This window comes from Acinonyx jubatus, chromosome D3 (assembly GCF_027475565.1).
Source record: "Acinonyx jubatus isolate Ajub_Pintada_27869175 chromosome D3, VMU_Ajub_asm_v1.0, whole genome shotgun sequence".
NCBI classification, from domain to species: domain Eukaryota; kingdom Metazoa; phylum Chordata; class Mammalia; order Carnivora; family Felidae; genus Acinonyx; species Acinonyx jubatus.
Window position 1 is genome coordinate 74816368 of NC_069392.1, and position 574867 is coordinate 75391234.

General features: G+C 47.0%; 3 protein-coding genes, 5 long non-coding RNA genes, 1 other non-coding gene and 1 pseudogene across 40 annotated transcripts in view; 6 read left to right on the forward strand and 4 right to left on the reverse strand.

The window, feature by feature from the left end:
• Positions 1 to 5008: 5008 nt before the first annotated feature.
• NEDD4L (NEDD4 like E3 ubiquitin protein ligase) lies at positions 5009 to 340186 on the forward strand. 18 transcript variants are annotated; one of them, XM_053205754.1, is made up of 32 exons: positions 5009 to 5422; positions 111006 to 111079; positions 190123 to 190204; positions 192878 to 192916; positions 195612 to 195665; positions 260756 to 260806; positions 269331 to 269392; positions 269571 to 269673; positions 271365 to 271531; positions 279047 to 279179; positions 280560 to 280736; positions 283962 to 284036; positions 285667 to 285726; positions 290851 to 290982; positions 291486 to 291605; positions 292699 to 292896; positions 298238 to 298315; positions 299843 to 299897; positions 300007 to 300060; positions 304660 to 304718; positions 311986 to 312051; positions 313740 to 313969; positions 315494 to 315615; positions 317965 to 318035; positions 319978 to 320073; positions 327257 to 327330; positions 329706 to 329766; positions 330977 to 331036; positions 332475 to 332582; positions 333830 to 333926; positions 334756 to 334828; positions 339649 to 340186. In XM_053205754.1, exons 1-32 carry the CDS (start codon positions 5375 to 5377, stop codon positions 339749 to 339751), a joined length of 2982 nt encoding a protein of 993 aa, XP_053061729.1. In that variant the 5' UTR covers positions 5009 to 5374; the 3' UTR covers positions 339752 to 340186. The 18 variants fall into 18 exon arrangements, with proteins under 18 accessions (XP_053061729.1, XP_026924859.1, XP_026924861.1 ...); XM_053205758.1 differs by lacking the exon at positions 5009 to 5422 and adding an exon at positions 6363 to 6384; XM_027069058.2 differs by lacking the exon at positions 300007 to 300060 and having other exon boundaries at positions 5011 to 5422.
• Positions 202524 to 202642, reverse strand: LOC113602374 (uncharacterized; annotated as a pseudogene).
• Positions 340187 to 359709: 19523 nt separating the features above from the next.
• On the reverse strand, positions 359710 to 365252 carry LOC106978899 (uncharacterized). Its single transcript, XR_001430875.3, has 3 exons — positions 364952 to 365252; positions 360762 to 360872; positions 359710 to 360479 (listed from the first exon to the last, which is right to left on the reverse strand). It is a non-coding gene; the product is annotated as an uncharacterized LOC106978899 (long non-coding RNA).
• Positions 365253 to 375630: 10378 nt separating this feature from the next.
• On the forward strand, positions 375631 to 380185 carry LOC106978911 (uncharacterized). Its single transcript, XR_001430881.3, has 2 exons — positions 375631 to 376185; positions 379298 to 380185. It is a non-coding gene; the product is annotated as an uncharacterized LOC106978911 (long non-coding RNA).
• A 24636-nt stretch (positions 380186 to 404821) lies between these two features.
• Positions 404822 to 553164, reverse strand: ALPK2 (alpha kinase 2). Of its 14 annotated transcripts, none has more exons than XM_053205761.1 (15): positions 521569 to 521839; positions 509641 to 509721; positions 507813 to 507906; positions 506007 to 506134; positions 502224 to 502341; positions 478326 to 480060; positions 442274 to 445511; positions 438602 to 438749; positions 435985 to 436112; positions 435836 to 435871; positions 432509 to 432783; positions 430971 to 431059; positions 424532 to 424749; positions 419058 to 419106; positions 404822 to 406227 (listed from the first exon to the last, which is right to left on the reverse strand). In XM_053205761.1, exons 1-15 carry the CDS (start codon positions 521651 to 521653, stop codon positions 405999 to 406001), a joined length of 6651 nt encoding a protein of 2216 aa, XP_053061736.1. In that variant the 5' UTR covers positions 521654 to 521839; the 3' UTR covers positions 404822 to 405998. The 14 variants fall into 14 exon arrangements, with proteins under 14 accessions (XP_053061736.1, XP_026924864.2, XP_053061738.1 ...); XM_027069063.2 differs by lacking the exons at positions 507813 to 507906; positions 521569 to 521839 and adding exons at positions 519196 to 519355; positions 520586 to 521352; XM_053205763.1 differs by lacking the exon at positions 521569 to 521839 and adding an exon at positions 520586 to 520729.
• LOC106978904 (uncharacterized) lies at positions 473504 to 496240 on the forward strand. The gene is made up of 3 exons (XR_001430877.3): positions 473504 to 474973; positions 485942 to 486097; positions 496107 to 496240. It is a non-coding gene; the product is annotated as an uncharacterized LOC106978904 (long non-coding RNA).
• Positions 515792 to 517718, forward strand: LOC113602282 (uncharacterized). The gene is made up of 2 exons (XR_003423676.2): positions 515792 to 516311; positions 517139 to 517718. It is a non-coding gene; the product is annotated as an uncharacterized LOC113602282 (long non-coding RNA).
• LOC113602391 (U6 spliceosomal RNA) lies at positions 548864 to 548970 on the reverse strand. The gene has a single exon (XR_003423816.1). It is a non-coding gene; the product is annotated as a U6 spliceosomal RNA (small nuclear RNA).
• MALT1 (MALT1 paracaspase) overlaps positions 553160 to 574867 on the forward strand; it is a 62801-nt gene continuing 41093 nt past the window's right edge. For both annotated transcript variants that reach the window (XM_027069068.2, XM_027069069.2), the window contains exons 1-3: positions 553160 to 553431; positions 563165 to 563331; positions 574112 to 574233. In XM_027069068.2, the coding sequence (XP_026924869.1) occupies positions 553160 to 553431; positions 563165 to 563331; positions 574112 to 574233 (561 nt within the window). The remainder of the gene's footprint in view (positions 553432 to 563164; positions 563332 to 574111; positions 574234 to 574867) is intronic.
• On the forward strand, positions 566262 to 574102 carry LOC128312353 (uncharacterized). The gene is made up of 3 exons (XR_008291500.1): positions 566262 to 568870; positions 569117 to 571334; positions 571365 to 574102. It is a non-coding gene; the product is annotated as an uncharacterized LOC128312353 (long non-coding RNA).

A 574867-nucleotide genomic window follows, 5' to 3' on the forward strand; every position in this document is an offset into this window, starting at 1 on the left:
TGAACTTCAGACTTTAGAGTGGTGGGGTTGGGTAAGGTCAGTGAGAATAGTCACATTAAGAACATTCCACATTCCATAACCACGTTCAGTCTGCTTGTAATAGATAAGTTTTACCATCTTCTATGTATATAGACGTTTTCAGATAAACAGAAACTGAGAGTTTATCACCAATGGGCCTTTACTAAAAGAATTTAAAAGTATGTTCCTCAGGAAGAAGGAAAGTGATCTCAGAAGAATGTCTAAGAAGCAACAAGGAATCCTTAGAAGCGAAACCACAAAACACATTGCTAAAGCAAAATGAAAAAAAAGTAGAATATGAAAATATCTAATTTGGTGGTTTAAAAAAGTACAGAAAGAAACTGGATAGTAATACCACGAAAAGAGTTGATAATCATAAATGGTGTTTAAAGCTTCTTGAATTGTTCAGATGGGGGGGTTAAGATACTTTTTAAAAATGTTTATTAATTTATTTTTGAGAGAGAGACAGACTGTGAGAGAGCTTGAGAAGGTAAGGGGCAGAGAGAGAGGGAGAGAGAAACTTAAGCAGGCTCTGTGCTGTCAGCACAGAACCCACAAGGCGTGAGATCATGACCTGAGCCAAAACCAAGAGTCAGACGCTCAACCGACTGAACCACCCAGGCACCCCAAGATACCAACTTTTTATTTTTCAAGTTAGACGTGCATATAAAATGTTAAAAGTAAACAGTAAAATGGGGCACCTGGCTGACTCAGTTGAAAGAGCATGTGACTCTTGATCTCAGGGTCTTGAGTTTGACCCCATGTTGGGTGTAGAGATTACTTAACACCAAACGAACAAAAACTAAACCGTAAAAAAGTAGAGATGCAGTGATGAGCATCCCAATAAATATAATAATTAAAAAAAAAACAACATTAGCACAATTCAATGAAAAGACTCCTTTAAAAGTAAGGAAAAATACAGTAAAAATGTGGAAGCAAATTTAGATATCTTAGAAATATTGTTTTAAAAGGAAAATAGGTAACATAGCCAGTTAAGAGGCAAGTATTGAGTCAGACTGGGAAAAATTAGGAATCCGATATCTATGTCTCAGATATTTTTAGAGTGCACACAGGTGTTTTAGAACAGCACACAGGTGTTCAAGATGTGATTCTTAAGAAGCTTAGCTATTTTTGTACAAAAAGATTAACTATTTACAAGTCCCTCTTTGCTGCCCACCTCTATACTTGTCCAAAGTTTGAAAGATGGTTTATTTCCTTGTATAATCGGAAACACCTTAAATTTGTGAGTTTTCTCTGTGTCCATGAATGCTGCTAAGTTCCAAGATGACATCAGTTTTTTTTTTTTTTTTTTACAGGTACGTGGTCATTTTCAAAAGGCCTATTTCACATGCTTTCTTTTTAAAGAACCCAAGTCACCCAAAACTGAGTAGAAAAATGTTGTGCTATTTTTATGAAACTTATGCAAATATATGAGACTATGGATTATTCAGCTTTGGGTACCTCCTAGGCTTGATTAAGACATACATAGTTAGGGTCTCCTGGGTGGCTCAGTCGGTTAAGCATCCAACTTTGGCTCAGGTCATGATCTCACGATTCCTGAGTTCAAGCCCTGCGACAGACTCTGTGCCGACAGCTTGGAGCCTGGAGCCTGCTTTGGATTCTGTGTCTCCCTCTCTCTCTTACCCTCCCCCACTCACGTGTTTTTCTCTCCCTCTCTCTCTCTCTCAAAAAAAAAAAATTTTTTTTTTTAAATTTAAAAAAGGCACAGTAAGCTAAAATTTGTAAAGAGGTTTCACAGGAAAATGTTCCCTATCTGTGATCACCGTTGTACTTTAAAATTGTTCTTGCTAATTTTTCATTTCTGATGATCTGATGAAGAGCATTTACCAAACACCCACAGCATCAAATCTTCAATGTTTTAAAGGCAGCCTCCAAAGGGAACAAAATGGAACCAATTCTAGAGAACAACATAAAGTCAGGATCTATGTTGGGTAGATGGGAACCTGACCAGAGGATGCCAGAGTGATTTTGCTTTGGATGAGAATGCCAGAGAGTTTCTCTTAGGGGTTGTTCTCCCCACACTAGCCCTTTCCAAAACACTGGATTGCTATTCTGAGACCTCAGAGCCGTAGCAGGTAGGACTCATCAGCAATTCTAGTCACATTAAGTACATTCGTTTACATCCTACCTCATTCCACAGAGGATTTGAGTATGTGTATAATCTGCAATGGTCTCTACGTTAAAAAATCAAGATCATAGAAAATATGTGAAGAATAGGAATATTAGTCTGGGCCAGAGGTCCCCACATTTTGCTGTACTTGACAAACCCTGGGGGGAGCCTCTAAAACTCCTGATGCCCACGTGGCACCCCACACCAGTTAGATCAGTGGCTGGGAGAAGAAGGTAGAGAATAATAGTTTTAAATCTCCCCCGGTGTTCCTATCTGCAGTAAAGTTTGGGAACCACTGGCAGAGGCTATCATTCTCAACTCAACATGCACATTAGCCTCACCAGGGAAGCCGTTGTAACTACTGATGCCTGTGTGCCTACTCTGAACCAATGCAATCATGGTCTCCTATGTTAGCAACTGAGCCCTTGTTACTGGGCACTGGGTAATTTTAAACCTCCCCAGATGGTAACAATGTGCATCCAGCATACAGAACCATTGCACTGGGGGAAAGCTGGTACGTAATTACGAAGGGGACTGATTTCATTTTTTATGGGTTCTTTTATGGCCTAAGGCCAGAAGATTGGTTCTGTTTCCTGGTGGCCAGGGTAAATAGAAAAATAATCATCTGAAATAGTTCTTGTCATCCATACATAAAAGCTTCCCAGTCCCTTGGAAGAAAGAAAGCTTTTCTTTAAAAAAAAAAAATTTTTTTTTAATGTTTATTTTAGAGAGAGGGAAGGAGAGCACGCGTGCAAGTGAGCAGGTGCAGGCGGAGGAGGGGCAGAGAGAGAGGGAGACAGAATCTGAAGCAGGCTCCAGGCTCTGAGCTGTCAGCACAGATCCTGGTGCAGGGCTCAAACTCGTGAGCCTCGAACTCATAAGCTGTGAGAACATGACCTGAGCTGAAGTCGGACGCTTAACCAACTGAGCCACCCAGGTGTCCCAAGGAAACTTTTCTTCACAGATCTGAAATGTTACGAGTGTTCTTACAGGAGTCATCGAATGATGTTATGAATCACAGTTTTATAAACACCCTTACAATAAATGACGTATGGCAAGTTTCCTCTTGTAGTTTCTAATAGCCTTTCCTTAGGGAAAGCCAAGGACATGACCCAAGAGTGCCGGTGGGTGGGTGTAGGCTGTTAGGGTGGGGGTGTGGGAGCAGGAACGAGGGAGGAAGTATGACCCACCTCTACAGTTCCCATACATTATGGTCTCCCCCAGGGATAACGCTTGGAACTATGCACCTCCGGGATGTAGGAATATTGTTAGAAATTTCAATTCTCTATTAGAAAACTTGAAAATCGAGTACTTACCCCTTGCCCCCCATAAAGGTAACAAAGTTTGACAAAGGCCTGGCTAGTGAGGTAAAGAAGCAGTGAATCCTATAGGAGTCTCAGGCTCCGTGAAGAGCATGTTAGAATTGGGGCTGTGTACAAAGAATGAAGAGATCTGTCTTAAGTGCTCCTCGGTAAAGATGATTTTTCCCCCCTCAATTGGGTTTTTGTGGTATCTAAGTACTGTTGATTTAATGGCCCATGATTCCTGAACAAGAAGTCTTCTGAGAGGTATTAACTCCATGGGGCTAAGCCTTGAGACCCATTATACCTAGAGCACATTGTTTTAAGCCAGTGTAATGTCATTGGGAGGCAAAGAGTTTAAGTGAGGTTGGATATGTCCATTTTCTTCCTGCTAGATCGGAAAATGATCTAGCAGGGCATACGGCAGATATTTTAGTAAAGTAGCTGGGAACAGGCATAACGATTCTCTAGGATCACATGAGTTCCTTCTTGAAAAATTTTAAAAGCACCCAGTTAATACCCAAGTAGGCATTCCGAGGTTTCTTTTCAAAGGAAAATGGCCTGTTCTTTTTTTTTTTTTTTTTTTTTTTTAACTCCCAACTGCACTTAACATCTAAATTTAAGGAAAGGCTTCCTGGAAAAAAAGTCGAGTGATGAATTTCTTTCATTTATTTAAAGTAGTCTCTGGCGTTCTTGTAAATCTGAAGGATTAAAATGAACTGCTTGCTGTAGAAGAAACAGTAGCTTGGAAGTGAGGAAGAAATCTTACGGTGGCTAATAAGACATCTTAATAGTTTGCATATGCAGAGGATAACCTTAAACTTGAGTTTGATATTTCACGTTGCAGCTCACAAATGAGCTGCCTTTTATTCAAAGAACCAAGCTGTCTGTTTTCGAGTGGGTGGGTGTGTACCCAGAGTTGGCGCTGTGTTGGTTTTGTGCCCTGTAAGGTTGACACAGGCAGTGGCGACTCGCGGCCACACCGGGGCAGCCTCTCCCCTGCAGGCGGCCAGGCCCGGCGGATCGGCTCCAGGGAACTGACACCGTAGTCAAGTCCGGCTTGCTGGGGTGGCCAAGATTATTTAAAGGGGTCTAGAAACATCCATATTTCCTCCTTTAACATTTACTGCGAGCTCAGGGCTCTGGGTAAAAAGCCCGTGGGGAAGAAGAATGAACTGAGTGGAGTTCCCCCCCCCCCCCCCCCCGGGGAAAATGCCTTCAGCCTCCCCACCCACCCCCCCGCCGCCCCCCAAATGCCCAGGTCGCCCCTTCCCCAAAGCAGAGGGCAAGCGAGAGAGGAGGGTGGGTCAGCTCGGAAGGCCAAACCCACGCCCCAGGCTGACCCGCTCTGCGGCCGGGTGAGCCCGGGAGAGCCACGCTGGAGGCCTGGGGGGTGGGGTGGGCGTGGGGGCAGAGCCCCGCCACCCCGCAGCCCGCGGCCCGCCCCCAAGTCCGGCCTGTGATTGGCTTGGGGGGCGCGTGTGCCCGCCCCGGCGAGGCGGGGAGGGTCCCCTCTGGGCGCCGGGTGGGAGGAGGCGGAGGACTGGGCGGAGAGAGCGGGGGCCGCAGGGAGCGAGCGAGGGGGCGGGCGAGCCGGGTTCCGGAGATCCGAGAGCAGGCTCCGAGAGGGGCGGAGTGCTGCGGGAGGGCGAGCGGGGAGGGAAAGCCCGGCGGGCTCCGCGCCGCCGCCCGCTGCACGGCGCGCTCTCCGGACCGCCAACCCGTACGGCCCGCAGCCTTCCGGGAAGAAGCGGCGCAGGCGGCGGCCGCAGCGCGCGCTCCGGCTCCCTCACCTGCCGGCGTCCGGCGGCTCCCCCGGCGGGACGCGCGCAGGCCGGGCGCCGAGGAGGAGAGAAGACCGGCCGCCCGCGCCGCAGCCCAGCCGCCCGGGAGCGCCTCCGAGCCCTCGCGGGGCGCCGGCTCCATGGCGACCGGGCTCGGGGAGGAGATCTACGGACTTTCGGAAGATGAGGTGAGCGGTGTCCCTTCCCTCCTGGGACTCCCCGGGGAGTTCCTGTCCCGCGCCGGCAGGGGGTGGGGATCGGGCCGACCCCCGGGTGCGCGTCTCCAGCGCCTGCGGCGGAACCTCAAAGGCGGGTGTGCTCTGCGGTTGGGGCCCGGCTTGGGGGGGGGGGTGGTCTTCGGGCCCTTCCGCCCGGCGCTTGCGCCCCCAAACCCTAGCGGTGCGCATTGTTTGTAAATAAAGCGGCGCGACGCCCTTCGAGCCGGGGTTCGCCCCGCTGCTCCCTGCTTTGGGAGTGGGAGGAAGGCGCGTGCGCCTCTCTGGCCGCCTGTTCCCCCTCCTCTCCCAGCAGCGTCTCCCGGGCTGTTGGGCAACTTTCCGCCTCTCGCCCCTCCAGCCCGGGAGTCCATGATGTATGTCACGTCTGGGTCTCGGCTGGGGGCCCGCGCCGCGCGGGGGAGCCCGGGGCCGCGGAGGAGCCTGAATTGTCTCCCCTTTGGAACTTTCCAGCGATCGAGTCAGCAAGTGCTCTTGATGAATGTGTGCTTATCACGGTGGGAGTAGGCGACACGCTCGAGCTGGGTGTGTCTGTCCCTTCGGCTTGGAGAGTCGAAACCAGGAGAGTGGATCTCGGGGTCTTTTCGGTGGGGAAGGACGGCTGGTGTGGTGGCAGGTGCTACTGGGAACTTGGGGGAAGCTTGCAGCCCTGCCATTTTTTTTTTTTTTTTTTCCTTTTTCTTTCCTCCCAAGGATTTAAAGCCCGGCACCTCCGGGGTAGAGACAAAAGCTCAATTGAGCTCTTTTATTAATAAAGCAAATCAGATAAGCCACGCCTCCAAGGCTGCCGGTTCGACTGGAAAGAGCTTTGTTTTTACCCTCACTCCTCGCAGTTTCCCACTCCTCCTTTTCGAAGCGATCCTGGTAAATCGCTGCTGAGCCCTCTCTCGACCAGCCACGCTCGGCTCTTATTGGTGTGTTGCGCGGCCAAAAAGGGGGGGGGGGGGGTGGGAGGCCTGTCGCTGGCGCGGCGTGACCGGCAGGCTGGATGGAGCAGGTAGGAGGGGTTTGCCATCTGGCGGGGTGCGCGCTCAGGTCTGGCTCCCCTTTCGAGAGGTGAATTTACAACCCATGAAGCATTACTCAGCAGGGAGGTATTTCCTATCCTGGTTGTTCATTTCATGAAAAGTTGATGCCTGGAAGCCCGAGGATTTGTGGCGTTCCCTTTCTTCCTCTCCTTTCTTTTCTGAGGTCCTCTCTTTCTCCGGGGTTGGGGGTGGGGTTCACGGAAGGCTATTATCTAGACCTGCCCACGTTATGGCTTCTCTCTCACCAGCTTTCTGGTATGGGGTGTGTGTGTGCGCGCGCGCGTGCTTTGTAAGTGTGTAATAGAATAGTTATCTTGGGGTGGGGAGGGTGTTTGGGGGTATGGCTTTTTTTTTTTTTTTTTTTCCTTAACAGCGAGGTAAAGCTTGCTGTGATGTGTATTTTATCAGAGAATGATCGCAATGCAAATAATGTGTGATTTACGTTTTCGATTATTTTGCCATGCTGTGCTCGGGTAAAATAATTTCCTTTTTTGGAGCAGTCACCTGGGGATGGGTGAAAGGACCATTGTTTTCTTTTACCCAGGGGGTGCTGCTCTCCCCGGCAGGCTCCTCTGCCGGAGCTTCCCCTTTCACTCTCCACTTCTCCATTTAATGAGCAGCAGTAGATGGCAGGCAGCGAGCTTTTAGGAAGGTGCTGAGATACAGACATTCCTAAACAAAGGGCTTTTGAGGTATTGTGGGGGAAGACCGCTGCATTTCATCTTTGGTCTCTCTCTCTTTTTTACATGATTTTCAAAGCTCCCTGAAAAAAATATATTACTATTAAGAGTGTTTTGGGAAATTTAACGGGATCAAGGAATGCTATGTACATCCCTGTTTAATCTTTCTTTACATGTACATCCAGTGTCCCCTTCTACCTCGAGTGCACCTTGCCGCTTGAGTTAACACAGATCTTCTTAACTGGCGTCCAGTGTGAGAGTGAAGGATGAAATACAAACAGCATTGGGGTTTGTGTGTATATGTATGACTGGGTTCATTCCTGCATGTTGCTAGAGGGATGTTTGGGGCTGTATGGGGAGCAGCACGAGGTGACGAAGACATTTTATTGAGTGATGGCTGTGTCGCTAGAACTATTTAGATTCCACGCCCCCCACCCCCACCCCCTGCACGTTGTATTACAAAAGGCAACTCACATCTGTTGTGTTTTTTCAGCTTCCCCCGCCAGTGAGAAAATAAGGCAGGGCTGTTTTGATGACTTCCCATTTCTATGGTATTTGCTTTTTATGGGAGATTTTGCACTGTCAGGTTACCCTTTGGAAAATCAGGGAATGCCTTCGTAGAATATTAACAAATTGTGGAATTTGCACAGTTTGTTTGGTCTCTCTGAGTTAGCCTGTGTAAGGAAACAAATGACAGATCTTCACAGGCTCCGAAAGCAGACTGGCTGAGGCTGTTTTTTCCAGGCGTATTAAATATGGGTGTACCTCAGCTCGGGCACTCGATGTGCTGCAGGACATCACACAGGAGGAGGTTTTGATTGCCACACAGTTATCTTATGCACCTCTTAGCAAAATAGGTGTCCCTACCTGGCACATGTCTTAGAAGTAAGTTTGTTTTTTTCGTTGGAAGTTGATGGGAGAGCACTGTGTGTTTGGAGGGCACTCAGGTTTTGTATCCCCTCTCGGAAAGCTTCTTTAGCTGTAAGTGCTGCTGCTGAAGCAGTGGATGCCAAGACGGAGGACCTTGCTCCTAGGTCTCTCCAGCTTGTAGAATGGAAGGGATTAAATGTGGACTTTGCTTGTGTGAATGCACGTACTGTTTATTTTTTGTGTCTTTCCGGCTGAGGTTCCTCAGTGAGTTATTATTCCTATTTACTGGTGTAAATCGGGTCACCTTCAGGAAACCAAATTTGAAATTGCCGTCAGGTGAAGGACTTTGGGTGTTAGATGAGCAGATTGGCCAGATTTTGTGATTCCGGGCCCAGCATCAGATGGGGTTTGGAATCCGAATGGTTGGACCAGTTGCGTCTGGCACGCTTCCTTGGCAGTTTTTTGTTTTGCTTTGTGTATTTATTTATTTAATGGCAATCCCGTAGCACATTTTGGCAGTTTACTTGGGAGTGTTGCTGTTGATCTTCTGAAATCTTTTATTACAACATCCTTTCTAAGATTTTGGAAATCCTTTATGGAAGAGATTTTTGCTGGGCGAAATACTAAAGTCTCAATGACAGCTTTCTTATTAGATGTGGCATTTTTGGGGTGGTTACGGGGAGGTAAATGGCATAGAAATGAAGGCCAGGCTGACGTGGGATAGTCCTTTGACACCTTCCGTCTGTAATTTATGCAAACCAGCATAATTGGCGACGGTTTCATATGCTTTCTCTATACCTAGCACCATGTTAGGCCTTGATGTACTTGTCTCATTCAATCCTCATGAACCCACTGTGAGGCGTGCTAAGATTTACAGGTGAGGAATGGAAGCTCAGAGATGTTAAGTGACCTGTATAAGGCCACACAGCGAGGAAGTTATGGAATTGGGCCCTGAACCCCGTTCTGTTGATCACACAGCCCTAGCTTTGAACATGCTTCCTCCCTTCCAACTTATCTTGAAAGGTCTTTCATAGCTGGGTTATTGAGGTTAATTTGCAATGGCGATAAACATCAGGAGTTGTAAACTGAGTGACCTCTAGGTCTGCATTGACCGGGAGGCTTTCTTAGCATGGTCTCCATTGTGTTTTCAAACTTGGGAGTTTTTACAGAAAATGGTAAAAATCTGACCTTGCTGGGGCTCCATTCTCACCTGGCAACAATTAGTGGGTCCTAGGCGTCACCCTGGAGATGTCCCCTACACCCTATTCTAGGTTTCTCTTTATTCGCTTGCATGTAATTACCTCCTTCATAACAAGCACTGAAGGTTGGCGCAGGTCTGTTTTCTTTAAGAGGCTGCCAACTTGAAGATGCACCATTATTTTACGTACCACTAAGAAAGAATGAAAAAAAAATTGCTGTCACACCGTGTTATACCATTAATTTCATGAAGCATCCTTATTTCAGGGTGTTTTAGAATTCGTGACTCTGATTAGAAACCTGAGATAACCCTGGGCCGTCAGTTTCAAATAATACACCAGTCATTCAACACTTTCAAGTCAGTTGCTAGTCAGATTTTTGCCTTTCTGTTACTGCGAAAAGGGGTAGCACGCGGGAAATGGTCTTGACTGGACATTGGCAGAGAAGAAGCAGGGAGCCCACAAGAGAGGCCACCTGAATAGCCATCTGTAAGTAATTCAGAGGCGTCGTTAATTTTTTAAAAAGTGGTCTGTGTGTGTTTTTAAGAAATCACTTGGGAAACCCTGCATGCTGTCTCTGCGGCTGTGCAAAAGCGATCACAAGATTGCTTTTGGAAATTAGTTTAGATACTGTTTGGATCTAAGGGTGGATGCTGAAAAGCAGTTTTGTAGAGGGAGATAAGACTTGCCCATTTGTTCCAAGTCCAAATGCCTGAATCAGGCCTAGCAGTGCTGGCTGGTATGCTCTGTGCCCAGGACACGGGCTTACCCCGGTGACAGCCTGCATCATGATTGGTAACATTTAAGAAAAACTCTAAAAGGGCCTAGGTTTTATTGTGATATTTAAAAGCAGTTATTTTTCATTTATATATTTTTTTATGTTTGTTTATTTTTGAGGGAGAGAGAGTATGAGCAGGGGAGGGACAGAGAGAGAGAGGGAGACACAGAATCCCAAGCAGGCTCCAGGCTCCGAGCTGTCAGCACAGAGTCTGACGTGGGGCTCGAACTCACGAACTGTGAGATCATGACCTGAGCCAAAGTCTGATCGTAACCAGCTGAGCCACCCAGGCATTCCTAAAAGCAGTTTTATAAATGGGCGAATATAACACATTGTCTTAAATTCTACTCTCGTTAGATTTTTTATTTTTTTTCAGGAGTTCAATGGAATTTGTAGAAATCGATATTTTAATTTATATCCTCTTCAGTTTTATTTAGTCAGAATGTTCTGAATTCTCCTGTTACTGAAAAGCAGTTTCCTTAAGGAATAAAAATCATTTTGCCCAAAGGGGTAAGGACAGCATTAAAACAGGAATCGTCAGACAATCCTGGTTTCTTCACCATGGCAGAATTTGTTAAAAAAAAAAAAAAAATTTTTTTTTTAATGTTTATTTTTGAGACAGAGAGAGCATGAACGGGGGAGGGTCAGAGAGAGGGAGACATAGAATCTGAAGCAGGCTCTGGGCTCCGAGCTGTCAGCACAGAGCCTGACACGGTGCTTGAACTCACGGACTGTGAGATCATGACCTGAGCCGAAGTCGGATGCTTAACTGACTGAGCCACCCGGGTGCCCCTACCATGGCAGAATTTAAAGGGAAGAGGTTGAATGGTAGCCGGGCATCTTCTCAGTGTGGTGAGGACCCACATCACCAGGAAACTTCCTTGCAGGGTGGTTCTGTGATTTTGGGAGCATTAATATGCTTGACGTGTAGTCAGGAGGAATCTCCAGGGAGAAATCCCGGGCATTAGAGAATGATGTCACATGCCATTGAGGGGAGAAACCTTATGCTCACTGCCTGTTTAATAGCCTTCCCGCATGGTGCAGTTATTTTTTTTTTTAATTTTTTTTTAAACGTTTATTTATTTTTGAGACAGAGAGAGACAGAGCATGAACAGGGGAGGGGCAGAGAGAGAGGGAGACACAGAATCTGAAACAGGCTCCAGCCTCTGAGCTGTCAGCACAGAGCCCGTCGCGGGGCTCGAACTCAACGGCCCGTGAGATCATGACCTGAGCCGAAGTTGGACGCTTAACCGACCAAGCCACCCAGGCGCCCCCCGCATGGTGCAGTTCTTAAACAACATAGCAGCATGGTAGTAGAGAAACCAATCAGTTTCGAGAGATCGAGATCGTCTTTCAATTCTTATTTTGAGTTAGAAGATCTGTTTTAACAGACTTTATTGGTGCCTCTGAATTCGGGGTCCTGGATGAATAGGAGGGTTTTCAAGTGTTCTTGATGCGGTGGGTCTTTGATGTGTTTTTGCCTTAGTGATCTATTTAATCGATAATAAAGCCAACTACATGATCTTTTGACAATCCGTATTAAAGAGGATCAACATGATATATGCATACTGTAACGATGACAATAAGTATGCGGATGTTAGGCTTGGTGGAGGCTGGGAGAAGGGTGACCAAATGTTACTTTCTGTTTTTGTATTGTTTCTCTTCCAGGTCACCGTATAAACAAATAGATCTCACTTTCTGACTATAGGTGGCAATGTTTGTACTGTTTAATGATGTTACCCTTGGTTGGGAGTTGCTTGTTGGGGGAATGTAGAAACGGGAGCCGAATTTAGAGATGAAGATCACGTAGATTTAAGAAACCAGTATCTTCCTACAAACTGAAAAAAGAAAAAATTAGTTGGGTAACAATACCTAAAGTGATGTGTGTCAACGTGATCAGTTTCAAGCATCATCCTTTCTCTAAGGTTCGCCCTTCTCCAGAGCCTATTAAATTTAGAAGAGGGAAGGCACTTGGTTGTGCTGGTTGTTGGGGGGGGGGTACCCACAAACACACACGGAAATGGTCCTTCTGAGAAACACTGCCGAGTCCTTTCTTGGGTGCCTAGGGACTTCTAAATAATGCTGGTTCTATATGGACTGTTCCAGAATGGCCATCATGGGCTTTGGGAAGGAACTAATAATTCTCGCCACTCCTGGGTGCTTGATTGCTGGAGATCTTCTTGATTCCTGAGGTAAGACTGTAGCTCAGGTTCTAGCAGAGAGAAAATCGGTGGTATAAAGATCCGGGACACTTCTTTTATGAATGTATAGGACCTCGTTATAGCTGTAATGTTTTGTTCTGATCCTGAGTGGCCTGAATGCTGGCTGTTACTGTAATACCTTTAGGTGAGGAAAGCCACATTACATAAGTGTATCTGGGGTAACTAGCTTAGACGTGACACTCAGGTCGACTTTTTGTCCCTGACTCCAAGGTCCTGTATTGATTCAGAACTTGCCGAGTTTGATGGTGAGACTATCCGATTCCCTCGCTGTCACCACATTCAGGGTTGGGTGACTTCTTGGCAGTCACTGAGATCCACTGAGAGATCTTGTATTTTTATGCCGCCTCTTCAAGAAAAAGGGGCCATTGAAAAGTGACTTTGTTCTTAGTGTAAAATGCTGCGATGTGAAAGCCACCCTGTAAAAGAGGCACTTAGAGTGGCTTGTGGGGATAGTGGTCCATGACGGGGATGCACTGGCCATCACAGGTCAGGGTGGTGTCCCCATCACCTGTGATGTCAGCTGTGGCGGACCATGGCTTCCCAGGTGCACTGGAGTGACTCAGGTATGTGTCCACCCGGGGGAGGCTGTGTGCTTTTTCTGCCTCTGCGCGGGACTGGCTGCCTCCAGACTGAGGGGGGACCTTGTGGTGCAGTGACAAGGGCTCACTTGTGTTTGTGAGCCTCGGTCTTGGCCTTTGTTAGCACGATTTGCACATTTTACTTCCCAGTTTCAGCGGCATTCAAGGCCTGGCCTTCCCGGTCTCCTTGGATGAAGCTCTGGGTCCTGTTTTGTAGCGTGTCTTTGAGGGCACTTTGCGAAGCTGGCCTTGCGCTGCGGGTGAGGCGTTGAGGTGGCCTTCGTGGCTGGGAAGATGCACGTTCCTACCTGGTGGGCCTCCGTGGAACATCTGTTAGAAATTGACGTCTTAAAATGCAAACTTAGTTTTGTTCCATGGTCCGTAAGATTTCAAGTGTTAATGTACATTTTGGCACCTGTTGGAAGTCACCAGTGTGAGGGCTCTAGTGAAGACAGGCTTGGGTCAGAGGTGACGTAGACGGTGAAGATCTTCTCTATTAGTTTTTCCTGCTTAAATGAAGATGTTTTCTGAATGGGTTAGTTTTACTCAGCGTGCGTAAGTCTTGTTTTAAACGCTGGAAGTTATTTCGGTCTGGTGGTCCTCCCTCCACCCCTTCCAGAAAACAAAAGCAAGCCTAAGCTATTTAGAGAATTTGCTTAGTAAGCGCTCAGTGTGTACCTCGCGGAATTTGGAGAGCCACCTACTTAGTCTCCAATCTCCCGACTACCTTTAGAACCGGTGTATGTTGGCTTCCTTTTCTGAGGCTCCATTTTTCTCTCTCTCTCTCAATAAGTGATTCATCTCCAGGTGCCATCACTGCGCCAACTTGATCTTCGGCGGTTTGGGTTGGAAAGGGGAAGGAGTGTGAGGTTTCAAGAAAAAGCAAAACCGGGACTCCATTTGCTTCCTTTTATCATTCTCCAGTTCCTTTTGTGCTTCGTGAATTGTGTGTGATAATTGGATGCCAACACAACTACAGTCGGGTTGTTTTTACATGTCTGTACTTCCTCCCCATTTGTTAGTTACTCCAGAGGATAAACGGATGTGGCTCTTGAATGAGGCACTCTCTGAAGGGAGCTGAACCCTGGGTTGATTCTGTGTTGTAGAGTATGTTTATCCCCATAATCGAGAAATTGGTATGTGCCATGCTGTCTGCCTTTGGGAATGATGTCTTAATTCCGCCGACTGTTAATAGTGGAAGAGAACACTGAACTCAGAGTAAGAGCTTTTCCTTTCCTTTGAGAAGTGAGGTAGAGAAGAGCGTGCACCACCCATGGGGGTGGCTGGTGGGCTGGGGAGATATTGGAGAGGATTTAATAATGTGGAGATGTCACTCATATAGTTGGAAAAAGTGGGTTACAAAATGGGGGGTGCCATACAGTCCTATTGTGGTTAAGAGTATTTATGCATAGAGGGGCATCTGGTGGCTCAGCCAGTTAAGCATCTGACTCTGAATCTCAGCTCAGGTCTTGATCTCAGGGTTGTGGATCTAAGCCCCGTGTTGGGCTTTGTGTTGGATGTGAAGACTACTGTGAAAAAAACAAACTATATATATGTGTATATATACACGTATATATACTATGTATATATATATACACATGTGTATATATACATATATATGTATGTGTATATGTATATACACATGTATATATATATATGCACACACACACGTGCATGTGTGTATGTGTTTATGCATAGAAAAAATGTAACTGGGTACATATCAGGATAATAACAGTTATTTTTGAGTAAAGGGATTATGGGTAATTTTCATCATCTTTTTGATTTTACTTATATTTTTCTATATTTCTACGGTAAACTTTTTCTTAATATAAAAGCAAATTCAAGAGGCTTTGGGTAAAAAATGAGAGCACTTGTTCAGAACAGATACTGATAGGGTGACGAACATATGTTCGTCAAGGGCCCTGCTGTGTGCTTTGTATTTAAGGATATCAAGGTCGGTGCGTTGCCACTCTTGCCTTTTAGGAGCTCCCTACCAACGTGGGAAGTTGCGGGATAGGTGAAAACAGGAGTGGACTTTTTCCAAAACAAAGGCGTGGGGTGGGGAATGAGTAAATTAGACTTACTTTCACTTGCAGTACAGAGGTTTCATTTTGTTCGTCATGGACACTTAAAATTTGGATTTTCATCTTTCTGTGCATCACAGCTGCATAAAAGTAATTTAGATCATTAGTTGTGTTTTAAGTTCTCTGAAATTTTTGTGTGCACAATGAAATTGGGGCCTGTGTGTGTGCCATAAAAACCAAACTGAAATCTATTTCTCCTTTTGCGTCTTTGGGTTTTGACTCAGTCTTGTTGCAGTACTGAATAGTTTTAGATCTCGAAAAGGTACTTGGACGCGGCTGTGATCATCTGTGCGACTATCTAAGGATCTGGAAGCAGCTCTTTAGTTTGTCTTCGAGCTGACTTGTAATGTACATCCAGGATCGGTATGTCTGAGTACATTTCATGGTGGTCCCTTCCCGAACAAAAGGGTGCAGTTGACAAATACCATGTTATGTCTGATCTGACACTTGTCTTTGTGTGTCCCTCTCCCTGCTGCCGCTTTTAATATTTCTGACCTGAGGATGCATCTTGCAGTTGACGTGTGTGTATAATGTGGTGGTGGGTTCCCTGCACTCATACCACGCCCCCTCCTCCCCCCAAAGTTCTAGTTTGCGGGTATCTCAGAATTGTAGTGCTTGAGTTGGCCAATCTCAATTTGTGTATCGTGGTGGCCTGTGTGTTATGGTAGATTATTGATAGTTGTCATGGAGACCAGTGTTATCTTTCTTATTCAGTTATGCTGTGTCTGTTAAGCAGCCACCTGGACAGGAGGAGTGCCAGCTCGGTGACGTCATCAAGGAATCAGGTTCCATTCTTTACTCCATGGTCTAAGGCCTGACCCTTTTCAGAGACCTTCTTGGTCTGAGAGTGGCAACCAGAGCTGTGTTCTTTTTTCCTACTTGCAGAGCAAAGAGAATGGCTTCCTGGGTCTTTCTGTTAAGATGAAAGACATTTCATTCCCAGAAATACCTAGGCAATGTCTTGTGTCCCATTGGCCACGGGAGGCTTTGATCTGCTCATCTTTTAACCAGCTGCTGGCAAGGAAGGGATGGGATTACCTTTATTGCTCTAAGGGTCTACCCCTTGAGCTGAGGTGAAGCCCATGAAGGCCCCACAGTCCACCCACTGGATAATTCGTCCACCTTCAGATATATTCACCTTCAGAAATACCCATGGCTTCCTGAAATCACATGCTCCCTTTCCCTAGAGAGGCAACCCATATTTTCATCTGAGTATTGCAAGGATCTCTGGTGATACACTGTCCCTTCTCTTACCCCTGAAAGGAGTTGTTTTTAATGGTCCAGTGATGGTATGGCTGAATAGGTTGGGTCCCCCAAAACATCAGCCTGCAATGGTGAAGAAAGTAGGATGCTACCATAAACCTCCCATTTGGAGAGGGTGAAAATAAGAAAACTCCCAGTGTGCTGGTTGCTGGATCAGGAATAGCAAGGCATCCTTGGCTTGGTCCACTAGCCTGGCAGCTTATGGCTTTGCCCATTGTGGATTATGCCCATTGTGAGACTCTCCCAGGGTCCCTGTCCTCTACAGCTGCACCTGGATGCGGCCGGTCCTGGCAAACTGCCTCTTCTTGGGTCCTGCTTGGGTGTGAGTTTGGGGCTTCAGGGTTGGGTGTCTAGGGATCGAACAGCCCCAGGCTAGTGTTGGCTGATCTGGGTATTTGGCAATATTGCTCCTGTGAAAACTTGGTACTGAGTTTGTTTGCATCTGGTCAATACCTTGACCTGGTAACAACAGCCCGTGACCTTATCTAGATGAAGTCTCTGGTTCTGGGAGTTTCTGCGTCCTAGCGAATGGTCTCCGTGCCCTGTTCATCCCTTTCGCTTCTGCCTCAGAGCAGTTTGAAGTTAGCCTCACATGAAGAGGCACACCGTTTGGATCCAACGGATGGCTGGGCGCTTGAACCCACCCTGCCTTTGCTCTGCCTAGTCAGAATGCCCAACTTCCCGAGGCTGGGATGGTGGGGCTCACAGGACCCTCTGCCTGCCCCGACTCCACCATTTCAATCTTATTTATAGCACTTCTTTTTATACACAATCTGTTACGGTTAGGGCTCTTGATTGCAAGCAACAGTGACCGATTCTGATTAATTTAAGCAGAAAGGGATTTATTGAAGGCATTTTGGATGGCACAGGAGTACCTGTCAAGCTGGAGAGCCGGGCGTAGGCTGCGGCAGGGGCCAAGGGAGGCTGGGCACCCAAATCACAGTGAAGGACCCGGGGCCCCCCGACACTGAATGCCACCTCTGACACCGTTCCATACCCGTCTCTGGGTGCCGCGTGGGGGCATCCCCCTTGCCGTGGCTGCATCCCTCTCCTCTTGCTTACCTGTGTCGGGGGTCCTCACCACCACTCTCGGGCTCAGTGATTCCTTCACAGGGACCCAGAAATTGTCGTACTCACAGTTACGGTTTATTATAGTAAAAGGGCACAGAGCAAAGTCAAAAGGAAGAGATGTGTGGAGTGAGGTTTGGGGGAGACCAGGTCGCCGGCTTCCACGCGTCCTCTCCCAGTGGTGGCCCGCAGCGTGTGCAGAATTCCTCCAGCAGCAGCTGTGACAGCATGCGTCACAGCGTGTGTGGGACGTTGTCCACCAGGGACTCTCACGAGGGACTCTGAGCCCCGGGTTTTGTCGGGGGCTGGCCGTGGGATGCCCTCCGCCTAGCACGCGCACTTCCAGACTCCTGGAATTGGGCGTGAAGCACGTGGCCGGCACAGTCTGGGCACAGTGAGGCACACGTCTCGTTCGGGGACAGTTGCACCCTCTGCGGAAGGAACTGTTTACCGTTCAAGTTTCCAGACACCGGTGGGGGCCCAGCCTTGAAAGCGGGCCTTTCTAAGGAGACCGGTCTGGGCCTGCTGCACCAATTCCCACCTGCTTGCTTCCTCTTGGCATCCCCGACAGCCAGTCTCAGGCCCATGCCGGTGACCCTTGCTGCCGCGGGAGGGGGATGCAGGGTTTGTTCCTCCTTTTTTAAACTTTCGGTTTCTGTGGTGGGAGGTGGGCCTGGTCTCCCACCAGATCTCACACTGAGCGCCGCCCCCCCCCCCCCCCCCAACATGGGAATTGGTTTCTGATGCTGTCAGCTGGAGAGCCAGGCCTCGGCCTCGGCAGGGGCCAAGGGAGCATCAGCATCCCCCTCCCTAAAAGAAGACCCAGCTAAGCATGGATCAGGCCCGTTATAAATGTGGATTGAGTGGTTGCGATAGTGAGGCGAGGCAGTGTGTGTTTTGAGCATTTGCCATCCCTGCATCATGGAGAGGCCGTGACATATTTTTGCAAATTTTGTGTCCTTGTTGGGGGGGGGGGTGCTGAGTGTACCCCAGGTGCTGTAGGTTTACAGGTGCTCCCCAGGGACCTACGGTGTCCTAGGAGATATGGGAGAGGGATTCAGTTGAGATTGAGGTGCTGTCAGCTGCTTGAGGTTGGGGGACAGAACATTCCAGACGGGGGGGGGGGGGCGTAGCAAACGTGAAGGCCCCAAGATGAAAATGAGCTGGAGGAGCTGGGGGAATGGCAGAAAACCAGAGTGGCTGGAGCCTGGGGGGGACTGGCAGGCAGCAGGGTCAGAGAGGGGGGACGGGACAGATCAGGAGGGCCTGGACAGCCACTGTGGAGGGCTGGGCTTTCCTCGGCACAGTGGGAAGCCGTTGGAGCGTTTTTCGGGAGAGGAGTAGAGGGATCTGATTTGTGGCTTGAAGTAACTGGAGGAGAAAGGATTGTTGGAAGGACAGGAATGAATGAAGGCAGGGAGGCCAGTCGGGGAACTCCGGGACTGGTTGGGTAGGAGGTGTGGCAAGCCGGGATTCGAGCGGGGGCACAGCAGAGGGAGGCGGAATGGAGGGACCGGCCATAGGTTTTGGAGGAATTGGCTGGGACTGGACCGTTAGAGAGACGTGGGATGTTGCTGTAGCAGTAGGCGGGGAAATCGGGAGAGCAGAAAGGTCTGTGCTGATGAGGCTAAAAGTAACGTGTCCATTAAGAATCCGGGTGACGCCAGCAGGCAGGTGGATATGAGTATCTAGAACCCAGCCGTGCTGTCAGGGCGGGGATGGGCTAGTTGACACTTGAGGCCGGGAACTTGGGGAAGGTGAGGATTGGGGTGGAGGAGAGGCCAGGCCCTGGGCGAGGAGGGCGGCTGGCGCCCTGGGGGACAAGTGACGGGAGGATGAGGCGGATGCCTTGGTGGCCCTGGTAGGAGCTGTGTCAGGAGGAGTGGGAACGGAGGCCCTGGGGAGGCCACCCTTTGGAGGAATTTTGCTGTGAACGAGCGTGGAGGCCTGTGGCTGCCGCAGAGCGAGGGCTGGGTCCTGGAGGACGTTTTCTGAGGTTGGGAGACACCAGGGTGTATTTGTGTGCGGAGGGGGAGAGATTGATGCAGAAAGGGAGTCTGCCTTCGCAGTGGGTTTGGTGTGGTCACTGCTTTGGGGTTTCTGGGCCTGTTGGAAACCATCTTTGGTTGTGTTGGCATCGGTGACCCTTCGGCTGCCTCAGGCCGAGGAGGTGAGGTGGTAAGAGGCCAGTGGTTTCCTCCTCCTGCCCAGCGAAGCCAAACAATGGTGGACGTAGGGTGGGAGGGTGGGTAATTAGTGTACATTTCCCTACGGTTGAAAAGGCACAGGAATAATGAGTCAGCACCAAACATGGCGAGGCTAGTATAGCCGTCCTAGGGCCCAGGAGCCAGCCTCGTGGCAGCCAGCACCACAGGATGCAGACCTACTAAATGAAATCACAACCAAAAAATGTAAGTCAGCAGAGAGGCGGATTGAGAGAGGTTTTTCACCTTTTCAGTGGAATGCCGAGCTTCAGAAGTACTGTTCTAATTCGTGGTTGAGCCCCAGTTGACTTTCTGGTGTCCTCTGACCTTCTCTGTCCCATTTCCCTGATGCTTTGAAACACTTTTATTGTCTTAAATTGTGTATCTTCTTAAAAGCGACTTCAGTCTTGTTGGAATGAGGTTGGTGTCAATACACAAAAAGGTTCTTAATTGCAGGAAGGGACCAGAAGGCCCACTAATGGACAGTCGTAAGGATAAGACGAGGTGGTTTGGCCCATCCGAGTTCCATAACGGCCCTGTGGCTCCAGGAAGGAGCAGCTTCTCAGCTTACCGGGCTTATTATTGTGGCGATTTTAACTCCCGGGCCACAAAGACTGTGTGTGCCCTTCTTTGCCAGGTGCTTTGGATTGTGGCGTCTGCAACATGACGTTTCAGGCCGGTGCCCTGGTACGGACGAGGATAGTTTCTATGGTTTCTCTGCCCTTTTAAGAATCTGAGGAAAATAAAGCCCAGGGGTGTTGAAGGCTCAAAGGCGAGTCTGTGCCCTTCTGTTGAGTGTATTTGCCTCTTTGGGACTTGGAGAGGCAGGAGATCTTTTCACTTAGAGTTTCACTCTTCCCCATTTTCCCCAATTCTAAGTTAATCCTATGGACTAGAAAAAAGGGGTAATACCTCTGTGGCATGAACAAATTAGGGTTCAGAAAGATCTCAAAAATGATTTTTTTGGGGGGGGGCACCTGATCTGCTGAGATTGGCTGATCTGCAGGTGTCTTGGATGGAGGGCACACTCGTGGGGCCTGATGTTGTGCTGGGGATGGTGAGAGGCTCTGACCTATTTGAGACAGCCGCATAAACGACCATCACACGTGGTGGTCCATGAAGGAGCAGAAACAGCTCTCCAGGGCAGTGCTTTTGGGTCTGGGGCGTGAAGATAGGTGGAAAAGATGGGGTATCCAGCCTCGAACAGTGAGCTCTGAGCTGAGTTTTAGATGAAGATAAGCGAACAGCCAAAATTCAAGCACTTTCTACATGCTCGGTGCTGACAGAAAGGTCTTAACAAAAACGAACTCTCCTCATCTTCACCTCAGCAATTTGAGGTGGGTACGTCTTTCTCCATTTTATAGGGTCGGGAGAGAAACTGAGGCACAAATATGTTAATTGATTTGCCCAGAGGGTCACAGAGCTAGTAAGAGGCAGAGCCAGGACTTGAATCGAGGCAGTCTGGCTCCCAAGACCGTGGGTGGAACCAGCACCCGTGGTGTCTCAGGGCAGTTCTTCAGGGAGGAACATTGTCCAGGAACTGGGTCCCCCATCCTTGGAGGCGCTCTGGGAAACCTGTGTGATTTGTGCTTTTCTGTTGCTTGCTGTGCAGCAAGGGGAGAGTGGATTTGAGGTGAATAACCATAGGAGGTCCTGCGGCTGGCCGAGTAGAGATGGTGATAATGACAGTGGAAGCCAGCAAGGGGGATAAATGCAGGAGGCATTTTAGGGGGCAGGCCGCATTGGATTGGTTACTGGTTGATGAGGTGAGAAAAAGGAAGGAGTCTAGAATAGTCGCCCAGGTTTCTTGTTTCAGAGGGCTACATGGATGGGAGGAAGGGAGAAACCCACATTTAGTAAATACCTTGTATAAAGATTCTAAACTGGGGGGTATCCCCCCTCCAACATTTGGCTATGCCTGGTGATATTTTTGGTTGTCATAATGTGGGAGGTGCTCCCGGCATCCAGTGGGGAGAGGCCGGGGTCACTGTTAAATATCCTACAAGGCACACAGCGTCCCCCACAACGAAGAAATACCCGGCCCCCAAATGCTACTATTTCCAGGGTTGAGCAATCCCACTCCGAGGCCTACCAGTTGTACATAGAGCTATATAATTTAACCCATGGACCAGTCATGAGATGTTGTACATCCTATCTTTCACATTTTTCCAATGACAAAATGAAGGCTTAGAGGGGAACAGGACCCAAGCCATGGAGCTAGTAAGTTCCAGAGTCCGAATTTGAACCCCTGTCTTCTGGATGTAGGATTCAGACGTGGCTTCTCAGTTCTCCCCCTGCTGCTTTTATTCCGAACGGTGCTGCAAAGGAAGAGGCGCGTCGGGCTGGGGGGTTCTTTTTCTGTAGTGCTGGCTCCAGACTGGAGGAGGCAGGAAGGAAGGTGGTTATTTATACTCCGCTCCGCATAGGATCGAATAGCTCTGCGTTTTCCGATCCTGAAGGTCTTACAGTGAAGATTTCACAGAAATATGATCATTTAGATGTTGGCTTCCCCCTGCAGATCTAAATATGGGAACACGTACTATCCTCTCCTTTAAAAAAAAATACTGTTAATTTACGGTAAGATAAAATGCAAAAATTGTCATTCCAAGCCCTATTTATTCCCTGGGCATATGAACTATTGCTGGCTGTCTTTTACTAATTTAATTACTAAGTATCCCTGTGGGAAGGGATAAACACGAAGAGGGGGAATTTGGAGGATCATCTAGGACTGCTCTGGATTTAAAGACAAATGTAAAAAAAAATACATTGGTTTGCCAGAGGTAAGGAGCCCTTTAGAGAATCCGTTTGTTTCAGTGTGTGGTCTAGAATGACCAGACAGCTTTTGGTAGCTCAGGATACAGTTGCTAATTTTCTAATGGGGTTTCTAATTTTGTCAGCTGCTGCCCACTTTGGGTATTATCCAGCTCCCGGGCAGATTTTGGACGTATGTAGCAGCCTTCCTGGGTAGCTCAGGACGTTAGAGATTTGGGACAGAGGTCTCCTAGCTGAACTCTTCATAATATCGTACTATTGATATTTTCAAGGTTATGTATTTGAAGATACAGTCTTGGATGGTGATGTGAAAGGGGACTGCGTCACTGAAATTGGGATAGGAACTTTTATGGACATGATTTGTCTGTTTAAAACAGCTTTGTGCTGTGTCATCTTATTATTTTGAAGCCACACGGTGCCCTGGTGCTTGGGCTGTTGGGACCATTCGGTGAGCGCGAAGTTTGTCCTTCACCCATTGGATCTGTTGTCCTGAAACGGATGCGACTCTTGAGTCCAGCCAGTGCTCTGGGGGGTTGTCACCTTCGAATCTGTTGCCAGTCTTGCTAGAAACTAGGTGTTTAAGAGGGTCCTGAAGCGTGTTCCCATCACTGAGTTGGGTAAGCCAGTGGCAGAGTTGCAAGCTTTATGTTGGAGAGTTCATGTTTTCATTATGGTACAGATAGAAAATCAGAGGGCAAATGGGCACAGGAGGGCTTCATACTTGGTTGTTGGCCGCCATCTTGGTGCAAGCAGTTGCTAGCCTGGATTATACCACTTTCAACATTGAACTTGCTTGTATAGTTTCTGCCTTTCACATCCCTTGTTGAGGTTCACGTGCATAACTCAAAAGTAGTCCTAGGAAGTTTTGACAAATAAACCGAAGGCACAATCAGTGAAAGGAACCCTTCTAAATTTAGCTCAATATCGAGGCATAACTATCAAAATAACAAATGTCTGTTCATTCTGTTGTTAACATTAGTCAGTGCCTAACTGACTGGGCTTAGCTTTTTTTGGCCCAAGATGCCCCAGTGAGGAAGACCTTATTCTATATTGCTTGCCTTGGGAAGAACAATCAATTGTGTTTCCTTTTCTGGGATGGGAAGACCGCAGGCAACATGATCTAGTATTTTTAAAAAATTTTTTAATTTAAATTAAATGTTTATTTATTAAATTAAATAAACGTTTATTTATTTTTGAGAGAGAGACAGTGCGAGACAGGGAGGGGCAGAAAGAGAGAGAGAGGGAGACACAGAATCTGAAACAAGCTCCAGGCTCTGAGCTGTCAGCACAGAGCCCGACACAGGGCTCGAACTCACCATCTGTGAGATCATGACCTGAGCTGAAGTGGGACGCTCAACCGACTGAGCCCCCGACATGTCCCTGATCTAGTATTTTTTTAAAGCATTTGTGAAGTAGACTTCCTTTAGAGAGAAAACATTAGTGAGGGCTCCACGTGTTGGCTTAAATTATTTTTTATTATAACGTTTCTTAAAATGTGTCCAAACATAAAAAGGAATAAACACGTTTATAGTACGTGCATGACCATAGTGATCATGAGAACCAATATACAGATTCATTACAAATCTAATTCCCACCCTAATTCAGTTGAACTATGATTTTAATGTGATAGGTGATGCTGTTTGGCTAAAACCACAGCCATCCTCTGTGCTCAGGAAGTCTGGCTACTAAGACAAGTTTTTTTCCTGACCTGCCACAGGCAGTGGAGTTGGGGGCGGGGTCATCATTTATCCTGTTTTCCTTTACTTCCGTTATTCAGACTTTTATTGTACTTTGTGCTAGAGCACAAAGGCATCGTTGACTTAAAGTCGAGTTAGCTGGAGACACCATGGGAACTACTGTTGCCAACTAGACCACGCATACAAGTGCCGACGGAAGCTCCAGAAATCAGCGAGAGTACGCAGCTACTTGAAGTGGCCGTGTAGATGATCTAGAATGTGCTTGTATTAAGGTATGAAGGTCATCGTTGCTGGAGGCTTTCTGTGCAAGGTGTGGTCCTTGCTCTCAAGCTGGGAGGGAATTCCTGTGATGGGTGGGGGAGCCTCTTTGGAAAGCTGCCGTATTCTGTTGGCTCTGCTGTGACGTGTCAGAATGTGGGTGACTCTCACCTGGCTCCAGTCATGTGGCTGCATTGAGCTTGTCAATTACATCAGCCACATCCTAAGCATTTCTTGCTGTTTGATCTTGCACAGATCTTGTCTTTTAAAGATAGTTCGGTACTGAAAAATTCCCTGATAAGATAACACCATTCAGTCTCCTCTAGCCATTCCTTAGCAACTCTTTGTCCACTCTCACCATCAGATGACCTTGCTGATTTTCCAAGTAGTAAATGCTTTTGTTATATTTTTTCTTCTCTCTCTCTCTCTTTCTCTCTCTCTTTTATATTTTTTTCAAGGCAATCAGAAATCCATAACTGGTACCTCAGCTATACATGGAGTTGTACAAGTTTCCAGAATAGCTTTGGTATTCTTGAATGAAAATAATTCTTTTTTCCCTTTGCTTTTAACTGGAGATGACAATAAAATAAGGAACAATTTACTTTCTTAACAGAACGAGTATTGCCATTCAAGGTGGTTTCTTGAGAGGCCTTTGCCTTGACTCTTCACAGGGTAACTGTAGGTCAGTGAATTTTTTGGTAATCCTTACTCTGTCGACACTGCCTTCTCAGCCAGGTTACTGTCCACATCAGCCTCATTACCTTACAGTAACACCTCATCAAAATGGCCTTAACTGCATCCAACACTCCTCTTACTCACTGTGGTTGGCTTTGAGGCCGTTTCTAGAAATATAATTTATCCCCTGGGAAAGCATGCTTGCCCACCACTCAGGGTGTTGGGTGTAACGGGATATGGGCTCTCATGGCAACTCCTCCAGTAGAGAAGGTCTGAGAAGGTGTTGAATGATGACTTTCTGTTGAAGTAAGTGTTTAGAGTCCCAGGGTGGCTGGAATGACATGCCAAAAGTTCTTGGTGCTGTATTCGGAAAGAACCAGGCACATTCTCTAAGATGCAGATCTTGTAGAGTTAGTATCAGGAAAGAAACTTAGCATAAATCTTTAACAAAAGTGGAGGCAGAAATTACTGAATTTTTGTACGATAGAAATATATACAAAATCCCGCCCCCCCCGCCGCCCCACCTCGTTACTTCAGTTGTTTGTTTCCTGTTACATCTCATGATATTTTTGGAAGGCTTTTGTAAATCCCGTTTTTAAGCCTCCGTTTTCATAGAAGTTAGGTGGTTTGGGGTTTTTCTTGGGATGTTGATTTCTAGGCACTAAGAAATTCAGTAACTGGCTGAGAGAGCGTTTTTCTCATTGAATGCCGCAAGCTTGTTTGGGGATTGGGTTGATTTTTGTGAGGTTTCTAAACTTAGATCCCTCATCCACACCCACAGTGGATTCAGAATGTGCTGTCTTGAAATGATCCTTGATGTGCTCACCAGTGTAAGCATTTTAAGGCCCTTTCTTTTAAAGTGAACTTAAATGCATTTCAGTTTCTGCCAAGAGAGAACAACTGGTTGGATGAAAGTCCAAATTCACATATCACGCTTGCGCATGTTTAAGCCCAGTTTTGAGCACATATATGTGCATCTAATACCACAGAGATCTCAGGCCGTGAAGAGTGACAATAAAGGGAGATGATAGGGTATCATCCTAGTATCCCTGTTTGGATACCCGTTTGCTGTGCCTATTTGAGGGGGTATCGGGAAGTGATCTAAGTTGACATTTTCTGGTTAAAGCAATGGCTGGGGGTAAGGTGGGGTGAGTCACCGTGAGGACTGGTGAGGACACGCCTGGCTTTCCTGCTGCCCCTAGCTCACCGGGCGGGGGCTCTGGGGGCTGTTGGGGTACACCTGGACCTCCTGGTAAACTTACAGTTCCCAGGGAATAGGGTCTTTTAGCTAAGAAGTGAGTCTAAGCTAGGGAGTAAAGAGAGTAGCTCTGTGGGAATTCAGCACTTTCAGTGCTTTTGTGACTGCCCACATAGATTGTCCTTTCAGATATCTAATTCGTGTCCCAGCGGAGCTGTGGCCTAGTGGAAGCTGGAGGAAAAAAGGTCTTACGGTGTTTTGCAGATCGGAGGTGAACTGAGGGGACCGGGGAAGTCGGCACTTTGGAGCCAGTCTGGGAGTGCAGGGATGCTAGATGACAGCTGGGGGAGGCAGCAGGGAGCAGGGAGTGCAGGCGGTCCGTGTCCAGGTGGGGCGTTGGGCTGGGGGGGGGGGGTGAGTTTATTTATTTTGAGAGCAAGAGAGAGCAGGGGAGGGGCAGGGAGAGAGAGAATCCTATGCAGCCTCCGTGCTGCCAGCACGGAGCCCAACGTGGGGCTCGAACTCAGGAACCGTGAGATCATGACGTGAGCTTGAAACCAAGCATTGGATGCTTCACTGAGCCAGCCAGGGGCCCCTGATTACCGTCTTGCGTTAGGTGTGACGCATCGCCTTAGAATTCTACGACAGACTGAAAGGAAACCTACAAGGGAAAATGTCCGTTCCCAACTTCCTATTTCTTTTTTCTTTCTCTCTCTCTCTCTCTCTTTTTTTCCATTACTCATCAAGGAAAGGTAGACACTTAAGAGAGGTCAGTGAGGTGGATGGCCCTGAACCAGGTTTGGCGCTGAAGTGATGGTTATGTCCTAGTTGTAGGAGACAGTGGGGCGGGCCTCTGAGAGCACTGGATCTTTATTTCTCCTTTTGGAAAGGATGTGTTTCTCTGAAACTCCTTGTTACACACTCTTCTCTAGAATGGTTTATCAGGAATTGGGATGACCTCCCTCTGCCCTTCCTCAGCAAGTGTTAACAGCATATGGTGAGCACAACTGTTAAGGCTTTATTTCCACAACTTTCCAAGTCGCTGAGGACCGGCAGTGTCAGACTTGCACTCCGGACCACCACGCCCGGAACGGGCTCTCGGAAGCTGAAGTCCGTGTAAATCTAGCAGGGTGGGAAAATGATGATGGGGACTCCATCTTCTCATCATTTTTCTCTTTCCTAAGCTCAGTGTTGGGATGTGGTCGTAGGGATTCCCCTGGAAGAAAGTTTGACCAGATGACAAATTTTCCCCATCTTTCTTGTGCATTGTGTTCAAGAAGTAGCAAGATTGCTCAGAACACGAACAGGAAGTGTTAATGTTGTAATGCTGGGTCATGCGGTAATACTGAGTTTTAAATGATGGTGAACGTTCCACTAAGATTTCATGCACAAATAAAGAGAAGGGCCCTAGAATTCCAGAGTGAAAGAGTAAGGGCCTCTGAAAACTTTTGCCATAAATGCATTGAGAACAACGGCAAAAGCTATCAGTACCAACTTTTTCAGAACTTAAAGACTTGGCAACATTTGAGGAATACTTGTTCAAGAAAAACAACGTGCTCTCTCAGCAGGAAACAGTGAGCAGTGATGTTTTAATTTGTGCTAATCCCATCCCTCCCTTACCCCAACTGCATAGTGGCCTTGAAAGCTAGCGGCCTTATAAGTATGGTAGTTGTGAAAACCGTAGTCTAGCAGCCACTGGATGGGGCCGAACAGAACTTTGGAACTCCCTAAAAGGCCCACTCCCAAAGAAGTCACTGTTGGACTTGCCTGCAGCTTGCTTGAAAGCTTCATTCTTAGAGCCTGTCTTCACTTGACCTGACTCCGAGCTCACTTTGCGTAAGGCACTCTACTCACTGAGCGTTTGTTGGAAAGAATCAGATGCAATTGTTTAATCACAGCCCCCTGACATGATCTTGGTGGTCAGGGCCAACAAGTAACTGACCAAAATATACTAAAAAAAACCCTAGGAATGAAATGTCCATCAAGGACTTTGAAAAGCTCCAGCATATTTCTGGGTACTTACAAGGCTTTGCGTGTGCCCAGGAAAGACCCGAGAAGACCCTAACGTCTCACCTCTGGCTGACCTTGATGCTCTGTGCAAGCAGAAGTGAAGACTGAGAATTATAAACTGTCTGGCAGAGCATTGAGGGCACATCCCAGCACATACATAGAAGCTCTTGGTAAAGGCTGGAAGGTTATTTGTTCAGAGCAGTTAAGGAATCTCTGTCTAGTCATTAGCAAACCACTAAGTGAACTAAGCAGAGACTTCAGTGGCTGCGTGGGACAAAAATACAGACTTTACAGAATTAGTGCAGGAAAATCACTAAACAGTAACAACAACAAACTCTGGGATCCACAACAATTCTGGAATCTGACTTCCAGAATTAAAACATCATATTCTTTAAAATGTTCAGTTTTCAACTGAAAATTACAAGATATCTTGGAAGGTAAGGAAAATGTGGCCCATACAAACGGGAAAAAAATAGCAGTTAATGGAAACTGTCCTGGAGAAAGCCCGGATTTTGGATCAGCTATGATCAGATATGTTAGATATGTTTAAATCAGCTGTGATAGATATGTTTAAAGAATTAAAGGGAAAAAATGGAGTGATTTGTCACCAAATAGTGGATGTAAGTAAGGTAGGGATTATTAAAAATTTTGGAGTTGAAAAGTATAGTAACTGAAAAGAAAAATTCACTAGAGGGACTCAACAACAGATTTGAGCTGACCCAAGAATGAATCCGTGAATTTGAAGGCAGGTTCATTGCGATTTTCCAGTGTGAGGAAAAAAAAAGAATAGAAACACAGACAGAACCTTAGAGACGTGTGGAACATTGTCAAATTCATGGATTGGAAGACTTACATTGTTAACGTGGCGGTACTTCCCAAATGGATCTACGGATTCCGCAACATCCCTATAAAACCCCATTTGGCTTTTTTGTAGAAATTGACAAACTTGATCCTGAGATGCACATGGAAATGCAAGGGACTCAGAATAGCCAAAACAACCTCCGAAAAGAAGAACATAGTTGGAATCAGAACTCTCAATTTAAAAAACTTACTACAAAGCTACAGTGGTAAGCCACATTGATCAACAGAGTAATTGAAAGTCCAGAAGTAAGTCCTTACATTTATGATGTATTGTTTTTTCTTTTTTTTTTTTCAATATATGAAGTTTATTGTCAAATTGGTTTCCATACAACACCCAGTGCTCATCCCAAAAGGTGCCCTCCTCAGTACCCATCACCCACCCTCCCCACCCTCCCACCCCCCTTCAACCCTCAGTTTGTTCTCTATGGTCTCTTGTTTTCTAACAAACGGTGCTAGGATGTGAATGAATAAACAAAATGTGTTCTGTCTGTGCAGTGGAATATTATTCTGCCATTAAGGAATAGAGGTCAGATACATGGTACAACGTGGATGAACTCTGAAAACATTATAGTAGGTGAAAGAAACCAGGCACAGAAGGCCACACATTTACTGGAAGTGTTCAGAATAGTCAAATCCATAGAGACGGCAGGTAGCTTAGTGTTTGCGGGAGGCTGGTGGCAGGAGGGAGGGAATAGGGTGTAACTGTAAATTGTATAGAGTTTCTTTTGGCGTGGTGCCAATTGTTTGGATTCCCTAAAGGTGATAGATGCCTGGCTTTGTGACTCAGTTAAAAATCACTGAATTGCATATGCCAGTAGTAGTCATGTGAAGAAAAAGTTTTGAGTAGCACAATGAGGGGGAAGAAAGCTATAGAGATGTTCTTAGGTAATTTGAGGCTACCAAAAAACTTCTGTCTGATGGAGGCTGTGAGGACCCCAGCGGTGATTACAGAGTAATCAGGTGATTACAGAGTAAACAAGGATAATTTGTTTTAAAGACTAACACAAATTCTTGTCCTTTATGCTAGTTCTCTTCAGGGAGGAAATGGTGCTGGGTATTAAGACCAGGAGCCCAAGCCCTAATATTAGACAAGGACATAGAAGATACAAAGACATCCCAGCCAGTATTGGCTATAAACATTTCAGTATGTGACACATGGTTGGCTTAGAGTAAGAGGATGCTGGGAAATACGAAAGCAGGAGGGGCAGGAAAAGGGAGACTTCTCTATTGGCGACGAGTTGGATGGGCAGACAGTTGTTAGGACATAATGAATCTGCGTATCCTTCACATGCTTTCTTTGTGCGCTTGAGAAGGTATGCTTTTGCTTTGGATGGTGTGTTCAGTATGTCCATCTGGTCTAATAACGTCATTTAAAGCTGATGCTTCCTTAATGATTTTCTATCTGGGTGATCTATTTATAGATGTAAGTGGAGTATCCCAAGTCCCCCAGTATTACCGTATTGCTGTCCATTCCTCTCTTTTAGGTCTGTTAATATTTGACCTCTGTATTTAGATGCTTCTATGTTAGGTGCATAAATATTTACAAAATGTTATATCCTCTTGCTGGATTGACCTCTTCCTCGTTCGGTAATGATCTTCCTTGTTTCAAATGCTTTCTATTATGGACTCATCTTCCCCATCACTCTGTTGGGAGGGTGTATGTTTTGTACAGGTCCCATTTGTCAAACAGTCTCAGGACCACAGATCCTAGTAGCAGGGATTTCCTGTAGAAGAGAACAAAAGGGGATAAAAGGAATGAGGTTATTCTAAGGACTGTTTTCTCCAGTAGCCGATCATGTCTTTCATTACTGCTTTTCCTCTTGTCGAGCTGCACAAAGTAATCATTAGGTTGGCACAAAGTGCTGTGGAAAATAACCATTGCTGAGACCAAGAGAGATGATTATGCCATTTGATAAACACAGTGTGCGCTGAATTACTCAAGAGCGTTTCCCGTGATTGCTTGAATTGTGGTTCAGTGGAAATGTCACCTGTCCATTTTTTGTGGTCAGGATTTCTTGGTAAGCTGAGAAGCCCACAAATAATGTGAGCCGAGGATGGTGTATCTTGGGATGAAGCCAGACTGACACGGTCACGGTAATTTGAGTTGTATAAACTGCAGTGTAGGGAGGCAGAGTTAGTGGCTAGTGTCTTATGAAAAGCAAACCCTTTTATCCTTAATCTACAATAGGACATCCTCCTTTCTAAAACTGGGCACGGTGAAGGATTGAGAAACCAGTGAAGAGCTGTGCCTCCGGCTTGGGGCTGTTAACAAGAAAAACTCAACAAACTGGGCAAGATGGTAAATTTTGTTTTGCTTTGTATTCTCATGCTCCATGAAAATGTTTCAGGGCACAGAGAGAAAAGGGCCAGCAGACTTTTAAAAATTTTGTTTGAGGTTTGGGTCCATTTTTGTGAATTTCTTTAGGTACCTTGGCTTACTATGGAATGGGTAAAGTGAGCGGTTAGATCAGGCCTGTGTCTTTCAACCGAGAGAGAAGTTGGACTCCCTTTCTATCAGTGGGTTTTCAAATCCCGCTGATCCATCAGACGTGCTTTGGCCTACCCCCCAACATTATATTATGAAAACCTTTCAAGTCTACAGACAAGTGGGAAGAATGTACACCCATGTGCCCACTTTCTGGATTCTACAGTTAACATTTTACTCTACTGGCTCTGTTACCTATTTATGCCCTCTGTCCATTTCCTGTATGGATCGGTTTTAAAGTCCACGATCCACATCAGTACACTTTAGTCCTGTGTGTTGAATGCGCCTGTCGTTAAGTATGGTTCAGTATTTGCTTATGGCTCTCTTCCAGGAATTCTTTTCAAAATTAAAGTCCTAGGCACCATGAAAGCTGCTGAGTTAGAAGGGTGGGGACGGGCCCAGGCATCTGTACTTTGAAAAGCTCCCAGGTGCCTCTGACGGTGACCCAGGCTCGGAGTCTTCTCCAGGAAGCTCTTCCTGATCACTTTAACCTTCACCTAAAATGTGGTCCTGGATTGCTGCCTGTTTCCTCTCCATGGAGCTCCATTTTTGGCTTCCTGGGGATCTTTTGCTTGCAACCCTAGTTCTCAACTGGGGATGTTTTTGGTTGTCCTACCTGGGGAGGAGGGGCTGCTGGCATCTAGCGGGCAGAGGCCAGGGATGCTGCGAAATGCTTTACCACACATGGTGGCCCGCACAATGAGGACTTATCCGGACTGAAATGGTAGTATTGCTGAGACTGAGAAACTTTTTTTTTTTTTTCCTCCCTAAGAGAAAATTAAACCACAAGATGGATTGAAGCGTTGGATGGGACCATTAGAGGTAGTATTGTAGTCAGGATCTGCCTGTTCTCCACCAAATATAGATTTATGCTCCGGAAAGTTCCTGATTTAAAATCTGATTTCCAAAAGCTTGTTAAAAAGGTCAGTTATCTCAAACTTCGAATTGGCCTGAAAAAAGTAGTGTTTTTGGTGACCTTCAAGTTTCTTTTAATCTAAAAAATATAAGCAGGGGAAACAGTGTTTCGGGATTGCAGTAATTAGCATGAAACAGAACAGTCTCACGGGCACCTGTATTCTGGGGCCTGTCGTGGGGGTGGGCAGGCAACGGTGGTGGTGGATGAAGGAACACTGGGGGGGGTGTGTCTCAGTAGTTGTTCCAGGGCTTCAGAAGCCGGTGGGGCTGTTCTTCACAAAGTCTGATTTGACTTCACAATGTCTCTTGATAAAGAGGCATTTCTAGAATTGCTCTGCTTATCTTCTACCAGTCTTCAAACAAAATATAAAAATGAGGGCTTAACAAAGTGGGGGGGGGCGGAATCTCTTTTTGAGGTGAGAACGGTTCGTCCGGTGGGGGACAGGGCTGGCGCTGGCCCCGCGAAAGAGCAGGAGGATGAGCGTGAACGAGCAAGGTCGGGCCAGACATTCCTTCTTGCTCCGTTGGTTTTCGGGACCTGCGACAACACGGTGGGAATGAAAAGCTGGCTGGATTGGGGGAAGCTGGACTTCGTCTCTGGATGGGTCCGTTCATCTCACCGCTTCCCATCTACGTTGAGGAAAAAGAACGATGCCCTATGGCTGTGGCAAGGTTGAGCGAGCGACGATTGTGAGAGTGGGTGGAACGTACTGTGCACTTACCGCGGCTGGAAGGTGTTCTTGTGCCTGGTCTGGGGCTGCGAGTGGCAATGCACGAAGACGCCTGCACCTGCAAGGTGTGTGCAGGTTATACCTGGGTCACCGTGGACGAACGCTACCCTGCTGAGTGTGCCGGGGAGGGGGGGTGCCGATCAGTAATCTCCCTGCAAGTCTTGGCTCCCCTCCGGGGTTTAATTAGGATAGGTCCTTGGGCAAGCGACTTAGTGTCTCTTGCCTGGCTTCATTTCTTCATATCTGAAATGGAGGTGCTTGGATCATCTGAAAGATCATTCTGTCTTTAGGAGGCAGTGGTGTTGAGCTTTCTGGAAGAGAAGCTTCTGGGAATGGAAAGGGAGTAATGATCCGAGTGGTAGTAAATGGCCGTGTGCATACACGTTCTCATCTCCTTAACAGACACGTTGCTTACGGTGTTCCAGGCCCTCCGCTCAGGACTTTAAAAATAATCCTTTTTAACACCCTGTAATGTGGGTACTATTATGCCCATTATACAGAGTAGGAAGCCGAGGCCCAGAAACTTGTGACTTGCCCCTGGTCACAGCTAGGAAGGCGCGTAGTCTGCTTCTGGGATCTTACATACTTGGCCACCTCCAGTGCCTGAGGTCCCTGGGGAAGTCTGTGGAGTTGGGGGCCTGGTGAGGTTCAGGGATGAGGGTTGGGGTGTGTGTGTGTGTGTGTGTGTGTGTGTGTGTGTGTGTGTAGAATTTGAGAAGTCCTTTGGCTGTGGGTGGGGTTATAGAAGTTATGCTTGTTTTAAGCTAGTCGAGGTGAGAGTATCTAAATACTGAGAGATTGTGTCCGTGGAGAGGGGGATGGGAATAAGGCAGAGAGGTGGCCCCTGGGGAGGGAGAAGGCGTGGGGTCCCGTGCTCCCTTTAAATGGTGGAGGAGATCCACCTGGACACCTGGCTCCCGCACATTCTCAGTGGTTTCAGGTGAGCAGTGTTTCACTCAGGTTTCTTCTGAGTTCTGGTAAAAGCTTTAGGTTTGACCTATCGCCTTGGAGGGTTTTGATTCTTGCTGATGTTGGATAAACTGAAGCCTGTGGGTTTGACGTGGAGAAGAAAGTGGGATTCCTTCTGTGAGCTACCCCAGTTGCCCTACAGACACTTTTGGTCTAGAAAGGTGTGAGAAGCTATGTATTCGTTAGCATGAGCCACGTCATGGAGGGGTTGTGGGAGAAAAACGGTTGTGAGGGAGACTTGTGTCACTCCAGAGAGCAGAGCCCGGATGAGAGGGGCGCAGCAAGGGGTGCTTCATGCCTGTACCTGCTGCTTGTTTGGAGAGAGCCACCCATGTGATAGGAGGAGCCATGTCGAGCTGCTGTAAATAGGATTTTTTGGTTTGTTTTTAGCCCTCAAGTATAAGGAAGCAAGGAAGAAAAAGGGAAAAGAAAACAGTCCTTCAGTAAGTGATAGAGTGGGCATTGGAGCTTGGGGGGCTGTCCCGGCCAGCTGACTTGTGTGAGGTGTGATGGAAAGTTCTGGTGGCTGGCTCGCCCCGTTGGTGGCGACCAGAGGCAACTGTTTTTTTCCCCAGACTCCCCCCTCACAACCTGTTCCAGGAGGAGAGAGCAGTGATCCTACAGGGCAGTTTAAAACACAAAACTTGGCTGGAGGTGGGGAGAGTAGGTAGGGTTGGGGTGGGTGAGTGGGTGGGGGGGGAGCCCCTGTCTGAGACATGTGAGCAGGCCGACTCCTAAGCGTCACAACTCCGGGAATAACAGATCGTCTGGGCTTTTACAGCTGCTGTATGTATCAATTATTACCATAACATTGTTCTCTGCTGCTCTCAGAGACTTGAGAGCCGCTGGTATTTTCAGCTATGCTGTGAGTTGAAAAGGCAGGTGTGGACCAGCTCTGGCAACTCATTTGTGTTTGAGGAAATGGAGTTCAAGCTTCAGATAACTAAAAAGGGCTCACCAATGAAATTTTGGAACACACTGGGTGTTTTGAAGCAGGGGATTTATTGTTATTCGTACAGAGGGACTTTCGAACGCATGTGGAAAGCTGAATGCTGGAACGAACAGTCAAAACAAAATAAAACACAGACATAAAGCGTCGTGTCTTCCTCCGCCCTGATGTGAACTACAAGCTTTGTTTATTTTCATTTTCTCCACTCCTCCTCTGAACCTGCATGGTACACGTGAACCCTTGTACCTGTCTCTGAGTATTTACCTTAATTACTAGACGATTAAGAGTTGGCTGACTCTGCTTTACTTGCTGTTTTTTCCAGGCCGTTCTTCCTAGCAAATGTGTTAGGCATTGAATCCAGATTACCTATTTCCCCAGTGACACCTTACTTAGACTTGGTGGTTAACTACCTAATCTAATGATCTCCCCTTGTATTTGACAGGCTATTTATATTTTAAGAGTGAAAAAAATGCATCTCTTTCATTTTAATGTTTTTGTTTTATTTTTGAGAGAGCGCAAGCAGAGGAGAGGCAGAGAGAGAGGGGGACACAGAATCGGAAGCAGGCTCCAGGCCCTGAGCTGTCAGCACAGAGCCTGCTGTGGGGCTCGAACTCGTGAACTGCGAGATGATGACCTGAGCTGAAATCGGACACTCAGCCGACACAGCCACCCAGGCGCCCCTCTTTCATTTTAGAAAGGAATGGTACAGAAAATGATGGGAACCTAGGACTGGAAATGCAGTTCGAAATCTCAGCTCTTTGTTTATCTGGACTTTGAGAAGTGGTTTTAGCTTTAGCGTGGGGAAATGTATTCATAATTTATTGATTTCCTTCCTTAGCATTGTACATTCCATTCTTCGTTCTTGTTCCTATACATTCTGCTTTTCTTACATTTTGTCATATTGGCTGTGGTACTTGGTGACCTGTGATTTGGGAGACGGGACTTTTCCAGGAGTTGGTAGTGCAGATTGATCTCTGAATTACAGAGGTAAGAGGCACACTGTAAAAGCACCAGGTGGTGGTCTCGTGGGGGGGGGGGAGCTCATAACATGGAATTTTTTGCTCAAAACAAAACAAAACACAGCAGAAACAGCATGTGTCACAGGAGAGTAAGTGGGACAGTTTTTCCAGTGTCAGAATTGGTTGATAATGCATTTATTAAATGCATATAGTGTCTCTTAGGTGTAGAGTAATGGTAGGAATATGTGCAAAGGAGGTGGGAAACGTAATGACTTAAGTTGTGATGATTTCTGCCTTTAAGGAGCATACCTTAAACATCTTTGGACCTTTTTACTGTAAGATACAATACACGGAGAAGCGTGCAAAACAAAAATTCTCAGCCTAGATGTACCTCCAGGACCCCGTGTATTCTTCACCGCCCCATCCCCTTGACTCCTTCGCTCCAGAGCTTTCAGATTTAGATAGAAACTCCAGTTCCAAACAATCTGGTGTTTCTTTTTTAAAAAAAGTTTTTTACACTTATTTTTGCGAGACAGAGACCAGGTGCGAGTGGGGGAGGGGCAGAGAGCGAGGAGAGACAGAATCCGAAGCAGGCTCCAAGCTCTGAGCTGTCAGCAGAGCCCCACGCACCATGAGATCATGACCTGAGTCGAAGTCAGATGCTCAACCGCCTGAGCCACCCGGGCGCCTCTAAACAGCCTGATGTTTTTAAGAGAGACGTTCTCGTAGCTGGAGAAATGGGAGAGGAAAAAGAAGAAGAAAAAAAAAAATCAAACAACCAGAGCCGACGGATATTACAATTTTTTAATGCTTCTATTAGTTTTCTAATGAATATTTTACACATTGAAATGGTGCTGTGGATGCAGTTTTTACATTACCTTTTTATAAAATCAGCATTTCTTTTAAAAGAAGACTTTAGTAAACATCATAAATGATAAAATATTGGGGCGCCTGGCTGGCTCAGAAGAGCATGTGACTTGTGATCTCGGGGTTGTGAGTTTGAGCCCCATGTTGGGTGTAGAGATTACTTAAATGTCTAGAAAATGGTAACATATTGCATTATATGGATGTTCTTGTATTTATTTGTCTATTATGTATTTTTGGACTTGGGTCATTTCTGGTATTTCCCGTATTACAAAAGAGGCTGTGGGAAGCATTTTTATTCATCACGTTCTTTTCCTTTCAGATATCGTTTACTGTCAGTTTCTCTTGATGAGCCAAAGACTATATTCATTTTTAGGAGGAACTTAATTCTGAAGTAATTGACTCACTGACAGCCCCCCACCCCGCCCACTGAAGTTGAAAATCTCTGCAAAACTGCCCCCCGCCCCCCCCTCATGTAACTTGACTTCCCAAAAACTTAATCGACTTCTGGTCAGTAGTAGGCTATTAGTAGTTAACACATTTTTTTTGGATGTTACATGTATTATATACTGTATTCTTACAATAAAGTAAGCTAGAGAGAAGAAGTTACTAAGAAAATCATAAGGAAAATAAATTTACAGTACTGTGTTGAAAAACATCCTCATATAAGTGGACCCACGTAGTTCAAACCTGGGTCCAAGGGTCAACTATAGAAAGTAGCACACAATAGATTAAGATTTATAAGATTAGATAAGTCATCAGTTTTATTTGTTTTTTATCGTTTTATTAACTTTTTTAAATGTTTTATTTATTTTTTGAGAGAGAGAGTGTAAGCCGGGGAGGGGCAGAGTGAGAGGGGGACAGAGGATCCAAAGCGGGCTCTGTGCTGGCAGGCTGACAGCAGCGAGCCCCACGTGGGGCTCGAACTCACGGACCACGAGATCATGACCTGAGCTAAAGTCAGATGCTCAGCTGACTGAGCCACTGGGGTGCCCCAAGGCATCTGTTCTATTAACTGGACATGTACATGTAGGTGCCTTAATGTAGTAGGTGCTTAACAAATGTTTATTGACTGAACGAAGACAATTGAATGATTGTAGGTACAGGAAGTGCAGCAGTGGTTCATGATCGGATAATAGCTAATGCTTATTGTGTAACAGTGTGACACTGGATAGTGACCTAAGTGATTTATATGTTGTCTCCTGGGATTTTGCGAGTGAAGAGAGTCCGCTTGTAATGTTCACATGCTGGGAAGGAAGTAAGACTTAAAAATTAGTTGGGCTTCCATATTGGAGACTACCCAAAATGTCCGTCAACTGATGAATAGATGAACAGAATGCGGTATATCCATTCAATAAAGTATTATTTGGCAATGAAAGTACTGATACTTATTACAGCCTGGGTAGACCTTGCAACTATTGTGCTAAGGGAAAGGAGCCAGTCACCACAGGCCCAATATTGTATGCTTTTATCTATATGAAATGTCTGGAGTAGGTGAATCCATAGAGACAGAAAATAGATTCATGGTTGTTTAGGGGTAGTTGTAGAGGGAAATGGGTGTAGTTTTTATTTCAGGTGGCGAAATGGTCTGAAATTAGTTTTGATGTTTATATAACTCTGTAAATACACCAAAAACCATTGAATTGTACACGTTAAATGGGCGAATTGTATGGTACATGTGGTTTGCCATACGGTTGGTATACTTAAATTGTGGCATATTTTCAAATGAAGAAAAAAATCAGGTGAGGTTTATCATGATCTAGAAGGAGGGTATGAATGGTTGGCTAGATCGGCCATAACAAAACACCATGGACTGGTTGGCTTAAGTGACAGAAATTTATTGTCTCGCAGTTCTGTAGGCAAGGAGTCCAAGGTCAAGGGGCTGGCATGTTTGGTTTCTCCTGAAGCCTTCTTCCCCTTGGCTTGCAAATGGCCTCGTTTTTCCCTGTGTCCTCACATGGCCTTTCCTTTGTGTGTGTGCATCCCTAGCGTCTCATTGTGTGGCCAAAATTTTTTTCCCTTCCTTCCTTCCTTCCTTCCTCCTCCCTTCCTTCCTCTCCTTCCTTCCTTCCTTCCTTCCTTCCCTCCCTCCCTCCCTCCCTCCCTCACTCCCTCCTTCCTTCCTTCCTTCCTTCCTTCCTTCCTTCCTTCCTTCCTTCCAAGAATGCCAGTCAGATTGGATTGGGGCCACCCTAATGGCCTCATTTTAATTTAATCACCTCCTTAAAGGCTCCCTCTCCAAATACAGTCAAATTCTGAGGGTGCTGGGCATCAGAATTCCATCATATGAATTGGGGGGGGGGACAGTGGGGCACAGTTCAGCCCATTACAGTGGTTACCTGGTTGAGGTGAGGAAGCCCTGTGAGTGGAAGTGCAGGGGTAAGGGTGTATGGGCCAGTGACCCTGCAGATCTTTCTGGGGCCACAGGACTGACAGCAATGCCAATGGTGCTTGGATGTGTGAGGTTGGGCCAGTTTGTGGGGGGCTGGTGCCACTGTCAGCAGCGTGGACTTGGGTCTCCAGGCAGTAGGGGAGCCGCCGGGGGGATGGATGAACTGGGAGTGAGTGACCTGTGAAAGCAAACTATAGGAAAATTAATTTGCGCTGCTCAGCAGCAGAAGGAAGACGCTGGAAGGAGGGAGGTAAGTACAAGATGATGAGGCAAGCGTAGAAAGGCACGAGGATCGAAGGCCTTGCAGAGGCGGCAGGGTTCAGAGCCCGGGAGTCTGAATCGACTTCAGAGTTTGAAACCTGACTTTGGCAAACAGAGTAATGTGAAATAGGGAAATGTAGGCAAATGAAACTCTAGGTCCCATTGTTGAGAAGGCATGTAAAATGTTATTTACTCAGTCTCTTTGTTAAAGTAGAAATGTAATCGTGTACGTAGCTTTCTTCCGCTATGAATCTTTGCAACCACTTGTTTTTTTCCTCCATTAAAAAGAGAGGCTTTTATTTTACACTAACCAACCAGATTCCCTTAAGAGTTTTCGGGAACCTGACTGTAGGGGTCAGATGGAGACCAGCATATTTGTTAATCACTTGCATTGGTTAATACCATATAGTTTAGAAAACTTTCCAGCTGGTTCCTTAACAAGGGATGGTTGGGATTCCCACTAACCATTTTCGATTTTACCTTGTTTATAACCATCAGAGCACAGGGGTATACTCGTTGGTTTGGGTCGATTTTGCTTATATATATTGCAGTTTGAGCTGTTGGATTGCATAGGTCTGTCATTTTCACTTTGAAGTCCTTGAAAACAGTTGACTTGAAGCACATCCAGCGCTGTAGAAGAATCATCATCCAGATGCTTGTCAGAGTAGAGAGGCTTGAGTGAACAGCTCTCCAGCTAATCCGAAGCTCCCTAAAGATATACAACAGTACGGACCAGATCATGCTTGTGTCAGAAGGGAGAACAGATGAGATTTTCACATTTCTATGTGTAAAAAGAAACTTTGGAAGCATTCCCAAGAAACCCGGCAGTAGTGGTTTCCTGTGGGGTTTTGTGTGTGGGTGGGATGGGGGTGGGGGCTGGCAGGACGGAGGTCGGGGTGAGAGAGGGATGTTTTTGTGGCGTATCATCTTATGTATTTTTTTGAACTATATGGGTATGCTAACTTAAGAAAACAATTTCACTATTTAAAAATGTTTTCGCGTAACTCTTGAGTCGTTGGTTTTCAGTATTTTTGGGGGGATGGGGAGGGGGACCATATCACACAGGACAGAGGGTCACGTGCCTGTGATATTTTAAGTATAACCAGACTGTCTACAAATTCACTTACTTTACTCATTTCTAATCAAAAAGGCATTTTTTGAATCCAAGGAAATAGAGGAGTAACGGTTCATTCTGTGCTTTGGGGAAAAAGTATATTATTAACATACAGGGCTAAGCTTAAACCTCAAAATTTAGCATCTTAAAACAGTCGTGTCACACATTGTTCTTCCTTTTCTATAAAAGCCTCTGTTTCTAGCTCAGTAGATTTCTCAGCCAGCTGCTGGCTGAAGGAATTTTACTCTCTACTGTCTCTGTGCCTGTCAGTTCAAGCTGTTTCGGCTAGTATAATTCCTTTAAGAATGTTGTGGATGCCCTATGAATCTTACTGGGGGCTCACTTTATTAGACAAAAGCTACACCCACAGATCCGCGGGAGAGAACAGGTATTCTCTACACTGGGCTTCTGCTGAGTGCTGAGGACAGCAGCTTTACCTCTTAGAAGCCTTTTTGTTGGCCTGAGTGGATCTCCCAGGGCTTGTGTTCTGTTTTGTTTTGTTTGCGTAGTTAAAAGGCTTATGGATGGCCCACTTGAACACTCTGCGTGGATGTCTCCTTAGGTGGGTCCTGTTTCCTTACATACGTTTCTACCTTTCACATTACCATAGGCAACAGCATGGCTAAATTTTCCAAATTTTCTCTAAGTAACAAGGATTCCTTTTATTCCAGCCTCTGACCCTCCCCTCGCTTTACACCACCCCTCACAGCCTCCTGGAAGACCCCGGGGACCGTGCTCAGCTTTCTCAGGACGCTTCAGGCTTTGGCTAACACTCAAGTCCTTTCCAGCTTCCTTCCACTGCCAGCTTCCAAAGCCACTCACACGTGTCAGGTTTTTCTTAGAGCAGCACGTCAATTCCAGTTGCCAGAATCTGTATTATTCATTTATCGTGCAGAAGAAGTTAGTCCCAAACTCCACGGGTTAAAACAACGGTCATCGTTATTTCACAGTCTCCACAGGTCAGGGGATGCTGTCGCGCTCGGCTGGGTGATGACGGTTCAGGGTCTCTCCTGAGGTGGTGGTACCTTGACCACGGCTAGATTCCCCTGGAGGCTTGAATGGGGTAGAGTTCCTGCTTCCCAGGGTCTTCCTCCCAGGCTGCTCGTTGGCAGGAAGCCTCGGTTTCTTGCCACGTGGGCCTCTTTGTGGACTGCTTGAACGTGGACGTCGTGGCATGGCAGCTACCTTTCCCCGGAAGGTGAGCTCCAAGAGAGCCAGGTGAGGGCTGCCCTGTGACCTAATCACAGAAGTCACACTTGGTCATTCCCACGATACCCTGTTGAGTCTAGATCAGGACTGCTTATTGTGCAAGGTGACCGTGCGAGGGTGTGAATTCGCCTCCCCCTCAGGAGGCACCAAAACAATGCGGTCCATCGTGGAGGTGGAGGCTGGCTAACACCATTTCTGTGAGATTCAGGGATTTATGTCCACTGATTGTGAAAATGTCTTGCTTTGAAAACAGGCCATCGAGGTTCTCTAATATTACGTAGAAGCGCTCAGCTTTTCTTAACGGATGCCATGTGAAAGCATCCTATGACCTTCACGATTTTTTGATAAATGCAGATGGGCACATTGTTTATTATATTAGTTGGTGTCCATTGTATAATTCCTTAGAGGAATGATTTTTCTCCAGAAATCAGTGTAGGCAAAATCTTGGTGTCCATTGTTACCTTGGCTGGGAGGAAACTAAATGTGATATCTATTCGAATGTGGCCGTTAATCTTGATCCTACTAACTTGCGTATTTCTATTCTTATTACTTGATGTTTTGCTGTGAGATATTTCAATTGATTTGTGGGGATAGAAACCAGATGTTCTTTTTTTTTTTTTTTAATGTTTGTTCATTTTGAGAGAGAGAGAGAGAGAGAGAGAGAGAGAGAGAGAGAGAGTGAGCAGGGGAGGGGCAGAGAGAGAGGGAGACTGAGAATCCCACGCTGACAGTGTGGAGCCTGACACGGGGGCTCGAACTCATGAACCGTGAGATCGTGACCTGAGCTGAAACCAAGAGTTGGACACTTAACCGACCGAGCCACCCGGGCACCCCCAAAACCAGATACTCTTAAATTCAACAAATATTTCTTGAGCTCCACTCATTTGCTGGACTATGTTCCAGGGGCTGTAGATACGATGTGTGCAAGCAGTTGAGGCCCCACTGTCATCTACCTCACAGTGTAGTAAGAAAAAACACTCTCCTTTGCTCTATGAGGATTTGGCCTCAGAGAAAGCTTACTTCATATGTTGCTGTCTTACCCATTCAGGTTTTGTTTCATGATTCTATCAGTCATAGGGAAAAAAAAAAAATGGGAGAAAATGTAACCTATACGAGCTGCTGAGTCTGAAGAAGGCTTTTGGAAGTGGCTGTGGGTGCATCATAAAATAATGATGGTTAAAATAATGACATTGAATCTTTGGCGGTCCCAAGTTCTAATGGTTGGAAATGCATTTCAAGAAGGCGATAGGTAATGGGAGACACTATCCATTGCTAAGAGGTCCCAGTAGGAGTGACTAGCCTTTGGACTGTAAGACCTGTGGGTTTTTTGTGCTCTCCTTCTGGGCCATGACTCAGTTCCTGATTTTAGGACTACCTGTTATTCCTCTTCCTCCTTTGAGGTTGTGTTCCTCCTTGGTGGTCATCGACCACAGCTCTCAAGGCAGATTGGTCGAAACTGTATGTGAACAGTGGAGGGGCCCGGTAGAAGGTACTGCTTTAAGTAGCAGTTTCTAAGGGAGTGGGGAACATAGAAGTCCTTGTCACTGGGTCACGCATGTGTGGAGCCCAGCTGGTGCCACGTTTTCCTTTTCTCTGGGACATGACCTTCTGTGAACCTCGGTTGGTTCCTTCCGTTTTCTTGGGTGACTAAGCCTTTCCCATCATTGTGATATCATCCAGATAAGACCCATGATTCATTGCGTTTGTGATTTCCAACTTTGTCTCTTGTTCCTTCTGTAGGATGTTTTCCTACAGAGGTATGTCGTTTAAAAAACTACCACCTTGGGGCACCTGGGTGGCTCAGTCGGTTAAGCATCCCTTCGTTTCGGCTCAGGTCGTGATCTCACAACGTGCGAGTTCAAAACCCGCATCAGGCTCTTCACTGACAGCGCGGAGCCTGCTTGGGATTCTCTCCCCCCTTCTCTTTCTGCCCCTCCCCCACTCCCATGCATGTGCTCGCTCTCTCAAAATAAATAGATAATATCAGAAGCAAAGCAGAACAACCACCTAACGTACACTGATTCTATATACTCTCAAAGCTTAGGTCAGAGCCTAAAGATTTTGCAGCCTAACATCCAAGCAGGCGACCTCTCCCTGAAGGGATTATCTTGGCCATCTTGCCGATGGTTATCCTTGCTGACTGGGAACTTGCTACCTCCTGAAGCACGTTATTCTATCCTTGGAGGACAGTCATGGATGGAAAAAGGTCTTCCTTATTTTGGGGGTTGTTATGGGCTGAATTAGCTCCCCTCCCCCATTGAAGCCCTAATTTGGTGACTGTATTTGGAGAGAGGAGTGATTAAGTTCAAATGAGGCCATTAGGGTGGGTCTGAATCTAATCTGACTCCTGTCCTTAGAGGAGGAGACAGCTGGAAGGCTCACGGAAGAAAGGCCCCGTGAGGACACAGCAAGAAGGCGGCTGTCTGCAAACCCAAGAGCGCGGCCTCACAAGAAATCAAACCTGCCTGACACCTCTTGTACTTGTAGCTTCTAGAACAGTGAGAAAGAAATTCCTGTTGCTTAAGTCATTCAGTCTGTGGCATTTTGTTACGGTAGCCCTAGGAGACCAAAACAGGGGCAGATCCGTCCTCTTGGGAACTTCACACACTGAGCTTTAATCGTCCTGTTAGCCAAAAGAGAACCAGGCTGAGCCTTTCCAAGACCGTCCTGCTCCCCGGTATGATTCCCCCCGGAATTAGGGCCCTTTACTGTCCTCCCTGCTCTTCCCTGACTGGGTACCGGTTTGTCTGTATCTTTCTTCAAGTGTGGTGATCAGAACTTGGCACAGTGCAGGAAGGTTCCAGAGCCTGTCAGTGCAGCAGGGGAGGTGGAGCTCAGGCCTTGGAGTTTCTTTAGATTTTGAGGTCACTGGCACTTCTTTGCCCTTAGACACGTCATTGAACTTTCTTGGACCTCCGTTTCTTCCTTCATAAAATGAAGTGAGCTGAGAATGTGTGCCCGTTACCTGATGGGGACTGGGATGCACTTGGTGCCCAGTGTAGAATGACCAGCAGCTGACAGCCGTTCTGTTCACGGGCTGCCTCGCTCTGTACCAGGTACTGTTGCTGAGGGCTTGACGCAATTCACCCTTTCACCCTCACTCCAGAGGAAGGATAACTGTTAACCTTGTCCCCACTGGACACGTGAGGCATCTGTGTGCCGAAGAGATTATGTGACTTGCCCGTGCTTGTGTGGGGAGCCAGGTTTCTGTCTGACTGGAGGCCTCTCGGATCTGTTTCCTGAACTTGCAGGCTGTGTTTTACGAACACACCGTGGCCTGAGTCTTTGTCTTCGTGTAAGTAAGCACGTGATGTTGTTGTGAATGTTGCCTGAGAACATCAAAGGGCTCTTGGCGGCTACATACTACCGGGGGCTTGTTTTCACTCTTAGGAGTGAAACCCCTACCCCACTGGGTTTTGGCTCCAAGTATGGCTTGTCACGTTCATCAGTTAAATGTCATCTCTGGAACTTGAGATTCTGCATTAGGTGTTCTCTGTTGCTGTGTGTCTGCTCCATGTTGAAGATGTGGGTAAAAGCGGCCGGGGGGGGGGGGGGGAGGGGGGTGGTGGCGGTGGTGGTGGCCCAGGACAGGCATCCAGGCAGGGCACTGCGGCTTGCCACCTGTGTTCTCTTTTCAGACTGAGATCTTAATCTGGGGAGACTAGCCGGAGGGTGTTGGCAACATAGGAGATAAAGACACGGACCACACCACCAGAAGGGTTTGTAGGGGTGACAGATGACAGGACCACCGCTCACAGACGGGTCGGATCTCTGTGTGGGGAGTTGGCGGGCCGAGGGTGGGGGGGTTGTGTGTAGAACACAGCCAAGACTGCCGAGCATCTCAGATTTGGGGTTGGGAGGCAGAGCTGGGGCTGCTGGGTCTCCACAGGCGTAGGCCCCAGGCACCCCAGGGGCATAGCAGAAATCATGGTGCTGGACAAGACGTTGGGTCAAGACCAGTGGGAGGAGGACTGAGACTGACATGGGATAACGAGGTACAAGCATTATGGGAAGTGCTCCTGCCCTGTTTGGAAGGGTAGAGGGGATTCTACCAGCCACCTGGCCCAGCACTGCACCCACCAGATGTCTTGGTGGGGGGGAGGGGGGCAGCGACTAGAAGAGCTTGCAGTCAAAAAGCATAAACGCCATAGAACTTCAGATACATGCAGTACAAATTGCCAGAATTTCAGTTTATGTAGAATTTAAGAATTCAGGGGCGCCTGGGTGGCGCAGTCGGTTAAGCGGCCGACTTCGGCTCAGGTCATGATCTCGCGGTCCGTGAGTTCGAGCCCCGCTCTGTGCTGACAGCTCAGAGCCTGGAGCCTGTTTCCGATTCTGTGTCTCCCTCTCTCTGACCCTCCCCTGTTCATGCTCTGTCTCTCTCTGTCTCAAAAATAAATAAACGTTAAAAAAATAAATTTAAGAATTCAGATAAAAAAAAGTCCCCTCCCTGTTGGCAAAGGAAAAAGATCCGTATATTCCCTCTCTTGAATGGTGTTTCAGAAATACGTTCAGATTCAGTTTTAAGGTAAATGGGAGGGTTTATACTACAGCGTCACTTAGGCAAAAGGACATTTCTGTGCAACGGAGATGGGAGTAGTTTCCTCCATAGGTTGTGAGCCCTTGGGAACACGGATTTTGCTAAATACAGTGACTTATTTTTTTGATTTCATGATGTCTGGCACGGTGCTTTCACATAGGTGTTTTTCAACAAGTATTTATTTCATGGTGATCTTGAGAAATAGCAAGATGTTTGGTGAGAAACGTGTAAGATGTTCTTTCTGCTCTAGCATAGTCGGTTGGTAATAACATTTCATAATTGTCGTGGTCCCTTAGACAGACTGGTATTGTAGCTTAGCAAGTTTTTCTTGAAAAGCAGGAATAGCAAATAGTTATCTCCAGGCTGGGGGACAAAACCCCCGGCTACCCCACCCAAAGTGAAAGAGGATACGCTCGAGCCACTGTGGGTGTGTGTGTGGGTGTGTGTGTGTGTGTGGGGGGGTGTGTTTTCATTTTTCAGGGCCAGTAGTTCATGTGAAGAAACCTTGTCATCTCTAAAGAAATGTGTACGGGTGGTGGCCCTGCCCTCTTTGGAGGCGTGGTTTCATGTTGTCTGATGACACAATGCAGAGGTCAGCACTGTGTGAATCACGCCGCTGGGGAATTCTGTCCGCTCTCAAAACATAATAAACAGTTTGACCCACTGAAGGAAATTGAATTTTGTAGATGAGTGATCTATAAGACCTAAGCTGGGTTACATTTGGGGAACTCCTACCATCACCTTGGCTCCATAAATGGGAGCCATTCCTTAAAAATTGCCTTATGTCCCACGTGATGGCAGACAAGGACGCACAGCCCCGATCCAGGGCGCTCCCACAGCCATTGAGGCAGGACTGTGGTAAGGTTTCGGGAAGCCTGGCTCCCTTCTCTCATCCTTCCTCCGTGTTGCCACAGGTAGGAACACCTATGGCACAGATGTGGCCTGAGCCACATCTCTGCACTTTCTGTAGAATAAGGGCACCATTCCTGGTCCAGCTTCCGAGGCCCTTCCCACCTGCAGCCCCCTCTGAGTCCTGCACCCTTACCTCTGGCCGCCCTGGCCTCACTGGACCGCTACTCCCATATCACAAGGTACTCTTATGCACCTGACATGCTCTAGCCCCGTCCCCCGCCTGGTATGCCCCTATGCCTTCCTTGTGCGCCTGATGGACTCTACTCATCCTTGATTGCCCTCCGGGGCCCATCTTGCTATCTTCTTCTCCGCGAACCCCCCCCTCCGCAGAGTGGACTTTCTTCTTGGTGGGTGGAGTGCTGGGGATCTCATGGCGGGAGGCCACACTGGGGAGGGGAGGGTCTTGGAGGCTCTAGAAACCAGGCGGTCAGGGTGCGGCTTTGAAGGCAGACCTTTCGCCCGTGAAGATGTCTGAGTGTGTGGACGAGACGCATAGGGTTGTACGGCTTTATTGCTTCTCCCTCTTCTGTGAATATCTAGAAAGAACACCTACAAGAAAAACACAAAGACGGGATTTCCTTGTTTGTGGACTGAGTTTAAAAATGAGCGCTTGGCGGTGGTTTCTATGTAGGTGTCTTCTAGGGCTTTCCTGACCGCTGGGTTGACAGGTTAGAAGGGTCTACGCGTGTCATCGGGATGTCAGGTGCCCATGGATCGTGTGTTCACATAGATTCTGACATTTCCTAGATGTTCTAGAAATTAAGATGCCGTGAGGTGATCATTATTTTATTCCTCCTCTTCCTTCCTTCTCCCCGGCGCGATGCTGCTGATCTCAGCTCTCCGTTCCCGAGAGACTGGTTGTCTGCTGGTTTTTACTGTGCTTCGAGCCATGCTTGTCTGCTGGGTCACGGAGGTATTGGGGCAGAGGTGTTCAGCAGGTTCTTACTGAAGGCCTGGCTGCTCAGGGCTGGCTTCGCAGGGTCCGCAGGGCGTGAGTCAGGGGTGAGCCCCTACTGCTCACACCTGCTCACTGTCTCAGCCTCACACGTGGCTTCACTCACCTGGTCTTACACACCTGTGCTTTCACGGAGGCCAGGGCAGGCTGGGGCCCTGCTGCCTGGGCGGGAGGGAGGACCTGCCCCTGAAGGCAGGGCTGTGTCTGAGCCGACCTTGCGGGGCGGGTAGGAATTTGAAAGGTGAAAGGATGGGTTGTGGGTAGCTAAGTACAGGCACAGCTGCGAAGGCCCGAGAAGGGACGGGGTCCCTTCAGGGAATGGTGAAGGGGCAGTGGGGGTGAGAGCAGGCCTGGGCGGATGGGCGGGACTCGCTGGCCTGAAGGCAGAAGGAGAGGCCTCAGGAGAGCATCTGTGGTCTGAGGTCAGCCAGAATCACCTGGAATCCTCCTCTTCCCGGTCTTCGAGACTGCAGGGCTTGAAATCCCCAGTGAGGGTTTGACATCTCTACAAGTTCGCCATAACGGTTTCCATAGTTTCTTGTGTTTCTTCCGAGCATTTTCTCGTAATGGCACCTAAAACAAGATGTGCCTTACACTTTAAATTCTGCCGCAAAGCTCTTGACTTACATGGTCTAGAGTTCTAGGCTTTAGGTTTGGGGAATGCCGGCCCTTGGCGTTTACGGGGACGAGCTCGCCTCTTGCCAATGGGAACTCCTTGGTAGAATCTAACATCAGCGTATGACTCCACTTTTGATACTGTTTTCCTCTGCAAGAGTGCTGTATAGCCAACAGCTATGTCCTCGAAAACATGGCAGAATTATTTTGGAAGAGTGCATCAGGGTGGTTTAATGGTAGGTCATTCTGTGGTTGTCCTTATGGAAAACTCACCCCTGCTTTACCGTGAATCGTAGATTTCACATTGTGGTCTTTCTTTTGTCCGTTTAAAACGAGGACGCCAGTAAGTTCAGAAACCAGGTCCGTGCTTCCACTTGCTGCAATGGGTGTATCCTTTACAAGGGAAGAAGGCAGTCGATCTGTCCCGAAGGCCCATAAATCATGGAATGCAGTGTGTCGGGATGTGGATTCTTCTTAGCCTTGCAAAATCGTTATCAGTGTGGTAAATTGGCGTGTGGAAGAATATAGCAGGTGGCGATTAGAGATTTTTCTCCTCTATACATTTCACGGTAGCCGTTTAAGGCTCTCATCTCAGACCATTAAGGTCAGTGCTTTGTAAAATTTCAGATCAAACCATTGGCACCTCAAAAGGCAAACCATTTAGAATTCTTCCTTAAATTACCGAAAAAAAAAAAAGTGCATGATGACTGTTTTGTTTCTGAGACTTATGACAGGCTCTGTGGCTTTTATTCTGATGGGAAGGAAATGGAGCTATTGTAACTTGCCGTCAGGGATAATATTTTAGTGCCAGCTCTGTGCTGAGTGCTATTTAGAATGTTGGAGAAGCTGCTGAATCCTCCCGGGGCCAATTTGCAGTTGGCAGGCAGGGGCTTTATGCGGGGACCATTCCAAGCGGGAGAAGCGTTCCAGTCCCAAGATGGGTGAGCAGCGAACCTGACGCAAACGTGTGTTTAGTTAATACTGTACCCAGACCAAAGGATCAGCATCGAATCGGTGAAGGTCATCAGAGACAAAAGGTCAGAGCCTCAAGCTTTATCCTCAGCTGCTTCCAGCCCAGGAGTAGGAATTCTCAGTTCTGTATGTGGGCTGTGTGGCATGTTATCTGAAGTTTTCCTTGAGCCGGGGGGGACCTTAACTACAGAATGGATACACATTGAAGTGAGATGTGCAGGTGGGAAGCGTAAGAGATGAGCGGCAGATACTCACCTGGGGTAGCTGTGAGCTGGAGACGTACAGGAAACATTTAGAAGCATGAAACAATGGCCGTACCAGTGAGTGGCTTCCTCCCAGAGCCTTAGTTTGATCCGGAAAATAGTCCTAGAACAGTGGGGAGGAGTCTGGCAAAGGCAGGGTGCGGAGCCATGAGAAGGGAGGGGACTTGTCAGGTCATGGTCCAGAGGAGGACCGGGCTCGAAGTAAAAAGGGACATTCTCAGGGGCCTGGTGGTACATGGGGATCGCGAGGGGCCAGCGACATTTGTGGGGGTTAGTCAGTGTCCCTCTGTCCTGCTGGCGTGGGAAAGACGGACGCGATGGCCACAAACACGTTTCCAGGACACCAGATGTCACTCTGGTATCTCCCTTTAGGCCCCCTGTTGCCTAATGAGGCTCAGGCTCCTGGGCCTGTAAGAGCCTAGGAGACCCTTCTGGAGCCTTGCCCCCACTTCTGTCCCCTCTTCATGTTGTGTTTCCTTTGATTCCCAAATATGCTCCGCCCCTGGGCCTTTCACTATGGGGTGCCTTGAATACAAATGCAGACGCCTCCTCCCGACGACTGACTGGCCCGGAGCGATTCCCCAAGCCCGTAGTCTGGGTTCCAGCCCTGCCTCACCTCTTCCCAGCTGTGTGAACTCTGCCCTGTTTCCTCACTGTAAAATAGATCCTAACCGTACCTGTCCTTCAGGGACATACAGCTGTCAGCTGTCACCATCCTCATCCTCTGTCTTTTCACACAAACCCATACCCTTCCGTGAATCATTTCTGGAGCCCCACCAAAGGAAACGGATACCCTTTGTTCTAGATTTATTCTCCAGTCCGTCCGTTCGGGCTGCTATACCAAAAATACCACAGACTGGGTGGCTTATAAACCACCAAAGTGTGTTTCTTAACAGTTTGAGGCAGGGGAGCCCAAGGTCAAGGGGCTGGCAGATTCGGTGCTGGTGAGGACTCACCTTGTAAGTTGAAACCTTGTCAAGTTACTCTCCTTCCTGGGAGGGATGAGGATCCCCTGCTCATGTGACTGCCACCGCGGTTGTTAGCAAATGCCAAAGCACAGCGCAAGCCAGTGTCCTCGATGTCACTCTCATTAGATTATGTGTCCTGACTAATCTTCCTGTCCAGCTTGGGTTCTACTTGTGGCGATGACCTTCTTTTCGGCCCCCGAATTGGGACACGTAATATGATGGAGAGAGGTGAACTTATTTGCAGGTATTTGCCACTGGGGTTGCCTTTGAATATCTGGGATATAGTTTTGTCCACATTCCGGTTATTTGGACTTCATTCCACCCCAGTAGCTTGTAAGGAGGCTTCCTTAAGGCCTGCACCCGTGCTGTCTTACTCATTTTTATTTCCCTGGTAGCTCCTAGCACCGTGCCTTGCTCACAGTAGGCATTTGGCAAATGTTTTTTAAGTTTTTTTTTTTTTTTTTAAACATTTCTTCAGTTTTGAGAGTGAGAGAGACAGAGCATGAGCGGGGGAGGGGCAGAGAGAGAGGGAGACACAGAATCCGAAGCAGGCTCCAGGCTCTGAGCTGTCAGCACAGAGCCCCACGCGAGGCTCGAACTCACGGACCGCGAGATCATGACCTCAGCTGAAGTCGGACGCTTAACCCACTGAACCACCCAGACGCCCCAGGAAAATGTCTTTGAATGCACTTATTATTGTTCAGTAATAAGTGTTAAACTGTTTATGGAAAACTAAGCATGCTTGGGTTCTCACAGGCAAGTACTGAATGTCTGCTGTGGAAACAGCCAGCAGCTTGCTTCTTTTAGTGTTCTTCTCTGTGAGGACAGAATTGTAATATTCCAGGTCACCAAGCGACCATTCAGGACAGTCACATGTTTTTTCTTGTTTTGTTTCATTTTTGTTTTTTTTTTTTAAAGATTTTAAGTAATCTCTGCCCCCAGCATGGGATTCGAACTTACCACCCTGAGATCAAGAGTCACATGCTGTCCCTACCGAGCCAAGCCAGGTGCCTCAGGACAATCGCATGTTAAAGGGAATATTCACGTATGCATTAAACAAGGCCACCATATTGCACGGTGCCAGGGGGGGTGTTGTCCACATTGTAGTCAGGAAGCTGGCTTCGTCGGTTGGTTGGTACATTGAAAGAGTTGGAGAACCCAATCTGGGCATCAGAAGTAGACCCTAAGACATGGAAGGTGGCTCCTTTAGAGTTTTGCGACTTCGGGATGGTTTGAGTGGTTATGTTAGTACCCACACACGACAGAGAAAGATCTCTTGAAGGACAGCTGGCCTCAAGTAAGAGAGGTAAGATTCCATATCCGCTGCTCAGTATTTTACCTGTCATAGAAAATAATCTGAGACAGCTTATAATGAAAGCATAGGCCAAATAAAATGAGAATGATTGATGGAATGAGGAAGGAAGGGACATGTAAAATGGATTTGAGGTGACTAGGAGTCTCCTGGCCGCCAGGACAAAGAAAGTGGCATGCTGGGGTGATGCGTTCTCAGGCACGGAAGGGTCCGCGTCCTGTGGGCCGCTGCGGGTTCATGGGAATAGATGCTGGAGTCTTTCATCGTTGGGGGGGCTGGAGGTGGGGTACATCGTTGGGCCAGCAGAGTCACTAAGGCCCCTTAGCATCCTGGCTGATTCTGAAGTTCTTCTTGGAAGGAGGATAATAGTACGCTTGGATAATAGTGTTATAGACTGTAGCTTTCCAAAGCTAGTTTTCCTGCAGGCCAGAGTAATGAGTGAGTACAATGAAAATGATCTGGCACTTGCTTGTGAGAGCTGAGTGGTGGTCAAGGGACTTTGCCAAGGTGATACTGTTGAACAGCCGCCAAAGGATCTTTCCACGCCAGCCCATTATCTTAAACCCAGGTTTTATGGGTAGGACTTGGGAGCCCTTCCCACACAAAGAATGTTGCCTGGGGCTCTGGTCCTGAGTACCTCTCTGTCCTGGCCTATTGGAGGTTGGCCGAAATATTCCAAATCTCTCTTCTGGGGAAGAGATTTTGCCTCTCTGATGAACCAGACTCTCCCTGGGGATGGGAAAGGCCTAGAACAGAACCCTGTTTTTTGACTTGCATTCGAACCCCGGAGGGGGTACTTTCCTCCCGGCTTGCTGATGTGGGAGGTGATGGAAGTGAATGTTGGAGTAGGAAGCTCTGATCAGGGTGAAAAAAGGAAACCACTGACTTTAGACCTAGGGAAGTTCAGTTATAGCTTCAAAAAGTGCCAGCCGGGAATGCAACCTCATGCAAATCTCAGGAAATTTAGGTGAAATTTATATTTTCAGCAGGATAGAGCCAACCAAGACGAAGAAAATATTAAGGCGACTTGGATAAGTGGAATCAGACATTTCTGGCTGTAGAAGGAGCATGGCTTCTCGGTGTGTTCAGCGCGACCCAGCTGTGTTTCTCTCCCCGTGTTGTCCTCCTTAGGGTCTGTGAATGGCTGAACTTAGAACAAGGCTTTTGCAATCTGTGCTGTGTGAATACGGTTTTTGTTCTGTTGGTTTAATTTGCATTTGGTGTCTGGAGTGCCTGGTCATGGAAAGAGCCAGTGCTTTGTTTTGGGTAATGAGGGCTGAGGTTTCAAATCAGTGTTTCTCGGTTTACCCAGTGTCAAGTGTTATTTGAGTAACAGGCGGCTGTGTCGCTCATTGCTCTGAGGTCCTGCGAGTTTCCGTTTACAAATTAGCTTTTTGCATACTCTCAAATCGATAAATTACAGGATGATATCCTGAAAGAGGAAACTATATTCGCAAATGGGAATCGAGTCCCTATTACATGCATTTTCATTCTAGGGCAGATGTCGTCTGAAACCTCTTCAGATGCTCGTTTCTGCCCTTGTCAATTACTTCATCGCAAGGGTCAGTGATAAACCAAGAGAATGGGAGGAGCCAGTGTGGAAGACTTTCTTTCTGTTGAATGGGATCATGTTGGGTGCTTCTTGGAAAGTGGGTGAATTATTCATGATGAAATGAATGAGGGCATTATTTTAAATTGGTGTAGAAGCAAATGGTTAACCCATTTATTAAGCAGCTAGTGTTGATCTGTCTGCCAGGAGACTTTAGGGCCTACGCGATGTGCTCCTTGTTGGATGTGCTCCTTGTTGGTCGTGTTTTTTTGTTTGTTTTTGTTTTAATGTATCTACTTAAGTAACTCCAAGCCTACCTGATGTTATCCTTTTTCCTGTTTTTCTTTCAAGTTTCCAGTAATTCATTTTGAAATAGGATCATGTATATAGTTCCCTTCCCCCCTCTGCCTCTGCTTCCCCTCTCATTGCTGCTGCCATCCTAATGACATTCCTGTTGTGCGAGAGGCAGTCTTAACACCAAGGGGAGGTTGAGCTCTTGGAGAACTGTGGCCTGTCTATTTATAGAGGCATAGGTCCTAGGAAATCTGACTTAAAGGAAAAAATCCAACTGGCGTTAACAGCTCAGCTACCTGACGCTTATTTTGCAACCCGATCAGAACCAGAAAGTGAACAAAATTGGCCCCTGAAAATAGGACAAAATTCTGTACGCTGAACATCGTGCACTTTTCTTCCAGAGAAGTCTCTGGGCTCTCTCGTAGGACCAATTTTGACATCATTTTGTTTTCCTTCTTAGAAATGTGACATGTAAAATAAAATGTGTAAAATGTAACTAAGCCTTTGATCCTGTAGCGGTCGCTGTTTCTAAGCTGCTCAGCCCTTGTGTGCACGCTCATATCGAGCTCATGACTTGGTGTCTGAGATCACAGCGAATGAGAAGAGTTGCAGGGAGGGGCGGGGGGGGGAGGCTGTCCTGGCGTGTCACGTAGTAGGTGCTCAGTGACTGTGTACCCAGAACGAGGCGAATAGAATGGAAGGGAGGCCCTGCACCTTGCACGTTTCTTTCTCTGCGTAGCAACGGTGTCCCTGATCTATTGCAATGCTACTTCTCCTCAAGCTGTTTACTATAATTAGTAATATATGCGTTGTGCTTATATATGTGCACATATATGTTTGTATTACTACATATCCACATATACGGGCAGTCCTCGCTTTGCAAAGGGCTGATATTAGGAATTTCAGTTACCGTCCTTTTAAAAATACCAGTCCCCCAACAACACAGTTCAAATTTCAGTTACCCCCAGTGTGTTAACTGATCGCATAAAGTACACAAACTTTGCGGCTAGCGGGTCAGTCCACGAGTCGCTGCACGTATAACAGGTGCGCGTGGTGATCGGTAACCAGTGGCCCCCCTTCTTTCAAAGTCCGTCCGTGATTGGCCACTACACATGTCACTCTGTACACGCACAGGTGGCAAAGTCGTAGTTCGGTTGCCTTCTTGTCTTCCAGCAGCAAACCAATAGGACGTTTCGTGAAAATACCACAGATTGAGAGGGACGTGGCCACCAAAGGTGAACCCGCATCAAACAAGTTAAAGATGTTGAAAGTGACATTCGTAACCTACATGGAGTTGGAGAAGATTTAGCTTTCTCTTTCTTACTGAGAACGTTGCTCTTCCAGCCATAGTTGGAGAGACGAGGCGTGCAGCCTGGGCAAGGTGAGGGGGGTGAACTATCCACATAAACAAGGGAAGGGGTTGTGAAGAAGGGAATAAAGATACCCGAGAGGAAGTGAAGCTTCCAGACCAAAGCAAAGTTCACGTTAAAGGCACTCTCAGGTATTTTCCAACATGGAAAGTGCAAAAGATAAAGTAAGTACGGTGTTGGGAAGGACCATGGACTACAGTGCAGCAGTATTCGTGGTAACCAAAAGGTGGTGACAACCCAAGTGTCCGTCCATGGTAGGATAAACCAATCGTGATCTATAAATACAATCAGACTATTACTTGGTCATAAAAAGAATGAGCTACAGACACACGGTACAGCATTAGTGAACTTGGGAAACATGCTAAGTTAAAGAAGCCAGGTATAAAAAGATCATGTACTGTATGATTCCATTTATATGAACTGTCTGGAGGAGGTAAATCCATCGAGCTAGAATACAGATTGGTGGTTGTCATTGGTGGTTGTCATGGGAGGGGTAAGTGGTTAATGGGTTCAGGGTTTCCTTTTGGGGTGCCGAAAAGATTTCAGAACTAGACAGAGGTGGTGGTTACGCAACACTGGAATGTGCTTAAACGCCTCTGAATTCTTCAGAGTGTTTACTTTTACCTGAAACCGTAAAAACCATAGAAGACAGCATAGGCAGTAATTTCTCTGACATCGGCCATAGCACCATTTTTCTGAATATGTCTCCTGAGGCAAGGGAACTAAAAAATCGACTATTGGGACTATGCCAAAATAAAAAGCTTCTGCACAGCAAAGGAAGTACTGAACTAAAAGACAACCTACTGAATGGGAGGAGATCTTTGCAAATGATGTATCCAATAAAGGGTTAGTATCAAAAATATATAAAGAACTTCTACAACTCAACACCCCAAAAGCAAATAATCCAATTAAAAAAATGGGCCGAGGACATGAATAGACATTTCTCCAAAGAAGACTTACAGGTGGCCAACATCATTCATCATCAAGGAAATGCAAATCAACACCGCAATGAGGGTATCACCTCGCACCTGTCAGAACAGCTAAAGTCAAAAACACAAGACACGTGTTGGTGAGGATGTCCAGAAAGGGGAGCCCTCTTGTACTATTGGTGGGATTGCAAACTGGTGCAGCCACTATGGAAAATAATATGGAGGTTCCTCAGTTAAAAACGGAACTGACCTATAATCCAGCAATTGCACTACTGGGTATTTACCCAAGAAAATGCAAAAACACTGACTCAAAGGGATACATGCCCCACTGTGTATAGCAGCAAATTATGGAAACAGCCCAAGTGTGTCCGTCAACTGATGAATGGATTAAGAAGATGGGGTGTGTATTTATACAGCGGAATACTATTCGGCCATAAAAAACAACGAATTCTTGTCATTTGCAACAGCACGGATGGAGCTAGAGAGTATAATGCTAAGCGAAATAAGTCAGAGAAAGACAAATACTGTATAATTTCACTCATATGTGGAACTTAAGAAAAAAGAAACAAAAACTCAAATTTAGAGAACAAACAGATGGTCACCAGAGGGGAGGTTGGTGGGGGACATGGGTGAAAAAGTGATGGGGATGAAGGCGTGCACTTGCCGTGACGAACACCGGGTATCGTATGGAAGTGTTGAATCTTTATACTATACGCCGAAGCTAATATTATACTGTGTTAGCCAACTACAATTAAAAGTAAACATTTTGATTTGTTTATTGTTTGAATTTCACCTGCAAGAGTATGACAATTTGCGAAGGTAAAGATGCTTTCTTTGTATTATAAGTTATGCTTCAGGATGACAGCACTTTTCAACTATCAATATGTTTTTTTTTTTTTTTACAAAGAAATCAAACACTTTAATTTCTAATGTGCTAAATGACATTGTACTGAAAGATTAGCTTGATTATTTTTTTTCTTTTCCCTGTACATTTATAAGTGACAGTGAGTTATCAATGTTTTGACAAACGTTTAAGGGTCACGAGACGATGGCAACTTTTCCTGGTAATTACCAGGGTCACTTAGCGTGGTTTCATCTTCTATGGTCATGTTTTTAATTTTACATTTATTTATTTTTGAGGAACAGAGTGAGACAAAGCATGAGCGGGGGTGGGGGAGGGGCAGAGAGAGAAGGAGACACAGGATCCGAAGCGGGCTCCAGGCTCTGAGCTGTCAGCACAGAGCCTGACATGGGGCTCGAACCCACGAACTGTGAGATCATGACCTGAGCTGAAGTCAGACGCTCAACCGACTGAGCCACCCAGGCGCCCCGGTCATTTTTTTTTTTTTTTAAGTTTATTATTTTATTTATTTTGAGAGTGAGTGAGCAGGGGAGGGGCAGAGAGAGCAGGAGAGAGAGAATCCCAGGCAGACTCCATTGCTGTCAGTGCAGAGCCTGAGGCGGGGCTTGAACACACAAACTGAGAGACCGTGACCCGAGTCGAAACCAAGGATGCTTAACCGACTGAGCCACCCAGGCGCCGCTTGTGTGACCATTTGTATGGTCTCCTCCTACTGTGAAGTATTGAGGACTGCTTGCTCGCATATTTTACCATGTACACAGGTATATGTGATATTTGTACATCTTCGTTACAGCGTGTTGTTACAATATACACCATTCACTCTTCCAGCAAGAATCCTGACACGTGTCTTCTACAGTGTGCGTATTTTCACATGGTGCTTTTTGGAAGGAAAAAAATACGAAAGCCAGCCCACAAGAAATTACCTGGTGGGGGCCATAGTCTGTGATTCGGGTGCTCGTAAAGCACTCACTTCGCCTTTTCCGGGGCCAGCCTTCCAGAGCGTTGAGATTTCAGGAACTGTCTTGAAAAAGAAAACTCTAGAACACCCAGCAAGTAATGATTGCAGCAGCCAGCCGTGGAGCGAAGTCCGTTTTGCCGTGCAGAAGGAAAACCATTCCTAGGCTGGCTGTTGATGGGTGTCCAGCGAAAGAGGCCTGATCCCGGGTGTCAGGTGGCCCTCAGCTGGCCATACCCCCTGTGTGGGGGCATTCCTGCTGCAGAGATGGCCTGAGGCCCTCGGGACACTGTCCACATCAGCTCGCAGACTGGGAGCCTGTGTCCACAACGGCAGGTGGAATTTATCCTGTTGTTGGGGAAGTCCCTTTTTGTACCTGCTCTGCAGTCTTGCCTCCACCTCCCGTTGAGGTTTTTAAAATCCTACTAGAAGCCTAATGTGTCTGTAGGTATTGAGATAATTTTGAATCTATCACTGTGTGCAAAGGTAACAACAACGACAAAAATCCCTGAAGACTGCTGCTCTTGGGGAGGTTACGGTCCCCCTCTGTTCAGTCTCTCGAGCGCCAGGGATTTGTGGGTTCAAGGGAGCCCAAGACCCAGACCCTGCACTCAGGGGTGGCAGAGTCTGGGTCAGTGGTCACTGGCCAGAGGGCCTGTCCTCCTGCCTGTCAGGTGAGATGGGACTTTGGGCTAATGAAGGACCCTTCTTAACGGTGTTGTTTCAAGGATGAGCCAATGTAACGTATGTAAAGTGCTGAGAGCAGTGCCCCGCAGGTGGTAAGTGTTTAAACCAGATTCTTACCCTAGAACTAGAGGGTGTTAAAATTCCTGGTCACATTTAGCCCCCAACGATCTTGCAGAGGAGGTGGGGCCACAGCTGTTGTTCGTTGAGCGTCTTGGCCGGGTGGCAGAATCACACTGCGGGAAAGGGGCTGGGGCGGGGCCTGAACTTGGCCCCAAACCCTTCACTCTGGGCTTCCTGACTGCCCTGGCAGGAGAAGATCAGGAAATGTGTTGGCCCGCTCTGGCTGCCGTGGCAAAGGACCACGGCCTGGCCGCTGAAACAAGGTACCTTTATTTCGCACAGATCTGAGGCTGAAAGTCCAAGATGAAGGTGTCCACGGGGTTGGTGTCTTCTTAAGCTGTCTCCTTGGCTTGTGGACACCGTCTAATCCCTTTGCGCTCACGTGATCTTTTTCCTGTGGACCTGTGTCCAGATTCCCTCCTCTTTTTTCATTTTGAGAGAGAGAGAGAGAGAGAGACAGTGAGTGGAGGAGAGACAGAGAGGGAGACACAGAATCCAAAGCAGGCTCTAGGCTCTGAGCTGCCAGCACAGAGCCCAACGCGGGGCTCGAACCCACGAACCATGAGATCCTGACCTGAGCTGACGTCAGACGCTAAACTGACTGAGCCACCCAGGTGCCCCTGGGTTCCCTCCTCTTATAAGAACAACCAGTCATGTTGGATTAGGGCCACCCTGAAGGACTTCATTTTAACATAATCACCTCTTTAAAGAGCCTGTGTTCAAATACAGCCACGTTCTGAGGTGCAGGGGTTAGTTAGGACCTCAGAACGCGAATTTTCGGGAAACACAGCTCCGCTCCTAACAGGAGAGGAGGATTAGTAGCAAAATCAGAGGGATCGGATACCTGTATCAGGAACGGGAGTGAGGACAGAGCGGGCAGCATGGGAACTGATGGAGCAGGGGGCTGGTCTCCGTGGTTTTTGAGTTTTGATTTCAGGCACGGCTTTCAGAGGACAAAGAGGAGTGGACTTTGTGGTGAGAAGCGTGTCCCCAGAACTCAGCGACCTGGGGCGAGCTGAGCGGGGTCTGTAGGCACACGGGATTCGGTTGGAGCCGGGTGAACGGGAAGACGCACCGGGTAGCGGACGGCCTGGTCAGTGTGGGCCTGAGAAATCTGTATTTTGTTTTGATAGGCATTTGCATCCTTTATTGAGCACGTATTTACGGAGCACCTCACGTCTAGGGTCACAGTGCAGTTCTTGTCAGCGGGGAGACGGTTTGGGTCTCTGGGTAGATCCCTCAAGGTAGCTTCCGACAGCAGAATCGTTTCTGTGTGTGGTTGTAGAGAAACAGATTATGTAAATCTGAAATTACATTTCTTGAAGATGGCTTAATTCGATTAACAAATGTTACTTTAATCAGCAAATGGTGGAGTCGTACAGATTAAATTTGGAGCCGAGACTGACTGGGCTTACATCCTGGCTCTGTCCCTTATTAGCTTTGTCAGATTTATCCTATGACATAAATTGGCAGAGCTTCAGTTTTCTCAGCTGTGAGAAGTGGATAATTACACGTATCTCACTGGGCTGATGGAGAGTGTGCATTTGCAGTAGTGTATGGGAAGGTTCTAGCACTGTGTCTTTCGCATGGCGAGGCTCTTAACGATACCCGAAGGAAGGTAGCGCTGGGTGAGTTGGGGGTCTTTTAAAAAGATGTTTTAATAGAGGTAAATAAATAGCGATGAACTTTGGATTAATTCATTAACAATGGCGAAGAAGTGTGAGCACCAGCCAGTGGCTGAGTGCTAAGGGGTAGAAGAAGGCAAGGCCCCTGCCTTGAGATTTGATGTCTTTGGTAGTGGGTTACAACTGCTCACAATATCTGGACCTTTCTTTTTTAGGATAGGTGGTGGAATTATATCTCCCTGCCCCAGTGAGTTCAGATGTGGTCATGTGACCACCTGGAGATGAATTAGAAGGTGAACACGCGAGACTCCTGTTGATTTTGAGCCAAGACAACACTCAGCCGAGGGCTCTTGGCTACGTTCCGCAGGGCCTCTCGGCTGAGTGGTGGGCCTGGGTCCCCGAGTGAGGTCAGCACCTGCACGGACCGGACTCATGTAGATGCTGGATGGCCCTGCACTGAGGAAGAAACCTTTGCTATTGGCTTCTGAGATGCTGAGATGTCGTTGGTGGCTTTCTACCGTCACCTGGCCCCCTCCTGACTCATGTTGTGTTACAAGAGGCTCAACCTCGCCGATTGTCCTTTTCTGGACTATAAATCAGTCTTGAACGGACTTTTTGGCCAGTACGTGCCTGTACGTGTGCATGAACACGCACACGTATAGATAAATACAGCTGCAAACGAAAGCATTTCTTTGTCACTGTTATTACCTTCACCAGTATTTTTAAATGAATTAAATGTCAGAAACTCACATGTTCTTTTTAAAAAACAGCTCTACAGAGATAGAATTCGCCTGCCATGCAATCCACCCATTGAAAGTTTACAGTTCTGTGGCTTTAAGTAGATTCACAGAGAGGTGACTTCACATCACCACGGTTTCACGGCATTTCCGTTACCCCCAACATTACCCCACTCCCCCATCCTCCCACACACTCCCTCCCCAGCCACAGACCACCCTTAATCTGCTTTGTATAGATCCGTGTCTTCTGGACATTTCCTATACATGGCGTCTTGGAGCGGATGGTCCTCCGCGACTGGCATCTTCCACTTAGCATAATGTTTTCAAGGCTCATCCATGTCGCAGCCTGTATCACCGTTTTCTTGCTTTTGCTACCAAAACACATCCCATGGTGTGGAATATAGTGTATTGTAAAACCGCATGGTTCCTAAAGGTGGAAACAGGGCTGACCCCTCTAGGGTCGTGGGCATCCCCTCATCAGTTGACGGACATTTGGGTTGTTGCCACTTTCTGGCCGTCACGAATGGGGCCGCTGGGAACATCCGTATAGTCTTGTCCAAGTTATTCTGTGAACGTGTTTTCATTTCTCTTGGGTTTATACCTGTGAGTGGAATTGCTGGGTCTCATGCTGACTTGACATTTAACTGTTTAAAGAACTGCCAGGCTGGTTGCCTCAACTCACGTCCCTACCAGCAGCGGGTAAGGGTGCTGATTCTTCGTGTCCCCACCAACACTGCTTACTGTCTGTCTTTGTAGCCATCCTGGTGGGTGTCCCCTGTTTTACGTTGTTTAACATGAAACTTACATGCCACAGTTCCGCCTTCCTGTCTTCACAGGTCCTTTCTGAGGCAGCTCGTGCTTTTTTCACTTTGTGTTGAGTTATTAGCGTCGTCCATGTGTATGTTGCATAGGGACATGCTTACCTTCTACCGACAGACCTACGTTTTCACTTTAAAATGTGGTATTTGGGGGCCCTTGGGGGACTCAGTCGGTTAAGCGTCCGACTTCGGCTCAGGTCATGATCTCGCGGTCCGTGGGTTCGAGCCCCATGTCGGGCTCTGTGCTGACAGCTCAGAGCCTGGAGCCTGCTTCGGATTCTGTGTCTCCCTCTCTCTCTGCCCCTCCCCCACTCACGCTCTGCCTGTTTCTGTCTCTCAAAAATAAATAAACGTTTAAAAAAAAAATTTAAAATTGTGGTACTTTGTTCGGTGTCAGGTTCTCCTACTCAACCAGCTGGCAAGCCCACGCCGGCTTCTGGTTGAGGACCAGTCAAGCTTCAGCTGAAATGAGAGTTAGTCCTGTGTTAGTACAAAGATCACCTCCTGTCACTTAAGTGAGGAACTCTGGTGGTGGTTCCTGTTTGTCTTCACTCTTCAAGTCGACTTCAGTTTGTGGCAGTAAAGTCAGACATATATATTTGAATATTCATGTTGTAAAACCACATGGTTTCTAAAAATGGGCATGATTCTAAAAGTGGGAACTCCCTAGAGTTCATGTGCTAAGTTAACATGCCATTTAAAAAAAAAATTTCTTTTAACATTTATTTTTGAGAGACAGAGGGCATGAGGAGGGGAGGAGCAGAGAGAGAGGGAGACACAGAACCCGAAGCAGGCTCCAGGCTCTGAGCTGTCAGCATGAAGCCCGACGCGGGGCTCGAACCCATAAACCATGAGATCATGACCTGAGCCGAAGTCGGATGCTTAACCGACGGAGCCACCCAGGCGCCCCAACACGCCATTTTGAGCGATGAGTCTGCCATTGGGGTTGAGCAGGGTCCATGCCTTCGTGGAGGGTCAGGTCTGGCTGGGGACAGACCTTTCAGGAATAAAGGCGTTACAGATTGTAAAAGGGCTGTGAAAGCAAGTGGTCCTCCATAGGAGAATGATGTGGGGGGGTTCCCAAGTTGAGTTTTACTTATTTTGGTGGGGGGATGGGAAGGACCTTTGGGAAGGACCTCATGAGGAAGTGACACTTCATCCTAGATGCAGGGGAAGGGGAGGGGTGCGGTGACGGGGAGGCAGGGAAGCTCTGGCAGGTTAGAGGAAGTGTACTGAACTCTGTGTGGCTGGAGGGTGGGGGCTTGGAAGAGAGGAAGCTGTGAAGGGCCAGATTGGGCAGGGCTCTCGTGGACACGGCTGATCGCTTGGACAGTATTCAAAACGCAGTGAGAGATCACTGAGAGGTTTTAAGCAGGGGAATGGTATCATCCAATTAAAAAAAAGCCACTTTGGTTGTTGCGTGTCAACTGTATTGCCATTTGGGGGTGGGAGGGGTGGCAAGAGTGGGTGGAGGGAGCCAGAGGGTCAGGGATCCACCTGCCCGGGGACCCAGCTGGAGGCATCAGGGACCCAGTTGGAGGCATCGGGGCCGGGACTGCAGGTTGGGGCCCTGGCACCTTGCTCTGTTCTTCAGTCTCCGTGAGGACACACACACTCATGCTGGTGTCAGGTCCCATCTGCTTGCCTCTGTCACGGGGAGCCGTCTCCGCGACGGGTGTCATCAACGGTTGCCGACCTACTAGCGAGGACCAGGCAGAAGCTATTCTTGAACCTCCAGGGCCAAGCTTTCTCTAGAACAAATATTTGAGCGACCCTTCCGTAGTGAAAACTCCCCAACCAGATTAGCAAATGTGTTCTCGCAAGCTTCTAACACTCGGGAGCTGAAGTGTGGCTTCTAGTGACAGTTTTGCTGCTGGGCCAGTATTTGTAGGGTAAAGGTGCTTGTTTCTATCAGAATCGGTTGGAAGATTTTTTTAAAAAAAGTATTTATTTAATGTTTATTTTTGAGAGAGAGAAAGACACAGTGTGAGCGGGGGCTGGGGGTCAGAGAGAGAGGGAATCATCGAATTCAAAGCAGGCTCCAGGCTCTGAGCTGTCAGCACAGAGCTCGATGTGGGGGCTCGGACCCACAAACGATGAGCTCGAAGTTGGGTGCTTAACCGACTGAGCCACCCCAGGAATGACTTACACTTTCATTGTTCGGCTTCATCGCTCCTTAACTGGAAGGGAGTTGTGTCCTTAACGTGATGTCCAGCGATTTAGGTAGGACGGCGGGGACGCAAGCTGTGAACAGAGATAAGTGGGAGCACATCCATGAGTGGTATTCGTGCAAACTTGTGAGTTTTGACTTGACCTTTTGTGCGATCTTGACATCACAGATCTTGGAATAGGATTCTTTTTCCCCTGCTAAGAGGTTAGAAATATCAGTGCTGTGTGTGTGTATTTGGCAGGCCCCAGACGATGCTGCCTTTGTGAACGGCACCCTCGGGTTGGAGGTCCGGGGTTGTGGGAGGAGAAAGACGTTTAGACCCAATGATTTTTAGGTAAGTTGATCACACCCAGCACTGCCAAATTTTCCTGAGAACCGCTGTGCCTCCTCTCCGGGGTCTCTGTGCTCGAGTGAGGACTAGCCACCCTCCGCAGCCCGCCTCCTTGGGCTGCGGGTGACTCAGGCTGGCGTCTGAGCTGGTGACGAGCTGTCCTGTCCGGTTATTTGAACAAGCTCAGGCTTTCATTTCTCACCCGCCGTCTTCCCGTCCTGTGAGCATTTTCTGTGGGTCACCGAATTGACCGTAAGATCATTTCATTTTACAGAAATGGAAACTCAGATTTATTATTAACACATTGTGCTTTTAAGCTCGGAGGGGAAGAGCTGTGAACTTCCCCCAAGGATTTCTCCCGAGTGTGGTTTTGGTCTAGCTGTGGTTATCTGAGGTGCGGATGCCTGAGCCCTCCCGGGCCTGCTTCATCCCAGTCTTTGGGTCCAGGGCTCAGGAATTTGCATCTTAAAATAGTATCTCCAGGGGCACCTGGGTGACTCAGTCAGTTAAGCAAGAATTCTCCATTTTGGCTCAGGTCATGATCTTATGGTTCTGTTTGTGGGTTTGAGCCCCACGTCAGGTTCTGCACTGAGAGTGTGGAGCCTGCTTGGGATTCTCTCTTTACCTCTCTCCCCTCCCCTCCCCTCCCCTCCCCTCCCCTCCCCTCCCCTCCCCTCCCCTCCCCTCCCCTCCCCTCCCCTCCCCTCCTCTTCTCTTCTCTCTTCTCTCTCTCAAAATAAATAAATAAACTTAAAAAAAAATTCTCTCCGGATAGGTGTTTGCACTGAACATTGGGAGCCACCTCCTTCACCTCTGAACTCTGGCCTGCACATCAGCACAGTGCTAGTGTTCAAGAGCATCCGGCAGATACACCCCGTCAGAGAAATAGCAGAAGAATTTATAGTTCGTCTTTACTAGTGCTAAAGCTTGACACAGGAGAAGGGGGCTCACAGGGCCCGGCCAGTGGACTTGCTAATGCAGAATTGGGCAGACTTAACACGCCCTCGCCATGATGGTCAGCGCCATCATGGGCTTGGGTCTCCTCCCCCAGTCGAGGGAAGAGGGAAGGTCTCTATGTGGTGGGTCAGATGGAACCAGAGGAAGGGGTTCGGCCTGGCACCCTGGCTCCTTACCCACCCTCCAGGGGCATTTGTTGCCTGGCGGGGCGGGGAGCGCCAGCGAAGGGGAAGCAGCGGTCTGCTGTTGGGTGTCCCTCCCTGAGAAGGGGGTTCCAGGGCTGGGAAGGCGGTCTGGCCCAGCCTCCGTATCTGGGAGAAAACCAGTGCCGAGGAAATATTTGAGGAAGGAGCAAAGAATTAAGAAACTTAGATTTTTTTTCCAGTGCAAAGCATGTGTAGAACTACGGAAAAGCTTTGCTTTCTCTAGGTATAAGTAAGGTCATGGTTCCAGATGCTCAGTGAAATCAGCACATACGTGGTTGAGGATGTAGGAATTTATCTAGGCCCAGGTAGCCTCTGAGCAGGAGAAACAGCCTATCCTTACTACCAACCAGAATAATTTACGTTGAAGATAATATGTCATCAGTTGATTTTCTTTTTTTTTTTTTTTTTTTTTTTTAATCCTTCCCGAATTTGATTGAAGTACATTTTTGAGTTTGGATGTTTGCTCCTGTATGTCAATCTTTATTTACAGGGAAGCCATCAGGCATTTTTTGCTCTTTGTTGGGGAATCCTGTCGTCGTGAAAAGGATGAAATGATGTGCTCATGAGACGCGGTCTGGAAGTATGACAAATTACTGTCTTAGAGTTAGCTTTGCATGTTCCCCTCTGATTGTTTGGAAGGATGTGACTCTGGTTCTGGTCACCCCAACGTCCTTGCCTGTGGCACAGAAAGAATGCTCCTTTCTTCATTAATGCTGTCAGTAGAAGCCGTTTCTCTCTCAGCCTCTAGATAATAGCTGCCTCTCTTACATTCAAGTATTTTTATTTTCTTTCTTCTTTCCCTTCCCCTTCCTCTTCCCCTCCCCTTCTCCTTTCCCCTTACCCCCCTCCTCCCTTTCCCCTCCCCTCCCCTCCCCTATCCCCTCCCCTCCCCTCCCCTATCCCTTTCCTTCCCTTCCCAGCAGCTGCTCCAAACTTCCCATGAATGAGCCAAAGGAATACACCTGATGCTGGAGGCTGTGCCCCCCACAGCCCTTTGTGTCCTCTGATGTCCCTAACTAGCTCACTGCTTCTCATTCATGAAATGTTCCCTGAAGCACAACAAGAATTACAAGAAAGTTCCAAGAAACCTACAACTTGATATGCTTTATAAATTCACATCTGTTCTGTGAGCACACGGATGTGTTCGTGGAACGTGTCGTTACCAACCTGGACGCGCTCTTGGCTTCTGCCCGGCGCCCTTTCCATCACCCGCGTGTCCAGTGTTTTCCTCGCGCCCCCCCATGCGTGTAGGGTGAGGCTGGTGACTGAGCGTGTGCTGTCTGAAACACGTATGTACGGACACACGGAAGCTGAATTGGCGAAGCAAACTTGGCTTTTTATATTTTCTTTCCGTCTCATGTGCTGGTTTCACTGGCGGTTCTGCTTCATCAATGTGCTAAAACAACAGTTTGCATAGTCAGAACATGTTTTTCTTAGGACAGAGTAATTCCCTTTGGTGAAAAAAGAGTTCTCACAACTACTCTGTCCTTTTCTAGGCCTGTTCACCACTCTATGAACTTGTATTTCTTTTTAATTTCTTTGAGAGAGAGAGAGAGAGCGTGTGTGTGTGTGTGTGTGTGTGTGTGTGTGTGTGTGTGTGTGTATGAGCAGGGGAGGGGCAGAGAGAGGGAATCCCAAGCAGGCTCTGCACTGCCAGATCCTGACAACGGGGCTCGAACTCCCGAACCCTGAGATCATGACCTGAGCCGAGATCAAGAGTTGGGCGCTTAACCGACTGAGCCACCCAGGCACCCCTTGGTTTTGTTTTGTTTTGTTGTTGTTGGTTTAGGTCAAACAATCTCTTCACCACATCTTCCAGAATTTCCTGAAATACCTATGCAGCCATAGGCCACTAGGCCAGAAGGGAAGCTGATTTCCTAATTTTCCAGCCGAGGAAACTACTGCTCCTTCCGCCTAAAATAACTGTTAGGCAGGACGCTGCTCCTTCTCTCCCACGAAGGCTTCTCCTCCTGCTGACGTGTCTCCGTCTTCCAGTGCTGATTCCAGATCACCTTTGGCCCCCACTCTGGGCCAGGGCTTCTCTTGCAGATCCTGACTTCACCTCACTCCACTTGGTACACTCTCCTGGGGCCCCACCTCTGTATCCTTTCCTCAGTTTACACACTGCCTGGGCCCCTGCGTCCTCTTAAGGGCCTTTGAGATCCCTGTGGATGGGCTTTCTAAGCCACTGTTGCCTTTGCAGTCTTCCCTCTCTGGCCTGACCTCTGTGCTCCACCTTTCTCTTGTCCTACTCTCTCAGTGGTCTCCGTGGGACAGGGGTCTCAAACACCCGGGAGACCTTCCCAAATGCCAGGATAATGGGGGGGGTATAGAGGGCAGGTGTGACCCTCATCTGTTGAAAAGGTGTCTCGGCCATTCTGACTTCCCTGCCTGCTCCAGTCTGGACTCTCCCTGGATTCTGTTAGTTGTGTTGTGGCCTCACCTCCATGTTCAGGGCTTCCTTCATCAGCTGCTGCCACAGTGCCTTTGCACTCACTCCATACTCTTTAACTCCTGACCCCACTGATCTGCTGTCCTGGAGAACCTTGCCGTTTTCTTCTCCTAGCTGCAGAAAAATTCTGGTGAAGGTCACCAAGCTAAGTTGTGTGGCATTATAACAAGTGCATGCCGCTAACTTTGGGCTAGTTTTGAGACTTTGCAGGCCTGCCTGCCTGTCTTTTGTTACTGTCTGATTTCAGTCCTCTTAGCGGTTGGTCTGGCCCAGTGGTTCTAAATTCTAGCTGCACATTAGCGTCACCTGGGGGAGGTTTGCAACTTTATCGAAGACCTGGGGCTTGTGCCCAGAGGTCCCGATATCACTGGTCAGGGGCAGGCAGGACAGGCTTGGTGGGTGTGTTTAGAAGCTGCACAGGTGATTCTCTAAGAAGCCCGAGTTGAGAGACAAGGTCTATTCTTGTCTACTCTTACTTAGTCCTCCTTTAAGAGGATTGCTGATCTTTTAAGATCTCTGCTGAACCCTTGAGGAAGAAATCTTCTTGACCACGTCTGACCCTTGCCTGCCTCCAGATCCGTGCCCCCCCCCCCCCCCCCCGCCCCTCACCTGCTGTCTTCAGAATCTGGGCCCATGACCCCTTTTCTGCCCGCACTGATATCAGCCACATTGGAGAACCCAAGTAAAAATGTCAATCTTGTGAAAGCAAGGGCAGAGAGGGGCTGGGACGAAAGTGAGGTACATACCAGGGGAAGTAAAGAGGGTGTCTGTCCTCTGATCTACTTGCCAAGGGCTACCGCTAGAGAAGGGGAGATGGGGCAGACCTGGCTTTCAGTCCTGACTGCTCCTCATTGGCCAGCTGTGGCTTCCCTCCCTCTTTAAGGAAATTCATCATAGTAACTGCATCGGATTTTTGAGGATGGAGTAAGAGCTTAAAGTGCCCTTAGCACATGCCCAGCCCGGAGTGCTCAGCACGGTCCCCCCATTTTTTTCTTTTTAAGTTTGTTTATTTTGAGAGAGAGAATCCCAGGCAGGCTCTGCACTGACGACGGTGGGGCTTGGTCTGACGTGGGGCTCGATCTCAGGAACCACGAGATCATGACCTGAGCCGAAATCAAGAGTCAGATGCTTAACCATCTGAGCGCCAGGCACCCCTCAGCAGATGCTCCTTAAAACACGTCCTTTCCTACCTTCAAATTCAGGAAGATGTTCCCTTGGTGCAATAACATATAATATTTCACCCCCTGTTGAGTCCCTTTGTGCTTAAACATTCATTGCCATATTCTGCTCATGCTGTTTTAAGCTGCGTGGTAACTTGCAGGTAATTTGAAGGTAACTGCAGGTAACTTGAAGATGAGGACCAGGTAGGTTTTCAGTGTTTATGTACTCTAATCAAGTGATCGTGGTGTTTTCCACCAAGAGATGAAGAGATCAACCAGTATTTGTTAAAATTAAATTTAACCAAAGGAAGACTTACACTGTTTCGGGTACGCGATCTCTAAGTGTCGTCCCCCGCCCCTCCCACCAACCCCTGTTTTTGGAGGGGAAGAAAAGTGGTCGGAATGACTCAGAAGTACAGAGTTGGTGAATGAACACTAAACACTAACGTCTTTAACAGACGATGAAACAGGATTCCCACGTGTTAGGGTCCTAGGTGAGACTTGGATGTTACTTTAATTTTGCCTCTGTTATTTGGAGCAAATTACTTAATGCTTTAAAAAAAATTTTTTTTTCTTAAACATTTATTATTGAGAGACAGAGAAAGAGCATGGCCACGGGTGGGGCGGAGAGAGAGGGAGACCTAGAACCCGAAGGCGGCTCCAGGCTCAGCTGTCAGCACAGAGCCCGACGCGGGGCTCGAACTCACAAACCGCGGGATGGTGGCCTGAGCCGAAGTCGGCCGCTTAACCCGACTGAGCCACCCAGGCGCCGCCCCCGCTTTGGGCATTATTTTTCTCCCGGACAGAATAGAGAATGAGATGAGAGGGATTTTCGATCCTGTCTGAGTACTGCGGTTCCAAGCGTCTGTCTGTGGTGAATGGGGTCTTCTGTTGCTTTGTCTTTTCCTGAGGTTTGCTGTCTGTAATAGGTTTTCTGCCTGTAACTTCTGCCTTCTAATTTTGAATGTATTCTAAGTGGTACAGCATGTGAGTACGTTCTTGAAAAATACTCAACATCGCCTGTGGACGAGACGGTGAAAGTGAGCCCTTCCGCGCCGTCTCCCCCAAAGCCGCCTGTTCTTACTTTGGCCAGAGGTGAGCCAGTGTTCCCCAGTCTGGTGTAAAAGCCTTTGAGACCTTTTGCTGTACATATCCATGCACGTGGTCCTTTGTGTTTTTACAGTATTCCCTGCTCCGGTGACGTTTGAACTTGAGCTAAATTTCAACCAGAGTTGGCTCCTGCGTAGAGCGCTTTGTTTTCTTAAAATCCGTGCCTGGGAGTTGGTCAGGTCTTTGGGCTGTGTCGCCCTCTAGTGGTGGCTGACTTTGGTTTAAAGCGGCCATCCTGCTGTAGGCCTGGGGTGGTAAGGGTCAACGGGCTGGTGACAGGGTTGGCTGTTTTCAGTTGCTGCCGTCCTTTGGTGAGATCTGGAGTTACTGTCACCTTTCTCCTTGCAGCCTGCCTTTTGGGGGAGACTTCACATTGTAGGCAGCTGCTCAAGTGAGGCCTTGCTTGGGTACCTGGGATTAGGAGGCTCTACCTGACTGGTTTACTGCCCACCCCCAACCCAACTTACAGTGGCGCCATCGATTACATGTAAGTGACTGTTTGCACTGGCTTTACTCCTTCGCCCTGACGAAGACCAGACTGGCTGTCCCCGGAGGCCACCGCCTCCCTTCCAGTCTCCTCAAGGAGCAGTTTTTCCCTATCGCTGTTGCCCACCAAGCCATCTTCTTCCCTCTGTAAAACCTGAGCCCCGTTGGAACTTGCGTCACCAACTGGAGCACCCCTTCACCCGCCTGCTTCCGTCCTTGCTTCCTGGGCAGCGCCCCCTGTTCACGGATGACCTCTTTGCCGCCTCAACCCCCCCGCTCACGGTGCGTGGAAACCTCAGCCCACGCGTTGATGATCCCCCGACCCAGGAACTTGGCCTCGCAAGTTCTTGACCTCCTCGGCTCCAGTGACCTCGCCCCACCTCATCTTAACAACCCTGTTTAGATGCCGTCGTCCTGATCGGGATCAGAATCGTGATCTAAAGCATCCTACTCTACGGTTTCACATTCCCAGGCTTCTATAGAATCTGGCACTTCACGACTGAGAGTTCCGAAGACCTGTAACCAACCTGAGACCCTGACCAGCTCCACATAGAGTCTCCACCCTGGTTACTTGTGACGGCTCCCAGGGAGGTTCCCTGGGTGGGGGGACGCCAGGCCTCCGTGCCCACACACCGCTGTCCTGGGCAACCCTGCGAGGGACCCACCTCTGGTCAGACCCGTGTGTGCTCTGTTGTCAATCTGGGGATGTATTTGAGACATCGGTGCTCTCCTTCTGAGGCCCTTTCTTGCTCCCCGTGTCCCCCATTGGTCTGCATTTCTGCCGAATCACCCATCATTCCTTCGAAGTCACCATCTGGTTCGTCCTTGGCTTCTAGACCTCTGAACGTTTGCAGGCTCCAGCGGTCTGCCTGCACCCTCCTTTTCCTTCCGCGTTGCCTCATGATGTTCCACGTAGCCCCGAGCTTTAAGCGCTCCCCGGAAGCTGCTGAGTCTCGAATTTGTGTTGTCCGCATGGACTCCTTGCTTCTGAACGAGTAACGTGGAGAGCCAGCGAGCTCTGTGACCTTTCTGCTGGATGACCGGTGAGGTCTCAAAAGTCAGCACAGCCAAAGTAGAACTACTTCTGGTCCCTCCCACAGTGACTCCCTTCCCATCCCCCCGAGTCTTGCCCGTCCTCCTTGGACGGCGCCATCTCCTACCCAGTTTATCAGTTAAAGACCTACTTTCCCACCATCTCCCGTATTCCTTATTCAGTAGCCAGCACAAAACACTTGAGCATCTACTGTGCCAGGCACTATTCCAAGCATTTGAAAAAGAGTGTATTAACCTGTACGAGGAGAGCTGGTAATAACCTATTTTGCGGAGAAGAAAGCTCAGGCACAGAGAGGTTTAGTCGTTTTTCCATGGCCACAGATCTTCTGAGTGTTGGGTTCAGCTTTCTAGGTTTGGAGACCTGTATGGCCTGACAGTATTGGGTGTTACCACGATACAGTGCTGGGATTCCATGGATCAAAACCTCCCCTGGTCACTGTACTGTGGCTGAACAACACATTGAAATGCCTGAGCGTAAAAGGCAGTCTCTCCTGGATGTCGAGGGCAGCGATGCTTTTGTTTTTCCTGGTTGGTTGAGGCCTTTGGATCAGGGAGAACACTGTACTCCGTTAATGATTTCCTACCTACAGTAACCCGGTCTGCTGTGCATATCTAGCACCGTGCGGTTCGTTCCGAGCTATGAAGCTCCTGTCATGCATGGACAAGATTTCTCTTACCGGAAGGGGAGGTTTCTCGCAGGGGGTTAGATTTTTCTAGTACGCAGCTCAGATGACACCCGTGAGCGTTTAAGAAATCCGTGTGCTTGATCGTTTTATTGAACACGTATATGTGTTCTTGGCTCGGCCCAGATTGCTGATGGAGGAGGCCCTGTAAAAGTTGTCTGGCCAGTCGCTTGTGGCTCATTCCACAAAAGTCTAACCGAGGAGGCCACGCCTGCGGTAGCTCAGGCTTCTTAGGCCTTCAGTTCTCAGTTACCAACAGTAGGGAAACAAAACAGTTGATTCAGAACGAGTAACCGAGTCCTTAGCCTCTGGCTTCAGCGTGCGCTGCCCTGAAATTCAAGAGTAGCTGTGTGCATCATGTCCTGGGATCAGATAGAAGAAAGGAAACTCATAGTTCATCTGGCTTATCATTTTTCTTCGTCATCTTCTCCTCCCTTCTGGAAGCTTCTCCACTTGAGTCACGTGCCCCACTTAGTTTTGACTTTTCTCTCTGGCCCATTAGGTGTTACAGGTTTAAAGTGAGGATCCTAGTGGAAGAGAGGACCAACCAATGGGGACATTAAACTGTGTACGTGTGCGTTCTTAATGTAACTCTTGGAAAATTTGTCACAGGCAAGCCCCAACCCCCCAAATGGACCTTGTACCCCCAACAGGCCAGATTCATTCTGTGCACTTGTGGCTTCACTGTCATGTGCTTGCTTGAGTGTTGGCTGAACTGCTGACTGTAGAGCTTTTCCCCAAGCCGTGCTCTTGGAAGTTTTGTTTCGTGTTATTTTACGAACAGATGCTTCCTGGTCTCCCGTGTTGACTTGGAAACGTAGGATATGTTGGAATGTTGTGGGAAGACCAATGTATTTGAACGTGTGTCTTCACAAGTTTGATCATATCACTTGAGGCACGTTCTCATGTAAATATATTCTGAAAAGATGGGGGAAAACCTACACTTTCTGTTCTAAGACCAGCCCTCTTCCTTCTCTTTACCCGCAGAACCTTCCATTGGCCCTGCCTCCTTTTCCTCCCTGCTCTCTCTTCTCATTGCTGGAGCCGAGGGTTCAATGGAGACTAAGTAACTCTGAAAGCACCAGGTAAACGGAAGGAGCTGGAAATGAGATCTGTGGCTGGTTGGCCATGTCTCTAGGTTCACTTCTGCCTTACTGGAAGTTCTAAAAGCCTTTCAGCCTTATCCCCCCTTGTAGGCTGTTAACACTTAAAAGGGTTTTGATTCTCTGTTCTCCTTTGGTTTTTGCCCCCCACTGGAAAGGGAATGAGGAAAGAGACCTATGGGACTTCCGTAGGATGAATTAAATGTGGGGTGGCCACATAGGATGGATATAAGGGAGGTGGTATTTAAATGGTTATTTTGCAGATGTGAATTTCGTGTATATAGTACGATGATGGGGCGAATATTTTCCTTTTGGGTTGCAGCATAGCAAAAAGTACTTTAATAATTTAAGGTCATTCCTTTTGAATTTTTGTCAGGTAGGGCGTTGGTATGGTTACTCTGTTTGCGAGTGCTCTCAGTAATTTAGTAAATCTATCATAGTCTTCACTTTCCTCATCCGTCAGGTGGCATTATGATAGGATTTAACGTTACAAAATTTCTAAGAGTGAGTTAAGTACATGGTGCTCGGCAAATGGCAGGTGCCCAGGCTGACCCCAGGTGCCTTTCTGAGCGGTCAAGGACTTTGAGCAGTTGATACTATATTCTGGGTTTTTGGCTTTGTTTCGTTTGACTTGTTTCTTGAAGATGATGAGCCTATCTGTGATTTGGACTCATTATTGTGAAAAATGTCAAAGTTCAAAGGCAGTCTGTGAAAAGTGATTTTTAACAGACGTAGTAGCGAGAGGTTTATGAACCTTAATAGATTAAGAGATGAGACAAATCAGTGAGAAAGTCATTGAACTCTAATAGCAGTACGAGTTGAGTCACATTTAGGAGGTTTACCCTGGCTTTAGAAACCACGTGGTGCCTTCCAAAACCAGATGGAGGGCCTCTTTTCTCTGCGGATTTTGGCTATTCACGGTGTTACACGACTTCCCCCTCTTACATGTCTGATGTGTGGTGCTCCGTAAACATTTGTTGAGTGAACGGATGGAACGTGAGTAACCGCCGAGAGTTGGATGTCTTTCCTGATTTATTTGGGAGAATCCAGAGTTTTGACCGTGATGGAATTCTCATGGGTTTTTATGCTGAAGTGCTACTGTTTATTTAACACATTGAAGCTTTGAGGAGAGGGCTAATTAGGAGAATGAGCTCCTGAAGTTTCTGTGCCAGTTGTTCTCACTTCTCTAATGTTTGCCCAGACCCAGTGTTTACAAAGGGTTTTCTCTGGCCCCCCATTGAATCTTGCCCCTGGGAGGTGGATGTCCCTTCCCTTGTATAGATGAGGTTGGAGCTCAGAGGAACATAAAGAAGCTTGTTGACAACTGATGTGCCAGATGATGTGGCTGGGCCAGGACTTGAATTCAGATCTTTTTACTTTAGATCGTATGGTCTCAGCATTAACCAGCGTGTGTGTGTGGGGGTGTGTGTGTGTGTGTGTGTGTGTGTGGGTGTGTGCATACACATGGAAAAAAGTGCATATATTTACGTAGGGACTTAAACTAAACCGCAAGTCCTTAATATACTAATACTCATAGTGAAGCAAACGTTACCTTTTCCCTTTCATGCACATAGTCTACCTTATGTATGTTTCATGATGATTAAAATGCTAGCATCTTAAGCGCTCACTCTGCTATTCTGTGTTCTAAGTGCTTTACACGTAGAGTGCGAGTTCCTTTAACAAGTCTCATTAATTTTATCCTCTTTGGGGGGACAAGATTTTCAGGTATAGAGAATTGAACTTCGTATTCTTAATTTTGCTGTCCTGTGTCGCTCAGATAAAGCAAGTCCATTTCTCAAGTGAAGTTTCAAAATGTCCTTTTCTTCCCACTTGGAACTAGCGATGTCCTGAGGGGACTGTGCCCTTTGGGTCCTCAAATCAAGGGTGTCCCACTGCCTGCTTACGTGTTTCCAGCTCCTTGACATCAGTGACCCCTTTCTGTGATGCCTGTCTGGACTGAGACTCCAACAGTATGTGATCAATCTGTGCTGTGGGATGAATGAATAAACGAGAAGTGAATGTTGTTGAGCCTTTCCAGAGACGAGGAGGGAAGGACTGATGATGTGGTACATTTTCCCAGTGTCTTGAGTGCCTCGTGCTGTAGTCTAGTGACACTCTCTTACTCCGGGAATGTGCTTTTTAAACTGCAGTTTGCTGTAAACACGAGCGTTTATGCCTCTTCTGAGAGGCAGAACTGCGTTGTGTTTGTGGTGCCTTCTTTTTTCGTTTGTCCTTCTGATTATCAATTAACATTGAGGTGGAGGCCATCTGACCTTGAACTGGGAGATAAAAATCACTTTCTTTTCTTTTCTTTTTTTTTTCCAGAAGCTCTGTTAGTGCGGAGTGTGAAATTCCAAGTCTCGATCCGAGGCATTCTGCAAAAACTAACCTTTGGCATACTTGGCTGCAGCCAACCTCTTTCTAGTAAATTCCCCACTGGTTCTTGGCTTTTCTTCTGGAATTAACACATTTAGAAAGTTTTCTTCATTGGTATTCCTGGTGCATGGACTCGAATGTTTCTTCGCCCCTCGATTTGTAGAGTTGTTTTGTTCGTCTCTGGGTCACACAGCGAGAGTGAAGCCAGACCGAGTAGGGGAGTAACGGAAGCGGGTCCGCTGTAGGGACATCCCAGGTTATTCAGAGAGTCCTCGCCCGTTTCCTGAAGACGACACTGGATTTTCATTTGGCTCATTGGTATAAATGCCCCTCGTTTGGCCAGGAGCTAAGCGCTTGCCCTGCCCCCCACCCCCATGGCTAAACACTGGTAATTGTTGGACTGGGAAACCCAGTACTCCCTGCATCCACTAGGGACTCCAAGGGAGATTATAAATGTGTTTGAAGCTTTTTGCGTCTTAGAGGTAAAGCAAGTCAATAGTGAAGGGAACAGCTCACACGCGGAGGGGGTTTCGTGTGTTTTCATTGTGGATGCTAATACCAGTTTTGGCTCTCCGTGGGAAGCAGTTTCCTACATTTAATCACTTGGCAAAGAAAGGGGGGATTGTTCTACGTGAACAGGGAAAGTGGGCTTTCAAGGAAGAATTTTCCTCTGGGTCCTGCCCCTGAGCGGGGAGGACTCTTCCTGAGTAAGCTGCTGGCAAAGTGGTCCTAACGACCAACGGGCTGCGTGTTTGGGGACCGGCACAGACGCGTGTCGGTGCGCTCCTCAGGGCCCTCTCCCCCCAGAAGTCAAGCCGGGCGTGGGGTGAGGTTCTCGGTCCTGAAGTGATTGTTTGCTGGCAGGAAGCTGGAGGAGAATGGACGGCTGGGAGCCTGTGGTCACAGTGGACAGTCACAGAGGGAGACCTCAAGAGGGTCTGAAGTAGCAAAGGGAGGGCTTACGGAATGGGGATTTAAGGAAACTTTTTAGGTTAAAGCGAAGGAGCAAGGGCGTTCCGGGACCCGGACAAGCTGAGGAAATAAACCATGGAGATGTTGGGCGTGTGAGGAGACGTTGTTCCAGACCCAGCTTCTGTTCTACTAGTTTCCTTTGGGCACATTTTCTTCCATTGACTCCCTCCCTCCCTCCAGTGTCACAGGAGAGGGTCGCGGGGCATGTTGGTGGCCCGGGGCAGGATCCACATTCAGACTCGTAAGGAGGCTTTCTACTGTATGTTCTTTTTTTTTTTTTTTTTAATTTTTTTTTTAATGTTTATTTGTTTTTGAGACAGAGAGAGAGAGCGCGCGCGCGCGCAAGCGAGGGAGGGGCAGAGAGAGAGGGGGACACAGAATCCGAAGCGGGCTCCAGGCTCTGAGCTGTCAGCACAGAGTCTGACTCAGGGCTCGAACCCACAAACCGTGAGATCATGACCTGAGCTCAAGTCTGGCGCTTAACTGACTGAGCCACCCAGGCACCCCTCTACTGTATGTTCTAATGTGTATGGCTTTCTCTCCACCTAAAGTTGAAAAATCCTAAGTTGGACCGTTGTGAGAACCATTGTAACTGTAAGTTGGGGACTTTATGTTTACATTGAATTCAAGGGTAATAAGATGTCTGATTTGGCAAAAACAGTTACTTTCAGTAACGAGGCAATATTTGGTGGCTTTCAAAAAGCAAAGAGCACCTTGACTCTTAGGAGGGTTATACCTCAACGGGTGCAAGTTCCCCTCAAGGGATGCAGGCTGTGCCCCGGGGTTAGCCTGGTGAGACAACTGCACCCCGTGTGACTCATGGGCCACGTGACTCTTGTGGCTTCACTTGTCATTATAGGAAACTGGATAACCAAACTCCAGATCGTACCCTCAACCCATCTTCAAGACCAGAGAGATGAGTTGTTTGTCGTTAAAGCAGCGGGGGGGGGGGGGGGGGTTGGGGGGGCTCCCCTGTAACAACAGGAGGTTCCAGAGGGCAGGGCAGGGAGGGTGTGCTGGCCTAGGGCTCTGTGGAAGCCTGAGTGGAGGAGGGAGGAGAGGGTGGGCACCGGTGGGATGTGGTCCTTTCCCTGGGAAAGGCCTCGAAAGCTGGGAAGAGAGGCTTGCAGTGGACAGGGGTGAGGACCATGTGGAGGGAAAGGGCGAGAGCCTCGAGATGTGTGTCTGTTTCCCACTTGTCAGAGGCGACCACTTTGACCTCCTCTGACCGCTTCTCGGAGCTTGTGTGTTTCCACGTCTCCTCCACACGATCTGGTTGCTGCTACTTGACTTTTCCAACTGGATTCCTGTTCTGGAAGTTCGGGGCTTGCCCTCTCTCTCGCGCACACAGCCCTGGCCCTCCCTCATGCGGTAGGGTCCTGGTTCTGTGCCCTACCAGTCACGTGGGTTTTCCGTGTTTACCTTGCGGTGACTCTGTGCGGACTGTGACCCGAGGACTGTGCTGTGACGCCGTCCCAGCACGACTCTGCCTTCTCCTGTCTTGTGCTGTGTTTCGTTTGCTTCAGGGTCCCCAGCTTTTCCCTCAGCATCGCAGACCCGCCAGGCGCTCTGTGCTGGTGAAGTCTGGACAGAGCCCTGTGCTGACGTTGCCCTGAGAATCCCCTTGGCTTCCCTCTTACCTTGGGGCCCCTGGGGGATGGCTCCTTTCTCTTCCTTGGTTTCCGACGCTTTCTGGCTTAGTGCTGCTCATTTCCTCTGTTCTGTTGATTTCATTAAATAGGAGCCACTACACTGATTCCATAACCACGTGTTGTGGGCCATGTCGCTGAAAAACACCGAACTACACGACCGCTAACGGTGATGCTGTAACACTGCTGGGGTGAAACCCCCTCCCCCCCCCCCCCCCGTGCCTCCCCGTCTCCCCTTCCCTCCTCTCCACCCTCCTCTTTCCCCATTTCCCTTCCCTCCCTCCCTCCCCCCTCCCCTTCTTCCCAGCTCCTTCCCCTTTCTTTTCCCCTCTGGGCCCCCTCCCTCCCCTCCCTCCCCCTTTCTTCTCCCCTCCCTCCCCTTTTCCCAACCTCCCCCCATCTCCCTGAAGCTCTTCAGAACAAACTAGTGGCAGAGTTCAGAATCACAGAGGAAATAAATGATGGCGTCGCGGCCACCAGCTCTGCCATCATCGTGTTGACTGAGGGCGCAGGGTGCTAGGGTGCATGCAGGGGGTGGTGTGGAGAAAGATGCTCCAAGCGGAAGGGCGCAGCACGTGCACAGGTGCGCGTCTGAGGTTCTGATACTTACCTGGCCTGAGAAGTAAGTCCCTTTACTTTTTTTGATGAGTTACTACATGTGGGAAGTAAGTGTCTCCATTCCCTGCCTCCTTGCTCCTTGGCTAAGGGACAGGACCAGGTGCCATATGGCTGACACAGCACGACACCAGGATCTCACGAGACCTCACCGTCTGGTTTCACAGGAGCTGCACATCACCGGAGCCCGGTAGCTGCTCTCCTGTCCTCGGTCCTCTCCCTTCAGATCACCTGTGTAGCCCTTAAAAGCTGAGCTGCTCACACTCGCTGACTTTCGCTTCATACAGCGGTCACTTAACGGCAAATTAAACTCTGCGTTACTCTCTCTGATAAGGCAAGAGCTGCACATTTCCTAGGGGCGAGCTGGGAGGAGAGGATGATTTGGAGTAGATAATAGGATTCCTTCCTGTGTCTCCCCCCGACTGAACAGGGACTCTCAACTACCTTTGTCAGTACCCTCAGTCATTTATTTCAAGGGACATAATCCTTAATGGACCGAAACTCGGTTTTGATGACATGGAGAGGAGGGGACTGATAGAGGGTAATCCATTCATTTTGCCATCTTATAATAAATACATTCTACCATTTTATGATAAAAAGTATATTGAAAGTAATGCGTATTTGTTGTAAAAAAAAAAAAATCAAAGAAAAAAAAGAAGTGAAAACCCCCTAAATCCGGTGGTTGCTAGGGGCAGATGAAAGACATCTGTTGTCTGAGTTCCTCGATAGCAAAGTCACTCCACATTCTGGTAGAGCTGCGTCGGTCTGGCTGAGGAGAGGCAGCTGTGTTCACGCATCTGCTTCCTTGCTAGCTTCCAGAAGAGGGGGCGCTATGGCCAAAACACAGGCTTATGGGATGGAAGGGACAGAGCGAGGCTGGTGAGTTATACAGGTGAGGTTGGGGCTTTGAGGACCGTTAGGGCCCCTGGAGATGCAGTTCTGCGCAGGGTGTTGATTTCAGATTTATATTTCGGTTCCCCCGCCCGTCTTCCTCACACTGTCCCGTCTTCCTCACACCGAAGGAAGGCAAGAGCAGAGGCAGGGACACACGCTAGGAGCTGGGCACGTCATCCGGGTGAGGAACGGGTGGGAGCCTCCAGAAGGTGGACGCAGCTATAAGGTGACTGCACCTGCTGGCCCCAGAGGGCTTCCTGGCAAATGTGTAACAGGGAGATTCAGTTGCAGAGATCAAGGAACTGCTCAAGTTTCCACCAGTGGGGTTTTTTTTTTTTTTTTTAACTTGATTAAAGTCATAATTCCCAAGGCTCATAAAAAGCGTACCGTTGGCCCTGCAAAGGACTGCCAGCGTGAGGAAGTAGACGGTATGTTCCCTCGTCATATTACAGAAATGCAGGTTGGTGCTGCATGCTGTAAAAATTCCGATCAGATTGGTTCCTTTGTATAGTAATCAATGGATCCTTTTGTCCACTTCCGAGCAAAGGGTTGCTTTCCATTTTTAGTAGTGTATTTTCAGTGTTTGTCTCGGGGAGGAGTGCCTTCCTCGTGTAATCCATCCAGTCCCCGCTTTGTGGCAAAGTTCTGCTCTTGAAGGGATCCATTGTGCTGCTCTCCGCCACCCGCTTGTCGCTGCTGGAGATAAACCAGGTGGAATTGCCTTTGTTCTGAGTCACTGCTTATTTTTCTGAGATTATCGGAGGCCTTGGGGGAACCGTTGAGTACTTTGTCATGCTGCTGACGACTGTCACGTTGGTGGTAACTGATCCCGATGACCCAGCACCTTGGGGGAGGAATGTGGATTTTGTGCGCAGACAGACCTGGGTTCAAGGACCAGCTACCCTGCCGTGGTTCCTTAGGCTTGTCCTCTCCTCCGGGCCCCCTGCGTAGGAGGAGGACACTAACACTCTCCTGAAGGGCTGGTTGGGGAGATGGTCTTGGCATAGGTGACTGATGCCTTGATCAGTGCTCATCAGCAGATGGGCGTTTCCCTCCTTCCTGCTCGTGTTAGGCGCCTTCACCTTAGTGGGGATGTGGTGGTACATTTTATTTTTATTTATTTATTTTGAGAGAGCTTGAGCGAGTGCAAGTGGAAGAGGTACAGAGAGTGAGGGGAGAGAGAGAATTCCAAGCAAGCTCCACACTCAGCACGGGGCCGGACGTGGGGCTCAATCCCACAAACCGTGAGATCATGACCTGAGCCAAACTGAAGAGTCAGACACTTAGGGGCATCTGGGTGGCTCAGTCGGTTAAGGGTCTGACTTCGGCTCAGGTCATGATCCCCCGTTTCATGGGTTCGAGCCCCGCGTCTGGCTCCGTGCTGACAGCTCAAAGCCTGGAGCCTGCTTCCAATTCTGTGTCTCCCTGTCTCTCTGCCCCTTGTCTGCTAGTGCTCTCTCTCTCTCTCTCTCTTAGAAATAAATAAACATTAAAAAAAAAAAAAGTCAGATGCTTACCCGACTGAGCCACCCAGGTGCCCCATGGTGGTGTATTTTAAAAGCAGCTTTGACTGTTTCTCAACCGTGAGGCTATGGGAGAAAACACTATAAATTATTCAGATTAGAGAAAGTACGAGCTCAGGCACGGTATTATCACAGAAAGGCAAGTAGGGTCTGTTGGGCTGTGGCGAAATAAACAACCTTGAGTTATAGCATAAAATAAAATTCCTCTAATCCATCAGGGGTAGCGTGGAAATGAGGCAAAGCGCTAGATCACTTCACGTGGTGATGGTTTCCTCTGGTCTTGTCATTCCTGCTCTGAATGTGCAAGCACGTCCCCATTTCCCTGTACAAATAATTATGATTGATACGAAGTGGTGCTTTTCCCTCCAGGCTAGTGTGATGGGTGTATATATATGTGTGTGTTGTGACTAGTATTGTGAATGTGTGTGTGTTTGTGTATATATTTATCATTTAGATTGAATGTGCCTAATGGGGATATTTGAAAATTTCCCTGAATTTGAAATTAAAAATGAAATAATCCTGGAGCCTGCTCTTGTGGTTGGTCAACCTGGCTCGGTGCTCACATTCCAGGCTGCTTCACGGGGCATCGATCTGTGAAAGCAAGTGTGAGGTCACAGTCACGGCAGATTCCAGGGCAGTGCAATGCAGGCAGGCTCCGGGTTTGTCTTTCTTGCCCCCTACAAAATTTCTTTTCAAAAGTTGATTTATTTTGAGAGAGAGAACTGGCGGCGGGGGGATCCGAAGCAGGCTCTGCGCTAATCACAGCTGGCCCGCAGCGGGGCTCAAACCCACGAACCCTGAGATGGTGACCTGAGTGGAAGTTGGACACTCAACTGACTGAGCCACCCAGGTTACCCACCCCTCCTCCCCAATTTCTAATTGAATTTGAATCACCCACTTTTAAATTCTGATTCTGACTTGATGTCTGCAATTTTCAGTTTTCAGAAGGAAAATCCTGTGTCTTCCTACTGGGGTGTTTAGGAAATGATGTTTACAGATTCCTCTGACATGTTGTAGCCTGGCACATGGGCTCACACATGTTGTAAACCTCAGATGGTTTCTGAGTGGGAGAATTTTAAACTCAAGCTATATAAAAGGAGTTTTGGGAATTTTACCTTGAACTCTGTTTTGTAGAAACAACTGCATTTAATCTATTTCTCATTATTGGCTTAACCAAGTTTCTGTGTTCAGGAAAAGATCTTTCCACTTACCATTTTAATGCCAGTTATTTAAGGAATGTTGGGGCCCAGATAATGTAGTCTTGAAATGAGAATTTAATTTTATATCTTTTGTGCAACAACTGAAGTTGCTTGAAAATGATAGACTTCACCTTTCATTATTTTTTCTAACGGTTTTAGCTCTATTTAAGAGGAATCTTTATCTCAGGCGTTTGATTATCAAACCACCAATATTTGGATACAGGCAGAGTCTTCAGAAACGGAGATTGGGAGGGGCGCCTGGGTGGCTCAGTCATTTAAGCCTCCAACTTCGGCTCAGATCATGATCTCACAGTTCATGGGTTCGAGCCCCACGTCGGGCTTTGTGCTGACAGCTCAGATCCTGGAACCACTTCGGATTTTGTGTCTCCCTCTCTCTCTGCACCTCCCCTGCTCATGCTCTGTCTGTCTGTCTGTCTCTCTCAAAACAAACACTAAAAAGAATTTTTTTAAAATAGAAAATAAGTAAAAAAATAAAATAAAAAGACACGGAGATTGGCAGAGGGGAGACCAGACTACATGGTTAGATCAGAATTGAAAACCACCCTGTTGATGGAGAAGAGGCGGAATGTGCCTGTTCCTGGTTAGAGGTTCTGACTTGGAAATGACATGTACTGACACCCTCTCATGTGCCAACTGACTGGCCTGGCTTCTTTGTATAAGTGTCATCTCAACGCTTCCAGATAGAGGATCATATCCCTGTTTGCTGATAGGAAAACTGAGGCTTAGTAATGTGCCCAAGGTTACAGAGCTGAAAAATACCTCTCCATGGTTGACTTCACCTGCAACCCTTGACTTAACCTTGTTAGATAGACCAGCGCTGCCTAATCTCTCAAAAAGGGTTTGGGACACATCATCGATCTTATCTCCTGAACTGGACATTTCAGTAATTCTCAGAAGTATTCTCAAAAAGGCAGTTTTGCTACCTTCCGGACTTCCTCTTTAGCTGCAGTGATGACAGCAGGCTCTGGGAGACTTGAAAGATCTCTTTTCTCGCAGACCTGGTGCCGGTAATGATGCGGTGCTGTTCCGGGATCAGAATTAAGCCAACGCGAGAGAGTGCAGCAGGGTAGTTATGCTCCGGGACCTCCGGGAACTTCCCGGGTCTGTGTTCTGTGTCACGTCTGCGGGGAGGCTGTGGATGGTCTGGTGAATGAAGGCAGTGGGAACTAGCTGGTCCTTCCTGTGGGTGGTCCTTACGGAGCAGTCACAGCCGTGGGCTCTGGGACCGGTAAGCCACGGCTGTCCGGGGAAGGGAGAAGGGTGGGATCGAGGGCCAGCTTCCAGATTCTAGTACCATGAAGCTCTGTTGTGGCACGCCTAAGCAGGAAGAGAGTTGGTCGATCTAAAAAAGAGGACTTTCCTCTGTGGTGTGATGTCGAGTGTCTAAACTATTAACTTGCGGTGTTAAGTCCTAGCTTTCTGCTTAGAAGTAGCGGGGACTTCAGTGTGTATTTGTTACTGTTGTGATGGCATCTGGGATCTCTTTTGATTTTGTTCCCTCTGGCCAGAACAGAAAATATTCTGCCCCAGTTCACGACTGTGGTTCTATACGGAGAGCAGTGTCTCCTATTTTCCAGTCTAGCCTTAAGGTCGTCTCACTGATCTGGTTGAAACGTTAAACGGAGTTCGCAGAGGAAGGTAGTTTTTCTGCTTTCTTTTTAAATCATTTATCGATTGAGTTTCCTGATTATAAAGGTAAATTTAAAAAACCCCGGAAACCGTAGAAAAAGAAGAAATAAAAATGATCCACCTCCTCAGTAGACTGAAGCGTGAACAGTTCCTCGTAGCATCTGTGAACCCCATTCTCTGCAGGCAGGCAGACCTGCCTGTGAGACAGACACCCTGTCTTTCCAGGCCTGTGTCCCAGGGACCTGGGAAGAGCCCCTGGGGTGAGGTGGGAGCTGGGGAGTTGCCCCTATGGAGCACCTGGGCGCCAGTGGGTGCATTGGTCTCAGGCTCCAACCGCGGGGCCCTGACCTGGAGAACTCACACAGGTGTAGAGCCTGAAGGAAAAGGGGGTCCCCCCGAGATAACCCAGAGCGGGTATCTGTAGGAAAAAGGCACCACCCCGAGGGCCGCAGGAACCAGGGAAGATCCAGGGTGACCCAAGCACAAGGGCGTGAGGAGGCCTAGTGGGGACGGAGCCTCTGGGGCGGGGGGCTCAAGGACCGTGCTGGATGTCACTGCTGATGGCAGGCAACGCTGACCGCTGACCGCGGGAAGATGGGGACAGACAGGAGGACGCCCCCTCCTCTGGGTCCTCACAAGGGAACCAGCTAGAAAGGGAGTCGGGAAATGCAGTTTGGCGGGGGGGGGGCGGCTAGGCCAGGTGTCCCAGAGCAGCGAAGGGACGGGTGGCTTTGGAGTTGAGGAGGCAGGGAGTAGCCAGCACTGCGTGTTGTTTTAAAGAATTAAATCTGGCATCAACTTCTGCTCTGTTCTAACGTCGCTTCTATTTTTACTGTGAATAACACATCAAGGGCATTTTCCCGTATCGGCAGACACAACTCCACCTCACCTTCCTCTGTGGTGCAGATTCTGGAGTCTGATTCCAGCCGAAGTCCTCATTCGGGGCATGACTGACCAGTTTATGTTATGACACGGGCAACATTTCCCTTCTTTGTAAAACCCACCGAGTCGTGAGCATTAAATGCAGCTATGTTAAAGCGGGAGGGGACTACCCTGACCCGTGTGACGATGATAGTAATGGTAATGACAGTTCTGAGTCCAGTGGATTTACCCAGTCTCATTAGATGATGTCTAGTGAATTGGTCTTTCCCTGGGTGACTGTTCTTGGAGATCTATCTTCACCCACTCGTCTGGGTTGTTGTGTTCAACGGTGGGTTTTTAGAACTTTTGAGTTAACTTCAGCTCAATGTGGTTGGTCTGTTGACCCTCAGAAGAGGCATCTGGGAAGACCGGAAATTGGGGGAGGGGGACGCTGGGGTCAGGGTTGCAGAGGCAGAGCAGTTCTAGGGAGTTGGCTGTGGGTGGTTGAGGTGGAATGTGGGTGTAGACGCTTGGGGTTCAGAGGCCATGTAGGAACCGAGGGTGTCCCGTGGCCGTGGGCCTTGATGCCATTTGGGATAATGCAGGACTTGGGCCAGAGAGGAAGATGGCGACCCAGGTTCCAATGTCACCTTTGAAGAAGGGATAGGATACAAGGGTGTTGAGCCACGGGCTGGGTGGTCTGCAGCTAACGTGGCAAGAGGGAGCTATTACTGACGGCCGGAGGAGCACGGGTTTGGAGGCTGCCGCAGAGTTCTGGCGTAGCGGTCGGCCCTGGCCCTGGGAAGTGTGGGGGGAACCCCTGCTCTCCCCGGGCCCGTGTTCTGTGCAGAGCCAAGCTTCAGGTGTGGCACAGGTGTGGGAGCACTGTGGGGAAGGATGAAGGAGAAAGGGGGTGCCGGTGGTCTTGGTGAGGGGGGAGGAGTGGGCGGGTGTCGCTGCAGCCGCTTAGGGCGCCACACTTCTGTGTAGATGCCAGCAGGTACCCGTAGCACCTCCCCACGCTGTGACAATGAGAACGTCTCTGCGTGCTGCCCGGTTCCCCGTTTACAGCCGGGTTAGCCCCAGCTGAGAAGCACCGTTGTAGAAAGTCCAGAGAGTTCTACCTAGCCTCTTCCTCATAGAAAGTCCAGAGAGTTCTACCTAGCCTCTTCCTCGCATGCTGGCGATCTTGGGCCTGTTCTAGATCTCTCTCTCCCTGAACCCCAGTGCTCCTGTCTGCGAATTATCACGGTGGTTATTAACAGCACTGCTCTGAGTGCTCAGTGTTGCAGAAATAACATTGTTGAAATTATTTTTTCAAAAAAAATTTTTTTTAACGTTTTTTTATTTTTGAGAGACAGAGTGTGAATGGGGGAGGGGCAGAGAGAGAGAGAGAGAGAGAGAGAGAGAGAGAGAGACGCAGAATCCGAAGCAGGCTCCAGGCTCCGAGCTCTCAGCACAGAGCCTGACGCGGGGCTCAAACTCACGGACCGCAAGATCATGACCTGAGCCGACGTCGGAAGCTCAACTGACTGAGCCCCCCAGGCGCCCCCACGTTGTTGAAATGATTAATTTTGCCTAAATGAAGAGAGATTAAGTCATGTCTTAATTTGAATACAGGGATGAGGGAGATTGGCCAATGTTTCAAATGCGCCGCTGCCAATTATATATCGTGGGCTCGATTCCTCTTGCATATCGGCCAGATTTCTGTTGTTCTTTTCTCGGCCGGGGTTTTGAATGTCCTCTCTTCACGCATGGGGCCTCTCTTCGCTCCCCTCCGTCTTCTCTGCCAGCAGACCATCTCCACCCCTCAGGTGTCTTCTCCACCTCACCTGCAAGGTCTGCTCCTGGGCCTGGTGACGTCTGCTGTGCCCTGCGGACGGGGCCAGGTGGACCCTGTGGTTTGTCTGTCCGGGTGTGTGCCCCCGGGGAAGGAGTAAGCAGGAGACTAAGCAGTTCACCCCTTTCCCCCTAGAGTCACCCATCCATCTGAAGTCAGTTTTGACCGATACTTCTTCTCACGCTTGTTGTCTTGCTTGCCTAATGGGTCACTTAACTCCCGATTTCTCTTTCCAGTTCTGCTAGTCTGCTCAGGCTGCCAGAACAAAATATACCCCTGGCCGGGGGGAGCTGAAAGAGCAGAAATTTGTTTCTGGAAGTTCACGGTCAAGGTGCCAGCCGATGGTTTCTTCGGGGGCCTCTCTCCTTGGCCTGCGGAAAGACCCCATGTGGTCATTCCTCTGTGTGTGTGCCCTCTGGTGTCTCTGTGTGTCCACATTGCCTCTTACAAGGACACCAGTCAGGTCGGATTAGGGCCATACTAACCACCTCCTTTTAACTTAATCACGCCTTTAAGGGCCTATCCCCAAATCTAGTCACATTCTGATACAGCTAGTTGGGGCTTCAACGTGGATGTGGGGGAAGAGGTGGACCTTGCCATACAGTTCAGCCCATGACACTGACTGAGTTTTACGCTTTTTGTGAGACCGGTGTGCCGTGGATTATTGGATTTCTCCTAGAAGAAAGGTGAGTCCTTTTGGGCATTTTAAGACTTCGTTATTTGATGGCTTCTAAGAAGGCGGTTAAGCATGTACATGTCCCTTGACCATATGGTGCTTCCTTATGTACAAGCAACCTGATGTGTTTGCCTCGAGTGGGACAGTTTCTGGGAAACCTGCAGCCAGTGGTACGATTGCATCACCTGGAAGTGGCCGGAGGGGAAGACTTTGCCCAGGGAAGCGATGACCGTGGAAAGCATTACCGTAAGACAGGGTGTACCTCTAAACATTGACCGAAGGCGGAGGCGCACACACAGCCGAGGTTACCCCGCCAAGCGCTCTGGGTCGCAGCCCTAACGTTTCCTGAAGAGGCTGCTCTGCAGGGCTCGGAGAATCTGGCATCCAGGTGGCCGGGTTCCTGAGGCACCTGCCACAGGAGGTGAGATGGGACAAGCGCACGGGTTTCTGGAGAGGAGCAAACCTGAGGCAGTTTCCTGGGCGTCGAGTTCAAGGTGCTGTCCCTTCACCTTGCCACCTGGCCGTGGAAAGTCACCTCAGTGGCAGCCAAGGCTTCCGCACGCTGTTCAGGACTGCTGGTGCCTTGGGTTTTCCAGCTTTATCTCACCTGTAATGTGTAGCCTATTTGTAGGAGAGGTTTCGCATGTGAGGAATTAATGCCACTTGGTAAGACTTTGCTTGGTGGGGGAGGGGGCTTTGCTGGGGCTTTAAAACTGGTCATTCTTCCGCAGGGCAGTTGTACGTTACCTCGAGGTTCCTGAGCTGGTCATTCTTCTCTAACATACTTGGCCTAGTTTTCTTCTTTCTGGAAGGATTTTGTTCAGACCTCAGGGTCGGGAACTTTTTAAGGAACAAGTCTAAATGGGCCTGATTGTTTTTCTTAAATGCAGATGTTGCTTTGGGGGGCAGGGATTTAAGAAAATGAGTGGATTTAAAATGGATGAACGTTGGAGTGCCTGGGTGGCTCAGTTGGTTGAGCATCCGACTCTTGATTTCGGCTCAGGTCATGCTCCCAGGGTCATGGGATCGAGCCCCATGTCTGGCTCTGTGCTGAGTGTGGAGCCTGCTTGAGATTCTCTCTCCCTCCCTCCCTCCCTCCCTCTCTCCCTCCCTCCCTCCCTCTCCTTCCCTCCCTCCTCTCTCTCCTTCCCTCCCTCCTCTCTCTCCTTCCCTCCCTCCTCTCTCTCCTTCCCTCCCTCCTCTCTCTCCTTCCCTCCCTCCTCTCTCTCCTTCCCTCCCTCCTCTCTCTCCTTCCCTCCCTCCTCTCTCTCCTTCCCTCCCTCCTCTCTCTCCTTCCCTCCCTCCTCTCTCTCCCTCCCTCTCTCTCTCCTTCCCTCCCTCCCTCCCTCTCTCTCTCCTCCCTCTCTCTCTCCTTCCCTCCCTCCCTCCCTCCCTCTCTCTCTTCCTCCCTCTCTCTCTCCCCCTCTCCCTCCCTTTCTCTCTCCCTCCCTCTCTCTCCCTCTCTCCCTCTCCCTCCCTGTCCCTCCCTCTCCCTCCCTCTCCCTCCCTCTCCCTCCCTCTCCCTCCCTCTCCCTCCCTCTCCCTCCCTCTCCCTCCCTCTCCCTCCCTCTCCCTCCCTCTCCCTCCCTCTCCCTCCCTCTCCCTCCCTCTCCCTCTCCTCTCCCTCTCCCTCCCTCTCCCTCCCTCCCCCTCCCCTCCCTCCCTCTCCCTCCCTCCCTCTCCCTCCCTCTCCCTCTTCCCCTCCCTCTCCCTCCCTCTCCCTCCCTCTCCCTCTCCCTCTTCCCTCCCTCCCCCTCCCTCTCCCTCTCCCTCCCCCTCTCTCCCTCTCCCTCTCTCTCCCTCTGCCTCTCCCTCCCCCTCCCTCTCCCTCTGCCTCTCCCTCCCTCTCCCTCTTCCCTCCCTCTCCCTCCCTCTCCCTCCCTCTCTCACTCCCACCCCCTCCTTCCCTCTCCGTCCCTCTTCCTCCCTCTCCCTCCCTCCCTCCCTCTCTCTCCCTCCCTCTCCCTCCCTCTCTCACCCCACCCCCTCCTTCCCTCTCCCTCCCTCTTCCTCCCTCTCCCTCCCTCCCACCCTCTTCCTCCCTCTCTCTCCCTCTCTCTCCCTCCCTCTCCCTCCCTCCCTCTCTTTCCCTCTCTCTCCCTCCCTCTCCCTCCCTCTCCCTCCCTCTCTCTCTCCCCCTCTCTCACTCCCACCCCCTCCTCCCCCCCCTCCCTCCACCCCTCTCTGCTGCTTGCACAAGTTCTCATAGAATGTACGAACACTGTGAAAGTTGAGAATTTTTCTTGGAGGAAGAAATGTGCATCTGTGAGTGTTTCTCTTAAATTGTTTAGTGAGAAGTGAAGCTTTACTGGGGATGGTAATTTATTTCAGTGCATTTTGTCTGAGTGAGTCTCTTCCTAGTATTGAATATTGAATAGAATTATTAGATTACTTTATGGAAGAAAGGCAGATCTTTGTTTTAGGTTTTATAGGTTTCCTCATTTGCTAAAAGATTTTGATGAGGAATTACATGAAAATGGCTGAATCACACAGCATTCTGTGTGAAGGGGTTGGTGCATTTCCGTTCTGCAATCAACCTGTCCATTTACCTGCTGTGTGCCCTGCTGGCCTGGGCCATCGACTTTTGTGTTGATAAATTCTCACTACTGGTTCGAAGCCTTTGTTTCCAGTGCGTGAAGGGAGAAAATTAAAAGCACCAACCATGTGGCCTGACAAAAGCATTGTATATCTGAGAGAGCTGCTTTGCTTTGTTTCCTTAGGAGTAGGGGGGAACAGAGGACCCCTCTTTTCCTGAGGAGGGTACTGGTGTTCTTCCAGGTGACTGGCCCCTCCGTGAGCTGGCGGACCCCGCCTGCTGGCCGTTGTCCCGCTGTGCCCGGGGCTGGCAGGCAGCAAGGCCAGGGCACTGGTTTCCGCTCTGGGGGCCTCCGTTCATCAGGGGTGGTGGCTCAGAGTGATGCCCTGCCCACTGCCATCTCGCCTCACTTCCCTCCCCTGCCCTTGGTAAGCTGGCCCCAGTCCCAGGCTCCCCCAGCTGGGAGACGACGTTGAACTTTGACTCTTAGGGAATTCAGGCCACACCTCCGCCAGGCAGAGAGATTAGAATCTAAATCCACTTTTTAAAAACCCCTACAGGGGATTTCATAACTTTCTAGAGTGTCATTTTCTGCTGCCTAAACTTGACTCTTTGGAGGCCTTCCTTTGCCAAACGTGCATTCCTCACATGCTCGCCTAAACCGATTCTCAAACTGATGGGGCCTCTACACACAGAGCACTGGCACGGAGAGGGTGCCGTTGGCTGCTGGGGGTGGGGGACCCTTCCGTCCAGGTCCTTTACTCTTATTCCTTCTGTTCTGATGTCCCCTGTGTCATTGTTTTGCTTCAGGTCAGGGGTGAGTTGTAGTAACTTCGAATTTAAATTTCCGGTGCGTAGCAGGTTCGTAGTTACGGTTGCTAAATACGAAGGGCCAGAACCGGTGTGGAAATACGGAACTCACCGCGGCTTGGTTATTTAAGGGATGGTTGTGAGGGGTACAGCTGTAGACTGGGGTTGGCCTCTCCGGACTGTGTGTGTGTGTGTGCGCGCGTGCGCGCGCGTGTGCAAGCACACATACAGAGGGGCAGCCTGGACGAGGCTTACTGGTATTTTAAGTAGCCCTGGGCACATAGGGTGAGGTGTGAATAGTAATTTGCGTGGTATGAGAGAGCAAAGAGGAGGCCGCGTGAGCACGTGGAGGGCGGACCACGTGCAAGGGAGAGCCCTGGACCGCGGTCACCAGGGTGCCCGAGCGCTCCTGTCCGGACCCGGGAAGGGAATGAGGTCACTGCCATAGGCAGAGGGATGGTGTGAGGCATACTGTTCGCTCCTACTGGATGAAACCGAGGCTAGTCCGTGGGACAGAAGGATGGAATCAGCAAGATTCAGTACATATTGGGTGACACAAAAAGAATCTATTGAGGCATGAATAAAGTGGTTCTACTTCCTCACGAAAACAATTTATTTTGAAAGTGTAATAAATGCTCTTTGGGAGAATAAAGGGAAGTGAAACAACGCAGACATGATAGAAAATTATACCCAAAGTGGAAGCCTCGCCTGCTCTCGCCCCGCAGAGGAACCTTTGGTAATGTTTGGTGGGTGAGTTTTCCAGGAGGGATTCTTGCTGAGAGTTTAGTGGGGTCCTGCCAGGCCTTGGAGCAGAGGACTGAGGAACACGGGGTCTGTTCAGCTTTCCGTGTAGACCCCAGTCACTCCTGCCAGCGTTGCTTTCTCAGAGAGAGAGAGAGAGAGAGAGAGAGCGCGCGAGGGGGAAGGATGGAGGTTTAGGGCTGGGTTGCCGGAGGAAGGGGGTTGGGTTGGAGACGCAGATCTGGGAGTCCTCTGCTTTTAGAAGCCTTGTTGGCTGTCCGCACACATCCCCCTCTGAGTTTTCCCTGGAGGGAGGGCGCTGCCCTTGTCCCTGCGGATGAGTCCGAAGCAACCAGTTGCAAGGAAATCTTTAAAACCGGTGCAAATGGCTCGTTTTGCTCCATGGTGCTTCCTTATTCGTTTTCATATGACATTGTTCCTCTAAGTTTATCGTGCTTCAGAATCACCAGGGAGCTTGCGAACACAGATCGCCGGGCTTCAGCCCGGAGAGTCTGATTCTGGAGGTCAGGGTGGGGCCTGAGCATTTCTGCCAAGTTGCCAGCTGATGCTGGTGCTGGTCGTCAGGGGTCCACACTCTGAGAACCACGGTCCTCCCCATGGAGACTTCCAGAAAAATTGGTACTCCAAGAAGATGCTCCATGCCGGTCCCATGGCTTCTTAGTACATGATCCTGTGTAGAATCGTAGAATCTATGATCCTGCGTAGAATCGTGCAGGGAACTAGCACCTGTCCAGGGTGGGAGATGCACAGGTCGTGTGACTGGTGTTAGCGCTCTGTGACCGTGAGCAGCCCTTGGAGGGTGGCTCATGTTCTTCCTTTGTCCTCGGGGTTCTGGGGGAGAGGAGACGAAATGAGCCTGTCCAGGCCGCGGGAGGGGCCTGGGTCCACGCCCCGTAGGTTGGGATGGTTTACATCAGAAGCTTTATCATCCTCTGGATGAATTGGTATCTGTCTTCCTTACAGTCTCTCATTTGGTAATAATTTTAAAAAGTCACCCTCATAAATATAACCGGCTCTTTATAGCTGGGCCTAAAGAATAGCAGAGGCTTTGTAAAAGGTACAAAGTGTGTCCCAGGGCCTGTCGTTGAAGAGATTTAAATTACTAGTGGGGGAGAGGTTGACGTTTGTGTCTCCTAAGGCCCACGTTGGGAGATGTGAAGGAAAGGCAAGTCTGTAAACATCATCAAGCATCAAGAGTCGAAACCCAAGCACCAAGTGCTTGGCATTGAAATTCAACACTAATTTCAAATAACAGGGAAATACAGCATCCAGCAGAGGTCGATGGACAAAAGAATGGAATAAAAATTCGGTAGAAAATCCTTAAAAAAAAAAAACCCCACAACAAACATGAACGTGTGACGTGGGCCTTAAAAAGGGGCCATAAGTCCAAAGAAAGTTCCCTGAAGTGAAAACCTTACATCGTCGGTCCTTGCTTTGCACGATTCTGTGGTGAATGAACTTGGGTCGGTGCAGGGCTGGAGCAAGGCCACGTGGAACCCTCTGCCGTTCTCTCGAGTAGAACTCTCTTCCAGAGCGAGAGCCCCGCGGGGTGAGAAGGGAAACGCAGGGTGCGTGCGGTACCCACAAGGGGCGGAGCGATGTGACGATCACAGCTCCTTTTAATACCCGGTAAAGTCCCAGCCACCATCTGGAGCAGGGAAGCTGCTGCCAGGACAGGATGGGTTAAGTCCAAATACCGTTCGCGGTGTGCCGTGGGGCCTCCCGTGCGTCGGATGCGGTTCTGACCCGGGAGAAGTGTGTGTGTAGACGTGTGGGTAGAGGGGTACGAGCACTGTGGATGGAGCTGCCTCCTTTAGGAATTTCTCTCCTCCCAGGAGAAGTCCATATGATGACGACTCAAAAATAGTCAAACTTCATAAAATATTACGGTGAAGGGAATGTGTTTCAGGGGCGCCTGGGTGGGTGGCTCAGTTGGTTAAGCCTCCGACTCTTGATTTCGGCTCAGGTCTTGATCTTTCGGTTCCCGAGATCAAGCCCCACGGTGGGCTCTGTGCAGCCAGTGAGGAGCCTACTTGGGATACATATATTCTCTCGCTCTCTCTGCCCCTCCCCCACTCACATTGTCTCTCTCTCTCTCTCTCTCTCTCTCTCTCTCTCTCTCTCAGATAAATAAACTTAAAAAAACCTGTATTTCAGGGGCACCTGGGTGGCTCAGTCGGTTGAGCATCCGACTTCGGCTCAGGTCACGATCTTGAGGTCCGTGAGTTCGAGCCCCGCGTCGGGCTCTGGGCTGATGGCTCAGAGCCTGGAGCCTACTTCCGATTCTGTGTCTCCCTCTCTCTCTGCCCCTCCCCCGTTCATGCTCTGTCTCTCTCTGTCTCAAAAATAAATAAATGTTAAAAAAAAATTAAAAAAAAAAACAAACCTGTATTTCAGGTGATCTTTCAGAGAAGTAGCACACTGAGTCGATCTAGCACCCTGTTATTTAAAGGATACCTTATTCCTGTTTGGTTTTCTTTTTCCCCCTCCAAAAGGGGAAATAGCATTTGTAATATTCTGGTGTTATGTAGTTTGACATCTCTTTTGAAGCAGTGTAAACCCATAAAGTAATTGAGATTATTTTGTAGTTTGGAAGAAGGTTAGAAAGCTTGACTTTGATAGTTTTAAGTTTAAGAAGGGGGGAGGATGCCTGGATTGCTTAGTCAATTAAGCATCCCCGACTCGTGATTTTTGGCTCAGGTCACGATCCCGGGGTTATGGGGTTGAACCCCGCGTCGGGTTCCACGCTGAGTGTGGAGCCTGCTTGGGATTCTCTCTCTCTCTCTCTCTCTCTCTCTCTCTCTCTCTCTCTCTCTCTCTCCGCCTCCTCTGTGCTCGCTCGCTCGCTCACTCGCTGGCTCTCAGGAAAAAAAAAAATCAAAATCAAAGTTAATTCTTTAGTCTTAATTTTTTTTCTTTGAGGAAACCGAAAAATAGAACCTTTCTATTTTTAAAAGTATTATTTTTTTCAAAACACGAGCTAAAATTCCAGTAAGCCAGGAAATAGAATTTCTCAGTCACTATGTTAATGAGTTATTAATGTTGGGATTTGTAATAAAATGGCATTGCTGCATAATGAGGCTTGGCGGAAACGGTAAATCTGATAATGCACGTTTGCACGTTTGAAGGCCGTAAATTCTTCCTTATAACAAGCAGTGATTCTGCCCAGTGCAAAACGATAACCTAGCATGCTTGTCTCCTTTGATATGTGGAGCCAGTGACCGTGAAGATTTCGTCTTCGATATTACCGGTATGGAATGAATGTTACTCACGGTGTGTGGCTGGCTTTCAGCCACACAAGGTGACAGAAGGTGGAGTGAGGAATTAGGCCGGGTTCGAAGTAAGGGGCTGCCTAGGAAGGCCTCTGGCCATGAATGGTTGCCTTGTCACCCCAGCATCCGCCGTCCTGTGGTTGACACCTGCAGCTCTCTCCTAGGTGTGTGGCCCTGGGTGCTGTGGCTTCTGGAAGTTTCTAAGGGGATGGCTCAGTTCCGTTTGCAGCCTTTCTTTCCCTAGATGTCATCTCAACACTCTCTTGGAGCCGGTGGCTGATGCTTTTCTGTGTTGGTCCCACTTAGCTTTTTGTAGCGACCCGGCTGACTTCGGCCACTTCTCGTACCGGTGACCTCGTGCCCTTTTACATCGTGTTCTCTCTTGGAACACGTCTAGTGATGAGCCCATCCTAGAAGTTCTGCTATTCTTTTTTGTTTGTTTTTATTTTTATTTATTTTAAGTTTATTTATTTTGAGAGAGAGAGAGAGAGAGCAAGCAGGGGAGTGGCAGAGAGTGAGGGAGAGAGAGAATCTCATGCAGGCTCCACACCGCCAGCGCAGAGCCCGATGTGGGGCTTGAACATGAACTGCGAGATCATGACCTGAGCCGAAATCAAGAGTCAGATGCTTAACCGACTGAGCCGCCCAGGTGCCCCTTTGCTATTCTTTATAAAAGGAGTTTGAAACATCTGGTATAGAGCCAGCTAGCCATCATAAATCAATTTGGTCATCAGGTGTGGAGTAAGAACAACAAGCAGAACCAAAAGACAGATTCCACGTGCTCTCGTTTTTCTGTTGGGTTATTTCATTCATGATGTTTTGAACCTGGTGGCAAGGAAAGAGGCATTCTGACTTACGAGTAATCTTTTGTGTTTCACTGGGAGGGAGATGGGGATTGTAATTACTGTTATTTGTCTTGGAGAAGTTGCAGGTGTATAGAAAGTGTTGTGTGATCTTGCCTAAAGCCCCTTGGTCTGAGTTCTTGGTTCCTCTTGCACAGGTCGTCTAAACTCCCATCTCATAGCTGGGAAGGAACATCACAGATCGTCTGGTTCGTTCTTGCTACCTGACGATACTTCTGGCAAGTGGCAGGCTTTTGCTCTCACTCTGGTGCTAAGTGGCCCGCTCTGGGCGTCAGGGGGCCAGCTACTCTGCCCTTGACCGGGCTTAGCAACCAGAACTTCCTTCCCTCCAAAAGGCGCGAGTGCCTTCCTGCAGCCTTCACTCCTTGGTTTGAGGTTTGCCGTCTGCAGCCTCGTAAATGACTTGGCCTCTGCCACCCCACCCCCTTCCGACACAACGGAACGAATCTGGTCGTATTTTGTCGTTGTTAAACTAGGTTAAACATTCTTAAGTCATCATGTGACATTTGCTTGTTTATTAACTATCCTGGATTCTCAAAAACATTTTCTTGAGTTAATACGTTTAAAGAGTTTTAAATTAAAAGCAGCAAGAAGGCTGTGCCGTGAGACCTGTCCATGTGTCTGTCTGTCTCCCACCCCTCTGGCCCTAGGCAACTAGTTTCTGTCCTCAGAATCAGTCAATGGTTTCAGTTTCCTGTGTCTTTACAGAGTTTATTTACATGCAAACAAATATCTGTGTTGACATTTGGGCACATCTCCTTTCTCCTCACGTGGAGGGTGCTGCACCCCACGAGGTGCTCTCCACCTGGTCTTTGCACATGACACTACAGCTTGGGTTTGCAAAGCTGTATGTAGAGCGCATTCTCATTCCTACGGTTGTTTAGCGTTCTGTTGTGTAGATTTTGTCCCCAAACACAGCAAAACAACAGTCTTCCCCCTGAGTCATGCAGCTTGGAATTGAACATAATGCTGGCCCAGGGTACAGTATGACGGCATCCTCTGCTCTGGACTTTGAATAATACAAGTGGTTTACTGTCACAGCGTTGAGTCATATTGAGCTTGAGATAAAACCCCAAAGATTTTTTTTTTTTTAAATTTAAATTCAAGTTAGTTAACATACAGTGTAGTCTTGGCTTCAGGGGTAGAACCCAGTGGTTCATCTGGTGAATATGACACCCAGGGCTCATCGTGAAAAGTACCCTCTTTAATGCCCGTCACCCATTTTACCCATCCTCCCCACTCCCTCCCCTCCAGCAACCCTCAGTTTGTTGTCTGTTATTTAAGAGTCTCTAATGTTTTGCCTCCCTTGCTGTAACTATTTTTTTTTCCTTCCCTTCCCCCATGGTCTTCTGTTAAGTTTCTCAGATTCCACATGAGTGTAAACATAGGATATCTGTCTTGCTCTGATGGCAAGATTTCATTCTTTTTCATTGCCGAGTAGTATTCCATTATATATATATATATATATGTGTGTGTGTGTGTGTGTGTGTGTGTGTGTGTGTGTCCATTCATCAGTCGATGGACACTTGGGCTCTTTCCATAATCTGGCTATCATTGATAGCACTGCTATTAAACATTGGGGTGAACGTGCCCCTTCGAATCAGCATTTTTGTATCCACCCCAAAGATTTTTTTTTAAAAGTAAGCTCTGTGCCAAGCGTGGGGCTCAAACCCATGACCCTGAGACCCAGAGTCACGTGCTGCACCCCTTGAGCCAACCAGTCACCCCAAAACCCCAAAGATTCCCCCCCCACTTCTGATGCTCTTCCCTCCTGCCCTCTGCATTGGCTCCGGCAGCTGAGCACACGCACCACTGTAAAACTCCATCCTCAAGATTTGGCCCATCACCCATTCTGATGAAATATTTTTGGATTCTGATCTACTTTTCTGACATTTTATCCAATTGCATATCAGCCACAAATTGGATTTGTAGCTGCCATCAGAATCCTCATCCAAATTTTCCAGGCTCACCATGTTGCCCGGGACGGAGTTAATATTAGAACCCTGTGACATAACACGCCCCTTCGCCCCCACCTCCCTGGAGTTTTCTAATGGTTATGCTTTAGACAGGAGTTAACAACTGCGCACAACTAAGCCTCACCCAGCTTCAGTATCCGTTCACCCTCTTGTCGTCATCTTGTCTGGAACGATATGAGCGCGGTTTGGCCAGAGTCTCTCTCCACTAGGTATGCAGCATACCCTGGAGCAAAAAGGAAACAAGTTCTCGTGTCTTATTCTTGGCAAACCCTACCTGTAGGTTGTTTTCCTGTCCTAAATGCTCGCAAACTATTCAGTAATTCACTCTAGAACCTTGCTTTGGATTGATGTCATTTTTCCACCCGGTCATTTACTCCCCTTGGGACATGTGGGTGCCGAGCTCTTTTAGTAGTCTTGGACAGCCGTGCTAAGCAAGCCGAGGGATTGCCCTCTGGCTCTCTGGCTTTGACTGGCTGCACGTGGAGCATTATTCTTGCAGCCCCTGTGATCCGCTGTTCTAGCCCCTGCCTTCCGAGAGCGTCGTCTTTGGCATGACAGCTAATTTTAAAAGCAACGACGACAGAGGATGAGAGAAGAAATCCAGGGCACTGTGGGAACCTTTTGTGGGAGGACCTAACTAGTCTAGGAGCCCTGGAAAGACATTTTCAGAAAACGTGCTGTGTTAGCGGAGGGCTGAAGGACAAGTAGGAGATAGGAACCAAATAGCCACTTGGTGGCTCTGGCAGTGGGTAAAGGTGTCCCCAGCCCAAGCTGCATGATTCATAGTATGATCCATAGCTTCTTATCCCTCAGAGTTGGGACATTTGCCCAACCCTTGTGTCTGGTTCCTCTGGGATGTTGGCAGGTTCTCTTAGCCACTTTGGGAGGTGGCTCAGGACAAGCTGTAGAGCCAGGATGTCCCTGGCACCATTCTGGTTCTGCTGCTTCGAGGCCCTGGGTCTCCCAGGCTCCTTCCCGCTGGCCTCAAATGGAGTCAGAAGCATGAGGGCAGGAAGGCTTCAGAGCTGTAGCACAAGAGTGGATATTACGTCAGAAGATCTTCATCTCTGTCCGGGAGTCGGGGAGAGTAACCTCTTGAGGATGAAGCCAGGAGCAAATAAGGTATTTGTGGGAGCAAACCAAGAAATGGTCTGGAAGTATGTGGTTGGAGAGTTGAGGAACAGCCACGGCTCCAGTGGAGGCGACTTGGGTGCCATCTCCGGGAGGTGGCGTGGAATTTGGTTGCAGTCTGCGGAGGGGGAGCCTCGTCCTTTTGTGTTGCACGGTGGGAACAGAGCCTGGGAACGGGAGGGCCTGGGCGGGCTGGAGCTCGGGAGACGGAAAGCCTGGAGAGGTTTCCGTTGGGTGCTGCTGTTTGAAGGCCGGTCCGGAGCCCAGGAGCCTGAGCACTTGTGAGTGGCAGGGTCACCCTGTTGGGGAGGTGAGCTCAGCATGTGTTTGGATACTCAAACTAAGCCTTGTTCTCACCAGGCAGGCTTCTGAGTGATTATAATGTGCACTTGTTCGACTTGCCAGCAGAGTAAACATGCCAGTCCTGAGGCTTCAGATCCATGTAGTGGGCCATCTCCTCACTATAAAATCTAAAACTCAACACTAAAATGAGTTATCAGCCCTGTTCATATGTGTCCTCTCTGAGCTTCTGGGAGCCCTTGGTGTACAGATGGATACGAGTCACATCTATCTCTCTCTCCTCTCCTTCCTTCCTTCCTTCCTTCCTTCCTTCCTTCCTTCCTTCCTTCCTTCCTTTCTTTTGTTATTTATTTTTGAGAGTGAGAGAGGCAGAGCACAGCAGGGGAGGGGCAGAGAGAGAGAGGGAGACACAGAATTCGAAGCGGGCTCCGGGCTCCGAGCTGTCAGCACAGAGCCTGATGTGGGCTCCAACTCGTGAACCGCAAGATCATGACCGGAGCTGATGTCGGCCACTTAACCGACTGAGTCACCCAGGCACCCCCACAAGTCATGTTTCTGATCCTATGTGGGGAGAGTCTGATCTGGGAGCATGGAATTCACTCCGTGGATTGTGTTCTTGGGGGCCCTTTGTAGCCCCCACTGCCTGAAACCCAGAGTTTTTCCAGTGCCTTCTAGTCAGACTACACATTCCACCAAGAAACCCAGACTCTTCACTCCAGTGGGAGAGGTCACAGTTCTGAGCGCCATGGAAAATACAGAATTTTAGATTTTGAGCTATGATTTTTGGCTTTCAACAAAGTGCAGTTGTTTATTACGATCATTTTTAGAACTATAAACATAAGATAATTCTTGCATTAGTGATCTTGGGGGAATTTAAACATGTTTCCTGTCTTATGATTCGAGGTCTGGAACAAAAGAACCATTGATAAATGGATTCTTTGAAGACCTTTTACATGGAGCTTTACCAACTCTTCTGGTAAAAAGAGAATTTTTAATTAGTGGAAGAGAATGACTATGTCCTTTGAGCTGGAACTCTTGCCAGCTCATTCATTTCATGGACACTGTTCAGTGGCACCCTCCTTTCCTGTCTGCACAATCACTGAATTACTGGATTTTTGGCATCCAGGAATTGAGTGTTGCTCATGGAGAGCCTCTCTGAGAATCTGTCCATACCTGGAAGAATTTGCATTCTTGCTGTGGTGTACGTTTGAGTCCTGTTCGGTCTGAGGCCCATGGGAGTGGGAATGTCCCTTAGCATGTGACCGATTCCAGCCACTACCCGCCGTGAACACTTCAACCTACCGCCAGCCCCACCTTCTCCCCTTCTTTAGAGATTGATTTTCCAGGTGAAATGGTGCAGGTTAGCGCTATCCACACAGAATACCGCGGCCCTGCTCTACTCAGAAGTCGGAAACAAAGACATCTGTTGTCACTGAAAGAAAGAAATGCGAAGCTAGCACTTGGAAGGCACAGGTCAAAACTGCACGTAGCTGTAGGAGGAGTGGGGAGGGGACCGCACCTGCAGGAGTCAGCCTAAGCTGTGGCAAGACACCCGACAGAATCTGACAGGTGCTCCTCCAGCAACAGTCCTGTGTTTGTGGAGCAGTGGATGTGGCTTCCTCCCTCGTCCAGCCGTCTCCTCCCACTGCTCGCCTCCGCAGGCCTCCTTCTGGCTCCCTCCGTGGTTAGCTGTCAGCTCTTAGCCCTTATCTGAGTTTCCTACGTGCCCTTTCCCTCCAAGTATTATCCACATCGCCTTCTCTTAAAGCGACCAAGAACGCCTCTTGGGGGTTTACCTCTCTTCTCGCCCTCTGAATACGTTTCCCCATGAATACTGCACAAGGCTGAGCAACCTGGTTACGGTTCTGGCCTCATCATCCACACACTCTGGGGTCTTTTTCACACTCTCCCTTGCCCTCCCTCTCAAGGTGCCCTCATGTTTCTCCTTTGTCCGAAAGATACGTTCCTCCCTTTTGCTCAGTCTTCGGGGCCTGGCTCAAATGTCTGTTCATCTGAGGCTTGCCCCAGCTTTCTGGCCCATTTCCTTCTCCCCGCCTCTTACACGTGCATTAATTTCTCCCTCTGAATTCCTGCGGGTTAACATTCACTGCTGCTATTAAGTTGACCATGTCATCTTGTGATTGTGTGTGTGTGTGTGTGTGTGTGTGTGTGTGTGTGTGGTTCTCCCGGCACAAGAAGGGAAAGTCCTGTAGGCTTGAACTCTGTCTTACTGTTTCCATATTCCATGTACCATGCTCAGAGCGGGGTGAGCACTCGGGGCTCGCTGACTACACGGACGTGAGCGCACCGGAGGGGATGAATGGGTGCTGTGTGGGCAGGGGCAGTGAGGAAGGTGGGACTAATGAGGTGGCAGGTGAATTAGGACGGAGAGAAGCTGCCACACATCAACAGCAGCTACTCAGGATGGCGCATAACAGATGCCCAGTAGCTTGCGGAAAAAGGAGCAGTTGAGGTTCCGGTGGTGGGTGTTGAATCCTCCCACTATTGGTGATAAATTGAGGCTGTGGGATGAAGAAGGGGTGAATTGAGAGTTGTTTTAAAGGCGGACAGAAGTTTCACAGCTCCTCTCCAATGTTGTTATTCTTTCCAGAATTAAAAAAAAATTCAGGGGCGCCTGGGTGGCTCAGTCGGTTAAGTGTCTGACTCCTAATTTCGGCTCAGGTCATGATCTCATGGTTCACGAAGATCGAGCCCCACGTTGGGCTCTGTGCTGACAGCGTGGAGCCTGCTTGGGATCCTCTCTCTGCCCCTCCCCCATGCGTGTGTGCTTTACTCTCTTTCAAAATAACATTAAAAAAAATTCATACTGATGATCACGTATCCTGAATTTTCGGGAGTGGTGTCAGTTTGAAATATCGACTGTACTTATAGGGTGCTGGTTCTGTACTTAAAAAAAACAGTACAGCCACTGCACCTGTATTGAACACGTCACTAAGTTCTGTTAATTCTACCTTCTAGAGGCCACTGCTTTTTACACGATAGAAAACATAAGCAATAGTCTTTACTTTTTCACTGGTATCTTCCTCGTCTTGAACGTTGCCCCAGTACATAAGAAAACCTTGACTTAGCCGAGAGATAAATTAGACTGCAATTATTACATGGGATTCTCCACGTGCCTTGATTCTCCATTGCTGTGTTACAGATGCCCCCCAAATTTGTCAGTGTAAAACAACAAAAGCAGCTTATCTGGGTGGTTCTGACTCAGGGCCCAATCTCATGGACCGTGAGATCACGACCCGAGGCGAAATCACAGTTGGACACTTACCTGACCGAGCCAGGTACCCCATGCGGACGTACTTTAAAACCGCACAGTCTGATTTCTGAAAGTTTGTCACCTTGAGCATTAGAATTACAAGTCTGCTCCGTGAGGCCATCCTTTTCCTGGTCCCCATACGTGAACTTCTCTCAGTGGCATAATGACAGCCATAATCTGGCGGAGGTTGAGGAATTTAGGGTATGCACGGTCTGCAGCTTCTGCAGTTTTCTCAGGAGCCAATAGCCCTGGGACTTGCACTTGCTGAGGATGTTCTGTGTGGGGCTGACAGTGGCAGACAGATCCAGAGGATGGAACTGTGAGTTGGGGCTGTTTGCTGTCAACAGGATTATGTGAGCTTGAGGTGGACGTGCGGTCCAGTGTTGGGCTCCTTTCCTGTGACATCCTGTGTCTTTGTCCTCACCACACATATCTTCGGTTTCTGTCCCACCCCTGTGTTACAGGTGCATGATAGGTATGGGTATGTCCGACCTCCACAATTGACTGTGAGCCCCTCAAGGGCAGAGAGGAAGTTGTCTTGATGACTTTTGTGTTCTTCTTGTTTGCTAGCACAGTGCGTGAACATGATGTGCTCATCACATTTTCGTTGAATAAACAGAAGGTCGAAGTAGAGAACTGAGAGAGAGAGAGAGAGAGAGAGAACGTGCGCAAGAAACTAGGAGAGGTAGGGGTGCCTGGGTGGCTCAGTCGGTTAAGCATCCGATTCTTGATTTCGGCTCAGGTTATGATCTCACGGGTTTGTGGGATCGAGCCCCCTGTCAGGCTCTGTGCTGATGGTGTGGAATGTGCTTGGGATTCTTTCTCTTCCTCTCTCTCTCTCTCTCTCTCTCTCTCTCTGCCCCTCCCCTGCTCATGCATTCTCTGTCTCAAAAATAAACAAGTAAACATAAAAAAGTTAGGAGAGGGAGCAGCAGTGTGAGGCGGGGGACCCATCAAGGGAGTGAAGAGGGGAGCGAGTTTAGAGAGTAGGAATCAGGGTGGAAAAGGCAGAGCTGAAGAGGACAGGAATAAGGGATGAGGTCAGGGACGAGAGGGGATTTAAAACGAGGCATGAAATAGGATCTTGGCTCATAACCAAAGCAAGAGCAGGCAGGAGTGGGAAGATTAACGGTTATCTGCTGTGTAGTGGGCACAGCGGGGGCACTTTCTGTACGTTACCTTATTTAATTTCACTTCAAGTCGAAGTAAGCTCTATGCCCAACACAGGGCTGGAACCCATGACCCTGAGATCAAGAGTATCTCTCAATGGAGCCAGCCAGGCACTACAAGCGTATTTACTTTTTTAAAGCAACTGAAGTTAATTGACCTCTGTGAAACTTACATATTTCAGTGCATAAAGATACTGATCATCCCTTTACACCAGGGAGTGTTTACTGTGAGCCTGAAAAGTTTACGGGTAATAGTTTGAACTATAAATACACTGCAGAATATGGAAGGTAAACACATAAATTAATTTAGGGGCGAATGACGAAGATGTGCAAGTCCCTGACCTGGGTCTTATCCTTGTCCGCTTGAATGGCTGGTGTATGTGATACCTGGGCTCACTGGAGATGTGTGAGAAAGAATACTATTTCCTAACACAGCTGTCCCCTTTTGGGAGTGAGATCAGCCGCCATGGTGGAGATTAAGGGGCAAAATATACAAAGTTACCTTCTCCGAGCAGATTCACAGGAGAAAAGGTCAATTCTAGTAGCTTACTTTGAGTTGGGATTTGAGGTTTATTTTATCACAGGAGCAAATTTGACAGATTATATGGTATGGGTAGGCACAGAAATTTGGTAACCACTTATACACCGTTTATATGAGCAGGTGTCTGAGCTGGAAACCACACCATCTTAAGCATGAACCTTTGGAATACCACCTGTTCAGAAGCGGGGACTTTCGCTCTGCCACCCATCCGGGACTTGGGCTCCTTATCTTGTTTTAGGCCTTCAGGAAGAATTAGGCAACGAAGTGGAAAAGAAAAACACACGTCAAGGGCATAGGATCATCCCCGTTGGGCAATAACAACACAAAAGCAATAGATGAACATTCACAGGAAGAGACCCTGAGCGTCGTGAGGATACCTCGGGTTGTTTGGCCTCACCTCTTCTGTGCCTGTGCTTTCTCTGCATTGCACGGTCCAGCTCCACATAATACCTTCGTGGTCCTAAGCCGCCTTAGTTAAATATTTAATTCTACCAGAGTCATAACCAGGGACCGAAATGTCATGCGTAGGTTTTATGAAAGTCATAAAATGCTTCAGAAGGTCCCATTTGCTCGGCTTGGAACCCATTGCATCTGATAAATGAGTCACACACCTGATCATGTGTTTCCTTACAGAACTACGATGGCTGCTGATCGGTATGCACACTTATTATTTAGAGGAAACAGAGATAAGCAGTTTTTGCTGAAGATCTAAAACTCATGTGTAAAAACTATTTTTATAGAGTAGCATTCTCTTTCCTCCTCCCCTGCCCCATAGCCTCAGAGGGAGGTGAAATTTCCTTTGACAGCTGCTTGTAAATAGTAAGTGTTCAATAAAGGCCCTCTCTTCTTTTCATCTCCCAACTGTTGCCTGCATATTACGTAAGAGTGTCCTTTTCACATCTCCCAGCTCCCATATGTGCAGCTACATATGCCTTTGTGAGTTTGTGCAAATATAACTTGTAGGTTTTTATTACGACAAAAGAAGGCTTATTTATTTTAGAAATACAGAAACCTAGATTCCTAAGCCTGTGATTTTAAATTTTTCTTAGGGTTTTTTTTTTGGCATTTCTACAGAAATTTAATTTCCAGACAAAAATATTTAACGTTTCAAAAGGAAAAAATGTAGATAATCATAAAGTTATCCGGTATCCAGAGATAATCACTGCTAATGTCCTTTTGACGGCTTTCTCTGTGCATACATGCACAATAGGTATTTATTGAAAATTGATTGTATCGTATATGAGCAAAGCTAACTGCTAAAGCAACCTGCAGTTTTCAGTGGGAAGAAACAGTATGGGTCTGTTTCCAGCTCACTGTCCTGGCAAGGTCAGTAGGTGATGGTGAAGCGGGCAGGATGAGGTAGGGATGCTCCCTCCCTCTACATTCCTTTCACGGAGTTTTTCCCCTTCTTGCCTTCAGATTTTCTCCGTTGAGCCAGGGGAAGAGAATGGAGGGAGGGTGAATGGGAGGGTCTTATGGGCCAGGTCTGGAAAATGCACACATCATATCCGTGCACATTCCACTGGCCAGAACCTAGTCATGTGACCACCTAACTGCAAGGAATGCTGGGAAATGTAGTCTGAGTGGAAAAGGCAAACAGCTTGTTGACCACCTTGCTTATTTCTAACTCAGTTGTATAAGCCAGTTTTTTTTTTAAAAAAAGTTTAATTTTTAGAGAGAGAGGGCATGAGCAGGGGAGGCGGGAGAGAGAGAGAATCCCAAGCAGACAAGCACCGTCAGCACAGAGCCCGATTCAGGGCTCAAACCCATAAGCCATGAGATCATGATGTGAGCCGAAGTCAGACGTTTAGCCAACTGAGCCACCCAAGGTACTCCTTGTGTAACCCATTTTTGAAACTTTCTTTTATAAACCAAGTTGTTTATTTGCAACATGGGCACCTCTCCATCTCAGTCCTGTGGGAACCCCTCCCATCTCTTGCCAGATCTCTTCCTGATTGGTCTGTTTTTGTTCTTCTTCCCCTGTAGTCTGATCTTGCACAGCAAACCAAGGTGGTCTTTTAAAAATTCAAGTCAAAGGGCACCTGGGTGGCTTAGCCGGTTGAGCGTCTGGCTCTTGCCTTAGGTCATGATCTCATGATCCATGAGTTTGAGCCCCGTGTCAGGCTCTCTGCTGACCGTGCATAGCCTGCTTACAATTCCCCCCCCCCCCTCTCTGCCCTTCCTGCATGCTCTCTCTCTCCCCCCCAAAATAAAGAAATAAACTTAAAAAAAATCAGTTATTAAAAAGTCAACTGTTGTCACTCCCCTGCTTAAAACTTTCCAGAGATGATTGGAATAATGCTTTCTATGGAAGCTGACCTTTCAGGTTTCTGGCCCCTCTATACCACTCCCTGCACTCTTGCCTCTCCCTTCAATGCCAGACCTGCTCCCCAAGGCCTTGGGACTTGCTGTCACCTCTGCATGAAAATCCCCACCGCCTGCATCACCACCCTCTGTCTCCTTTGGGTTCAGCTCATGTGTCTGCTCTCCAGAGATGCCTTTCCCGACCAGCAGCCTTTAACCTCCTTCCCCTGTTCCTCTAAGTTACTTTTTATTTAGCTTCCATCGTGTGCCAAAGCACTTACCACCATCAGGAATTCTTGCTTGTTTGCGATATATATTTATATTCTGTCTGCCTTCTGGATTGTAGGTTCCTTGAGGCAGGAACTCTGTCTTGCTCCTGTCTATACCCACAGATAATATGTCTGGCACATAGTGGGTACTTAGTAAACATTCGTGGAATGAGTGAAGGTGGTGACAGAATCTTACGCATTAAAAAAAATTTTTTTTTAATGTTTTATTTTTGACACAGAGAGAGAGAGAGAGAGAGAGACAGAGCACAAGTGGGGGAGGGGCAGAGAGAGAGGGAGACACAAAATCCGAAGCAGGCTGCAGGCTCCGAGCTGTCAGCACAGAGCCCGACACGGGGCTCAAACTCATGGACCGCGAGATGATGACCTGAGCCGAAGCCAGACGCTCAACCGACTGAGCCACCTAGGCGCCCCATAATCTTACACATTTTTAATGACGGTATTGTAGCTCATTGCTTGGGATTGCCATGCACATCCCTGCTTTTGAGGGACTTCTGCATTTTTTTCCCTGATTAAAAGTGATCTTTCGGTGACTATTCTTTTAGTTCTTTTTTTGGTTCGTTTCGTGCACAGATCTGTGCTTATTTTCTTGGGATTGATTCCTAAATGAGCATTTGTTTACCGAAAAGGGTGTGTGTACAAAATTTATAAGTGTATGTTACGTATTACCCTTTGTCCTTCAGACCCCCAGTTTGTGTCTCCATGTAGTTGAGAGCCCTTGTGAACAGTGTACTTTCAAGAACACTAGAAAGATGGGTGGGACAGGGTGGGGGTAGGGCGGTTTGTCTGTATTGCTGTGTCCTTAGATCTCTGAACAGGCACTTGTGCTTAATGAATAAATCACTTTCCAGAAGAAAAAAATTCTAGTTATTCCTTTAGTGAAGTTTATTTTTATTCATTTATTCCTATAAATGTTCCCTAACTTTAAAGTGTATGCTTTTGGAAAGTAGGTCTGCCCAGTGTAAGAACATTCACCCAGTGTTGATATAAACCTAGGGGAACCGGGTGTAAGTTGGGCTTATATCTTAGTCCTTAGAATCCAGACAAGATGCAGTTTTGAGCCCCCTGTCAAGTCGGTGGAAAGTTCGGGACACTGCTCAGGATTTTTGAGAATCCCAGGGGCTGTGGGACAGAGACAGTTTCTCACCAGAATTCTTGTCTTTTGCTCTGTGACTGACTGAATGTTGGTTTCCATCCAAGACCCAGTTCCTGGTTTATCTTCCCCAGCTCAGACCAAGTGCAAGCCTACTGCTCTACCTGAGCTGGTGGTGGAGGTCGTCTCTGCCTCGGAGACCAGATGCACTGTCCCCTTCGGCCGACACCCAGCGCTGGCCCTGGAGACTTAGCACTTGGCCTTGACAGTGTCCGCCTTCCGTGGGTTCCAAACGAGGTCCGCTCTGTGCCCAGTGGTGTCGGAGGAGAATTGGCTGTTTGGAAGTCTTTGTCGGGGGGGGGTGGGGGGGGTGGGGGGGGGTGGGGAGGGCGGGGGGGGGGGAGGGCAGAGAACTGGGATTGGGGCGGGGAGGGGAGGCAGGGAGGCAGAAAAAGTGTTCTCCTCTCCAGCTGTTCCCCGTCCTTATTTCTTGTGAGTGGTTCCTCATTCCCTGGCAGGTAAAATCTCAACCCCTTAGCCAAGGATTTTCTTTTTACCCATGATTGTCAGTTGGTGTGCACTCGTGGGCCGTGAACTGTTCCCAGGTGTCCCGTGAACGCTACAGGGGTGATACTGAATTTTGATCCATGCGTGCAAAATGCTTCCGCTGTGGTATTCCTCGAGTCGAGCAGGGAGAGATGCCATTGGCATTGGGGGTGCCACATGCCCTGAGAAACCAGAGAGCCTCAGGCTAGATAACCCCTGTGCTGACAAAGAATCCTTGATGGCTGGTCTGTGATGTGAGCGTAAGAGAGGAGGGTCAGGGCAGTCAGTGCCTGCTTGGGGGAACCGAGGGAAGGACGGACACTTGACCCTTGAGGGGCACTTGACGGGGAGGCTTTGGTAAGCACTCGGAGACACTGCTGTGCTGTCGCAAGGTCCCTGGCTTGTCTCTGTCTTCTCGCGAAGCCTGCCAAGCACATGAAACCCAAACTTGAGTGCAGTTCTCATTTCAGAGAGGATCCTAAGTACACACACGTTGAGCAACCTTTTTTTTTTTTTTATAAACCCGATTGTATCTCTCTGCGGTGTATGTGTGTCTGGGGCAGCCTTGTGTCAGGAGTAGATGGTTGGAGGGATGGTCGGATGGATGGAGAATCCTGGTTCAAGCACGGTCCCCGTGGCACACACGCACGCCCAGTGTGCCGCTAATTGGCCAGGGCTCCTCGTCCTCCTCTCTCCGGCTTTTATTTTACCCTGCCTCCTTGGACGTCGTGTACGTAAGCTTTTGGATTTTCTTTCCTTCACCCAGGTCATGACTGAGCACACGGATAGATGACTTTCTCTGTTGCCCCTCGCTGCCCGTGTCCCCAGGGGCTCCAGCCCTGGCATTTCCCCTCCTCGCCTTTCCCGGGCATGTGCTTCTGCATCTCTAGCCGTAACCACCGACTGTGGCTCTACAACCACCAACTGCGATCGCTCCCCAGTCTGACCCCACCAGACGTCTCTCCCGTTTTCTTTGTTCTCCCCCCACCCGGTTGTTTCATAGACGCCTTGGATTCGACTTTTTCCTGCCTTTCAGTTCATGTTGACACTCAGTGACCCAAAGCCAAAACTTGGGAACAGTCCTCGACTTCTGCCTACCCTCCCCCTTTACCCCCCACAAGCCATCTCCTTTCGCCAGAGCGTCTTAGCCCCTAACTACTTCTCCAGCCTGTGCCTTTGGGCTTGGGGCCATCACAGGGCCCTGCACTGTTGGCCTGGCCGTCCCCCTTAGGAGACCCGGAGCATATTCGTGTCCATATTTCAAGACCTTGTTCAACGGCCAGTGCGACAGGAACTGCTTAGGACATGTTGGGATGAATGACTATGCCGGTGAAGGAATGAATGAGTGATTTCTGAGATGGGTTGAGTAGACTTCCATTTAGGGTGATGCTTTTGGGTTTTTTTTTGTTTTCGTTTTCGTTTTTTATTGGAGCCAGAGGATTATTTTCGCTTGTTCGTACCAACGTTGTGATCCTGTAATTTTGAGGAAATATTGTACAACATGAAATTTCTGTCTGTCTCAGGCCACGCACACAAATGTATAAACTTCCACGGAGGAATTATTTATTAAATTTACAGTACCCTAAAGCACCTGGGCATTTATCTAGGTGATTTCAAATGTGCGTTTATGTTCTTGGTACCACTGGGATATCTTTCACTGGCCCACATCTTTGAGCTGCATGACGTAGTTTGAATTAAACTTAGGCTTAATTAATCCAAATGCTCTAAATTTCTAGGGTCATAGGATTTTAAGTCTGGACTGTTACCTTTTGAACTTCAGCGTAAGGAGGAATCACCTGTGCTTGAGTCGATTGGTGCTGTGTCCCAGTACGGGTCTCAAGAGGAAATCATTACCTTTGGATATTGGGTGAGACAGTGACCCATTGAAGGTCCACTTCTTAAACTTTTTTAATTTTTTTTTCCCTCCAACAGGGCGAGTCACGTATTCTCAGAGTGAAGGTTGTTTCTGGAATTGATCTCGCCAAAAAGGACATCTTTGGGGCCAGGTATGTTTGCTTTGTGTTTGTTTGGTTTTTGGTGTTTTGGGTTTTTTTTGTTGTAGGCTTCTGACGAGTTCGGCAAGCACTTTCCAGACTCAGGCGTGCATCAGAGTTACCTGGAAGCCTTAAAAGAGCTGGGCCCCACCTCCCGAGTTTCTGATGGAGTAGGTGATGCTGACACAGCCAGTCCAGAGACTGTATTTTGTGCAGGTTCCTAGCCCTCCTTACGGATCGATTTCCTGGGGGAGCTGGATTCTGATATGTCTGTTTTTCTCAGTAGAAAAATAAAGCTTGGGAACATGTATTCATTGTAATACATTCCTCTAAAAAGAAATCCCAATGTATTCATATTAATACATTCCTTTAAAAACATCCCAAATTTAGGGAGACGTGAAGGTGTTGTTTTGTTCCTAGTACAACTGGGTATTCTTTGGCATGTTATAATCAGAATTGAGAGATTTGCTGATGGGGGTGAATTTGGTGATTTCTGTGCCTTTTCTGGAAGCACCAGCAGCCTGGTCTGTCTGGGTCTTTAGCTTCTTCATTTTGAGTATTGTGCCTGATGATCCTGAGTCTTGAAATCAGCTCTTTTGTTCCTTTGCTGTCTGTAGTGTGTTGGGTGGAGTTATTGGACTAATAGCAGAATGAGGTTAGAGCCATTTAGACCTGGGATTTGAACCAGATTTGGGGGAACAAAGACCTTTGGAACTTCAGACATAGAGGAGACACTAGAGACGTTCCAGTGCAACTTGTCTGTTCTGTGTTTGACATGACTTTATCCAGAAAGGTTACTGCTTGCCCAGGTCTCACGTGCCTGTAGTGCTGGAACAGGCCCCCTGCCCCCTGCTCTGTTCATGATGGGGACCCTGTGAGGTTGAGCCATGAGGGCTGTGGTGGCTTCTGGGGACAGTTAATTGTGGCCAGAGTCCTCGCGTTAGAACATTCATTTCAGGGGCACCTGGGTGGCTCAGTCGGTTAAGCGTCCGACTCTTGGTTTCGGCTCAGGTCATGATCTCATGGTTCGTGAGTTTGAGCCCTGCGTCAGGCGCTGCGCTGACAGTGTGGGGACTGCTTGGGATTCTCTCTGCCTCTCTGCCCCTCCCCGGTGTGCTCTCTTTCTCTCTCTCTCAAATAAACTTAAAAAGAAAAAAAAAGAAATTTATTAAAAAAAAAAATTTTCATTTCATCCTGTCAGCCCCCCTGCTTATTGCCCACAGTCACCTTCTGGCCTCAGGACCTCAGTGTGACACTGGCGACTCTTGTAATAAGGCCTCGTTCTGTCCAGCTCACCTCATCTTCCTGCTCACCCAGCACAAGCCCTTCCCTGCCATTGGTGGGCAAACCTCTTTATTTCCCGTCCTGTCTTCATGTCTGTTTTTAGTTTTTCCCATCCCGTGAAGTTAACTACAGTAGCAACTAGAGAAGTTGTTAAAAATACATAAAGTTGATGCAAGGATAATATCTGTGAAATCTTTAAAAAAAAATTATTTTAAGTGTTTATTTATTTTTGACAGAGAGAGAGAGAGAGACAGAGCATGAGCAGGGGAGGGGCAGACAGAGAGGGAGACACAGAAGTGGAAGCAGGCTCCAGGCTCCGAGCTGACAACACGGAGCCCGACGCGGGGCTCGAACTCACCGCAAGATCATCACCTGAGCCGAAGTCGGCACTCAACCGACTGAACCACCCAGGCGCCCCTCATGAAATCTTTTTCAAAACATCCCATGCTTCTGTGTGCCTCAGATGACTAATGGAGGGTTAGCTATCTGAGCCGTCACGCCAACCTCGCGCACACGCACTGACACCTGCCCCGTCGCTGGTGGTGTGGGAGGGAAGCACATCTCACCTGCGGGCCCCTTCTCACCTGACCATGGAGTCGCACCGAGTGGTTGCCCTTGTGCCTGTGTGAACGCTCTAATATTTGACTTGTCTGTGTCTTACTAGATTAGAAACTCGCAGGAGACTGAGACCTCTCCCTTTGATTGCTGACCCTCCAGAACCCCAAGAACAAGACTGGGCAAATTGCCTTTTAACTGAAAGACTTGCACGCTGACCAGTAAACTGCGCTCTTACGTCAACAATGTCTGCTGCTCTCACTCTTTCCCATGCATGTTATATAGTTTGGAAGGGGAAGAGGTTGGGTTTGGAAAATGTCAGCGACGTTCATTTTGATTGTTTTTGTTTTGTTTTTACCAAAGCCCTGCATAAAAAAAAAAAAAAAAAATGAAATGGATTCAGATTGCATTTCTCAGCCTGTTAAGAGGAGCTGAGGTTAAAAATTGGTAGTGCGATGAGGCTTCAAATCTTAGAAGAGCCAGACGCACCCGAGCCTTGAGTTTTTACCTTTTATATGAAAAGAGGCGTCATCGTTTCTTAGCATCGGGGTAAAAGGAATTACGGGGAATACCTCAAGATGTGCATTGGAAATCCAGTGCTGATAACTCCTTGCATGGTTTGATCTGCAGTTGCCTGTGGAATAAATTCCCAGGCTCCCGTTAAGGTGTAGGATTCAAGTCCTTTTGTGACGGCTCATGCCAACCTGTCTGGTCCGGTTTGTCCCTTACTTCGGCCCCACCCCTGTCTGTCCAGATGTATCAGATTTGACTGCTCTTTCTGATGGTAGGTTAATACTCTTCCTGACGAATGACAAAGGTTGAGCCACTGGATGAGCCATTGGACTAGATGACTGTTCCGGTCTCTCTAAAACCTGCAATCAATTGGCTGAATACTTCTTAAAAGCAGATTGCAAGAACTGCCCATTGTATCTGATAGCGGCTGACCAAGCTCTTAGAATTGTTAAGTGAATGCCGTAAGGTAATTTGATTTAGAAGAGATGCACTTAGCTAAGTAAGATCTTAAGGTTTTGTTGTTTTTTTTTTAAACTTAGAATATTTATAAGTTTCAAACTGTATTCTTCGGGTAAGCTTGTATCTCAGGATCTCTAACTTTTTGTCATAGGCTTAAGTAGTAACTGAATAGGGTCATTTTAATACAAGTTTTAGGTCCACCTTCCCCCTTTTCCTCCTTGATTGTGATCAGTCTTCGTTTGAGGTTACTTAGAATCATCTAAAACCGTAAAGTGGATCCTTAAAATTGAGCTATGCTGGCTAAGACAAACTCACTGTAGAATTTCCTACGGAAGATTTCAAGACTCTCGTTTCTGTATTTTGTGCATGGAACTCTTAGCGTCAAGTTCTACCTGTGGAGGTTGCGGTCATTTTTTTTTCTTTTCACTCAAAACGTAGAACACACACGAACCCAAGGGCATTGGAAAGATGCGGCAAAAAATCCTTGTCTGCTAGGGACCGAGGCTGATGGGGACTTACTGCCACGGTGTGATAGCTCTGTGACGCCACCTTGCCTCAGTTACCTATATTTAAGTTGTTAACATTTGGCTACATGGGCCCCATCAATTTGTTTTAATCGAAGCATTCAAAAGTGAATTCTAGACATCATTACATCCAGCTCCTAAATACATCAGCCTGCATCTCGAAGAAAGCAGCGTATTCCTTTATAGCCACACTGCAATTTTCACAAAATTACCAATAATTGCCTAAAGGACTCTTGTCACCTTTTCCATTCCCTGAATCCCCCCAGCTGTCCCTACAATGCCTTTTCCAACTGGGCTGTTTGAGAGCAGAATTCAACGGAGAACTGTGCGTTGCGTTCAGTTGTTAGGTCCCTTAAAATCCGGTTCCTATAGTATCCTTTTCCCCTTTTCCGTTTTTAAATGAACCTGAAATCGTCAGTCGGTTGTCTCATCACGTTTGATTGTTTCCTGTTGTAGCATTTAGTGTCCTTCCCCTGGGTTTCCTGTATAGGAGCAGTTGCATGGAAAGGCTTGATCAAATTCGATGTCCACACTGGGGACGGCAATGGGATGTTGTCTGCTGAGGAGGAACACAGCGTCTGGTTATCCTATAACCAGTGGTGCTGAAATAAAAAGGAACCTGGGTTTAATGTGGGGCCAGTCTGTTTCGTCCACCGTCACTACTTTTCCCCCCAGGTGACCGGCAAGAAATGGGTGAGCGATGTTTCGGCTTATACACTGTATACATGTAAATTTTAGCTATTAATTCACCTTCTCCAAATAATTAGGATTTTTTTTTGCCTTTTTTTTTTTTTTTTTTTTAAACCTTGTACAAAATAAGTTTCATTTTACTCAGTGGGGAGACCTTGAGGCTCCAGGTACCTTGAGAGCCCCCTCGATATACTGTAAGGACTTCTAGAACATCATTAGGCCAGAACTGGCCAACTGTTGGTCCCTGTGGACTAGACTGAACTCACACGTGCACTTACGAAGGGTCCAGGGAACACTAAAGGCAAGTAAAAATCCCGAGCCAGCATTTGGGAGATGTCGTATCAAAAATCCAAGATTCCCAAGGTTTCTGGAAAATCTTGGCAGTCTAGACAACACGAGGTGGCACAGCTGGAGCCATCTGCTGGATACACTCTTAAATGGGGCCGTGACCTTTTGGCCCCCCAAGGAGTCCACATCTGTCGTATTCTGTGCAGCTGGCCGCCTCCACTGGCATAGCGAGGCCCCTTGAGGGACGGGCCCGTGTTTGGTTTTGACCCCCGTGCTGCTGGTCTGGAGCACGTAAAGCTGGTTGTCCCCCCACCCTTCCCCCGTGGCACACGCACCTCCTTAGGTGGGTACAGGGCACCTGACGCTCTGTGGAGACCGCGTCTGTGATGCGCGGGTGCGGTGGAAATGCGCCTCGTCCCCGGGCCTGTTTGAGCAGCCTTAGCTCTCTGGGGCACCTCTGAGAATCACAGCGTCAACACTAACGGCCTCTGGGCCGAAGAGTATTTGCCTTAAAACCCCTGCACCTAAGAGCTCACACGGTTACTCTTGTGAGAGCCGCAGAGAATGTCCCGCCCGACCACCCCAGAACCCTGATGGGACTTGCCGGGATCTCCCCCTCCCCCTCCCCCACAAAAAACCTCCTCTTGCCCTGTGACAAGGACACAGCTCTTCGCGCGTCCGGGTTTACCTCCTGGTCTCCCGAGCGCACGGATATATGCGACGTCCCTATGAAGTATGTCAGGGGTGGCCCGCACGCCATTCGGGCCACGCGGTTCCCCAGAGGGAAACGTCAGAAGTGGCAAATGGGTCGGCGTGCAGGGCCGGCCTGTTTGTGTTCTGCGTTAGGCCCTAAGGCTTGCTCTGCTGCAGCCAGTGTCATAATATTATTTAGAATGATCTCGAATCACCGAAAAGGCCGTGCTGTGCAGGGAACGTCTTCGATAATTTAAAACAGTATCTGTATAAACTGGTCTTTGTGTCACCCAGTTCTGGTAAACGGAGGAGCGAACCCGTCGGGCCACACTGACGTACCATTCTCTGATGTGTTCGTGTGGATCTCTCATTCAGCATTTCCTGCTTTGCCTTCACTCTTTTTTTTTTTTTTTTTAATTTATTAATTTATTTCGAGAAAGAGCGTGAGCAGGGGAGGGGCAGAAAGAGAGAGAATCTCAAGCAGGCTCCTGGCTGTCAGTGCAGAGTTGGACGCCAGGCTCGAACTCACGAACTGCAAGATCATGACCTGAGTGGGAATTGAGTCAGATGCTTAACCAGCTGAGCCACCCAGACGGCCCTGCCTTCACTCCTGACACACGAATATGTTAGTCCTGTCAAAGGAGACTTTGCTCTGCCCAAAGGTCCGACAGAGTGCGAGGGAAAGTTGCAGGACACCTTGCCCTCATTGCTGTCGGAGTCCAGACTGATGCTGTCTGGTCACTGAGTCTGTATAAGGCAGAAAATTGGATGTGTTTCAGGAAGATGAGGGGCACGCAGCACAGAGTAGAGGCTTGATCAATTTTATTCATCTGATCAGAGTGGAGTCTGAGAAAACTGAATGATTAAAGCTGCTGAAGAGCCATGGGCAGTGTTTTAATCAACCGATGTAATCGCAGGGGGCGCCTCCAGGGATTGGTGAAGTGATGTCTGCGGATGTGGGTGTGTTGGGGGGGGGGGCTGCCCCTTCCTCGCTCCTCCTCCCAGCAGCCCACCCCTCCTTACTCCTTCCTCTTCGCATGCCTTCTGCCCTCACCCTGGTTCCTTCACCCTTGCTTTATCCCAAGGCATTCTAGATTTGCCTCACCGTTTTCCTTTTTGGGGGGAAGTAGGAGAAAGTGTGAGAAGCTAAAGTATAAGGAAGGCAATGTGCCAACGTGAGTCAGAAATGAAAGCAGTTCTGAATATGTAAAACAGTGACGAAAATCCGTATTTTTCAAAAGTTGAACTTAACAGCCAGGCCTTCAGAAAACAGAAGGTACCGTGTGAGGGGAGGTCCAGCGTTGGGATGGCCGAGGGTCTCCACTACCATTGCCTCACCAAACGAGTGGGAGAGGTTCCTCTGTCAGTCAGTGGTTCCCATGTTCTAGGCAGCGAAGGCGGCTGGCCAACCCATTCTCGGTGGCTGGGCCTCGGAGAGGCCTGAGAACAGTGGTCTCCAGGCCCGCTCTGCATCTTCGTTGACAAAAATGCTGTTACTGAAGGTGAAAATAGTCTGGTATAATACCTAAGAGTTATGCGTTAAATAATGGATACATCTCTCTGGAATCCCCAAGTGTTAGATTTCTCAGATCCAAATCTCCTGTGTTGTAATACTTCATCTTCTAAGAAACATTGTCTTAGATTTCATAAAATTATTTTTCCTTATTATAGAAACATTGGGGGGGGGGCGACCTGGAAGGTAAGATTTTTAAGATGGGGGACACATGTGAGCTGGCAGGTTCTTACATGGGAAGTAGAGCCTTCTCTAAGTACTGTAGGTGGTTATCTAAATTGGGGGCTGGCACCCTTTTTCTGCAAAGGGCCAGATAGAAAAGAGCTTAGGCTTAGTAGGACTTTCTGTCCCTGAGATAGCACAGAGTGTAGGATAGGCGTGGCTGTCTGCCAGTGACCCACAGGCCCCAGTTTGCCAACCCCTGAGAGCATAAGCTATTGATTCTCTACATTATATATATATTTAGAACTGGGAGTGCCAGTGTTATTTGGTCATGATTTTCAGATTAAACTGTTACATAGAGCTGCTGGTTAGTCAGTGACAGACAGGAATTGAGCCAGTATTGACTTCTTGGGCGTGGAGGAGTGGGGTTTCTAGATATAGCAGGAGTTTTTGTTTTTGTTTTTGTTTTTCTCCTCTCTTCAAGGGGAAGCATGCGTACAATATAGCTTATGGAACTTTTTAGAGAGACACTGTGGATTTTGAAATCTACAAGTGACTACAATTGTAAAAATGTTTTTTTTGTCCTAGAGAGAATGATTCTTACTGCTTTGTATATACATACGTGAATAATGAAGTTGAGTTTATATCAAGCAAATATGCAGTCACATAATTTCAATTAGCATATTGCAATAAAAATATTGCCTCTTCTTCCCCGGAATATTCTTTAGACTTAGGACCTTAGTGCAAGTAATGTTTAATAAGGAATCTGCAGTGCGTAACTCCTCAGTAAATTATTAAAAGAACTGGCATTTCTACTGTATATTATCAACACAAGTGATATAAACTATGCCTTGCCCCTTAGTGAGCGTGTCCCAGCATTCCTTCTGGCGTGCGGACAGGAACAGGTAGCGAATGTTTCAAGGGTGGTTTGCATTTCTTCCCTTCCTTGTTTGAAGTACACTGTTGTGCTTCCCTTTTGAAGGACTGATTATTGTTTCAAGCCTGTTATTTTTAGATGCTTGAAATTAAGCATTCATGGTCAGAAAATAGAGAAGCATTTGAAAGAAATGCTCCATTTCAAGTTTGGAGGCAACTGGTTGGGAAATTAAAATGGGGTGAATCTTAACACTTGATCACAGTTTCTTCTTTCTTTCTTCCTTTTTTTTTTTTTTTTTTTTTTGCTAGTGAGAAAATGGTAGTGTTGGGTGTGTATATTCTCCATCTCTGACTTGTGGACTCGTGGGAGTTCATTGTGAACAGCGGTTTCAATTTTGTTGAAGTGATTTTAAATTGTATCTAGACAGTCGAGACCGTAAAAAAGAGCAATTTACAAATTCCTTTCTTCCAGAATGGATTCCTGGCTCCTCGTAGCATGATTTTATTTGGTTATTTAGTAGAGTCAAACCATCTTGTCCTAGAAATCAGATTTGAGTGACTGGTGAGACCGTGTAAGTCAGGACCTTTTGTTTGCCCTGACGCTGCTTCTCGGCCTGGAATGTCAGAGTATTATATTTGAAATTGTTCTTTGTCTGGAATGATCTGTCTTAGCCGGTGGCTCCACCGATTCCCTAAGCATCGGAGCTAGGGAGCTGGGATGTGTCCCTGGTTCTCCTGCCTCCCCACAGTCCCCAGCCTGGTCTCAGTGGTTGGGTAGGGGACTTCCCCAGTGGTGTTCACATCTGCCCGCTTCCTCCCATCCCCCCTCCCGTACGCAGAATTCATTCTGCTCCTGGCAGAACCCTTCGGTGATCAGTCATTGCTGTGGATGAAGGTCCCAGCTGCTTAACCTTGACAGAAGCACTCTCTGTGTGCCTCTCCAGCGCGTCTCTTGGCCTTGACCTTCCCAAGCAGCCGTGCTGAGTCCTGTAGTTGCCCTCAGAGGCCACACTCCTCCTCCTCTGTGCCTTTGCTGGTGCCCAGAACGACCACCTTCTCCCTCTTTTGCACAGCTGACTTGTTCTTGTCCTTCACACCAGAAGCCCCCCCACCCCCACCCCCGACCCCGTGAGCTCACCCCCAGGCAGCTTTCCCTGCCTCTGCCCACTTGGGTCAGATCTGGTGGCTCTTGGCTTTGCTTACTCACCCTGTGCAGCTGCCCACGGGTGCACTGAGCATGTGGTGTTGGGACTTTCCTCTGGACCTTTACCTCTGTACCCTGCTGTGGTCCCACATTGGCCCAGGGCCGCCAAATCCATGACGGCCATTACCTCCTCTCCACATGCACTTGGCAAACTATTGCACATTGCTCTCAGCCCCTTGGCTCTTGGCACCCTCCCTGCCACTAGGCTGAGTTTATTTTTCCTGCTTGTGTATTCTCTGGGTGGTTTATACACACCCGTATTTCCCCTTCCCTCTCATTTCACCTCTTGTTTATCTTATTCTGTCTGTATTTTTAAGGTCCTCTTTCTTTACATTATGCAGATTTACAGTATGAAATTTTACGAATCTAAAAATTCTCAACTAGCACACATACGTTATATCCAGCTCCTTCTTACTTTAAAGTGGCTACAAATGCTTTAGACTTTAAGGAATTCCTCATCCTTAACTCCTCGGTCTACGTGAAGTTCACTGGAGGAGACGAACCGTGAGCATCCCTGACCGTGACAGGCTACATGGAGGGCTCTTCTGTGTCCACAGGGATGTATTGGGGAGTTAGAGCTCCCTCTGCTGGCCATATCTTCAGGTGCATTTTCATTCTGGACTGTAAAAATGGTATTCACATCTGATAATCCTTTGGAGTTCTTTTTCTTTAAAAATTTTTTAAACGTTTATTTATTTTTGAGAGAGGCAGAGCCAGCGCAGGGGAAGGACAGAGACAGAGGGAGACACAGAATCCAAAGCAGGCGGTAGGCTCCGATCTGTCGGCAGAGCCCGATGTGGGGCTCGAACCCACAAACTGTAAGATCATCATCTGAGCCTAAGTCGGACACTTAACCAGCTGAGCCACTCAGGCACCCCTTTGGCGTTCTTTTAAATTTTCTGATTTTTATTTATTTTATTTATTTAAACATTTTTATTTATTTTTGAGATAATTTTCTGATTTTTAAATCAGAATTGTCTGATTTTTGAAATTAACTCACATCTTTGCTTTAGCAGGTATTGAAGTCATTCTCAAATAGTGACACACAGGAAAGGATGATTTCACTTTAAGCAATTCCTACTTTTTACATAGTTTTAAAGTAGGCAATTGAGTAGCATTTCCCGCTTTAACTTTATATCCCCCTTTTCCCTTTCCTTGCCAAATAATTTCCTAAACTTGTAGCATCGTCAAAATAAAATGCTACAAATTGCAAAGGAATAAATAACTGATACTGGGAAGAAAGGAAACTCTTCCAGTGAGGGGTACTGTATTCCACTGTGGAATAGACAGCATTCATAGAGAAAATGAATTATAACGCATTTTTAGCTTCACACTTTGAAGGATCAGAACTTCAGCACTCTGTTTTCTTTAAGAAAGGAATTTGCAGGGGGGCGCCTGGGTGGTTCAGTAGGTTACGCGTCCGACTCTTGATTTCGGCTCAGGTCAAGATCTCACAGTTTCTGTGTTGGAACCCTGCACTGGGCTCTGTGCTGAAAGCGTGGAGCCTGCTTGGGATTCTCCCTTTCCCTCTCTCTCTGCCCCTCACCCCCATCCTTGGGCACACGTGTGTGCTTGCTCTCTGTCTTTCAAAAATAAATAAAATAAGAAAGGGATTTCCAGGCTGACATTGTTAATATAGAAAAATTATTTTATTAAAAAAATTTTTTTAATGTTCATTTATTTTTTGAGAGAGAGACAGAATGCGAGTGGGTTAGGGGCAGAGAGAGAGGGAGACAGAGAATCCAAAGCAGGCTCCAGGCTTCGAGCTGTCAGCACAGAGCCCGACGTGGGGCTCGAACTCACGAGCTGTGAGATCATGACCTGAGCTGAAGTCGGACGCTCAACCGACTGAGCCACCCAGACGCCCCTAGAAAAATTATTTTAAATGGTACCTATATCCATGTTAATAATGGGAAACAGGTATAGATCATCTCAAAAATATTTGTATTTGGCTTTGGAACTGAGAAAAACACACTTTGCAATATAATTTGGAGGTTGTTTAGAAGTTTTTAGCACTACAGAGAAGTTACTAGAGCAACTCATGACATGAAAAACACATTCAGAAAACATGAGAGAAGTTAAATTTTTTTTTCTTGTTCTGGAGCTAATTTCCTCTTTTCCTCTCTTCTGGAGCTAATTTTTTTAAGTTTATTTATTTTGAGAGAGAGTGAGTGAGCGAGCAGGGGAGGGGCAGAGAGAGCGAGGGAGCGAGAGAACCCCAAGCAGGCTCCACATTGTCACTGCAGAACCCAACATGGGGCTTGAACTCGGGAACCGTGAGATCACAACCTGAGCCAGGGTTGGACGCTCAACTGACTGAGCCACCCAGGTACCACCACCACCACCCCCCCGCCCAGGACTAAATTTGTAATGATGCACCCGTACAGCGTTAGTTTTCAGATTGGTAATAACCCTGAAAGAACAGGAACGGCACTTGAAAATATTTTTTTAAATGCAAAATTGACACATTTGCACTCAGGTATGCTTGGAGGTTTTTGTTTTTGTTTTGTGTTTGTGTGTGTGTGTTTATGTTTTGATAAGATTCTGTCAGCCACCTGGGTGGCTCAGTCGGTTAAGCGGCCGACTTCCGCTCAGGTCATGATCTCGCGGTTCATGAGTTCGAGCCCCGCGTCGGGCTCTGTGCCTACCGCCCAGAGCCTGGAGCCTGCTTCAGATTCTGTGTCTCCCTCTCTCTCTGCCCCTCCCCTGTTCACGCTTGTCTCTCTCTGTCTCAAAAATAAATAAATGTTAAAAAAAATTAAAAAAAAATTCTGTCAGGGGCAGGGGAAAGAGTCTAAAGTTGTCGTGGGCAGTCTGCCCACATTTCAGCAAAGGACTTACTTAAACAGAGTCAGGGGGGTTCAGACACCCACAGAGGAAAATGGCGTGCGTAGGTCATTTCTCTACTCATTTTGCAGTAACATTCTTCTCTCCCTTTGCCGTTTCTTAAGGTCTGCAGCTAACTGGCAGGAAACAAAAGCCAGAGGAAAGCTGTTGATGCTCTCAGTGGGACAGAAGAAATGGGAGCCACCAGGGAGAAAAGTTAGGGAGGAAAATGTCAGTTTGAGAGGATTTTAAAATTGTTTATTTTCTTTTCAGTTGAAGACCTTGAGTTTCATTCTCGGAGCTGTTAGGACTGTCCCTGTGAGATCATGTTTTCACGTGACGGTCCCTGATAATTCGTATTCTACAAATACAAGGCCCTGCTGTTTTTTCTGGGCACCTCCCCCTGAACAAAACCAGCCTCCGAAGCAGGCAGGTGAAGAAACCAGGAATCCAAAAACCCTCTCAGCTGAGAAGATGCTATTGAAATGGACTGGTACTTCCTCACCACCTTAGGGGTAGAAAGCCCGAGAAACATGATGGCAGCTCCCCAGGTTACAGAGAGAGAGAGAGATGGTCAGCAGACCTGATGACGTTGACCATGGTTATCACCAGGGACGCTTTCGTCCCCACGGTTCACGTCCTCGCCCAGCTTTCCCTCCGGCCTTTCTCTTGCTTCACTGTATCCTCTTGGGCATTTGTGGAGACTCTGAGGCTCGGATCTCAGAGTATACCAGACTGTCCCAAATAACAGGATGGCAAAGGAAGTGTGGCTGTGCCTCGAGGAGGTTGTACGTACCGTGAGGGCCTGAAATCGGGTGGAAATACTAAGAACGTCCGTATCGAAGAGAACAGCTTGAGAGTCCGTTGAAGAGATGGGCCTATTGTGTTCCCTCTGTACCCCCCAGAAAAGAAACCCAGCACTGCGCATGGGCAGCACATCAGTGGTCGTTTCCCAGTATAATAATGAGAAAGGCTGATGTGAGCGCTTTTGTTTACTTTTAAATTTGCATATTTAAGTGATCCGGAAAATGATGCATGTTTATTGTGGAAATCTCAGTAGAACTGCAAGAGGCAGGAAATAAAAGCCCTTTTTGTTGGGCCTCCCGAACCCCGCCCCCACGACGGACCAACCGTGGCAGTTTGAGCATAGCAACCGCCCCTCCTCCCACCCTCTGAAATTTTTTGTGCGTGTGTGTCACAGGGGGGCACAGATTCACACTGTGCGGTTTTATTAACCGTAAAGTCCACAGTGCACTGTGGAAAGGTTTCCAGCTCGTCCTGTGTATCTCTGTCGATCTTTTCTGTGGCCAGGTGGAGTTTGCGAATGCTGGAAAGATGATGCTGTGCTCAAGGGCAGATCGCCCCCTCCCCCCGCCCCACTCAGGCCCCAGTGCAGACAGGACTTGGCTTGAAACATGACCTCCTAGTTCCTTTGGGCCCAGGTGACTTCAGTGGCCTTGATTGCCGCAGGTGAACATGTGCAGCTCTGACCTTGAGTCTTTGGTTACTTTTTGAGCTCCTAAGTGTTCCACGCACTCAGGAGAAGAACTTAGTTAGGGTCCCTGCTTGCTCGAATTGCATGCCTTCCACCTGTTGAGTCTTGGGCCAGCTGCAGAGGAAGCCACTTTGAAGGATGTCCCCCTGTCCTTCGTGCCGGGACCTCCCCCGCCCCTGCCATGGGAGACCTGGCCGGAGGAAGCTTACTGCGTGACCATGCTCCTCGTTATAAATAACGCTCCAGATGGAGGTCGCCTGTACCGTGCCAGCCATCCTTGGTTCCAGCAGGTGCCCAGACAGGTGTGCTTATGTTGGGAGTGGGCCCGTATCGGCGGCAACGTCTTACAGCGCGCTGTAGGCTGGCGGGTGCCATCGCCTGTGCCCTGAGCCACGGCTCCTCGCCTGCAGGACGCCCCCTCGCTGGCAGCTCTTGCTCCAGCACCTTCTCCAGGTGACCGAGCGCTCGCGTGGAGTCTCTCTACTGTGCTCAGGGGCCTGTTACCCACAGCTGGCTGTTCCTGGTACCTGCGGGCATCCTTTAAGATCACTCCTTCAGTTTTGCTTAGGCTCACTGAGGCTCGCCAAAGCATCTTTTAACCTAAAAATTTGTGTTTTTTTTTTTTTTTTTTTGAAAAATATTTTACTTCCACCCTTAGCCCTTTTCACTCCTGTCAACTTCCGATGTCAAGAGAAATCCCAAGTTCATTTATAGAAGGACATTCGCTGTAAAAGCAGGAACAGCTGACTAAAGGAGGTAGGTCTGTGTGTCGCGGCCTCCAGGATCGCGTGTGTCAGGAGGAGGCGTGTCCCCGTTGTCTCAGGAGCTGCCATATTGTGGGGTAGCCTCCTGTGGGAAGGAGGGCCTGAGGTGTCCTAGCTGGCTCCCCTTCTCACAGGGCTTTCCTGCTCTTGGCTTCTCACTCGCAGCCTTCTAGGGGGGTTTTGAATATGGAGCTGAGGGCCTTGCTGGAGGTGTTGCCAGGATGATCTTGGGCCCATGGGGTGGTGGTTCAAGAAGTTTCCTAGAGGAGCTGGGTCAGTTTTTAAAGTGCCTCTGGAGGAGTGACATAGTGTATTCCAGAAACGTTTTTCATGGAGTCTTGTTTTTTTTTTTTTTTTTTTTTGAGTACAAGAAGGTGTTCTTTGGCCAAGTGCTGCTCACCCTTCTCCCGAAGGGCACCTTGCTGGAGAGACAGGGTTGGGTTCCATGTTTGCTTACGGTTTATTTAGTGCCGTTGGTGCCAATCACTGATTGCCCTTAGTGGTGGCCGTTGTTCTCAAGGCACTTGCATTAGAGGGCAGTGTGGGGGTTCAGCGAGGAGCACAGGTTCATGGGAGATGCCCCCGGAAAGGTTAGGGAGGCCTTGACTGTGATAGGACGCGGGGTGAGATCAGTCGCATCTGTGGCCCAGATGAGGCTCCCTTCCCTGTGAATTTCTGCTACTGAGCTCAGAGTGAGCAAGGGTCTCTGGAACCAGATTTCAAAAAGCGCCTAGTATCTTTCCTACAACAAACATATTAAAACTGACAATGTCCGGGGTACCTGGCTGGCTCGATCGGGGGGGCCATGCGTCTATTGACATCGGGGTTGTGAGTTCGAGCTCCACATTGGGTGCAGAGATTACTTAATAAAAATTAAAAAGGAATAGTGTCCACAAACCTCAAGAGTTTTTTTAAAAAGTTTACAGTCTCGTCTCGACAAAAAAATGAGCGAAGGTAGGAATAACCAGATTGATAAATTTGTCTCAAAAGATGTAGGCATGGCAGAAAACATGCCGTGAAGTTCAAAAGGGGGCATACTGGGGGAAATGCCAGTTTCTATCACAGAGAAAGAGCTAATTTCCTTAATGTGTAATGATCTCCTACAAATCAATAGAAAGACCAATAAGCTGATTGAAAAATGATCAGAGGGTACAGGTAGTTCAGGGAGAAGGGAATATCAGTGACGAAACGTGGCAACAGTTAACCTCACCGATAATAAAAGAAACAGCAAATTAGAAAATCCACTGAAATACCATTTTCAAAGATCGTGTTGCCAAAGATTAAATTTTTAACAGCACATGTAGTCAATAAATAATACCGTAATGACATATGTGGTGATGGATGGAAGTACACGGATGATGGTGAGCTCTGAGTACCGTATAAAGATGTTGGATCGCTGTGTTATCCACCTGAAACTAACCCAACACTGTGTGTCAACTTCAATTTGAAAAAATTTAATAGCGCGGTACGTGGACAGGGATGTGAGCAAATGGCTAGCTTTAAACCATTAGAGGACGTGTGGGTGGTCGAGCCTCTAGCAATTTAGGAAAATGTATCAACATGGCCGATGCCTGTCACCCAGAGACCAGCCTTCCCGATTCTGTCCATTTCTCCAACAGACACACATGCACCTGTGTGAAGTGAAAGGCATACAGAATAGGCGTTCCCCGCTGATGCAGTCAGAAAAGACGCGGAGTAACAGAAACGTTCCTGACACCACCTGAATCCTGGGCTGGGACAACAGCATTGATTCTGTTCCTCCCGCCTTCTCTCTCCCCTCTGCTGCTTGTTCTGCTGGTTCTATTCCCAGCCAGGTTTTCTGTTTGATGGCCGCCTTGAGTTTTCATTCTCAGCAGAGAGAGGACGACCCTGGGCAAAGTTTGGGGCTTGCCCTTTATTGGGTCACCCCTGACCTGTGGACAGGGGAATGTCCTCGATGTTGACCTGTACTGTAGCGGAGTGATTCTCTCATTTACATTAAAAGACAAGCTCCAGCTCTGTGACTCACCACCCCTCCCGCCTGCCTTTCCGCTTGAGGTTCCCCAGTAGAACTTTGTCCCGCGTTAACCACCATTTTCAAAGGAAGCAGCGGAGTTTGAGACCTACTGTGTTTTTGAGACGCTGCAATTTTGTATGTTAAGGTGAAATCATAATCACCACATCAGTCTCAGGAGGTGTTATCTGCCTCCCCCCCATGAGAAACACTGAGGATCAGAAGGGGTGAGGCCCCTTGCCTGAGGGCACAGCGGGTAAATGGCACAGCTGGGGCTGGACCAGAGTGTGCTGGTAGAGATTGCCTCCCTGCCTGGGAAGCATCTGGGGCGGGGGGGGGGGGGGGGGGGGGAGGGGGGGGAGGGGGGCAGTGTTTACAGCCCCCTGCCCCTGGTGACTGGAATGAGCAGCCAGAGCTGGGACCCATTGGTTCACACCGCCAGAAAATGATGACGTTGCACTAATGGTTTTCATGCAGTAAAAGGCTCCGATCCCTGGTGCTCTCCTTCCAGGCTGAGAATTCTCACTCACACTGCCAGGCTTGTCTTCACGCAAGAGCCCGATCTCTGAGATCAGCTTGGGAAGAATTTAAGCAGCAGACAGTGGCCAGGGTCCCACCCCCCACCCCCCGATGTAGGAAGGACGGGCAGAGCACCTGGTGCCTTCAGGGTTCTAGGAAGCACCCCATTCCCTGTCTCTGGCTGATGGGCCTTCATTGGTCAGCAGTAGTTGGTTTCCCATGAGGTGGCTCCAGAAGGACCTGAGAAACCAGGAGGAACTTTGGGGGACTGGTTTGTTTTCATCTTCTGCCCACCGGCCTTTTGCACTCATTCCTCAGAAAAGTTGCCCAACCAGATTGGGGAGCTGGGGGCAGTGGGGGCAGGAACGAAGAGCTGCACAAGTGGTAGGGGGCTTGTGAGAAGGAGGGTCAGGAAGGAAGAAACGTCCTCTCTTCAGGTTCTTGGAAATCAGAAAAGGAATAAATAAGAAATTCAACATTAAAAACCTGTGATTAGGATTTGGGTTCTGTCACTTCATTACAAATGAACATTGTACTAAGTATTTTTCGTAGCAGAGTAACGTACGGAAGGCGGGACCGCTTTTGTTTTCCTTCGTGTGTGCCATGAGATTTCTGTGTTCTCTTAAGTACCTTTTTTTTAAATTTTTTTTTAACGTTTATTTATTTTTGAGAGAGAGAGAGACAGAGCATGAACGGGGGAGGGGCAGAGAGAGAGAGGGAGACACAGAATCGGAAGCAAGGTTCCAGGCTCTGAGCCGTCAGCCCAGAGCCCGACGCGGGGCTCAAACTCACGGACCGTGAGATCGTGACCTGAGCTGAAGTCGGACCCTTAACCGACTGAGCCACCCAGGCGCCCCTCTTAAGTACATTTTAAGGTTAGTTATGAAAGTCACATCACCAGACACTTGAGCTAGAAATGTATGTTAGTGATATTCAGAGATGATGAAACGCTCTGTAAGCAGAATTCTGCTCGGAAGCAGAATTTCTGTTCTGGAAGCAGAGAGGGAAACCACATTAGCAAATCAGAAAACCCTCTCTCCCTGCACCCCAACGTGTGACTCATTGATCTTTGGTCTGAGTTCTGGCAGAGAGACTAGGAAGGGGATGTTTCAGGGCGGCCGCGTTGCTGCTTTCTAAAGAGTTGGATGTGTGTGTGAGGCCTGCTTGATTTCTTGGATGCATCTTTGCTACTCCTTTAATCCAGAGACAGCTGCATAGTAGGGGTTTTAAGATGTCTTCTGAGGGATAAAAGATGTGTCCTTGGCGATGAGCTAGTTCAAAATAAAAAGAGTGGGACAAAGAGCCATTGGGGGGGGGGGGGTGGGAGTGTGGGGTATGGTCCAGCCAGAGCCAGGACCTGCATCCAATGGGCAGGCCAACCCAGGGGGCGAATGGTATCTCCTCTCCGCATCAGTCTTCACTAACCTGATCCCATAGTCTTCTCTTGACCTTCCAAGCAATCACACTTCTGGACAGGGTGCTGGACAGGCTTACTGACCTCCTGCACTTTGTTGTGAATGTTGGAAGTTGGGTTAATGCACACTTAAGCCTGTACTGTGGATAGCAATCTGTATTTATTATTCCACAACTTATCTGTATTTATTTACCTCTATTTGTCGTTAGTGTTGCAAATAGGTTAATTCATTCATTGTCCTTCTAATGAAAACAGCGGCGTGGTCTAATAGTCTGCCTGCCGCTCTGTTGTGGCCAGATAGAAGCCGGGAGTTAAGTTATTTCTCCGCACTGCTCTCCTGCATCAGAAACCAAGCCCTGACCTTCTCTCCCAGGCCCCTTTGTTATACAGCAGGGATGGAAACAAAAGACTTTTCATGTCACCTGTCCAGGGCACCGGGGGAGGCGGGGGAGGCGAAGGAAGCCCTCGCCAGGCTTTGCAATTCCCCTACAGCTCAGCTCAGAAAGCCTTTATTCTCCTATGATATTTACTCAACACCTGACACCTCCTGGGAATCTTTAAAATTGTTCTCAGGAAAGAAACCATTCTGCTTGCAGGTGCCTATTTTTAGACTTTATAAAGCCTTTCTCTCTGCCTAGCCTGCTGTTTGAAAGGCATCAGGATCTTTTGTCTTGAAAAGTTCAGCACCCTCCAGCTAGTTCCCCACCCCAGCCGCAAACCCTGGAATGCTCTGGGATGTGTCTCTCCCTCCATTCTGACCAACACCAAAACCACAGGTTTGACCTTTACACCGGTGTCGTTGAAATTATACAACCAGGGGAAGAAAGCTACTTCTAAGCATTGAACCTCAGAGCAGACAATGAATCAGTATGTCTATCAGTATGCTAGGAACTGCCTATCAGCGCTGGACATATTGAACCTGTCAGCTGCACTGGTGTGAGTTTTGGGCCCTGCAGTTGGCTGGCCAAGTTCAGGACAGGTATACCTGAACCTGATGCTTACTTGCTTCAGGCAATAGGAGCTATCAAGCCCCAGCCAGGGTCTTGACACATTCTGGTCAGCCTGGGGTGATCTCTTTGGCCGGGGGTTTTGGCTTTTTTCTTTACATCAACCCCATAGGTCGTAACTAATGGTGACTGTGTGACTTTCAAGGCAGCGATAATTCAGCACGAAGCCCACAAAGCTGGCAACCCAGGGGAAGTGGGAGGGGCAGTTTTCCATCTTCTCTCTCCTTGGCCTTTTCCAGTTTCCTCACCTTTGTGCTGTCCTTGCTTTCTGCCTCCCTCTCTCTCCTTATGGGCCACGCAAGAGAACGGAACGATCTTGAATTTGATCGTGTGCATTAGAACTGCCGTAGGTGACTGTCAGCCTTCTGTGACCCTCTCAAGTGACCTCAAGGTGACACCAGAAACAAGAAGAGCCAGAAAACCAGTGAAGCAGAAACATGCAGGCAATACTTTTGAACAATCAGATAATGATAGAAAAGTATTAAGATCACCTAAGGGTCTTTCACATGCCTGTGTGGAAATCAGTAAACCTCAATATTTACAACCAAATTATACCTTGTGACATGCAAATATTTGGAGACCTGCTCACAAGCACGTATACCTGTTTCCGCCTTTTGCATGTGTAATCAGCCTTCAGAGCAGTTCTCAGGGCAATCTGAAATACTGTCTCCGGGGCCACGGTCCTCAGGAAGACCACGAATAAAGCATTTACTCACCTACTTTGAGGTTGGCTTTCTTTTGGTCGATAATAGGACTTATTGAAAGCTTGGATTCAAGCTATTAAATTGAAAGCAGATGCATGAATATTTATTTCATAGGGAATTCTCTAAAAACTGCAGTAAAACCAACTAAGTGTTCATTTAGGCAAAACTATTCTAAAATTGGGAAAAAGAAGAACGTATACACATAGGAAAGGTTGGTTGGAATGGGCTCACAACAAAATATTAACACCGTATCGGGGTGGTAGTGTTTTTTTTTTATGTTTTAATTTTATATTTTAATATCGGGGTAATTTTTTTATATTCTCTAAATTTTTCTGAGTAAGTGTATTATTGAATGTTATCAGCCATAGAGAAAAGTGTACATGCCTGATGATCTAGCTAACATACTTCATTAGGAACTCCTCCTAAGGAAATAGGAATGTATTATATTCTTAGATGTATATTCTAAGGATACATACGTATAATGCATGTGTTTTATAAAATATACTTTGTTACATATATATCCAAAGAATTGGCTATAAGGAAGATGTCAAGGAGCAAAAACGTCATGTCCCCTTCAAGGTCCTTGTGGGCAGATGAAGAATCAAGTTGACACGAGACCGGTTAATAGGAGAAAATCAAATTTAGTAGCATACTTACAGGGAGTTCACATGGACGTGGAAATTCCAAAGGCATTCAGGCTCAATGAGGTCTATGTGTCATTCTGAACTAAGGAGATAGGGGATAGGGGTCTGGGACTTCAAAGGGAAGGAACGCCAACGAGATGAAAAAAAGTAAATGTTTGGTAAACATGTTTGCTGGGCATCTTAGAAACAATGGGACGCAGAGATGCCTGGGTGGTTCAGTGGGTTAAGCCTCTGACTTCAGCTCAGGTCATGATCTCACGGTTTGTGAGTTCGAGCCCTGCATTGGGCTGTGTGCTGACAGCTCAGAGCCTGGAGCCTGCTTCAGATTGTCACCCCCTCTCTCTCTACTCCTCCCCCATTCACACTCTATCTCTCTCTCTCAAAAATAAATAAATATTAAAAAAAATTAAAAAAAAAAAACAACGGGACACAGGATTTGATCAAATAGGCCTTGCTCCCTGTCTACCAAACCTCGTTCACAGAATAATGTAGTTATCTATGGTGATAGCTCTGTTCCTGGAGCAGGTCTTTTGTCTAAATTCTTTTTAGACAGGTATGGGGGGAGGTAAAGAACTTTTCCTGAATCTGTTGGGTTTTGGTTGCTTTTTAACTCAAAATAATCTTCATGTTAAAGTGCCATATTTTGGGGCGGTCTGCCCTTGGCCCCTACAAAGCATTGTCTATCATAAAACAGCATTAAAACAATCTAAGATAGTTTATCTGTGGTAGGTCTCTAAAAAGGAATAGTAAGAAACCCTTAAAAATGATACAGATATGTGATGACAAGGAAGCATACCATTCAGTGAAAAAGTAAGTGACAGATTGATTTGTATAATTTGACCCCCCCCAGCACCCTTTTTTTTTTAAGAGAGCCTGTGTGTCAGCAGGGGGAGGGGCAGAGGAAGAGAGAATCCCAAGCAGGTTCCATGCCCAGCAGCATGGAGCCCAATGCCGGCCGATCCCACAACCCTGGGATCACAACCTGAGCTGAAATCAAGAGTCAGAGGCTCAACCCACTGAGTCACTCAGACGCCCTTGATCCCAACTTTTTTTTTTTTTTCAATATTTATTTATTTATGAGAGAGAGGGAGACCTAGTGTGAGTGGGGGAGGGGCAGAGAGACAGGGAGATTCAGAATCTGAAGCAGGTTCTAGGCTCTGAGCTGCCAGCACAGAGCCTGATGAGGGGCTCGAACTCATGAACCGTGAAATCATGACTTGAGCCAAAGTTAGGCGCTTAACTGACTGAGCCACGTAGGTGCCCCGATCCCATCTTTTTGTAAGAAACCTAAAAATAAACAGAAATATAGACAATCTGAAAGGGTGGTAACATGCTAATGTATATAGCATTAGAGAAAGGGATTCCTAGGTGTAGGTTTTCTTCCTTTGCCTGTGTTTGTATGTATAATTTTCCCGTAAAGAATCTACATTGCAGAGCACCTGTGTGGCTCAGTATGTTAAGCACCTGACTCCTGATTTCGGCTCAGGTCATGATCTCACAGTTCATGGGTTCGAGCCCCACATCGGGCTCTGCACAGACAGCATGGAGCTTGCTTGGGATTCTCTATCTCCCTCTTTCTCTGCCCTCTCCCGCATGCGCGCGCGCTCTCTCTCTCTCTCTCTCTCTCTCTCAAAATAAATGAACTAAAAAAAAAAATCTACATTGCTTTCATAAAAATTGGAAAAGTTTTAGTTTTAGAAAATAAAAATGCCTCTTATTGGGTGAGAACCTGTGATTTGAGCCTCAAAATAGACCTTTTTACCCCAATTGTTGAAGCCATCCTCTTGTACCTTCTAGAGAAGTAAAGCAATGTTAAAAAAGAGCTTTAAATGATGAACTGGTTGCTCACTGGGCTGATAATTATAATGGCTGAGATTTTTAATTGCTATTTGTATCAATGAATACTTTTTATTGGTGTGTTTAGATTTTTATAGTAGCACTGCTGTTTACTGCACTTTAATGAGATTAGAAACTTGATCTTTGTAATGGGAAGCAAAATAATGAAGCTTATTCAGAATGGTGTTGGAGTAAGTGAAGCTCTGAGCCCAAGAGCCCGGTGATGGTGCTGCTGTTTCAGAGATCAGAAGCTGTTTCTCGGTTTATTTGGGTTTTGCAGCTGAGTTCCCACGGCTGAGGCTGTCAGAAGACTGGCTCCAAGATAATTAGTAAATTACTAAGGAAGACACTGGCCTTCCTCTGTAGCAGCTTAGAGTTTTATTGGTGAGATGGGCTCATTAGAAAACAATTACATCAATCTAGAACTCCGTGTAAAAGCTAAGTAGTTAATCGTGTGCACAGATGACAGGTGTTGAAGGCTTCAGCAAAATAAGACCTGGACGGGCAGTAAGAGGCCAGCCCTTCCATCCCGGAAGCCCTCGTGTCCCCGTGGTACTTGTGCTACACGGCATGTGGTAGGAGCTTCCTAAATACTTGCTGAATGAGACAGCATCCGAGCTGGGCCTTCAAGCCTGGGTTCTTAACTACGGGAGGCTGGATCTAGAAACCGTAGAACAAGGACCTGCCTTACATAGCACCATTCTGAGATCAAGAGATTAAATTGGGGCTCAGGAGCACAAATGATTCCCAGTCCTCAGCACTACCGATTGGGTGTAAGGTACCCGTTGATTTAATAATGAGAGGAGATGGCGGGCAAGTTCCCCTACTCCTTTCCTGTGAGACATTTGATGATTTAAGAGAGGTTAATACGTGAAGTTGCCTCAAGTCCAGCAAAGAGGGTAGTTAATGGCACCATTAGGGTTGGTCTGCAGGTGTCCCGACTCCCGGCTTACCCAGTCTGGTGATTCATGTTAGCCCTTTGACAGTGTACCCCTCACTTTTAATGGTTTTTTACTAGGCTGCCTTGACGTGCTCCAGTTCATTTGTCTCCTGCCTAGCCGAACACCAGTGACTGCGCTTTTTGCGGGGTTAGTTTGCGGGGATACGACTCAGGGTGCTCGCATCTGTCTTTCAGCGGAATTTACTAACTGTCTATTCAGGTCCAAGGCGGTGTGCTGGGAGCCAGAGAGCAGAGTTTTGCGCCTCCGGGAGTTTGTCAAAAGCGGCTCATTTGAGCTCAGCATGGCCCTAGAACACGGGTCATTTACAAAGGAGGGGGGGCGGGATGCGTTAATGCATGGAATTGTCCTTCTGCTTGCTTGATTTCTGATTGTTTTAAAGATACTGTCGTGTTCCATCACAGCACGGCAGCTTGTGGGACCTCGGGGGTGTGCTTGTGACGGTTGCCGAGGTTTTTAAAGTAAAGTGGCCAAAAAGACAGCAAGGCCTGTGTCATGGGGAGGGGGGTGTTCTATGTGGACTGTGTTTCTTGATAAAGGGTATTTTATCTCATTTTATCTTTTTGCCAGTTGATATACATGGAGGCGTTTAGGAAAGAGCTAATAGTAATACTCATGAGCTATCTTACACGTGCGCTCTTTTATACGTGAGAGTGTACATTTGATTGGAAGATAATGTACTGAGACATACCTCTTGAATTAGTCTAGGACAGGCATAACTTGTTTTATTGTGCTCTGCTTTATAGATTTTTTTTTTTTAATACAAACTGAAGGCTCGTGGCAACCCTGCGTTGAGCAAGTCTACTGGTGCCATTTTTTCCGACAGTATTTGCACACTGTGCATCCGTGTGTCACATTTTGGTCATTCTCCCAATACTTCAAACTTCCTCATTATTACATTTGTTGTGATCTGTGATGTGCGGTTGTGACTCACTGAAAGCTCGGATGATGATTAGCACTTTTTAGCAATAAGGCAATTTTAAATTAAGGTGCGCACTTTTTTTTTTTTTTTTTTGACGGAATGCTATTGCACACGTAATAGACTCCCGTATCATATAAACATAACTTCTATACGTACTGGAAAGCCAGAAACTTCATTTGACTCCTTTATTTTGATGTTTGCTTATTGTGGCGTTCTGGAACTGTACCCGAAATGTCTCCAAGGTATGCCTAGAGAAAATTGAAGTGAATGTCAGTCGGGTCCTTAATTTTAGAATTGTTGCAAATAACCTACTGGGCTGATGTAGGAAAAAAAGGAAAAAAAAAAAAAAGGAAGGACATTTTACGTAGTAAATAAAGTCCTGAAAATTCCAGTCTTCGTTTGTAACTAAAGGAGACACTTTCTTCTATTCTGTTCCAAGCAGATGTTGCTACTATACGAAGAAAGATGTGCCAGCTGGTCCCCAGGCCTTTGTACAGCTGCGTGTAAAACCCATATGTGCGGTCTTCCCCTACTACTTGCTTAGAAATCCCTAGTATCATTTTATTTTATTTTTTTTTCAACGTTTATTTATTTTTGGGACAGAGAGAGACAGAGCATGAACGGGGGAGGGGCAGAGAGAGAGGGAGACACAGAATCGGAAGCAGGCTCCAGGCTCCGAGCCATCAGCCCAGAGCCTGACGCGGGGCTCGAACTCACGGACCGCGAGATCGTGACCTGAGCTGAAGTCGGACGCTTAACCGACTGCGCCCCCCAGGCGCCCCCATAGTATCATTTTAGAGCATATCCCAGTGATGCCACTTAAATATAAATTTCCAATTTCTATTCCGGGGCCCTCGCTTCCTCTGGCATATTTTTCCCTGAAGTTGTTACCTGCTTCTGAGAGCCTCCCAGACCTAAATCTATTCACCAGAGATTGATAAAGGCTTTGGAGGAGTGAAGTGGTTGGGAGCATTTTTTTTTTTTTTTCAAACGTTACCTGCTAGGCTGCTCTTTGTGAGCCAATTTCCAGCACGTTCTGTCCTCCAGCGGCACAGAACAACTTCCCCGAACCCACCCAAGGCTTGCTCGCTGGCCAGGGCCGTGCTGCCTCGTCTTTGTTACGTCCTGGGCCTGCAACTGGCCTCTTTACTTGGCAGAGATGCCTGCCTCGTATTTTCCAGTTGGTTCTTGGCTGTTACCTTCAGGGAACATACCGGCTCTTTGCTTCTCTTTTCTCAGTGTTTTCTCTTTGCTTCTCTTTCCTCTGGGAATTTCATTCTTTGTAACCAAATCACCAGGTGTCGAACTGGGGACAGGAGCCATAGGGAAGAACAGAACTTTGGTCCTCCCTCTTGTGTTTAGCGGCCTGATCAGAAGTCAGTGGAAAAGAACGAAGGCGGGGAAGAAGTTGTGGTGTGAAAGCGGGTGTGGTGTGAAAGCACGATTGTCAGTTGAGCAGCGAAACTCACTTTCAGAAAGTCAGTAAAGCAGAAATTCGGACACGCCGCTTCTTGAATGGGTTGAAGATGGTGCGGGGTTCATGACTGCAGTATTCAAGAGCCACCACCAGATGGTGATGGCGGCTTCTTGGCCCCAGTGGGCCTCTGGGACTCCCCCTCCCACTGAAGGTCTCTACTTGCCTTGAAGGGTTACTTGAGCTGTTGTCAAAGAGTAGAATAATAAGCAACTTGCGAATTCCATTTTAAGAAATCACTGCCTTTTCAAAGGAAGCATTAAGGAAAAAGACTTCTAGCTCAGTTAAGTGCCTGTTTTTCCCCCCTGCACATTCTTGACTCTTAGAAGTGAGCACGCCAAGTGTTCTTGGCTCTGCAGTGGGATGTTGCCAAGGAATTAGGGTCAGAGACCTCTTCTAACTTGGGCCGCAAGTTGGTTTACCTCTCAGGGTTTGGGCTGAGGGGGCCACATGATCTGGCTTTGACCTTTGAGTGCTAAAATGGTTTTTACATTGGTCTCCTAACTGTTGGAGACATTGGTTAAAAGAGAACAGGAGAAACATCTTTTGCTGTTGGGGTATGCATTGGATCGCTTTTTAAATGGAAGGTAGGTAAGAGGGGGTGGCTGTGGTTGACTCAGGGCCACAAGCTGTTAGAGGAGATGGGGATGTGATGGGGCACAGGCCCATTGACTATGGACTGTGGGTCCCCCCCCACCCCCAGGATCTCATTCCTCACAACAATCTGTGAAGGTGGTTTCAAGGCTCCTTTTTTTTTTTAAACAGATGAGGAAGCTAGAAGTGGGCAGGTCATACTTAACCCAGGGACCCCCTGCTGGTAAGGTGGTAGAGATGGAATCCAAAGCTAGAAAATACGTGCTCATTCCATCCAGAGGAGGGCAGTTGATCAATTTCTTAAACACTAGTACCCAGAAAGATTCCTTCATTTTCTTGAATGTCCTTTCAACATCGGCATGAACATTTAGGGGGGAAAACGCCATTAGTTTTCAAGAAGGGACACTGTGTGCCTTAGGGTTCCTCAGGTTGCAGGGTCACCTCAGCTAGGCTAGGTGTGCGCCCTTCTTCCTGGAAATCGGCTCTTCACTTTCCCGATGCGGTTCTGCTGCACGGGCAGCGTTGGGGGCTGTGTCCTGTGGTTGGTGTCTCTTGAATCCACAAAGTTCCTCCTATAGTCATTGGTTCTGCCGCCTCAGACGAGCAACTTCCTCTCTTCCCCACTTTGGAATTTGCTCCTGATTCAATCAAGGCGCAGGCAGCAGCAACAGTTTCCAGCCCAGACAGGCTTCAGCACGGCACCAGCCGGTACAGCTCGAGGGTGCCCCGGGTGGGTGGCTCTCAGCGGGGCCCTACCTGGGCGGTCGCTGCTTGCAGAACCCTCCCCTGGAAACCTCCCCGCCCCCCCCCCCCCCCCCCCAACCAAACACGGCACAGTGCCTCCAGCTCCGGGCTGCTGATCACCTGTCAACGGGGAACCGGCAGAGACCAGGATTCCTCCTCGCTGCTGCTGTTGTTAGGGGAAACAGACAACCATCTGCATCTAGACCAGCCTTTCTGTCTCTCTCCCCTTTTAAAGCGAGGTCTTCCTGCTCTGAATCTGGTAAGTGCCACAAAGGATTCCATTTTCCTTGGTTCACGTCGGGAGAACGTTCTCTCCTAATGGATTTGGTAGCTTTAATCTAAATCTGCCAGGATTGGGGGAATTATTTGGTTTCTTTTTTTCCTTTCGTGTCACTTAAATGTTTTTCGCCTGCTTCAAAAATCAAAGCACATCCAGTAAAAATTTGTAAGTATGTGTTTAACCTGTGTCATCTGGCGTGAGACCTACTTTTTTTTTTTTTTAGTGCTCTGAAAAACTATTCTAGAGATTGCTCTCCTGCACCCCCCTTTTATGAATAAATTAGTGCATTTGTCATCACTGTGTTCCTGAAATGTCAAAAATAGACCCAGCGAAGGGATCTGTCGTGCGGAGTTCGGGAATTTGGTACAGAACTCCAGGTGAAGTGAGGCTAGATTTTTTATTTTGAAATGTTTTTTGTTTTTAGAGTTCATTGTTCAGTTTAAACACCGTGAATGCAGTCAGCTAGGCCACGGTGGGACAGGTGTACCTGTTCGTTGTTTTAGGCTCATCTCCTGCTAAACGAACGCCTCCTTTGTTTTATAACCTTTATAGGAAATGCGGGAGGATGAGTCCCATGACTCCTAAGTTGAGTTTTCCCTCGTGTTCACACGGGTTAAATGATTTTGCTCTTCTGTGGATGGGCATTCAGTCTGGAACTTTTCAGAATTGTCAATCAAGTGTCTGATAATCTTTGCCCCCACATTTGCCAGCCTCCAGACGTATAAATGGGTATCCCCTTTAAGAGAAAATAAAACTGGCACTTCTGTTCTCTTGACCCTAAGTTAGAGTACTCAGGTTAAAGGTGATTAAAAACACATATAGAAATGAATCTCCGGGAATCTGTTGCGTGTCCATTTCAGGTTCATCTCGCTAGCAGGAATTAGTGTGGTTCTCCTTCTCTTTTCTTTATACTTCGGTCACAAATAATGCTTTGTGGCCAATAGATAATTGGAGGGAAACTGACTTACGTAATACTGGAATGGAAAGGCAGGGTAGTGCTTGCTCTTTTCGGGCGAGTCCAGAACAAGAGACTCTCAGGCTGCCTCAGACCAGGGCTGGCTGCGGAGCCCGTGCTGGGCTGAGCGGTGGAGGAGGGTGTATGTGGGGGTGGGGTGGGGGTGGGGGGGGGGCGGTAAGCCTGCCCCTGGGCAGCCGCTTGAAGCATGTCAGAAAGAACACTTGTCAGAAGCCTTCAAAACCGTGGCCGTTGGTAATGTGTGAAATTGAACTTGTGACCCTGTTTGCTTGATGGCGACTTCTTGTTTTGCTTGAGAATGGCGTGGCATTGGGTCCCTTGGATGTGGGAGGAAAGGCAGGGCAGCTTAATGAATGAGTAGGGAACGCCGTCCTCTTTCTGCGTGGCTCGGAATTGTAGAGTCTAAACCATCACCTTAAAAGGAGATGTTGCCCCCCTAGAAATGGACAGTTGGAGACACAGATTCTGCAGACCTGACCTGTTGAGAATTCCTCACCTGTAGACGCCCTTGCATGTGAGGTCACGGTTACACCTCGTAAGGGATGAGGAAGAACGGAAAATAAGCTGCAGCTATGGGTGGAGAACCACTCTGGAAGAAGAGGAAGAAGTGTGCCCCCCACCCTCGCCAAAGCCCCCCCCCCCCCCGTTTGTTTCTGTTCCTTCTGCGCCATTGAGGTGCCCTTCTCCTGAAATGACCTAAACACTGTGTTTGGCAACAAGAGGCTGCTACTTTCTCTAAATGCATTTTTTCAGCTTGTGAACCCTCATTCTTTGCCAAGAGGCCCGAGCGCCTGGTTAATGATCTTTAATGTAGACGATCCTATGCCGTGATTAACATTTAGCCTGGTTAGTACCCCGCGGGTTGAACTCCCTGGTCCTCCCCTGTGATTTTCTCTCTGCCAGCCATCTGCCCACCTGTAGAAACCGGGCACAACCAGTTCCCTATGGGTGCTCTTCCCCTCGGGGGTGGGGGAGTGAGTTGGGTGTGAGCCAGAGGAGGTGGAACCACAGTCATGGAACCACAGTCAGTGGAAGGGAGCGGCCGCCCAGGGCACCGCGTGGCGGACGGCTCCTGCAATCCAGAGACCCATCTGGTGGTGAGCCTTTGCGCTGAGCCGGCTTCAGGGAGGGCTGATCACACTTGTGTGCGGGTGGTGGGGGTGTTGGGTGATCGACATCTCCCAGCCCAGGTGCCGACTGCCTGGGTCTCTAAGCCACCTTGGCGGCCATCCGCTCCCTTCTTTCTGAGAGACTATCCATTGGCATCGCTTCTTGAAAGACAAAGGCATCGGGGTGGCCTTGCCCCTACAGGGTGGGTAGAGTTAGCCGTTTTCTTCTGACCTAAATCTGTTACGGTGGTGAGTTGACATACATGTTCACGCTGGCACCTAAAAGAGGAGAAGAAAGAGCTTCCGTAACCACAAAAATGAGGAATGTCTTTTTTTTTTTAATGATTTTTTAAGAAACAGCTTTTACAGCCAATTATTAAAAAAGCCAGTGGCACCGAACCTGCATTCTCTCGGGTTTCCCTTAAGAACTTACTTGTCCTGTTGTTTATAGAAGTATTCCTCTCCGCCCCCAAATGAAGCTGAGTGACACGTTGGAAACCTCCAGACATCAGCCTAAGGCGTTTATAAGGCACATACTTTCATGAGCTTTTTCCTCTTTCCTTGGCCTTAATCTTCTTGTGGGGAATGGGGTCTGTTTTCATCGCTGGTGGCAAACATGACTCTTGGGCGGTGCACCCGTGGTCCTCTGAGGTGGGAATGTGGTAGGTTGGGGCGGCACTCGGTGGTCACGAGGTGTCCCATTTTGGCGTCTTTCCCAGACCACCTTCTGCCTGTGCTCGGTCCGATTGGCTGCCGTGTGTAGAGTCTGGTGTTTCCTTTCGAATCCCAGAACGGAGAGGATTGAAGATGATTTCTAACCCAGATTCCTTGCTTCTGGGGAGTTAGCAAGTCTGTACGTTACATTTATTTATTGTTTTAAAAGTACTGATTTCCTGACAGCTGAGGGGAGGGGAACCCATACTTTTGCTTTTTGTGTGTGATTATGTTTTCTGATTGGTGATTTCTGGAAGGTTTCTTAAAATGTCACTTAATCCACATTGAAATCTTATGTTACTGTTGAAACCATGTTGCATTTATTTATACATGTCACGAATTACTTTAAGGCAGAGGTTCTCAACCAGAGACGAGTTCGCCAGCTGGGGACACTTGGCAATGTCTGGAGACCTTTTTGACTGTCCTTTCGTGGGGACAGGCCAGGGATACTGCTCAGCCTTTTGTAGTGTATCTATAGTGTATGGGACAGCCCTGCACCACAAAGACGTGTCCACGCAAAGCAGTGCCACGGTTGTTGAGAAACCTTGCTTTTAAAGGGATGTCCAAACTTTAAAATGCCACAGAAATGCTGAAATCTCTGTAGCCTCTCCGTTAAGGACTAAAAGCTTCTTGTTGGCTTGTTTTGCAGAAGGGCTCAATTGGGCCTGGTTGAATGAACAGATTAATGGAGCATGTGGTTTATGTAACATAGCTTCAAGATAGTAAAATGTCTCTCTTTTAAGTTCGAGTTAATTGGCAAAGTGTCTTATTTTAACATCTTTTTTTTTTTTTAAGTAGTTACTTAGTCGTTTGCTAATATCATCCACCTGAACGGAGGATTCCTGTTCATTGTCAGGCAGGAAAAAGCTCTCTGTCGGTGGCAGCTGGTGGGGAGACTTGCTTGTGGTCCTCTAAGGCCCTCTGTGGCTGGTGACAGGCCAGGGTGTCCTTGCTGCTAACCTCGCTGCGTTGTTGGAGACCGAAATGAAAAGGAATGGCGGAGTTAGAGACGCCGAAGGGGATTTCAAGAGTCAGTTTCGTCTAATACCTTCTCTCTTGAGATGAACTCTAGCCCAGAAAGGTTGGCTTTCCTTTTATAATCACTCTGACATGGTTTTCTCCCTTCCTGCTTCAGTTCTTACAGCAGTTTTTGCCTAAGCCCTTAGTGAGTTCACTTCCAGTGAATCACGTGCTCGTTTCCTCCACGTTGGCTGTCATCTTGCCTTGCTCTTTGAAATCTTTAAGATCATCTTTCTGTGCTTTCTACTTAACTCCTTCATTGGATCAAACGGACTGGAGACGGGCAACGGCTCACATACTTTGGGTCCCTGTAGTACCCACAGAAGTATTTTGTAGGTTTCTGACCCTAGCAAGCTATTTGGGGACCTGATTGAAATGACACGTAGGCTTATTAGCATGACTGACCCAGCCTTAGTATCGGAACCTGACTTTCAGATTGGTGTTCTCCATACCACAGCTCACTTTTCACACCTGGAAATTCACTCCCTACTTGGCAAGTTCTCTAAGACGGTGGTTACTGGGGTTATATATAGGTCAAGGTTGGTCTGTTGACGAGCCCATCTTGTTGGTGTTTCATCCAATATTTGAATTTTTCTTGCTTTGAGAAGCGTTGTTTTAGTCTTTTATGCTTGCATTTGTTATATTTGCTTAAATCGTCTTCCTATGGTGAATTTTAAATTGTAAGAAAAATCAAAATTGCATCCGGGAACAGGAAAAGGACATTAGGGAAAAACAGGAAATCTGAATAAAGCCTGGATTTCAGTTAATGTATCAACCTCTATTCATTAATTGAGCAAATGTATCATACTAATGTAAAATGTTAATAGTTGGGGAAACCAGATATGTGGTATATGGGATCTCTTTGTACTATCTTTAGAATAATGCTATAAGTCTAAACTGTTCTTAAAAAAAAAAAAAAAACCTTACCATTTCATAAATGTTACTGTCCTCTCACCTTCCCCCCCTTGAAATAGGCTGTTGTGAAGTTGAGTTCCTCGTTCATCTCGCAGTTTTCTGCTCAGGATAGCCATGAAGTGCCTCTTTCCAGAATGCGCCCGAGTCGGCTTGAGCAATTGCAAACCATGTTATGTGATTTTAATTGCCTGCCATTGCACTGACTCATTTCTAGGTGGTATATTTAAAAGACTAGACAGAATTTTCAGGTTAAAAAGTTACATCAACAGAAAGTGTATTTGTAGGTGCCGATTGAAATATTATCGGCTGGGAATGCTACCAGCAATGTGCTAGTTGGACAATGGGACGTGTCCCTTTTTGTTGCTGGGCCTCCAAAGGCATCCGGGTGACAGATGTCACTGTCCCAGTGCAGCCTGGTGTAATTGAATGCCTCTGAAGCTGGAAGAAGGAATTGTGCTTCCAGGGTTCATAAAGGTACAAAGTATACATGTGGGTCTGTTCCATTTGACAAATCACTAAAAGTGCTAAACCCATATGTATTTGGGAGGAAATGGAAATCAGCATGAATTTTTAAACTTGGACTTGAAATTGCTGGCAGTGCTGTTAGGCCATGGCCCTCACCCCACTCCTCTGTCGGTGCGGGTAGTGGGGAACAGCGTATGAAAGCACTGGACGTGGAGATAGGATAACATGGGTTTGAACCGGTTTGAGTCAATTACCTTAGTTCTAAATGTGCTAAATAGTCACGGGAAATTTTGTTGTGAACACAGAATGAGATCCTATAAAATGTATTTGAATACAGTAAAATCTTACAGATGTGGACTATGTTATGTTGTAGTAGGGGTCAGCCCCACCCCCCGCTTGCCTGCTTGTATGTACATTTTATATTAGGAACCTTGTCGTTCACCTTGGCCTAAAGTTGGCTTTGCTGCTCATCTGTGCTCTTTCTTACATTCTTACTTGGTGTGCATGTGTGTTAATATTAAAGGTTACCAGGAAAATTGATTTTTTTTTTTTTGTTTTTGAGGGAGAGTGTGAGCAGGGGGAGGGACAGAGGGAGAGGGAGAGAATCTTAAGCAGGCTCCAAGCCTAGTGAGGAGCCCGGTGTGGGGCTCGATCTCACAACCCATAAGATCATGACTTGAGCTGAAATCAAGAGTCAGATGCTCAACCGATTGAGCCACCTAGGCACTTCTGGAAAGTTGATTTTTAAAAAATTATTCAAATCTATACAAAAATAGAGAAAACTGCATGATGGCAAAGAGCATAATGAAATCCTATAACCCAACTTCAACGCTTCCTAAAATTTTGCCATTTAAAAAAAAATTTTTTTTTTAGTATCTGGTGTTTTTTTTGTTTTTTGTTTTTTGTTTTGTTTTTTTTTTTTTTTTTGAGAGAGAGAGCATGAGCAGGGAAGGGGCAGAGAGAGAGAGGGAGACACAGAATCCAGAGCAGGCTCCAGGTTCTGAGCTATCACACAGAGCCTGACCTAGGGCTCGAACTTAAACCGTGAGATCATGACCTGAACTGAAGTTTGGACACTTCAATGCTAACCTACCCAGGCACCCCTAAAATTTTGCTATCTTTATTACTATTGGATACAGTTTAATATTTCTTGACAATTCTTTTTTATCTTAGATCCCACCAGGGATGTACAATAAAAACACATTTTAAAGTCAAGTGAGACCATGTTTCTCTATGATTGCGATACCAACTTTATATGTTGTTAGAGTTGTTTTTGTTTTTGCAGTTTTCTTAGTATCAGCATATAGAGAACTTTGACCAGTCTATAGAGAAGTTCCTCGTGTATTTTTACATCTCTTACATCTCTTTAGATCTCTTTTACATCTCCTCGTGTATTAATACATTCACCCTGGTATGAATGTATTAGATTTATTCAGTCGATCCCCTACTGATGGACATTCGGGTTATTCCCAGACTTGTCCGTTGTTTTTCAGTAAATAGCCTTGTGCACACATCATTTTGTATTTCTGTCTGGGCATTCCACGAGGGATAAAGGGATAAGATGACAGCAGCATGTAAATTCTTCCAGTCTTGTTTGGGACAAGTGCAACTGCTGGGTAGCCTCCCGTTGCCTGAAGCTCTGCCCTCCTCTTCACTACCTGACCTAGGAGCTGTAAGCTCTTCAGGCTACAAGCCTCCATCCGTGCCCCAAATTTGTAAAGCTAGAAAGAGACCTTAGAGATGGACTCTTCCTCCTGGTGTTACAGGTGAAGGACTGGAGACCCAGGAAGTGAGGGGAGAGCAGGAGCCCAGCTGGCCTGTGCCCTGCCCAGCAGGTGATGGCCTTTCTGTTAAATTCTCTCTCTCTCTCTGCCCACCATCGGCTGAGCTGCCCTCCAGGGCAGCTGCTCCAGGTGTGGTCCACGGACCGGCAGCATCAGCTGGGAGCTTGTTAGATGAGCAGACTCTCTGACCCTGCCCGGGCATACGGAATCAGTCTGTTTTTCACTGGTTTTCCGGGTAACTCCCGCGTGCTCTGCTTTCGGAGGGCTGGTCTGACGGCCTCCTTCAGGAGCGGACGAAGCTGTGTTTTATCACCAGGGACAGCACAGGCTCCTTCCCAACAAACAGAGTCTACTCCCCGCTCCCGCTCCTGGTGCCCTTCTCCAGTCTGCTGGTCCCTGCCCCAGCTCGTCCTCTCTGTGCACAGGGTTGGGAATTGATCTCTTCAGGGGCAAAGTCGTTCCTGGCTGGTTCTGCCTTCCATTTCCCCTGTATACACAGCCTTCATCCTTCTGGATTTGTCTCCTGTCATGTGGCACATGTTGGGCAAGCACCTTTGCTTTTATTTCATGGCTCCGTTCCTGCTAATTTGGGTATTATTATTATTATTATTAGTTTTAGTTTTAGTTTATTATGCACTTGCTCACCAATGTTAAGGGGCTTAAAATGCTTGCTAGTAATATATAGCACCACATAAGACTTCCCTCATCATCATCATTGGTATTATTTCCATTATTATTAGCTTCTTTGCCGCTGCTGTGGTTGTGTGTGTGTGTAACTGATAATATTAGGCCTCCGTGCATACTTAAATAAAACCTTAATTGGAAATGACTCCTTAAATTATCCACAAACTAGGTTGGCAGTTAAAGTGACTACACTTTGGAAATCATTAGCATAAGAAAAAAAAATCCTTTACCGTTGGATTCAGTGTTTCCAGTCTCTCCTACATTTCAGTTTTGGAAGGTCAATTTTTGGAAAGTGGAAGTGATTATCTAGATTCAGTGCTGAGGTTTAGCACCCTGGAGGAAAGATTTCTGTATAATATGTGCTGTTGGTAAATGTACAAGGAAAAGTAGTTTTCTTTTAAAGGCAGCTTTTTATACTAAGCAGCAGATGATCTTTTTTTCTAAACTATGTTAGCTATACCCAAATTAGTATACGTTAAAATAACTATGACTGGTAAAAACATTTTTCAGATTCCTTTTACTTTTTATATAATTATATGAAATTCTCCATTTGGAGTTGATCTCTCAAATAAATTAAGTCTTGCCAGACTGTCTCAGAAGATACCTAGTGAATCAGACCCTAAAAACTTGTTGCATGTGAAAAATAACAACTATGCACGGCAATTTATAAGGGCAAAATTAATTAAAGAATTTTTTTTTTCAGTACTTTAAAATTTGCACTAGGAGAATCTTAGCCTGGCTTAAGGGAATGCAGTTCACATCAGCTGCTATGAAAAAGCCATTGTTTCTATTGTTTCCAGTTGTAGAAAACCGCCAGTTTCAAAGAAGGACTTTTAATAGAAATTCAGGCTCTTTTGAGTTTGAAGGCATCGTTGACTTTACTACCAGATTTATCATGGTATCCCCCCTGAACTTCACTTTTTATGTACTCAGACATTTTCAAAGTAGGTAAGGATGATTGATTTCTTTGCAGTAAGCATTTATTTTGCTGTTGGAGTATATATGGCAGGTGGTTATACGGAATACGAAGAGGCGTAAGTCCCTTGACTTCAAGATGCTTACAGTCTAATAGAAACCTTAACATTTCCTCTGGGCAGGGCTCCATGGGGTCATTACAGCCAAGGGAATGTGTAGGCATCTAGATAGATGAAAATTACTCAGAACTTTACAGATATTTGACATTTTGTTGACTGGTGACAGGTCATGATATATGGGTATTGCATAGGTGGTTGACTTTAAATAGTCTTTAAAATTGTTTTGTTTTTTTTTTTAGAATTTCCACAATGTTTGTAGTGTTAGACATTCATTACACAAAAGCCTTCATAAATTTTGTACATCTTTCTGAGAGCCACATGCAGAAGTGCAAGAGGAAGAAGGCGCTAGAACACTGGAAAAGGGATCACATGGTCTGTGAGGTGAAATGAAACTGGCCAACCCTGGAATCGGATAGAATGCAATGAAGAAAGAGAAGAAAATTTCTAAAAAAAAAAAGGGAAAGAGAGGAACTCAACATTGTATCAAGCAGAATGTGTATCCACTAGACTGTGAGCACCTCAACACAAGAGATTTGGGTTGAGAGTTAAACTAATTGACTAAATATCACTTGACGGATAATCACCAGATCTTCTAAGATGGTCTACCTGATAAGTGATATAGAGTCAATTTTAGGTATCCTCGTGTATTGTGCCCTATTTGCGTTACCTGATACTTTGTGTGGATCATTAGTTCTCTTCACGAACTGTTAGGGAACTAATGTGGTTTTATGGTCCGCTCCTTCCAGCTGGTACTTAAGCATCGTGGGTCAGTAGAAATGTGAACAGTAGAGCGCTGAGCCAATACTCCTTATAATCTGTTGTGTTCCCAAATGGCCAAAGGAATAACAGAGATTAAAGAGAGATAAATGTAGTCACCTGGCAAAAATATTTGGCCTTTTTCAAAATAATGGAAGTTATATTTAGGAGAAATGTTTTTGGTAAAAATATTTGAAAGTTTGTTTTATAATCATGAGTAGCTTGGCTTGTTTTGACTCGTGGGAAGGGGGAGGGAGAGGCAGCCAATAGGTAGGGCCTGTGGATTTGTCATTTGGGAGAGGGAAACACGATGAATAAGTTAATTGGTATAGAATAAGAATAGAAAACAAGTAGGAAGTAGAATCGTGAAATCTCAGGGCTTTTCATTAGTCATTAGTTGAAGACTCACAGAGAAATGGTGGAAATCACTAGCAATTAGGAAAGGAAAGGATAGTATTGTGGAAAAAACGGGCCCCATACCCCTTTCCTGGTATTCAGGTGGAGTGTAATTCTGGTTCAGCCCAGTTTCCCTTCACTTCCTTTCCACCTGTTTTGCTGCACCCAGGCTGAATTGCCCAAGTCGCCTATATGTTTGATTCCCCCCTCCCCTGCCATTCTTCACCCAGTGGGCTATGCGTGTGTGAGTGAAGGAGAGAGAGAGACAGAGAGCCCTGCTTACCTGGTGAGGCCCCACTCAGAGAGCAACCTCTCTACAAAGGCTTCCTTCATTCCTTGTAACTGCAATAAGGCGGTTCTCGGAAGAGTTGAAGTTGTTCCCTGTGCACAGAGTGCCGGATCCCCCAAAACTTCCAGCCTGAGTGCGCCATAGTTGAGCTTGGCCGAGTCGGTTTAACGATCACACAGGTTTTCCACTTGGACAACACCAGTCTCCTGTACTATGTTGGAGGAGCTATGCTGGCCGGGGGTAGAGGGGGAACGCCACCGACTGCCCTCAGCCCCTGGAGGACGCACACTGCCAGCGGAGTGATGAATCCATCTGTACCGACGCAGGAACCCCGGCATTGAGATCTGGCATCCTGGCTAAAATTTGCGGGAGAAACAGTACAAAGTAGAGAGAGAGCAGGTGGGAGGCAGGGGGACAGACTACACCACTAGGGCGACAGCGGAGTGGCTGGTGAAGCTGGGCGTTGAGGGATCATGCGGAGGTCAGATGGTCCATGTGACCTTGACCCCACAAGGCCTGGCAGCAGGAGCGCCTGCATTCCCCGCTCTCCACCTCCCCCCTCACCCCTCCCCTTCCTCCAGGCACCGTGTTGTGATGGGAATGGGGGGAGATGTGCACACAACAAGCCTCCCACCCCACCTTACACAAGCAGAAGCCTCTTCAACGGGCCTGCCCCCACCCCCTGGCCTTTGCACTGTGAAATACGCCTCCCTTCTCTTTGAGCCTTAGCATGTAGTTGTCTGCTAAGAATAAGAAGGGTTAGAAATATTTCCGCCAGAAAGTGAAGTTTAAGTATTTCAGATGATAATATGAGCATATCTGGCCCAACCAGATTATTTCTGAAGCACAACACGTAGCTGATTGCCATTGAACCTTGGAAAACAGATTATCTCACTTAATTTTGACAGATGAAAAGCGGTGTGCCATGCAGAAAGAACACAGCCGACCAAATACCCCTTGGTAAGGGTTTTTCTGGGGAATTGGAAACCATTTGTTTACAGCCAGTACTGGGCCTTGAATGTGAACTATGACTCCTAATTCTTGGCGTAGTAGCTCACCCCCTGCAGAATGGGGTAAAGGCAGTTAGGAGATGCTAGGTGTCGGGGGCACTGTCTCCAGGACTCAGATGACAGGAAGTAGGAACGTATGAAGGTTCGGGTTGCCCCTCTAGTGCACAACCAGCCAGTGGATTCCTAGAGACCCACCTCCCAATCATGTTCTCGGGGTGCAGTCATACACATGACCTTGCTTCTGCACCAACACACGTGCTAGTGTCTGACATCGGGTTGTCGATTAGGATGTGCAGGTTGCTTCAACTGGATGTTCACGTCAGGTGGAATCGTGGCCCTTGCTCGGAAGCAGTGCGGATCGCCTGAAGAGAAGGGATGCATTTCCTCACTGGTTGAAAGACCTTCGGGAACAATTCAGTGTTTCCTACCGCCAAACAGTTCCTGTTCTAATGGGGGTTTAATAATAACCTTTTATTTACTAGGATTCACTGGGGAAAACATTGAGGAACAAAGAGAAAATAATTAAATGCAGAGAATGTTAATTTCTTTTTGGTTTCAAAAAGGACTTCGGGTAGCAACCCAAATAGAAGTCTTTGCTTTAACCAACAGATAAATGATTAGCACATTGGTTGTTTACACATGAGTCAGAGCTTCTAAAATTTGTTCCCAGAAGTAGGTTGAGCCTCCTTCTCTGCCTGTTGTCATAGGGTCTAAAAATGGAAACCTGAGTCCAAACCTTTCCAGATCATAAAAATAATTCTGAATTAGTAGAGCATAAATGAATGTGATTTTATCTGAGTGTCCTTTTCAGTTTCCCCAGGCCAGATTGGGACCTTGTAAGCCTTCTAGAGTTCCCTGTAGTGGGGATTAAGGAAACAGGAGCAGTTTTGCTTCTGGCCTCAGACACTTTTCTAATTAGGTCAGAGCCACTCACACTGGGATACGCAGACCCTCTTTCTGTCCCTTTGGCATCGATTTTTAAGATTTGCTGTCTGAGACAATCACACAGACAAGGTTGCTGCTTACATGATACATTGCTGAACCTGGAAACGGCGTGGGTTCTGGATGATGAGTTCTTCTATTACCTGGGAAGGTTTACATCAGCCCGACCTAAAGATGCATCTCAAAGGCATCAGGCCACGTTCTTGGATTGGTAAGTTCACTGTTGTGACATAAGAGCCCATTTTTGTTGGTGCAGTATCTGTGGGGCTCTGGATTTGAAACACTGTTCTGATTACAGATAGAAATTTTAATATTAGGCTGAATGTACAGTGACTGCAGCATTTATTCTGGTGGAAATTTATTTTTAAGTTTGTTTATTTTGAGAGGGAGGGGGAGGGAGAGCATGAGCAAGGGAGGGGCAGAGAGAGAGGGAGAGAGAATCCCAAACAGGCTCCACACTGTCAACGCAGAGCCCCATGCGGGGCTTGATCCCATGAACTGTGCAATCATGACCTGAGCTGAGATCAAGAGTCGGATGCCTGGGGCGCCAGGGTGGCTCAGTCGGTTGGGTGTCCAACTTCGGCTCAGGTCATGATCTCACGACTCGTGGATTGGAGCCCTGTGTCAGGCTCTGTGCTAACAGCTCAGAGCCTGGAGCCTGCTTTGGATTTTGTCTCTGTCTCTCTCTCTGTCTCTGTCTCTCTCTCTCTCTGTGCACCTCTTCCACTCATGCTGTGTCTGTCTGTCTCTCCCCCAAAGAAATGAATAAACGTTAAAAAAAATTTTTTTAAGTCGATGCTTAACCAACTGAGCCACGCAGGTGCCCCTTTTCTGGTGGTAATTTTGTAACCTGTGTATGAATCCAGTCATTTTCCCAAAATGTGACATGCAGGGTGAAAACCTGACAACACAATAAGAGAATTTTGTTTAAACCGGGCCTGTACTAATGAAATAGGGACGACTTTTCCTCCTGTCCTGCTGGTTTACTAATCTCCTGCTCTTAGCATGCCCACTTAGTTCCATTGCTTACTTGCATCATGGCTCTTAAATTTTCGTTTCAGGTGTTTTTCTTTATTTTAAAAGAAAGTCGAAATAGTGTAGATCACCTAGAAAGGGAATATCCCCTAGAATGGGAAAGCTACCTTTATTATTAAAGCAGGTTAGGGGCGTCTGGGTGGCTCAGTGGGTTAAGCATCCGACTTCGGCTCAGGTCACGATCCCGCGGTCCGTGGGTTCGAGCCTTGCGTCGGGCTCTGGGCTGACAGCTCAGAGCCTGGAGCCTGCTTCGGATCCTGTGTCTCCTTCTCTCTCTCTGCCCCTCCCCCACTTGCACTCTGTCTCTCTCTCAAAAATAAACATTAAAAAAAAATTTTAAAGCAGATGAAAAATAGTGGGGTATGCATCATAAGAACTTAGAAAAAGAACAACTAAGCAAACAAAAAGCTGGGGAGGAGGAATGATGAAATAACAAAGGTAAAAGTTAAAATTAATAAAGCAGAAAACAAATGTTGAAGGGTAAATAAATCCCGTAGCTGGTTACGGGCCTCATTACCCCGAGAAAAAAGGGAGAGCAAACACAGGTGACGGGAATGAGGGATACGGAGGAAGGAACAGGCTCTAGGAAATGCTTACCTGTAGTCAGTCCTCTGGCAACACATTTGAAAAACACAGGGTTGATTTCTTAGTAAAATGCAAAGGACCAAAATTGATCCAAAAAGCATGGAAAACTTGACAAAGCCGATTAGTATAGGAGAGATTGTATATGTGATTGACAATTACGATTGGAAAAAGTCACCAGGGCGCCACGATTTGCCAGCTGAGTCTTATCTAACCTTTACAAAACAGAAAATGTGTTCTTTCTACTCTTAGGGGATGCAGCAAATATGAAAAGGTTTGTAGTTCATTTTAGAAAACCAGCATAATTTTAATACCTGACAAATTTTAAAGAAGAAAAGTATAGACCAATATTATTTATGAACGTAAATGCATGGGGCCCCTGGGTGGCTCAGTCTGTTAAGCTGATTTCAGCCCAGGTCGTGATCTTGCAGTTGTGGGATCGAACCCCAAATCAGGCTCTGCACTGAGTGTGGAATCTGCTTGGGATTCTGTCTCTCCCTCGCTCTCTCTGCCCCTCCCCTGCTTACACGCTCGCCCTCGCTCTCAAACGTTTTTTGAAAAAAGTAAATGCAAAAATTCAAAATAATTCATCAACAGACTTTTGAGTGCATCAAAAGGCTAACGCATTATGATCAGTAGTTTATTCCAGTGACACTAGGGTGATTATTAGGAACTTTGATCACCGTCATCCATTATTGTACCTCAACATAGTAAAGCAGAAAAGACCAGCTCAAGAGAGACTAAAAGCCGTATTGATCAAGTTAAGCAGCCATTTTTGATAGAACACAATTTAAAGAAACAAAATAGGAATAAAAACAAATTACTTAAACATAAAACGGCTATATATTACAATATTAACAAAAACACCTCAATAGTAAATGTTTTCCCGAAATGGCAAAACACTAAAACTATTTCAATTGTAATTAAGAATTTTAAAATGATGTCTGCCTTTATAATTATTTATCATTGTCGTAGAGGCTCTACTGAATGTAGTAAGACAGTGAAATGTTTGTATGTCTAGAAAATTTAGAAATCTCTAGGTTAAAGAAATGTATATGTATACACATAAAATCAATAGGAAAAATTGTCAAGGTAGCTGGATAAAAAAAAAAAATCTAGCAATGATCATTTCTGTTTTGAAAAGGAGCACCTAGAAATGGAAGTTTACATATTCCCTTTTTCAACAGCAGCAAATGACCTAGGAAAACACTGAACAAGCATGGGACTCGTATCCTTTTTAGTGAAGACTATGAAATAAAAATATGTAACATATATATACCTATTATTCCAAAATTAATACATTTATTGCAATTCCACTGAGAATTTCCAAAGCAGTGGGGTTTTTTTTTTTCCTTTTTCTTTTTGAACTGAATGAAATAATCTTGAAATTGATGTAGAAGAATAAATGCCTAAGACTTGAGAAGAGCTCAGACAGATGTAGCAAAGAAAACCAGTGAGGGTAAACTTGACTTAGAAGTGACCATGATGTACTGAGAAGGCCTTTTGACCAAATCAGTGTGGTATTGATAAAGAATTACGTAAATAGTTCAATGGAACAGATGGGAATCCAAGGCTATGTTCCATTAAGTAGGAGAACTTAATATGTAATAATGTTGAGAAAAGAATATATTATTTAGTGGGTAATATTAGTATACTGATGCACTCTTTAGGGTGGCAAGGTAGGTAGATCTCTATCTTAAATATAATCAGAAATACCAGAATCTTAAAAAATTTACAAGCAGTTCAAATTTAGAAGAAAATTTAAGAATCCACTTACATAGTCTTGGGGCGAGAGAGAACTTTTTAATAAGCACGATTTGATATTCTCAAGCCTGACACATGGGGGAGGGATATTTATCATATGTATGGCAAAAAAAGGGGTCACTGTCTATAATACCAGTAACTAACAAATTGGTAAGAAAAGCATAACTCAGGAAAAATGGACCAAGAACATGCAATTCACAGAAAGCAAACCTTTGAAAAATAACGCACATTTGCTAGGGAAGTGCAGATTAAAACAACAATGAGCCATTCCTTTAAACCCATGAGATGGGTAAAAATAGAGGAGACTAACACTTGTTGCTAGCAAGGAGATGTGAATTACCCTGCTTTATTTGGAAAGCAGACTGGCAATGCATATTAAGCTAACAATTAATATACCTTTCTAAGCCTCTTTCCCAGATGTCTGTCTCCTAGAAATAAAAGTGTACACAGAGTCGTAGGTATAAGGATGTTCATTGTACCATCGTAGCGGCAAAATACTGAAAATACAAATGTTCCTCACTTGAAAAGCGGCTGGCTTCTGGGACATTTGTACCCCATGGCTCAGTATGCAGCCACTAAGCAGAAAAGACTTGGAGCTCTATGACTGTTGGCTTTTGATGGGGGGAGGAGGCGTTCCTATGAGAAATTGGTGAAGAAGGTTCAGAAAGTATGTAATACCCAGTTGTGATGCGATGACCAGGTCTCTGTATGTTTGCCCCAATGTATGACTGGGGGAGCACAGAGAAGCAGGCGAAAACCCTGGTTGTCCGAGTTAAGAGAGGGGAGTGGAGGTTGATAAGGGTGGCGGGAGGGGTGGGGAGAGAAGGGATTTCCATGCCGGCTCACGTGTAAAAACCCGCCCTTGGTTAAGTGTCCACCACATTCCGTTTTGTTCCCCCGAGGGAGGAACCTGCATAGTGCTTTGCTTTAAGTTAAAAATCCCGGTTGCTTCTTTAGATCTTTTTCTTTCTCCTTACCCGTCTAGGGTGGTTTTGACACCGGATACGCTCTCGGATTTGATGAGAATATTACCTGCGCATATTTACAATTCTTCCACTTCCAGCACCGCCTGCTCCTTTTGCGTACGTGTGCCCTCTTTCACAGGGCAGGTTTTTTTCACCTTTGGGGGATTCTTTGTTGTCTGCCGGCCTTTGTCCTTGGGACTTCTGTTTGCTCCTTTCTCATCAGAGTGGCCTGTCACTACTGTTTGTCAGGTTGACTACTGTATGTTCGTCCTGGTCACCTTCTACTTGGATTTCTAGTCTCAGGAGTGCTGCTGCCTTTACCTGCAGGGGAAATGAGGCGTCCTGATTGGTCATCCCGATTGCTGCCCCCCCGGGTCTCTCCAGCCCCTTCCATCACTTGACTGGGGCCTTTCTGGCACCCGGAGAACACCTCCACCCATACATACAGTGATGGGCTCTGCCCATCCAACCCACCCCATTTCTGTTCAAGTGATGCATCTTTCCTACTCCCCTAGGACCCGTAAGGATGTGATATTTGGTCCGTATGGAAGAAGGATGGTGGAAATGTGCGCTCAGGGGGCATCTAAATATAAACTTCTGTTATCTCTCAGCCTTAGGTTTCTTACCTGCAGAGCAGGGATAATAAATCATAGTACCTGTCTCCAAGGGGCAGAGTGGGGAGCAAAGTAAGTGATGGTCTCCAGACTTTAGAACAGCGCCTGTCATATAGCAAGAGTTCCATGAAAGTCCGTTGCTGTTTTCAAAAATGGTTTTTGAACCAGATAAACCAGATTGCGACATGGTTTTTCTTCCCAGTTGTTAGGTCGGGATGTCTTCTGACACCATTTGGACACCGTGTTTTAAAAACTCTTCCGGTGTTTGTATCTATGTGTTGGTGTTTCTGTAGTTAAATTGCCACATTTGACTTCCTGGATGAAAGGACATCACTTTTTTTTTTTTTTTTAAATTTTTTTTTTTTAATGTTTATTTATTTTTGAGACAGAGAGACAGAGCATGAACGGGGGAGGGGCAGAGAGAGAGGGAGACACAGAATCGGAAGCAGGCTCCAGGCCCTGAGCCATCAGCCCAGAGCCTGACGCGGGGCTCGAACTCACGGACCATGAGATCGTGACCTGAGCTGAAGTCGGACACTTAACCGACTGAGCCACCCAGGTGCCCCGAAAGGACATCACTTAAATGATGTTCAGAGATACCAGGGAATTACCCTCCTAGATATTACGCTGGTTCCCACTGGCACCAATCATTGCCGCCCTCAGTAGTACTCTGTTTCATCCGTCCTTTAGTCTTGGCTCTTAGGAAGGCAAAAGTGTCTCATTTCACGTCTTCAATCCGTGAGGTTGAGTATCTCTTCATGTATTTGTTTTGCTTCTTTTACAAGTGCTAATGTGTATCCTTTGTCCATTTTCCTTTCGGTTGGTAATTTTTCACTGCTTTGTAAGAGTTCTTGGAAATAGGGTTTCTCTCATTTGATTTATTGTGTATTTTGTATAGAAGCTTTCAATTTTAACATTGTGTTTTTGAATATGTCTTTCCTGGGGTGTCTTAGAAAGCTAATAACTATGCATTGCATTATATCTTTATGTTAAAAATGAGATTTCCCCTCTACTTGTGAAAGCTTGTACATACACAGTTTTCTAAATCTGAAAAACAATTGTGAAAAATTAGAAGGCAAAAGCTACCAGCCAGAGAAAGAACATCATTCTTAATATTTTGGTGTTTTCCTTTTACTTGCCTTTAGTAGAGAATGTGTATTCATGGGCTGGATGTGTGAGGGATAAAGAGAAGAATTGCATTGAGGAAAATCATGGCTCGAACAGCCAGCTGGCTTGTGGCCACTGAGATGGGGAACAGGTGCAGAGGCAGACTCAGAAGCTGGAGTCAGCTCTTGTCAACCTTCAGGTGAAGACGTGAAGATGATGGCAAGTGAGAACTTGAGGGTCAAGTGCTGGCTGGGTAGGACTTCGGGTGGCCGTGGCATTTAGGTGCTCTCTGCAGCCAAAGGGACCGGACAGGATTGTGAAGGTTGAGGCATTTCTTCAATGTGAAAATGTTCAGGATCCTGAGTAACTGCTCTCAAATAATGAATGTTTGGAACCACAGCCATTTCATGAGTCAGGGAACTGTCTCTAAGCTGTCGGGTTATAAATGCTTGAGGATACCAATCAGTCGTTGGGTGTTGGCTAGTGCCTTGAGTGGAGTAGAGATTCACCGTATAATGTTTACTGACTGATAGTTATAACTAAGATTCAAGATACCTTTCCCCTTCTTAAGGAGATAATTTTCTTTTCAGATGTTGCGATAAAGTCACTAGTGACTCGGTTGTATTAACCCGTGAAATATGTAAATTATACATTGTCTCCTTTTGTAGCATTGGGAGAAAAAGCTAGTCCAAGTTAGGCGGATTTACGACCTTATGGGGAAATTCAAGACTGTGTCATAATCCCCAAACCTTGCCTGCATTATGTAAAGATTTTTTCCTGTGTCATCTCATCTTTGTTTCGTTCAATGTATTCCTCCCCCTCCAAGTGTCCCAGTTCCGCCCCCCCCCCCGTAGCTGATTTTGAACAAAACAGAAAAACTTGGGTTTTCTTCACCCCAGCATTTGTATTCTTCATTTGGTTACACATTGTTTTAAAATAAATGATAATACATTCTCAGCAATTAAAATTCTTTTTTCCTGGTTCTAAAAGAATTAGACATTGGGAAAGATAAACTATAAAACTGATCCACCTGTAAACAAACAAGCAGAGAGAGAGAGAGAATTAGTTGCCATTTTTTTTCTTCTAGTCCTTTGGCTTTATTTATATATGTACATGGACATTATTTATTTGGAATAGTGCTATAATATTGTTTGGAATGGTGCTTTTAAACCAGTATTTTAAGGTGAACATTTTATTGTAATACTGTTTTTAGAAAGATGACTTTTGAAGGCTGCAGAGCATGGGCAGATTCACAGTGGCTTTTAAGGGAAAAAAAAATCAAGATGATCTCAGTAAGTGGCAAGTCCTGCTAAGATTAAAACCAAAAACAAAAGCACTGAGAAGCCTTTGGAATCCTACTCTGAGGTTTAAATTTTGTGTTCATAATAAGATCTTGTTTTGAATGAAATCGGCCATCACACTTTTCTTATTCCCTTTGGTTACATTGATTTAAAATGTACCTTCTGTGTACTTCCTCTGCTTTCCATGGGAACATACTGATCCATTGTGACCCTTTATGGTGTTTCGTAAGATCCCGCCTTACAGATCATCCCAGTCTTCTAAGTGTAGTAAACCATACTGGACAACTTTTTTTGGTAATATGTCAGAATTGCTGGGAGCCATAAAAATGTACATTTAATCATAAGCAATGCAGAATAAAGAATTGCCATGAACTGTAAACATTATTTTCGAAATTTAAATTTGGAACAAAAGGTCCCCAAAGGATATGAGTGAGACTGGAAGCGGCGTTTCCTATTGACAGACTTCTGGTAGACCCGCCCCCCTGGTCATTCACAGGCTTCCCTCCCGTGGCCTTTCCTTGTCAGGAAGTACGTGGGGAAATACCAGGAAAGACTACTATCCCTTGCACTCCCTTTGCTAACTGCGTGTTGTCCACACTGTGGAACTGAATTATCTGTCTTAACACCAACAGCTTCCTGTTCACCAAATCCAGACACCTACGTTTGCTTAGCACCCTCTTCTTCAACCTTTATGTAGCCCTTGACCCTTAACTCTCTTGGCTCCTGGCTCTCCTTTCCTCTCTGACCACTCCTTTTGTTATGTCTTCTCCACGACTCTAATTATTGCCTTATGATTTACTTTTCCCTTGCAAGTCTCATAGTTGCCTTAATGGCAGTTGGTGCTGTTGCCTTAATGGAGATTAAAACTCACAAGCTATAAAAATGTATACATGTAAATATGTCAAACTAAAAAATCGGACTATGTTATACATAGCTTTACAGCTTCTGTTTCTTAAAATTAAATTTTGATTGTTTTCTCAGGTTGAAAAGTATTTTTTGAGGATGTGAACACACAGGTGTCTGTAATTTGTTTTCTCTACGGTTGGTCATTTAAGGTTGTAGTTTTTAGTTTAATGAAGGTACAGTATTGCTTCACTATATCCCTGATTATTTCCCTTGGAAAGATTCCTTGGATTGGGATTATTAAATCAAGGGGATGAGTGTATTTAGTCTTGTAGATTGTCTGTAGGATCTTGAACTCCTTCTCAGCGAGATCCTCTTCTGAGGCTTTCTTCATCTTTATTTATTCTGCAGCAGATTCCTTGTTTCTAGTTTCTGTTAACTCTAGGTTACTGTGTCCACTGCTAACCACAGTGGCCTGGGAAGCCACAGTCTATGCGTGTCCACCTCCCTTTAGGGATGCCCATTGCATTCATCCAGCCAGCCTTCATACCTTCCTCCTCGATCCTCGTGCATGGGGAGGGCGGTGGAACCTGCAGTGTCACCCCTTATGGGGCCACTCTGAGTTTATGGGACTGTCTTCCATCAGACTTTAGAGCTGCTCGATGTGCTCGACTCAGCCCTGCTCTGATCCCTTTTGCTCTCCAGTTGTTCCAGACTTTGAGTATTCTTGACTCTTGAATCTGTGATTCCCTCACTCTCAGCCCCATGACCTGGTCTTCTCCTTTGCGGGGGCCGGGGAGGGGGGTAGATACCGCAAAAAAGCAACCCTCAGAGGGAGAAATACAATAAACTGCTCTTTGCTGTTCCTCACCCCTGCCCTGTCTACAACAGCACTTGTCCTTTATTCTTCTGTGGCACCTCCTTTGCCTCCCAGGGGAAACTTAACAGTATCTGGAGATGTTTTGGGTTGTCACACCCAGGAAGAGCTCTGTCTCATGGATGGAGAGCACCAGGGATGCTGCTGAACATCCTACAGTGCACAGAACAGCCCCCACAAAGAAGAATTACCCAACCCCAAGTGTAGCCCAAGTTCAAAAAACCTGCCTTTTGACATACCCGCCGACCTTGGCCACACTCCATCAGTTAGCCAGTGTCTGCATCCTCGTCTCTCTGTGCTACAGCTGCTCTGTAGGGCAGTGGGTTTCCTTTTGGAGACAATAGAGAGATTTGATCATTTCAGGCTATCCTCGGTTAATAGTATAGTGAGAGCGGGGATAGGAACACTGGATTAGGACTGAATGTTTGGGTTGAATCTGTATTAGCATTTATTCCTAGATTGTGGTGCCTCTGTGGTCCCTCCTCTAAACAGAGGGACTTGAACTAAACCTTCCAGCATTTCCTCCGTTGTGAACAATTCTTAATTCAGTGCTAAGATGGTTGTCGGTAGATTTAATTGCATTTTAGTGGCGGTTGAGCAGAAGCTGATTTCTGTGGGTTTTGGGGAGAAAGATGTGCAGGTAGGTCCCTTGGTCAATTAGATTAACCATAAACGGAAGTGGCAAAATTGCAGTTGGAAAGGTCATTTTTTCCCCCCCTTCCGCCAGTATACGGTTTTCTGTGCATTATTCAAGGCAGAGCGTCAGTAGACCGGGAGGGCGTAAAAGTACTAAAATGAAGCGCTTGGCTGAGGGGGAATGGTTATTAATGAGAAATCTGAGATCTGTCTGCATTTTTTATATTAATAATTTGAATTACGTGATTCTTGAACTGGTGTATGAACTTGCTAAGGCTGCCATAACAAAGTACCACAACAGATGTATTTTCTCACAGTTCAGGGGCCTGAACTTGTGAGAGCAAAGGTGTCAGTGGGTTGGTTTCTCCGGAAGTCCCTCTCCTTGGCCTGCAGGTGGCCATCACTTCCCCGTCTCTTCACGTGGTCTTCCCATTATGCACCTATGTCCATAGTTTCTCTTGTAAGGACACAGGTCATACTGGACTAGAGGCCCACCCTGAAGATTTCATGGTAGCTCAGTTACTTCTTGGAAGACCCCGTCTCCAAACATAGTCACATGCTGAGGAAATAAGGGTTAGGACTTGAACATAAGAATGGGGGGTGGGGGCGGGGGGAGACACGATTCTCAACCCGTAACAGTTGGGTAACATTTGATGAGAAGTTTAGGTACCTTTTATATATGTATATATTTAAGTTTATTCATTTTGAGAGAGACAGTGGGTTGGGGAGGGGCAGAGGGGGGTTGGGGAGAGAGAGAGAGAGAGAGAGAGAGAGAGAGAGAGAGAGAGAGAGAGAGAGAGAATGAGAATCCCAAGCAGGCTCCACACTGTCCGCGCAGAGCCTGATGTGGAGCTCGAACTCATGAACGGTGAGATTATGACCCAAACCAAAACGAAGACTTTTGTATACTTAATTGACTGAGCCACCCAGGCCGCCCCTTCCCTTTTATCTTTTTTTTAAGTTTATTTTTAGTAATCTCTATGCTCAATGTGGGGCTGGGCCCCACGACTCTGAGATCAGGAGTTGCACATTCTTCTAGCTGAGCGAGCCAGGTGCCCCGGTGCCTTTTATCTTTAATGGAACAGGCAAACCGTTGAGTAACTTCTTCAGCTTGCTAAGGTGTATTTTCTTGTACTGTGGTTCTTAGGTTTTTAACCTTCCAGCCGGTGTATAAATGTGAGCCAGCTTATTAATTTTGTAATTTTAGATGTAGTCAGAGATGGAGTTGCTGCTCTTAAATGTGTTACTTGTGTGTCCTCACCTGTTGAATACTAAATGCTTAGGGTATTTCCCCTTGTCGTTTCGAGATTCCTACTAAAAATGGTTCGAACTGTCAGCCTGTGTGCGGAGAGTGTATTTGGGGATGGGGTTTCTGGCAGTAACCTGGTTCACAGGTTCCCCAGCAAGGCTTCGGTGATGCTCCTAACCACGAGAGGTCACCGGCTCCCCTGGTGACCTGTCTCGTCCCAGCACCTCCGGGAATCCCAGCCTTAGAGCACCTGTGGGAACCTGAAAGTCTAGTTTAGAGGTTCTTGGCTGACGTGCCAGGAACGCTTCATGAGTGAGCATGCCCCCAGATTGGAGTTAATGTAAAGTTAGCTTTTTGCTACAAGTGGGGATACTTCCTGTCTCAGCCACAACTGCTGGGCTTGTAGAGTGGGCTTCCACTTGGCTTTGGGCACGAGCAAAGAGGCGGAGCTTAGTGCCAGTCGCAAGCCAAAGAAAGAGCACACCTTTTACCTGGTCTCGGGGAGTCCGGTAAGGGCGGTAAACTGTACCCCTCCAGTGGGACCCAGTGCTGAAGAAGTGCCAAGGTGAGCCCCACGGACCCTCTCTGTGCTTTTGGTCTGTACCTCAAGGACACCCCCGCTGGTTAATCTGAAATTGGGTTTGCACACCAGACATGGTGGATTGGTTTATAGGGTGGTGCTGTCTGTCCTGTGACACCAGATCAACACCTCCTCTCCCCGAGCACCTCCCCCCCCCCGCCCCCCATCAGTTCTGTTTGGAGTTGTAGTTTGGCTCACAGTTACCTTTGCCCTGGCCTCTTGCCCCTTCAAGACTTTCAGCTTTTTGAGGGCCCAGGTGCTCTCTAGCCTGCCTGGTGTGGAGCCTCGCTCACAGGAACTGGAGAGAAGCCAAGTTTATTGTGCAGGTGAAGAGCAGACCCCTACGGCCGTCTTCCCCAGAAAACTGGGACGCAGCTTTAAAAGAAAAAAGAAAAACAACAGCCCAGCCCAAGTTACAGTGATTAACAGCACCCTGTGCTCTCCGGTTATTGCCTGTCCTGTTTGGTAAACCGTCAGCCCTTCGTTCCCCCTTTGACCGTTGCCGCTTGGAGATGCGGGGCTGCAGGTAAACTAACGTTACCCGCGCTCTGTGGCTGTTGAAACGAATTTACTGAGCTGGGTGGAGTTAGCTAATCCTTATGGTGGGGGTGGAGCTTGACTGCTTTTCCACCAACAAGCACTTCTTTCTAGCTGTCATCGAAGTGAATCATCAGTATAAGTAGCAAGCTCCCCGGATTCCTCCCCAGTTGTGTGAAAACTTCCTGGTGGTCCCCGAGTTCGGGCAGAGGTGTGTGTCGGCAGCTTTTCATCACGGGGAAGGAAGGAGAGGAGGCCAGGAGCCCAAGGGTCGTCGAGGTAGATTCCCGGCCGTGTGACCGCAAAGCTAGCCGAAGCAGACGCTTCCCGGCAGGACAGATGGCTTGTTTTTCATGAGCCTTGAGGACAATTATAGGTAAGAACAAAGACGCCACTGTATGTGTGTTATATGAATGTGTAACGTCTGTTGGCACGGAGTTTGATCTTCGTGTAGGGCCGTTTTTATACCAGTGGCATTACTCTAACACAGCCCAAGATCTTCCAGGATAAATGACTTGTTTTCGGTGTTCAGGGTTAGCTGTAGTTGATCAGTTTTACCCTTGATTTGTACGGATGGCATGGTGGGCAAAGAATGAAACTCGGGGAAAAGAATTAGGATGTCAGTTTTCCTTATTTTTAACCCTTTTGCTTTCTTATCTCTGCCTTGACTAGAAAAATGTACACTTTGTACTCTCAAAACGAATGCACGACGGATGCCTTTGTTTTCTTTTTGAAAAAATAATAGAAAATGTAGACCACTCAGGTTCTGTGAATGTTCTCTGGTTCGGAAGTCCATGTTTGAGGAAGAAACAGGTGTTCTTGTTCTGTTTTGGGTCTCTTTCTGACTTAGAAATCTCCCTGGAGAGGAAGGAGACCCCAGCTGTACTTGGCTTCAGATGAAATAACATCTTAGGTTGGAAACGGTTGGCTTGAGAATGATGGATGGTTTTATCTGCATTGTCGGTAGTGAGAGAAATCTTTCTCCCCCTTATTTTCAGCTTTCATAACTTATTCTGGATGCATCAATGATGATGATTATGACGATGGTTGGTTTGAGAACAAAAATTAAAGCCCATATTCAACTGCGTCCTTTAGGTTTTGCTGTCCTTTTCCCCACCCTTACTACTCATACATACGAATATACTTCATGATTAACACGTGATTTTTCTGTTTCTTTACTGTCTCATTTGATGGTGATTCATAAACTGTTAGCCAACTAGTTAGTGTGTATCAGTGTGCAGGCCACACCTTTCTATTAATGAGCCAGGGTACTTTCAAATAAACATTCCTCATGTTAAATGGTAAGATGGATGGAATTTTAAGACAATTCAGTAAAAATGGGTCAATGATGAGAACTGGCAAAGCCAACAGTCAAATCGGGAGTTACTCTTTAATAAAATATTTCATTTCACATCGAGAAGTCTGTGGTCCGCAGGTGTTTGAGTTAGATTTCCAATCAGACAAGTGAGAACAAGCAGCCAGACTCGAAAAGGGAAATTAAAGAAGCTGTGTGGTATTGTGCTCCCTCCTTTCAGTGATCTTGGGGAGGACAAGGTGAACTTTAATTCCCAAAGGAATGTGAGTAAGCTTGTCAAATCAGGAGGGGGGTGGGAAATGCTTTATTTAATTAGGAGAAAAGGGGAAGGATTTTCACAGATGTTACTTTTTTTTTTTTTTTTTTTTGGTCTTGCCACTGAATGTTGATTGAAGACAATATGTTTAGGACGCTGTTTTGTCAGTATGGAATATAAGAAGCAAAATGAAGGCAGGAATGGAATGATAGGAATTTGCTGCTGGAGGAGTATAAACATTTTATCGGGAAGTGGTTGGTATGGTGGGGAACCCTGTAGACTTCTTGACCACATCTTAGACATAGTTGATGAAACAGAGGCTCTTGTGGGGCATCTGGGTGACTCAGTCAGTTGAATGTCCGACTTCAGCTCAGGTCATGATCTCGCAGTTTGTAAGTTCAAGCCCCCAGGTCAGGCTCCCTGCTGTCAGCCTGTCAGCCCAGAGCTCACTTTGGATCCTCCGCACCCCCCTCACTCTGCCCCTCCCTCACTTGCGCTCTCCCCAAAATAAATAAATATTTAAAAAGACAAAAACCAGAGGCTTTTGTAATTATGGCAGTTGTGTTGGGATTGGGGGGAGGGGGGTGAGGTTGTTTCGACTGTGTCTGAACTTAATTCCGGGCAATCTCATCTGTGCTCTGTGGGGCTTGTCCAAATCAACTTTCAGGTCATTTACATGTAATTTCCTCCACCTTGGCCGAAATCTTTGCCTTCCTCGTGATTTCCCTCCTCGGGTGTTTTGGGTTAGCTAGCAATGATTTAATGTCCTAGCAATGTAGAGGATGCCCGATTCTGTATGTCAGCTCAGAGCTAGCCAGCTAATCTCACCCCTGGGATCCCAGAGACTTCTGAGGTCATTCACCTTTGGGGCGATGGCAGCAGCACACATTCTCAGGTGTTTCCAGAATATACCTTAACTATGTTCTCAGTGGCTCAGAATTCCAAAGAGAGTCACTTGGCACACCTTGACCTCCTGTAAATATTTGCGCTCCCTGTGTGCTTGGCCTGGTTTTCTCGAGAGCACAGGTGAACAGGGAGCACAGGTAGCTCCCTATGCGATCCTGCCCACCTGCCCACCAGGTCGGGCCTGGGGGAGACTGCCAGCTAGCTGCCCCCCTGAAGTCAAAGGGGGCTTTATTTCCGACTCCTGCAAAAGCCGGAGGTTCTGGATCTTTCAGAAAACTCGCCCTGCCCTGCTGTTGTTGCCAAAACTGGATCAGCCCAAATAATCGTAAGATCTTTTCAGGTAACCACGGGCTGTGTGCGCTCTCAGCTGGGACTTGTGCCTTGCTTATTCATCTCAGAGGTAGCTGCTGGGAGAAAAGTGCAAATTCCACCTCCTGAGAGGACACTTACTGTGATGAGCCCTGAGTAATGTATAGAATTGTTGAATCATTATGTCATACACCTGAAACTAACACAATGTGTGTTAATGGTACTTGACTTTAAAAAAGTAAAATAAAATAAAAACCAGCACCTGACGGGCATCATCCCCGAAAACAAAGGATTGATTTTCTTCTAGAGCACAGAGGCCTCCATGGACATTTTTGGAACGGCCCGTGAGACCTGTGACATACCATCACACCCCAGAGGCAGTTAACAGTGTCATTTCACACTAGGTGGAAACGCAGATGAGAGATCTGAGTTGGGTGGACGGAGCTTCCTAGGAGTACGTACAAAAGCGCCACTTGCAGTGACGTGGGCCGTCCTGCCCGTGTCACTGTTACTCACGGGGCCTGCTATAGGCAAGGGATCACAGGCAGGTAAACCACCTGTGACTCAGGCCAGTGCCTGGAAACCCCGTCACGTTATTGGGGCGTTTGGGCATAGATTCTGCAGCAGAGGCCATGTGGAGTCCCGGCGTTGTGATCTCCTGGCGCACGTGCCAGTGCGGGGGTTTGAACCCTCGGCTCCATTAACAAGGTCCAGGAGTTCATTCCGGCCAAGATCTGCCATGCTAAGCGACTCCGTGAGATTTCTAGCCTCATTAAAGGGAATGGGGTGGTGGCCTCAAGGTATTTTAATGTATTCTTCTCCCTTGTTGCCCTTTTATGTTGAGGTTTGTATCTGTGTTCATCGGCAAGCAGTGTATCTGAAAGAGGTGTGTTCTCTTTGGACACTGTCACGTCTGGTCTATTTGCGTGACTATTTGAACTCTTTGACATGGCCGTTTAGCACAGGTGTAACGTCTTGTTCGTTGGGTGGCGCAGTCGGTTAAGCGTCTGACTTCAGCCAGGTCACGATCTCGCGGTCCGTGAGTTCGAGCCCCGCGTCAGGCTCTGGGCTGATGGCTCGGAGCCTGGAGCCTGTTTCCGATTCTGTGTCTCCCTCTCTCTCTGCCCCTCCCGCCATTCATGCTCTGTCTCTCTCTGTCCCCAAAATAAATAAACGTTGAAAAAAAAAATTAAAAAAAAAAATAAAATGGTTCCTCGTATTCTTTCAGTCTGTCAGTTACCAAATACTTACTAAGTGTCTTTGTGCTACATGCTGAGAGGTACTTCTTTTTCCGCCCTACAGTTGGCAGTTTTTGCCGCGTTAACACTTTTTCAAGGTTCATTCCCACCCCCATTATTGTTTTCACTTGATGTATTTTATAAATAGACTTTAACAGCCGTTACGCCCTGGGCTGAGTGAAGATGGCAATCAAAGACGATTAAGACTTAATTGATCTGTAAGATTAATGAGACCAGGAAACACTGACGTCCCCTAATCATGTTAGCTGGTTTAAAAAAAAAAAAAATTTCTCTTCAATTCTTTGTTCACTGTTGGGAAGCCACGTACGAAAGGTAGAGGAGTTTTCATCGGCGTGTGCCAGTGGAACTCTGTTCCCGAAGAAAAAGAAGAGCTCAATGGCTAGAAGGGTTATGTAAAGCAGAGAGGTGTGCGTGTCAGAGAGAGGGAGAGGGAACATGATGAGGTGCGGAGGCCCTGTCACCTGCCAAGGAGCTGCAACTCCCAGATGACAGATCACTCCTTCTGCAGGGATACTGCTATTTAAATTTGATTCTTAGCATGACGTAGGATGGGGGAGTGTTGATGACAAAGCCAGCATCTCGCTTTGTCAATAACCTGTTGAAGAATGAGACCCACAGACTCAACAGTGAGATTCCGAGACTACAGCCCCCTCCCCTCCCTGGGCAGGAGCCTCCGGCCTCATCACCTGTCACCTGTCACCTGTCACCTGCCCCGAGCAGCAGGCCCTGGGCTAATCCTAGGTGCTACCTGCGTCATCATTGAATTGCCCTTTTGTTGTGCTTGGTCACATCTGTATTTGGCTCTGCTGCTTTTTTTCTAAGGGAGGGGAGATGTGTGGGCAGAGAACAAAATGAAATGTTCCCGAATTGAGCCTGCGCCAGTTAAAAGTCTGAATGGCCTCCCAGGGTTTAGGTGAAACTTATTTACTCGACAAATACGCCCTGAGCACCTGAGGGGATGCCCTGGTTTTGGTGCTGGGCAGGCTGCACAGCCCTATACGGTCACCTGGCCCTTCCACTCCCCTTGGAGACCTAACGCCTGGTGGGGGAGACCCACTGCCTGGTGGGGCAGACCCCAAACCAGGTGAACAGATCCTGTAATTGGAGGCAGTGTGAGTGTCTTTAAAGAAATGAAATCAGGAGGAGGGAGTGACCATTATACGGATGGGTGATCTGTTTTTCTTTTGCATGGGAGCTCCTGACGCTTTCCAGTAGGTCTGGTTTGGGTGAGTGTGGAAGCTGTGGCCAGCTCTAGGGTAGTGGCTCCTTTAAAAGTCCTTTAAGATGTCCTTTGCGTGGAAAAGTATACATTGTTGTGCCTAGAAGAGTAAGCAGTCATTCATCTTAGAGCAAAGTGAACAGATACTTCCTGGAAAAAGATTTCCACCCGTCAAACATATTTAAGTACCATCTGGTCTGATTGGAAATGAGGGATACCCACATCTGTGGAGTAGCCTTAAGAATGAATTATTCTCATAATAGGTGTGGCAGCCTAGGTTGCCTAGGTTGAACTCGTGGCTTGCTGTATCATTGACACGACACAGGTTTTGTCATTTGCCAAGTGGAGTTGTTAGGTGACCTCCAATAACTTTTTGTGTCGGGATTTATGATAGCAACTTAGGGAACCAAACCTTGTAAGCTGTCACCGTTTGCAAACTTGAGGCCAAATACTGAGAGGGAAGAGGAATGTGACCACGTGCAGAGCAGGGCACTTGCCAAGCGTGGTCCATACTTCCGAAGTTCATAAGCCAGCATCGTGGAGCATGAGGCAACACGTCCCGAGTTGCTCCGGTTTCCGGGCTGTGTGAGTTCCTGTGCTGTGCTTGGAGGGGAAGCCCTGGGGACCTCCTGCGGTCTGCACGCTGATGAGGACGACAGCAGCTGACCAAGAGCTAAGGGCAGGGGGTGTGGAAGCCTGGCCACTGACGGATGTTAGCTGCTAGAGACCGTGGCATCTAATGATTTCCAGTTGCAAGTGGCAGAACTGGAAGGCAGCCGGCTGTGCCCTCCTGCTGAGCTCACGCCCTTCATTGCGTTGCTGTGTTACCCTATCTTTGTCAAGTGCACAACTGTTCGATTTCTGTGAGGGTCTGCCCCGCCACCTCCAGTTAACGATTTGTCATTTCCTTCAAGTGGCCGTTCAGTCAAAATCACCTTTTCCGAAAGGCCCCAGCATCAGTCCTTTCTCTGAGGTGTGTTATCTTCTGCCACGTTCTTCTTTGCTATTATTTTATTTTATTTTATTTTATTTTATTTTATTTTATTTTATTTTATTTCATTTCATTTCATTTCATTTCACTTTACCTTATTTTATTTTATTTTTTAATTTACTTATTTTATTATTGTATTTTTTATTAAAAAATTTTTAATGTTTTTATTTATTTTTGAGATAGAGACCGAGCATGAGCAGGGGAGGGGCAGAGAGAGGGGGAGACACGGAATCCGAAGCAGGCTCCAGGCTCTGAGCTGTCAGCACAGAGCCCCACATGGGGCTCGAACTCACAGACCACGAGATCATGACCTGAGCCGAAGTCAGACGCTTAACCGACTGAGCCACCCAGGCGCCCCTATTATATTTTTTATTGTATTTACCAACTATCTCCACCTGCCTGAGTGTAAATTCCACAGAGGGAGGGAACTCTAAGTGTTTCTTCCCTGGGGTCTCTGAGGTGCCTAGACCAGTGCCAGAGATATGGTCGGTGTTCAGTGAAAATTGGTTGAATGAAGGAATGGGGAGGGTCTGTGAAAGGAGCCTCCCCTTGGGCTTTTCCCAGTCCTGACTTTGGTCTGTTAGAGGCTGTGGTTTCTTCTGAGCTGTTGATACTTTGAAGTGAGTTGTCTGTAGGTCACCTTGCCCCACCTTCCTGCATTAGCGTAACGGGGTTCGCTGGGTGGCTCTCATTCCTTCAAGAGGAGAGTCTAATGGGAGACTTTCTTACATGCTTTTTGCTAAGGGTCAGAGTTGAGCCTCCCAGCTTCTGTTGCACAGAGAGGTATATCCACAGAGAATAGCTCTGTGACGCTCCGCACAGCTCCTCACTGATGAAGCAAATGTTTTTACCCATTGAGGGTGTTTCCTATCTAATTGCCACTCTAGTTTTCATTGTTCAGCGTGCTGCAGTTACGTGTTCCTGTGTGGCTTTGCTTTGCCTTAATCCTTTATTAATTACCTCTTGTTCAAACTCCCTAAGAGCAGATTATCCTTCACTTTCGGCTTCTCCATTACCAGTGAATTTCTTTGTTTTCAGTCATGACTTAAGAAAAATAACCAAGGAATTGCAAATGAGGCTGTTTTGCCTCCATCCAGTTTATTCCTATTTTAGCAGTCTTTGACTTTAGAATGCTAGAGATAGCTGTTGCTCAGCCTGTGAGCTTTTCATGTTCCACGATATGGTCATGGATATCTTCCAGGATCTGCCTACCAGATAGCTTGAGATTTATCCTAAGTACCTCATATGCCTAACCTGCTCTTGGGCCATCATGATACCCTATGAAGCAATTACTTACTGCAGACCTATGTGTAACTGGAATGTTCTGTACACAAGTGACCAAGACGTGGATGGCTTGTTAGAAGGGATTTTCCAGACCAGTAGCAAAAACGGACATGTAAGTAAATGATTGCTATACTGATTGACTTCTCCTGACAGGAGTGGGGTTTGGGGTTAGGCAGTGTTCTCAGAGACAGTTGAGCTGACCTTTAAGGTTGAATAAGGGTCACGTGCAGGCAAGGTGGGCGCAGGGCATTTCTAGCAGAGGGGAAAACATGGTATGTTTGGAGAACTAAAAATCGTCCCCCTTCGCCAAGTGTGTAAGGCACATGGGTGATGGCATCGCACAGGCAGGCACCAGAGCCAGGCAGACCGTGCATTCTCCGGACTTCGCCTTGTAGGTTACCAAAGAACGGATTCAGGCTGGGTGATTGCTACGAGTTGGACTTGGGTGGTGGAGTTAATATTTGGCTGCATTAACAAGATGAGGAGAGGAGGTTGGGGCTTGCAGTGAATTTCATCCTGGAGGTGTTTTTAATCACTGAGCTTGGATGGCCAGAAGATTTCGTCATTTGTTTGCCTACTGCTCAAGCCTTAGGTCCTCAAAAATTATGGACTACAGAATACAGAGCATAAATCTAATTAGTGGCTAATAATTGGTATTTGGCTAGAATACATAGTTATCCCCACATAGTCTGTTTCTCAAATTTAGATTGCATGTGTCTGGCTAGGGTTTTGTGTTCACTTACACGGAGTCATGCTGTTATCTTTACGTTAATTGCCAAGGTTTCCAACTGCTTTTTTCAATATAGTTCCTGAATATTATTCCTGCAGAATGGGGAAGTCATATGTGTGTTCACCTTGCTAGGGGTAACCTCGCATACTTTGTCCCCTAGTGACTCAGTGAAGGGACAGATCGGGTCTTGTTTTGTGGCGGCACCTGCTACATCCACAAGTGGCATATACTGGATTTTATTTTCGTGTGATTGCTGTTTCGTGGTATCTCAGTCCACATCAGCTGCATAAAAATTTGAGGTTAATTGCAATGAATGTTTTCTCAACACGTGCCTTTTGTAAGGGCAGTGTGGTGTGTGAATATTCTCATCTATATGGAGTCTTACACATCTTCATTTCTTTTTTTATTTATTTATTTTTTTAATTAAATCTGTGCTGAGCTGTCAGCACAGAGCCTGATGCAGGGCTCGAACTCACGAACCATGTGATCATGACCTGAGCCAAAGTCGGAAACCCAACCGACCGAGCCACCCAGGCACCCCAGTACACATCTCTGTTTCAAAAAGCAAACCTTTTTAGGATTGGGTAAAAATCAGCGACACACTACAAAGGCGTGAAAAATGACACAGTTGGAATAAAAACTTATAATGGCATGTGGGGAACTAGTGACACATTTCTTAATACCTCCCTTTCCAGTTGATAAGTAATTGTCAGCAATCTAATCAAGGTTTCTGGAGTTAACTCTGTTTGTTGTTTCTCCCTAACTTAGTCCTCAAACATTGGTATTTCTGTGTCCTCTTAGCTTTCAATATTTAAGTTTTTCTTACAAGTGTGTGTTGATGCCATAAGTTAGTTGTTAAACGTTTTTATGTTTAGTTCATCAAAAGTCGCTCATGATGTTCGTGTTTGCTCTCGGTTAACACGATTGCTGAAATGAGGTTGACGGAAACTTTTTTCCCTCCATTTTGTTGTTTCTTTGAATGTGTTTGAGCCTCTAACTGAGGGCACTCTAGGGAATGACCTCGTGGCTCCCCACGTTGTGAAAAAGGGAAGAAAGTAAAGAAAAGGAGATTTACATGGAAACTACATTCTGTATGTAGTTGATCACTATCAAGTAGGAGACAAACTGAGAAATCTGTTTTGGCGACTCAGGCAAGACCGTGTTTGCAAATGTGTGACCCTGGGACGAAGTGAGCCTCTCAATAACGAGGGGGTAGGCAGTCAGGCAACCAAGAAATATTTACTGAGGGATTTGTTCTGTGGGATGTCAGGTGGAAAAGGCAGACAAGCCTAAAATGTAGGTAGTGGTCTTAAGCGAGAAGTGCAAATAGTATAAGAGAATTAAGGCACACTTGAGAAGGACAAACAATACAGGAAGGCCACGTATTTCAGTGGCGAAGGTCTAACCAGGCACGATTGCAGGAATGTAGAGCATGGAGAGGCTGGTTGGTCTAGGGTGGTTTGTTCTGGGAAGAGGAGGGAGAGGCAGTGCTGACTACCTGGGTTTCCCTTGGAGGGGAGTACGCATGGTCACCCATAAGTGAGCGTGCTCCAAGGGTAAGGGGGCTGAAAACTTTGAAGATAGTAGATCGGCCTGTTTAGGGAATCAAACAGGTATGGATGGTGGGGACAAGTGGTTTCATTAGATTCTGCACGTACACTGCCTGATAGAAATTCTTAGGCATAAGGTAAAACAAGGATCGCATGTCCTATCTGAGCGTAATAGAGGTCCGACTACTACAGTTCTCATGGGAGAGGTGTGCTTTGTTCCGTGTGCTCTCCCCCCCATGATTATTTAACCCTCCTTCAGGGTCTCAGGGACAAGGGGAAACATCTATATGACAAAGTCATCTAGTGGTACAAACCGTAACGCTCAAACACACACCTCTGTGACATATGGTGGTGTAGGTAGGACCAATACCTATTAACAGTTCTAGAACATAGCCTAGGCTCTCTTTAGAAGTCCTTCGATATCCAGTCGCCTCTGACACAGTGACTTAAGGGAGGATTTTAAGATGTCTGAACACTGGGAAGGCGTCGTTTCTTCTATAAACTCCCTTTCTTCTTGACAACACATGGGCCCAGGAGGTCCAAGTGTGAGTATCGGCTATATATTTATTGCATAACCGGGGGACTAAACCGTGTGCTTTGTGACACTCCTCTCTCTTGCTAGCATTGGGGGGCATGAGGCATTATCATCATCTGGCCCTCTTTCTATTGATACTTGTTTTTCTTCCTGTGATAATACCATGAAGCATCATTGTTTTGCCTCTCTTTTCAAACTCTTTGAAAGGCCATGTGGTGATACAGTGCAGAACTCAGCATAATGGACAGGCCAAATGTCTAGTGGTTTGTTTACATGCGTACTAGCCTTGGAGAGAAAACTTTTTAAAAATAACTTTGCAGATTATTATTATTTAAGAGTTGAGGGCACACTTTTGTTTCCTTGGATTGCAGGATTTCACAGGCAGCTGTGTTTTGGTGAGCAGTCTGAATGTGATTGGCAGGCTGGCATTAAAAGTCCACGTATTTTTGGGGCGCCTGGGTGGCTCAGTCAGTTGAGCGGCCGACTTCGGCTCAGGTCATGATCTCATGGTTCGTGAGTTCGAGCCCCGCGTCGGGCTCTGTGCTGACAGCTTGGAGCCTGGAGCTGCTTCGGATTCTGTGTCTCCCACTTTCTCTGCCCCTCCCCTGCTTGTACTCTGTCTCTTTCCCTCAAAAATAAATAAACCATTAAAAAAAATTTTTTTAAAGGGCATGTATTTTAAATGTTCTACAACTTGGTACAGGCCCGTAATCTTTTTTATTTTTAAAATTTTAAAAATTATTTTTGTGTGAGAGATTGAGAGAGCGCAAGTGGAGGAAGACAGAGAGAGAGGGAGACACTGAATCGGAAGCAGGCTTCAGGCTCTGAGCTGTCAGCACAGAGCCCGACCCAGGGCTCGAACTCAGAGCAGTGAGATCATGACCTGAGCCGAAGTCGGATGCTCAACTGACAGAGCTGCCCAGGCGCCCCAGGCCCGTAATCTCTTACCTGCAATTCCAAAATCCAAAAAGCCCTGGCAACTTGGAACATTTTTGTAAGTTTGTAGGAAACTCACTTGATGACAACACCGGACCTGAGCAGATTTGAGTGTTTCTGGTGTTTATGTAGAACACTCGATAGAACTATTCATACATACTGCACAGATCTAACATTTGATTGTGGGGCTTGCCCCAAGCCCCTCCTGGGAACGTTAGGTCAGAATTCAAATAGAGTCATCTTTCTAAAACGAGAAAGGAGTGAGCGTTCTAGAACACATTCGGCTCCAAGTGTTGTTGATAAAGACCGGTTTTAAGGGAGTGGTGACTTCCTAGGGCTGTAATAAAGAACCACAGACTGGGTGGTTTAAAACCTAGACATGCATTGTCTCACAGTCCTGGAGGCTGCAAGCCAGAAATCCGGGTGTCAGCAGAGCCGTGCTCCCTCTGGGGGCTCTGGGGGAACCTTCCGTGCCTCCGTTCTGTTCTGGAGTTGGCTGGTGATCTTCAGTATGTCTCAGCCTGTAGCTGCGTCCCTCTGTCCCTGTGTGTCTTCACATCGTCTTCCTACGTGCACATCTGTGCAAATTTTCTCTTAACTAGGACTCTATTCTGTTGGATTAGGATCCACCCTGATGACCTCATATTAACTGGATTACTTCTATAAAGGCCCTTTTTAATTTTTTCATTTTATTCCTTTTTTGAGAGAGACAGAGCACGAGCAGGGGAGGGGCAGAGAGGGAGGGAGACACAGAATCTGAAGCAGGCTCCAGGCTCTGAGCTGTCAGCACAGAGCCCGATGCAGGGCTCAAACTCACAAACTCACAAACCGCAAGATCATGACCTGAGTTGAAGTCGGACACTTACCCAATGGAGCCAGCCAGGTGCCCCAAGACCCTATTTCATAGTAAGGTCGCATTCTCAGATACTGGGATACTTCAACTTACCTGTCTTTTGTCGTGGGGGTGGTGGGGGGCACGATTTAGCCTATAACCCAGGGAATGGTTCAAGATGACCTACTCCCTTCTTTCTGTGTTCAGGTGTGTGCCAAGTTCAAGACCTCAGCCTCAGGGCTTTCCTGGTGCTCCCCATCCCTGGCAGCTATGTCACTGAAGGGGCACCACTCTTGGGGCTGCTTGTTGAGACTTCAGAAGCTGCCACGTCTCCTGCTAACCTCAAGCGAGGGAGGAACCCCTTTTCTCAGAGAGTCTTGCGTGCGAGAAGAAAGACAGATTCTTGTAGCGAGAGCTGCACTTAGGGTTAGCTCCTGAGGTACGACCGGGACTGCGGTCACTCCCACCCTGAGAAGTCTACACTCTTACTAAGCAGGTTAAAGGAAAGATCATGCAGAAAGTGCTGGGCACAGAGTAAATGTTCGGGGATAGAGAGGTTAGTGTTTCCGTGCCTAGGACCCATTGAGCAGAATACACAGCTGGCTTCAGGTCCCCCTTCTCCCCACACGCTTCCCTGTTTGCCCGAGGCTTGCTCTCAGCAGACCCGTGGTTTACCGGTCCACACGGCACCTCCCTCTGCCCGACCTTTGTTCCTGAGACCACGGTGGTCTCGGCCGTGACCATCTCTGTGGCGGCCAGAGGGGTGCTGAACACCTGTCTCCGTGTGTCCCCTTCAGTCCCAGTGTCCCGAAGCGTGCGGTGACCATGACAGCAGAGGCGTACCCCAGCTGTGCTGTGGGAGCCAACGCTCTTCCGAGTTCATTAAAAGTATCCTTTCCTCTGTTTAGTTAATAAAGGCCGAGCTCCCTGAGTAGTTCTCTACTTGAGAATTGGCTGTCTTTCCCAGATTGGCACGGCTCAGTGTTGATTCTGCTTTGGCTTTGAGTTCCAAGTTCCTCTGTTGGACCAGCGGTGTTCCTTCACGAGCACAAAGACACAGGTGGGATTAGCCAAGGAGTTGACCTCAATGTTCCTGAAGAGCGATGACTGCTCCTACACTGCTCCCACACTGGGTCTCCTCCCACACTGGCTGATTTCAGTGCCGTTCCGTGTCTGTGCACCTGTGTTTTAAGGCTACTAGATACATTTGGGGGTAAAGGGAACTAATGTATTAAAAAAAAGAGAATGTATCTTTAATCTTCATTTGAAGTTTGAGTTGGATTGATTTTTCTTTCGAACCATGAGAGAAGTAGATGAGCAGGTATCCGTCTCCTACCTGCCTCATGTAAGATCAGAGAGGCTGACCGAAGCATCACCTCTCAGATTCCCCTGCCTTATTTCCTTTAGAACAGAATGCCTGACAGGCTTGTGTTATTCCAGGGTACTTGTAACTGTTTTCTCATTAGACAATGGTGTGTTTTTAAACAGGCAAGAACCCACTCACCTTTGCTCTAAAATAAACAAAAAGCAGTTCTAGCTGGTTAATGAAAATGACAGGTAGGCCTTGTAGATTGCCCTTCCTACACCCCAGTAAACAAGGGCACGGTCGGGTGTCAAAGACCTTGGCATCCAGTAGAGGTGAGGCTGTACCGTCTTCCCACCCTCTAGGGGTGATTGGGTAGTGGGAAGGGAAAAACTGAGTTGAATGGACCCATTGTGCTGCTGGATCCTGGAGAAACAAAGAGGAAAAGTGGAGTCTCCGTGGTTCCCAAAGTGTGGTGCCCAGATGAGCAAATTGTTAGAGATGCAGAGTATCGTCCTGTTCTACCTTGGGTCAGAATTGGAAACTCAGGGACGGGGGCCCACCAGCCTGTGTTTTTGTCAGCCCTCCGGGTGATTCTGATGGCCGCCATGGCTTGAGAATCTCTGCTCTAGGAATTTCTAATCCCCAGGTCAGAGCCAGTGCGGTGATGCTGTGTGCTAGAGAACAGACCCATCTGCCTTTGAGGCTTCTTCATGGTGCACGTACGGCAGACAGGGCACGTGTATGTATTCTCAGTTGCTCTGGTTAATATTTACGGAGGGCAGACACCATCAGAGTATAGGGACTGCCAAGTGAGAGCAAGATCGAAGTAGGTACCTGGACAAAGGTGAAGTGTAGACGGGGGGGGGGGGGGGGGGTGTGTGGCAAGGGGGAGCCAACTTGTGACAGGATGGGCAGCACACGTGGGGAATGTCAGAAGGTTTCCTTGATAAATCTCCCCAACTTCCCAATTTTTTTGTCGGAGCGGTATCCTCTGTGCCACAAGGGTTCTTATGTGGTGACGTGGTGCCCCACATAGATTGCCTTCTCTGGCCTGAATGGTTGATAGATGGAGCGAATTTCTATTTCTACTAGACTATAAAAGGTGCTTAAATCCTAAGAGTCGGACTGTACGGTTTTCAAAGAACTTCTTTGGGGATGATTTAGCATTTAGGCCCACGATCACTGAGGATCCAAAGGACTTGTAAGATTGAAGCCTATTTTCAGCCAGCTCAGGATTCTGTCAGCGGGAGCCTGGAGGAAGGTACTGGGGAGAGGATATGGCTCTCCTCTCTGTTGCTACGTGGGAGAGCCTGGTGGATTGCACTCTTTCTTGATAGCCATTTATGCACCTGTTATTAACATGTTTGCCCCACCCAGAGAGTTTCTGCCTGAACTACTTGGAATTCCTATCTATTTTTCTTCCTTGGAGTTCTGGAAGCTCATTACCCTTGGTGCAAAACAAAGGTATATTTATTTACATAAACGTTTAGAGTTGATAACACTTTGGCAGGCAGGAATGAATTCTATGGAGCGTGTGGTCAGTGAATACACAAGCATGGTAGAGATAAATTGGTCTTTGAAAACGTATGGCTTTGGGGTTATGCTGATTACTCAGTTAAATACATAGAATAGCTACTTAAATCTTTAAGATCGGTGAAGACTGATAATGACAGAATTTAACTGGTAGATTTGAAAGTGTGTTTTTATAGCGAGGCTATACTATCACATGGGTTTATTACGCATGGACATTCTCCTGGGTTTTTTTAAATGAATTAAATGCCACAGATAATTTAATGATAAAGACCGTATACTCTCTTAAATAACAGTAGTAGGGCTTTTTGCGTGTGCGCATGCGTTTTTAAAAATGGGTGCTCAGGTAAAAAAAAGTGTTTTCCAGATAGAATTTTTGTTCATGGAACCATATCTGAGACGGTGGGCTGGGGGCAGGGGAGGGGAGGAATGGGGAGATGATTCATTACATAGTTTTGTATTCAGCCAGAGCATCTGAGGAGTATTTAAAGTTTATACAAAGTGAACCCGAGTTACGTATTTTTAGTGTGCGTACTCTATGGTTACAGTTACCCCGGATCCTCAAAATTAGGGCCCCTCTGTGTTTGGGTTATTGTCTACTGTTTTATGCTGGGCTAGTCCTGGAGAGGTTACAAACGTGACTAGTTATAAAGGTTGAAGACAATGATTAAAAATACCTCTGAACTGTCATGGCCACTTGAAGTTATGAAATTACGTAATTGTAATTATGTTTGATATAATGGTCTTGTTTGGCTGAAGATTTTCATAATGTCATTGCTTATCAAGAGACAACATCAGAGCGCCTGGGTGGCTCAGTTGGTTGAGCGTCTGACTCTTGATTTCGGCTCAGGTCATGATCTTGCGGTTCATGGAATTGAGCCACATGTCGGGCTCCATGCTGTCTGGGAGCCTGCTTGTGATTCTCTCCATCCCTCTCTGCCCCTCCCCTGCTCCCTGTCTCTCTCTCTCCCTCTCTCTCTCTCTCTCTCTCTCTCTCTCAAAATAAATAAACATAAAAGAAAAAAAGGAAGACAGACAATACTACTGTACTACTTGAGGACGGTCAGAGGAGTTTTCATTTTGTTGGTCCATTTCTAGTCTGAGAAGTGCAGATCTTTTGATCTCTAGATGGCTTATTGTGGGATATTCACTTACATTAGGCGGTAAGCCCCCTCAACTTTCCAAACACTCTTAGGTTGCGGAATGCTCCCTGCGTGTGAGTAGGTGCCTGTGCCCCACATTCCTGAATTACTTTTTCAGAGGTAGATTCTTGTGCGAAGTCTTATCTCATCAGTTGGGAAAATGGGTAATGTCTCTCAAAAGCACATTTGAATTGCTCCCTCCCTTAGATGTGCATGGGGGCTAACAGTTGAGGCCTTTGGCAGAGTGGATTTTAAGACTCTCCTAAAGAGATAATACAAAGGTGCTGTGACCTAGTCATTACACATTGCTTCACTGGCGTGGGCCCCACAGGAAGACGCGTGCTGGTACAATGACGATGAAGCAGACTTCGCCAACAGGACACTGAGCATAGGTACTATGGGAATTAAGATAGTCCCTTTTACTCCACTTACTGTGTTCCAGACCTTTCTTTCAAGGCCCTCTGAGACGTCTTTACTCTGTTGCTTGAAAAGGAAGGTGGCTGTTAAATCAGGGATTGAGGCGAAAGCTGCAAATGCCTCTATACCTACTTTATCGGCACACACATGATATTTTTAACTTGAATTTTCTAGTTGCTGCCATTTGGGACCATTTCTGGAGCGGGGGTGGGGGTGGTGGGATGGCGGTAGCCACTCTGGGACTGGCTGTGACCTCCAGTCTCGGCATCCCAACTGAACAGGAACATAGCTCTGCTATTTGGACTTTATGGAGAAATGAGAGGAAGGAAAAAAAATCCCTCATGGTCTCATGGTCTCCTTAATATAGTAATAAACACTATTTTATAGTTTGGTGTATTTATAATGCAGTAGTTATATTTGCGTTTATAGTTGTGATGATAAACAATTTTAACTTGATTTTTAGACAAAGCACAGGCAACTAAATCAAGTTCATTAATACCTACTTAATGGCTCCATAGCATTTCATATGTACATATATATATGTTAGGAGATCTTCTCCTCATTCATGAAATGGGGTCACTAACATCCTCCTTGCCAGGACTGTTTCAGGGATTAGAGATGGTGTATACATAAGACACAAAATACAATGCCATTCATCCAGGAAGTACTTGATAGATGATACTGGAAGTTATTACCTCTGTTCATAAGATATTCCCTGCATTTCTGACTGTCTTAGAATAATCATAAAAACTTACAGCTTCTTTGAGTTCTTTTTTTTTTTTAAATGTTTGTTTGTTTTTGAGAGAGAGACAGTGCGAGCCAGGGAGGGGCAGAGAGAGAGAGAGAGAGACAGACAGACAGACAGACAGACAGGCACAGAATCCGAAACAGACTCCAGGCTCTGAGCTGTCAGCACAGAGCCTGATGTGGGGCTCGAACCCACAAACCATGAGATCATGACCTGAGCTGAAGTCGGACACCCAACCAACTGAGCCACCCAGGCGCCCCACTTCTTTGAGTTCTTAATATGCACAGCCAACTTCATAAAGGCAGCATTTGCAGTATGTGCCTTCCTTCTTGTCTGACTTTGTTTTCTGTGGAGGGGAGGGGTAGACTACCTCTCAGAGGGCCCCATCTCCTCTGTGACTCTTTGTCTCTGTTCCCCTGCCCCCCATTCCTTTGACCTCCTCCATTGCATAGTCCTTTGCATATGGTGGACACTCAGTGACTATTTGAGGAATTAAATCATTTACTAGACAGGTTCTGAAAAGGGAGCTGTTTTTGTTGTCCCTCCTTTATGGCTTTGTGAGCTGCTCTCCACTCTGTTAAAGCTTTACTAGAAGGAAGTGTTTTCTTAACCTTTGATAGTTGCCTGTATGTGGGGAAAATACATAATAGAGTATGCTGGAGACAAAGGCTACTGTATGAAAATTTACAATTTATAGGTGAAACTTTTTTTCTGGTGACTATATGCAGTGAACAATAGTTATACTCTTAGAACGTAAGAAAACGTTGGTTTTAAATAGTTGGTTTTGTGTTTTTTTTTAAACAAACTCTTTTAAATGTTTTCAGGAGCTGTTCCATGTCTCCAGAGATGTCAACAAATTATGTATATATGTGTTAGAGGTAGACAGCTGGGCCTGCAGTTACACCCCCCGACCCTTCTAGGCTTCCAGGATTCTCGGGGACCCCAATCTGAGGACCGCCCCCCCCCCCCCCCCCCCCATGACTGGTTGTAGATGGCATGGGACCAAGAGTCAGTCCCGACTAGCAATTTCAAGGCTTAGGAGATGGGAAAGGTTGTAGGATAGGATGAAGTCCCTCATCGCTCCCAACCACAAAATCACAAAGCATTGAAAAGCGTATTCTTTTTCAGCAGTTTCACAGAATATGCCTAAGCTGTAAAATTGTAATGCCTCTCTTAACCTGCCTTGAGCCAACATAAGAATTCATTGGTCTCTAAACTGCCCCACTGCTGTCTTGTATTTGTTGAAAGAACGTACAGAGTAAGTCATTGCCATTATTGGTAACGAGTGATGTATTTCAAAGTACCTTTCATGCCTTTCATTAAGTCTCAAAGACTGGAACATATATGCGTATTCTTTCAAAAATCTTCAGTAGTCATCCATTTAAGGCAATTTTCTGGGTAGAAAAAAAATTTTTTTGAAGCCCTTTTGGGTTTTTACTGAAATGTAGACTAGCAATGAAATTACAGGTTTGACGGCCTCGTCAAAGAGTTTGTTATGGTTGAAGCATATGTGTAACTGTTATTGGTATTTTCATAACTTTTTTGCATTTATAAAAATAGTACTTGCTCACAGTGGAAAATTCAGAAAAAAAACTATGAAGAAGAAAATCAGCATAATTCATAAACTTATCTAGAGAGAACAGCTATTAACTTTAGCTATGGTTTTCTCCATTACTTTTTTTTTTTAACATTTATTTTTGAGAGACAGAGAGACCGAGCACAAGCAGGGAAGGGGCAGAGAGGGAGAGAGAGAGACACACACAGAATCTCAAGCAAGCTCCAGGCTCTGAGCTGTCAGCACAGAGCCCGACATGGGGTTGAACCCACAAACTGTGAGATTACGACCTGAGCCAAAGTCGGACGCTCAGCCGACTGAACCACCCAGGGACCCCTCCATTACTTTGTTTGTATGTGTATGTAGAATTAGCCACGTTTTTAGGTCCTGCTTATTCCTTAGTATTAGACTATGATTATTTTCTCCCATTTAAAAATATTTGAGGGGCGCCTGGGTGGCTTAGTCAGTTAAGCGTCTGACTTCCACTCAGGTCATGATCTCATGGTTCGTGAGTTCAAGCCCAGCATCAGGCTCTGTGCTGATAGCACAGATCAGCTTCAGATCCTCTGACTCCCTCTCGTTCTGCCCCCCCCCTCGTTCTCTCTTTCTGTCTTGCGTGCTCTCTCTCTCTCTCTCTCTCTCTCTCTCTCAAAATAAATAAACTTTAAAAACGTTATTTGAGACATGATTTTCGTGGTTTCATATGCTAGCACATGATTACACCAGAATTTATTGAATCACTTCCCTATTGGGCTGAAAGTTTGCTTCTAATTTCTTTTTATACATGATGCTGTAATGAGTATCTTTTGCACGTCAGTATTTGCTTGCATGTCTGGTTATTTCTTTGGGATTAATCCTTAGAGATAAGTTGAATCAAAGGCGTCAGCTCTTGGTGCTGGATACCTGCTGCCATGTTGCTTTCCAGAAACCTTGTAAGAATTTCTTTCCAGTAGTAGAACATTAAGATGTCTGCCTCTTCAGAAAGTGCTCTCAAGAATTTCTTTCCAGTAGTAGAACATTAAGATGTCTGCCTCTTCAGAAAGTGCTCCCTTTTTTACATCTTTGGCAATTTGTTAGAGTAAAATCTTCAGTTTCAATAATATTGCTAAATTCCTGTGTTCTACTCTCTCACACTTTCTAGGTAATATTTTTCCTTATTTTGTGCTGTTTCTTGATTGTAGATGTCAGTAATTTATGCAACACTGGCTGTAATAGTAGGAGGGGAAAAGAATGAGGAAAATCTTCAGCAAATAGGTTTTCCAATGAGACTTTCTCTGGGTCAGCCAAGTCTCTGTCAGGTGCCTCAGGTAGTCCAAACAAATATGGTGAATGGCACGATGTAATGTGCTACTCGAGACCTCTGTTCTCGGCTGTTAGGGAAAATAGACACAACCCTTGCACAGGCTGTCCCAGTCGCATATGTAGCATAACCTCAATGAACTTAACCTCTTTGTTACAGGACAGAATTCTTGCTTCCTTTAGGTTATAGTTCGGTGTTCTCCTAGGAGGGAAAAATGGTTGAAAAATGAAGACCTTTCTCATTACTCCTCTGATATCCAAGTATCTGAGAAGGACACTTTTATAGCTGGGGGAAGAGGCCATGCCATTCCAACCTGGCTGCAGCCCGAACGTAATCCATCTTGAATGTTCTGCCCAGTGGAGGCAACCCTGCCCTCCTGCCCCTTCTCCTCCTCACTGCCCTGCCTCCTCTAAAACGTATGGATCTCCACAAAGACTGTTTAGTCTGACAAAAATAAGTAAATAATCTGTGCGAAAGGATTAGCCTTTACACATTCTTGTTTGTTATGGAACATGTGAGTCTGCCAGATGGAGAGGGCCAAGCATCGCTCCATTAATGTCGCCTCAGACTAACTGTCCTCGCTCGTGGTCGCTCTAAAGGTTGAGCAGTAGGCAAACCCAGGTGGTCTTATTTTCATCTCTCCCTGAGAAACGGGCTTGTCCTCGCTAGGATAAGTGTTCTGTTTTGTTTTTGCCTAATGGTGACGAAGGTGGAATGAGACCCGTCTCTGAATTCCTGTCCCTTAAAGAATAGTGGAAGAGAGACCCAAGGAGAGGGGAAACAGAATTTTCAGCACTGGGCTCCATGCTGGGGGCGAATGGGACAACAATTTCAATGCTCTGTGCTCAGCAGTTTTGCAAGATCAGGATGGGCTTTTTCGACCAAGGTGTTTTAGTGACTTCTCGTGGGAGAGCAGGTGCTCGTGAATTTTTTGGTCGAGCACCTCGGCTTTTGTTAGACTCCTAAAGATTTCATTCCAGTTCACAGGATCTACCTTCTAGCCTTTGATTTCATGCAGTTTCTGGTATCTGATTCGTGCAAGACACAGTGATAACACCTTTCAGTTTTTTCCTTGAAAATCATCTGTGCACATGTGAGGGGTCTTATTGGTGAGTGAGCAGCCGGACTCTCCCGGCTCATTTTCTCTTCTGAAATTTACATACTGTGAAAAATACGGAAGAACCTGAGAGCCTTCAGATGCATTTTGTGGTTTGCCCAATTCAGACATGAACCTCGGGAGGCCATTTCTAACTTTCAGACTCCTCACGTAAATAACATTAAATCCTTAGGATTCTGAGGACAGACCCTAGTGTTTGATATGCCCTTGCAGACCTAAGTACAAATGCACCATCATGGGCAGGAAGCAAAAGATTCAGGGCCTCTTGTGTGATGGCCTAAAATTTCAAGAGCTGTGTAAAAGACCTTGGTTATAAAGCCAAGGTCATAGGTGGTGCCTTGGAATTCATGGGCTTCTCTCCAAAGGGTAGAGCTGCCTTGTCAGCGGGTGCATACCCCTCCTCGGTGGGTGATGTTGCTGGCCCAGTAAGGGATTAAAGCCCCAGTACTGGTCTGTAGCCTGAGACTACGCACGGTCACCCAGGCCCGTAAGTTAGAGGTTGGCAACCCTCCTCAACTGACCTCCTCACCGCTTTCAGTGACCATCCAGGCTTTTGGAGCACGCCTCCCGGCTGCTCCAAGTCCTTTGTTTTTGGTCCTTGCTGCTTGCTGTGTTTAGACCTTTGTCAGTCCTTGGTGCAGAAGCCTTCCAACTGGTGTGCCCGCTGCTGCTTTATCTCCTTGTCATGAGTCTGATCGAGAATCTTCCCTTTTAGCAACTCAGTGCTAATAGTGACGTCATGGCAGAGGCAGCTAACGTGTGTGGAGTGCTTCCTACATGGCAGGTGTTATTGCCGTTTTAATCTTACTGACAGCCTCCTTGTAATAAAAGCAAGTACTGCTATTATCCCCATTACGTAAATGGTGAAACTGAGGCACAAAGAGGCTATATAAGCTTTCAGCAGTCCTAGAGCTACAAGTAAGGGGAGCCAGGATTGACCCCTAGTGGCAGTGGACAGCTCTTTAGTTGCATACAAGGCTCCTGTGGTTTGAGCCAGGGCACACTCTCCAGCTGCCTTTTCTCTCCAAGCCCTGGAGGCTGCCGCTATGCCAGAGCCCCCCCCCCCCCCCCCCCCCCGCCGACTCCAGCCTGCCACTGGACCTTTGGTTATGCTCTTCCCCTTCTTGGCCTCAGATGCCCCTCTGGGAGGGGCGACAACATTGACCAATGCACGGAAATCATGCGGGACATCTGATAAATGCAGAATCCCTAGTCTCAACCCCAGAAATTCTGATCTGGGCGGCTTGGAGTGAGGACAGGCACCCGACGACAGGTAACCCTGGTGAGCACAAGGTCAGGAACCACTGCTGTGGAGTGTTGTATTCCTGGGTACCTGGCACACCCTGTCTGAGTCATTGCTTTACTTCTCTGTGTCCGGTTCAGATGGGGGCAGGGACAGTGTCTTTCATATTCATTGCTTGTCTCCTTGCCTGGGAATAGAGTAGTCACTCAGTAAAAGAGGATGTTTAAATCCTATCAGTTTGTCATCTCCTTTTAAAGGCTGAAAAGAAAGAATGTGGTGCCTAAACTACTTTACTGTGCAGAGAAGGCCAAAGGTTTGTGAAATAGAATGTCTCTCCTAGTCCACAAGGATTGAGCTTCTCAGAGAGTAATGTTCATGCTGGCCCTGAGTTGTCCTAAACATCAGCCACCAGGATAGTAACTAGTTGCCAGGAGTGACTTCTGAGCTTTGCCGTAACTGTAATGAGCAGTTTGATTGTCCCCACCCAGATGCCCGTGGGGCTACCCCGCAGTAGAATAATGAGGAGGCATGGAACCCGGTGTGCCCGGGTTGGCCAGCCCCCAGTTTGCACTAGGAGGTAGTCAGTGGCCCATCAAATCAGCAATCACAACAGAAGTGGGGGGTCAGAAGGAGCAACAGAGAACCTCAGAAGTCTCACAAGAGAGGAAAGCACGGATTCAGGATTAGAATGGCTGTCGTTGGTAAGGCACTTACACTGTGTGCCTGGTGCTGAGTGTGCTAATACTAATATAGCCCTCTGAACTGTTCCCATTTCATGCGTGAACAGTCTGAAGTTAAGAGTGGTCAAGTGACTGTCTGAAGGTCACTCAGTTGATGCAGCTGAGATTTGAGACTCCAGTGGAAATGGTCAAGGGCATCAGATGGAGAAGAAGCACCACCAGAGGAGGGAGGGATGGTCCTCCTTCCATGTCCTACCTATTCTGTCCTACGTGTGTGTGTGTGTGTGTGTGTGTGTGTGTGTGTGTTTTAAGTTTGTTTATTTTGAGAGAGCATCAGTAGGGCATGGGCAGAGGGGGAGAGAGAATCCCATGCAGGCTCTGTGCTGTCAGCACGGAGCCCTAACATGGGGCTCGAACTCACGAACCTCAAGATCATGACCTGACCTGAAATCAATAGTCAGATGGATGCTCAACCGACTGAACCACCCAGGCACCCCTGTTTTGTTCTTCTCAAAGTCCTATGTATTGATGGTTACCTCCAACAACAAAATCATCTACCAGCATATAAGTAGTCACATGAAAACAAGAACTCTCTACCCCTAAACCTATACCCCATATCTACGCCCCTTAATGGTAGCTTCTGATGAGCTGTTTGGGTGTCTTTCCTAAACGTCCTGATGGAGAAGTCAGTTTTAACTAAGCCTTGACCTCCAGACTCAATTAGCCTTTTGTCGCAAAGGTAGGGAATATATGGAGGTAGAACTTCAGAGGGCAGAGAGTCTTCCAGAACTGCTGTCCTTACTGGAGGGCTTATGTGGAGTCAGGTGTGAAAAAGACTCTGGAAATGGAATTCTTCCTGTCTCCACTCCTGCAGAACGTCACGTTCAGAAATGAAGGCCGTCCAGGGACAGCAGACGTCACCACCAGCTTCTTCTCAAACGCTCAGGTGTTGTTCTAACCCCGGATGGCCTTCATTCCCTTGCCCTGGACTCACATGCACAAACAGACACCTACACATGCCTCTTGTGTTGTGCTTGTTGCTTAGGTAATATGTTTTTGATACCCAGCAGGTAGATTGGCTAGAAGCTGGTAACATGTTCCGGAAGATTCAGCCCGGTGTTGATCGAGAGTGATTTCTTGAACTCAAAACTGTGGGCTTCACCCTTTATGCTCTGAGAAAACCTCTTAGTAGAGATTCAGGCTTTATTCCCTATTCCTCCTGTATCTAGCTGTGTTTACTTAGGATGGGATGGGTTGTAGTTATACCGAGTGACGAGAAGTGAGTTTGAATTGTTCTGAGATTCAGAATATTCTAACTAAAAGAGATCGTGCAGTCCAGTAGTTTAAAACTTTTTTTAAAAAATTACAGGACCCTGTCCAAAAAAATTCTAACTTGGAAGCCCAATAGAGAAAACAGATTACAGCAGAACTGGTAGCCTGTAGTTATCCTGAGAGGGTTATGCAAAAACTAAGGCTCTGTAGATAGAGTCTGCAGTTTGCAAACCCCTGATGGAGTCTAACCCCTTTATTTTGGAGGTAACGAAAACTGAGGCTCAGCGCATTAAAGTGACTTGTCTAAGGTACCCAGCTGGTTATTTGGGGGTGTTGAGAAGCAGATAAGATCTCCAGGTGTGGCCTTCCCCAAAGTAGACACTCGGGCCCGGGTGTCTTGATCTTCCACCAGGCACGACAACAGCAAAGATAAAAATTAGGTCGTCGTAGCAGTCACAGTACAAAATGTTTTCCAACTTGGCAGACTTTGGGGAACCCCTGCCCCTAGACGTGCCTCCTGGCCGGCTCTGTTGCTGGTCAGCAGCGGCGGATTGCCGCAGGGCTGCGTAGCATGCACCCGGAGAGGCGCATTCTGGAGCAGACGACTTGCCTCCCTTCCCACTCTCCCCTGCTTACTCTGTAACCTCGGGCAAGCTTGATTTCTCCGTCTCCTTTTCTTACCTGGAAAACGTGACAACGTAATAAGCTTGCACCGGGGATCCGATGAGATACCGCGCACGTCTCGCGTGCGACAGCACAGACGGGGTGCTTGATGGTGACGTGCTTGGCTTGTGGGACTGGCGGCTGTAATGGTGGCACTGGTGCCGTTCGTGCTCCCATTTGAGGTGGTATCGATTACTGTTCAGGCTGCTCTGGCGCGTCTTCCTGCTCATGTGCTGACGCTCGATGGCCCGTCCCATATCGCAGCTCTGTGCTCTGGTACCGTTCACCGTGCTGAAATGGGAAAGCGCCGTCGTCCTCACTCAGCTGAGGGCCACGCGTAAATGCCCGTTAATGACCTTCGTTGTTTTAATCATTTTTTGTTGTTCACTCCTGTCTGCTCCTAGCAGAGTCTTCGGAAGGTAGTTGGTGCTCATTAAATGTCTGTTGCTATGAAGGGTATGCTGTACCATCAGAAAGGGAGGAAGAACCTGGAGCCAGTGTGGGTGACTGTGCTTAGCCTTGAACTTGGCTCTTCCTGTGCCCTGTGCTCCCTCCCCTTAAACATCTCCTGTTACCAATTCCCACACTTGTGACTCTCTCTTCGTGCAGCACTCTCTTCCGGGGAGCTTCCTGGTTGCTCTTTCATCCCGACGCCCTAGTACCTACCTCAACCTGGATGAGCACTCGGGACATGGATAGACGGGTCTTCTTGTCACAGCTGGGAGACCTTGTCCCGCTCAGAGAACACACTCTCAATTCCCAACTGCGCCCGTCACTTACTGTGAACTATTTGGGGGGATTCAAACCAGAGCAGATAAATGATTAGTAGAAGAGTGTGCATGTCGTTCAAGTGAATGCTCAAGTCCTTATTGCAATTAGGTAACAGGCAGCAGTCGTGGTAGCCAAGGGCCATGAAAACAAGAGATGGGAGTCAGCAGTGTTGATGGTGTTCTCTATGGTCTGGGATTGTGTGTGTGCGTGTGCACACATTCATCTTCATGGCAGACTCAGAGCCTGTTTTTGAGATAACAGAGATATCAGACCTTGAGCTTTTTTTAGCAATAGCTTGGTGGCTGGAAATAGAAAATCAGCTTCTATAGCTAAAAAAATAGTCTTTTCTAATACTACCCGGAACAGCGGTTTTCAGCGTGTGGTTCCTAGATGAAGAGCATCAGCATCTCCTGGACTTTATTAGAAATAGAAATTCTAGGGTCCCACTTCAGACTAACCAGATCTTTGGAGGGGTCTTTGGAAGGGGGGCCCAGCGATCCATGTTTCTGCTACCCTCCCCTCCAGCAGTTCTGGTAAGCTAAGGCCTGAGAGCCTCGACCTTAGAAATTGCTTCCCGATTCATCACCAGACCACGGTCCTAATTAGGAAGGTGCTCTTGGGGAATTGAGGCCTAGATTGGGTTCTAGCTCTTGAGCCATCTTTATTCTGAGGCTGACGGTGCCCAGATAAGGAGAACTACGTACATTGGGTTTGATGTTCTTTAATCAAATAAATCTATAGTTGATGGATAAGAGGCAAAGGATGACTAATACCATCTTCTAAACTAGAATGTTAACAATACTTACTGATAACAATATAACCAAGCAGATTCTGTTGCTGGTTTTTTTGTTTTTGTTTTTGTTTTTTTGCAAGAGATTTGTTGTAGCTTCCATTAAGATGCGTTTTATGGGTAATAAATACTAGATCTACCAACAGTCACTGACTTTTGATTTCTGTTTTGGATATGGAGTCCTGTTATTACCAAACTTAATTATATGACACCTCTCTCTTTCTTTAAAGGATTTCATGGCATATTTATTGAGGTATTGAATAAAAAGCAATCTAAAGTATTTTATGATGCTCTAGGTAATCTTTGGAAAGATCCTAGAAGTTGCAAGGTAAGGGTTAATAGTCATGGCATAGCCACTAAAGGATTATTTTCAAATTGGATAGAAATCATGTTGCATGTCATTAGAAGCGTGGAAATTTGGGGGCTGAATGCATGAGAGCCATATCTATGATTTTCAAGACCTCCAGTGTGAAACAGAAGAACCTGGGTTTTGAACGCTTAAAGAGTGGTAGATAGCTTGACTAGATTTGAGCTATCCCAGTGTTAGTAAGACTTTCAGAACATGTGACTGGACTTAATTAGAGTCTTAGGAGAAAGTCTACCGTAAATAGTCCTTTTAATATACTTTTTGCTTAAAGTGTTCAGTTAATCTAGGCTTTACTGAAATCTCCAACATTGGGCAAATCTCTTTTGATTTCCTGGACTCTTCTTTCAGTTTTGAGTTTTTGTTTGAATCTGGAAAATGATAGGTGTTGGTTTAGATGATCAATGCCTGTTGTACCTTCATTAAAGGAACAATCATTTTTACCTATATAGTGGAAATCAGAATATAAACCAGATGCAAACTAACTTTTTTTGCTAGGTTTTGCTAGTCTGAGAAAATTTCATATGCCATTTTAATACTCTCTCTTGTAATCTTTTCAGAATCTGTTTAGGAAAAGAAATATGGCAGATTCGTTCTTTTGAATTAATGGGAAAGATCAAAAGTTAGTGTATGTTTCATGTGTTTTCGTGGTGATTTTGCTTTTAAATAAGCATCATTGACTCTTGTTAGTAGAAACTTTTCTTGTGTATTTCCTTAGTTGGCATGTTGAAAATGTGACTGTGTAATTTCCTTAGTGGGCATGTTAAAAATGTGACTGTCTAGATTGTACAATTTACATAAGCTGGGCCATTAACTGATATTTGCATTTTCATTTAGGTTTTGTCTACTTTCTTTTTGTACTTTTTTTTTAAATGAAAGGTATTATCCTCTAAATCCTGAAATATTTTCTTACAGTGATCCGTATGTGAAACTTTCATTGTACGTAGCGGATGAGAACAGAGAACTCGCTTTGGTACAGACAAAAACAATTAAAAAGGTAGGTGCCCATCCTTAATTAAATCTCATGTAAGTCATAATTTAATACAATTGCATTAAGTACTTTGGCTGTGTAGAAGTTGATATTTTAAGTTTGGCAATATTTTAATTTTAAGCATCTCCCAGTTATAATCTATAAATTTAACATCGACCACCAAGCTTTTCAGTATTATCTCAAGATATCCATTCTGGCTTTTAGTTAAATGACTTTAAAAACAATATTCTTAAAAATAAGTATTATTACAGGTAGCAATCTTTTCTCCTGCAAAGCATACAGCAAAGCAAAAGTTCGTTCTGGTTGGCTTGTTGTTTTTCATGAAGACATTTAAAGTAATTTAAAACACATTTAATGGAATGGAGTGGAGTGGCTTGTGAAATCGGTAGGCACAAAAGTAATCGTTTTACTTGAAACAAATATTACCGAAGGAAGTAAAATATTTGCTTAGTTCCATGAAACCATTAACAGACTATACATTTATGTGTATCTATTTTCTAAATCTTACACGGTTTCATTACAGATGTTTCCATAATTATATTTTAATTTATTTATACGTTTCCGTGTGTGCGTGTGTGTGTGCGTGCGCGTGCGTGTGTGTGTGTGTGTGTGTAAATATAAGCTTTTACTCCGTATTCGGGAGCATTTATTGAAAGTGTAGGTTTTTTTAAAAAATCAAAAGTACTGTTTTCATCTTCGCTTCAGTATTTATCCATTACTAGTATTTCCCCTATCACCTCTGTGGGGTGGATCGTCTGCTACTTTGGGTGACAAGCATTTCCTGGAGAACACGGTGGCTTTAACAAAACGCTAACTCTCCTGCTATTGTGCAGACACCGGAGCTCCTTGACGGGGTCCTTCTGTATGTAGAAGGCACCGCTTACCCTTGAGCGTTCTCCACCTGGCATTGTGACCGGCATTAAAAATCTGTTTTGCAAACAGGAGCCGGGGTTTCGCTTAGCCGGGAGGACCCCCGCGAAGCGCGGAGGCCATTGTTCCCCGGAGTTAGGCGCTGTCCCTGCGGCAGCCGGCAGCGCGGGGAGCCGGGGCGCCCGCCTGGCGGGGCCTCGCGGCGCGGGCCAGCGGCGCGGGCCAGCCGGGGAGCTGGGCGCCCGCACGCGGAGGGAGCGGGGAACCACGGCCCCCGAGCGAGCGGCGCCGCGCCCGGGGGTACCGAGATGGCTTTTCGTGCTCGGGGCGGGCCGCCGCCTCCCTCCTCGCCCCGGTAGCGGTAGCGGGTGGAGCGCCGCAGCCGGGGCCGCCGCGCCTCGCTCGCTCGCTCGCAGCCTCCGGGTTAGTATTTCTGTGCTGCGCGCGTTCGCTCGGTTTTCCGAACTGCCTCGTGGCCGGCCGCCTGGTCCTTCGTGCGCTCCTCCCTCACCTGTCTTTTTGCCTGTCGCTCCGTGCATTTGGGGGCCGCCGGGGTCGGGGACCGCAGCAGCCCTCGGCAGGCCCGGTCCTGCCCTGCCTCTGCCGCCGCCTGCCTGGCACCTCTCCCGGCTCCTCTGCTCTCTGCCACTCCTTACCATCCCCGGCTCCATTCATAGCGAAGAAGTACGAAGCCCCGTCGTTTCGGGTCCGGATCGGATTCCCTCCTGAGTTGTGGGTGGGCGAAGTGCTGAGTTTAAAAAAAAAAGAAAGAAAAAGAAAAAAAAGCCAGTTCGGTGTTGTGTGAATTCTGTGTTTGTTGTTTTTTATGGTGCGTTTCGTTTGTGTTCGGTCTCCGTTCCTTCGTGTACTAGTGCCTGAAAGGATATAGATGGATAAAGGCAAATCTCATTCAGACTAGAAACGCACGCAGCCTTCGGTGAGGTGGTGATTTTTCAGTCTCAGGTTTTAGATACGGTTTTTGAGAGATGTACTTAAGAGTGTTATGCGTGCCCAAATGCATGAACGTGATGTATGTATTCTTTCACAGTGTCTGTTTCATCGTCATTTCAAGGGATGCTTGCGGTCCCCGTTTTGTCCATACTGAGGACAAAAGTATCCTCTCCATGTCCTTGTGAGATAAATGTTTAGATAGATGGGTATGGAAATGGATAGATGGACAGACAGAGGAATGGGTACAGAAGGATTGAAGGATAGAGGGGTGAAGATTTTTTAAAAACTGGTTACTTGGGGGGGGGGGGGATGGGAAAATTCACTTTGGTTCCTAACTGGCGGGGTTTTTTCACGTACTGTAATCTGATCATCAGTACTGTTCTTTATGAGATATTCCTCAGATTTCAGTATTTACATAAATAGTGAATACTTTCACCTTCCTGCCACCTGCTCCCTTGCTCTCCAGAACAGATTTGTGGTAGGTTGAGGGAAGTGAACAAAGTTCATTAACTTCTTGATGAAACAATGATAGCAATGTGAATTTCTTGAAGGATATGTTTATGTTTTCATGATGATGGCTCTCTGTAGGCCCCTGACATTATTCTGATGCATAGCATGCAGTTTGTGGTTTATCTATGAATCATCTTTTGTATAAATACATCCCTTCCCATCTAGTTTGGTTTATAGGATAGTCTCAAGTAACTGACTGTTTCTTTTTATTGCCATTTTGAAGATCTCTTAGCTGTTATTTTTAATCACAAAAAAAATGTTCAAGCAAATTATAAGGACTGCCTTGTACTAATAACTGTTCATGTTTCAAAGACTGTAAAAGATATTACAAGATGATTTCTCTTCCAGACGCTGAACCCAAAGTGGAATGAAGAATTTTATTTTAGAGTAAGTTTTTCATTTTTCTTGTAATAATAACTGTTCCTGATAATTAGATTGATAGCTTATCACTACAGATTCAAATTGAGTGGAAGCTGGTAGATTTTTATGTGAAATTCTTTTCGAGACCCGCCTTGGTAGCCACCGCACGTGGCCTAATTTTCAAAGACTGACTTGGAGTAGCAAAATCTAGACTTGTTTCATTTGGAGATATTTTAGAGAAGTAAAAAGAAAGTTATTTAAGTACCATATTTTAGCTTTTCTACTCAAAGGTTTCTTTCACAATAAGGTAAAATATAATTAAAGCAATGGCTTATTTCTATGAGACATGGATTATGAGTGATTATTTTTTAAATTTTTTTTAACGTTTATTCATTTTTGAGAGATAGAGACAGGCAGAGCGTGAGTGGGGGAGGGGCAGAGAGAGAGCGAGACACAGAATCCGAAACAGGCTCCAGGCTCTGAGCTGTCAGCACAGGGCCTGATGCGGGGCTTGAACTCACAAACTGCGAGATCATGACCTGAGCCAAAGTCGGATGCTAACCAACTGAGCCACCCAGGCACCCCGGATTAGGAATGATTTTAGAAATAAAATAAAGCAATAGAGGCAACATGATTAAAAGGAATCCTAAACTTTACCAGTCCTGTCCCAGTTAGGAAGGGAGAGTTTTATAATTCAAATATGTGGTGTGCATGGATGAGTGTAGGATAAGACTGCTTTTGGACTTCTAAATATCAAAGTATTTGGTAAAATTTCCTCAACCTTGTGTATATAACACCTAGAAGAGTTATATGTAGAAGTAACTTAATTCTGTGAATGAACAGATTACTATTCAAGGAATTTTTGTGGTGGTTCCTATATTTTTTCTACTAAAAATTTTGGAAATACTAAACTGCTCAGCTATTGAAAGAAAGGTTGTTTTTTTTTTTTAATCTCTTCAAAATAAATATATTTTGTCTGTGTAGCTGTTATATTAAAAACTTATTTAACTCCAGAAATGCTCCAGATGAGATCTGCGGATTGGTGTAGATTCCCAAAGAACAATATTACCATTAGACCCATTACAATTGGTCCTGATTTTTTCCTTTCAATCACAATAGTATTTTATGTGCGCAAACTTAGGTCTCTGTATACGACATCTGTTTTCTATTATGTTCAGAGCTGAAATATGGCATCGATATTTTAATACTCGGTGGATCCTATGTGTAGCCTCTACCAGATGCTTTTTAAATTACTTCGTGAAGGACTGAAAAGCTAATGGGGCCAGATAGATGTTATTGGCCCTTAGTTAAGTCTCAGATACAGCTTTCCACTTGTAAAACTCCAAATTACTTAGACTCCTTTTAGTTTAACACCTGGGTCACATTTATGTAAATTTTAGTCCATCCAAGATTGTGTCAACTTATCTTGGCTATAGATGTTTGTAAATTCTATTTTTCTTGGCTTTATAAACAAGGAAGGAGGGCTTTGTTTTATTCAGTCCGCAGATCTCTGCCGAGCACCTACTGTGTGCCACTCCTGCAACAGCCTGTGGGCCTGTGGATGCATGACCTTCACAGAGCTTCTAGACAGATCCTAAACCCCCTATCCATCTGCTTGCCCCATCACTGAGCTGAGGCCAGGCCACGGGGCCAGAAGCCCGTAATGCAGTCCGTGCTGCGCTGTCCTCTCAAACTGTATTTCGTTCCACTTCCCACGTGAAGCAGCCCAGACTTCATCACAGTGGACCTGAATCCCACCTCTGGCTCTGCCACCCACAACTTTTGTGACCCTAGAACTCCACCTGAGGACGCATTCTCTGTGGGTTCCTTACCTCTCCCGTAGGAGAGAGAAGTCCTCACTTGATCGGGTAGTTTGCAGGATTTACGTGCGATCATGTAAATAAGCATGCTCACCGCCATGTCTCACATGGGATTGGTCGTTAATAAATGGCTATCGAGCCAGAATGATGATTCCTGCCATTTTGGTGAGGTTTTGGTAAAGAGAAGCAAAAACATACTGAAAGCCTAGGAGCTCAGACGTTGACCCCATGGTTGCTGGAAGTGAGGACGTCTTTTATTTCTGTGTTCTAATTTCAAAGCATGGGCTCTGGAGTCCAGCAGGTCGGACCTGGTTGGGGTCCTTAGTTGCTGTGCATACCAGCTCTGGGCTCTTGGGCAAGTTACTTTTGCTCCTTATTTGCAAAATTGGGGGAACAGCTCTCCATCATGGGTTGCTGTCAGGATTAAATGAGATCATGTGTTTTTAATATTTAATAAGCAGACAGTGCCTTACAAAATGAGCATGCGGTGGTAAATAGCTCGTTTTGCTATTTTCTTCATTTTTGTCGTGGCTATTATCGTTATCGTTATAGGCTTAAGAGATTTCCTCAGGCCTAGACCTTTGTGAAGATGTCACCTTGGTCTCCATGTCTTTGTAGAGGAGATTTAGAAGCTCCCTCAAACTATTTGAAATTTCCTTTGCAGCTGAAAGCTTTTTCTGCTAATACACCTACAGAATAGCATAGAATAGACATAGAATAATACAGAAATCAATAATAGAAAACGTGACTTACTAGATACGGGATTGACAAAAGGGTAAGCTAATTATTTAGATTACACAAGTGACCTGGGTGCCTAATAAAGCATTTTATTCTTTGTCTTATTTTAACCTTTGAACCATTCCTGCCCGTTTTTGAAAATAATATTTGTGTCCCCTTTATAGGTAAACCCATCTAATCACAGACTCCTGTTTGAAGTATTTGATGAAAACAGATTGGTAAGTGGGTCCTAGCTCTTGATTTTTGCTTCATTTTTTAAAAACTGAATTTTAAAGCAGCATTTTCAAATTCTATCATCTGTGTTGTATTTCTAGTAGTACATATGCACCCCCACCGCCAAGACCGTCTTTGTCCTGTTACTGTTTTATGATTCCGACAAATACTTTTGTATGGCTAGGACAGGAAATTTATTTGTATATATGCATGTTTTCATCACAGTCTGTATTAATGAAAATCACACTAGTGATACATCAGAGCCTACGCCTATGCTGTTACATTGGGGCTATCCAACAGTAGGCACATCTGTAAAGAAGCCATCACTCGTATAAATAAACCTTTCAGGCACTTTTAAATACAAGCCAGACTACAACCCTTTTACCCACTCAATAGCAAATCTATGGTGATTCTCTTTGGGAAAGCAAAAATCTAATTAACATTATATAGCAAAAAGCGTGTCTATATTTAGCAGGCAGAATTAAGCTGTATTTGAAAAGTGGTACCTTCTCAAGGGAAATTCATAGAAGGTACCTTTAAAGAACCAAAGATACGCCTGAAACGTGAAACTCATACAGATATGCTATATATAGATTGATAGGTGAGATATGGCCACATTACATATCTATTTATATAATATATATGACTGAGACTTCGTTTTAAAAATGAAATTTCAGAAGCAAATTTGGCTTAAAGGCTTTTGGCAGAATCAGCTAGCTAGAGTGGAGTGTATTCATAAGGTACCCACAAGCCAAATGCTCCAGCTATGAAGATGAACATAATTATGTTCTGTGTAAGCCTTTAAGGAACTCTCAAAAGTGGTATCCTAAGTCACTGTAGTCTATTGTCAGTTGTATTCAAATTTACTTTCCATGAAACTTGTGTATATTTCTTTAAAAGGAGTGTTCTTGTTTAAAAAAAGGTAAACCTTATAAAAGAGACGCTGAACTATAGAGAACAAATTGAGGGTTGATGGAGGGAGGTGGGTGGGTGATGGGCATTAAGGAGGGCACTTGGGATGAGCACTGGGTGTTGTATTTGAGCGATGAATCCTCAACTCTGCTCCTGAAGCCAATATTACACTATATGGTAACTAACTAGAACTTAAGTAAAAACTTGAAACAAAGGAGTGGTCTTATGAATCCTTCTTGCTGCTGATTTAAGCTGAAACTCCCAAGTTTTTGAGCAGCTTAAACTTAATAGAATGTCTGAGGAGGAGCCTTAAAATGCAATGCCTTTAACTCTCTGCCCTTGCACATGAGACGAGCGAGTCCTAGAGCCTTTTCAGAATTGAGAGAGGTCAGCCAGGGGTAGCACTGTGGTGGGGTCTGCTGTCCTCCTAAGTCCTCAGGCCGATGGTGGTGAATAGCCGGGCCTTTTACCCTTATGATGGAACTTGGGAGGATATTTAATCTCCTGGCCTTGGTATTATTCTTCAAATTGGAAAGCCAACCGATTCTGGCCTACGGTACTGGTGCATTTTCTATTGGAATATATGGAGTCTTGATGGCTTCACATTGAACTCAGCGTTTCTTACCTTAGGTGACAAGGTAAGAAAGGTGGCAATGCCGAATAACGAAGTCACTTCTTCTGCTTGTGTGTCTGAAGTTACTTTCTTACTAAATTGAATGAGAGATTCAGATGAGGGCACGCCTGTTAGCGCTCCGTGTCTCATCCAGCAAATAACTGAACCAGGCAATGTTCAGTAGAGTGTCAGTCCGTGGAGACATAGATACATCCACATACTAATCCTTATTCTCTCGTGTACTGAGAATAAAAACACCTCTCCAAAGTGAAAAAAGGCTCAGCATCAAGGAAAAATTGCCCCTTGGCAGATGCGTTGCAGTTCATTGTTTTTCTTTTTAAAAGAGAAATTCGCTGTAAAAAAAAGTCACTTCCCATTTCCGTTGTCTAAAACGGTGACTATTGTTGAGATGACCTTGCTGTGGACCCTAAACTATCCTTCCAAACCCGAAAGGGCTTTGAACGCAGAGCTCTAAGAAATCAGGTGTGAATGAATAGACGCTTGACCTGCAAAATTGTGCTTTATGGTAACTGCTACCTAACTTGGCCCCAGGCTGTTTTCAGTGTAGTCACCAGGCACTGAATGCTGGTGGTGGTGTTCCTTGCTTCATTGGCTCTTAATCCAGCTAAGATAATCCATGGCTGTAGCGGTACTTGGCAGTTTCAGCATTAAACAAACCAGTTTCCATTTCTCTCATGGAGATCATTTTTGGCATTTTAAACACAAGCCTTTAGAAAACAGGTTTGGATGTATGTAAACACAGGGTTAATCCTCTACACCCTCAATTCCAGAGCTGTTGACAAAGTCATGCTTTGCGGATTTTAAAATAAACTTTTTGTCACTCTTTACAGCTTGGTATTTTTCCCTCCCATTTTCTATTGCCTTCTAAATAAGCTTCTTTGTTAACTAACTGACATTTCTGGATCACGAAAAATAGTAAGTTTGAAACACACAGAATATATCCAAGATGACTACAAATCCGACGACAGTTTTTTGAACTTGGGCTTTTCTTACTTAGGTCCATTTTGGCTCTCCACAAAAATGGTAAGATTCCATGTTTGTGATAATACTGCTGACTTCTCACCGGAAAACAGCTCCGGGCAGCCTTTTTTTCTGTATGGTGTTTAAGTTAAGTCACTACAAAAACCACATTCACACCCTTCTTCAATTTTCCTTCCTTTTCTGGTGGGGAGGGGGGGGGGGGCTTGACGGTGATTATTTTCCCTCCCATCTGGCATAGAAGAGAATGTTTTCTCCAGCTGGGCTCCTTGTCCCTGGTACCTCCATGCCTGACAGTCATATTATGTGTGAGATCGCACCCCCCACCCCCAGCCCTTTTCAAGGAAAAATACAGTAGTAGGAGGCAGAGAGCTAACTGACAGCGTTCTGAGTTGTGCCTCCCTCCACTTAGCTATTTTGTTACTTGTAGATCATGGTCTAATTATTTAGCATAAAGGGACACTAGTCCTGTGGGGTGTGTAATCATATTTATAGTACCTTTTATTAGTTTGCATTCCATCGTGGTAATGTGGTGATATCATAAATAACAGAGAAACATAATATCCAATGCTTGTGAAAGGGTTTTCCTGCAGCCAGGGAATTTTTCCTTGTCGTTAATTTGGCTTGCCGGGGAGGTGGGGAAATAACAGTGTGTGCTCATGTGTTCAATTCCCGGTCTCGAGCATTGGTTGGAGAGTCCCAGCGCCCTGCCTCGTTCGGAAAGAACTGTCCCGTGAATTTGATGCGGTTTAGATTTATAGCAGCATGGCTTGGACTGTGTTTGCTGCCTTAGTCAGCTGTGAGAGCTCCCTGCTGGGGCCACTCCTGTCTGATGGAAAAGCAGCAGCTGGGAAGGTGCTGTTTCAGGCTCTTGCTGTTTAAAAAAAAAAAAAAAAAAAAAGAGAGAGAGCAGGAGAGGGGGGAAAAACTCCACCAAGTCTACAAGCTGGCATTGGAGGGGGAGACCGTGGTCATGTGGTTCTGGCCATCCTACCCTCTGTCACAGTGTGGATGAGAGCTTTTTGCTCTCATCCAATCATGCCTGGAATGCCGCTTGCCACTTGGGTTATTTCTGCTATCTGTCGCCCTTGGTGCCGCAGTGCTAACGGTTTGGCAGATGGGACACTTTTTCTTGGAGTTTGTGCCTTCGGTTTTTGACTTCTGGCAGCGCCGGGCTTGCCTTTGCCGCTCGCCCTCTCCCTCCCTGCCCCCCTGGGCACCATGGCCCATCGGCTTCGGTTTCATTTTGGCTCTGGGCGCAGCAACACAGCCCCCGAGTCCGAGATCCTAGACCAGGAGAGGGAAGACGACTTTTTCATGGCATTCCACACGCTCCCGCGGAGGAGCGGCGCGCACCCCTTCGCCCAGCACGGAGCCGAGGACGGCGGCGGCCTGCAGGAGGCCGTGGGCGCGCTCAAGCGCAGCACGTCCATGTTCATCCCGCAGCTCCTGGGCCCGCTCGACGCGCGGCCCACCCGCAGCTCGTCCGTGCAGATCTCGCTGCAGCGCAAGGCGGCCGACGGCGCCCCCGACGCGGGTGCGCCCCCCGAGGGCCTGGACGGCGATGCGGGCTCGGCACCTCGAGCCGGCGGCCCGGAGCCCCCGGAGCCCGAGACCCCCGGGAGCTCGCCTCCGAGGGCCGCCCGGGCGCCGGGCCCGCAGCTCAACGGCACGTGCGGCCGCCAAGCGCCGGGCCCCGCCGCCTGCGAAGGCCGCGAGGAGGCCGCCCGGGGCCCCGAGGGTGGCGGCGGCGGCGGGCTGCGGATCCAGCACCGCGCCTCCAGCGCCGATGTGCGCCAGGTGAGGCTGACGCCCTTCGGGGCCGACGGCCAGAGCAGCTCTTCGGCGCCGGAGCCCAGGCGCTGGTCCCTGCAGCACGTTCCGGATGCTTCTGGAAGCTCTGGGAAGCGCTGCTTCGTCTTCCAGTTGCAGCAGCCACAACCGGGCGCTCCGGGGCTGGGCGGTGACTTCAACTTCGGCTTCACCGGCACGAAGGGCGACCGGCTGGTGAGGTACCCCCGCATCCGGCTGGAGAGGAGCACCTCGTACCCCACGCAGCCCCGAGCGGAGCGCGGGAGCCCCACGGAAGAGCGAGGCCACCCGGGTCACCCGGAGACGCCGCCTCGGGGCCGCAGGGGGGCTCCCGAAATCCACAGGACGAACTCGGTGGAAAGGACGCCGCAGGGGCAGGGCTGCACGTTTAAGATCAGGCAGGATCAAAACGCGGGGCAACAGCACTTCAGAATTCTCGTGACTCGGGGGCCGGAAGAAGCCCCCCAGAATCCCGAGGAGAATAACGCCAGCAGCCCCGGTTCCACGGTAGCTGGCGCCCCGGTAAGTTGGCGTGCGTGTCGGTGTGACCGCGGGTCTGCAGGGACTGAGTCAAGCCAGAAGGCTCCTTCCGCAGCCTAATTAAAACAGACTTCATCCTCTTCCTTTCTGGGAGTTTCCCTCCTTCGGGCCAATGTAACAATGTCTGGCCGAGCTCTGAGATCATGATTTGTAGCCCCGTATTTGGTAGAGGCCCATAAAACTAGCTAGCGTTTAAGAAGATACCGTTTCTTTAGATCCTAAAAGTCGAATAACGTTGACTTCAGAAGTTTTGAAGACCCGCACAATCCTTGCACCCCCACCCCCACCCCTTTCCACCTTCTGAATAAAAGAATTTTAAAAACTTATTACTTTAATCTGCGGGTGACTCAACGTGTTGACATTGGAAACGCATTTAAAAGCCAGTCACTTGTGCGCGTAGCCTGCGATAACAGTTTTATTTAAAAATAATCAGGTCTAACAAAGGTGAGAGAATATTGCAACACTTGAGTGGAGGCTCTTAACTAAGTGCATGTAAAGTCTGATCAGTTCTTAATGGCCTTTTTGCTGTGGAGGGTTGGCCCTGGTTATACAATTTATTGTCTTTGGGTTTTTGTCCCATTAAGGACTACTGCAGAAGAGTAGTCACGCTAATGGGACAGTAAGAAGTGTGTTTTTGAAACAGATGGGCTCATGGGCCAGGGCTGGGCAAAACTGGGGACTTGTTAATGGTTAGGTGGCGGTGGCCGTGCAGCTGAACACGGGCCACTTGGGTGTCTAAGCCAGACGCTGCATGTAGAATAGCGAGTGCCCTGTCTCCAGCTGTGGAAACAGACGCCCTAGAACAGACTTTGGCCTTTGTTTCTCTTGTATTCCTGCGGTCTCCCTTTCCGTGCTAACTTCACCAAGCAAATGATGACTCTGCAGCTTTCATGGTTGATAGCGGGATGAAAAGCGTTGCATCAGTTAGCTTTCCCTTCCCTAGTGATCACCAGCCACTGAGTGCTCTGTTTCAACAACACGCTCCTTGTCTGTTGAATTGGATCCCCCCCCCACCCCGGGTTTGTGGGATGACTGGTTTGGAGGACATGGTCATGAAACATGTAGGGAACATTTTGTTTGGGTTTTAGCTGTGCACTGTGACTTTTCAAAGCGGATGGCTGAGCATTACTGTGGGACTGCATCTTCTTTTGTTGTTGTGTGTTCAGAAATGTTTTTGGCTGTTCAAGCAAACTGTATCACATTGTCACCATTTTGAGGGTGTAATCAGATGCTAAATGCAAATACGATAGTTTTCCTGGTATCATGTAAATGTTTCTTCTTCTGTTCTCTTCCATACTTTTTTTTTTTTTTTTTTTAAATATCTAACCCTTTTGTTAGGACATGTCTAAGTGCTTAGTCTTGAACTCAGCCAATACCATTTTTATAGAATTGTACACATTTCGGTAGCATTTTGATATTACAATACTTCTAACCTTCATCCCAAGAAAGTGTGTCAAACAGTTGTAGGCATCACTGGGCGACACAGTTTCATGCTGAACTTGGACCACCTACCAGCGGAGGTTGGATAAGCCAAATGCATTCCTAAAGTTAGCTTTTTTTTTTTTCCTTTTAAGTTTGTTTATTTATTTTGAGACAGAGGTGGGGAGAGAGAGAGAATCCTAAACAGGCTTTTTGCTGACCGGGCAGAGCCCGACGCAGGGCTTGAACCTGCGAACCGTGAGTTCATGACCTGAGCTGAAACCAAGAGTTGGACACTTAGCTACCCCGGCGCCCCTGCATTCCTAAAGTTTTGATAACTCTTCAGTTCTATTGCCAAAAACTTAAACCATTTTGTAGTTAGATGTCGATGTTACATGGGATTTGTATAAAGTCTCATTTGGCTTGAGATTTCTAATGTAATTAGAAAGTAAATACAATATACTAAAAATTATGGGTTGATACAAGGGCTAGCCCTCGAAAGGGCTATTAAAGTGGGAAACAGATTTCCTCAAATTTGGAAACTTAAGGTCTAGTATAAAGAGCTTTTCTTGAGAGCAAGTTTGGTCACAGTTTTATAGGTGTGGTTTTCATATGTGAATTTTTAATCAGCAATAATCGCGCCTCGGATAAACCTCATTGGCTACGATACCGCCACTGCGCAAAGCTCATATGTGAATTTTTATATATCTGTGTATTTTTGTTCACATACTTGAATTGGTAAATGGTTGGTCAGCAGCTGGCGCTTTCTAAGCAACAACTTTTTTCTTTATGAAGCAAAAACAAAACTTGTCACATAACAGACCTGTCGGCCCCATTCAGCACCTTGTCCGCGTTTCATACGGGCAGGGGTGTTCGGCGTAGGCAGCAGTGACCCTGGCCTTATTTATCTTGAGGGAAAACATTCACTTGGACGTCTGCAGTCTGGCTGCCACCAGGCTTTTTTCATGGTTCACATATCTGCTGCTTTGGTGGAAAGGGTACTTTATTACTAGGTCACGTGAGAAATTGACTAAAATCCTTTGCAGTCTGGTTTTTAAATGACATGAAAAATCTTGCTTCGTTGGGCAGACCACTCAGGATTCCTTTTACAAATGTGCTCATCTTGTATAGTCTGTGCCTTCGACCTTAGTACAAGGTTATCCTGTTGAGTATTTTTCTGTGTCTCTGCTCCTACACATCCTATTGGGAGTAAACCTCACATGTAACATGACTTCAAAAAACGTTAACCAGCTAGATTCCTGGGGAAGAAAAATACACGGAAACCCCTTGCGCTGATGTTTTTCCATCTGGCCCACCACCCTTTCACTGAAGTCGAATTGCTTCTTGTAGTCATCCGTTACGATCTTTCAGAGGGCTTAGAACTGCGCTATCCTGTTTGTGGCATTATGAACCAGTCATTTAAAGGAGAACTTACTTATTGGGGGCTCCTGGGTGGCTCCGTCGGTTAAGGGTCCAACTTCAGCTCAGGTCATGAGCTCATGGTTCGTGGGTTCGAGCCCCATGTCGGGCTCTGGGCTGACAGCTCAGAGCCTGCAGCCTGCTTCAGATTCTGTGTCTGGCTCTTTCTCACCTCCCCAGCTTGTGCTCTGTCTCTCTGTCTCTAAAATAAACATGAAAATTTTTTTTAAAAAAATAAAGGAGAGCTTCTTTTCTTAGTTTTTGAGTTGTTTGGTTTGCTTACAGACTGCTTAACTGTATTCAAGTTTTTCCAAGGAGGTAGGATCACTGTTTGCCCCTATTCACGGGTGCCCCTATTCAACACCGTTTCAGGCAGAGTCACAACTAGGTTCTGCATTTTACCAGCTAAGTTCTCTGATCCCATTAAGTTAAGTGTCCAAGGTCCACTGTGGATGTAACAACAATATACTGGGCGCTTGGAAAGTTTCAGAGGCTGTCTCCAGTTGCTTGTGGACATGGTTTCTAATGGAAACAGAGGGAGGAGGGTCAGGGGGGCCAAAACAGGTATTCTCCCACCCACTACGTATACTATTAGGGAAGGGAGTGTTTCCCTTTTACTTCCACCCTAGGGTCTCTGCCTTTCCGTGCGCCCTCTCAGCGGACCTACACTTCACAGAAGCAGTGTAATAATAATAATCTGTTGGGATGAAACATTCACTTTACTATAAGTGACAAAGGAATACCCCAACTATTTCTGTTTGGGGGGGGGAGTAATTTTAGTTTGAACCTCTTTTAGAGAAGATGATTTTACTGTACAGAAAAATCTCAACAATAGTATTAGCTGGTGTCACTTTCCTATGAATATATGTATAAACCACCCCTTTGTTTAAAAACATGTCAACAGCAGTGTAACGAATAAGGAAAAAGCTAGTATTCTTTTCATGCCCTTGGGTGTTATTGTTGTTGTTGTTTTAAGCTTATTTTTGAGAGAGAGAGAGAGCAGGGGAGGGGCAGAGAGAGACTCCCAAGCACGCTCTGCACTGTGAGTGCAAAGCCCAACGGGGGGCTCAAACCCACGACCTGAGCTGAAACCAAGAGCGACACTCAACGGACTGAGCCACCCAGGCACGGCTCCCTTGGCGTCTGATTGGATCCTATAAACATTTTTTCCCTTGAATATAGTAACAGTTTCTTAATGTGATCATGTGATCACATGGGACTATTCCGATACTATGTAACAAAATTTCAACTATTTTTATGGGTGTTTTGTTTCCGCATCCCCCAGTGTTGACGCAGATAGGAGTTTTTACACACAGACAAGTATGCTTGCAGTGGAATCTCATGTCTCTCTGTAGCACTTCACCTTGAAGAATGCCTTCATTTACTGTAACTGACATCCCATTGCAGAAGCATTGCCTCTCTCAGCCTTCCCTGCTATTGTGTGAAATAGTGCTGTTTTCCTGTTTGATGTGACGGTATGTGATGCTGTCATTAGGTGTGAAACTAGCGTATCAGATCACTTTGTTTGTGCATAATGGGAATTTAAAAAAATACCTTTGCACAATTTAAAAGTCCGTGTAGCCAAACAAGCAGTGAAATGCTTCTAATGATGTAACGTTTTTGCTGAAAATTTTGGAGACGGTGTCTCCATTCGGTGCCTTGCAGCACTAGCTTCACAGAGAGAGGGGCAGCTTTGGAGACCCACCGAGGCAGCTTGGGCAGTTGATTGACGTGTCTGGGGGGCAGTCAGAAGCCCTCTCTGAGCCTGCTCATAGGTGAAAAATGAGGGTAAAAGTGTTAAGCTCACAGGTTTGTGGTGAGGTTTAAAAGAGACAACAAATGTGGAAGTTCCTGATTGGTGTTAATGTAGGGGTTGTTTTCCTTCTTGACCAAGTATTTGTAATACACAGGTTTTTCTCCGAGGAAGATAATTAAGTTAACTGTGAACAGTTTTTGATCAGTATTAGTCACAGCATGGATTTAAGGCATACCTGGAAGTGTTTAATAACTAGCTTTGAAATGTCCTTCCTGCTGTCATCTCATCTATCCCGAGTCTCTGGCTGTTGGATAATCAGCATCCCAGATCCCTAACACCACCTGTGACGACAGTCCTGAAAAAGAATCGAATTCGTGAGCTCTGCATTGTAGAAAAGGACTTGGAGTTGTATTTGCTGTATTGAATTTTGAAACTCTGAAACATCTATTTTGGCTTTTCAGACACGCTATATTTTTATATCATTTTGCTGTGATTTTTCCATTGGTTGAGTTTACTTTTCCTTCTTAAAGGTTGAGGCTTTTGAGCAACACTGATGTTATCTGTACAAAATCTCTGCACTGTATGATTTGCAAATGAGGATAGTATCTGGGAATAGGCCTTATCAGATACTGCCTTTCAGAGGGTTTTCATAAATGCTGCAGCTGTCTCTCTTGGCTAAGCCTGGTGCCAGAGTTCCTAGGCATTGAAATTAATCTATAATTTTGTAACACATGTTAATAAGAAAATTGTTACCTCTACCTAAAAGTTCACAATACCAGAAGCAATTTACTGCACGTAAGAATTATCTTAAAACATAATGAAATGTTGGGTGTCTGTACAGTTGATGGTTTTAAACTGAGCCTAATCTCAACGATAATGTATTTATACAACTTGAGATGATGAAGCACATTTTTAACAAAAATAATTAAGTGCATATTATTTTTTTTAATTTTTTTTAATGTTTATTTATTTCTGAGGCAGAGAGAGACCGCATGAGTGGGGGAGGGTCAGAGAGAGAGGGAGACACAGAATCAGAAGCAGGCTCCAGGCTCTGAGCTGTCAGCACAGAGCCCGACGCGGGGCTCGAACCCACAAACCGCGAGATCATGACCTGAGCCGAAGTCGGTCACTCAACCGACTAAGCCACCCAGGCGCCCCTAAGTACATATTATTATTGCTGAGCTAGATTACTGCCCTAAATGCTTTGACTTTATTATTATTTTTTTAGCTGTTAATAATACTACCAATACATTTGCAATAATGAGGAAAAAGCCGGAAATTGACAGATGGTGTCAAAACTATTGATCGAATGCGTAAATACCAGAATATCCAAGTTTCCACTATAACTGCTAAAAGAAGCTTTGGAAACCGAGTTCCAGAATTGCCTGGGGATTATTGAGAGGTTTAATGTCCTGTTTTTGGTCATCCAGTTGCCTTGATTTCCACCAGGCATCATAACATAACCGTGTCCTACCCAAGAAAGAAGAGAACCCCCAAGACAGTCTACCTGCTATATACACCCAGCTCCAGTTTAAAGATTAAGAGGGCCTAAAGGGATAGGGTGTTGAAAATGTTAGTTATAATCTGTATTTCAGGAGGTCTGTGATTTTTTTTCTGGGCAAATGGAGGTTCTTGAAAGATTTTTAGCTTTTCTCATTATGCATCGTGGATGAATAAATGTTCTCAATGAATGTTCCTTTCTGAACCTTGTTTATTATTCCACTCCAGCTTATTTGGGCGAACTGGAGTCCCGAGGGCTATAAAAAAACAAGGAAAACAGGTGGCCTCAAAGTAAGCGGTCGACGTCCTCGCCGGTTCCGTGCTGTCCTGAGTTGACACTTTGGTGGTCTCCAGGCATCACCACGTTGTGACAGGAAGTTGGGCTTTCGGTACGGAGGTTGGAAGAGATTGAATTTCAAGAAGCCTGCTTTTTATACCCTGATCGTTTTAGAACCATGAACTGTTCTGACACTTTGGAATCAAGTGCTTAATGGGAAGGGAGGGGTCCTGGAATGAAAGTGTCAGAAATTGGGTTGGAGGGGGTCCTCTTTCCTTCAGATTGACTGCCGTTGCTACACTTAGTGTTCAGATCCTTTGGATCAATTCCTTGAGAAGCCTGCCTTAACTACCTATTCTTTTTTGTTTCATTTTAGAGAGAGAGAGAGAGCACTCAATAGGGAAGGGGGCAGAGGGGGAGAGAGAGAATCTTAAGTAGGCTCCACACGCAGCATGGAGTCTGATGGACGCAGAGCTCGATCCCACGACCCTGGATCGTGACCTGAGCCAAAACCAAGAGTTGGACGTTCAACCAGCAAAACCGTCCAGGTGCCCCGACTGCCTATTCTTTGAAACCATCCTGTGTTTATTTTAGTGTTAAGTGCTGTGCCATATTCTGCTTACTGGATAAGCAGAAAGTGGCAGGGGACGGAGGGTGGATTTACTCCAGGGAGACGAGACCAGCATTTCCCCCAGCAAATCTGCCTTGCGGAGCCCCTGGAATTTATTTACACAGCCTGCTTTTGTGACTGACTTGTTATAGATCAGAATGAGTCACGAGGCTTTTACAGCCCTCATCTCGTAATTTTGAGGAATCTGCTTGCGACCTGTGGTCTTTCATCATGTTACCTACCTCTTTCTGGGGGGGCTAAGAAAGGGTAGGGAGGGTACTAGGCATAGCAAACATTTGGTGATTCAAACAGTTGGATAGATTTACAGTTCTTATTCTCTCTATAGGCCAATCTGGAACTGATAGACCTTTAAAGTATACTTAATGACCCACATGTCATATCTATTTCCTCGAGAGACTTTCATAATCATGTGTATTTCTTGACTTTTTTTTTTTCATATTCTTTTAAAATACATGATTAGATACTTGACTCTTGGGGGGGGGGAGAGCTGCTTTTCTGGAATTGAATAGAAATTCAGATTTTTTTGAATTGAATAGAAAAGCTGAGCTGCAGCAGAAATGTCGAAATGTGTACCTGAAGCTCCAGCCAAAAAACCTAGCACTTCTATAAAGCAGGGAGCTTCTGGCTAGGAGTTCTGTTGTTCAGCCAACAACTCCCTGCCCCTTCCCTAAGGACTTTGGCTGAGTTGACCCTGCACACTTACAGCACAGCCCTGGGGTTCTTTCTTATTCTCCTCATCAGTGACAATGCCTTAATTTTAGATTCAGTTCAGTAGATATGCACTGATTGTATTTTCCACTGGGGGAAAAGAGACACTAAATTGTAACAAAACTCTGAACTTTTGATGCAGTCTTAATATTTAAGTTGACTCAACCTCTTACAGTAGTAGAAACCATGCTTAAAAAAAAATTGGAGTGGGGGGTGCCTGGCTGGCTCAGTCAATTAAGGGTTCAGCTTTGGCTCAGGTCATGATCTCACAGTTTGTAAGTTCAAGCCCTGCATCGGGCTCTACGCTGACAGCTTGGAGTCTGGAGCCTGCTTCGGATTCTGTGTCGCCCTCTCCCTCTGCTCAGGCGCTCCCTCCCCACCTTAAAAATAAATAAACATTATAAAAATTTTATTAAAAACGTAAAAACAAAATTCTGGCACAGTAATTCTACACATTAACATGCATTATTAGGGTGCCTGGGTATTATATAAAGGACAAAGCAGTAAAAATAGTTTTATGGAAACACAGTGTGCCTAAGGGCCTGCCTGCACCCTCCGTTGAAATCCTACGAGCAAGAGGTGCTCCTGCATTTTGTAATCCGGCACTGACTTCTAGCCAACATGTGCAGGAGTCATTCTTGAGTTTTCTACTCATAAACTTAGAGGGCTGTGTGTTCCCTTAGGAATTATGTCGGCCAGTTCCTTTCGGCTTTAAGATGAGGAAGTTGAGCATTATTTTTGCAGTTGCAGAGAACATTCTTTGTATCTCACAAGCGTGAAGTGATTGTTTCCTAATACTGCACGTGCCCTTTCTGTACGTGCAGCTACTACTTGGTGTTAGAAACCTAAGAGGTTGGGAAGCCTCACTTCTTAGAGCTTTCCAGATGGCAGACAGGATAGCAGACATGAGGCGTAGCCCGCAGAGGTGTCGGGCCCTGCATAGCCGGCGGGTGGCAGGTTGCTTACACACGGGATGGGACACTGTGGGTCATGGGGGATGAGAACCATCAATGTCACGGAGGGGAAGATTGGCACCGGATCTGGAAGGATGACCAGGAGTTTTGTCAGTGGATCAGCGGGGAGGGGCTTTGTTCAAGAGACTGAACGTAGAAGGGACTGCCCGTGATGGGCTTCCTGTGTTGGCCCAGGAATTTACTTGATCGCGATCGGCAAGTTTCAGATTGTTTTTTGGTGTGAAACTTTGTGGAAGAACTTTGGGGTGCAGTCGTCAGCATGAATAATTCTTCTCTTTCCCGTCAAACGTTGAGCTGAATGAATTCCTTCCTTGCCTGTCCTCTGCCCTTCCACAGAGCTCTTGTATAAGCACCTGCCTGGGTCAGGTCGAGGACAGAAAGATACCAAGACAGTTCATGCCATTGAGTGGTGGTAACAGGAGTTAAAGTGGGGCCTGTCACTTTTAATGTATCATAGGGCCATAACCTGAACAGGAATGAGTAAGCTTGATTTATAGGGCTTGCCTCTGTTAATTGTTTACATAGGCACTGGAGAATTTACCCTGAAGAAGGGCTAAAGAAATGAGTATTTTCAGCATCACTCTGCCCTTCTTTCTGTTTGAAATGACATTTGGACATAAGAACATGCTAATCCGTACTCTACGTTGTGACACGGGAACCGTTGTATTAATTATGTGTAGTACTTACGCTTGAATTTGTATCCATTTTGGCTTAACAAAAAACACATCCAGAAAATAACCCCCATTTCCAACCATGCGGATTAACCATATTCACTTATACATGGATGCAGTCATTAAATAAAGTGAATAATAATGATTGGATCTAAAACCTAAACCAAGCACTAAAATAAGCTCAAGATTTTAAATCTAGGTTTCAATAATTTCATGTAAATTGTTCCACACCATGGAATAAGAAGCAGTTAAAAAATCAGATCTGTGAAGGATGGTAACACTCCTAACCATGGAAGGAGAAAAGGGAATCACCAAGATGGGTAGACTCAGCTATATGAAAGTATTAAATTTCTGAACAGTGAGAAAAATTAACTCGGGAAAACCACAGATGTTTTTCTTAGCGATTAACATGATTTTCTCTCACGGCATCTCTTCTCAGTGTCTGTGATTGTATGTACATAATTTTGCTAACAGGTTAATGTCTGCGTTGCAAAAGTTGTAGTAAATACTAGGAAAATAGCGAGAGTCCTCATTCTCCTGATTCTCCCACCTCTGCCCTGGGAAGTAGGCACAGGGCAGGTGGTAAAACCCAGAGGCATGAACGACAAAGACATAAGAGCTCACCCTCCAAGCTGCATCACTCTGTGCCTTTCGTGTTAAAAAAAAAAAAAAAAAGGTAAATACATTATATAAAACTGGGAGGCCTTGTGATTGCAAATAGTACACCAAAGTTGCTGGTGGTAGTATTTGTGGATAGGACTTTAGAATGAGTTTCATACATTTAAGCATTTAAAAATGGTAAGGAAGGGGGCACCTGGGTGGCTTAGTTGGTTAAGCATCCAACTTCAGCTCAGGTCATGAGCTTGCAGTTCATGGGTTCAAGCCCCACATCGGGCTCAGTGCTGACAGCTCAGAGCCTGGAGCCTGTTTCTGATTCTATGTGTCCCTCCCTCTCTCTGCCCCTCCCCTGCTCGTGCCCTGTCTCTCTGTCTCTCTCACAAAGAAGCAGACATTAAAAAATTTTTTTTAACGATAAGGCAACTGATAGGTACTGGAATTCTTGTGTTTTGAAATATTGGAGTTAATCCAGAAGGAGTTACAAATCTAAACAGAAGCCTTGCTAAATAGATGCTTTTATTTTCCACTTTTTAAGGAGGTTGCTCTCTGTACCCATTACAAAGAACGGATGGATGGAAAGAAGGCCTGTTAAGATTACTGGTTCCTGTTAAAATGATTTGGTGATCACGCAGCTGTATTTAGGTCTCAGCCATTAGACCTTCTGGATTATGAATGCTCCTTTGATCCTTCCTTGAGTACATTTGTCACCCAGAATTTTTAAACTTGAAATTTTCTTTTGAGTAAATACATCTACGAAATAGCTAAACCAAGTTGTACATATCATTATTCTTTGCTTATGAAAACTGACATCACAAGAATATGCTTCCTGAATTTAACATAATTGAGCACTCTAAAAATGTTCCCACTCTAGTTGGATTAATCCCCTAACTTTTGATTGCCACTCAGTTTGGAGCTTATTCCTTGGCAGTTTACACAGAAAATTTTCGGTATTTCATGTTTGAAAATCAAGTAGCCTAAACTCCCATGGCACTTTAAATGAAGACTGTTGCCTTTAAGAGGTAATGCCCGAGTCAGTTATTAGAATTGGAGACAGTTCCTGAGAGACTGAGACTTGCATCTCTAGGGAGCTCAGTGAACAAGTAATGTACCGTGTCGTGGCAGGGAGATGCTTTACTTTACACGTAACATTTTATTTATTTATTTTTTTTTTTACATTTATTTATTTTTGAGACAGAGACAAAGCATGAATAGGGGAGGGTCAGAGAGAGAGGGAGACACAGAATCCGAGCTGTCAGCACAGAGCCCGATGCGGGGCTCGAACTCACAGACTGAGACATAACATTTTAAACTTGTGAAGGAGGCCGAGACTTTGGGGGATACCTCTGTCCCCAAGGAGCGGATCCTTTTGATGAGAAGAGGGGAATCCCACAAATGAAAGACAGTGGTGGGGGTCCCATGAAGTGGCCTGTTTGCCTCTCTGAGAGCTCCTGGTCTAACCCAGGAACACTGAGAAAGATAAGAAAACAACAACAATATTACCGGTCTCATCTGGGGAACCCTGGAAGGGGACCATATTTAGGGATTAAAGATACATATTGATCTGGGGACCATGACACGGCAGAAATCATGAAAAGGCCATTCTGTGACTCTCCAGAGCCCAAGGTAGTTGTGACTGATGGACAAGACGGCTTGTGGAAAGGGATCTGGAAGAAAGCAAAAACATTCACCTTGGAGATCAAAGTTTCCTGGGCCCGGAAGGAAAAATCCAGAAGGAAAAAAGGTTTAGGATCTTCTCTGCGTGCGCTCTCTCGCTCTCTCTTTTTAATCAAGTACTAATTAGGACTTTTTTGGGGAAAGAGTTTCCGTGGTTCGTTTTTCTCATGCAGATGCTAGAAAAATCTGATGTCATACCCATTCCCACAGTCAGTATTACCTTTGCATTAAAGAACAGACCTGACCTAAGGGTCCAGGCAACGAAGTTCATGCAGTTCTGCGCTTACTATCTATGTCCTGGTAAGAGAGCAGAGCAACACTCAATGTTCTAGACTTCGATGATCTCCATTTCAGCGCCTTTGTTTTGCCAGGAGTCTTTTAGGGCTGATGTTGGGGTGAAGGAGATGCTCCTGTGTTTCTGACTTATGGAATCAGAATATTTGTACATTCCTAAGAAGCCTGCGTCTCCTAGATGGAACTTCTTTTTGCTGTTAGAACAAGTGGGTGGAATCTCCAGTTGGGCTGTCTGGAGACTGATAAAAATCCTCTGTGAGGTTGCCGGCAGAGGAGACAAGTGTTTACGCCGTGAATTCATCCGGTCCTTCCTGCCAGACGTCATTCTAAGTTCTAGGTATATACAGCAGCAAACACACCCAAGAACCCCTCGCCCTCATGCGGTTTACATTCGGGAAGTGTGGAGACAGACGAGCAAAATAAGGAGGAATACGGCATATTAGATGAGGATCAGTGCCGTGGGGAAGAGAGCACTGTGTTTACATTTTCCACAGAGAAGCCAAGGAAGGCTTCCCTGAGGTGATGCTCAGCAAGCCGGGCAGGTAGCTGGGAGCAGACCATTCCAGACGGTGGGGAGGGGGAGGGAGAGCCAGTATGGTGGTCCTGAGGTCCACATGTGCCAGCATGGGGGCCAGCGTAGCCAGAATGGGCACACGGGGAGATGACGCAAGGATTTGGAAGACAGAGTGGTCAGGGGGATGAACAGATCGTGGAGGGCCACTGTGAGGTCGTGGGGGTGGAAGGCCACAAGGAGGGGCTTGACCAGTGCAGTGAGGTGACCCCATTTGTATCTTCGCAGACCATGCCGGGCACGGGCTCCCGTCCTGAGGCTGCAAGGTAGGAGCAGGGAGGCCATCGTAGTACGGGTCACTTCAGAGGTGGCAGAGCCCGGGCTCTGGCCTGTGCTGCTGTCCCCTCCGAACCTTTGTTCTTCCAGATACTAAGGGCAGTCATCAATTTTCTCGGCAGTTCGTCCAACCTTAGTACTTAGACTGTCAAACCTTCATACTTAGACTGTCATTTTCATGTGGCCGTGCCTAGAAAATGGGAAGCTTTTATTCTCCTCAAGCGAGTGTTATTTCAAGACGCTTTCTGCTGCCTGTGTCATGCCAGGGCGTGGGCGGATTTATTTTTGCAGTTTTGCACCGGGGAGTCTGCTTCTGATTTGCAGATTGCGTTTATTATAAGGCATATTGTCCATTGATGAATAATGTGTGGGCTACAGAGCAGATCCACAGCCTTTAAAATAGCTCATTTATCCTGCCAGGCTCACCCCCAGAGAGGCAGCCCCTGCAGAAGGTGTTGTCCAGGAGCAGGGGTTTGTCCGTCTGTTTTCCCCAGTTTCTGAAGTCATTGTTTTTGCTCTCTGGTTCAACCGTGTGTTTCCTTGATGGTTTGAGGACTTAGACCGACACGATCCACGTCCGCGGAGAAGATGTGAGATGGGGAGAGAACCTACAGGTTGCTGCTAAGGAAATAGAGGCCCGTTTGGCTCAGCTCCCGAAAGAGAATGTTTCTTATGCTGGGGGTTGAAACAGAGGGAAATACCAGACACCATGCTTTGTTCTGAAGTCTGCGGCCAATTTATCCTCGTTGCTCTGAATTGACCCACTAAGGCCTGGGCCGGGGGGTTCTGGATTTGGAGGGGCCGATGGAGTCCTCGGAGAGCAGAAAGTGCCATTAGAGAGAGCATGCTTGGGGATGTTCTCTCAGTCTCAAGGCCGTGAAAGGGTCGTGTGCAGGGTAGGGCGTGAAGTGGTTCCAGGCCGCCTCCCTTACCCAGTGGAGCCCTGCAATTCCAGTAATCTTTGCTCCCAGAAACCTCACTGCAGATTGCTTTTCCTTTTGAGCAGGTTTCTTGTTTGGCCTAATATGTTGCAATCGGCTCTCGGTGGCCAGGTGGCATCTCTTGGAATGCGGGTGTGTGTTGCCAAGCAAAACAGATGCAGGAAGGTTTACCCGAAGTGGGGGGGGGGGGGGAGGCGAAGAGGAGAGGAAGTGGGAGGCAGGTCGTGCAGGCAGGCGTGGGACTAAACCATATTTATCTATAGAAGGGAGGGCATTGCCTTACGAGTCTCCGAAAACCCTCCTAGGTTTTCTCAGGCAAGTATGTCCAAGCCTGTCGAATGGCTGTTTTTCATCTCCCACCCTGCGTTCAGAATGGTATTTAAAAGCAGAAAGAATTATTTATCTCCTGCCCAGGGCTAGCCACTGTTCATCAGGTTTAGTTTAGTTTAATTCACTGCTATTTCTGCGTATTCACAGGTTGACCCTTGGTGGAATGGAATCTGCCAAGGATAATACAGACTGAATACAAAGAATTTCACTGATGCTCATTATCCGGCTCATTAAAGGATCCTCTGGCCCGTTGTGGATCGATTGGAGGGGGAGAGGGTTGTGGAGGACGCTTACCCTGATGATTCTGACGTGCACTCAGGGCGGGAACAGCTAGTGTAAGAGGTTAATGCCAGTAACAAACTAAATCTTGATGTTCCTAGCAAGCCTTGGTGTCAGTGCTGATCTGGTGCATTGATCACATGTTCCTCCACCAGCAGCCCACAAAATAAGTTTCCCTTCAAATGAGGCTGTGCAATACCACCTGTGCATTAAGAACAACAGAATGTTCCAGTTGCATATTTGCAATGGATATGGAAAAAAAAGCTTATCTCCCAAAATAGCGTAGAATGCAAGGGATAGTTTTTCTCCTTGTTTCCATCTGCAAGAAGTAAGTGAAAGTGGCACTCTAGTTCCAGACTGGCAAGACCGGTCTATCCTGTTAACCTCTTACATGCAAATACCACTTTTCTGCTGGCGGCTGAAGTATCTTCCTTCTGTAAATACTGACTGCGTGCCTTTTGAAAACTCCCCTTGAAAGTGTTGACCAGTTGCCTGGTAACTGGTCATGAATTTCAGAGACGTGGTAATAGATGGTCCCTACAGTGTTTGAAGCAGAGTATTAAAAAGGCAGTGGACTGAAAGGTTTCATGGGCCAGTGCCTCATATTTTAAACAGGAAAGTGTGGTGTCTTGTCCAAGGGCACACAGGAAGGCGGTAGCATAGCTTGGGTATCAGGTGGCCCAAAGCCCAAACCACGGATCTTCCTGCTCCCCCACCCCCACTCCCTGGCACAGGAGAGTATTAACTATAGCTAAATCTTGGCTGTTTGGAGTCTTTTGCAAATGGTCTGCTCAGAGTTCACACCGTTCTAGTGCTCTCTTTCAAGCCTTCTTAAGGAGAACACTCTGAGCATATCGGGAATTTTGGGGGCTCACTGTTACCCTCAGAGCCATGGAATATAATCTAATCTAGTCTTCCTTGTGTAAATACATATTTTTTAATGTTTATTTATTTTGTTTAATTTTGAGAGAAAGCTCCAGCAGGGGGAGGGGCAGAGAGAGAGAGAGAGAGAGGGACAGAAGATTGGAAGCAAGCTGACAGCAGAGAGCCCGACTCAGGGCTCGAACTCACCAACTGCGAGATCATGACCTGAGCCGAAGTCAGGCGCTCAGCCAACTGAGCCACGCAGGCACCCCAGATATTTTTTAATTATGACATCAGGGTGTAATAAGTTCTCAAGACTTGGTGACTAAAGTTCTCAAGACGCTCCATGATCTACGAGATGAATTTGCTGTTTATGCTCATTTCTCCTCTCTTGCTGATCAGTTACCCCTTCTTAGGGCTGTCACTGCAGTAGCCCTCCTCCCTCTTCTGATTGGCTGCGTCCAATCCGCTAAGGACTAGAAGGTATTTGGGTATTCTTGTTAAGGTTGTTTATAAAAGAAGAATAGCTGAGGTTAGGGATTTGAGGTGTTCTTTTTGAATTGAGTGTCTCGATTTGTCTGGTATCTTTCTCCCCCACATCTCTTTGCCTGTTAACACTCCTCTTTGTCCCCTTGGAGCATGTCTGGAATCAGATAGGTTATTATAAGATTTAAGTTTAAACATTCAATAGGATAATCTGTGCCAGCTGTGTAGCATGGTTCCTGGCACAGATTGGTGCCTAATAAATCTTAGCTGTCTTTATTGTTCCCTCTGAAGGAGGAGATGTAAATTCTCCACAGATGGTAAGGGATTGGATAAGCGGAGAATCTATCCGCTAAATTTATATCGGCAAGCACGTTTTTAGTTTATCTGAGTTTTTTAAATGCTCTCTGGGTTTTGTTCTCCTTTAGGGTTAGTAAATTTTCTACGGTACTGAATATAAGAACTGTGAAAAAAAATCAATAAAAACCATCCGTAAGGAAGATTTTATGATTCATTAGACTAACAGGTGCCAGCCACTTTTATTTTTACGACTTAAGTTAAAAGGACTTTAAAGGCTTGGGTGGTTTATTCTCTTTTTTAAAGGCCAAACCAAGATCACTTGTTCGTAATGGCTGCCTTTCCCCTGAATGTATTTCTGAAAAAGTTCTGATATTCACTAAACTGACACAGAATTGTCATGATTTAAGAGTTACCCTTTAGGACAGCCTGGGTGGTTTAGTTGGTTAAGTGTCCAACTTTTGATTTCATCTCAGGTCAAGATCTCACGGTTCATGAGTTTGAGCCCTACGTGATGAGTGTGGGATTCTCCCTCTCCCTTTCTCTCTGCCCCTCCCCTGCTCGTGCACCCGCTCACTCTCAAAAAATAAATTTTAAAATAAAAAAAGGGTTACCCTTTAGATCTCTATAAATTTTTAAAGCCAAATCATAAATTAAGATGTGCAGGTGATTGTGGATCAAGAACTTCTTCAGCAGTCATGTAATCGCACACACTGGTCTGTGTATTTTGCTTCGGAGGAAGATAAAAATGTAGTTCAGTAGTTTCCCTTATTGATTATCTCTGATCGATAAGAATTACATTAAAATCTCTTTTGCACATTTCCCCCTCTCTACACTGAATGTGCTGCTCTCTAATCTCTGAGTTTCAGGAGTCTATTAATAAAGTGTGTGTAAAGAATTAGTTGCTAATTTTGGATGTGCTTGAAATGAGATTGTCAGCAAATTGCAACTTCAAATGTAGGACTGCATTTCAAGGATTGGACACCCTCCCCAGTGTGGAAGATAAATCCCAAATTTAGGAAAAATATTAAAGCTTCATTACTCTTGATTTTTCTCCTTCTGATGGACCTTCCTCACATACTTTGAAGATGCTTAAAGTGGTCTGTGAGATTAAAGGTAGCTTTTCGGTCCAGACTTACTTTAGGTCAAGGTATTACAATATTAAATCTGTAAGTTAATTCTTTACTGATTCAATAGGAAGTCTAATATCCAGTCCCCCACCTGAGTCAGTAGGTAATAGCTGTGAAACAGGCTACAGGTCACTGATAACGCGGGCAGAAAATTAATATTATTTAATTCTGCCTCCCCAGTTTAGCGTCCGGGAGGGCGTGTGGTTTGTGTTTTATAAACATTGAAAGGCAGGATAAGTGACCCTTCGGCACTCCTTTTACATTCCAGGGACTATTCTGGAGATGGAAGTATTGAGAAAGGACGACGTGGCCACGGCTCGTAGACTTACGTTGTAGCTATTGTAGTTATTATAAATAGCAAGAAGATACTGATAAGTAAAATAATTACGTATTTTCATAAGCATGCCAAAGGAAGTAAACAGGAAGCTGAGACAGAATAATAGGGAGGCCTGCTTGAAGGAAGGTGCCCGGGACAAACCCATCTTGAGCTGACGGAGGCTGATACCGCCTGAGAAGGAGGCGGGGGGTGGAGTGCAGTTGGGCACAAGGCACAGAGGTCCTGCTGTAGGGGAAGGGCTGGGTGTGTCAGGCACAGAAGGGATCCCGGTGCTGCTGGAGTGTGCAGGGAGTGAAGGGGATAATGGTCCAAGATGACTTGAAAGAACAGTCTAGATCCCTAGACCTTTCACACCACAGAATGTGTCCACTTGTCTGATTGTTAATAACATGGAGGCACCTTGGTAGATAAAAATAACTTGAATTAACTCTGCTGCTCTGGAACCTAGGGAAATAAAGGAGCTGCTGGGAAAAGTAGAAATCAGGGCACCCGGGTGGCCCAGTCGGTTAAGTGTTTGACCTCAGCTCAGGTCATGATCTCACGGTTCTTGGGTTCGAGCCCCACGTCAGGCTCGGGACTGACAGTGTGGAGCCTGCTTAGGATTTTCTCTCCGTCTCTGTCCTTCCCCCACTCATGCTCGCTCGCTCGCTCTCTCTCTCTCTCTCTCTCTCCCTCTCTCAAAATAAATAAAAATAAAACTTAGAAAATTTAAAAAAAATTATTCGAATTTCTAGAAGAAAAAAGTCCTGATCTGATGTCACCTTTGAGATTCACAGAGGGTCTCTTCCTCTTGTCGCTCCTTTACAGATGATGAGAAGCCACTTTCTCGTGTTTCTTTCGAAATTTTGTGCCATATATTTTGTCTCTACTGAGATACCATCGTAGGGACAGTATAGTCAGGAGTGTGTGTGAGACCACCCACATCTTTAGACTCCACCTTCGCTTTTGAGGCAGTTGGGAGAGAAGTTTGAGCTGTTTTTGTTGGGTTGTTGTTCATTTTCCGGGCACAACTGATTGTGTCCAGTGTACAGACGCTGTGTGGATGACAGTTGGGTGACGCGTTGATACGGCTTTGCCACCACGTACCCTCTGCTCTTGGATACATTGCAAGGTGCGTTACTCCGGACCAGAATGGTGGGCTGTGTGACTGTCAGTGCAGCGTTTAGGTCCTGCCCTGAGACCATGGTCTTACGAACAGCCAGGGTTGGCTTGTGCCATCCATGGACCCTGCTCAGGGGACACACGGAAGACGGTGCGGCAGAGAAGATCCCACATGTGCCTCTCTGTCCCCTGCGAATGCAGTGACAGTGAGGCTGGGCTGCTTCCGCACTGAAGCCTTTCAAGGTCCGACGGCTGCTGCTTCCTGTCTTTGGGAAATGTGTGCTTTGAGGATCCCGCTGCCATGAGAAGCGGCTCCCGTTAGCCTCATGCAAGTTCCAGCGCTTGGGCCCCCCCCCCCCCCGCACCAAAATGCCACATGGACAGGGCGAACGGCGTTGGCTGTTGCCACCCCGGTCACATCTGACCACAGCCCCGGAGAGACCACGGGCTGCCCGGTCAAGTCTACAGACGCGTGAGAAATAACACATGGCGGTTGTGGTTTTAAGCCCCTGAGTTGCCGGGTGGGTTGTTAGCAGCCGATAACCAAAACGGACAGTGCCTTTAATCACTAGCCCCCGGGGAATTTAAACTTGGCCCGGGCAGCAGGGCCGCCTCCCGTAGGTGAGCCCGGGAGCGTGGGGTGGCCGAGTCCCCGGGCAGCTGTTTTCCCGGAAGCCGGAGGGGGTGGCCGCGCACAGGAGGAGCAGGCCACATAGCTCAGGGATACACTTGGTGCGGACAGCTGAAACACAACTGCAGGGGCCCGGAGGAGGAGGGGGAGTGGGGGGTTTGCTCTCAGGAGTGCAATTAGTCAGCTGAAGGGGAGAGCTAGTTCAAGGAAACGCGTCATACTTTCAGAAGTTGCAGCAGGAGGAGTGTTATTAGCCTGGGCCTGCACGGAGACGCAGGCTAAAATCTGTTAAAATCTGGTTTCATAGGTGAGTAGTGAGGGACTTCTTCCAAATAATAAAGAATGGCTTACTGTGGCATCTTCGTTTTCTTCCGTCTCCAATGCCAGGGGATTTCAGCGTTCGGGAAACGTTCATTTACCATGGTCTGTAGGCCTTTGTAGCTAGAACAGTAAATAAAATGTCTTATGTATAGTAGGTCCTCAGCAAATAGGATCACTTCAGTTTGGACAGTGATTTGATTCATGTTACATGTGATTTAACTAAGCTGACTGTGAAGCAAAATCTGTTGTTCTGTTTAAAATCACAACAGTGTCCATGGCAAACCATGTCTCCGTACGTTAACTCGTTTTCTCCATGTTATGTGATTAACCACCTGCAGACACACACACACACACACACACACACACACACGCACACACACACTTTTAGACCAGAAAAACATTTTTTTTGACAAGCAAAGGATTTCCTATCTTTTGAGCAATTGGAAACGATCCGCAGCTCAAGTCCTAAATCCTGAGCAGGAAGCTGTGTGTCGTAGGGCAGCTTGATGTTCTGTCTTCATTCTCAGGGAGTCACGGTCTGGCAGCTGAGTCAGGGCCCCGCCCCCAGCCCCCACCACCGCCTGAGTCACGTGCATGCGGTGAGGGCTGCTGCTGATGGCCAGCCTGTCTCTGCAGCCTCAACAGCCGTGGGGCCAGACCCCTTACTTGTTAACTGACCCACACTTGTGGGTCACAGGTATTTGATTTGGAGAAGGACAGGGTGGAGGAGGGCAGGAAGACTGAGCATCACGCACTTGCAACCCTGGCTGTTCGTTAGACTCACCTGGGGGCAGCTGATGGCAGCAGTGACAGAGTCTCAGCTTGTCCGTCCTCTTTCTGGCACTTTCTGGACCAGCACTGGCAGCAACAACTTGTTACTTAAAGTCTTGGGCTTCTTTCCATGCTTCTTATACTAATGTTTTGTTAAAGATTCTTTTTCAAGTCATTGGGAACAAAAACTAACACTGGCTTTAGGTCTAGATTTTGTTGGGAGTCTTAAAAATAGCCCGCTGAGGTGTATTATGTAAATAACGCGTGCGATTTAAGGTCCTTTTTCAGCCACTGCCGTGACCCCTGGCCATTACAGTCTTCTGAGTCCACCTCTGAGTGTGTAAAATGATTACACTTGCATTAGAGTCTCTGGGAGGAATAAATGGCATACTTGAAGAGTATAGGCTTTACTAATGTGGCTGATTACGTGACTGATAATAAAATCCTTACTAGAAGATGTCAAGAGTTCCTTTTTTCCCCCAAAAATGACCCGAGAAGGATTTTAGGCTGATGCAGCTAAGGCAGGCCACATGTTGTCACGAACAAAGTGGATCTGAACTGCGCGCACGTCGCCAGCCCTGGGTATATCACTGTCGGAACGTGTCGGGTGTCTGTGGTTAGGAACTTTGATGCAGTCGTGCTAGGGCATTTTCATCCAGTAGACCATGTCCTGCAATTGCTCAAACATTTCTGTGTAGAGGAACTTTGTTTTTTTTTTCCCTGGAGAGTATTTATTTCTCAGTGCCAGGGTCCAGGCTGGCTGTGCTACCCAAGGCCTGCCAGACATGCAGCCAGGTCAGAAGGGAGAGAATTCATGACAGGTCTGGGTAAGGACCCTTGTTGAGAAGAAAAGGTACCTGGCTTTGGAAGGCGAAGCATGTTAGCCTTGGCTTCTCTGGGCCCCCTCTGTCCTTGGGGGCTTTGATCCGGACACTCTAATCTGGTGGGAAAGGAATGAAAAAAATGCTTCCCAGCTAGAAGCAACAAATAAAATCGAGGATGGTAATTCTGGAAAAATCGCCGAGGTGGCAGCGAAAGGCAAGCTCTAGCCTGAAAGTCAGGAGCTCGGTTCCCCGGGGAGGGATGCACGGGGTGTGTGGTTGGAGTGGGTGCTCTGGGGCGGGACTGTGTCCCGTCAGAGGAGGCTGGTAGCAGTGAAAAGGTCGTCGGCCAGGCAACGTGTTAGATCTTGACTTGTAATGTGACCGTTCATCCCTTTCTAGTAGGTAGTTGCCAGATACTAATGGCTGGGTAGGTCCTCGGTTACATTTGCATCTATGGCCTGCCCTCGAGCGGGTATAAATGAAGTAATTAAGACCTGTGGCTTTCAGACTCTGCTCCCAAGGTTGCTTCTAAGGTTTTGCAAAAATTAACCTGAATTTCATTTTTTATTACCTTTAACCTTGAGCAACTATGAAGATGGGTATCCTACGTTAAAATATGTAAAATGTATAACGATAAAATATCCTAGGAGTATGTTTTATATCTTGAGATTCTGTATGTGCTATTTGAAATCCATTGGTATGTATATTCTGCTAGCCTATTTTTAACTACTTCTGGGCCACTGTGATATTTTAACTGGTTGGATTAGCTCGGTGGGTTGTGGTCAGAAACTTCCAATTTGTCTAAGCACTCCTGGAGGTCCATGGTCTACTTTGAAAAACCTTAGTCTAAGAAATGTTGCACAGTGCCTCCTAAAAACTGGCAACTTCGGAAATATTGTCTCCCTGGCTTTTACTTTCAGTTGCAGTGTTGTTGGCCTTTTTTTTTTTTTTTTAATGACTAAAAAATGTTGAAGTGTGTCTGTAATCCCGTGGGGTTCTTTGATAGCATTGAACCTCAGGTAGACCTAAAAAGTTCACAGGCTTTCTCTTCGTTGGAAACCTGTGTATTTCACAACTACCCGCGTATAATGTAATCAGTTCTGGAGTTTGGGGTCTGACTTCTGACCAAAGCCAATTGAAGATGAGACACTTGGGACGTACCATGGGGCGCCTGGGTGGTTCAGTCCGTTAAGCATCCAACTTCGGCTCAGGTCACGATCTCACAGTTTGTGAGTTCGAGCTCCGTGCCAGGCTCTGTGCTGACAGCTCAGAGCCTGGAGCCTGCTTCGGATTCTGTGTCTCTCTGCCCGGCCACCACTTACTTGTCTGCACTCACTCGCTCTCTCAAACATAAATAAATAAACATTAAAATAAAAAAAAATAAAAAAAGGAACTTTGGATGCATCTTAACTCTTTTTCTACATCAAGTGTCAAGGCCTTGCTCATTCTGCCTCTCCCGTCTTGCCCCCCCCCCCCCCACTCCCCACCACTGCTGTGGCCAGGTTCCTATCTGGGACAGTAGTTTCCTAACTGGTGAGACTCCTGATCACCTCTAGACTGACTCCTCTCATCCATCTTGCACACTGTAGCCCAGGAGTGTGGTCTTCTGAACTGTAAACATCGGCTCACGTTTCGCTGCAACCCCAGAGTGGTGGTCTCTTATCACTGCAATAAATCTGTTTGCATTTCCCACCTTGTGGGGCATTTCCCACCTTGTGAGGCATTTCCCACCTTGTGGGGCTCGGCTCCCCTGTCCCCACAGACATCCTCTGGTAGAGCATACTTCTGTCCACCCATATTCCCCCCGGCCTCTCTGCTCAGGATGCCCTCCCTCCCCTTTTGCTCAGTCCCCCACTAACGGGACCCTTGTCCCTTCAGTGTGCCCCACTCCTCCCTCCACCCACCCCACTGATGTTTGCAAATCTGTCTTCTCTCAAACGAAGTTGAAAATTTTTCAACATGAAGTTGGAGGTTTTCGGAATGAACTGTTCACGCGGTGACTCTATATTTGGCTTCTTTCACTCTAAGAAATGTTTGTTAATTTGTAGTTAAGGTGAGGGAGTCCAAGGGGATGCCCGCCCCGGCTGAGAGCTTACAGTCTAAGGGGAGAGGCGGGCAGGACAGCGTGTACTCATCAAAGTAGTGAACGTGCAAAGCCGGAGGAAGATGGGGCTAAAAGCTGTGGATTCTCACAACCGAGGAAAAGCCGACAGGCTGCGGAGGAAGAGAGGTGTGAATGGATCTGGAAGAGCGCACGGGACTTAAGACGCACAGAGAGGGCGTTCTAGCAAGAGGCGTGGAGACAAAATCGCAGGTGAGTAGGCCAGTGTTGGAAATGAGGCGCTGGGTGACAGGAGGAAAGAGTGGAGGAGGTAGAAGCAGGGATGTGTAGAGAGGCTGTTGCCTAGGATGTCGGGATTTTTGGTCGGGGCGAGGGCCTGGGAGGACATCTGTGCCATTTGAGGGCGAAGTTTTGGCACCGTTGACCAGGATACTGGACATAGTTGACTGCTTGATTTGACGAGAATTTGCTTTATGTTCTAAATCGGGAGTCGGCCAACTTTTTCTGTAAAGTTGTAGATCGTAAACTTTAAAGTTGCCAGATAGTAAATAGGTCAGGCCTCTACTGAGAGTCTGTTTAGAACAGACCACATTATACACTGTTGATTGTGAAATACACAGATTTTGTTGGAGAGGAAGCCTCTCGGAATTTCTTGGTCTCTGCTCGAAGCGAGGCCAAGTATTGTTCTCAGGATTCCGCCCCCTTCATCACGAAACGTGTTCTGCGAACAGGACTCTCGTTCCAGCTTTGAATCTACACTGTATAGGAGGTGCTGTGGGCATCGCCTTTTAAGTTAGAAAAGGCCTCCTCCACGTGGCCTTTGTAGTGTGCCTCTGTTGACGATGTGGTTTCCCACTTGTTCTCATGTGTAGCCGAGAGAGGACTGATGGGGTGGGCCTGGCCTGCAGGGCCATGAGCAGGGTACCATGTAGAGAAAAGAGAAGGTATGAGCGGGGCTCCAGGGTTCTTGGGTTCTGTTTTGTTTTGTTTCATGTGTACACAATTTAAAAAAATGTTTAATGTTTATTACTTATTTTTGAGAGAGAGTGCAAGCTGGGGAGGGCAGAGAGAGAGGGAGACACAGAATCCCAAGCAGGCTCCAGGCTCTGAGCTGTCCACACAGAGCCTGACAACGGGACTCGAACTCTCAGGAACTGTGAGATCATGACCTGAGTCGAAGTTGGATACTTAACCAACTGAGCCCCCCAGGCGCCCCCCAGGCTTCTTGGTTTGATTTGAATAAACAAAGAAAAGCTGGTGGGCACTCCAGAAGCAGGTTGGGTGGGAGGAGTTAGGCATAAATAGAGGTCTGTGGGGGGTGGTGAGTTGTATAGACTTAACCACTTGGACAGGCTGACTCATGGAGCCTTTCCAGAAAGCTGCTGATGTGTTGTCAGTAGGAAGTTACAGCGGCAGAGGTGGAGGCAGGGGGCAGAGGGAATTGGAAATGAGGGATGAATCTGAGACATAGTCCTCTTAAGTTATATGAAGTACGTCTTTTTTCTGTATCCAACCAAAATTGATACGTGTTGGTTGTAGAAGAATTCAGAAGTAGGAAAACCAGAATCGCTTGTTCTTGTATCACCCAGAGCCAGTCAGTATTCCTTCTCTGCTACCTACTTGAGGGGCATTTAAAAGATGGAATTTAGGGGCGCCTGGGTGGCTCAGTCGGTTGAGTATCCGATTCTTGATTTCAGCTCGGGTCATTATCCTAGGCCTGTGGGATCGAGCCCTGCTTCAGACTCCATGCTCAATGTGGAGTCTGCTTGAGATTCACTCTCTCTGTCTCCCTCTGTCTCTCAAAATAATAAAAAATAGACAATGGAACTTAGTGAAAGATTAATAAAAAATGAGTTACGTCATAATTAACCATTTCCACTTCTGTGATGCTTTCTAAACTCTGCTGCAGCTTCAATTCTTTTTTTTTTTTTCTTTTCTTTTTTCTTTTTTTCTTTTTTTTAATCTGGAAGGAATCAGTAGCCCTGAGGAAATGGGAAGGCTTCCAGGGAAATACATTTGTTAGTGTTACCGTGGAGCGCAGAATGTTAAACCCTATGGAAGTGGCTTTTGTTTTCTCTTGTGACTCTGCCGACTTTTCATTATGCTTTTGTCCTAACTTTGACCTCATGGTTCCCTTCTTCAAACATTTCTTTTAATCATTAGGCATTAGGTAATCCTTTCTTCCCCTAGCCCTCCATGCCTGCATACAGTGCTAAGATGAGCGGTGTTTCCTGCACAAGTCAACAAAAATTTTCCCTAACCTTCGGAAAATTGTGTTGGAGAATAAAACGCACCACCCCACCCCACCCCACCCCTTTGTGACACTACAGTGACCCATTAGAGCAATTTTTAAATTGCTTAAGAAACATAATTTTTAGTTAAAAGGTAAAGCTGATTTTACAATTCCAACAAAATGTCAAAATGAGTAGTATGTAGTTTCTGCTTGTTTATTTTTCCATCTGTTCATGGCATTTCTGGCAATAAGGAATGTCTTCTAGTCTGGTTAAAATTCTGTCCTGTAGCTGGTAAATCCGGTTCTGCCACCACAGAGTAGAGGCAGGAGTTTTTTCTAAAAAGAATTGACTACTTCTCATGATCTTAAGGGAACCATTTATTCATCTGTTTGATTTTAAATGCCACTGAAATTTATACTCCAAGAAATGTAAATGAATGTAATGAATCGCAAAAAAAAAGATCCACAAAATACTCTTTGCAGTGACTGAAATTAAATCCAAAGTAAGTCTGTACATTTTGGATAAGATCAATTGATTTAAATAAAAAATTGACACCCACCGAATGGCTAAATGAATGAATGAACGAATTTTGCTTTGTGTGACTTACCCTCTGAGCTGACCCGACTGGGGCCTGATGTGTTCAACTGTCTCGCGGGTTTTGATCCCCGGTTGAGTGTGAATGCTCTCAGGGCCTGGGGCAGAGTGGCTCAGACTGACGTGACATTCTGCCATTAGGCCTGTCACTTTATATGAACGCATGTGACGGACTTCCCTTTCCTGATGACGTAACAGAGAGAAACCCGAGGGAACAGAGCAAGAATTCAACATAGGGAATTCTCATCTGCGTCGCGCTGGGTTGTGCTTCAGAAACAGACAAAATCTCAGTGCATTACATGACAGAGATTTAGTCCCTTGCCTTGTGACCCACGTCCAGCAATCGTTAGCTGGGGAACAGTGCTCTTTGTGGTCACCGAGTCCCCACGGTGATGACGTTTGCTTCCACCATCACTGCCGTAGGGGAAAGGAACGTCACACGTTGCACGTTGTTCATGAAGGCTTCTGCCCAACTTCCCATTGGAGAAATGAATGTCGGCCATTGCTTAGAAGGAGAAGAAGTGGGATATTTGAGAACAGCCTTTGTGACCATAGCACACCCCATTCATGCATCCACCTTAATGATCATGAGACTTGGGAGCAATAAAAAAAAAAAAAAATCCTTCCTCTTAAGGAAGTCCTGGCAGGCGGTCCCCCCCCCCCCAGCCCCCTGCTGATACTACAAACCGTTCACTGGATCCATAAAAAAATCCCTTTTGAGAAAGTAGCTTACCTGGCCAATTGTTAGGGGTGGAAGAGCGGTCGAAGTCCTAACCCCAACAGCATAAAAATGTGACCTCATCTGGAAATAGGGCCTTTTTGCAGGCTAAGACGAGGCCATTCAAGTGGGCCCCGAATCAATATGCTTGGTGTCTTTATAAAAAAGGGAAATTGGGACACAAGTAGGGAGAATGTCACGTCAAGGAAGGCAGAGGGCAGGGTGACGAAACAGAAGCTAAGGAACACCAAAAACAGACTGGCGGCAAACCTCCGGGAGCCGGGGGGCACCGTGGAACCGATGCTCCCTCACGTCTGTCCGCAGGACCAGCCCTGCTGACACGTGGAGGTCAGACTTCCAGCCTCTGTAACTGTGAGACCAGAAGTTTCTGTTGTTGAAGCTTCGCAGGCCGTGATACTTCAACCTTAACGAACTCATCCATGCGTCAGCATACTTTTTAGCATTTTTCCCGGCCCTGGCAAGCACCGCTACGGGGGAAATCAAACCAAGGGCCCCGTCGGGGGAATTTGGGTCCTAGCCAAGATGAAGCCTAACGCTGCTTGCAGAGAAATTCTGTTGGAGTAATCTCCTCGGTTCCCCTCCCCCCACTGCCCCCCCCACCTCATCTGGAAGTAGCTTTCAGCAAATGTTTCTCATGTCCCAGCCCTGGACATGAAGGGCAAAACATGTTAGTGTAAACTTAGCATTAGCAAGAAGACGAATTCAGGGACTGGAGGAAAAATCTGAATGATCTATCTGTGTTATATACTGCTGCAGGTGGTTATCCAGGAGAAAATGTTTCGGTGGGGTAAAAAGCCTTGGGGACAGGAGCTGGTTTTACCAGTGATGGGGGAGGAAGAACTGGACGTGGGTGAAAGTGCTGGCAGCTTCCATCAGTGCTTGGCCCTTGTGGCAACATCCGGTCTTCGGGGCAGGCTGATTTTGCCTCATCCGTTATTCTCAGGAAAGATGTTTTGCCAAGCACTTAATTTCCTTACTCTGAAAAACTTTTGTGTAATTGATGCTTACAAGTTAAACCACGTGGCTAGCCTGTATGTCTGGATATCTTGTTAAGTATACACCTGCTTTTTCACTATTGCCGTAGAGAAGGATGCTCTGGACGCCGGCAGGCCTCCCGTCGGCGGAGCTGCAGGTTACACGCAACCAGATGGGGAGCTGGTGCCTGCCGCATGACTGGGTACCAGGCTGTTCACTTCTAGGTGCTGGTGACCTCTCGTGCTCTTGCATGTGTGTGTTCTCGTGGGGCATTCTTGTGCTTGCTTTCCTCTCTCTGCACACAGCACATCTGCACCCAGTCTGTCCCTGGAATGCATGCTAACATCTTTCAGGGTCAGGATCCACGGGATATTAGAAATTCTGAGTAGATGCTTTAAGCAAAGGATTGCTTAATTGGACAGCGCCAGAGAAGGAGGTGCGAAGTGCTTACCAAGCTGTCCCGTTTTCCCCAGATGAAGTTCTCCCCTTCCTCTTGCCTGTGAACACCAGACTTGTGTGTCTTCCTATCATATGCTTCTGGTGCTGGGGCCTCCTGGCTGGTGGTAAAGTGGTTTGTGTCTCCAGTAAATGGATCACACTGGCGATCACTGGGAAGTCAACTCAGCAGTGAAATGCTGTACCCAGGAGTGTTTTGAAGAACACAAACTCCATGTGAACCTGTGTTCTCGATGCCCTTTTGTCCACAGATTGGGTGTGCTGTGAAATTGAACATCTCAAAATGGTAGAATTCTTACTCGAGTCCAGATGCATTCTGATGGTCTGGTAAAACTTGGTATTTATTTCTTTATTTTACTGGGTCTTTTTTTTTTTTTTTTAAAGACACTTCATATCTAATTATTTTTGTAGAACCATCATAAGAAGTACCTTTTAAAGTTAGTAAACACTTGGGGCGCCTGGGTGGCTCAGTCAGTTAATTGTTTATGACTTCAGCTCAGGTCATGATCTCACGGTCTCGAGATCGAGCCCCGCATCGGGCTCTGTGCTGACAGCTCAGAGCCTGGAGCCTGCTTCGGATTCTGTCTCCCTCTCTCGCTGCTCCTCCCTGACTCATACTCTGTCTGTGTCTCTCAAAAATGAATAAAGGTCAAAAACAAAAAATTTAAGTTCGCAAACACTGTTCTATTGGTTAATTCTTTAACTGTTTTAGAGTTAATGAGTTAAAAGTCAGTAAATTCTGATCTATTTTGTGGATACATGAGCTATCCTGACATTATACGCCACCCAAACTGTTGAAATGCTTTATTTGTTCTAATTAGCTTAATACTTGAGACTTTCTTAATGGCCACCGACGACGTAGAAATACACAGCAAGAGTACTTGTTGAAGATTTTCTTCTCCAGGGGTCAAATACGTGCTACACATTGGTTCATCTTGTGCTGAAAGAGTGGTAATAACAGCAGTTGAACTCATTGGAGGGGAGAGCATTATAGGCAAACATAATTATCCTCCTTTTCGCAACTTAATGGGAAAGCATCTCTTGGTTGTAATGTTGCAGAAACTGACTTCCAAGTTTCCGAGATTTAGCAGGCTAAATGATGACCGAAAGAGTTCAGTGGGCCACTTCTTTTTACTTTGGGATCTTTTATAGTCTCTCTTGATGGCGAAAAGAATTGATCTGCACATTGGTCTGTGGCTAGGTGGTTTTCAACACGAAAGCTTGGCATGCGCTCTGATGGGCTCTTCCTCATTCTACTGACTCAATCAGGGCATTGTAACATAGTCACTTAGGGCAGGGAAAGTGACAAGGACAATTTAATTCAGGGATTGTAAAATCTCTTTTTAAAAAAAAGCTTTTTTTAATGTTTGTTTGTTTTTGAGAAGGAGAGCAAGGGGGCGGGGGCAGAGAGAGGGAGACACAGAATCCGAAGCAGGCTCCAGGCTCCGAGCTGTGGGCACAGGGCCTGACGCGGGGCTGGAACCCATGAGCAGTGAGATCATGACCTGAGCCAAAGTCGGACACTTAACCAACTGAGCCACCTAGGCAACCCTGGAAAATCTCTTTGCTTTGAGAAATAACGGACTTGCTATCCTTTTGTTGTTGGTGGTTTGTTTTTTTAAATCTATTTTGAGAGAGAGGCAGAGAGAGAATCCCAAGCAGTCTCCTCACTGTCAGCACAGAGCCCAACATGTGGGGCTCGAACTTGAGAACCTTGAGATCATGACCTGAGCTGAAATCAAGAGTCGGACACAACTGACTGAGCCACCCAGGTGCCCCCGGACTTGGTATCCTTACACTGGTAACAGATTTCCTCGGGGTATCGTAATGCTGTTTGGAAGTAGATCTCAAGCGTCTTCACGTATTTCTTTTTGTACAACATCAGGACTGCCATTGGGCACGAAATCATCCCCTTTGTTGAGGGGGAACGTGTACTTCTGCTCCCTCGTGTCCTTTTCCACGGAGAGGATTATCATGTACCAAGGGTTATGGAATCTTTTTCTCTCCTTTCGCCAGATACCCCTTGGCTTTATCGTGGCCTTGGGTTCCTATTTTTAATTTGTTCCATTATATAACCAACGAGTAGAGCCATACCCAAGTAGCACTGTACGTGCCCACAGGTGGAGAGTTTTACTGCAGCCGTAATGAGCAGGTCCTCATGGCGCTCTTACTATTCTATTAATATTCTGCAGCGTTATTATTTAGTTGAAGGAATGGACCCTGTGCTCAGGAAATGGATGTGCTATCTGAAAAGATAAGGCTTGCATACCAAACCTTAGAAAATCTGTATTCATTTTTGGAATTCTACCAAAATTAACGTCTGTAGGTATGTGTGTGCCTGTGTTGGAAAACAGTGTGTTAAGACCTATCCTGTAAACGTTTTGCCTTAATGATGAGAGTAAATACTGCCCTTGTATCCAATCCCAACCCTCTTGTTTACTTCAAATAAATAAGGAAAAAATATAAAATCCCAGCTCATATTACAGTAAATTACCAGAGCTTTATACAGTTTTCCTGATAGCTGTAAGGTTTGATGATTTGAGGTGTGTGTGTGTGTGTGTGTGTGTGTGTGTAAGTTTATTTGGAGAGAGCGCGCACACAAGCAGGGTTTGACGGGGAGAGAGAATCCCCCTCACAAACTGTGAGGTCATGAGCTAAGCCCAAAGTCAAGAGTCAGACACAACCAACTGAGCCACCCAGGAACCCCTTGATACTTCGAGTTTATACTGATTTCGTGTTTTCCTTTTCCAGTAAGCCTATGAACGTGACTTCACAATCTGATAGTAATAGCGTTTCTTTGTAATGTTTGGTCATAGGCAGAAGTATTTTCAATATTTTCAATTTAAGAGAAGTCATAAGATGGCATGGTCATTTTGGTGAACTCCAGTTAACTTTCTTCTGGTTGGAGCCATTGACACATTTCCATTTTCATTATTACCCACATCACGAAGGAAGGAAGTCTGTAAATGGAAAGAGTGTTGATGAAGATGCCCAGTAACTTTCTGGGTTCCACGCTGGTTCTTTCTGGTCTTTTCTTCGCCTCGTTTTTACCCATGGATCCAGCATCACGTCTCTTGGTACCTGCTGCCGTGTATTGAAGATAACAGGCAGTAAATACTTGCTGACTGACTGAATGAACAAAATCCGCCTGAGACTCTTAACAGGAAAAGGCAGCCCTTACTCCTATGTCTGTTTCAGGAAAATGGCCTTTTAGATCATCAAGTTTTTCCCTGAATGCCTCAACTTTGCCACATTCTAGGAGTTACTAGAAGTTGTTACTTTTGTTGTCAGAAGGGTTGGGGGTGGGAGGACCTCCTTAGATAAATGATGTTCACTGTTCTAAATTGTCTGTTAGGATTGTTGGAAAATACACAAAAATCCACCAGGCAAATTGACGTCTTTTGCCTTGTCAATTTCCCTAACACTGGGTTACTTCCCATGCCCTCAGTCTTCTCCTGAGGCCAGGCTCTGATACTGCTCAATTAAGGTAGAAAGAAATCAATCCTGGAGGTGACCTATGAAATCCATACAATAAATAGTCAACTCTCATTCAGTCATGCTGGAAGTTTCTAACATCCGTCTAGGAGAAATTTTAGATTAGTCCGGTTAGTAAAATGGACTTTCCCACTCTAAAACACGGATCTTAAAACCTGTCCTCTTGTTTTCGTATGATTTTTTTCCCCCAAAATCAAGCCCTTTTCATTAAGCTCTTTTATGAAAACAGAATGTGGAAATGAACGTAAGTATTAGGTGAGCTGAATTTCTCGCGGCCTGCTTCCTCATTCTTTTCAGCACTTGACCCTATACATCTCATCCAAACAGCCTATTTAATGAGCTGTTACCTTGATGACACAGTAAATAGAACACTTATTAAGTGCAGTCTCCTCACTTGCGATAAAAACGAACTTCTCGGTAGCTGCACACCCTTTCCAGACCTTCATGTTCTTCAGTACTGATGTGCCTTTCAGAAATACCGGAGCGCTTTGCCTGTGGGCACGCTCTCTGACCCACGTGGCGTCCATGTGTTTAAGTCGAGGGTGGGAAAGAATACACGTCTTGATCACGGAAACCTTTATATAGTCAACTCTAAATTATTTTTGCTGATCGAAGTATATAAGGTGAGCTCTCCAAACATTTGCTGCATGTGTCCCTGCAGAAGTGCTAGGTTCTTTAGAATGTGGGAGACACCTCTCTAGGCAGACTTTGGGGGAACTATCAGCACCCCAGCAGACATTTGCTTGCCATCTGTGAAACTGTGCCGTCCGTCTCTGGAAAAGGAGTTTGATGTGAAGTAGTTCTTAAATAGTTTATGTAAACTACCATGTTATTTTTATTTTCTTTTTACCTATTTGCATTTAATTTAGTCACAGACTTGTGTCTGGGGGGGGGTGTCTTAAAGATAACAAAGGCCTTCTATGAAAATAATAAATTATCTTTATAGAGTTTATATAGAGAGATAAGAGACAGAGGGAGACACAGAATCCGAAGCAGGCTCCAGGCTCTGAGCTGTCAGCACAGAGCCCGATGCAGGGCTCAAGCCCCCGGGCCGTGAGATCATGACCTGAGCCGAAGTCGGATGCCCAACTGACTGAGCCACCCAGGCGCCCCCATAGTTTATATTCTTTATCCTGTTGATAGCGTGACGTCTAGCAGCAGAAAACAAAGTGTTCCCGCACGCGGAGGAGGGAAATCCAAAAACACTCAGGGTTTCACAAAGTTAACAATAGTCCCAGCAGCTCTGGGGTATCGAATTGGTGGCTGATCTACAGCACGCAGTAGTGCTAATCGAGATGAGTCCCTTTGAATAAGCGTTCGAATGCTAGCATCGCTGAGGTCCGTGTGACCCGTTGGGGCTGCAGTGATGAAGACGCGAGCTCTTCCTCGTGTGCATTTACCTGCATTGGGGGATTCTCATGTATGGGGACCAGTGGAGATTTTCCCAGAAGGCCAGGGATACATGGCTCGTTTCATCGTCCTTTGACTGTGATTATATTACCTTTTTACTGGCACGGACTTGGACCCACAAGGAATTTGGCTGAAGCTTAATTGGAGAGCTAAGAGAGCTATTCTAAAACGCTTCTTTAACTTTTTTACTGGACCCTTACAGTTTGACATTGTTCAGGTTTAACTTTGTTCTCATTTAAACTTATCTTGTGCAAATGCTGAGGAGCTTAATAAAGGTCTATATGATCAAAAAGGCAGCTCTTAACCCAGCATGAAATTCCATTCTCCTTTATTTCTGTTTGCCCACTGCCAAAGAATTCAGACAACTGCATGCTTGACTTACAGATAAATAGAGGACAAAGCTTTGGTCAGTGATTGTGTTTAAAAGATGGAGCTGAGGGGCGCCTGGGTGGCTCCGTCGGTTGAGCGTCCGACTTTGGCTCAGGTCACGACCTCGCGGTTCATGAGTTCGAGCCCCGGGTCGGGCTCTGTGCTGACAGCTCGGAGCCTGGAGCCTGCTTCGGTTTCTGTGGCTCCCTCTCTGTCTCTGCTCCTCCCCCACTCGTTCTCTGTCTCTCTTTCTCTGTCTCAAAAATAGTAAACATCATGTAAAATGAGTTGGCAAGAGGTGAGGAAGCAGAATATACCATTGCTTTTCCAGTATGTGCTTCCTGATCGTGGGGTCCACAGAGTGGAATTGTGGTAGGCATCCCTGGAGGATGGCATCAGACTGCGGGTGACATTTGTCCTCCTGATCAGGGGTTCCTCTCTGTACTACAGGACATTTCTGAACAAATTAATTAGGTTCTGAGTTTATATAACAGAATCGAAACCCCAGCTCACACTGCTTTTCATGTTCCCAGGCTGCCCACAAATCTTCGATTTTATAAATATTTTTGAAACTGAAGTCTAAATGAGTTTCGTAGTGAGTATTTCCACTTCCTTCCTTATGCATCATGCGTTTTTGTCAAATAGAAAACCTCAGACTTGGTAGACAGTTGAGGCCGTGTGCTGGAGTTTTAATTCTGGTGAATATCCTTTTATAAGTTGTGTGTGTGTGTGTGTGTGTGCGCGCGCGCGCGTGCACATGCCTGTATTTTGCTGGGGAGAACAATGAGTGAGCCAAGGATAGAGCTCTTTTGCTCTTTCTAACAAAGATGGTGGGAAGAATTCTCTTTGAACCATTAAAAAAAAGAAAAACAAAAAAACAGACCAAGGCAATAATGATAATCAGGTGTCCTGTTCATACTCTGGGTTCCTTTACAGCTGAACATGATCTTGACTATTACAAGGAAACAAGCTTTTAAAATCGAATTACGGTAGAACTTTGCCAGTTCATGCCTGACGAATTTGCCCACCCAGTAAGTGGTTCTTCCTGAGATCTTGCTGTTCTCCTACTGACTTGGAGAAAAATGTAACAGTAGACTGGGGGAAAGCTCTACATTCGTTCTTTCAAGGTTTATTTTGAAAAATACAGTGCTGTATCTTAAGATATCACGAACAAAAGAGAACACAAATCTATCTGGCAAACCACGAACAGAAAGAAAGCATCTGCTGAAAGGCTGGGTTCTATTTTCTTCCTTTCTTTTTTTGTTTTGTTTTTTTTTTTTGTAACTGTAGGATGTTTGAAAGAAAACCGCCCATAAATTTTCATGTCGTAAAATAAAATTATAAAAGCAATCGACTGTAGAGATAAGTGTCCGACAGCTTACGTAAGGCTGTGAGGTGGACTTTAGCAGGATTTAGTAATAATTTTATGACAGAACATTGTTCCATCCTGAAAGAAAGCGATTTTTAACCGTGTTCTGTCCTTCAGCGTGTTGTCTACAGAGACCGCGGTCCGCCCTTTGCAGCGTGAAAGAAATTTGGATCCAGTGTTGGCTTTAGTTCTAAACCTCGCTGGTGGATGCTAACCAAATAGGTATCAGCAGCACCATTGTAGGGGTTTTACATTTTATTTTATTTTAAAGTACCAGGAAGTTCTAGGAAAAGTGTTTTAAACTTCAGACATTCCTTGTATAACTTTTTCCATGGTCTAAATATTCCTATCTTGCTACCAAAACCCCGAAAGGCTCAGATAACTCATGGTTTGTCCCTTCTCCAATTAGAAGAGAGAAGTATCAGATAAACAAAGTCTGCCAGTGTTGCCATGTGCTCAATATAGATTCCGCTTGATTCCTTACACCACATATCCAGGGGTGTAAAAATAAGTGTACAGACAAAAGAAAAGGCTCATAATTAGGCACCGTATCTTGGGTCCGAGTGTAGGTATAATGTAAAGTGTTTGCTATTTTATTCTGAGGATTGACACCTTTCTTCTGCAGCCCTACTAAGTTCATTTGCACGTGCATTTATCTAGATGAGCCGTGAGAATGAACGAGCTGCCTCACTTGTGAACGGTTCCCCGAGTAAATTTGACAGCAAATTGCACGTATTTACAAAGGATCGCTTTGTGTATAAAGTAGCTCACAGTCCAGGTTTTTCTCTGATAACCCTCATCCTCAGGTGCATCTCCAAAGGCGCTGAGTGAGAGGGGCAGTGGGAAATGAATAGTTTTCTCTGAGGAAATCGCTGGTAACCCTGGGTGCTCCTGGATTACAGCCTTGGGGTGCGTGGCTAATACCAGTGTCACGTCTGGATAGGAAGAAAGGTGGAGAACCAATGAGCCCAAAGCATTCCATTTGTTGAATTCTTCGTATTTTGATTACTAGAATCTTTTTTTTTTTTTTAATGTTTGTTTCTTTTTGAGAGAGAGAGAGAGACAGAGCATGAGCAGGGGAGGGGCAGAGAGAGATAGGGAGACACAGAATCCAAAGCGGGCTTAACACGGGGCTCGAACCCACGCACCGTGAGATCGTGACCTGAACCGACGTCAGATGCTTAACCGACTGAGCCACCCAGGCGCCTCTAGAATCTGCTTTTTAAAGTGGCTTTTGAAAGAAGGTTGCGAACAGAAGTGTGTTTTGCACACAGCCTGCGAAGAGCGTGCCTCTCAAGGGGTAAGAGGAGTCCCCCACGCTCTCAGAGGCCCATGTCTCTACCCACACGCGGGGACCGTGAGCGTGCTAGGACCACAGTGGGAGAAGCCTGCAGTAGTGAGGGAAGGAAGCTTCTACTTGGCACCTCATCGCCGCCAAGTCTTTATAAAGCGTCCTTAGTATCCAAGGCAGGAGAAGGTCTTCTGTGGATTTTACCTATTTTAGGACCACCAGCGTTATAAAATCCCTTGAAATGTGTATGTGCCTAGGTATCAATGCCTACACAGCTCTTTACAAGGTTTCAGATTCTACCTTAAATTATGTGTGTCTGTATGTGAGGACATACCTCTGTACCTAATGTGGGGCTCAAACTCACAGCCCCTGAGGTCGAGAGTCTCCGGCTCTCCTGACTGAGCCAGCCAGGCACCCTTCAGATTCTACCTTCAATTAAATTCTACTTTAATGGCTCTCATCAATCTGCAGTCTTATCCCAGCATTGTATGTATAATAACATTGATATTCATAATTCCCTTGGTAAAGTTAATTGAGTTGACTTTCAGGAACATCATTCCTTGTCCATCAAGTTCCCATGTAACAGAACTAAGATATCCATCTGTTTGTGTTATTAAAACAAAATACCCCTAACTGCCAACTCTCTAGTGGTCGGATAGACATTTTAATAAATTAGTAGTGTTACCAACCAGTAGGCTGGCATTAGACTCCGGATGCTTGGAGCCGGGTTACGTGCTTAGCGCAAAGTAGGCGCAATAAATGTTTGTTGATTGAATGAATAGGCAAAGAAATGACTAACGGGCCAACCACTGATGATACGGCTTAGTAACAGGAAGTTCACTAGGGGAAGCACGGTGTCCAGATTTCTTCTGCTAATCTTAGCACAAAATATTATAAAAATAGGTCCACGTTTATTGTTGGGCCAAGCTAAAATAGATCCAGACCGATTGTTTGGGCTTCATAAACGCACGATAAAATAGACGTCAGTCCCTGTCATCCACACGATGCCCTGCTCTCGCCGATAGAATCTCACCCTTGGCAAATGTGGCCTGGTAGCCAGCCTGAAAACTCGGAGGTCACTCCAAATGTATATAAACAACGCCGGCCAGGCCCAGAGCTGGTAGAGCATCTAAAAATAGAGAAGTAATCCCTTATCTTGTTGCCCATGAAAATAGTGTTTATATGAAGCAACACTATTAGAAATGACGTGTGAGAAAAGAATGTCTGCGGTGTCTTCTGCCGTTGGGAGCGAGCAAACAAATTAGTGTCACTTTGAGGCGCAGGATTAGTACCGCCGGACCGGGGACTGAAACCATAGCCAGGTTCTCTTTGATGAGCAGAAACTGTTGATTCCTGCAGCCGTGCAACGCTCTGTCTTGTAGAGACTTGTCCTCTGCCCTGTTTTTCCGCCGGGTGTCCACTGAGAAACCCGCCGGTGATGGTCATTGAAAAAGAGAGGTGCATTAGCACACCCCTGAATCTTAGTAGCTGAACACGCCGCGGGTTTGCTTCTCACCCGTGCTCTTTGCCAGCCCAGGTCGGCAGGCATTCCGATCCAGACGGTCACGCAGACCCAGCCCAGGAGAGGATTGCTCAAGAGCTCTTCCCAGCCTCCACTCTGGGTTGACACTTGTCACTTCTTGTCTGAAGGCATTGGCCAAAACTAGTAATCTGTCCCTGCTTGACTGCCAGAGGCCTGGGAAGCATAGTCTTCTCCGTGTCTAGGAAGGAGCGAGAACTGAAAAGCAGTGAGCAACTTGGGCAGTTGGTAATATTTTCGTATTAAAATCAGCGAGAGTATGCTATAAGAAGTCCTTCACCATAGGCGCATTTTTTAACGGGCTGATTTAAGTCAAATTCCACGTCAATTGACTACTTTCTGAGCCCCCAGAAATAACAGAGTCTGGCTGATTTCCCGCTGTACCAACTTAACCACTGGCACACAACGAATGGATTTTTGCCTGTGGTATATAATGTTTGCCTAAGAAAGCACTCGTTTTTATGTTTGGTATTTTCCAAGATGCTGATCTGTCCATTCTTAAAACTGAAACATGACTGGGTGAAACTAAGGACAAAAAGCTTGCCCTTGATAATTGTTGATAAATAGGAATTTCCAAGGATTTTGCCCCCTGGATGTAGTGAATGTTTGCCAGCAGCTAGGGATGGCAAAGATAAAAGGTATTTCATTTTCCAGGGGCGCTCGGATGGCTCAGTCAGTTAAGCGGCTGGCTTCCGCTCAGGTCATGATCTTGTGGTTGGTGGGTTCGAGCCCCGTGTCAGGCTCTGTGCTGACAGCTCGGAGGCTGGAGCCTGCTTAGGATTCTGTGTGTGTGTCTCTCTCTCTCTCTCTCTCTGCCCCTCCCTTGTTTGCACTCGCTCTCTTGTTCTCTCTCTCAAAAATAAATAAACATAAAATATTTTTTTTAATACTTAATTTTCCTTTTCCTGCCCCTCCTACAAACCACAACAACACACGCACGCACGCACCCTCTCCCTGCTTACTTAGGAAGAAAAAAAAATCCAAGTCCTCCTCTTACACGGGACAGAGCCAACTAAGAAACTGGGTTGCGTAAGTGGTCCGGCCGTCAGTTACCTATAAGCTGAGGTGGGAGAGGCAACATGCTAGGACACAGACCTGGGGGCTCCCAGGAGGCGCTGCGAGAACCCAGACTCACGGGTGTTAGGTAGCGTCCACTGCGGTGAGGACCAGTGGCCTTCACCTCTAAGAGCACGCAGGGAAGCCTGGACTTGGAGGATGAGCTGGCCTGGAGTGAGTTTCCTCCACCTCCGTCCTCACCGCTGCCTCCGTGACTTCCCATTTCCCTCCAGATGCCTCAAGGTTCTCTGGGCCTTGCTTGCTCAGGTTTCCAAGGCATCTTCCCTTGGGCTGTCCTGGGTTTTCCCATTCCAAGGAATTGGCCGTGTCTTGGGGGCGTGGGGGCTCCTTTCTGCTGCCTCCCCATCCCGGTTCTTCTCCCCTTCACATGGGCCCCCTTGGCCCCTCTCTGGGCATCCCCGCAAACCTTGCTGTCTTGTAGTAATTTAGGTGGGCCTTGCTCCTGGCTCATATTCCACTCTATTGTAGTTACAGATACTTCTGTGGATGTCCTGTCCCCTCTTCCTTTTCTCTAAGCCCCTGTGAGGTAAGACTTGGTTTAGGCATTTTCTCATACCTCGTGTTGTCCGCCATAATGCTTTATAATGTGACTAAACGCTCATTGGGTTTTAAATGAAATCATTATGTATTACTCTCTAGTACAAATAAGTCTAGGGAACGTTAGCTCCCCCAGCATTCTTTGGATGCTTACGTTACACACAGTGCCCTTAGAAAGATGAATGCCTGTTACAGTGGGATTCAGTCCGGAAAGCGAGATCTTTTTGTCCATAGAATTTTCATCTTTAAAGCACATGAACTGACACCTATGTAAATTTTTACTCTCTTTTAGGAGTTTAGCTTATGGCAGCCGAAAATATACTAACCTGTACTTGGGGTAGGGTATACCCAAAGTCCTATTTTTCCCTTGAATCATTTTGCTGGGTTTTATCTGACCCAGCTGGGTGATGTCCAGGGATTTGAGAGCAGTGGTTCAGAGAAACCGGTCAAACAAGACAGGAAAATTTGTACTTGACCAGAGCAAAGTTGGTCACTGATTCCCTAGTGCTCAGATTTGTTTTTCAGTCTTGGGATAGTTGCACCGTGGATTCTTCATTAACTGTTGGATCATGTTTCTTAATAAAATGATTTTACGATGGTAAGATGAGAACCGGCCCGTTCTCTTCTTGGCAAAATCAGTGCCATTGTAGTTACTGTACTAGTCTAGCTGCGTTTTTAAAGAACAAATTACCTCTAAAATAATAATACATCCCCCTTCCAATAGCAAGAAGATGACAACTCGTGCACACGGGGTAATTATCATGTCATTAAAAAGCACAGCAATTTTAATAACCCAGGTTGTGTGCAATAAAGCTCTTCTTAAGAATACATCAGCCCTGTGCTGTGATCATGTAATAATAAACTTCTCTCTATTTACACTCTTACCTATTTAACGTTTTAATTAACAGAACCTAGTCTTTGCAAAAATCTTAGTGCTTTTGACTCCCGAATCCTCTGGTGTGTAATAATGGGTTGTGATTTGTTTATTTTCAACAGTCTTTTATTTACTCTGGGTAAGGGGATTTTGATCTTAGGAAAGGGTTCATATACCATTTGTCCTCAGTGACGTGAATGGCCATACTGAACTTCATAACCTTATGCCGACTTTTTACGTTAGCACAAGGGAAATCTGATCATGAATCGACATTACAGAAATGCATGTCACGCTTTCTGCTTGCTTCTTTTTCTCAAAATAAGCTAAAGGGTTCCCCTTCCTGCCACCTTCTGGAAGTATTTTCTCACTTAATTTAGATAACCAAGGCCATGAGAAGACTTTCATAATTCATGGCGGGGTATCTTCTCAAGACTCTTCAATTTGGTTTGATTCGGATTCATTTTTGGATCCCCCCCCCTTTTTTTTTAGAATAAATTGCATGTGGGGTTGAGGGGAAACACTTTTCACTGAATGCCTCCAATTTCAGTGTCTTAGTTTTCAGCCAAGCAGCTGTTCATGCAGATTTCTTAGGAAGTGGCTAAATAAAAATACGACAGTTCTGAAATGAACGAAATAGCTGCTTTATCAAAAACTAGCAGCTGCCAACATGTGACTTGAGTGCCATAAGTATTTGTTTTTCTTAGATCTTCTCATTGTCGTGTCTTTGATTAAACTACTAGACCAGGTTCCTGTTTTCTTTCAGTTTTTGAGATCCTAGGTGAAAGCCCATGGAGTGATTTCACACTGTGTATTTGTCTTCTGTTCTTAACTGATGGTCACCATCATTAAATAGCGCTGAAACACCAAACAGGAACACAGCAACCACAGCAAAAGCCTCAAGTATTTGAATGGCCAGGGGAACTTTATTTTAAAAGAAACCATGGTTCGAATAGAACTTTATTCCCTCCATAGTCTTAAGTAGCTCAGGTAATCTCGTGGCTTCAGAGACCATGTAAAGAGCACAGAATCGTGATGGATGTTACAGCATATGCCTGTGTCCTAACCTTTTGAAGAAAGGCATTGGTAACGGACTTCTGTATAAGTTGATGTACAACCAGCGGTGGCTGTTCATGGGCACTCAGGAGAGGCAAATGAAAATAGGGGAGAATTTCAGCTACTGAGCAAGGAAATTGCTGGCAGAAAATAGAGATTCTGTCCAAGGATCCTTTAGGTTTTATGGGGGGTGGTTGGGGAATAGTTGTTTTAAACAGACCTTTGAAGGGGTTTGCAATGGAGAAAGGTATTTCATTTTTGCTTATGGCTTCTTACGTGTTTCCAGGAAGAAAGTTCCTCCTGATGGGTGAGTACAGATGAAAAGCATTGGGCAGAACGGGAAATGTAGTGGTGTGCATCTCGACCCTGTTAATGAAGTCATAAAATGATGTTGGGGCAGACCTTCAGACAGTCTTCTGATCTCTCTTGCAGAATTTGAGTTTGGCCCACGGAGATAACCTTTTTATTTTGGTGGGGGCAGGGGAGGGCGGTGCCCAGAATAAAGGTTTGTACGGACCCTCACAACACCGTTAGTCAGGAATTTCTTTGGGTGAGAACGGAATTCCCCAGGCAGTCCAGGCTTTGCCAGACCATCTGGTCAGTGGATCCAAGGGCAGGGCACCTCCTAGACCTTCAGTTCTTTTCCTCCTAAACTTGTTTCTGGATTGGTCTTTGCCCATTATGCGTTTCCTATGGCCACCGTAACCAGTTACTACACATGGGGCTTAAAAACGCAGGAATTTATTCTCTGACCGCTCTGGAGGCCAGAAGTTCAGAATCAGTATTAACCGCACTGGAGGAGGAGATCAGGGCTGCGCTCCCACTTGAGCTTCTGCGAGAGAATCCATCACTTGCCTCCTCCCGCCTCACGTGGCTGCATGGCCGTGGTCTCTGTCTCTGTGGTCATGTTGTCGCCACCTCTTGTGTATCAGCTCTCCCTCTGCATTTCTCTTCTGAGGACACTTGTGATTCCATTTCGAGCCTACTTGGATGCTGTGGGGTAATCTCCCCACCCCAGGATCCTTCATTTAGTCACATCTGCAAAGACCTTTTCCTCATAAGGTGACCTATACAGGTTCCAGGGATGAGGACCTGATACGTTCGCGGGCCTTTTTTTTTTTTTTTTTCCAGCCTGCTACAACCCCGTTTTTGACAACTGGGACGGCGTCTGGAGAGAGCCAGAGAGTTCAGATTCTATCCTCCGGGGTCATTTTACTCCGAAATTAAACAGTGATTATTGAGAACATACTATGTGTTGGTGCTGTTGCTAAGACACAGACACACAAAACTAGGCCCGCCCCAGGGTTGTTTGTGATTTTGCTGAAGGAGAAGACAGGTACATGTAAAATGAGTCCCGGGACGAAGGTCGCGTTCGAGCCTGAGAACCAGAAAGTGGTACAAGCCGCGACCATTTGAGCGTCTGGGCCTGCGTACTCAGCACGTACCTCTCTGTGCGCTGGAACATTTGACCCCAGGGATATTGGGATCCTCGCGTCCAGCCCCCCGCCCACCTCCCCACCCCCGTCTGACTATTTCCCATCCCATCGTTTTTTCCGGTCCCTGGGTCTTTTCCCAGGAGCTGCCTCCTGCAAGCGTGCCTTCCTGTGTACGTTCTTTCCTGTTTGTTGTGCTCGACGGTGCATTGTCTATTCTTTAGTTTCTCTTTCTCCAGTGAAATAGCAGTTCAGATTCTTGAAGGGAAACCACCCAGAGATAATGCGTCTGTGCGAACAAGCACGAGTGGAATCGGCTCTGCGAATCAGCGATAGAGAAGAATAAAATCAGTGAAACTTAAGCTTACCGTAGAATCTACGACAGCGTCCTTTTACACCGTTTGGGGTCATTTGAATTCACCTGCATGAACGCTACATGTCTTAGTGAAAATGCAGAAGTACGCTTTTAAAAAGGACAGTAATTTTTTCTGGATGTGTTTTAAAGGGCCCCCGGATTTCTCTGTGTTGCCAAGGGCATGACACTGATAAGAATTCAGGGATGCCTGGTGTTGGGTTTATTTCTGCGACCCTGGTCATCTTAAGTCTCAATCTGCAGGGACGGCTTGGAAAGATAAAGCAAGCTTGAGTTTGAATGCTGGGTCTGTCGCTCCCTGGACGTGGCCCTGCTTATGGGCGACTGGAGCTACTTAACTTTTCTAAAGCACGCTTTTCTCATCTTCAGCATAGGGCTAATGATGGTACCTACCTCAGGCTTTCTGGGATGATTAAATGAGCTAATGCATATGAAGTGTTGAGACCATTGCCTTAAAGTTTGTCTTTTCCTTCTCTCTCCCCTTTTTTCTTTAAAAAAAAAAAAAAAAGTCTATTTACTGGCTCTGTTGAGCATTACCACCCCAGGTAATCAAACACTGTCCTGTCTGGTCCCACTCAGCGAGCACATGATGACAAATTCAGCATTTCTTGGGATACCATTTCACCTCGGAATATAAACCAAGCTTCTAAATTACATTTTATATGACAATGTCTCCCTGTATTTTCGTCCCTGGGACTTCTTGAATTGCAGCATAGCACGTTCCGTCCAGTAAAACTCGAAATGAAATAAATAAATGGTTAAGTTGCGGACTGTAGCTAATAATGATCTGTACCGTGGCCGAGGATTAAAGAGCCGTTACGTTTAACGATGACAGTTGCCTTCTAAATACTTACCTTTAATCAGATCACTCAAATGCTTGCATATACTTTTGCTTCTCAACTATGGTGTGTGGATGTGTGCGTGCACACGCATACACACGCATCCGTGTGTGCGAGAAGGTTGCGGAAAGCATGCGGTCGAACACAATTTGGCCTAGGTCGAACAACAGTTGTTCTGGAGTTCATGATTCTGCCTTATTAAAATCCTGACTTGAATTTCAAGTAAAAAGATTCCTTCCACACTAAGCCACTCATGCAGGAGAAGCAATTAGAGAAGGTGTCACCCCACAGTGCCTTTGTCCAGTGGCCAACTTGTGTCTGAAGTCCCCTTTGCAGGGAGAGGGACAGAGGCCAAGTCTGACTGAAATGGGTAACTGTGATAGATTTATTGGCTGCTATAGACACCAGGATATTTTTTTTTTTTTAATCGACGATGCATAAAAAGAAACGCGACACGTCCTAATGAATCAAAAACCTTTTCCGGGACCTTTGTATGAATTGAATGTATTTTGGTTTCTTTTTGAAAACTGAACTCTGAAGCTGGTCTCCATCACTGTGCCTTTGAAAGGCCCCCAATTATTTTCTGTGGGTGGCAGACCCCACTGAACCACACTTTGACAGCTTTACAGGTCTTGAAACAGATGTAATTAAGTTGTATTTCATAAACTGATAAGCAGCTGCCTTCCCTGCACTGGCCCCTTTTAGAGATAAATTGGGATTAGGGTAGTGGACACTTTAGAAGAGACTCTCGGAGGGCCTGGGTGGCTCCGTCAGTTGAGCGTCCAACTCTTGATTTCGGCTCAGGTCACGATCTCACAGTTTGTGAGTTCAAGCCCCAGACGGGGCTCTGCACTGACACCACGCGGCCTGCTTGGGATTCTCTCTCTTCCTCTCTCTCTGCCCCTCCCCTGCTCCCCCCCTGCTCTCAGGCACTCTTTCTTTTCTCTCTCTTCTCAAAATAAATAAACTTAAATTTTTTATCCAGCAGAAAATGAAAAGATACAAGAATTGGAGGTTTCATTTTGAATATAGGCAACCAAGGCTGGGTGACTTTCAGAATGTCCATACGTGTTGAGTGGGAATTTAGATCTTGGCTGTGCTATTTAGCACCTCTTTGATCTTGGGCAAATTTTGCTGAGCCTTCTTTTGCTTTAGTTGCTTGTCTGTAAAATGGATGTTAGAAGGATGAAGGGAGACGAGTTGTGTGGAGCACTTAGAATGTGTTAATATGCTAATTGTTGACTTACAGCTGAAAATGAGCCATGTCCTGCAGTTAGGAAGGTTGACTGCACCAGCTTACGTAGAAGATTGTTCCTGCACTTTGTTCCCTTGAAAAATGTATCTCGGTTCAATCCTGCCTCCCATCTGTTGCTTTTGATACATCTCTCTTCCCCCCACAAAAGTTACTGCTTATCCTGACATTCGCTTCTCAGTGTCTATATTATCCCCGCTTTGCAGATGAGGAAACAGAGGCTTGGATGAATGGGCTTTGATGAGTGAGGAGGTTAGGAATTACGTGGGAATGTAATTATATTTTCATGTGCCTTTTTTGTATAGACCTGTGTTCAGGTGAGGGTCATGAACACATAAACCGACTCCCAAGGACAGTCTCCAATTTGTGACTCTTTCTGGTATTCTCTTTGGGGGAAGTACACCGTAGAATGACAATTTACTTGTCAGGCATCTCCTTTATTAAATGTCTTCACAGTTATAGTAATAACGCATTGGATTATATCTATTCACATCCCTCCCCTTTGAGATGCCCAGAGGGACAAGGACTTTGTTCCAGGTCAGAGAGAAAGCCCCAGAACACTTCTGTCAGGGTTTCTGCTGTTGTTGGGGGGCAGGGTGGGGGGCGGTTGTGCATTGCAAGCTGATATCTGAAAATCACAAAATTGAAACATGCCTACTATCACGAAACCATAGTTTTCCTTAGAGATTTTTGTAGGGAAAAAATCATAACTCTTAAGCCACGGAAGTATCATGGAGTTGAATGCAGAATTCCCATGAACATTCAGGGTGACCAAAAATCTTGCCCTGGACCCAAACCCAGCTCTGGAGGTGACTCATCTCTGCTGTCAGTCACTTCCCCCCATGCCCTGCTTGCTGTTCCCTGCAGGTGACCTCCAGAGCTCACCGTTGTGCACTTGTGGGGGGGGGGGGGGTGGTGACAACGTGATGATGTCAGTGAGGACTCATCACGTCCCTTTGTCGCCCCTGCTAGTGGGGAGTATTAGCTTAGGAGCTGGGTGTGAGAATGAAGTCCCGGGATCAGTGCCTCCTCAAGCCCGGGTCCTTCACAGACTGTTGGGTTTTGCTGTGTGGCCCTGGGATCCTGCCTGTGTTCGTTTTCTTCAGGATTATGGGGTTAACGTTCTGGACACCCAACGTGTACCTAAAGGGACTCTTTGCCAGTTGAATAGCCTCACAACAGATAAACTTTTTAGAATAACAAAGCGGGGGCCATTTCTAAGCTTGGACTAAGCTTATAGTCTTCTTTGTTCCTTCATCTTGGTCCTTAACATTACATTTCATTTTCATGTGTTTATTTTTTTTAAGGGATAGTTAATGTTATAAGAGCTCACTCTGTTTTTAAAGCTCTTTCATCTGTCTTTGCCCTCACAGGATAGAGCAGGGTTTCTCGAACTGCATGTGCTATAAACTCTTGGCAATTCAAGAAAAGCCTTTTGACCGGACACCAGACTGAGGAAACCACCGAGTTTCTGGAAAGAGCTGTTGGCTTTCCAGTTGGCCAGGATTGGCAGGGACCCCACTTCTCCCGTTTCTCAGCTCTCATTGTTTTAAATATTCACTAGTATGGGGCGCCTGGGTGGCGCAGTCGGTTAAGCATCTGACTTCAGCCAGGTCACAATCTCGTGGTCCGTGAGTTCGAGCCCCGCATCAGGCTCTGGGCTGATGGCTCAGAGCCTGGAGCCTGTTTCCGATTCTGTGTCTCCCTCTCTCTCTGCCCCTCCCCCGTTCATGCTCTGTCTGTCTCTGTCCCAAAAATAAATAAACATTGAAAAAAAAAATTAAAAAAAAAAAAAGAAAGTATAAATATTCACTAGTAGCAGAAGCCTCACAACGTTTAGTAGTAACTTGCACAAGGCTTCCACATGCACTGACCTTTGAGGTGTGTAACCATTGACGACACAGGAGGTGCAGGTGGTCACAGCCCCGTTTTCCGAGTGAGGAACCTGGTCCCAGGGAAGGCTCAGTGCCCGAAGTCATCCGGCTAGTTCGTTCCTGGGCCAGGACGGCACCCGGCAGTCTTTCCCCCCCACGCCTCTGAGGGCTCTTTGCCCTGGTACTCTTCAGAGCCACACCCGTAACTTAGAAGACCTCCTTCTAGACGGGGCACTTCTCAGAGGTAGCACTTGCCTCTTCTTTGAGTCAGTTGATGCGAGGCAGACTGTGCCACACGTGTGGGTTTCAGGGCCAGGACGAAGGTGGGGCCTTAGAGAGGGCATGAGGGCTCAGAATTGGAGTCTTACCATCACCCCCTGCTCCGGGGGCCTTGCTGGGCTCATCGTGGTTCCGGTGGGTTTCACAGGCCACATGGATTGGCATCTGCCTCTCGCACCGCCTGTGGGCACCCGAATGAGTGGTGGTCCCGGTCCCCTGTGATGCTTAGAAAGAGGCACGACTTCCCTCTCCTAGGTTTACCTTGTGTGTTAAGGCATCAGTAAAGACTTGGACTTGGGTGCCTCCAATGTTAGTTCCGTCTTATCTGAAGTATGCTCACACTCTGTCTCCCGAGCTCCTGGGACCCCTGGCTTGGGCACCAGCTCCCTGTGCAGCACAGCTCCTTGTTCCGGGAATGTTTTCGGCCCAGAGCTTCATTTCCTTCCTGATTGATAACTGCATAGTTTTTGCTGCTGTTTTTTTAAACGCAACTCAGGCAGGGACCCAGCCTTCAGCCTCCGTTCCTCAGGATATTCCTGGCACCCGCAGAGTGAACTATGTCCCGCTCCCGGCGCATCCCATTAATTGGAAAATAGGCTAGTGCGTGTAGCTTTGCTTGCAGACCTCTCTTTAAAAAACCAACAAACAAAAGTACTGCGGGAGGTGAAAGGGAGACCAGTTGAAGGACAAAGACGTGATAACTTTCTTCGAAGAAGTGATCGAGCTGTCCCATTCCCTGTGTAGAGTGATTATCCCTTAGGAAACAACACAATATTGTGGAAACAAATCTACTGCGTTTGAGTCACAGAGATTCTAGTTCAAGTCTCAGCCTTGACACTTTCTAGCTAGAGAAAGTTCTAGTTACAGAAGCTCCCTGGCGCGTTAGGGGCGTTGAAAAATCAGCAGATTACCAGAACGTTCTTTCCAGAATTGTCCAAAGATGGCGTGAACACCTTACAGAGCATGTAGGAGGAGGGAAGTGGAATTAGACAGTGGTTCTCAACTGGTCCTGTCCGCGCCTCCACACACGTACATTTGACAGTGTTTGGAGACATCATCTGGTTGTCACAGCTGGGGGACAGGAGTTGCCACTACACGTTGTGGGTAAAAGCCAGAGGTGTTTCTAGAAACCCTACAGAACATAAAATAGCCTGCCGGACAAAGAATTATCTCGCCCCAAATGCCAGTGGTGATGAGATTGAGAAACCTTGAGTTACGAATAACGTTTATTGAATCTAATTGTCCCCGCTTCTGTCCAGTGACTATGGAAAATGTCCCATTTCACAGATGAGAAGATTGACCTTTGGTGGTGATTTGGTTATGCAGTTATCATTTCTGCTGGCCTAGGTAGTGAGTGCTCCGTCATGGATGGTCAGAACCAAGCAGAGTGAGCGCCTGCTGGGGAGGGACAGATAGATCCACTAGTCTCAGATGTGTGTTGCAGTAAGTGACTTTTGAGGTCCCTCCTCAGAATCCCATTCTCTGATTTCTATTTTGAAATGGGATTCGTCTTTTTACGGCATTAGAGTGGCAAGCAGGTAGTTCGTGGCCATGGCCAGTGAAATCCCTGTGTTTTGTACACCTGTGAGTCTTACTAATATCCCAGCACTGTCGGACCAGAAGGCTAAGTCTCTGAACAGGAGCAGCCAAAATGCCTCCCCCTCCCCCTATCTCATCCACGTTCTAGGCCCACGGAGTTAATTTACCAACATACGTAAAGGTTGTCCTGTGGGAGGACTAGAGAGGCACAAATGAGGGGAGAAGAGGAGGAGAGGCAGGGAGAACTATTTAAACTTGTAGAAAGATTGCAATTCCATGTCAGGCTGCTCATCAGCATAATTCTGCCAGTTTCGCAGGTAAGTGCAGTTTCTCTTGTGAACAAGGAAAACCGAGAACTTTACTCCGTGGCTGTCAACCCTGGCCACAGGTGAGAGTAACCCGGAGAGCTTTTGAAGCACACGTGTGTCTGAGCCCGTCTGCCAGAAATTTCATTATCTCGGGAGAGGCCTGGGTCCTGACTTGTTAGGGCTTGTCAGAAGATTCTAATGTCCATCGAGGCCTGGAGAACCCCCGGTTAACTCCACACCTCAGTCCTGCCCATCGTGCTCAGAAAGACGTAACTCGGGTACCTGTTGACATTATTCTGTCTCCAGGAGACTGGAAGGAGGGCTTGTGTCCTCCGTATCTTGCAGGGAGCGGAAGAGGGGACACACTCTGGTCTTGAATTCACCCCTGCCAGAATGTTCAATTAACATAAGTTTCTCCTCATCCTTCAAATTCCGTGGTTTAAATTGGCCGCTAATTGTTTGCACAATTTTTTTGCAAAGCTTGGAAGTTTTCCTCTCCAGACTGTTTCTCACCGACACCGTAGATAGAAAGGGGGTGATTGCCTTTTTCAACTTTTCGTTTTTTGTTTTCACTTCCGTCGCCGTCTAAAAATCCCGTCTGTACCTTAGAGGAAGAAGCTTTAAATACTTAATGAGCTCTGAGGGAAACTTTAATAACAACCCAGTTAATGACCTGACACCTTATGATGGATTATGTGCCTTGAACTGTAGTCTCCAGACATTTTTGCTTAGTGAACCTTATGAAGAATTTTGAAGAACGGTGTCTCACACATTACAAAAACTTTTTTTTCTCATACGTTTTTGACACCTGTAATTTATCAGTAGCTCAGTAAGTTATTAGTCCAGTAGCTGCAAAAGATACAATTTCTAGTGTATTGAGTGCATGAAAAATTTGGATTTTTTTTTCATTTTGCAACTACAGACATGGCTCATTTTATGGAAAATATCTGCCACAAAATTAACGATCGTTCCTTATTATTTAATACAGTCAGCCATAGGAGGCTTATTTCCTATCACTAAAAATCTGACTTCATCTTAAAAATCAAATAAAAAGAAAATTGGGCAGATGGTAGATATGCGAGACACTGCTATTCGGTGTCTTGAAGGAGCCTGTCCCCCAGGCTGTGGTGAAAGAAGATGTGTCTCTCGTGTTCTGTCTTCTCTCTTTGCTCCCTCCGGGGCTGTACGTTTTCAAAGCCTCCCTTCATCCCGTGCTTTTTACACCCGGCCACATGCGTGCTGGTAAGCTTCAGGAAGGGTGAAGAGTAAACCTGTCTTTGGAAAGCAGGGGAAGGGGAGCTGTGGTTTAGGTAAAAGCAGGTGGGGAAGGAGAGGCAGCAGCAGAAGACACTGTTTCTCGGGCAGATGGGGTTTAGGGAAGAGAACATATGGCAGGATGTAGAACATGATTTCTTTAAAACCACCCGTGCCCAACTTCTCAGAAGGTCTTTGTGTATCTCCAGAGGCGGGCACACTCCGGTTTGAGAGTCCCACTTTGAAAGATAGGAAGGGGGTGCTTCGTAAGAATAAAAATCACTCCGTTTCGTTTCCTTTTCAAACTTACACTTTGCTCATTTCATTGTTTATTAGGATATAGATGAGGGGCTCCTGGCGGGCTCAGTCAGTGGATGACTCTTGATCTCGGGGTTGTGAGTTCACGCCCCACATTGAGTGTGGGGATTGATTGAAGATAAGATCTTTTAAAAGACCTGTAGGTGAGAGAAGAACATAGGCAAGAATATGCACGTGACAAATCCGAGATTGTGTCCCGTAGGAGTTTGCAGGTCGCAAGAACTGAACCTGGCAGGTGTCACCCTGAGGAGATGCGGAGTTGAGGACACAGCATAGCAAACTGGGATTTCCTGAGGGGAAGTGAGGAGCTTGTGCAGGGTTTTCCTTAAGACCCTTGTACGTGAAGTTGTCCGCTCTGTACTGTGCTGGTGAGGCCATGGGCTCCGGAGCCAGACTGCTTGGGGTCACATTCTGGCTACTACTGACCAACTCAGTGACCTTGGGCAAGTTTCTCAACCTGCAGACAATAGCCTCTGGCCCATCATGGGAGAGCTACGCAGTAGCTTGTTACACTTTGCAGTCTCAAAGCCCTTTACCAGACTATGGCTGGAGCTCCTCCCCCCGGCGAGCTTCGCTGGAGTCCCCTGGCCCGAGATGTGATTGCGGCCAGAGTATGGCCAGTGCCGAAAAGAGAGTACTAAGCAGGATCGGCCTGGGATTGCCGAAGCTCAACCTCAGGCTGTCTTCATGGCGCCTTTATGAACAGTCAGTGTCCTCGTGGAAACCTGTAGAACTCCAGTTCAGGATTGTCACTCGCTGAAATGCCAAGAACGAGACCACATTGAGTTCCATGTAACCTCGTCGTCTGCTTGAGTACCTTATCCCACACCTGCAGAGCCATTGGCTGGCCGGGCAAGGGGACGACAGATGGACGACTGCTGGTTTCAGATGCCCTGAGATGTATGAGGAAGAGCATGCTAATGAATCAGACATTGAACTTGAGGTTACTTAGGTTCCCTTTTCCCCAATATCCCAATGACCCTGTTCTGGCTACTAAGGGCACCTGTCGTGAACTTCTGCAGGTGATTTATTAAGGTCTCTTCTTTGATAGTTGAGTTCAGAGACAAATCGCAGAATCCAAAGGTGTCTCTGCCTTATTTTTTTTCTGCTTTATACATATAATCTATTATTTAAATTGCTTGCAAAGAAATTTGATTTTAAAACTTCCTCGGAGAAGAAATGAGATACTGATCTTGAGGAAATTATTCTGAAATCTTCGGCAATTGAAATCTTAGGAAGTCGTAGGATAAAATCAAAAGCACAAAATTAAACAACGTGGTGTCATTAAATGAACCCAGTGACACATTTTCCTTTTATTTATTTATTTTTAATGTTTATTTCCGAGAGAGAGAGGGAGGGGGGGGCAGGGGTTGGGGGGAGAGTAGAGAGAGAGGGGGATACAGAATCCGAAGCAGGCTCCAGGCTGCGAACCGTAGGCATAGAGCCTGACGCCAGGCTTGAACCCACGAACCATGAGATCATGACCTGAGCTGAAGTCGGATGCTTAACTGACTGAGCCAGCCAGGTGCCCCACACGTTTTCCTTTTAAATTAACTTTGAAATGCAATCTCAGGTCAGTTTGCTTTGTAGGAAGGAGAATATGTATGAATGTTTACCTTATTTTTAGCAGATTATATTCATTAAAATGTTTTAGTTTATTCAGCAACTAACTTTTACCAGGAACGACCGTAACGCCTAATGTTTCTCTGCATTTGCATTATTTACAAAGATAAACTCTCCTTACAAGAAACTGTGTCAGGGTCATTGGTGAGGCTGGGCAGCTCTGAAGCAGGTGTAAGGGATAATCGTGATGCCAGGCTGTGCCCCAGACTACGTAGGGTGATGGGCTGTGGCCTCTTCCCTCCCTGGAAGATTAGATGATTGTGGATGATGGTCCGTCCTCCTAGGTGTATGTCACTAAGCTTGTCTGGATGAGGGGGAAGACCTCTCTTTGCAAACAGGAATGGACAGGAGGTGAACATCAGGGTGGCACACGGTGCGGGTAATGACCCTGCGCCCGCAGGTGGCCCACTGCCTGAGATGGGACATGGGACAGCAGCCTGGCCACACCTTCCCCTCACACCCCCCCCCCCCCCCCGGGCCTTTTCCTCCACCATCTTGTGCACTTGCTTTGTGTCACTATTAAGTCAATGATGTCTCTGTTCTTGTCGCTGCTGGGTTCACACTGACACTGGCTCCCAAGTGCTCCTCTGGGCCCCATGGTAAGGACTTGGCATACACGATCTTGCCCGTTCCCTCATTCCACAGTGACCAGGAGAGTCCAGGAACAGGGCGCTTCTGAACTAACACTGAGCCTTCCCCTTACCTGCGTGGTCCAGACCCTCGCACCGCCTCATCCGGACAGCCTACCCTCTCTCTTCGGCATCTTCCCCTGCAGTCACTTCTTCCAGCTGTCAGGGGACCTTTCTAAAATGCAGTCCCTGCCAGTCGTTCCCTTCATAGTGGCCCCTGTTCTCTTTTCCTGCCATGTGCCCACATCCACAGCGTTAGCCTGGCGCCTCTGGCTGCACGCCCTTCCCTCGCGACCCCCTTCCGTCCCCCCCGGCCAACTCCTACTTCGTGACCCTGCTCAAGTTCCTTTGTGCAGGTGTCCTTGCCCTTGACCCTTGGCAGATAGAGTCCCTCCCTCTGTGCTGGGCCCGAGGCATCCCGTCCGTGCTTCTGATATGCAGCAGCAGCTGGGGTGCGTGGTGCCTGCCTCGTGGAGCTGCACAGACACTGGCCGCCCGTGGCTGCTGAGCAGCGGGGCTGTGGATGGTCCACACCGCAGTGTGCTGCAGGCCAGGGATGGGCACCGATTTCAAAGACTTCGTGAAAAGGAGAACATAAAATAGCTCAGTAACCATCTTTCTCTCGGTTACACGGTGAGATAACATTTTGGAGGAATGGGCTCAACTAAAATAAATTCTTGGAATTAATTTTATCTGTCTTCTACTTTTCACTGTGGCTATTAGAATTTTTCAAATTCTGTGGGTGCCTCGCATTCTGTTGCACAAGGCTGGTTAGTTTCTCTCCCTAGGAAACCGGGGCACCTTGTCTCTGCACCTTTACAAGGTCCCATCTTGTGCGTCTCGTCCCGAGTTCTTTCCCAGTTTTTACACCCCTAGAGGTGATTGGGCCCTAAATTCAGATTATCAAGTGCTTGTACTACAACGAGCTGTGATTTCCGTGGCCCTCCTTTGACCTGTGCCCTGGACTATGCCTCTGTTTAGAGCAGGAAGAGGACTGAATGTTCTTGAACCACCTCCGCCCGCTGAGGAAAGAGGGGACACTAAGCACATCTCATCCCCTCCCGTGACGACTGGGTCCCCGCAGCAGCTGGGACTCCCTCTGAGCCCACACGCAAGTGCCTTCTCGCGGCTCGGTGTGTACTTTTCGGCCTCTCCTGGATTGAAGCCACGCCGCTCTTGCAAGGCCGGCTTGAGTCTTTGCCAGTACGGTGGTTCTTTGCTCCGTTTACCCCTTCTGGTTTGCAGTCTGAGCTTTGAGCAGAGCGTCCTTTAAAATAAATACTCTTCACGATAGCACATTCATCCACCGTGATTAAATTCTGCCCGCCTTCCCAGTGTGGTTTTCTAGGAGCCTGCAAAGGTCCCGTGGGCCTGCTCTGACATCTCGTTGACACGGAAGGCTCGTTTGTTTTTGTAAATAAGAGCTGGCGTCTCCAGGACCTACCTTGCCCTGTTTTCGTGAATGGGAGGTCTTGTCCCTCAGCTTAGAAAACTAAAATGGCAGAGGGGCAGGCAGCGTGAACGTGACGTGTGTCTTTCTGAGCAAGTATCCGGTTGTGTTTGCTTTTACGTTCTGGTGCCCCCGAGTAAATTTTGGCAAGCACGCGTGCATTCAGAGGGCATTTCATCGTCGCACCTTTTTATTTCTAATAGAATGCCAGTTGACTCTTGGATTAAGGCAACTTCGCTGACCTATTTTAAGGCAAGTCACCTCGAAAGCCAGAGGCCACCAGGTGGTGACACATCGGATTCTGCAGCGTGTGGTGTGGGTGGAGGCCAGACTCACTGGGTCTTTGCGAGCCCCGGCCGCGCCGTCCGCGTGGCGGAGGCTGATGACTGGGACAAGCGCAAGGAGAAACAAGACAGTCCTTCCTCCCTTCCGTGCGGCGACAAAGCCAGCCTCATGCTTTAGTGAGGAGTGAGACAGCACCTACAACTAAATGCAAATTGACATTCAGGTGACTCTCCCGGACACTAACTGTTGAGGAGTTAGGGTATTTGTAACCCTTTGTCTAAAAGCTTCTGTAGGGGCGCCTGGGTGGCTCAGTCGGTTAAGCGTCCGACTTCGGCTCAGGTCGTGATCTCGCGGTCCGTGAGTTTGAGCCCTGCATCGGGCTCTGTGCTGACAGCTCAGAGCCTGGAGCCTGTTTCAGATTCTGTGTCTCCCTCTCTCTGACCCTCCCCCGTTCATGCTCTGTCTCTCTCTGTCTCAAAAATAAATAAACACTAAAAAAATAAAAGCTTCTGTAAAAGGCTCTCAAGCCGTTCATTATTTAGATTATTCAGAGTGCGTACCTCTCGAAAAATAGAACCTGTTGCCCCCATCAACTCGGTCCTGGTGCTGGAGCGTGGGCTTTGGGAGGAAGCAGACAGGGAAGTCACATTTCATGGGTTAGCAGGAAAGCGAATGGGTTTTGTTTTTGTTTTTGACTTAGTGTTGTGAGGTTTACCTTCAACTTGTAAGAGACACAGAACTAGTCACGCTATAGCTTTACTCTTAAATTCTTTTTCTGTAGCTTATATTCTGATTCCTCAATACGTTTCTTCTGTGTGGCTTGAGAAATTCTAACTACGGTCTTCCTGGAAGTCACTACTTAATAATTTCTAGGATAAAACCCCAGGCAGTTGGTAGCACCGGATGGTTTCCATTTAATGTGGTTGAGTGGCTTCTAAACCTGGGATGGCAAACACACAAAAGGAAATTAATTTCACATCACAGCTTAGTACACATTCTTTCATGTGTGTTAACAGAACCCATTGTGTTGAAACTGTATGTACATTTCATGCAAGGCACTAATATTTTCTATCTCCTATTTAATTTTTTTTTTTTTTTTTTTTTGAGAGAGAGAGTAAGCGAGCAAGCGTGTATGTGACAGTGTGGACAAGGGGCAGAGGGAGAGAGAGAATCCTGAGCAGGCTCCATGCCAAGTGCAGAGCCTGACATGGGGCTCGATCTCACAACCCTGGGATCATGACCTGAGCCAAAATCAAGAATCAGACACTTAACCAACGGGGCCACCCAGGCGCCCCTTACTATATTTATTTTTTAAAAAGTGCTTCTCATGAGCTGCCAGCAGGGTTGCAATTCATGTTTAAAAATGACTGTCCTGGGGCACTTGGGTGGCTCAGTCAGTTAAGCCTCGGACTTCGGCTCAGGTCATGATATCAGTTCATGGGTCCGAGCCTCACATTGGGCTCTGTGCTGACAGCTCAGAGCCTGGAGCCTGCTTCAGATTCTGTGTCTCCCCCTTTCTCTCTGCCCCTTCCCTGCTCATGTTCTGTCTCTGTCAAAAATAAATGAATAAACATTTTTTAGAAAGTTTTAATAAAATATTTACACAGGGATAGTTATTTTAAAGGGGAGAGGGGCAGTCTTCGGTATACTGTGATCATCATTTAGAGAGCAAGCTCTAAGACCGTGTCAGGTGTATGTATTTGACTTCTCCAGTAATGGAATATGGATTTTTGCTTCACCTTCTGTTGACACATTTCAGGGGCTCCATTTTGCCTTGTCATTAGGTTGGAAAATATTTGGTGGCTTGTCAGAAGGGAGCATTTATAATTGTGTTACTGACTTGCACATTTGCAGCCTCTAGAACAGGACAGGTTATTAAGGTTGAAACTGACAGCATTTACCACTTACAAACAAGCACAAGAAACGCCAGCGTGAGCTGAAATCAGTTTGGTTTTCATAGGCTCATCGTCAGCATGATGCTTGATGGAAATAATTGTGTCATAGAAGTTGCCAAAAATTGATTTGATTATTGTATTTTCACAACATTGGTGTTAGGTGGCCTCAGACATTGTCTCTCTGGGGCCCGTGGGTGGGGATCCTGCCCCAACAGCACAGTCCGGCGTCCTTGAGACCCTCCCCTTCGCCGGCATGTAGGCCACTGGTGGGCTCTCCGATCCCCTACTAGATCCCTCCTGTGGAATTGAAGGTGTGTTTTAAAGTTGGTATGTTCTCATTAGCCTACATGTTTTACATCTCCTGAAGCTTCTATAGTTCTGGCGATGGTGGGCTGGGTTTCCAAACCCATCACGTTCCATTGACTGGTGAAACATTTAAGCCACTTTCTCCGTACCATGTGCTGTCCCATACTCGATCCCTATTTTATCTAAAATGTGAGGGCGCCTGGGTGGCTCAGTCGGTTGAGCGTCCATCTCCGGCTCAGGTCATGATCTCGCGGTCCGTGAGTTCGAGCCCCGCATCGGGCTCTGTGCTGACAGCTTCAGATCCTGGAGCCTGCTTCCGATTCTGGGTCTCCCTCTCTCTGGCCCTCCCCCACTCATGCTCTGTCTCTCTCTGTCAAAAGTAAATAAACATTAAAAATAAAATAAAATAAAATGTGGTCTGACTACAATCACCCTTGATGCAAACCAGAAAGAGCCTTCCGTTTGCTCTGTTCGTGAAGTTGCTTCATCTTTGGCTATTTTAGAAATTGTGTATTGTGTCAAGTGCGAAAACCTGGGAAGGTACAAGCAAAGCTGCTGACTTTGACAGCGAGTGCCCCGGGGATTCTGTCACCTGCTCCATTTGTGGGAAGCAGCAGCAGAGTCTGAACAGGAGGCATTGGCCAAGAGAACGCCCCAAATGGGCATTTTAATAGAGCCCCACCAAGTCTCCTCAAACTGCTATCATGAGAATCTCTTCCCACCCACACCGTATTGAGCCGCTGTCCCCGTGAGAAGCACAGAGCTGGCGTACCGCTTTGCTTTCGCGACAGTTAGTGAGACGCAGGACAGGGTATTAGTTTGGAGCCCAGACTCTGATACGAAGTGGCCCGAGTGCAGCGCCTGCCTCACTACTATAGCCCTGAGAGGCAGGTGCCTGGGCAAAGGTGCATGCATTTGACCGGTTTACAGCTCCGATAACATCTCCCCAGCAAAGCAGCATGGGCACGTCGGTGTTTTTGCGACTTGTTATTAAGATGCACTTTAGGTGAGCAATTGATGCGTCGCTTTTCAGAGATAGGAGGGCATCAAGCCCCTTCAAGGGAGCCCGTCTTCCTCTGATGTTTGTATCCCCTGGCCTTTTCCTTCACGGGTAGCAGGAGGGGACAGGGGGCAAGTGGCAATACCACGCTACTCACATTAGGTAGACGAACAGTTTATGGTCAGTAGTCAACACGCTTCTGGTTTTTGTTAACTAACATTCATTCACACTAGCTTTATAATTAAATTCGTCAGATGGAGAGCAAGAACACTCCCCATCACTTTGGGCAGCAAAGATGTCTGCCTTTTCTGGACCTTCTGCCGATGGCTACTTTTGTTGAGATCCACAGCATTAATTGGCACCTGTAGCTTTGTGCTAGATGAGGTGTTTGCATGCTGGGTTGTAGCCAAAGTAGCCGAGATTAAAAAAAAAAAAAAGTACAGGAGAATCACATCATGAGGACTGGGGCTAGTCTCCTGCTTTACGTACACCTGGCCAGTGGTGACTTTGATTTTTTTGCTGTGCATCGTCTAGAGGAGACGGATAGCTATCTAGTTAATCAAATTTTTTTAAATGACCTAGAAGGAAATCCTGAGCTTGGAGCAAATCATTTCAGTAAATCTCATTCATGGTTACCAACTGCTTCTTTTCAAATGCAAGAAGAGAAGTTTTCCAAGTACGTTTAAAAAGTAGTTTCTGGGCGCCTGGGTGACTTTGAGCGTCCGACTTTCCCTCGGGTCATGATCTCATGGATTGTGGGTTTGAGCCCCACGTCGGGCTCTGTGCTGACAGCTTAGAGGTTGGAGCCTGCTTTGGATTCTGTGTGTGTGTCTCTCTCTCTGCCCTTGCCCCGCTCACGCTCTGACTCTGTCTCTCTCCCTTTCTCAAGAATAAGTAAACGTTGAAAAAAAAAACAAAAAAAGGTTCTGTAAATTAGAAAATTCCTCGGTAAACCAGCAAAGAGTGAAAAACAAGAACCCAGGATTTGGGGTTAGGAGGTCTGGATTCTCTCTTGGGCTTTTCCTCAGGCTAGCAGTGGGACGGGTCGGATTTCACCTGAAGAACTTTCCAGCTTTTAGGCATTTTGAATATGGTAAGAAGCTGCCTGTGTTTGTAAGAGGGTAACAGACTTCTACGCCAGGGTCACTTAAATGTCCAAAGCCATGACATAAGCACCTTTACAGGATGTAGTGTCAGCGAGACCTGTTGAACACCCTGTGGTCCAGGCCAGTGTCCCCTGGACCTGAGTTAGGACTTCCCGGGTCTGAAAGGGGGGTCTTGAGCTCCTCCAAATGAATTTCATCTAGGTCTCACGTCAGAAAGATGAATGCTGTGTGGTAGGACAGAGACAGGAAGAAGTACGGTGTGTCCTGAAATTAACCAGCAAACTCAATCCATGAACTTGGATTCCAGAGTAGTGTACTTATAAGAGTGCAAGTTTGAGGCCGTTTTTTAATGAGAAGTAATTTGTAAGATTTATTAATCATTAGACTTTTACTCTCTCCCTGGACTCTCAGCTCTCAGGAAGCTCTTTGTAGCACTTAAATATTTGCTAGAATGTTCCCAAGATGTCACTACTGTCTCTTGTGTGAACTGGGCCAGCTGTGCCCCCAAACCCTCTGTGGTCCCGTGTGTCCCTTCCCGTACTGATCACATGCTCCCCAGTTCCAAGAGCCGATTTGTTTCCATTCTGGGGGGTCACAGACACCCTGCAGGGGCTGGGGCAGCTCAAGTTCTGGTGGACCACGCCCTGGGCTCCTCCCCGTCTCCCAGGCGACGTCTGTCTGCCACTCATCAGGGCCTTCTGCCTTGCACGCATCCGCACGGACACTGCACTCCAGTGTCAGGCCCTGGCCCTTTCTATTTATAAAGAAACTTTTTTTTTTTTTTTTAACTGAAGCATCGTTGGCACACAGCGTTACGTTAGTTTCAGGTCTGCGACATGGTGACGACACCGTACCTCACTCCTGCAGGGCTCACAAGTGTAGCTACCCTCTGTGGCCCTACAACACTGTTACGGTGCCACGACTATATGCTGTATGTTTCATCCCGTGACTTACACAGAATCATTATGTTAAGGAAACATATTAAATATTTTATTTTTTTTTTAATGTTTTATGTATTTTTGAGGCACAGAGAGACAGAGCATGAGCAGGGGAGGGGCAGAGAGAGAGGGAGACACAGAATCCAAAGCAGGCTCCAGGCTCCGAGCTCTCAGCACAGAGCCCGATGCGGGGCTCGAACTCACGGACTGTGAGATCATGACCTGAGCTGAAGTCGGACTCTGAACCGACCGAGCCACCCAGGCGCCCCACATATTAAATATTTTAAAGAATACCGACGCTCAGTGGATAGATGGGGACATTAACTCTTTACTCTCTTCTCCACAGACCCGAGACGACTTCCTGGGACAGGTGGACATACCCCTGAATCATCTCCCGGTAAGGACCATTACCTGCTTCATGGTGCATGCCGTGAGCAGCGCTTTTCATTGTTTCCGGTTGGGTGTATTTCAGAGCAGTATTTCCTCAAGGCAGTGGAGCAGGCTGACATGAAGGGCATGTACTCTGACCCTGGCCCTTTCTAGAAAGCAGTCTCTTCGGGGGGATGGCAGAGAGCTTAACTGTGAAAATCGGGCGTATCTGAGTCATCCAAGTATGCCTGTCTGCATCACCAGCCTCTTTCTCTTCTGGGCTCCTTTGTCACATCATGGAAAACAGCTCCCTTTCTCCGTCCAACCCTCGCCCTTGTCACCGGAATGTTTTTGCTTGCAAATCCACCCTTTGGGGCCACTCAGACATTTGTTGTCTTTGTGTAGAATTACACGTGCTCTTTCTCCTGGGCTACATCCATACAAGCTAGCACTTCCCAGATTGGGGTGTGTGGCTTTTCTCAGGCAGCAGGAAGACCAGAGAAAAGAAGCTGTTGGTTCTGGGTGAACTTGTCAGCTGGCGTCACCCACCTTAGAAACTGTACTGAGTTAGCCCGTGTGATGTTGTTGCCATTTCTGTCTGCTCAGATGAGTAGCAGAACAGTTGGAGTTTGTGACTGGTGACTGAGGCTAACGGTGTCTTCTGTGTGCTCAGAGGCGATGTAGGTAGCCTGGGGAGACTTAACCTGGAGGCCTTGGGGAAAGGCAGGTTGGCTTGAATTTCAGCTACGGTTTTCCAGACTGTTCCGTCCCCACCCCTCCTGCTCCTTCTCCCATAGGGCAGCACAAAGTGACTCAAATAGTATCTAAGAGAGGGTAAGTCAAATGTTTCTGCCTTCCAAGGCCATTTTGTTAATTTTGTTAGTTTTTTTAAAATGTTTACTTTTGAGAGAGAGAGAGTACAAGCAGGGGAGGGGCAGAGAGAGGGGGAGAGAGACAGAATCCAAAGCGGGCTCCAGGCCCTGAGCTATCAGCACAGAGCCCGACACAGGGCTTGAACCCACCAACTGAGAGATCATCATCTGAGCCGAAATCAGAGGCTTAACCAACGGAGCCACCCAGGCTCCCCCTTGTTAATTTTTTTAAATACTTTGTGAGCAAATAGCATCAATAGTCTATAAACCAAAGTGACTTAAACTGCGTAGTGCAAGTCTGCTGCGTTGAAATGGTGGCTGTTACCATATGTTAAATACCAAGAAAGACTGTGTCTTACCCAGGAAGCTCTGAAGAGATGTTGTGAAAGGATTGTGATAGCAAGCAATTTATTCTTACTGACTCAGGGGAGCTATTGAGGAAGGAAGTTTCAAGCACGTTGCCTTCCCAAAGACTGGAAGGAAAAGTGATGTCATGAAAACATTATTCTGTATAAAAACCTGAAGCTCCCAGGTACTTGCAGAGGGCGTGTGGGTTGCACGGGACCGATTACGTAAGCCTTCGCCAACCTGGTTGCCCTTTCAGAGTCACATGGGGAGGGTGTGGAGGTCTCCTCGTTTGCACGGAAAGACTCTTCACGTGTTCCTGCATCCGTTGGCCTTCTGTCTGTGCTCTTCCGGTTGAAGCCATCCGCTGACGTTTTCAGGCGGTATTTTGTTGGTTGGCCAGTTCTTTCATGGTTATCCCTAACCACCCTTGTCCCTGACAGAAGAACCACATCTCTGTCGAGGCAGATGAGGTGCTAACACTCTTGAAGAGGTGTGAGTGGAATGTTTTAAACAACCTGCTCCAACAGTCCCCCGTTTGAGTGATTGAGTGCTCATTGGTTTGGAAAGGTTGGGTGGGGCTCGGAATGGAACAGCGTTCCTCAGTAGAGGGAATTAGCTTAGCTCTGGGTTTGGGTGGAGGCAAGAGTGAGCTTCGAAAGGACGAGCTGGTGCCAGGGCTAGAGGCTGTAATAGAAACCAGCCGATGGAAGAAGGTAAACAGCGAATGCCTGGAGGACACTGAGAACTTGTGTGTGACCCAAGCCAGGTGAGCAGTGGAGCTGCCCAGTTTTGCACCTGCCCCACGAATGGCTTATGCTGGAGTGCAGCAGTCTTCGTCCTTAACCATGGACGACTAGGTTCGTGGAACCAGCTGCAGTCTGGGAAATGGACCACAGAGGAAGCCAAGGAGAGGCATGGCGGTGCATTCTTCACCTTCTAAGTGGTGGTAGAACCCAAGTAGCGTATTCTGAATGGACACGGCCTTCGGGCTCAGGGTTTGAGGTGCTGTCGTGGGTGCGTTTGACCCTACGTGTAGGGCACTCATGGGAAAGTTGCACGGTGTTGTTTTGTTTTATAGAACACAAGCGTGGGTGTGATAAATGGACATTAGCATTTGGACGTATTTTGCAGAGTCAGTAACGGTTGCTCCTTTCTTGATAGCTCCGTGCCCCTTGTCAAGGCAGGTTATATATATGGCCGGTAGAGTCAATATTTGTCAAAATCAAAAAATCTTAGATAAAATAGGAAAATGGTGTCATCAGTGATGAGAGAAGATAATGGAGAGCAGTAATGTGGGACATTTGCCGTTGCTAACCCATGCAGGCCCTTTCGAGATTGAAGGTATCTGATTGGATATTTGGTTATTAATTTCATGCAGGCCCGTTAGCCGATAGAGAATGTATCCTTCAACAGCTGTTTGCTGATGGATATGATGCTAATCTCTGAGGAAGAATCCGGCGAAGCAGCTTTCTTCCGCATGTAGCCTAGCATTGTCACCTGTTACAGTAGCCACGTGGTAGTTGAGCGTTTGAATGGTGGCCGATGTGACTAAGGAGCCAAATTTAGAATGTTCTTTCACGTTCTTTCATGTTAATGAATTAAAATTGAAAAAGCCTCATGTGGCAAGTGGCACCATATTGGGGGCACATGTGAAGGTGAGACAGTGTTCCCTGGCTTGGGTAAAAAATAATTTATGATTCCAGATTCCCATTGCCTCAGATACTAATTCTGGCTATTAGAGGGATTCCTAAACCCCCACCAGATTTAGTTAGTGATTTTTCATTCAGCCATCTCCCCCTACCTGAGGCATGCATCTGTGTTCTATGCATCTGATACGCCAAGATCATTTAATTTAGGTAATAAGAAAAAGCCCAAATGTTTAAAATCCTAGAAATTGAAGAGTGTTTGTTTTTTAAGTCTGTATTAGCAGAATACCTAATAGCATATATCTTCATGCTGATATATATGTATATCTCATGTATATAGATAATTATCACACACACATGCCCATTTGTTTATTTTGAGGCATTTTATTTTATTTTTGTTTAATGTTTATTTTTGAGAGAGCGAGCATGAGTGGGGGAAGGGCAGAGAAGGAGAGAGACCCAGAATCCGAAGCAGGCTCCAGGCTCTGAGCTGTCAGCACAGAATCCATTTCAGGGCTCGAATCCACGAACAGAGAGATCGTGACCTGAGCCGAAGTCGGACACTTAACCCTCTGAGCCACCCAAGAGACTCCTATTTTAGGGCATTTTAAACAAGAGTGAGGCTTTATCTTATTGCCTCAAGATATCACGAACCTTTATTCCTTAAAAAAAAAAAAAAAAATCTGTCTTGATTATGGTCTAAGAAATTATTGCCTTAACTTTTGAATGAAGCTCTTTTCTAAATCAGGAGCTTCATGGAGAAGATCCCAGACAGCAGAACCAAACTTAGAATAATCTCTCATGATGGTTAACAAATGATTTTTGATCATTTAAATCCTGTTTCACGTATGTTTGAACAATAAATATTTTAGACCCATTAATTGATTTTTGCTGAAGAACCTTCTTCCCTTGCCGAATGAAATTCTAGAGGCATGTTGGGTTCATTACCAGTGGATATTGGGGTTTGCAGTGTAAAATCATGCTTTCAGGATCTCAGGAGTGGCTTACCTAAGTCGTCCTCACCTGCAGCTGTAAATGCTCAGACCCCAGGAAGACTGGAGGGTCAGAGCAACCCTACCTCTCAGCGGACAGGTTTAGGAACCCACCCTTCCAGGGGTGCACAGTGTAACTGACAAGCACCTTGGCATCTCGGATCTGGCACGTGTGGGCCCTGCTGGGCCCCGTGGGCTGTGGCGAGGGGCTGAGTTGGAGCTCCGCCAAGGTGACAAACGAAGGAGGCAGTCGGAACAGAGGCGGGGCGGGGAGGGTTGTGTGAGGCCAGGTGCCCTGCGCGTCAGAGTCGCTACCTCGCTTATCCAGCACAGTGGCCAGAGGAGGCCAGTGTCCGCTCCGTCATTGCCCCCTCAACAGGAAAGAGTGAGGAGTAGTCGTGTGAAAGAAAACCGGCTTCCTCTCCCCGTTCTGATGATGGGTGCCTCCGTGCTTCACACTCCTCAGATGCTTCCAGAAGAAAGCAACTCAGTTGAGACTTGTGATGCACTTTCATCCTCGGCCCTCAGAGTCCAAGGTCGTGGGAGTTCAGGACGGTAGGGCCCTCTACTTCCTTTGTTCCCATTCCGGATTTGCCACTCACCTTTAATATTTCTTGTCCTCCTTATTTATTTTTGAGAACAGGAGTGCGGGCAGGAAGGAGAGGAAGCAGGGGAGAATAAACAAGGTTGGTAGTCCCGCCTTGTGTGCAGATCCGAGAATTAAGAAAACATAAATCCGTATTCACAGAAGTCTCCAAAGGTCGGGCTTTAAAAGAGCTCTCCAGAACTGTTGACTTGGACGTGGGAGACAGGCCAGTCGCCTTGACAACCTTAACGAGTTAGTAATCTTTCCCGGGCCTCTGTATTGTCACCTGTAAAAGGAGGGCATGTGCACGGGTGACCCCAGGTTTCCATCCAGCTCCGTGAGACCACGTCGTCGCAGCTGCTCCGCGGCTCACTCAGCAGAGGTGCGGGCGACCGCGATGACTGTGTGTCATCTGGTGGGCTGGGGCGGCGGGGCTCGCTGGAGGTGCGTGGGGTTGGCGAGACATTGCAGTTGAGGGAGGTCATTGTTGGCCTACCTGCCTGACATCTGTCCTCCCAGTGAGACAATGCCGCCCTTTGTCCTGCTCTGGTAGGGGGGGCACCAGCAGTAAATTTAACTGTAATTCTGCTTTTCTTGCCAATTTTTCTTGAGCTACCGTTTTTGTATCTGTTTGTTAAAGCCAGTGGATAGTTGTTTAAAAGTTCATGACTTCTAAAAAAAAATTTTTTTTGACATGTATTTATTCTTGAGAGACAGCATGAGCAGGGGAGGAGCAGAGAGAGAGGGAGGCACAGAATTGGAAGCAGGCTCCAGGCTCCGAGCTGTCAGCACAGAGCCTGATGCGGGGCTCGAACTCACAAACCGTGAGATCGTGACCTGAGCCGAAGTCATCGGACTCTCAACCGACTGAGCCACCCAGGCACCCCAAAAGTTCATGACTTTCAGGTTCAAGTTTTAGGACTTCAAATTTTACAACTTGCCTTTACTAATTATTTAGAGGCCAGCCATCTCCAAGACTTGTAGTAACCACAGAGGGACATTTTCTGGCAGCTGTTTGCCTGTTACGCCTGTGAAATTTTTCTTGACTCGTCTTTCAGTTGTATCTCCCCTGCCCTTTGAGCCCCAAGCCCACACATCCCCTTCAGCTACACAATCTCTGTATCCATGGGAAACACACTGGGGTAGAGAGAGCTATTTTAAAAGCATGAATTTCTCCTATTATAGTCAAGTGCTGCTCTAGGCAATCACGGTAACTTTTGAATTTCCGTTTCTCTAGAGCGAAGCATTTTTCAGGGTGGTGGTATTGTTTTTGGTGCCGCAGCGGTACCTGAAGGTAACTCAGATGATAAGTTTTTGTATTTTTGGCTTTTATATATTTTATATTTATGGCTGGTAGAAGGGTAGTGATTCCCACTCACATGTATAGAATTCAGCTCATGTCCTAGAGCTTAGAGGGGCTTCAGAGACCATTTTGTCTACTCCCTATATTTTACAGATGAGGGCATCTGAGTCCAGACAGGGAGGTAACTTGCCCAGTGATCACTAGGCTGGAGGCAGTGCTGGACCAGACTCTGGGTCTCCAGTATTGATGTGCGATGTGCTCAGGGGCCCGGGCAGGCGTTTGCAGGGGGCTCAGTCTAAGGCTTGGGTGCTCTTGGTGGTCACATGCAGGTTTTGAGCCTAGGGTTTCGGCAAGGCTGTTTGCTTCCGTTTGCGCACAAAGCTGTGTCTCTCGCTGTATGTCTCAGTAACTACAGTTCTCCTGAAAGCAATTACTCTTTTTAAGATGAGAGTGCTGTGTATCCAAAAGATTTTCGTTGGGATGTTCAGTGCCCCCAGAACAGGGGGCAGTGGTGTCCACTTTGGCTAGTGATGCTGTCGGCATCAGCCTGTTTGAGATGCTGTTCTCCCAGTGCTGTCCTGGGGGTCTCCACTGGGCTTTTTTTCCAGCAAATAGGATCAGGTAGGACCCTGTGTAATGCCAAGAAGAATCCTGTCCCTGTCTACAAGATCACCATCTTGTTCGCATGCAAGGATTTCCACGGAGGTGAATTTCCATTTTTTATGCACTTGGCCACACAGCTGTGTCAGTAAGGAAGCCAGGACGCAGACCTAGGAGGAAGCCTGCCTCTCGATCTGTGTGGTGGTTGTCATTTAAACCACACAGTGCGTGCGTGAGTGGGTCCATTATCAAAGGAGTCCTCTAGGCTCTGTGGTTTCCTCTGTTCACTCTCTTGCGTTCTCTGCGTCCCTTCGACTCCTCATGCCTGCTAAGCATCCCGTGGTTTTGCCCATGCCGAATTCCTCGGTTTGAACCACCCTTCCCCCCATTCCCCACCTGTCCACACTTGCCCATTCATCTCGAATTTGGATACCATATCCGCAAACCATGTCGATCCCCAAGTGAGAATCAGTCGCTTTGGGGGGGGGGGGGGGATGTGATCTCCACATGTCCGTGAATTTGTTCTACCTTAGGTTCAAGTTACCGGTTGATATCGTGGCCCCTGCAATACATCCTTGTAACTCTAAGGGAAGGTGCCATGTTGTAGCCACACATCTTCCACGTGGGTTTTGTTCTAAAACTCTTTGTGGTTGAATAAATGAGAAAAGGAAGAAATAGAATAATATTCTTAATTAATAAATTTTCCATGATAAGTGGTATGTATACATTTGGAAACATCTTTTTTTTAGAAAATGTTTCCAAAATGCCTAACTGTGTCACCTTAAAGAGGACAGTCTAGAGAGAATATAATTGACTTCCTTCAGCAATGGTGGAATTTTCATGGCTTTAGTAGTTCATGGTAGATGAGACGAATTAATCAGCTGCTTGTACCAGTGCCTGCTTTGAGCCAGGCAATGTTCTTGGCACCAAGAATTTAATGGTGAGCAAATCCAAGCGTCTCGTCTCATGAGCTTAATTCTAGAAGTGGTGGATGACAAATTAGTAAGTAAGTAAATGACCAAGATAATGTCCGATAGTGAAAAGGGGGACAATAAAGCAGCATACTATGATAGAGGGTGGTAAGGGGGGGGCTCATGTAGTAAGGATGATGCAGCGTCTGAGAGCGTGACCTGGGATCTCACACCTGGGTTCAGAGTGGAGCCAGCCGTGGCCGTTTGGAACCAGAGCTGTTTAGCAGAAGGACCTGCCGGGGCAGGATTGGATGTGATGTGCACCAGGACAGATGAGGCCAGGACAGAGAGACTGGCTCACAGTGAGGTAATGGATAGTTAGGAGGCAGGGCATGTTTAATCTTGTACGGCCGTAGGAAAGCATTTTCAGTTTATTATAAGCAGAGTAGGAACCCAGTGGAGTTTCAAGCCGGACGACATAAAACCTGGGATGTTTCAAATATCGACGCACACACAACCCTCCAATATAGTACGTCAGTACATCTTAGTATGGCGGTTTGTCTCCGTTGCCACCAAAGTCAGTGTTTTACATTGTTTTTAATTAAAGGGCCTGGATATTTGGGATTTTTACTACATAAAGTGTTTAAAAATTAATGAAATAGTAACATTTTTCCAACTTTCTACTTGCTTTGACCAGCTAACCCTGCACAATAAAATGAGTACGGATTTCTTTTAAAAATAGCACAGTTACACTCCTAGCTTCATGGACGAGGCACCAGCAAGAGGCTGATTGATGGCACTACCTGGAATGGTCTCTGTGGAGGAGATAATCTTTCAGTTATCTTAGGCTGATGACATGATATTTTCATGTTAAAAATAAAGTAAAATTGCCTTCACAGATATATTTTCCCGTTAACTCCATTGTTAGGTTTCTTGGATCACAGGGAACGAGAAGGTACCAGTGACCACTGGTTCTGAAATCAATCAGCAGTGAGATTGAGGCCTGCACCCTGTAGTTAGAAATTACACTCGGCAGTGACGACTATAATTTTGTCATTTGTCTAACGCTGGGGTTGGCTCCTGAAAGTGGGTGTTGATAGTGACATCTAGTGGATCTTGGGTAGATAAAGATGACCTCTAAAGTAATTACTTGTCTAGTACTGGGTGAAGACCCAACCCCGTTTTCACCCTTCCCACATTCTAGAATGTGAACGCGCGTGCTCTGTAATCCAGTTTGGTGTATCTAAAACACGAGACTATCAGGAGTTTTGAAACTTACTTTTTCTTCCTGTAGACCGAAGATCCGACCATGGAGCGACCCTATACATTTAAGGATTTTCTCCTTAGACCAAGAAGGTGAGGCTTTGGGGCACAGGTGTCCTTCATGCTTCAGTCATTGGTTTTCTCTGAGGAAGATTTCTGCTTCTTTTCCCTTTGCATCTTTTGTGTAACAACAACAAAAAAAAAGTCATCGTAAATATGAAAGTTGTAACCAAGTCGTATCCTTTATAACCAATTTTCTTCCATCACGCAGTCATAAATCTCGAGTTAAGGGATTTTTGCGATTGAAAATGGCCTATATGCCAAAAAATGGAGGTCAAGATGAAGAAAACAGTGAGCAGAGAGAGGACATGGAGGTAAGTTGCAGAACTACAGGCCTCGGTCTGTTTTCCTTGCGCCAGATCATACTAGTATCTTATTTAGGACCTAGCAGTTTAAGGACATAAAAGCGGAGAGAGCTTAACTATGAAAACACTTACTGAGTCCGTGCATCTGTGATCAACTACTGATGTGTTTGGCTTTGGTTAAAAAAAAAAAAAAAAAAAAAAAAAGTCAACTTCTCATTTTATGTTACAGCACCCATAACGGAAGAGGCTTCTCCTTATAAAATGCCATACCCGTATTTCATTCACAGCCCCACCCCGATGAGAAATTGTGCGCACATATTTCATTCCCTTCTTTCTTTGGACTTTCAGCTCGTTGTAAATTTCCTCACAGCGCTTGGAATTGCTTCAAAGTGCATGAAATGGTTTAGAAAGTCTTTTCCAAGTTTTTTTTTTTTTTTTTTTTTAATGTGTAGGGCCCCCAGGTGATGTGTTAGGAAAAGCTCTCCTCTAGAAATACCGTTTGGGAAGTAGCTGTCCAGAGGAATTTTCTTTTTTTCCCCCTCCTAGCATAGCTGCCTTTAAACTCCTTAATCACATACCTACATCGTGGGTCCCAGTGCACCTTAGCGCACACTCCTGGCGGTGCTATTTTGTTAGATTCCCGTATCGTTCTGCAAATGGCCATTAACCAGGACGCCTCTGTGGCCAGTTTCCACATCTGTTTGCAGCTGTCGCATATACGTGGTACGTGAATTATGTGTTATGGGCAAGTTATCGGAACCCTCCGCAGGCCGAGTGGTCATATTTCCGGGCAGTGTTTCACTTGTGTGCCTTCATCCCTCTGCACGGGGAGGAGTTGAAGTGGGTGGTAGGGATGTACGAATGTGAAGATTTCATAAGCACATCGACAGATTTTTATCTCGAATCCAAGGAATTTTCTACACTCTTCTAGCTCTCCAACTGCACTAACCAGTGAATTACTCAATTTTCCGGTGACTTTACTAGGAGATGTCAGGAAGGAATACTTAATGCCTAAAATATGTGTGGCAAAAATGTCACTCTTAACTCTGGTACCATGAAGCCTGTTTCTGTGGTGGCCGCAAGTGGGGAGCGCCTAAGTGGAAAGCAACTTCCAGACTTCTTCGGTTCTCGCGATTGTACTCGATGCAGAATGAGAGCCTCGCCTGCTTCCATCGCTGTCCTCCCTGGGGAGCGATGGAGCCCGGGGCCTCCTGGCCCCTCGTGCCATGATCTCTGTTAGAACACACGTGCAGTATGGCTTGGCGCCCCAGCTCCCTTTTACCTTGTGGGGGTGTCCAAAAGACAACAGCTGTAACATGACCCATGTCGCTGGCATGGCTCTGTCCGGCCCTGGCGGCCTTCGGGTCAAAATAACAAACATGAGCATGAAAAGAGGCTAATGCGGCTTAACACAATAGACTGGACACACCCAAAGCTGGGTTGATCTGTACAGTGCGGTCAAGTTAGAAGGCAGCACAATTAATTGGTCATTGCTCCGAATTCTTTTTGAGACTACTAGAATTGATTCTTTTTTTTTTTTTTGCCCTTTTTGGGAATTTCTTCCCACGTGGCATGTGAAGCCACCAAAAGAGCCAGGGTGCGAAGGAGCAAGGAAGAAGGACCCAGAGCACACTGCGTTTGTTTTTTCCTCGTGTGTGAAGGGCCCACCTCAATGGTCTTCATTTGCTTTTATTCCGCAGCATGGCTGGGAGGTCGTGGACTCGAATGACTCGGCCTCCCAGCACCAGGAGGAGCTTCCCCCGCCTCCACTGCCTCCCGGCTGGGAAGAGAAAGTGGACAATCTGGGTCGTACCTATTACGTCAACCACAACAACCGGACCACTCAGTGGCACCGACCGAGCTTAATGTGAGTACCGTGCCGTGGCTGGGGACGTGTCCGTGTACTTGGAGGTTGGACCGTGGCGGCTCTTGGGGGCAAGGTTGGGAACTCAGCCTCGCCTCAGAAAAACGTAGGATGTTTTGCCCTACATGCGGGCACGTAGAACAACAGGGTTACTCTCCATTTAGTTCAAGAGCGCGAGAGCCCATCGGAATTTGCACGATAAAGAATCAGTTCTTTTCCCTGGATCAGGTGTGCCTATTTTAGGTATGAACTAATTCATTTTAGACAACATGGATACACTCTTTTACATAGGTTCCTGACATACTGAAGTTATTTTCCCCACATTTATCTTACGTGTGGCAGCTATATCACTTCCCTGGTCTTCAGCTTCCTCTCCTGACAAACCCAGATTGGAAAACGGCAAACAGATTGGCTGTGCAATCTTCTCTTCAGTTTTTGGCCTTTAGTCCCTTTAATTATTTAATTCGGAAATGCCACTTTTTTTTTTTCCTCTTTGGGAAATCTGTAAATCATCCCCGTGATCTAACTAGACACCCATGGAAGGGTTGCAGACTCAGAATTAGTCATTACTGTGTGTTCTGATCCCTCACCAGCGTCAGGGCCGTAGTGAAACGATTACCGTTTTTGTTTATGCAACAATTTCGTATTTGATGGTAGAGGATAAACACTAGTTGAACCTCAACTATGTTCGAAAAGGATTTGTAGCAGCTTGTTTCTAAATCATAGTATACGGCAAGACCTGAATCTATTAGCATACAGTAAAAGGCAAAACAAGTATTCAAAGAAGGAAAGGGGGAATTTGAGCTCCTAGCAGCCACGATGAGGAGGGTAATTGTCAATGCATTACATCATTTTCAGTATGTAATAAAAGCAAGTATATTGGATGAGATCATTTTTTCTTTAACCCAGACTCTGAAAGAAATTTGCTCTCGATGGGTTTTTTTTAATTTTTTTTTTTAACGTTTATTTATTTTTGAGACAGAGAGAGACAGAGCATGAACGGGGGTGGGGCGGAGAGAGAGGGGGACACAGAATCCAAAGCAGGCTCCAGGCTCCGAGCCATCAGCCCAGAGCCCAACGCGGGGCTCGAACTCACGGACCGCGAGATCATGACCGGAGCTGAAGTCGGACGCCCAACCGACTGAGCCACCCAGACGCCCATTTTTTAACGTTTATTTATTATCAAGAGAGAGAGAGAGAGAGAGACAGGAAGACACAGAATGTGAAGCAGGCTCCGGGCTCCAGGCTGTCAGCACAGAGCCTGACGCGGGGCTCGAACCCACAAACTGTGAGATCACGACCTGAGCCGAAGTCGGACGCTCAACCGACGGAGCCACCCAGGCGCCCCCATGATGGTTTTTAAACAAGTGGTGTCAGCAGTGTGATGGGTGATAGTGTTGTCAATAATCCTTTAATCTTTGGAGGTTACAGAGAGATTCTGTTTACGACTGAGGGTGGGGGAGGTAGCCAAGAAATCTAGTCCAGGTTTTGAGTTGGAAAGAAAGCTTGTCTGATCTGCATCCGTGAATAGCCCTTCCTAAGCCCCCAAGTGGGTTCCGTTGAAGCTCAGATGTGCTTGGTCAGCTTTGGACCCGGCTCATTATTCATGGGACAGTGTAAATATCCACACATCCAGATGATCACGAACTCTTCTTTGTTGTAATTTTGTACCCCCCAGAGAAATCTAAATGGAAATGGCTTCGTTCTTTTATTTTTTATTTTATTTTCTACTGTTTTCCTTTGATTACTGAACATAGCTGTTGTGAAACCATTTGAACCCATTTGACTACTCTTGGTATTTGTAAATGTTTTAAAAAAAAAAAAAACTTGGACCCTCTCCACACCCCCTGCCCTGCCGCCAGGTAACGTTGGTTACTGTAAATGGTCAGGAGTCTTGAATCAAGAATCTTGGTAGCAATACCCTAAGCAAGGCATCATTATCTTCCTTTGCTAAACATTATTGAACACATAACACTCTGCGGGGATCAGAGTGTCCGACGACTGTAGCAAAGTGACCGCTAACAGCTCACAAAGAAAGAAATACTAATGGCCAGTGCATATATGGAAAAAAGTTCACCTTCATTAATAATCATGCAGACTGAAGTCTGTTATTTTGGGATAAATGGAAATACTTGCTTTCGTACCTCCCAGAGTTGTGAAACCCTAATGAGGAAACTTCTGAGAAAACACTTCATATTGTTTTTGCAAACACACTACCATGGGGGCATTGGCCCAAAGAACTAACCCAAAACAAAAGAGATCATTTGTGCAGTGCTGGCTCATCAGTTGTCCAGAACGACGTGGGAAAAATGCAGCCCTTAATCCAAGTTCAGGTTCACATGTAGTTTAGGGAGGGGTCAGTGGCATGACTGTCCCTATGAGTGAGGCAGCTATGCCAAAGAGGCTGAACCAGGAAGGACGTCGGCAGAGCTCAGGTGGGGCCCGGGGAAGTGCCTCTTCTCCAGTGAGCATGGCTTCTAGAAATCCTGAGAAAAGTCAGATAAGGAAGAAGAATTAGTGTCCATAGTAACCTCTTCATCCCTCCTGAACGGTCTTGAGAGTTTGAGGTTCTTTCTCCTTAACTTTATTTCGCCAAGTATTATGGTTTTTTGTTTCTTTTTTTTAATGTTTATTTTTTGAGAGAGACAGAGTGTGAGCAGGGGAGGGGCAGAGAGAGAGGGAGACACAGAATCCCAAGCAGGCTCCAGGCTCTGAGCTGTCAGCACAGAGCCTGACTTGGGGCTCGAACTCATGAACCGTGAGATCATGACCTGAGCCGAAGTCGGATGCTCAACTGGTTGAGCCACCCAGGCGCCCCTAAAGTATTGCTTTGATTCAAACTTAATTATTTTCGTAATTCAGTTTTTACAGAATACTGCCACAGTCTTTGGGGGGAAATTGATATTAAGAAGTGCCTGTTAGGGACACCTGGGTGGCTCAGCTGGTTAAGCACCCATCTCTTGATTTTGCCTCAGGTTGTGAGCTCGAGCCTCGAGGCAGGCTCTGTGCTGCGTGTGGAGCCTGCTTAAGACTCTCTCTCTCCCCCTGTCCCTCCCCCGCCTCTCTTTCTCAAAAGTAAATAAATAAAATGTGTTTTTTTTAAAAGCATCAAAAGGCTGTATCTGGGGAAATGAGACAGAGAAGCGAAGGCCGTGTGCTGAAGGAAAGAATTAAGACTGTCCTTGTGACTCATGTGTTACCCAGTTCACTAGGCTTGTGCCTCTAGACTTCAACCCCCTGAATAACCTCACTGACAGTTCGTTGCCCTCCGGCTGTCCTTACAAGGTCCTTCTCCACCCTGTCCCTTGCCAGATTCCCCACCCACAGTCCTAAGCCTACGGTGTATTAAGTGGCTGGACCGTTCACAGCTGCTTCCTGACTACTCTCTCTTCTTGGCCCCGTGGATGCCCCGATGCCCCCCCTGCCCAACCACCGAAACAAAACTAGAACGTCCCCTTTCTTGTGGCTGCCTCTACCTTCCTCTAGGAGAACCACGCTTCTGTTCAGCTCTCAGTGAAGGACCTCTGCTTCCCCCGTGGTAGCAGGGAGCACCTAATACTCTGGCGGCCTGTGTGAGCAGGGACTGTGTTCTCTTACTCACAGATCTACCCCTAGCGCCTGGCACAGAGTAGGAGCTCAGCAAAGTACCTTGTAACGGAATGAATGACTGCAAGTGAATCGCTTCTCAAAGTGATGATAGGCTCACGGTTTGGGGAACCGGCGAGCCTGGATACGGAACTGAAGGGTGGAAGGTTGACCACAGAGTGATCCCCGCACTCTCAAGTCTGAGGGCAGCTTTTTAAAGCACCCCTGATTTTAGAATTGTCCTGACCCTGTTTAAATGTAATCGGAAAGGGTTTTACTCCATAACCCACAATTTTAAAAACATGGTGAAGGAACGGAATTAAGGCTGTAAATGAAGATGCGCTTTAGAGACTCAAACACTTAACTCTCTTACCTCTCTTGCAAAATACTTTGTACATCTTCTGTCTTAGCAACAATTTAATCACATTTCAGTAACTGGGCTCATCGTCACATTAGTGTGTACTAATGTCCATAATGTAGGTGAGTGTCAGTGATCTGGCACACTGATCTTAATTGACACTGAACCTGACAAATTGATGGTTTATCCTGTCTTTAGCCACTTGCATATTGCCCATGAAAATCAAGTGAAGGGGCGCCTGGATGGCTCAGTCAGTTGGGCATCCGACTTTGGCTCAGGTCATGATCTCACAGCTCGAGAGTTCAAGCCCCGTGTCGGGCTCTGTGCTGACAGCTGGGAGCCTGGAACCTGCTTCGGATTCTGTGTCTCCCTTGCTCTCTGTCCCTCCCCCGCTCGTGCTCTGTGTCTCTGTTTCAAAAATAAATAAACATTAAAAAAAATTTTTTTTAAATCAAGTGAAGAATATAGATAGATGAAATTAATGACTGAAGAAAATTAAGATAACTATTTCCTAAAATACTTTCTTGCCCCCAATAAATAATTTTCTACTTTAATCTGTCAGCTCAGAAATATTTTTAAATGTTCATCTTCCCATTAGTGACTGTTTCTAGTTTCAGCTCATTCAGTTGCTTAATGACATGCAGGCCTCCCTTGTGTGACTATTTTCACTTCATCAGTGAAGACCATAAAAGCCCAGGGTTGGAATTTCAAAATCAGAGGTAACCTCTCTATGCTATTTAGTTGTGTCTGGTTCACACTGATTACTAATTATATGAGCATGTGGGATAAGGGAGATTTGCCTAATTGATTTTAAATGTCCCTCCCCCACTTTTTAAAGTAAGTCCTTCCAGAATAAGGAATTTTAGATACTTCTAAGGGATACAAAATGCAGACGTGGTAATAATAAAACCTTATTTCCCCTTAACCTTTTGGAAGTCCCTGGAACACTTCAGGCACACAGCATGCAAACATTCGTCACTCAGCGTTGACTGAATAAATGCTAACTGAATGTATGATATTTCAAGTGAAGATTTAAAATTCTGATGAAAGTCTTTCATAGATGTCTATAAAGTATTTTAAGGCCAGTCATTAGGAAGGGAAATTGCTTCCATCCTTAATAAAAAGGGAAAGGGTGATGTCAAGTTTCCTTGGCCTTCTTAGACACTACTAAAATATTTTACATATTTCATAAAGAATTTCATTCTGGTCATTTTCCTCCTAACTATTTCTCTGTTCTGTAATAACTTAACTTTTCATAATCGTTGTGTGCTGAAGAATTGAATGTCCTATAAAAATGACCTGTGGCGGGGCACCCGGGTGGCTCGGTCGGTTGAGCATACGACTTCCGCTCAGGTCATGATCTCACAGTTCGTGGGTTCAAGCCCCACCTCGGACTCTGGGCCGACAGCTCAGAGCCTGGAACCTACTTCGGATTCTGTGTCTCCCTTTCTTTCTGCCCCTCCCCTGCTCACGCATACTCTCTCTCTCTCTCAAAAATAAACTTAAAAAAAAATTAACGACAAAAAAGACCTGTGGCAACACAAAATCACAAATGCGACATTCCATTCTCTCACCTGTCCGACAAAGTGTCAGTTTCTATCATTTTGTTCCGGTGGTTTCAGAAAAGGATCAGTATCCTTCTGTGCCCCTTAGTGTTAATCGTTTTCTCTATAGCCATAGTTTTGTCAGTTTCTCTGAAGGTATTTCAAGGTACTATTTTTTAGTCTAGTTATAGTTTAATAAAATTAGAAAATACGCAAGATTGTTATTTCTGTGAGAGTTCCAAAGTTTATGTATTAGGTACACAGATAATAGCAAAACTTCGCTGACTCAGATTTTAAGAAGTAGTTATCATTCTAATGTGGATTACATGGAAGCTAACCTGCATTTACCGGAAGTTAAAAATGTAAAGGTGTTTGTTGGAAATATTCAAACTGTCTCAGAAAGGGGCAATAAAGAGTACCCTATTTATTTGCACACAATGCTGCTAGTCACAAACTATTCACTATTAGGGGGCCAGCAGGCTTTCTGTTGGAGTGTAGCAGAAGTTTGAGAGATTAGAATGTTTTAAAACCGTGTTGTAGGGGCGCCGGGGTGGCTCAGCCGGTTGAGCGTCCAACTTTGGCTCAGGTCATGATCTCACAGTCCGTGAGTTCGAGCCCCGCATCGGGCTCTGTGCTGATGGCTCAGAGCCTGGAGCCTGCTTCCAGTTCTGTGTCTCCCTCTCTCTCTGCCCCTTTCCTGCTCATGCGCTGTCTCTCTCTGTCTCAAAAATAAATAAAAACATTAAAAATTTTTTTTTTTTTTAAAAACCCATGTTTTATAGGAAGAATCTATAAGGAGGGCCCTTGATTAATACTATGTTTTGATTAGTCTGAAATAACGTTTTCAAATATTTTGAAATGTTAACTTGCAGCATCATTTCTGTTAACCGAATATGGTGTCTTATTGAAAGAGCCTGATTTTTCTTCGCAAAACATTTTGACATTTAAACTTCGACTCTAAAAGCCGGCAAGTAGTATTTCTCCCAAAGGATGATTGCCTATAATTTACTGCAGCAGTTTTCAAGATTGAATTGATGTTTTCAGATCCTGAATTAAGAGAGATACATCACACACACACACACACACACACGCACAAAAGTTGCTGTGTTCTTCACATCCCACTTGATTTGGGAAATGATCACTTGATGTCTGAGTGAATTTTTTACAGTGGTTTAATAGGGAGAAACGCAGTGTCATCCTGAATGATCCTGAGACTCTGTCAAAATGAGATCCGCACAGCTAAAAAAAAACTCACGTTAAAAAATTCATGTTGGGTCAGGAGCACTTCTCTCCAGATCCCGGCTTTGAGTTTGTACTATTTTCTGCTCCTTGGCCAATCGTTACCAACCTAAAGTTGCCACCTCATCATTGCTAGACTCCTAGAGGGGCCACCACTGACTGGCCCCAAGTCAGTCACCTGTCCTTTGAGAAGCCTGCCTTCTCACTAGAGCAAAAAGATGGAGGGCTGTGATTTCTTTCTTTCTTCTTCTTCTTCTTCTTCTTCTTCTTCTTCTTCTTTTTTTTTTTTTTTTTTTTTTTTGAGAGAGAGAGACAGCAAGCGAGCGGGGAAGGGGCAGAAAAAGAGGGACACGCAGAATCTGAAGGAGGCTCCAGGCTCTGAGCTGTCAGCCCAGAGCCTGACGTGAGGCTTGAACCCATGAACCGTGAGATCATGACCTGAGCCGAAGTCAGACTCTTACCGACTGAGCCCCCCGGGCGCCCCAGAGGGCTATGATTTCTTAAACACCAAAGTACATTTTGTGCTATTTGCCTGAAATACTCCAAACGTTGTGACTGATGCATTTAAACGCGCTGTCTCCTTGACTGAGATGAACCCAGAACTATCCTCCAACCAGTTCGCATTGGGCGAATTCCCACACGTAACGGCCAGCGAGTGGTCCGTGTCGGACGCGACGGCGGCCGCGTTTTAGTGGGTGGGAGGCCTCTGGCGAGCGCGGGACTGTGGTGGAAGGTGCCAGATACCCACACCGGCTGTCCCGTCTCTCTCTCCCCCTCGCCCCATGCTCCCAGGGATGTGGCCTCCGAGTCGGACAGCAACATCAGGCAGATCAACCAGGAGGCCGCGCACCGACGCTTTCGCTCGCGCAGACACATCAGTGAGGACCTGGAGCCGGAGCCCAGCGAGGGCGGAGACGGCCCAGAGGTAAGACGTCCCCACGCACCCTCTGCCCGCCGCAGCTCCTCCTTCCCGTGGGCTCCACGTGGGTTCTGTGTCCTGATGCTTCCTCACGGTAAATGCCGTCTAAAAATTCAAGATGGTGGCCTCACAGCTAACTGACGACCGTTGGGATATCAATTTAGGAAGTGCATGGAAAAGTCAAGTTTGACGAATACGTGTACCCGTCTGTTACAGAAGGGACTGACGTTATTTCTAGAACACATTGGAAATCTGAAGATATTTTCACCTTACGGGGGTGCCTGAGTGGCTCAGTCGGTTCGGCGTCCGACTTCGCCTCGGGTCTCGATCTCGCGGTCCGTGAGTTCGAGCCCCACGTCGGGCTCTGGGCTGAGAGCCTGGAGCCTGTTTCGGATTCTGTGTCTCCCTCTCTCACTGACGCTCCCCGATTCATGCTCTGTCTCTGTCTCGAGAATAAATAAACGTTAAAAAAAAAAAAAAGATATTTTCACCTTATTATTTACCTGCCCCCAGAGTCCAACTGTATCTTAGTGAGTGGCAATGTGGTTGTCATACGTGAGCAATTAAATGAGCCCTGTACCTCATTTGGGTACCAAATACTTCTACTAAGGAGTTTTGACATCGTGAAAGAGATTTATTGCCGGGAAAATAGGAATTTGGGTGAATTTAGAAACGTTTACTATTTTCCCCTTAAATGTTTATGGTAAATTATGGGGTGGGGGGAATTATGAATTGAACAACAAATTAGCAGTTACCAGTTGTTGAACAATTACTTCTGTGCAGTCTTAACAACTGTGTTTACTTAGTAGAAATCCATTGTGTTTAGACAGTGTTTTATGAAGATCATTCATAAAAATATTGCAGTGATCAGCACTGGAAAAGCAAAATCAATGATTCCATAATGAGTTCACTAAAAGTTACTTAATACCACTGTTTAATTACAGCTTATAGCATCTCTGCTGCTCTTACAGTGATTCCTCAGCACTTACAGTAAAAGAAAATTCATGGAAATCATCCATGAATTTCTGAGAACATTTTTAACCCCCCCATGTAGTAACCAGTACTAGAAGTAAGTCACCACTCAGAGAGGTGGTGTTTTAAAGGGGTTAAGACCGCAGCCCCTAGAACCAGGCTCCCTTGGATCAACTCCTGACCCTGCCACTTCCTAGCTCTGTTCTCTTTGACAGGTGACTCTCTGTGCCTCGGGTTCCTCACCTGTCAATTAGGGTAGTAGTCACATGTTCCTCAGGGTTATTAGAAGATTGTGTGCGCCTTAAATACTCAGTAAATGTTAATTATAGTTATCACGGTGGTGGTGGTTGTTGGCAAGGTGACGAGAGGATCCCACGCTCCTACCATTTACCCCAGCATCTTGTTCCTTGATAGCCTTGGGAGACCATTTCCGAGGAAGTGAACATCACTGGAGACTCCCTCAGTCTGTCACTGCCCCCTCCGCCGTCCTCTCCAGTGTCCCGGACCAGCCCTCAGGAGCTGTCTGAGGAGCTGAGCAGAAGGCTTCAGATCACTCCAGACTCCAATGGGGAGCAGTTTGGTTCTTTGATCGTAAGTAATGGTCTTGTTTGAATGAGAAGTTGAGCAAATATTTTATCACTTCTTGTCGGTTTAAGAGACTCTTGTATGCAAATAATGACCAAGGTCCTTCCAGCTCCCAGAGAACTCTGACATTTTCCAAAGTTCCCCCTTCCTCAGGGGACAGAATTAGTCCAAGCAGGTGAGAATCTTTCTTGATTTGTAAAGAACTCAAGAAGAGTCCATTTCTGTTATTATCACCTTTAACCTTGAATTTCTTTTCCCAGCCAGAGGCTCGTAAATAGTGCCTCCATCACAAAGGTGGTTATTTCACAGGGGGGCCTGGGGAGACATTGGGCCTCTTAATTAGTCCTCTTAAGTACCCAGCTGCCCACTTTATCATTCTCACTTCGCAGATGAAGTTTAAGGGACCCCTCCAAGACAGAGTTAGGATGGGAGACGGAAGACGTCCCCTAAGTCCCAGAGTACGAATCCTTAAGAAAGCTTATGCAGCTGAGGCACGGACCTCAGGATAACATTTGAACTTGGGTTCTTAACCATCAGGGAGCCTCTTTCTAGAAACTTCAGATAGGGCTAAGCCCCAGTGAGAAGCAGCACAATGAGCATGAAGACCTCCATGTTTGATAACACATCGTGGAAGGGCATGAAAAGTCCATAGAAAAATACCTGCCTGTGAATAGAGTTGAGAACAAATACCTGCCTGTGAATAGAGTTGAGAACCAATGCAATTTCTCGAGAAATTGAACTTAAAAGATGTATAACAGTAAATGATAGTGGTCACTGCACTGAAAATGGCATCCTAGAAAAATAGTGATTATTACAACCATATTGGATGTGCACGGATAAGAGGACTTACATCTAAAGTAAAAGCAAGTAAGTGCTCACAAGATTGTTAACTCTGTCGGTTATGGTGTTTTTACCATTGGCCCGTATTATAGGAGTCGCAGTGATTACTCAGTTAATGTGGTTTTATATTAAAATTTTGTAAATGTTCTGCAGAAAGAGAAATACCACTGAGACGAAAATCTAATACTAAAAGGGCAGGGAAAAATGTCATATGTGGGATATTTGAATTGGTAAAAACTGTCGCTGTGGAAACAACATAAGCAATGAAGCCGTGTATTGAAAACCTATGGAATGTCGTAAGCAGTGCAAGAACCTAAGCAGATGCACACCTGTAGCCTACCAAGTAAAAACTCCTCGTTTTCTTCAGCATGAGTATTAAGTTAGCATCTCTAGTGCTTTGTATAGGGACCACCTGCATGTCATCACTGAACTTGCCCCAAATATCTTTAAGATCCAAGTGCAAGAGTCCGTATTATTTTAAGATGGTGTTGAGTCTGATTCAGCTGTTCAGTGAGAATGTCTTGGAAAGAGAACACGAGACTCCTTTTCAGTTTCACTTGTCAGGATCGCTCTATATTCAAGGACAGTAGCATGAACTTTTACTAAAGAAGGAATCCTTCGTGCTAACCTAACCATTGTGGAAGGACCTGAATAGGCCCCCGTCGCTGTCACAGAGTCTTTCTTTGACCTTACCCCCTTTTGCTTACCATTAAAGTGAGTACTGAAGTATTAAAAACGAGTACCTACGTACATATCCCATGGACGAATCTGCTGCCACTTAGATACTTGGCCTTTGTGTGTGTAACCCACTGCCATTCTATGATTGGGTCTCTTGGCTGTTTTGCTAAAAAGATAGATGAATACAAACGAGTGAGAGCAACACTGTACATCACACGCTAGATGTTTTAGAGGAACCTCACTATTTTCCCTCATTCCTGTTCTGTACGACTTCAACTCGATTCAGAAGCTAAAATTGCAACTGACCCTTCTGAAGTAGCACAAGACCATATTTGAGTTTTTTGGCCTTAGATTCCAACTGATCCTTTGTCAATAGAAATGTTTAAGAACCATCTATGTCAGCATTTTTCCCTCTATTCACATCACACTAGAGTTTGCCCCAAGGTTGCATCCCAGAGCAAAACGCAAGACTGCTAGCTTCCTGTTGCCATTTTTTTTTTTACTGTTTTATTTATCTACTTTTTTTTATTGTTTTTATTTATTTTGGAGGCAGAGACAGCGCATGAGCAGGGGAGGGGCAGAGAGAGAGGGAGATACAGAATCCGAAGCAGGCTCCAGGCTCTGAGCTGTCAGCACAGAGCCCGACGTGGGGCTCGAACTCACGGACCCTGAGACCATGACCTGAGCTGAAGTTGGATGTTTAACCGGCTGAGCCACCCAGGCGCCCCTTTTCATGTTTATTTTTGAGAGAGAGAGAAAGCATGAGCAGAGTCGGGGCAGAGACAGAAGGGGACAGAGGATCCAAAGTAGGCTCCACACTGACAGAAGAGAGCTCGATGCAGGGCTCCAATCCACGTGCCATGAGGTCATGACCTGAGCCAAAGCAGGGTGCTTAACCAACTGAGCCACCCAGGCGCCCCTCTAGTGCCAATTTTTTTTATAACATCTATTTATTTTCGAGAGACAGAGAGAAAGCATGAGCAGGGGAGGGGCAGAGAGAGAGGGAGACACGCAATCTGGAAACAGGCTTCAGGCTCCGATCTGTCAGCACCAAGCCCCACGCAGGGCTCGAACTCACGAATCGTGAGATCGTGACCCAGGCCAAAGTCAGAACCTTAACCGACCGAGCCACCCAGGCGCCCCCCCCCCCTTTTTTTTATTTAAAAAAATTTTTTTCAATGTTTATTTATTTTTGAGAGACAGAGAGTGCGTGAGCAGGGAAAGGGCAGAGAGAGAGGGAGACACAGAATCCAAAGTAGTCTCCAGGCTCCGAGCTGTCAGCACAAGAGCTTGACACGGGGCTCGAACCCACCAACTGTGAGATCACGACCTGAGCCGAAGTCAGGTGCTTAACCGACTGAGCCACCCGGGCACCCTTACTGCCATTTCTTAAAGAAGCAGTAGAGTGTTACCCTGGCCTTTTGAGTCCCCTGTCCTGTTTTGGCCTCTTTTTCCTACTTTTGCTGTTACTTCCTCCTAAGGACCAGTCAGAATTTCTGTCTGCTGCAAACACTCGTAATGACACATACGATTACCCACCCGACTGCTTGAGGGATTAATTACTCTCATGGCCCAGAAGAGACGGTGTCTCACCGAATCATCTTCTCACCTGAAAGAACACTCAATAGGCTTGCGTGACTTAGTTTTTAAACCAACGAAACTTGTTTCTGGGCCTGTGTTTTCACGATGCTTCGTGTCCTTTCCCCCCTTCAGCAAAGAGAACCGTCCTCAAGGTTGCGGTCCTGCAGCGTGACGGACACCGTTGCCGAGCAAGCTCATCTACCACCGGTAACCCACGCCCCTTGCCAGCCATCCGGTTGGCCCTTGGGGCTTGTGTTTGAAATCATCTGGGCTACCGAGGAAGAGTTTTTCCTGTGTAAATCAGTTCTCTATGCAAACGAGAGACCGGATGATTTCCTAGCAAATTGCCCAAGGAGAGTGGATTCCGAATACAAAGAGCTGTATTAGTCTCTGAAAGGCTGAAAACTTCATTGCTTTGCTTTTCCACCTAAATTAATACCACTTCTGATGTGCTTACTACTTAATCAAAAGCGTATTAATAATTCGTTGGGTTTTTTTGTTTAAACTTACTGAGTTCCCAGCACTGTGCTCCAGTCGCACAGGAATCCCTTGGAACAGGAAGAACTCTTCCGGGTTTGCAGGGCGTGGTTTTTCTCATCACTAATGGCCTCCGCTCTTAACCCACAAAGCGCCTGTACTTTTCTCTGTTAAACGCAGCTGTGCCGACTACTGAACTGGCTACAGTCTGCTCCCCCCTCTACTGTAGTGTTTAGAACTAGCAGCATATACGGAAGGATGTCCTGTGTTTCCCAATATGGGACAAAAATAAAAATGAACGTGCAAATTGGAAGGCAGACCAGGACTGCCTCGAGAGACATTTGGTGTTTACGTTACAATTTTTTTTGTAAATCTATTTCTCCTTTTGGAGGAGAAAATGTTTTGTGGTTTTAGTACGTTCAACTTGTCTGACCTTATCCAGTGTGGGTTTTTTTGTTTGTTTGTTTGTTTGTTTTTAGTAATACAAATCCTTGATTATTTTTTTGGCATTAATACTTTTCTATGAAATTAAAGGGAAAAAAGATCGTACTTAGAGTTTTTGCAGTCATGGTATCTACCCTGTCGTGTACATTTTTACTACAAAGGGTATTGTTGCCTGGGTTTTAGTCTTTAATGGTAACAGAACAGATTCATGAGTACACTGGTTAAGTGAGTAATCAACACGGCAGACTCAGTTTGTGGTGCACATAGAATGGGCTGGTTGATCAGAAGCTTGACAAGCGCATGCTTTCTGGGATGGTTTTAGTACAGGCGTCCCCCAAAACCAGAATAATCAGCTGTGATGTCCTTGGAGAGGGGATCCTCCTCAATCTGATGATTCCGTGACTTTCCTTGATGAATTAATGGCACTTTCTCTCCTTTTCAAAATCAGTTTCAATTTTATTTGCCCAAAAAGCTCACTTTCCGGGAAACTATTGATTCCTCCCTCTTTCCTTGTACCCTGTAAAGCTGTAAACTCACTGATCACCAGTGGCCTCTTATTCAAATTACGAGTTTGGCAGATTTCAGAATCCGCTAGTTATTTAACAGTAGGGGCAAAACCATGGTGGTTTTCAATTTTTTTCGAATAATACATCTCACGTTTCTGAGGTTGTCAGTTCATTGTTTACCCGACTCATGTTGCAAGTGGAGCCTTCTCTGGGTGGGAAGGCGGTTGTGTTTCTCTTTTTCTTCTGGTCATCAGTGAGTGGTTGCTCAGCTTTATTTGAATAGGGTGGATTTCAGGGATTCAGATCCACATCACCTGCCTTACTGGCTGCATCACCAGTGATTCCTGATTCAGTAAGCAGTGGGTGGTCTCCCTAAGTGCATTTCACTGATGTAAATTGTCATTCAACAGCCAAGTGCCCCAGCTAGGAGAGCGCGTTCATCAACTGTCACAGGTGGTGAGGAGCCAACGGTAATGATACCCTTGATCAGACATTCATGACAAAACCGTGGGTTGGTTTTTAACATTGTGCACAATGGTGAAGGTACTCTTTTTTCTTTTTTGGGTAAGATCAGCTTCTTTGTGCCGCAGAGCTATACGTGTGAAATTCACTTTCACGTAGTTCAGAGGTACTGGGTGAGACGATTTTTAGTCCCCTGTTGTTTTGTTAGGAATACTGTCAAGGTTCGATTAAGTGCATTTAATTTGACCGTTTGGAATGTGTTTCTGCCATGCTCGTTTCGGCAGCACATATACTAGAATGTATCTCTGTCTTGAGTGTTTGTACTTCTGATAAGCTTTTCTGATTTGTTAGAATGCCCGAGTAAAATAATTTGGTTGGAAGAGAATAGGGAAGCCACAGGAACTACATGCCGTTGTCCCTGTGGATTCCCAGATGTGTGCACAGCCAACCTCTCCCGTCTGCTCCCCGTACCAGATTTTAAACCCTGGGTTAGATTTGTGTATGGTGAGCATGAATCTTGCTCTGCTACAAGGAGCTCTATTCACAGGAGTGAACGAGGATTCGTATAATTCAGGGGGAGAGAGAGGAGGGAATATAATGAAGAAATTTAAAATTTAGTTTCTCTAAGCCAAGTATCTGTTACTCTTGCTCATTATTTTAAATAATTTTTAGTATTGATGTTTATGGGTAACTTGAACAGGACTGTGTATTTTAATTGCCTGTTTTTTGCATGATCCCAGACAACAGGCTAGCTTATAGTTTATGCTTTGAGCTACTGCGACTCTTGAAAGAATTTTCCTAATTGTGTCACCCTTGTTAGGTTGGTTATAACTGCTTATTACTTGAGAATACCTTTAAAAAAAAATTTTTTTAACGTTTATTTATTTTTGACAGAGAGAGGGGCAGAGTATGAGCAGGGGAGGGGCAGAGAGAGGTAGACACAGAATCTGAAGCAGGCTCCAGGCTCTGAGTTGTCAGCACAGAGCCCGACGCAGGGCTCGAACTCCCAGGCCTTGAGATCATGACCTGAGCTGAAGTCGGACGCTCAAGCGACTGAGCCACCCAGGCGCCCGAGAATACCTTTAAATACGTACACAATTGCTGGTTTTCTGCAGGATGTGGACTTAAAAGACCAACTTAGTTATATTGTTAGAATGTAACGCTCAGCACTGCACACAGGAAAATCAAATGGGCAGTCAGCAAAACCAAGCCCAGTGGAAGCTAGCGAGCTTGTGATTTATGTGAACGTCATGTGCTAGGTGGCCAGGCTCAGCCTCCAGCAGAATTGCTGCCAGGTGAACAGAACCGTTTCATTAAGTAATTTTAGTAGAATCCAGGGCTAATGAGCATTTTCTACCATCCATTTTTGCATTTTATGGGCCATGGGATCTGCCATTAGTGTCGGAGTGTTGTGATAGCTGAGGGTATTAAGTGGCAGGATGCACCGAATTATGAGAGCACTGGGCTCCATGGTGAGAGGTACCTGGCAGGGCAGAGTGACCCATCTGAATGAGGTCCTGTGGCCCCTGCCATTGCTGTGTTCTTCCTGCCTGTGCCCTCCCCCTCGTCCAGCAGTGAATTAAAAATATGAGTTCGGATTTGTTTATTTTTAAGGGCTTGAGTAGTAGTCATTCCCAAGTGTTGTACCTACCCTCATGCCTCCCACGTATCTGGTGATCATTCGGCTGCAATAAACGAACTTATTTGATGGCTATTAGAAATTGAGACAGGTTTGAAAGTATCTTTTCCAGTTCCTTCTCTTACCAAGTTTTTCCCCCTTTTACACACCCTCTCCTCGTGCATGCACACACACAACTGGGATCTTGTACACACATCAGTTAGCAACTTGATATTTGTCACTTACGGTCCTTCCTCTGGGACATGGTAATAATTGAATAATATCCAGTTATGTGAATGCACCTCAATTTATATAATCTTCCCTTGTTAGTGAACATTCAGCCCCACCCCCACGCCCCACCCTTTGGGCACAATGCACCGTGTTGTGTTAACCGTACCTCTTTTTCCATGGTAGTGCTTTTATGAACAAGTGCATTAATGAACAAGCCCTGATCCTCACCTGTGGAACTACAGCCCTTTGGTTTATGAATACACACTGGTGTATATACACAAATGATACACACCAGGGTCCCTTTCCAGCTGGCCAAGCAGGAACCCTCCCTGAGATAAAAGGAGGGGGATAGCACAGTCCTTCTGGATTTTCTGTATATAACGTACCTAAAAATACACTGAGGTAACGGTATAGCAGGGTTTGAGCAAATCTTGGAGAGTCTGTGATGGTACGAAACTGTTTGCCATCTTTAAAAGCATATTGAAACTTTTATAGTTTATCCATAATTGAGTTCTTCGTCTTAATGAAATAAATGGAGCCACTGGGAAGCCATCGTTAACTGGCAATTGGGCAATGCCAAAACACAATAGTATTTTCAGATGAAAAGCTGTGAAATTGTTAAATTAAGCTAACAGTTTATAACTTGTCTCTTGATTTATGAACTTGTCTCTTGAGGTCATATGGCATGCACATGTGAACACACACACACACACACACACACACACACTCTCTCTCTCTCTCTCACAACAGAAGTCTGATTTCAGCTCCAGGGCTAGGTCTCTTGCATGATCTGTCTGGAGGAGCTGAGTCCTGCCTCCTCCCCTGCTGCTTGTGGTGAGGGCAGTGCTGTGAGTCACAAATGGACTTGTTGGCACAAGTTGTTCTCCAAGGTCATTTAGAAGGAAATCTATAAAGAAAGAATTTAATAGTACCATCACACATAAATGGGACTAGATTATAGGGCACCAATTCAATTCTCAATGGAAGGTGAAATGAGCATGTTAATCAAATTCAGTGTTCTCTCCTGCACTGTGCTCTTAGTTTCCAGAAACCGATTAGTCCCATTAACTGGACCTGTGAAAGGAACCTGGTGCTGGAGGTTCTGCAGCTTTAGAGTTCAGTTCTGAGATTAGCCATGGCACATCCAAGTTCTTCTATGAGTCTCCTCATAAGTATCCTTTCTGGGGACTCTCTAACTTTAACGCTATCCTGATGGTTTCCAGAGTAGAGCTTTCTGAGTGCCTGATTTCCTCTCCCACAAATTAACTCGGTAGGGAGGAGGAAAACCGATTCCATTTAGTCTCCCGTTTAACCCAAGCACTTTTGGTCGTCATATAAGCAGCAGTAGGTTACATTGATAGCACACACTTGGCCAAAAATATGAATTGACCACTTAGGTTACAATGTGGGTTCTAACTTAGTTCAGCGGAGTCCAGTTTTGGTAGGGCCCCGGGGAAAAGTAGCCGTAGAAATAGCTCTTTTGAATTGGTGCCTCAGGTAGGGAAGGCTGTAGGTGAAGTCATGTGTCTTCAATACTCATGGAAGGATCGAGTCTGCATGCTGATGTCCCTTTCTCTCTTATGGCCCCACACCCAGATCCAGAACCCATGTGGTCACAGTCTTGGAACGAACCATTTTAGAGCCTTCAGGACTGAATCTGGAAGAATACCAAGAAAATAGTGACTACAGATTTAGCAGAAAGTCCTCTTACAAATAATCTTGCCTTGCTCGGTAAATAACGTTTTGGGAATAAACACTGAGGCAGCTGCTCCGTGGCTCAGGTAGTTTTTCTCTAGAACGTGCCATCAAGCTCATGAAGCAGAATATTCAGCCTCATTCACCGAGGTCCCCAGGTTACGTGGCAGTGTCACTGAGCGTGCTTTTGACCATCCTCTTTGCCAAGGCACAGTGTTGGTAGTGGACGTGAGCGATCGGATGCACACGCGGAGGTATGCTAAGAGATGGGCTAAGAGATTGACTTCCTCACCCCCATATGCCCCTGGTAAAACACCTACAGGTCACAAGATCCTAATTAGGGAAGACCGTTCCCAAAAAGAAGAAGCTTCCTTCTGTCACCTCATGAAAGAGATTATTCCTGATGCTTGGCCTCTTGTTTCTTATACGTTCTCCCAGGAGTCTCGGCAGCCATGATTGGCTTATTGTCTCTGAGCCCCCGCCCTCAGGGTAGCACCCCTTTCTCAGTTACAGATCTCCTGTGCGGCCTCCGTACACACAGGACTTCCTCACCTCAGACGTCCATCTCCTCCCTCCAGGAGTCACTGAGGCATCCTTGTTGTTCCGATGTGTCCCCACCCAGAGTGCACTTTTCAGACTGCTTCCTACAGACAAAAGTGTCTCAGGAGTCCTTTTGCAATCTAACTTGGACTGTCCAAATACAGTCACTCTGTTGCTGGACATGTCTCTAGACCCAGAATCCATGGGTGCTTCACGCACCCTTTTAAAGTTTATTTTTTTGAGAGAGACAGAGACAGCATGAGCAGGAGAGGGGCAGAGAGAGAGGGAGAGAGAGGATCCCACACAGGCTCCGCACTGTCAGCACACAGCCCGACGTGGGGCTTGAACTCACGAACCGTGAGATCATGACCTGAGCTGAAACCGAGAGTCGGACACTTAACCGACTGAGCCAGCCAGGAGCCCCTTTTCTCCTTTTAAAGAGAGACCCGCCGTAGGGGAGGACGGGAGCAGACGCTGCCTCGGTTATGGGGACCCTCTGGAATTCTAACCTACATTGCCTGGCCACTTGCTGTCCTGGTCAGTCCTCCTGATTCTATGCCCTGGTGCAAATACAGGCCTCCTAGAGAGGAGACTGTATTCTTTCTCCTGAAAGCTATAGAGGAAGGGCTCTAAGCCGATGAAGAGTTTAGGAATTAGGAGAAGATCACCGTGGCAACTCTATGGAGGAAAAAATGTTCAGGACAATCCCTCTGGGTAACATGCGGTTTGACAATAAAATTTAGTAGCTGAAATAGATTGTATATTTCCCTTACGATCACGTTAGCAACAACAACCCTTGACGTTTCAGTCTTCAGGGCTCTACAACTGATGTAGGTAAGATTTTTGGACCTCCTAGCAGCGTGGGGTTCATTTCACAGTAGACTTGAAGCCTTTGGAAACCCGTTGCCTTTTTTCCAGACACTAATGTTTTGGTCAAATTAACTTACTTGGTCTAGAGCAAGTAATTCTCTGGGTGTATATGACTTTATTAAACTGATCAGAAAGCAAATGCAAGATATTAAATAATAATGATTTCTTACACAAACAGCCATCAGTGGCCTATGCACATACCACGCCGGGCCTACCTTCAGGCTGGGAAGAACGAAAAGATGCTAAGGGACGCACATACTATGTCAATCATAACAATCGAACCACAACTTGGACTCGACCTATCATGCAGGTATGCAGATCGTCCTACAACTTAAAATCACAGGCCACGGGAGCCAAAGTGTACATGAGAGCTCAGTGTTCCCGATGTGAATGTGTTGTTCTAAAGAACCCGTGTCTGAGAAAATCTTTCCTCCCCCAAAAAAACTTGTTACTCTAAGCATAATACCGCCCTGAGGAAGAATTCGGTCCTCAGATCAGCCCATCCCTAGATGCAGTTTTAAGCTGTGACATGGAAAGATATTTTCAGAGTAAGAGCCTATCACAGTATAGCTTCTCTCCCAGCCCCCTTTATTTCTGGGGCTGGTTTTTAGGCTGGGCTAGTGATTCATTTCTATTTCCTTTGGATGTGTTTCCCCATCCCTGCCCCCATTATTATGTGTAATCGTTTCCTCCACACTCGAAGAGGCCAGACCTCTCATTATTGCTGGCTGTGTTGTTGTTTGGGTCCACGCTCCCAATCACATGCACAGGGGATCCTCCTATGAAGCTAACTTGTTTTTGCCTCCAAAATAGCTCGCAGAAGATGGTGCATCCGGATCCGCCACAAACAGTAACAACCACCTAATCGAGCCTCAGATCCGCCGGCCCCGTAGCCTCAGCTCGCCGACTGTAACCTTATCTGCCCCACTGGAGGTGAGAAGGCTGCCTCGTCTAACCGGGTCGCTCTGTCCCCGGGACTTCTCATTCTCTCTTCTCGCCTCCCTTGGATTTGAGTTTTGCAGCCCCTGTCCCCTCTCTGATCAGCCGTTGTGTCCGTGGTGCAGGGTGTTCTCGTGCGGCCTTACTTCACGCTTCTCTGTTTCGCCTTGGTCCGCATCCGTGGGCTCCCACCTGATTCCCATTCTCATTCGGCTGCCGCCACGGTCCCTTGTGCTGGAAGCGGGCGCCTCTCTTCCGAACTTGCTCCATTCTTGTTGTGTTTCACTCTTGACCGCATAATAACTCTTTCAAATACCAATGCTTTACATTGCGTTTGAAAACATAGCCGTTGCTTTGATCATTTTCTTTCCTTTCGACTGTAGGGCCTGTCATTGTATGGGCATACGTGTTTCCGATGCACATTCGCATCCCTAAACCATTGCTGGGCACCTGCTTGTGCTTCTCTCCTGTGTGTGTGGGGTCCGTGCCGTCCCTTAACATCACCAATATCACAGTGAGAGAAGCCGGAGAGCAAATGTTGGAAGCTCCGAACTTGACTGTGTCGTAGAGATGGCCGTGGGTCCGTCCCCTGGGTTTAGGATGCTGATGACTGGGAGTGGCTGTGATCTCGTCCAAATGGGCTCTCAGCGGGTAGCAGCCATGCAAGGCCGGGTGGCTGTCTCCGTTGGCCCAGGTTTTTCTTTCTGTGCTCTGAAAACTGCCAACCCATTCCGCATTAGACTGTGAGCTCATTAAGAGCAGGGGCATGCATTTTTTTCAGCCTCTGTAAACCTTCCATCCGTCATGTTCAACAGAGAACAAGATTTTGGGTGTGTGCTGAATAGCTGTCCACGGATCTTGGTTATAAGTACTTAACGTTGTGTGTTTAATCAACCAAAAAAAAAAACAAAAAACAAAAAACTTGAAAGTTAGAGTGGTTTCAAAGTTAAATGAATGACCGAAGCAGGTTTTTGGAGCTTCTCCCTCGTCCCTCTCCAAAGACGGGCGTTCATTGATGCCCAGGTACATTTTGACCCCTCCGGGCTAGCTCGTGGTAAGAATTCTAATGCTCGTTATTATTCCTTAGGGTGCCAAGGATTCACCCGTACGTCGGGCTGTGAAAGATACCCTTTCCAATCCACAGTCCCCACAGCCATCACCTTACAACTCCCCTAAACCACAACACAAAGTCACACAGAGCTTCCTGCCACCCGGCTGGGAAATGAGGATAGCACCAAACGGCCGGCCCTTCTTCATTGACCATAACACAAAGACTACAACGTGGGTAAGGCTGCTGCTTTTATTTGGTTCCGTTTTCCTTCCGAGGTCTGGTATGGACTCCTGGGTTTCCTTCCTCGGTGTCCGTAGTTCTCGCAGAGAAATCTCTCACTGAGCCTGACAGTTTGCCGTAGTTGGGGAAAAGGGTCGTGCCCCCCAGTGCCAGCGATTTGATGTTACTGCCTCACTTCTCGCGATGCTGTCCTTGTAGCAGGTATCCTAATCTCTTTCTAAGCATGCTAATCATTTTTCTTCCATCAGTTTCCTTTTGCATTTTTAGGGCCATGATCATCTTCATTTGGTTTGTCCTTTTAAGTTTGTACCGTCCTGGTCGGGTCGGTGTTTCGCACTTCTGTGCTGCGTTTCTGTCCTTTAATTATGGGTCAAGAGATGCGCTGAGGAGTTTGGCTGTAAATCTGATGGCCCCTCCTTGTGAGCATCTTGTCAAAATTGATTGTTCTCATCCTGTTCCCCTTCCATATGCCCCTGAATCCCCCAGGAGAAAGACTCCGTGTGTTGCGTTAACGAGCATGACGAGATTAATCAGAGGTGCCTGTGTAGAACTTTCCGTGCCTCTGTCATTTCTTCATTTCTTCAGCTGAATTCGCGGTGCCTTATTTAACACCACACGTAGTCCTTTTAGAAGGGAGCGGTTTGTTTCTACCATGTGATCTCTGGACCTATGATGAAACCAAACTTGGTATTGTTGTTTCTATTTCTGATGCTGCGGGAGGTTTGCCCTCTTCCTGTCCCTGTCCCTTCCTGTCCCTATCCCTCTCTCACTCTCTGGATACAGAGCTTAACTCTGACCTCTGTCATCCGTGCTTAGAACTTGACGTTATGTGAAAGCCGGTTGAGTTTGGGTGGTTGTTAGCTTGGGCTAACAGTGAACGCACGCTTTAAAATCCCCATTTCTAGAGAAGACCCTTAGTGTAGTCGAGTCAGTAGAACAGTAAACATTGCGTTAAGAAAGACACCTGAACCAAAGTGACCTGGATTGTCACTCACACTTTGCCCACAGTGTATGTTAACTTAGTCCCTAGAGGGCTCACCCTCTAAACTCCAGTGGATCGTGAGGCAGCATGCCTCCACGAGGACATTCTCTGCACTGGGGGCAGGAACGTGCCTTTTGTTGCCGGGCATCTAGAGTCCGTGGCTCCTGCCACTGAAAAGCCTGAGAGCCACTATTCCTCCCCGTCCTCCTGCTGGTGGGGGGGGGGGGGGGGACCAGAAATGCCCCCCCACACATTCTCAAGACTCCTTAGTGAGAACCACTCTAAAAGTTCTTCCTCTTTGGAGGTACAGGAGTGGCCTGCCAGGGGAATCTGTCATTTAGATCTGGTGACATTCATGTAGTAAGCTCCTGATCCCTTCTGAGGCATCTGCTAGCATGTTGCTTTGTTTGACTTGCCTCTTAGCCTGAAGGTGATAGTACAGGTTGGGGGGGCACATGGAGAGTGAACAATGGGCACCTGTTTGGTGCCCAAATAGACACAATAGAGACTGGGTATTAGGTCTTTGCCCTCGTGGACACAGAACCTTCGGCTTTCCTGCCGGTGATCTACTCACTCCAGCACCGCTGGGCTTTCCAGCCCTGGGCCAGCCAGGGGAGCTCCAGAAATAGGGGTAAATATTGTCGCAGTAGATGGATTAGTGTATGGAGCCGCCGTGGCTTGCCAGCATAAGCTGTGATTTGAGTCATTTGAACTAGCTTAGCAGCCCAGCCTCCTAACCTTTTCGGTCTCTCATGCCACAACTGCACTGTGACTGCCGCTGGACAGCTTTTATTTTAAATAGCACTTGGCTTTATTTATTGCCCGCATCGGTGCTGAATGAAACCCAGTTTGAATTTCCAGTTGCCCCCTTCGACCCAAGATACTTGGTGTTGACTGATGGCACCGATTTAAAATTTTAATGCGTTGAAACAGTATTTTGTCGCTGCTGTCGCTGTAGAAAACCCTGAAGGTAGCAACTGGGAATTCCACAAGTTACTACCCTTCCTCCCTAAAGTCAGACGCCCCGGCACACAGCTGCCTCCCCACCCCCCCCCCCCAAACAAAGGCCTGTATACAATGCTCTGTGTGGAAGCCACTTTCCCCATTGCTGGTTTATTGTGATAAAAGATGGAGGGAAGGGGAAAGATAATTTTCAGCTTAGCATCTGTTTGGAGTTGGTGTGGGGTTGGCTTTGTTTGTTTTTAAAAAGAACAGCGTAGCTATTCGTAGCATGTGAACACTCCAATGGAAACAGGAAGAGAAACTGGTAGGTCAGGTTGAGAATAATGAAGATACCACTTCTGCCCCCGTCAGCCTGTGTGTGCTTGATTCCTGCATTAACCAGCAACATGAAAAGACACAGGCCAGTGTTTCCCTTGTATGCATCGATAGAGGAAAATTCCCTTTGAAGTCTATTTATAAAACACAGCCTTCACAAACACAACTAATGCAGGCAGCCTGCCGGCGGTCTGTCTAGGATGAAGTCAGGCCACATCCAGTGAGCATCAGTCTGTTTCCACCTGGGTCAGCAGGGCCAGGGACGCATGCGGGAAGCCACCAAGTGCCCGAGGGCAGATTACGAGAGGACTTCACTTGTTCATTCTTCTGCTAAGGAAGCAGCCAGAAGCATGTATGTAAGAGTGTATCTCTGCCTTCTACAGGACAAAGCGTTGGCTTATTTTTGTAGCAAGCAAGAATGTACCTTAATGAAGTTGCCGGTTTGTTTTCTACCCAGGTCCAAACTAATAAGACTCAGCGTAGCCTAGGCATGGTTGCTAACCTCTTCCAGAAAGGAAAAAAAAAAACCACAGCTGGTTTTTGAACCAGCCAGCGTCCCCAGATTTTATATGTTTCTAAATAATTCTGCTAGGAAACCCCCCCCCCGCCCCTTTTTTAAAATGATGGTCTTCGCCTTCTGTTTAGAAACTCTTCCAACTGTATTGAGGGAAGCAGTTGTGAAATAGTGAAATAACGTGCTTTCCTGTGCCTAGGGACAGGGAGAAACTACCCAGTGGGGTTTGAGTATTTTATTCATTTATTTTCGTTTTTATTTCTACCACTTGAAACCGCATTCTTACTGTCATCCCTAAAGTTGTCACAGTCTCGCGAGGCCTTGGCTGCTGTTACCTGCCCCATTACCTTGGGGAGCCTGCCTCCTTGTTGAGGGGACATGCTGGGAGGATGGGCTCAATAGTGCCCCCTAGATTTAGCCCTGAGAGCCTGGTGGAAGGCAGCGACTGCTGCTGTCATTCTGACTTGTGATGGTGCAATGAAATAATGTGACCCCGAGGGCCTCTAACCCTCCCATTCTACCAAGTCTGGGTTTCCATGCAAGGCCATTTCAGCAGACCTGTGAGATTGAGTTTTATACTTCATGCTCCTCGCCCCCATCCCCTGGCACTTTTCTGTCATTTCAGCCTCCTCTTTCTGTTTGTGTGTGCTTTAAATCACCAGCTTTTTACCGATGGTCTTTCACAGTAGCGTGTGTGTGTGTGTGTGTGTGTGTGTGTGTGTGTGTGTGTGTGATTCCAAGGCACGGCCGGTCTTGTGTGCGGTGTCCGGAAGCTAGCATAGTCAGTGGCTTGGGGGGGGGGTGGTTAGGGGGGTTGCGGGGGGGGGCTGGGGGCCTTGTGGTTGTGAGCTATCCCTGAGCGGGTGGCTTTTGTGGAGCTTAGAGCTCCAAGTTTCAGCCTATCACAAATATTTACCCAACTTATCAGTTAATTGGACCTTATAAATCCAAACTCTTAGTGTATTCGTTTGTCCTGTATGTGTCCCAGTACACAGGGGAATATTGGGCCTGCTTCATGCCCCTGATTCCCCTTTAAAAACAGATATCTATAAGGTTCAGGGTCCATAGCCATCATAAACCGCTAACATGATCTACTTCTTCAGTTCGTAGTAGTGTGCTATAGTTAATAGAAAGCAAAGGTTGGCTTTAGTTTTCGATTTGGGGTTTTTTTGTAGATTTTGCCAGTTAAAAAATCTATCTGTAACTTTGTTATAATCCAGATATTGATGGTTTATATTGTTGACTTGGGACATTTTTTTTAACAGCGTGCTTGAGGTATAATTCACATGTCATACAGTTCACCTGTTTAAAATACACAGTCAAGTGGTTTTTAGACCATGGAACAATCATGTGCGACCATTCCCATAATCCATTTTTAGAACATTTTCATACCCATTATCAGTCACAAAGTGAGTTTTATTATTTTCCAAGATTTATACCGATTATTTCATTTTCTTGTTGACTTAGGAAAATGCTGAGGCAAAAAACCTTTTAGTACTTTGACAGCAACAAAGGTTTTAATGTAATTGAAATTGGTTTTTGGGTGTTTTGTTTTGTTTTTAATCTCAGGCTTACTTGGTTGACAGTGTCCTATTCTGAGTCTTATCATTTGTTTTCTAATCTTTGGAGCTGAAAGTAGGAATTCTCAGCATTCCATCGCATTTTCGTTGAGTCTGTGTGAGAGGCAGCTCCCAGACTCTGGGTCGGAGCCTTCGGGCATGCTCTCATTGTCTTGCTCAGTTTCCTCATCTGAAGCAACAGAGATCCTGTGCCCAGCTCGTAGCAGGGTAGTTGCAAGATGATCCATCTGCCTGTTCTTTCTAAGTTAGAAAGCAGGACCCAAGATGTCAGGGTACATATATTTCTCTTTCGTGGGTTCTTTGTAGTATCTTATGAGCCATACCCCTTAAGAAAAATCTCTGGCAAACTTTTGAATATTAGGACGTAAATGGGAGTCTAATTTGCAGAGTTTGATCAGGACTCTCAGGAAAGTTCTCTAGTAGGGATATGAAACTTTTTGTGATGAGGCTATCTATGTTTGGGCAAAACATGACCATCAGCCCAGATTCAGATTCTCTGCTCTAGATCAAGGAGTTAGAAGGGCGGGCAGCAGGAAACCCAGGCACCGTTGGAAAGGCTGACTGCCCTCACACAGAGCTCAAGACCCGAGAGATTTTCAAACCACTGTCCCTATTCCTTCTGCAGAATAGAGCCTCACGTTCACTGGCGCCCTCCATTCTGGTTTCCATGGTAACATCGCTGCGGGGACTTTTCCTCTTCACCTGCTCGAGGTCTCAGGGAAAATGCTTAACCTTTTATTTAAATCTTCTCACCATCCTGCTTTCACCAAGGACAAGAAGAGTAAAATCTTTCTTGCGAGTTGGTCAGCCAGCCTCCCTACACCAAGAAAGGTCCTCCCCTCCCCCATGCAGCCAAGAGTGCAGATCTGTGCACACGCAGCCTGGTTGCCTTGGAACACACAGCTCCAGAAGGGGAGGAACCAGTGAGTGCACACACAGAACCACCCTTAACGTCTTCTGCCTTGTCCCTTTTTTTTGCAGGAAGATCCACGCCTGAAATTTCCAGTTCATATGCGGTCAAAGGCCTCTTTAAACCCCAATGACCTTGGCCCTCTTCCTGTGAGTACACTGGAGACGCGTGGACAAGTCCGAAAATGTGTATCCGTTCATCTGCTCGGTGTTGATGGGGAGCCCCTGTGGGCCTTCCCTTTGTCCAGGCTTTTGGGGTCCCGCTGGTCTGTGGTTTCTTAACAGGAATGGGTGCATGGCTGAATTCTGATAGTACATACAGTTTATACCCAGTACTTGTGAAAGAGGTTTCTGTATTATTAGCAGCTAGTAGAAAGTAGACTTGGTACCTAGGATGTAAGGGACATTCTCTACACGTGACAGTTTGAGCAGTGCGCATTTAGTCTGTAACTCAGCAACCCCTGAGTTCTGTCCTTATTGCGAATTTAGCCACTGGGATGGACACACTAAAAACAGTGGGAGAAAAAGGCCTAAGTAATCACAGACAGTTTCTGTAGGTCATTTAGCCTGCAGTCCCTGTTTTTCTTGTTTTGCTTCCTTGTTGAGGACTGTTTTATAAATTTAACTTCTTATCAGTTTATTCTCTTTGGGGGCCCAAGTTGGAGTTGAGCTATTTGGATTTTGAATGAAACTTGCGCCATACATCCTTTTCAGCCCTCCCCAAGTCCAAAAGCCTTACAAGGGCAGGAAGGTGGGCAGGGGCGGGCAAGGACTTGAGACGCTTTTAGAATGAGGGTGCTGGGAGTTCTTTGATGGTGATTTTCCAAACACAAGAACTTTTCTGTTGGCCTGGTGTGTGGTATGTTATGGCACAACTTGAATCTAGAAAAGTTAGGGTTCAGTCTTTATTCAGCAGGTTTTATACAAATATGCCTCACTGTCTCCGAATCTGTTTGGCTCCTGGGTTTAGATGGAAAGAACCCAGAGAGTGCTGGAGACAGATAAGACGTGAAAGGCAACGTGTTGTCCTGATCTGTTGGACTCCTGAGTTTCCAATAGCAAGTGGGCACAGTTGAGACAATGAGGGCACACCAGCCTTACCTTGGAAAAAATACCCAAATGCATTTAGTTCCTGAGTCCAAATAGAGCCCACACCAGAGAATCTCCGTATGAGGGCTTTCAGCCACCTGGTGACAGGACTAAAGCATCTCTCTGACATTTTTAAATTAACCTTCCTCCTCCCTTCAGTCCTCAGGAAATATTCATTTAATTAAATGAGCTTATTCAATCCTAAACTCGACTGTTGCATGGAATGCTGAAGTTTCCCTTTGAAGCTTTTGAAATATGAACCCGTTTCCTGTTCATCATGCAGTGAGTGAAGATTTCTAAGACTAGTGAACATGTGGTCAAGAGTTAACTTGAAATGTTTGTAGTTTATTTATAACCTAAAACTGCACCCTATAAGAGAAGAATAAAAAGTGTGTCCTAGAGTGTTTAAATTTAGCCATTGATTTTTGGAACTGTTAGCTAATGTTTGGATTCTCTCTTCTCTCCTCTCTCTCTCTCTCTCTCTCTCTCTCTCTCTCTCTCTCTCTCTCTGTCTCCCCCTCCCCCTCCCTATCCCTCCCTCCCTCCCTCCCTCCCTCTCCCCGGCACCTTCCCCACTCCTAATACCAGCCTGGTTGGGAAGAAAGAATTCACTTGGATGGCCGAACATTTTATATTGACCATAGTAAGTAGGCTCTTTTATAGACACATAGGCATTGCAGGTAAAGGGATGGGGGGGCAGGGAGTCATTCAAATATTATAGTGAAAGGTTTGTCATTTCACTCTTTGTCTAGGCAGCCAGGTGTTATGTGGAGAGAATGATCCCAGAGAATCAGTGCCCTCGTACGGTACTGTGCATTCATCTAAGTTTGCTTTAAACTAGCCCATCAGGCTTTCACCCGATTTGATCTTGTGGCCTATTAACTTTTTTTTTTATTAAAAAAATTGGGGTAGATAACCCCTTGATTTCTGCGCTTTTAATAAATACACTCTAGTAATAGAAAATAAGCTTTTAGAAGTCATGATTGAGTCAAAAATCTGTGTGAGCAGTGCTTGAAGCAGCATGTTAAGTTTCTTAAACACTGCTTTCAAAGGTCTTACGGCAAGAAGCCCATTCTGACTTATTTTCTATTCATGGCATGCTTCTTTGCACCCAACGCACTAATACATACACAGTTCGTATCTTGAAATTATAGCGTATTTGCTCCATCACCTATGAATAAATGCGTGGTTTCTCATTTCAACTAAAAGTTAAACTAATAAAGGTTTTGCTTTTAGGCAGTGGGTTTTTTGTTTTTGTTGTTGTTGTTGTTGTTTTGAAGTGACATGTTCTCCAGGGGAGCATATTTTTGCGTATCCCTTAAAACTTCTGAAAAATACGTATTTGAAAGAAGTTTTCAATTCTGTTTACAAATGTGTGCAATTGGTAGTATTTTGATCTTTATTTTCATTTGGTTCATGAACCGCAAGTCTACGCTGGGTTTCTCTAGCCTCACGTTCTCTTAACTAACCCAAACCACACTGATGAGCCACTGGTGGGAAATCTGGCCACAAGGACTCCTCGTGGATGGGGAGTGCCACTGTCTCCTAGGTCCTGTGCCTCTTCTGGGGGTTACTGAATGCGTGTCCTGTACACTTTCACTTTGAGGCACAGGAACTGAATAAACTAAGCAAGAAGCCCAGCGGCCCACAATTATACCAAAAGTGGAAGTCTTAAATGGATTAGGGGGCGGGCTGCCCTTTTAACCCTTTGGTAAAAATCAGGTATCTCAAGGGTACGTAGGCTTAGTTTTGTCTTTGACCAGTAAAAGGATCCAGGGTTTGCCTGCTTTCCAGAATTTTACATTGAGCCTAAATTGCTACCATAACTGCTTTAACCTTACTTTTTTCTCTAATATGCTCTTTATAATTCTACTCATCACATACATGATTTGTTAAAATAAGGAAGGGGCCAAACCTCTTTTTCCCACCAAGACCAGAAAATAATTTCTCTTTTAGTTTTTATGCATTTCAGTTTCAGTTTTCAAAGGTAGGTACGAATAATAACGATCTTTCTCTTCAAATAAGGCCTTAACCAGTAACACAGCCTCGGTCTGCTACGCACAGAACATTTCACACAAGCTTGTGGCCACGTTCTAGCTGGTGATCTGATGTTCAGGTCAATCTGAGAAGAATTTTATAAACGCTCTTCATGCAAGGGCCCCCAAACCAGAAAAATGTTACCACAGAGGGCCGTCCTAGTGGACGTTAGAAACAATAAAGATCACAGGCTGTTTTTCTAGTGGCGTGCATAGTCCTGCCATAGTATGTAGTAGATGCTTGATAAATGGTGACATGACGTTAATTCGTGGAGGGTCAGTGGTGAAGACATGGGGAAGTTGATGTCCTTGGTCAGCAGGTGGAGAGAACTTGCCTTAGAGAAGCCGCTGTGCCTCCAGCCCGAGGCTCGACCCTCTTCTGTTTGCCGGGAGGCAGGACAGGGTGATTTTGCTGCATGCCTCGGTGGTTCCTTACTCCTAATGGGTCCGCCGGTCCCTCCAGACGCACAGCTCCCTCGCCCCACATTCCTCTCGCCAGAACAGACAGCTTGCGGGAGGCTTCCCCGTGCTCCTGGGGATGGTGTAGGCCTGGCACAGAGCCTGGTTGATCTAAGCTACAAAAAGAGGTGCTCCTTGTGGTGCTTCACCTGGAGACGAAAGTTTGCCCTGCCTCGACCATACAGAAAAGTTCTCCAAACCAGATAATAAGAGCGGAAATTAGGTGAGCAGAAGCTATGTTTACGATCACCTCATTTGCTGTAGATGCAACATTTCTGCCATTTCTCCCTGGTTTGTCAAGGTTTGCTCAGTCACAGGCTATAAAGTAGGGTTCTCGAGGGTCCTGTGGTTCTTCTTAAAGACCAGGTGTGTCCAGCGGCTAAGTCCGTGGCCTCAGGTGTCTTGGATACAAAGCTGGAAGAGAAAATAAAATTCCAGTGAGGCTGTAGAATCCTGCTTTCATCTTTCCTGCCAACAGTCTTACCAAACCAGTTAATCATAGCCATAAATTAACTGTGGTTTTCCTTCTTCTCCTTCATTCTTGTCCCTGTATTTGAAATACAATGTTGGGGGACCAAAAGCGAGCTTAGATTCAAAAGTTTTAGAAAAAAATGAGCAAACGGCCACCGCACGTTCACATATTGCCAATGCTTAGCTGCAAAATCGTTCTTTATTATAACCACACAGAAACTTACGTGGTTCTGAAGGCTTAGGCTGTTTTAAGAGGGAATCTGTTTTCGCCATCAGCTTCGTTCAGTCATTTGAAAAATAACATACGAGGCTCCTGTCACATTCTAGGAAGTGTGTTGCATGGTGCAGAGGGGGCTGCAGAGATGAGTAACACCAGCCCCTGTCCTCGAGGGACTTCTATTCTAGTAGGGGGTCCCAGGAGGTATTTTCAAAAGTGATGCGTAGAGGAATGAACCAGTTTTGCAGATGCAGAAGCAAAGACCATACCTGCTCAGTACATGGCTGAGCACTAGGGCTCTGGGATGCCTGCAGGAGGGCCTTAGGGACAGATTATTTTTCAGATGGATCCCAGATGAGGAGTCAGATGTATTCAGGAAAGCCAGGTGGAGAGCGACCCCAGGAAGGGGAGAACATGCAAGCATATGAAGGTATTGCAGACTATGCCACGGTCAGAGAACGGTGCTTAGGGTACAAATGGCCAGCGTGCAGAGGAGGCTGGCGTGGCACATAGGTCAAAGGGTGCCCGCCAGGGACGGGAGCTTGGGTCCCTTCTGCAGGCAGGAAGGAGGTCCTGAGGCATTTTCTGAAAGGGGGCGTGACAATGGTCAAATCCTTTCTTTAGGAAGATCCATCTGGCAGAACCACAAAGGAGGTCTTGAACAGGGACGAGTGAGACCGAGGCCAGGGAAGCATAGAGAATAGTCCACGGGAGAGATGCGCCCTCCAGAAAGCAGCTTTTTCAGTGAGACGGGACGGTTTCGGGAGCATCGGAGGAGAATGGCAAGGGGGGATGGGCGTGGGGCCAGTGCTGGGTTTGAACAGTGGGCGCACTGATACTGGCATTCGGGAATACAGAGTCACAGGAAGGGTTTGGGGTGCTGGAAGATGACGGGTTCGGTTTTAGTAGAGTTGGATTTGAGGCCACTGGGAGAGGCAGTGGCTTGACGTTCCAGTCGGGATGGACCACGTGTAGGTGCTCATTGATTCACTTCCGCTTTGATGGCATCCAGGTGATGGGATTGTAGTTCAGGGAGCTGTTACGCAGCTGTGTTCTGTTTATTTGGTTTTCTTTTCTCCCATTCTCCATCACAATGGCAACTTTGACTTTCCAGAGTCTTCTGTTCAGGAGGTAAGGGACCCAGAATGCCTTTTGGTAGTTTCATTTTAAAACTTGACCTCTCCTTTTATTAAAATAATTATGTCAGACTTGGAAAATTTCCTGGTATGGTCATTAAAACTGAGCTTATTAGCTATTCTTCTCAGTCCTCTTACAGAGTATACAGGAAATAAACAGAATCCGTATTCTTAAATAATTTCCTTTTTTTTTTTTTTTTTTTTTTTAGCCAACTTAGATTCCCTAAAACTCCAGGGAGAACCCATTTTCTCCTAGTCTGCCCTCCCTGTATCTTTCACGCAAGTCCCTCCCCGCACCCCCCCCCACAGTAATCCCTAAAATCTTGAATCATGCACAGTCACAAAACCCAAGTGATTCAGAGCAGCTACTGCATATTATCACCTTACACCCCTGACGTGGTTGTATAGGCAGCATCGAACAGTCTTGCTGACATTGACTCACTTAGAAGAAGGAAATCTCTTCTTGCCAACTTGGCCAAAAGGGAGACCTTCCTCTGCAATCTTCCTCTGCTGTAGCTGATCTCATTTTTTGGCCCGCCGTAGTTGCCTTGATTTTTGCGTGCATATGGGTGACGCATGTCATGGATTATTCATGGGTTCATTGTCAGGTTCTTCACTGAAAATGGGTTTTTTTCAACACGACAAGCCAAGAAAAAAGTATTTGAAATGAGACGAATCCTGTGTGTGTTTTCACTTTTTAGGGACTAAGACCTCTTATGCCCTCTTTCAATTAAAGGAACATCAAGATCAAGTTATAAATCCTTGAGAGAACAGGGGTTTATAATTGAAATTTTGGCAGATTTCCTGCCAAAAACCGTGTGAATAAATGGTTTTGCTTTAGTTTTGCCTTTTTGATGGCGTGTTTTTAACTAAATAGTATGAGCGTTGGAGTGCTACGTACCATGGTTCTCTTCTAACCCTGAAACACTAAGGGATTTATTTGGGGGACCAGTATGAGAGATTGGACAGCTCTTGCAAAATCCAGAAATAATTCTTTTTAAAACATTTTTGATGTAGACTAGATTTGAACTAACATGCTGATTTTTGATTTTTGATTTTTGATTTATTTTTTTTTAACATTTTCAGATAGCAAAATTACTCAGTGGGAAGACCCAAGACTGCAGAATCCAGCTATTACTGGTCCGGTCAGTATCCTCAACCTTTAACTCTTCAGTGTAAAACTTGGGTTGCATCTAAGCACATATTTCTTTCTTTTTTTTTTTTTTAATGTTTGTTTATTTTTGAGAGAGAGAGAGAGAGAGTGTGTGTGTGTGTGAGAGAGAGAGAGAGAGAGCGAGCGCGGGGGAGGGGCAGAGAGAGAGGGAGACACAGAATCCGAAGCAGGCTCCAGGCTCTGAGCTGTCAGCACAGCTCAGAACGGGGCTCGAACTCACAAACCATGAGCCCTAAGTCAGACGCTTAGCCAACTGAGCCACCCAGGCGCCCCTAAGCACATATTCCTTGTATATTACTGCTTACCTGGTGCTCTGGGCTTGGTATGGTTGACTAGGTTAGCATCGCCCCCCTCTCTTCCTCACTGCAGTTCCCGGGCGGGGGGTACGTCTGCATTTGCCTCTTCGAAGAGCTTTCACTATAAAGGAAGAGAAACTGCTTTGCTAATGGTAACCAAAACTAAACATTGTTTCCTCCTTTGTAAAAAGGTGGATTAAAAGTATAACAATCAAAACGTCCTCTTTTCTATCTGAAGCCGAGCCCTCTATCTGTAGAGTTTTGTCCTTTCTTGGGGCCAAGGGGGGGGGGGGGGGCGGGGTAAATGTACACTAACAGATTGAAGCTGTATTCTGAATCTCTTCCAGCGCGGAACGTCTGTAAAAGTTTGGGTGAGGTTGTAGCCAACCTCTGGAGCTGGCAGGGTTAAGAACCTTTGTCTCTGCTGACCCACTGACTTTCTCACAGTGTCCGCATACACGCCGGGTGCGAGAGGAAGCTAGGTAGAGCACCCTTTTAAAATACTGCCGCACGCTGTGTTCATAAGGAAGAGTGAGAACCCCCCCTGTCCCTGAGCAGTAACAGTCACTTGCTATTGAACACCCGTGAGCAGACTGTCGAATGGGTCATGGTCTGCAGGGAACGTACCAGCATCTTTGGTCCATGTGGATATGAGTGCGGGGAGCTAATTTGGAATTACAGGAAATGTGTGGGGTCAGCAAAGCATTGCAAACTTGGGAATCTGTTAGAAACTGGAGGAGCAAAAGGAACTGAAGTCTGTTGAGTGCTGAGCTAAAAGGCCAGCAGGCGTGTTTAAGATACTGCTTTTGTGGCTTTAATCTGATTCAGTTCACGTTATGTTTTGAATTACAAAGGTAAGTCCGTTTGAAATCCTAGAAGGTAGTATCATGCAAACCCACCTTAATACCTGACATCCCCTTAATTTGTTGATTTCTTTATCGGCTTTGTTCAGCTGCTTTGCTGCCGTGTGACGCAAAGTGCCCAATCATACCTGAGTTAAAACAGCTGCTTTTTATGTACCTTCAACACCTGCCTTACCATGGCTTCCTTTTGATATTTTCACATTCACAATAAGGTGTGTTAGAGTCCTAATTTCTCTTCTACGTCATGAGAAACAAGGTATTCAAGAATCAATACTGTTTTCGAGCAACAGAGGACTTTCGACATAATTCTGAAACCTTTTGAGATATTTCTGTCGTTTTACTGATCATCTGCCTTCACTCAAACGCTGTCAGTTCTTACCGATTTCTACTGAAAATTGCATAGCATCATAAGTCCAAGTAAATTTGACCCAAAGAGAGATCTTTTTTTTTTTTAATTAACAAAAGAGCCTTGTTTATGCTTTCATTAGTAGTAGAGATACTTCTTTCAGTAAGAGCATGTGTATTTAGGTAATTATCGACTTAGTGTAGACGCCTGGCTTTAGTTGTCATCAGTTCTGAATATTTGGTAATTTCCATGATTTCTTTCTCTCCTTGACTTTACAAGCTATTTAGAATATGTTGTTAGTTTCCAGGAGTATGGAAGGGTTTTTGCCTGTCCATTTCTTACTAATTTTCTAATTTTATTGCATTGTGGCCAGAGAATACTGTCTATGAAATATTGATTACCAGATATTTGAAACTTCCTTGTCAGCTTGGCCTTTTTTTAGTTAATGTTCTTTCTGTGTTTGAAAAGAATGTGTATTCTGTCTTTGTTGGGTACAAAGTTCTTTATATGTCCATTAGATCGAGCGTATTATCCGTTTCCGTCACTGCTTTTTATCGGGGCTGTTCTGTCTAACCAAGACAGGACTGTCACAATCTCCCACAGTGAGCATGGCTTTGTCCGTCAAGGACATTCACTTTCTCTTCGTTAGTATTTGCCTGGTATGTCTTTTTCCCCCCTTTAGCTATGTTTTCTCTCTCTCTCTTTTTTTTTTAAACCTTCTATTACATTGATAAAGTATCCTTTATTTTCTTTCGCTTTCTATACTTGCTTGGAAGTTGTATTTTCTGTTCCTTAGTGCTTGCATTAAAATTTGTAACCAACACCCTTAATGTCAAAATTAATCACTCTCTCTTCCTGAGTAGGATGAGATTTAGGGAACTCTGGTGCCGCTCTTCCCACTCACTTTGCATTGTTCAGTGACGTTTGAAAACTTTAGAAATAGTCATTAACATTTTACCTTTTTTCAACAGCTAGTGCTTGTTTCTTTCACTTACATGTAAGCGAATTTCTTTGTCCAGGTTTTCTTCCGAATGAAGTGTAGTTCCTATTCTCAGAGTCTTGTCTACAGATCAGCAGCATCAGAATTATGTGGAAACTTGTTAGAAATGCAAATTTAGGAGTCCCAACTCAGGCTACTGAAAATCAGCAACTTTGGCGGGGGAGGTGGGGGGGGGGGGGGCGGCAGCAAAATCTACGTTTGAACAAACCTTTCCAGGGATTGTGATGCCCGCTCAAGTTTGAGAGCCTCTTCCCCAGGCAGCAGTGTCTCGAGAGCGGGAAACTCTCAGTCTGAGGGAGAGGGCTTATCTGCCCTCTCTGTTAAATGGTAGGTCAGCCATAGTAGAAGCCTTTGGTTAACAATTCCTTTCCTAATACATTGGAGATATTCTTTCTTGTCCCTCTGGCCCCCGTAACTGTTGAGAAACTTGTTATCAGTCTGATTCTTGGTTTTGGGTGGGTAAGTCTTCCTTTTCTCTGGCAATTTTGAATTTCCTCTGTGACTTTTGGTGTTGTATAATTTTACTGTCATGAACTTCAGTGTGGATTTCTTTATTCTGCTTTGGACTCACCGTAATCCTTTAATATGGGGCCCGTGTCTTTCCTCCATCCTGGAAAATTCTCAGCAGTTGTTTCTTCACATACCACATCTTTGCCGTTCTTCCTGGTTATCTGTACCAGTAACTCCTCCTGGGTATGTGATTCCCTTTTATGTTCTGTCTTCACCTCTTAGCTCTTTGTGTTTTGTCTCTCTCTTGTGGCTGTACTGTGGGCTTGGCTCTTCCAGTTCATTCTTTTTTAAGCTTTTCATAATCAGCCCTTTCCCAGTTCATTGTGTCTGTGATTTCAGTAATTGTGTTTAATTACTCATTGTTCTATTGGGTGTTTTTAAATTTGCTCGGTCTTTTCAGTTATTGTTATTCTATCATGCTCTTTTAATTTTTTTTATTTTTTTATTCATACTCAGCCGTCTGATCATTCTTCAGATGCATATTCCATATCCTCTTTCAGATGATTCTGTTATCTCTGGCCATAGGGGCACTAAATCCCCCACATGTTACGTCTGTAGACTTTCCTCAGTAGTAGTTCAGTGCAGTTTATAACCAATTCAGTGTATGATTTGTGTGTGTGCGCTCATCTCCCCCCCCCCCCCCCCATGAGGCATTTATAAGTCCTGACCTGTATTTACTGTTAACTTCTTAGCTTGGGATCATGCAGGCCCAGTTAATGTAACTGTGGACTTCATACCCGCTTTGGTGTAGGCATAGAGTATGAATTCATTACAGGTCTGTTTCTTTTTGTTTTTCTCTCGTTTGTGGTCCTGGACAGAAGGTAAGCTTCCTTACAACTTTCCTGGGCTGGTGGGTAGCGCTTTCTTGTCCCCATGTCAGATGTAGATTTTTAAACAGGGAACTCTGTTCTTACTCCCTAGGTCATACAGACTGTAGGCCAACTTCTGTGTCCCAGCATAAGGATTAAAGCCCCAGCCCAAGCACCAAGTCACGTCCAATGCCCACTTCTTTAATTTTAAGTCTTCCTGCTTATCTGGAACCTAGAGTTTCTCTTTTTCCCAAGTTTTAAAAACACCCAGATTAGGGGCGTGGGGGGCAGGGTGGGGTCCCTGTCTGTGGCAGCTCAACATAGCATTACTCTAAGTCAGTATGCTCTCTGTGTTACAAGCATCACCAGTGAAAGCGTTGACCAAGTGCTGTCCACGCTCGCTGCTCTTATGAATACCATCTCATGTTTGTGTAACGCTTTGTACTTCCCCGAGAACTTCATAATCAGCTGCCTTGAAACTCATAGCAATCCCCTCAGGAAAGTAGGGAAGATGTTATTATTCCCCATCTGCCAGAAGCTCATAAGGCTAACTGTGTTGCCATTCGTTCCAGAAAATATCAGAAGTAGGACCAGAGCTCCCAAGTGTAACCGGCCTCACCAGTCTCCATGTCAGACACGAGTTCTTTTCTTTAAGGAGCTGCAGCATCAGCTGGACTAGAATGACAGGAAAAAATTTAGCACCGACTTGACACAATAAACAAGTCAGGTTTCCATTTTTGTTCGGAAAAGACAGCGTATTTTAATACAGAGCCAAGGGCTTTAATCAACAGGCATGTTAAGTTTTGAGATAAGCTTATTTTATAAGTGAAACTGTATGTAAGAAAAGAAGATGCCAGATTTTCAAGAGCGAATAAAGAATTCAGCCTGTCCAGTACACGAAGTGCACTGCACCTCTCATTCTCTTCAAAGGCTGCACACTGTATGGATGTCTTTGTCCTGGGACATTGCTGAAATCTGTTCAGGAGGAGAGTATAGAAGCCTATGCATTTCACTTCTTATTCATAAGAACAATCTCTAGAGAGAGCAGATAAGTCTCAGAGGAGGGTAATGATTTTTCAGCTTTTATGCATCATTCCCCAGGAGAAGAAGGAGCAGAAATATCTCAGCATCTTATTTCCGCCCACATACAGTCAGCACCCCCCAGGTTACAAGTCAGATAAGAGAGCGGGGAGCACAGGCTGGGGGCGACGTTTTAAAACACGCTCCCCCCTGTCACTTAAGACTCTTGAACTCACATTTTAAGCCTTTCTGTAACATTTCCAGGAGGGAAGCAAAACCCGAAAACAATTGCCGGGAATCACGGATTTTTGGAAACGGAAGAGCCTTCGAATTCATCTAGTCTGTTCTTCTGCTTAACTGGGAAGAAATTCTGTAGTCGGGAAATTACATCACAGGGCTAGCGGGAGCTAGAGTCTGCCTTACAAGTCAGGTCTGCCAAAGCCAGCATGACATAATGAAAGGACATAACTTCTCAGCTTAATGTCCCTCTGTCACAGTTAACCACAGCTAAGAACATCAGCCAGACACTTTTCTTCACAGTCCACTCACTGCTCACAGTCATGGTTCATTCCCTCCTGCCACTCTGGGTTCTTCCCAGATATCCCTTCCTCAGAGCTTCCTTCCCTGACCATCCCTACAAAATAGCCTACCAGGAACTCTCTCTCAGTGATGCTCAGTCTCATAGCATTTACCACTATGCACTCATTTCTTTCTTACTGCCTGTTACTCACAGTAGCTTGAAAGCTCCAGGAGGGAACAGGGGAAGAAATCTTTGGTTGGTGTGCCATTATTTCCTTAGCACCTAAGGATGCCTGGCATAGAGCAGGCGCTCAAGAGATACCTGCTGAATGAATCAGCAAAGGAACCACCAAAGAATGAATAAGCTATATAGAAAATCTTAGTCTGTGATGGGATAGAGTGTTGGTAGAGCAAAAAATATGATAACCTCTTCACTGGCTTATCTCAGAACATTGTTATCCTTTCCTCATATTGGTGGCTGTCCAGATATTGACAAAATTTTTACCTTTTCTAGAATCAGAATTCACACATGATTTCATCAGATTAAACACAGCCCAAAATAAATAGGATATGTGGTCCTATTGTTCAATAGGAAACCTAGTGTTCAATGGAAAATCAAATGAGGAATAGCTTAAAAGTAAGACCACAGGTCCCGTAAATTGTCTTTAGAATGTTCTTGGGATATATAAATGCATTGTCTTTATCGCTGTTGGATTACAAAGCAGAACACGGACATGATTATTGTTTTCTATAAGAGTGGTTATTTTTGTGTTGGCTTATTGTTTGTGTGATTGTGTCTTAAAATAGTACGAAGGAGGGAAGCTTTTGTTCCTCACTTCTCTTTGTGAAAGTGTAAGGTATAAGGCTTGGAGTCTGGAGATACTCTACTATGGATCAGTGTATTTTATTAACTTAGCCCAAAATGATAACAGCAGAACTATTCTTGCCCAAGTTCATACTATTTGCTAAAAAAGCAGCAAGGATTTCTGAATACGAGGCTGTCATAGTCATGCCCACGTGTCTGCAAAAGCCAGTCTTTTCTCCTTCATGGAAAAATTATAAACCTTTTCAATAGCCAGAAGTCAGGGCTCTGGCTCTCACATATCGTAAGCTACTTTACAACATAGCACGTAAAGAGTATCTAAATGACTACATTAAAAGGTTTTTACTTCGCCAGAAGAGATTTCCAGAACTTTTGAGTAACAATAGCTAAGTCAGTTATCGAGCACAATGCCTTTGGTACCATCACTTGGCTTCAGAGATGAGCCGTTCAGATTTAAAGAAATCCCTGCCCAAGACTACGAACTAGTAAGAGGCAAACCTTCTGACTCCCAAATCGAGGACTTTTCCATAATGCTGTCTACGTGATTTTATATTCTTTGTTAACAGTATAAGTTCACTGGCCTTTCTTCTCCTTTTATTTCCTCCCCATGGTTTTTAAAAGCATGATTAGTCTTTACAAAATGACCTCTATACAGTCATTTGGGGTTTTGTGTTAAAGAATCATAGTCCATAACTGTTATCGAAACGTACAGCAAAAAAACGAAAACAAAGATTATTACACCCTGACTCCCATTTAGACAAAAGTCACGTGGACAGTGTATTTGGTTTATGTGGGCATATCCCTAAATGATTTCTTGAATATCAATACAGTTGTTTTCAGGGGTGAAAGCCCCCCACTCAATGCTGATTAGCCTCAGTCATTTCTAGAATTTTCCCATGTGCTATGTAGACATTATATAAACTTCAGTGATAATCTCGAGAGCGAGAGTTTTAAGGTTTATGATTCATAAAATTCTCTGAATGTTGGCTCAGTATACATAAAATTTCAAATGTATTATTTACATTATCTGTATTTATAAATTTATCTTCCAGGCTGTTCCTTACTCCAGAGAATTTAAGCAGAAATATGACTACTTTAGGAAGAAATTAAAGAAACCTGTGAGTAACAACATGTCTTCCAAAAATGCTGTTTTAGTCATTTGTAAGTTACCAAAGTTACTTCAGTGAGAACGACTTGTGTGTTACCTTTATGTGTTTACTAAAAATATCACCTTCCTTTCTCCATTGCACTTTGATCCACCTGGATCTTCAATCTGAATTTTCTTTTTAAGAGAAATGGTAAGTGAAGACTAACTTAGTATTACATATCAAATCACCTGAATGGTCATTTCTTATGTAATACGTGAAAAGATAGAGATGATTTTCATGGGATATAAAATAATTCAGAACCTAATCGAAAAAACCCGGAGAAGCCTGTGTATTTGCCTATGGTCATTGGGATAAAACCTAGACCCTACTTAGAAAAATGTTCTCATCCTTCCCTTCAAATTCAAAACTATGGTTTTAATTATAACACAAATAGAATTTACCATACTAAATTGTGATGTTTGGCATGTTAAGACCAAGTGTAATTTTCAGACTAAAACTCTCTCTGGGAAGCCCTGTAAGATTTTTACAAAACTAGGAAACCCGACGAGGTTTGTACAGGTGGTTTTAAATTACAAAATTATATTTTCTACTGACACACCTTCCCCAGTTCTTCAACATTTTGTCTTCTGTTTTACTCTCTGACTTCACCTCTCTGGTACAGGTTTTCCCTGTTGTCTCCTCAATTTGTGTGTTCATGGGTCCTGCCCTGGCCTTCATTTCCTGGCTTCCCTCGGGAAGAAGGGGGTATTGGCCACAACTCCTATCACCGCAGTGTTCCTGGGCCCCCAGCTATGGCCAAGGCACTGGGGATGCAAAGAGGCAGGAGACACGGTCTCCACCGCGGGGAGCTCCCACTTGGGGGTTCTGTCCTCCCAGCGTTCTGACTCAAGTAGCTCATGGATACTAGCCTTTGAAATGACTCCGATATGCACACATAAAATTACATAGTGTTTCTGGGTGAGGAACCTACATTTCCCCTGATAGTAGTGGAACTTTGCGGATGTTAGCCTGTCTCACTCGGGCACGCCCACCGTGGTATCTCCTGCGCGCCCCCCTTCCCCGCTGCAAATCCCCTGTCGTAGCAAGGCCAGCCCTGGCCCTCGTTTTGCCAGGCAGCAGTAACTCACAACTTGAGTCCAGCGCTTTTTCATTTTCGTATTTATGAACTGTGACCTTTGGGATGCTTCCCCAGAACGTGGCATGATAATCAAGGTCCCACTTCTCGTGGCAACAGAAATTAGCCTTGTAGGCATCCTGGATCACACCTACCAGCTGGAAGCCCTACCAGGGTTGAGCATGCTCTCAACTCGGCCAGGTGGGGATTGTTCTACGGGCTTTGATTACCCGGACTAACCTCTCTTTTTTTTGACAGAAGCAATATCGAGAGTTGACCGTATTTCAGTTGCTAGTGGGTGGAGGAGTGCCCCACAGTTGTTCATAAAGGGGGGAGGGGATGATTGTCCTCTACTCAGCGTGGTCTCTTGTGCCTCCTGTGTGGCTGGCTCCAGTCTGACGGCTGGCTTGCTGTCCAGGTGAAGACAGTCCACAAAGGGGAGGCTCGTCATTGGAACTCTTTGTCACAGCTTGTTTATTTGAAGGCTGTTGTCATTTCTACTCTTTGTTGTTGTTTTTTCTTTTAGAAAGTAAGGTGTATATTTACCGTATCATTACCTGCTTGCTCTCTTCTTTTCGTGTAGGCTGATATTCCGAATAGGTTTGAAATGAAACTTCACAGAAATAACATCTTTGAAGAGTCCTATCGGAGAATCATGTCCGTGAAAAGACCCGATGTCCTGAAAGCGAGACTGTGGATCGAATTTGAATCGGAGAAAGGTCTTGACTATGGGGGTGTGGCCAGAGAGTGGTTCTTCCTACTGTCCAAAGAGATGTTCAACCCCTACTATGGGCTTTTTGAGTACTCTGCGACGTAAGTATGCCGCGTGCACTCAGGATGTGTCCCCCCCACCACCACCACTGAAACAGTTTTATTCGCGGTGAATTGAAACTTAATGGAAGAATATGTGGCTCAGTCATTCCAGATGAATTAACACCCGTCGATTCCAGTCCCTACCCCCGCCCCCTGTAAGTCTAGAACAGGTCCTGACTCTACGTGGCGAAACAATGTACTCTGTGAACACCTAAAAATGAGTTTTCTCTTGTCATTTGGATTCATGTCATTGAAATTGAAAATGTGCTGGGTACTTACGGTGAAGAGCAAGAGGCAGTTTTCATTTGTAACGTTATGCTGATTCAGGAGAATCTGTCATTGTCAGTTTTCAGAAACTCATCATCATGTTACGAACAAGAACGGTTTCTGAAGCTACAGTACTCAGAGGCAAACGATGCGAACCTTGAGGACCCGTTCTTCGGGATCCAAAGGACCATGTCCTGGCCCAATAAGGGGAGAAACAGATTCTCCCTTGCAGTAGGATTTCATCCTTGTCAAACATAGAAACTGAGGCAGATGTAGTTGCTTTTTCAGGTATCAAAAACACCAATGACTTACAAGGCCAGCCATTCCTTTTCAGGCTGTGGAGTCTCCAAAGGCTGAGGCGAGATGCGAGACCCCAGTACAGTAGTTGTTGACTTTGCTGAAAGGCAGCCTGTGCTCTGAGGGACTTGAGTTCTCCCACGCCGTCTACCTGGTGCTCTACTCTTGGGAGCTCTTTTGGAAGGGAGCTTCGGTGACCTCGGTTTCTGTAGCCAGGAATCTCCCATTTTGTTTCTTGTTGTTCCAAGTCCCATGAGAAAGCCCCTACGTGACATTGATGAAACCATTGAAGTGGAGGGCGGGGTGGGGAGGCGAGACCCTTACCTCTCACCCACATTCCCACAGAGACCCGCAGGGAAATCTGTGGAGCCCAGTTTGAAAACCACTGATCCTCCAGATTTTGAGACCAAAGAAGGTTGATTAGATACACGTGAGCATTTTGAGGTTTGCGTTGTTGAGAGAGCCAAATACTGCTACCAGTGCCCTTGGGGCCTTTCAGGGCACAGTGGCGGTCAGACCAAGAGTTGGTACCATTGGAAAATTTTTAATCTCCAAACCAAAGCCTCTCAAACGGATTAATCCTCTCCCTCACAGAGACAAGCCACCGAACTCATGTCATTGGCAACCCACGTGCGGCCCCTCTGTTATATGGTGTTTCTCATCCTCCCAAGATATTTGGCTGACCCATATGAAGTTGACATTTTTGTACAGCAAAAATGGCCAAATATCAACAGTTTCTAATGGTGTAAGTTAGGGCACGTGCCCCTCCTCTTGTAGACCTTCATCGGTCACAAAGGGGCTAACTAAACACGTTCTAGCTTATGCCTTTTCCCGTTGGGTAGAGAACGTTTGCAAGTGTCTTGGGGACGTGTGATGACGGATGGCAGAGGAGAATTCAGATTCTTGGATTTCCTCTTTTAAAAGTATGATGGCACTTTTCCTCTCTCTCCCTCCCCAAAGGGACAACTACACGCTTCAGATCAATCCCAATTCAGGCCTCTGTAATGAAGACCATTTGTCTTACTTCACTTTTATCGGAAGAGTTGCTGGTCTGGCAGTGTTTCACGGGAAACTTTTAGATGGTAAGTTACTGAAACGTCACGAAGTGACCAAAACAGGATAGGGCTGTTTGCGGCCCCTTATTTAGGCGTTGGATCTTTCACATCACGATCTTAAGCACATGTTTCACTGACTCTCCGTAGTTCAAAAAGTTGTTTTTATGGTTTGCCCATAAAAGACATGCTTTTCCCAGGTGTCAGGCTAATTTGAGCACTGAAGACATAGTATCTATACAGTTAAAACAAAAATTTTTTAAACTTACAGTGTGAAGCCCAAAACATTCTGTATTTGGACATTTTCTCTCTTCCAGAACAACTGTTTTGTGGTTTTTTTGTTTTTTGTTTTTAGCAAGAGGTAGATTTGGTGACAGATGGAAAAGCTAATTGAACAGTTAATTAAAATGATCCAATCCATCCAGCATCCTGCTATTGTTCCATTTGTCCCCAAATTATTATTTTTGAATGTGAAGGGATTGTAAATAATTTCAAAGCAATGCCATAACTCGGCGAAGACCTTGACCCTGGGATCACTACTGAAACAGATGGTACAGAATAATCTCATTATTATTTAGAGCATGTAAGTCATGGAAGAAACTCAACGTACCGTCAAAATTAGAAGTCCGGCTCCCTCCCTGGCTGGGTCTGTAGGCTTACAGTAGAGGCTTCTTTCGCATTTGGTCACCTCAAAAGTGCCCGTAAGGGGGCATTACAGAAATCTTCGGTGAAGAAAGAGAGTCAGAAATATTTCTGAGCAATTTGGGTGTGAAACAGTTGAGGACAGAAGGCAGAGAGTAAGATTTGAGGTGGTTGTAATTGTGGTAGAAAAGGAGATTCTCTACCGAAGAATTGTGTTAATTATGTTTATGGAACCTTAGACGTTCCGGTAAATAATTGATGTCCCCTCAGAACTTTTTCCTTTAATATATTTTTGCTGGTAATTGCTAGATGATTTTGATCCTCTCGCTTCAGATTTTATTTTTGGTTGGGAAAAGAGAGATTTTTTTTTTTTCTGATTGGAAGGAAACTGCAGTCATTATTTATGTACATGTAAAACATATGAACATATATATGGTATGCATAAATATATTTTCATTTGCAACCTTGGAGCCATGCTATAGATTATTTCCCCCTTCTGAGAGGTCAGTTGAGTTACCTTCTGCCAAGTGAGAAGACATGCTTGGTTGCTTCGGAGAAATATACAGAGTGGAAGATACCAGCCTGACCTCAGTGAACTTCTACTCTGTGTGTGTTTTGGGGGTGGGGGGACCAGGAAGAGTCAAGGCACTAGCAGACAGAACGGGGAGCAGTCCAAGGAGAAGGTGGCCTGGCCTGGAGGGTCAGGGAGTGTTTACCAGGCTGTGCCCACACCTCGATGGTGGCGTAGGATTTAAGTGTTTAGAAGCTAGGATCACTTTGGAGCCAAGGCTCAGTGGAGGGAGTAGCGGGAACAAGTCAGGGAGTGGAGGAGACTGCGGCTAAAGGGACAACCTTGTACTTCAGGAATTAAGAGCCAGAGCGCCCACGGGGTGGGAGTGGACGGGTGATGCTCAGAACGTCAGTGCCCCTGTGGGCAGAGCATGTGCACCCTGCAGGTCAGCCCACGACAGCCTTGTGCGGGTTTCCAGCAGGAGTCGGAACCTGCAGCAGACGCCGGTGGCACATCAAATGGGCCAGCCGGTCGGGGCGGAGGGGGAGAAGGGGGGCCCCGCGTGAGCTAGTCGGTGATGCCGTCTTGCCCTTGGGCAAGGCGAGTTGGGGTCCCTGTTGGGACACACGAGTGGTGGTGGAGCCTTGCTGTCATCACCTTAACCTTCATCCCCCGTCCCCTGGAAGACTGCACAGCCTCTGAGTGGCCTCCCTCTTTTCCGCTTGCCCCCTTCCCGGTTTTCTCCCGATTACTGCGAAAGCAGTTGCAGATGAAATCTTCGGCTGGCTTTTTCCAGGCCGCTGGGTCCACCCAGACAGCAGCCTGACTCTCCAGCACCCCCTGCCGGCTGTGCTTGCCATTCCCTTCTCGGGCCTGCCCTCCCCAGGATGCCCTGCGCCAGCCCAGGCCCACCCCTGGCTGGTCTCAGTCCTGGCCCCGCCCCTTCCGGTGCTCTGTGGGCCTCCCGATCCTGTGCCTTGTTTGCCCTGCAGACTCCTGCTTGGCCTTACGGAAGCCCTTTTTTTCCTCTCCTGGAAGCCTTTTGACCCCTCCCTGCTATACCATCTCTACTGGTGTAACTGCCCCCCTTCCTGAGCCCCGCCTCCCCCCAGGCCAGGCCCCGCCTCTCATTCAACCTGAGGGCAAGTTTATCTTGGACTTCACGCCCTGATGCACAGCAGTATCAAAGCTTTGGAGCTAACCCACGGTTTTCCACCACATTGTAGGTTTCTTCATTAGACCATTTTACAAAATGATGCTGGGAAAGCAGATAACCCTGAATGACATGGAATCTGTGGTGAGTAAATACAGATCACTCCCAGGGGCCACCGTGCCTTCGAGAACTGTAGCTGAGACCATGTTGCAGTAGCGGGGATTTTTTGTGGGTGTTGTCATTCAGTGGGAACAACGGGGGGCGTTCTTGACTTATTCAGGAAGTTCATTGATCTCCCTAATTTTTCTGATAAGTAAACTCTTGTTCACATCTCCTGTAACCGTGGTGCTTGAGGTGGGTAGGTAGACCCATGTCTCAGCTGCCTCACTCACCCGGAACTGGTTTGACCAAATTAAATCCCAAGGTCGTCTGGGGGCCTCACTGCAGCTCTTGCTTTCCACCAAAAATTGCTACTGTGGATGTTTAGAGATTCATCCGCTGTCCCTTTGTTTTCTGGTCTCAAAAAATGGCAAGGGGATGGGCCAAAAAGTAGATGAAGGGAAGAACATTTACTGTCACCCCCGATGTGGAAGTGACCGACAGAGGAGAGGGGAAGAAGCCACTTAGACAATGATGGGACGAGGCACTGTATCTAGGCCGACCATTTTAGGGTTTGAAAGGCTTTTCTGCAAAAACAAAAGTGACACTCTTCTCCTAACATACCTTTTGCTTCTGTTTACCCGCACCTGCACCCCCAGCTCCGAGGGTGTGGGAGTTTGCCAGGGTGCGGCACATTCACGGGGGCCATGAGGAGGCTCTGTCCATTTGGGACATTTGCAGCTCTGCCCTCACATTTCTGTCACTGGATCAGAAACCATCTGCAAGCCCTTGGCCTTGCTGTGGGGGGTGGTGACTGCGTCTCTTCCATAGTTAGGCATACGAGCCACGTTCTCCTTACCTACCAGCAGGAGTTGCTGTTCTCATCATCTCTGGGTGAACGGAGAGGCTGATCCGGCCGTGCACTTACACCCCCTCAGCTGGTTTTTCCGTGGGCGGGTTGCTAGACCTATCCGCAGTACCAGCCCCACATTTCTTTTCAGCTTTTACCTTGTGCACTGTGCTTTTATTATGGTATAATGTGGAGGCAAGGAATGTAGAGATTTCTTGCAGAGTCTAAATTTTATCCCACTCGTTGACAGTTGGGGCACACGTGCTCCGAGCCTGTCCTGTCCTTTTCCAGCAGCTCCTGGGCCTGCCCCAGAGAGAGGAACCCAAGCTCTTGGGTCTTGTGTTCTGGCTTTGACACCGGAACAGCCTTCCTGTTTGCTTATAGGACTTGCAGAGAGCATAGCAAAAGCAATGGGTGTTGAGCCATCGGTGTTTAAGTAGAACATTCTCTGTCTTCCCTATTTTCCTGTGATGTTTTTACCCTTAAAAGATAGGAAGTATGTGATGGGTATCGAGGAGGGCACCTGTTGGGATGAGCACGGGGTGTTGTATGGAAACCAGTTTGACAATAAATTTCATAATAAAAAAAAAAAGATAAGAAGTATATTGGAGCGCCTGAGTGGCTCAGTTGGTCAAGCTGCAGACTCTTGATTTCAGCTCAGGTCATGATCTCACAATTTGTGAAATCGAGCCCCACATAGGGCTCCGTGCTAACAGTGCACAGACACAGAGCCTGCTTTTGATTCTCTCCCTCCCTCTCTCTCTGCCCCTCCCTCACTTGCACTTCCTCTCTCTCTAAATAAATAAATGCAAAAAAAAAAAAAAAAAAGGTAGGAAGTATATTGCTCTCTACATGTTCAACTTTATGATCTTACTTCTGCCAACCCAGAGCGGGTTGCTTCCTCTGTGCTTTACAGAGGACAGGGTTCAACTGCAGTCCCCTGTTACTACCAAAACGTTTGCTTGTATTTTTAAATTGAAGGGGAAGAGGAGGTTTGGAGCAAGGCAGGAAACACGCTAGCGACTAATAGAATTCTGGAGCATTCTGAATGGATTCGTGTTAGAAGGACTTAATCATTTCAAGAAGTCAAATGCATTGGTATTTGGGGAGAACTTAATTTCTCTGTCATCTCCATAGGATAGTGAATATTACAACTCTTTGAAATGGATCTTGGAAAATGATCCCACTGAACTGGACCTCATGTTCTGTATCGATGAAGAAAATTTTGGACAGGTAGGTGCTGGCATCCCCAGGAATCCCTCTTTGATTCTCAGAGTCTTGGCTTCTTCACAGAAGGGCTGTGACAGGACTCCTTCACTAGACCATTGAAGCCACCTCGGAGAGCTTCAGATGTTACTTAATTAAGCACCTATTTGTATCAGGACCTCCTTGTCCTTCCAGGAAGCTGAGTCCCAATTACTGCCTGTTCTGTCTTCCAGCAAAGTTAGAGATTCTGAGGCCTCTGGGGCATGAAGCATACCTCCTTACCTAACGCAAATCTGAACGTGAATGTTTGGGCCTCGGTTTTAGAATTTTAAGTACTTCAAAAAAATAGTGTGTTTACTTAGTGGTGTAAGTACATGACCAGGATAGCTGATGTTTGGGGGGGCCTTGGGGTGGTCTCTCTGCCTAACGGTTCTGCTGTCGTGGTGAAATTTGTCTGCTGGGGCTCAGCAGGCTCAGGTTTTTCTAACATTCCCTTCTTGCTTTGCGCCCGCACGGTCATTAGGCTGAATTAATCATAAAGGTCAATTTCAAAGCTAGAGGTGCCTGCTTGGAACCTTCAGCTTCATCTTAAAGTTCCATCGGATGTGTTTGTCTTAAACCTGAAACATTTGATTGATTTGTCCCTGGTGATAACGGTGCTTTTAGGGAGGTTTTCTCAATAGTATTATCCGACCCTGGTAGCTGTCATTTCACAAAAGCCCAGAGATCGTAACTCATCTCCCAGACCAAATCTACATGACCCTGAAATTCATGAGACGTGGAGGCCGCCTGAAGGATGGTCAGATAGAAAATGAAAATGATTTCCCTTACTGCTCCAGAGGTTATTAAGAGTATACTCTGCTCTCAAAAAAATGCCTCTGGCTTTATACATTGCTGTGCTCAGTTTTATAGGTGAAGCTAGGAGATCAGGTCCCTGCCCTCTTGGGTTCACAGCCTTAGAGAGCAAATACAATCCTGTAATTCTTCCACTTAAAAATTCTTTGTTGACCATCTTGTGACCTTCAGTCTAAATTAAAACCTTTTTTTTTTTTTTAAAGCATAGCTTGTGACCCAGTGCTGCCCACCTTTAGCCTTGTCTTTTGACCCCTCTGTCTGCTCACCTTGACAACCATTGTGTGCCTATAACCTTGTCCCCAGAAATGCTTCCGAGCCTGATCGCTGTCTGTGCGCCGCCGTCCCCATTCCTGCGCATTCTCACCCCCTCTCTCCTGTAACTCTTCTCAGCGGGTCCCCTGATCGTTACCCACCTACTGTGTCCTATGAGCCGACCTCAACCTGACGTCATCTTGGTATTTCCAGTGCTCAGCATGCAGCGGAGGTCTCCTAAAGGCTAACCAAGCATTGAATGAATAGCGCTAACCTAGTTTTCTTCAGTTTCTTTCTTTCTTTTCTTTTCTTTAGTTAATAATGTTATCAGTAACAGAAACTCCCAAGTGTGAGAAAACAGAAGAAATTGCTATGACTTCATTTTTTAAGCGGGACCTATTTAAGGGTCTTAACTGCCAATTTTCAAAGGGTAAACACATGGATCATCATCCTGGAACTTCCTTCCTTTCGTTTTTAACACATGAAGGGAGGAGGAGAAGTAAGGAACCCAGAAAGACTTAATCTTGTGTGTCGACTGAAAAAAAAAAAAATTACATCCACTTATAGAAAACCATATGACTAACTTAAATAACACAGTTCAGAAGACATTAGTTATGCCAGAGTTAGAAAGAGATGCACTGGGAAAGCTTCCTTGGTTACAGTAAATTGGAACTGTTTCCACCTAATAAACAAAAACCAAACACAAGACGTTTGGATTTTTAAGTAGTCTTCTAACAAACGTTCTGGTTATCATTACAGTTCATATCAGTTATTCATTAAAAACAATTCTCAGACCTCCTCTAATGCAGTAGATTCTTCTGACTTTGGGACTGCATCAGGTGGAGTAACGCAGTAATGAAAACAGACTCACAAGATGAGAGGGAGAATGATCAGGTGCCCTGTTTGTTGAACGACTGCCTTCCCCTTTCAGAGTGCTAACCTGATTAACAGGGAACTCGTGTTCTCTGTTTTGCATTCTGGGAAGAAATTTACAGGGAATTAAGCAGCCACGTATTGGTCGCATCCCTCATTTCCAGTCCCTCCCCTAGCCCTGTTCATTTCAACTCCGAAATACTTCTCAGATCCGTCTGTCCTCCCTTCCCGTCACACCAACACCCACGTCTAAGCTACCGTCTCATCTCGTAGACTCCTAGCTGGGCTTTTCTCTCCAGCGTGGCCTCCTATAATGGCAGACTGGTCTTTTTGGGATGGACCAATCGTCATGTCATTCCTCTGCCAGAAAGATAAAGATCCAGCTCTTTGATTGGCCCCATGAGAGTCCTGCGTGGCCTTGCCCCATTTTCTCTGTCTTCAGATGGCATTTTGCATCACAGAGCTGTCCCTCATGCTCTCTGGGTCTGGTCTCCTTGGACTTCTTGAGCACACCAGGTCCCTTCTCGCCTCAGGACCTTTGCTCATGGTGTTGCATCTTTTGGGAACATACAGCCTCCTACCTGCAGCTCAAACCTCCCTTCCTCAAGGGAACCGACCCTGACCCCCGGCCATAATCCTTCAGAGTATGTCCCTGTCTCCCACTGGCACGTAGCACGGATGTCTGTGAGCTTATCTGTGTGATTCGGTGGCGGCATTGAGTGCAGCCTGGTGGCAGCACTGGGTGTACGTTTTGCTCACCACTGTGTACTCACCCGCGCAGCATCTGGTGCTGAGCGGATGCTCCAAACAGCGACTGAACCAGCATGGGCCTCCACCAACGTGCAGGCCTCTCCCCTCTTCCGGCCCTCTGCAAAACTGGGCACCGCTCGTCGCCATTTATTGGAACCCAAGAGGAAGCTCATGCCTCCCTTGTGCCAAAACACGATACTCTCTTCAACGGCGAGAAGTTACCACCCAAGTGGCGTGCACACGCGGCGGGCCGTCCTCGGTGCCATTCGCCGTGTTTTCCTTCCACAACTGGAAGCATCGGGCCGCAAAGCTGGGTGGCAGCCGTCGTTTCATGGAAAGAAACTGCAGCTGCTGTCGTCACTGTGCAGTCTTTTCACCCTGGCTGGCGAGAATTTGGAGCCGCTGGTTTCTGGGGCCTCCTGTGAATGTTGCCACTGAACAAATTCCAGTACTTGGGCAGTCCTCCTCCTGTGCCAAGCAGGAAGAATAAACCATGCGCTCCTGCACACAGGTGCACCCATACCCCGCAGGAGCGGTCACTCTTTCAGAGCTGCAGCAAGTAGCAATTCTTCACGGCCTGCTCAGCAAATTAGCGTCTGATCCAGTTGTTTTGCAGAGGCGCTGGAAGGGTGGACTCTTACAAAGCCGTGCAGGAGGGAGGGGAACAGAATGGGCAGCGGCCTGCAGGAAAATTCTTCAGGGCCAGACGTACGGTAGGTGTACATTCTCAACTGAAGGGATAACACCCCGGAGGGGGTACAATCTAGTTCTTAGAGAACAAGAGAGTCTCAGCCATTACAACGGTTTGTGGCCCTGCTCCCCAAAGGCCACACAGTATATAGCACAGGTATACTGTGAATCCGTTTATTAAGATTTAATGGGAAGAAAGGGGCAGGGAGGGGGTCTCGAGGGGCTCTTCAGGGGTCGAGCGTGAAAAAAAGGCTGAGAAAGTAGTCAAGAGCACATTTAGTCCCTACCCTCCTGGAGCCACCATGTCTGAACTTAGTGTGAACTGGGGGGAGCTCCGGGAACAGAGCAGCTCGAGACGCTGGTTAGACGTGTACGGGCAGAGATGGAGGCTGGCCCGAGAAATCTACGGGCAGAGGGTCAGGCAGGTGCCACCCCCGGGGTGTGGGCTTCGCAGCCAGATGAACTTAGGCTTGACCCTCGCTCTCTCCACTTCCTGCGGAGTCCCCCGCTCGGTGAGAAAATGAAGGTGATGGCATGTGCCTCTTTGGCATAGTTTAGTGATAACCCCTGTGGCGAGCCTAACGCTGTGCCTGGACCACAGGAAGCCGTCTGTGTCTGGCCCTTGGAAGCCGGTTTAAAAAGTGGAATTGTAACAGCAGCCCCTACTGCCCACTAAAATGCTGTCTGTGAGGAGCTCAAGCAGGACGGAGATTGAACACCGAAAGCCTGGGCTCAGACGCCGATTGCCAGGCTCTGGGAGCAAGACCCGAAAACCACCCTCACTGCCTCCCAGAGACACCCGCCCTCAGAATCGACCACAAGAGGCTCCTGGGTGGCTCCGTCGGTTGAGCATCTGACTCTGGCTCAGGTTGTAATCTCATGGTTCCTGGGTTCAAGCCCCACGTTGGGCTCTATGCTGACAGCTCAGAGCTTGGAGCCTACTTTGAATTCTGCGTGTTTATCTCTCTCTCCCCCTCTCCACCTCTCTCTCTCCTTCCTTCCCTCACCTCCCCCCCAAAAAATAAAGTAAAAAAATTAAAAAGAAAGAATTCACCACGAAACCAGACAGCTGCCCACAGATTCACTGCTTGCTTGACCTCCTTACTTAGCACAGACAGCATGATCCCTCTCTTTTTTTCCCTTTGCACAACGATTATATTCATTTATCTGATTATAAAATAGTAATTTAAGTAGTAAACATCAAACCGTTACAATAACTATATATAAAAATCACCCATAGTTCCTCTCACCTGGAGAAGGTTGATGATTAAAATTTTGATGTTCTTCCAGAATTATTCTTTGTAAGCACACGCACACAAAGTTTTTTATTCTTACACAATGGAATTGTACGATGCATACATACGCTTTGAATATATCCCAGATACCTTTCCATGTCAGGAGATGTCAATGTATTCCATTAAAGTGGCTACACCGAATTCCGTTTCCTAGACCGTGCATTTTTTTTTTTCAACGTTTATTTATTTTTGGGACAGAGAGAGACAGAGCATGAACGGGCGAGGGGCAGAGAGAGAGGGAGACACGGAATCGGAAACAGGCTCCAGGCTCCGAGCCATCAGCCCAGAGCCCGACGCGGGGCTCGAACTCACGGACCGCAAGATCGTGACCTGGCTGAAGTCGGACGCTTAACTGACTGCGCCACCCAGGCGCCCCGACGGTGCATTTTTTAACCAGGCCCCATTGCTAGGCGTGCAGGCTATTTCATTATTTTGCTGTACAGGCAGCATGATGATCATAATCTTGGGAGTATGCACCTTGTACATTTGACCAATTTTTTCCCCGTGGTGTAAATTCTAAAAGTATTATGACAGGGAATGCTGTGCCCATTAAAATTGATGCCTGTTGCTAAATGATCTTCCCAAAAGGTTGAAGTAATTAGACTCCCACCAGCAGGGTGGGGAAGAACTGTTTCTCTCCAGTCAGCCCTGCTGGCTGGCTGCTCTTTTTCCTCACTGTGTGTTCCTTTTGGAGGCCCCAGAGGCGTTTTTCTCCTCTTCATTCCCCGTTCTCTTTCCCTGTGGTTGATCTTCTCATTCTAGGACTCTCTGGAAACTGCAGCCCCCGGAAAAATTCTACCTTAGTGTTGCTGAACTGTGCGTAAGACCTCTCAGTCCCAAGAACTGGGCTTGGCTTGGATGTATTGACTTGCTTGGTGTGAATGTGATGGGGAGACTCTGCCACTGAAAGGGAACAGCAGTGCAGTCTTCGAGGAGGAATAAATGGAGAAAAGAAAAGCCATCGGGGGCTTATTAAAAAATACAGCAGGATAAACGAATACTGTCCACAAACCTCTGGAGAGCGGTCAAAGAACTGAAAAGGTTGTCTAATAAGAAACGTGCCCATCTCAACCCCACGCATAACCGTCCACCATCCTCGAGGATTGCCGTGGCACTTACGGGACAGGGGCAAACAACTGCAGGGAGAACCAGGGAGACAGGACCACGGCCGTGGAGAAGGGGAAAGTGGGAAGTAAGGAAGAGCTTGACGAAAACTTCAAACTTCAGTAACAAAATCCATATTGCGGACAATAAAGAGCTGAAGTAACATCGTAGAAAATGGAGTTCAGTCATGTGATAGAGACACCAACCAGATCCCTCCCTGAAGAAAGAGAAGTAGAAAAAAGAGGAAAATGGATGACCAACGTGCTTTGACTGAAAAAGCTATCTCATCATGACCAAGAGCAGTAATCAAGTGCATAATCCAGAGAACAAGGTCTGCGTTTTGGGGCCAGAGAGGCTCAGTCTGTCCCTGGGTGTGTGTGGCCTGGAGGTGAGGCCTCACTGATGGTGGACCTCCGCCAAAGCAGAAGATTTCATTACAGATTGGAATCTATCCCTTGTGATGGATGTGACCTGGAAACTTAACTCCGGAAAACCCTTTCCGCAGGCTTGGCTCATTCTCAGAAATAGCCAGTTATGCATGGAGGGGGGAGAGGCAGAAAGGGATCCCAGCAAAACATCAATGTAGCTGTCGTTGAATATGGGACTTGGGGGTGGTATTTTTTTTCCTTCCCCTCCCCCTAAAATTTTTATAAGAGTAAGCATTTTATTTATAAAATAGTAAGTCCCCTCCTCCCTTGGTTTCTGCTAGTCAGTGCTTTATACACCATGATGTTGAGTTAGGGCCGGCATGAAGTGCAGAAAAGGCCACGCTTGCTTTCAGCTGCTTTGCTTTAAAATCCCGGGTGGCCCTGCGGGAGGGAGCCTGCCCAGGCAGTGGGCGAGGATGTGTCTGGATGCACACAGAAGGCCAAGGCCTCTCAGAACAGCAGGGAAGTCCATCCCTCAACCTTGCTTCTGAAGCTGCTTTTATTTTTTTAAGGCCCTGTGCTTTGCCTTTTTGAAAGAAACTCCATGCATCTTTTCTTACGATTGTAAAACCGAATTCTCAGAAACAAAGTGCATTCGAACTTGGATCTCTGTAGTCTTGATAAGCGTACCCTGTCATTTCTGTTAAATGTAATTAATTAATTTCTTGATAAATGAATGATAGCAGATGAAAAATGTTGCTCTTCTCCATTGTTGGTCATGTACGAGAACAATTAAAACTCATAAATAACCGCAAAATAATTCACCTTTGATGATAACATCTTTAAATGTGTAACATCTCAACAATATAAAAGCCTCATTAGATAATCTCTTGTACACAGAGCCCGTTTGCTGGGAGATGTTTCCAAATGAATTTTGCTTATCTTCTTTTATAGTAAGACGTTATTAGTAATGTGCAGAATAATTTCACGATGGTGATCATTGTTTTATCTTTGCAATTACAGACCTATCAAGTGGATCTGAAGCCCAATGGGTCAGAAATAATGGTAACAAATGAAAACAAAAGGGAATATATTGAGTACGTATACACATATTTACAGTCTCTTCTTTTTATTAAATTGAATGGCATATTTGGTTCGTGTCCCTTGCCAGAACAGCTCATGCGTGTCGGGGACATACTTTTCAACAATATGAGTTCCTTTCTGGCTTGGGCTAATGGGAAGTCAAATTATAGGGTGGAAAGTTTGACTTGTATCATGACTTCAGTGAGCTGCCTTGTATAAAGGAGTCACAAAAGGAGAAAAAAGTATACGGTATTGAGTAATACAGCAGACACGCTATGGGAGTACGTGGGTATGTGGTCTAAAATTGAGATTTGCAGTGATGAACCGTGGTGTCAACAGCCAGTGGGGTAAAATTAGGAGCAACCAGAAATAAAATATTGCATCTCTCTCGACCTCATTTCCATAATAAAAATGTAAGAACATAGTTAAAATGGGTAGGAAAATTCATACGTGCAAACATAATGAATTGTTTCTGATAGCTGTAATTTTCTTAACCTAATCTCAGCCTCAGTTGGTGGCACACAGTGTTCAGTCCTTTGGAAATCCAGCTGTTAAGTCATCCTAGGGCATTTCTGCCCATCAGAAGGCCTTTGTCTGTTGGGCACGTTACATTTCCCTCTTTGGTGCATGTGTCTGCCTCAGGCACACAAGTCCAGGATCCTCCTTGCTGGCCCCAGAGCAGGGAAGAGGGTCGGTGCAACCGACCGGTGTTTGGTTCCCGGGTCCTAGTTTCTGGTTCTTGCCGGTTGCAGCCGTGGCCTGAGCCCCGTACCTGCATTCAGGACTCCATTACGTCAAGCCGGTTCCCTCCTCTCTTCTCAGCGTAATTGTCGGTCAGAGGACTTGAACTTGGAGAATTGGTCAAGAGTCTTGGCATCTTTTAGCGTCCTCTGCAAAGAAAAACCTGTCCTTCCTAATTAGCAAGAAACGGAGAGTGTCGGAGCCTCTGCCTAGAGACCCTGACAGACCATGCACTATTAAGTAGCAGACTTCTCACAAGCTAAAAGCTTGCTGCGCTTAATTTAAAAAAACAAAAACACAAACAAACAAAAAAACTAGAAGTAAGATACTCCGGTCCTTACCTGTTCACATTAATTGGCACACTTATTCCAAACTCGAACAGTCTCAGGCAGGGTGACACCTTGGCGGATGCCATTGTCTTCATTTGAAGGTACAGGCTTTGAATGGGTTTTTTAAAACACTGCCCTGAAGGGGATTGGGGTCAGATGTCTGAGGGTGTGGACATTGTCATGCATGTTGTACATCATCCTTTGCAGTTCTTTTTAAGTTTCAAATTTGGTGGGAAAAGACAGGATGGTTAAAATCTCCACCTGCCCCCTGACACATGGGTTCCCCCAGTGCACGAAGGCTCTCGGGCTGATGCGTACAGCAGGTGCGGGGAAGCCTGATGTGGCCAAGCAGTGGCTGTGTAGTGGGGCTGGGCCTCGACGGCCCAGGGTTGCCAGGGTACCATCTGGTAGGGGAGAGCCTTTCCGATAAGGTCCTCGTGCTATTTCCAGGACTTGAGCCGGAATCTAAAGTGGATTCACCTAACAGTAAATTCTGCTGTGCACTAAACATTGTCACAGAGAAGATGGTTTCAGTGGATTTCTGTTATTTAAGGAGGTCTTATCATTAAGCCTCCAAATTTTGGTATTAAAGGGTTAGTGTAAGTCATTTTGCTGGTAAGTTATGTGTCATTGAAAACCAGTACACTGGCTAGCGCTTCCAGAGTGAACTGTCTCACGAGGTACGTCGTACTGAGTACTCCTTTTAAAAACATAACGTACATGTTGGGGCGCCTGGGTGACCCAGTCGGTTAAGCTTCCGACTTTGGCTCAGGTCATGATCTCGAGGTTCGTGAGTTCAAGTCCCACGTCGGACCCTGTGCTGACAGTGCGGAGCCTGTGTGGGATTCCCTCTCTCTCTGCCCCCGCTCACTTGCATGCGCACGCGTGCTCTCTCTCTCCCTCTCTTAAAACAAAAAAATAAAATGAAAATATATGTACATGCTTATGTATACGTGGATGTGTGTATATGTGAGTTCATGTGTGTATACGTGTACCACGCGCATATACATCCATACTCCACAGCCTTTTTTATCCCTCTTCTCCACATAGTCGCATTTATACGCAACTTTGGTAAACTAAGGCTTGGTTGAAGGGAATAAATTACTTTTGAAATGCTCAGGCTTTAGGTTTCCCACACATGTTCCAGTCACCCTTGAAAGAATTAATGCATCAACTGTGCCACAGCTCTAGACCCTCCCGTTTGCCCGCCATCGAGGGGGTTTCTCCACTTTCCCCTCCCCCGGTGAGAAGGTGTGAAGAAACAAATGTGTGCCCCGTGGTGACGAGGGTGGATGCAAATTGTCCCATTTCTCCTGCAGCTTAGTCATCCAGTGGAGGTTTGTGAACAGGGTCCAGAAGCAAATGAACGCCTTCTTGGAGGTAAGTCTTGCGCCGTCCATCCTCGCCTGAGAGAGGATGGCTGTCCTCCGTGGGGTGGCGCGGGGGCACTGTTTGCACACCGCAAGATGGTGAGGGAGTGGGGATGCGCGGCAGAAAGGTCAGGCCTGCGCGGCTCGCCCCGTGGCCACCCTTTCTTTTCATGGATGTTCTCCTGTTATGCCTCTGCCTGAATTCCTCACAGACTTCCACCCAGGCACACGTAAAACACCTTCACTTAGGCTGGGTTTCTATCTTAACACCAAGCCGTCTTGGGCCAGCGTTCACCCTGTTAGAGGGTGAAGCAGGCACTCCTCAGATCCAAATCCGTCATGTCAGCGGTGCTCCCGAGCCCCTAGTGGGGGGGGGAGGGGGGTTCATCGTTTTTTTAAAAAACCGGTTCACTTGGACCAAAAGCGAAATTCCCTTTTAAGCCTTGATAACAGCTTTAGTAAAGAGAACACGAGAACACGCCCCAGGTGCACACCGAACCAGTGCGGAGTCCTTAGGCGATGCCCTCCTTGGCTTGCCCCAGCTCGGTCACCTACAGCGGCAAGTAGAGCCCTAGGCCACTCACAAAATTCAGGGACTTGCAGCATAAAAGGGTGAGTTAGACGTACAAGAGGACGGCGAGTTTCATGCTTTCTTTACATCAGAGACCCAGGAGGCAGGTTCCTGGCCCGGCCCCAAGGGATCCCACTTCCAGGAACCAGGTGCTGCCCACAAGACCCGGGAGCAGGGAGCAGGCCGCTCTGGAGCTCTCCAGGGGTCGGTGCAAACCGGGAGCCAGAGCTGAGTCTCTGTGCTCCTCTCTCCTGTCCCAGATCACATCGCCTCCTCTTGTATCGCCTCTCTGTGCCTTCTGTACCTTATTTTGAAACATGTTCTCTCGCACATCTGTGGCTTGGGTGTTTTAGGACACATTGACTCATCGCTCTGTCATAGATGGCTTCTGGAATTCGCCTGCCTCCAGTAACCCATATCTTCCAAGGGTTTCTGAGATTACTCAACTATCCGAACCCTCTAGGTCCTCCTGCTTTTCAAGACGTTTCTATTGTGACTGTGCTGTTTGTGTCAGAACTACAGTCACGGATACTATCGCTGCCACATAAATCACCAGCGAAGAATATGTTTTTCCTGGCTGCTTTGTTTTTTCTGTGAAATTTGTCTCTTTCAAGGAAAAAGGTGTTGACGGTGATTTTTTTTCTTTCAGGGATTCACAGAACTGCTTCCTATTGATTTGATTAAAATTTTTGATGAAAATGAGCTGGAGGTTTGTGTTTTAAACGTTTTCTGTAAAGTAGGTATTTTTAAAGTGGTCCTCACTACCTCACCAATGAGATGTTATTTCCTGGTCCGCAAGGTCTTAGGGAGTGAGCTTAGATGGATTGCACTGTATGTCTCTCACGGGGTGTGTCTGTCGACCTTAGAGGAGAGAGTAGCAAAAGCAGTCCCTTGTCGGTTCCTCACCCAGGAGAGGGCAGTTCTGGGACACACGGAACAAGTAGAGGCCTGCTGAGCTGAGCTGGGTTCGTGGCCAGGTGTACAGGGTAAGGAAAATTGCTGTCGAGGGAGTCAAGGTTGAGACGGCCCGTTGGCTGGGCCTCCTGCCCACACAGGGGTAGCCGAACTGGGCCTTGGCCAGGACGCGAGCACCAGGGGCTGTGGAACAGTGTCTCTGTGGACTTGACGTTGTGCACATTGAGTAAGGGAGAACTTTGGGAGACACCAAGGCAGTAGCAGGAGGCCATTTGTACAGGATTGTTTCAGTTTCTGTGTGTTGACCTAGGTGAGAACTAGGGATCTCTCACCCTTCGTTCTGCCCAGAGCAATAGAAGGAGGAAGACTGTCTGCTGAGACCGTGTCCCTGGTCTGTCCAGGCCACCACATCCAGCGAAGCATTTCTCATAGACTAGCCTTCTGTTCTTTTATCTTGAAATAGAAACTTCAAGGCCGATGATGTTGAGTCATATGTCGTAATCCCCTCATTTAGTAGGTGGGGAAACTGGAAACTGAGGCAGGGAGCAATTCATGACCTCCCACATTTACCCAACAAGGTTTGGGCACGGTCACGCCTACGATCCGTTCTCAGGCGTCTGGTTTAGTTCTCCTTCTGTTTTTCTTTGGTGCCTCTGCAGGAGCGTCGTGTGCTCTTGTGCCCAGGAATCCTTCCTGCTGGGGGGGGTCGGGTAGTAAGACGAGCCCTAAGCCCCAGTCACTGCCCCGGTCACTACATTAGGACAGGTCCGCATGCACACAGCTCTGGTCAGCAAGCCGACTGAGCGGGGCTCTGGCTGCCATAAAGCACTAGTTCTCCTGTGGGTTGGGAGACATTTCAGATATCGAGACACATAACCTCTCCGAAGGGAAAACGGCTGGAGTAATGAGCAGCTGTAAACGGAGCCCGAGAAAATCTGAACACCCAGCTCAGATTAGAGGGGTGGGCAACAGACAGATGTGGAGTGGCATTTGCACCGTGAGTGGCTGTGGCCTGAACACACATTAGAACTGGGTCCCTCTCCTTGCCCACGCTGCCTCTTACCTGAGGTGGAGGAGAATGTTGTCCCCGTCATCTGTTTTTAAGAGCCCCTGGCGTACCGTACTGCTTTACCCATGACAAAGTGCTGGTGTTGAGAAAAGGCCATTCCTCCGTGGGTGATTTCTTGGGCCTTCACATGTGCCCATTCACATCAGGTCCTTCTCTCTCCTAGTTGCTGATGTGCGGCCTTGGCGACGTGGACGTGAACGACTGGAGACAACATTCTATCTATAAGAATGGCTATTGCCCAAACCACCCTGTCATTCAGTGGTTCTGGAAGGTAAGGCCGTGGCTGCTGGGGCGGTCCCTCTCCCCAGCCTGGCTTGGGCCTGAGGGCTCTGTGCTGCCTTCCCGTGGTCCTGCTTCTGCAACCCAAGACTCTGTTGGCACTTGGGCCACTGGGGGGAGAAAGCAGCCCTTCCTGCTGTGTTTCCATCACTCTGGTGAGCAGTTATCCTGCACTCGGTCCATCCTCGTCGAAGCACTTTGTCCTTCCTTGACCGCCTGACTGAAGCGGCTTTATGTGAGGAACCCACTGAGTACAATGAAGTCGGTAATTGGATTCGAGGGTCAGAACTGGTCCACCAAAGTATAATGAGAATGGGAAGCTTCTCCGGGCAAAGCATGCTTTGAGATTGTGCCAAGATGTCATTTTTGGTTAAAAAATCATTTTCCCCTCTCTTGGTAAATTCCAACAAATATTTTGATATTTTATATCCTTCAGTCAAGGATGCAAATGAAATTTGATGTACTATCTTAGGGCCAACATTTGCTTTTTCTGTAGCTGAGGAGAGAAGCAAAATAGGAGTGAGTTAAGTCCAGGCAAGAGACCATAAACTGCCTTCTAAAGAAGAGTTTCAGGGGGGGGAAAGCTTGTATATTTCCTTCCAGAAATAAGAAACCCCAAAACTTGTTGTAATTTCATGATCCCTGGGATCATGACCTGAGCCTAAACCAGACTCGTGACCTGAGTCAGATGCTCAACCAATTGAAGAGAGAGAAAAATTTAAAAGCAGGATCTTCAAAGCCCAGTCCACCTGTCTACACAATTCTTGTCATAATTCAGATGCGTAGCATACCCGGGTTTTTCTAGAGGCCTGACCCGGCCTCTGCTGTCCTTTCTTTTTCTAAAACGTTACCTTTAGAGGATTTGTCTGGGTCTGAAATCTCCCCTCCTAACCTGGCCTCCTGATGTTGGCGCTTCTCGAACACTGGGGGTGTGTGATCAGCCCGCGGCGGGGCTGGCACGCCTCGCCCAGGGAAGCGTGAGCTCCGTGCCACCAAAGAGTTTGCTTTCTATTTCATTTATTTTGACCTGTCGGCAGAAGAAGAAAGAGACGTTGCGATCTCTCGTTCTCTGAGATCACACAGGCGGTACTCTGGGGCCCATAAAAAACAGACTCTGTTTTCAGTCAGCGGTCTCAGTCTTACGCTGCAGTATTTATGACTGCGTCTGGCCTGTCTGGGTTACCGCGGCCCAGGCCGGGTGCCCCACACAGTGTAACGACCTTCTGCCTCCGTTCCCAGGCCGTGCTGCTCATGGACGCGGAGAAGCGGATCCGGCTACTGCAGTTTGTCACGGGGACGTCGCGAGTACCCATGAATGGGTTCGCCGAACTTTATGGTGAGCGGGGCACCGAAGGGTTCAGTTCACCTCCTGGGACTTTGCAGCCAGGCTTCCGCGGCGGCCCCGCACGGCCCTGCCTCCCAGAGTGTGTCCCCCGTAGGTCCCGTCAAAGGACTCGTGGGGAGAGGGCTTTGGGTTTAGTACAGAAAAGAGTTGGTCTGTCTGTGTTTGGTTTTTTCTAAAGCTTATTTTGAGAGAGAGACTGAGCATGCAAGTGGGGGAGGGGCAGAGAGAGAGAGAGAGAGAGAGAGAGAGGGAGAGAGAGAATCCCAAGTAGGCTCCATGCCATCAGTGCAGGGCTCAATTCCATGACTGAGATCATGACCTGAGCCAAAAATCAAGTGTCAGACACTCAACTGAGCCACCCAGGCGCCCCATTTTTCTCTCTCTTTCGTTTCGTTTCTTGGTGTATCTTGAAGGACTGCTTACCTCCAGGAGACAGAATCCCTTGGAACTTACTATATAGATGTTAGGAAATCACTCTTTCTGCTCTGCTTTAAGGTTGGAGTTCACACCCCCCCCACCCCCCACCCAGTGCCTTAAGTGTAAGCTTTCCAGGCTCCGCTGAAAGGCTGCAGCCGGCTGCACTGGGGCTTGCTGTGAAACTCGGTGCCCCTCCATTCTGAAGGAGGTGCAGGGTCTGTGCGAGGCTGTGCAGGCCCCTGTATCTCCCGACAGCAGGGCTTCAGTGCTGCCCGGAGCCAGGACGGTGTTTCCGTCTCCTGCACGACGCTCGCCCACCTCCTTCCGTTTCCTTCAGGCCCCACCTCAGCTTTGCTCTCCTGCCTTGAGCACGCTTAGCGTTTATTTCTCTTTTTTCGCCTAGGTTCCAATGGTCCTCAGCTGTTTACAATAGAGCAATGGGGGAGTCCTGAAAAACTGCCCAGAGCTCACACGTGGTGAGTGACAAAAACACCCAGTTGTCCACAAATCGTGTTTGAAACGCTTAGGTGGGGCCGATGCAGGGCTGGAGGTTGCAGAGTGCCGTGTTGCCTGCCCATGGATAGCGGACAAAGTGTAGCTTCTAGAATAATGGCTGGTAAAGCTCAAACCATGGTCTGAACGGACCCGGTGTGTTTGGCTCATAAAGGGTTAACTGCTCCCCACGCTGGGGGGCGGGTTTCCTCTTCCAATCCCCACCCCCCTGAAGGTACCTCTGTCCCCAGGCCCCGCCCCCCCCATGCTGGGGGGCGTTCCTTCTCCAATCCACACCCCCGAGCTGCTGGGCGTCGCCCCCAGACCCCATCCTTCCTCAGTACTCCAGAAGTACGGATCGCACCTTGCACCGTGTATCCACCGTACAAGGTCATGGCTGTTCTCAGACCCCGTTGACAGACTGGGTTTTTACTGCAACCTGAAGATGGTTTTTATTCCCAGAACTTGGGCTAAAATTCCCTGGAGAAACACCGTTTTAGAAGACCTCTCATGGCCATCTGTACCTCGTAAGGCTCTGGAATTGAGCAACAGCACGACGGTGGCTGGTAGGCCGGAGAGGTCTGACAGAGGCCCGCGTCCCCCGGGGGTGGGAGCGAGGCAGCCCTCAGCCTCCAGGATGCGGGGGCCGGGAGGAGGGGACCCCGCCGTCTCCGAAGGGTCCCCTACTCCCTCAGCACAAGAATGACACTTAGCAGCTCTCGGGGCGCTCTTGCTAAGCCAGGCGCGACGTTCCCGGCGTCGGCTTCGCCCACAGACTTCCGTGTCTTGCTCTTAGGAAGCGGGTGGAGGTGGTCCCTCTGGAAACGGTGGGCCGCACAGCCCTACTCTCCTCACCAGCAGGGGGTCTTCCAGAGCCAGGGGCTGCGGGGCGCCCGGGAATGCTTATCGTGGGGAAACGCCCCCCCACCCCCCCCACCCCCCCCCCCCCCCGCCCTCTACGTGCCCGCTAGGTGGCAATTCTCCTGCAAGTGCGTTTGCGGAAAATTGGCCGAGGGAGGTTGTTCGATTCCCTTGCCTTTGCTGGAGAGAAAGCCTCCCCGCTTGTACCAGTCATGGGACTCTGAATGCAGTGAGCATGGTCCTTGCCCATCCGACCCTCGGAAGCAGGCTGACTCCACCTAAAGCTGGTGGCTCTCCGAAGCGGTGATTGCCGTGATCCTCCACTTTTATTCTCAAGGGAGAATGCATTGGTGGTTTGGAGCTTGGATTCCAAACAGTGTCCGAGCCCAGTGTAGTTTTCTGGGTTATGATAGCCTGCGTCTGGAAGGCAGGCCGCATTGCGCTGAGCCCCGGGACCACTGGGATTGATGCAGAACTCCCCAGCTCACGGGCTGGTAAAGCTAGGTGGGAGCAAGGGCTGAACTACCGGCACAGCCGTCTTGTGTGGGCCAGGCACTGGTGAATCTCGGTGGCGGCCTCACGGGATGCCGGCGTCCCCATCAGCGGCCAGGACGCTTGCCCCAGGGTCACACAGCTCACAGACTCCCAGAGCGCAGGATTGGAACTCAGCTCCGCCAGAATCGGGATCTGCACACTAACCACGGCATTAGATCTGCTGCCTTTATTGCTGCAGTTTGCTTTCTTTGGAGACTGTCTGAAGAGAACCAAATACTCGAGCGTCCGGCCTGCGTCCCTCTGTGACCCTGTGGACAGACGTCTTTACTGTTGACCTTTTCTTCCGTTTCCGAGTCCGTGTGCTTGGATCACATCTGAAACGTGGTGCTGCCCAGAGACGATCTGCGAACTCAGTGGTTCCCGGCATCGGCTGCGCATTGGAACCTCTTAGAAGTTTTCAGAAAATCTGATGCCAGGGTCCTGCCCCCAGAGATTTGGACGTAATTGGCCTGGGGCGTAGCCTGAGCTGTGGGGCTTTCAGAACTCCCCGGGAGCCCCTGGCACACAGAGTGTAAAACCCCTGCCCTTCCCTAGGGAGGACGGAGGTCTGCCCACGGGAGGGAAGCAGCCCAGTGGGCTCTTAGCGGAGCCTCTTTGCTCCTGTGTGGGTCCCAGAAATCAAGTGACACGCGTCGGCCTGCTGATGCTCAGACTCCCGCCCGGTGAAGAAGAGGGCAGGCTGCAGGCAGCACCGGCGGGCCGGGGTGGGCCTGTTTCTCTGGGTGGCTCTGCTCCCAGCCTGGCCCCCAGACTGCACTTGGCCGGCTGCCCACAGCAGCAGTGCCTCCGTGCAGTTTAGCTATAGATAGGTCTGATTTCGTCCAGGTTTTGTGAAAATGTTAAATCGACCATTAAGCTTCAGAATAAGAACCCGATTTACCCGGAGAGCTCATAAACCTCTCAGATGAAATGACTGAAAGGGCTTCATTTCACTGTCCCATCAAAGATCACTGCTTGGATATTTATACTTTTCAAAGACTCACAGACCCACCCACTCTTTGGAGACCAAAAATGACCTCAGGCAGCCCACACGTCCTCCACATGAGGAAGCGGGTCCCGCCGAGAATATGGAGGCCACTCAGCTGGCTAGTGGCGGGTCAGAGCCAGCCAGGCTCCTGGCTCATCAGACACTTACCAGGCACTTACTGTGTTCCAGGCATTGTCCTGAGCACATTAGATGCGTTAACTCCCATGACCATCACGATAATTGGAAGCAACGGTCATACACAACAGAAAGATGGTCACAGATCCTCGAGAACGCATCACTAGGCCCCATAGGGATCGCAGGCCCCGGACTGTGTAAGACCAACTGCGGGTCAGACTAAAGTCAGCTTCTGTGACAGGCTGGGGTTTGGGTTTGTTTTTTTTTTTTTTTTTTTAAATATTTATTTTTGAGAGGGAGACAGAGTGTGAGCAGGGGAGGGGCAGCGAGAGAGGGAGGCACAGAATCCGAAAGAGCTTCAGTCTCCGAGCTGTCAGCACAGAGCCCGACATGGGGCCCAAACCCACGAACCGTGAGGTCATGACCTGAGCTGAAGTCAGACACTTAACCAACCGACGGATCCACCCGGGCGCCTCTCTGACAGGCTGTTTCTAAGTGCAGTCTGCAAACGTGGAACTCTGTGGTGACAGCTGGTAAGGTAACGTTTGAGACCATTACCAAACTGAAAACCCTTTTGGACTTAGTCTTCAGGATTCCTGGGTTTCTGAGACGTCCAGTTTGAGAAGCCTCGTGTTGTCCTCTGCTGTAACTTTGGTGTTTAGCGACTTAAAAGTCTGAGTGCTCGGTGGGTCTTGTGAAACATGTTAAGGGTCTCTAAAGGGCCCACCGTGGATGTGTGTCCGCTTCTAATGGCTGCTGATAACTGTTAGTTTTTGAAACATAAGGACTCGTGCTGTTCATGTTTGGAATCATAGGTCAGTGCCAGGAGGGGGTTTTCAATGCTGGGGCGGCACAGTGGTCTGAGCCAGGTGTTGGAGCCAGCCTGGGGCACAGTCCTGGTTTTCCCACTTACTGCGTGACCTTGGGCAAGTTACCTAACCTCTCTGTGCCTCCGTTCCTCTTTTCTAGAATAGGGGTGATTGCTAGCATTCACTGAGGTAGTAGACCAAGAGTACTTAACGATGGTGACTACCATGCTGCACATTCACTCACTCTTACTCCAACCATCACTAGCCTTGGCAAGTGCATGTGGCCATTTTCATGACCGGTACGTGTCAGCACGGCACCCCCACGGGTGTCGATTCTAACGCCTTGTGCCCCATGCAGGCATTCAGTGAGAGGCGAGTGACAGAGAACCATGGTCGCCATCTTTGGGCACTTGCTTGGTGTGTGGAACACCTTACATGTGTTCTCTCGTTTGACCTTCCTGGCATCCTGAGAGCAGTTTCCCCGTTTCACAGAAAAAGCAGACAGAGTAAGGCATTCAGAGTAAAAGCATTCAGAGTAAGGCAACTCGCCCAAGGTCAAATCGCAGAGCCAGTATCTGAACCCGTTCTCATAGATGGGTGTGCCTCATCGCCCACGGAGGCCACTGTTTGTCTGCAGGCTTCCCTGTCGCCAGGCTGAAGCCTCTAGATATTTGGAGGCTTGCTGTAAATGCGGCTTTCCACTCCAGATGTCGGTTGCTTGCCCTTGCTTTGAGCAGGCAGCTTAGCGTTGGAATTCTGGAGATGCCAGCGGCCTGGTTTCCTGGGAATGAGAGCTCGGGCCCCTTGACGTTTCCTCTCTGCTCCAGGACCTGAATCTAGAGAACCCATTACCCGCCTCAGAGGCCCGTGATGAAAACAACCTGAGTTACCACCAGGAAAAGCACTTAGCTTGGGAGCTAGCGTAGAATAAGAATAAGCGAGAGCATTCGAAATAGACTCAGCCTTGGTTTTGGTTCATCCCCAACAGGTCAGTTCTTTGTGTTCGAGGGTTTGGAACTTGGCACGGATGTCAGTGACCCTAGAAATTCCTTACTCTCCCCCGTGGATTCTGCAGCCTCTTTGGCGTGGACGATTTCATTGCTGGCCTTTTTTTTTTTTTTTTTTTAAGTTTATTTATTTCTGAGAGAAAGCAAGCACAAGCAGGGAGGTGGGGGGCAGAGAGGGAGGGAGACACAGAATCCGAAGCAGGCTTCAGGCTCCGAGCTGTCAGCACAGAGCACAACACGAGGCTCGAACCCACGAACTGTGAGATCGTGACCTGAGCCGAAGTCAGACACTTAACCGACAGGCACCCCCATTGCTGGCATTTATTGTTGATACTCAGAATTGTTGGTGAAGACCTCTGCACGCTCTTGCTCAGGTACCAGATGCCTCCTTAGGCGAACCTAGGAAATGCCGTTGTGACTGCAGGGCAAGAAGGATGCCTTTTTACCTGTTCTTTCTGTTACTTTTGCAGCTTTAATCGCCTTGACTTACCTCCGTATGAGACCTTCGAAGATTTACGAGAGAAACTGCTCATGGCCGTGGAAAACGCTCAAGGATTCGAGGGGGTGGATTAAGCTCCCCGCTCCTCGGGGTGGTTGTTCATCGAGCGAGTCCTGCTTGCACTTTTGCATTTGCCCAACACCTGACTTTGCAGAGACCGAGGCGGAAGAGCGGCCGCACACGGCGGCCTGGCTCCCGGGGCGGGGCCTCCACCCGCGACTTGCCCAGGTTCAGACGTGGGAGCCCGGACCCAGGTCGCGTTCCTGCATTTTCCACCACGAATTATCAACTGGTTGATGTGTATACTAATAACATTTCAGGAGGACTTATTCTATTTATGTTGTGCCTCTGTAGGCAAAGCCCTTAATAAATATTTTACATACTTTATAATGACAATGAATGGGATTAATCACTCTACAGGTATAGTATTACAACTCATGTTTACTTTTTAAAATGATTTAGACCGATTTTCAGATTTTATTTCATTACAATTAAAGATGTCTCGTGTACTTGGAAAAGTGAGCATATTTTTTTTGTATTTGAATTTCATACCAGGTTTAATGTCAGTGACATTTTTATTTTTGAAGTACTTTGACACCCCCCCCACTCCCTATGTTATTAGAATTGAAAGACTGTTGTTGTGTTGTGTTTTTTTTCGTTTTTTTTTTTTTTGTCCAGATACCTACGGACAAGTACTTTGAGAGAATTTAAAATATAACATTAGACGTAATGCTACTTTTCTCCATACTCTGAGAGAATGGAAAACAAACTGGATATTACATTGTGTGTGTGCGTGCAAATTTAGCGTAATAGCTCCAGGCTGAGAGAATTGTAACATAGCATGACAAATTTGGTGTTGACTTGAAGGAAGGAACCACACCGTTATTCCTTAGAAGTAATTCCGTGTGCTAGAACACATTGGAGGCAGGGTCGGACTATCCTTTCTCATTAGAGAAATTACTTAACCCTCCATGATGCTGTACAGCCATTCTTCTGTTACCTTTTCCAAACTCTTTGCTGTTTGTCGTAGAGACATTTGAATGGGCCTCGACACTCGCTTGATTTGAAACCGTGGAAACCAGATCTGTGTCGTGTCCCGTTTGTACGCGTTTGCTAGCGGTCGCTAAATAACCAGTTTTTGCTCTAACGGCACCAGTTCCGAAGGCACTTTATGTTCTCCCTGGGGGTCCTATCTGGTTTTGTTGATGGGTTGTTGTTGTTTTTAAATCATAGACATTAAATGTGATGATGATTTCTTCTCCCTGCACACATCTTTCTGGTGCAATATCTATCAATTGTGAACCTGGCTGCTGGTGTATAAAACCTGGATGTAAAGCTGAGCCTACACACCTGTCCTCACCAATTGTTTTGTGATTTCTACTCAACTACCAAGATTATTTTAATGCACACTCCGCCTAACCGGGTTTTGTCACCTAGGACATGTTGCATGCTTCAATACTGTGTGCCGCCTGAGTTGTGTCTGTTCTGTGCTGGATTAAAAGTGAGCGGGAGCTCTCTGACTTGACCCCCGCGGTCGCGCTGCGCAGCTGGCGGTGCCCAGGGGGAGGGTTCGGCGCCGTCGGGATCCTTTGGCACTTGTGAGCGTTCGTTGCGGGATTCCGTGGTGTTTTGAGAGAAAGCCTGAGGCAGCGTGGCAGTTCAGCCCTGCTGTCCTTTCGCGAGTGGGGGGACTCTAGAGATGTGATCCCTTGCCACTCGTAGATAAAGACAGAAAATTGTGGTTTCAGGGCCTCCCCGTTTGTTACGGAAGAAGGACCTTTTGGTGTAAGGAATTCATTGTTCCCCAGCTCGGGGTGGCTCGTGAGAGACCAGGAACGTTTGTGGTTATAAATGAACTGCCTATAGAGGTGCAGAGGTCAGAGGTGTCTGAGAGAAGAAGGATTTCTGCAGAGCTGAGGGTTGGCTCCCCTTTCCTATTGATTTCAAAATACCCAACAGTGATCAGAGAGCTTAGATGTCGAGTAATCAGAAAAAACAACATTGCTTATTATTTTTACGTACTTGTGGGATTTTTTCCCCCCCTTCAGTCAATTATAACTAGTGTCCCATGGCAAAAAAAACCCCTTTGTGTAACCCCTCACTGTCCAGAGGGCTTTCTTGTTAGGCTCACGCCAAAGCCAGTGCTTGGATGGATTCTGAGAGTGATCATGTCATTATAGGGGAGAAAGCCTACGATTCTAGTTGAAGAACTGGGATTCTGTCATTTTGCAAACTGTATACTCAAAAAATCAGAATATTTAGTAAATGCAAATTAGGCAAAGTGTTAGGAATGTGAAAGAAAAGCCCATCCTAAGCTACTTCCTGTACCAGGAGCAGATAAGAATTATCGAACTGGACCCCTTTGAATACTTGAATGACGCATTCAGTTCACCTACCACTAAATATTGGATTGCAGTAACGGCTGAACAGTGCTGGGTTTGGGGTTTGTTTTTCTTTTGTTTTGCTTTTAATCCACACATGAGGTTCCCTCAATCTCAGCAGTTCTTGCTGCTTCACTCTGTCTAAAACAGTCCTAGATCTTGTTTTCTCCAAGTCCTGACAACCACTGTCCCGTGCCTCCAGGACAGAGTCACAGGTGGTGGTTAAGAAAACGCACCGTTGGAACCCACAGGCCTGGCGGGGAGGGTGGGCCATCTCTTCCTGTTACCCCTAGCAGTGGCCCTTCTCCCAAGTCCAAGGTCTCCATCGCCGCCCCCCCCCCCCCCCCCCCGTTCTCTTAAAAATTCCCCGGGTCTGGCTTGTTTTAAGTTTCCTGAAGAAGGTACCATTATTATGGGTCATTTTGCCACAAGGTTAAGAGGCTGGTTCCAGGGCAACTGCATGATGGACATGAGTTATCACAACTACAGGATTTCGATCCCCGTCCCTTGTTGGCCTGAAGGCGAATTTGGAAAGTCTGGATTGGCTTCCCATAGTGCGCTGTTTTTCCACCGCTGCCTCTGGAACAGGAGACAGTGAGGCAGTTGTCTGTTTCAAAGTTGTATTCCGCTCTAACGCATTTTCCGTTATTGACTTTTCTATATTCTGTACCAGATCACAAGAATGTAAGATGCTTCTTTAATTTTTGTTTACAAGGCCCTTTGGTCGAACATGAGCTATTCCTGATGGTCAGATGACAGATGCTCCAAAGCGTCTGACATGGGTTATTCCTCCCACATAAGGATGCAGTGACAGATTCGGAGAAATGATTTTGCAAAATATTTGAACCACTTGCTACATCTCACGTTGTTAAATAGACAGCGTGTACCATTGCTGTTTGATCTTGCCAGATCCAGATCGGCTCTCTTGAAAGCCACGTTCATGTGCAGCAAGTTACTGATTGCCCCAACAGTTACTAATTGTTTAACACCCGACTCGAGCATTTTCGTAAGTCTTGTATCTCCCTTCCGAACTTTCAAAATCTATAGACAGCGTGGGTTCGTCAATTCCCAAGCCCCTCCCCACTGCGCTAGGCACCCACTTTCCTTTCTGCTGACTCCACGCCGGTGTCCTGACAGGGAGAGGTCACCGCTGCCCGGTGTCATTTCCTGCCTCGTCACTAGGGGGTGCTGCTGTGCAGAGTAACTGTCTGGCCTGCTCCCTTCCTGGCCCCCAGGAGATCTGAGCACTACCTCTGTCTCATTCAGGCTTTGGGGTACATCCTGAGAAGTCATGTCAAAACTGCCAATTTCAGGTCTGAGATGCGTTTTTAAAACTCCTGATAAACTCCACTTTGTACTTTAGATTTTAAAACTGGGAAGAAAATGTGATATACTTTGGACCACTTTTTTTAATTTATCTAAGCCTTAATGAATAGTGTATATACACTTGCATACACACATCCCCACCCCGGCGTGCTTTCAGTGTGTCAGAAACAATGCTATAGCATTAGGACGTGAGCTTGTATACTGTTTTATTTCAGGAGAGGATCGCTTTCTGTTTGTATGAAATTTTCCAGTAAAACTTCTCCCTAGACATCTGTCCTTTGTGAAAGGCGTTACGCGCAAAGCAGCGCATGTTTAAGGTGCGTGTCTTGTTGTTTGTCGGTTTCACGTTTCCGAGTATCGATGGGAATCTAACGACATTGGCGACAGACCTCTGTGTATTGCATCCCAACCTTGTGTCAGAGCATTGAAAGCCTTTCTGATGACCATAACCCTGTGTCTGCAGACATCTGTGTTCCTGTATAAGCCAGCTTGCCCTCTTACTCAGACTGATTTCACCTAGATTGTCACGGTTTCCTTCATGTTAACTTCGCGTGACTTTGTTTTTCCTTTACTACTACTTATGTGATATGTATATACATACGTACGTACGTATGCTGTCCAAATATATATGTATATATTTGTATAGCATTTTTACACCTTTCTTGAGCAATCTGGTTTCGAAAGGGAGTGAGAGCTTAGTCCTTCTACAGTTTTCTCCAAGCCGTGTCCTGAGATTTCTGACCCTCGGAGCCTGAGAGCACCCCAGGAAAATGATGCTAATATGCTGTCATTCCCTAATTCAGGATTTATTACCAAATGAAACATGAAAACAACAGTGACTTTTAAGGTGAAAAGAGTTTCAAGCATTCCAAATGAATTCTCAATGTTTCATAACTTTCTATTATAAACCCCACCTCCTAATACAAAACCAAGTACTATTTGATACAGTGACTAAAAGCCAAACTACTGGGAGATTTTTTAAAGACAACTTACGGATAACGCTCCTTTTCACAATCAGAATCGCTTTAAAATATGGTTGAATTTGATACAGGAAAAGTTTTAAGTACAAATCCTTTTTGCTTTTCATTTTTCTTAAGAGATCTGAAGAGAAATCGTAGATTGTTTTCCTGACAGCAAAAGAGAAATGTGACAAAATGAAGTCGTTGTAAAGAAGTGATACAACTTGTCAAATATTTAATAAAGAATTATGGAAGCTGGAACGTTTTTCTACACCGAGTATTACGGGTTGTCTGATTTGATTTGAAGCTTCTTGGTGAATGCATTGTCTTAATTGTTTCAGGGGTTTTAAATGCCTGCAGATTTATAGGACGTTCTTTCCCTTAATATCCCTCAAAGCCCCACACCTTTAAAAAATCATTAAAATCTGCCCAAAGCACAAGGCTTACACTCGCTGGAATGCGCATCTGTTCTGAGCCATCTGTCATCTTGTTATTAAATTTGAGAATTAGTGACTTTACACTTGCATAATTCATAGGAGTCCGTCCCTAGCAAGACATATTTTTACCTCTGGGTTTTAAGCAACCAACTCTCAATTTAATGTGAGTTAATAAGACTCAGTAATGAAGCCCAGAGAGGTTCTCAGAAGAAAGAGGCTATCAGATTCCAGATTTCCTGTCAGTTCCCGGTTAAAACGGTAGCCTCCTCAGAAACGTTTCCTTTTTATTGTATTTTTTTCTAAACCTTTAGTGTCTGTCAGCATTAAAAACGTTTTCTTTCAAAATTAAAAAAAAAAAAGTTTCCTTTTTAGAGCAAAAGCCCCCTCTTGATGGCCCTCGCCTGTCCCCTCAGGGACTGCCGGGAGGTAACATCCAAGCAGGACATAATTTAGTCCTTTTTCAGTTTAGCAGCAGATGGCACCTTGCTGGGCAGGCCTGCCTCCTCCGGCCGGATGCACACAGGCAAGGGAGGGAGGTGCCGGTGGGGGGCACAGCTCCAAACTTGCGGATGTTCTTTCTTAGACAAAAAGACAAGGGGTGGAATAAAGAAAAGTTCTCGTGTATCCTTTACACGGTTGCTCGGTTAATAAGCTCTTGACCTCCGCCAAAGCCCAGGAGCGATCTGAGCCCCTCGGTCACGGTAAAAGCCCCCAGTAGGAGCGTCGGTGCCCAGCGCGGGGATCCGAGAGTTCTCATTCCCGAGGTTTGCCTCTGAAGGGGCCACGGCCAATGGTCCCCGGATGTAAGAGCGCAAAAACCACCTGCAGATCCCTCACCTCGGAGAGAACACCAAGTGGTAGGCTCCCACAGAACTCAGGCGGCGGACCTCAGGTCTTTATGGGACTTGGACGGGAAAACATCTCGCTGGGGAATTTACTGAAGACCCAGTCTCCTTGGTTAGTAGATTGCAGGGCCCTGTCACGACCTGGGGGACGCCCACGGGTGGGGACTTCGTGAGAAGGAAGCTTCTCTTTGTGGCACTGTCTCAGGCCAGACCAGGAAAAAAGGTGAATTCCGCCAGCCCGCCCCTCTGCAGAGCCCCACGGGAGATGTGTCCACCTAAGTGACTTCTTGAAGTGTGAGCTGCCTGTTCTGACCTGACCCCACTCTCAGCCAGGTGCCCAGCAAACTTGCCGTTTTCACGCATGGATGAGGCCCCCATCGCCAGTTCTGCCGCCTGGGCACTTTGCTCCCTATTAGAACAGGGTACAGAGTGACAGAGACCGGCGTTTGGGGCCAGAGTGGCAGGAGAGGAGGGCACCGGTTTTCTCCCAAAGCTTTTCTGCTTTGCCTCACCGCACCCCAGTGTTTGAGGAGAGCCTTTGTTTCCCCCCTGAGGGCGCAGCTGGCTTGCAGACAAGTTAGCTTGGAAGGGGTGTGGGACACGGCACACAGAAAGCACACCAAGACGGACGTGATGTGGAGATTTGGGGTTCAGAGCAAACGGTCGAAGAATTCTTGAGACCTCTTCGGTGCAAAAAGGTGGTTTTATTAGCACATGGGGACCCCTGGGCAGAAAGAGCTGCCCTGGGGTTGTGATGGGTGGCGGGTTTGTATACCTTCAAGTTGGGAGGGGGCTAGGGAGAGGGTAAGTCTCGGGAATTTTGGAAGCAAAGTTCCCAGGACCCTGAAGGGCCTGGGTCATCTGCTACTGTCTAGTAGAACCTTCATCATGATGTATATCAGGGGGCCATATGCTTGGAGTTGATCACTGACCTATATCTTACGAGTGGGGGGGTAGAGACCGAGGAATTTTTATATGGTAAGACTTAACAGGATCCTGGAGGTGGGGATAATGTTAAGCTGAGACTGCCTTTTGCCTCTAGCAAAGAATTAACATCAAGGCAATTGAGTTCGCAGAGGAAGGTCATGGCCTGCCTCAAGAACACGTCCGTGGGCTGTAAGCTGTAAGGCAATTCAATGTCTTATTTTGCCTTTGTTTCCCACATCAAATAGATGAAGCACTGAAGACAGCCATGTGTGAGAGGCACATCCCTCTGATTAAAGGGGTGGTATACTTTGGGGCAATTTCTAAGTATTATCCTGCCATGGACGTGGTACACAGAGTTCCCAGAATTCAGATATTAACCATTTTCAGTCCTGCTTGGCCTTGGGGAGACTGAATAACGATACAAGCCAAAGGTACAAGCTATGAATCGTCTAGATTTAGCTCTGGATTAGAGAAGCTTTAAGAGCGGACAAAAACCGGGGTGCCTAGATGTCTCCGTCATTTTGAGCGTCCGGCTCTCGATACAGCCCAGGTCACGGGCTCACGGTTCATGGGATCGAGCCCCACGTCGGAGTCCTTGCTGAGCGTGGAGCCTGCTTGGGATTCTCTCTCTCCCTCTCTGCCCCTCTCCCACTCGTGCTTTTTCTATCTCACAATAAATGAATTTTTATCAAAATGAACAAAAATCTGCCTCTTGTCAGAGCGTGGCAATGCCATTTTCCTTAGTACTAAGGACCGTCAGCCTTGAGTCCCAAAGCGCAACTTTTTTCCCCCTCCCACATTTTGTTATGAAAACATTCAGAAAAGTTGAAAGAGTTTTCTGGTGAACAACGGTACCCCCACCCCATAGTTCTGCTGCTGCATTTCACTCTTTGCCTTACCCTAGTCCTCTCTACCGATCCTTTAATTCATGGTGATTATTGGAGCCCTGCCAAGTAAATTGCAGGGACCGTTGTCTCCCCCCCCCCCAATTCCTTCAGCATGCCTGTCATTAACTAGATTTATCATTTACATTTTTTTTTTCCTTTGGAGGCGTTAAATGACAATTCAACGGAGTAAATTTGGAGAGGTAATTGGTCTTACTAAACGACTCATGAATCAGGCAGCATCCAGTCTAACAAAGAGAGCTCCAAGGAGCGGTACAAAATGGAAGGGTTTTAAGGGGGGGGGGGGGTAGGACATTATTAGCAAAGAATGCATTGTGTCAGATAAGTCACCCTCCTAAGGGGAACAGAAGGGGTCTCTGTGAATTACTCCCTAGTGCTGACCCAGGAAGTTCCAGGTTAGCTGGTTAAAGGTCACGTTCCTGGGAGTGCGGGGAGGGGATGAGACTGTACCTAAATCAGGTATTAAGTCTTGGCACAAGTGACTCCATTTTGGATATGCTGTCCCCTTTCTAACAGAGGTAAAATTCGCATACGATGAAATTAATCTTACGTGTACATTCACTGGGTTTAGACAAAGGCGTGCACCCATGTAACCCAAATTCTCATTGCCCCAGGAAGTTCTTTCATGTCGCCTCCTGGTCAATCTCCACTCCTGTGCCCTCCCCCCATCCCCCAGTAACTGCTGTTCTGAATTTTTTCCACCATAGATGAGTTTTCGCCTGTTCCTGAATCTCATAGAAATGGAACCACGCGACATTACGGTGACTTTTTAAATTCTACCTGGCGTCTACACGGCCTTAGAACCATAAAACCCATTAAGCCTATGGGGGGGAAGCCATAGGTCATCATGAATGAAAAAGACAACAGTTTAATATCCAAATAGTATCCCCTGTTTCATATATATTATAACATGAGAATCTCCACTTTTCAAACAGATGCAGTCACCTTGCAGGATGTTCGCACCTGTTGTTTACATGCAGCCGTCGTCTTGAACTTACAGGTTGAAATCCAGGCACGTTTGGCTGCAGTCGGTCATCAGTGCCTCAAGATGGAGAGGGTGGTCTGGATTGCCCCCCCCCCCAGCCCCCCGGCCCCCTTCCTCGTGAATGCAACCTGAGGAGGGAAGGAGACAGGAGTTTTATCAGTCAGGGCAAGTTAGTGCTGTAACAAGGAACCCCCCCAGCGGCTTCTTACGAAGATAAAGGCTTATTCCCCATGGCTCTGTGTTGTTTAGAGGGGACACTCGGCTCCCAAAGTCCCCCGGAACTCAGGCACCTCCCCTCATGGGTCCACCATCCCCTGGGGCACGGTCCTCTGTAGCCCACAAGCAGAGGCTGGAGGACTGTAGGAGGGCCCAGGCTGGAGGGGGGACATCCCCACTTGCCCACTGCAAAGGAGGCTGGGAAATCTCTGGTGGTGCCCAGAGGAAAGGTGAAGGAGTCTGGGAACAAGAAGCCGAATGCTGCCCTGGTGTATCTTCAGCCTCCGGCATCCCTTTGCAGAGTGAATTTCCCCGTGGAATGGTGGCCTGGCTGCCATTTGCCAAGCTTTTGGAGTCCTCGGTTGACTCTCAGGATAAGACTACGGGTACTTACCATAGATCTCTACATCAGCCTAACGAGGCCGGTATCAGTAGGCCCAAGTTGCGCACGAGGAAACAGACTGAGAGGTGAAGAGACTTGCGAAGGGGTGATCTGAGCCCAGAACGTCTGGCTGCAGGCCTCCGTTCAGCCAGCTCTGCGCCCCCCTGCCCCTCTGCCTCCCCTCCGCCAAACCTCTCGGAGGGAAGAACCACCACACTCGTTTCCACCAAGATGTAAATGATTGATAAGACCGAACGCATGACCCCTCCCAGAAGTATTTTCACCTTAAGCAATTCCACAGGTGCTGCTTGGCTTAAACGAAAAGGAACGAAGATTGAAACGATGGCCGTTAGCCATCGGCAAACCGAGTAGAGGGGGACTTCTGAGGGCGGGGGCCATGCTTCGGGCCGTAAAATTCATAAGGGACACGCACCTGAAAAGCCAGCCTGTTCTCAGCAGCAGCCCCCACCCCAGGCCCTCAAAGGAAGCCACACTGCCTCCACCTGCCCACAGGACAGAGCTCTCTCCACCCGCAAAAGCAAGCGCGTGTTTTCCCGATACCGTCCAGGACAAGACAAACCCCCCTTTGTCCGACAGATTTGAAAGGCCGTGACAGACCAGAGCCTGAGGGCCGGTTTCTCTACCCCTAAGAAGGATTTCTCTACCCCTACCACCAGGATGTTGTTATATTTTTTAGAGTTTCTATTTGATAAAGGATTTCTTATAACATATTCAACATTACTTGTGACAGAAGGTTTGGGTTTGGGTTTGGGATTGGTCCTTCCAGTCCTAGTTACTTAGCTCTCTTAACAAATGCTAAGGGCTCCTCTGCCAGGAGGGTCTTTCCACTGTCCCAACCCCCAACCCCCAACCCCTCCCCCTCTGTCCTCACCCTCTCTTGCCTTCTTTGCTGTCTATATTGACTTTGAAGATCCTCGCTTATTCATCAGCTGAGATTATCAGAGGGACATGCCCTCCCCAGTGTAATGAGTGTTTAAACAGAAGTCAGGCCTTTGAACCCTGGGCTCCGGTTAAAAAATAACAGGCTGGCGACTGGATCAATAAGGGACAAATATTAGCTGTGGAAGCTGGGCCGCGGCATTGGGAAATACCCATTGCTGGTGACATGGGAAGAGCGATGGTCACACCCAACCTGAGGGTCTGGGCAACCCAAGGACCCCAGGGACGCCGGGCCAGTCATTTGCTTGCTCTACGAGCATTAAACACTGAAGCCACCAACCCTGAAGTTGGACTCCAGAACTCCTCGAGTTGGGATGGCTGAATTACCCTTCTAGAATGTGTCCTCTTTCTTTCTCTCCTCTTGCCAGCCAACCTGTACTCTTGTTAGCCTGCCTCCAGCAAAGCTCTGACTGCACCGCTCTGCTATGTACAAAATCTCCACCAGTTCCCACAGTGCTCCTGCCTGGTGCTTAGGCCATCTGGGGTATTTGGGCAATAGGACAGCAGGTCTCGGGGTGGCCGCTTCTCCCCTTTCCCCAGTCTTCATTCTTCCTTGTGCAGTGTGCAACGCTAGCAACCGTTTCTTCTTTCTTTAAATGCTCTTTGAGTGCCATGACATTTCGCCTTCCTGATTATTCTCCCCCTAACTATTCATGCTGGTTTTTCTCGTCCCCTGAATGATGTTCCCCAATAATTTGGTCTTGGTTCTCTTTCTCTTCCCCCCCACCACCCCACCCACCTCCTTCTCCCCCTCCTCCCCCTCCCCCTCGTCTTCCTCCCCCTCCTCTCATGGCTTAAAGTCATCACCTCTGTGTGGGCAATTCCCAAATCTACCTCCTCCCCCAGCCTGACCCGGAGCCCTCAACTCTCACATCCAAAATCTCAGCATGCCCCAGTCTAAACTGACACCACTCTCAAACTCCTCCCTTGTTCCTACATTTCTGGGAATTGTACCCTGGTGTCTTCCAGGCATCCACACTGGAACTTCATCTTTGACCTTCCACATGGCTTTGCTCCCCAAGTCCAAAGAGGGAAAAAGTTCAGTTTTCCATGGACTCATTCATTCAGCAAACAGGCACGTGCCACTGCTCCATGGGCCACTTACTTGGGGGGGGGGGGGGGGCAGAATACCGCAATTCAAAGCGAAACAAAACAAAAATCCTTTCCATCCGGAAATGTATATTCTAGTGGAGGCAAACAAACGGGAAACACGTACACAAATAAAATGCACGTGACCTTAAACGTTGAAGGCAAGAAAGGAAAGCGAGCAGAGGAAGGATGAAGGCAGCGTGGGAGGGTCCAAGCCTAGACGGGGTGGGTCAAGGTGAAGACCTCAAGGAGGTGGGAGGGTGAGCCACGTGGCTCCGTGGGGAGACACACGTGGGGACGAGGGACAGAAACACAGAGACTCTAAGCAGGATCGGGAGTAAGGTCAAGGCCCTCTTGCAATATACGAACGTGAGACAACTGTTAGCCCAGAGAAGAGGTCAAGTGGAAAGTTGAACACAGAAGTTCAGGAAGGGGGCCGGGCTGGAGATGCCAACGTAAGTGCCATCAGCATGTCGACGGAATTTAAAGCCCTTCAGAGCCTTTGCAACGGAGGGTCCCGGGACAGGAAGGTGAGACCATCAGGAATGGAGTGGCCAGAGAGGTGGGAGGAAAACCGGGAGCCGGTGGGGTCCCAGAAACAGGGAGAGACCTTATTTATGAAGGTGGGGAGACTGTGTGTCCGTTACAGACAGTCCCGACTTCACTGCGGCTCAACTTACTGATCTGTTAACCTTGCGATCGTGCAAAAGGCGCAGGCATTCAGTGGAAACCATACTTGGAAGTTTGAATATCGATCATGCCCCGGGCCAGTGACATGCGGTGGCCTCTCCGGTGACACTGGGCAGGGGGGCAGTGACCTGGCCCCCCGTCAGCCAGTGAGCACGAGGGTCAATGACCGCCACACCGACAACCGTCTGTCCCCACACGCCGTCCTGTTCTTCAACCTCAGCGCCGGGGTCGGCGCATCGCATGCGACAGTCAACACCTGGTTCTCAAACCGCAGGCTCGCGTCAGTGTTCGGAGCACGGGTGAGGGAGGCCGGGCCAAGCTCTGATGTTCCATAGGTCAGGTGTAGCAATGCATCTTTGACTTAATGATACGCTCCACTCACGACGGGTTTATCAGAACGTAACCCCATCGTGAGTAGAGGAAGATCTGTGTTGCTGGAAGATCCCCAAGAAGCGACTGAGGCATGCCCGCTGGAAGTGGCCGTCCGGGCGTCCCTGGTGATCTCAACAGCAGAGGTTCTGGGGGGAGTCAGGGGCAAACACCTGACCAGAGTGGGGGCTCGGGAGAAGGGGGAGGGGCAGAGGACAGCAGGAACACCCTTACCAGCTCAGGAGGGTGCAGACACCCTCACCTCCACGTTCCCAGCCTCAGAAACTTCTCTGACTGTTCTCAGGAGGACAGTAACCCCCTGACTGCACACCCCTTTTCCTCCTCGCCCTGTTCCCAGTTCCCAATCCAGTTGGCACACGGCTCAGCGCTAGTCACCGCGTCCCCCTGCAGAAATCCCTCAACAGCCACCGGTGCTCACCCGTGACAATCTCAACTCCTCAGCCAAGCACTCCAAGCCAGGGTCAGGCTCCAGACTCACATTCCCTTCCTGCCCCTCTGTTCACTCCCAGAGAGCGTCTCCCCACCCACCCCGGGGCACTCCTCCCCTCTTGCCGTGGTTCACACTGTCCTCCCTACAAGAGTGGCCTTCCCACGCACATCCAGCTCTACCCGGACCTCAGCGTCCATCTCTGATGTTGCTTCATCCGCAAAACCTTTCCTGGCGCCCCCACCAAATGAAGTTCCATCCTTCCTGGCCCCTTTCTGCCTCTTGTGGTGGTTGTTGATGTAATGGTCTCCTTCCTACACATCACCATAAGCAACCGGGCAGCCTAGGGTTTTATCCGTGTTCTCCGCACCTTGGATGCTCAAGAAATCTGGAATAACAGGAGCTGGACAGCGGTCTGGGGAGTGGGGTGAAGCTGCTGGTTGCAGCGAGCTTGGAGGTTGTCTGTGGATTTCAGTTCAGAGAACGCTCACTGTTTCCTGCGTCTGTCCACCCCCCGAATAACAATCAAATGTTGGCCAGGCTGACCAGCGTCTTCCACCACATGACCTTGAAGACAGACCCGGTTGATTGTTAAACAAAAAACAAAAAACAAAAAAACAAAGGCATGTGGGGTCTCTGGCAAGAGAACAGGAGAGGAAACAAGGAGACGGTCAGCAAAAGACTGAAACCAGAAAATGGTCTAAGAGAGTCATGCCGCCTTGACCTCCGGTTGCCTAAAACGGTAGGGAATGAACGTGTGGCCTTTTCGCTCTGCTTCCCATCCTTTCAGACACGATCTTGAAGCCTCGAGGTGTAAGCAACGCTGTGCGTGGTTCTTGAGAGATGGCCGTTTCCTTCGAGGCCTGCAGGCGTCCCGGCCACATGGGGCTGTCTAAGCAGAGGTGCCTCGCAAGTGACTTCTGCCGGCTTCTCAGCCGTCTCTTTTGGGTGCTGACCAAGGGCACGGGTAAAATGCCCTTGTGTTTGGAAAAGGAGGAGGGGAGCCCACTCCGCCTTTTGGTGTGAGAGTAGAGTGAGGAGCTGCAGAGGAGAATGACAGCCTCCACACAGCTCAGAGCCATCAGGAAATTTTAGGAATTCACACACCGACTTCCCTAAGATCACCTGACTTCCCTGAGATACGGCACCCCGGAACGTATGGAAACAAACATTGCAAAATGGCGATGGGTTTGACTACCCATGAACTTTACTTGGCCTTCCCAGGATTTTTTTTAAGAGGAACATCTCGCCCAAAAATCAGGTTTCCCAACTTCTCATGAAAAATTCGAAGGCCTGCCGTCAATGGATGGGAGCTGAATAGGGGCCGAAACCTTCCAGTTGGCCACACTCCCCTCCACTCCTTCTTGTACTCCATCTGGCCCACTTAACTCATTACCTAGAGTACCTGCCTGGCCCAGGTAAGCATGTGAGTTTGCAACCTCTGCACGTGGTCAAAGGCAGTTTGGATCAAGGTGAGATTTGGACTTAAGTTATCTAATAACTCTCCCATTTTTCTTTACTTAGAATGTAAACACATTGTCACAGTATATCCCAAAGGCCTGCATGCTTTAGCTCGTGGACACTGGGAGGCAGAACTCTCATAACTCTGTCTGGGCCTCCTCATCCTCTCCGTGTCTAATAACTCAGCTGGAAGCTGCCAAGGCATCTGTCCCACTTTCCTGCCCTGGAGTTCTTGGCCTTTATCAAGTCTAGAGGGGCAGGTGTGGTGGAGTATCCTCTCCTTTTTTTTTTTTTTTTTTAATTTTTTTTTACATGTTTGTATTTATTTTTGAGACACAGAGAGAGACAGAGCACAAGTGGGGGAGGGGCAGAGAGAGAGAGGGAGACACAGAATCCGAAGTGGGCTCCAGGCTCCGAGCCCTCAGCCCAGAGCCCGACGTGGGGCTCGAACCCACAAACTGCGAGATCATGACCTGAGCCGATGTCGGACGCCCAACCGACTGAGCCACCCAGGCGCCCCCTCTCCTTTTCTTATGATACAGGTAGAGTTTTCTCTTGCGGGAGACGAAGGAAAAGAGAATCTCAGGAGTGAACACTTCGACTCGTCCTCCCCAATCTTGGAAAGTTCTTCTATGAAAGACATGCCAATGCCCCAGAAATGCTCCCTCTTTATCAAAACCCTATTCAAATAAATGGAGAATGGAAGAGCCTAGCTCTTTGAAACACATTCTTCCCAGGCCCTACCCATCCCAACCTGGGGACAGCCTACCCAATTACAGTCCCGGTCCCAAGGAGGAAGAACCAAAGAGCCATGTGAAATTAATTTTACAAACCCTACCACAAATATCATGGAGTGGTGCAGAATGCCACAGAGGATAAGAAAGACCATTTCCCTGCAAAAAAAAAAAAAAAAAAAAAAAAAAAAAAGGAAGGAAAAAAAAAAGCATGCATGCATTCATTCATTCAACCCAGAAATACTAATCGATCATTATTTGTACCAAACATTCGCCCTTAGGATTTTCATTTAGTGGCAAGGCAAAGGAGAAAGCCAACAATCAAAGCAAAATGTGCTACAGATGCACAATCCGAAACTCTTGGGGCCAGGTGTATTTTTGGAATGCAGATTTTCAAATGAGGTTTTTGCCCCCACGGAGATTGCTTTCACATTTAGAAAAACTGAATTTGGCAATGGCAAATAAGGGCTTGTGCCCCTGCCCGGAGGTGCGTCCCAAAAGTCAGGTAAGGAAGTTTTCCTGGAAGAGATATTGCCTGAGCTGAAATCTGAAGCATCGATTGGTCAAGAGGAAGGACTTTGCAGGACACGTGAGACAGCCATCTGGGAAGACTCAGGCCACAAGGCAACCAGGGCCAGCAGCCGGGGAAGCAGGGTCGTGCTGCCTGGTTGGGAGCTACAGGCACAGCAGGGACCAGGCGGTGCCCACAAAAGCCAAGAACCCCTCACCCAAAGCCTCCCAGAAAGTGGAGCCCTACAGACTCTATTTACAGTTGCACTCTTTCCAGGAGATTCTTATTCGTGTTCAAGTTTGAGAACCACTAATTTATTTGAGACACCCCATCTTCCAGGCTGTGTTCTAAGCTGCTTTAGAAATAACACATTTTGGGGTGCCAGGGTGATTCAGTCAGTTAAGCTTCCGCCTTTGGCTCAGGTCATGATCTCACCGTGGGTGGGTTCGAGCCCCGTGTCGGGCTCTGTGCTGACAGCTCAGAGCCTGGAGCCCACTTGTGATTCTGTGTCTCCCTTTCTCTCTGCCTCTCCCCCACTCACACTCTGTCTCTCAAAAATAAACATTAAAAAAAAATAACATTTTAAAATTTTTATTTATTCTGAGAGAGAGCATGCACATGAGCAGGGGAGGGGCAGAGAGAAGAGAAAATCCCAAGCAGACTCTGAGCCATCAGCACAGAACCTGATGCAGGGCTCAAACCCACGAACCTCCAGATCATGACCTAAGCCACAATCAAAAGTTGGTTACTTAGGGGCGCCTGGGTGGCTCAGTCGGTTGAGCGGCCGACTTCGGCTCAGGTCATGCTCTCGCGGTCCGTGAGTTCGAGCCCCGCGTCGGGCTCTGTGCTGACAGCTCAGGGCCTGGAGCCCGTTTCGGATTCTGTGTCTCCCTCTCTCTCTGCCCCTCCCCTGCTCATGCTCTGCCTCTCTCTGTCTCAAAAATAAATAAAAACATTTAAAAAACTTAAAAAACAAGAGTCAGACACTTAACTGAGCCACCCAGGTGCGCCTAGAAATAACACATTCAATCCTCTGAACAGCCTTTCTAGACAGGTGCATCATTATTCCCATTTTTCAGATGGGAGAAGGTAAGTGATGACTCGATTAAGAAAAATCTCATCTAAGGTCACAGGACTTGTAAGAGATAGACCGAGCACTCTCGTTACAGAGCTTGCGCATTTAACCGGAATGGAATACTGCCTTTGCGTTGATGGAGGCATGTGTCCCAAGCTACGGCCTTCCTCTCCCCTGCGGCCACAGCAGACCTGAGGCTTTGGCCACCTGGAGCACCGAGGAAGCATCCCTGAAAGTACAGGTCACGCTCGGGTCCCCCACCCATGGGGACCCAACCGTGAGCAGGGAGTCTCAAGGAAGGAAGGAGGGGAGCTTTGGTCTTTCACCCCTGGGGGCTGGAAGCCACAGACAGAAGCTGACCTGTTTGCAATAAGCCTTTTGGCCTTGGGGTTCAAAGCCCATGTGGCCCTGCTTTTTATCTGCGTTATTGATGTCTGTTTCCGTAGCTTGTTTGAGGAGACAGAGCCAGAAAGCTGGAAGAGGGGGTTGGAGCCAGCTGACTGGATGGTCAACCCTGGCGAGCAGTTTGCCCTCTTCTTGTGTCAATTCCAAAAGGCAGGGTTTGGAAATAGAGTCAACAGAGAGCTTTCCTTCATCTGCACATAAACAGCCATGGAGCAGTGTTTGGAGAGAGTTGGGCAATGCTGAAGGGAGTTGGGTCAGGAGGAGTCGACCTGGACTTTTAAGTCTCTGAAGCCAGCTTGGGCCTCCGTGTTTCTACCCGCACACCTGCAGCTCACATCGAAAAGAAACGCTCCGGGCTTGTGTGTTCCCTCCCCACCCCCACCCACCCACCATGGAATTACCATGGGCCTCAGAGAATGTTCTGGAACACCCTGCCTTCTCCCCTTACACTTGGTGTCTGTCGTCGCTGCACAAACCGTCACCAAGCAACCTCTTTTTGATGGCCCCAGACTTCTTGTTCAAGGACAACCGCTCTCTAGCTGAAGCCAATTCAGAGCTGACTGGAATCACGTGGTGCAATAAAAATAGCCAAATGCCATGGGTAGGCATAGCAACCAGCTACTCAGAGGACTTTGGGAACAGAGAAGGAACATTAGAAACTATCTGCTCCGAACCCCTTGCTCTGCAGATGAGAAAACTAAGAGTCAGAGAGGGGGGCGTCTTACCCAAAGCACCCAGTTTGCAAATGACGGCACTAAATCAGAGCTCGCTCCCCCCCAAAGCCGTTTTCCACCACACTGTTTGGCCTCCTGCTTGTCTTCAAAGCTTTCTAGTTCCCATTCTCAACCATCCATTCAGCCTCTTGTTGGTTCTTTCTGGAGTATTTTCTGGTACCGAGTGATGGGCCAGGACCTGGGGACGAACCGATAACAAGATTCGTCCGGTCCTTCGATGGGCTCCCATGGGAATCCTTCATGGTCTCTCCCTCCCTTCCTCTCCCTTCCCTTCAGAAAGGACAGTGCGGGTGGGGTCACCCCTAATGAGTCAAAACAGAATCTCTGCGACCGAGGTCCAGACATTGGTAGTTTAAAAATCTCCCCAAGTGAATCGAATGATGTAGCAGCAAAAGCTGAGAGGCATCACTTGAAGGCACAGCTTTGGAAGTCACAGACCCCACGTCTACCTGATTAGGCTCCTCAGACCATCTCTCCCGCTGCAAAGAGAGGAGAGCGAGGGTGCCCGAGCACTGTCACACTGTCACTCTCCCTCACCTGTTACCTGGGCAAAAGGGCCAGCAGAGCCTCCCCAGCGAAAGCCTCCAGGGTCTGGGGCCACCAAAAAGAGAGAGTTTGAAACGTGTGCAGAGCAGACAGGGCACGACCAGATCTTCGTACTTGCTTTTTCCTTAAAGGGAACTGAGCCACAGTTCTGTTTAACTGATTTGGTAAATTGATTTGTGATGCGGTGTCAGTGCCAGGCGGCTTCCTGTAATATTGCCGACAGGGTTCACGAGAGTCAAAGGTACGCAATAAATCAGCGAAGGAACGGGGTTCGGAGAAGATCGTTGCTCTCCCCCCCCCCCCACCTGAAAGCAATCTGTCATTCCAAATGACTCACGCACTGACAAGAAAGCCTAAAAATATCCAAGCCTGACATTTGCATCTATTAAATAGTGGTTTTGTCGCACATCGCCGGAAATTGGATTTTCTGGAGGTTACTGGGAGTTCTCTGCCTCTGCTTCTGGGTATGTGCAGCGTCAGAATGAACTCCGGCATGGGAGACGTTCAGATGGACTCCATGTGCCTCAGAACCAAGTCAAGTCATTTGTCGGTCTGTCCACAGCGTCTGTGAGATTCAAGTATTTTTGCAACAGTTGGGGGAGTGCCTGGTGTTGCCCTTCGCCTGACCCGGGGACAGACCGAGTGTCAGATGACCAGGCGTCCTGCTAGCTGAGCGGGGCCGCTGTGCTCCGAGCTCTGAAAAGCAGCTGACTTTTCTTTGCATCCCCTCAAATAGGCATCAGGTTTTTCTTCTAGGTGCTTACAGTGAGTCAGGTTTTGCTGTGGCTTCTTGGAGGGTGTCACCCAAGACAGATCAGTGAATTCAGAGGCCCTCATTCTGTCAACCAAACCTGTAGGTTTCTTACTCTGGTCTATCGCATAAGCAAAGCCTGGGCTGTCACAGACCGTCTCCTTCTTCCATAAGGGCCGCTAAGCAACATGGAGCCAGAACTCAACCTCAAAGGGAACCCACAGTTAGATTTCTGCCCCTGAAGACGCAGAGGGAGGAGAAGGTCCCTAAAATGACGAGAGCAAGGCCGCTGGAAGAAATGGCCTGTCGGGAGGACCTGGGACTCCACCTTTCCCAGCCCTCTTAGACCGAGTGAAGAGACTGCCCCCCAAATCCCACACTGAGACGAACAAGTTCAGGCCACCAGCAAGGGGGAGCAGTCTGGCTTTGGGGCACTCAGCTGCCAAAAGGGTTTGAGTTCTAAGGACAATGGCCTCCAAGAGGCAGGGGCTGTGTTTGGATTAAGAAAAGTCCGGAGGTGCGCTCTGGAGAATTTCCTTGCAGGTCGACTCAAACCAAACACGTGGCTCCAGGTTGGGGTAGGGAATTGCACGGCAGCGTTGTTGGAACCTGCAACAGGTGAGGGGATCCGGGGACCTATTTAAACAAATTAAGATCCACCCTGCCCCTAGAATGCATGGTGGCTGGAAGGGGTCCACGGAGAAGTCTCACGGGGTGTAAACGTCATGTTCCCCCAAAATCATCGTTTGCAGCTGGCCTATATATCATCTCCCTTTACTCTCCCTTGAGGCCAACTTGGGCAGATTTTTCAAGGTTCCGTTATTGAAATATGTCCAGTCCTCTGTAAAACTCCAACTCCTTTAACAATTCACAACGTCCTATTACTCAACCAAAGAAAGAGAGTCAAGAGTCTGTGCACTGATACAAAGTGATCTTGAAGATACATTGTGAAATAAAAAAGCAAGGTTCAGAATACTAGATACTATGGTGTCAATTTGTATTTAGAAGGTGGGGAAACCATACATGCTCGTGTCTATGTTCATAGTCTACAGGAGAACTAACAATGGTTGTCTTGGGAATGGGACGTGGGGTCCCACCTTCAGTGAAGGTTCAAAGCAGCCGCCCAGTTAGAGATAAGCATCTCCCCTACGCTGGGAAAGAGAAGGGCAAATTCCATCCATTTAGCAAAAGAGAGTAATGAACAAAAGAGCAAGGAAACAGACATCATCAACCTGGGGTACCCAGTAGACGAAGGGGGCATCGGTGGCAGCCAAGAGAAAACGCGTGTTACCATGCTCTAAAGCAAAGTTGGTAGCCACGTGTCACCAACTTCTAAAGAAGACAGCTTGCAACAAAAGGTGCTAGTGATTTAATATCCTTAAACCAGAGGGAAAAACCAAAAGCCTATGGAAAGGGGGAGAAGTAGAGAAACGCTTGTCTCCGTTGGGCACAGATTTCGCTCACACACTCATGCACAAATCCTCGGCCATATGCTGTCTCATTCAGACACCACAGCCACTTTGTAGATGAGGACACTTGGGTCTGAGAGCTGCCTTAGTCATGTCACATGGCCAGTAAGTGGCAGAGCAGAGAACCAGATTCAGGTTCTTTTTGTAATTCTGAGGGTGATTCTTTCTTCCACACACATTCCTGGGAGCCGCGTGCCCTGAAGGGAACAGGGAGCCACTGGATGCCACGGAAATACACAGTAACCCCACCACGTGCCCTCTCTCCGTCTAGCCCCCACCAACTGCTGCATGCTGCCTTTTATAATTCCAGTTTTGAGCCACATCGATTTGATATCAACCCCCCCGTAGTGTCAGAAATCTTACCAGATTTGCTATCTGATCCTTTCTCATTCTGTTTTATTGCTGGAACAATGCTCAGTTTACTTTGAAGTGCTAAGGGATGAATGGGTCATACTCTCAGCCAAGATACTGGAACTTACCAGGGGCCTCTGGAGATGAAGGCTTAGCCAAGATGTCTCTACCGTTCCCCAAACCCCAGGCAACTCTTGTCCTCCTCCCTGGCAACCTCCACGAGCAACTTCTCTGACATCCTGCCAGACAAATAAAGACATAGTTAACTCTTTTCCCTTTTCTACTGAAATGGAAACAGGTTATACACACAGCCAAGCATTCTGGGTTTTTTACTCAGTAACACTTTGAGCAGAACAATAGATCTCTGAGACTGATTCACAGGTTTCTTAAACACACACACACACACACACACACACACACACCAATACATCTGACATTATTTTAATGGCCCCAGAATATTTCTCTCTATGAATATACCTTATGTTATTTGACCAGTGTCTTTCTAATAGATATTTGGTATGTTTTTAATCTTTTTCTATGTGAGCAATACTGTGATTTGGGGCACATCTGTAGGAGAAATTCGTAAAAGTAGAATTGTGTCAAAAGATATGGGCTTTTGTAAACCCGATAATTTGCTTTGCAATCCATACTGGTCTATATTCTCACCTGCAGTAGATGAGGGTGCCTGTTCCCCATACCCTTGCCAACACTGTATAAAGCTAGATTTCTCTCTCTCTCTCTCTCTGTCTCTCTCTCTCTCTCCTTGAGAGAGAGAGAGAGCAAGAGAGAATCTTAAGCAGTCTCCACACTCAGCACAGAGCACAACACAGGGCTCGATCCCATGACCCTGGGATCATGACTAGAGGTGAAATCGAGAGTCAGACACTCAATCGACTAAGCCAGCCATGTGCCCTGAGCTAGTACATTTCCACAGTGGGCAAGAGGCAAGAGGGTTGCCCGCGTGGGTGGATAGTAGAGAAGCTTCTGGTGCCTGTAGAGAAGCTTCAAGGCACTGGGAGCTGCCCAGGAGAAGAAATGTGGCTGCCACAAGAGACATGAGAAGCTCTGAGACCAGCTCTACCCACCTCTCCGTCCTTCCAGGGTGAAGCCAGCAGAAACGCCCCCGAATCCACAATGACCTTAAGGCTGGTGCCAAGATATGTTTGCATTTCATTGAGGGGAAGTCAAATCCAAGCACGTGAGTCAATCTCAAGTGCTCATAGGCACTTGCCCAGGTTTGCTGATCTCCACACCCGGGTAGCCTGTTGACTCTCTAGCATACAGCCCGGGGAGGTGCCAGCAACGATTAATGCTCTCTCTACTGGCAGGGGTCTGGTTTGTCCAAAAAGATCGAGAGGTCTGAGAGAGGAGGTCTCCGTCTTTGCCTCCCCCCCCCCCTCACTACAGCCTGCAAAGGTGGTCTGATGTGTTGGAGCCCCTGTAGCGGCCTCTGGCCCCTGTCTTCTGGCCTTCTGGTCAGCAAAGACAGGCTTCTCTTTAGCTTTCTAAAGACAAGGCTGGCTGTTACCCTTGTTCGGCGTCAAGCCATTTTCTAGGCACATCCACTCTGCTTCGTCGCGGCTTAGATACCAGAGTGAAGTGTCAGGGGCCAGAACTGACCCCTTACCTGCCCGATGCTGTTTGTCCCTCCCGAGGGACAGGTGAAGATACGGCTTGTCTTCCCGACAGAGAATGACCGAGCGACGGACCGTTGTCTGCAAACAGCTAAGGGATCCTAATGCATCTCGATCTTCTCTGTGACAAATCCTCCCTGCCCGACCTGGCCGGAAACATACAGCCACCCCATGCGACCGACATTCATGGGAGGAGAAGGGAAGCTAGGAGGAGAGGGTGAGAGGCGCAATGTACTGGCCACAGAGTAACTGAATCGGAAAACCCCAATATTAGAGCTTCAGGAGGCTTATGTCAACCAGTCTCTGCGTGTCACCACTGGGAAAACTGAGGGCAGCCAGGTGGGGGAAACTCATCACGAAGCAAAGTCTCTACCATCCAGAGCGGACCTCCACTGATCTGGGATGCCTCACAGCAAGGCTGTATGACTTTCAGAGAAATTGACCTATCCGCCTTACGATGACTGGTTGAAACATTCTCCTTCACCTTCAAGTATGCTATGACACCAACCCAATGGATGAATACAGACACAGAAGGTTTATGGAAAGCCTGGATGCTTCTCCCAATCAAGCCAAACTTAATGGTACTCAGATGAGCCTCCCTCGGGAGCACATGCCTTGGCACATACGTCCCCAGTGGGAGTATTGTGAATACCTTCCAACACGATAATCGTTAACGACAAAAATACACTTTGAGTCATATCAATTAGGAAGAATACCCTTCAGGACGATTTCAATGATTTTGGAAGGATCGTGATGGTCTAAGTAAGAAAGCCCCTACCATGTATTATTACCATCAGCAACACGTGATGCTTTACTCTCACGTGCTATCTCTTCCCACCCAGCTAGATCCCAAATCCTTTTTCATTAAAAAAAAAAAAAAATGTTTTGGCTTCTATTTCCATTATTGGTAATTTTATCACTGGGCTTTCCTTGCTGTGCATGTCAGGCTCAAATTCCAACAACCGGCTAATAGCCACCAATCTCTAGCATCATTCCAGACCCAATAAGCATTATTTTGACATTCTAATAGCATCAGGTGCAATTCTCAGACGTGTATCTTTAAATATATGGAGACAGAGTCCCCCACACAGGCACAGCCTATAAATCAATATCAGACACTAACTGGGTAGTATATTGATGATATTGGTTATTAACATGTATACTCTGGACAATATTTTATTCTTTTAGCAAAGGTTCTGATTTGTCTTCCAGTCTAGCTATTTAAATGGCTTTCCTGAATCCCACCAGCAGGAACGGAGACCTTTGTGTTAATGTTTATACCCCTCTCAAGGATCCTCTTTCAACATCCATATCCCCGAGGAAGGAGGAAGGACATCACGTCCCTGAGTCCTAAAACTCAACCTAATCTGCTACTTAAAACCAGCTTTTCGCCAGTGTGCCAGTCCCTAACTGCTGTTGACTGACCTCTGTCTCCCACCAGACTGTACATTTCTTGAGGACAGAGGCTATGTGTGTTTCATTCATGAGTATCTCTAGGGCTCAGGATGGTGCTCTGCACACAGGAAGCGTGAAATAACTACGGAATGAATAACACATCGGCCTACTATACCAGATCCTTCTCCCTAGACTAGTTCTTAAGTCTAATGACCTCTTGAAAAAAAAATCCACAGAACCCCCCACCCACATAATAACAGGTTAGACTTTTCCAATCTATTGGTTAAGACAATGCATAATGACCAAAGTTATGTTGAATTCAGTGGGACATCGCAATAAATGCCGATGTCATCAATCACAACAGCACCCACATATATTCAAAGGCTTGGTGTGCATGTGGCTTTTCAGGCCTTTGCAGCCTCTCTGAGGCTTCCCACGCCTGCCACTCGGAAGGGATGATGTACTTAAGGCAGGAGAGAACTTTCAAAAGCCGGGGGACTCAGGTTCTCCTAATTCACAATTTTGCCGAGGGAAAGTCCTGTCCTTCACGCTTGGTGAAAAGTAAGAATGAGGTTCAAATGGGGGTGGGGGGGAAACAATGTAATCAATATCTGCAAAGGAAATTAACCCCCCAGAATGCACCAGTTCTCATTCTAGTGGCCGGTCACCCCTGAAGTCTAGTGCTGATGTGTAAAAATAATCACCCTCTCTGTGTATTCTGGCTTGACTGGGAAGCTTTTAAAGAGTGTTCATTTTACCAAGACAGGATCACTTAGTCAGCAGGGAGAAGAGGGAGGCCAGGAACACAGATGGGGATGTGGGCTGCAGGCCGATGTCTCAGAGAGTCTGCAGCTCCCACGACCAGTGTTCAGATCTGTGGATCTTTTCCCCCTCTTCCTGTTTGGTGCCCATCCCCACGAGCACATTGCAAGGCAGCTCGGAACGGAAGTCGTGCTACCTGGTGCCATCTTCTTGAAGCAAGATCCCAAGGGACACCCATCAACTTCCACCCAACGTGGCACCAGCTCTTTTGTCCCCACCGCAGTCATCCCCCAAGCAGGCCTCGCCAGAGCCTCAAAACTGGCTCTCTCATCCTTCCCCACACCCCTCTTCTCCCTGCTAAGTGATCCTGTCTTGGTAAAATGAACACCCTGTAAAAGCTTCCCAGAGCGAAAACAAAAACAAAAGCAAAAAAACAGAAAAAGCCCAAAGCTTCCCAGTGCTGTTGGGATAAAGATGAACCCCCAACCTTTGCTTTCCCAAGTGCCATGGGAGAGCACCCTGCCTACCTTGTGTCCTCATCCTGCGCCTTTTTCCAGTGGATTTGCTCCAACCCCATCGGCTCGCCTTCTGGTCTCTGTCTCAGACGTTCATACATGCTGTTCCCTGTACCTGGTATCTTTCCAGTCCCTGCTGTTACCTAGACAATTCCTACGCCTCCTTCAGCGGCTCATGCCAAACATGGCTTCCTAGACGAACCGTTTCATGACCCCAGGACTAGGTCAGGCCTCCAAGTACATCCCCCTGACGCCCCCGACACTTACTGCTAACACGCTGAGCTGTCTGCCTCCCTTTTGGATCAAGTTAAAGCTCCCCTAACTCCAGCTCTGAGCGGCCCCCGCACTGCCGAGGGTCAAAGCCCTCTGCTTCCACTTGGAGGTCACCTCTGCTGGTGTTTGCCGCTTCACCGTGACCTCTCACATCAAGCCAACCGGCCTTTGTCTATACAGAGATCCTAGTTCTTTGATGTCTCGCTGCCTCTGTTCTCAGCTTCCGACAAGAGACCCTGTCCTCCTGCATCTGTTGCCAGGTTCAGAGGCCTTGGAGCTCTGCTTCTGACCCTCCGAGCAATTAAAGAACAGCAAGGTAAAACCCCAAATGCAAAAGCCCCCCACTCCACCTCCCCGCCCCTAGCCCACTCCCCACAGGCCCGCCATCAGTTAAGTTCTTTGTGTCTTTTAAGGAAGAAAGGGAAAAGTAAACTATTTCCACCAAATAAATACATATACAACATGCACCTAAGTATTTTTTTCGGATCCTTTTTATTTATACCAAATGTATTCTGATACATTTTGGACTCGGGAGGCACGGCACTAGTCATCATCCTTACCCGAATTTCTAGTCTTTTCGTTTCTCGGTTTAAATGTCTGCACAATATTACATGACATAGCTATACTATTATGTTGTTATATCATAGGGCTCCATTATTTACTTACCCAGTCTCCCATAGATAGTTTGCTTCCATTTTTTGCTCTTATGAACGGTGCTGCGGTGAATATTTTCCTATACATGTTTTCGTGTCCTTTTGTGAATATATCTGTGCGGTAAATCTGCAGTAACAGAACTACTGGACCAAGAGAGAGGTACTTCCGATTTTAACAGATATTGTCAAGTTATCCTTTAAAAAGCAGACCATCAACACTTCCGGCAACAGTGTTTGAGAGTGGTCGGGCTGGAGCGGCCTGACCAATACTGGATGTTGACCAGCTTTTTAATTTTTGCTTAGCTGCTCACTGAGAATTGATACATCACCTACATTCTACAGTCAGGAGTGAAGTTGACCGTGTTTTCATGGACTTGTGTTTTCTGTAAACTCCGCGTTCGTATCCCTTCCTAATTTTCACGTTGAATTATTCAATCCTGATTTCGAGGAATGCTCTGGAAATGGAAGAAATGGAGTCGAGTTCTGTACTGCTATTTTTTTTTTTTTTTGTCTTTTGACTTTATCATTTTAATCCTCTAATGTTAGAAATCCTTGGTCTTAGGCTTTGTGTGCTGCTAAGAATGCATTGCCTGGCCCCAGATTATACACATTTTTATAAATTTTCACACACCGGACAATTGCTGCAGGCTGTTGTGAGGGTTCAACCTAGTGTTTAGTGCTCCTTGGCCCCCTTGGGACATCACAGCTTCACCAGAATGCTGACAGCCTATCTTCCTTTTGCTAGCTGGGATTTTTCCCCCTGCTCACAAATTCAGCCACAATAAGGCAGAGAAAGACAGATATCCTATGTTTTCACTCACATGTGGAGATTGAGAAACTTAACAGAAGACCATGGGGGAAGGGAAGGGGAAAAAAACATAGTTACAGGGGCGCCTGGGTGGCTCAGTCGGTTAAGCGTCTGACTTCAGCTCAGGTCACGATCTCGCGGTCCGTGAGTTCGAGCCCCGCGTCGGGCTCTGGGCTGATGGCTCAGAGCCTGGAGCCTGCTTCCGATTCTGTGTCTCCCTCTCTCTCTGCCCCTCCCCCGTTCATGCTCTGTCTCTCCCTGTCTCAAAAATAAATAAACGTTAAAAAAAAATTTTTTTTTAAAAAAAACATAGTTACAAACCAGAGAGGGAGGGAGGCAAACCATAAGAGACTCTTCAATACAGAAAACAAGTTGGTTGATGGGAGTGGAGGAGGGGGAGAAATGGGGGATGGGCATTGAGGAGGGCACTTGTGGGGATGAGCACTGGGTGTTGTATGAAACCACGGATCACGGGAATCTACCCCCAAACCAAGAGCACACTGTATACAGTGTATGTTAGCCACCTGGACAATAAATTACATTTAAAAAATAAATAAAAATAAATAAATATTAAAAAATAGCCAGTACACATGAGATTAAGTCAATTGATTTGTTTTTCCCCTCGTTCCAAACTCTCAGCTAGGTTATTGGCTACTTTCTGTTGCCCTTTACACAACCTGGATTGAAGAAGACACCCCATAAACTCAGGTCTCATTAAAATCCTGGTCTTCAAACATAAGAATCTATGTGAACACTGTTCTTAAAGCTTCGGGAGGAAATGACTTCTCCAGTGTTCTTTGGTCTTCTGCGTGCCCCGCCTTCAGGTGAACCATTCCTAAGAGCCGTGGGTGTTTTTCTGATGGCCTGTGGAGTAGCTTTCTACTTGTGGGCGCAAGGGGTGAATGGGGGATGCCGGGCAGGTGACTATTAGAAAAAACCCCAGCAGCACAAGCCCGGGAACATTCAGTATGTCTACATTTCTGGCATCATGGGACTTCTACCGTGACATTCAGATTATCAAGTTTGGAGTTTTGCAGTTGGTAAAAACCTTTTCTGTAGATCAGCCCATTGCTGTTTTAGGTAGCAAGACTGAGGAGAGTCATGACGTTATTCCCTGCTTTTTTGTAGGAAATGGAGGTTGCTTCAGCTCAGGTCATGATCTCGTGGTTTGTGAGTTCGAGCCCCACATCAGGCTCTGTGCTGACAGCTCAGAGCATGGAGCCTGCTCTGGATTCCGTGTCTCCTTCTCTGTCTGCCCCTCCTGCTCACGCTCTTTCCCTCTCTCTCAAATAAATAAACATTAACAAAAATGTTTAAATACAGCATATTGTTAAATTTGCACTTCAGATAAATAATGAATAAGTTTCGGTATAAATATGCCCCAAATATTGCATGGGACATATGTATACTAAACACTCATCTGAAATTAAAATTTAATTTAAAATTTTAAAGTTTGAGTATCGTGTGCTTTTTTTTTTTTTTTTTTTTTTTTTGCTAAATCTGACATTTCTAATTGAGGAGAAACTGTCCATAGATACAACAAATTTGTGATTCCCACCGTGTAACACTTAAGATCTCATAAGCAAGGAGTGACATCACACTAAACATTAATCGCACAGTATGTATCAAAGTCGTAAAAATTACAAAAGCTGTGAGCAATTATTTACCTGTAAAAATGGTCTTTGCATTATTGTTAATAATTCTGAAAAAAAAAAGGAAGCCCCTGACTTACTTCAAAATAGGGTTTTGGCGAATGATAAATTCAGCCAATGGAACCCCATGAAATAAAATGGAATCCAAGGTTATTTTTTAAGAGTGTTGATACGGATACTCCTTGACACGGAAGCATGTTGAGGAGAGAATATTGAATGAAAAATACAGGTTGCCAAGCTAACATATTTTTGCAAAAGCAATTGTGTTTTGTCTCTTAAAGCACACTTTTCTCCCTCGTGTTTTAACATCTCTGAAATTAGGATGCCTTTAGGATTAATCACGTCGTCCTTGCTCTTGGCCAGGCAGCAGGTGGCAGATAGGATGTAATTGTCATGCGTGTGCACACAAGTGCTCCATCATTGCTGGTCACGGTGTCTCCTCAACGGAGTGACCTGCATAGTTGGGACAGCATGTTTTGAGTTTGCCATTTCCAATGTCTTCCAAGAGTACGTTATAACTCATCACTGAAATAAAAAGTTATTTTCGGGCGCCTGGGTGGCTCAGTCAGTTAAGCGTCTAACTTGGGCTCAGGCCGTGATCTCGTGGCTTGTGGGTTTGATCCCCGCGACAGGCTCTGTACTGACAGCTCAGAGCCTGGAGCCTGCCTTGGATTCTGTGTCTTCCTCTCTCTCTGTCCCGCCCCCCAACTCACACTCTGTCTCTCAAAAATAAACATTAAAAAAAATTTTTAAGTTATTTTCTATGCAGAAGCATGAAAACAAAATAGAAGGACCCAAATATTATTTTAGTGATAAAAAATTTCTTTTTGTCACGGAGAAACAATCACAGTTACATATTTTCTTGCAAAGCAAAAACAACCAAGTGCTTTACAGAAGCCAGGAAGGAAGATACGAGTAGATGAAGGGGTGTGATGTTTTGTTGTATTTCGTAACTGAGAGATGTGCAGAAAGATTGCCTATCACAGGCCAAGTAAAGCAATGGAAGATCATTAATTTGTTTCTGGGCCAGTTAACCAGGGACAGGGAAGCCTGGGCAGAACGAGGGAGGAGAGCCCAACCCTGGCGCTGGGGACTGTGGCCGCCATGGCTGTCCTGTTGACTTCTGATCCAGTCCAGGCTGGGATCCACGCAGCTAAAGAAGGCAGGGAGAGTTTGAGAAGGCTCCACATGGTGTCTGGGGCTCCCAGGCTGTCCCTCTCAAGGGCCAAAGGAGCTATCTGAGCAACAGGAGGAGGAATGGTTGTGGCCAAAAAGGTATCAACAGACAGGTAAGGTGCCCCCACGTGATTTGTATTTCCTCTATCATCTGGAACTTGCCCTGGCCGTTTGGGAGACTCGGGTAGAGGGGAATCCTCAGGGCTCAGGGAAATACCCCGATCTGCCCTCTAGGCTGGCTCCAAACCTCAGACCCAAGGGTCTGTCTTCCTTAGCCAAGTGAGGAAGGCAGTTTTCAGCAACTGGTGTCTACGGTCCCAGCTGCAGAGAAGGCAGGAGCCATTAAGGAATAGACCCGTGGTCGCCCATGATGATAAACCATTTCTACCCCCACCCGCCACCGCCCCAAACCAACGGAGGGTCTCTCCTCTCAAGCCTTCTTCTGTAATACCTGCTTAATAAGAGTAGTAATATTTATCCACTGCATACTAAGCATTTTGTGTACATCATCTCATTTAATCCCGGCCATAGTCTGGAACCGTAGGTGTTATTATCTGAACTTTACAGATTAGGAGATTTAGGCTCAAGTTCACCCAGAGAGGAAAGGGCAGAAACAGGACTCAAAACTTCAGGTTCTCTGGCTACAAACCCCCTGCTCTTAACCACTGCTTGTACATTTCTCGGAACAAAGACCCCTGACTGCTATCTGCCCACTCCTTTCCAATTCCTCTACTCTCATTTTACTCCTGCTTCTTGGGTCCGCCTCCTCCCTCCCCTTCCCACTTACATACCAAGCAGACTATGAAAGAGGTACCTCCCATTCCTCCCATTGTGCCCTGTGCCCACGGCGGGTGCTCAGCCCTGTGTAATTCCCACAAAGCCCTGTGCCTCCCAGGATGCCTTGTGCTCACAACAGGAGCGCTTGAGCGGCCCCGTGTGACACCCACAACCCCCTGTGCCTCCCATCATCCCCTGTGCTCACCATTAGCAGATAAAGTCTCCTCATTGCTACCTTGGGTCCAGCAGCGCCCCACGGCTGGCTGAGTTAAGCCCTTCTCCTCAGCCTGACGGCCGGGCAATGCTTGGATCTGTGCTTGTGAATGCACGACCTGGCCTGAGCCCAGAACCAGGCTTTACCACTGCCTCCCTCCCGTGGAGGGCTGGCTGCACCTTGGTCCGAGACCACCGCTCTGACCCCGGCGTCCCATCCCTACCAGTCGCTGCGGGGTTCGTGTGCACGTCACCTCGAACACAGGGTGAGTTAGCATTTCCAAAGCCCTGTCTCGAATTCACCGGGGGGCTCCTTGAGGCCTTGCCCCCCTTCCGATGTGAGCAGTCACAGGCGGTCTGTCTACTGTGCCCAGGAAGTCCACTCCAGGCCCAGGATGGGCGCTCAGCGCAAGCCCTCCTGGACCGAATTTGTGTTGTAACCACACGGATCCCCTGGCCTGACATTTCGACCTCAGGAGGTGACAGAGGAGAACAGGAGAGGAACGAAGGGGGACAGCATGAAGCCGTCTCGGGAGTCCAGGTGCGACAATAAGACCACCGATCGAAGAGCTAGTTGGGCACCTGGCTGAGTGAGTTCTGGCTTCTGTCGTTCGAGACGAACCACATGCCGACTCCGCTCGGGTCTGAAGGTGCGACAGAAGCAGCTACAGCCAGGATGGAAGGCAAATACAGTACCTTAATTTAAAAAAAAAAAAAATCACTTTAAGCTCCGTTTTCATTTAGAGTAATTCTTGGGTTGATTCTATCAAAACCTGAGTGTGCCAGGTGGTGAGGGGGTGCGGGCTGAAGAGGAAACGATGAGAGTAGAGAAGCTTTTGTTGGGAGATGCTGTGGACAGACTTCAGGGGAGACCCGGGGTTGGAGGTCAAAGCTCTCGAAGGCCACCCTGTGCCAGCCAGGGGGGGGGGAAAGGCCTGGGGCGTAGGGAGCAAGGAGAGGAGAAGGGGGAGAAAGTGACCTGCACAAAAGGATGTGTGTGTGTGTGTGTGTGTGTGTGTGTGTGTGGCAGGGGGAGGTGGCCCTTAGAGAACTCTCCCTCAAAGTGGGGTCTCTGAGAAACACGCTCAGGGGTGAGCACGCCGGCCCCAGTGCATAAAAGGAACACGTACCCAGGATCTTCCCCCAGACTTCTCAGCCTGACCCTGGACTTCGAGGGAGGCAGAGGGCGGGTTACTACAGGGACCAAGTGGCTCAGAATTTCCTGCCAAGGTTCAGTTTCGAGGAAGCCATGCAAGTATATATATTGCTTTGTGAACGGGCCTTGACCTTCAAGAAATTGTAGCAGAGGCTGAACCTGGAGTGCATTTGAGATTGTCCGAAGCGTGGGGTTAAGATCCTGGCCGTAAGTTTGCAGTGTGTATGAGTGTGTTTTGTGGCGGGGGGGGGAAGGGGAGTCCCCTACCACCAGGCAATTCTCAGACACCAGGTGGATGTCCTACGATTCAGTTCTAACACTGTCTGCCCGGAGGCGGCGTTGGATCCCACAGGGTAAGGGACGTCGGACGCTCCCCTCTCCCTACCACGCTGGCCGTAGGGACCTTCCTCCTGCTGTGACACACACCCAAGCACGCAGGCTCCACCGCCTGGAATTGCTCTTCTCCCTGGTGTCCTCAGGGTTCACTTTTTTTTTTTTTTTTAACATTTATTTATTGTTGAGAGACAGAGCATGAGCAGGGGAGGGGCAGACACAGAATCCGAAGCAGGCTCCAGGCTCCGAGCTGTCAGCACAGAGCCCGACGTGGGGCTCAAACTCACAGACCGTGAGATCATGACCTGAGCCGAAGTCGGACGCTTAACCGACTGAGCCACTCAGGCGCCCCACAAAGGAAGGTATTTCAGTGGGTATTGTTGGTTGCTTGGTTTTTGCTGCTTTATATCCAGTCTCTAGAATATTTGGCATTATTCTGGATAGTGTTGAGAACATTTTGGCCTTCAACAAGTTTTTCTTTGATGAATAAGTGAATGAGGTCTCATTGGAGATTCTTGTTTGATGTTTATAGAAGATTTACTTAGAGAGTATTTGCTCAATTTCACGAGGCGGAGGGAAGCCAGGTTGAAGGATTTTTTTTTTTTTAATGTTTATTTATTTTGAGAGACAGCACGAGCAGGAGAGGGGCAGAGGCGGGGAGGGGATAGAGAGAATCCCAAGCAGGCTCCACACGGTCTGCATGGAGCCTGACTCGGGGCTCGATCTCACGAACTGTGAGATCACAACCTGAACTGAAATCAAGAGTCAGGCGCCCAATGGACTGAGTCACCCAGACTCCCCTGAAGATTTTTAAAAAGGCTTAAAGGGTCTGCATCTGGGCCTCTCTCGTTAGGAGTCCCAGAGGAATGGCCAATGCCTGGAAAACCTATCATGGAAACATACCATTTGACAGTGGCTGTGAGCATCTAGATTAATTTTGTCATGTAAGCAGTGAGGGGGGGGAAAAAAAACCAAAGACAAGGCACAAGTCTTGACCAGATCGTAGTTTTCAAAAAAGAAAGGAGAAAAGAAAAGAAGCTCTACAAAAGAGTTTGGAGATACTTGGGAAATTTGAAAACGAGCTACATATGAGATGCTATTAGGGAATTAGTGTTCATTTAGCCTTCTACCCACTCCCGACAGGCTCCTGCCCCCCACACCTCCTGGAGTTCTGAGCCTGTTTCCACCATGAGAGCAGGACCTTTAGTGGGAGAAAGTGACCTGCGTGGGACTTAAAGTGATAAAACCAGTAATCGCTGTCAGAACTGTGTGTTTTCACTGGGGCCCTGGACCGTGACACTGGTCTGAAAACGATTTTGATTCTCTAGATAGTAAATCTGAGGCTGTCACAATTGGGCATCCTTCCCGTCCCTCTGTGCTTGGTCCTTTCCCACACCGGGTAAATTCGACTCCTTCATTCTCTTCCTGTCTTAGTCCAATAAACCGCCAATTTGTCCAACAGCTCGCGCCCTTTGTCATCGCTCTTTGCCCATCTTTGTTCTTCTCTACTCATTAATAGAAACCAATTCATCTGTTTCACCTAAGGTTTCAGAGCGAATGACAAGCAGGTATTCCCAGCTTTGCTCCTCAGAGAGGAAACTGGAGTCCCAGAAATATAAAGTGTCTTGTCCAAAGGCAGAAAGCCACATGGCAAAGAATCTCACACGCAACCCAGGATTTCCAGCTCCCAAACTTCTGCTTCCCTCCTGGCATAATTCGGCATTCTTCACTCAAACGGAAGGCTGTTTTCCATTTCCAAAAGTCTGCTGCTCCTGGCCAAAAGAGAAGAAAACGTAGTCACCCACGGGGGGTGGGGTCTGTCTTTCCAGCTGCCACCAGGGGACACTTACCTGCTTCTGTTTTCCACTGTTCCAGAAGCCCTGTTTTGTGGCCTGTATCCGAGTACAAACATTAGGGAGGCAGACATGCCAAGTTGAACTTCAACCTTGCAGGATTCAGTCTATCTTATCTTAAAAGAATGCATCCCCTTTTATTTAAAAAAAATTTTTTTAGGGGCGCCTGGGTGGCTCAGTCTGTTGAGTGGCCGACTTCGGCTCAGGTTGTGATCTCGCGGTCCGTGAGTTCGAGCCCCGCGTCGGGCTCTGTGCTGACAGCTCAGAGCCTGGAGCCTGTTTCGGATTCTGTGTCTCCCTCTCTCTGACCCTCTTCCGTTCATGCTCTGTCTCTCCCTGTCTCAAAAATAAACGTTAAAAAAAAATTTTTTTTAAATAATTAAAAAAATGCAAAAAAAAATTTTTTAAAGTCAATTTTAAAGGCAGCTGAGGTGGAGATTGTGTCATTTGCTGGAAGAAGTTTGTTAAAGATTCTAAATAGGACATAATTTATCCTTTCTCTGAAGTCCAGAATCCTTGCAAATGCCATGCCTGGGAATTTCAAGGAAATCATCTAAAAGTTGAACATCCGTCTTCGTCACGGTTTTCCAAGCAAAGGGAAAAATGCAACTTGCATGGACCAGAGAAGCTGGTGAAAACGACCCGGATGTTTTCTGCGGTGAAGCTCGGGAGTGAGAGGGATTTGTCCTGCCCTTTGAAAGAATGTCTCCATGGGAGGCTCTGGGGGAACCCGTTTCCCTTTAAAGGAGAAAAACCAACAGTGATTCTGAAAAGAAATACGATTGTTGCAACCAGGAGAACAATTTGAAAACTAAGAAGCAAGTTAACCACAGGCGGTGCCCGCCACACAAACTTAACAATATCACGCTGCCGCCGCCGTGGAACAAAGCTGGAGCGCACAGGCCCTGGCGATTTCCACGGGGCTCCGGAAGCTTTCCGTCTCGGGATGAGTATTTGGGCTTTTGCCATAGGAATGTGTCGGCCTTTGGAAGGTCACAGCCAAACCCCTCAGCCCTCCTGGGTAAGACTGGTCTTTTCTAGGAGTGAGTTTGCAGGGTGACCCCAGGTGGTCTCGGGCCACCAGGGGAGGGGACCCCCCCAGGCACTCAGGCAGCGGTGGCAGGACCCAGCAGCAGGCAGCTCTTTGGGGTCACTTCTTGGGACCAGTTCCTAGAGGAAAAGATGCCACAGCATCTTTGCTTTCAACTGGAAAGAAACGGGGGGTATCTAAGAGTTAGGGGAGGGCAAAAGGAAAACACCTAGTACTTAAGGCCGCACAGTGCCTCAGATCGCCACGAGCTCGGACCGGGATAACCAGCCCTCATTTTACGTTGCATTTATTACCAGAGAGGGTGACAAACAGCTCAAGAAAGCAGAATGACAAAGTGGCCCGAGGAGGGAAAGAAATGATCAGAGGCATTAAAAGTAACAGCAGCGACGCGCAGAATCGTTGAGTCGCTATGTTGTGCACCTGAAGCGGATACAACACTATATGGTCATTATACGGGGATGAAAAACAAACGAATTTGAAAAATAAAAATAATAGCAGCTCACAGACTACGTTCAGGACCGACGGCAGCCCCCGCAGCGGTTGACTTTATTGTCCCCCCTACCAGTCTGTAAACTCTGTCGGTCTTGCTCACCATTGCATTACCAGAGCTTAGCAGATAAGGAGGAGTTTAATAAATAATTGTTGGCGTGAACAAATAGATTGGAACTACGTCAGAAATGACCCGTGCGAGAGGAGAAAGAGCCTGGCTGCCAAATATTGGTCAAGAGCTCCCAGCAGGATGAGTCAAGAATATATCTTTTGATTTAAAGGTTCCTATAACCAAGTGGCTTCTCTGACGCTAAGAAATCTGAGGAGACGCCAATGTCATAAACGTCAGTCTTCCTGTAAGGAAAGAGTAAAACGCTGGGGTTTCTGAGCAGAAGCCTGTGTTCACCAGGAACAACGGGCCCGGCTTTCCCCGACGGCCTCCGTTTCTGCCTGTACCTCACGCCGCCACGGGACAGAGGGAGGCGCTGGGCTTTCCGGTCTGGCTTAGCGTGCTTGACCAAAGGTGACGATGACTTAGTGGGCTAAGGTCATGCTCTCCCTGCCTCCCAATCAATAATTTAATGTGACTTATCAGAAAGAGAGAGAACTGTTTACTTTAAAACCCCGGATCCCATAAAGGGAGAGGGAAAGACCTAAAACCCACAGAAGCTCGGGGCTTGCGCCCAGGCCGCCCGGCACAGCCCAGCAGAAGTGGGGGGTGGTGGGGGGTGGAAGGTGCCGTCCACTGGCCAGAGAAGGGCCCAGGCCCAGGCCCAGGCCTGGGCCCAGGCAAGACAGACACGGACTGGAAGGTAAGCGTCCCCTCCCCGAGCACCTAACAACTCCCCTGTGTGAACCGAGCTGTTCTTTGGGGGGGCCACAGACTCTCAGAAACAAAGGTGTGCCGAGTCCCAGGGGTTTCCAAAGACCCCGCACAGCACCTGAGCAGCGGGAAGTGTTACCTAACCACAGCCTATTTGAGTTTGTCTGCAGTGATGATTGTGTTTCTTCAAAAAGCCCGAGAAAGCCGGACACTTTTCTGGGGGTTCCAGCAGCAGAAAGGGCAGCTAGGGGGGGAGTCGAGGGCCCAGAGGCGGCCTGGACTTTTGTGTCCTCGGGCCAACATGGAGCCCTTTCCTGTTTTATGATGGTCTGATTTAACAATAACACCAAGGCCTTCAAACAAGACCCCACCAGCAGGATAATTGGAATGAGGGGGTTTGTTTGGCCAGGAATCCCGCCCCTTCCCCATGCTTTGGGGCTAGCATGCCAGCAAGGCTCCCCGTGTTTCGTTCTGGTGCTTCTGGAACGCCAGCCTCAGAGTCGTTCTGTCCAGCCTCCGGTTCCCTGGACAGCCCTGAAAACAGCTGGACGCTTGCACAGAAACAAAACTGGTTTCTAAGAATCCCCAAGCCTCTGCAATTCTCTTTAAAAAGAGCCTGTTGAGACCCCAACTTGCCTAAGAATTTTCCCGATGATCCTTCCCTCACTCCTGGTGGGCAATATATGTGGATAATAAATGCAGGCATAAGGAGCTTTCCAGATGTTTCCCTTGTAGATGGATTGCAATGAAAAAAGAAAGAAAGAAATGGGTCTTTGCTCTCTGTTGACACGAACATTCTATTTTAAAATTTCCATGTACTTTCAAAATGACAAGGCTCAGGTATGTGATACTGACTTCCTTTGCCTTTATCTAGACTATAACAGCCTAAAAGAATCAAGCTGCTGCCTTTAATACGTCTGTTTGAAATGACAGTAATTGTGAATTTGGAATTCAGAAAAAGCATCTCCATTTATCTTTTGCTTTTAAAGAAGTGTTTGGTTTTTGTGCCGATGGGCTAGGTTTGCAGTGAGGTGACACTTCACAGACCCAGGAAGCACTCAGTCCTCTGGGGTTGGCTCTAGAACATTCTCAGCCCGTGGGAAACAAAATCTAAAAGCAAAGACAAGCTGCTCGAACCCAGATCCGTTGTGAGAAAGAATGGCGAGTTTGGGGGTCTATCTGGTACTTTGGAATCTAAGACAATTTGCAAGGAGTCACAAGGCATAACGAATAGTGACAGTTGCAAAGGCCTCTTCCTTAATGAACTCGCCGTCCCCATTTATGAAAAGAAATCCATCACATAAAAAAGGGAGCAAACCCAGGCTAGCCTGTGTTTCACCCCCCGGGCTCACTGGGAAAACTGTGTTCTGAACTGACCACAGCAACTAAAAACGTCTAGACATTCAGTCCAGGTTGGGACGGCGAGGAACAAGAGAGGGGGACACGGCACAGAAATTTGATTTTAATAGACGGCCATTTAGGAATGCCTCACACGCGACCTCTCTCCAGAAGAGGATCCCAGAAGTAAGGATCCTCAGGCCTTTTATTTTATTTTTAACTTTTTTAATGCTTTTTATTTATCTTCGAGAGAGAGACAGAGAGAGCACGAGCAGGGGAGGGCCAGAGAGAGAGGGAGACCCAGAATCCGAAGCAGGCTCCAGCCTCTGAGCGGTCAGCACAGAGCCCGACGCGGGGCTCGAACCCACAAACCGCGAGATCATGACCTGAGCCGAAGTCCGGACGCTTAACCGACTGAGCCACCCAGGCGCCCCCCTCAGGGCCTTTCCAGCTGCAGAAAACTTTGCTGGCATTTGCACACGTTACCCTGAATAACATTCAACGTCTTTGCCTCATACATTACTTTTTTTTTTTTTTTTTACAGGAAGTAACAGGTGTAATCATTTCCCAACCTGCTTCTAAACATCCTGTTCTTTATTAACTGGTACTATTTAAGGGCAGTTGTTAAATTTGAAAATACTAGAACAAAAGATTTTTTTTTGCAAGCTGCCCAATGAGAAACGTCTTTGGAATTAAAAAAAAAAAAAAAAAAAGATCCAAGTAGATCCTGGCATTAACCACTGCTAATTTTTTCAATTATGGTAGATTATTGGATGGCATTTGAAAAAAACTGAAAACATTCCATTTGCTTGTTTATGCTGTTTTGCCAATTGACATGTTAACCGCTCCTACAGAAACAAAGAAATAATGAAAGATGAGGGCCATTCTAACTCTGTTTAAAAATCGTTCACAAGGCTGAGAACATAATAGGCACTCAATAAATACGTGTTTTTCGATGGATGCAATAAGACGATAAAATTGTTCTGCATAGTAAAGTCTTTCACTAATAACTTGCCAGGAAATTAGCCTGAAGCTTCTCTCTCTGCACAGCACTAACTTTGAAAGCTTGGCCCCAAAGAACTGTAAGCAGAACAGTGTTTTTGCAAGAAGGAATTTTTATTACAGAGTCCGCCAAAAAAGAAAGAAAGAAAGAAAATCTTTAAAAAATTGTTTGAATTCGAATTAGTGTTCTCATTATGAAAGTACCACATTGATTGCAGAAATGAGCAAAGGCAGAGAAGCAAAAAGGAGGGGGGAAAAGTCAAACTAGAATTCCACCACTCAGAGATAACGAGGGTTAACATCTGATGTTTTTGCCCCAGGCTTATATGCACTTTTCACTGAAAGGAGCTCATGCTACGAATGGTAGGTTTTGTAAACGACCTGCTTCATTCAATAAAATAAATACCTTGAATCTTTTTCCAAGTCAGCAACCGTTTTTCTACAATGTCACCTTCAATGACCAGATTGTATTATACATATATTACCTACCTTTTTCCTCTCATTGGCCATTTGGGTTGCTTGTAATGTTTGCTGTTGTACACAGTGCCTCTGTGGGCAACCTTATAGGTTGTCTACAAATTGGTAGACAAGAAAATCTTTTCTCCAAATTCAAGGGCTTTTTCCTTGAGACAATTTCTTGGACCAAAGAAATAGAAGTTTTGGTAAATAGAAAGTGGTTTGGCAAGCTTTACCTGGAACGCGTTAACTTCCTCCTCTCTTCTTCCCTGTTTACTCTTGCTTCCCTTTTCTGTCTTTTGCAGATTGTGAAGACGCCTCAGGCACACAGGGGCCACCCGGAGAAGTGGAGACATGCTCAGACCCCGCTGTGAGAGCCTGAGAGGTGAAATGGGTCCAAGCCTTTGCCAGATGGAGAGTTCTGCAAGCATGGAGACCTTTCTAACTTGACTTGTTCACCTCCCAGTGCTTCTTCCTAACTGAGGCCAGGACATTTCTGGAGTCTCTTGTCACGGTCAACAACATCCCTTGAGAGACCGGGAAGTGGGGGTTTCTGTTCTAAGTCCCGCAGGCGAAGCCAGAGCAGATGAGCCTGACTATGGGGGAGGAACCCGAGATAGTTCATGACAAGAGCGTGTCCACCATGGCTGTGCCCAGAGTGCCAAGAGTTGGCGTGACGGGGGCCATCTGGGCTTCTAGAGTTTGTATTCGGTGTGAGTCATGGCAAAGCCGTCTGAAGAGATCAGGGCTACCAGTGGGCCATGTGGCACATTCCTGCTACCTTGCAAATGACCGTACCCTGTCAGGGCAAGTGAGAGTCTCGGACTGAACCAGAAGAAGTCGCTTCACAGGAGGGTAAGCAAATCAACACACTCAAGAAGGTAAGGAAAAAAGGAGGCAGGGTTCAACATCCAATCCCATGGAGACTGAGAGACTTTTGTAATGTGCTAATAACTGCACATTCTAGGTTGAAGAGGGTGATTTCGTGGTCTGCATATGAATAAGAGCCATTTTTACGAAAAAAAATGCCAAAGGGTGCATATTCAGTTGTTAAAAAGGAGCCGGTTTTATGGCCACAGCAAGGTTCTGGCCAAATGGTAACCACTCAGTTATCCTGGGGGAAAAAAGAAACCGGCCCCCAACCTTTGCCTTTCCTAGCATTTGGGGGAAAATAAAGGATTAGGTGAAAATGATTTATTTCCTCTTCTTCTCCATCGTGGGCAGGAGTTCAAATAGCAGTTAGAAACCATTTTGTAACAGGAAACCCAGGAAAACAGAAAGGATTTATTCATAGGAGGCTCCCTTTTGGTAGAAAATGAGTATTATTAGCAAAAAATTGAACAGTTCCTCTCTCTCCATTTCCCCCCTCTCCTTACCTCCCTTCATCTCCCACCCACTACTATGGTGGACAATGACTATGGCGAATAAGATTTAAAACCTGAGCACCACTGGATGCCTTCGCATCCGATACATGTTCCTGAGAGTAAATTACAGCACATTCAAACGCCACATCCCCATGCAAAATAATGTCAATCTCCTTAGACTGCAGAATTTGCTGGCAATGGATGGGGATAGACGAGGAGGTAAGAGCGGAGGAGGACCCATCGATCTGGTCATATTATTACAGTTTATAATACGGTCTTCCACGGAGTCTTTGTCTCCTAAAATCAGTTCCCGCTAGGGATTCTTTTGCTCTTAACCCTCTTAGCAAATTGATGCAAACAGATTTCCCATCCATTTCCATAGGGTGTTTCATTCCTGCTGGTGGGAGGCCTTTGCGGGGGGGGGGGGGGGGGGGGGGTGGTAACCAAGCACAAGGCAGGGGGTCCCTTTGGTTGCTCAACCGTTCCCGACAGAAGCCTGACATCTTCGTCTTCCTGTTGCTCAAGACGCTCCCCGGTCGTGACCCCTGTTTTCTCTGCTCAGGTCACTCTGTGGAGCTGGGAAGCTTCCCTGATGGTGGCCACGGGCAATGGTGGAATGTGGAGGTGATGTTAGCACCTTCGTGGCTACAGATTTTCCTTAGCAGAGCTGTGGAGTGTGACAATGGTGTTTGTGTGCAAACTGTCAAACGCCATTATCACACTAAATAGCTACTGTTAGGCAATCCCTCCGCTCGATAAATGCTTTGGCATCCGTTCCGTTTGGGCAAGAAGGTTTATGTTATAGCAGTGCGTGTTCCCAGTCCGGAATCCCGGAGCGAATTCAGGCCTGTTGGCGCTCAGAGCCAGTACGTCACCCAGACTTTGCCCCTCACACGCTGTTGTTCAGTCCTTTGCTGAGGATGAACTTTCTTGATTTCTGGAGCCAATAAAAAATAGGGCAGTGCTCCCCAGAGCACCCACCACAAGGGCAGGCGTGCGGTAATTGTTCAACCCGTGCGTATTGAGTTGAATAGTGAACGAAGTGTGAGATACGGAAGCAAAAAGTGGGTCAGATCTAGGATAAATAAACCACAGGGCTCTAGGAGCAAAATTAAGGCGTGCGGGTTCCTCACTCTTCATCACAAAAAAAGCAATCTTCTAATAAACGTTCACGTGGCTTCACTGACCTTCCCGAAATTCTAGGACGTGTTCGATCTCTACGGATTTTCACCACGGTCGAGGCTGATTACCTCATGTGCATGCGAGGTTCTTTTTCCTTATGTTTCAATGAATTACCGTCAGGAAGTTACACATGAACTAGGTGTGAGTTGCCATAGCGAATCTGAACATTCTAAACCCAAGCAGCTTCCGGGAAAATTGGACCAGCTGGGTGTTCTTGTTTGAAACACATTTTTTTTTCTTTTTTTCTTCTCTGAGAGGCGTTTAAAGTAAGGAGTGGGTTCTGTGCGGGCCTGAAGCTTCTTTCCCCGAGACTTGGCTAAACGAGCTCGTATATGTTTAATCCAACTGCAAGGTTTGGAACAACCCTCAGAAACAAGGTCATTCGATCATTCAACCATTCATTTATCAAACAAATATGTATTAAGAGGCTACCACGTGCCCGGCTCTGCCCTAGGCCCTGCGGATACTTTTAAGTGAAATGTGTCTGACATCCTTTCCAGCAACGAGCCGAACTGTGCCAAACAACTCCAAGCCCCTTGCTGGAGGGCACCACGGGGAGTGCAGTCCATACACCAATGATACACTGTAACGGCTCCGAGGTCCCGAGAAACTTCCATCCAAAGAGGTCGGCCTCTCCTTCCACCTTCCTCTTCTTCCCTCCTGGCATCATCCACTGTCAGGAGGACAGCCAGCCTCCCCCACCCCGAAATAATTAATACACTGACATTCTTTCGTCTGTCCTTCTGGAAAGATCACTCACTGAGGAAGTGATGATAGAGGGCTCTGTGGTATACAGGTCACCCCCTCGCACACTATTTCATCCCATCCGTGCAACACGGCAAAGATCACAGGTGTGGGGTTCCTTCCACCGGTGACAAGCTGAGACTGAGAACGGCCCTGGAGTTTTCTAGAAGGGCAACCGCAGGTCAACATGGGTATCCTAAATCCGAAGGTCTGTGCTTTACCTGTGGCCTTCCTCCTTGCCCCGATTACTCCACAGAACCTCCTGCTTCACAGCCCAGGCTAGGTAGAAGCTGGTCACCTGTCTGCTCTGTCAAGGGACTCTGAGGGACAGCCTGTCGACTAAGAGATGACTCATATGACGGTGTTTCCTTGGGAGTGTTCATAATGCAGAGAAAGTCAAAAGCAGCGAAACACCATAATCGTGAAGTGGAAGGGAGGGAACATCCCAGAGTTAGTGTCGGGGTCCAGAGGGGGGTGGCCTTACTGCCCAGACGCGGAGTGACCCGGCCAACTGATGTGGCACATCCCGACCCAGAGTCTCAGGCTGTGGGCCATTCCCAGGCTCAGGGACAACGGGGAGATGGCCTCAGGCACCCCTGTCCCTCATTCCCACTTGCCCTGAGATTTTCTTCAGGCAAAATTAAACAGGAAGCAAACGGAAGGACATTCTACATTTTTTCTCCTCGGTTGGCCCACCAAGTGGCTCATTATGATTCCTGCTTGGGTTAGTTCTGCATCTGAGATTGGGGACCGTTTCCTATAGATCTCTAAGGAACACACAGCAGGCAAACCCACTCCCCATTTTATTTTTGAAGTTGATTTATTTATGATGAGAGAGAGAGTGAGAGAGCTTGAGCGCATGAGCCGGGGAAGGGCAGACAGAGAGGGAGGGAGAGAGTCCCAAGCGCTGTCAGCTCGGAGCCTGACGTGGGGCTCAACCTCAGGAACAGTGAGATCATGACCTGGGCCTAAGTTGAGTCAGACAGTTAAGCGACTGAGCCCCCTAGGCGCCCCCACTCCCCATTTGAGAGCCCTGTCTCCCTCCACCCTGCTGCTCCAAATCTCTCTCTGTGCATCCTTCTGTGGCTCTGCTCTCTTCCCCCCTACTGCCCGGGACGTCATTCCTGCAGGGTTCTCCAATAAAGCATTCCCAGGGGACACTTCCTGACTCCCAGTAGAGGCTGTATGAGGCAAGGGTCCACTTGGAAATGCAGGTAAAGTCACACTCGAGCTGAGAGGCGGCAGAGGGCCCAGGTGGCCGCGCTGAGGTGCCTTCTTCCCCGGGACACAGGTCTTACCCTGTGAGCCATGCCAACGAGCTTCATCATAGTCCTACGTGACCCGCGAATGTGCTGGTTGCCGCTTAGAGCCTGTCCCATGTCCCATCCGTCCCCAGAGGAAGTTTTGTGAACTGGCTCTTCGACACGTTTTTTCCCCTGCACTCTTCTTAAATCTATATTTTCCACTTGGTGTGGTTTTTTTTTTTTTAATTTTTTTTTAAAGTTTATTCATTTTTGAAAGACAGAGAGAGACAGAGCACGAGCAGGGGAGGGGTGGAGAGAGAGAGGGAGACACAGAATCCGAAGCAGGCTCCAGGCTCTGAGCCGTCAGCCCAGAGCCCCACGCGGGGCTCAAACTCACGAACCGCGAGATCATGACCTGAGCCGAAGTCGGACGCTCAACCGACTGAGCCACCCAGGTGCCCCCCACCGTGTTGGTTTTTTTTTTTTAACTCTTAATTTTTCCACTTGGTGTGGTTTTTGAATCAGAAGACACTAGGATGTTAAACTGGACACCAGTTTCGGCTTTGTTCCAATGAGGAAATTGAAGCCCAGACGGTTAAGGGACGTGCCCGAGGCCAGTCAACTCGTCTGTGGGAGAGCTACGCCCAGGCTTCGCCACCTCATGCCTGTGGTGTTTTCTGGTGTTTCTACTGCCTGCCAAGAATAAGCACAAAGAGAGGTCAAGCAGTACCTGCCAAACGAGGGACTGGAGGCCCTGTAAAGTCCCCTTTCCTTTTATTCCTCTGAGAACTGTCTCCTTTAGGTTTCAAAGGGACGCTCCCGAGTGTGATATTCTAGAATTTGGTGGATGGGTCCACCTTCGCCTCCCCCGCTCCCGACATCATCTGCCGCTCCCTGGAAAGACGTGGGTTGACTGGTTACTTTGTGTCCGGTAACATACTGAGCTCTGGGGACACAAAGGAGGCTGCGTCCCTTCTCTGCTCTCAATCTAGCAGCTGGACAGTGGTCTCAACGAAGACGTTTAAGACCTCAGCATATTAGACGCCATCACAGAACCAGAGAGCAGGTATTCGAGCGAACAGGGCCTTTGGTTCCCACTGGCCCCGGTTCAGACGCACTGAATCTTTGACATTATAATCCTTTTTGGAAAATAATCACTCACGTTTATTTTGGTGATACAGTTGCCAACAGGCTATAGATAAAGGGCACTTTGTTGCACACCGGATGGCTGTGCCGTGTGCATAAAGGTCTTTTACTTTTACTTTGCAACCGGGGAGCATGGTGAACAGCATAGGAAGTGCTGACGGGGCCCTCGCAGGGGTTGGGGGATGGGTTAGAGCACTTTTCAATTCGGTGTCTGAGGAATCTGTATTTCTGGAAGGAGCTGGGTAGGCTGTGAGCCGGTTGTCTTTCACAGTGCGGTCGGTGTTGATTTTCACACCACCAGGCCATCCGGCTGATTCCTCCCTTGCTACCCCCTGGCCCATCACACAAAGCCTCGTCCCAGACCACCGCAGAATGTCCGCTGTCTCTCAGTTTCCCCTCCCTTGGGACAGGCTGGAGGAAGCTGCCGGGTACAAATCCACGCACCCAAGGTGTGCCATTGCTTCTCTTTGACATCCCGGTTTCCTTCCAAGCTTTCTGAAGGAAAAGGAAAGGTTCCAAAGCCCATCCGAGTTTACAAAAAAAATTGGGGGCGCCTGGGTGGCTCAGCCGGTTGAGCGTCCGACTTCGGCTCAGGTCACGATCTCACGGTCCCTGAGTTTGAGCCCCACGTCGGGCTCTGGGCTGATGGCTCAGAGCCTGGAGCCTGCTTCAGATTCTGTGTCTCCCTCTCTCTCTGACCCTCCCCCGTTCATGCTCTGTCTCTCTCTGTCTCAAAAATAAATAAAACATTAAAAAAAATTAAAAAAAAAAAAGTAGACAGCCTCCGAAAATTCCAAAGGGCTTGGTCGTAAGATAGCCTACTTTTAGACGGCAGGGTCACCATACGTGTCCTGAAAAAAGATGGACGTGACACAAATTTATTGTGCACTTAGAATACTTAGACACCGTGCGTAGGGTGTACAGATGAGCAAGGCATTCGTGCACTCATTCATTCATTCACTCATTCAAGCAACATTCAGCCCCGTGTTCTTACTGTGTGTCAGGCATTATGCTAGTCTCTGGGAATTTGAAAATAAGATGCTTCCTCCAGAATAGAGTGCTGGCAACCTAGTGAGGACACAGACAGGCAAATGGGTAACGGCAGAGCCGAGCCTCAGATTCTTTGAGGTAGGTGTGGGGTGTCACGGGGGCCTTTAGGAAGGAAATACCGCCGGTGGCAGGTCAGAAAGGCAAGCGCCAGAAGGAGACGAGCTCCCAGCGCAGAAGCGCTCGGACGCTCCAGACAGCCGCCCGATTAACGAGCAACTTGGGACCTCGGCGAGTGTGGGATGGACGTTTTCACCACGACAAGTTTCCACCTTGAGGTACCTTCAAGCTTCCAAATCATTCCCCAGCAATCCCCTCCCTGCTCCAGAGAGCAATTGAATCATGAACCTGGAATCCATTTGGTGGGGACTTTCCCTCTCAGAAATGCCGCCATCCAATCACCTTTCACGGAAAAGAAGCACATTGTACTATTTGGCAAGTGACGGGGTGGGAGGGTGGGGGGGCGGCAGGTGGATATCCAACCTGGGCTGAAGTGAATACCCTCCTGTTCGCCCGCCCCTTGAGCCTGCGGCCACGCTTGGGAATACTGCCCCCTCGTGGTAGGATACGCCCTGCACTTGGGAATACTGCCCCCTCGTGGTAGGATATGCCCCTGCACGTCAGAGCGCCAGGCGCCCCAAAGGGTTTCAAGTTTGCTACCCCAGCGTTCCCACTCGACTCCGTTCAGAGCTTCCCTGACAGCAGAATTGGGCGTTATCTTTGAGAAGTCAGTTTTCAAAGGCTTGAAGGGGACAGAGGGAGCAGCGGAAGCCATCGTTCTAGCGAGTGTCCGCTGGCCTGTTAAATGGACCAGGCAAGAACTAATCTGGTGCCACCTAAAGAACAAGTGCCTTCCTTTTCTCTTCGCTGGCACAGTTAGCCCAGACAAAAGCTCATTACAGCCCTTCCTGTTTCTTAAGGCTGCCTGTCTTCTAAGCAGCGCCCCCTGTCTCGCTTTTCCACTTGGCTTCCAATTCCAGTTGGATGCAAAGAAGTCGGAGGTCGTCTCCCCCTATCTGGATGCACCGGATGCTGCGTTTACCGTCGCTCTCCCTGAGCCCTACGCCTGAGAATTCCCAGGTCTCGTCTACATCTCTGCACGAGCTCAGGCCATCTCAGCAATTGGAGGGAGGGGTAATGCTGGACTGAGTAAAACAGGGAAAGGGACGCTATATGTGAAACCAAAAGGAGGTGGCGACAGACTACCCCCAAATGCAGGTCGTGTGTCAGGAAATTTTGATTGCAAGAAGCAATGTTTTCTTAGATTATCTCAAGCAATTCATTCTTACGGCAGCGCTTCTGAAGTACCTGCTAGATGTAAGGCACTGAGGTGCAGAAAATTTCTTGGCAGGGGCCACACAGCAGGAAAGGGACGGGAATCACCCAGAAGCTCCCGGTCACCAGGCTGGGCCTCGTAGAAAGTGGCAGATAGTCAGGATTCACGAGTGCTCCAGGGACTGGGGTGTCTGGTCTCCCCCAAGGCTCTAGAAATAAATTAAGCCTCTGGGGCGCCTGGGTGGCTCCGTCGGTTCAGCCTCCAACTTTGGCTCAGGTCACGATCTTGCGGTCTGTGAGTTCGAGCCCCGCGTCGGGCTCTGTGCTGACAGCTCGGAGCCTGGAGCCTGCTTCGGATTCTGTGTCTCCCTCTCTCTCTCGGCTCCTCCCCCGCTCCTCTCCCTCTCTCTCTCTCTCTCTCTCTCTCAGAAGTAAATAAACATTTAAAAAAAATTAGAAGTAAATTAAGCCTCTACCATTAAGGTGATTCCTTTGTTCCCTTTTTCTGTTCTCCCTGTTATCGTATCTCTGTCCATCCTTACCTACCGTTTCTGCTGACCTGTAACTACTTTCTCATATCTTCTGCGAATTCTGGGGTCTCAGTGGCCCCCGCTACTTAACGGCCTCCACTTGCCTCCCATGCGTGGTGTCATTTCAGTTTCTCTACATGCCAACAAGTGACTCCTCCCCTCCCTGTATCTCCAGTTCGGAGCCCGGAGCCACAGGACTGATTGACTCGGTTAAGCTGTGTGTTCCCCTTGGGATAGAGCTTTCCCTCTAAGCCAGGACGGGCTGCTGGTCAACCTTTGGGGCAGGAGAAAACAAAGGGGGTATGTACGAGGAAGTCTGACGCAGGACTTCATATGTAGACTTTACTCCGAGCAGGGGCTATCCGTTCTCCAGATGGAAAGGCCGGGGAAGAATTCTCAGGGAAGGGAGCTGACATGTGCGAAGTCCTAGTGAGATAGAGTTTGGAACAGCCAAAGAGCGTGAAGCGGTCTGATATGGCAGGAGTGTGATTAGGAAGCCGAGATTAGGCTAGAGAGGGGCTGGGGGGGCTGGCGTCCCCGGCAGCAGGAGGGAGGAGGGACAGGTGAGGTGGGCAGGCAAGATGGCCACCACTATTTCACGGTCGTGCAATTTGCTGATGGCTCATCAGGACCCGGGGTTGACAGCCTCCAGCCTGTGGATCCAAGTTCAGATGGCTGCCTGCTTTTGTAAGAACTAAGCACGATTTTTGTATTTTTCAACTATTGAAAAAAAAGTCAAAAGAAGAATACTATCTCATGACATGTGCAATTCATATGCAATTCAAATTTCAGTGTTAATAAGTAAAGTTTTATTGGAATTTACAACCGTTCCCATTGGCCCAGACTGGCCCAGTTGGGAACTGACCGTCTTAGTTCCGAGCAAATTGGGACGGTCGTCACCTGGAAGGCAGCCAGGCTCAGTCATTTACATCTTGTCTGTGGCGGCTTTCATGCTCCGGTGACAAACTTGAGTAGGTATGGCAGAGGCCATATGGTTCAAAAAGCCCAAGATATTTCTATCTGGCCATTTATAGAAAAAGTTTGCTGACCTCTGATCAAGACCAATGAAAACGTAGATCATTTACCTGATAAGGCAAGGGAATATGACTGATGGTTACTTTAATGAGCATGTTGACTATGCCTATTTATTTTCTCCATCAGAAGCTGATTCATTTTTAAAACCTAAATTAGATTGTGTCACTCTCCCACTCGAGATCCTTCAATGGCTTCCCATCCTACTGGGAATAAGATCCCATGCCTCCCTCTCAGGCAGACCTCATCTTTTTCCTTCTCTTCCTCTGGCTCATTCCACACCATTCCTACCCCCTTGCTGTTCCCCAAATATGCCAAACATAATCCTGCCTCAGGACCTTTGAACTTACTGCTCCCTCTATCCAGACCCTGTCTCCCAGATATATGCATACCTCGTCCCTTCGCTTCATTCCTGTTTCAGTTCAAAGTTGTTTTTTCAGCGAAGCCTTTGCCTTCAGCAAAACACTCTTTCCTTCCTGACATTTCTTATTTACTTACGTTCTATGTCTCTACCAGAAGGTCTGGCACGTGGGGACAGGGACCTTCCTCTATTCTTGCTCACAGAGCAGTGCTGATCACATGGTGGGTTTGCAATAAATATTTGTCAGCTAAATAAGCGGTTGGTGAAGTTACGAATCTTATGCGTGGGGGGGGGGCCTGGGTGGCTCAGTCGGTTAAGTCGGCTCTTGGTTTCGGCTCAGGTCATGATCCCACAGTTTGTGCGATCGAGACCCACATCCGGCTCTGCGCTGACAGCGTGGAGCCTGCTTGGGATTCTCTCTCTACCTCTCTCTCTCTGCCCCTCCCTCACTCGTGCGCGTGCATGCACACATGCGCATTCTCTCTCTCTCTCTCTCTCTCAGAATAAATAAACTTAAAAAAAATCTTATGCGTGTCTCCAGGGCCATGTCCCCACTCATTGGACCATATTTCCACCAATCAATATTTTATTGTAGCCATTATTGGTCCTGTTACAATTCCATAGCCGCCTGTCTCTGGCATCCACTGGCCTGTTTTCCTGCCAAACACCTTGTATTTAACCATCTGCACATCTGCTCTGTGGATGTCTCGTGCCAGATGCCAACCTGAGATGCTGCCATTTCTCGTGTCCTAAGGACGGATCCTGGGCCCAGCGGTGGAATCAGGGTGATTCTTCAACCTGTGAAGCCGACAAATGACAGTTTATGCATAGATGCCCTTGGCTAGGATGAGCTGTCATCTGATGGCCAAGAGCGTCCTCCACCCTCGGAAAGCCCGAGGAGCTCTGATTTTAAGCCACGGTAGTTAACTGTGAGCCACGCTCTCTAGTCTGTTACAGGCCCCCCTGTGGGGCGCCCTCCACTCTCCAGTACCTCGTGGTGATGGATGCTTGTGCTCTTAGTACTCAAGCTGGTGCCACTGGGATGCTCTCTGCTGCTGGAAGGTTCCTCCCTTCGGCCCTGTCCCCAGATTTCAGGGTCTTCTTTTCCAAGAAGCTCTCCTGCAAAGGCAGCGGCTGACAGTCTCTTAGGCAAGGACAGAGGCCCCCACTCGGCTCAGCTCCCTCTGTGCCCTGGGGCCTGCTCTTAGCTTGGCCCTTTGTTGCCATTTCGATCACCTCCAGGTCAGAGTTCTGGGGCTCTCTGGGCCCAGCCCGCGGAATGCTGTGACTTACAGGCTGACTGACCCCACGGAACACCAGCTGGCTGAGCCAGAACTGCCGGGCACACGGGCACACGGGGGTGCCGTCCACATTCTCCCTGAGGCTGCGGGAGGGAAGCGCGCCCCCAGGGTCTCTCCAACTCCAGCCGCAGACATCTGGGCTGGAGAATTCTTTGTTACTGGCGACTGTCCTGAGCACCCTGGGACGTTTCACCGGATGCCTCGAGAATCCTCCCTGTTGTGACCAACCAAAAATGTCTCCAGACGCAGACAAATATCCCACGGGGACAAAATCCCACGCCGTCGAGAACCACGGCCCTAAAGCAGCTGTCGTTCTCGGCTGGGAACTTCGGGACGAGAGGTAGGGAGGACACTAGGTTCAGAGGGGGTGCTGGCGAAGACCAATCTTGCAGTCAGTCCGAGAACAGCAAATGGCCCACACAGCAAAGTATGTTTGCAGGGGGAGCAAGAGAGAAGCAAGGGCAGAGATGGGCTGGGAGTCAGAGAACACGAGGAGGGATGAGACCATGCGGGTGCGGGGAAGGGTCTCAGGGAGGGGTGGATAGAGGGCGGGTTTGAGCTTGGCAGGGACGACTTCGGGTCACAAGGGACACACCGGGGCCTCTGTCTGCTCTGGCTTCGGCTGGGACCCCTCCCAGCTCCTCCTTACTGTTTTCGAGGCCCAACCTGCCTGAAGCCACCCCCCCCCCCCACTCTTCGTGCAGGGACGATACTTACTGAGTGCCCACCCATGCCAGGCCCCAGGGATGTGGAGAGAAGACGTATTTCCGTCGTTAGGAGAATAGCAAATCAATGAAGCCATTGCACCCAAGGATAAGGAGATAGAGGTCTCAGGGGCTCTGAGGGCATAGACGTGGGGCTCAAAGGAAGGCTTCCTGGAGGAGGTGACATCTAAGTGGAAACGGAGGTGTTTCAGACAAATGAGAAGGGAAGAGTCTTGGCATAGGTGTCTAAGGTGCTACCACCTAAAAGTCTTTTAAAAGGAAACCAATTTTTCGTTCTGCTCTCAACAGAGCCTGAAGAATAAAGCAAACCAGACAGCACTTGGGGCCTAGTGAGGCAGCAGAACCAGAAAAAGTCACAAAAGGGGGAGGCATAGGGACAAGAGAAACCACACCTCAGCTGTGACCCATGACCCGTGGCATCAGCATCACCTAAGACCTTGCTAGAAATGCACATTCTCTGGCCCAGCCCAGACCCCTTAAAGCAGAAACTCTGGGGGTGGGGCCCGCAGCCTGTGTTTGAACAACCCCCCCCCCCCCCCCCATACACACACCAATGCCTGCCTGGGCCCTGGCGATTCTGCTGAATCCTGGAGCTACAGGCCTGGCCCACTGAGGCATTTATTAGTGTTTAATGAGACAGCAACGAGAATCAATCAACCAGTCCCTCTTGCCTCGGAAAAGAGAACAGCGGAATGTTCTCAACCTTGGCTGCACTTTAGCATCACCCTGAGGGTTTTGTTGAAAACCCCAGTGCTCAGGCCAAGTCCCAGAACAATGACACAGGAGTCTCTGAGGGGGACCCAGCCACGGACATTTCTAAAGCACGCTAGGTGACGCGAATGTACTGCCAAAATTGGGCACCGCTGTTGTAAGAGAAGGTATTAATGAGATCCTCCGCTTTGAATGACGGAAAACTTATTTTTAAATAGGAGCAACACACATGAAATGTATGTATCAGGTAACAAGCGAGAGAGACAAACTGGAACTTTCTTTTTCTCTCCTTTAATAACAAACTCAGGAGGCTGGGGCACCTGGGGCTCAGTCAGTTGATTTGGCTAGGGTCATGATCTCATGGTTCATGAGTTCAAGCCCTGCATCAGGCTTCGGATCCTCTCTCTCTCTCTCTCTCTCTCTGACCCTCCCCTGCCCCCTGTCTCTCTCTATCAAAAATAAGTAACATTTAGAAAAACAATCAGGAGGCAAAGAGCCTAGGACTGGGGCAGCGGCTCTACAACGTCTTTAGCAATTTGGGTTCTCTGGATGGCCATGCCTTCCTGTCCTCATGGTTACAATGTGGTTGCTAGGGCTCCAGCTATCAACTCCATTCTCCAGGAAGGAAAACTTAAAGGCTGAAGGACAAAAAAGGGTAGCTGCTTGCTAACTCAATCCCCTTATTATTTCTTTTATTTTTAATTTTAATTCCAGTGCAGTTAACATACTGTGTTGTATTAGTTTCAGGTGTACAATATAATGATTCAACAATTCTATATGTTACTCAGTGCTCATCATAAGTATACTCTTAATTCCCTTCACCTATTTCACCCATTCCCCCCGTACTTCCTCTCTGGTAACCATCAATATGTTCTCTATAGTTAAGAGTCTGTTTCTTGGTTTGTCTCTTTTTTTCTTTGTTTGCTTGGTTTTTCTGACTTATTTCACTTAGCTTCACCCATACTCTCTACCTCCATCCATAATATTGCAAATGGCAAGATTTCATTCTTTTTCATGGCTGAGTAATATTCCATTGTGTATATATACACCACATCTTCTTTATCTACTCAGCTACCAATGGACATTTGAGTTGCTTCCACAATTTGGCTATTGTAGATAATGCGGCAATAAACACAGGGGGGCATCTATCTTTTCAAATTAGTGTTTTTGTATTCTTGGGGTAAATACCCAGTAGGGGCATTACTGGCCCATAGGGTAATTCTATTTTTAACTTTTTGAAGAACTCCATACTGTTTTCCACAGGGTCTGCACCAGTTTGCATTGCCACCAATGGTGCACAAGAGGTCCTTTTTCTCCACATCCTCACCAACACTTGTCGTGTCTTGTGGTTTTGATTTTAGCCACTTGGACAGGGGTGAAGTGATATCTCATTGTGGTTTTGATTCGCATCTCCCTGATGATGAGTGACACTGAGCCTCTTTTCACACGTCTGTTAGCCATCTGGATGCCTTCCTGGGAGACGTGTGCTTGTGTCTTCTGCCCGTTTTTAAGTTGGATTGTTTTTTGGGTGTTGCGTTTGATAAGATCTTTAGAGACTTTGGATACTTGCCCTTTATGAGATATGTCATTTACAAATATCTTCTCCCATTCAGTAGGTTGTCTTTTAGCGTCATCGATTGTTTCCTTTGGTGTGCAGGAGCCTTTTATTTCGGTGTGGTCCCAATAATAGACCCTTAGCGCCCTGCAACGCAATGTCCCCTGTTCACCAGAACCTGACCCTCCCGAGGCGTCCCCTGTGTGTGTTGCATGTGCCCTACTGTTGTGGCTGAACCTATTTGCCTTCTTTCCAGTCGTCTGCAGTGGCTCTCTTTGCCTGTTGTGGGCAGGGTCTGGTCCCTGTGTCGTTAGGGGGCCAATCTGGGGCCGCCTGGGGTTTGAGTCAATCCAGGTGTTGGCCAGAGATGTGGCAGCATTGAATTACAGGGCACTTTCCCTGTGCCGACCCCTGAGAAGCTCACGTTGGTGGGCGGGGCCTGCAGTCCCTCCTGCAGTCACTCTGTCCCCAGGCCCCTGCTGGGGTGTGTGGTTATCTTCCCTCTCCCCGGGGCAGGAGTCACTGTGGAGTGGTGCTGTCCCCGTCTGGGCCGCTCCCACACTGCCAGGCTTGTGGCTCCGGCCAACGGCGGCGTATCAGAGGGGGTGAGTCCACAGGAGAAGTTGGGGACGGGGCAGGCGTGCCAGCAAGGTCCGCACTGGTCCACGGCAGAAGGGGGCTTGAAGCCACTGGGAAAACTCCTCCCAGGCTGGGATGGAGGCAGAGTGTGTGTGTGTGTGTGTGTGTGTGTGTGAACGTGGGGCAGGGCACGCACTTTTAGCAAGTCTGGGGAGTCTGTTCCTGCTGAGCCCGTTCCGCAGGTGTCCGTGTGTCCAGGCTGGGCGCAGGGGGAGGGAATGGCACCACCAGCTCTTCTGTTCTTGGAGCGGTCCCCGCGAGGTGCCTGCGTCTCCAGCACAGGCTCAGAGATTAGGAAATAAGTCTCCTTTGTAAGCAAATCTCCTTCCGGAATACTCGGGGTGCTTTTCAAACTGCTGCTTCTGTGCTGTGTCTCTGTAGGGCTGTTTGCGGTGCTGTCTCTTTAAGGGCGAGGACTCAGTTTCCTACCACCCCCAGCTCTCCTGGAGCTGCTGGGTTTTTAAATTCCTGGTGATAAGCCTTAATGCTTGTTAGGCTCCTCTGGTTTTCAAAGCCAAACCTTATGGGGATTCGTCATCTCTGTGCTGGTTCCCCCTGGGCCTGGGCAGGGGGGAGGTCTGCTCTCTCCCCTCCCGGTGCCCATCACATCCCTCCCTCCTGTGGCTAGTCCCTCAAGTCTCTGCCCTTCCTAGCCTCTTCAGGGTGGCCTCTTCTCTACATTTGGCTGCGGAGACTATGTTCTCTTTGGGTCATTTTCCGGGTTATTGACACTGATGTGGATGTTCTGTCGGAGGGCTTAGGCTCCTCCTACTCAGCCATCTTCCCAGGGAGTCTAGCTTGATCCCCTTTCAAGAACATTCCTGGAAGCCCCTCCTAGAGACTCCTGCTGAGATCTCATTGATCAGAGCTGCAGGAAGGGTACGAAAGGCAAAGTCCCCTGACCCGACCCCGGTAGGGCTAAGTATGAGGACTGTCGGGCAGTCAGGCCCAGCATCCAGCTTTAGACAAAGTGAGAAAGGGGTGACTCACAACTTTGGGAGAAGGCAGAGTGACGTTTGAATGGCCCACTCACGTGCTGTGCACTTAGGACCGACTGCACAGCGTGTGTATCCATACGTGGTATAAATATAAACATATATTTACATGAACTGTGGCAATTCCCTCGAGCTGTTGTGCAGTAAAGATAAAAGGATAAAAAAATAGAACACACTGAGGTTCTTTAGGGAAACATCTCACAAGCTCCCCGGAAAATGTAATGCTGACGAATGGGGTGACCCATCCAGGGAGGTCTCTGAGTCTCACCCCCTGCGTGAAGACAATAAACATGCCTGAAGCACTGAGGCCAGTGACCTCAGAGGCCAGCTTGAGGGTAGTGACAGTGGGACCCCAGCAAAATGGAGAGATCAGCTAGGATGGTCTGGGGGTGGTCTCCTTTGTGAGTCTCCCCACCCCCCTCCCGCCCACCCCCCCCCCGCCCCGCCCTTGCTTTGATATTCTTCTTAGAGGATCCTAGGGCTACGAGAAACTAGGGCTTTAGGCTTCTCTTTGGGGTATATCACCGAAGACACCTGCCTGGAAGGCGGAGCGATGGATGAAGCTGAAGATCTGATCTCAGGGGGTGGTCCCGGGGCTGAGCCACGAATGAGCCCCGCCAACTCACTGAACGTCCTCTCCATACTCAGCTATCATCTGGAGAAAGGAGGCATTCAGGTGCCGGAACGACTGTCCTCCCTCACTGTCATCAAGCTGAAATGGCATAGTCTACACTTTCAGGAATTGACAGCTGTATACACATGGAGGACGGTGTCATTCTGCTTTCCTGTCGGGCTCCCATCTCTCCTCCACGTCTCCGGGTCCACCACCCTTGGGGCCAAGCTTTCCAATAATCCATGGAAGGAGAGGGCAGAGGTGATTTCTCCCAGGCAGTCTGTCTGCCTCGTTGCTTGAGACGCAACATATTTCACCCCAAAGGGGGACTTTCTGAACAAAGCAAGTGTTTCGTGACAGGTGAGCATTTGGTCCCCTGATCTCCCGTCACACAGGCGGCGCCTTACTGCGCAGAAGACGCTCTCTCACTTTTAGAAAGTGCTGCTTAAGTTGCTACCACTTGTAGTTTGGTGGAACCAGAAGTTTCAGAAAAATAAGCTTGAGTGTGGGCTGCTTCCTGGAATGTTCTCTACCCAAGTCACTGCCTTCCTTGTAGGGAATTCCGGACCTGGAGTGCCTCCTTGGTGACTTTGCTGAGGGCGGCGGCACTCAGAGGTGTCCTCTTGGGTGTTGTACTCGTCACTTATGCTATCATGTCTCAGGGAAAGTTGCAGGGATGGGGACGGTACTCCTGATAAGCTTTGGCCGTAGCTATGTGCAGCTCTGTGATACTGTGATTTAGAATAAGAAATATGTATTTGGCCTTTGTCCCTGTGTCTGTCTCTGTTAGGCACAGAACTCCCCAAACCCTTGGAATTTCCGAAGAGAGGGGAGCCACCCGTGGTGCCTTTGGTTATTTTAATGAGGTAATTTTTGGAAAGCCCATAGGTGGTCTAAGGATGGGTGGTTTCCAGGGAAACGAGCCTTGTAAGTAAAGGGCTGGGACTTTCTGCCCATCCTTTACCACCTTCTCCCCCCCTCCTGGGGGGTGGGGTGGGGTGGGTGGTGTGTTTCGGGGAAGCTAGAGGTTGAATCAATCACCAATGGTCAATGATTTAATCAATCTTGCCTATGTGATGGAGCCTCCATAAAACCCCAAAATGATGGGGTTAGGAGAACTTCCAGGCTGGTGAACCTGTAGAAGGGCACCCGGCAGAGGGCATGGGGACTGCACACGCCCATCTCTCCATACATTGCTCTAAACGTCTCTTCCATCTGGCTGTTCCTAAGTTATATCCTTTTATAATAAACTGGCGATCCAGTAAGTAAAATGCTTCTCCGAGTTCAGGGAGCCGCTCCGGCAAATGAATGGAACCCGAGGCGGGGGCGAGGGCTTTGGGACCTCCAATCGACAGTCCGTCTTGTGGGGCTGAGCTCTTAACCTGTGGGATCCGATGCTGTCTCCGTGTAGATAAAGCCAGAATTTAGTTAAATAGTAGGACATCCAGCTGGAGTTGCCGAATTGCTTGCTGGTGTTGGAAAAACACATTGAACCCTGAATATAAGCGAGGGGTCCCTGTGGGCCAGTCTCCTGAGTAGGGTTGCATCACATCCTGCCACCCAAAGTAACTGAAAGTGAGTCTAGAAATGCCCCTGCAAGGGCTACACCCCACAAGAAATCAATCAGAAGGTCTGGGGAGGGGGGTGGAACCTAGCGTCTATGTTTTCTGAAGCCCCTGATGCTGCAGTGCCCAGATAAGGCTGAGAACCTCGTTGTTGAGTGAAGGACAATACTCGGAGAAAATGACTCTTGACTAAAGGTCGAAAAGATAAGGAGAGTACCAAGAGAAGTTTTTGGAAAAAAAACATCCAGTGAAAGGGAAGCGTGGAAGGGATTGTTCCAGTAATTCAGAGAAAAATGCCTTGCTCGCCTCTTAAAAATGATTATTCTTTAGGTAACGCTAGCCTAAGGATCAGACAATGGCCAGCGCCCCCAGACGTGAGGGCAGGCTGGAGCAATGACAAAGCAGGACAGCGTCCTGGAGAGCCACAGCAGCACCAAGAGAATCAGTTATCCAGGGTGAAGTTCTCTGTGGCCTGTTGATTCTGAGAAGTAGCTGGGACTCCCGGTAAACAGTGGCTCCCACTGGTGAAACTCATCTGCCCAGCAGAGGCTGCTGGGAAGCCCCCAGCTCAGCCAGTGGCTACCCTTCCCGCTCTCCTTCGGGGCTCAGGTGACCTGGTGCCTTCTGCATGTTGGCTGCCTCATGTGGTGAGGTGCCCTCCTCTCTGCTCCTCTCCCATCTCCTTCCTGGGCAAGCACTACACTTCCCAAGTTCTAGCTGTTCAGGCTGTGTCCCCAGCTACGCCTCCGGCGCCTTGTGAAGCCTCGAAAACAAGCCCAGATTCCCGCACAAAATCTGCAAAGACCTTGCCCCCATTCATGCCCCAGCCTGCCTCTCCTTCCCTCTCTCAGTGGAGCAGCTCCTGTGTTTTCAGGCAGGTTCGCTCGGGGTCGCCCAAGGCTGGTGTTCTCCTTGCTTCTGAACTTGGGTTCTTGAGACGCGCCCCCGCCGCCATGGGGGCTCTCTTCCTTTCTTCTCTCTGCTGGTCCCCCACCTCCTTTGATGCCCTGCTCAAAATTCACCTCTTCCAGAAAGATGATCAAAGCCACGCTCACCTGAAAATAGCATGAAGGTAACGCAGCCGGGCTTGTCGGTAATTCCTGGACTGTTGCCAGAGAGGGCGCCTGGTGCTTGAAAGTGAGAGTTTTTCTTTTTTTTTTTTTTTTAAATTTTTTTTTCAACGTTTATTTATTTTTGGGACAGAGAGAGACAGAGCATGAACGGGGGAGGGGCAGAGAGAGAGAGGGAGACACAGAATCGGAAACAGGCTCCAGGCTCCGAGCCATCAGCCCAGAGCCCGACGCGGGGCTCGAACTCACGGACCGCGAGATCGTGACCTGGCTGAAGTCGGACGCTTAACCGACTGCGCCACCCAGGCGCCCCATGAAAGTGAGAGTTTTTCAAAGAGATGTGCAGCCAAGTTATTAAAACTTTGATTGCTTAGCGGCCCCCCCCCCCTTAAGAAACTGGATGGCTGGGGTTAATAGAGGGGCCTCTGAGCACAGGACTGATAAAACAGTGTGAAACAACTTGTAAAAACTGAACTCTGAAAAAGCCTATGACATAAATCCATCGTGTGGCATGATTTCTTCTCATTTTTCTCTTAATATCAACAACAGGGGGACATCTAGTTCATTTCCAGCCGGGGGTCATTTTAGGTGACGTGGTGTGGTGCTATTTTCTCCCAGTGAAGAGTAAAATGATTTATAAAACTCATTTTTCTATTACAACTAAGAGAGATATTTACAAGTAAATAGTTGTTCTGAGCTAAAAATATATGCGAAAGCTTAGTCGTTATAATAATGACTCACATTTATTGAAGGGCTCTCTAGGTCAGTTATTTCTTAGACGTAAATTAATTTTCACACCCCTGAAGGGTAGGTATTATTATGGTCATTTATCCCATGAGGAAGCTGGGGCTCAGAGAGATGAAATCACTCGCCAAACTCACATGGCGGCTAAGCGTTAGAGCCCAGACTGGACCCCAGTCTGTTTGATCCAGAGACTTTCAGATGTGTTCCTGCCCAGCATACCGCCTTCCTGCTTTGGGATTGCTTCAGCCCTGCCAAGCTCATGCCAAGGTCTTAAGGGAAGCTGGAGATTTTAGATCAGGTTGACATCACTAAGGATGCCTTGCCTCTCCATCAGAGGAGAACAGTCACAGGGATGGGTCGGAGATATTCACACAGCGAACAAAAGTTCATCAGAGGGTCTTCTAGCCAGACATCTTCTAGCTATTGGGATGCAGCAACGAATAAACCAGGAAAAAAAAAAAATCCTGCCCTCTGGAAACATTCTGGTGCGAGGGAGAGAGGCACTTAAGTTTAAAACAAGTAAAATGTATATTATGTCATATGGTGCTAAAAGCTACAGAAATAAAGCCCTGAAGGGGGATAAGGGAATCAGGGAGGGGAAGTCATTGAAACGCAGGTGGCCAGGAAAGGACTCCCTGAGAAGGTCACTTTCGAGCAAAGACCTGAAGAAGGTGGTGGGTGTCTGGAGAAGAACATTCCAGACAGAGGGGACAGCAAGCGCAAAGGCCCTGAGGCAGGAGTGTTCGAAGAATACAACTCCAGTGTTGCTGGACCTGCGTGAGCAAGTGCTGGGATGAGGTGAGACGGGGGGCTTGGGGGAGAGCGTGGGGTCTTGCTGGCCTCTGCAACAGATCGGACCTTCACGCTCAGGAGATGGGAAGCTGTCGGAGTGTCAGGGGGTCCTGAGGAGACAGCGTCTTAGGATGTTGGTTTTCCTGGGGTCACTCTGGCCGCTCTGAGGGACTCAAGGGCAGAATTGAGGGGACCGGCCAGGAGGCCTCCGCAGAAAGCCAGATGGGCGATCATGGAGCCTTGGGCCGAGAAGGCAGGGGTAGAGGCAATTCTGGATACACTCAAAGGGAAGGGAATGGGACTTGGTGATGGGTGACGTGTTGTGCCTGAGGGGGAGAGAAGAGACCAGAATAACTGCTCGGTGCGGGGCCTGACCTAGAAGGGGAGCTGGGGCTGCCGCTGTCTGAGATGAGGGAAACTGGGAGCAGCAGCTCTGGGTCAAGCCAGGTGCTCCGTGTCGGGCAGACAAGGTTTGAGACTCCAGTTGGAAACCCAGAGGCAGACGTTGAACAGGCGAGTGGATAGTTGGGTCTGGAGTTCAGAGGGAGGCTCATCTCGGAGTCGGAGGCATATAGCTGGGACCGTTTGCAAGTGCACAGCTTGGGCCCGCGGCACGGCTCGGGGGACAAGGGTCCCGTTTCTCCTGGGTGAACGGCGGCCCCTGGAATTGGGCAAGGAGGTGGCCCTGCCCAGATTAAGTCCACCTTTTTGTGCCTCTGGATCCCTAGGGATCCTGGAATCAGCAGGTGGACAGGGAGACAGGATCAAGGCCGGGGTTTGGCGGGTCGCTTCCAGACTCACCAAAAGAGGGTGTTGGGGGGACGAAGGCTGAGAGCGGCTGCTGGCAGAGGCGGGAGGCCGCAAGTGAGGTAAGCGCTCTACCTGGTGAGCCTCCTGTGGGGAGAACCAACTGGAGCCGGATGGGAGAGGAGGTGGCCTCGGGGTGCTGCGAGGCCGAAGAGGGTGGGCGGGTGAGTTAGCACATTTCTAATGGGGTTAATAGGGGGAGGGGAGAAGAGGGTCTCCTCTAATCCTCATCCTCCAATTTGCCGAAATGAACAAAAGGAATGAAGTATACGGAAGTGTATCTGATACACTGAGAAACCGGAAAGCAGCTACAATCCAAATCACAGTCCGAAAACAGCATCCTCCGTGAACATCTGGGCATGATTGACTTAGCAAGTATTTATTAAGCATCTACTATGTTCCGGGCACTTCAGGGAGTTAGGGATCCCGCAGTAAACAGAGAAGACGAAGATCTCTATCTTCACAGAGCTTACACTCCAATGGGGAAGATCAACACTGAACAAAATAAATGAGTCAACCACGCAGCATATCAGAATGTGGGCACAGGGGGGCTTCTAGAAAGGACGTGAATGAGCACTGTTAAGGTGGGGCACGGTTTGAAATCGGTGGGCAGCCGGGGGGCACCGGGATGGTTTGCTCAGTTAGGATGTGGGGGTCACGCCATGGGGGGGGCGGGGCAGGGAGAGTCCCTTGGGCCCTGGATTCAGTGGCTACTGATAGTGATGCTTACTTTTCCAGTTTTTGAGAAGGGGAGAGATTCCTCTAAGACTGTGGGAGAGGAAACTGAGGCACCCAGATGAAGCTCTTTCTCCGGGAATGATGAGGGCTGGAGGTGTGGATGGGCTCCAAGAGAACCAGGATAGTTCCTGGGGGCTGATCCCCACCGTGAGGTCAGGGGAGGCCCTGTGCACACTGTCGTGCACTGTGTTTATTTCCTCTGGCCTGCCCCTCCTCGCCCAGGCAAGCGGCCAGGAATGTGGGAAGTGAAAGACAGGGACACTTATGGATTGAACTGTCTCCCCAAAAACTCATATGTTGAAGCCCTGACCCATGGGATCTCAGAACATGACCTTACTTGGAGATACTGGTGTTTTTTGTTTTTTTTTTACACTTTTTATTTACTTAAGTCATCTCTATACCCCATGTGGGGCTTGAACTCACCACCCTGAGATCAAGAGTCGCATGCTCCTCTGAATGAGCCAGTCAGGCACCCCTGGAGACAGGTTCTTAACCAAGTGAAATGAGGTCATTGGGGTGGGCCCTAATCCAATACGACTGGTGTCCTTATATGGGAGACATTTGGGCACAGATGTGCACGTGGGGTGAACACCACGTAAAGACCAGAGTCGTGCGGCCACAGGCCAGGCCAGGAGAGACTCCCGGCGCATAGCCTTCCTCAGCACCTCCTGAGATTGGGGCCCTTCCAACACCTTCCTCTAGGACTCTGGGCTCCAGAACTAGAAGACAATACACTTCTGTTATTTGAGCCACGCGGTCTGTGGTCCCTTGTTATGACAGCCCCCCAAGGCTGACGCAGACGCCAGAGAAAATACCGTGGGTTACTTACCAGTGGGAAGTAAGTAGTCGCTGCCTTCTCACTCCTCCTGGAAGTAGACACAGAAAGAGGAAGTGATGTAATGGAGAGGAAGGTGGAGGTGAGCTACCCATCAGAATTGCTTCTGATACTAAGATGGAAACTTCCTTCCCCTAAAATAGAAGCGGACAGACTGGCTTTTCACGGGCAAATCCGATCAAGAACACGTGAATGTTGACAAAAGCCTCTGAGATGATTTCTAGCTGGAACCACTGGGGCCTCTCGTGGAAAGCAGAATTTGAATCATTCTTGATCTGGTGCTACAGTGAGCGCTTGTAAATATGTGTTCATTGCATCACTAAGTGCAAGTCTGTGCTCACGTGACCATGCAGACAAACATGGCACCCATCTTGCCGGAGGCTCTTAACCAAACAGTTTTAGCCCAAGCAGGCTCTCGAAGGATTTCACAGCTGCTACAGCAAAGAGTCAGAAAACATACCCTGTGGCTGGGAGGCAGAAGAGGTTTTGCGTCTTTTTGACATATTTTTTTAATCTGTTTAAGCCCAAGTGGCATCTGCAGATCTAAGTGGGGGAGAAAATGCCAATGTGTTCACTTCTGCACCCAAGGTCAGCAGAACAGAGCATACTTGAAAGGACCGAGCCCGACCGGGCTGTGGCCGGCTCCTCCCACGTGCCTCCAGCCGAACACATGCCCAGCACACACACAAAACACTATGGATACTTACGAAAGAGAGCACTTTACAACTAGAAAATGACTGTTGCTTCTTTTGGCATTCTTTTAACTATGAATCTATTGAAACCCTCCACTAATAGGGGGCTTGTCAGAAGTGTGGCTGGGGAGGCACCGGAACAATAAGATAACCTGAAATATTAACACAAGCCAGCCATCTGCACATCCCAAGCCAGACCCCTCCAGAACACGATGCCCAGTGGCAAGAAGGCATCACATCTCTGCCATTCTCCTTAGCGATAGACCTGCTGTTGAAAACACGATCTCGTTTTAATGAGACACGCGTTTATTTTTGTCATTTGCCCGTTGCAGAGCTCCACTGTTGAGCCCTTTAGGAAACTTGAGACACTTAATGTATATGACCACCCCACAGGCATCGAGTCCAAAATCCCCAGCTGGCCCCCCTAGGCTGGCCCGGCTCAGTGCCTCGGTTGAGTGTTGTGTTTATAGACCTAACACTGCACACTTCTGAAGGCAAATAGGAAAATCAAGAGAAATTCAACGTGTGCAAACTGAGCTAAAACAATGGCCGTGAATGTGGGCATTTCTGAGGCCCCAAAATGGTATCCTTGGTGTTAAGAGAGCCCACTCACTTTATTTGTGCAAGGAAAACAGCCTTTCATCATAGAACAGAAGGTCAGGGTTTGGGTGGTGGACAGATGGCCACGCCACCCCACAAAGTCTGTCCGTGGGAGCCCCGGATCCCCTTCTGTCCCTGGTCCTCCAAATGTTTTCAAACAGATGAAATCCGATTACAATAAACAATAAAGGCATTTTGGGGGGGAAAAAATCTAAGCATCCACGAAAGGAGGACAGGACGGCTCCATCCGAGGGAGCCACCCCATGAGCTGTCACCTGCAAAGTCTGGGAGTAGAAGATCCTTTCCCCTTGACTGTCTCTCCAAATTCAAGTTCAAAGCCAGCCAGAGGGGAAGCCAGTTACAGGGTACTTTGATTTTTCATTCTGTACCTTTCTAGAATTTTTTATTTTTTATTATTACTTATGTTGATATTATTTTTATAATTACAAATTATTACTAAAGAAAGTACCGTGGTCTGTTCAGAGGGCTCTGGTCACACCCACACGCAGGTGGGTATGTGTGTGTGTATACATACACTCATTCTGATCAAAAGGCACCCTGCACCTCTTTGCTCTTGTGGAACCTTCTAGAACTCCTCTGCTAAATACCTCTGTAGGATCTGTATGGGGAAAGCAGGCCACAGGCCGCCTGCTAGTAAAATGAGCATTTTCTGATCTGTAGCCAGGGAATCACTTTGGAAGGACGGCTAGAGATGGGTTTTCTGAAAGGACAGGTGACTGACTGAAGTGTTTTCTCCTTCTAATGCCTTTTCAAAACAAAACTCCCGTGTATGTTCTCTTTTTTGTCAAAAGCCCGTGCCCGTGCACGGAAGAAGAAGCCAGAAATCTTCTGTTGAGGCCCACGGGCCTCAAGAGAGGCGGGGGGAGCCACCAAGGTACTCCAGGGCCTGGAGCCGGTGCCGCCCAGGGGTTTCTTCCTTGTGGCCAAACAGCTACTTCACAAATCCTTGCAGAGAGGCCGCTGGTGCTCCTACAGGGCGCTGTTGTTTGAATTCTAGGAGGTCCGGCCCCTCGGCATTTCAGGACCCTTCTATCCGTGGTGTGACACTCTCTCCAAGTGTGGTCCCCAGCTGGATGGGGAGCCCCTAGGCGTGCCAGAGATGCAGAATCTTGCCCCCGTCCCCACATTTACTGAACGAGAACCTGCATTTTCACAAGAGCCCCGGGTGATCCGTGTGAACTTGCAATTTGAGAAGCAGCGATGACGCTGCTCAGAGGTGACCTAACGGTACGGTCAGGGAGGAGTTGCAATCTCCCATCTAAGAAGGCTGCACACTGTGGGCACCCAACTCCTGTAGATGGCGTTCTGGAAAAAGCAGAACGATGGGGACGGTGAGAGACCAGTGGCTACCAGGAGTCGGGGGCGGGGGAAGGAAGGATGGATCCGTGGGGCGCTGGGGGTCGGTAGGGCAGAGGAACCACGCTGTAGGGTACCGTGATGGTGGATATGTGTCATTACATGTGTGTCAAAACCCAGAGAATGTACGAAGAGTGAACCCTAATGTACGCTGTGGACTTTAATGACTCATGATGTATAACATTTGCTCCTCAAGTGCGACGAATGTCCACACTGACGCATGATGATAGTAACAGGGGTCAACGATGGAGTAGGGGGTGAGGGAGCGTCTGGGAACCCTCCATACTTGCCGCTCATTTGTCCGGAAGCCCAAAGCTGCTCTAAAAAATAGTCTGTCAATTTAACAACCACCACGACAAACCAGTGGGGCAGCAGACATTTTCTCTCTCAGTTTGGGGTGCATAAAACCATCCCTGAGTGGTCTTTATGTCATTTCTTCCTGCCTGATGTGGGTCGCTGCCGTTCTGCCCGACAGCTGGGCAGGACCCCAACTGGCAGGAAAGGAGACTGTGGGATGCGGGGAGGGGCCAGGCCCCCCGGGGAGCTGGGGGTCCCAGCAGGCTCCACACCACCTTCTGGTGTGATCCGACGTGGGTCAGCCCCGGGTTTATAGGGCAGGGTCCCTATCGAACCGAGGCCGTGACGGAAGAATGCAGAGAGAACACGGATGCAGATACTTCGTGCTCCGGTACACTGATTAGGAAATGGCCAAATTGCTAATCCTGGGGGAGTGTGAAATATGGCACCAATTCAAAAGAACAAGGGTCTGTGCTAATCTCTGCATCTCCCACTTTCTGGGTAAGTGTGAATTTCATTACACAGAGAAGTATAGCCGGATGTGCGACTAATGAGGGAATCGGCCCTTCTGTTGGAAGTCACCTCTGGCAACAACAGGACGTTCCACTCTAGCGTGACAACTCGACCCCATGAAGGAATTCACGTTTTCTGTTGATACAGCAGCTGGAGGCGTCTAGAAATCCCAAGGTTAGGAATGGGGGGGGGGACTGTGGACAGGGCACCAAGTCCCTGACAACACAACCATGTGCACCCACACAAAGAGACAAAGAACGTGAAGCCGGTGGATACAAAGCTGGGCTGTCTTTGAGAGTGACCGTTGATTTCGCCTCTCCACACGTCTGGTCGCAAATCCTGCTCCGAAATCATCTCAGGGAAGACAGCAGGCAATGAGTTTGGGAGCAGCGTGGGGCACGAGCAGTCAGACGTGGGACCACCACCGGCGCTCTGTAGGATAGGTGCTCTCTCTCGAGCGTTTTCAGACGTGTGCCCACAAGACTATGTGCCGCGAGCTGGTGGCCGTTCGTTCACAGGGGGTGCGAGGTTTTCTTTCCCGCTGGGCTCCCGGAAGCCATCTTCTTTACGGTTGTGGAGTTTGGCTGAATTCTGCTTTTCGTGACGGCTGGCTTCTTCTGTTTCTGGCTGTTGTTTTGAAGTGACGTCAGGCCCAGCATTTTACAGTACTTGTTACACTGGTGTAGGGCTTTAAACTGATCGATGAAGGTCATGGAACAGTTGCCTTTAAATCCTTTGTACCTGTGGGTTTGGGTAGAAGGACACATACTTTTTAAAACACGGGACACTTTCACCAGCCTTCAAAGGGGAAACTAATGGGAGATGGAAAACACATTGATTCCGGCCCCGGGCAAAGATGGCCGAATATTCCGCCACAACTACTGATGGGAGAAACAAAGCCTGTGGGATTAAGTAAAGGCCGAGGCCCACAGCATGCACATTCCAGACCAAAGGCCTGTGACTGTACAAGTGTTCTAGATGCTTACGGTTCCAACGAAACAGCATACTATTGCCCTTTTTTTTTTTAGTCACAGTAACTAGTGCTGGGCCATCTTGATAAAAACTAGATCTCTTGGTAGTCTGAAAGCCACCCTATCCCGCCCAGAGGTTCTGAATAAAAAAAATTCTGTAACGTTGGGGCTGGAAGACATTATTTAGTTTTCAACGTTCTCTTGTTTAAATATTTTTATTTATTTTTGAGAGAGAGAGCGAGAGAGCGAGAGAACCTGAAGCAGGCTCTGCACTGACAGCACACAGCCTGATGTGGGGCTTGAACTCATGGGCCGAGTTACTGTCATGACCAGTATTATCACAGGCCGTCCCGTGGCAGGGACGTGGAAGCCGACATCGAAGGATGAGGCAGGTAAACGGGGGAGCGGGGGTGAGCCCGGCACACAGAACGTTTGGCATGATTTGTGAGGCCCCCGAACAAAAGGAAACCATGGGCTCCTCGTTCAAAAATGATGGAGGCGTCTGAGACCACAGTGGTGGAGCCCGTGTTCGACAAAGCCCAGGGCCCTTTTCATGGCGGGCCCTGCTGGCTGGGGGACAGTTCTGGCCATGGCTGATTAATAGGACAAACAAGAAATCCGGCCTCTTTCATTTGCTGGTAGAAACCACAAAGGTCAAGGAAACCTGGAAGGAATGGAGACCAAGACTGTGTGCTTTTCCCTGTGAAATCTATGCCGGGTTGGAAGCTCTTAGGGGAGTGGAAGGTTCCTTTCATCTCTGGAACCAGAGCAGCTCTGTCTTGACCAGTTTGTTATAAACGCAGCCTGCTCCCTCCTCCTCCTCCTCCTCCTCCTCCTCCTCCTCCCTGCGAGGGAACGCTCTGCCCCCCTCACCCCTGCAGGAGCCCGCAGTCCATTTTTGCTTGTGAGAAATGCCTTGGTTTCTAAAAGCCAAGCTCCCTCCTGGAAGAAAAAGTCCGCTCAAGACAGGGGCTCAATCCAGCAGAGTAGGAAAATTCTCCACCGCCAACCTCATCATCTTTACATCTCTATCTTCCATAGGACATGGCGTGACAGGCGGAAATGTCAGCCCCACTGCGTTTCTCTGGCGCCTGAGCGCCCCTGGCAGGCCGCAAGGCCGCGTGGGCCTGTGCTCATCAGACGTGATGGAAAGCCAAACCCGTCCTCCTGCTGGAGGGAGGCCTCCCGCCTCAGACAAACCAGGAAGGTCATGGGCAGGGGCAGCCTCCCTGTTGAAGCACATCCCTGGAAACACGTCACGGCCACCTGTCTCAGGCCACCCGGAGGCTTTTAAACACTCAGACAACATCTAGTCTCTGCAGGGAAAAATCACTAACTCACCCTGGGACCTCCCAGAAAATTCGATTGTCGCTTCTTAAGCATCGTCTGGTGGCCAAGTGTGTAATGCTGGGTACGAAGCGAGCCCTTTTATAATGGTTCCCATGCTCTGGAATGGGAAACACTGAGTGTGGACGAAGAAGCAGGACTTCGGGCAGCCCAGCAGGGTCTGTCCTCTCCAGTAGCCCCTGAGGGCCCAGACCTCTTCCCGGAAATCTGGCACCTTCTTTTCCTCTATGTCCCTCTTTCTTTCTTTTTTTTTATAAAAAATTTTTTTTAACGTTTATTTATTTTTGAGACAGAGAGAGACAGAGCATGAATGGGGGAGGGTCAGAGAAAGAGGGAGACACAGAATCTGAAACAGGCTCCAGGCTCCGAGCCGTCAGCACAGAGCCCGATGCGGGGCTCGAACCCATGGACCGCGAGATCATGACCTGAGCCGAAGTCGGCCGCTTAACCGACTGAGCCACCCAGGCACCCCGTCCCTCTTTCTTTAGAGTCCTCACGGAAAGCCAGAGTAGGGCAGCAGGGACCACTGGATGTCACAAGAGCCGCCGTGGGTAATGGTGAGGCTTTACAGGGAGGGTTGCTCTGCTCAGTCGAGGAACCCCGGTGTTTCTCCGCCCCCGGCTCCCCAAAAGCCCTAGCTCAAGTGCATTCGCGTGGAGTCCTCCCTGGGCCCGCCCTCACCGCGAGGAGAAGCACCTCCAACCACTTCCCTCCATCTTTAGGAGAACGACATCCACTTCTCAGAATTCAGGGTGTGCCTCACCTCTCCGCACAGACTGTGATCTCTCCCAGGATACTACCTGATTCCCGACATACCTGTCCAGGGGAGGCTTTTCAATAAAGGCCAAGGAAACAGGTGGATAGAAGCCCTGTCCCCAGAGCTACCTCACCTTGGCCCAAGGGGGCCTCCAGATCACATTTCGGGACATTCCTTTCTCTCTTGGTCCAATTTTGGACAATCGACTTGGCACGTCACACAATAATGAACTCCCATCCCTCGCCTATCACAGCTGTAGACCTTTTCTGGCTACCTAGCATCCACAGAATTAAAAATCTTTCCCCTTTCTCAACCTGGTGATGGTCTCAGTCAGGGATGCTGGGCTTCGGCCATGACTTCTGGTTCTCTCAAACTCACAGCCATCGCTGACGCCTTAAAAGGAAACAAGGCCACATCCTTTGTGTTCCGAGATCAATTAAGCCGGAGCGTTTCAAAGGACACCAAGCTCTCCTCCGACACCAAGCAATGGGGTGTCCAGGTTCTCCTGCTTGTGGTCCGCCTTCCATGCCACACGAGCCACGAGGAGTAGAGGGGACCGTGAATCTGAAATACCCTGGCACCTCTCCAGCATTATCCCCACTGCACTCACCGCCGTTGATCTTGTTAGACAGATGCACAAGGCTAGACAGTGTCTCCCCCAAATGGCACGTCCTTCCTAGAACCTCAGAATATGGCGCTTGGGTGGCTCAGTCGATTAAGCATCTGGCTTCAGCTCAGGTCATGATCTCACCGTTTGTGAGTTCGAGCCCCTGAGTCGGGCTCTCTGCTGTCTGCACAGAGCCCGCTTCAGATCCTCTGTCTCCCTCTCTCTCTGTCCCCTCCCCCACCTCAAAAATAAATAAGCCCTAAAAAAAAAAAAAAAACGTAGGGTTAGTATAGATGTCATTAAGATGAGGTCACACGGGAGTAAGGTGGGCCCTTAACCCAGTATCATGGGCATCTATGTAAGAAGGGGAGAGCAGACACAGATGCACAGGGAGAAGACCGTGCGATGACAGAGGCAGAGACTGGAGAGGCACGTCCACAAGGCTGGGAATGCGAAGGGTTGACCGCCACCTCAGGAAGCCAAGAGAGAGGCGTGGGGCCCTTGGGAAGCCAGGAGAGAGGCGTGGGGTGCATCCTCCCTCACAACCTCCAGAAGGAACCCACTCTTCTGACACTGGGATTGGACTCCTGGCGTCCAGAACGCGAGAGAATAAATATCTGTTGTTCTGAGCCACCCAGCTTCTGGTCATTTGTTACGGTGGCCCTGGGAATCCAATGCAACGGGATAAAGCACCTCATAGAACTTCACACGCTTCCATTGTTAGAAAGCTTAGCTCTGTGCAGTTTTACTCACTGGGTCTTTTTATCCGTAACCTCAAATTAGTGGAATCTTCCAGCCCATCACTTTAAGTTAACCTGCCCGCCCTCCCTCACTGCCTCCAGAAGAAGAACCATACATTCCTTCCCCTGAACAGCACTCAGTGGGGCCTTTTCTTAAATAACTTCCCCTCGGATGGGGGTGGTGCATATAAACTGCCCAGGAATCTTGTTAAAATGCCAGTGTGGGGGACACCTGGGTGGCTCAGTGGGTTGAGCATCCGACTGCGGCTCGGGTCATGATCTCACAGATGGTGAGTTCCAGCCCCGTGTCAGGCTCTGGGCCGACAGCGCAGAGCCTGGAGCCTGCTTCGGATTCTGTGTCTCCCTCTCTCTCTCTGCCTCTCCCTGGCTCGTACTGTCTCTCTCTCTCTCTCTCTCAAAAATAAATAAACGTCAAAAAAATTTTTTTCTTAAAGGCCAGTTTGGGCTCAGAAGGTCTGGGATGGGTCTGAGTTCCTGCACTTCTAATGAATTCTGAGGGGCTGCTGATGCCGCTGGTCCAGGAATCCCAAGGAGTAAGGAGACAAACTAAAGCATGAAGACCTCAAGCCCACCCCTATTGGACCTTGGAGACACCTTTTAATTAATTAATTAATTTTTTAAGAGGTTTTTTTTTTTTTATTATTTTAGAGCGACGTGTGAGAGGGGAAGAGGGGCAAAGGGAGAGACAGAGATTCTTAAGCAGGCTCCACACTCGGGGCAGAGCCGGACACAGGGCTCGATCCCATGACCCTAGGATCGTGACATGAACTGAAATCAAGAGTCGGACACTCAACTGACTGAGCCACCCAGGAGCCCCGGCGCCTTCATATTTAAGTCGGGACCCAGGTGTATCGTTTGTCCTTGAAACTTGGGTCATACAACATCCCAGAGCCTGCTTCTGGAGGGGCTAGGAAGCTCTCTATTTCTACAATCCTGCCCTGACTCGGCACGGATTTATTCAGTCCTCACTACGTGTTGCCAACCAGGCTAGTCTGATTGCTTGCTGAAAAACTATTCCTGTCTTCTCTCATCTTGACAAGGGGCTCATGCAAAAATCATCAACTGACGGCAGGGTCGGCTTCTCTCTCAGCTTATCACGCTCCCCCGTGCCTCATATTGCCTCCAAACAAACCTGGAGAGGGGGAGCGGGTGGAGCCAAGTGGCAGAAACTTCCAGATCTGGCTGTGTTGAACAAATTAAGGTGGTTTTTTTTTTGGTCTGGCTTAAGAAGGGATCCGTTAAAAAAAAACTCGGTGGGACAAGGAAGAGCAATAGAATTGAATTCCCATTCGTTGGTAAGCTTTGCAGAAGCAAGTCAGAGACTGTTTACAACAGAAGTTTTACTGTGATATCCTTTCTGAAGAAAATTTTAATTTATAGGGAATGACCACAAGGACACAGAATTCAGGCTGAAGATGGGGGTGAGGAATTGAAATAAACCTCTTGTTTCAGGGTGTGTGTGTGTGTGTGTGTGTGTATACAGCAAAGCCTGGGCTGGATTTATGAACAGGTGGAACAGATTGCCATCTACATGTAAAAGGAGGGGCCCTGGGAAGCCCCCCACTCTGGAACCATCTAATATTCCTGATATTCCTAATATTCCTTCCATTAACACCCTCCATTTCTTTATTCTTTCGTTTTTTCATTCAGGGGGATTAAAAAGGATCCAGCTTTTCCAGAAGCTGGCCCTCTTGTAGGGAAGACAGACCCATAAACAAATAATTACACTATGCCGTGATAAACAGCTCCAGGGACCTGAGAGATGGGGGTTTTCCCACTGCGTGGTGGGTTCTAAGGATTCACACAGGAAGGACGGCTTGGGGTTTATCTGGCAGAGGGAAGAGCACGGGCAAAGGTGCTAAGGCAGAGGATGTCCTCAGCAAGGCAGGTGTTCTGAGGAGAGCTGAGGCCAGAGGACATTTCTGGAAGGCTCCGTGAGCCATGCTATGTGATTTTTCCCGTGGGTCGGCATTTCCCAAAATATGGAGCAGTAAGTCCCACAAGATGCTTTGAGATAGAAAATAATCCTGTGGCATAAGCGCTGTGATTAATGCTGCATAACCTTTGTCCCTGCCCCCGCGGGCCTTCCAATACACGTTGGCTCTTTAAACACCCCTAGGAAGCCTCACACCAAAGAAACCTCCCACACTTATTCAACCCAGGGTTTCCCGAGATTATTTAACAGCACATAGATCCCTTTGAAAGTGCTTCTGTCAGAGTCACTGAGCTCTTTGGGGAGTGGGGACGCTGTAATGTAACCAAATCTGTGTTTTCTGTACAAATTGTATTCTGAGGTTGCCTTGTACAAGCTGACCTTCCTCCCTTGCTCTTTGCACCCCACCCCCACAAACACCATGGAAACCCTGGTCCGGCCACCACTACTACGGCTCTAGCCTCCCTGTGGCTGTCCTTGCGCCCCGCCCGTGTCGGGCAGTTTCCCATGCCGCCCCCAGGGTTAAGTCAGAGCCTCGGCCACAGGGCTGCTCAAGCGGTCCCAAATCCCCGAGAACCCACCCCAGCTCCTCCCCTTGGCCCCCAGCCCCCACTGCTCCCCCCTGCCCACTCTCTGCCCTCACGCCTCCTCTCCGGCCCCTCCCTCAGCCCCCAGTTGGAGCTACAGCAGGGGCTGCTACCATGGAAACAGGCCCTGGCACTTCTCTGACTTCTGCCCAGGCTGGAAAAAAAAGGGGAAACGTAAAGACAGGAGGACAAATGCAGCCCACGAGTCTGGTTCTCTGCTTCTGCTGGCAGGGGCATTCCAGAAGCCCTGCACGCTTGCACGGCTCCTGCTGTCTTGCTTCTCAAGGCGTGCCCAAACCAGGAGGGGCTCTGGGCTGTGATCCCCGTGGAAGAGGGAGCGGGGCCGGGGCCCTGGGGAGGCGAGCGAGAACCGAGCCTCTCTGATGGTCCGTGGTCCATTCTGGAGACCATAAGTCTCGTCCCCATGGGTGTGGAGGAAGCATGGAGTCCTCTCCTTAAGATCTGAGACACAAACTGAAGTCGGGACACAGAGGCCAAGGAGGGGACACTGGAGGCAAGACAGCCATGAAACAGGCAGTCCGAGAGTCAGCCACCGTCCTCAGCCCCAGAGCTGGGATTCCCAACGCCCGCCCCCCATTTTAGCTGCGGAGGGGGGAGCCTCTTTAGGGCTTGGGCTGGGCAGCCAAGGCCAAAGGGGATCAGGGCTTCACCATCAGATGCCTGGGGCAGGAGGAGGGGGGCGGGCTGGCCACACTGAGTGTGCTCAGGTCCGGCCAGCGCTGACTGAGGGACCTTCTTTATGGGACAAGCCCCAACATCCTATCAGTCCACAGTGAGCCCCTCGTTCTTTACTTCTCTCTGGGCTACACACACACACACACACACACACACACACACACCACTCCTTTTTCCAGCTACCTTCTAGACGCCTTCCTGTCTTCTCTTCTATTAGCAAACTTGAGTCCGCGGCATCTTGGCGCACCCCCCTCTTCGGTTCGGGCAACCCAGCTCCGCTGTGCTTTGCTCGGACCTTCCTGAGAGCGCTGGTGGCTCCTTTCCGGACAGTTCTGGGCTTCCTCCAGCCCTCTGGTGTCAGGCGCTCGTGAACCCTCTCGGCCCTCACTGCGTCCTCATCTTCCATTTCCCTCCTACCGTCTCCCAGGTTTGTCCTGCAGCCGCCGATCTCACACCCAGCAATCTCTCCAGATGGTCTTTTGGTTCAGACTTGCCTCTGAGGCTGGATGGCAAAGGACGAGGAGCCTGGCTGTGGGTCCTCGGGTTCTGGGGGTGACTGGGCGGGGCGAGGGGGTGGGTAGTGCTGAGGCATGGGAAGAACCCCCCAACTCCAACTGTACTGTCATCTGGAAGACTTTGGGGCAAAGAGCAGGAAGCTGCCACGCTATTCCCACTCCGTGGAACGGGTATGTCCTTGCTGACTCCTGGGTCCAGGAGACTCTGAACTCACACCGAGAACATTGCTAGTAGCAATGCCTTGCCAAAATTGTGGAGGGAGGGGAAGGTAAATGTTCCCTTCATGGGCCCCCAGACCTCCTTGATGGCCAAGACTGGCAAACAAACCAGCCACTGGCCAACCGGCTCTACCGCGAGATGGCTTGATCAGATTGAAATGGGATGCAGACTGCCTTCCAGGGTAGATGACAAGGAGGGCAATGGGGGAAAGCGGACATTTAGGGGGCAAAGCGCCTTTCTCAGGTCCCTCAGACCTGAAAGGCTGTCCTCTGAAGCCCGCCTTGGCCAGTCAGCTAGAACGTGTGGGTTCTACAGCCACAGCCCTGCTGTGAGAAGCACTCACATGATGTCGGGAAATTCTGTTCCCAAGTCCCTTGGTTTCCTCCCTTCCTGGCAGAGTCACGCGCCCGCCTGGAGAGTTAGCTAGCCTGCCTGGAGTCACCACACACACACACACACACACACCGTGCACGTGTGCACACAAGCCTGCCGTAGAGCTGTGTATCTTCAATACAAATCCTATTGAATACAAATCCCAAATTTGCACTGCCCCTTTCTCTCCAGGTACAGTGGGGTCCCAGACTTGTGACGACCGCCCATGGGCACACGAGGCTCACGGTGGGCAGTGAGGGCAGAGCCTTTTTTTTTTTTTTCTGGAACTCAACCCGACTGAAGGTGGCAGCCCTTTTTTGTCTCTCCTCTTTTTCATGGCTTGTAGGATGAGAGCTGGACACAATGACATCAGTAGAACCTGCTTTCTCCAGGCAACTGTCCTTACCATGCTCCTTACCATGTTGTTTAGGTCCTTACTGCCCTTCCGCAGGGAGCAAGCCATTTGCCATTCTGTCCAGGGTCTCCGGGATTCGGTTTCCATGTCAGGGACACCGGACATCGCCACACATTTCAGGATAGCTAACTGGTGGTCCCCCTGGGGAGTGTCCTTTGTCCTTTGTGGCTACTCATATCAAACCGATTTTGGTCCAGTGCTTACCAACTGGGAAGAAATCTGCTCAGGGTACTCTTTGTTTTACTTCAATCTGGCAACATAAAAATGAGTTTGGTTTTGTTTTTTTTTCTTGAGCCTTCTACAAAGGGTTGAAAAACATATTGGCTCTGGCGCCCTCTGGTGGCTAATCCCAATCACGCCATCTCCCCAGAAATTCAGCAGCTGCTGGCTGGGGAGGGGGGTGTGTTCGCAGGACAGACTGTGACACGTGCAGGTCTGCTCCCCTGCGTGCGTTGGTTGGCACTGGTTTTGCTTTGGTTCCACTTCTGATTTCTCCAGTTATAGAATTAGGCACTGTCCTAATTTTCCCCTTCAAAGAACTCTACATGGCGAAGCAATTTCAAATCGGAAAAATGTTCAACTGTCCCGTCAGTATCCAGGGTCTGCCTAGAAAATGGCTTATTAGGCTGTGTCCGTGCTGTTTGCCATGCTTTGTAACTTGAGGTTCTCGCACTCGCCACTGCTGAAAGATGACAGGCACCGAGGTACAGGTGATGCGTTTTCACACATGTTCCCATCGCCGGCTCCCAGGAGAGATAGGACATACTTCTGCTTTAAGGGCCATACTACCAGGCAAAGCTGAACTAAAACAAGTAAGTCACGGGGCACCTGGGTGGCTCAGTCAGTCGACCATCTGACTTTGGCTCAGGTCACGATCTTGCAGTTTGTGAGTTCGAGCCCCGCCTCGGGCTCTGTGCTGACGGCTCAGAGCCTAGAACCTGCTTCAGATTCTGTGCCTCCCTCGCTCTCTGCCCGTGCCTCACTTGTGCATACGATGGAGACTGAGACATAAGGGACTATTTTCTTTGAATGCCACAATGGCTTCTCTTCCCGCAAAAGACCCTGACCACTGCTGGCCAGAAAAAGGCCCTAAATTTGGGAGATCTTCTTCTGTTCTAAACAATACAGTGTATTATTTATTATTTAAAAATAAAATTTTTTAAGTTTGTTTTTAGTAATCTCTACTCCCAGCCTGGGGCTCGAACTCACGACCCTGAGATCAAGACTCACAGGCTCTTCCAACTGGGCCAGCCAGGCGCCCCTGTTCATTATTATTAATTAGTTGTAAAGTAAGTCAGATTGGCCTCAGCAGTCCTCCCATCCATGCCTTGTGTTCTTTCTCATGTGGTTAAAGACCGTGTATAAGGCTGCCTACACGGAACACCGCTCCTTAAGACTGTGCCCATTCCCCAGGCTCTTCTCTTTCCAGCATGGACGAACTAAGCCCGTGGGGGCGCTTGCTGTGAATCAAGAAAAGCATGTCATCGGCCACCGTTCGTCTCTCCTGCTCTCTGGAGGCCCGCTGGCCTCTGCAATGCTCCCCAACTTTCTCCTCCCTGCTTGCTACTGCTTCCCACCTGGATCCTTCTCAGCCTGTCTTCGAGCTGCCCCAGAATCAGAACCCTTTCCAAGTCTCCCCGCTTTGGGCTCCATTTGGCAGCCCGGGCTTCCACCGGCTTCCACTGGAGCGTTTCTTCAATTGAATCTCGGCTCCAAATGTTGAGGGTCTGCCCCTCTTCCTCGGGGCGCCTTACTTCACACAGTGCTATGCTCCTCACTTGGCAAGTAAGGAGGCAGGATGTGGCTGTCGGTTCTCAATCCAGAGCACAGGGGTTCCGAGGGGCCTCCAAAGAGAACTCCCAACCACTCCTTACACTCCGAGGGTCCTTCTTTGATCAGTTTTTTAAACCGGGCTTCTAAGAAACGTTTCTTTGGCGGGGGGGGGAATTGCAAACTTAGGAAAAGTTTACAGAAAAGTTTCAGAAAAACAACGGACAAGGTGATCTAATATCCCTTCTAAAGCTCTCAGAATTCCCTTCCCTCGCACCGCCTCCTCCGTGACCACTCCTTGGGAGGGAAGGCGGTAAGTGATACTTTATAGACAACATTTTGCGCTGGGCTCCAGCCATCAGCTCTGGTAATAGGTCTTGGGCAGCTGTCCCGGGCCAGATAAGTCACATTAGAGAACAAAACCAAGGGATTGGATTTCTTTTTAAATTAGGAGAAAAAACATGCAATGAGTTCCCGGAGACTAAGACGCTTTTAAAAGATGTCTTAAATAATCACGCTCTTAAGCTTGTCTTAGTTTTTGAAACTTCTGCTTTGTTTTGGTGCAAAGTTGTTCTAAAGAATGGTATGATGTCAGCGTCAGTGTCAGCATCGGTGTTGGTGTCAGGCTGAGGCAAGAGGGGGAAAGGACACCAATGTTTATCACCAGTGTTTATCACCTGCATACGAGCTTCAGGGCCTGGATGTCGATTAACGGCAGGGGAGGGGGGGTGCGGGGAGGAGGGGGAATCCTCAAGACATCCCGTAGATCCCCATCCTGTAGATCAGTGCTTCCAGAATTTAAAGTCACGTGACCACATAGCTGGTAAGATGAGAACTCAGCATTCAAACCAGGTGAGCATGATGCTGAGTTTACAGTGTCCCCCAGAGAACATGGGGTCTGCCCTACTTAGGAAATGCTTCTGAGGTCCAGAGAAATCCCTTTATAAATAGCATGGTATAATTTCTTTTCTTTAAAAAAAAATTTTTTTTTATATTTTATTTATTTTTGAGAGACAGAGAGATAGCGTGAGTGGGGGAGGGGCAAAGAGACAGGGAGACACAGAATCCAAGGCTCCAGGCTCTGAGCTGTCAGCACAGAGCCCGACGCGGGGCTCAATCCCACAAACCGCGAGATCATGACCTGAGCCGAAATCGGACGCCCAACCCACTGAGCCACCCAGGCACCCGTAATTTATTTTCTAAATGGGGAAATTTGTCCAGGAGAAATGACTAACTAGATGGATGCTAGGACAGCCGGAATAAAAACTGCACGGTCCCAGGCAAACCAGGATGTAGGTCCCCCATCCCAAGGGCCAGACAAATGCCTATAATACAAGAAGCAATGTTACCACTGGGAGAGTCAGAAGCAAATGGCATGAGCAAGATTTGAACCCAAGTCTCTCTCTAAAACCCCTGTTCCCACCACCTCTTCTACTGAGGTCTCATACCTGCCCTATATTAGTGCCGGGGCAGGGGCTAGACAACTAGGGCAGCCCCCTCCTCGACCCCGAGCCTACTGAAGCTTTTCAAACCAGCCAATTCCCAGCTTGCCTTCCCTGCCTCGCCCTTTCCTTCCCCAGAAAACCAACTAAAAGCCGTGGCTCATGTTTTCCCCACCCTCCTCCTGCCTCCTGGCTGACCGTGGTGCCTCCCTGTGTGGACCCCAGGGCCTGGCCCTCTTGGGGACCGTGGGCAACAAACCTTTTCAGTGGCCATCGTTTTCTTTTTCAATCTAGAAAAGGACTGGCGTCACCATACCTGAACAATAACAAAACCCAAGGCATGCGTCCCTTCTAAAGTCACTTGCCGTCTATTCCCTCCTCGTAACAGACAGTCTCCTTGCGTGGGAACAGCAGGGGCGGGCCAAAACCGTGGTAGCTCCAACCCAGAACTTTATTTTCACCAAGAACTACAGAGAGCCTGCTTTCTCCTCAATGGCGGTCGTGCAAAGCAGAGAGAAGGCACAGTGGTTCAAGAGATGACCTGGGAAAATGCTGCAGGGCCGTCCGGGCGTATCCCACACCGGACAGAGCAACACCCCACACTAAACTGGGAAAACAAAGCCATCACCACAACCAAAGTAACTCATCACTGCTCTCCCCCAGCCATGTGCTCCTGAAACCACCACCAGGAAAGCGTGGGAGTCGCCTGAAGGGCTTTTGTGGATAAGAGAGAACAGAAATACATTAAAAATATGCCAATCAAATTCACTGCGTTCAAGTGCAAAAAAAAAAAAAAAAATTAAGAGGCTTCTAATAGTGAAGCTATCAAAGGTAGAAAAATGGAATATTCATAATTGAAAGAAATCCCAATAATGCTGGCATGGTCCCCCGACCCCCCACCCGCCGGGGCGGTCCTGTTAGTAATTAATCTTGAAGTGCATTTCCAGAGTTCTTGTTTGTTTCAAAGTTAGGAAACAAATGTGTTTCCCTGCGAGAACAAAGTCCATAAATATTTTATGTAAGTGACAGAAGTGAATTGAATTCACCCCGAGAACATCTATCATCCACGGTTAGGACAAGAAACCTACCTGCCCACATCAGCTTCCCAGTATGTGTGCCCGGCAGGTATTTGGAACCCCGGGGTGGAAGGAAACGTGCTTGGTTTTTTTTCTACTCACCCTTTTGCCAGTGTTGCTATGCCAACGTCAGTTAACTTCATTCCCACGCCTGTAGGAAGAGAGAGCGGAGATGGGATTTGTGTTTCACGGGGGTCCTCAGAAAGGACCGGCCACCTCTTCCGGGGCTAGGGGTAGTGACAGCCTCACGGTCAAGTTCTTTCCTACGTAACACACTTTTCCTCCTCATTTCCATCAGCAGAGGCTACTTTCTGCCGAGGCTGACAGCCTTTCAGACATTCGTCGGGCTTTGTGGGATGACAATGGAGGACAGCAGGCCTGTGACGGCAGCTGAGGGGAGTTGTGTCTCGTGGAAACCAATGGTGGGGTCTGCCGCCCCAGGCCACCTGAGCTCTTTGTGGCTGGGGGAGTGATGTCCTCTGTCCACCCGGCCCACGCCCTCTGCTGGAGGAGGGAGGCCGGTAGCGCTCTGAGGGACTGTCAGGCTTGTCACTTGTCCCAGGAGCTCTCTGCCCAGAAATGCTCAGGTCGGGGCTGCGGTCCGCTCCACTTCACCGAAAGTGGAAGCCCGTGCGCAATGGCAGGTGGCGTGGGCGTGGGCCGGGGGGGAGGGGTGAGGTCGGCAGTGAGAAAGTTCAAGGTGGCATCTGTTCAGTTCAAAGCCCAGCTCCAGATATGGGATTTCCCATCTCCATGAAGATGGTCTCCCAGTTGAGGACAGAAGATTTTCTGGGTTGGCTTTAGGCCTGGGGGAAACACTCCCGAGCTACGTGTAGGCTTTTAACCACTGGTCTGGAGATGCTGACGCGTGTCACCCGTGGCGCAACCCTTTGATGCTTCTCCTAACCTCTCTCCATTCACCCGTTGGCAGGGCCGGCTACCAAAGCCAAACAACCAGAACAGCTGCCGGAGCCTTCCGCTCTGGTTCAGCAAAGAGCCACACTATCCCTGCTGGAATCCAAGCACACGGAAGTGGAGACGAGGCACGCTCTGGGACAAATTTCCCCAGACAAGAGGCAGTGGAGTGAGCACGCCCGGCTCACTCTATGTCCTCAACCTCTCCCAGATCTGGAGGAAGACGCCCCTTTCCGGTGCCTGGAGTGTGGGTGGCCTCTGGCCTTTCCCGACTCTCCCTGCCACACCAGGAACCAATTCAGCCACTGTCTCTCTAGGCTGATGGCTACGGGCACTTGGTCCAATTTAGCGGACCTCTTCCTCACGCTCACTCACGCAATCTAGTCACAGGCCTTCTATGGCAGGGCCTGGGGTCCACGGTGCCACCGGCCAGTCTGTCTGGCTTGCCTCCTCCTCTCTTGCCCCTAACTCTTATCCTATCCAGGCCTGTGATTGCTGTATCCCCCACGGCCAGCAGATGCCCTGCTCACTGAGAGGCCCGGCCACACGGAAACCAGTCTGGGCTGTGGCCAAAGGAACAGGCAACCATCTTCTCCGAAGCCAACCCTGAGGTTAGACGTGATGGCAACCTAGCTCCGTGGGTCTCGACTCCCAGAAGCGCTGTTTTCTGGGGCCCTGGAAAGGAAACCTAATGGGTTAATGCTCTGACGCAGTAGCATGTGCCCGGAGCATGGCAGAAATCCAGGCCATGCTGCTATGCAGGCCGGTTAGGCAGACAGAAGCAACGCGCTTTTCTGCAGTGCACCTGTGAGCTAAATCAGACACGGCACTTTGGGAGAGCCAGCGGGCAAGTTCAAAGGCTCTTTCGCAGCTGGCGACTACTTCACCTCATTCTTTCAAAGCTGCGAACAACTAGAACGTATGCAGAAATGCTGCACATCGCCTTTATTACAGGGACTGTGCTTTTTAATAAACAAACAAACAAATAAATAAATAAATAAAGACACCAAATTGTAAAAACCCTCTTTGGATATCTTGTTTTTGTGGAAAGCCGTATTTAAAAATCACAGCTCCGCGCTGCACGGAGGGCCAATTTTAAGAAGTTATTTGGCACAAGGGTCCTTGAACGTGGGCATTGCCTTTCCTGCCTCTCACGATCACCAGCTGTCACTTACAGTTTAGAAAACGAGAATGTAATTTTGAAAAGGAAACCTCTCTCTCTCTCGGTTTAATGATGTGCCAGCAATTCTATCCATGCGTCTACAGGAAAATAATTTGAAGTCCAGTTGGGGATAACGGTCATCTGCAGGTTGTTTCCGGTGGAAGGAAGGAAGTAGGCGGCATCAGAAATTTGTTCCCCAGAACATGAGTTCTTGGGTTTTTTGGGTGACAGCTTCCTAGGAACCTTAGTGGTTGGTAGCAGCGGGCAGATCCCAAGACCAAATCACAGGCGGGACTTTGACTCCCAAGCTGGCAGGACCCACGGCGATCCTGTCAACAAGCAAGCCCAACCAGGCAGGGGCTAGCTTTTAAGAGTCCAAGAAGGTGGGGCGCCTGGGTGGCTCAGTCGGTTAAGCGGCCGACTTCGGCTCAGGTCGTGACCTCGCGGTCGGTGAGTTCGAGCCCTGCGTCGGGCTCTGTGCTGACAGCTCAGAGCCTGGAGCCTGTCTCAGATTCTGTGTCTCTCTCTCTCTGACCCTCCCCCGTTCATGCTCTGTCTCTCTCGGTCTCAAAAATAAATAAACGTTAAAAAAAATTAAAAAAAAAAAAAAAGAGTCCAAGAAGGTAATAGTTGAGTTCGGGTTTGCTTGGGGTTTTGTTTAGTTTTTCCATCCTAATTCCAGTGTCTCAGTAAAATTATAAAATGCACAGGTTATTTAGAAAATGGATGTGCTACCTTGTGCACAGCAATGATGACTAGAGAGAGATTTTCCTCAGAAGCAGAGAGTAAATAAACATTGTTATGATACACTGTGCCAACACATTAAACCGCACATGTCACTTACAGAGAGACGTAACGTTTCACTACACTTGTTTACAAGTGCCTGGAAGCGAAACTAGCTGTGCATGAAGCTCCAGGGTGTTGCTTTTCACCAGAAGAACGATATTTATCGCGAAATTAACTCTGAAGGAGAAAAGATGGAGGGGCCATCAAGAATTGCACAGCCAGTGTCTAATGAGAATAGATAGCTGTGTATTAAGACCGTGTGTGTGTGTGTGTGTGTGTATGTGTGTGCATGTGGCAGTGAAGTCTCTTCAGAAAGTGAGCAGACATGACTGACTTCAATATGCAGACTGGCCCCATCTGCGAGACTGTAGCATTGCATTTCCCAGCTGGTCTTGAAGAAGTTCCTCGCTGGAAGCTTTAACATCAGGAGACGCTTGCAAATCTCTTGCAAATTGGCAGATTTGTGGTTTAGTGGAAAGAGCTTGGGTTTTGGAGTCAGAAAGCACAGGGGTGGAGTCGTGGACCCCTCTGCTTATTAGCAGAGTGACAGCAGGCAATTAAAGCACCGTCTCTGAGCCTCTGTTTTCTCATCTGCAAAATGGGATCATAATGTGCTTTGCAGGGTCATTATGAAGATGGCACAAAAGTCGTCGGAAAAAATGAAGACATACAAAAACTGGTGACCTCCAAGCACGGTGCATAGCCTAGTTAATTCTATTGTGCCAGTGCGAGTCCCCTGGTTTTGACACTGAACAGGCGTCATGTAAGACGTTAACAGTAGGTGAAGCTGGGTGAAGGGCACATGGGGAACTCTCTGAACATTTTTGCAACTTCTTGTGTCTCTGGTTATTTCAAAATAAAAAGTTAAAATAAATGGGGAGCACTTATGGTGCGGCAGTGCTGTGCCAAACGTTTACTATTCTATTTAATGCTCACAACAACCCCACGTGTAAAGCACTGAGGCACAGAGGTAAGTAATCTGCCCACGGCTAAGAGCTAGCGAGCTGGGGGCGGGCAGGGGGCGGAGGGGACAGAACCCAGACGCGGTCTCGCTCTTTAGCACCATGATCTAGGTAGAGCTTGAGATCCTCGTGTGTGACCACATCTGACCTACAGCGGGCATGCAATTATAGTTCGGATTTTTCTTCACGGCATGATTATTTGGAAAGGAAGAGGAAAAGGAAACCCCCTGTGGTAGAAGCCGTTCCTGCCCCACCCAGTGCCCTCACCCTGTTTCCGTGCACACTGGCTCCACCTCCACGGGCCACCAGCATTTCTTTGCCTGAGAACTTTCTCTGATCACGGGAGCCTGCTTTGCTCAGCCTGGCTTGTCCCCGTGCAGGTGGCAAGTGCAGAGGAATTAACACCCCCGCCAGGACTACCCTTCCACTGGTAGCTACAGGCAGTGGGTGTGCAAATACCCCCAGTCCCTCGCTCCTTGGGTGCGACAGTTCCGAGAAGCGTGCTCTGCACAGGCTCCCAGCGTCTCCCCAGCAGGCATGAGCTTCAGCAACCCACAGAGGGAACTGGTCGTATTCTAAGGGACCTTACTGGCCGCCTTCCCACGGCCTGTCACGTTTCTGCACTCTCCTAGGTGTTTCCTGGGATGCTGTCCCAAATATTAGTATCTGGACATTTGTGGCAGTGAAGGATTCACCTTACCCAAATAGAGGTCCAATCTTTGCCCAACTCCTGAGAGGTAACCTCTAAAAACATGGCACCTCTCTTGGGGGACCCCAAACCGCAACTTGGCTCAGGGCCATCTCTGTGGGTAACCTAATTATGATAACGCCACTGCCTGCAACAAATGCACTCCCATCAGTTTGTATACAAATTCAAGGTGCCGTAAATGAGCTAGGGGAGCTTGAAATCTAAACCAAACCGTGAAAGACCCTCTCACCTACTACCCATGAATTATCAGGCACCTGGCTGGCTCAATCGGTTAGTGTCCAACTCTTGACTTCGGCTCAGGTCATGATCTCACAGTTCATGAGTTCGAGCCCCACATGGGGCTCTGCGCTGACAGTGCGGAACCTGCTTGGGATTCTGTCTCCCTTCCTCTCTGCCCTCCCCCACTTGCTCTCTCTCTGTCTCAAAATTAAAAAGAAAAATTTTTTTAAGTTTTTAATTAAAAAAATTAAAAAACAATTTAATCTGTCTTTTGGAACAGCCAGATTTTCATAAGTACTTCTGAATTGCATCTGTTGAGGACATAACAATAAAGCCAATCTTTAGTTGCCTGTGGTAATAGGAAAGCATTGTTGGCATGAATTAAAATGTACTTTTTTACTCCATTTGGCTGGTCATTTCAGATTCCTTTGTCAGACCTTGTTTGTGTGTGTGTGTGTGTGTGTGTGTGTTTTAATGTCTATTTACTTTTGAGAGACCGAGCACAAAGGGGGAGGGGCAGAGAGAGGGAGACACAGGATCCGAAGCAGGCTCCAGGCTCTGAGCTGTCAGCATAGAGCCCGATGTGGGGCTTGAACTCACGGACCATGAGATCACGACCTGAGTTGAAGTCAGATGCTGAACTAACTGAGCCACCTAGGCACCCCTGTCAGACCCTGTTTCTGATGAGATATTAGTAACACCCTCTGCTGGTAAAGACTCTTAAAGACATGCAGCAGACCTCCCCGCCTCCCCCTGGCCACATCCCCAGGAACATTCCAGGTCCACAGCATCCCTGGAGCCCGGGGCAGGCTGCTTTCCTCACCCTGCATGTCCGTGACCAGGAGGCAGCCGCTCGTTCTCTGGTAAACCCAGTGCTGGAAGGTGCAACACTTCTGACCAGCCTCCGATTCTCTTCTCAAGAAGTTTATTTCCTTCCCGTCCCGGATCGAATACTTCACAAATTCCCCAATCAGCTCCTCCTCCACTGTGGCATAAGGGATGTTGTTCTCCGGTCGGTGGATAAGAAAAATAGGGATTATCCTGGAAGAAAAGACAGCATGGGCACACGTCACATTCTCAGGTGGTAACGAAGACGGTGGCGGGGGGGGGGGGGGGCGTGTTCTGTCTTCACTTGGATTAGCAGGGAGCTGCGGAACCAATCCCTGGGTCCCTTTAGAGGTAGGCTAACCCCTCACCGCAATGATTGTTCAACAGGTGAAAAGATGTATTTCTGGTTTTCATTTGTTCCTAGAGTTGGTCAGAAACTCCTCCTGGGGGGTGGGGTTTAATCGCCCACGTACACACGAATGTCTTCATTACAGTCATATCTCAGTGGCCCGGCAGCCATGTGTCCACCCATCATATCCTTTTCTTCCCTTCCTCCCTTCCATTCAGTCAGCAAATACGTATTCAGTGGTTTCCAGGTCAGTCTTCCAGATGCCGTTCCAGAAAACAGTGAAGAACACAGGGGCTCTGCTTTCAAGGACCTTACGTTTAATTTTTTTTAACGTTTATTTATTATTGAGAGACAGAGAGACACAGAGCATGAGCAGGGGAGGGGCCGACAGGTGGAGAGACATAATCTGAAGCAGGCTCCAGGCTCCGAGGCGTCAGCACAGAGCCCGACGCGGGGCTCGAGCTCACAAACCGCGAGATCGTGACCTGAGCCGAAGTCCGACGCTCAACCGACTGAGCCACCCAGGCACCCCGCAAGGATCGGGCAACAAATACGTACGTGTGCTACGTGAGAAAACAAAGCAGTGAAAAAGCACTAGGGAGCGCAGGGGTCAGGGAAGGGTTGCTATTTGACTGAGGGAGATCAGAGAGGCCTTGCTAAGGAAGAACGTTTGAGCAGAGACCTGTAGGAAGGGAGCTAGGGAGCCGTGAGGGCATCTATGGGAAGAGCATTCTAAGTAGAAGGAACCATAAAGGGAAAAGGCTGGGGCAGGAGCATTCTGGGTGTGTTCTAAGAACAGCAAGGGCCCAGTGTGTGGCTGGAGTACTACTCCCCTTTGCTCCTATCTCTAGCAAAGGGGAGACAGGAGTAGCTGCGTGAGGCCAGGGAGGGCATAGGAAGCCAGACCTTGTGGGGTCTGGAAGGCCGTTTGAAAAACTCTCCCCTTTACATCCCTTTGGATGAGGAGCTACCGGACGGTTTTGGACAACGGATTGCCGTTATCACACGTCTGTGTTGCGGACGACCCTGTGGAGACGGGACTGTGCAGGAGTAAGGACAGGAGTAGGGAGGCCGGTGAGGAGGCCGCCCGGTCGTGAAGGCAGCTCCAGTGGAGAAGTGATCAGATCCTGAATGTGGCTGTCAGCACAATCCGTTCACGGTCACCCCACCCTCCCACCACCACCATGACTATGTCAAACCTGCTCTTCCCTCCTCCGACTGCCCGCACCTCCTCCCCAACCTCACTTTCAGCTGATGACCTCGCTTCCCGTTTTACTGTGAAGGCTGCAACGGTAAGAAGAGTGCTTCTAAGAGCTGCACGGTCCCGCCTCCTCGGTCTGTGCCCGTATATTCCCCTCCCCTCCCCCACTGTGGACGAAGCCTCCTGGCTGCCCCCCCACCCCAAACCACTTCTTCCGCTGGTGCCCTGGATCTGCCCGACCCCTCTGGTGCCCCAGGATGTGGCTCTAGCAAGCATTCCCCACATTCGTGCATCCCATTTTCCTCTGGGAAACCGACTCACTGCCAGTGGCATAGCGACTTGCGGAAATAGCTCCGGGCAGCCCGTGGGGCCCATAACCCACTCAACTACTGACTCAGTTTACGTCAAAACCCAGGTCAGTTGCAGACTCACCGTCTGCCATCCCTCCCCTCCCTTTGTCTCTTGAACCCACTCAGAGATGCTCTCCCACTACGGAAGCTTCGGTCAAGGGCACCAGCAGCTTGTGTTGCAGACTCTGTGTTGCAGAGTCTAACGGTCTCTTCTCGGCCCTCGTCTCACTTGCTCTCAGGGGCGCCTGACACGGCTGATCTCTCGGAGTCCCCTTCCCACTGCTTCCAGAAACTCCCTTCCTCTTGGTTTTCTTCCTGCTTCATTGCTTCCTCTTTCCCTGGCTTCTCACTTCTCCCCAACCTCTGACACGCCCTGGGACGGCTCTCCTGTCTCTGCCCACACCGGCTAGTGACCTCCTGGCTTGAAATGCGGTCTGTATGTCGACAATTTCCACCCTGAAATCTCCATCCAGACCTCCCCCCTCTCCCCCACTCACCTTCCGGCCTCCTCCTCTCTGTCTCCGATCGATGTCTCCTAGGGATCTCAAATCTAACACAGCCCAAACTGAACCGCTCACGTGCCCCCCAACTCCTAGCTCGGTGGCTGGCGACTTACCCTCCCTTTCCGTTCATCCGACAGCGTCTGCTGAACAGCTTGTGCCAGAATCTCAGAAACCTCACCAGGAGAGCGAACATGAAAGAGACACGGTCCCTGCTTTGCAGGGACAACCGCTGGGAAGGGTGCACCGTGGAGAAGCTTCCAGCTCCCTACTCTTAACTAAGGAAGATAGGCAGCAGGCTCTCCAGGAGCAGTGCAGCGGCACGCGAGTGGTAAAGACCGAGTAGAAATAAGCTAGTAGGAGGCGAAGCGGGGGAGCAAAGCGGGGGAGCATCGCCCCTAGCTTCGTGTCCCTCCTGCTCACTCACGCACGCACACAAGCCAACCTGAGCCGCTTCCCCCCCACCCTACCTGAACTGAAGCTTCCTGATGCTTCTCCCTGAGTTCCACCCCAGGGACGCACTGCCACCCCCCAAACACAGCTACTCTGCACCGAGCAGGATGTGAAGTCACAGCTGGCCATCCCCATTCATCACTGAGCAAGGAAGAAATGGCAACAGAGCTCGTGGAAGGATGTGCCTGAATCCGCCTCGGCTGCTACTCACTGCGGAGAGGCACAGGGTCCGCAAACCATTGCCTGTGGGCCAACTCCGGTCCGATGCCTGTTTACAGCCCACAAGCCAAGAATGGTTTTCACACACGAATATTTGGAATTGATGTGATCAGAGGGGAACCCTAACTCTGAACCCCAAGGGTAAGCAAAGTTGCTTTAAAAAGTTAGCAAAATGGGGCGCCTGGGTGGCTCAGTCAGTTGAGCGACCAACTTTGGCTCAGGTCATGAGCTTGCAGTTCATGGGTTCGAGCCCCATGTCAGGCTCTGTGCTGACAGCTCAGAGCCTGGAGCCTGTTTCAGATTCTGTCTCCCTCTCTCTCTGCCCCTCCCCTGCTCACAGTCTGTCTCTCAAAATAAATAAACATTAAAAAAAATTTTTTTAAGTTAGCAAACTGTTACTTAAAAAAAGAATTCCAGGGGCACCTGGGTGGCTCAGTCAGTTAAGCTTCTGACTTCAGCTCAGATGATGATCTCACAGCTTGTGAGTTCAAGCCCCGCATCAGGCTCTGTGATGACAGCTCAGAGCCAGGAGCCTGCTTCAGATTCTGTCTCCTCTCTCTCTACCTTTCTCCCACTTGTGCTCTGCCTCTCTCTCAAAAATAAATAAACATTTAAAAAAAATTAAAAAAAAAGAATTCCATTCTTCTCCTTAGTAAACTTATATACTAAAGAATTGAATTCAATTATTATTATATTTTGAAACTTATCAACCAAGATTTGTAGATACTGGTTTTCTTTCTTGTTATGCAAGTATCAACATAATAGCTTCTTTTTTAAAATTTTTTTAAAGTTTATTTACTTTTGGGAAAGAGAGACAGAGTGCGAATGCGAGAGGCGCAGACAGAGAGGGAGACACAGAATCCGAAGTAGCTCCAGGCTCTGAGTGGTCAGCACAGAGCCCGACGTGGGGCTCGAACTCACGAACTGCGAGATCATGACCTGAGCCAAAGTCAGACGCTTAACTGACTGAGCCACCCAGGCACCCCATAATGGCTTCTATTTTGCCTACTGGCCGACAAAGCCTAAAAGAGTAATGATCTGGCCCTTTACAGAGAACATCTGCCAACACCAGGTCTCAAGTTTTGTCTTCTATTGGCTACTATCACCTTGACTCTCTCTGCCCCAAGGCTACAAACATGGTCACACCTCCTCATTTTAAAAACTACGATCCAATTTGACAATAAATTTCATATATTGAAAAAAAACAATTTGACAATAAATTTCATATATTGGGAAAAAAAACAAAAAAACTACGATTGTCGATCATCGCCTTCCATTGATGGGTCTCTGCCCTCACATTTCATTCCCCTTCCCTGGCTTCCTTCACTTCTGTCACCATTTGGACGAGTGACTCCATTTGTATCCATGGCCCTGATTCCAATGTACTCTTTGACCCAGTACCCCTCATTTTACAAAAATCCTGCTTGCTAAGGTCACTCATTCTGATGGCTTTTAGTTTTCTCAATTAAAAAACTTGGATTTATACTCAACTTCCTCTCTCATCTTATTCCCTATATCAAGTTTGTTAATTGCACCTACTTACTGAATGAATATCCCAAGAGCCCTTTCTCTCCTCTCAAACTCCCCATGGCCAGTGGTCACGTTCTACCTCCACTGCCCCTTCCCTGGGCTGTAGCAACACCTCTCCGACTGGTCTCACCACATCCAGCCTCTGGACCTCCTCTTTCATGGACCTCTTCTTCTGGGGGCCAGCCCTGATGCCCCCACCATTGTTCTGTCCCCCATTTTCACCGCCACGCCCAGGTGGAAGCGTCTTGGTGGTCCCTGCACACAGAAGCATCTTGAAGCTGATAAGCATCTGAATCCTCCCACTTTGACACGTACACAATCACACTCAGGTGCTATCTCCTCTAAAATCTGCTTGTGTTCATCTTTTCTAACATGGTCTCAAGTGTAGAGGCCTTGAAGAAGGCAGTGTGTGTGTGTATGTGCGTGTTTCCTGGTGTCGAATCCTCTGATCTTGATTCAGTGAACATGGAATTGGGAGCAGAGGCCTCTGTGAGGACCCCCATCCTTCCGTATGTTTGTTATTATTCAGGCACCCACAAAATTCTTCCACTGTATGGAAGGGAAAGGTGTTTACGTAGCAAGATGTCCTAATCTATCTTTAGGCCGGTGGCACATTTGTGGGGGCGCTGATGATGCTAATTAGCCCCTGTGTCCCTCACACGCACAGGCCCTTTCCAAGTCCCTTCGCCAATCTTTGTTATTCATAAGTTTGTGCTGTTTTCTTGAGAAAGCCCCCAAACTGTAGGGTCAAGCCACACAAAACCAGAGGGCTCTGTGCATTGTGGACAGCTCACCTGGTTGACCCTCTTCCTCCTGGAGAAGAATTCTAGGGTTAGGGACTATACAAAGGGGGCCGGAGAAGACAGAGAATGCACAAGTTCCTGTAACACAAAACTATAACTCACTCCGGATTGCTGCCTGAGTGGATTGAACAGAAAAGCAATTGTGTATTTTCTCTGCAGCATGTTCATTTTTCTTGAAGTTGCTGAGAAATGTTTGTGTTCTAAGTATGCTAAGCATCTCTTGGCAAAGAGCAGAAAGCATTAGACTTTATATATAATATGCCCAACACCCCACCTCAGGGAGAGTATTTTCCCCCATTGTGAGTCCACAGGGTCAATGTAAGCAACGATTCCTTCCTTCTTTCCTCTCCCAGTTTCTACTGATACATAAATGACTGTTGTGTCTGAAATTTCCAACGTGTTCTGGCTCTTTCTCTTCCCACTTAAACATGATCTCAACCAGATAAACCCACTAGTAACCAGAAGCTCCAGACACCCAAAAATCCGCATGACTCAGTCAATATTTAGCCAATGAGTGGATAAAAGTAATCACTGTAATCTATCTCTGTAGGGTTCCAGGAAATGGGTACTGTGTTCCTACGCTCCTGATACCCAATTCACTCTTCGTAGACATGGCACCATATTTTATTTTCATCATAGGGTAATTGTTTTGTGATATTCTTGTGTTCTCTTTTCTTTGCTTATTGTTTGCCATGAAGTAGATACTCTGTACTTTTTATTTAACGTGCTACATTTATCAAATTCATTTTCTATTTCTATCGAATTATTTTCTATTTACTGTGATACATTTATCAAATCCATCCATCCATCCATCCATCCATCCATTGATTTAAAGAATATTTATCAAGTATCTCTCTATATGCCTCTGGCAACCTAGAGAGGAACAGGATAGCAGCCCAGTGTGGCCTCATGGCTTCCAGACAGAGAGACCAGGCAAAATGCTTGTCCCACTGGTCCTTCTCACCCTCTCATCCCTCCAAGTCCCCAAGAAACCAGGGTGATAATACAAGAGACAGTAAACACACTCACTCTGGCACTTCTCCAAAGCCTTCCAGAGGCTGTGCTTCGGCAGCATAGATCTTGGCATAGTATCTGGCAGTATTTTGGACATAGCATTCCTACATCACCCAAACACAAGGGAAAGACAAGTGAGTAGAAGAAATTCAGAGTTGCTGGTAAAGCTAATTAGACTTCCCAGTAAGTCAAGCCAATGGATTCCCCAACCCACCCCCTGGTTGCAGGCACAGAAGCAACAATTATTGCAGACTCGAGTTGTCCACTTGCAGAGAACTCTGAGACTCGAAGGAACTATCCAGGTAAGGCTCAAGTGGCCTCTAGGACCAGGCATCCTGAACTATCAAATTTCTAGAACGCACATGGCTGAAATTCATCCTGGGCTAAGGGGACTGGCCCCATGGCAGGATGTCGGGCACAGCTCGGGGTGTGCTGAGCTCTCCCATCTGAAGCTCTTCTTCAAAGGTGTAATTAGAGTTGTGGGGAGCCAACACCTTGGCAACACTGTTGGCTTAGGAAAGGGCAAACTGGATTCTGCTTTCTACTCAGTGGGGTCTTTCAAGAGGGAGTGTGGACGCTGGGGGCTTTCCCTGACTGGACCAGATGGTACTTGAGATGGAAAAAATACATAGTGAAAGAAAAGAAAAAAGAAGGGTTGACTTGGAGGAGGAAGGAATACGACTGGCAAAACTCTGTACTCAAAAGAGGGGCTGCCTTCATGAGCCCCAAGTCCCACTGGACCTCACCACACCTAAGACAATCCTGGAGGGCTAGTGCTTGATGGCACCTGAGAGATTCACTGAAGTATAACCTATTCATTTTATAGGTAATAATTTTAGAAGGGTGCCTAGCTTGCGAAAGAGCTAGACCCAGCTGTCCTGAAGGCTTGGCCACTGCTCTGGGTCAGGCTCTCGATACTCTTGGTGTCAAGAGTGAAATACACAGACCAAACTGGGAGGCAGGGAGGGAAGCCCGTGTTCTCTTCTTGTCTCAAGGTTCTGTGACTCAATAACACAGGGAGACGGGAGCTTAGCTAGAGCCTTGGATCAGTCTCCCTTCATAACTTATAGGCTAACATTGACCCAAACTCAGGAAGGCAAGGAACAGGACACCTGCTGCCCCCTCTGAATATAGCCCACCCCCTTCCATAAAGTAAACAAGAATCTAGAAACTATGCCCTTGGGGATGCTTGGGCATCCCCTGTAGCTTGGACCCCCCACCTTCCACATCATCCCGTGTCTGAGTGGACTCAAGGACCTCATGGGGCTTCCTAGAAACAGAAATGATCCCAGCCCAGGTCAGAGCCGGTGAGGGGCCTCCAGACACAGGGTGAGTCCCATCCGGCTGGCATGAGGGCAAGAAATTACCCCGAGAACTCAGACATGGTTCCCAGCATTCGGGCTTGATCCAGGGGCTCCCTTACAGCCACACCCCAAAGGGAGAGAAACACCCTCTTGGAGACACTCCCAACAATTCTGAGTCTGACTTTCATCTCAGACTCTCGTGGGTCCCCCCTCACACCCCACGTGACTCTGTAGGGCAGGTGGACCCACCTGGGCAGCGAGTTTGTAGTTCCTCTGGATGAGCTCATCGTTGTTTCTGGTCCCGTAGGCAACAGCGTTGTGCACCTTGAGCACGCAGGCGTGGCCGGGCTGGAAGACAGGCATGAGGCCCTGCATCACTTTGCTGCGGAAGGCTTTCCGGTGGACCCCTTCTCCAAAGTGCAGCTCCTCCGTGGCGATCTGACCTCGCAGGTGGTCCCCAAAGTAGCTGTCCCTGAGGAAGTCTTCTCTGAAGATGAGTTGGCTGAATTCAATCTCTTCACATCCTAAAACACACCTCACCTTTAGTTGGACAGAATATCCCAGCCCCCATCCCGCTTCTTGGCTCATGGTTGTTCCCACACAGGGACGAGGATGAGGCTGGCCTGTAGAACCTGGAGGAGAGACCACACGGAACTCCCAACAGAGAGAGGCACAGCTCAAAGATGAGAAGGGGGGTGGGGGGGACAAGTCCTCGAGGAGGCAGGAAGATCGGTATGAGGCTCCAGTGGATCTCACTGGAGAGGGGAGAAAACTGGTGAGGGCCAAACTGGGGAGACCATGAAAAGAAGTTTACATAGATCTGGAAAATACAGACAGGACCACAAAAGGTAACTAAAGGCAAGCTGAAGTGTGGAGGGAGGAGGAGGAACCAACGATAAGACGTGACAGATCAGTTTCTCAGCCCTTTTTCTAATGACTGCCCCGTGAAAGGAGTCTTTTCAGACTTTTTTTTAATTGATCCCCCCCGCCATAAATTTCAATCCCACAGAGGTCCTGTATATCCATTTATGTGTGTATATCTGTGCTTCACACACAATCAGAGTAAGTTTTTTTGCCTCCTCAAGAACCAATTTTTGTCTTCTTGGGGGCAATACCGTTTCCCCATGTTGAGAATGTCTGTGGTAGCTATAAGAAATAGGTAGGCAAGGACAAAACAGTTAAAAAGAACCTCCTCTGAGGAGACACTGAAAAAAAAAGCCTAATTATTTTGGATTTATGTGTAAAAAGAAAAGTAGAATTATTTTTTTCTAGCACCGGGTTTTCTCATAGCGGATTCTCCACGTTTCAGGTGACCACGGATGCAATCGGAAGGTTCCCTTCTAACCTAGAGATGAACAGGTCAGCCTTCTGGTGGGCTGAGAGAAGAGAAGAAGACAGCTTTCAACGAAATCCGTTTGGTTAGAGTTCTTTAGCACCCTTTAATCCTCGAAGTCGATGAAGACTCACATCTTTCTGAATGTTTAAAAGAAGAAAGAAATCACGGGTCGTGTGTGAAAATCTCACTTCACGTTTCTATTTAGACTCTTTAGAGAAACATTTTTCTCTGCTTTTAAAAATATTTTCAGGTCACGTGTTTGAAGAGCAGCCAGTGACTGAAGCGAGCTACTAAAGGTATACAGAGATGAAAATTATTGTCCAAGAGTATCGATGAACAACTAGGCCTCGTTATTGGCAGAAAGAAAGAAAGGGAGGGGGACTCAAACAGTAAAAGTGCTGGGGGTGCCTGGGTGGCTCAGTGGATTGAATGTCAGACTCTTGATTTCAGCTCAGGTCATGATCCCAGGGTCATGGGATTGAGCCCTGTGTTGGGCTCTGTGCTGAGTGTAGAGCCTGCTTAGGATTCTCTCTCTTTCTCTGTCATCTCGAAAAGAAAAAAAAGAAAAGAAAAAGTGCCGAAGATGCCTGTGGAAAGAGCGTGTGTAGGAAGATCCTCCAGGATTTCATGATGGTGAGCAGGAGCCTCAGGCCAAGTAACCTGTCCCAGGTTTCTAGAAAGATCTATGGTGGAGAAGCAGGGGAACAGGCAGGCAATTGGGACACTGTCCCAGACAAATTAAAAAAAAAAAATGTTTCTGATGTTTATTTATTTTTGAGAGAGAGAGAGACAGAGACAGAGCATGAACGGGGGAGGGGCAGAGAGAGAGGGGGGGACACAGAGTCCGCAGCGGGCTCCAGGCTCTGAGCTGTCAGCACAGAGCCCAATGCGGGGCTCGAACTCATGAACCGGGAGATCATGACCTGAGCCAAAGTCAGACACTTAACTGACGGAGCCCCCCAGGCAAATTTTAAGAGATTATTTATCATAGGTTTCATCTTTAGTGACAGAACTAGAAAGAAAATTAATTTACAGAGAAGAGTATAGGTTTTTTAAGTTAAATTCAAAAACTGGATCACTTAGAAAAAGGGATGCTTTTTATACAACCCAAATCTTCTTAATTCTAGTTGCACAAATGATTTCATTTTAACAATTTGGCCCCTAATACCACTTAAAGAATATAGGAAGTGTTTTATGTATACAGCCCAATAAATATGAATTATATTTATCCCATTCTATTCTCCTTCAAAATCCCCAAATTTCTAAAACTCAATTATTATTGACAACAACAACCGCACTGAGTGCTTAAAAAATGCATCAGATTTAATACAAAAGTTGTTTCCGACTGTGTGCTTAGAAAGAAGAAGGTAATTTGTTTTCTATAGTACTGTATTGGGTATAATTAACAATCTTGTCTATAATTTCCAACAGAAAGTCTACTTAACAAAGATAAAACAGTGAAAGGAAAAAAATAAATCTTAGGACTTTCCTTTGAAAGCCCCATGTGCGATCATTAAATTGTGCTAGCCTGTGTTTTATTTGAACCATCATTCATTTTTGGGCTTTCCCACGAGCTGGGTTTTATTAGTTTTTAATTAGAGCCCAGCCTGTAAAATGTTATTTGTTCCTCCTCGGGAGAATTCAACTAATAAAATGTTTATCACCAAATAAGAAAGGTGATAAAGAAGTTATTTGAGGCTTCTTCATCTGAAAGATCAAGGGGACCGGGACCAGTGCCAAAATGCCAAAGGAAAGCACCAAAACTCATCTTTCATTTCCATGAAGATGCGAAGGAATGGGGTTCTCCTAGGACACCTGACTGTCTTTGGAATTTGCTTAGTGAGTCAAACTGGGAAGTAAACCGAAGCAACAAACCAGGCTGTGTCAGTGCCAGATGCTGAAAACCCGCTGCGGAGGGGCTGGACGCAAGCCTGAGGCTTCAAGGAAGGAGTCTGACCCCAAGGCCCTCACCGACACATCCTCAACAACTGAGCGCCCCGGTCTGATCTTTCATAAATACCACACCTCTGCATGTTGGTAGCCTCACGCACTTATTACAGGCCTCGCCACCAGCTTGAAATAGCTCATGAATTGTCATTCATTTCCCAGTCATTCCTGCGCTCTCCCCTACTTGGTTAGAAGAGTCGATGGGGATATTGTTTCAACCCTTGATTCCAGGAGCGAGCTCTCGCTTTGTGGAGTGGCCCATGTCCTTGGACATCCAACTCGGGTCAGCTTACCTTTAATATCCTGCTGACTCGCAAGTTGTTTCAGAACTAGAAGAAGACAAAGAAGAGAGGGTCTTCAGTGCACGTGGGCATTCTGGCCGGGGGCCGGGGGCGGGGGTGTCTCGTGGTTTATCGCCTGAAACGGAGAGGCTGAGGCTTACCTTCAGCGGTAAGGTTAAACTCAGCGGTCGCTTTGCCGTAACTGTTCTTGATGCAGCAACGGTAGATGCCCTGGTCCTTCTGACCGGCTTGGACGACGGCCAAGGACACAGCCGAGGTGTCGTCTGCCCTGCAATAGGGGACATGAATGTTGGAACGCTTCATCATTCTGAAGCTGCATGTTTCTAACACACTTAAGGAGAAAGGAACAGGTGCTTCCCTGCCCTAACACTTGGGGCTAGTGGGCTGGCTAAAGCACAAGGTCTCGATAAGCTGTTTGCATAATTCATTTTTATCTGTGGGGGATGATTGGTGCAAGTTTGCTTTAACATCCTCTCTCCAAATAGGCAATAGGAATCAAAACCATTTGGGAGCCTTGGCTGTGACCTGCAGAGCCAAGAACCGGAAATGTGAATTCTGGGGGCCGTCATTAACATTTCTGCTCAGAATTCACCTCAGTTATGTTACTGACCCAGGTGCTCTGGGCTTGAAGGAGACCTGAAAGCTCTAAACAAAATCTAAACACAGACACAACACGGGACAAGCGAAAGGGGGTCTTTGCTGTAAATAAGGACCCATGGCTGAGGGTGTTTTTGAATAGGGTACTCTTCTAGTGAATACTGCCCATCCATCCACCCGCCCCAAATTATTAAGTTCCAGGCACTGTGCCACGAACAGAAAAACCAGTGGTGGTGGTGGTGAGGAAAGAGAAGGAGGAGGAGGGGGAGGAGGAGAAGAAGAAAAGGCAAATGGGTGCTCCCAAATCAGTGCTGCCCAGACAAAATGAAGCCAACGTCGGTCAAGTGTAAAGGCCAGGCCACATGTCACCAGTAAATGGCAGGCCTACTAACGTATGCTCCCTACATAGCATACGGGGAGGCTAGGTTTTCTAAAGACATCTCAAATGGAAAATGGACCCAAAAGATTCAAATGCCAAGTCTGAGCTCAGAGCAAGATTGCCAAAACCCTACTGGTTAATTACCCTTGGCTGACAGCTACAGAAAGTGCTTTAAATGAATGATTAGTGCTTCTTTTTATAAAGCTCTAGGGAGTGGTCTTGGTTGTTTTTTTTCTTAAGCCAAGCCACTTATTCTCCATTGATATATCATTCTTCCTAAGCCATACATAAGACAGGCGGGGTAATGGCAACGTTTTAGGCTGCGTGGCATCATTCCATCTGTCACAATCCAGTTAGGTTTTCTAGAGGGATGTTATAGAAATTACAGCTCGAGGGGCGCCTGGGTGGCGCAGTCGGTTGAGCGTCCGACTTCAGCCAGGTCACGATCTCGCGGTCCATGAGTTCGAGCCCCGCGTCAGGCTCTGGGCTGATGGCTCGGAGCCTGGAGCCTGTTTCTGATTCTGTGTCTCCCTCTCTCTCTGCCCCTCCCCCGTTCATGCTCTGTCTCTCTCTGTCCCAAAAATAAATAAAAACGTTGAAAAAAAAAAAAAGAAAGAAATTACAGCTCGAATCTGCCATCACTATGGCATGTGGAGCCTAATTTCCAGACGTATGCTCCAAGCAAACGTATTTGAGTTAGTTATACAAAAAAACCTCGATTTTTCTTCCTTTTTCAGGCTCCTTGCAACGAGATTAAGGGGACAGGACACCTCCCGTGACTCAGGGAGCTGAACGGGGACTTCCCTCAGCAGAAAGAAGCATCTGGGGCTTGAGTTATGCCCACTGAGCCAGGTGATCTGTTTTAGAATAAGCCACACTCCCTCAGGTGTGTTGGGTGAAGCCCATGGCCCACGGCTCACGTGAACAAGCATTTATTGCCAGCAAGGCGCTTAGGGAGCCATTCGTCAGCTTTGTTCCACACGGGTACTCTCGGCAATGGTTCTCACTCTCTCTCTCTCTCCCCTCCCCTCCTCTCCTCTCCTCTTCTAACCTAGGGCCCCAGAAATACACGGCTTTTCCCATCTCAGAAATGGTTACTTATCACCTTCAATACCTGCTCCTTTCTATTACTTCATGGATTGTTTTTTTCTTTTTCCCTTGGATTCTCCTTCTTAGCTTTGAAATTTGGCAGGCTAGTAGGAATTTGTGAAAGAGAAAAAACACAGATTCACAAACAGAAGAGAGCTCTATAATCCTGGGACTGTGGAACCTCAGACTAGAAGATGATTTGGCATGTTCCCCTGATTTAAAGTTATTTTTTTAGGTTTCATTTTATATTTGAGCACGAGAGAGCATGAGCAGGGGAGGGGCAGAGAGACAGAAACAGAAGCTGAAGCAGGCTCCAGGCTCCCAGCTGTCAGCACAGAGCCCGATACGGGGCTCAAACTCACGAGCGGTCAGATCATGACCTGAGCCGAAGTCAGAAACCGAAATGACTGAGCCACCCAGGCGTCCCATCATGTTCCCCTGATTTTAAAAGCATCATGACACATTTCATGATTTTTTGAGGCCACAAGACTCGGGGGTGGCAGAGCCTGAGTAAGAACCCTTCCCTGCTTTCCCTGTCTAGACCTCTGTCTTCGTTCCTTACTTGTCTTGGATACTTAAGTGAGTGGGGTTTCAGCTTCAATTTTCCTTTTTACTTCCTATCACTATTTTCTTTTAGAACTATGTTGTGAAACCAGCAACAACCATGAAAAGTAACCAGGCAAATGTCCCACCTTCTCTGCACTTGGGCTACTGACTTGGAATCCTTTGTCCACCAGACCGTAGAATCTTCATGAATTTCTGCAAACTGGCAGCTTAATTTTACATTCCCAGAGTGGTCAGGGAACATCTCGGCTTGGATCTTTTTTAGTAATATCGGAGCTGGAAACGAGAGAGTTTCAGGTCAGTGTTCTTACAATAGTGGCAGAGAGTTTCACAGTGGCCAGAAGACTTTCCCATTTTATCGCATTTCATTTTCACAGCAATCCCAAGAATGGGGAGAATTATCCCCCTCAATTTATGGATGAGGAAACCAAGTGTCTGAGGGAAGATGTGACTCGCCTAAACTTTCAGAAAATGAGCAAATCAATCTAATAGAAAAATCTCATTTTTCATTACTTAAGACTCCCAAAGTGGGGCACCTGAGTGGCTCAGTCATTTAAGCGTCTGACGTTGGCTCAGGTCATGATCTCAACTTGCGAGTTCGAGCCCCGCGTCGGGCTCTGTGCTGACAGCTCGGAGCCTGGAGCCTGCTTCGGATTCTGTGTCTCCCTCTCTCTCTGCCCTTTCCCTGCTCATGCGTGCACTCTCTCTCTCTCTCTCTCTCTCTCTCTCTCTCAAAAATAATAAACATTAACAAAAATTAAAGTCCCAAAGTGAGATCTAGGATGCACGAAATGAAGTAGAACGTGAGAGGCTTTTTTTTTTTTTTTTTTTTTAAAGAAGAGGCTTGGGGATTGTGGATACCTAGTCTATAAACCCTGAGCCAAATAGAGCTGTATTTAAATGATCGCCAGGTAATCCAGGTCAAAATCAGAGCTGGGGCTTAGGGAGCAGGACAAAATCCGGGTTATCCAAGTAATTACGGTTACGTCCCCAGATATAAAAGGCAAAGCAACAATAAAATATTTAGTGAATAATTCTCCCCCATCTTTCCCCTTCGAGCGGATTGCAGTGATGTCTGATAGCGATTTCATCAGCAAAAGAGACAGACGTGTCTCCTTGAATGAAACACGATCAATCAGGAAACAATTCCCTGGTGTGTGGGGCGCGGGGTGGGGGGAGGCTGGGCTGAGCTCCTTGAATATCGCCTTTTAACATCAGGGATCAGGGCACTGCAGGCCAGCTGAGTGTGTCATTCCTCGGGACAGCCACGGGGCAGCAGCACAGACAGCAGAACGAGACGAGATGGCTGGCCCCGCCAGGTGGGTAGAATGACTTGGCTGGGTTCCTGGCAACGAGGTGTCCGTCCTCGTGCAGGCCAAGCTCCACAGCACCGCAGCCGTGGTAATTCAAAACACTGTGTGATCCCCGGCCAAGCCTGAAGTCCCCAGTGCCAACGCTTTGTTTCCCCGCTACCTCAGATCCCACTGCTGGGCAGCAGTCGATGGGTTAAATGTGCCTTCTCCTCTCTCTTTGATGCCAATGTATTTAAAAGCTTGTTTTCTTCCCAGGAAGTACTAATGAGCCGCTCAGGGGACAAATCCCTCCACTAGAGAGTAACTGAAGACACTAACAATATCATGGCAGAGAGAGAAGATATACCAAGTTTAGTGATGGCAAAACCCATTTCGGATTATTCGGTCCTACGCGGCTGGCTGCGTTAGGTATTGAGGCCCACAGTCTCAGACTCTCGCTCCAGAGTCTTGCCCAAGCCCGCCTCCTCGTCTGGAACTTAAGTCCTCAAGGAGCCTTCCAGCACAATGTGGTGGCAGTCTTCATGGATGGTTTTGTGGAGACCCCAATGTCCCTAAAGGGGATGCCAACTCTGTCCACCGGCCACTAGAAGTTCTAAACCCAGAAACCTGGGAGGATAGAGGGAAGGGCCAAAAATGGGAAGCAAAGCAAAATGAGGGTCTCTGAACAAGAGGCCTCAGGGCTTTAGGAAGGACCCCTGTTTGTATCGGATGGAACGGGGAATGGGGATAAAGGACAGCCTTCAGTGTGGCCAGGTTCCTCTTCTGTGCACGTTCGGGTCAAGGGTTGATGGGAAAGGATAGAACAGCCCCCTCCCACCAGGTGAGTACAAAGCTGTGAATGTCCCCAAGAAAGCTTACTCAGTTTTATTTCTTTGAGTCCTCTGAGTCATGTGCTTCTGTCCAACACACACACACACACACACACACACACACACACACACACACACAGACTCCTTCCCCAAGGGGTCTCTGGTGTGACAGTGCTCCCCTCCCAGAATGCAGTGCTCAGGGAAGCCACGCAGTCTCTGAGAGCAAACTCCACCAGCTTCTGCTTTTCCGGATAGTCCGTGTTCCCATAGTAACTCAGATAACCGCGGACAAGGATTACAAATAGACATTTCCCTTTGGGTTGAAACCACTTCAGAGATCTTTTAAAATACTGCTCTGTTGTCTTTAAAGCAGTTTCAAAAAATTTTTTTTCACTTTTGTTTATTTTTGAGAGAGAGAGAGAGAGTGTGTGTGTGTGAGTGGGGTGGGGGGGCAGAGAGAGAGAAAGAGAGACAGAATCTGAAGCAGACTCCAGGCTCTAGGTTGTCAGCACACAGCCTGACGCGGGGCTCGAACTCACAGACTGTGAGATCATGACCTGAGCTGAAGTCGGAGGCTTAACCGACTGGGCCACCCAGGCGCCCCTAAATAGGTTTTAAAACCTATATACTAGAAAACTGGTTGGATGCCCCCCAAAACTCTTCAGAAGGTAGTTTTGTATTTACTCCTGGCTGCAGGGGGCGCTGAGGGCCTAGGTGATGTGTGCTGGGAATAATGAGCGCCCGTGTGGAGGTCCGGACACTCAGGAAGGAGAAAAGCCCTGCCCCCCCCCCTTTGGGGTATAAGGGGGCCCCAGCGTCGGGCTCTGCCACACGCAGCTCCACGACCTCACTGCGGGGTCTTCTCTTTTGACTCGTCCCGCCCGTGGGAAGGGAAAAAAGAGCTCTGAAATGAAAGAGGCTAAAATTTGGGTTAAGGGATGGAGCTTGGGGTCACGTGACACCCTCCCCTCCCCCCCCCCCCCCGCAGCACAAAAGTGACTGAAATTGCCAGGGCCCTGAGCCTCATGTGGCCTGAAACCTGGAATGGAGGTTTCAGAGGGCCCTTCCGACTCAGATGAAGAGGAGGGTGAGCTGGAAAGAAACCTTACGCTCAAATTTGGAAGGAAACCCGGGATTCAAGTAAGCTGCTGTTAATGAAAATCACCAATTAAAAAAGAGGCTCCCAAATTATCCCTGAATGTTTACTTCCGTAAATCCTGCTTGCTGTGTGTGGTCTGTTGAATTATACTAATTAGCGACGCTGATGAACGCTTCTGTTTATCTTTTAAAATATTTTTTAAAGGGTAATGAGACAGGAAGTCATCTTAATCCTACTCCCTCGATTTCAACCTACCCACAAGCCGCCTATTCAGTGATTCTCTCTCCAGATCACCTGGGAACTTGTTAGACACGCACCTTCTCGAACCCACACCTTGAACCGGAAACTCTGGAGGGGGAAGCCCAACGATCTGCATTTCAACGAGCCTTGCAGGGGATGCTGAGGCCAGTGGAGCTTGAGAACCACGAGCATATAGGCCAGGCCACCATTTGGTCACTGCCAAGCCACCAATGCCTATCCAGTGGACCCTCACCTTAAATGCAGAGGATTCAGAAGGACACCAGACATCTGGTTCACAAACCCAAACGTTACCAACGACAGAAAGCAACAGCACCTCACCTTTCCCTTCTCTTTTGCAAGGTGGCTTTTTTGCGTCTTTTTCCTCCTCTGTGCATGATGCCGGTGTTTCGAGTTTAGGAATCTTTTTAAGAAAGCTTGGGCTCTTTAGGACATTTTCCTTCTCTTCCAATCTCAGCCTCAGGGCGGCCACCCTGGACAGAATTTTCTTCTTTACCCCCTCAGCTAAATGTCCACCCCCTGAGGTTTCTGGCTTCTTGACCTCCTCTGAGCCACTCCCTGCTGGTGGGGCTTTTGGGAATCTGAGGGTCCGGGCTGCCATGTGACCGAGATTCTCTTCCCTGGTTCTTCTCCCACAGCCCAGGTTGGAGCCCTGTTGACATGGGTGCTGTAATATCTTAGGAGCTTTCTCCGAGGCACATTCACCTGAACCAGATGCCGAGGTCACTGCCGGAGAGCCAGAGGTACTCACATGCTTGGTTTCCCCAGTGTGGGGCTCCTCTCTTTGAGCTTCCCGAATTGTGTGGCTTAATGAAAAGTTTGCAGTGTTTCCTTTGGGAGATGAAGCACAGGGCAACGGAGCGAGACCACTAGAAGAGGGTGAAGGTTTCCCACACTCACTCTCAACAGCTTCCCTTTCCTTCGAGTCAGAACGTGCATATTGGCGGTTTCTGGGCTCAACTAAATCATTCTCGGGGACGTCGTGAACTTGACCTGTGGAGTTTTGACTATCAACGCCAACAGATGCATGAGTCATCACTGCAAGACAGTTAGAAGGAGGTGAAGTGGAGAAAACAGGCTCTGCTTTGTTGTTTTTACTTTGTTCAGCCTCCCGTAAGCTTCTCTTACGGCCTTCTTGTATTTGACTTATTCCACATCCACTTGGAATGGTTTCCCTACCTTCGTCAGGACGTGGGACTTGCAAGATGGCGGGTTGGACTTCCAGTCTCTGGCCCATGTTCCCATCATTCAGTTTGCTCTCCTCTCTGATGATAGCCGGTGTGGATTCGGAAGGCCCTGGTGTCCCAGCCCTGGTGCACACCATCACACCTGCTTCATCAGTGGGGCCTACAGAGGATTCTACGACTTTAGGGCAGGTCAGAAACTGTTTAAGGAAGGCAGCATGATCCTTGATTTGGTTTTCCTCTCGGTTTTCACTCACATTACTCATGTTTTCCTTCTCTCCGGTTTTGGAAGTCTCTGATGACAAATCTGTGACGGGTAATTCCTTTTCGTCTACAGGATCCACAGATGACTCCAGGAGTCTGGGCTGGCTCAAATACTGGGAAGAAAGGCTACTCCAATATGCACAGCTGGCGCGTTTTTCACTGACATGGGTTTCTCTGTTATTAGCAAGGGCCGGGCCAGACTCAGCCTGAGGACTGTGAGCCTTGAGAACATCAGATAGAGCCCAGACCCTGTCAGGAATTACGGGACCAGCTTCTAACTCCTTGCACTCAGAACCCGTCTGGGGTCTTGGGAGCCAGTCTTCTGAAATGGGAGCTTCCAGAGTTATAATCTTCAGCTTTCTGCCCGCTTTCCAAAGTCCTGGCCCACTCTCTCTAGAGCCTTCCAGGAAGATATCAGAGAGAGGTGGAGTGTGGCTCAGAGCCTGACCATCATCTTCCACGGTGGCGTGGGCCACCTTGCACACAGTAGGCCCCAGGTCTGAGCTCTGCCCGCTCTCCTCCCTGGAGTTTGCCGACAAGTGGTCCAAGGGCACTGGGTGTATTGCCCCTTGTGCAACAGCTGTCATGGGCCACCTTTCTTGGAAACCACCCTCGGAAGGAAAACTCTGTGGGGGTAAGCTCTCGTGCTGGATCCTCTGTGTTCTTTCACTTTCTTTTTCTTGGAAATCCTCTTCAAGGCTCCTATTGTCTGCCCTGTCCACAGTCAGGCTCTTATCCCCAGACTGGTTACCAGTCTGGAGAGGGCGGCTACAGAAGCTTCTGCTACAGAAGCCCTCTACCTCTGGGAGCCGAGGAACGTGGATGGGGACTCCTGGTCCACGGGGAGCCATGCCAAAGGGCTCCTTTAGAGATTCGGTTTTGGAATCACTTAAAATATGACCCAACTGAGCATGAGAAGTGAGGTGGAGAATATTTTCATCTGGTGCCTGAGGTGAGCTCCGCTTGGGTCCATCTGCAAGACTGTTCTCGGCAATGGAAACAGGGAGGTATTTGGCTGGGTGAACTTTGGGGGCCATGGTAACTGGGAGCCATGTGCCCCCACTCTCCCTGGCCACTTGAAGACCCTCCAGATGAGCAGTGAAAGTCGTTGGCGTCTCACAAGGAAACATTACACCTGAGCCATTCCTGGCTGATGTGTCTGTGGTGTCTGGGCCACCGTTACTGGGGCCCTCGTTGCTGCCTTCTGCCAACTGCACAAAAGAGCTGTTCTCAGAACGTAGAGGCTGTTTTCCCTCAAGGCCTCCTGAGTTGCTGGGGCCGGGCCTCTCCTGGCCAGCCCGCACTGTGGAGACCAGCGTGGAGGTGAAATTCTCCACCGCCGCTAAGTTTTTCCCTGTGCCCCCTTCACTGGCTTTTTGTGAAAGGTTCCAGGTGAAAACACTGGTAAAAAGAGGGGGCATGGCGGAGTCTCGCTCCTTGGCGCTCTTGCATGGCGGCTGTCGAGGCTCAGAACCTCGCGTCTGAAAAAGAATGCCCGGCGTCTTGTCATCAGGAGAACATAAATCAGATACTTCGCTTTGACTTTTTGCCGACGCCAAGTCCGTGGAGCAAATTTCGTGAGGCGAGTATTTATCAGGGGAGGCTCCGGCAGGAGAGTCCATGGTCGGCCATGTTCTTTGGCCACGTGCTTCCAGAAGCTCTAACACACACGCTGCTTCTCTGCCCCTTGGCCCACCGCCCGCAGTTTCCAGGGTGGTGATGGTATCTGTGGGTTCAGGGGAAGCGACGGAGAGAGGCTTGGGCTCCCCAGGGTCAGCGCTGCCCTCCTGGGGAAGAAGCGCTGACAGCTCCCGGGGGGACCTGTTTTCATTACTGGCGTCTGGGATGCTCAGCTCGTGTCCGAGGTCTTCCCAGGACCTTCCAAGTGCGCGGTCTTTTCTGTCTTGGTTGCCTCCGTGCTGTGGGCATCGAGTGCAGCTTTCCAGCTCCAGGTATTGGGCCAATGATGCATATTCTTTGTTGGGGAATTCTAAGTTGGGGAGGGAATTTGTTGTGGTCCCAGGAGGTGCAGACGGCTCCCCAGCAGGCTCTGAGAAAGCTGGCATCCGGCTGAGAGTGTCTCTCCCCCTGACCGGTTCCTGAATTTGCACCTAGGAAGATGAAAGCCATATTAATAGAATTGTTCCTAAGAGAGCCTGCAACTGGGCATAATTGCAAGCCCAAGACTGTTAATCCTTGATGACTGTAATAACGCACAAGAAGAGTAGCAGGAATGATCGAAATCTAAACACTGGTCCCCTAACTCTCTCTAGCTATTAGAGACTTCCTGGAGACATGCAAATTTAAGCAACCGTACGTTCCAGGGGGCCCTTGGTCAAATTCCCCATTATAAGCAAAAAGCCTTCTGACAGTCCTCATTCAATGATTTCTTTTCTCTCTGGGGGGAGGGGGGGGGGAGATGGGAATAAATTGCATGTAAACTAGTTTGATCAAGTCAGTCACCAGAGCTTGTGGGCGTCTTTCCAGAAAGATACGTTTCACATGATCATAACAAATGAAATATGCAATGCTTGTAAAGTAGCAATGGACAACCTTTGTTCCCAAAATATGACAGCTTGCTGTTTAATAACATTACTAAAGAACAGAGAAAGTCCTGTCCTTTGAACCCGCCTTTCACGAAGTAACGAGGTTATGATGGACCATCAACACTGTCAATTATATCTACCTCAAAAAGGTTATAAAATCCTGGAACACCTCTTCCACTTTGTTTTTTTTTTTTTTAATGTTTATTTATTTGTTTTGAGAGAGAGAGCACCCACATGAACGGGGAGGGGCAGAGAGAGAGGGAGAGGGAGAATCCCAAGCAGGCTCCACGCTGTTAGTGCGGAGCCGGACGCAGGGCTCAAACTCACAAACCATGAGATCATAACCTGAGCAGAAATCAAGGGTCGGACATTTAACCCCCTAAGCCACCCAGGTGTCCCACCTCGTTCATATTAAAACAGATGCCCCGTGGCAGGTAAACCATGTCCAGGAGATGTAAAAAATTCAGGACTGCTTAGGGTGGGGAGAAGAGAGAGAGAGAAAAAGGGAAGGGAGGCAGGGAGGAAGGAAGGAATCAAAGAAGGAAGGAATCTCACATTGTGAGGAGTAGACCCTGACTGTTCTGTGACATTGGCTATTGTTTAAGGAAGCAACAAGATCTTGGACTAATTTCTTGTCTCTTAAAACTATTAGCTCATCCATTATTTCAATACATATCAAAATTAGGTCCAGCAAACACAAAGGGAATTTCTGCTCAATTTCAGGAAGAATCTCCATCTTCCTGCCAACCCCTCAGGAGTCCCGCTTTGCAGCAGCCTCATTCAAGTGTGCAGAAACTGATAACTGGGCTTATAGAGGGCAACAGACAGCGTCTCCCAGCGTGTGACAAAGTAGACCTGGAATGTTCCTGTGCACAGTGTGGTTCTGCGTCCTGAGGCTCCTTCCCATAAACCACACGGGAGAATCTTGGCCTTACTGTCCCCCGGTCAATCCCTTCACTTACTGCCAGTGGGAAACAGGACAAGGGCATGACCACACCTCCCTCCAAGGCTGCCTGCTGCCACCAGGGAGCCACCTCTCACTCTCCTTAAAGCTAGTCTGACGTTCATTTAATTCTGATCTTATTGGCACACAAGTGCTAAAGGAACAAGAAGAAATGTAGTATAATTTCCTGTGCTATAAACTCCATGAGGGCCGGGACCATTCATCTATCCAGCAAGTATTTATGGAATGCCTCCAATGTAGTAGGGAGTATCCCAGGTGATGTGGATACAACTCAGGCAATATGCCCATCTGGAAAGAGCTCCCATCCTATGTTGTATTCAAGGCCTATTACAACAATTAGCACCCAGCAGGTGCACCATAAGCACTTGTTGAAAGAATGAGTAAATGAAAGAACCGTGCCCCAGTTCAGACAGCTCAACCTGACGTCAGCTACTAAGCCTCTAAATCTGAAGGGCTTTGGGCTTTCGGCTGCTCCTGACTTTCTATTTAAAAAAGAAAATAAAAGAGGAGAGGGGAGGGGAGGGGAGGGGAGAGGAGAGGAGAGGAGAAAAGAGAAGAAAAAAGAAAAGAGAGAAAAGAAAAGAAAAGAAAAGAAAAGAGAAAAGAAAAGAAAAGAAAAAGAAAAGAAAGGAAAGAAAGAAAAGGAAAGGAAAGGAAAGGAAAAGAAAGAAAGAAAAGACAAGACAAGACTGAGTCATAAGCAGGGGATCTACTAGTTCACATCCTGGTGTTTCCAAAAAGGAAAATGTATTTAGTCTCTTTCTATATCCCCCATCACATTAAAATGGAAAAGGAAAACAAGATAACTTCTGGGAAATAAGCAAGGTTGTGGGTTTTTTTTCTTTTTTTTTTAGTGCCAAGAAGTTGAACATGTATATGGTTTCACCTCTATAGCACATATAGAGAATGTTCTTTTCATTTCCTTTTTTGGTTCCGTTTTTTTTTTTTTTTTTCATAGTGAGCTGTGGTACAAATATACTGAAATATCAAACGTAGAAAATGTGGATAACTCCCTGGTCATGATTTGAGGAATGAGGGAAGACTGTCCACTTAAAAACACGGTGACCCTCTCTCGAGCCTTCTTCCTTGGCCTGAATTTCTACTACCTATGTCAGTCCTTTATTTTAAGATCTTGTCGTCACTACAGCATCATCAGTGCCAACAGACATTTATGGAGCAGCCGCCTGGTGTAGAATTCTCTGCCAGGCACTGGACAATTCTTCCCAAAGGGCTCCAGTTAAAAAGCCACTCTGTTACTTGCTGGGATGCTCCCCACCCATTATCACTTCCTACCAAACAACAGAGTTCCAGGCTGATGCCCAGCAGACACTGGCCTCTGGAAAGGGTGAGTCACAGGATGAGGAAGTCTTGATCAGGGTGAGTTTGGTCACTGGGATATATCAGCAGAGCCACGGTATCATGCCTTGATTTCCAAAGCAGTCATGTTCCTGTTAAGGTGTACTCACTCCTCTCCTTTCTTGCTTTTAAAATAAAATCCCAGGGCACCTGGGTGGCTCAATCGGTTAAGCGTCCGACTCTCGATCTCCACTCAGGTCATGGTCTCGTGATTCATGAGTTCGAGCCCCGTGTCAGTCTCCTTGCTGGCAACACAGGGCCCGCTTGGGATTCTGTCGCTCCCTCTCTCTGCCCCTCCCCTGCTCTCTCTCGCTCTCTTAAGATAAATAAACTTAAAAAAAAAAAAACTAAACAAAAAATAAAATAAAATAAAATCCCACTTTATTTAAAATAGCCTAGCGAAGCCCCACACATGTATATGTGATGAATCCTTAACCGTGTAAATCCATTCACTTGGCAAACGTTTACTGAGCATATACTACACCCCAAGGTCTATTCTAAGCACTGGGAAAGCAGCAGTGAACATGACAAAGACTGCCGGCCTTTGGGAAATTATGTTCAAGCAACAAACCATACCAATGGTGGGCTGCTGATGTGAAACTCCGTAAATTTGATTGGGAACCATGGGATTTTTCTCCAAGTGGAGCCTGTAACAGCCCAGTAGATACTTGTCAAGGCTGACAGACTGGGTTCCAAGGGCAGGCTCCTTGGGTGTCATTCAGAGGCTGACTCAGAGAGAGGGAAACCACAGACTCACAGCTTTCAAATGAGTCAGATCTTTCTTTTAGGAGGAGATCTCTTCATTAAGTCATTATGAAAGAACTCTAGCAAATGATTCTCCTGCTGCTCAGCTATTCTCATTATGGAGTCAGTGCTGAGACTCAGGAGGTCCTGTCAGGTCAGAAAACTGTCCTTTTTGTAGTGAAAAGGAAGGGAGGGTTTGGGGCCCTCGGAGGAAACCCAGTGTGGCGGGTGAAGTGTGGACTCCTAGGCCTGGCCACCTGAGTTCAGCTTCATACAGTATTGGACCCATGATCCCAAGTAACCTCTTTTGGCCTCTCTGACCCTCTGTCTCCTCCTCCGAGGCTAACCGCACCCCTTGACATTGGCTTCCCTGGCTCCCCGTGGGTAGAAAGTAGTGGCTAGGACAAAGAAAATTCAGCAACACTGATTAGCAGAGAGATGTGCTCTGGGCTTTGTGTAGGCTTTCTCATCTGATTGGTGCAGTAAATCTGAGATCCTGACGCTATCGTCTCTTTCTCACTGATGAGATAAATGGCCTGGGTCCCATCAAGAGGCGGCAACCACGCAACAGGTTAAGGGGAGTTGAACGCAAACAATTTGTTAATTGCACAGAAGAAAAACCGTAAGATACAGGGAGACCCCTCCGTCCTCTAAGGTGAGGGAGGTTACCAAGGAAGGACGGCTTGCCAGGGCTCAAACCTAGCTGGAGAAGGTGTAAACAGGGTGCCCGTAACAGAGAGGTTCGCTGGGTTAACCAGGTCTGGAATCGCTGGGATAGCAATAGCCTAACCTTCCGGACACCAGCGGGGAAAGAGGCAGTCAGCCCTCGGTGAGGCGGGAGTCTAGACACCGGCAGGGGCAGAGCCTGGGGCCTTCAGAGTGGGTGGGCTACATGCGGCGGGGGTAGGGACAGGGAACGACAGCTCTGTGTATGTGGGGCCCCAGGCGGCTTGTGGAGGCCACACAAGGGGCTTGGGTTGGTACAGACAGGAGGCCTTCGGAGAGGGGGGCCATGCAGAGCTCTGGTTTCTGGGTCGAGAGGGCTGCAGGAAGGTCATCACTAGGCCAAGGCTACAGGTTTGCAGGTGGGCTCTGTTCTGAGCCTCGTGGCTGAGGCCGACTGTATGGGGTGAACGCACACACACACACACACACACACACACACACCCTGAAAATGTCACCCTCCTCCCGCCGTGTCCTTCCAGCGCCCTCTGCTGAGAAAGCTTCACGCTGGCCTTACTTGAACAGAGAAATGGTTAATTGTGCTCTCAGAAGCACACACGGAAAGCTTCCTTAGGAGCGGAGAGGCAGTAAACTGAGAGCTGATACGTGAGGTCTTGATGTTTCAGGGGTTAGAAATCCCTCCAAGGTCCCACAGTCGATGGCAGAAGCAGGACTTAGAGCCAAGTCTGGCTGGCATTCCAACTCAAGTTTTCCAACAAGAGACCTTAAGGCAAACGGCACCCAGAGGCTGGGAAGTCCCCTTCATTTTAAAGCTGGAACTTCTGGGCTCCTGTGACACTTTGGGTACGAAGACTGCAACGGTCCTGATTTCATGCAACGTGATCACCTGTTTGTTTGCCGGCTTCCTCACAAGCTCTACGGGCACGGGCTCTGTTAATTCATTTCTGAATTTCCAGAACCCTGGCCCATACTAGGGGCTCCGTGAATTTTGCTGAGCCAATAAACATATGAATGAATACAAGGAGAGGATGTTGCCAGCCGAATTTAGTAACACCGCCAAAGCTGTTTTTGAAAGCGGCGTTAAGCCTGAAAACCTAGCCTCTGCTTGCACAGCATTTTCCAACCCCCTCTCTGTCAACGGGGCCTCCTCGGACTCCACAAACACATTGTTTCATTCGTTGACCTTTTCAAAACTTTGGCCTCCTAAGCACGTCTGTCATGGAGCCCCCAGCAGGGTGTGTTGTCTTTGCAGCCACTCCGGGCTGTGCAGAGGTATATTCCTCTTTGTTAATGAGAGTGTCCCAAATGCCAACAAAGCACACGACACGAATTGGAGTTGCTAACAATAGAAGGTGGTATGAGACAAGATCCCTCTTCTCAGATAGCTTCTAATCCAGCTGAAGAGACAAGAGGTACATGGAAAGGATAAATAACCATTCTTGACAAGTTGAGCGAAGGGCCAAATGGATGGGATTTAGCTATCACTGCTGCTCTAGGAGAGGAAGGGAGGTCACCACCTCTACACCCCCCCCCCCCCCCCCGACTGCAATCCCTACAGCACGCAGACCAGACGTTGCACTCTTCGTTACACGTTATCAACTCTTAGATACTTCCTGGACGTGTTCCTGCAGCCTCAGGAATCTTCTCCACTGAGCAGAGCCTGGCAGACGTGGTAGGCGCTGTGGTTAACTAACTCAACAGCATCCCCGACCCCCTTCGCCCTTGCTACCTCCAACCAAAAAAGCTGGGAAACCACATACTCTCCCATAGCTGGATGCGTGGCTAGATGGGGCCAAGGGGTCGGTTCTTGCCCATAAGACACGAGGGGAATTCTGCTAAGGGACTCCTCAGGAGGCGTTGCTTTCCTTATAGAAGGTACCAATATGGCAGGTGCCTTGCCTACCACCATCCTTCTTTCTGTGGTGAAGAGTGATGCCTGGTACTGAGGTATCACCACCTTCCAGTCAAGAGGCAACCATCGCAAAAATGACCCCCAACCACACTGCAGCTGGTGGGGCAGAATGAGAGAGAAGACCTGGGAGCTGGCAGGTCATTGCATTGAGTCATTGCAGCCACACTGAGAACTTCTACCCTGACTTCCGATGAAGTGCACAGCACAGATCCTTATGTCCGAGGCTGGAATAGCCAAGTGTCCTGTTAACTGCAGCTAACAGCATTCCTAATGGATAGGAGAGGAAAAGATATTGCTGGGGGATAAAGGAAAAGGCATGTGGGGTTCGCCCTGGAGACCTTCTGGAGGCATCGGGTGGCTCTGGTGACTCTGGGTAGAGATTAGCTTAACGGATAATGTCACAAAGGGCAAGGGGTGTGGCTCCTGGAAAGGGGACTCAAGGGGCTGGTCTAAATGCCAAGGGACCAAAAAGGCCTGAGGCAAGGTGAACTTGAAGTTGAGGGAGGGAGGGAGAATGGGGAAACGTGAGAAGACAGTCATCCAAGGAGAGGCCAAGGTTCTAAAGGCCAAATACAACCACCTGGGGACAGGAGGGTCAAGCCACTTAGTTCCTTGCTTCACCTGGGAACACTGTCATAGGCGGATGTGTGCTCTCATGGGATAATTTTCTTTCTCGAGCTCCTGTTTCTTTCTACATGTCTTCTGGATGTGCTTTCTTCCTTATCTGGACTAGATATAAATAGCACCATGTTCTTCAGTGGCTGTCTACACATCATCAATTTCCCCCTGTGGTTCCAGGAACCTTTAAGTGGGACCTTCCCCACTCCTAACCATCCTGGGCTGCCATGGCCTCGCCCACGGCTCACCTTTCCCAAATATCTGCTGAGCCCTCACTACAGGCACAGCGCCACTCAGTCATTCGTCATTCGATAGAGCAAATCCATACCGCCTGGGGCGGCAAAACTGAAATAGCCCGGTCCCCAGCCAGAGAAAGCTTCCAGGCAAATGAGAATATTTCAGGAACTTGATCTATTTTTAGGAGTTGCCAGGTTGCCCAGAAAGGAGCATCACTTAAAGGCTTTGAATGTCAAAAGAACACACAATAAAGTGCAGGCCACTCATCTAAAAACCTCACTCCGACACCTGATGCTGAAGTCATTTGACCAACTTTTCTTCATTCCATTGCCTCCTAGGAGACCAGAAATCTCCAGGCCGCTGGCCTTGCAATCCTGTCCTGATTTCTTGGAAGAGTGCTAGGGTATGTAAAATGTCAGTTTGATCTCTCATTGGGAGATTGGCTTATTGGCTGGGTTCCCGAGACAAACATCCTTTCCTACGGCTCAGGGGCTCTGTACATTCAGTGGAACCTTTGCCTGGAAATATGGCGGGAGCGGAAGACCATTAGCGTGGGAGCCAGGAGCTCCCCCTGTTTATTGTGCCGCTCAGGTGATGTGAGGCAGGTGCTACCACTATGACCAATCACTAAGCCCTGCGGAGCCCTTAACACGGGGCAGATCCCGTTCTTAAGTGCTGTACATATGCTAATATAGTCAATGTTTGTAGAATGCCATAGAAACGTACGCCTTGGGGACTCTGGGTTGTGTAAGGTTAAGGGGAAATCTACCAGCTCTCCCAACACACGACAAGACCTGTATATAGTATTCAACTGCCAAGTGCCATGAGTCAGAAAAGCAGCCTTCATCCTTCCCTGTGTGTGTCTGGAAGTTTGCCGTGTGATCTGCAGACCTAAGGAAAGCAGAGTTGGGAAGGCCAGTGATCTGTCTCGAATTCCATTTTCTGAAGAGTCTCTCTGTTGTTTCCTGTCTTGAAGACACTGGCGCTGGATGAGGAGGTTAATGGAAAGTGGAACGGCATGGACTGAGGAGTGGGCCTCAGGAAACCCAGCTGCGGTCCTGGATCCGCTGAGCCATGGCAAGCGGCTTTGGAGAAGTCACCGGGTCTTTCCGAGGCTGTTCCTTCCAGAGTAAAGTGAGAGGCTGGAGAGTATCTCTTGGTCCTGACGGCCTTGGTTGGCCCTGACGGCCTATCACCCTGCTGCCATATAAACAGGACAAACATTGAAATGGGGCTTAAACCTCACCTTCCCCTTGGAACCGGATTTCCCTTGGGCTCAAAAGGCTTCCCGATCTAATCCTCTCTGTGAACTGTGACAGGTGTTAGAGAAGGAGGCACAGCCTATGGTACCGGATCCAGAAGGTACCAGTGGGGACCCCAGAGAGGGCCAGGGAGGAGCCTGTGCTGGTCACTGCAGGGCCCCATGTCCTGATTCTTGTCCTTCCTAGCTTCCCCTCCCTCCTCAGTGCAGCCAGTGCCCCGTCTTCCTGGTAGGCTGTGCTGAGCCAGCACAGGGGCCCTGAAGGCCATCTGCAGAGTTCTGGAGGCTCACAGATCTAGTCCAAGGCGATGAAAATCTTCACAGCCACAGAGCAGAAGGCCAGGAGCTGTCCGCCCCCAGATCTGCTCATCCTTTTTGGGGTTGAGAAAAGTCATGGCTTCTTCCCCCCAGGTCTTGTTTTGCCTACACAATTTTGCCTGCAATTTCAGAGGTTTCCAGGCCGCCTCGAGCCCACCGATGATCTCCTCGTCAGGGCCCATGGGCCATGGACTGAATTCCTGCTGTAGGTGGTGAGCTAGGGGTGAGTTTAGAGGGGTTGTTTACTTCCCACAGACTGAAACTTCTATGTAGATTTCAGATGGCTAACAGCTGGCGGGGGGGGGGGGGAATTAAGCCTTAGTCAGGTTCTAGAAGAGCATTTTCAAATCAATCTCTCTCTTTACAGTTTCTAGAATTTGTGAGCAAAACCAAAACCAACGTAGTTGCAGTTACTGTACTCTACCGACAATAATACACGGTACAAAGCCAGTTCTTGTAAACTTCAGAAACAGGAAATACTTGTCATGGTTACAACGCTACTACTCTGCCTGTTCAGCATGGCTTCACCGTGCACAGCAGTGACGGCACCTGGCACTTGGAAAATCTGAATATAAACATAAATAGAGGCAGGTCACTTGTGCAGGATGGTCATCACCAAAATGAGTAGAAAATGCAAACTCGGGGCTCTAAGAGGCCCTTCTCTGCCGTATGTCTTTCCTAGTAAGTAGCAGGATAGCTCTATGTCCAGGTTGGGCTATCTGGTTAAGCAGAAAATGTCCCTCCAGAGAGTTCAGTTCTAGAAGGGTACAGATAACCAGCAGGCAATACAGCTACCTGATTAAATTCAGACACAGCTTTGTTCACAGGAGAAACAAAGCTTCCTAGGTAATCTTATTCGACTTGGAGTAGGGCACACAGCAGGTGCTCAAAAAATAGGTCACATGAGGGCCGGCTGGGAGGCTCAGTCAGTCGAGTGTCCAACTCTTGATTTTGGCTTGGGCCATGATCTCACGGTTCGTGAGATCGAGCCTCAGGTCAGACTCTGTGCTGGCAGTGTGGAGCCTGCTTGGGATTCTCTCTCTCCCTCTCTCTCTGCCCCTCCCCCGTGCGTGCACATGCCTTTCTCTCTCAAAAATCAATCAATCAATCAGATGGAAACTCCAGAAAGGAATGCTGAAAAAAAAAAAATAGGTCAAATGAATGAAATCCATCCAATCTGTTCTTGGTCCAGTGTTGTTTTTTGTTTGTCTGGTTTTTTGGTTTTTTTTTTTTGTTTTTTGTTTTTTGTTTTTTTGCCAACACAGGCAGGAAGGTTTTGCGTCTTCGGAGTATGGTTCTCTTCTTATTCTCTGTTGAGATGTTGATCCACTACCTGAAAAGTGGGCCAAGGGTCCTGTGCCTTGGTTCATATGTATTTTCTGCTAAAATAGAAGTCTTCATCTCTAATAATTTGCTGCTTGGTTGGCCTTGGCCTTCTCTGGATCAAAACTGAAGCCATCTGGTCTTCCTTCCTTCCTTCCTTCCTTCCTTCCTTCCTTCCTTCTTTTTTCTTTCCTTCCTTCCTTCCTTCCTTCCTTTTTTTTCTTTCCTTCCTTCCTTCCTTCCTTCCTTCCTCCCTCCCTCCCTCCCTCCCTTCCTCCCTCCCTCCTTTCTTTCTTTCTTTCTTTCTTTCTTTCTTTCTTTCTTTCTTTCTTTCTTTCTTTCTTTCTTCAGTTCCAGATGCAGACTATCCAGAAGACATCAGCATACTTTCACCCATGAGCGCCAGGCACCGAAGGTGGCAATGTCTGTGTAACCGTGGGCACAGAGTTGTCAAGTTATGATGTGCAGCTGAAGGGTTAAGGTTAAAGCACCCGCACTGTAAAGACAAAGGGAATCAAAGGCAGGCTGGAGAGCAACGATGAATATGGTGATTGGACCAGAAATTCATGGAGCCATCAAGATCAACTCTCCCCTTGTAGATGGGAGGAAAAAGAATGCATCAGAAAGAAGTCTCTGGGAAGCTCAAGTTGTTAGGGACATGCTGTGAGATCCAAGGAAGAAAGGCCATGTCTGGGATTCAATGCAGTGATTCGAGCTGGAAAAGCAGAAAACAGGCTGAGCTGATATTTGCATGGATGGCGGTTTGAAAATTCATGTATATTACTTCCCATATGCATGAGTAAATGCAAGCTCTGCAGTTTTTCCTCTGGCGCTGATCTTGTCTTCCTCTTGAGCTCTCACTCACATGGAGGGGTTTGGAGGGCCGAGTGGAGAGCAGGTTTTGTCTCTGACGAGGCCTGCCTCGGATCTGATAACTCGAACGTTCCCTTAGGGAAAGCTCAGGCCCTCGGTTCTGCCTGGTTGTGACCCAGCCCCTTTGGCAGCTGGCGTCTGAGTTGCCCACATTGGTAGATGGGTGGTGGGCTATTCCCCCCGTCCCAAAATGGAAGCAGGGGAAGATCGGCTGTCACGGTTTTCCTCAGCTTGTGCGACGACCATCCTGATGCCAGGACACGTGGAGTCTGGGTGGACGTGCCCCTCCGGGCCCTGACTTTTTATCACAGCATCTCCGAGGGAGCGTTCGAGGGCTGTGTACCCTAGTCTGAACCCTCACAGGCTCACACTGATTGACTGTGCAGAGATAAGGCTCCCTCATCTATTAAGAAGGAAGGAATTTAGAAAACTCCTCTCTCAACAAAGGCAGACTAAACATTATGGTCCTGCAAAACAAAAATAAGAACAGACAAAAAATAACAACAGACACATCTTTCTTCTGTTTGTGTTCCTCAGCACAACCCTTAGGACCTCACAATCTTCACCTCACCCTCGAGGCAATTCTAAATTTCCTGAGCTACTCTGGAGGTAGGTCCTGGAGGCAGAACTGGAAAAACAACCAAAAACAATTTTTTTTCTGGCAAATCCCTGTCCACACCATTGGTGACTGTTATGAGCTTCCCGGAGTTACGGAAACAAAGGATCACCAACCGGGTGGCTTAGAAAGACACGCATTATTCTCTCAGATCTGGAGGCCAGAAGCCTGAAATCAAGATGTCCCGGGGGGCATGGCTCTAGGGAAGAATCCTTCCTATCTTTTGACCTCATCTTAACTAATTATATCTACAAAACCCCTAGTTTCAAATAAGGTCACGTTCTGAGGTTCCAGGTGGACATAAATTTGGGGGGACAATTTTTGACACACCATGGCATCCTGTTCCGTTACTGGCCTGGCCTGTTGGCCTTCCCTGCCCACGGTCTCCTGTTTGCTCAGTGGTGAAGCTTTGTCCCTTGACTGGGGCGAGTGTGGAGTTGAGACTAGGAAGGTTTGGAATGATGTTCCAGCAGCAGGATAATTAGAGGGAGGCTGGCCCTCTTCTGGAGTTTCTGCTTGTTTCTGCGGTAAGCAGTCTGTCAGGAGGGTGGAATTCAGTACAACCGAGAGTCTATCCCGCGTCACTGCCCAGCTTCCGGACCCCACGATCAGTGCCAGCCACTTCAGAATGGCCTTAGAGTGACCAGTCCGGACGTTCTCCCATCTGCTGCTGGAGAGGCAGTGACTGGGGAGTTCCTTATGTTTGTTGTCAGAATTAGCCCCTGAGCTAGAAATGTAAAAGAAGAAGGAGCAAACAGTTCTCGCCATGGTCATTTTCCCATCCAGCACCATCAGTCTGATGATAAATGTGATGTACTTGTTTTTCAACCATCAGTTTAAAAAAAAAAAAAAATGCCTGAAATCTCAAGGCAGCATCAAAATACCTGTGCTGACTCAGAAAGATAATTTTTCAAGCATCAGCAGAAAAGGGGAACTTACAGAATTTGCAATTTTACCTCCCACCCGCCCCCACCCCCTCCTCGGCTCTGCAAATGCGGTGGAGGCAGCAAATTGGAGGGGGTGGGGGAATGTGATCTTTCGTGTTTGTCTCGCCTCCTTTAATGAGATGGTAATTCAGTTGAACAAATACTGTTGACAGGCACTGTGTTTGTTCTGGGCATTCACAGATGAATCAGACCCAGAGTCTGTCTCCACGTGGCTCACGGAGTCACAGCCCAGCTGAGCAAACAAACAGCTGTGCTATAAGGTGAATGCTCGCAGAGGGATGGGAATAAAACGTTTTTAAACGTTTTAAAACGAAATTGCTTCTCCTTTCGGGGAGAGGAGAGGAGAGACAAGCACATCAGGGAAAGATCCAGAATCCATTTATTGGCTGCCTCTGCATTTACAGGTATTAATTCTTCCATTCCTTTACGCAACAAACACTTATTGAAAGCTCTCTCTGAGCCGCGACTTGTCGTAGCTGCCGGGGAAAGAACATCACCAGCTGACGACTTTCTCGGAATTTACGGTCTGCGTAAGGAGGCAGACAAGGTCAAGGAGGTCAGCGAATGTTCTGTCGGGAGAGAAGGCCAAGGAAACAGCGTGAACAAAGGCACTGGGGCAGGCAAGTTCCCAGGTGTCCGGAATGACCAGGATGTGGGTAAGGGCAGAGTGAAGGGGGACAGTGGAAAGAGCCGACAGCCTGGTTCTGGAGACTTCTTCACGTTATGCAAAGCGTTCAGGTTTAGTCCTCTAGAATGAGCGTCCACCAAGGAGGTTTGGCCGGGGCCGCGAAGGTGTTGTTTTCAACAAGGGAATGATATTCCCAGATTGCGGTTTCAGGAGGATTGTTGCAGGAAAAGAGAATCTTGTGTATATTCCCAGAGGTTGGGAAGGATATGGCTGGAGCCTGAAGAACCCTCACCATCTCCTCAGTGATGCTGAAGGCCCAATTTGGAGAAAGACGTCTGACCCCCTTGCCCTGAGAACTGGTCTGAAACTGACCCCATGAACTCAAACCTAAAATGGAAGGAAGAAGCTACGTAATGTCATGGTTGGGGCTGAGGGCCCTGTGTCGGGGCAGACTCTGTTCAAAGCCAGGCTGTACCACCTCCTGACCCAGAGCCCCGACAGACACAGGATTTATCTTGTTGGGTTGTTGAGATAATTAAATAAGCTAACCCACTGAAGGCTCGGCACAGTGCCTGGCACGTACTTATACTCAGTAACATCAGCCATTATTAGCTGGCAAGCAGGTGAATGTGCTGGACGAGGGCGGACGGGCAGGGTGGGACACACCTTCCGGGGAAAGCCTCTGTGGCCCAGGAAGTGTGGTCACTGGAAACCCCTGGGAACTTACTGGCAATGCAGGATCCCAGGCCCCTCCCTAGACGCGGGGAATCAGAAGCTGTTTCCAACAACTTCGCCGGTGATCTGCACGCACGAACAAGTGTGAGAAGCACTACCCTACACGAGCCCACGAAGCTCGAGGGAATGGGCCAGACACTCCCTGCCCCTGAGGAGATGCCGATGCTGAGTCTGGACCTTCAGACGTTAAGCCTGTAGACATCTTACGAGGGAAACCCACTTTCAAGGGAGAAGCAGTCGTCCCCGCTGCCCTACCCAGCTTCCTACTCCACATCTGATGTCCCAGGCCCAGTAACCTGTGACCTCAAAGACAACTGGAATGTGTCCGCTTTTGTCCTGACAGTAACCTGATAGATGGCTCGCAGGGGTGGGGTGGCATGTTAGTTTCAAAGTGACACAAGAGACGCAGTGGAGCCTGCCCAACAAGCAGGGCTGGCCACTTGCCAACTGGGACACTAAGGCCCTGGCAGTCGGGGGCTACCTTAGAACTTGGCATTAAAAGTAAAGGCTACGTGGGGTTAGGGCTGGGAGGCTGGAGGGGCTCGTGGGGTGACAAGTGTTGCTGTTTGCCACTTGTTCCAAAAGGATAGACCATGGCTCGGAATATATGGGACACAGGAAGCAGCCCTTTCCTTTAAAAATACAACCACCTAGGGGCACCTGGGTGGCTCAGTTGGTTGAGTGTCTGGCTTTGGCTCAGGTCATGATCTCACCGTTGGTGGGTCTGAGCCCCTCATTGGGCTCTATGCTGACAGCTCGGAGCCTTCAGCCTGCTTTGGATTCTGTGTCTCCCTCTCTCTCTCTACCTCTCCCCTGCTCATGCTCTCGCGCTCTCTCTCTCTCTCTCTCTCTCTCTCTCTCAAAAATAAACATTAAAAGTTAAAAAAAAATAGAACCACATACCGTAATAGTGGGTGCATGTCTCGCCACATTTGTCCAAACCCACAGAATGCACTACACCAAGAGTGAACCCTAATGTAAACCACGGACTCTGGGTGATAATGATGTGTCAATGGAGGTTCATCCACCATAACATATAATCCCACGCTGCTGGGGGATGATAGCAGGGGAGGCTGTGCATGTATGGGGGCAGGAGGTATAAGGGACTCTATCTCCTGCTCAATTTTGCTAAAAACTACTCTAGGAAAGTCCATTTTTTAAAATAAAAAGAAAATTATGATTTATCATTGAATCAGGAAAGAAGGAAAAAAACAAGGTTGAGGCCTGGGGCAGTATGCTTTAAAAAAAAAAATCACAGTTATAGGGGTGACTGGGTGGCTCAGTTGGTTAAGCATCCAACTCTTGATTTTGGTTCAAGCCATAATCCCAGGGTCGTGAGATCAAGCTGGATGTCAGGCCTGCTTAAGATTCTTTACCTTCTCCCTCTGTCCCTCCCCTGCTCAAAAAAACAACAACAAAAATACACACACACACACACACACACACAATTATAATAGAAATAACTTAGAGCCGAGATGTCCAGTCCAGAAGACCTTAGCTATTTGTGACTAATGAACATTTGACATGTTCCTAGCACAACTAAAGAACTAAACTTTAAATTTTATTTAATTTTAATTAATGTACATGTAAATTAAAAAACTGATGTGTGTGATACAGTTAGTAAAAATCGTAAGTAGGCTTGGAACAATTTGAGGATATGAATCTACTCTTTCAATTGTGAATTTCATGAAATCTACACACAGATTAAGTATTTCCAGTAAATAGTTAGCATCCAAATTGAGATACAACATAAGTGTAAAATTTTGAAAACTTAAATAGTGGAAAAAAGAATATAAAATATCTCATTCATTTTTATATGGATTCTTTTTTAGAGAAAGACAGAGTGCAAGCAGGGGACAGGGGCAGAGGGAAAGAGAGAGAAAGAGAGAGAGAGAGAAAGAGAGAGAGAATCTTTAAGCAGGCACCACACTCAGTGAGAGCCCGAAACGGGGCTTGATCCCACGACCCTGGGATCATGACTTAAGCTGAAATCAAGAGTCGGGTGTTCAACCAACTGAGCCATCTAGACGTCCCTTATATGGATTATATATTGAAATAATATTTTGGTTAAATTTTTTAAAATGTTTATTCATTTCTGAGAGAGAGAGCATGAGCAGGGGAGGGACAGAGAGAGGGGGGACAGAGGACCCTGTAAACCTGGAGATGTTCTGGGCAGAGTCCTGAAAGGGCCCAGGAATTACTGCCTGGACTGGCTATGGAGCCCATGGCCTTGCCCTTACTCTCTGAGGCCTCCTGGGTTCCAACATGTTGTACTTACTTTAAATCAAGCTGGCCGCGTTCCAGGTAAGTTGCCATGTTTCTTTATTGTTTCCTCTTCCACATCAGATTTTTTAAGCCAAGAACAATTGGGATTTGCACAATCTGTGTCATGAATGCGTTCCTTCTCTGATGTCTGAAATAAAAACCTGAAGAAGGATATCTGGACTTGCTTTGAGGTACTTTGTGTTTAAATTGCCCTTTCTGGCTCTAGCAGTTTCTTGTGGCTGCTGTAACAAATTACCACAAACTCACTCATTGAAAAGAACACAAAGTTACGGGTGCCCGGGTTGTGTCTGACTTCAGGGCAGGTCATGATCTCATGGGTTGTGAGTTCAAGCCCTGCATCGGGCTCTGTGCGGACAGCTCAGAGCCTGGAGCCTGCTTTGGATTCTGTGTCTCCCTCTCTCTCTTTCTCTGCCCCGCCCCCACCCCACCCCTGCTCAAAAATAAGCAAACATTAAAAAAAAAAAAAAAAGAATACAAATTTATTATCTTACAGTTCTGCAAGTCAAAAAGTCCAACATGGATCTCACTGGGCTGGAATCAAGGTATCAGCAAAACTGCATTCTTTCTAGAGGCTCCAGAAAAGAATCTCCTTGCCTTTTCCAGCTCCTGGAGGCTGGCTGCATTCCAACAACTCATGGCCTCTTCCTCCAAATAAATTCAAAGCCAGCAGCGTGGGATCTTCAAATCTTTCTCAGACTCTGACCCTCTTCTCACCTTCTCTCTTAGAAGGGCCTTGTGATTACATTTGGATGACCAGATAATCTAGGGTAATCTCCCCACATCGAAATGCTTACCTTACATCTATAAAGTCCCGTTCACTACATAAGGTAATATATTCACCAGCTCTGGGGACCAGGGCAGGGACCCAATCTTTGCAGGCATTGTCCTGCCCACCACAGCGTAAAGGGCCTAGACAACCTGCTGGGGTGGCCCCTCAGCCAGCACTCAGCTACCTTCGTTCCAGAAGAAGAAATTGGGCATATTTGCTTTTCCAGAGTCGTGGAGTCTCCCAGTCTGAGTTTTGAGATGGTTAAATGCTGATTTTCCAGATATTAAAATTCTTATTGACACATGCCCCAGAATGGCGTGTGAGAGATTTATAGACTACTTGCTATGGGCTAAACTGTGCCCCCTGCCCCGCAATTCCTATGTTGAAGCCCTAAACCCTGCACCTCAGAATGACACTATATTTGGAGATGGGGCCTTTAAAGAGGTAATTAAAGTAAAATGAGGTCATTAGGGTGGGCCCTAATCCAATATGACTGGTGTCACTACAAGAAAGGGAGAATAGGGCATAGACACCACACACGTGCAGCGAGAAGGCGGCCATCCACAAGCCATAGAGGGAGGCCTAAGAAGAAACCTACTTGACCAACTAACCCTTTGGCTTTGGACTTCCGCCTCGAGAACTGTGAGAAAACGAATTTCCATTGTTTAAGCCAGCCGGCCTATGGTCTTTCGTCATGGCACCCCTACTAAACTAAAACACTACTTTTCCATATTCGTACCGTTGTAGTGTTGGAAATGAATGATTACAATTCGAATCTTTTCCTATTACTTTGGTTTACAAATTTTCTGAAGTTCTTGGCACACCCGCTGAGTTGAAATCCCCTTTCGCAAGTGGGCCCATCAGATCACATTGAGCCGGTGTTCGACTCAACAGTGATTGGGCATTTCCAACTCTCGGGTACTGTGTCTGCTCAACAAAGCTCGCCCCTGACCCATAAGGAATCGATGTCTAGTGGAGCGAACAAATCAGTAGACTGTCCCTCTAATCCAGCGTAATCGATAGTAGAGGCTCGCAAGTCCGTGACATGAAGAGCTGTAGTACTTTATCGAAGGGAGTGGATCGGGGCAGGATGGCGAGGCGGGGACATGAGGATTCCGGAAGTGTTCCAAAACGAGTGACATCTGAACACCGGGCCTTAAGGAATCAGCCAGATGCCGTCAAGGTCAGGCCCTTAAAAGGACTTCCCCCTGTGTTCCAGGGGCGAAAGATTCTACGTTAACTGGAGGCGTTAGGTAGGAAGATGTCCTAACTTGAGTCCCCTTGGAAAAACCGACCACGAGACAAGAATGTGGAGGCAGTTAGTTTATCAGGGAGGTGACCTCAGGAAGAGTGTGAGTCCGGGAAGGGAGGACAGCCAGCACGTGACTACACATGTTGCAGCTGTGGACACACGGAGCCCCTCTACAGAACGGTGTGGCACATGCCTTAGAATCATCCTATGGGAACAGGAGGTTTTCCTACCTCCAGCTACCTTGTCGTGTGTGGCCAAACCCCCTCCCAGGCCATGAAGAAAGGAGGTGGGGAGCTGTGGGGTGCTGCAAAGTGTCTTCACTTGCAGCTGCGGGTAAGCCCAGGGGACTGAGGAAGGTTGGGGCCTGAGCATCATCTGCATCTGCCTCGGGGACAACCAGATAATTCCATAAACCATCTGGATGTTGGCGTCAATCAATGGGGTTCTTTAACCCCGATGATTCTGACGCTCCTCTCCCTCAGAATCATCAGCCTCGACTTGTTCTGTGCTGACCTGATTTCCTTAGGGAACGTGAATTCCAGCCTTGTCACTTAAAATAGATGTACCATGAGCATGTTAATTAGCCTCTTTGAGTTCTGTGGGCCAGCTCACATTTGTATTCCATGGATTAATACCCAATGTAGGGCATTAACATAGTGCCTGGACCACGCGGACCCTGTGAATGGTTGTTATTTTTACCGATGACAACACTTGTTCGTCCGCACAATCTGTGCAAACTTTGGACCAGGTGATGAACTTGAGGTGATGATGTGAGAAAGAGCACCTCCACAAAGTTTCGTCCTCAGGCTCTTTACACAACTTCCTGGAAAGCCTTGCTTATTGCTTCGCTTGGGTAAACGAAAACTCCATTTCAGAAAAACACGCCTTCCTAAAGTGTCACCTGAGTGTCACGCAATGAACACCAAAATAGCAAAATCGTCCTTTATAAGAACTTACAGCCTCCCAGTGAATTGACTGAGCTCTGGTTTAAATTAGGTACAAATGGAAGCTATTGTAGACCATACGGATGCTTTTCTTTTTTTTTTTTTTTAACGCTTATTTATTTTTGAGACGGCGCAAGCGGGGGAGGGGCGGAGAGAGGGGGAGAGAGGATCCGAAGCAGGCTGTGCACCGACAGTAGCCTGATGCGGGGCTTGAACTCACGAACCATGAGATCATGACCGAGCCGAAGTCAGACACTCAACGGACTGAGTCACCCAGGTACCCCAAAGGGATGCTTTTTAGTAATTTACTGCATTAGTCCACCAAATGGCTCCCAGATCACTTGGGGCTCTGAATTCTGAGGCCGACCTTATGTCTCTGTCTGTTGGGACTGCTATCACAAAATACCACGGACTGGGTAGCTTAAGCCACAGAAACGTATTTCTCATGGTTCTGGAGAACCAATGCAGTTCCAAGTGAGGACTCTTTTCCTGGCTTGCATACGGCTGCCTTCTTGCTGTGTCTTTACATGACACAGAGGGAGAGAGAGAAGAGAGAGAGAGGGAGAGAGAAGGAGAAAGACACACACACATACACACATACACAGAACTGGGGGAGGGAGGTCGAAAGAGGGAGGGAGGGAGCAGGGGGGAAGAGAGAGACGGGGAGGGAGGAGGAGACACACACAGTGAGGGGGAGGGGGAGGGAGAGAGAGCCAGCTGTGGTCTCTCTTCCTCTTCCGATGAGGACACTAATCCCATCATGGGGGCTCCACCCTCATGATTTTGTCCAAACCTAATCACCTCCTAAAGGCTCACCTCTGAATACCAACACTCTGGGGGTTAGGGCTTTAACACTGGATGTGGGAGAGGGGGCACAACGTTCAGTAATGACCCCTTGCTTACCATCACAGAGCAGCTCTCCTTCTGGGGAAATCTGACATCTCACATAATACAGTCTCACAATATATGATTCCAGGAAAATGGTAAGAAAGGGGATTTTGCCCATATTTATTGGTTCTATTTTTTGTTAATGTTTGTTTATTTATTTTGAGAGAGAGAGAGAGAGAGAGAGAGAGAGAGAGAGAATCCCAAGCAGGCTCAAGCGCTGTCAGCTTGGAGCCCAACACGGGGCTCAATCCCACGAACTGCGAGATCATGACCTGAGCCAAAATCAAGAGTCGGAGGCCCAACCGACTGAGCCACCCAGGCGCCCCAGTTCTATTTTTAACGATATTAACTCATGTGTAGGCCCCGTGGACGCTCATGGGACCATTATTCAGCGTCTAACTTTTAGCTTCCACGTTCACTGATCGAAGAGAAAGTTTCTCCTGCTAGATTTGGGGCAGTCTCTAAAGGGATTTAGAAAAGCTGTAGTATTATTATATACACTATTTTTCAAGAAAAATGGAACAGAGCTTACTGATACTGTAAAGTAGCTAAAAGAAGAGAACAGAGGCTATTTCCACTTAAAAGTCACCAGTTTTTGTCAGTTCCCTTAGGTAAGAGCTGCATGAGTGATTTTGAGACGAGCTCGTTTATGCTAGAAATGCAGTGAGACGTAAAGGTGTCGAACAAAAGATCAACCAGGGGTTTAACTTAGGGTCCATGGGACCACGGGTGAAGAGCTGGATCTTTCTCTCATGAAGCCAAATTTTTCAAGGGAAGAGACTACGGGTATAATGCTTTGTCATTTGTTTATGAGCATTTTCTCATATCAAATGTTTTCGAAGTATGATTTTTTTTTAATGTTTATTTATTTTTGAGAGACAGAGAACAGGTGGAGGAGGAGCAGGGAGAGAGGGAGACACAGAATCTGAGGCAGTCTCCAAGCTCGGAGGTGTCAGCACAGAGCCTGATGCGGGGCTGGAACTCATGAACCAGGAGATCTTGACCTGAGCCTAAGTCAGACCCTTAACCGACTAAGCCACCCAGGTGCCTATCAAGGTATGATTTTTAATGGCTGCGTTGTGTTCCAAAGGATTTTGTACTGCAGTATTTAACCAGCCTCCTGCCCCCACCCCCACCACTGTTAAAATATCTAGAGTGTTGCCACAGTTTCATGCTGCAGTGAACCTGTCCGGCTAGCTGTGTTTACAGCTCTGATCACTGGATTAGGTTAATGACTGGGCCAAAGTTTGCCTTTTAAAGGCATTAGTGGGGCGCCTGGGTAGCTCAGTCAGTTAAGTGTCAGACTCTTGATTTTGGCTCAGGTTATGATTCCAAGGTCATGGGATTGGACCCTGAGGCAGGGTCCATCCTGAGCGTAGAGCCTGCTTAAGATTCTCTCGGGGCACCTGGGTGACTCAGTCGGTTGAGCTTCCGACTTCGGCTCAGGTCACGATCTCACCGTCTGTGAGTTCGAGCCCCACGTCGGGCTCTGTGCTGACAGCTCAGAGCCTGGAGCCTACTTTGGATTCTGTGTCTCCCTCTCTCTCTGACCCTCCCCCGCTCATGCTCTGCTTCTCTCTGTCCCCAAAATAAAATAAAACATTAAAAAAAAATTTTTAAATAAATAAATAAAGGTATCAGTAAATACGGCCAATTTGCCATCCAGAAAGGTGGTACCAATTTTCACTACCACCAGCAGTGTAGGAGAAAGTCTGTTTCCTCACAGTCTTATCAGCTGAAGGTATTATCACTTCAAAAACAGTCTGTCAAAACTGACAAAGGAAGGAGGGGAAGAAAGAAGGGGTGAAAGGAGGGAGAAAGTAATTTGATAAGTTTATGAAGCAATTGTACATTTTTCTTTATGGACTGACCATTCAATTCCTTGCCTGTTTGGATTAAGCTGTTCACCCTTTCTTACTCTGTCTTCTTTGTCGATACCTCACCAGTACATACTTTTCTAAGTTTTCATTTGTTTCTAAATTCTGTTTGTGGGGTTTTTAATATGCAAGATTCTTCCATCATCAGACTTATAAATTCTCCCCCTTAGGCTTAGAGAGCCGTTCCTCACCTTGAGATTCACGTTTTCGTCTACCCTATTTGATATTTATTTTGGTAGCTGATGTGGAATTAGGGATTCACAGGACTTTCGTGCCTGGGAAACTTACAGATCCCCATGTTCAACCCCTTTAGTCTAAGGAAAAACTACGGGAAGAGGCCCAGGGAGAAGGAGAAATGACTCAGGGACATACAGCTGGTTAATGACAGAACCAGGACCAAAATGACAGATTCCTTGACTTCAGTTTATTCTCCTTTTAAAAAAATATTAGTTTTCTTTTTTTTTTAATTTTTTTCAATGCTTTTATTTATTTTTGAGGAATAGAGAGACAGAGCACAAGCAGGGGAGAGGCAGAGAGAGAGAGGGAGACACAGAATCCGAAGCAGGCTCCGGGCTCTGAGCTGTCAGCATGGAGCCCAACTGGGGGCTCGAACCCATGAACAGTGAGATCACGACCTGAACCAAAGTCGGACACTTAACCGACTGAGCCACCCGGGGCACCCCCAAAATATTAGTTTTCAATAATGCAAGTACCAAGTGAATATAGTTTCCTTAAAAACTATAACATTACCAATCGCACGTCCGAATGCAAGTTTCCCATTTCCCTTCCTGGAGTGGTCACCGTTGTCATTTTGGCGTGGATCCTTCTACACTTAGCAAAAATAATTTTATGTGGATCATTCTGTGATACACCTTCCTTACTCTACCTTATGTTTAGAGATGCCCATCATTTGAACAGGCCACACTTTTATTCAGCCATTTCTGCGTAAATGTTTCCTTAGACAAACAATTCTGCAGCACGTTATGGTACGTGTCTCTCTGGGGCCGCGGAACTATCGCTTAGTGGGTAATGCCCTAATTTTAAAAGACAACACCAAGTTACACTCTTGCTGGCAACATACCCATTTCTCCATAATCTCAACACCTTGATATCATCTATCATCCTTTAAATGTTTTGCCTGATGGGTGAGAAACATTATACTTTTTAAATTGATATTTTCCTAATTACGCAAGAGGTTAAATGTCTCACATGTTTACTAACCATTTTATTTCCTCTTCTATGAAATTCATATGCATTTACTTTTGTCTTTCTTTAAAATTCAACTCTTAGGGATATTATTCTTACCGTAACATATATGTGTGTGTGTGTGTGTATATATATATATATATATACACACACACATATATATATGTTATATATATATTTTTATATACTTAATATACTTATAAGTATATTTTATATACTTATAAAATATATATTATATTAAATATAAATATAAATAAATATAAATATTACAAAAATAAATATATATATAAGTTATATATATTTTTTATATACTTTGGAAACTAATCTCTGTCTGTTATATATGTCCTACATGTTTCTTCCAATATGTCACTTCCTTCAATTTTGTTTATGGAATTTTTTTGTTGTTATATGGAAATTAACTTGATGTAACAAAATGATCAATGTTTTCTTTCTTTCTTTCTCTTTATTTTTTCTCCCTCTCTCTCCCTTTCTTTCTCTCCCTCTCTCCCTTTCTTTCTTTTCTTCCTTCCTTCCTTCTTTCTTTCCTTCCTGTCTTATTGTATCCCAAGATCTTATGGTTTTCAAGTTCTTAAAAATGGTTTCTAATATATTTTCTAGAAATTTATTGTTTAGGTTTTTTTCTTAATATATTTAATAGAGAGATCCATCTGGAGTTCATTTGGGGCCCACTGGAATGAACTACTCTTATTTTTTTTTTCTCCATATAAATGGCCAACTGTGTCAGCATCGAAGATTTTGTTTCTCTCCTAAAACTTGAGACGTTCTTTCCACCATAAGCCAAATTCCAATATATTCTTGGGTCTGATTCTGCACTCACTACTCAGTTTGGTTTATCTATTGATCTATTTGGGGCCGCTCCCACCCAGTTTTGACAACCGCAGCTTCGTCATTTGTATTGATAGACCGATGGTTAGTCCAATGTTTCTCCTGCCCCATCATCAGAGAAGCAAGTTCGTTTTCAGTCACAGCCCCAAATCACCAATAAGGCATGTCTCTGGCCCTCAGCTCCCACCCAAGGCGGTGGGAGGGCTCAAACCCACTCATGCAGCCAAGCGACCCTCCTGTCTCTGGCCTCCACTGCTTCCGCCCAAATTCCTGTCACCGAACTACTCCTTAAAATAAAACTCAGCTGCAGATGGCGCACCTGTTTTGGATTAGTTACAATAAATCAGGATCTGTATTTATTTCAGCTGGCGGACAGGTGAAGCATAAGCTGTTTACAGCGAGTCAGCTAGAAAGCAGACATCCAAATCGCGAGGTTTCCCCCCCCACCCAGGGCCAAGGGGTTACACTTGACAAGCCCCAAGCTTCCTGTTGCTTCCAAAATCCTGTGATTCTTTACGGGAACACCTCAAGCAGTAGTATTCACGCTAGATCTTGGTCTAATTACGCCCGTGGTTGGAGTTTTACTGCCCACGAGGGCCACCCAGAACTCTTGTTACAGGGCAGATTCAACAAGCCGGGGGTAAAATGTAGAGATCTGTAATTGTTTTAATGTTTATTCGTTTTGAGAGAGACAGAGAGAACGTGACGGGGGGGAGGGGTAGAGAGAGAAAGAGAGAGGATCCCAAGCAGGCTCTGCGCTAACAGCCCAGATGTGGGGCTTGAGATCCTGACCTGAGCTGAAACCAAGAGTCGGGCGGTTAACCCACTGAGCCCCCCAGGTGCCCCTAGAGATCTGTGTTCTTAAACATGCACCTTAGCGAATGATTCCAGTGCAAATAATCCAGGCCCTCCCTTTGCACTGCTCTGAGCCCCTGAGAAGGAGGCCTTCAGCCCCTGGCGGGGGGGGGGGGGGTTCCCTGTGCACAGGATCTACAATGAGTTATCTGTCTGAGATGGGTTAGTAGGGGAATGAGGTCAGTATAATGCAGATGCATTCATATGTGATTTTCTCCTAGGCCAGGGGGCCCTGAGTAGCTGCAGTATAGAATCTTGAGCAGGAAAGGGAAGGGCCTTCAGCTCAATTTTTGCATTGGCAGCAGACTCTCTGAAGGCCTCTTTGCATAAAATAAAAAATGACGTGTGTCCTTGTAGTTCCTCTCTCCTGAGACATGCACTCTAGACCTGTGTGTCTGAGGGCAGTGTGCACCCCCAGGCCCAGCTCCCCCCACCCCCCAGGCCCCAGCTCCCCCACTCCTCCCCCACCCCCCCAGGCCTAGCTCCCCACCCCTCCCTCACCCCCAGGCCCAGCTCCACAGCAGCCATGCTGGCCAGAGACCCAATTCTGTCCCTGCTGCCTCAGCACCCTCTGACTTGCCTAACTAAAGGGCTGCCAGCATTTCCACTCAGTTATCTTGTATATTTTTAATATGTACCATAGCAACTATTGGCTAACCTGAGCTGCCTCCCTGCACAGTCCAAGTGAACTTCCTGGTTCAAAAAGCACCTTTTTTTTTTTTTTTTTTTTTGCTTTTGGTTCTGGCTTTAAAATGACCTGTTTATGAAGGGACCTGTGAGGAATGCTGTTTTTCTCAGGAGCCCTGACAATTTAAAGGGTGTGATTTTGCAGAATATGGGGGGTTTCGGGAATACATATATTGCACCCAGAGCAGCGACATCTGAGAGTGTGGAGAATACCCACGGCCTGTTTGAGACACAGCACTCAATAACCTGGTGCTTTGTTCTTCAGCTAAGATTGGGGGAAGTCAGGGGCAAAGGGCTCCAGAAATCCCTGAGAGAGCACTTTCATGAGGTGTGCAACCTTTAGCTCCCTGTGGCTCTGCTCTGTGGGTCTTCAGCCTGGAACCTCCCGGGGGACCCTTCCACTAAGGCCTCCAAGTCTATAAGCCTGAGCCCTACTACCCTAGACTCACTGAGCTCAGGACTTCTGGGAGTCGGGCTTAGGCATCTGTACTTCGAGCAAATAGCAGGGAAGGTCCAAAGCCCAGCCAAGACTCTCAAATGTGGCAGCACAGAGAATCACCTGGGAGCTTTTAAAACCCCCAATGCCCAAGCCACACCTAGACCAAATTACCTCCAAATCTCTGAGACCTGAACTCAGGAAACAGGATGTTTAGGTCCCAGGTGACGTCATGTGTAGCCAGTCAGCCAGACCACTGCTTGAGGGTCTTTTCTTTAAGTTTATTTATTTATTTTGAGATAGAGAGCAGGAGCAGGGGAGGGGCATAGAGGGAGAGAAGAGGGAATCCCAAGCAGGCTCTGACGTGGGGCTTGAACTCAGGCACCGTGAGATCATGACCTGAGCAGAAATCAAAAATTGGACGCTTAACCAGCTGAGCCACCCAGGCACCCTGGGTTTTTTCTGAGAAAGAGCTCCTCTCTGTAGACCAGGGCTTCTGGAACTTCTGTGTGTATAGGAATCACCCAGGAATCCGGTTAAAATGCAGATCCTGATTTGGCAAGGCCGGGCAGGGTCTGAGATTCTGCACTTTGACAAGCTGGTCTGCGGGCTGCACTGTGAGCAACAAGGCTGTAATGACTTTCCATTGATTATTTAACAATGACTGAGTACGGGCATTAGCTGACCTGCAGGTGCACGGCAGTGATGGTATTTGGCAGAAATGGCACAGTGGACTTTGTGATGAAAAACAAAACAAATGTTCAGGGCTCCTGGGTGGCTCAGTCGGTTGAGCGTCCGACCTCGGCTCAGGTCATGATCTCCTGGTTCGTGGGTTGGAGCCCCGCGTTGGGCTCTGTACTGATGGCTCAGAGCCTGGAGCCTGCGTCGGATTCTGTGTCTCCCTCTCTCTCTGTCCCTCCTCTGCTCGTGCTCTCTCTCTGTCTCCCAAGAATAAACAAATGTTAAAAACAAAACAAAAAAATAAATGTTTGTGTTATTTGCTGGGTCAGCCATGGAGTCATGCTGACGAGAGGCCTGACTGCCACGTGCTAAGAGATGAGCAGTTATAAACTTCTGCCTTCCTGTCATCCGCAGAGAGCTGGCTTTCTGGAGTCTGTTTTAACAGTTGTTATGGGGGGGGGGGGGGGAATAAATGCATTTTATTATGCAGATGAATTTAAATTTCGGGTTGCTCTATCCCAGGTATGAAAACTACATTACAAGGAGGTTGAGATTATCTATTTTCCTATGCTAAAAAAAAAAAAAAAAAATCAAAAAAAATTATTGGAGGGCTATGTGTCCTGCCTATCACCGGATGGCCACGCACATTTCAAGCTGTCATATACTGTGTCATCCCTGCACCACCTGCTTAGCTACTAAGCTGAACTCAGATGAGCATGAAGTTTCCTAACAGTTATCACACGAGCCCACACCGGTGATAAATTTCAACAGATTTTCATGAATACACTCACACACAAGTAAAACTGAGAAAATCTGAATAAGATCACTAGATAGTATCAATATCAGTATCTTAGTTTTGATATTATGCTACAGTTTTACAAAATGTTACCATCGGGGGGGAACCTGGGCAAAGTAAAGTGCACAGCCTTCTCTCCATGTTGTTTCTTACAACCGTGTGTGTGCACCTACCATTATCTCAAGGAAGATTTCAGTTAAAAACAGGCATAGGGGCACCTGGCTTACCCTGGGCACTTGGGTAAGCATCCGATGTCGGCACAGGTCACAATCTCACAGTCTGTGGGTCAGAGCCCTACATCGGGCTCTCTGCTGTCCGCACAGAGCCGGCTTCAGATCCTCTGTCTCCCTCTCTCTCTCTCTCTCTCTCTCTCTCTGCCCCTCCCCCACTCACACACTTGCTCTCTCTCTCAAAAATAAGTAAATATTTTTTAAAAAGGTATAAAATCACTTCCAGCCAGCCCTTGATACGCTTTCAATATGGGGGGAAAGGACAGAAGTATTAAGAAGGTAAATAAAAGGGGCACCTGACTGGTTCGGTCGGTAGAACATGTGACTCTTGATCTTGGGGTTGTGAGTTCAAGCCCCACATTGGATGCAGAGATTACTTAAAAACAAAATCTTTGTAAAAAAAGCAAAATAATAAACAAAATAAAAACGATAATGCTCATGAAATGCTAACAGCATAATAGGTACTGCGATCCGCGTTTCATGTTCAAGACTTTAATCTTCATAACACTCTACGAGGCACTATTATCATGATTGTTATTATGATTTCTGTTTTCTGTTTTAGATGAGGAAACTGGGTCTGGGAGAGCTTCGGGAGTTTTTCCCAAGGTCACGGGGTCAGAAAGCAATAGCACAGGACCCAAACGCAGAGTCCACTGCATGACACGGAGGATGAGACAAGAATGGAAGGAGAAGTCACAGTTAGGGATGAGGACTGTGCTTTGGGGAGGGGGCAGGAAAGGCAACTTGAAGCACTTTGCAGGATGTTGGCCTCGCAAGATGAGAGGAACTGAGCTGACAACAAGCTGAGCGAGGCTATTTCCAGGCAAGAAGACAGAAGAAAACACTGCATGTCTGGGAGAAGGCTTCATTTACCCGCTGAAGAAAGCGGCGTGTTTGTCTGCTTCGCCACTCAGAGGTGGATGGGAGCAATATGGCAGAGGGTCTTGAATGCTAGGGGGATGTGGTAAGGTCTTCCTGGATCTAATCAGCAATCTGTAAAAGCTAACAAGGCACTGATGAGGCCAAGGTTATATGTGAATCTCCAGCATTCACAAGGGAACCCAAGTGCAAGGTGTTTACAGTTTAGTACAAAGTAATCGATTCCCAGGGCCAAAAAAAGCAATGGGAAGCAATGGGAAGTGATTTGGAGAATTGGTATGTGAAGGGAACCAAAGAATGAACACCAAAGGCCGTAAAGTGGTTGAGACCAACGATCTTTATGGAATCAATGGAATTAAATCTAGTTCCATATGGCTGCTTGTTCTTTCAATTATTGAGTGCCTACTGTGTGGCCAGCACCATTCCCAGGACTTGGGATGGATCAGTGAACAAAATACAGTGACCAAACTCCCTGCCATCAAGGAGCTCACCTCCTTGTGTGCTTAGTGCTGATTCCTGACCAGGAAGATTCTTAACTCTCAAAACCTAAGATTCCACTTTCATACTGTACTCTTCAGATCCCATCACCCCAAAGAGAAATGCAAATCTCTCTAGCGTGAAGCTGGGCAGCGATGCAGAAAGACAGACACAGCACTTCTGACTCAAGAGCAAGGGCAATCTTACCGCCGGGTGGTTACAAGGAAACTTAAGATGGGCAGGGCGTCAAGACTTGCCTCTGAGCTGGATCATAAAACCAAAAGCAAAACCAAGGTGAAGGATTGGCTGTGTGCCCCTTGAAGATGATTCAAGTTAGCCTGGGGTACCCTCTCTGCTTTCCACTCCCCAACTGGGATTAACTTTGGAATCTTCCATAACTGTAGAGAAACTGGGGGCTCTCCAATCCTAGCCTGGGTAAACACTACTTCAAGACAAATCGGAATGGCCTTGCACTGTAAAAGCAGGAAAGGCAGATGGGAAATAAGTCCACTCGTTTAGGTAGGAGATATTCTACAATATAGCCTTGTTCTTAGAACACAGCAGAATGAGAGGTCTGGGATTTTCCTCAGAATTGCTAAAAGCAATCTACAGATGAAGAGAAACTGCTAAACGATAAGCTGATGGTCATTGTTTCTCCCCCCTCCAAAAAAAAGAAAGAAAGGAAAAAAAAGACACCTCAAGGTAAGTGAATCAGGCAAGAGTCAAGAGTGGGCAGATTTATTAACATTACCCCCAACCAAGAATTTCTAACATTTCAAATTTCAAGTTCCCACAAGCTTCAGTTGTCTGCGAATAAATGTCTCAAATTTCTTTTTGTCTTAGTTATAGAAAGATTCACCAATTTTTTTTGTGGTATTTTAACAAGTTTGATTTAGCCCCTAGTGACCTTCTCATGCTTTTGCGTCACATTTGCAGTGATATTTAGGCCTTTGGTGGAAATTTGGCTATATTGTATTTGCATGTAAGAAACATGGGCCTCTTCCACAGTGAGACTACTGACTTCTTGCATGGGTCAAAAAATGGGCACTCACTGTGCCACAGTCCCCGCAGCATTTCCCCACTTTTTTTTAAAATTTTTTTAATGTTTATTTAGTCTTTGAGAGCAACAGATGGAGCATGAGTGGCAGAGGGGCAGAGAGAGAGGGAGACACAGAATCTGAAGCAGGCTCCAGGCTCTGAGCTGTCAGCACAGAGCCCGACGTGGGGCTCAAACTCACAGACCAGGAGATGGTGACCTGAGCCAAAGTCAGATGTTCAACTGACTGAGCCACCCAGGTGCCCCTCCCCACTTTTTGTTAAGGAAAAAAAATGCCACAGATACAGAGGTACTATTTCTTTCTCTCTCTCTTTTTTTAAAAAAATATTTATCTATGTATTTATGTACTTTAATGTTTATTTTTGAGAGAGAGCGAGCGAGAGAGACAGAGTGCAAGTGGGGGAGGGGCAGAGAGAGAGGGAGGCATGGAATCTGGAGCAGGCTCCAGGCTCTGAGCTGTCAGCACAGAGCCGGATGTGGGGCTCGAACCCACCCACGACTGTGAGATCATGACCTGAGTCAAAGTCGGGCGCTTAACCAACTGAGCCACCCTGGTATCCTTATTTATTTATTTTTAAGGGGAGGGAGGGGTCGGGGGGGCGGGGAGAGAATCCCAAGCAAGCTCCACGCTGTCAGGGCAGAGCCCCACGCAGGACTCGATCCCTTGAACTGTGAGATCATGACCTGAACGGAACACAAAGAGTCAGACACTTAACCGACGGAGCCCCACCCCCCCGCCAGGCGCCCCAGTCCTATTTCTAACTTGGGACTGCACAGAACTACTCTTGAATACACAACTTGCACTCACACTTCTGGCTGCCCTTGAGTGACAGGCCAGCTCTGCTACTGGGCACAGCAAAGTGAGAACAGCCCTCCTACCCGCACGGGGCAAGCTTTCTAGAGAGTCACTTAGCCATGCCACAAAACACAGGACGCACCTCAGACCTCGAGCAGAAAGCAGGAGCGGTGAGTGCGTGTGAGTGCAGAAGCAAGGGTCCCACAAGAACTCTGGTGGCCACAAGGATGTGCATGAGACCGTCGACTGTGGTCCCGGAGATGGCCCGTGTTATTTAGCTGCATTGGGCTTGCCGTCCCCAAGACTCCGGTCTCAGATTGCAGTTAGGGGCACAAGCCGAAAATGACAAAGGGGGCTCCTTCCTTGTTGGCAGGTGAGGAAGCTAGAACCTGCCTCCCCCAGTGGTGGGCCTAAAACTAACTTTGTCACGCTCCTCTTCCTCTCCACCTGCTCCTCATTGGCCACTTTACCCCCTCCCCCCCACCCCGAACTTTTAATAGTCAAGGTAATTTGCCCAATAAAATGCTCGATGTGGATGAACAGTTGTAAAAAGTACTTATCTGAGCCAGGAAGAGCATCTGATGACTAGAAAAGGAAACGCTATGTTTATTGACATGAAAAAATTAATACTGCAACTTAACTTTGTATTAATATTTTGCTAACCCACGTCCATAAGCTTATCCTGGGTATGCATCTGTGCTCATTGGCGTGCGATCACTCCAGCGGTATGCGAAACAACCACATAGAAGGGGCGCCTGGGTGGCTCAGTCGGTTAAGCCTCCGACTTCAGCTCAGGTCATGATCTCACGGTTTGTGACTTCGACCCCCGCGTCGGGCTCTGTGCTGACAGCTCAGAGCCTGGAACCTGCTTGGGATTCTCTCTCTCTCTCTCTCTCTCTCTCTCTCTCTCTCTCTGCCTCTCCCCTGCTCATGCTCTTTCTCTGTCTCAAAAATAAACATTAAAAAAAATTTTTTTTAACAACCAAATAGTATAAAGCTGGCTCTCCTGCATAAAGTATAAACATGACTTTTATGTGACAGAGTTTGGCCAGTGGGGCAGAATGATTTGCTCAGGAAAAAGCTACCTCAGATCTGGAGATTTTTTGATTGGCTATTTTAGGACTAGGTCTTTAGAAACCGATGTATTACATGTTTACTTTTTCACAGAGTTCAGTAACTGAATGCATTTGGGAGTATTTAATTTTCTTTGGAGAATGCCTGATCTATAAAAACAATACTAGGTTCCTAAACTATGAAGTTGGGGGGGGGGGAGGGAGAACATAGTAAAGTAGGATGGTAAAAATAACTGATTAATAACTTGTCTTAGGCAGTTATTTACAAAAATAAAATCTTGGCCATGGTTCAGCATTAGTTCAAAGCCCATTTGGGACCCTTTAAAATTAAAAATACAATAAATTCATATATCATGCACAATGTCTTTTGTGCATTGATTATTGCCATGAATTTAATTCCATCTCTTTCAAATACAACCCCCCCCACACCCAATCAGGAATAGAGTAAAACAAATTTACTTCCAGGCAGTATTTTCTTAGCCTCTTTTGTATTTGTGATCTCAGAAAAACAAAACATACACTGGTTCAAAAATCTACTTTGATTTTTCGGCACAGAAAACCAATTCTGTCTACTTTTCCCAGCACCATTAAGTGAATTCTACAAATCATTTAGACCACCGAAACCTCTCATTTTACTATGAATTCTGATTCCAACTAGCACTTCACATTTTTAAAGTGCTCCCGAAAACTGACTCAGGCGAGTTTTTTTTTTTTTCCTTTTAAAGTCTACACCCAAAACATTTGCTTGCAAAACTTTCTGAATAGGGACATTGCCTGGTGAGACACATGCAGTAGACAAAATATCAAATTTCTTTTTCCAGCTGTCCAGAATCCCATTAGTGCCTCTTGCTTCTATCGGTCTTTTGCTATAATTAGGATGGCTTAGGGTTTATTTGGGCCTTTTTTCAAAACCAGATTTCCTTCTTACCAGCAGCAGCTGTCATTCACAAATACCCTAATGGTGCTGGGAGACTTCTTGTGATTTACATTGTGGTACGGCGATCATAATATGAAATGAAGAGAAACCCCCACACACACACGCACGCACGCACGCACGCACGCACACACGCACACGCATGCACACACAAATACCTTTCATCTAGTAATTTTTGGAAAGAGGAGTCTTACCTGAGGATGAGCACTGCCGTCTGGAACCCCGCTTGTCTCAAATAGGGTACCGACCAACACCCCTTCTCCCTCGAAGTTTGAGTTCCCTCCTTGCGGGGGTGGGCCCAGGGGAATTCGCAGGGTCTTTGCTTCTTGCTCTGCTTGGGCTGGAACGGCACATTCTCCTGCACGGAACTGGGAATTCCAATCAACAGCTTCTGCTTTGGCATGAGGACCGTCTCTTTTATCACTCTGGGCTAATGGGCGCTTAACAGGCTCTTTGGGATAGAGGAGATTAAGGGTGGCCTCTGTTGTGCTTTCTTTCAAGTTGGGGCTCAGCTTCTTGGGTTGTCCTTTGGCTTCTGGCCGCCTCACCCCGGCAGGTATCTCGGAGCCCCTCTTGCTCAATGAAACCTCGTCCCCTACTTTTTTCTCGGCTGCAATCTCCAACCACTGGTCCACCCCTGAGTTTTCTAACTCACCAGACAGACGCTTCATCGCTGTCTCTGTCACCGCTTTATCCATGTTTAGCAGATTGTCACTGGTGAATTCCTCTCCTGCTTGGTGGCTGTCTCTGGTTTCTCTTCGAATTCCTGGATAATCATTTTCAGCAGCCTCAGAAGCAGTGGGTAGTTTACATCTCGCCTGGTCTGTCACTGTAGACGTTACATCCCGGTGAGGCCCCAAGGTCAGAATCATCCCCGTTTGCAGGGATGAGGGACTGTGGGTGGAGGCTTGGCTGCTCCTCACCCCTACTTCTTGGGGTTGTGAGTGATTACCGCAGAAGCCACTGGTGGCATCCATAGGCCCCATGTCATCTGACACCCGAGGCCCACAACCCATTTCACTGAGGAAATGCTCACGCCCACCCGGGCCACACGAACCGAATTCCATCTCTTCGTCGTTGCTTTCTAATAAAAAAACCTGCCCAGTCCCCTGCAGGTCCCTTTGCCAAACTGCATTAGAGTAATCCGTCATAACGTCGGAACATTCCAGATACTCTAGGTCATCATCTGAAAACTCCTCGGTGCAGGTTAGGGTTATCTCTGGGCAAAGTTCATAGTCGCTGTCAGAGTCTTCGCTGGACACCTGTGGGCTGCCTTGCTGCTGAATCGTGGCCCTGTCACCTGGGCCATCGGATGTGGCTGCCACCGCCAGCGGTAGGCTGAAGCTAATGTATTTCTGCACTCTGGGATTCGGATGACCAGACTTTAAGACGTCCTCAAGAGGGCCATCACTGTTTAAGGCCCCATCCACTGGCCTTGATCCTTTGGAATGCACTGCCCTGTGGCAATACACATGTTGCTTATCGGGAATATTACTTGATTTAGAAGAAAGCCACCCATCCGCAACTTCCTCCGTGTTATCCGGATCACGAGCCTCTTCAGTTCGCCTTGCTCCTTTAACATCCAAGGGATTTTCAGAACCGGAGGCACCAGTGTCATTATTGGCCAATAACCGGAGCGAGCTTGAACAGCCGAATTTGGAGGACGGGGAGTCAGCTGACCTGGGACTACCTGAGGGGACACTTTCTTCGCCCCTACGAGGATGTTCTTTCTCATCAAGCTGGTTTGCTTCTTCCTGCATGCTTGACTCTGTTGCATGTTTCCAACCCGTGTCCCCGCCACCTTTGGGGTTAGGGGAGAGCTGTGGGTTCTCTGCTGAGCACTTGACTTCAATGGAAGCAGAACAGCAGATCATTCCAGAACAGTTTTTAGCAGAGATTTGATAAACAGCGGTGTCATCTGGGGTACAGCTAGGATGAAGAAAACACACTTGATAAGTTGGCCGTGTTTGGATGGGCATGCCAACATTCCTCACATCATGGCACAGAAAATGACCATGGTTTTTTGCTGCACACTCAAGGAGATCTGTGATCTCCCTGGAAAGGGGCTTGCGGTCAGAGTCAGCCAGCTTCTGAGTCCCAGCTGCCCTGGAGCTGAGAATCTAGGAAGCCCCGCATTTTCCGTTAAGACCTTCCCCAGTCTTACCCCAACTTGAAAAATGATGAGAATTATTCAGACTAATGGGGAAACATCTCACACTCTAATTTCTCTTTCTCTCCTTTTATTTTGAGTCCTTTTTATACTATAGGAATTTGAAAAGGCATTATTTTCTGGAGTGAGACATTGTACACAAGTAACTGAAGTATTTGACCTCAGGCAATGGACAGCATAAGCAGTAACTGTTTTTAAGACCATGCTAAGAAGGCATGGTTCTTTTTTTTGTTTAATTTTATTTTAATCTTTATTTATTTTTGAGAGAGACAGCGTGAGACTCCAGGGGAGGAGCAGAGAGAGAGAGGGAGACAGAGAATCCAAAGCAGGCTCCAGGCTCCGAGCTGTCAGCACAGAGCCCGACGCGGGGCTCGAACTCACGAACCGCGAGATCATGACCCGAGCCGAAGTCGGACGCCCACCCGACTAAGCTACCCAGGCGCCCCTAAGAAGGCATGGTTCTTGCCAGGAGGCTATAAAGACGCCACACTGGGATTATGTGTAGGAAGAATGTGCCCTTTCCTCTTCATTTTACATGACTATGGGGTCTAAACCATGACCCATGAACCCCCTGGCCAGAAACCCATGCCCACATGCCATCCTGACTTACACAGACCAAGCCAGGTGCTTGGCTTTGGCCCAGCAGGGACAAACTTGACTCCTGGATCATGTTGAGCCTGCTCTCCCTGCTCCAGGAGGGACGGTGCTCCTGTGTCCCCTCCCTTTACTGACTGGAGCTCCATGGAACCTTGAACCTAACAGGCTTTGCTGATCTCTCCTGCTAGGGCCTTTCTCCGGGCTCTGCAGTCCCAGGAAAAGCCTGTTGCACTGGCTTTTATAATTTGCACTCATAGATCTCATTTGATCTCAGTGTAGCTGTAACATTGCTGGCCTCACTCTGCATTATCCGGCGCAGAAGTAAATGAGCATTTTCAGAAGGCGGGAGCTGTGGGTTGGCTCAGAATTAGAAGTGATGTTTAGATACTTATTGCCTGATCTGTGTAAAATACGCACACACATCTAACCCAGAAGGATCAGTGTTAGACACCGGATGGCACACCATCTTCCTTATCCTCCTTCTTCTCGCCGAAGGCACCCCTCTGTCTCCCTAAGCTCATATGTGCTCATAAGCCCTCCATAGTCGCGTGTGCTCACATACGCCTCATTTTCAAAACACCATACACTAATTCCAATTTTCTTAATATCTTGCCCTTTTTTGTAATCTGGTTCCCAAGTAGAAGCCACACAGGGGTGGCTGAGGGTCACCAAGCTGGACCCACAGCTGATATTCAGACTTGCCCTGGGCAACAACACGGGGAGACTGAAAGTTAGGGTCACTTTCTAGAGGCAACAACACCTGCTGCTCCTGTATACTTCACGAGGTCATTCTGAGGTTCAAATGAGAAAATCAATGTGAAGGGGCTTCGTAAAGCAGAAACTTTATGCTACATATATGCTAAGAATGTAGAAGCTCTGGGGCGCCTGGGGGGGGGGCTCAGTCGGTTAAGTGTCCAACTCTTTTTTTTTTTTAATTTTTTATGTTTATTTATTTTTGAGAGAGAGAGAGAGAGAGAGAGAGCGTGAGTGGGGAGGGCCAGAGAGGGAGGAAGACACAGAATCCGAAGCAGGCTCCAGGCTCTGAGCTGTCAGCACAGAGCCCGACGCAGGCTCGAACCCACGAACCACGAGATCATGAGCTGAGCCGAAGTCGGCCGCTTATCCGACTGAACCACCCAGGTGCCCCAAGTGTCCAACTCTTGACTGCGGCTCAGGTCACGATCTCACAGGTTCATGAGCTCCAGTTCCATGTGGACGGTGAGGAACCTGTTTGGGATTCTCTCTCGCCCTCTCTCTCTGTCCCTTTTCCTCCCCCTCTCTCTCAAAATAAATAAACTTTAAAAAAGAATATAAAAGTGCTAAAATGATAATCATGTGATGTGATAGAGGTATTAGCTAACGCTACTGTGGCAGTGATATTGCAATACAAATGCACCAAATCAAAATGCAGTACACCTTAAAACATACACAACGCTGTATGTCAAATATAACTCAATTAAAAAAAAAGAAAAAGAAGAAGGATGTGAACGTGCTAAGACCAGATTACCTCTGGTTCTCAAGAACTGTGCAGAAGAATCACCAGGAAACTCTATTGAAAATTCTTGAATCAGAATCTGTGGGTTAAAGTCCTGAGAATCTGCTTTGAAAGATCCCAAATACAGGGACCTGGGTGGCTCAGTCAGTTGAGCATCCGATTTCAGCTCAGGTCATGATCTCATGGCTTGTGAGTTTGAGCCCTACATTGGGCTCTGTGCTGACAGCTCAGAGCCTGGAGCCTGCCTTGGATTCTGTGTCTCCCTCTCTCTCTGCCCCACCTGTGCTCTCTCTCTCTTTTAAAGTAAATAAACATTAAAAAAAATTTTTTAAGGTCCCAAATACATTCTGCTACAAATTGTCCTTGGTCTGCCCTTGGAGACATCCTCATCACTTATGCTTGGGTCTCTTCAAGCCAAATTAAGGCTGAACAAAGAGAAAGGGGCCTCTGCCTGAGCTCCACATGGCCTATACCACTGCCTACACGCCTCTTTTCCAGTAGTTCTGGGAGACCTGGCCTCAGCTAGGAACTTACAAGGAGCATCAAACAGTACCATGGGCTACTGGAAAATTCTAAGTAGTTGGGTTGATTTCCTGATTTATCCAGACCAGGATCTCTATGCCAGAGAAACCACCTGCCCTGAAAGTACCAGGACTTGTGTGGAAAAAACAGAAAGGCAGAGAAGAAAGTAAGGCAGAGAGATCAAAGGACCAGGTAAGAAAGCAGTAAAGGAGGGAGCACCTGGGCGGCTCAGTCAGTGAAGCATCTGACTCTTGATTTCGGCTCAGGTTACGATCTCAGGGTTCGTGAGATCTAGCCCCGTGTTGGGTTCTATGTTGATCATGGAGCCTGCTTGGGATTCTCTCTCTCTTTCTCTCTCTCCCTCTTTCCCTGCCCCACCCCCACCAAAATAAATAAATAAACATTAAAAAAAAACAAAACAAAACCTACTAGGCGAAACAATCGAATTTCTGCAAGAACCTTGTCGGTCACTTCTGGGCTAAGTTGCTCCGTGGAGACTAGAAGAGCAAGAGAAGCTCCAAGGAGGGGACTTCGGTGACAGCAGCTGAAACGGTGTGAGTAGGACTGGGCTTTAGAATCTTTGCAAGATGCTGGCAGAGTGACCTGTGTGCCCCACAGTGATTTGACAGGAATGCAAAAACATCCCGGAAGAAATTCCCTGAACAATTCGTTGCGTTCCCTTCTTGACTGTCTTTCCTTTTGGCCGAAGGAAGCAGCAACATTCCTGACTTGCTGTGAAAGTCTTGCCAGAATGACTCTACTTGCTGGAATACTCTTTGTTCTTTCTAAATTACTCATTTCCATATTAAAGAAAAAGAGGTACATGTAACCTTAAGTGGGTGGGGCTTCCTCTGGGCTTGAACCCCCTGGGTTGGTCTAGACCAGAGGTTCTTAAATATTATGACGGCATGACCCCTTTCCACGCTCAAAAATAATTGAGGACTCCCAAGAATGTTTGTTTATGGGCTTATATATCACTATTTACCATATTAAAATTAAAACTGAGAAAAGTTGAAAACATTTATTCATTTAAAAATAACAAAAATAGGGGCGCCTGGGTGGCTCAGTCAATTGGGCATCTGACTCTTGATTTCAGCTCAGGTCATGATCCCAGGGTCACAGGATTGAGCCCCTCATCAGGCTCTGTGCTGAGTGTGGAGCCTGCTTGGGATTCTCTCTCTCTCTCTGCCTCTGCCCCTCTCCCCCACTTGTACCCTTTCTCTCTAAAATAAAAAGTTTTTTAAATACCAAAAACAAACTCATTACGTGAGCATAAATAACACATATTTTTCTAAAACAAAGTAACATTTCCTAAGAGTGGCATTGCTTTACATTTGTTCACACATCTAATATCTGGCTTAAAAACCAGCTGCTGCTTCCACGTTCATTGTGATACGATACATTGTTTTGGTTGAAATACATGAAGAAAATCTGGCTTCACGCAGATATATACTTGGAAAAGGAGGGAGTATTTTAATAGTCTTTCCATATGATTGCCAATAATCTTCTTTGAAACTGAAGAGGTTGCAATGTGGAATCTGAAAGCCTATCAACTAGTTACATAAAATCCAATCGTCTGTATTTTCACATGCGTCTTTACCCACTAGACAGCTCAAGAGGAGACGTGAGCAGACAGAATAGTCAATGAATTTGAAGGTGATTGAGATGATCCAGTCTTCAGAACAGAAAGAAAAAAGAATGGAGAAAAGTGGGCAGAATCTCAGAGACCTAGGGGACACCACCAAGCTCGCAACATGCATGAAGGGAATCCCAAAAAGAGAGGAAAGAGGCAGAAAGCATGTCTGAAGAAAGTGGAAGTCCTTAGTTCAGAGAAGGGACTGCAATGATCGCTTAAAAGCTTGGATTTTTTTTTAATTGAGGTGTAATTGAAATATAACATTACATTAGCTTCAGATTGACATATTGCATTAGCTTCAGATGTACATTGGCTTCAGACATATAACATTACATTAGCTTCAGATCGACATATTGCATTAGCTTCAGATGTACATTGGCTTCAGACATATAACATTACATTAGCTTCAGATCGACATATTGCATTAGCTTCAGATGTACATTGGCTTCAGACATATAACATTACATTAGCTTCAGATGTATCAAATAATGATTTGATATTTGTATATGTTAAGAAACGACCACAGTAAGTCTAGTTAACATCGATCACCACTCAGAGTTACAAATTTCTTTTTCTTGTGATGAGAACTTTTAAGATCTATTCTTAGCAACTTTCAAATATACAATACAGTATTATTAGCTCCAGTCACCATGCCGTATATTATGTTTCCAGGACTTACTTATTTTTTAACCAGAAGTTTGTGCCTTTTAAAAAAGTTTGGGTTCTCATCACAAGCAATAGATACTATTAGTTTTCCTTGAGGTGACAGGCCTACTTTGTTTCTTTTCTTTCTTTTTTTTAAACGATTTTTTGTGTTTATTTACTTTTGAGAGAGAGAGACAGAAAGACAGAGCGTGAGCGGGGGAGGGTCAGGGAGAGAGGAATCCAAAGAAGGCTCCAGGCAGGGAGCCATCAGCACAGAGCCCGACGCGGGGCTCGAACTCACAGACCGCGAGATCATGACCTGAGCCAAAGTTGGACACTCTACCGACTGAGCCACCCAGGCCTCCCTAATGTTTATTTATTTTTGAGAGAGAGAGAGAGAGAGAGAGAGAGAGAGAGAGAATCCCAAGCAGGCTCTGCGTTGTCAGCAGAGAGCCTGATGCAGGGCTTGAACTCACAAACCATGAGATTATGACCTGAGCCTAGGTCAGACAATTAACCGACTGAGCCAGCCAGCCAGGTGCCCTGATATTCTTTGAAATGCCTACATTTCAATCCCCACCATGACTGCACCCCCGGGTGGTGGGTTTTCACATGCATTACTTCACATGTCTATTCATTCACTATCCCAGTGACACAAACAAAACAGAATGACTTACTCCATGTAGGGCTGCAAAGTGGATTTTCCGGCTCAGGTTTCTTCTCTTCTTCCTTTTGTCTCCTGAAGGTCATTCCCCTGCTCCCCAGAAAACTCTCCCCGCAGAATTAAAATTCCTGAAACTCAAACCATGTGATCTGACCAGACGCCCCGAAGACGGTTCGTGGGAGACGAGGCTCAAGCTTTTGGCTCGAGGTGAGATGTGGAATCTTCTCTGGATCTCAGGTACTGTTCTAGTTTACTATGTTCTCCACTTCCCAGTGGAGGAAAACAAGTTCTGGGAACAAAATGCCTGCAGCGTTTTCATCGGTGCAGCCAGGAATGCGGAGGTGGGGAGGCCTCCAAAGCCCCCGCCTTCTGTCCCCACCCCGTGGATTTTCTGAGCCTCTCCTGCCCATGCAGCAGGGAGGAGGGAGAGCGCTCTGCTCAGTAAATACTTACACGATGACATCTGCATCCTTGCCAGGTGAAGGTCAAAATATTTTCTTGCACTAAATGTCTGTATTGTATTACTTCCCTAAGTGCTACTATCGATTTTATTGATTGAATCATTCAGAATAACTAATGGAGTAAGAAGGGCTTGGGTTTTTTCATGCCCCAAACCTACGTTTGTTATAGAGAATTCTGTATTATGTTATGGAAGAATTCTAATATTAGAAACACACAGACCTTCTTGATCGCATCTTCTGCAAGCAGCTACGTGTATTTCCAAACTGATGAGGAGTTGCCGCACACATTTACCGATTTACTCATTTATCCAACAGATTTAATGAGCCACCAGTCCGAAGACTGAAAGGGGACTTGGAGCTGTGGCCCTCTGGACCCTGCCTCCCTCCCTGCTGTGTCCTTCTTTGCTCTGCCCTGTCTCTCGGAGCTGACCCTTGAGGCTGTGTCTCCCGGGCTCCCAGCACCGCTGGCTTCTTGCTACCCTGGAGCACAGGGAGGCAGGAGATTGGAGAGGGGGGAGAAGGGGAAAGCCAGCCTCAGGTGGCATTTCTAATAGGCTGCATATACCCCTTCTGCCCTGTGACCCAGAACTAGCAGTCCTGCGGCCTCCCTTCGACGGAGCAGCCTCGGAGACGGCGACTTCCTGCTGACGTGAATCTCTGGGTGACCCCTGTTTGGCTCAGTTACCTATATAACCCCGCATTTCATGCTTGAAAATAGCTTTTGTCTTCCTGGTTAGACCCTGAATGATACAGAGATGATCTAGTTTACTGAGGCCCAGAGGAGATGTGACTGCCTTAAGTCACACAGTTAAAAAATGATCAGAAGTGTCTACCGTGTGTAAGGCACTGTGTTGGCCTCCTTGTAGAAGACGGACGTGGTAAATTCCTAGGCCCTTGCTAGGAGCTTCTCATCCAATAAGAGAAATGGCCTATCTATACCAACAGCTACAATGCAGGACAGTGGGTGCAAAAGCTGAAGCAGGCCCAGGAAATACGCAGTAGGACTTTGGCAGGAAAGTTGGTATATGCCTGGGGTTGGGGAGGGGGCTGATCATTCCAGGCAGGAGGGACAGCCACAAGGTGAGCCACTGGGAGAGTTGTGGGCTCAAAGGTAGAGCCACCGCTTTATTTATCATTTAAACAGGACAGTTTAGAGAATGAAAAGGGACACTATTGATACACCGTGACCACAGGCAGAAACCAGGGCCCTCCCAGGGAAACTGAGGCCGACTCAGGTAAATCAGGAGGTACGGTCACCCACCGGGAGTTGAGCAGGGGCCTGGATCATGGGACACTTTCCACCGCAGACTGAGGAGTCTGGACCTCAGGCCCCAAATGGGACTCCCTGGGAATCAGATCAAAGCGGCCATTTAGGGAGGAAGGGAAGCCATTCGGTAAGATGCTCCCCACAAGTGCACAGTGTACCAGAGTGAGAATGGAGGGACCCCGCTCTCCATACGTGACATGGCCTGTGGCCCCCGCTTGAGCAGGGACACCTCATTCTCCCATAAGTCCTGTTGGACCTACAACAATATTAAGTCCCAGCCCAGTGTGTGGGACTTGAGAAAGGAGAGAGAAATTGATGGCACAGGACCTGTTTCCTTCCCCAGGGGAAATGCCAATTTTGCAGAGAGAGAAGAAGACTTTCGGGTGTCAAACAGGGAGTGGTATGCAGTTTGCAAACTCTAGCGTCACCGAATCCCCAAAGGCACAATCGAGGCAGGGAGTGCTTCTGGTGCTAGGAGGGGAGAGGTCAGGGTGGCCCGGATCATCAGACCTCATGCCAGGAGCGTGGAACTTGAGCACAGGGGGAAGGATTACATTTTGGCTGGTGGGAAAGGGGGGAGGGCATTCCTGGCAGATGTACCAGAGCTGGACCGAGCAGGTCCTGCGTAAGGGACAAGAAAGAAAGGGCCCTGAAGGACGGGAGCAGTGGGCCGAGAGGCTCAGAGCAGCATGGCCCGGCACGCAGTAAACACCGACCCGGTAGTTCTCGGCTCTGGCTGCACATTACAATCACTCGGGATGCATTTTAGAAACAGCAGGGCCAGAGAGTTTTTAGGGCAGCGAAGTACTCTGTATGATACTATAATGGCGAATACATGTCATGACACATTCATCCAAAAGCATCGAATGTACAACACCAAGAGTGAATCCTAATGTAAACCACGGAGCCTGGCTGATAATGACGGCTCACGGAGGCTCACCGATAGTTAACAACCGTAACGCTCTGGCGGGGGGATGTTGACAGTAGGGGAGGCTGTGCGTTGGGGGGCAGATATGAAAACTGTACTTTCTGCTCACTTTTGCAATGGGCTTAAAACTGCTCTAAAAAATGCAGTATTTCAAAGGGGGAAAATACCAGGGTCAGGGCCCTACCAAAAAAAAGGCAATGAAGCAGCCTCTCGAGGGTGATGGGCTTTGCCATGCGTATTTTTTAAAGCTTCCCACGTGATTCTAAGGGGGAGGCGGAGCCCAGAAGCACCTAAATGAATCTTAGCTCTCGTATGGTCATGAAGGAGGAAGGGGAATCGGTAAGTTGATGGAAGAGGAAGTATCTTTGCCTGGGTATGTATCAGGTGTGATTTCTTGGCTGTATTTTGGCACAGAAGTGCTAAACTTTTGACAGGCTTTTGAATCTCTGGGAGCCATGCAGGCTGACTGGATATTCTTTAAATGTTTTTTTAATGTTTGTTTATTTTTGAGACAGAGAGAAACAGAGCATGAGTGGGGGAGGGGCAGAGAGAGAGGGAGACACAGAATCCAAAGCAGGCTCTAGGCTCCGAGCCATCAGCACAGAGCCCGATGCAGGGCTCAAACCCACAAACCGTGAGATCATGACCTGAACCAAATTCGGATCCTTAACTGACTGAGCTACCCAGGCGCCCCAAAATTACCTGACTTTTTAAAACATTTTTTAATGTTTATTTATTATTGAGAGACAGAGAGAGACAGAGCGTGAGCATGGGAGGGGCAGAGAGAGGGGGAGACACAGAACCCAAAGCAGGCTCCAGGCTCCGAGCTGTCAGCACAGAGCCCGAGGCAGGGCTCAAACCCACAAACTGCGAGATCATGACCTGAGTCGAAGTCGCACACCTAACCGACTGCGCCACCCAGGCGCCACTGACCAGATATTCTTTAAATAAGAAATGAGCAAATGGACTTCCGAAATGAAAAAAGCCTACAGCATTATTACCGTCAGGCTTAGTTAACAGACAACCAAACCCTCTTGGCAAAAGAAAACTCAAGCATAGCCAGAAATAGTCCCTACCCACCGCCCAGGCTAGCACAATGCCCAGAATGTGTCCAGAAATCTCAAGGTACATTGCGACAGTAGGAAAGCTCCTACATTCAGTTGTAAATCCGTCTATGACAGACAAGGCAGCTTGAGAGCAGGACCGAGGACAATATACCAGCAAACACTGGAGGACCCAGAGCTCTTTTATAAAAGCAAGTCAGCTTAGAATTTCTGAAAGACCGGCACTGCTAACTCATCAAACACCCGGCATGCCCCAGACCAAACTCTGGATTTTCCCACCCAAACCTGTTTCTTGTCTCAAAAATATTTCGTTCTACCCATCGCTCAGGGGGCACGCCTCAGAGTCCATTTTTCACCCCTGCTTCTGCATCCAATCCAGTGGCAACTCCTGGCAGATGGGTCCAGAACCTGGCGGCTTCTTGCCACCTGCTCCAGGACCACCCTGGATTGGGCCACTTCATCTCTGGTCTGGATTATGGCATTGATGCTGGGGCGGGGGGGGGTCTTCCCCGCCCTGCCCAGTCTCCTCTGCGGCCACCGTGACCTGGCACGCTCCCATCTCCGGCTTCCTGCTGCCCCTGCTGGTCCCTCTGAGAACACTCTTCCCCAGCACAACCCCACCCCTCTCCCTCTCTTACCCTTCACACCTCTGCTCATAGCACCTCAGCAGAGCCACCTCCTGTCCTGAGACTCTTTCCCTCCCCTTTCCTCTTTGTCACCCAACACTACTGATTTTGCTGGCATCGTTAATGCGCGACTCTTCCTCTCTCCCTGTCCCATGAGACCAGGGTTCACTGTGCTCTCTACCGGGTCCCCAGGGTCTTGATCGGCCCTGGCATACAGTAGGCCCTCCATTAATCCTTATTTTTGAAGGCAGTCCTCACGATCACTTCTTTTTGAGTTATACTCCAGCACACATGTTAGTAGATTCTGTTTTAGAGGATAGCTGTGCTGCAGGGAAATGCAGGGAGAGAGGGAGACACAGAATCCGAAGCAGGCTCCAGGCTCTGAGCTGTCAGCCCCGAGTCCGATGCAGGGCTCGAACCCACAAGCAGCGAGATCGTGACCTGAGCCAAAGTCAGACGCTTCACGGACTGAACTACCCAGGCGCCCCTAGAATGTTTGGCTTCTAATCCTGGCTTTGTTCCTAACCAGTTGTTAAGAACCTGGATGAGTCCTGTGATCTCTCTGGGCCTTGGGTGATCTATAAAGTAAAAACCAATTGGGTCTGACCAATTAAATCAGACCTTCTGAGGGGTAGGACCTGAGTATCAGCATTTTTTAAACGTAACAGAGAGCCAGGAGCGGGATGGGCTCCCCCGTGTGTCACTGGGTACGGGAATCGCCTGGGATCTTGTTAAAACGCAGAATCCGATGAGGGCCAGGACGCAGGCAGTCTACCAAGCTCCGGGGCTGTGGCTGCTGCGGCTGCTGCCGCTCTAAAATCAAGTTTGAAGGCAAAGTCTGCGAGTCACTTCCAGCCGGAGGACTCCAATATCTCTAGAGGGTGAAAGTCCCCTTATTATATTCTCAGAAAAAAAATAGCAGCTGTCACTTGACTTGCTGCTCAATTTGAGCTGAGTTCCCACTAAGCAAACGCCTGGCAAGCTGCCCCCACAGGCAGGAATGTGGGTGTTAGAGCTGGTTTTGCATCTATATCTATATCTATATCTATATCTATATCTATATCTATATCTATCTTTTTTTTTTTTTTTTAAACCAACTGCTGGACCCAGGCAGGGAGAATGCACGAAATCAGACCCGAGAAATTCTCTCTCAAAAGCATCCTGGGAGACCTGCGGTCAGGGAAGAAGCCATCACCATGTGACTGTGTCTCTTTGTCTGCCATTCTGCCGGAGGCTTGATGCTTGCTAGGTCCCACTCTGTCATTTGGGCCATCTCACCACGCCTCTGCAGCTCTCCCATGGCCTGGGACCTGGGCATGAGCAGGTGGAGCCCCTGGCGGCCGGGAGGAAATTATTTTACAATTTTACTATTATTTCCTGGCTTCACAATCCTCTTAAACAGCGTGGCCTCTAGAGTTAACAGCTGGCCGACCACCAAGAAGCCACAGTAATTCCAATCGTGTCCTCCCCGTTCACATGGCTGCCCATGGAATGGTTCTGCAAGGAAGGACACAGTTTCCTCGACCCTGGGAGGGTCCCTGGATGGGTCTGAAAATTAAACTGACAAGGACAAGGATGGATTCACATCTGCCTTTCATTTTTGAGTTATACTCCAGCACACACGTTAGTAGATTCTGTTTTGGAGGACAGCTGTGGTACAGAGAAAGGCATACACTGAATTTTTGCATGGATGGGGGAGCCTTCCCAAGAGAATGAAGACCCAAAGAAGTGACGAGAGCAGGAGCCTTTTATACCTTTTAGACAAAGAACCAGTAAGTTTGTGAAGAATCGATAAGACAAAAGGGTTTGGGCTAGAGGCAGCAAATGGTGAAGAAGTAACTAGGAAGGTAAGAATGAGTTTGACAAGGTTTGTATGGATTTCTTGGCCCCCAATTCCCTGTCTCTACTGATAAAAATGTCTTCCCTCGCCCTGGCACCAGAAATATACCCTTCACACAGAAGTTTTATGACCTGTTACAAGGAAGAAAGGAGAGGAGGGTTGAGATGTGGGGCTCAGACCTTCAATAGAATAACAAATTCTGGTGGATCCTAACAATGAAACACTAAAAAAACAAAACCAAAAACAAAAACTGGTCGGCAATAAAAGGAATGAACTATCGACATACCAGAGGACATAGATGCTTCTCAAGATAATTATGTGTAGTGAAAGAAGCCAGATACAAAAGAGTACGTGCTCTGTGATCTCATTTATATAAAACTCTAGAAACCATGAACTAGTCTCCGGTGACAGAAGGCCGTTGGGTTACCGTGTGAGGATCAGTGGGCAGAGAGAGGCAGGAAGGCCGGGCTGCAAAGGGGACACGGGAAATTGTTTGAGGGTGATAGATACGTTCATCTTGATAATGGTGATGGCTTCACGGGTGTGTGTATGCATCAAAGCAAACCAAATTGGACACTTTACGTGTAGAGTTCACTGTGTGTCAGTTACACCTACGCAAAGCTGTTAAATGTACATATATATGCACACACACAAACACACACACATTATGTGAAAAATAAAGCGAGATAAGAAAGGTAGGACATGCTGGGGGCAGACAGTGCTATTGGTGGCTGGGTCAGAGAAGGTCTTAGTGCTCAGGGGAGTTGGAGCAGACATGAGAACTAACCATGGGGCCATGTGGGGAGAGAACATTCCACGTAGGAGGAAGACAAAGTGCAAGGCCATGTGCGAGCAAGCTGCTAGACCTGGCTCATGTCTCTGAGTTCGGAAATGGCTCAGCAAGGAGTTAAGGCATCAAGATCTGGACAAAAGAATTGTCCCAAGGTTCACATACAGTTTTGCACCTGCCCTGACCACCCAGGTAGAGCCCATGTCTTTAGCCTGAGCCTGGCTTCTTCTTCTTTTTTTTTTTTTAATTTGAGAGAGAGAGAGAGAACGTGAGTGCACAAGTAGGGAGAGGAGTAGAGGGAGGGAGGGAGAGAGAGAGAGGGAAAGGGAGAGAGAGAGTCTTAAGCAGAGTCCATGTTCATCAGGGATCGCAACGCGGGGCTCAAACCCACGATCCTGGGACCATGACCTGAGCCAAAATCAAGGGTCAGATGCTCAACCGACTGAGCCACCCAGGCCTCCCAAGCCTGGCTTCTTAACATCAGCTCAGGAATCTGCACCAAGATTCTTATTCAAGAACTCAGAGATCTGTTTGACCCCATCTTCTCTGAAATGGGCAGGCAGCCTGATTCTACTTGCAAATTCATGACCAAGAATGACTTGTGTCTGACAAAGTACGGACCTCAGAGTAGAAAGAATAAACACTTACTAAGCATCTGCTAAGTTCCAGGCACTGTTCTAAAAGCCTAATGTGTATTATCTCATTTAATCTTGACCCAACCCAGCAAGGTAGATACGATTAGTATTCCTATTTCACACGTCTAGCAACTGAGGCAGACAGAAGATAAGCAACATGCCCAATTAAGAGGCAGGGCCAAGACTTGACCCCAGGCAGTAACCCTTGAGCCATCCCTCATAAATACCCACACATGGCCTCACAGAGTGTTGCAAATCCCTGACTCTTACTCAGTAGCCCCATATCTGCCTCCACTGGCCTGGTCTAGGCCTGTCCCCGTACATGGCTACGATGACTTCCACATTTAGGGAAATCTATGGACTGAGCTGTGTCCCCCTAACATGTCTATGTCGAAGCCCTAACTCCCAATGTGATGGTATTTGCAGATGTGGCCTTTGGGACGCAATCAGGGTTAGATGAGGCCATGAGAATAGGACCCTCGTGGTGGGATTAGTGCCCTTATGAGAAGACACAGCAGAAAGCTTGCTCACCATATGTAGAGACACAGCAAGACGGCAGCTGTATGCCAGCCTGGAAGAGGGTTCTCCTCAGAACCCCCCATGCTGGTATCTTTATCTCAGACTCCAGCCTCCGGAACTGTGAGAAATGAATTTCTGTTGGGTAAGCCCCCCAGCGTGTGGAATTTCTGAGCTGACTAACGCAGGCAGGGTCAGGTGGACCAGGCCAGGTCCAACCCCCTCTCACGGGTCCAGCTCATTCTTGGGTTCATCTGGGGCTCAGGTGTGGCCTAGAGGAGGTACTCAGGTTGGCCTTCCCCACCCATATGAGGGGGGCTCGGGCTGAGGTCTGGGCTGAGAGTTTGAGATGCTGGGACTGGACCAACCTTGCAGGACTCAGAAGAAGGGAGAGGGCAATCCAGGCAGTTCAGAAGCGATTAGAGTCTGGAGGCAGGCAGAGAGGAGGTTCGGGGTCCAAGTAGCCCAGAGAACTAAGAACAAGGCGAGGAGGGCGGGTGGAGGCAGAGGCAAGAGAAGCCTCCAGGTGTGATGGGGCAAAGGTGGAAGTAAATTTCATGGAAGCCCTTGGCTAAGTGCACGAGAGGCGGAAAATAGGGCTGTGCTGGCCAAGACAAAGACACATGTTCCCAAACCAAACTTTGTTCTTAGTGCCTCCCCCACCCCCACTCCCAACCCCCTGCCCTGCACCTCTCCCTTCAGAGGTGGAGCAAAGCCCATGCCAGGACTCACAGGGCCTGACTGGTTCCCCCTTTTCCCTCAAGGAGCTGTCTGCCCTTGCCAAGTACCTTCTTCACGATGTCCCCCTTTAAAGAGGGAGTCGGTCAAATGATTGCTAATACTAACGCCGTGATTTTTCCATCAGCGAGACTCCCCATCGCGTCGATCATCAGAAGCGTTGGGTCACGACTCTGATTACAAATTAAGACGGAACCCCAGTTGGCCCAAAACTCCCCTAGTGTTACTGGTCTGCTCTAAATCCTCAAAAGGTGTTGATGGAGTGGCATTTACAAAGATATTTAGCACATGTCCAATTTCCAGTGATGAGTGCACCTTTCGCTGCCCTGACGTCTTGGGAGGGGCTCTTGGATCAATCTGTCACCTGCTCCCAAACTAGCATTGATTTGCCCCAGGAGCCAGCACCGTGGGGGGAAGCAATGGCCCAAATCCAGCCCCCAGGAAAAGATGAGCGTCCCACAGTGCGGCTCCCATAACCATGCACACACTTACCTAACCAAAGTCAAAACCAGAATGTCAGGACAGGCTGTGGATTCTCAGCACGGAACTATCACCCTGGGGACTAAATGGGAGTTTCTCATCAGACCCTCAGGACTCATTCCAGAAATGCTCCAGGCGAGGTCTGAGGAATGAGTGGAATGCTGAATTCATTCAAGAAGAATGCCATCTGGGCTCCGTGCTGGGAACACAGAGGCCTTCGCAGTGCCGAAAGTTCTCCCAGTCACCCTTAAGACTTATTACACCTACTTAAGCTCGAGGGAACACGAAGTTCACAAAATGCTTTCCTACCTTGGATAAAATGCCTTTTCTGTCTTAGCCAAGACATAACAAGATTCAGTCATCTTTATTTCTACCCCATGGTTCCTTGATGAAACACGTTAATTATATTTTATCCTCCGAGAGGGAAATAACGGGGTGGGGGGGGGGGGAATGTTGCCAAACTCTGCTATCCTTCTTACCTCCAAGTTGCCCTATTTTTTTTTTAAATCAGTTCCAAAATTAACTTCATTGCGGGGCTATGTTCAAATTGCATAAAATAACTATTATTTACAGAGTATTCTAAATTCTTTGCACATGTTGGTTTCCTCCCCATACCAATCCTATGAAGCAGGTACTATCGTTATCCCCATTTTGCAGATGAGAAAACTGAGGCTCAGAGAGGCTAAGTAACTTGCCCCAGATGGTACAGTTTGTAAGATCTGGGATTCAAATCCAGACAACTTGGCTTCAGATCCTTGCTCTCCACGGTGCAAATAACCTCCTGTCCTTTGTGAGCAAAGTTGATGGTGACAATTCTACTGTTAACAGGATATGTGCCTTGAAGCGTTTCTTTCAGGAATAGAGATATTTTGAACTGATTTTCCTATTCTTATTTGCCCAGACTCTTTCTCGACCAACAACGCATGTGTTTTAGATGTTTGGCAAGGAGCTTGGTTTTCCCTGGGCGATCGTGTACAGGAAGAGGGTGATGACCTCCAGGAACCAAAGTCTTTGGCTCAGACAACAAGCACGTATTGACAACTCTTTCTACACACCAGAGACGCTTCGGGAATATAACACAGTGTCCCAGCGCTCCTGGGGGCTGTCCACCTAGACGTGAGGAATAACTAAAAAGGCTAAGACATCATTAAAGTCACAGATTCCACCATCTAAAAAAAACCATCCAAACAGGGTTTCGGGTATAAACATGTATGAGAAAAACAGCTTCAACTTCTTCGTGTGGGTCGCTGCTCACCTGTTAAATGTCCACGTCTTTCCTATCTTTGAAAATCCACCACTGATTCGAACACTTTTCAAAACCATTCATACAAAACGATCCCGGCTCTAAATACAGCTACTACAAGCTAGGGCAGAGTGATTCTTTCAGAGTAATTCTGGAACCATGCTGCTTGCAGGGAGCGGGCAGGAAAATGATGTTAATTACTAACTAGTTAGCATTTGTTACAAGCCTAACGCGCACGTTGCTGACCATTCTGCGTGAAGAATCTCACTTAAGCCGTCCCCCGAAATCATTTTATGAAGACACCACAGCACAGAGAAGTTCACGGACTCGCTCGAGGCCACACAGCTAATACGTCGCGGGGCACAACAACAGCAGAAATGTGGGCCTGGAGAAAGAACCTGGAGAACTGTGTCGTCATTGACAAGCACGTGAGGCTGCGGGGGATCAGAAGTAACAGAAATCCCAGTCCCTGCTGCCCCTACGAGCTGACCTGCCAACGAAGAAGGGAGGACAGAAGCGAGGCAGAAGGCACTAGCTTCACACGGCCAATATCGACCAGATGGTGAGCAAAGAGTCCTGTCCTCCCGGAGCTTTGTCCAGTCAGGACACAGACAGAAGCCAAATGAAAGCTTAATGGGCAGGGAAACAACATTGCGTTAGTGCTGACCGCGGCCTCAAAGAAGGCCTCTGGGAAAGTTCCTCTGGGGTGGAAACAGCAGGGAGAGAGTGACCTACTCCAGAAAAGAGCAGCTGTTTTCAGGAGCCAGGGCTTTGTCCCCGAAGCTCCCGGGCATCTGAGTGCTGTGCTGTCCCCTGCAGGGAAGGGACCAGTGGGCCTGGAGAACCACAGTGGGAGAGGGGCCGAGTCCTTTGTGGTGGGGAGGGCAACGTTTAGCGACGTAGCAATGTCCAACGTTTAGCAGCATCCTTAACCTCTACTCAGTAGCACCCCTTGCAGCTGTGACAGTCAAAAATATCTCCACGCATTGCCAAATGTCCCCTGGGGGTAAAACACAAGGGACCCAGGAGACCTTCATATCGATTTTTCCATCAAAATCTCGAATAATCGATATCCAGTTTGAGGCATACTTGGAAAAATCTTCCTTGCTCCCTTGCCCCCTTGCCTCCCAGGCCGCCCAGGTGAACTCAGCTGGTATTTTGGGAGCCAGGGCTACGTGTTATCACAGAAGTCAAGGTCGGCAAATGGCAACAACAAAAATTTATTGTTTCACAGTTCTGGAGCCTGGAAGTCCAAAATCAAGGTGTGGGCAAGGCCATGCTCCCTCTGAAGGCTCTAAGGAAGATTCTCCTCGCCCCCTCCTAAGCTTCTGGTGGCCGTGGCGGTGGCGGTGGGCAGTGCGCACATTTCCTGGCTCGTGGCCGAATCACTGCGGTGTCTGCCTGTCTTCCCACAGCTATTTCCCCTCTGTCTGTGTCTGTTTTCTCCTTTTTATAAGAACACCAGTCATGGTATTAAACCCCACATTAATCCATGGTGATGTCACCTTAATTCAAATGACTACAGCTAAAGACATCGCGTTTCCAAATAAGGTCACATTCTGATGTTCCAGGGGAACATGAATTTGCAGGGGGGGGGGGGCGAGGGGGGGGCTCATGGTGACCGGGCAGTTCTCCCGGCCATTGTCCCCACCACCAGGTCATCTGTAGGGGTGAGCTGAGGAGGGCAGCCCCCCCCCATCCACGCTTTCCTGCCCAGCCCACCCACCCTCCCTCCTGCGTCTCTGGCAGTCTGTGCTCTCTCAGCACAGCGGGACGTGATCATGACCACGGAGAGGCCTCCTCGCTGTGGAGAGGAGTGTCTCGCCCTAGGTGTGGGTTCCTGGACAGATTTTTATCTGTTGTTCACCTGTCTTTCTTTGAACCGTGCTCCTGACAGACCACAATTCCTCTTTTGTATACGCACTCCTTCCAACTTGCTTTCCCTGAGGTAGAAAACATCCATTTGCATTTCCTCCCCACCCCCACGTCTTTTGGAAAAACAAAAAAAAAAAAAAACGTTTTCACGGTACAGCGCCAATCATGCTGTTATTGATGTCTCTGTCCCCTGGAATGCTTTCCCCGCTTTCCATTCCCCTGCCTGCCAAGCACACTTGACCTGTGGTATGTAAAGGTCACAACAGCACTGATCAATCTCCTCCAAGTGTTCTCCCTTGTCCAAAGTACACGGTGTTACAAGATTAGAGGGGTATGAGAGGAGAACACAGGAGGACCCAGAGGCACTCTTGCCCGGTTGAGGAAAGGGGGAAGATCAGTAGGCCGATTAATTAGCTCCTGGCCGCAAAGCAGAAATGCAGATCAGGTTTACCATCCCAGAAAAAAAACAAAAACAAAAACGTGGGAAACACAGGAACAAGAGCTTTTCAGTACCTAAGAGTGCAGATTTAATGACCCAAAGACTAAACTCAGGTAGATGTTTAAAAAGTACTTTCCTTTGGGGAACTATGAGTTAATCTGGTGGCTTCTGGTGACCTCATAATGGCAAGAAAATTTGAGACCAGTATTATAACTAACAACCCACTTTAAATCTTTGAAGGGCATTTGCACAAAGTAACATTCGTTTTCCTAACCGGCACTTAACATACTGATAGAAGTCAAACTGCTTTGCAGGTGAGTGTTTTAGGATGTAAGGAATTTTTCATCCTGGGCAATTACACTGGAATCATCTGGGGTCCAGACTGCGTTAGTCAAAGTTGAAGGCCAAGCATTAGGGGGTTTTAAAAATTCCCTAGGTAATGTTAATGGGCAGCTATGGTCCAGGACTGCTGTAAAAAGTTAGAACATTCAAAGCTCATTTACTACTAAACACAAAAATGCAACCACATCTGTTAGTGCACGGCCCCACTAAAATTCCTTATACCAGGACCGAATGCTTTTCCCAGTTGGTGGGTTACTTTTCCAAATGGCAGAACAGGAGTTTGGAAAGAATACATTCTGTCATCTCAAGTCTTGATTTGTTCCAGCCCCGCTGGACTTCTGCGAAGAGAATGAGGACTCCCTGCCCCGTCCACGGCTCAAGTTCTCTTCCTAAATTTCTCTTCCCATTTTAACCGGCCTGCCTGCCCCGGGGTGTCATCTTGGCCTTCTCATCCCTCCACCCCTTGACTCCCTTACCCTACAAACACAGGTTTTCCCTACATTCCTGGTCCTGTAGAAATAGCAAATAACAAACCACAATTCTTAAATGGCATTCCATAAGTAAAAGAATACTCATTAAGCCTCTCTTCTGGCTAAAAAAGTGGGTATAATATTTTAGCTTAGTGCGAGACTAAAATTAATCAATCAAGAAATACGGATTGAATGTTCAGGGGGACAAAGGCAAGAGTGGAAAACGTACAAAGAAGTAGGTAGCATGTAGATACTCAAGGATCTTACCATTTAGAACAGGGATTGGCAAACTATGGCCCACAGACCAAATGTGGCCCCCTACTTGTTCCTGTAATTAAAGCTTTATTGGAACACAGCCATGCCCCTCCCCCCCCCCCCCCCCCCGGCAAAAAAAAACCCATATTGTCTGTGGCTGCTTTTATACTATGATGGCAGAGCTGAGTATCTGTGAGAGAGACCATCTGGCCTTCAAAGCCTACAATATTTACTACCTGGCCCTTTATAGAAAAAGTTTGCTGGGCGCCTGGGTGGCTCAGTCAGTTAAGCAACCAACTTCACCTTAGGTCATGATCTCGCAGTCTTTGAGTTCAAGCCCCGCATCGGGCTCTGTGCTGACAGCTCAGAGCCTGGAGCCTGCTTCAGATTCTGGGTTTCCCTCTCTCTCTGCCCCTTCCCTGCTCACACACTGTCTCTCTCTCCCTCGAAAATAAATAAACATAAAAAATAATTAGAAAAAGTTTGCCAATGCTGATCTAAATTAACAACACATATATGTATGGTATATATACAACATCTCTCCACTCATCCTCTTAACAAATATTTATGGTGCACTGTACCACTCCTTAGGGGATACACTAGTGTGAGACAGAGAAGTCTCCCGCACCTTGGAGGCCCAAATCTACCGAACTGTCAATCCTGAGCAATAAATAAACACCAAAGGGGGGCCTGTGCAAAAGAGAAGAGAATGTCTGAGGCTAGACAGAGCCATGGGTAACTAGAATTACTGTGAACCGTAGAGATGGATTCTAAGTGGAACGGGATGAAGAGGGGGGAGGGGAAGGCCTTGGCAACACTGGAACTGGACTTGAGGTTTGATGAGGGCATACACAACGTTTATGCTGTTCATCTCTACTCCCAGCATTATGCAAAATGGCTGCCACTACAGTTGCTTGATGAATAATGTTTAAAGAATTACATGGTAGGGGCGCCTGGGTGGCTCAGTCGGTTGAGCAGCCGACTTCGGCTCAGGTCACGATCTCGCGGTCCGTGAGTTCGAGCCCCGCGTCGGGCTCTGTGCTGACAGCTCAGAGCCTGGAGCCTGTTTCGGATTCTGTGTCTCCCTCCCTCTGACCCTCCCCCGTTCATGCTCTGTCTCTCTCTGTCTCAAAAATAAATAAACGTTAAAAAAAAATTAAAAAAAAAAAAAGAATTACATGGTAGATGAATAAACGAGCATCTTGAATACCAGGTTAGCTATTCTGTAAGACAGTTGAGTCAAGGATTTCCAATGTGATAAAGTGATCTCTGGGAATACTTTGAAACAAAAGAGTGGATACGAAGATAAGGAAGCGAGTGTTTATTGAATAACTACTACACAGCAAGAACTTGACGAGCATAAAATCATTTAATTCTCTCAGCACTCCTTTTATTTTGCAGATCAACAAATTTAGTTTGGGAGAAGTTAAATAACTGGCTAAGGTCACACAGACAGAAAACAGTAGAGTCAGAATTCAAACCCAAGTCTATCAGCACATGCGCATGCCTCCCAGTCATGTTCATACCACACTCTGCAGACCTTGGACTCCTCACAGTCCCCATAAGGAACACTGTGACCAATTCAGTAACAACTGGGGATCAAGAGCAAAGACTCTCCACCCACCCTCAACCAAAGCAGTTCTCATTTTCTCTGCCTCACACATGGAGCTTCCTGATTTCATCCGAATGGTTCTTGGGGAAACAAAAAAGAATAGAAACCACTATGCGAGACCATACGACTTCCTACAATAAAGCCAGAAGGCATGGTTTTCAGCCTTCTGTCCATCACCAATGGGCTGTGGGTTCATGGCCAGCCACTCCTTCTTCCTTCCATTGCTACTCAAGAGAGATTGAATGACTGCCAAAACCATGTTGTGTTTCTTGACTTTCCAGAGGGAATAAGGTTAAATGAAAAGCTCTTTCAGTGAATGAAAATGGGTGGACCACTTCAAATAAAGTTCTAGGTAAAGTTGTAATTCCATCAAAGAAGCCAATTAGAGGAGCTCAGCTGGACGCCTTGCCTGATGCCTGCTCATGGCATCTGATGTTAGGATGCGAAAAAGTAAAGGGGAGCCAATCTTTTTTTTTTTTTAATTTTTTTTTAACGTTTATTTATTTTTGAGACAGAGAGAGACAGAGCATGAACGGGGGAGGGGCAGAGAGAGAGGGAGACACAGAATCGGAAGCAGGCTCCAGGCTCTGAGCCATCAGCCCAGAGCCCGACGCGGGGCTCGAACTCACAGACCGTGAGATCGTGACCTGAGCCGAAGTCAGACGCCTAACCGACTGAGCCACCCAGGCGCCCCATCAATCTTTTGACATTACCCGGTACAACCGGCACATGACCCAATGCAGGGACCTTTGTAAACAGTCCACAGAGGCACGTCTACTTACCGATAGAGATGTAACAGGTGAATATACTGATTCTGGAAGAATTCATAACTGGAAACAATGCCACACTCATCTATGGCTCGACCATTCTTATACCAAGTTACCTCTGGCTTGGGCTGACCTGATAATGACAACAGAAGAATATTCCTATTGCAGTAAGCATTTTTAGAAAAGAAAATCATAAAGCAATGAATAGGAGTGAGTAATAAGCCATAGGGATGGACATGCTGAACTATGTCAGTTGGGGAACTGGAAAATCTCTCTCATCGATTCAAATGCATCGTCCGATAAGCACTATTGAGCAAGCTATGTACCTGAGATGATCCTGTGCAGGGGTGTGGATGAGGCATACAAAATGAAATGCTGTCCCTAACCCTAAGGAGCTATTAAGAAAAATCATCTAGGGGCGCCTGGGTAGCTCAGTTGGTTAAGTGTCCAACTCTTCGATTTCAGTTCAGGTCATGATCTCCCGGTTTGTGAGTTCGAGCCCCAAGTCGGGCTCTGTGCTGGCAGCATGCAACCTGCATGGGATTCCCTCTCTCCCTCTCTATCTGCCCCTCCCCCATTGTCTCTCTCTCTCTCTCTCTCTCTCTCTCTCTCTCAAAATGAATAAACATTTTTTTAAAAAGAAAAATTATCTAAAACTTGGATATGAGGAAAAAATGTGGATAATATCTTCTTTCCGTGTCCAATGGGGACAAAGGTCCATTTAAGAATCACCTAGGGGAATATACATCGTTTAATTTGACGATTACCACTGATTAAAATTCCCAGTTTGGGGCACCTGGGTGGCTCAGTCGGTTAAGCATCTGACTCTCAGTTTCTGCTCAGGTCATGATCTCCCGGTTTTGTGGGTTCGAGCCCCGCGTCAGGCTCTGCACTGACAGGGCGCAGCCTGCTTGGGATTCTCTCTCTCTCCCTCTCTCTCTGCCCTTCCCCTGCTCACGCTGTCTCTGCCTCCCTCAAAATAAATAAATAAACTTAAAAAATGGTTAAACTCCCAGATTTAGTGAAGTTACATACAAACTTGTAGATTTTTATCCAACAGAGACGTAAATAATCCCTGCCTGGCAGAAAAGATAATCCCGTAAGTCTTGGCTTATCACCCTACAGGACATTAACCGGTGTTTTACCTAGTCCAGCAATCTTATCCTAACATTCCCTTATTAAACTGCCTATAAATATCTAATTCCTCTAATGTTCCTACTTTCTGGTTCCCTCTTTACTCAAAGAATTGAATAAAACCATTGAAATGTTCATTTCCTATTTGCACGGAAGTCACTGTACCTGTGGAGAAGTATCCTTAAACGGCGCTCAGAGCTGAGCGTATGCCATGGCACAGAAGAGGGAAGAACAAAGTGGATTAGCACATTAGTGGATTAGTCCCCTCATGAGGCGTGTATGATTTCCGGGCCGGTCCTGTGCATACCTGACTGGTGTCGTCACAGAAACTGCCCTACGCTTTCTCCCTCAGGAGGGCTTCCTCCTGCCCTTGTGATCGGTAACCAGATCTGATGGACTAATCTGGTGAAACCCCCAGGAATTCCATTCACCCCTTGGGATTTTTTACCCCTGTGACCGCGAAGGAAGGTTTCCAGTGTGTCCCAATGAGCTTCTCCCCCTAGCCTCCGTAACACTGAAAACGTACCCAAATGTGCCCTGTCTACAGGAGGAAAGCCCAGTATTGGGAAACAAAACAGTGTTCTAGATCCATCCTTCTTGTGTTTCTGTCTGACTTACCACAGGATTTTTGGTGAGCAGCCCCAGACACCACGAAGAGAAGAACCCCACGTGTTTCTGGGCCCTGCACCATGGACCCGTCCTGATGGTGCTCAGAGCCCCTGCTTCCCTCCCTGTGTCTTGTCTGATGGGGCGTCTCCCAGCTAGGCTACCTCTGTGCCAGCACCACGAATGTGGGTGATCCTCCTGGCCTCCCCCTTCAGGTAGCGCCCGCCTGACTACTTGGTCCCCGGAATTAGGAGCAGACAGACCTACGTGCAAGGATACACCCTTCTTCCCCAGTGGTTTGGCTGAGTCCCTTCCGGGCAAGTGACTAAAGCACCAAAAATGAGCTTCCCTGAGAAACCACCAAGGAGGTTGGGGGTTACAATTCATTTCTGCCTGTTCTTAGCCTTTTGTCCCCCTCTCAGTCGGCTTTCTCAGATTCCTTCTCAGGAATCCTCTCCTTCCTCCTTTTTTGTATATCCTGGACTCCTTTTTTTTTTAAAAGAAGGTACATAAAGTGTGCATGAGCTGGGCCCGGGACACTCATTCGAATCTCTTGGACTCCAATTTTTTCATTCAGACCGATCAGGGCTGGTTGATGCCCCCAGTTTCTTAGCGGCTGACTGGTTTTTTCCTCTTGTGCAGTATAGATCTGAATAATCAGCCAGAAATGAGACTCACACAGGGAAGTGGTATCTTGTACCTTTGTGGGTGGTTCTCTTTTCTCCCTCCACTTGCTGGAAACCTCGCCCCAAAATCCTACCCTTGTTTTTTTAAGCCTACCTGCAGGTCACACATGGAGAGCCACCTCCAGAATGTTTCACCATTGTGCGTGGGGACCGGTAGCCAAGTTTAGGGTATGTCCAAACACTGGGGCTTCCTGAGGACACATGGGGGCCACGGCATGGAGGTTTAGTGGTGGACGTGTGTCCGTCCCTCTATTTGAATGGCTATGGCCCAATGCCAAGAAAGATGGGGGCTTGGCTCTGGCCTCAAAGAGGCTGAACTCACTCACAGGTGGACACCCCAGCACCCAGACCAGAGATGAGATTTTGTTATGACTTCAGCTAAGGAAGCACGGCCATTTCAGAAGCTGGCTCTTTTCCTCTCCCCATCTAGAAAAAGGGATCTCAGGGGAGAAGAGTTTTCTGTGCGCCCTCCGGAAAGACCACTGGTGCCTCTATGTTTTCGAAGGTAGAGACACAGTCCAAGAAAGGAAACAATCCACAAGGTACAAGGTACCACTTCCTGACCCAATTATTTTGCTTCTATTATTTTCGTTTAATAAGAAATCCTTCTTACCACCGGGGCACCAATTTGGGGTCAGGTCTGGGTTGTTCATTCTCCAGTCCAGGGAGAATCCCAGCCCCCTGCTCCTCCTCCGTTGGGCACCCCTGCCTTGGTTTTTACCTCTTCACTGCTGACCAGCATGCCCGACGAAGGCGGGCAGTGGGATGTATGTAGCTGGTTTGGGGGATATCAAGGAATGAGTGATCAAGAAGGTTCCAATAAATCGACTGAAGGAAAGTTACTCACGACATTCCTATGTACACAGGAAATTAAGAATGGATTCTCTGAAAAAATAACCAGGGCGGGAGTCGCCTAACCCAGAACCACAAGGCGAAGTGAAAAAGATCACTAGGCTATATCCAGGAAGTCACTCAAAGAAACCCTTGGAGGGGGAAAAATCATAGAGGATTTAGTTGTTCAACTGGTTACTCAGAACAGACTTCCCAGGCCATTTTCACAAATGATTTTTTTTTTAATTTTTTTTTTCAACGTTTATTTTTGGGACAGAGAGAGACAGAGCATGAACGGGGGAGGGGCAGAGAGAGAGGGAGACACAGAATCGGAAACAGGCTCCAGGCTCTGAGCCATCAGCCCAGAGCCTGACGCGGGGCTCGAACTCACAGACCGCGAGATCGTGACCTGGCTGAAGTCGGACGCCTAACCGACTGCGCCACCCAGGCGCCCCACAAATGATTTTTAATAATGCCTCTGTGAGCCAAAAACCCGGGTCCGCAGGGAGATTTCAGAGGAGAATGAGCCACTGGTGGTTACCAGATATCATGCAGCGAAGCACGGCATCTGACTTCTCAGGAACTTTCTGGGAAAGCAACGTAGATAGAAAACAAAGGGTGCGCCTCTGGGGCCCTCCTGAGTCTGTCATCCTTACGTGCCTCGTGAATCTGAAAAACACAAATCCCTGACATCAACATTTGTTCTGGGGCTCCTCTGACTGTCCTGGGAGTTTCGTTTAGTGGCCCTTAGGGACAGAAGGAGCACGCCCTGGCTCGTCGGAGGCCGGGCACTGGCACTTGGGCTGGTGGGCAGATGCGAAGTCCTCGGGCGGGCTTTCTCACCTGCGGCGCTGCTGGCCCTTGGACCGGATGTCTGGTTGTGGGGTCTGCCCTGTGCATCGTAGCATCAGCACCGCTGGCTTCGACCCACCGGGTGCCACCAGCACCCCTCCCCCGAGTCACGACAATCCAAAGTGTCCGCAGACATTTCCAGTGTCCCTGGGGAGGGCAGCCCCAGCAGAGAACCACTAATCCACCCCGAGAACTGCTTGAGCCCACAGCCAGTGTCACGTCTCTCTCATCTTTCTTTCTGTCCTCAAAGTCTCTTCATGGGACTCAAAAAGTGCGTAGGCACACTCCTCGCCTCCAAAAAAGAGGCCTTAGTTAAATGCAAATGAATCTCCGGGGGGGGGGGGGGGGAGAGGTGTTTTGAAACTGGGCAAGCAGTGCTCCTTGGAGCTCCGGAGGAGCGCCCCCAGGAGGGCAGTGAGTTAGCATGTATTTATTCATTGATACAAGCAGGCATTTAACACTTGATTGGTCACCACGTATGCAATCTCATTTCACCTCTTTTAAATTGCCTGAGTGGTTATTAACACCTCCTGCATCTTAAGGATGAGAAAGCTGATGCTCAGAGAGATTCAACAACTTGCTCAGGATCACACAGCTCAAGTGGCTGCTGCCCTGGGGCGTCCTTCGTGGCCGTGCAGGCTGATACCGTCCCCGGAGCTGTGCAGTGCACAACCCACACAGATGCGTGGCAGCCTTAAGAACACAGGTCTGTCTGAACCCAGAGGGCCCTTTCCACTCTACCCTCCACGTACCGTGCTGGCACCACCCTGTCAAAAGCACTCTTTGGAGAGCCCCATGCTTGGAAATAACATTTCGCTCTATCCAAACAGGCAGCTCCCACTTCCCCTTCGCTTGGTGAGCTGTTCTCACATGCCACGAAGCTCAGGAGGAGGAAGGCTCCCACCACCATCGGATACATTTAGCACGGACAGGGCGGAGGCACTTAGACCTGCAAATGGTGATTCTGGGGATGCTGAGGGTCCTATAGCAGACGCGAGCTAAGCTCTTGGCAGAAAAGGCTGGATCTAAATGGCCACAACTGTCTCGTAGAAGGGGAAACCCTTCTCCATATGGGTGGAACAGCTTCTTAACCGTTTGGAACCAATTCTCCGATTTGGTAGGACCTGGTTCAAGCTGAAAATGAGTTGCTTGTGCAAAAAGGATTCAGACATTCGAGATGGGAACAACAGAGCGCCACCCTGAGCGCTGGGAGCCTTCTGGGCATGGGGCCCCCGTGTGGGGCACACATTGTGGAACCTCAAGGCTGCCCCTGCCTGGTAGACGCGGCCCTTGGAACATTCTGCCAGCTCTTCCTTCCCTTTGAGGCCTTTCCTGCAACCCCTGATGTTCCCACAGCATTTCCTTAATCTCAAGGTGTTCTGTCTAGAATAAGTGTAGTTCTTGGAAACAAAAAAGCATTCCCAAATTGCCCCTATGTGACGCACCCAAGCTTTCTGAATAGCAGGGTAGAAATAACTGATTTAGGAGAACACACCTCCTTCCTTTCCTCACAAGGAGTGCACAGGAAGCAACTCTGCTCTGACCTGAGCGTCCGCTGATGCATGTAACGGGCAGAAAGAGCGGTAAAGCTGAAGAAGAAGTATCTTTGCATCAACAAGAAAGACAACCGCTTGGGTCTGCAACACAGCACAAGGGCTGGGAGAGAAGTCTGAAAAGCCGCGGGGTTATGCGGGGGAGACTGAGTCACAGAGACTGAGAAAGAGATGCTATGATTGTTAATTGGATCCTCTCGACATTTTTGGTGTTTTCTTAGTCTTTATTTTTGAGAGAGAGAGAGACAGAGCATGACCGGGGGAGGAACAGAGAGAGAGGGAGACACAGAATCCAAAGCAGGCTCTGAGCTCTCAGCACAGGGCCCCACGCGGGACTTGAACTCACAAATCACGAGTTCGTGACCTGAGCTCAAGTCGGACGCTCAACCGACTGAGCCACCCAGGCTCCCCTAACCCTCTCAACATTCTTTAATAAAGACTTGAATCGCAGGGCACCTGGGCGGCTCAGTCGGTTGAGCGTCCGACTTCAGCTCAGGTGGTGATCTCACGGTTTGTGGGTTCAAGCCCCGCATGGGGCTCCGTGCCGACAGCTCAGAGCTTGGAGCTGTTTTGGGTTCTTCATCTCCCTCTCTCTCTCTCTGCCCCTCTCCCACTTGTTCTCTCTCTCTCTCTCTCTCTCTCTCTCTCTCTCTCTCCCAAAACTAAATAAGCATTTAAAAAAAAAGTCTTGGATTGCATTTCCAGCACTTTTTGGTTATAGGACGTTTTAAACACAGTTGTGCAATTTGGACCCCATCGGGTCCCTGGTTAACAGGTGTCCCATAAAACTGTCCTAAGTCCCTCTTGGTCTAGATGGTAAGTTAGTCGCACAGAACAGAAAGAAACTTCATCTGCAAGACGGCAAATAGACACAGATTACATGATACGTACATTTAGACGTTACGTGATTGTTCCAACAGGTATAAAAAGGCCAAAGCTGACGTGCATTATTATTTACTTAGAAGTCACAGAAATGCCTAATGGAAAGACTGCTCTCAGCAAGGCTGAAAGAAGTATCAAAAGCAAATAACTCCAGGGGACAACTTCCACGGCAGCCACCTTGCACAAGGATGGCGATGTTTACAGAAGACTTGGCGAGTGCCGCTGAATCCCTGTAGGAAGAGATGACTAAGCCAGACCAGGGCACGGTGCTCAGAAAACCAAGGAAATGAATGGCAACTTGCTGTCCTTTCACTGCTAAGGAAATGCTGCCCCTCCCCCCACTCGGCAAACACGTGGAAAGAGGCAGCGTTTCGGTCAATGCCAATGTATTTGCTCATCCCTTTCAGACGTCTGAGCAGGTGATGGGAGCTAGAGCTGTGGATTTGACTTGAGATCAAAAGTTGATGCTTCTCAGGATTATTGAACAATTCTAGGGCTAAAACATAGGCATAGGGCAAAAAGAACAGAATGTAAATCCAATTTAAAATGTTTACGGTTATTTCACAACTGGAAATGCAAGTTGTATTTGTGACCTCATCTACTGGTGTTTTTTTTTTTTAAGTTTATTTATTTGTTTTGAGAGAGCGTGTCCATGTTTGCACACATATGTGAGCAGGAGAGAGGCAGGAAGAATCCCAAGCAGACTCCGCACTGTCGGCGCAGAGCCCAACGCAGGGCTCGATCTCACAAACGTGAGATCAGGACCTCAGATGAAATCAAGAGTTGGACGCTTAACCGACTAAGCCACCCAGGCCCCCACCCCCACCCCACTTATCATTTTTGAGTGGCAACACGGCATCCGGCGTTAAGGGCTCTAGAGTCAGGTACCTGGGTTTACATTCTGGCTGCACTCCTTACTAGCATCGTCAGCAAGTGTGTCCCAGCCTCTCTGTGCCTCAGTTTCCTCATCTGTAAAATGGAGGCAAAACAGTTTTGTATACTTCATAGGTTGTTATAAAGATGAAATGAGTTACTACTGCCTGTAAAGTACTTAGAACAGCACCTGGCACAAAATGTAGTGCTTGCTAATTATTTAAAAAAAAAAAAAAATGTGGCTTCAGTGGAACCCACTAGCTCAACTGACCGACAGCGAGGCGGATGGCTCTGCAACGCTTTGTTTTCAAACAGCTTTAATGAACTGTAATTCACACGCCGTAGAATCCACCCACTCACAGTGCGCAGTCCAATGGCTTTCAGTGTGTTCAGAGTTGTGCGACCATCGCCACAATCAATGTTAGAACATTGTCATTTCCCCAGAAAGAATCCCATTCTCCTTGGCTTTCAAGTCCTTATCTTCCCATCCCTCCCCACCCCCCACCCAAACACACACAGAGCCCCAAGCAACCACCACTAATCTACTTTCCGTCCCTGTGGATCTGCCTATCCTGGACATTTCCCAATAAACAGGATCAAATGCTATGTGGTCCCTTGTGGCTGGCTTCTTTCTCTTAGCACATGTTTCCAACACAACCGTGTTGTGGCGTGGGTCGGGATTCAGTCCTCCTTACGTCATTCTGCAGCCCTTTTAGGAGCAGCTGTCGGGGCAGAAGGAGGACCCCCTGGGCTCTCCACATTCCCAGGACGCTTACTCAGACAATTGGGAGGGTAGCAAGAGAAGGGCTCTGGGGGCTGGAGAATTCTCCTGACCGGGAAGCATCATAGGACTGAGGATCAAATGCAGGCTTTGTCACTTGCCAGGGACGAATCTACATCTAGCTCTGCCACTTACCTGGTCAAAGTTCTTCATCTGTAAAAGCAGAGAACTATGTAAATGGCATAGGGAGAATGTGCTACATAACTCGTTTTCAAGGTGGTAATCAGCAGGCTTTAAGGAAAGGCGTCACTTGGTTTCCTCAATTTCCTTTTCTGCTGTGGGTTACCACAGTAATTTGTTTTTAAGGCGATATACCAATTAATGTCTAAAAATTTCTCCTGGTAGAACATTCACCTGTGAGAGTAATTTACATGGCCCCTCCCCTTCCCAGGGTCCACTGCTACGGACAGAAAGGGAAGAAAGGACAAAACTGCTCCACAAGAATTGGGGTGACACCGGGGACCTTATGTGTCATCTGCAACGCCTCTCCACGTGACTGCTTCCTGACGGTGAAGTCCCACAGGTGACAACCCTGACAACCGTGCTATGTGACCCACAGAGACAGTTCAGCCGCCACGGTGTCCCAGCCAGGGCTGTGCTGACGACAAGGGAGAGGACAGTTAAGTCAGGCCGTGGTTCAGGTTTCATGGCTCCTCTGAAGGTTAGAACACTTGAAGACCGATTTCTCATTCTCAGCTAGACGTGGGCAACCAATATCGAGTTACTGATATTAGCGGGGGGAGCTGCAGTGGCATTCACAGACACCTTGGGGAGGTAACATGTTAACTGGAAAGAACACAAGATGTGCATGACTTTATTTTGTTTTTCAGCTGTGGTCGCTTCCTTTTTTAAAAGAAATCGGTTTACCTTTAATTACACAGATTCTAAATGCATTCGTCCCTATTTGCAAAAATACATATAAAAGCAAAGTCTCCCACTTGCACTGGCCCTCATCTCAGTACTTTCTCAGGAGGAAGTGTTTGCCAGGCTTTCAGGCATCTTTCTGTCCAGGTCTGTGTGTAGTCATCTGAATATATATATAGGGGTGTCAGGGTGGCTCAGTCGGTTGAGCGTCCAACTCTTGATCTTCACTCAGGTCACCATCTCACGGTTCATGGGGTTGAGCCCCACATCCGGCTTCGTGCTCATGGCACAGAGCCTGCGTGGGATTCTCTCTCTCCCTCTCTCTCTGCCCTCCCTCTCTCAAAATAAATACATAAACTTTAAATAGATCTTTATATCTCTATTATCTTTATATACAAATATATTTTAATAATATATATAACACATATATAAATATATATAATTTCTATCCACGTACGTTATATAGTCATCTAAATATATACACAATTTTGTTGCATGCATGGCATTGAATTGGGTATATTCCCAGCCAGCTGGCTTATCTTAGTGATAAGCTTTGGCAATCTTCCAATGTCAGTCCAATCCATAAAGGGCTGCATCATTTTTTAAAAACTGCTCAGTGACATCAGTATTGCACAGCGCGGCAATAAGTGTGCTTCATCTGTGTGTTCTTGTACTGATGACACATAGCTAGGCTAGAGTTTTTTAGACTTCCAAGTGTGTCCCAAAGAAACTTCACCCTGCTAAATGCTTCCTTGGGCACCTCAGCGGTTGTCGAGACTAAATACCAAGAAATGGAATTGCTGGATAAAAGAACATTCACATGTTACGTTTTGATAGATACTCCAAAATGGGCAGGGCCCCTCACAGAAGAGTAGAAGGATGTGGCGATGAAGGACCGGGTTCCCGGGTTCAAATCTGAGCCCTGCTGCTTACTAGCTTACTTCTGCTCTAAATTCCTTCATCCGTAAAACTAGGATGAGAGCAGTCTCTACTTCATTTCGTTGGTAGGAAAATTAAGGGACTACGGATAAAGCTCCTCTAAATGGCATACTAAGAACGCTACAAGTGTTAGCTGCTATCACTAACATCAGTAAAATTACCGAAATACCTTCCTCTCAAAGTAGAGAACCAGGCAAGAGGTTATGGGAGAGTGCTTTGAGTGTTTAAAGCCCTTGACTGACGCCAAGTTTTATTTTGGCTAATCTGTCCCATACAGATAGCCGGTGGTGTGGCTGCTGTCCACAGGAAGGCTGTTGCCAAGGGGTCAGGGAGGCGCTCTCAGCCCACACGCAGATAATGGGTAACCGGTGCCTTGGGAGCCAGCAGGAAAGCCAGCTGTCACAGTGAGTTCTCACGGGGGACAGGAGGGATTAGTTCCGATCACCCAGCCTAATTCAATGGCAACTGGGTTCCCACATTTGCCGTCTGAGTTACTACAGATCTGGGTGCCACGCCTACTGGCCCGTGGTAGTTAGGGCAGAGTACGCAGCCCAAAGATGCATTCTGGGAATTTGGGGGAGGTGGGTGGGGAGGGGGCAAGCCAGGCAGGGAGAAAGACAATGAATATGTTTTGGGTCCCTTCTGTGTGTCAGCCCCCAGGCTGGACACTTCAGAGACATTGTCACATTTAATCCTTACAGCAAAGCTACCAGCGCTGGTGTTCTTTCCCATTTCACAGATAATGACCTGGAAGCTTAAGGTAACTTTAAAGCGTTGATGTAACACACTTCATTCCTCACTGCCTGCAAGTGACATGGCTGTTGGAACTCAAGCACTGTGTTCTTACTTGGGTGTGATTTTAGGGTTATATGTGAAAAAAAAAAAACAGGGGCAAAAAATAAGCCCGTGAAAAGATGCTCAATATCCTTAGTCATTATGGAAATTCAGATTAAAACCATAATGAGATAGCCTTTCACAGCCACTGGAATGACTATAATAAAACAGGCAGCCAAGTGTGGGCCCGGATATGGAGAAAACCGTCAAGCATGGCTGGTGGGAATGTAAAACAGTACGGACACTTTGGAAGACAGTTTGGCAGTTTCTGGAAAAGTTAAACATGAATTTACCAAGAGCCCCAGAAGGTCCATTCCCGGGTGTCTCCCCAAGAGAAATGAAAACACGTGTCTGCACAAAGACTTGCACACAAATGTTCTTAACAGGATTATTCATAATAACCTAAAGTTGGAAATAACCTAAATGTCCATTGGAAATAACCTAAATGTCCAACTAGTGCCTACATAGACAATGTGGTGTAGCCATACCGTAGAATATGGTGGAACAATACAAAGGAGCAAGCGTGGATACGTGGTACGATATAGATGAACCTCAGAAACATTCCAGTGAGAGAAGCCAGACATGTGAGACCACACGTTGTATGGTTCCAGTTATATGAGATGTCCCAAAGAAGCTATAGAGACCAAAAGTAGGTGGTTGCTGGAGACGGAGGCAGTGGGGAAAATGTGAATCAACCATAAATGTGCACGAGGGATCTTTTTGGGGTGATGAAAACGTTCTAAAACTGATCTATGGCAATCGTTGTACAACTTGATACATTTACGAAAAATCACTGAATCGAACACTTAGAAAAGGTGAATTATACAACATGCAATACGTGCCTCCATAAAGTTAATTTTTAATTTTTTTTCTTCAACATTTATTTATTATTGAGAGACAGAGAAACAGAGAGCGTGAGCAGAGGAGGGGCAGAGAGAGAGGGAGACACAGAATCTGAAGCAGGCTCCAGGCTCTGAGCTGTCAGCACAGAGCCCGACACGGGGCTCAAACTCACAAACTGTGAGATCATGACCTGAGCTGAAGTCGGACACCTAACCAACTGAGCCACCCAGGCGCCCCCATAAAGTTAATTTTTAAAAGAGAGGCATGGAGGAGACAAACATTTCATAAGCACATACTGTGTTCACTGCAGCATTCATTACTTGTGACAGCAAGAGATTGGAAGTAACCAAAACGGCCATCAGTAAGAATATGGTTACAGTTTAGAATGGAATTTTCTCTTTTGAACAGCAGTGGGCATGAAAAATAAACAAGGCAGTTCTGTATGCATTGATATGAAATAATCTTCAAGACACGTTAGGTAAAATAAAATCTAGAAGAGGGCATAGAGTATGCTATCACTTGTATAAGCAAGAAGAATATTCTAATATGCTTATTTATACACATAATAATTCTAAAAACACACAAGAAACTGGTAACTGGGTTGTGGCCAGGAGACCCCAGTATCTAAGGAAGTGTGGGTGGGGGCTGTTAAGGACAGTGATTGTCTCTACATAACCTTTTGGATATTTTAAATTTATATAAGTTACCTAGTAAACAAATACAGCTTAACTTTTAAGTGAGTAACTCTTACTCACTTGTTACAGTGTTACTTGTGAGTAACTCTGTGTGCCTGAGAGTGTGCCTGGCACCTATTTATCGTGAACATGGGCTGTGGCTGCTTCTGGCTCTGTTCTCGGGAGTTGCTTGAAGGTTTTTTGTTTGTTTTTTCCTGTTTTTGTTTTTTTAAGGTAGAATAGAGTCTTTCCACTGGTAGTCCTCTCCTCCGCTATTTAAAATCCGTGACAGTTTCGAGGCAGCTGGGTCGCTCAGTTGGTTAAGCATGGAACTCTTGACTTCTGCTCAGGTCATGATCTCACAGCTCATGAGCTCAAGCCCCATGTCAGGCTCTGCACTGTCAGCACTTGGGATTCTCTGTCTCCCTCTCTCTGCCCCGCCCCTGCTCTCTCTCTCTCTCAAAATAAATAAATAAACATTTAGAAATAAATAAGTAAAATAAAATCTGTGACGGTTTCCAATTCTTTAAGGAAGGGTGGGAAAAAAAGGGGGGGGTGCTCAAGGTTAAATGAAACATGTGAGAGAGTTGAGTACCTCCCTGATTTTACAGTTGAAAAGTGCCCCTGAAACGGGCAGCTTAAGCGACTTTTCCAAGGTCACCCAGCTTGTTAGTGGCAGAGTCCATGATTCTTGCCTCTGATTTTCAGTTTACTATGTTGAAAGGATACATCCCTCTGCCAGGCTCATCCTTGTCCTCCCTCAAGGGAAAGACCGAGAAGAAAGCAAAGATCATGATGCTATCAACATACAGAGCACGATAGTGGAGTTAATGAGACTGACTGCCGGGGATTAGCCTTGGATTAACTGGTTAACGTCACTTTGGTTTGAAGTTAAATGCGGTGGGCTGAAGGCTGTGTCCCATCCAGGCATGTGTCATCAGAGTTCTCACTGTGTGCTGAAGAAACTCTCTCTCTGGGCCCTCCTCCTCTTGTCCCCTGCTTTCTCCCAGGCCCCCCATGTCCCTCTTTGGAATGAATGTCTATTTCAAATTGGACCAAGGGCTGTGGAATTTCAGGCAGATAGGGGAGCACTTGGGAAAAGTTATCTTCCCTTCCGTGCCCTCCCTGCCTGGGACAGGGAAAGGGTGCTGGGCCGAGTGCCAGGGTCACCTCGGCCACCATCATCCACCAGCCTTCCCCCAGCCAGTCAGAAGGTCTTAGGAGAAAACTTTGTGGGTTCGCCTCCACTTGCCTTGATTTCTGAAGAATATTTTTTATCATCCATTATCTAATTGTGTTTAGTAAAGTGCGCCTTGGAGGGAAGGAGTACCGCCCCCAACTGGCCGTTTGCCTTGTCCTCTTAGATGCATTCCCCAACGCCTCTCCCATCACTCAATCCCGGGGATGAGGTGCTCTCGCCCTTCCTGCTTCCTGGGCTCTGACTGGTCCAAAGCCATCAAGCGCTCTTGCTCGGTGATTGGTCTGTTAACCTAAGTCTAAGCCAATCAGCACGCAGCTCCCTCTAGAAAGTCGCTCAGGGCTGATCCAATCAGTGCAAAGCTTAGGTCCCTCGCTGTCCTGTAAACAGGAAAAAGAACACCGACCCCAGGGGAGGCTAAGTACCATTTGAGAGTGTGGGGAAGGCAGCCTGAGGTTGAAACCAAAGCACAGAGAAGAGCAGAGCGTCCAGAAATGCGGAGAACCGGCACCAAGGTCCTGACCAAACTCTGGACTTTTCAGTTGTGTGAGCAGTAAGTCCCCGCCGTTGCTATTGTTTAAGCGAGTTTGAGTTGATTTTTGATTGTTCCTTCTAGAAAGCCTACCGAGGCATCCATACCTTCCCCTCCCTGGCCCATGGTGCCTGAAATCCCTACCACGGGCCCTCCTTTCCAGATCTCTGTGTCAGACAGGCAGAAGGGAAGGATTTAAGATTAGACGGCTTCACCAAAGAATGCTTCGCCAAGAAAGTTCCGGGGACGCCTAGCATAACCAAATGAATTTCTGAGCTCCGTTCCCTCCTGTCTCTTTCTGCCCTTCATGTTTTGTTTTGCTTTTTGTTGTTGTTTACACAGAAAGACCACCTTCCATCTGGTCCATATGCTCACCGCCCACCAGATTTCAAACCCCAGCTCACGTGCTAGCTTGTCCTTGAAGACTGCCCTGAGAGCCTCCGCTGGAAAAAAAACAGCACCCACCCAAATGATGGGCCATTCAGGTCCGTGTGTCCTGCCCACACCCAGTATCCCCCACAGACACACTCCACCCTGAGATGTCCGCCTGCAAGACAACTCATGGGTTTATCTTTTGTGTTCTCCCCAGCACTAGCATGCTGTGGCTGGGCCTCCCACACCTCTTGAGAAGCAGGCAAGTTTAGTGATTGAAAAGAACGGTGCAAACAGGTTCTCCTTAGGAGTTACAGGCCAAAGAAATGCCTAAAACAACGGTTTATCAGCATCACCTGTCAGAATGCAAATTGTCAGAAATGCAAATTCTTGGGACCTTCTGCATCAGAAACTCTGGGGGTGGACCCAGTAGCCTGCATTTTAACAAGCTCTCTCAATTCTGTTGCACTTTAAAGTTTGAGAACCACTGGACTAGAGGAAGATCTGAAACTACTGACTGAGGAGCGAATGAGCCTGGTGATCCAAGAGCAGGACTGAAGTCCAAGTGAAGATGAAGATGAATTGTGCATCCCAGATGTGCTGGGAGCGGCCATGGAAGCGATGGCCGTGGAAGGGGTAGAGTGCTATGGATTCAGAAACGAACTCTCCAGAACTGACATCTCCTTCAACCGGTGTCCGTCTCTTCAACCTGATGTCCCTAGTCTCCTGGTCAGTGCCAGGAGGGTGCATTTCGGCTGCAACCTCATTGAGGGCTCTACACGTTTTTGAATGCCCTCTTCTCTCACGGAAGTTGGGTATTTATTCTTTCCTGTTGCCAACCCTAAGATGTCATGCTTACTTTCTCTCAAGTTTCTTTATATTTCTGAATTTCTAGATTTCCTTTTTGGCAGAATTTAGCCAAGAATAACAGGGTTCCTTGTGAGCCTGTGAGTAACCCAAGCAAAGAATTTATCAAGCCTCTCTGATGTGCCCGGGCAAAAGCTGTGGCATAGCTCAGGAAAGACAGGTGCAATAATAAAGATGTTGATAAAATTCTTTGGAACTGTCCCACGAGGCCTGCTTCTGATTCTGGAATGCTCCGTCCCTCTGTGCTTGACTCACCCTCACTTCAGAACAAGGAAGCACCCAGGTCATTATGAACTTTCACCACTGACCACGAAATTCCAGCCATGGCTCCTGAGATGCCTACCCAGCTACTGTCTCTGCTCAGCCCCCCATGGCTAGTCCGTTTCAGAATGTTCTCACATCCCCTCACTCCACAATGGCTCTGTCCAAGCAGAAAGGGAATTGATGCAAGGCCCCACTAGAATCTTTGAGGAAAACTGGACTTGCGCCTTTATTTTCATAATTAGCACAGACACCACTTTGTGTGCCTCGATTTACCTCTACGTCCCATTCCTATGGGATATGAAAACTCATATTTAAATATGGTACTGGTAGGGGCGCCTGGGTGGCGCAGTCGGTTAAGCGTCCGACTTCAACCAGGTCACGATCTCGCGGTCCGTGAGTTCGAGCCCCGCGTCAGGCTCTGGGCTGATGGCTCAGAGCCTGGAGCCTGTTTCCGATTCTGTGTCTCCCTCTCTCTCTGCCCCTCCCCCGTTCATGCTCTGTCTCTCTCTGTCCCAAAAATAAATAAACGTTGAAAAAAAATTAAAAAAATAAAATAAAATAAAATAAAATAAATATGGTACTGGTATACACTGACAAGTATCAGATGACGTTAATAAATCTCTACCTCTCCTTTCAGATGCTAAATACATCATCAACTATTTTCAGACAAAAGTAGGGGCGCCTGGATGGCTCAGTCGTTTGAGTGTCTGACTTCGACTCAGGTCATGATCTCGCGGTGTGTGAGTTCGAGCCCTGCGTCCGGCTCTGTGCTGACAGCTCAGAGCCTGGAGCCGGCTTCGGATTCTGTGTCTCCCTTTCTCTCTGCCCCTCCCCCGCTCATTCTCTCTCTCTCTCTCTCTCTCTCTCTCTCTCTCTCTCTCTCTCTCTCAAAAATAAAAAAACATTAAAAATTTTTCTAAAAATAATCATTGGACTGATGTCAAAAATATGTAGCTTCCACTACTTTAATAGTTTATATAATGAAAGCATTCAGAAATTTTAGCGAGAGAGAGAGAGAGAGAGACAGAGAGAGAGAGAGAGGGAGGGAGGGGGAGCTTTTTAATTAACCAAGGAGAAGAACTGGCCTTTGGGGAAAAGCGAGGATAGGACAGATACCGTAGGTGTATTTACGTGCGATCCCCATCATTCCTGTCAAAGTGGATGTTGGTACCTTCGTTTTATAGATGAGAACCTTGGAGTTCAGACAGGCTGAAAAACTGTGCTAAAGTCAGGATTTGATTGGAAATGTGACTCGTCCGCCCAGATTAGCAGTTTGGCTGCGCCCTTCTAACGCAGGCTGATGTCCATGCTGTAGGTGTGCATGGGGTGCTAAAACATGAATTAGATTGGGGCGGGGGGAGGGGGCGGGTTGCAGCTGACAAAAGCATGAATTCCACCCTACCTAAGAGTCTTCCCCAAATTGCGATTGAGTGTTTTGCAGAAACTTCAAGGGGCCAGTGTCAGTCGGCAGCAGACTTGCTTCGGTTTGTTTGAAATCCTGACTTCCAAGATCTGAACGTGGTTATTGACCATCAGTGCTTGTTGATACAGGGTTTGTCAACCTGTTGATTCAGAAGGTCGCTCACAACATCCTGGATTTGGGCTCCAAAGCCTAACAGCAGTGAAGCTCATGCAATTTACCCTTAGCTGGGATGCTATTTAAAAAAAAAACCTCTCTTACCATTCCTGGTTAGTTAAGCTTCAAAAATGAAGGATACCTTCACTTCAGGAAAAGGTTGGGGCAGGGAAATAGCAGAGCAGAAGCAGCACTAAATGCTGTTCTTGCTTTTATCTATTTTTAAATGAGTGCCAGATGTCTGTAACTGACACCCTTAATCAGTGGTTTTAAAGTTTAGATGTGTTCACCAAAATGTAACGTAACAGTGGTTCCATTTTATCGATGGCTTTTTTTTTTTTGATTGACTTTTGCCTTACGTTTTTAAGGAATCTATTTAACAAGTACAACATCATGCCGATAGTTAAAAATACGGTACTCTACACTTTAAAATTCATTGAGCACTGGGTGTTGTATGGAAACCAATCTGACGATAAATTATATATATATATATGTATATACATATGTATATGTTCATGTATATGTGTATACATATATATGTATATATATAAAATAAAATTCATTGAGAGGGTAGATCTCATGTTAGGTGTTTTTACCACAATTTTGAAAAAGAAACAGGAAAGGAAAGCAGATCTCTTGAATGATTCGGTGAATGTCTGCATCAGCCATTTTGAAATGCCTGATAGCTTTTCAGCCATTTGCCAGACGAGATACTGCTGTGTCTACCCAGAAGGTAGGGATTTTCAATCATTCATACCGTCCAAGCAAAACAAATAACTTCTGACTAAAATGCTCAAATATTTCAGGCCGAAGGATCTGGGGCCTGAGTCATCTGGGTAATTACCTCAGGTTTTCATGTTACTTTACACAGCCTTGGCGGACCACTCCTTTGAATCATCCTGTGTGCCTGATTTTTCTAATTGTCGAGATAGCCAGGATGTGAAAGAATCTACTTCAATTGCTATCGGGCCACAATAAACGGGCATAAAAAATAATCATTTCTACAAAAGGGTTTGAATGGATCTAAACTACAGACGATAATTTGGCCACTTTAAAACCCTGGCTAGCCAAATATGCCATACAGCCCCGACGTGTTTCCTCCTGTTGTATTTCGTAAGGAAACCACCTGCTTTGTTCCGTATTGCAGAAAATGCCAACGACTACTTATTTAAAGCACAGCCATTCTTCATGTAAAATCCAAAGTCCAGATACTTACTTTTCAATACTTTTTGTCCAAGAGACGTGATAGGAGGGCTGGCTCGGCTGTGGGCTCCCCAGGCTGTGTGGGAGGCATTGATTGGGTGTCCCTGCTCCTGGGACTGGGGAGATTCGGAGGAGTTACGGGGTTCAGGGTCTTTTCGATGTTCGGGTCAAAGCACAGTTGGGTCTGTTTCCAGGAAAGCTCCTATCTTCCTAAGAGGGAAAATTCCGTGCCCAGGGAAGTTCTGGAAGAAGACGTTTTTTTCCCCCTGCCCTTGAATGAACTAGGTCATTGCTGAAGCTGGAGAATATTTTTTAGCATCACTGTGATGAAACTTGAGGGCTGTTTCTGCAGGAGGTGTGACCCTTGTTGACGCCACCGGGGAGGCCCTGGCAAAGGGGCCTGGTGAAATGCAGCCCCAGTGAGCTGATGAAACCCAGACGAGCTGTCCCAGAGGCTCGGGACACCAAGCAGCGTTCTGCAAGATTGTGCAGGACCTCAGGGTTAGTGGCTTGCCTCTTAAAAAGGCAGGATCTTGCTGCCGGATAAAGTCTTTTGAGAGTAACACCAGCAGCTCTCATAGCAAGATTAGCAGGCATCTGAAGTACACGTAGGAAACCCGTGGACGGACGGGGTGGAGGGGGTGGAGCCAAGGTGAAAAGAAGAGGCATTGTGTTGTTTGTTTAGAACGAGTGCTGCAGTCGTCTGAAGTTCTCTGAAAAACGCAGAAGCCACAGGCAGGATCCACCCTCCTCCCCCTCCTCCCACAGCGTCCTCCCCCGCCTCTCTCTCTCTCTCTCTCTCTCTCTCTCTCTCTCTCTCTCACACACACACACACACACACTCTCTCTCTCTCTCTCTCTCCCCCTCTCTCTCTCTCTCTCCCTTCCTATTTTGATTATAGTAGTAAGAAGAGCATTAGAGGAACACCAGAAGAAAACCGTAGAAGAGATACCATAAATCCTTCCAAACTGTTGAGAATCGTTCCTGTTACGTACCAAAGTAGAATCTGTAGCGTGGCCATTTCTTTTCCTGAATTTTGTCCAAATCCAAGACGGAAGATTTAAAAAAATCCAGAAGCATTATTCTGTCACTGCTTTGCCTCTCTGGGAAAGTATTTTCATGTGCCACACCTGGAAACTGACAGCTTGGAAAGAAACTTCTTAGGGACGCTCACTGAGAGGGCTAAAATTAGCAGCGCTGAGTGGGTGACCTTGAAAGGGACATACCTAGACATATTCCCTCTGTAGTGGGCAGTATAACCGTCAAAAGCAAACTGTGCATCATTCTACCTGGATGGAATGAAATGTTTCACAAGATTCATCACCTAAAATTATTAAACGTCAAGAAGCATACGGTTGATGTGTTCTGTTTCTCAGTATTATCTTCATACGAGAAGAAAAATATTGAAAGCTGAGAGTCTCTAAAATAATGACTTGCAACCAAATGCAGAAATTACCAACCCTTGGTGACTGTAGGTTTGGTTGGTTTTCTTTAAAGCTGGATTTGCTTCACAGAGGATCTTTCCAAATAAAGGGAGAGAACATGAAGTTGAGAGAGCAGATAGAGGAAGGCGTGATGATAAAAAATAAATAAAAGTTCCCATACAGCAGCAGGATAGGATAAAGACGAAAGGGAACCAAATCCCAGTGCAGCAGACAGACATAGATGGTCATGAGCTTTTAAATGGAAAAGTTGACACTGATTATGAAATTTACTCTTGTTCCTGGCAAACAGTCTGAAAGGTGGACTCCTCAATGCCTACCATTCATCTCCTAGTAAAATAAACTCAAGGAACAGAGGATGAAAATATAAATAACATATTTTATATAATGTATAATAAATATATATGTATTTTAATATATAATGGATTTGCCTATATGTGTCTTACTGTTCATCTTATTTGCCTGCAGCCACAGAATTTCTGTTTTAATCTGAGGTTTGGGGAGCAAGAATAGAAGACAATCAGAAACAGACCTTGGGATTAAACTCAATTAGGCCAGGACACTGTTCTGAATTCTCGGTGATTATTCAAAGGAGAGGATGGAAGGTTTAAGGTGTTGAAGAGAAAAAGAAACAGGAGGGCATATATTTGGGCCCCTTCAATAGCATCAAAAAGTACATGACTTTGTGATTAAAAATGAAGACCTAAAAATATTTAGCGTTATTCCAGGTAAAGTAGCACGGCACCTAAGAAAATATGTGTAAACCATCTCTTTTTCTGAAGCTATAGGAAGAAAAACAGAAACTTCCCTTCGTAAGGGGATTTTCCAACCAAAGAGCAGAGTTGAAAACGTATTTTTTATCAGGTGTCTTTCCACTGCTTCTCCTAAAGGCCTTCAGGGCTTTGTTGTTTTCCTGGCTTCTCAAACGAATGGATGCCTCACAATTCACCGGCCACTCTAGGCTTGCTGGGGACTGGGATCTAGTCAGTTCCCAAAGAATCTGCATATTTAAAGCCAGTTCATTAGGTCCTCGGGCTACTCTACAGTCCCATCAATCGGGCTTGGATTGGTACGTGAGGAGTTTATCTGTTCATTTTATCCCTCCTGGCACAGAAGGCCCTCAAATGTTCAAGTCTAATGGGAGGAGTGACGAATGCCCTTTCCAGGAGAGCACATTCTTGGCCGAGGCTTGGTACCAATCACATGTCAGGTCAGATCAGATTTTCTGCCGGGGTCCTCGGGCCAAGCTGGAGCTGAGGCAGCCACTCAGGCTTCAGGGCACAGTCAGCGTTTGGGGAGAGTGCCCCACTACTGAGAGCATCAGCTCGGGTTCCCTCTCTCTCAACAGTCCCTCCCTGCCCTGGGCCCAGGGGTTCCCATACTTGGCACACTGGGTGCAGTATCTTGCTTGGGGGACACGACCCGCATCCAACCTTGCAGCCTTCATCCAGTTCCCCGAGCTGCCAGGCAGGTAGGCCAACTCAACAGGCCTTTGGATCCCTTCGGTACAGTGGCAACAGATATCAATGCAAAGAGGACTGTGTTCTCGCACGGTGTTTTTCATCCCAGGTTAGCAGATTTCTATAAAATTCTTCGTGAGGTTTGAAGTTCAAAAATATGTACAAAATAATTTCTAAAATGCAGTTTTATCAGGGCACCTGGGTGGCTCAGTTGGTGCAGCCTCCGACTCTTGATTTCAGCTCAGGTCATGATCTCATGGTTGGTGACTTTGAGCCCCACGTCTGACAGAGAAGAGCCTACTTAGGATTCTCTGTTCCTCCCTCTCTCTGTCCCTCCCCTGCACATGCTCTCTCTCTCTCTCTCTCTCTCTCTCTCTCGCTCTCGCTCTCTCAAAATGAATAAATAAACATTTAAATAAAATGCAATTTTATCAGAGTTCATATATCCAAGAGGGTTTTTTCCAAACATATGAATGTTGTTTGGAAGTTCCAGTTCATTTTCCCCTGGCGTATCAAATTCTAAACGGGGATTAGGTTCACAGAACACCTTACAGAAGTATTTAATCCATCAAATTCCCAAAGTACCAGATTTCAGGGGTGCCTGGACGGCTCAGTCCGAGTGTCACTCACTCAGTTGAGTGTCCGACTCTTGATTTCACCTAAGGTCCCATGGTTGATTTCACCATGATCCCAGGGTCATGGGATAGAACCCCGAGCCAGGCTCTGTGCTGAGTGTGGAGCCGGCTTAAGATTCTCTCTCTCTCTCTCTCTCTCTCTCCCCCTCTGCCACTCTCCCCCAGTCCCTACTCCCCCACTCTCTCTCTCAAAGTAAAATAACAACAACAACGACAACAAAATACCATATTTCAGCTTCCTAAAACCACAAGTATCAAAACTAGGTTAAAATTCAATTTAACTAAATATGAAAGTCTAAGTATCTGCAAAAAAATATATGTATGTATATATACATTATATATATAATATATATACATTATATTATATATAATATATACATTATATTATACATATAATATATATTATATATATTATATATATATTATATATATATTATATACATATATATCTCCAGACTTTGACTTCCTATATATTATATATATATATATATAATATACATATATATCTCCAGACTTTGACTTCCAAGATAATTCTGGCACAGTTTATTTTAGTTTCATTTTTAAAACAGCCATTAAAAAAGCATTGCAACTCTGAGAATAGAGGCAAAATTCCAATTTTCATAAATTTGTATGCTAAGCCCAAGGCCCAATTTCACAAATAATTACTTAGTAAAATTAATGAGTTGAACAGTGTATGGAAATTTAAATTTAAAAATATTTAAATTTAAAAAATATTTGTGTGTGCTATTTGTACTAAGTATTTTACGCACGTTTCCTTTTTAAGTCTTTTAACCTCTAATCATAAGAGCAATACAAACTCATGACTGAACATTACACACTCGTTACTGAAAATCTTTAATATTTTGATTTTGAAATCGCCCGCTACCCAGAGAGAGCCACCATTCTGGCACATTTCCTTCTATCTGTTTTATTTTTCCTTTCTGCATACTTACACATTCAGAAAGCGACATTAGTGGGTGAAAAGTTATGACTATTGTAAGGTTTTGAAACATATCACCAAAAAAAAGTATTGCATTTTCCCTGGCCGGTATGAGCCCACCCACCTCCCTGAGGGAGCAACTCGCGACACTAAGCACATCACTGAAAATGTCTGGCCAATCTAAGACGCGAAACTGATATTTTAATGTACATTTCCTTGATTGCTGATGAGGCTAAATATGATTTCATAAGTTCACTGGCCCTTTTTCTTTCATGAATTGTCTCTTCAATTGTTTTTGGTCAGCGTTGCTATTTGAGTATTTTCCTTTGGCACACGTAAAAGCATTGCATATGTAATTTGCTGCAAACAGGCTCTGCCTTCCAATTTGTGATTTGCCCTTTTCTGTGGGAAGTTCTGACGTACAGAAGTTATGGATGTTTACTTGCTAAAAACCATCTCCAGGCGAGGAGGAAAGGAGGAATTGTTGTTTAATGAGTTCTGAGTTTCAGTTTTGCAAGATGCAAAAGTTCTGGAGTTCTGTTTCACAGCAACGTGAATATACTCAACACTACTGAACGGCACGCTTAGAAGTGACAAGTTTTGTTATTTTTCAAGCCGTAACAAAAAAGAAAACTATCTTTCTCCTATGGTTTCTTCCTTGGCCTGCAAAGCCTCCATACTTCCGTGCACTTATCCACTATCCCATGCTGCTATGAGTAAAGCTGGGTTTGAATCAAGCCCTTCTCCATTTTCATATCACTTCATCTGTCCTGGATCAGTTTGTGTCTTTTTCCTTAACCCAGATCTCTGAGATCCTCAGTTTCCTTGATGCTTTAGGAGCTTCCACCCTTTGGAACTAAGAGATTGATACAGAGACGATTTGGGTTTGAAGATTCTAGATCTACTCCCCATCCCCGCCCCCCCCCCCAAAAATAGAATGAAATCGGAGTTAAGACTTTTTTAAGTTTATTTTGAGAGCGCGCCCACCCATGAGCAGGGGAGGAGCAGAGAGAGAAGGTGAGAGAGAATCCCAGGCAGGCTCCATCTGTCAGCTCAGAGCCCAATCCAGGGCTTGATCTCACGAACCATGAGATCACGACCTGAGCCGAGAATGAGAGTTGGGACGCTTAACTGACTGAGTCACCCAGGTGCCCCAGGAGTTTAGACTTTTAACTGTGACTGAATAAAGAGGCTGGAAAATCTTCTTTCCTGAAAGCAACTATAAATATGGATGAAAGAAAGGAAGAAAGAAAGGAGGGAAGTAAGGGAGGGAGGGAGATAGGAACGGAAGGGAAAGGAAGAGAAGGGAAGGGAAGGGAGGGGGCTAATACAGACAAGCAGCCATTTTAGTACTCTAGATGTCAACCAAAGGCATGCAACAATTTAAAAGGCATTTATGATTGAAAAACTTCTGAATTTGGGGTGCTAACAATGAGTCTCTAAGGCATTCTTGCCTGAACTGGCTCCCATTCCCCCATCCAGCTCCAACGTCATGGAGGTTATGCTAAGGCAGGCTGTGAGCACTGGCATTGTCTCCGCCATGGTCAAAGGGGACTCCCTGGATTTAGAGCAGTGGAAAACACCTGTGCCGAGCAGCATTAGCAATGCTCTTGGTAGAGGATGAGTGGAGAAGACCAACAGCTCTACCAGTTTGAGAATGGGATTGGGGTTAGGGCAAGCATCTGTCTGGTTGAGGTAGCAGGCATGTGCAATGGAGACCAGAGAGGACCCAACTATTCACTCACACATTCCCAGATTGCACAGAGGAGACACAGAAGGACCCAGCAGAAAGTAAGCATCAGGGTAGACTCAAACATGGCCAAAACTTGAATGTGTTCCCCTACCCACACACAGATACATTGATAGAGGATGGAAGTTTTATTGGCTCAAGGTATTTGAGTACACCTCTGTCTAATCATTAGCCGACTTGAGGCTCTGCAGACACAGGAGTGACCCCTAGGAAGCCAAGCTTTACAAAAATTTAAAGAGGGGTGCCTGGAGAGCTCAGTTAGTTAAGCGTCCAACTTTGGCTCAGGTCATGGTCTCAAGGTTCATGGGTTCAAGCCCCACATTGGGCACATTGTCCGCACGTAGCCTGCTTCGGATTCTCTGTCCCCTTCTCTCTGCCCCTCCCCTGCTTGTGCTCTCTCAACATTTTTTTTTTAAATCTAAAGAAAAGTGAGTAGAAATATCTGTGTCCACATACTTTGGAGGAGACAGATTTCACAGATTTATCTCAGGCAGGTTACTAACCTAACAAACAAATAACCAAGCAGCAGCAACAACTTGTGTGGGGGAGAATGGTTAGAATTCAGTTACCACAATATATTATCTAAAGTTTCAAGTTTTTAACCAAAAAATATGAAACGTGCAAAGAAATAAGACAGTGTATTCTTACACAAGGAAAAAAGCAGTCAGTAGAAACTCTCTGAGTGTCCCCAGTATTACCCTGATACCAAAAACAGACAAAGATATCACAAGAAAATAAAACCAAAGACCAACATCTTTCAAAAACATAAATGCAAAAACCCTTGACAAAATACTACCAACTGAAATGAGCAACATATGAAAAGGATTATATACCATGACCAACAGGGATTTATCCTACTAATGCAAGGATGGTTTCACATCTGAAAGTGAGTCAGTGTAAAACACTGTTAATAGTATAAAAGACCAAACCACATGATTATCTCAATAGAAGCAGGAAAAAAAATCTGATAAAACATAATATCCATTCATGATAAAAACTCTCAGAAGTTAGGAATAAAGGGCATCTACAAAACAAAACAAATAACCCACAGTTTTACTTAATGGTGACAGAATTGCTGTTATTATTATTATTATTATTATTATTATTATTTCCCTAATATCAGGCGGAAGCAAGGACATGACTCTTGCTATATCTATTCAACAATGTACAAGAGGTTCTAGGCAGGGCAATAAAGAAATAGCATTAAAGCATCCGTATTGGAAAAAAAGAAGTAAAACTACCTTCATTCATAGATGACAAGATCCTGTATGTAGTAAATCCCAAGGATTCAACAGACAACCCACTGCAACTAATAACACGGGTAGTGCCAGCTAATCTTTCACAAAGGAGGAAAGAATATCCAATGGAATCAAGACAGTCTCTTCAGCAAGTGGTGCTGGGAACACTGGACAGCGACATGCAGAAGAATGAACCTGGACCACTTGCTTACACCAGACACAAAAATAAACTCAAAGCGGGTGAAAGACCTCAATGTAAGACAGGAAGCCATCAAAATCCTGAAGGAGAAAGCAGGCAAAAACCTCTTTGATCTTGCCCGCAGCAATTTCTTACTCAACACGTCTCCAGAGGCAAGGGAAACAAAAGCAAAAATAAACTATTGGGACCTCATCAAAATAAAAAGCTTCTGCACGGCGAAGGAAACAATCAGCAAAACTAAAAGGCAACCGACAGAATGGGAGAAGATACTTGCAAATGACATATCAGATAAAGGGTTAGTATCCAAAATCTATAAAGAGCTTATCAAACTCAACACCCAAAAAACAAACTATCCAGTGAATAAATGGGCAGAAGACATGAATAGACACTTCTCCAAAGGAGACTTCCAGATGGCCAACCGACACATGAAAAAATGCTCAACCTCACTCATCATCAGGGAAATAGAAATCAAAACCACAATGAGATACCACCTCACACCTGTCAGAATGGCTCACATTAACAACTCAGGCAACAACAGATGTTAGCGAGGATGCGGAGAAAGTGGATCTCTTTTGCATTGTTGGTGGGAAGGCAAGCTGGTGCAGCCACTCTGGAAAAGAGTAGGGAGGTTCCTCAAAAAACTAAAAATAGAACTACCCAACGACCCAGCAATTGCACTACTAGGCATTTATCCACGGGATACAGGTGTGCTGTTTTGAAGGGACACGTTCATCCCCATGTTTATAGCAGCACTATCGACAATAGCCAAAGTATGGAAAGAGCCCAAATGTCCATCGATGGATGAATGGATAAAGAAGATGTGGTATATATATACAATGGAGTATTACTCGGCAATCAAAAAGAATGAAATCTTGCCATTTGCAACTAGGTAGGTAGAAATGGAGGGGATTATGCTAAGTGAAATTAGTCAGAGAAAGACAAATATCATATGACTTCACTCATATGAGGACTTTAAGAGACAAAACAGATGAACATAAGGGAAGGGAAACAAAAAGAATATAAAAACAGGGAGGGGGACAAAACAGAAGAGACTCATAAATATGGAGAACAAACTGAGGGTTGCTGGAGGGGTGGGGGGAGGGGGGATGGGCTAAACGGGGAAGGGGCACTAAGGAATCTGCTCCTGAAATCATTGTTGCACTTGATGCTAACTAATTTGGATGTAAATTTAAAAAAATAAAAAAATAAAATAAAGGTGAAAAAAATAAAAACAAAAAAATAAAACGGGTGGCAAGGTCACAAGATATAAATCAATACACAAACATCGGTTGTATTTCTGTATACTAACGACAATTCAGAAATAAAATTAAGAAAACGATTCCATCCACAATAGTATCAATGAGAACAAGATACTTAGAAATAAAAAGATTTCTATACTGAAAACCGTGAAACACTTGAAAACTTAGAGACTAAATAAACGGAGAGACGTTCCACATTTACGGATTGGAAGACTCAGTATTGTCAAAGTTGTAATTCTCCCCAAATTGACTTGTGTGTTCAACACAAGCCCTATTAAAATCCCAGAAGGATTTTTGTGGAAATTGACAAACTGATCCTAAAATTTATATGGACATTCAACGGAATTCGAACAGCCAAAATAATTTTCAAGATGAGCAACGATTGGAGAACGTCTACTCTCTGATTTTAGAACTTCCTAAGAAGCTACGATAATCAAAACAGTGTAATGCTGGCACACTGTCACATAGACGGATTATCAATATAGATGTAGCAGAAATGAGAAGCCAGAAAGAAACCTATGTCTACGGATTTTTGGCAAAGGTACCAAGACGGTTCAACAAAGGAAAGAATGGTGTTTTCGATAAATGGTGCTGGGACCATTGGGTATCCATATGCAAAAAATCTGAACTTCGAAACTTACGTCATACCATACACAAAAATTTAACTCAAAATGGATCACGGACCTAAATGTAAATAAGTGCTATGATCATAGACTTCTGGAAGAAAACACAGGAGAAAATTGTGACTTTGGGTTATGCAAAGAGTTCTTATATCAGTTGTCCTTTCCATTAAGCATAATCCATAAAAGTAAAAATTAGCAAAGTGAATTCCATCAAAATTAAAAACTCTTTTGCTTCAAAAGACTTCATTACATATCACATACTAGGAGAAAGTATTTGCAAACCATATAGCTCATAAGGGACTCATATCCGGGGCGGGGTGGGGAGGAATATATATTTCTCTTAAAATTCAACAATAGAACAACAAATGACCCAATTAAATAGCAAAAGACTTGAATAGACATTTCACCCAAGAAAATATACAAATGGCTCATAAGCACATGAAAGGATGTTCAACAGCATTAGTCATTAAGGAAATACAAATAAAGACCACAACAAGATACCATTATGCACCCAGGATGATGGCTATCATAAAAGACACAGACAATACCAAGTGTCCATGAGGATGGGAAAAAACTGGAACCCTCGTTCAGTGTTGATGGGAATGTAAAATGGCACAGCCAGTTTAGGATACACTATGGTAATCTCTTAAAACATTAAGCATATCTTTACCATACAACCCAGTAATTTCACACCTGGGAATCTACCTATAAGAAATAAAAACACACATCCCAACAAAATCCTGTATTCTAAAAACTAGAAACAATCCAAGTGGCTGTCAACCAGTGAATGGATAAGACAAATTATGGTATATCCATTCATACAGTAGAATACTATTCAACAATAAAAAAGAAAGGACAACTGAGAGATGCTACAACTTAGGACAAACTCACCATTATGCTAAGTAAAAGAAGCGAAACACAAAGAACTACATATTGAATTATTCCATTTCTATGAAATGTAAAAAAAAAAAAAAGCAAATGTATAGACACAGAAAATATATCAGTGGTTTTCTAAGTCTGGGGGTGGGAGGAGGCTTTCGTGCAAATTGACATGAGGGGACTTTTTGGAATATGGAAATCTCTAGAATGGGATTGTGGTAATGGTTGCACATGTATAAATATACTAAAAATTACTAAACTGTACATTAACAATGAAATAATTTTATCCCGTAAATTATACTTCAGTAAAGCTGCTTAAAAAATAGAACAAAACAGGGGCGCTTGGGTGTCGCAGTCGGTTAAATGTCCGACTTCGGCTTAGGTCATGATCTCTTGGTTCCTGAGTTCGAGCCACGTGTCGGGCTCTGTGCTGACAGCTTGGAGCCTGGAGCCTGCTTCGGATTCTGTGTCTCCCTCTCTCTGCTCCTCTTCCACTCGTTCTCTCTCTTTCTCTCTCAAAATAAATAAACTTTTCAAAATCTTTTAAAAATAGAATAGAATAAAACTGTTAATGGATCCCTTACTTATCCTTTTTAAATAATTTTTATTTGTACTTTATTATTTTTATTTTTTTCCAGCTTTATTGTGGTATAATTTACATATAGCTTGCAAATATTTTCTTTTCTACATAGTACCAGTGGTCTTTTCTCTCTGTTGATTATCTCCCTGGCTGACAGAAGCTTTTTATTTTGATGTAGTCTCACTAGTGCCTTTTTGCTTTGGTTGCCTGTGTTTTTGGTGTCATATCCACAAAATCATTGCCAAGGTCAATGTCAAGAAGTTTTTCCTCTATGTTTTCCTCTAGGAGTTCAGTTTCATATCTTACATTCAAATCTTTAATCCATTTTTAGCTACTTTTTGTGTATGGTGAAAGATAAGCAGCCAATTTCATTCGTTTGCATGTAGAGATCGTTTTCCCAACACTGTCCTTTCTCCATTGTATGTTCTGGTCAAAGATTAGTTGACTATACATGCATGGTTTTCTTTCTGGGCTTTCTATTCTGTTCCATTGGTCTGTGTGTCTCTTTTCGTGCCAGTCCCATACTGTTTTCATTACTATAGCTTTGTAATATAGTTTGAAATCAAGACATGTGATGCCTCTAGCTTTATTCTTCTTTCTCAAAATTGCTTTGGCTATGTAGGGTCTTTTGTGGTTCCATATGAGTTTTAGGATTATTTTATCTGTTTCTGTAAAACACACACACACACACACACACAAAGTGTCCTTGTGATTGTTATAAATATTGCATTGAGGGGTGTCTGGCTGGCTCAGTCAGAAGGGCATGTGACTCTGTGGGGCACCTGGGTGGCTCAGTCAGTTGAGTGCCAAACTCTTGATCTTAGCTCAGGTCATGATCCCAGCCAGGGTCATGGGATCAAGCCTGGGATACTCTCTCTCTCCCTCTCTCTCTCTCTCTCTCTCCCTAAAAACTAAAAAAAAGAAGAAGTCATATGGGGACATATGACTTTTGATCTCAGAGTCGTGAGTTTGAGCCCCAAGTTGGATGCAGAGGTAACTTAAAAATAAAATCTTTATTAAAAAAGATTGCATTGAACCTATAGTTGCTTTGGGTAGTACGGACATTTTGACAATACTAATTCTTCTCATCTGTGAACATGAAGTGTCTTTCCATTTGTTTATGTCTGCTTTATTGCTTCCTCGGCGTTTTATAGTTTTCAGTGCAGAAGTCTTTCACCTCCTTGATGAAATTTACTCATTAAGTGTTTTATTCTCTTCGGTGCTATTGTAAATGGAGTTGTTTCTTAATTTCCTTTTCAGATAGTTTGTTATTGGCATATAGAAATTCACTGATATTTGTCTGTTGATTTTGTATCCTGCAGCTTTACAGAATTCGTTTATTAGTTCTAACAGTTGTGGTGGGGTTTTTTTTGTTTGTTTGTTTTTTTGAGGTATCTAGGGTTTTCTACACGTAAGATCACATTATCTGCAAACAGAGATAATTTTACTTCCTCTTTTCCAGTTTGGATGCCTTTTACCTGACCTTTATTCTTGAGTCATGTCAAAAAGCACAGGACCTACTGGATAAACCTGTGGCTTTGAACGATTATTTCGGATCTCAATTCCTATGAGCCCAAGAAACAGATACCTCGTGAATAAATCCTCCTGAACATGATAGCCCTCGTGACAGATACCCAGAGAGCCAGAAGTCTAACACAAGAATTATCACCAGCCACCTCGTGTGACACTTGCTCCTTTGACAGTGTCGTTATGCTACCCTCTTATGTAACAAGGCAGCACATGAGCCTGCCCTCCTGCAACGTCAAGGTAGCCAGGGAAATGCTGTGCTCTAAGGAGCTCAGCAAAGTTCAGGAGAAAGAGCTCCTGTGCTAGGCAGGTAGCTTGAAGACCTCAACGCCCAAGATTCTGCATTAGTAACAATAATTTTAAAAGCACAGTGAAAGTCATGTGATCTTAAACCCGGGTTTTTGGCAAACTATTATGTTTCCTGTTCCTACCGATAGTTCTGTGGTCAGTGAAGGGACCAATCAATTCTACCGAATTGATAAATGAGCAGGAAAAGTGGAAGTTCCTTACCTGGAGCAAATTTCACAAAGGCGGTTCCCTCCAAATCGCGGCTTTCTAAAGCGTTGTCCTCTCTCCTTTTCTTGAACTCCGGAGTCCTGTCCAAGCTTCATGCACTGAGGTCCTGTTCTTTGTGTGAAAGATTCACGTGGCTCTGTTCGGGGCTCAGTTTTGCCAGACCAGCAAAGTCCTGCCTTTGCTGCCCCCATCAGAGGGATTGTGACCACAGCCCTGAAAACATGGCCCTTCTTTTCTGTTTCACAGATACTTTGCTCCTAAGTTGCCCAAACGTGGCTTCCCAAGGACAGAAAGAGAAGCTTATTCTGGGGTGAAAAACCGGCACCTCTGTCCTGCAAACTGCGACTACGTGTGGCAGTAATGATGTACCAGCCGGTTACCATCTGGGTGTGTTACACACGCACTTCTCCATATGCATTTATTTATGAGGGTTAGTTTGAGACCATTTTTTTCCCCTAACTCCCACCCCCACCCCTAAGTGATGGGACCATAGCAGTAGCCCACCACCCTCCTCTATCCAACTCTACTGCTGTCGCCACCACAGGCAGCCATCAGACCAGTCTTCTAGAAACGCTCTGGTTGTTTCTCATATTTTTCCCTTGCTGATTAATCTTCAATGATTTCCCCATTGTTAATGGAGTGAGGCCAAATATCTCGACCCAACACTCCCAAGTCCTCCATTGTCCTGGGATGAGAGCTGACCCGGAAATAAACTCTGAGGGAACTTCAGGTCATGCTTCTGGATGACTCTGCTCTTCTACAGGGAGGGTGCAGGCCTTGTCTTCAAACATTCACCCTTCCCTGGGTTCCTCAGCTTTCTTCTCCATGTCAGCCATACCCTCACCCCAGTCGATGGGTAACGATCAGAGCCTCATCAGTGACACAGACTCTCAGTGGCACATGTCGCTGGCACCTCAGAGACTTCTCAAAGAGGATTTTATCTCACGCTAGCATTAAGCTGGACTATCGCGGACCGTAATACCTTGACCAGTGGGTAGAAATGCTTTCACTGAACTCTGCTGCCCCCGGTAGGTGCTCTGCCCCCACCAGGCCCTTCTCTTCATCCCCCCACCCCAGCCCTGAACACCCCATGTAAATCTCACCTGTGGTATCTTTGCTGACCGGTCCCTCCACCTCCTTCATGGCTCAACCTAAGGGGTACCCTCCCGCCGGCAAGCTCCTAATCCAACATTCCTGCACCTCCCTTCTCTGAGCTGATGTGTTGCGGCACTTTGAGTTCCTTGGATTCTTCAAAACCAGTGTGGTGATGGCGGGCGGATAGACTGTGCGTGGATGTGCTCACCTCCTCCCTGGAGATTTTCTCTGGCCAAGAGGCAGAGGAGGAAGCAGCCTCTGACTACTTGCTCTGTGCAGTTTTCTCAATGACCTTGTAAAGTCCTGGAGGCCCGAGGCCGTGGTTTCCTGTCTTTGGGATTCCTGTCCAGGATGGCATGACAGGTACCATGCCTGTAATGGGCTGTGCCGTGGCTGTGTCTGACGTAGGTGCATCTGTCCAGACTTAGCTGAGACACGTCTGATACTTATTTCCTGGTCCATTTCCATTTCCAGTCTAAAGAAGGTGGAGGATCCCGCTTTTCTAGAAGAGCAAAAGCAACTGCAAAGGCTTTCATGATGACCTAATCCAACTTCCTCATTTGACCCCAATTACAGATTCTGACAAGGAAAGATTCAGACATAGTCAAAGACTGGGGAGGGGCGTGGAGTGGAGAATAACTCGGCTATCTTCTGACAACGGTGCCATTAAAATAAATCAATTCCAGAGGCGCCTGGGCGGCTCAGTCAGTTAAGCATCCAACTTCAGCTCCGGTCCTGATCTCACAGTCCGTGGGTTCAAGCCCCACATCAGGCTCTGAGCTGTCAGCACAGCCTGCTTCAGATGCTGTGTCTCCCTCTCTCTCTGCCCCTCTCCCACTCACACTCTGTCTTTCTCTCTCTCAAAAATAAATAAAAACATTAGAAAAAGTTTTTTAAACAAATCAGTTCCTGATGACGAGCAAATCATTTGTATTGCTGATGAAATAATCCTTACTTGTGCCACAATGCAGGACTGCCCATTGTTCGGCCAGCCCTTTCACTGCAAATAAAATGTCTCAAACCCTAAAAGCGTTAGGGATTCCCTCATTTTAATGTTCCCCCAGACGGGAAAGCTGAAACACTATAACACAACAAAACAGCTCTACATTTTTAGCATTAACGTAACAACTTACTCCTTTACTTCACTCAAGTTTTGAAAACAAATATCAGTATCAACCCCTTAGTTTCCTCATGGGCTAACTCGCTCTCCAACCAGTCTGTAAGGTGTATGAGAAACACACGCTCACCCGACGCCTCCAGTAGGGAGCACGGCGCCCAGCTGGCAATGGCTCAAACCAATGTCTTTGAACGAATGGGCGAGTGGGAGATATTACCGTCTTCTCATGTGTGTTGCTCATGCTCTTTCAAAGGACTAACTTACCCAAAGGTGTGTAAAATACACTGCAGTTTATTCTGAGAAGGCGTAGCAGGTCCAACACCAGCCCCAGGAAAGATTGAAAGTTTTGAGATGTCATTCCCTAGAGCTGTTCTTTCGATTCCATTTTCTCCCCCATTTGGGTATTCCCTCTGCCCTTACCACACAGTGTTGTGGGATTTTTCCCCATAATTTTCATACCAATATAGAAGTAGTAATGAGAACAAAACATACAGTGCAGGAGGGTTTCAGCTCATTCTATCTGGGGTTTACACTGACCTTTAAAGCAGTTGGTTTCGTTTTGTTTTTCTTTCTTTCTTTCTTTTTTTCTTTTTTCTTTTTTTTTTTTTTTAAGATTCTTTATTTATTTTGAGAGAGAGAGAGGAGAGACAGAATCCCAAGCAGGCTCTGCACTAATAGCATAGAGCACGGCTTGGGGCTCGAACACATGAACTGTGAGATCATGACCTGAGCCGAGATCAAGAATTGGATGCTTAATCAACTGAGCCATGCAGGTGCCCCTGAAGCAGTTAGTTTTGAATTTCACCATGCATCTGAATCTCCTGGGGCTCTGTTCAAATGGAGGATTTAGGGACCCATTCCCAGAGATTCGGACTAAGTGGGTCTGAGTTCAAGGCCATATAACTTCATTTTTAACGACAACCCCCTACCCTCACCCCATGCAAGTAGCCAGTGAACCACAAGACAAAAATCACGAAGACACCGAAGGACAATCAGCGACCTGTTCACCATGTCATGTAATTAGATTTAGCCCCATATTTCTCTATTCTAGTTCAGACTGGAGTAGGAAAGTCTGTGATAAACATACTCATTATATAGTTAGGTACTTCATGACTTAACTTTGGAGAATATTTGCATTTTAAAGAGAATGCAAAGAGGGGCAAGTGCTTACGTAAAAGGCATGAAACTCCATTTTGAGACATCACCATCGTTGACGAAAATTAGCAATAAGAGAACATCCCCTTTAATATTCAAGGTGCTCTTGTACTTGTAAGTAAGGGATAACTGGTTACCTGATTAGAGAGTCTCTATTTCCTTAGATTTGTTTATTCAGAGCTATTTCAAGTGTGGGCTTCCCAATCTATTGTGATGGCTTAGGCCACTGGTAAGAATTACTTATGCACTAACTTGTGAAACTCCACCCACTTTCATTAGCATATCTGCCCTACATGTATGGCCCTGGACACATTTTATCTCTCTGAAACTCCTTGGGTAAATGAGAATAATTATAGCTCCTTTCTTGGGTTGATGTGGCGGTGAGTTACTCATGGACAAGGAAATATGGGTAATTTTTGGAGGGTAATTCGTGTAAAAATTAACGTTGGTCCCAGAAGAAATCTTGAGTATATCTCTCTCCAGCCTTAGAACTCAGCAAGCAATAGTTTTTGCTGTAGATAAATCTTTTCAACCCTCCATATGTACATACATGTACCGTATCAGACATTGGCTGATGGTGGAGAATTTCTTCTATCTTGGCTAAGAAAGTGTCAGATGTTTTACTCTTCCACTGATGACTCCTTCCTGAAAGTCTTTTGTGTACCCTCCCCTGTCAGAAGAAATAACTTGTTCTAGAATGTTCTCATGGCATCCATGTGAGTCTCATATTTTTCAGATAAATTTCTAGAAATGGAATTGTTAGATCAAACAGTAAGTGCGTTTTTCATTTTGATAGATACTGTTAAATTGTCCTTCAAATAATTATGCAAATTTATATTCTTCCCAGCAATATATGAGATACCAGATTTTTTTTTATTATATGAAATTTATTGTCAAATTAGTTTCCATTCAACACCCAGTGCTCATCCCAAAAGATGCCCTCTTCAATGCCCATCACCTACCCTCCCCTCCCTCCCACCCCCCATCAACCCTTAGTTTATTCTCAGTTTTTAAGAGTCTCTTATGCTTCGGCTCTCTCTCCCACTGTAACCTCTTTTTTTTCCTTCCCCTCCCTCATGGGTTTCTGTTAAGTTTCTCAGGATCCACATAAGAGTGAAAACTTATGGGAGATACCAGATTTGAAACACAATATAGTAGCAGAATTTTTTATTTGCTAATCTAATAGTTGGATTAGTATTAATCTATTATTTAAGTGCATTTCTGTCATTTAAAAAGAAATGTCCCATTTGAATGATTTTTGTCTGTGAATCATCCATATTCTTTGCCCATCTTTCTGTTGATAATTCATCTTTTTAAATTATGAGTACTTTATATGTGAATAGTACCCCTTGTCCTAATATATTTACCAGTTTGTCACTTGCATCTTGCACCATGCTATTTCTCCACGAACAAAATCTTCATTTGTGTGTACATAAATTCACCAATCTTTTCTTTCAAATTTTCTGAGATTTTTCATATTCAGAAGGCCCTTTCTACTCTCCATGTAAAGACATTCTCCTGAATTCTTTTCCTATATTTTTATGGTTTCACTTTTTAAAATATTCTCAGGGCTCTGGGGTGGCTCAGTCGGTTGAGCATCATCTCTTGATTTCAGCTCAGGTCGGGCTCGCAGGGTTGGTGGGATCGGGTCCCGCATTGCCGGGCTCTGTGCTACCAGCACGGAGCCTATTTGGAATTCTCTCTCTGTCCCTCCCCCCTCACGCACACGCTCACACATACACACATGCGTACACTCTCTCCTCAAAATAAAAATAAACTTTAAAACAATACATAAAAATAAAATAAAATAGTATCTAAAATTTTGATACAGTTGGAACTTCCTTTAGTGTGATGCATGACTTAAGGCAACAATTTGTTTTTTCCCATTTGTCTCAACACCCAACTAGTCAAAATCAAATTTCTCCCACTGATTCAAAATGCCATCTTCATTATAATTTAAGTTCTCATCTATTTTGGGTTTCTTTTACAGTCCTGTATTCTGTTCCATTGACCTGCTTACCCATGTGTGATGTGAAACCACGTGAGTACTTATGGCTTCTTAAATCTGTTTTGATATTTGAAAAGGGCTGGTCTCTTCTCATTACTCTTGTTTTTCAAAAACGTCCTCGTTGTTTCCTATTTACTTCTCCACATGAACTTTATAATCATCCTGTCTCGTCCCCTCTGCCAAAACCCTGTTGGTGATATGATCAGACCAGAACTTCAGAAAGATCATTCTGACTACAGTGCAAAGAAGCGTGCACAGGGGACGACCAGCATGATGCTGTCGTAGGAGTTCACGAGAGAGATGAGGGTACCTTGGCCCAGGATGGTGGCAGCAGAGACAGAAACGAAAGAGGATCGAGTGCCATGGAGGAATAAAAAGTGGTTGGTGATGAATATGTTTAGGAAGAGGGGCGTGGTTTCCCAGCCTTGTCTGAAGCAACCCTGAGATTTAGTCCGGTTCTATATAGGCCCCAATCTGGATCAATCCAAGGATGCAGGGTTAGTTTGAGAGTTGTCCTGAAAATCAGAGTCCTCTCGGGAAAAGACACAGATAGAGCTCCTCATAAGGAAATATCGTGGGTTCAGACAGGACACCCCAAAGTGAACTGCCTCCCCCTATTGTCAGGAATTAGGCACCAGGAATACCAGACCGGCTTCTAGAGCATCCCACAGGCTGTGGGGTGCACCCAAGTGGCATTAGTGTAATCTTAGACATTCTGTCATATCACATTGGAGGCCTGCAGATTCAACTTGTGGTTAGTGAAGAAAAAAAAAGATGATGGTTCAAAAGTTTTCCTTTCTTCAGATCCTCAAAAAGTTAAACATAATTACTCCTAGGTAAATACCCACAAGAGTCGGAAGTAGGGACTCAACGAGATCCTTGTACAATAAGGTTCAGAGCAGCACTGCTCCCCATGTCCAAAAGGTGGAAACAGCCCAAGTATCCACCATCAGATGCATAAATAAAATGTGGCATATACATACAATGGAGCATCGTTCAGCTTTCAAAAAGTAGAACGTTCTGAAAATGCTACAACATGGATGAACCTAGAAAGTGTCATGTTAAGTTACACAAGCCAGAAATAAACAGACAGATATTGTAGGATTCAACTTACATCAGGAATCTAGAATAGGCAAGTTCATAGAAACAGGAAGCTGCACGGAGGTTACCAGGGATAGGGGGAAGGGGAAAAATGGGAAGTTACTCTGTAGCAGATACAGAGCTTCTGTTTGGGATGATGCGGAAGTTCTGGGAATAGATTGTGGCTACGGTCGCCCAAAACCGAGAACTTAATGCCACTGAATTGTACACTTACAAATGGTTACAATGGTAAATTTTTGTATTATGTATATTTTACCAAATTTGAAAAGAATGTGTTTTTTTAAAGCTTTCTTTCCTGATGAAAGAACGTGTCACCACCAAGGCACATTACACTCATATGATTATGGTTATATACTGTTTTTTTTAAATTTTTTTAATGTTTATTTATTTTTGAGACAGAGACAGAGCGTGAGCAGGGGAGGGGCAGAGAGAGAGGGAGACACAGAATCCAAAGCAGGCTCCAGGCTCTGAGCTGTCAGCACAGAGCCCGACGCGGGGCTCGAACCCACGAACTGTGAGATCATGACATGAGCTGAAGTCGGATGCCCAACCGACGGAGCCACCCAGGCGCCCCTATGGTTATATATTGTATTAGCTGTCTGAGATCTAGGTACTATAGTGTAGGCCATACACCTTCTCACCCCAAACAATGCAAAATATTTTGGGAAACAAACTACATAGCCCACATCTCCGGAAATCCCCTCCCAAGCAGCTAACCACAAAGGGAGGAAACATAACAGGGTGAAACCAAAAGTTTGCAGTCAAAACTCAGAGTCCATGTTATTTCATTCGCTGCTAGATAGACGCAATGCAACTGGGCACTCAGGAATGATATGATTCGAGCCTTTAAGCTTTCTCTGCCTCGATCTTTCTTTACTCCATATTTTAGGGATACGCCTGTTCCCAAATATCTTGTGAAGCAAGTAGGTCTAAAGCATTCAGTTAAACAGAAGATGTTTAAAACTCACTTGACCAACGACCTAAATATTAAGTCACCAGAGTTAGGAGCATCCACTGCTGAGTTCTGAAGACCACTGCGGATGAAGCTGAGTTACGGTTGGTCCAACCGATGTTACAAATGACCTCGGGCTCAAGGCTGTAGAGCTGCCAATACTATTTCCAGGCAAAAACAAAAAACAAAACAATTTCTTCCAGAGACACCCTTAATGGAATATGTCATAAAATGGCAGAACATCTAAATGGAATAATGAGCAACCCATAGAGTGAATAGTAACATGCTATCCAGAAAAAGAACATTGGTTAATATTGGTTAATATTGTACAAATAAGTGGATATGAGTTACTTACCGTGATAAAATCCTCTGGCAAAAAATTTCTAGAAGCAAAGTCCATCATTGTCAAAACTTAGAAGCAACCAAGCTGTCCTTCCATAGGTGGGTGGAAAAATAAACTGTGGTACATCCAGACAGTGGAATATTATTCAGCACTAAAAAGAAATCAGCTATCAAACCATGAAAAGGCATGGAAGGGCCTTAAATGCATATTATCAAGTGAAAGCCAATGTGAAAAGGCTACATACTGTATGATTCCAATGATATGACATTCTGGAAAAGGCAAAACCATGGAGACAATAAAAAAAAAAAATCAGTAGTGGGGCACCTGGGTGACTCAGTCGGCTGAGCGTCCAACTTCAGCTCAGGTCATGATCTCGTGGTCCGTGAGTTCGAGCCCCGCGTCAGGCTCTGTGCTGACAGCTCAGAGCCTGGAGCCTGCTTCAGATTCTGTGTCTCCCTCTCTCTCTGACCCTCCCCTGTTCATGCTCTGTCTTTCTCTGTCTCAAAAATAAATAAACGTTAAAAAAAATTTTTTTAAAAATCAGTAGTTGCCAAAGATGAATAGGAACACGGATTTTTTAGGGCAGTGAAAATACTCTGTATTATAATGCTGGGTATATGTCATTATACATTTGTCTAAACCCATGGAATATACAACACCAAGAGTGAATTTTAAAGTAAACTATGGAATTTTTTTAATGTTTATTTATTTATTTTGAGAGAGAGAGCAAAGGAGGGAAAGAGAGAGAGCTAGAAAGAGAATCCCAAGCAGGCTCCTTGCTGCCAGCTCAAAGCCTGAGGCAGGGCTCGATCTCACCAACCATGAGATCATGACCTGATCTGAGCTGAAATCAAGAGTAGGACGCTCAACCGACTGAGCCACTCAAGCACCCCTAAACTATGGACTTTTGGTGCTTACGATACAACACAGTAGATTCATCAGTTCTAACAAATGCATCATTCTGGTGAGTGATGTTGATAATGGGGAAGCTATATAGGTGTGGGGACAAGGGGTATGCAGGAAATCTCTGTATCTGCCTCTGTTTTGTTGTAAACCTAAAACTGCTCTTTAACAAATGAAGTTAAGGGGCGCCTGGGTGGCTCAGTCGGTTACGCATCTGACTTCGGCCCAGGTCATGAGCTCATGGTTCATGAGTTCGAGCCCCACATCAGGCCCTCTGCTGTCAGCTTGGAGCCTACTTTAGGTCTTCTGTTTCCCTCTCTCTGCCCTTCCCCCGTGTGTGCTCTCTATCTCTCTCTCAAATAAATAAACTAAAAAAAAAAGAATACGCCACACCAAAATACGCCACTTGGGCACAATGATTATTTTAAGCTGAAGACATTTGAGACTTAGCAGATGCTCTAAGAACTTCCCCTATCAGACTAAAAGCAGGAACTTCTGGGAAGTAAGGATGCCATAAATTCCTCTTCGGGGCCCATCTACTCCCAGAAGGGAGAACATGAATTAAACTTACTCCAAATCTCTTCTCCAGGACAGTTCTATGACCCTGAAGATGGAAAGACCACTCATAGCTATACAGACACACTTTATCACACACTTTCCTTTCCTCATCTTGTTTCCTAAAACCCGTCTGCCTTTCCTAAAGAAACCTATTTGCAAAGTTACAAATCTTTTCTAAGAGTGACTTACTTACCATTTTTGACGCTAACTTTTTCTCCCATTTTCATAATGTTTCTACTGTAAATTTCAAAAGCAATCTTAAGGGTGGGTGGCTTAGTCGGCTAAGCACCAGACTCGATCTAGGCTCAGGTCACGATCTCACGGTTTGTGAGATCGAGTCCCAAGACAGGTTCTGCACTGATAACTCAGAACCTGCTTGGGATATTCTGTCTCTCCTTCTCTCCCTGCCCCTTCCTCCCTCACATACTCTCCTCTCCCTCTCTCTCTTTCTCAAAATAGATAAATACTTTAAAAAAAAAAAAAGGGATACTAAAAAAAAAAAAAACTATTTGTTCTTCCCATAAGAAGCCTTTTCTCCCCCCTCCCTTTCTTCTACTAAGTTCAATATATGAATCCTTTAACCATTTAATAAACCAGCTCCTTTCTTTGATGGTTCTCCTGTGCATGCAAAATAAACCTTTTCTAGTGTTCATTTGTCTTTTGTCGGTGTCATTTGCTGGTCCCAAGTACTGAACCTAGGAGGGTAGAAGACAGTTTCCCCCCTCCCCTACTGCAAAAAAGGGAATTTGTTGGCTCAGCCGACTGAACTGCAGGAAAGGCAGATGTGAGCTGGGCTCAGGCACGACCACAGTCAGAGACTGGGGCACCAGTGATCCTTTCTTCTCAGTGTACCGGTCACTTTTTTCCACCACATTACTGCCTGCTTCCACGCAGCTGTTGGGGACACGGCCACCAAACAGCTCAGATTTACACCTCACAGCATTGCCACATGACACAGCCTGGAACCCTCTTCATCTGGTCGAAGGTCAGAAACTCCAGGGACTGGCCAAGTTTAGGGAAGATGCCTTTCCAGACAATCACTGAGTTAAAGAAACAGATTGGTAAGAGTCTGGGGGGCTCCCACTGAACCACACATTGAGAAGCAGTATTTCTGAGACAGGAGTTCTATTCTAGGCAGACGGAACAATGACCACCCGCTGCACAGTCCTTCCAGACAGCATTGCAAAGACCTCAGAAACAGTGGCCTCACGTGGCTCCCTTGGCATAGGAATCCCCCATTTCTTGGGCATCTTGAATCCCTGGATTTCTCTGCTAACTGAGTTGGCAGGCGTGGGTGGGGAGCAGCGGAATCAAGCCATGAATCACAGCCAGTCCACATGGAGCCTTTTTTTTTTTTTTTTTAGCTTGTCAACAACGCTCAACTCCCAGAGGGTTGGACCCTTCTCGATTCTGTCTTGCTTTTACTCAGACAATTTCTGGAGTAATGTCGGCTGGTATTCTAGGCTCCCATCTTCTCTACTATGTATGTCCTAAGTTTCCGCCCCCCGCCTCCATACTCCCTCGATTCCGTGTTATTTGTCTTAGAAACTCAGACCCCCAACTAACCTGTGCTGTGCTCCTCCTCTCTGGAGTGGCTCTTGGATTACCTAATTATCAAATTAACGGGAATGAGGACGGAGGGAAGATCAGTCCTCGTTCCCCCACACCGTGCCCACTGCCAGCTGCCTTCATCTCGTCTCTCGGCTGGCTCGCTTCCCCTTCTGCTGAGACCCATCCTGCACTGTTACCCATAAAAGAACGTAAGAGAAGTGTTTCTACATTGTGAAGACTGTGTGACACGCCCTTCAAAGCTTTAGGGAGATAAATTTAGACATAAAACAGGAAGTAATTCTCTGTGTGGCTGAGAGTGATCTAAGGGAAGTTATTGCCCCAAGATATTTTAAAGCCAAGGTGTGGGGGAGTAGTTCTTAAAGACTCAGGTGGATCGGAATCACCTGGGAGGCTGTTAAACTGCACATTGTTGGTCCCATCCCAGAGTTTCTAGTCTGTAGGTTTGGAGTGGGGCCTGAGAACTTGCATTTCTAAAAAACCTACGCTGTTGGTCCAAGGACCACAGACCGAGAACTACTATGTAGAGGTTCAAGAGGGGCAGAAAACCTCTCTAGGCCACAGGGTTCTCCTCTGAAACTGAAGGTGTTGGGCTAGGTCAGCCAAAGTTCTCTTTAGCGCTGACATTCCACGCGTACAGCGTTAAGCGGGAGACTACGTGTGTACTTGCGTGAAGCTATTCTCATTAGCACGAAATAACCATTGATTACCTATATTAAGATATCATAAAAATTTCCAGGAGAGGGGAGCCTGGGTGGCTCAGTCAGTTAAGCGGCCGCCTCTTGGTTTCGGCTCAGGTGATGATCTTCCGATTTCATGAGTTCGAGCCCCGCGTCTAGCGCTGTGCTGGCAGCGTGGAACCAGCTTGGGATTCCCTTTCTCTCCCTCTCTCTCTCTGCCCCTCCCCAAGCCGTGCTGTCTCTGTCTCTCTTAAAATAAATAAATAATAAATAAATAAATAAATAAATAAATAAATAAATAAATAAACTTTACAAAATTTCCAGGAGCTTAAGAGCTCTGCTCTATATACAGCAAAACCCCACGAAATAAAATTCATTACAGTCACCGATGAAAAATTTAAATTATAGAGTATTTTAAATAAATGCCCTTATTCATATCCATATTCATAATTCACTGTGAATTATTCATAGTGCCAACTAGCCTCCTACAAAAATGTTTCAAAGAAAAGTTTTCACCGACAAGGCTTTACAGAACAAATGAATAATGAGCATGCAAGGCTTAGCACGTAACTAATGTTTTAAAGGCCTTAAGTATGATTCAAGCTATTGGTCAACTAAACAGGTACTTCTTCTCACCTTTCCTCTAACAAATAAATATTACTCGCATTTTAATTTAATACTATGTCCATTCAGCTGAAATAGCCATGCTTGTTCCCAAAATCTAATTTTAGCAAATAATGAATATGGTACTACTTGCTCTGTCAGTCATTTAAACCTTGCCCCTCTGCCTCACACTAATGAATTGCATTTACATGTTAATTGGCTTAACTTGATCCTGGAGCAGCTGCAGTTACCCTCCCTGGATGTTCTCCTCCCTCTGGGACCTAGTGCCTTTCTACTCAAAACCTCAGGATGGAAGGGGACTTAGTGTCTAGTCCCCTCCCCCAGTCCGACCCACCAAATATGTGTTCAGGATACTATCCCAAGGAATTCCCAAACTCAAAGCCATCAGGAACTTTGAATCCATCACTCATCTTTGGGAAAGTCTGCTAAGGTCCTCCATCAGTCACCCCAGAAGACAGAACAGGTCACCTCTGGAGGCAAATGCAGTTAACCTCCTTTCTACCTAAGGGGGTTCACATGCAGGGGTTAATGTCATTAACTAGGTGGGAATGGTCGTGGCTGCCACATTTTTAAAAATGTATCAATCATACCATTGGTATCCAGGAAATAATCATGCCTCCATTGCTCAGATTCGTTTAACTCTCTGGGCCCACCATTCCTAATCCTAGTTTATTTCTCTTTCTTCCTGGCCCATCTCTAGGTCTTTGATAAGTCCCTGGAAAACTATTTAGCTGTAATACGCTGACAATACAGAAATCCTAAGATCCAAAAACTTTCTTTGAGGACTCCTGGGTGGCTCAGTCAGTTGAGCGTCCAACACTTGACTTCAGCTCAGGTCATGATCCCAGGGTCATGGGAACAAGCCCTGCATTGGGCTCTGCACTGAGCCTGGAGCTTGCTTGGGATTCTCTTTCTCCTTTTCTCCCTCTGCCCCTCTCCCCCACTCATGCTCGCTCTCTCTCTCTCTCTCTCTCTCTCTCTCTCAGAAACAAAAACTTTGCCTTGCTACTTTCTCGTGTTTATATAATTTATCTCTCCAACAAGACCGTAAGTTCCTAGGAAACACAGATTCTGTTTTATATTTTGTTTCCCTTGACAGCTGTGTCTGAAGGGATAGCCAGGATCTGAAACTCAAGGTCCCCTTGCCAATCAATGTCTGGTTGGTTCCCAAGGGCCACATAAATGGAAGAGGGGAATGTTATACATGGGACATTAAAGGCACTTACCACCACTGAGTGAGGGACGCCAAAATCCTTATGGCGGGATTCTATGTTGATGAAATGACACGGACTAATAGGGAACCACTACTTTGCAGTGAGGTCTAGAGCAGATTGGCCCCGTCTGCTCTCTCCGTACTTCCTGTCTTTAGATGCCACCCTCATCCCACATTGCCTTTCAGCTTCATGACTAAATCCCCATCCCACCCCTGGTCTAGTTGACCTTGGTTCCAAGGACCAAGGGTCGGAGTCAGGCATTCGCAAACAAAATAGCAAGATACAACAGGACCTAATAAGCAGAGTGAGCCAGCATTTGTATAGAACAGAAATACAAATAGTAAGGAGAGAAAAGTGACAAAAGATTGGCTGAGGGTTAAGTCAGGATCACTCAGAGGATAGTGTGTGCCTACCATCTCAATGTTCTTTTAAGGTAAGCTGGCCAATTTTTCCTGCACCAGCAGTATGGTCCCTTGATTGAGGTACTCTCAACGGCCCTGGTTCTTTGGGACCCTGGCTGAGCAGGTCAGCTCTGAGCCCCTCCTGGGGAGGAAGGGGAACTCAAAGGGGGACAGGGCAGGGAGCACTGTCCATGGTAGGAGCCAGACGCCTACAGGAAGAATAAAGAGCCCTTCTCTTGTAAGAGTGAGCCTACTGGATGGACCCCTTTCTCCTGGGCCCTCTACTGGTCTTTGCTTCTCCCACTTTTAATATTCTGACTTTGTGGAAGTAGAGAGAAGGAATCCAAGTGGCCTTTGGCCCCTTGTCTGTCATCAGAAGTCCATCTTGCACTATGCCCTCGATTGCATCATTGACAAACAGAAATACTTGTTCTCTAAAGGTGGGACGAAAGGCAGAGATTGTGGGGTGTGCCCAGAGCAAAGATTCTCACCTTAGCTTGCATATTAGAATCAGAGGCAGAATTTAGAAAGAATCTCAGGGACCAGGCAGCATCCCCAAGCCAATTAAATAAGAATCCTGGGTGTTAACACCCAGACATCAGAGTACTGTAAAACTCCCCAAATAGTTCTAATGTGTAGTCAAGGCTGAGCCTCACTGCCCTGGAGATTAAGCCTCCCTTCTTAAGCCTGACTGTACATTAAAATAACTTGAGGGATATGAAAACCTACTGCTGCCCCACCTGAGACCAATTAAAATTAGAGTCTCTGAGGACTATAGCCGGGTGTCAGCATGTCTCTAAGGTTCCTCGGGTGACTCTTTTTGTGTGTACGTAGTAAACCATGTACAACGTAAGATTTACTATTTTCGTCATTTTTAAGCATACAACTCAGCGGCATTAAGTCCTTTGACAATGTTGCGCAACTGTTGTCATGGTCTATTTCCAAAACTTTCTCATTGCCCCAAACAAAAAAGTGTATCCATCAATGACTCCCCATTCCCTTCTCCCCCGCAAGCCCTAGTAACCTCTATTCTACCCTCTGTCTCTGTGAATTTGTCTCTTTTAGGTACCTCGTATAGTTAGAATCATGCAGTATTTATCCTTTTGTGACTGGTTTATTTCGCTTACGCGTCGTGCTTTCTAACTTCATCCGTGTTGTAACGTGTGTCAGAATTTCCTACCTTTCCAAGGCTGAATAATATTGTACTGCCTGTATATACCACATTTTGTTTATCAACGCATTTGTTAATGGACATTTGGACTGTCCGCCTCTTGGCCACTGTGAATAATGAGCCTATGAATCTGTTTGAGTCCTGCTTCCCATTCTTTTGGCTAGAGACCCAGAAGTGGGTGTGCTGGATCATGAGGTAATGGTAGGTCTAACTTTTTTCCGATTTCATTTTGATATAATTGATGCACAGCACTGTAGAAGTTTAGGGTGTACAGCATGATGATCTGACATATATCGAATGATTAGCACAAGCAGTTTAGTCAACATCCATCATCTCACACAGATGCAAAAGAAAAATACAAAACGCTTCACAAATCTGCGGCAAACCTTGCTCAGGGGCCATGTTCATTTTCTCTGTATTGGCCCAATTTTAGTGTAGGTTTATGCTTTTTGATGAACTGCCATGCCCTCGTGTGATTCTTAAGTATAGCCAAAGATGAGAAACACCAGTGTTCCTCCCACATCCTAGGAGAGTACGGATTGGTAGTTGGTAAATATTATTGAATGGCTTCGTTCATAAATTGCATTGTAGCCCCATGCAGTTGTTTTTGTCACAAAGTCAAAAGACTATTGGGTGGATTAATGGTACTCTTTTTGAAAACCCCAACCCTGACAGTCTCATGGCCACGAGACCTAGCACCTCAACTGCTGTTCCCACCTTCAGCTGAACTGCGTCCCCCATAATTTGTTGGTAATGACCATTTGAATACAAGAGTTTCTGAACGATTTGCTTTGAAGGTCATGAATTAGAACTGCTTCAAGACTTTTCATATCACAATGCCACATCTATTATGACACGTGAAATTATTTCTATCATAATACCAGTGCTCAGATACGTTTTCTCGAATAGAAAGGAAAGGTGGTGATATCAGCATGACATGTTGTATTCATAAAGCACTGCTAAACTATCTGTTGATAGCTGAACTCATCGGAGTTCAAGAGCAGCGGGATGAATGAATGGGGCACAGAGGATTTTTAGGGCAGTGAGAACACTCTGTATGACACCATAATGGCGGATACATGTTATTATACGTTTGTCTAAACCCACAAAATGTACCACACCAAGAGTGAACTCTGATTTAAACTATGGACTAAGGGTGATTATGTGTCAGTGAAGGTCCGTCAGTTGTAACAAATGTACCACTCTGCTGCAGGATGATGACAAGGGGGGAGGTTGTGCATGTGTGGGAGCAGAGCGTATATGGGAAATCTCTTTTCCTTCCCCTCAGTTTTGCTGTGAATCTGAAACTGCCCCCTTCCCCTCCCCCCAAAAACAAGCCTTAATAAATACTACCCTTTAACCGTATTTGGCACAGAGCCTGGCACAAGGTAGGCATCCAGTAAATATTCGTTAATGATTGAACGAATGGATGAATCAAACAATCAATCAATCAATTCAGACAAGTAAATGTTGTCTTTACCGTGGATGATTCATCATGATGGAAAGGTATGGAATACTATTACAACACCTAGTCACTATTTCAAAGTTGACATCAGAACGGGAAAATTCCCCTAACCCTTTGGGAGATGGCAACAAGAAGGGTCTGCGGTGGATGTAGAGAGCCTTATGTCTGACGGTGCACCGGGTGGGCTCAACACAGAGCTGAGTCAGAGGTCATGAGGGTTGCTGGTATGGAATAAGGGCGAAAGAGAAGGGATGCCATTTAAGTCACAAGACTCCTGTTTCCTTCCCCTCTGCTGTATACCGATCCCAACACCTGCAGGGCTTCTCCCACCCTGGGCCCTTGAAAACCTGTCCAGGTATGAAATAACGTGTTGTTCCGGCATTTTTTTAAAGTACCATCTAGACTCAAATTGTGTAAAGGAAAGGAAACCTATGAGTCAGTTTCCAGATTTGTATTTGCAAGATTACATCAATGAATTTCCATAGAAAGAAACCACAAGTTTCTTGCAGATTGTCTGGATTCACAAAGATGTACGTCACTTTCAACAAATGAGGAAGAACTCCTAAGTAGATCCTCTGAAGATGTGCATGAACTTTTAAGGTGCGTTTAAAAGCCAGATCTCCACTCTCAATTTTTCTCTTACCTGTGTAAGATTGTGATGGCTGGTCTAGGAAAAGAAGCTAAATTGCTCTTTGTTATTTTGTTCCCAAAATTAATGTGGCAATTTTGAGAGTACTAATACACCCTGAATCTACTTCTCCCAGACACTCCTTGTATGTATACATCAGCATCTCTAATTTAATTCTCGTAACATCATTTGAAGCAGGTGCTATTATCTGCCGCTCCTTACAGATGTAGAAATTGAAGCTGAAAGGTTAAGGAACTTGCCTAAAGTCACGTCACCAAGTGGCAGCATCAAGATTCAAATTCGGGGTTAATTCTGGGGCACCTGGGTGGCTCAGTCAGTTGAGCGTCTGACTTCGGCTCAGGTCATGCTCTCGCGGTCTGTGAGTTCAAGCCCCGCTTCGGGCTCTGTGCTGACGGCCTGGGGCCTGCTTCAGATTCTGTGTCTCCCTCTCTCTCTGCCCCTCCCCCGTTCATGCTCTGTCTCTCTCTGTCTCAAAAATAAATAAACGTTAAAATTTTTTTTTTTTTTAAATTTGGGGTTAATTCTAAAAGCTCTGTTTTTCCTATTAGACCACTATGCTCCTTAAGAGAACCCCAGGGGGTGAAATTACACAATAAAAATATTAATGTTTGATCGGGAGGAGAAAAAGACCAATCATAAAATGTAACGTCAGTTCAAAGTAGAGGCTGAAGGGTGGCGGCTGGAATGACTGCATAGGTTATACAACTGCAAGGCAGGAGGCCCCCTGGCTGGCTCAGTCCATACAGCACACAATTCCTGATCTCAGGATCAAGAGTTCAAGCCCCACATTGGGGGTGGGGCCTACTTTAAGAAAATAAAGTTTCCACGTGTAAAACAGGACCCAGTCTGGAGTGACATGAGGTAAGCAGTCCTCCTGGCGGGAGACGAGAAGCTGAGGAAGAGACGGGAGGGACTGACACCAGTCAGTATCTAGCTGAGCTGTATTGGATGAAGAAGCACCTGACCAAACTGGGAAGGAGTCTCACTGGGTAAATAAGATAGATGTGCATTTCACCCCTACGCACCTATGAGAAGCTGCATAAGCCACATCTTGCACACAGCAGACTTAGAAACAAGAAGTCTGTTGAGTCTCAACTAATAAAGACTAGACAGATAAAACCTCAAAGACTTGATTTCCCTAATTGGCACATGCAGCTAATAGACGCTCGTAAGATACACGTTCAGTGTCTAAAAACAAAACAGGACAGCACTAGAAGTGATTGGGAAGGACTGACCAAGTCAAACTGAATGTGAAACAAGCTTTTGCATTTGTAAGGATAATAGCTAGCATTTATGATCTACTCTGTGACAAGCCGAGTTAAGTGCTTTACATAATCAACTCCTTGACTCTGGTAACAACTCCATATATACCACGACATTTTCAGTCCCATTTTAACAGATGAGGCAGAGAATTATTAAGATGACGCAGAAAATTAAGTAACTTGTTCACGGTCATAGAAACTAGAATCGAGCAGATCTTTCTGGATCTAAAAAGGTCGTGCACTTAGCCATTATACTGCATTCTGAACTCCGAATTTACATCGGATGAAAAAGTATAGTGACTGCTTGTGCTCAAATGTGATGGAGACTGTATGGAACAACTACGTAGCCAGAAGAAAGGGAGAATTTGGGTGCCCAAATTGCTATAAAACATCCTGGTGTCCTGTGTGATGAAAACATCAATGGCACCAGAAATCGGGCCAGGAAGCCTTGTGTACCTGGCGGGTTTCATAAGTAGTTTGCCTGCTTTTGCCCCAAACTATCCCGTAGTTGTCTGTGGGTGGCAGTCCGACTCGGAGGAAACCAGGCAATTCCTGCTAAAAACAATCATCTCCAAGATCTGCAGCCCAGTTTACAAAAAAAAAAGTCTGGGCACAGATTTCGAGCAAATTTCCTTTAGGTATCTGGACGTCTAGGAACCACTGCCCTTAGCCACGCCGTACACATCAAAGCCTAAAACGAGGTCGCCAAGCGCGGGTGCCGGTAGCGCCGCCGGACACAGCGCAAGTCACCGAGTCAGCTGAGCGCGACCGGGGGTGGGGGGATGGGGGGCCGGCGAGGGAGAGCCGCGTGCTTCCCTCTCCGGCGTGAGGCAATCCTCCTCCCACGGTCTCGGGAAGCCCCGACGTAGCACGCTTCCTCGCCGGAGCGCAGCCGCCCGAGCGTAGCTCCTCCACCGCTTCCTCCCCCGGCTGCAACCACCCGACCCTCCCGGCTCAGCCCCGACTCCACCTCTCCGGCCTCGGTGCGCGCGCCGCCGCGAGCGGGCGGCGGCGGCGAGGGCAAAGGAGACGCGCGGGCGCGCGTACGCGCGCAGGGGGGCGGCCCCGCCCGAAGCCCCGCCCCCTCGGCACGGCCGGCGCGCCCCGCCGGCTCGGCTCCCCGAGGCAAACCTGTCTCGGCCGGGCGGGGAGCAGAGCTTCCTCCTCTGAGCGCGGTGTGTCGTCGTCCGATTTGTCCTTCCGCCCCTGCCTCCGCGGCGCCGGGGCCGGCGAGGGAGCGAGCGGAAGGTGCGCTGGAGCCCAGGCCCGCGATGCGGCCGGCGGGAGCCGCGGCCGTCGCGGGGTCGTCGGCGCGGGACGCGTCGCTGTGCGGGGAGCTGCTGCAGGCCCCGCCGCCCCCGGCCTCGCAGCCGCCTCCGGCCGCGCCCTCGGGTCCGCCGCTCCCCGCTCCGAGCGCGACCCTCAACCGTCTTCCGGAGCCGCTGCTGCGGAGGCTCAGCGGGAGCCTGGACCGAGCGCCCGAGGGCCGGGGCTGGAGGAGGCTGGCCGAGGTGGCGGGGAGTCGGGGGCGCCTCCGGCTCAGGTGAGGGACGAGGGCGCGGGGGGCGTGGGGGCAGGGGCGGGGTCACGCGGGGCGGGCTGGGGCCGGGGGCGCGCGGGGGAGCGAGCGGGCACGCGAGTTGGGGGGTGGGGACCGCCGCTCCGGGCGCTGGGGCGCGGCAGGGGTCGCCCGCGTGGAAGGGGCACAGAGGGGAGGTCTCTCGGTCGGGAAAGTCGTGGGAATGCCAGAGACTGGAGGTTGGACCCTCCTCCCCTTGAGCTGAAAGGGAGAAGTGGAGATCGACCGGGGGGGGGGGGCGGGGGGGGGGCTGGAGAGGAGGAAATCTGTCTGGAAACCACTAGGATAGGGCAGTCATTCCAGAGGACTTAAGAGACAAAAGAACGGGACACGGGCACAGACCTGGAAGACCTAAGGAAGGTTAGGAAGGAGACGTGCAGGTCAAGAGATAATGAGAGCGAAGGGCTCGGGTGCAGGATTTGGAAGTTTTTATAATAGGGAGAGAATGATGGTGGGAAAGACTGAAACTAAACTCCCCACCTTCCTCCAAACCAACTTAACCGGGTTCTCTTCTTCACTTCGCCGTGAACTCTGAGCTAGAAGTAAAACTATTTTCCTCTCACCAGGCTTGAAACTGCGAACTCTTGGTCTCAGCACTTCTTTGCACTCTCAAGAATGATTGAGGACCCCAGGGAGTTTTTAATGTGGGTTCTATCCGTTATATACATGTACTGTGCACGGATATTTACCGTATCAAAAAGTAAAAGTAAGAAACGTTAAAAATATTAACTTATTTGAAAAGGATAGCCCATTCTACATGTTAGCAGAAATTACATGTTTCTGGGGGCGCCTGGGTGGCTCTTAATATCGGCTCAGGTCGTGATCTCACCTGGGATCGAGCCCCCCACCCCCGCCTCGTTGGGCACTGTGCTGATAGTGCAGAGCCTGCTTGGACTTCTCTCTCTCTCTCCCTCTCTCTCTGTCTCTCTCCAAAATTAATAAATAAGAATTTTTTAATTACATGTTTTTGTGAAAAAACAGAGTTTTCAAAACCAAAAAAAATTAGAAAAGTGGCATTGTTTTACATTTTGAAGATCTGTGCCTTAACTGCAGAGAACTGGCTTTTCTGTGCTTCTGCATTGGGTCTGTTGCACTGTCGCAGGTCACGTTACACCGGGTACTCCAATGTACGTTTTCTCAGAGAGTGAGCGAAAATGCTAAGTCTCATCTTAGTGTCACTGCAAAAAACCGTTTTGATCCTGTGGACCCTGTGACTGCACTAGGAACTACACTAGGGATGCCCAGACCATACTTAGAACCACTCCTCTCTACCATCGTTAGGATTTTGGTCTCCCTTTGAACCCCTTAGAAGTTTTGTTTTGTTTTGTTTTTACCTTCTCGTATAACTAAACTTTGTCTGGTATGGTTATTTGCACAATTTCTTATGAACTCCTTGAGAACAGGAGGCATCACTTAAGATTCTGTGTGTTATGCATAGAACCTGTCTTAGACACGACAAATGCTTTTGAATTGAGAGGGGAATCATTCATTCAGAATTATGCTTATCGAGTGCCTATTATTTGCTGAAAGTTCCAGAAGATAAAAAGATGGCAAATATTTAGTTCCTATTCACAAAGATTTTTATAGCAGGGGACTGTTTTTCTGGGACGTTCACAAATAACACGTTAAGTGCTGTGTTGGGTGTGGATAATAATAACAGTGGACTTTTATCATTTATTGATCACTTAGTGTGTACCAATGCACGAAGTATTTACATACATTATCTACTTTAACTCTCACAACGACCTCAAGTTTCAGAGTTTGGGGTTAAACCAGAGTCATGAGGGTTTAGGATTCTTTGGCCACAGAGTGGAGTAATGATGTGAGGTTGGAATTAAGAAGTGGTAAACTTGTGGGGCGCCTGGTGGCTCAGTCAGTTAAGCGTCCAGCTTCAGGTCAGGTCATGATCTCGCAGTTCACGAGTTCGAGCCTCGCATCAGGCTCTGTGTTGAAAGTTCAGTGCCTGGAGCCTGCTTCGGGTTCTGTGTCTCCCTCTCTCTCTCTCTCTGCCCCTCCCCTGCTCATTCTCCCTCTCTCTCCCTCTCTCTCTCTCTCTCTCTCTCTCAAAAATAAACATTGAAAATTAAAACAAAAAGTGGTAAACTTGCAAAATTGAGACAGATGGCACAATTTTTTTTCTGTTCTAGGGAGAAAGCAAACATGCTTCTTTTAGGGAGAGGGGACTGTGCAAAGAAAATCCAAAATACTGTTATGCTAGGTCCATAGATTTCTGAATTTCTAGACTCAACAATGCAAAAAGTTGTCTTCCTTGGGGGTCAGATCATCAGATCTGTGATTGGTTAGTTTGTGATTAGTACTCTCGTTAGGGAAGGCTCTGGGTTTTCCTGAGGACCTGGGAGTGAGGACTCCTAATTTGGCAGTGGAGGAAAGAAAAGGAAGGAAGAAGGCCCTGCCATCACCGAGGAAGTGTGGATGCCCGACTTCAGGTGCCCAGTGTCCCCCCCACCCCCCGAGCCCCAAGCCTTCAGTCAGGTTTTGCTGATGACTCCAGAGTGGTTTGCTTGACAAAGTAACAGGAAAGTTTGAGGCCACATCTCTGGTGAGGGTGGTGTAGACAGAAGGGCCGTAGCCTCACAAGATGTGACAAGCAACAAAGGGCATGCGTTCGTGGAATCTGACGGTTCTGGGGTGCGAAGTCTGAAACGAAATTGGTGGGGTTTCACCAGCCTTCCTGGAGGGTAAAGATTAGCTCAGAGTAGGTGAGTGGTGGTCGGAAGTGGGGGCGGCCCTGCAGGTTAGAAAACTGGGGAACATTGGGGCCCCCCGGGTGGCTCAGTTGGGTAAGCATCCGACTGCCACTCAGGTCATGATGTCACAGCTCGTGAGCTCGAGCCCTGCCCCAGGCTGGCTGATGTCAGCGCAGGACCCGCTTCAGATTCTCTGCCCCCCTCTCTCTCTGCCCCTTCCCTGCTCATGCTCTATCAAAAATAAATGAATATTAAAAAAAAGAAAGAAAGAAAACTGGGGAACATTAACATCATATACCTACTAAAATTTGAACCACATTGACATAACAGAAAGTTAGCACTGGGAGCTTCGGGGGCTGGAGAGGGGCAGAGGAGGGGGCCAGGTAAGCTGGTAATGTTTACTCTGTGTAAGACAAGTTATTTCAGAGTAATTTCATACTATTGATCGAAGAGCACCTCGATTGCACAAAGTCCCCGAGGTATTTTCCTCCAGTGTTTTTACACTGAACCAGAGGGAGGGAATTGAAGCGTGAGGGTGCAAGTGGCCAACAGTTCCCGTGAGGATGTGGGCCTTTCCCTAGAATCTTCAAAGGCCGCCTGTTGTTTGTTTTCACTTTTTTCTCACTCTATACGTGTCTCCTCAAACCAGATGAGCATTTAATAAGTAAACCACAAGAGTGCATTCTGAACTGTCCATCAGGGATCAGGAATCATTGTAAGTGTTTTCATTTGATTGTGGGTGACCCAGAATCAATCTTGGCCTATAATTCAGTTCCCCACAACCGTGTGCGTATGGGAATCCCCTAAACACAAACCCGGCCCTAATTCCCTTCCAAACCCACCTGATACTGGACAGCCTTTGCTGTCGGCGGAGACAGGTGCAGGTTCTGAGTGTCTAGCCCAGGGTACATAAATTCTGTGGTGGCCTGGAACATCGAGGCGCCAGAGGTGACATAGCTCCCAGGAGGCTCCAACGCTGCCCGCGTGCTGTGCAGGAGGGAGCTTAGGACGGGGGCAGTGGGACGGGGACCAAGGAAAACCAACCCAGAAGGCGCTCCTTAGCCCCAGACCTCTGTCCTCACTCAGTTCACGAGAGGCCTGAGAACATGTGTGAGAAGCCGAAACCAGAGATCTCCTCCCGTTTCTGTCTCTTCGGCCTGTCTCTTCGGTGTCTGAAATTCGGAGTGCTTTAGGAGTCAGGCTTCGTATCTCTTTACCTACACGTCTTCACCTAATCCCCTTCTTGGTTTGTCCTTAAGTCTCATGACGATACAGATTTAGGTGGATGACTCTTCGTTCATATCTTCAGTCCATGTCTTTGCTTTGAACCCCCCAGATTCCTACTTGTAGGTGCCTATTTTCCATCTCCTCTTGAATGACTAACAGATATCTTATCTGAAACATAACATGTCCAAAACTCAGCGTGTCTTCCCCAGCAAAACTCTCTCTCGTGCAGGTTTCTTCATCTCAGTAAATGGCAGCCACACCCCTCCCATTACTCAGGCCCCATACTTCACAGGTATTCTTTTTTTTTTTTTAGATGTCTATTTTTAAGAGCGAGAGAGAGCATATGTAAGGGAGGGGCAGAGAGAGAGGGAGACACAGAATCTGAAGCAGGCTCCAGGCTCTGAGCTGTCAGCACAGAGTCCAATGCGGGGCTTGAACCCACAGACCGTGAGATCATGACCTGAGCCGAAGTCAGCTCAACCGACAGAGCCACCCAGGCACCCCACGTCACGGTTATTCTTGACTCCACTTTCACACCACATCCATTTTAGCGGCAGCCCTCAGCCAGTGCACCTTCAGTGTGCATCTAGAATCCAGCCTCCGCGGCTCCGGCACTGGGCCAAGCCACCATCATCTCTCTGCCGGTTCATTCCAATAGCTGCCTAACTTCTACTCTGCCCCCACCCCCGGGTGATTCTCAGCATAGCAGTAAGAATTATTCTTTTAAGACATTCGGTCGGGTCTTACCCTTCCTCTGCTCAAAACCCTTCCATTGCTTTTCTGGTTCAGTGTAAAAACACCATTTGTTTACCAGTTAGCTCTTAGACCTTGTTATCTTCCTCCCTTTCTCCACTGTCGGTACACCTGCTTTCTTGCTTTTTGCTTGAACGCAGTAGGATCTTTGCACTTGCTCTTTACTCAGCATGAGATGGTCTCCACGGGTGAAATGTATGACTTGCTCTTTACCTCTTCACGTGTTTGCTTACGAGTTACCTCCTTCAGTGAGGTCTTCTCTGATCACGTTATTTAAAATTACCCTGTGCATCTGCTTTGCTTTGTTTTTCTCCAGAGCACCTATGACCTTTGGATGGACACACACACACCGTTTGTCTACCTGTGCGGGTATACATGTATATCTCCTCCTGTAGAAAAACCCAAGACGTTAAGGGAATTTTGTCTTGTTTGCTACCATATCCTCAGTACCTAGGAAAAATGGTTGGCCTATTTTAGGTGATTAATAAGTAGTTGTTGAATTAATGAATAAAGATTCCAAACAGTAAATGTTCCAAGAAGAGAAGCAAAAGAACATAAAAGCAACGCACGGTTTGTACCCTAAGGAATGTAAAATGTGTTTTGTTTGACTATATATTTTTTGAAGTGAAGGTAAATATAAATATTTTTAAAAGCAAAACCCGGGGCGCCTGGGTGGCTCAGTCGGTTGAGCGTCCAACTTCAGCTCAGGTCACGATTTCGCGGTCCGTGAGTTCGAGCCCCACGTCAGGCTCTGGGCTGATGGCTCGGAGCCTGGAGCCTGCTTCTGATTCTGTGTCTCCCTCTCTCTCTGCCCCTTCCCCGTTCATGCTCTGTCTCTCTCTGTCTCAAAAATAAATAAATGTTTAAAAAAAATTTTTTTTTAATTAAAAAAAAAAAGCAAAACCCATTTGTTTCAGTAATAGTCTTTTTTTAAAAAATATTTATTTATTTTGTAATGGAGAGTGAGAGCCCGCTGTCGATGCAGAGCCTAACATGGGGCTCGAACTCATGAACTGAAATGAACTGAGCCGAAATCAAGAGTCACCACGCTTAACTGACTGAACCACCCAGGCGCCCCTAAAAACAGCCTATTTGTTTCAGTAATAGTCTTTTAACTTAAATGAAAAATTCCAAATTAGGGTTGGTAGAAACCACTACAAAGCACAGTCTTTACGGGAATGTAACTAAAAAAGGAGAGACATAAAGGCTGGATATGTGTAAGCATCCTCTCTGCTGAAAGCCAGTGCCCATGCAGAAAATCAGTAAAAAAGGAAAGGAGATACAGAATCTTGTTTTTCTCCTGTGCCTCTTGTATTGGAAATTTTTGTCTACTTCAGTTTTACCTTTCTTCATTTGGAAGGAAGAAGTCAAACTGTTTCTCATTTTTTTCTATATCAGCATAAATATTAAAGCATCACTTGGTTACATTTGGTGAGATATACCAGATTCTGATAACCTCTCTGTATCATAAAAAAAAAAAAATTATGTTTAGCTTGCAGCATTCTTGTTTTTATAAATCTCATATTGTAATTATCTCAAAAAAAATTGGTGATCCTTAAGCTATCTCTAATACTGGTTCCTCGACTTGGACATTACAGGGACTAACAAAAGAAAATTTCATAAAATGGAGGACCAGTGGGTATCTGCAGCTTTTGTTGTTTCTATTGTTATAGTCACCATTCTTCCATAAAAGAAAAGACACTTGAACACTGAAAAATAGGAAAGACCATCTTAAAGACAAAAAGACAGTCTTAGCGTCCTTTTTTTCTTTTAATTTTTTTTTTATTTTTTTTTAACGTTTGTTTATTTTTGAGACAGAGCAAGACAGAGCATGAACGGGGGAGGGTCAGAGAGAGGGAGACACAGAATCGGAAACAGGCTCCAGGCTCCGAGCTGTCAGCACAGAGCCCGACGCGGGGCTCGAACTCACGGACCGCGAGAGCATGACCTGAGCCGAAGTCGGCCGCTTAACCGACTGAGCCACTCAGGCGCCCCTTAGCGTCCTTATTTTTATCATTTTACCATGGATTTCAGATTGTGCTGCCACTGGTCTACGGTCCAGAATTTGGGAACAGTTAACCTATATTATGATGAGTCACATTTAACAAAAATCAAGTATTGAATATATTCATTTAACTGAGACACTTGGAAAAGAATGGTGAGTATAGAGACAGGAGGCCTTGAAGGACATAATCAGGTTACCAAACTAGGAACTACTCAAAAACATTTTTTTTTAATTTCTCTTAATGTTTATTTATTTTTGAGACAGAGAGAGACAGAGCATGAACGGGGGAGGGTCAGAGAGAGGGGGAGACACAGAATCCGAAGCAGGCTCCAGGCTCTGAGCTGTGAGCACAGAGCCTGACGTGGCCTCAAACTCACAAACCGTGAGATCATGACCTAAGCCGAAGTCGAACACTTAACTGACTGAGCCACCCAGGCACCCCTCGAAAACATTTTTAAGGAAAAGCTAAAACAGTTTCAGAAATTAGCATGATTAGGAAATTGATATTCTTTTAATATCCCCATATTTTTATTGCATAAGAAAAGCTCACTTTTATTGCGTTATTATTTGCCACACACTAAGCGCTTGGGGCATGGATTATCTAATTCTAACAATCCTATGAAGTGGATGATACTGCCAGTGAAATTATTTTGGTTGGATACATTTTTTTTTCTAAATTTGCGAGATTACCAACTTCACTACAGAATTATAAATCTTGAGTGACCATTATACAAATGCTCTGGTGACCTTTTAATAAAAGTGATCAAAACGAATATGGAATAAGGTTATTCCAAGTCATATGAAAACTTGCGGACCTTGCACCTGCCACAGCTTTAATACTGTTACCCCTTCCGTCTCTCTAGCTTCCAGCCTTTTTAGTTACGATTCAAATTCACTCAGTAATCATTCAGTTATGAGTGACTAATACGGGCACGACAGATTTTAGGTATCGAGGGGTTAAAAATATAGGGTTTCTGTTTTCAAGGAGTTCGGTGACCCAATTAGGTACAGAAGACATGGATATGAAAGAAAAGCTCGTGGTTTTAAGGCAAAATGGTGTCAACTGAGACGTAGAGAATTGGGGTCTGCATACAATGACCCGAGAGCCAGATTTGCACCACTACCGGTTTATGAGCTAAGAATGGTTTTTATATTTGAAAAATTGCAAAGCAAAAGACAAGGAAGAAGAACACGCAGTGGACCGTATGGCCCATAAAGTCTAAAATATTTACTCTCCGCCACGTGACACAAGTTTGCGAACCTTTGGTATACGAGAAGAGCACCCTCAGGAGACCGTGTCTAAAGTGTATTTGGAGGACTTGTGTGGTCTGGGCAAACCTCACAGAGAAGCGAGGGGTATTGGACTTTCATTTAAACTGGTAGGGAAGGGAAGGTCTCTCTGAAGGTGTGTGAAGTGTGAATTCTACAGACTATCGTGGAGATGACCCAAAGGCTTTGGTTGGCCTTTGTTGTCGGTCACGTCTCTTTGGGAAGATTATTGGGGTTTTTTTGTTGTTTTTGTTTGGTTTTATTGTTTTTCTTCTCTTGCATGTTTCATACTTGTGCTTTCCCTTCCTATGAAATGGTTGAAGTCCGTACTCCTTGTCCCAATATTTCTGGCCTTGTACAGTCTGGTCTTAACCTTTCTAACCTTGTATACACCTACTGAATACAATGACATTGAAAAAGAAATGGCATGTGTACGTTAAATGGTGATACTAAAAAGAAATAGTTTTAACAAAAGGACGAGACCTAAAGATTCTTTAGAGTAGAGGTCAGCAAACTTTTTGTATAAGGAGCTAAATATAAATAGCACATGTGTTCAGCTTTGCAGACCAACTACTCACGTCTGCTGTTGTAACAGGAAAGCAGCCATCCACGTTTGTAAAGGTATGTGTGAGAGAGCATAACTGTATTCCAACAAAACTGTTTACAAAATCAAGTGGCTGGGTAGGTTTGGCCTTTAGACCAGAGTTTGTCTTCCTCCTGTGATAGGGTATTTCTAGGTGCTTAGAAGTACTGTACTTTGAACGTCAGTAGCACTGATAGTCTTTTAAAAATTGTTGATAAAATGAGCACACATAGTAAAAATTCGACAATACAAAAGGTTTACAGTGAAAAGTGAATCGTCCAGCTTTGAGCTCTGCTGCACTGGCTCCCCTCTGTAGGGCAATCCCAACTACTAGTTTCTTGCCCATCTTTTCAAAGTTAACTCTACACATAAGAAAAACACATATTAATAAAAATGGTATCATGCAGAACATACATTGTTCTGTATCTTTATTCGCATGATCACACAAGGACACTACTTTGCTAATATAAAATACCATATGTTAAGTTTTTTCCATTTTTCAAGATGTCTCAAAGATCTGTGCCTCTTTCTTGGGTCATATTACACTTTACAAAAAGTGCAAGAAAGAGTAGAGAAATGCATCTGATCTTTTTATTCCCTGTTCCCAAATTAAAGTAAAAGTTTTCGTCAGTATCAAAGCTAATTTCTCTCGCTTCCTGTTTAAAGAGTTCTCTCATCCTTTTTTTTTTTAATGTTTTTTTTTAACTTTTGTTTGAACGTTTATTTATTTTCGAGAGAGAGACAGAGACAGAGCATGAGCAGGGGAGGGGCAGAGAGAGAGGGAGACACAGAATCCGAAGCAGGCCCCAGGCTCCGAGCTGTCAGCACAGAGCCTGATGCGGGGCTCAAACCCACGGATCGTGAGATCATGACCTGAGCCAAAGTCGGACGCTCAACCAACTGAGCCACCCAGGCGCCCCTGATCTTCTGATTTAGTAGTCATGGGAGCTGATCTGGAGAAGAGCATAAAGAGGAATCCCCTATGAAGGCAGAAGGAGGAGGAAAGGACAGTAGCATTCATAACGTAAATAACTTTTCACTACTCAGCGACTCACAGCTTATTCCCTATAACACCTGCAATCATGCCAAACATATAGCAGGCATATCACGTTGGAGAAAGTTGTTGACTTGAATTAAATCTGTCGTTTGCAGCTGTCTGGACTTGGAGCAGTGTTCTCTTAAGGTCTTGGAGCCTGAAGGAAGCCCAAGCCTATGTTTACTGAAGCTAATGGGTGAGAAAGGTTGTACGGTCACAGAACTGAGTGACTTCCTGCAGGCTATGGAGCACACCGAAGTTCTTCTGCTTCTCAGCCCCCCAGGTAGGTTCTTCTCCTAGCGTATTCTCCAGGAGTTTGTGGAGGCAGACTTAGAGGAAAATAGCTCATCTGACAATGAATTGTGTTAAATGGTTTTGGAAAATGTAAACGTTTGGAGCCTCGTTTTCTCCCCCAGGTTGAGACTAAAGAACACACAAAAAGCAAATATAACACAGAAACATCGATTTGATTGTGGTTCAAAAACATCAACTAGATAGAAGACATTTTGGGGACAAGTAAAACAATTTGGATTTAACATGCATGTTAGATATCAGGGAATCATGTGATAATGGTGGTGTAGTTCTATAGAAGAATGTCTTTATTCCAAGGAGATGCATGCTAACGTATTTAGAGGATGGGGCGCCTGGCTGGCTTAGTTGGTAGAGATGAGACTCTTGACCTCAGGGTTCAAGCCCCACATTGGGCGTGGAGCCTACTTAAAAAAAATTGTGACGTATTTAGGGGTAAGATTTCTGTAATTTATGTTGAAATAGTGCAGCCAAGGCTCAGTCCGTAGAGGCTGTGACTCTTGATTTTGGAATCACGAGTTCAAGCCCCACATTGGAGGTAGAGATTATTTAAAAAAAAAAAAACAAAAAACAAGAAAGAGATAGTGCAGCCAAAAAAATAAATAAATACGTATTTATTGATATGCATGTATGTATATGAGGGAGATAAGCAAATATGACAGATGTTTAGTGTTTAAGTATTTTGCTAACATGATGCGTTTGAATTGTTGATCGACTCATCCATGTTTTTTTTTTTTTTTTCTGAATATACCAATATTGAGTGAGACTTCTTCCTTCCAGGGTCAGGTGTGAGGAATAGGAAAAGCACCCCCCCCCCCCCAACTACACATGGAGTCAGTCCTGGGCAGGCAAGTCAGGCAGGAGAGACCACGTGATCTAAGTCACCTGATGGCAGCGGCACCGCAGACCTTCCTTCCCAGGGGTCCAGTTTGCCATTACGGGTCCCACTAGAAGCAGAGAAACCGGTAGAAGATTAGCAGGGCCATGGGTTAAGGACTTGTGCTCTCTGTTTACGTGGTCTTGACATACGCAGTTTTTACTACGTAGCCAGGTTGTGAAAATATTTTTAACTTAACACGAGAAACCCAAAATTACAATTCAGATCTTACTATTTACTTAGTTCTGAGGTTCGGGAATTAGGGACACACGGTAGTGGTAGTTCTGTTTACCAGAAACCCCAACTCAGCTCGGCGTAATAAAGGGAATAAATTCTCGCTGAAAAGTCTTGAAGCAGGTTGGGCTTCAAGAGAGGCCAGAGACAGTGTTTTCAAGGAATCGGTTTTTCATCTTTGCCCTTCCTTTTTTGTTATTGGCTTCCTTCCAAGAGTGACTTTCTGCATAGTTGCAGGGTACCTACTGATTGTTCCTTGCACTCATCTGTGTCCCAGCAGCAATCACAAGATTGATTCTAGTTAACTCCTTTTGATGACATGCCTGTTCCTCCCAGGAGGGACGGGGCGGAAATAACCCCTGCTAATGCAGCCCGCATCTCAGTGACATTGTCTGTCACCAGTTGGTGAACTTCTTCGTGAGGTGACATTTGTTAACTTTTATATCCCCTGTGCCTTGACTAGGACTCAGAAGTTGTGACGATTGAAATCCGCCAGTCTGGGGCACTCAGTTAGCTTCTAAGTTCTCGTACTTGATAGAATACCATAGCGGGGCCTCCGAAAACGCAAGAAACCTCTCCAGGAAGTAAATACAACTTTTAGATCTCGTTATCTTTTTCAATAATCACACTTAATTTCTCTGACTCTTGGTTGCCAAGTCTATAAAATGAGAGTAAGTGTTCTCTCCGTGGCGGACCTGCAAGAGTGGTGTGGAATAATGCCGCCTCGAGCTGCCTCCCCACCACCGCAGAGGCCTCCCATGCCGTGACTTCTGCTGGATCACTCGCCTGAGATCTCAGGTTTCCGAGTTTTTGAAGTTTCCCATGCGTGAAGCTGGGCTTTACTGAACTTGAGTCACATATTTATTTATGTGTAACGATCTGCCCGAAATTTTTGACAGTATTTTAGATTTTGACTTTTGACAACCCAGCAGGGAGTGCAGAGCCGACCTAACAAGCATCAGTTGTCTCCCCTGCTTTTGACAGGTCCGTTTCTGCTCTCTGTGTTTTTCTCCAAATGGTAGGATTAGCACATTACTGGGAGTGTTCCTCTGTGCAGATCATTCTGATATTTGGCCTGCAAGCTTTTTGAGAGTTATCCCCTGGTACTTTCTTGCATTTGAGGGGAGAACAGGCAAAGGAAAGCAGTTTCTATGTTAACATTTTTATGTTAACACTTACTCACTGTTTCTGTGAGGTTTTATGTCATATTAGCCGTATAGTATCCATTGGGAATCAGCTGTTACTTGAATATTAAGTATTGATTTAAGAGGACATATTTTAGGATCTGAATAATGCTCAGTAATTTCAGGAAGAAATAATTTATTGTTAGCTTTCTATGTACATTTTACGTGAATAATCTAAAACTATATTTGCAGGGGCGCCTGGGTGGCTCAGTCGGTTGAGCGTCTGACTTCGGCTCAGGTCATGATCTCACAGCTCGTGAGTTTGAGCCCTGTGTCGGGCTGTGCTGACAGCTCGGAGCCTGCAGCCTGCTCCAGATTCTGTGCCTCCCTGTCTCTCTGCCCCAACGCACTTGCATTCTGTCTTTGTCTTTCTCAAAAATAAATAAACATTAAAAAAAATTTTTTTAAATAAATAAATAAAAAATAAAACTATATTTGCAGATACCAGAATAAAGAAATGTAAGAATTACAGAGAGGGGCGCCTGGGTGGTTCAGTTAGTTGAGCATCCAGCTCTTGGTTTTAGCTCAGGTCATGATCTCACAGCTTGTGAGATCGAGCTCTGCATCAGGCTCCACGCTGACAGCACGGAGCCTGCTTGGGATTCTCTCTCTCTCCCTCTTCTCCCCACCCCCAAATGAATAAATTTTTAAAAAAATAATTATAGAGACAGTTTTAATATTTTAATAAGGATATTTAGAATAAAAAATACTGTAATTAAGAAGGAAAGCTTTGATACAGTCCACTTAATTGGGGATTTTACTCGTTCGTTCAGTAAACAGTGTATCATATAATACTGTGCACCAGTACCTTTACCATTCCAGGCGTTGTACTTGGTGCTGTGATTCAGAGATAATTAAAACCAAAGTTCTTGCCTAGGAAAGGTTCATAGTCTAACAGGAAAAACAAAGCTGTCAATGATCACGTCCTCCACAATTGTAAAAACAAGTGCGTATAGAGCAAGTCTTACCTGATCTTCAGTTTTTCCTTTTCAGTGTATTCCTGTATCTTGGTGAAAAAACAAAATAAATAGATCCTCATGTTTTCTCTCTTTTCTGTGGTAAGGTAGTTTCTTACTACCACAGAAAGTCCAATGACTTTTCTCTGATTGTCTCCATAGAGAAGTCTGCTTTTGGTGAGTAGGGTGACTTCTGCCCAAGATGCTTTGAACCTCTGAACAGACCCTTCAGACCTAAATGCGGAAATAAGAGGAAACTTTAGGTTCATTTTAGTCTTATTTTGCCACATTCCATTCCAGTTTGTGAGCTGACAGCCAGAGATAGCCATAGGAGAGGGCTGTAATAAGGAGTTTCTCTCTTTTTCTGAGAAGCTGGGTTTCTTTTACGTATTTGTTTTGGTAGCCAAGAAGTAGCTGGGGCAGACGTCCCCCTGCCTCTAACTGGAACGATCCCTTGACTAGGAGCCAAGCTCGATGGCCCCTCACTGAGCATGGGGTCAAAGCCAAGGGTAACTCACCCCTAACTTCATGCTCTCCATGGGCTCTGACACCTAGTATATTTTCTGAAGGAGCCCCGTAGGATTGAGGTTTACCCTCTTCTGCTTTGTTTCTAATTGGGCTTTTTTTTTTTTTTTTTTTCTAACTGGGCTTTTTCACAGCACGTGGATTGCCTAGCTGCTCCCCACTCCCAGTTTATCTGGCCTGTCCCTTATGTTAGAAAAATTGCATACGGTTTTTATGTGTGGATGGTGCCCGTCCCCATTTCCCAGCACTCATCGCTTCCCTATTTTATTCCCTTGCTCATCTCACTGGGAACTGGAGGGGAGTGGGAGCGTTGAGTGGGTGCTGACATTGTTTGAACCATAGCTCCCATAATGGTTTTTTAGACCATTTTTTTAGACCTTTATTTTCTCATTAAAGGACCCAAAACCCTGACTCCAAGGGACCAGTATTGGCATCTGTATCCTTTGCAAATAATGAACCTAGATGTGCAGTTGAAGATGTTTGTGTCTTCTGTTGTAAGCGAAAACATGTTGAGTAGATTTATAGGCTCCATCAGTTACATAGTTCTGTAGATCACAAAATGGCTGCCAAGGAAGTGATGCCCTGACCCAGAATTTGTTAAGCAGAGCCTAGACGATGGGGGATGGTTAGAGAAAACGAACGTCGTATACATGGGTTTCATCAGATGAATCCCAGATTCCACTCTCTGTACGTATCAGACAGCTCTGGCTGAGATCTCTTCAGTGGCGTCTTTTCCATTTGGCCCACACCTTTTTTATTTCACATCACTTCACTTTTTTTTTTTTAAATGCCTTTTAGCACACTCACTGTTACGTTTCTGATATCAAAATTTTATTTTTTATTATTCTTACTGTCTTTAAGACAGGAGCCAAGGTGGTTGACTATTATTCACTCATTTGCAAAATACCTTTAGTTCAGAATCATCTTATCTTTATAGTTCTGTGAAGGAACAGAACTGTGCTGTTACGAACATTTACATTTTAAATGTGAGCACGCATTTATGTGGAAAGTAAGATTTCCAGTGGTTATCACTTAGCCAGAGTCACAGTTATTGACAAAAGTAGATTAAAGCCCAGGTCTGCTGACCTCAACCTGGACTCAGTGTCATTTCTCTCATGGCTAGGAAATTTCTGGGCTATTTGAGAAACTTGGTGATGAATTATTACCCCAATTGCCACTTTGACCCATGGACGGCAATTTTCTGTCCTTGCCAAAGTAAAAAACACTGCTGCTACATCTCATAAGGGACTTTCCGTGTTTCGGGAGTGACAGAAATTTCTGAAAGGAAAATATCAAGAAGCGAAAAGAGGCAACAGTGGTATGGATGGGAATAAAGATAAGGGAGAAGGGTAGAAAGGTAGAAAGGCAGTGGTGAGGTCTGAACGAATGTGTGTCTGTGCCGAGGGTTCCAGGGTCAGTGGCCGATGTGGGAGAAGAAGGGGGATGATGAGGGGACGAGGTTTAGCCAGCGTAGGTGCAAATGTACCCTGATTTGTAAGGGGGACATAGATGGACTTGCTGTGGTTGTGTTGGGGGGAGGTCAGTGGAGGAAGAGAAATGGGATTTATTCTGGGATAATATGAGGAGGCACTTTTCAATGATAGCTTAGAAATTCTTAGAATAACTTGGAGGAAGAGTTTTGGATAGAAGCTGATGGAAAGAAATTTTTGGTTCATGGTCTCTGAAAACAGATGGATTGTAGCGTATACAGTACTTGTAGAAGTTCCCGGAACAGCTGTTTGTAAATTGCATCAGTATTTATTTATTTTATTTTATTTTTTCAACGTTTTTTTATTTTTATTTTGGGGACAGAGAGAGACAGAGCATGAACGGGGGAGGGGCAGAGAGAGAGGGAGACACAGAATCGGAAACAGGCTCCAGGCTCTGAGCCATCCGCCCAGAGCCCGACGTGGGGCTCGAACTCCCAGACCGCGAGATCGTGACCTGGCTGAAGTCGGACGCTTAGCCGACTGCGCCACCCAGGCGCCCCATTTGCATCAGTATTTAAATGCATCTCAAGAGGGGCGCCTGGGTGGCGCAGTCGGCTAAGCGTCCGACTTCAGCCAGGTCACGATCTCGCGGTCTGGGAGTTCGAGCCCCACGTCGGGCTCTGGGCGGATGGCTCAGAGCCTGGAGCCTGTTTCCGATTCTGTGTCTCCCTCTCTCTCTGCCCCTCCCCCGTTCATGCTCTGTCTCTCTCTGTCCCCAAAATAAATAAACGTTAAAAAAATTTCTTAAACGCCTCTCAAGAGACACTAGCCTAAAGGGAAGCTATCGTGAATCTTCCTGTCACCATAGGGAATCACCCTAATTTATGTTTTGGAATTCGAGCAGGGTTTTGAGTTTTACTGGTCAGTATCACGAATCTGTGATCTACACAGGTTTGTGTTGAATGCACGATCCCCGTGTTCCATCGTACCTGGTTCAGACTCTTCCCGGCTTACAGGAAATCAAGTAACCTCTTTGACTTCTTTGCAGATGTTATCTGAAAATAGACTTGTTTGCCAGGAAGCTGTGTATTCATGCTGTCAAATAGAACTTTCATTTGTTTGCCGTGGTACACCCTGCGTAGCACTATGCCATCTTCCCTCCTTACCTTTGTTCAGCACCTTCTGACTAGTGGGCGCTGCGCGAGGGTGGTTACAGGTTGACCATGGTTCCCTGCCGCACAACACTACGTGGGAGGAAGGAAATTTGTGTGGTTAAGGCATGGGAGGTATTGTGACTTCTTGTCTTTACTACTCACCAAGGGCAGTTTCCAGATCACGTGGTGCCTTTCAGTTCTCAGCCTTTGAAGCATGAAGTAATAAATACATGTATTTATTTGCTTTGCTTGTTGAAGACTAGACTACTGAAATTGGTGGTACAGGACAGATGTATAAGCTGAGTTTGAGTGTACATTAAAAATCATGTAGTCTTATCTCCCACACGAAGGAAGGATACCCTTTTAGGACATCCTGACCCTATGGGCCCTTTGTCCGTTTAGAGTCATTCATTTCTTTGTAAGACACTATAGGGAGAAAGCCCTTTAATTGACATCACTCTTCTCTCTTTGTATAATAGGAGAGAATATTTGCCATGGTAAATTTATGAGCACTGCCTGGCGCTCTCACCGTGGCAGACAACTAACACGGGAGGTGCGCTAAGGAGGGGCGCCTGGCTGGCTCAGCCGGTGCAGCATGCGACTCGATCCCAGGGTCATGAGTTCAAGCCCCACTTTGGGTGTGGAGATGACCTAAAAATAAAATCTTAAAAAAAAAACAAAGTTGGGGGGATACCTGGGTGGCTCCGTCAGTTAAGCGTCCGGCTCTTGATTTCAGCTCAGGCATGATCTCACGGTTCATGGGATTGGACCTGTGTTGGGCTCTGCATGACAGCACAGGGCCTGCTTGGGATTCTCTCTCCCCCTCGCTCTCTGCTCCTCCCCTGCTTTGGCACATGCTCGCGCGCTCTCTCTCTCTCTCTCTCTCTCTCTCTCAAAATAAACAAAGTGTTAAAAGAAAAAAAGAATCACTGGAAAATAACTATGGATGTGTTAATTAAGCCAGTTGTAATCACTTCACAATGTGTATGTATATTAAATTATCACATCGTACACCCTAAGTTTATACACATTTCATTCGTCAGGTGTACCTTCAAAAGGCGAAGGAAAAAAAAAAAAGAATCACTGGGTTAACAAAAGCATGGGGATTTTAAAGCCCAAGAAAACCTAGGTTGCATTCTGGTTCTGCCATCTTACAATGGAAAAACAATTAGTCTCAGAGGTTAAATACTATACTCAGGGTAATTTGGATGACTTTTTGCAAATAACTTCATTTTCTTCATTGTAACATAGGTGTAATCAATATCTAACTCACATGGTTCTTTTGAAGGTTAGAGATCAAAACGCCTGGCACATACAAAGCAGTCAGTAGTTTTTATTGTGACGGTGATACGTGTTCATTCAACAAATACATGTTGAACACTCAACTGTTCTCACCATATGCCAGGCACTATTCCAGATGTTGGGTAAACTGGTGACGAAGACAAACGAGATCCTTATTGTCCTGAAGCTTCTGTTTCAGTAGGTGAGACAACGAAACAGGGATTTCAGTTGGTTCGTGCAGTGAAGCCCACAAAGTGGGGTGAATATAATAGAGAAGGTGGGGGTGGGGGATAGCTAGTTTAGAGACATTTCCCAGCGAAGCCAGAGACCCAGCAGGTGATGAGAAAGAAAGCGCCTGCCCAGCAGGTGATGAGAAAGAAAGCGCAGGCCGTGAAGCAACAGGGGGCTGGAGGGGAAATCCAGCAGAGGACTAGTAAGTGGAAAGGTAGAAAATAGCTGGCTTCTGAAAAGAGGGGCTGGTGTGGCTGGAACAAGGAGAGTAGGAGGGGACGAGGTTAGAGGCATCGGTTTATGTAGGACCTTGAGACCATGATGAGGAGTTTGAATTTTATTCTAAGTACAGTATGAGGTCAGTTGAGGGTTTTAATCAGAGGAATGATATGGATTGATTTATGTTTTAAAAAGACATTTTGGGGGCGCCTGGGTGGCTTAGTTGCCTAAGCGTCCGACTCTTGATTTTGGCTCAGGTCATGACCTCATCGTTTGTGGGTTCAAACCCTGCACTGGGATCTGCGCTGATGGCACAGAACCTGCTTGGGATTCTGTGTCTCCCTCTCTCTGCTCCTCCCCTGCTCGTGCTCGCTCGCTCTCTCTCAAAATAAATAAAAATTTTAAAAAAATAATAAAATTAAAAAAAAAGACATTTGGGCTGCTGGTTGGAAGCAAGAAAACCAGTCTACAGGCTCTAATAGGATTCCATCAGCATCTGATGGTGGCTTGGGTTACGATCATGGCGTTGAAGATGAGGAGACGTGGAAAAGTGTGACCGACAGGACTTGCAGAGAAATTACTTGCGAAGAATGAGGGGTTCGGGGGGACTGCTGTAAGTTTTTGCCCTGAGGAACCGGATGGAAGGGTTGGCTGGGATGGAAGACGGCGGGGCCTCACGCAGGAGTAGACCTTGTTCAAAGAGGATTTGGGACTCGTCGAGTTGGAGATGGCTAGAAGACCCACATTTTAAAGCCCGTTTGGCCACAAGCCCTGTGTTTTTCCGATTTATATTTGTTCCCTTCTTTTGTTGTTACAACTTTTTTTTCTTTCTTATCACACATAAACCTTGAAAATCAGAATCTTTGTATCTTGAAGTTGTGACGTAAGCCTTTCCTGGCCAAACACTCGCATTGGGAGTGTTAAATGCAGTGCTGTGCATTGGCCGGCCGAAGTGAGTGCATTCATCCCATTTTCTGTCTTCAACATGTATTTTCCAACCAACACATAAGACAGATTTCAGAAGAACTCTGTTCCTTCTTCCATACGGTGCTAACATAAAGAATTAACGAATGGGAAAGTTCTCCCTTGGCAAAGGTTTCAAATTCTTTTTTGAGAGGATGTGCTCTCTTTACTAAAGATTTTCCAGGGTTTCTCCAGACCCTCAAATGTAATAATTGTGCGATAAATATTTATTTTGGATTTTGGTTTTATTTGGTATCTTTCTGGAATGCTTTTCACTTACCCATTTCACCTTATTTACTATTTTTGTTCTGGAAAGTTTAGTATCTTTGCTGTATTAAGACTGCTTTTATTTGGACTCACTCCTCTTCAGTTGTAATCTTGTTTTGTTCCTTTGGATTGGTGGGTTACAGAGGAAAAACCTACTGTTATCAGATCATATGCAGGATAGATGAGGAAAGAAAATAAAACTAGGTACAGAGAATTACATTTTACAAGTTTTTTTTTTAAATTTAAATCCAAATTAGTTAACATATTTACACGTTTTAATGACCTTTCCTTCTTCCTTCCTAAAAGCCAGCTAACCCACTTTTCCGTATTACAACCTTGGCAAATGTAAAATTTCCTAACTTTGATTTCTTTTGTATCAGTTATGTGTTGCTGCATAACAAATTACCCCCAAGTCCCAAGCTTAATACAAGCAGCATTTATTACTTCACACAGTTTCTGAGAATAGGAACCTGGAAATGGCTTGGCTGGGTGGCCTTGGCTCCAGCTTCGGCCTCTGCTGAGGTGGGAGTCCAGCTGTTAGGCAGGGCTGCAGCCGTCTGGTTTGACTGGGGTTGGATAGTTCTCAGGTAGTTCACTTACAGGGCCTTCGGCAGGAGTCCCAGCTGTCTTTCCTTATCACTCGGGCCTCCCACCGGGCTGCCTGAGCATCCCCATGTCAGGGCAGCTGGCTTTCCCAGAAAGAGTAACTGAGAGGGAGGCGTGATGGAGGGCATAACATTATTGACTTAGGATCGTCTTTAAAGTGTCGATGCTGAAAGTCCTTTCTCAGATAAGAAATGCTCGTATCCCATATTTCAGATTTATATCCTGCTGTTCTGTTTCGGTGTCTTTGTGTGTGCAGAATAGTTTCATTTTAAAGCCAAGTCATAACATTAAATTCAGATGTCTTTTGGAGACGTTCTCAATGGCCAACACTCGTCTTATTGTAACAGTGCCCCTAACTCAGTTGAAGTGCCAGCCGTATGAGCGTTTCTGACCACGTGTTTGACAAGCCAGCACTGAGAACTGCATCATGAGTGCTGTCTAGCAGACATCTGTTTAGAAGGTGCATCCTGATTCCAGAGGTGTTAGAATGCAGAAAAAAGTTTTCTAAGAATTGAAGAAACAGGGCAAACAGTTTTCTCCTCCAGTCATGGGAAGTACAGTAGATCAAAGTCTTCTGGGGATGAGTTTCTTTCCTCTTGGTTTTACAAAGCCTGGAGCTCACAGATGCCTAGTCTGATGGGGAAGGACACACGAACGGGCAGTTTGCAACTGGAATGAATGTGCAAGTTATTTCCACGATACTTTTTTCTTTTAATTTGGTTTCAGAAACATAAACAAGGAAAACCTCTCACCGTAACTTAACTTTTTTTTTCTTTCCGTCTTCCTTTTCTTTCTTCCTTCCTTCCTTTTTTTTTTTTTTTTTTAAGGAATAAAGATCACCGTAAACCCAGAATCAAAGGCAGTCTTGGCTGGACAGTTTGTGAAACTGTGTTGCCGGGCAACTGGACATCCCTTTGTACAATATCAGTGGTTCAAAATGAATAAAGAGGTAACTTTTTATTTTTTATTTTTTTATTTTTTCAATATATGAAATTTATTGTCAAATTGGTTTCCGTACAATACCCAGTGCTCATCCCAAAAGGTGCCCTCCTCAATACCCATCACCCACCCTCCCCTCCCTCCCACCCCCCATCAACCCTCAGTTCTCAGTTTTTAAGAGTCTCTTATGCTTTGGCTCTCTCCCACTCTAACCTCTTTTTTTTTTTTTCCTTCCCCTCCTCCATGGGTTTCTGTTAAGTTTCTCAGGATCCACATAAGAGTGAAACCATATGGTATCTGTCTTTCTCTGTATGGCTTATTTCACTTAGCATCACACTCTCCAGTTCCATCCATGTTGCTACAAAGGGCCATATTTCGTTCTTTCTCATTGCCATGTAGTACTCCATTGTGTATATAAACCACAATTTCTTTATCCATTCATCAGTTGATGGACATTTAGGCTCTTTCCACAATTTGGCTATTGTTGAGAGTGCTGCTATAACCATTGGGGTACAAGTGCCCCTATGCATCAGTACTCCTGTATCCCTTGGGTAAATTCCTAGCAGTGCGATTGCTGGGTCATAGGGTAGGTCTATTTTTATTTTTCTGAGGAACCTCCACACTGCTTTCCAGAGTGGCTGCAC

Coding starts and splice junctions, on each gene's coding strand:
- NEDD4L (XM_027069045.2), top strand. CDS start 199,406: ATGGCCCATCGGCTTCGGTTTCATTTTGGCTCTGGGCGCAGCAACACA. Junction 279,180..280,559: donor AGGGCGGAGACGGCCCAGAG/GTAAGACGTCCC, acceptor GTTCCTTGATAG/CCTTGGGAGACCATTTCCGA. Junction 313,970..315,493: donor CTTTTTGAGTACTCTGCGAC/GTAAGTATGCCG, acceptor CCCTCCCCAAAG/GGACAACTACACGCTTCAGA.
- ALPK2 (XM_053205761.1), bottom strand. CDS start 521,653: ATGCTTCTGGATTTTTTTAAATCTTCCGTCTTGGATTTGGACAAAATT. Junction 445,512..478,325: donor ACGGCAGTGCTCATCCTCAG/GTAAGACTCCTC, acceptor TCATCTTCCTAG/GTGCAAATTCAGGAACCGGT. Junction 432,784..435,835: donor GAGTCAGCAGGATATTAAAG/GTAAGCTGACCC, acceptor GGTGTGTTTTAG/GATGTGAAGAGATTGAATTC.